Genomic DNA, 498446 nt, shown 5'->3' with positions numbered 1-498446 from the left:
CACAATCTGTTTTTACTTGCACGATCTCCTTTTTGGTTTTACCAAAACTTTACACAAATTATGAAAGAGCTTGTTTATCTTGTTGTTTTTCAGTCAAGGGGAATATAAATAGGATATATTCTGTCCATATAGGGACCCTGAAGTCCAAGTGTTATTCATATCTAAAATATGTGGTAAGTAGAAGCAAATTAATTCTGTTTCTGTATGATAGAATGCCTGCAATCTTGGCAAAGACAGTGATTTAATTTAAGTAGAGGTTGCTGGGTCTGGGTGCGTTACAATAATAGGTATTAACATTTTTAACACACATATATGCAGGCAGATGGTTTAATATTGCTAAAATGTATTGTGCAGATTGTTTAATTGTACCATAGAGAAATCTCTGGACTGGCTTTCCTGTACATGGATTATAAATTCCAAACTTTCCAGGTTTTCACTTTCTTAAAAGGTGAATCCGACGACAAAAAAGAATACTGCAGCTTTGTTTAAAACAGAAAATAAAATAAAGCAAAGCTAGCAGACATGTTTGTGTCTGTGTATGCTCCCATTTGTGCTTGGTATTTTCTCACATACTTTTATCCGTGGGCCAGTGGAAAAGGGGTATTAAACACACGCTTTCTGAGAGGTCTGTAGCACCTATAAGTTGCTTTCAGTTTTCTTGATTTGTGAATTGACTCGGACAGGTTTCCAAAATGTTGTTTTTGTTTGTTTCAGTATTGGATCAATGAATTCACCACATCTCTGGGCATTGGTGTCTTTCACTCAGGGATTAAAGTCTACGGCAGAGGTAAGATTTGCTGCTATAATTCAGTAACTGTTTTATTAAAAAGACCCATCTCTCATGAAGTCATGAAGTTTACAATGATACGTATGAGTATACATATTTTTACATCAAATTAAAAATTACAAATGATAAAATCCTGAAACTATTTAATTTCCCAGAAGTTACAGCAACACAGTTCTCCATTTAAACCAAAATCAAATAAGACTTGGGGAATAATGAGGCCATCTGTGATTAAATGTAGGCATAAGTTGGGCTCTGGCAGTGACAGAATCTTTGTGTCAATAAAGACAATATAGTAAAGGCAAATGAATAAAGGCAAATCAGTGATAATTTTATTACAAATGGAGACGTATTTTTCCCATGTGGGCCTTAGCGACTCTGGCTCTTTTTAACAGTGTTCTGGATAAATGGACTGTAAAAATAATGTGATGTAACAAAGTCGCCCTGAATAAGAGCATCTGCTAAAAAAATATAATAATAATAATAATAATAACAATAATAATAATAATAATAATAATAATAATAATAATAATAATAATAATAATGGACTTTAAAATTTAAAAAACAACAACAACAATAAAACATCCACATATATTTGTGACTTAAACACCAACAGAAGAAATAGCTCATGCACTCTGTTACTGTGCATTCAAGACCTAAAACACCTAAGAGTTATAAGCCTGTGATGTCTGATAATCACTTGGAAGAGACATGCAGTTATGAGCAAATGTCTGCTCAACTTCTTATCTTTTAATGCAAAATGCTTTGATTTGCACTCCTACTTAGGAAATATGGAGCATATATCTTCAATTACAGTTGCAGACAGACCTATAATGCAAAACATTTCAAATTATGAAATATAATATGAATACAAGAGCAAGAAAGATTTTTTTTAACAGACTGTTTTCTTTAATTTCCTGCTTCGATTGTACATTTTAGAACTCCAGAAGAAAAATATAGTTGTTGATAAGAACTCATAAAGTATAACTGTGAATTTAAACATCATTGTTGGACAGATTTTCTGGGACTGTAGGTAGAGAATATCAAAAACTGATGATCAATGACCAATGGCTTTGATTGCGATGCAACATTTATCATACAATGACAACACAAAATGCAAATCTCTCTAAAAGGGAAGTAGAATGAGTTCAATATGAAAACATTCAAGGATATGGCATTGCTTTTACTCTTCCCTATATATTTAAATGGCAATGATTTTGTTGTCTTATCTGTGGAAAGAGCAAAAACAAGAATTCAACATGAACACATTTTAAAGCATATATTAGTTCATTTTATGAAGCGTAGATTAAAAAGGGTTTGGGTGGAGTGCAGGGGGTGGGGCTACAATTACAAACATCATGTTTTACTATGTTTGAAATGGTTGGTTGTGCTCCCAAAAAAGAAAAGAAAAAAGAAAAAGACATAAATACCGCTTTGTGTCAAGACTAATTACATCATTCATGCTGTCGTATAGAAAGCTGGCGCAGTGGAATAAAACTCAAACTTTGGTAAAGGCATGCCATGAGATCAAACCCCCCAGGTTAACCCAGTACACACTCACGATTATTTAAACGCAACAGTGTGTTAAAGCAGAAGTGGTGCTAGACAGCAGGTGTGTCAAATCAGAAACAAACCGATTTGGCAGCGACTGCCTGGGGGAGCACGGTGAGTAGGTCCCCATAATTTACACCTCACAACTGCACTGTGTGGAGTGCTGGGCTGGCAGCATTATTGATAATGTGCACCTCTTAAATTAGTTCTCAAATATGTTGTGTTAGTTTACCACTCCCCAAAGTCTTTCAGGAAGGCAAACTGGTATGATATTGTTCACTTTTTGTTCTGGTATGACACTTCTTGCCTGTCCCTTATCACACTATATCCATCTTGACTTTATTGGGCTTGTATTTGCTTTAATAGGGTGTTATGATTTAAAATTATCTCAATTATTCTTGGGGGACTAAATTCAATATTATGTTACACATGCTTGTGTAAATTATAAGTCGCCCTGGATACTTCAGATACACTCTAGTTTACATTTGGAATAAGTGTATTCTAATAATCGCAAATAGTGGTTTCCTTTTTCCTCATTCATGATTTTTTTTACCCCATCTGCTCTGCCTTTGGTCAACAGGGCCGCTTTTAAATTTAGCTTTGATGTACACTCACTCTCTCTCCCAGCTTTCTTTAAAAAAAAGTTTTGATAAATTGACTTCATACGGTTTCTATAAATGTGAGCAACAACTTTCCCCCAAACAAGTGTCCACTGTATTTTAATCTCAAAATACCTCTGGCTGTTTAAAAACCCCGTCTCTTGCCATTTAAATGTCATCTGACAAAACACCACCAACTATTTTCTGTCTTCAAAATGTTTGTGGAAGTGGAAGAGTTTCAGTCACGGACGTGGAAAAAAATAATAGCGCCCTATTTACAGAACAGAATCGCTTCCATTGCTGTCTCTCTGTATCTTTTTTTCCCCTCTCTCTCTCTCTCTCTCTCTCTCTCTCTCTAACCTAAGCTAGTGCTTCAGTATTTGATTACAAGCTCAGGGCTGAAATAAAACACCCAGACGAAGGAGAATAAGGAATATAATAACAAAACCTGTCAGTCTTGATTGCCGTACAAAAAAATTAAAGATTAATGTATTTCGTTTCAAAAGAAGCTTGCTTTGTTTGGATTTAAATTTAAGTGGAACTGTGGGGTCACATTTTTCCACAGCTGCAAGTGTGATTATCTGCAGAAAGCCAAACAACACCACAAAGAAATAAGCAATCAAGTCATTGAAGGATTAGCGCATACCGCAGAGCTTGGTTCCTCATATCCCCTGTGCACCTGTTTGTGTGAGCGGTTTTCACCTAGGGCAGATTCAGAACTTCACTTTCTGGTTATTAATAGCTGACCTTTCAAACTCTTCCTTAAAAAGCCTATAATCTCTAACAGCTATTAGCTCAAGTATGTTATCTTTTATGTGAAGGGAGAATATTAATAATGTTTTAACTACATAACAAACCTTTGTGGTTGCCAGTTCTCCATTGGCTCTTAACCATAGAGTGACCCTGATGTAAGAATCTCATTTATTTCAGTTGGTTTCAACAAGAATTAAGCAACGAAAGTTCAAGGTCTTTTGAAAAAAATACATGGTTCACTGTCAGAGCTTGAAAGGTGTCGGGCAGATGGTCTTGGAAAGAAAAATCAAAAAAAAAAAAGGATGAATTGGACTTTCGATCCTGTGAGCTGTTACAGAACTGGCGGGAGCAACTTGAAATCTGTTCTAAACTGCCAAAGGTCTTCGGGCCTACCCCAGTGGGACCACCCACGTATGGCGTGATTTGAATATTTCAATCTCCATGCCCATCAATCTTTGGGCTCATCAACTCTCCCCCAAGCACGCTAAATCAAATTGAATCTGGTGATTGCGTTTGTGTTGCGGACTAATGCGCGTAGGCTGAACACGGCAAATTCATTTCAGGGGAGACTCGAGTCAGATTTCCAACGCAGACCTCCAGAGGTACAAAGCGGGAAAGCTAGTGAGGTAAAAGGAACAGCCCCCAGCTCCTCCCTGAGAAATACAAACTGCCACTCCCCTCGATAAAACATGTGGCCCAATTAGACAATTAGAGATAATTGCTAATACTGTGTAATTTTGAAAATGACAGAAAATGATTGGATCAAAAAGAGTTTGCTGTAATTGCGGTGCTTTTTAGTTCTTGAAATGCAAATACAGCATATGCAAATAAAATGCAACTATATATTACAGATTGTAAATGCAAATACCTGCACAGCAGAATAAAAATAGAAAATGGCAAAGGTAGCAGTGCACGGCCCTTTTTACTTTGATTTATGGTGACATTTGATTTACTTTATTGCTTTTTTCCAAATTGCTGTTGTGGTCAGTGAAAGTAAATTCCTTTTTCCTCATTAAACAAACAAACAAACACACACACGAAAACTGGCAATGTGAGTTTCTCGTTGGTAAAACAGATGGGTAAGAGTTCATTCCTATTCAGTTTACTAATAAGGAATGTTCCATATGTGTGAGTCCTGCTTTAACCTTGAGTTGCTGAAAAATGAGCAAAAATATGGCCCAGATGGTTTGCCTTTTTCGAGAAATTTTGATTGAACCGAAATGGAAGCATGCAGCCCACCCAGTAAGGGACAAATAGGCAGAACCATGTGTGGAAAAGTGAATAAAGTAAACTACAAAACATTTTTATTAGATACCGTTTCACTGGCCTTGTGGATGGACTGCAAGCTGACACTCCGAAAATAAACTGTGAAGCAACAAAATGTAAGTTTTAGGAAGGGAGACATGAATGTAAATTACCCATTGGAGTCTTCAACGGCAGCTGTTTCATTTATTAGACTTTTCATACTTCGAATACAATTCCTTGTTGGAATGTTATGGAGCTGTTCAAACAGACTCTTGAGCCAAGTTCGAAATGAAATGTCATGTTGTTGTTTTTGTGTGTGTTTTTTCCCAAGGATATGTGCTTAGTAACTTTATTTATTTATTTATTTATCTGATACTCGGTTCAGTTTGTGTTTTTTATGTTTGTTTGTTTTTTGTTACTGTTTTGTTTTTGCCTGGCTCGGGCCTTTATATAAACTGAAGATTAACGTTTTGTTGTTTGATTTGCACAGATTTGGAGACGAAACAACAAATTGAAATCCCAATCAGCGTAGCGAGGTTTCCGAGTGTATGACCTTGTTATCGTTACGTCATCCCTCTCTGCACTCGGTAGAGAATGCAGACCCCACTGGTTAGGGGACCGGTCTTTGGGCGTGGTGGATTTGTCAATCGGTGGATCAGGCGCTCGGAGATGTGGCCAAGACAGTTTAGATCCAAGCAGCGGTTCTGACTTCACACACCTGCATTTCTGTCAATCGACCGTTTTGTGATGAATGGAATGTGGAATTGTGGGACATTAGAATGTGTTGCAGAAAGATAATAGATATCTAAAAACTATTAAAGATAACTACTGAAAATATTTGTCTGCAGTTACTGGTACATTTTGTGAATTTCCTTCATATTTCTCAACGAGAGGCCAGACAGTTACAGTAGGAGACTATCCTGGAGTTAATTTCATGCTTATTAATCCTTGGCTTATAAAGCTGTCTAGTCATTCATCAAAGGCAATATCTAAGAGAGTGACTCGGGCAAGCCACAGACATGTGATTTAACATGAAAAGCACATGGATCCCCTGCTGATGGGGCAAAACCTACATGTGAAATTATGTGCTGCATACTGGTATTGATTTTATTATAATGGAAAGTGGGTATAATAAAATTAAAGCGCTGATAAATGACAGTCATGTCAAATAAAGTAGTTGAAAACATAGTTACTGTTAATGATTCTGTCACTGTTGTTCAGCATCTGTCCGTGACCCCAAGTACTCCAGCTGTGTGGCTTATATACAGTGCATCTCTATCTACAACCCTTATCTGTTATCTAACTCCAGGTCAGGTCTGTTTCTTTTCAGATAACGTACTTTATCTGCTACAAAAACAAAGATGGACATTGTCAATGAGTTTGGCAATTGTTTGAGGAGAAGAAACTGAAAGAGAACAACTGTTTTAAAGTCTGTAAAGTCAATGTAGAATGTATGTATGGCACAAATGACAGAATTGATCATTTTTCAGTGAATACGGTATATTTTTGTCGGATTCCAAAAAAAGCACAGTTGTCACTGAGGGTAAACTGTCAATACCAGTAAACATTACAGCCCCAATTTTTGTAATACGTTCCAGAAAGCTCATGCACCTATCAGTGTGTATCTGTACTGTAGTACTTCAGGAATTTTACAATGTCTCACGAACTTTAACAGCTTTCATAAAAGGGCAGGTTTTAATCAGTGAAGGCAGCGTTTAAACCCCGCTCCCCAGGGACAGGGGCAGTGTGTTAATCTACCCTCAGTCCTGCAACTGTTTTCCTTCTTTCTCATGTGGTCAAGGGTTTACGTTAAGAGGTCCATACACTTACATAGAATACCTTTAAATAGGAGTCTATTCATTTAGGCCGTGTTATAGAAAGGAAGATAGTTTGCATGATTGGAAAGAATCCACGATATTAAACAGTACATGGGATTGTAAAGTGCTAGGAGTAATCATGCAGAGTAACAGGCCACAGGAATGCACATCATCGCCTGAGCCAAGAGTAAAGTTAGCAGGTGGCCTCCTCTATTCATCTAATGTCAACACTCTTTTTAGATCAAGCCCACATAACATCTGGGTAGGCTGGTCACTGCTTTTAATTAAGTGAAATACAGTCACTCAATGTTCCTGCATGCAGGAGAAAACCACACGGGTAAAAGAAAAAGGAGAGAAAAAAGAAATCTAACTGAGTACATATCCTGTGTTCGGTGAAGGTCAACACAGTTATGTAAATAAATATTAATCTTTAACCTAATCCTTTTGGTTACCTACATTTCCAAATCGCTCCACTGTCCTATGGTTTGAGTAAGTTCCATGGAAAATTGCGAGTTCTTTCACACTTCTGTTCAAGAGCGCTGCTGAGAAACACGCCTGGCCGTGGCCGAACAGCGCACACGCCTCATTCGTTTCTGTGGGCCATTTTCCTTTTGAGTTTCAAAGCGGTTTTCCACATTTCAATGCAGCAATTGATCTGATATACATTGTGGTACTGCGTGATTATGCTCTACTGGTAAAAATGTTTATTTTCCTACTGCGCCAGACAGGTAAGAGGGGAAAAACAAAATGGGTCTTGCACAGTATCTGTCATTGTGTATGTACTTGCACCTGTTTTGTTGTAACTTTTTGTAAATTAGATATCTTTAGATAAAAAACAATCCTTAACTGTCAAGCAATACTTGAAAAAGTGCTGAACATGTTTTTCTATCTTCCTAAAACTCCCCCATGTGCAGACTCTATAGATGATTAAATGTTTAATTTTTTTTTCTGTGACACGTCACTTAACTCAAGAGTTAGGTATCAGCTTCGTGTCTGTTAAAGCAAAGCTCCAGCTGGAATGACAGCTATGTTAAACATCACAAACCTGATAGAAGACATGTTTCTTTTTATCTAAGGAAGATAGGAGTGTCAGTAAATGGAACAATTATGTATTAAGTCTACTTGAAATTTCAAAGTTCAACCACATTTTCATCTTAATCAAAAATAATATCCTTTTAAAATTCTTCAGTCAATGGCTTACTACTACTTATAAGCACTTTATCAGCTTGCTGTCTGGTGACACAAGTGCCCCTTATATGAGATAAATGTATGTATATATAGGGCCATCAGAGTTTAAATAAAGCCTTTTCAGAAAACCACAAGTACAAATAAGTGCAATCTGACAATTAGATAGGGTTTCCTTGAAGTGGCATCAAGAAGAATTACCAGTAGATAGAAATTAACAAGACAATCAGCATAAAGCACATAAACAGTCTCCAGGAGGTTACAATACTTACAAACAAGTCTATCCCAAACATCTTCCTCTATTTATTTTTGTACCTTCTTCTACACAGACCAGCCATATCAAGCTGGATATCTCTGTATATATTTACTATACACATGGTCGGCATATAAACATTCCTGTCATTACTTATTTCAAGGAGCTTTACAAGAGGGTGCTGTAAGATCGTTACATTTCTCCCGCAAAACTACTTCCTGTTGATAATGTCAGCCTCTGTTCCATCTACCGAGATGTTTAGGTTTTCCCTTTTCTTGGTCTAATGATTCAATCTGTTCATCAATTACCCCTCCTTCTCATACTGGTGCCCTTTTAGGCCTTGAGCTATGTTTTTGTTTCTATTTCTTGTTCCCTCTTCATGTTCCCTCTTCAGGACAGCAGCTCATTGGATGCTGGGTGAATTTGTTTGTGAATGGCAAACTAAAACAGTCCAACACACATGGAAAAAACATCCCTCGTTGTTTAACATTGCCCTCTTTAATAATGCATTATCCTTACATCAACATCTCAGTTGAACAAACAATGCAGACAAATCCTTGCAATTCAAAGAAAACCACTTTTTATATGGGTTTTTCACATCTGTGGTACAGGATACACATAAACCTCGCGTTTAACAAGGATAGCAAACATCCGGCCTGAGTAAACTGGTATTTTCCTAGGAATGGTTTCGTCTGATTATAGTGTATTGCCCATAAATTTGTTTTGCTTTGATGTCGAATTTGATGTGGCTTTTTGTAATAGCATGTCTTGTATGGATATATTATGAACGTAACCACAGGGGAGAACGATAGGCGACATATCGTATGTGTAAACTGTTAGATCACCGAATACATTTAAAACAGTGGCTTTATAGAACTCAATTACTATACAAGAAAAGGCCAGGACTTTATTATGAAATGGTTTGATATCGTAACGTTAAACAGTAGCTCTTGCCAAAAAGAAATGACACTTTTTAAATTGTACTTAAACCATAGTTTCCTAAACCACAGTATTTCCAAAACAGGAAATACAAACAAATCAAAGATCCATCCATCTTCAGTAGGTGCTTCTCCCAGTACACCCATTCACAGCGATTAGCAGAGACAGGACGCACACCAGCACTAGTCCAGCATCTACAGTGCATTTTACAGTATCCGATCACCCTTAACAGCGTGTCTTTGGGACGTGGGAAGAATCCAGAGCACACGGAGAAAACATACACCACCACAGGGAGAGCGTGTGAGCTCCACACAAGCAGACACCCAAGGCTGGAGTGGAAACCAGTTCACAAGAGCTCTGAGGCAACAGCGCTAACCACCACGCCACAGTGCCACCCCAAGTCTAAACTTTCATTTACATCTTCTCCATTTATGAGATTTTCCACAGGTCATAGTTTCGATTCCACCTGAACTCTTAACTACGTAATTCAAATCATAATTAACATAACTGGAGAAATTTAACAGCATTTGTCAAGTCTTAGGTGCTGGTGATTTAAAGAGCCTCATAAAACCTGCTGGATTGTGTCCCACCAAGGCCAGATTGGTGCCCCCCTCATTAAGTGAACACTAACAGAATCTTTATGGTTAAAATAAAGTCTTAACCCCTGAAAGATTATGTCCAACATTTTGAGGAAATATCCGACGTGTCAATTTCCAGAAATGCTTTTTAAAATATTGTCAGTAAGCCAGCTGTTAACATTAGTTGATCTGTTAAAAGCCTAATGCATTATTAAAGAGGGCAATGTTAAACAACGAGGGATGTTTTTTCCATGTGTGTTGGACTGTTTTAGTTTGCCATTCACAAACAAATTCACCCAGCATCCAATGAGCTGCTGTCCTGAAGAGGGAACATGAAGAGGGAACAAGAAATAGAAACAAAAACATAGCTCAAGGCCTAAAAGGGCACCAGTATGAGAAGGAGGGGTAATTGATGAACAGATTGAATCATTAGACCAAGAAAAGGGAAAACCTAAACATCTCGGTAGATGGAACAGAGGCTGACATTATCAACAGGAAGTAGTTTTGCAGGAGAAATGTAACGATCTTACAGCACCCTCTTGTAAAGCTCCTTGAAATAAGTAATGACAGGAATGTTTATATGCCGACCATGTGTATAGTAAATATATACAGAGATATCCAGCTTGATATGGCTGGTCTGTGTAGAAGAAGGTACAAAAATAAATAGAGGAAGATGTTTGGGATAGACTTGTTTGTAAGTATTGTAACCTCCTGGAGACTGTTTATGTGCTTTATGCTGATTGTCTTGTTAATCTCTATCTACTGGTAATTCTTCTTTTGTAGTTTTTTAAACACTGCCATATTGCAACATGTATGTCTTTCTTTCCCCTTAATATAGACATTGTACATCCCCTTTTAACCTTTCTGTAAATCACTTTTCAACTGCACTTCAGCATTTAAAATAATCCAATCTGGTATCCACACTGATCAGTCATCGCACTACTGAACTACACAGCTGGAGACAGATGTGCAGTCTCCCTGGGTGGACCCAGATGTTTATATCATACTTGTCAACCATTTATCAATCTCAGACTGTTGTTCTGTAACTGTGCATAAAACATCCATAGAATTTCAAACACTAACAAATCGAGAAAATATGAATTTGGAAAATCTGAAGGTTTGCAGCTGGATAGAAAGTATTTCTTGCTGTTCCTCAACAGTACAAGAACTTGTTTTTCAGTAGTCTTTAGGATTTTACTCCCCCCATGATTTCCAAATACAAAAATAAATACATTTTTACAAAACACATAAGTTATTCAAGTAAAGTGATAGAGCTATAGGGACACCCAGGAGTAGGTTACATATTTTTATATGATAAAATGTATGTTTTATATGACATAAGTTCAGTTTGATTAACTGCTTAGTCAAAGAAAACCTTCCATATTATCTAGCTTATTCCAGTATTAAACATTACATTAATATTTTAGTGTTGCACCATGCGACTTTCCCATTTTATAAAGGAGCTTGGCATTTACATATTGGTAATAAGATTTGGTAATTATTGTTAGAAGGTTTTTTGTTGGGATAGTTCATAAGCACAATGTAAGCAATTGATGTATTACATAATGATGTAGTTAGATGTAAATATTGAAGTTTATATTAAATATTAAAGTTTAAACTTTACTGGTTCATGACTAAAACAAATATGTTAACTCTGATTTGCAATACAAATTCTAGAATGGAGAATTTAGAATCCGGAAGGAATTTTGTGGTGGGGTTTATGTGAAGTAGAAACCTGATTAAGACAAGATTAGCATACCCCTTATCATATTTGTATAGCATATTCAAATATATTTAGAAACATTTCAACAAGTCATTTAATGACATATAAACAAGAACTTAATACTGTACATCTTTATTTAATTGTAAGATTTAATTGTATGATACAGTCTCAGGTGACATATTTACCTGTATGTTATTTTATAGAGATGTCTTCTTCTTTTTAAATACGTAGGTGGCTTGTCAAATATAAAAATCCACACAATGGAGTGCACTACTGGCTCTATTTTAGGAAGTAAAACGTTCATTTTATTTTTGTTTGTTTATTCTTTGTATCCCGGAAACTGACATGGATCTTTAAAGTGGTATTCTTGTTTAAGCAAATGTTACAACATGTAATTATTACTGCCTCTTTATACAGATGCAATAGAGAGAACATTGAAAGTCTTGACGTACAGGATTGCATATCCCTTCACAAGATATGTAGGAAAATAATTCTGAAACATAAATACATTTTTGACCCCAAGACTCTTTCAGTTATTCGAGAGAAAAAAGTATATTTATCCTTGAAAACCTTTTAGCTTTAGAATCTACTTAAATAACCATATGGCATTTCCTTAGCTTTTTTTTAGACACTGGATGTTTGAAGGGCATACTTAAATGCAAACAGTATTAGAATCAAATGTCTAATGGAACAGATCTATTAAAAAAATAACTTGAGATCACTTGAGATGCAGACTGTAGTAGTTTTAACTTCCAAGTACCGTTCTGTTTATGTGCACCTAATGCTTTGCCAAGTTTGCACAGGAAAAGTAAACCTTGAATAAACTTCTAAACTTCTCCAATGCAACTGAAAAACCAGAGCGGTGAATTCAATATGGTTCTCTCTGGTGAAATAATCAGCTGTAGATTTAGCAATAAACTGTGGTGCTATCAAAATTAACAGCTCGCTTTACTGAATACAATGGGTTTTGTGTTTTTACTTCCCCCCCCCGACCCAAGTATTTAGTTCCATTTAGTTGTTATATATTTATTTCTGGACCTCTGGAGATTCTGTTTTTGAACGTTTTTTAAGGGTGGCGTACAGATCTTCAGTTTTCCTTTCACGTCTTCATAGATACATTCTATAATGTAGCAGCAAACACAAGCCTTGCAAGAGTGGTTAATGTAAGGTTAATATGGCCTTTGGGTGTGAAAAGAACAGGTGACCGACACTGCACGTAACGAGGCCAAAATTCATACGTATAATTATACTAGTAATGTTTATTTCCAAAAAAAACAGCCATTAATCTTGAATTAAATTAAAGTGCTAAATCCTTTTTCATACAATTCAAACATACTAGCGAACATTCTCAATCTTATGTAAGTGACTTAAATTGGTCACTTCTATATTCCATGACTCGACTGTGGAGACGGTGAGTATTTGTATTAAGCGGAGCTCTGTGCATTTTGAAAGCACCACATGTTAACATCGGGTGTAGCTAGTGTAAACAACTGCAACGAGTTATACAAAGGGTTAAATACAATCCATATGTTTTATATTACCTCTTTAAAGACGCTATTGAGTTTTAAGATCAATTTTAAACGGTGAAAAAAAGGATTATCACAAAATAGGGATAATAAATAAGCACATGGAACTAATATATACATAATACTGTACATCACACCATAGATTAAGTATCTATACCACTGATATGTTTTCCAGTAATAGCACATATCTCAAGACAGTCATGCCACCAATACGCCTCTTTGCCACTTAATGGCAGCCACATGACCGGACCACCATATTCCTGTATTTTTTCAAGATTACATTGGAGCTGTCGTCAAAGTAAAGCACCGAGATGGCGTTCAGTTTGGTTGGCGCACAACATGGCTTTGGTACATTGTCAGGAAACATCAGATGAACCTGAAAAAAAATGGAGTAAAATAAAAAGATTGTGGTTAACCAGGGGACAACAGTTGCCTGATTTCTTTAATAGACTGTTTCTGTGGTATTTCTCAATCTTTATGTTCTAAAAGTAATAAATGTTATTTTTAGTTACAGCTTAATCATAGTGGGTTTGTTGGGAATGGAAATTGCTTCTCTGTCAGGATGTGCGTCTTGTTTTTTCCGTTTTTTCTGTGCTAATATGGGGGGGACGAGGGGGGACTTGCGGTTAAAGCCTAATTGCCAAAAATCTGCGGCCGAATGAGCACTAGCACACAGTTAGAAGATGGGGAGAGCAACAGAGCCAGGCTTTGTCAGCCAACAGACGGCTGGTGGAGATATGTATAACTCTTAATGTTGAATCAAGATCTTTAAGATAGCAACGATAGCAAGTAGACCTATAGGACGCAGGTTGTTTTCTTTCACCTCCTGCACTCTGCCTGCATTAAAAAAGCTAACAACAATGATGTGGCATTCGAACAATCTTGTAATGTCTTCCAGAATGCTGTTCCAGAATATTATGTAAGGAAGTCATATTGCAACAAGTCTTAAATGAAAGGAATACCTACCAACGTCTGTACTATAGCATGATTAGTTGCATTCATGTGGGCGTTGAGTGGAAAGGAACATTCTCCATCACAATAGAAGGCAGCATAGCCTTCTGGTGCAATAATCCAGTCCTTTAAATCAAACGTGCCAATTAGAACAAAAACAAAACATGAAAACACCTTTATAACCTACTAGATTTCCTTTTAATATTACAGGAACATTCAATAACGGTCCAAGACAGTTGCAATATTTAGCTTAAGGGTTTGTCATACTTCCTGCACCTCTTGGACCACATTAGCAACTCCTGAAACCTAAAGCTAAATAAAAAAAGACGTGGTTTCTATTACAGAAGCCTGTTCATGAAAAAAACACACAAAAAAGCCAACAACACTGGATACCCGGCAGACATTTATCAATACCTTTCTTGTGTAAAACGTTATAATTCTGTCTCTATGTCATGCCAGTTCTACAGGATGCAAGTATTATTTGGAGCACAACCACTCAAGTGTAGTCGTTGTATTTACAGTCAAACATAGTTACAGTTTGCTTCAGCTTTTGAATAGAAAACTGTGTCTAACCTGCCATCCCAGGTCTCGGAAGCTTACATAAAGTTCATGCTTCTTGCAGGCTTGCTTTTGTTCACTGGTGTTTTGATCTGTGTGAGCCAAAAAAAAAAAAAAGGCATTTCTAAAACAATATCTTCCACACAAAGCCTTACTGTACAGTTCTAACATAGCGTCCCGTTGGTTGGGGGATGCGGTAAAAAGCAGACTGTGCCTTGTCTGCTCAGGTATACTCAACAATGACTCACATTTTTGCTCCTGTCTTTTCGAATCAGAGTAGACCACACTGAAGACACATTAAAAGTGTACGTTTTTGTTTTTTTCTTGTATTTTATGTTACTCGTCTTTTAATTTAATCTATTGCACATTTTCAATTGTCTTTATGTAAACAAATACATTTTTCTTAGATTTAATGTAACAAACGATTGTCTGGTTTGTATTTATTTTCCCATGACCACTCCGAGACTCTACATCTACATCTATGACAACTACATCTTTGATATCCCGGTATTGAAAAAAGGAACCCGGACATCATTTAAAGGTGTCCCACAAATGAAGAACACACACTTGTGACATTATTTCAGATGGGTTTGTGCAATATAACCGTGATGCCAGACAAAAGGAAAGGTATACCTCCGCATTCCTGCATGAAATATTGAATAACTGTGAACAGCAGTCAACAACATTTCTTCTCATGTGTGCGTGCCCACGATGAGTGAAGCTTCTGCCAATTAAGGTGGGTTTGCATTAGGAAAAGCCCCAGTCAATTTGAAAACCAATACCAATTAAGCTAAATACATTAGGGTACTAGCTTCATGCATTATAATGACATTTAAAGGGACATGCTTCTGGACTAGAAGATCATAAATGCAAACAGCCAGAAGCAGACAAGACTCTGCTGTTAACTTAATGCGTGTGTGTTTGTGCTTGCTGGAGATATTAGATGTCCCTTCCTGTCTGTGCATTTTGGGGTAAAATATAACCTGAGGCCCTGTCTAGGTTTTGATGATGTACCCCTATTGAAACCAGCACTTATTTACCAAAAACAATTTCTTTAACTTACATGGCACTCACTACACACATAACAAACAATCCCCCCTTTGTCAAGCATCACCTTTCTGTACACTAAGGTCATTAAGAAAGTTTTGAAACCAGGTCACAAGCATAAGGAAATATTCGAGATAATATGAATATTCAAAAATGACTTTTCATGGTTTCAAAGACTGAGGAAAAGGTTATTTATTGAATTGTATGTTATTTAGCCCAGAGATCACCCAGATTTGTTAAATATGGTTTTCCATGTGCTTTTCTCCATACATTAACAAAGCTGGCCTTTAGCAAGCATCACTACAGAAAATGTACACCACAAACTATATTATGGTTTAATATTTGATCAATTGGAAGTGGGGTGCAGTTTTTTCAGTTCCAATTTCTCGACAGCAATTAACTGATAACGTCTTAGGAACAGCTGTGCTATTGAGACCTCACCAGGCTAAAGAAGTGGGGGGGAAAGCCCACACATTGACTCTCAGAGGCAGGAAGTTAAGAAGTCACTCTTGTTGTCCTGCAGCTCTTTAATTATGTTTTCAAAGCCCCATGGTCAAAGGCAACAGACTCCATCATTTTATAGACTGCAGATGACTGAGAGTTTCACTTACATCGAACTAGTTTAGATACAAGAAGCAGAGCGGCACACATTTAAAACAAGAGCCCCGATTTAGACCCTTGGCAATGAAACGCACTTCTAGTAGACATAACATCCTGTAGTGTGTAATGGGGGAACCAGTTTTAACGTAGTGACAGTGAATTAAAAATGAATCTGACAGACACGCAATCACTTAGCAATACTGTTCCCCCCCCACCAACTTTTTTTAGGACTTTTTCCCAGCCATGATTTTTCCTTGTCAGTCCCCCCCCCCCTCCCCACAACCTCACACCCTCAACCCCACACACCCTGTGAAATAAAAGGAGGTCTGTAATTTGTTGAAATGTGCTACAGTGAATTATGTTTTCCCCATATTTATATAGGGTGGTGAGCGGTAAATTATGTATTTTTAAATAAATGTTAAATGCATTAGTGCCATAGCTAGCCAGTGAGAGTGTTCAGAGAAAGGTGCTTTTTATTTGTTTCTTTTAAAAACAATCAAAGCTCTTCATCTTACCACCACCCTTGGGTCCTCTTGGGTAATCTGTTTGGCCACCGGATTTGTTTCTGTTTTGATTTTTCCTTTTGCTGTTGGCAGCTCTCACCGAACGGAGGAGCACTTCACTGGCTTTGAAGAAAGCCACCATAAATGGCTGCTTTGATTGCGGCCCGTTTCTGCCAATAATACCTGCGGATTTGATGTTGATGCTTCGGCCTGCGAGGAAGGATGCAGGAAAACAAGGTCACCTCAGAGCTTTGCTGTCAGTATAATGCATTAGTATTCCATTATTCTCCTTTGAGTAACATCTGCTTGAACAATTTACAGTAAATTAATTAAGAGGCATTATACAACAGAAAAATTGATAGGTACACTTATTCCAGGGTACTGAAAGATCAAAGACTGCTGTTTTTTAAGAAGTTGATGGCTTTACAATGCCATATAAATTAAACTCTGCGCCTGTTTGCCTGTATGTCAATCTTTCCTGTTTCGTTGTATGCTTGCCATGGCTTAAATATCTCATTTAAAGCACATTTTGTGCTGCAGAAGAATGCTACACCTCAAACTGAATTAAAATGACCCTCATTTCTCAGACACTTGACCGGAATAGGTACTAATCAGTGCTTCTTCAAAATGCAACACTGTTTGATGAAATATTAAAACGAGGAAGACGGAGGAGGCAAGGTGTCTTGATTTGTGATTTTAGAAATTTCCATTCTGATTTTAGCAAACTAAACACATTAATTCAGTCCGTGTTTCCCTTCCCTTGTTGAATGTTTGCTAGTTAAAACATCTAGCCAAATAACATACCTTGAAGTGACCCACTTCAATATATAAACAGTTTTATAACATGTTTATTCAGGTGCTTCTCTTTACGTTACTTTAACACATACACAAAGACATTAAAATGCCATCCCTTCACACAGGAGTATGTTAACATTTATATAGCAAAATCAGTGACCATATTGAACAAATTCAGTAATTATGATTGTTTAATTGTATGACAGAATCTATTATATGTTTTACAGCAGGCCTTGACATTCTTTTGTAAAAGAGAGTTATTTGTTAATTATATTTTTAGAGAGAGATTATTTCTCTTACATTTTCTTAGACAGAAAAGCTGTATTTTACATTTAGCTCTATTTTAAATAGTTCCTCTGGAGGCTCCTTTGCTTTAAAAAAATAGAATCTGATATTTCAAACTTTGTGTGAAAACATTTATTTAACATTTACGGGGCAGTTAGCTGTAGTACAGCATTCCTTTACACTTCCTCCCAAGAAAAGCAAACAAGCATTTGTAGGAATAAAGCAATACATAAAAGTTATAGACAGTACTGTTATTCAACAATGACAGCATAGAGACGGGAATCCTACCTAAAGACGTATTTCATTTTACAGTTTTGCAGTATAATTCAGCACTTAAATTAATGTAGGTAATCATTAAATTTAGGCATAATGTGAAATGAAATCTATCTATATGCTGCGTAGTGTCACACTAATTTATCATATCCCCAGTGTAATAAAGCACACTGAATGTTGCTGCTGTACGAACATTTTTTCAGTGACTTTTTTATTTAAATATCAGTATAAACTATGTTTTTAAAGGCATTATTTTGCCAATATGACAGTGATATGCAACGCATGAATATGGATGCACTTCAATAACAATGATGTAAGCAGATTGTTCTTTCTAGAACTAAAAACATGTGGTGCATTAACTTCCTCTGTTTAACTAGAGAATGCTGACATCAAACTGCCGAAAGGGTGTGATGTTTTCTCTTAAGACCCAAGAGTTCGGCTGTCCTTACATTTGCAAGGAAAATTCCAACGCCAGCAGCAAATCTACATCTAGATACCAAGAAACCTGTACTCATCTACGTATGCTAATAATAAAACAGGGCAGATTAACAATAAGATTAGACATTATTGATCCCATGATGCCGTATTGCTAAAAAATAAAAAAGTAGTCTTAGTAGTTGGTTTTTAATCCTTTCATCTTTCTTGGGAGACTTCCCCTACGCAAGTGATCCCCTTCATTATCACTACTTAGAAAATTGTACTGTAGCGGCCTAGTAAATGCCAACACCTGATGCTCAGCCATTCACTGGGCTCCTGTAAAGCATCTGCTGTAATTGCCAGGGTTTATTTCATCTCCTGATTCCTGAAAAGTCAAATACTGCTTGTGGATTTCTGAGCCCTGGAAACAAGAGACCTTTTAAGTTAGTTTTAAATCCCAGAATTATGCTAAAACTTGTGGCCCAGTTTCACTCCTTGAGCTGGTTGGCCTACGCTCTGAGGAGCGGAGAGAAGCACGCCAATCATTTAAAATAATTAAAACTCCGGGGGGGGGGGGGGTACCAATATAGTTTTGCTTTTTCAAAGTTCATTCCCAGGCAAACCAGTATCCGAGCCTGAGGGTATTATAGTGCCTTAACGAAGCTTCTTGCACAAATAAAGATTAACCACCATTGTTTTCACAAACATTCCCTGCAACAACAGAAAAAAGCCAAAAATAATAACTAACAACCAACTAAACATTCACTCTAGAATGTGTAAATAGATCATTATTTACATTTGTTTTCTTACCATCCATTGTTTCAACACAAAGTTGAAGGCCCATATTCTGTTCCGGGTTGAGCACCCAATGGTTGCTTGTAGCAGTTATATCAAACACCAGCCATCCCCCATCCAAAGCTTTGATCTTTCTGGAGTCTAACAAGAATGTGTCTGCATCCCTGCAAAATAAGATCAAAGATAAGTAGCGAAAATGCATAATGTCTGTACATGTTTGCTAGACAGATTACAAATGTAAAGAAATTATATAGAAACCTTCGCAAGGCATTCTTTTTGAGACAATGGCTGATTAAGCAGTTATTTTTGTCATAACACAATTCTCGGCTTTTGTTTTCATACTGGCTGGTGAAATTGTTCATTAGCCTAAAATCAAGAATATTTTGCTTTGGATTCCTCTTTAATGTGATCAATGTGGTATAACGTGACCTTCCTGAGTTTTCCTGCCATCGTTTTCTTTTGGTGTCAATCATATTATGTATTTTTACTTGATACTGTCAAACATATTCTGAATAGTTTGACCTGTTTGAGCTCTTGCGTATATTACATGCTTCTCTGGAGCCAGCAGAAGGGAAAGAAAACGTAATCAGGAGTGGACAAAACTGTCCCTGTCGCCGCCGGTGGAAAAACGGGGTGGAATGAATCCATCCTGGAAAATTGCAGAAAGAGCAAACACATGTTGGCGTAGCCTTTTATTTCTAGGACACGTTGAAAGCCGAATCTGTGCAAGTACAATTCACAATCAAGTAATTCCTGTTAATCCCCTTCAATTGTGGTATAACCCTATAAAGGGCCACACAAGGAGAAAAACGTGCTTCCCCAGGGTGATTCCAACATGGAAACAATCTCACAATCCGAGAGGTCCTGACCCACTACTTAGGGGCTGATTACATAAACAAGGTACCACGGGCGAACTAATACTACTCTCTGACATCTTAAATTTCAAATTTATGCTTAATGGATTCCAATAGGTCCCAGTGATCAGTGGCGGGCGGTTCGGGTTTGTTGTGATTCGTATCGGTGTCATATTCTAAACTAAACACGCCTTTCTGAGGAGCCTGATTAATGGATCGTGGGCCTGATTAGCAACAATTTGTTATAATCTGGACAGAGATTATTAATTAAACTTTCACAGTCAGCAAAGCCTGATTTTATTTTTGGGATAAACTACAGTTAGGCTAATTAGTTGTTTAGTGTCTTTTTAAATCAGGATTAAAATATTAAATCATTATAAGTAAAAAATCTCTTGATTGATTTTTTATGCACCGTTGAAATAGTATGGTTCGCAATATTATCCCACCTCAATGAAGTCTTTATTTCAGAACAAATTGTTATCAGTTGACAGAACCCACAGGAAGAAAGTTATACAATGAAGATGCATAGACCATTATTAAATATGTACTTAACAAATAGCAAATAAAACATGTTAATAAATAAATAAAAAATGAAAAAGCAAACAAAATTTTGATAAAGATCAGATTAACCTTTCATTTATATTTGTTGCCTTTCAACAGATCTTTTCACATTCTCTAGAAATTCTCGTTCGGTGTTTTGAAAATTAAACTTTACAATCTTCTACTCAGCTACATTTATTTCAAATCTTCGCAGGCCACACACACAACAAAACTCCAATAAGTGTGATAATAATAATTAATAATAATAATAACAACTAACTGACAATTCGGAATTGCTTTGTGATGTCTAATTAATCTCAAAAGGGTTGATTTATATGGGCAGTCGCTGTTGCTGGCAAGAAGCGAGAGAACGCAGAGTTCACGGAGAGAGAGACCTCTGAGAGCCCAGGAGAGTCATATCTTCTTGTCAATCATCCGCACACATACTTGCCACTCGAATTAGGGGCCCAGCTCAAGTACGCCCATGTGTGCTTAGCTATGTTATGGGTTTACTTTGGGAGCATCGTTAGGGGAAGCAGGTGGGTGGGTTAGCAGCCAGTGGTTCAGTGCTTTTCGGGGGCCCTGAAGACGGGGAGGGCCCTGTCAGAGCCGGAAATAGCTGAGCAAGTGACACAGACGTAGAGGAGTGATAAGTGAGGTACTGCCGCTGCATTATGAGTGGTTAACCTACGAGTGACCTGCTAATGTAATGAGTCCAGCTCGGGACTCTGAGGGCCTCGTGAGCATGAAGCCGTCCGGGAGGAAAACGGGGGTTAAAAACAGCGTCTGGTCTCTCCATGTGGCGTACACTGTTAACCCTCAGAACAGGTTGAGTTAAATTAAATTGTGAAACCTTTTTTTAATTTGTAGCCGGTGGTTTTATTATTTTGCAAGTCTTTTTTTCTTCAACCTAGCTCATTAGCATTTATTGTGTAGCCGGGACCAGCAGTTCATACAGCACGTAACAAACTATGCCCAGACCTCCCAGCTTGAGGAGAAATGCCTCAGCCAGGGTGAATTCACACAAAGCATAATATTTCACACGACAGGGCCACACTAGAAAGACAATATCTGTGTGCAGTTTTCCTTTAAATCACTTTTATTTATTCATTCATTCATTTCCTGATGAGCTCATGTTTTCTTCTTTTTTTTTAGAGCTCAATTACCCTATGAATGAATAAAGAAAAACATTCACATTTGACTTCTAATGAAGGCAGGTTTGGAATTTTAAGAGTGTCTTTTATTATTGATGTGTCTTTTGATGTTATATATATATGTGTGTGTGTGTGTGTGTGTATATAATGTTTTAAAGGTAAAGATGATCTTGGCTGGCATCAAATGTCTTGTTTTTCACTTCATTTTACAGTACTCCTTTGTTATTTTCTCTTTTTGTAGTTTGTTTTAAGCTATGGGCTTATATGGTGTATTTCCCTCATTCCGATTCATTACAATGCCTTGCTTGTGTAAATGCAAGAATGTAGAACAATCATTGTTTCTTTCTATAAGGGAATTTCCTTTGTTTGTAAGTTATGTGGGTTGATAACATTTTCATCACCTGCTTCGGTGTTGCCTGGAGTTTGTTTCAAGCACCACAATAGAACAACAGGGGTTTCAACAGAAAATGCAGTTGACTGACTTCGGGAAAAGTCTTCTCTACTGGATACTCTTCCCATGCTAGAATTCAATCTCTGATTCAGGTTTTCTTTCACACTGGTATGTTTCACAAGGTACACTGCTTGTGACTCAATACTTTGTCAAACAATTTAGGTTTTGCTTGATAATGCCATCATGTGAGAAATCGCTGAATTTTATAGCTGCCTAGTACCATTCATTTTTCATAATGCACTACTAATGATTAAATAGAGTTTATTTTTGGCAAATATGGAAATTTGTGGTTTCGGAAATTCCCAACCCTATAATTATACTGTCATTATGCATATTTGAGAAATCTGTAAAATAGAGCAAGAAAATGGAATCACACTTTAACAATGTAATCCAGAAATGGCCTTGTGTAAACAGGATGTTTATAGTTCTGTCAATAACTGAATGTTCATATATATGAATCATTTTAAAGGTTCTGAACATTAAAAAAACAGTTTATTCTATAAGAGTCTTGTGTAAATGTAATGGTCACCTTTCATACTTTTTCTTATGGGTAGGGGTGGGGGGTTCCTCCCCGAGGTTCACTTTCAGTCAACAATATCAAAAACCAACATCATCAAAGATTAATTGTTAATATGCAGCCAGATCTCAACACTCCTTTAAGCTGTATTCAACTTTCAGAAAGTGTAAGGTTGCCTCCTATGGTATGGGACACCGCTCATATTCTGTGACTCAAGTGTGCCTTATAAACAATAAACATAAAAGGAAACTTGAGACGCCTTGTTCTTCCCCCCAGAAAAGAATATGTGAGAATTATTTTTGCATGGAGAATCTGAGACTTATAAAACCATTGAGTGATAAATTGCAATCATCGGAACAATGGCAGATCCCATTGATAAACAGCATCACCCTGGGGGACTGCTTTTTTTCAGGATTGTTCAGGGTAATTAGATTTTTAGAGGTTTATACATTATATATTGTCCTAATAAAATGGCTATACATTGAAAATCATGAAAATGCATATTGAAGAAAAGGAGTTTCTTTAGAATAAAGATCTAAACCTGCAAAAACAGACAGGAAACTACAAATCTACAGACACAAGCAACAACAAATCTAGAGAAATCTACCAAAAACAGGTATAAAAAAAAAGAAATTGGCAATATTCAACTACATTGTACATTTAAATATTTAATAATTGGCTGGACTGCCAATATCATAGCTTTACCTTCATAACACATGTATAATTGTGATATATTTGTACTTACTTATTTGGGTATTCCTTGGTGACTTGGTATATGCTAACCTTCAGGGTCTTATTCTCATAGCGAGAGTGACTGCGGTCTTTATAAACCCTGAACTCTGCCGCTGTTACCGCCTCGCCATCAGGGATTTGAGTGAGATCAAATCGAAACTCCTTGTAATGTCTTCTCTGGTGAGAGAAATCTTTATCTCTTTCCACTAAAAGAAAAGGAAAGAAAAAGGAAAATTGTCTGCTGTTTACATGGATTCTGTAAATCACCTAACAGGCAAGAGAGAGACGATGTGGCAACGTCATACATTTGCAGGGAGTAACGAAAGGCATTGTGTTATCCCAGCGAGTTGTTTTCTAAAAATGAGGTAATTTATCAAAAGCCTTAAACATTCCAACCCAAATCCAAACATTTGGACTACCAACACAAACACTGCGCATGACATTAAATCAGTCAACCGACTACAGGTAGCAGTTTAGAGACAAGCCAAGCACTGTTTTTTGCACAACATTCTCTTCCAGTGATAAATGGGCTGTCAGTGAAGAAAAACAGACTACATTCAATTAAAGACACTTTCCCTTGCTTTATAAATTGACAAAATTGACTGACGATTTTGGCAAGGTTTCCTCAACTGTTCTTACCACTTGGTTACATTGTTGTTTTGAGACAAACAACAACCCATTGCCATATTCCAAACCATAGACTTGCATCCAAATAAATAAAGTAAAAGAAAAGTACGATATGCAATCCCATGCAGCTCCAAAGCAGCCTACAGCACAACTCCCAGCACTGGCAAGAAGATGCACAGAGGTGATCACAACTGGATTCAGATTGCATACGTCTGCGGCCTCTGGACTCTAAAGATATTCCATAGTGTAAAAGTATGCTGTTATTCATAATTATAACCGGAAAGTCATAATTTGTTTTAAAATCTTGAAGAAAGCAGTAAAAATCTCAATTTTAGTAAAGAGAAGACAAACGCTACTTCCCAAAATTAAGTGTAGAATTAATAGTACAGTGTTTAATGATCATTTTTATTTTATTTCCTTTATTTACGTACGTATTCATTTATTTTGAACAAGATCTACATAAGGGAGGGTTGTTTGTTAAAAAAATAAATATTAAAAATAAAAATATACTGTGTACTGATGATTTTTTAGAAATTCACTAACAGTGTTTAGAAATATTGAGGCTCTCTGGATCAAAATCTGAAGACCAGAAGATACCGGTTTATGTTAAAAAACATTACAAATTTGAAAATGCCGATTTCAGTAACACAATCGCCAACGCATGCCTTCTCCTTAAACACTTTAAAACGTGACATCCTCATAAATTGCACACTAAGCTTTTTTTTTAACTACAGTAAAATAAATGTTGAAATGTATTTTCGTTCTGGGGCTCCAACTAAAATAATACACTGGATCAAGGGACGTTTCAGTCCGGGCACAGTTAAATGATAGTTTATCTACAGTGGGAGCCTGTGGTTACTTAACACAAGAAGGTCAGAGGTCGCATGGGATTTTTACTGGCATTACTCACTTCAGCCTGTAATGACTAGTAATTGGAAGCAGAGACTGAAAATATCAAACGTTGGGTGACAGATAAGCAACAGATTAATGTAGAAGCCTCAGCTACAAGACACTGAAAGGTCAGAGGGAACTGGAATTTATTGTAACGCTACTTTAAAGAAAATGACACCACGCTAGGAAATTCCCCCCAGCATTTGATCCCTTTGTACTTATGGTTGATGGACAGGTAGCATTTACTATTATGATGATTATTATTAGAAATACTACTACTAATTCTAATAATAAATACAGATCGCTGTGGGATAGGGTAGAATTCTGTAATTAAGTTAGCCAGCTAGTGCCTGTACTTAAAACTTCGGAGGGACTTGTTCATGTTTGCTTGTCACTTGTAGTACCTGTGCTATCTATGGTGATTGTATAACTTTCTAGGAATCATCCAATGTTTACTTTAAAGGATCCTGTCAAATAAAATATATGTAGGACATCCTTTATTTAATATTAGAGTATCTGAAATAACACATTACAAAATAATATCACTCATATATTAAGTCTAAATTAGCAGATTAACTTCAGTTTACACATATTCTCTGAGATGGTTATACGTTTGGAATACATTTTAAGGTTTCAACAAAATGTGCAGAATCTGCATTAGGAGACATCAGGGGGAAAGATGTAAGCCTTACATTTCGATTTTGTGTTAGTTAGTCCCGTCCCCCCCCCCATTATTTTTAGCGATCACAGAATGAAATGGTGCAAGCAGCTTTAAAATTGTAATTGTCACACTGCCATGCAGCGCATTTCAAATACAGAAATAATTAATAACATCTGTGAAATTACATAATATCTCAGCGAGATCAGATTCATTGTAAACATATTCCTCTTTTGGATGAAGACATATACAGCAAAATGTTTGTGGTGAAGGTTTTAAGCAACCTTACGTTTCTCAATGAAACCTGATATCACACAGCTCTCACAGCTCCTGTGAGCATCTTTTCCTGAAGTATTAGTGGCAATTCATATTGTCTTGTAATTGCCAAATCTGCATTTTTTGTTCTTTTGTAAATGTAGCCCATATTTGAATTCATCACAACTGAGACTTTGCTGTTCTTCATATAGTCATGAATACAAAAACCATGGTGGCTTTATGCTTCTTTGAAATATGATCTGAAATCTTGAAATTCTGTTCAGCACATTTTCCCAGGTGTTTCTGAAAATCTCTAAATAAAAGTGTGCCTTGAGCTTATTAGCACTACTTATAAAACCCTCACACACACATGATGCATGAATATGGTGCTTAGATTCAAATGCGCTGTGTGAAATGGCAGCAGCACGAATGACTGGAATTTACTATCATAATGTGAAGGGTAACGTTTGTGACAACCTTCTGCTATGCTTAGGTAAAAATCACATGGACAACCACACAAAACACACCTGTTTCCAATTGGGAGCTGTGGCACAACCAATGGGCCTTGGGTAGCTGTTCTGTCTAATTTTGAGGCCACTTAGTGGTACTTAATGTGGCCATATTTATTACTAACTGTTAAGCAGAATGCAAAGACACAGCTACTGCTTCCCTGTGTTTATAGCGAAGCAGTACTATGTTACGCAATCTGGAAAAAGAGAGAAAAAAATGAAAATAAAATAAACCCTGCTCTGTTTTTTACCTCTCCTGTATTTGTTTACACATTTAAAGATACAAGAGACATTGCAGTCTAATCATAAAGATTTAAGTCATACAGTTATAGCTACAAATTACTATATTGTTTAGGGGGAAATAGTAAACTGATACTCTGTTGAATGCATTTGATTGTATTATATTTTTTTAGCAGTTTAGAGCAGTTTAATTTACTTTAATTTTTGTACTAATAACATTGTTTAAAAAAGCTCACAAGTTTGAAGTTTGAAAAAAAGTTTTTTTCCTTTCTTTAACAACAGGAAGTAATTAAACCCAATTATCTGTAGGTCAGACAGTCATCTGATGAGAGTTAGTTTGAATAGGCTGCTGAAATGTCAAAGGTCAGGGCTACTGAGGCAATATAATGCTAATCATCCATATTATCTGTCTCTAATATCAGTCTATAAAGTCTTCATTAAATCTGGCTACATAGACACACAGCCAACTTGCAATTTCGGGTGTCCTCTAGTCTAGCACGTATTCATTTCTGATTTGAAATACATTATCATCTTGATTATTATTATGGCACTAATCTTATTATTAATATTTAAATAAAAACCTAATGGTTGCTGCATTCCACCAACAGTTAATAAAAATGGTTTTGATCAATCAGTGGGATCGAAAAATTACCCGAAAAAAACACAAAATACAAAAGTCAACGTAAAAATAAAACTCCAGCCCTCGCCTTGCTGTTGGGGAGGAGGCAGGGAGAAAAGGGAGAGAAAAGAGTAATGTGTGGGAAGTAATTATAAGGGAATGAACCACTAAGGGCTTTCGAAATTCCCAGGGAGTCTCTTTTCACACAGCAGTTACATTGGCATCTTGCTGTTTTAATTTAAACTGATATTGTACACAGAGCTTAAAATGATCAATCCGAAACGAATCGATTACAGGGGAGGAAAATCATTTTAAAATAGGTGATGAGACTATCTCTACAGCAAACGAGTAACATTTCCACCTGATTGATTCCTCTAAGCAATCCATGTAGATTTGATTTGTATATAACACAAAAGGTTTTGTATTTAGATGGTAAATCCTATAACGAATAAGACTGGCCATATAATACGAAAATGCTACCGTGGTGAAAGTGTTTTTATTCATAAAAGACATGCTGCTGCTAATACGTGTCGTATACTCCCTATTTATGTATGTGTTTCATTATATATTTACGAATTACAGTCTAGAACAGTACTTATTTACCTTTGGTATTTTCAAAATATTCAATTTACATAATGCGCTCCTTAATTAGTTAATTGGGGGAATGATTCTAGAATGTTCGTGTGTGATGAAAAGTGTGTAAAATATCGCATTCGGGGAGGAAAAAAAACATTTGATTTATTTTAAGAAAGAGTATTCGAGCATATATTACTACACCGACTTCAATGTACTATGAATATAATATATCAATAACAAATACAAAAATATAGTGGTGACTGTTTATTCCCTTTTGGAAACCAGCAAGCGAGAAGAAAAACTTGAGGCTTGTTTGATAGCCACTCCAGTTCCTTATTTTATGAAGAAAATATGGACGCAGTGCAGGTTTCATGACCTGCTATGGTTGTATAACTCCTATGTTGCTACAGATGTGTGTTTACCTGATGTTTTGATGAATTGGACATATAATTCAATCTCTCAGTTGTCATGAGAAACTGTGGCTTTGTGTCGGTTATAAAAGTGCTAAAGCCTTGGGCGACACACCTGTTCCCAAATACTGAACACCTTTCAGGGAATGAGCAAAGAGCTTAATGACAAAGGAAATATATACATGTAATGTGTTTTTTTCTGTTTTTGTATTATTATTATTATTATTATTATTATTATAGTTCATGTGTTTGAAGGAAGGTCATAACTCTCCAATATGATGTGGGTTATGTAATTTACAATATTCAGGCCTACATTATGACCCCTTTCATTTATACACCTTTGAAACATTTGACCCAGAACAAATTAATAAGAATTAATCGAATTCACTTCAATGCCAATTCAGACCATATTCCGTCAGTGCGTATTTATTAGATTTTAAATCATGTTAATTTTATATCAACTTCCACAAACGAAAGCATACAGCATTTCACCCGTATTTTGATCACTTATGCTTGTCCATCTCAGGAGCATGGATATATTATCTTTACCAAAGGACACACCACATAATTGAGTTTATCATTATATTAGCAGTCATAATTAGTCATTTCTTTGGACTTAATTAGTCTACACATACCCCTGCGCAATGACTGTCCTGGAACCACTTCCCACCATTAAACAACCACTGGATTATAATTGCATTGAGTGTAATTGCCCAGCACATACGTACCCAGGTTGACAAAGCTCATGACCATGTCGGCATCGTTGAGGAAGTTGGCATCGTGCGAGGTGGCCAGCGGGGGGCTCTGACTGGCCAGGGGCGACGCTCGGTACGACTGTGCCACCCGGGAGTAGCCCTGCGGGGACGCGTAGTGCCCTTTGCGCAGACTGTCCCGGGTCTTCCCGAGGGTCCCCTGGCCGGTCCTCTCCAGCAGCCCGTCCTCCTCCTCCGTGGACATGGCGTTGTACAGGTCTAGCATGAACAGCGGCGCCGAGGAAGCCTGTTTCCCGGGGGAGAAGGGCCGGGGCCGGTGCGGCAAGCCCAGGATGGACAGGATCTCCCTCTGGATCTCTCGCCTCTCATGGTTGCGCAGCCTCCTGTAGATGAAGCTGGAGTGGACATGGTTGTCCCCCAGCCCACACTGCACACAGTCGAGGAACCCCCAGCAGGTCCACAAAAGTCCCAGGGTGGCTCGGCAGAGGAGGGGTAAGAGTTTCATTTTCAGCACGTTGAGATGGTCCAGTTATTCTGTATTATCTGGAGGTGTTCATGTCAGTGCAGCCGCTTGTGACCGACCTTTCCCAACTTTTACCTCAGTGTCTCACCATGGTCGAGTTTCATTTCCAGAGGTTTTTTTTTTTTTCCCCCAAGATCCTTGTATAGAAATCTCCCTGTTCAGCGATGCATCACACCAGCAAGGACTCGGAGCAACGCCGTGCTTTCTAGTATGGAAAACGGTATCCTTTTCGTTTCCAATCCCCCCAAAAGCCAAGACGCATTAACGCATATCAGTCAGTCCTCATGCATCAGTGCTGGGAAGAGTTCATCAAAGAATAACTGCCCCAATTCCCAATCCTTTCCCTCTGTCCTCTTCTTCCACCTTGCAATCTCCACAGCCCTCATCCAGAGCAGGTACGTCCCTCAAAAGCTGCCACAGAACACCTCCGAGGAAACATGTGCCCCTCAAAATGAGGAGTTATATATAAGAAAAGCAAGAAAATGGTTCAATAATATCTACATATGCGTTTCAATCTCAATGCTCAATTAAAGATATCCCCATGGCATGTGTAGAGACCAGTAGTTCTCAATAGTCCATCCCACCCTGAGCAGAGAGGGTTGCATCCACTTCAGTGGCACAGAGATGAATGCAGTGCAGCCCTGCTGTGAAAGAAGAGAGCTGCTTGTAATTTGAACCGACCTAAAACCCTCCAAGGAGAAACAACATGCACATTTAATTACACCTATTCGAAAGGAGAATGTGCACACCTCGACTCTTCTGATCATTTTCAGGTGAAGGTACACGAATAGACATATGAGTAATGATCTAAGTCCTGTATTTGTTGTTTGATTAGAAATGGGCACCAGAATATACAAATATGGTGTATAGTGTGGCTTAGAGTAGTGGAAGAGATTGTGCTTGTGTGGAATCACTTTCATATATTTGATATTTTTTTTATTAGATCATAAGATATGTTGGTGCGTGTGTCTGTGTGAATTAGACTATAAAAACAGAAGTTAAAGGTGCCCAAGGAAATGAATTGACACATACATGACTGCTCCGTTGATAAGATCAGCTCATAAAGAATGCAGTAATGTTTGTGTGTGTGTGTATTCTGCCCTATTATGTACTCCACCCAGGCTTTTACTTGTATACAAACACCTGTTTTTCCTAAGGGCTTCTATGTGTGACACAGTTAAAACGAGTTATTTAAGTATATCCAGAGAATTTGGAGATGTATTTATTTGTATATTAATGCTGATTGAACTCTATTTATACATATATTCTGCAGTACATCATTATCACTCTAACAGATTCATGTGTTATGACTTGGAGAATGATTTTGTAAGCTGTTTTATATTATTTTGCTTGCTTGTTGTCTGAGGTGTAGTACTGTATACATTATTTAGTGGCATTTACAAGTAGTCCCCTTTAATTCCAGTATACACATATTCCTAATTTGGTTTAAATGCAGTGCAATGCCTTGAGTGAAATGAAGTGCCTGTCTTGGAAAGGAATTAGCACACACCTATTTTGAGTTTCAGAGTCTCTTTCCAATACCACACCCTGCAGCTACCTACTAATTACAGTGCCAGTAAAAGGTACTTTCTTTGTGCCTTAAAGTATTTTACTTTAAGGCACAAAGTATTAATAAATAATGCATTATTAAATGCTTCAGGACTGACCACAAGTCACTCTGACAGTGAGTGTTTTATATACTAAATATAGAAAATAGGATACTTCTACTAATCAACAGATGAGCTATTACTCTTGAGAGCCAGAATCCATACCTTGTGCATTTGAGGCGGTTGATATCCTGTTTAAAGGATTTATAGGCAAGAAAATCATTATAACATTCTGGACTTTAACAGTGAAAATAATAACATGGCACTGTAATATCAGCATAGTGGTTTTCGTATTTATTTGTCTAGTTATTTCAGCTTGTTTAATATGTTTTAATACCTTTATTTATTATAAACATATACATTATGAATGGGGTTAAGTCTGATAATAGGATATGTGCAGGTTCATTCAGCAGGCAGTCTTCAACAGTAACAGAAGGGCTACAGCGCCATCTAGAGGTTGTGCAAGTATTATATCAAGAAGAGTCTCATTGGACTGATAATACTCCAGACACACCTTCCTAATTTCTGTAAAAGACCATCTAAACACCATACTTGATAAGAAGATATGACACTGCTTGAAATGACTGACAATTAAAATGGAAATCTCCTCCTAGTGAGGTCAAGCCAGACCAATAAAGTTCAGAAGGTTTACAATAGTTGATACAGATGTTGCTGTTGTCAGAGTTTAATAATGAATCTAGTGATTATGCTTTGTATTTTATACCATTTTGGATAGTTTCAATCTGTACAGAGTCTTGCAGCTGGTCTTCAGTTTTAAGTCAAATTAAGCTGTTCTGAGTCATTCCAATACAATCTAAAAAATTAAGGCCCAGATTAATAATTATCAGTTTTATTTCTGAACCTAAAGAACTGCATAATTTCATAAATTAATTGCAAGAATATGAAAGAAAACCAAATGGATTTGAAATACTATTGCCGTGTATTCAGTTTAATTTTACAGTTAATTTCTTGTAACAGATATGTATATAATTAATGGGTGTATTTAGTTTGTAAGTTAGTTAATTGTTTTAGAAAGAGGTATGAAAGATAATTCACTATGTAAAATACATTGATAGTTAAATAAAGTTTCACAGAGTGGTATTTTTAGGTGTAGTACTGTATTCGTGTTATTGTCAAAGCTGATTAGCTGATTAATAAAATAATATAATAATTATGACAAGAAAGAAGACAGAGTAAATGTAATTTAACATTAGGTGTGTGAAGATGTGCTCTTTATGTTTAGAAAAAAGGAGAGAACTTTATTCCACTAAACAAGTCCCACGAATTGTATTATAATTCATAACACCAGGGGGCATCCAAATATAGCATTTCTGTATGTTGAGTATTACAAAATTAAAGTCCTACAATTGGGAAGGGAACTTAATCGTGAGAATATTATGTACATTGTTCATCAGGTCAGTAAGTAACCTGAGTAATTTGCATGTATATATTAGATTAGACATTGTTCTAATTTTAAAGTGACTAATAAATCTTTAATTTGAAGGGAAAACATTATGTAACAAACTCTCCTTTCCATTTACTGGCACTCCTTCTTCACAAAAGGTCATAAAGTTAATGAATAGGGTTGTGCAGAGAGGGACCACCCACCATTGATCCTGTCACTGTCTAATGACCCTCACAAGTGGCCCAACAATGCAGCCCGAAGCCAGCACTCCCTGTAAGATAACAGTTAATTATAGATTCTGGGGTCAGTTATCGTACCATGACCGTTATATTTAAACTTGAAAAGTTATAATTACACACCTACGGATATCTTTAGGATTCTACCTCCCAATATTCACTACAGGAATCACAGTTATGGATATAGTCATGGACTGTATCTTTTATTTCATTAAACAAATGGGGCCATGGTTATTTTGCCAAGCAGTTAGCTTATCTTAAAGTTACTGTCACCAGGCCAAGTGTCTGTGTTTGACTACTTCAAGGGAAGTGGGGCCCTAACTCCCACACCAGAACTTTAATTAGCAAAAAAATATCAAATAAATACAAGTAATTACAAATCCCAGGCCAAAAGATTGCAAATATTGCTTAGTTGTCTGTATTTCATAGTCAAAGGGAAACAAAGTGTGTTTTCTTCTCCACAGTCAACAAATCATTTTAAACATTACTTTTTTCCAATTAAATCAATTACAAAAAAAACTCCATTAAGCAAACCCTTTTGTCGGCAGCCATCTTGTCTTGCTGATGGGGCAGTAAGCCACATTTTGTGTTCTAATTAATTAAAATGAGCCCTACACAGTTATTTTTGAAGGGCGGCAGCCATTAAGGCAAAAAACAAATGCTGTGATCCTTCCTGTTACCCTACTCCTTTGCTGACTCAATCAGGGATGCAGACAATATTGTATGTCTATGGTCAGCCATTATATGCCTGAGGTCTCCAAGGCAGCCATTTTGTCTACTTTTGGGTTACCTCACAACCCTAGTTTATTCCAGCAAACATTACTCCTAATAAGAAAACACTGCAGTGATTTCAGCAAACGGGGAACGGGTATATATCCATTCATACCTCAAATGAGTCACACACAGACACACACAATCTCACGGGAAGAGGCAAGGGCAAGCTTCTTGGAGGGAAGAAAAACAAGACTTTAATACCTTAAAGACAAGAAAAAAATAGACAGATCTCCCTGTCACAGCCTTGAAGTTGAAGTAACATTTTTCAGTAACTCCTGCCTTAACTCTAAACCCCACACACATGACCTTATCCCTTAACCCAGTGGTTCCCAACAACAATAAGATGTATTGCAAAGCCACTCCGTTCCATAACCCCGTAATAGGATACAAATGCATCAGCAAGTGCACATAACCAGCTAAAACCAAAACCTGCCAAAATAAAGATCAGTCTATGTAAACTAGCAATCTGCAAATAAAAAATGAATAAAATACTTCTGCTGAACTGTAGGTTTTACCCTATTTTAATCTGTGGTTGAATACAGCTTTTATTCCTCAAGCATCTGCATCTGTGAGCCATTCAGTTACAGCTGTAAACGAACCAATAATGCATGATATCGGAGGGATAGAAAACAAGCATCTTAAAGGATCCAAAAGCACTTGAAAAGGTTGAAAAGCCCATTCTGCACATAAAAGCTGTGAAGTTGTAAGAGTCATCCCCTGCCTGGTGTGTAGGACTTATCATTGTCAGTGTCTGCAGTTTACAGCATTCCCATAAGTCCTTTCAGATGTCTGGTCTGCCCCACCAAGAAGCACTCCGTTCAGAGAAAGTGGAAGGTCAGAGTTTAGGGATTAATTAGGCTTTGCTTTGACCTTGATATTCGCAGCGTGCCATATGTGATAACGAAAAAATGCATCAGCAGTGGCAGTTGAGGGGAACATTAGAGAGACAATTCTCATGTGCAAAATGCATCTGTACACAACATTTGTACAACAGTTTCTGGCAGTGCAATAGAAGAAGTTATTTTAGAAAATGTTGCAAACGATGTTTATAAACACACTTGTATTTTCCAGCTGATAATCATCCTTTTGGTCTCTGCATTTCATGGGATGTTTTAAAAAACAGTAACTGTAGCTGGGATCAGGCTACTACCCTTATTTTAGGAGAACCCGATTCAGGCTATTTTATTTGATTTGGGTATGGAATGTAATTGACTTGTTTATCTGACCAATGTTATAGTATATTTTGTGATGTATTAAGCAGGTGCTTGAAATTGGGGTTCATTTGAGGTTTTGAATGAAGGTGTACAGGGAGGAGTCTACCTGTGCAAGACCACGCCCTCGAATACACCTGTGCTGTGACTCCGCCCCCAGGACTGAGCGGGAAACGGAGGCGAGCCTGGGAGAGGTGGTTTTGTCGCTCCTCTCATTTATTTCTTTTAATAAGTTTGTTATTTAATATATATATATATATATATATATATATATATATATATATATATATATTGGTGGTATGTTAAAGCAGATTCACAAATAATAATAGTTACTATTAAGAACTCGTCGAGATTTGGATTCCAGTACCTGCGGTAAATGCATTTTTGTTACCTGTTGCATGCATACAAACAAACAAACAAACATTTGCTTTTATTTTCATTTTGTAGTATTTGCATTCGTGTATCTTGTCTTTTTTTTTAATGATAACTGATATTAGTTGCGAAATGCAGCGGTGTGCATGTTAGCTAATCTAGCCTGGTCTGTTTTTACATTCAAACAAAGATTGTGCGTGTTTATATGTGTAATATGTTTCAATTTAAATTAATAATACAATCCCGTTGTGAAGTAATCCTAGTTTTGCTTTCTTAAATTGCGGTTAATTAATACAATGTCATATCCTGTTCGTTAAGTCGTTTTTTCCTTTGTTTTTGTATCACAGGTACATGCACATGAGAGAGAGAGATTTACTGGCTTTAGTTACATATACATTGACCAAAGGAAAATGCAATAAATAAGGTTACATTATTTATTTCTTGGCAAATGAAAATAGCATTACACTAAACGAATCATTCAGACAGGTGGATGTTTATCTATTTTAATCTGTTTATCTGTCTGCTTATAAGGAATGAAAGTTTAAAAATGTATTTCCCATGCAATTAATTTGCTCATGTGTTTTTTGCATCTGTGTGTGTAGGCTTTTTCCTTAGTTCGTGGGGGGAAATGTATTTCTCGGGAGGATGGAAAATGTGAGTAAAGTTTCACATTCATCTCAGAGTGAAGTGCATTGGTTTATGGGGATGGGTAGTAGTATTGTACAAATAAAATGTAAATGCAAGGACAATCTACCACTGATAAATGCCTGAGTAACGGCCACAAACAGAAACCTACAGTAACGTATCTATTATATATTGATATTAATATGAATGTGATCTGGATGCAGTTTGCTTTATTTCATATTATATTGGTGTAATGATTAGTGCAGGTAGGCACCACACTGTTTTTGCCCACGGGTCTGTTAGTCTATAAACGTGCAACTGTGTTTATAGTTCACTAATATTGATTTAAACCAGAATACATGTAGCCTTGTGTTCTTCTTTCAATAGACACATTTCTAAATGGCTTAAATTGGGGGTTGATCTTGTTTTCAGTCGGTTCAGTGGGACTCACATAGGATACTGGGATGTGGGGGTTGTTTTTTAATCTAAATATCTCACCCTAAACGTCCTTATCTATAAGAGGGGGACGTTTTATTGTTTCTGAATTATATAGGTCTAGTATTTTCTGTATAGATTGAATAAACTAAGAAAATTAGGATCTGTTATGCCGTTTGATTTTATGCACAATGCAGTCACTTGATTCATCACTGTGTATTCCTTCATTGTGTTGTGCATTTGTTACCGTCTGCATATTCACACGCAGATTGTTAGACACTTTTTTTTTTCTTGCAATCCTGTGCAGCCGGATCCTGCCTTCACTCGGGATGAGCAGCCGCAGTCCTGGATCTCTCTGGCAAGTCGGTCTCCAGTTTGAACTTGTGATTTTATGCATTGTTTTCTTGTAGTTCTTGCTTGCATATATATTTTTTTTCTAAAAAATGTTAGATAATGGTTTCGTATGGTAAAGTTACCATACCCTTGTTGTATGTATAGTTTCCATATTGTGTATGCTGTTGTACAATAAAGCTTTGAAAAGCTCTTGAATGTTGTATTTCTTTAGAGTTGCCCATGTGATGGTGTTGGTGTGTTATCAGTTTCTAAGAAACTGTGATGGGTGTTTTTTTTTATTGTGTGTGCAGTTCTGTGCACAGAGACCCATCACTTTGTTTCTTGGAAACTGCGGGAGCTACCTCCTTTTTAAGTGCCTCCAGATTTTCCCGCCAAAAAACTTAGAATAGAGGGAGAATGTGGGTGGGGTTTAGAGCCATCAATCAAACCAAGACCCGCTATTACTCATAGAGGAAGGCTGTCTCCCCACTTCATCTTAAAGGTACCCCAAAGAGAGTGAACTAAGTAAAGAACATTAGAGCCTGTTAAAGACGTTTCTCTCAAACCCGTCCTGGAGTACCACCTACTCTGCTGGTTTTTGTTCCAACTGAGCTCTCAATTATTTAATTGAAGTAATTTGATTACATTTGAATCTTTAAATTGTGTAACTAAAAAAAAAAAAGGTTCCTTATACCATTATATACTTAAACACTACTGTTATAAATTATGAAAAGGCTCTGATTTAGGAAATGACTAGTTCAATTAAGTAATTGAGAGCTCAGCTGGAACAGTAGTGTAGGTGGTACTGCAGGACAGGTTTGAGAAGCACTGCTGTAACACACCTGGGTGTTAAATACTGTTTATTTGGTTTAGTATTTTACATTTCATAAAATAATAACAATTCAATTTTTTTTTAATGCTTGTGATTAAAATCATTAAAATGATTTTACACCTGGGTGTTAAAGTCAATACTTCTGTACACAACGTGATGCAACAAATCATGCTTCCACTCAAAGACAGGCTCGGTATACTGGGGTGGTTCTCTCCAATTCAAAGAGTCGCTAATTAAGCATATAATTGGTAGGTGGGATGACCACGGCTCAGGCCCCCTTTAGGTAAATGAACATGGTAATTAATTGACCCAAACCACGCCCCCATCTCTCTATACTGAGTTTTTTGGCGGGAAAATCTGGAGCGATTTAAAGAGGGGGTAGCATCTGCACTATCCAAGAAACAATGCAATAAGAGTTCCCCTTGCGGTCAATGGCGCAAGAAAATAAACCTCCACTGCATGGTTTCTTGGGTAGCAATCGCAACATCCAGCCAAAAAACATCAAGAGCCCAATGACACCTGAAACGCCAATAAACAATACATGCTTGAAACAGAGTCCATTTATTAAGACAGCAGCAGAAAATCAACATGGCATTCACAGGATCCACTTAAAGCACACAGGTTCATATGATGTATAGACAGAGCAATTAAGAGTAATGGAAGTATCAAATTAAAAAAACAAGGACATCAAAACATACCAACGGGGAGTTTTCAGGTGCAGTGGACGCCGCATTCACCCAAGGACCTGGAGAAGCAACAGGAAAAACTGGGATTGGAGCCCTGATTACTATGAATTATGAATAACTTAAAATACCTGTTTTACAGCATCAATTACATTGGCATGCACAATATAAAAACCCGACAATAGAAACCATGCACACAACAAAACACTAGCATTGCTAATCCAAGCACTCATTTGGGAGTAGTGGAGAGAACTATTATCTGACAGTTTAATTTAAGATAAATAAACAGGCAACATTTACAGATCAAGTATGCATTGGACTCTCCATACACAGCTGTTCTGGAGAACAAAAAACAGCGTCCACGGGATTTGACAAGCAATACCATTATTATCATTACACAGTATATAACGTATTGAGGAAATACTCCCAAGTTTTAAGGTTAAGTTTGAGCAATGTAGTGTTAAATAATAAAATCCTCAATATCAGTAGCAGACACATTCTTACAACTAATGTGTTAAATCAATTGATAAATAAAATAGAAATATATGTCAATTAATCAGTGCATCTTCTATAGCAAGACGGACTACTCCTCCTGGGTACTCCAGGTGCATTTTACAGGAGACAAAAGTCAATGAACACATTTCAAATTAAAATCATGTCCCTGCAAAAACGACCACAAAACGTGTCACACTTTTGTAGCTATATAATGACAAAACCTCGCATTTGCATTATTTTAAGGGATGCATTGAAGCTGAGGTGCTATCACACACATGGCTGCAAGTTTCTACTCAATTATAAAACTGAAACCGACCTCCAATTCAGATACACCCACAAACTCTGACTAAAAAGTGTTTTTTAACCTTAGTGTCGGATAAATCAAAGCATATCCATATTATTGCCATTCTTATGAGCGACCTCACACCAACAGACAGACTTGTTTATTTGTTGTAAATAATTAGGCTATACAAATGCATTCCGAAATAAAACTGCAATGCATACTTACAGACACTACACTTTAAATAAAGGTATCCACATGAACGTAGGCATTGTAAACTAAATTTACAAATAAATTGGAGAAAAAACGCTTACCATGGTGAATATTCCTTAAACATGATCAAGGGTAAACCTAATACTACCTAAATCATTATAACACTAAATAGCTAGCGGCTGAATATCGAATAAAGTATTTATTTGCTATATGTGTATGTATATATGTTTGCAGCAGGTCTCCAGCTCTCTCTGCTCCAGCAGCCCGTCCTCAGTGCACCTGCGAGGGGGCGGGGCCAGCCAAGGAACAAAACCGGGAGGGCGGAGTCTCGGTCGGGACCAGCCAATCATCTCTCTCCGTTTACACATCTTATTAGCTACACAGAAATGACACAGTATGACGTCACCAGGATATATTGTAAATGTGACCTAAAACTGAGAATTTAAATATTTGTCATATACACGTGTTTTACGGACAATTTATTTATTACAAGGGCAGTCATGTTCAGACTGCAGGGGTGTATAAAGTATTCGGAAGCCATACTTGAGTAAAAGTAAAAAGTCTCCCATTCAAACAGTACTTAAGTAAAAGTAAAAAAGGAGCTACTTTTAAGAGTACTTAATACCAAAAGTAAAAGTAAATTGTGATTTTAGTAATAAAGTGTTTGTGTGTGAGCCTTTATGAAGGGGGCACACAAGAGATTCATTTAATCCAATATTTTATTTTCCATAAATTATCAAGGTATTTTTACGGTTCCTCGATTTTATCTTCAAGAAAAAGTCTGCCAAAAAGAATTGTTATTTAGGCTCATATCTGGATATTACTTTCATGTGTATTCAGTATTAACAAAGGATAACATTGGGGGATTTATATAAAAACAGTTTTCTTAGCAAACTCACCGTTCACACACACACACATATACATATATCACAAACAGCTGTATAATAATTCACAAAACAAAATAAACAATATAAAATATGTACCCCTGTAGTGATCACATGTGTTATAATGTAATCTATTGCACTATGTTGCAGAAGACTGGCTCACTGCAGCGCAGCTCATTATGCTACAGTGTGGTTGGTCACAAGTATCTAGCACTCATGTTCACTCCACATATATGTATGTCATTCCTCTCTCCAATTATAATAACAGTCACGAGTCATCTGTGGGAAATGCAGTGGAGTAAAAAGTAAATTATTTTGTTCAAAAAAGTAGTGGAGTAAAAGTAGCCACGAAAAACATATACTTAAGTACAGGAACAAAGTATTTGTACTTTGTTACTTTACACCCCTGCCAGACTGTACAATGCACTAGTTAGAGCTCATCTGAATACTGTGGACAGTTCTGGGCTCCACACTTCAAGAAAGATATCGCTGCTCTAGAGGCAGTTCAGAGGAGAGCAACCAGACTTATTCCAGGTCTGAAGGGAAAGTCCTACTGAGAGACTGAGGGAACTGAACCTTTTCACCCTGGAACAGAGGAGACTACGTGGGGACTTGATCCAAGTCTTCAAAATCATGAAAGGCATCGACCACATCAAACCAGAGGAGCTTTTCCAGATCAGCAGGGACACACGCACCCGGGGACACAAATGGAAATTGAGCTTCAAGGCATTTAAGACGGAAAACAGGAGACACTTCTTCACACAGAGAGCCATCACAATCTGGAACAAACTCCCCAGCGATGTGGCTGAAGCAACATTCAAAAATAGACTGGATAGGATCCTTGGATGACTTAGTTATTAATGGACATCAAACAAACAAACAAAAAATGGGTCGAATGGCCTCCTCTCGATAGATTATGTTTCCATGTTTCTTATGAATAATTGACTGTAAATGAAATGTAGATACCAATAATAATAATTGGCATTATTATTAAAAAGTAAAGAAAAAGAGCATGGAAATTCAAGTGCTACAGAGTTTGTGTAAGTATTGGAGAGATGGAGCAGAGGAGAATGACTATGGAACATAGTTGCTGGTAAATGTCAAGCTTTACCTTATACCTGATGTTGGGGTTAATTTCCATGATAAGGGAAGACTATGTGGTGCAGTTCCCCCAAATAAATTAAGTGCATCTCAAAAGTATCATTTGATTAAGCAAAGGCATACATTCAGAAGAATTTAAGTAAACAAGCTTTATTTAAATATAATGCAAACATAAGGAACATAAGCACAATAAGTAATAATTTAAATGGTCAGACATTTGAACTATTTTACATTATTTAAATCAATCTGAGAAACTAGGAACATATGTACCTGTAGTAATGACTTGAAAATTGTCAGATTGTCTAAATTATTGGTTATTAGTGTTCAACCAATCCAGCAATGCTCCTTCTCCAGCGAACTTTTCTTGACTCCGTAGTCAAACAGAAGTTCAGTGTTTACTGGAATATCGTGTTTTGCTAGGAAGACAATCACATCAGTCAAGTCCCCCGATATTTCCATTCGGACTGTGCGAGGCTGCAAGTTGCTCCGTACCCTTGAATGGTTGATGCACCTTCCAAAAGTGTCCTTCTGTGGGTGGCAGGGACAGGGGAAAGTCTGTGCATCGATGCAGCTGGCCACAGATTGTGAATTTTTGAAGAAGAAGAGGTGTCCCATGGCTCCCTCTTCTGAGATTTTCAAAAGTTTCAGGCCTGCCTTTCTCGAGACCGGGATCCCATGGTAATCACAAACCACTTCTCCTTTTTTGAAGGGCCTGGAGGTAAAGACACATTCTCCTTTGTCCTCCTCAGTGGCCAGTGTAAGCCCCTTCCACTTCTGTGTTTCAACCAGATGCCTAATGTAGGGGCTGTCTGCGATGTCAACTGTAGTGTCCTGCAGTGTCCACATGGAGAGGACTGTGTCCGCCTTTGGGATGTTGGTCTCCCACCCTTGTCTCTCAATAAACTTCTCCACATGGTTCTGAGTCGGCTGACGTCTGGCAAAGTGTGCTACAGAAAAAGTACTTCAGTTAGTTTAATTGGACTTTACATTTAAAAGTTCATGTTGTTATTGTTACTATTGTATACTCGTCTGTATTCATTATATTACTCATTGGAAACTGTGTAACAAACTTACACAGAATATGGGTGACCCGTAGGGCTTGCTGCTGTGATCTCCACCTGTCATAGAAGACTCTGTCATACGTGCCCGTCAGTGACTTCCTTCCTTTAGCTCTGGGGGTGTTGGCATCAACAGTCACCGGGTACTTCAAGATTAACTGAGCGTAAACCTGCTGGTCATCCATTTTGGGGAATCTGTAGGCTGCTGCAACTGATCTCCGTTGGTCTGGAGCTGCTGCCAGTTGGGAGGAGTCTGAACTGTAAGAATAAAATAATTAAGGCAACAGTTTCTTTTGAATTTGGGAATATACACAATGCGTTTTTGAGAGGAAGTTTAGGATTTAAAAATATACTCACTCCAAGTCATCATCATATGAGAAAAGCCTTGACAGATGAGAACTTGCAGTGGCTGTGGTCTCCGTGTGAATCTTGCTGTAGTGCGTCTCTGCTGAGGGTGTGGTTTGGGACAGGATGCCAGCAATGTATGAATCCTTCTCCTCATTTAATGCGCGTTCTCTCGCAGTCTTGTATACCCTCCTTGCTAGCTGCCCAGTAATATTTGGTACATTGTATCTGGGGGAAAAAATAAAAAGAATGTTATAACATCTCAGACAGCAAATCTCTGTGTATCCTAATCAGAAGAGAGTTTATATTTTTTCTTTAAAAGGGATTACAACTTACTTCTCATGAAACCTCGTCAAATCAGCTGATGGATTGTAAATGGGCTTCCCACAGGAGGACAGGAAGAATCTGTCACTGTCTCGGTCATCTTTGGTCATCAGCATGTCCTCCTTTCGTGAAGTACGAATGTGTTGAAAATATAAATCAAACCACTAAAAGGAAGAAAAGTCGAGAAACATTTTTCTTGTCAATTAAACATTTAGGTGACCAGCAAAACAGTCTGAAAAGCGGTGAGAATGCAACCGACCTGTTCTTCGTCTTCATCGAGTGTAAATGTGGACACTTGTGGAGAGCCAGAGTTGTGCATCTTAACCTCCACAATAACGGATCTCTTGCTCTCCGATCCCTTTTTGATACTTGATACTGCTCTGTTGGTCCATTCAGTGACCTGGGATGATATGAAAGGTTTAATTTAGGACATTTATAAAGAGATTCATTTTCAAAACTGAGACAGAATAACAGTAGAATACTTACAGTCATGTTCTTCACCACTGCAGCCCATTGCAGGTGCTTGATCATGAGTATTGCCTCCAAGTAATACAGAACACAAGTTTTTTCATTTGCAGTGATGTCTACTTTGCCACTCAGTAGTTTGACAATCACTGACAAGAAGTCCTTATTTGCCACTCGGAGAATGAGTTGGCAATCTTCTGGTGACGGCGTCGTGGTGTTCAACAGCATAGACCTGTAAGTGAAAGAGAAAAGGAAACAAAATGCATTATACAAAATGTTAATATGAATCAACTTTCATATGAGTAATCAGAACAAAATCTCACCTTTTTTCAGTGATTTCCTTTAAGACATGTTTGTTATATTCCTTCTGCAGATCTATAAGGAAAGTTCTGTAGGACTTCCAGTCCCAAAGTTTTTTTTGGTCATCAAATTGGAGGATTATGTAGTCTGTAATGTACTCCACGAACCTCCTTACATTCTTTATGTAATTGAGGACAGTCTGCTTGCTAAGTCCGCCAACGTCAGCGAGTTGTGTGTAGTATGACCTGGTCTTTTCAATGTCTTTAACAAAGTTGAGGTTAGGCTCCCTCCGGTCCATGAAGTAGAGGAAACGAGAGACATTCTCTACCTGAAAATCAAATAGAAAAAGGTTTTATTAGTGGAAATGAACAGCAGAGTTATACAAATGTTTGCCTGTGTGTGTACCTGGTCTTACCTCCTGTTTGCAATTTGGAATCTTGAGATCTTCCCTGAGGAACTTCATGAAGCCAGACAGCAGTGGCTCATCCAGGCTGAATTTCTTGTACAGTCCTGCTTGTTGCATTTTTTTGCGAATTTTGTTCTCCCAGTTGGGCTGATCCGACCTGCAGAAAAAAAAAAGGTTTTGACAAATTATTATACTGAAAACTACCTGGTACACACGTTACACTGACATTACAGATGTTTAAATCTTTCATACAGGTCAAAGAGGGTATGCTGCGACTTATCAGATTCCTCCATTTCATCCGAGGAGGAGGAGTGCGGAGATGATGTCGTGGGTTGAGGATTCTCAGGAGCCGCATTGGAAGCAGCAGGTGATGGCGTGGCAGGTTCATTGATGAATTCAATTCCTTTGGTGATCATGTATGTTTTCACCTTGGCCAAAACTCTTTCATCGCCAATCATCGCTTTCCAAACATTATAGTCCATCACTTTGGCCTCACACTGGAACTTCTGCATTGATTCCTTGGCTGCTTCCATCTCAGCTGCGATCTCATCAGGAGTGCCTCTCTTCATACACACTCGTCTGAGGTGGACTGAAAGGGTTGTCTGAAGTTTTTTACAAAACCTACAGACCAAGGGACGTCTCATAGGCGTTCTGGAATTAAAAAAAGGGAACACATTGAAATTGAAGATAAACATGAGCGTGTATTAAAGCACAGGAAAGATCATCAAAAGCAATGACTAATTCATTTTAATTCACTCACCTGTCCCGATTACAAGCAGGAGATGAAGATGAAGCAGCAGTAGTCCTGGAAGTCATCTTCAATGTTGTCTGTTTCAGCTAACTATAAATGCTGTACTGGTGGCTCTGTATTTAAGCACACCTAGGCCAGCACAAGGTGAAAGGGGGTGTCTCCATGGACACTCCCATTTAATGAGCCTGAATGGATCTCATCAGGGCCTGACAGGGGTCTATTGTTATTTAGCAGTCTTAGCAGACGCCCTTGTCCAGGATACCTATTGTACCCACTTAATGGCCCATAGCTTACCAATTCCACACTCATGTAAATATTGTGTGGGTCGAATGGCCTCCTCTCATTTGTAAATTTTCTTATGTTTCTTAAACATGATGTAGAAAATTACCTTAATGCTATTGTTATGCCAAGGTAGACTAGTGTCCAGGCTCAGTCTGGGGTTAAAGATAAGTATAAATAGGGACCAAATTGTAAATCTCAGTACCCTCTGTTGGGACATGTTTTTTTTCCTGCTAGAATTAGCTGTTCTGTAGAACAAGCATAAAAACATGGCATTTTGACATGCATAGTACTGTAACAATCTCCTTGAATTTAGCAAGTATTGTCAGACTTAAAGGAAAATAACAAGACAGAATGAAGCAGATAAAGTGATATACCGAAGTGTACTATAAAGTACTGTACCACAGATATATATATACACACACACACACACACAGATGTATACATAAAGCAGTGTAGAAGTAAAAAAGTAAACAGTAGCTTAATCCCAGTCAGTCTTTCGATGCCTTTCCAAGAAACAAAAGCAAGAGAGAAAAATGATAAAATGAAATGATATATATATGCGCACACACACACACACACACACACACACACACACACACACACACACACACACACACACACACACACACACACACTTCTCATTTCTGTTCCAAAATGTGGAAGATGGAGAGAAATCCAATCAAGAAATTGTTCAATGATCACTCCAACAAACCATAGAACAAAGTACATTCATAAAAGAAAACGGCACGAAACAGTACAAATCCAAAGGAAATAAACTAAAATCAAAGTCAAGTATTACAGGCAGTTAAAAGACTTATGCATCAAAGAAGTGGTATCTAGTGAAGTCAAAACAGGCCAGAAAGACTCACTTCTATCTCACCCTGCATACATCGAAAAAGAAAAACTGACGAAGACTGGTTTTTGGTTGGAGATTGTGGAGTCACTCTCAAGCAGGCTGTAAAGCAGCCTTGAATCACACCTGTGTTGCTCCCTGACAAAGGAGGACAGACTGGAAAAACCAGTTTACCAATTAAGCTTTTAGGCAGAACAGGAAAGGCGGCTTGGCCAAGCCAGTCTAAGCTGACAACTTACTCTGACAGCCTGTATTTAAGTTTATGTTCTGATGTAATTGGAGTTACAGTACTGCTATGTGCAAGCCTGTGATGTAGCTTAAAAGCATACAAGAATTAACTGTTTAATTGTAGAGAAAATAGCTCAACCATTTTAAATGGACTTTAATATGAATATCTTAATATTCTATTTTAAGACTCTCACAATAGTCATGAAGGATATTACAATGCATGGCTTCTGCTAATGTTTCCAAATATACTACTTTTATCATTGTGGAATATGTATAATTTGACTTAAAAAGAGCGTATATATATATATATATATATATATATATATATATATATATGTATTATAGATCATACTCTGGACTGATATAATGTGACTAAAATTCCATTTAATTTGATATGCTGATGAGCCATTAGCAAAGCACTGAATGAGAGGTGTGTTACATCGCCTGGTTCACAGTTCCTGTGCCACCAAATGTGTACCAAAACATGCAGGTAACAAAAATGTCCACTATAGTCACACTATGGTAGGAATAGAACTAGATGAAGTAAGAAAGACCTAGGAGTCTACGTGGACTCCTCACTCTCCCCATCCAAGCAATGTGGGGAAGCAATAAAAAAGGCAAACGCAATGTTAGGGTATATTGTCAAAAGTGTAGAATTGAGAACAAGGGCAGTGATGTTCAGACTGTACAATGCACTAGTTAGAGCTCATCTGGATACTGTGGACAGTTCTGGGCTCCACACTTCAAGAAAGATATCGCTGCTCTAGAGGCAGTTCAGAGGAGAGCAACCAGACTTATTCCAGGTCTGAAGGGAAAGTCCTACTGAGAGACTGAGGAACTGAACCTTTTCACCCTGGAACAGAGGAGACTACGTGGGGACTTGATCCAAGTCTTCAAAATCATGAAAGGCATCGACCACATCAAACCAGAGGAGCTTTGAGAGACAACCAGAGAGTTGTTACAATCTGGAACAAACTCCCCAGCGATGTGGTTGAAACTGATTTGGAAATATTCAAAAATAGACTGGATACGATCATTGCATCACTTAGTGATTAATGGACACCAAACGAGCACGACGGCTCAAATGGCCTCCTCTCGTTTGTAAACTTTCTTATGTTTGTTAATCACAATCATGACCCACTTGTGCAACTCAACATTTCCATTCAGCTGGAGTCTTCGTGTGTTGGTAATTTAAAACACAGAATATTAAATACTTGTGGAAATACATATTTTAAGATTTTGCTAAATACATGCCAATAGTTTTAAAAGTTTTTTTCAAATACATTCAAATTGTATTTGTGAATGTAGAAATATCTATATATAACTAGCATATATAGCAGAGTTGGGGGCAGGGTGGCCCATAAGGCATTTGTGCCCAGGGGCCCAGAATTTGTTAACCCAGCCCTGAGCACAATGTAGGAAAATGGCAGAAACCTTGGCATATTAAAATGCATTGTGGTGGCAATGCCATCCTGGGATGTACTTGAAAACAATAACACATGCTTCGAAACACAAAATATGTATGTCAAAGTGTAGATATGACTCTGATGTTTAAGGACCCAGGTATTCAAGTTATATTTATTACAGCAATCAGAAATAAAAGCAGGGCATGACGTCTGCAGTCATAGAACAGAGTGCAATAAGGCAAGATAAAACCTGAACTAAAATCACCTTTAAATAAAAGGGGCGATAAAATAAGCAAAAACCCTGACCTAATGATAAAGAAAAGTACATGAAAATGAAAGCCAAATGCTAGTAAGAAAAGTTCAATTTAAAAAACACTGTACTCCTCGCTGTTTCTCAAAGTAATAAAAATCTCAATGTTTATGACAGGCAGAAGAGAGATATACAATCAGGGTAAGTATTGATCTATTTGCTATAATAATGATTTGTTTATCAGCAACACATTTGTCTTTCTTTGTTCCCCTCCTGTCTGCCTGTTATCCGCAAGTCGGCTCGCCTACAGGCCGGTTTCCCATGGGTCAGATCGGCTGGCGTTTGTCGACAGCTGTTTTTATCATTCTCCCAGGTCAGGGTGATCAAGTGAGGTGAAAGAATCAAAACACAAAAAAAGGCAATATAAATTCCCCCCAATAAACACACACAGCCATAATGAATCAAGTTAAAGTCAAAAATGTGTAATAATGAAAACTACCTGGTACATACATGTTACACTGACATTACAGATGTTTAAATCTTTCGTACAGGTCAAAGAGGGTGTGCTGCGACTTATCAGATTCCTCCATTTCATCCGAGGAGGAGGAGTGCGGAGATGATGTCGTGGGTTGAGGATTCTCAGGAGCCGCATTGGAAGCAGCAGGTGATGGCGTGGCAGGTTCATTGATGAATTCAATTCCTTTGGTGATCATGTATGTTTTCACCTTGGCCAAAACTCTTTCATCGCCAATCATCGCTTTCCAAACATTATAGTCCATCACTTTGGCCTCACACTGGAACTTCTGCATTGATTCCTTGGCTGCTTCCATCTCAGCTGCGATCTCGTCAGGAGTGCCTCTCTTCATACACACTCGTCTGAGGTGGACTGAAAGGGTTGTCTGAAGTTTTTTACAAAACCTACAGACCAAGGGACGTCTCATAGGCGTTCTGGAATTAAAAAAAGGGAACACATTGAAATTGAAGATAAACATGAGCGTGTATTAAAGCACAGGAAAGATCATCAAAAGCAATGACTAATTCATTTTAATTCACTCACCTGTCCCGATTACAAGCAGGAGATGAAGATGAAGCAGCAGTAGTCCTGGAAGTCATCTTCAATGTTGTCTGTTTCAGCTAACTATAAATGCTGTACTGGTGGCTCTGTATTTAAGCACACCTAGGCCAGCACAAGGTGAAAGGGGGTGTCTCCATGGACACTCCCATTTAATGAGCCTGAATGGATCTCATCAGGGCCTGACAGGGGTCTATTGTTATTTAGCAGTCTTAGCAGACGCCCTTGTCCAGGATACCTATTGTACCCACTTAATGGCCCATAGCTTACCAATTCCACACTCATGTAAATATTGTGTGGGTCGAATGGCCTCCTCTCATTTGTAAATTTTCTTATGTTTCTTAAACATGATGTAGAAAATTACCTTAATGCTATTGTTATGCCAAGGTAGACTAGTGTCCAGGCTCAGTCTGGGGTTAAAGATAAGTATAAATAGGGACCAAATTGTAAATCTCAGTACCCTCTGTTGGGACATGTTTTTTTTCCTGCTAGAATTAGCTGTTCTGTAGAACAAGCATAAAAACATGGCATTTTGACATGCATAGTACTGTAACAATCTCCTTGAATTTAGCAAGTATTGTCAGACTTAAAGGAAAATAACAAGACAGAATGAAGCAGATAAAGTGATATACCGAAGTGTACTATAAAGTACTGTACCACAGATATATATATACACACACACACACACACAGATGTATACATAAAGCAGTGTAGAAGTAAAAAAGTAAACAGTAGCTTAATCCCAGTCAGTCTTTCGATGCCTTTCCAAGAAACAAAAGCAAGAGAGAAAAATGATAAAATGAAATGATATATATATGCGCACACACACACACACACACACACACACACACACACACACACACACACACACACACACACACACACACACACACTTCTCATTTCTGTTCCAAAATGTGGAAGATGGAGAGAAATCCAATCAAGAAATTGTTCAATGATCACTCCAACAAACCATAGAACAAAGTACATTCATAAAAGAAAACGGCACGAAACAGTACAAATCCAAAGGAAATAAACTAAAATCAAAGTCAAGTATTACAGGCAGTTAAAAGACTTATGCATCAAAGAAGTGGTATCTAGTGAAGTCAAAACAGGCCAGAAAGACTCACTTCTATCTCACCCTGCATACATCGAAAAAGAAAAACTGACGAAGACTGGTTTTTGGTTGGAGATTGTGGAGTCACTCTCAAGCAGGCTGTAAAGCAGCCTTGAATCACACCTGTGTTGCTCCCTGACAAAGGAGGACAGACTGGAAAAACCAGTTTACCAATTAAGCTTTTAGGCAGAACAGGAAAGGCGGCTTGGCCAAGCCAGTCTAAGCTGACAACTTACTCTGACAGCCTGTATTTAAGTTTATGTTCTGATGTAATTGGAGTTACAGTACTGCTATGTGCAAGCCTGTGATGTAGCTTAAAAGCATACAAGAATTAACTGTTTAATTGTAGAGAAAATAGCTCAACCATTTTAAATGGACTTTAATATGAATATCTTAATATTCTATTTTAAGACTCTCACAATAGTTATGAAGGATATTACAATGCATGGCTTCTGCTAATGTTTCCAAATATACTACTTTTATCATTGTGGAATATGTATAATTTGACTTAAAAAGAGCGTATATATATATATATATATATATATATATATATATATATATGTATTATAGATCATACTCTGGACTGATATAATGTGACTAAAATTCCATTTAATTTGATATGCTGATGAGCCATTAGCAAAGCACTGAATGAGAGGTGTGTTACATCGCCTGGTTCACAGTTCCTGTGCCACCAAATGTGTACCAAAACATGCAGGTAACAAAAATGTCCACTATAGTCACACTATGGTAGGAATAGAACTAGATGAAGTAAGAAAGACCTAGGAGTCTACGTGGACTCCTCACTCTCCCCATCCAAGCAATGTGGGGAAGCAATAAAAAAGGCAAACGCAATGTTAGGGTATATTGTCAAAAGTGTAGAATTGAGAACAAGGGCAGTGATGTTCAGACTGTACAATGCACTAGTTAGAGCTCATCTGGATACTGTGGACAGTTCTGGGCTCCACACTTCCAGAAAGATATCGCTGCTCTAGAGGCAGTTCAGAGGAGAGCAACCAGACTTATTCCAGGTCTGAAGGGAAAGTCCTACTGAGAGACTGAGGAACTGAACCTTTTCACCCTGGAACAGAGGAGACTACATGGGGACTTGATCCAAGTCTTCAAAATCATGAAAGGCATCGACCACATCAAACCAGAGGAGCTTTGAGAGACAACCAGAGAGTTGTTACAATCTGGAACAAACTCCCCAGCGATGTGGTTGAAACTGATTTGGAAATATTCAAAAATAGACTGGATACGATCATTGCATCACTTAGTGATTAATGGACACCAAACGAGCACGACGGCTCAAATGGCCTCCTCTCGTTTGTAAACTTTCTTATGTTTGTTAATCACAATCATGACCGGATAGGCAACTGCCATGGGACCTCCGACCGCCAGGGGCCCCCTGACCTCTCTGTTATAATATATTTGTGCCGAGAAGAAATACATTATAATGAGAAAGTCTAATGTTTAAGCGCCATGTGGGATAACAACACTGCAGCTGTAAGACAATAAAACAACGGATCAATGAATCCAAAACAGCTACTTGAAGCCAAAGTCTCTCTATATAGTTTCTTTATTTTTAAGGAGATTGCTGTGTGTGCTAACGACAGCAACACAATCATTGTCGTAAATTGCAACAACACAACATGAGCTCAGAAGTGCCTTCGTGGATGGTCATTGAGTCTGAACTGGTCAGAGATCTGGACTTTGATGAGATATAAAGAGTGGATTCTCCAGGAAGAAACGAAGAAAGCACTATCTGAGGTAAGATGCACATGTATACCATGTGTGCTGTTATGATGTATGACCAATAACTTTAAGCACAGAATATAAAATACTTGTGGAAATGCATAGGCTATTTGAAGTATTTGCTATATACATGCCAATGGTTTGACTATTATTTGTGAATATAGATATGTCCATATATAATTGACAGAGGCTGTGAGGGCCCCAGAATTTGTTAACCCAGCCCTGAGCACAATGTAGGAAAATGGCAGAAACCATGGCATATTAAAATGCATTTTGTTGGCAATGCAATCCTAGGATGTACTTGAAAAGTATAACACATTCTTCAAAATACACACAGCAGATATGTCAAAGTGTAGATATGACTCTGATGTTTAAGGAAAAGTAATTGTATTCCTCCTTGGGCCAGCTGGTATCTGACCAGCCCTCTTTAAAAGGATGCGTGTAGCCCATGATGAGAGCTATTAGATATTTTAAGGACTAATTAGGTCTGAACAATGCCTGGTATATAGACCAAGCACTATAATGAAACGTCCTTATCAATTGCCATTGATCACCCATTATCAAATAATTGCCCCAGCATTTACTTGGGCAGCTTTTGAGAGTGTGGATGTAAGCGAATGGGTCATTATAATTCAAATGTTCCTTCAGTCTCTTTGTATATAATTGTGCTTTGATTGTGAACACTGTTTTTCAATTATAATGATAATCTTACCAGGTGTGAAAGAAGGAGAAAGCACATACGTCATTAAAAAAGTATTTATTAATGATACCAAATGCCAATACAAAAATGTAATTGGAAAAAAATGAAATTATTTTAATATATAGTGTTAAAATTAGACATTGCAACAGGAAAGAACACCCACAGAGATAGCTCCATAGTATGTGATTCAGGTTTTATAAATAACGTTGAGTTGTATTCCTCAGCAGTGGCAATGCCTAGGGCACATTTTCAGGCATATTACAAAAAAATAACTTTACTGGTTAAAAAAACACCTGTGACTTCACAAAATATATATTTTTAATACAAAACAGAAACAGGAGAAATGACTGTTGAGAGCAGGTGTCTTGTTTTAACAGGCACATATAACACATCTTTTTTAATTCCTAATTTTGATTCATAAATAGGTTTACATTTTAAAAGTACTCTAAAGGCAATTATAAATAAAAACCTGTTGTGAATGCTGCTTATAGTGAAATATTCTTTTTGGATTTGACAAATGTCAAGCATGACTAATGGCCTCTGCATTATTTTGCAGGTTTGGTTTTTAAAATTCACAGAATGAAGCTGATGAGAGGCAAAACTGACACAGTGGCACAATATATTGAGTTTGAATGGAGCAGATTGGTCATTTTAAATCATATTTTCGTGGAAATAGAATGTTACACACGAAATCAGAACATTAACATCAGTAGTAAGTGATTTAAGATAGGAAATGTTACATTATATTAAATATTATAAGAAAACATATTTTTACAAAAGTTAACTGAATCGTGTCTCCCCTCAGTTCTAAGAAATGGCTAAAGAGCTTAAAATATAGCCTAATAAAGGGGCATTTAATTTGGGGTTGCTGGATTTGACATGGCTTGAAACTCAGTTAATGTTGTGATGAAACGTTATCGTGGTTCACAATCAATCGCACATCTATAAATCTCAAATTAACACCATTCACATGAAGCAGAAATAGTGTCTGTAAAGATGTTCATGTTGATAAGCTACTATGTCAGTTATGATAGGACTTATGGAAAATGCCTGAAATGTTTTGTGCGCGCAGCATTTATAATACTGATATATTAGACTTTTGTGGCCCTCAGATACTGTAAGCCACCTGATTGTCAGTATTAGCTCTCCTGCAGCTAAATGTTATGGGTGAAATGAGCATGGTAGCAGATGTGGCAAGGATGAAGATGTTTTCAGAAAATGGCCTACTTTTACATGGTCCTGCTATTTGAAATCCACTTAAAGAGTATGTCGTGTATGCTTGTACACGTCCTTAAATAGTTTAAGTGTCTGAGAAGAGGTACTCCTGTCCCCAATACAGGGAAATCTGCTAAAAGATTATCTTCCTGAGATTTGAAAGATTTAATTTCATTAGTTAAGCACCATGTCCAGACTTGCTGGCTGAGTTTCACCGGGTGTATCAATAGTTTGGTCCTTTCCTGAAAGGATCTCTTCCCACCATTACGCTGTAGCACAACGAGGGGTCACATGTTCCCGGCTGTCCTGGGGCCCCAGGGCTCCCACGCGTCCCCTCTTCTCCTTTGTGTCCAGGAACCCCCGGCTTCCCAGAATGGCCTGTCGTACTTAACCCTGGGGGGCCCATTAAACCTGCGAGTAAAGTAAATGTCCATGTTACCAAAAAGGACATGTGGTTTTAACATTGTAAGAAAAAATAATAATAAATAAATATATATATATATATATATCTGTTCTACTCCATTTCTATGATTTGTCTTCTGTCAGAACACCACATTTTGTATATTGTGGATGTAGTTTAACCCCTTATGACCCACTCTACCAGTTAATTCAGTTTTAAAGGTCCATTGAATTCACTTTATAGTCATAGACAGTTTAAACTATCACTGACAGTTCAATGTAATGAGAAAATATAAATTGAATACAGATTTCTGTGCAGGAGTGAAAAAAACAGGAGTGAGCGGTCATTTCAGTGCTTTACCAGGTGGTCCCTGAGGACCCTCGGTTCCTGGTTCTCCCCTTCCTGGACTTCCCCTTTCGCCCTTTTCACCCAGGTCTCCTGTAAATGCAGATATCCATGTTTATTAAGAGAAGGTATGTGATAAGCTGTGCAACTCTTAAAACAAGCATATAAAACTGTTCCACACATCCCTTTAGTTACCTTTTTGGCCAGGAACACCAGGATGCCCAGGTGGGCCAAGTCTCCCTCGTAAACCATTTATTCCAGGTAGCCCAGGAAACCCTCTGGAGCCCTTTGGTCCTGTTTGACCTGGGGGTCCCGGAGAGCCCTCTCTTGTTTGACATTGCTCACAGCCCCGCGCTCTTCCGTTGTGCAGGAGTGAGGGGATTTCAGCTAAAATTAAAGCAGATAATGTTCTGTCATATTACTAATGCTTTGCTTTAGAGGTTTTCTATTCATGTCACACAAGCAGGTGTGTTTCTATGTTTCATTGTCCTCCGATCTGTTTCTATGCACTATGACAGAAAACACCATTGTTGTGAGGCATTATATACATTGTCACATAAATCCTTGTAGTTAAGGAGTTCTCATGTGACACCACAGAAAGTTCCGTTCTGTTTTAGTTAGTAAAGTTGAATGAAACTTACTTCTCAAGATATCCCTGCAGATTTGTCGAACAAACTCTTCGGAAAGTTCTCTTCCCTGTGAATGTGAAGTACAGTTTAGACCTGCACTGCTGCCCAGTAACCTGTAAGCAGCCATATTGGAAGCTGGGGAGTGAGGGTTCATCTCATTAAAACCTCTTCATTTATTAAAGATCTTAGACAGATAATTAGCAATTTCTAAAGGCAGTCTGTGTATGGAATTACTTCTTTGTGCGTACTTACAGGTCTCCCCTCTGGTCCAGGCGGCCCGGCTGGTCCTACACCTCCGTTCAGTCCTCTAGGACCTGAAGGACCCATCTGACCAGGCTGACCAGGGTCTCCCCTGTGGCCATTTTGACCTCTTAGGCCTGGTTCTCCAGGTGTCCCTCTCTGGCATGGCAACAAAACTCAATTGAAGACCGCAGTGTCCAACCTGTTGTCTACTGATGTTGCATTTATTCATAGAATATTCTATAGCTCTATAGTAGTTGTGTATGTGTTATGTGGGCAGAAAGAATGGCTCACACAGAAACCCAGAGCACAGTATTGCAACCTAAAGTAAAACATGAGGTGAAATGCCAGCATATAATGGCTTATTTATAAAATGACATACCTCCCCTTTTGATCCAGGTGGACCTGATATGCCCTGCACATTAAAAACAAAACAAAAAACAATGTGCTTAGTCTTGGGGAAAAAAAAACAATTGACATTAAAAGATATTCTTGTAGCAATTTAATAAAAAATGTTTGAGGTTGCATTATGTATTTTCCTAATTATGGATCAAATTTGATTGTCATTACATCAATTTACTGCAAGGGTTGTGCATTATTATTATTATTATTATTGTTATTTACACGCTTTTGTGTGACGAAGAAGAATTAGCTGTGATCTGTAAATCAAACATGCTTACCTGAGCTCCATTTCTTCCTTGATCCCCCTTTTCTCCTTTTGAGCCCTAATGAATAAACACTCTTTAAAAGTAGCACTGATATGTAGGTAGCATATATTAATAATAATGTTCTATTATATATTATGTTTCATGTTTTTTCTTTTCCAAATTAAATACTTATATGTGTATGTTGTGAGAGAGTACTTTGAAAGTCCTATTGGAATAAATATGCCAGTTCTCCAGCTTTCTTTTAATGCATAAGATCCACTATGTATTAAAATGCACCCATAGCTAATAAAGTCTGGTTTTAACATCAATTAAATGCAATTAAGTTAAGATGTTTAAAACCTTTTTTTTTTTTTATTGGTGCTCTCAAAGCAATATTATCTAAAATCGTAGTTTCATTTTCTCCACATGCTACTGTTTCCAAAGATCTTGTCCTCATTAATCGTTGGTTTCAAGCCAACATTTTTTCAACACAATTCCAATGTGCATAAATGAAATCAATCACTTTTGGTAGGATGTTGTAAACCTTTTTCTCTGATAACATGTAGATCTGTCGTTAGAGGATGGAAACTGACACTCCATAATCCAGTGTTCTTAAATAGATTCATATGTTAAATATGCAGGATGTGTATTTAAGCTACTCTTAGATGGGCTTTCAGTCAATTACATTTAAAAGGATGCTTGTTTATATTCACAGCTACCTAATCGCTATTAAATCACATCACTTATAAATCATGTGTATCGAGTATAAAATCTTGTGTGAAGTTTTAAGTTAAGGCCTAAATGCTTTTTGACATGACAGCTTAAAGGCCAGAGAATAAAGTTAATGAGACTGTGAGGAGTCTCTCGTGTACAGATGGTCTTTCCTGGCTGTGCTGCTTTGTCGAAAAAGTGTTTTTTGCTGGTGTAAATATGTTCTATTTGAAGAACAAATTCCTTGCTACAAAGTTATATTTTTGTTTATTTCTTAAGTGGTGGAAATAATACCTTATAATGGTTTTAATACATTTTTCAGTTGATGCTGTGCCAAAGAATAAAGTAAATCTTTTCCAGTGTTTCTGGCACAATGCATTTCCTTTGTTCTATCAGTGATTGTTGGGGAATTTAGTCATTAGAATAACTATAAACACTAATTATGCTGTGAAGAGTTTTCCCATGTTTGTTTTGTCAAGAATTACATTTGGTATAGTGGTGTTATATATCTTTTTTGCATGGAGGGGGCAGTGATTGAAAAGGCTGTAATTAGAGTGTTTTTGTGAATCTCTTTACATGCATGCATCATATTGCTTAGGGATTATATACTTGTGCATCTATTGCTGTTGTAATTGCAGTGTTTCTTTTCTTAATTTAAATTCTAATTGGAGTTCTGAACTAATGTCACTTTCAGTGGTCACTGTCTACATCCTTTTACAATACAATGTTGTTCAATACTTGCAATAATATTACCATTACACCTGCAAAACCCATTTGAATTAATAAGAAATATAATTACTTGAATGTTATTATTTCACACAAAAAATATATACATAATAAATACCTGACTTCCTATTTCTCCTTGATTTCCTTTGAATCCCTGGAAGAAAAATGAGTTAATGAAAATTGTTTATAAGCTTTTTCCTAATTGCTCTTTATAGGTGTAAGCAAATATAATCACAGTACAGTCTTAAAAGTTTAAAAGTCTGCAGAAACAGTAAATTACTTCTGAGCAAATTGAAATGGAAAATGCGAGAAACACAAAGATCCATTCATAAGCATTACCTCAGAATTTGTCAGAGCAACTTTCTAAAGCTTGTTCATAAATATAATTTAGACCTTTATTTACTTGTTTTAAAAAGTTTGAACATTAGAGCTATTCAGTAATTCAGCAAACGGACTCAAAAGTTTTAAGTTTCAAGTAAAAAATGATGAGGTTTGTGATAGTTATGAGCCCTTCAGCATTCACATTGGTTTAAGAATATTGTCACATCCAATTTTCCTATTATATCACAGCATAATTTAAAGTATTAATTTGTGAACTAAATGGTGTTCCATGGAGTATGTAATATAGGCAAGGCCCAAGACTGTGGGCTTATGACCACATGGATTTCCAAAGCAGACAGTCTGTCTTACTGTATTTACTTTAGACCCGGGCCAGAAAAGTTTTTGGGTCTGCTCTACATCATTTCACGGCTTGTGTGTAGTCAGATATAGTATGCAACCAGCAGGGAAAGGATAAGGATTTCGTTTAGTTAACACAGAAATAGAGAATCTTAAGTATAACACCTCCAGTGGAAAGGTCACGTTACACTGGGGAGTGTTCCCTGTCGTAGAACACAATGCATCTCTCCCAAGCCAAAGCCCACACTAATTCTAATCATCCAGTTTGCGTTCTTGTATTGGGAGAGCTCAATGTCCCATGCAGAAAGAATGAATACAGATAGTAACTTATTTAAACAATGTATAAGCCATTGTCTAACAGAAATACCTTGATCCCTCTTATCCCGGGCAAACCTGCATGCCCTGGCTGGCCTGCGACTCCCGGTTCCCCGGCTTTTCCCTGAATAAGAACAAAACTATTCAGTCATGCATCACAGCCACTTCTCTCCTACAGTGGGTTTAAATATGTTTATTGAAAGCAGACTCATTTGATCATTTTAAATCTATGCCAATGACCCTGGGTCTGTCAACTGATGGGATATGTATGCAGTAGATACAGACGCAGAACACACTCGATTTGGCTGAGTCAGCAACCCTGAGAGTGTAGCACTGGTGTGAAGCCAAAGTACAGAGGAGGGGCACAGAGTTAGTGGTGACATCACAGGCACACGTTGGTATGTAACGGGAGATGGATTATGTGTACGATTCAGCATGTTTACAATTGTAGGGGACAGTAAAACATTCCACGAAAAGGAATTTGGAAGTAATGATACACTTTCACCTAAGGTAGGTGTGGTAGCTAAGAAATGTGCTACACACAGAAAAGTAGAGCATTGTTTGAGAGGTAATACTGCATGTAGAAAAAGTTTAACATAGGTAGGGATTAAGCTATCACTCAATTCACATAACTAATATATACAGTAACATAAGAAGAGTCAAAGCTGTGTAAATGGATAGTAAACATTATGGATGGATGTAAACATTATGTCCAGGATAAACACATTTTTTCTTTTACCGTTTCCTTTTACTAAGCCAATTGAGATCTTTATAGGTTTTTCTTAGAGTTGTATGTTATGGTTTTAGTAATAAAATACTATTTGTTTCCAAAGTAGCCTACATTTTGGCGTCACTGTAGTGAACACATTTTAAGATTTCTCTTTTAACCACAACCAATCTTCTTGAAATTGCTTTTGGACCCTGGATATAAACCGCCACAACTTGGGAAAGTTTACATTTTTAAATCGTGGTTAGAAAAAAACGAATACTGTTATTCATCTTTTTATAGCATATTGATAAAATCCATTATGTCCATTACTATAAGTTTAATAGAAAATAATGTATATGTTTACCTCTGTTCCAATTGGTCCGGGCTGCCCTGGGTGTCCTTTTTCACCTTTGCTACCCTTCACATTGAAAGAATACACAATCTGTGAACTCCCCAATACAGAGTGATGTATCTTTCTAGCACAACACTCAGGATGTATATAGTTGCTAGCCAAACCATACCCCATTATCTTAATTGTCAATATTAATTTGGTTCAAAGTTATATTGGACCACTATGTTCCCTCTTACTGATTGATTTCAGCTTTTCAGTTTCCCTTATTAATGGTTGTTATAAACATATCCAGTAAAAACAGCTAACTATACTATATCAAAATCAGTGGTATATTTAAAGTAGAAAAAAAGCCTTTTCAGCTCCACAATTTCTCACAAACTATCAGTATTCTGGCTTGTTTGCTGAAAATCAGTTTTACATTCCTACCTATCAGCAAGTCATGTAATACATTATTTTTGGGAGAAATAGTATTACATCAGGAAAAAATAGGCCTTTAATAAATACTAACAACTGGATAATGATATTACATACATATAAAAATACTTAAATTCAATTGCCACATATTTAAAAGAAAGGATTGTTACCTTTGATCCTGGTAATCCAGACGAACCAGGCATTCCAGCCAATCCCATCTCACCCTTTGAAAATAAATGAAAACATGATAAAAGTAGCCTTGTTTAGGAGCCTATATACATATGAATAAGATAAATTGCATAATGTATGTGTTTACTTTCTGTGCCCAGCCATTATATGATATTATTAATATAATATTAACAGAAGGAAACATTTTAGAATATATGTATATGTATTTTTATTGAACTTACAGGCATTCCAGTTGAACCTTTTGTTCCCTTTTCTCCTGGTAAACCAGCGTCACCCTGCAATTAGAATCAAACATTCAAACATTGCTTTAGCTGTTCAGTCAGCGTCTTTATTATGTTTCTTGTTATAAATATCAAGAGACTGCTATTAAACAATTGTGGTAATCCTGCCAGCAAACATAACGACACATGAAAATTAAATAAGAAAAATTGCAGATAAATCCATAGTGTGACATGCTGTGTGGAAAACATAACTGAACTGAAAAAATGTGTTTAAATAACACCTCACAATATTAGGTTGTAGATTTGCAAACATGGGTAAAGCAAGTTAAAAACATACATACCTTTAGTCCGTTCAGACCATCATTGCCTGGCAAACCAGGCATACCCTGGAAATACAGAAAAAAATGTTACCATTGTCTGCATTAACAAACAACTTTTAATGTCTCTCATTACATATACACTGCCAAGAAGAAAGACCAATTAAGATAAAACTCCATGTACAATTCAAAGCCCAGTTATAAACAAATTGCATGTGAAGGATAATTTTTGTTTCACTGCATGTTTTATATTGTCCTAAACAATTACTGGCCATCTGGAAAGATTTTATATTGCGTTATTAGATTATGTTAGAATGAACAGGCTGAATTATGTGTTATGGACAATTAAACATTTATATATTCTCCAGAATAGTGGGAGACTTTCAACAGAAACTTAAAGAGCACAACTCTGCTTTAAATCAGCTTCACCACTTTGCAAACTAATGAGTAAGCAGTGAGATATTTCTGTGAATTGATATAGGCTAAGCTTGACGTAATTGACTAATATTGGCAATAGGTGGCGCAGTAGGTTAGTAGAATTTGTCCCTTTTCAACATGGTCAACAGAAATGTTACAAAATAGAAAGACAGAGTTATACTTTTGGTATTTTAACTTGAAAGACGAAGGATTGAAATGTGGTTGGGTGTCTCTACCAATCTGAATACGGTTAATAGAACAGATTTGTATTTATTTCAACACACAGTCCTTATTATATATAGTTAACACAGACGGGCAAATCTTTTTCTTTAAATGTTTCCACCTTAGACCTTCTTCATAACAATTGTGGTTACAGAAATCGGTAAATTCAGTCACATTATTATAATACAGTGCCTTTTCATGGTGCTCTTAGTGCTTTCTACTCTGTACTTAAATACTTCTATCTGACTAAAATATAATCTAAAACAGATCTAATTTGCAATTTTGAAATCACTAAGGGAAGTTCAAACCTCTGGATCTCATCACAGTTTGCAATGTGTGCCAATTTCCACCAAGTGGAACTGACAACGGGGATGATACGGAATAATTAATAGTCCATTGGCTTTGTCGAAGGTGATGTCATTTTTTGAGGAAATCCTCTGTAACGTTAACCTGATTTTGTGCAAAGCCACACAGCCAGAAACATGTTCTCAGTGCACAAGGGGGACCCTCTTAAAGTATGCATATGTTAACCAAAACTGCACATATATTTCCAGCAGAATAGAACAAATGGCATAGATTTAATAATAATAATAATTAAAAAGTTATGAGATGATCAGAAAACCACAGTACTGTACATAATAAACATATTTTAGACCAACGCATCCAAAATACAGGACCCCCACCCCCTTCAATAGTGTGCTTTTAGCAGATGCTCTATTTACATAATTATTTCCAAGGGGGCCTAAAGATAACAGTAAGTATAAAACCACATTACTATAGTCACATTCAACACAAAGAACTACTTGCTTGTTCAAGTCTTGTCAAGTCTGTTTTATTACCGTCTATTTCAACCAAGAGACAAAATTATTTATTTTCTTCAAGTCATTAGTGTTTGGAGGAACATTATGATTAATTACATTATTCAGCTTTTGTGACTTTATTTAACTGGAGAAATACAATTGTCATTAGCTTGATGTAATAATCGACTGCAAAAGTTAAGATTGAAACCTTACTAATTATTATAGGGATTTCATTATCCATCAGATTTCCCCTTAAAATGTCCAGTTCTGGCTTTGAAAGTCTTGCTCATTTCTGTCCTGCTGTATTGCCAAAACGACTCCTTTGTTGTGCATTTGTGAAATGTTTCTGAAGAAACTGCAGCTCTGAACGTTGGCCAGGCACGCTGGAAGCATGACAGGGCTGTTGTGAAATCTGCGTGAAAGAAGCTCCATCGTAACACCATAAATTCTGACAACGGCCTAGATCAAATTAAAACTTTGACCTACCCACAAATGGCAAATTACAAACTTGTATCCCATCATGTTTTGATTTATAAGTAGGACACATTTTCTTCTCACAGTTCATTAAACCATGACAGGATACGAGTTTGTACTTTGCGATTCTCGGGGAGGTCACTGTTTTTATTTGGTCAAGCCCCAAGTCAGGTAATATATTTGAATATCATTTGGTACACCTTGAGTTTATTTTACAGATGTCAACTTTATACATTCCAGCAGAGGTGGGGGAAAAACATGTGTATATTTTAAAGGTTTTTAAACTATTATATTACAAAAATCTTAGCAGCAAACTGGACTAAACATGGCATACATTAGTTTTATTTTAGTTGAGTTAATGCATGATTTGTGGACTGAGGAAAACTTAAGAGATCAGTGTTGCAAGTAATTCATATTTTCAGTGGAATCTGCTTATCTGGAAATGTAGGGTTGTGTCCAAGACTGTGGAACTACACTGTTTTTTTAATACTAAAAAAAGAGAGAAAATGATAGAGTAAGCAATATGGCAGTCCACAGAGTGCTATGAATAAAAATCAGACAAGTTAATGTTAATGAGAAACAGTGGAAGGTGTTTAAAATGCTTCAGGATGTGTTCCATGAACACATTTATGAAGCATTGCCAGTTTTTTGGGAACATTGCTTTAAGAAATGGGGAAAGCATAATAAGCACCAGGTGTGGGATTTATGCACGTCTTTAAAGGACGTGAGAATGGAAATACCAAACAACAACTACTACACCTAATGATAGCAGATATCTAAAAAGAGGATCTTCGATAATTTACAATAGTGTAACATCTGTTTTGCTGTAAATGCTATGGCTTGCTTGCTGCACAATCTCTTCTTCTTGCCAAACTTTTTTTGGTTCAAGTAGGTTTACAGCAAGCTGCATTCTTTCCACAGTAAAAACTACAGAAGTGTATATTAGGGTATCTGTAAAATTGTATTATCCCAACAATTTTTTAAATTCCTTCAAAATTAAATTGTTTTTATCCCTTGTACTTATTAAAAAAAATATATATATATATATATATATTTCTTTATGCAAATTAATTGATAGATCTTTTAATTTAATAAGCCAATCTCCTGACTTTTGCATAGCCTGTAGGCCTATATCAATGTATTTTAAAGTCAGTTAGTAAAGTACTGCATGAGCAATTATTATATTTTGAACTTTTAAATGAAAAGGATATGTTCTGTGTAGAGCTAGTAAAAAAACAATGAAAAATTAATGATTCCCTCGTTTTTTATAATTTGCCCTAGAGTGGCAAGGGCATCTGCCAAGTCACGAACGAAACCATAAGAAACTAATCCCTTATTAGACTATGAATTAAAAAAGCTGCCTAGCTATATTTCTATGCCAGTAACCATTCTCTCAAATGTAGTTAGTCCAGGTGACTTGGGTAGGCCTAACTGTTAGGTGTCACTGTGACAGAGATACTTCAGATAAAATGTGACTTTACAGTATAAGTGCAATTAACAATAATAGTCTGTTAATATGACCGTGTTGATAATACAGAACTACTCATAGACTTTATTGTTACTGTTACTGGAACAGGGGGGAGTAAAATAAATATGATTTGTTTCTTCTGTAGCATGACTCAAACCCACAATGTTTATTTAATGTCCCACCTTGCACCCAATCCAGAGGTATTTTCCCACTGAAGGCACTTGTGGGATATCCTCTTGTTCTTGTCCTTTCACCTCCTCCCCCTCCCCAAAAATGACAAACTGCTCATTATAAACATGCAACATTCAGAACATAAGAAACAGAACTGCCCCTGTTCTCAAGAAGTGTTGCACGTTCAACATAAATAAATAAATAAACTCATATTTAAAAGCAATGTCTTTGTTTTGGGTGCATTCTTGGCATGAGACGACTCTTTAAGATGCCAGCCTTTCAAATGCCTCCTGCTGCTTGGGCAAGCTTTGTGGCAGCCTTAATACATAGGAGATGTTAAAAGAGCATACATGAGGAATAGCAACCCCCTGCAGACCAAAAGGGTAATTGTATTGCATGCTTAGCAAAATAAGCGAGAGATAAAAGCCTTGCATGTGGAGCTCGGCAAAAGTAATTGTACCTCCATTGGAGCCTTTAGTACTCTGGACCACATGCATTCGAAAGTCTCTAGATCGCTTTCTCACATCAAATTGGAGGATGCCTTCAAATAGTTACAAATGTAATTAGATTTATTGAATTAACTCACCAAAGATTAGTATCAAAATGATGCCATGATTTGACTAAACACTGTTCTTTGAGACAATAACTGCTGCTTTTAGTTTATGAAAGTAAATCTTAAAATCTCAGAAATTGTAATTTTGTACACCATCTGTTTTCATGTTTGTGATGTTATATTTCCTGACTAATGGTAGATGAACCCTTTAGTTGTTTTTGTATAAATGTATATAACCTAAGTTATGTTAATAGGTACAGTTATTTACTTTTTCCCCCCATCTAATGTATATTTAAGAACATAAGTATTATAACTTAGTGAATACGGTGATAGTTGCCATCCAGCGCTCAAAACATGGCCTATAAGTCTACTGTGGCCCGATCAACCTCTGACACTGATATTCAGCCTCCTGGGATTGATACTGCTGAATTATTGGTCTCTAGCTTTTTTTCTGTATGTTGGTGTGGACTATTGGGAAATGTATCCTAAAAAGAACATATGGAAGACCCATCTGTTTTTAAATGAACAGTTGAGTAAATAGAGTTTTTTTTAAATTAGTAAAGCATATTTATTTAAAATGAACATCCTCAAGATAATTTAGCTTTTTGGTCACTTTTGATACTAAACTGGTACAGATGTTTGGCAATTCTAATTCCAAGTTTTCATTCTTGAGGGGATTGTAAAGGTCCATGGAAACATCTTGCAAAATAACTCCCAATTCAGTTTCTAAATCTTCAGGAACTTGGAACAGTTAAAAGGACCCTCTTGCTGCAATGCTTGGGATCAGAAACAAATAAACTAATGACAATTATTTTCTTTAAATATAGACTGTTGTGTCCACATCAGATTTTTGTCTTTCATTGCAACTACATTGAAAAAAGGAAACTGTGTCTCTGCAGCGTGGTTCGAATCTCGCTCTGACCTGCAGACGCTACACCAAATAATAATGTCCTTCTTTTACACAAGCATTAATGTACCAGATATTGGTTATGATGTTAGACAGAAGTAAAACAGGACATATGCATTTGTTGCCAGGGAAATGTGAGAAAACACATAATATATTAAACACCCTTCAAAGCTCTGAATAATATAAGCAAACCTCTAAAGGTTAATCTACAAGGTTACCACACACTGTGTACAGGGACCAAGCCAGACAAAATCCAAGATGATTGAACATCATACAAACAAAGTTGCCAGACAACTCAAAACCTGCATTTTCAAAGCATTTACAACAACCTAAGGACTGCACATTTCAAGGCATAGTCATTTAAAGGAATCATGATGTGTTGCTGAAAATATATTTGCATCATTCTCATTGTGTGATGTCATTATTTTTTTACTGCCTCATATGTCCCATGTTTTCCTCTCTGGTTCACGAGTGAATCTGTGGTAGCACCAGTAAGGCGGTAGGTGGTTGATTTCGTAACATTTAATCAATTTCCCATACATTTTCGTAATCTTTGTTTCTATATAGTTAATTTACGCTGTTGCTGTGGGGAGGAAACCTAATTAATTCAGTCTTGTTCCACTTTTGAGAGCATCTGAGATGAATTAGATTGTGGCAACTCAGAAAATAGAAATTTGTTTTTGATATAAAGTTTCCATACTTTTCTTGGCTTACAAACATAAGTAATAGATAGAAACTCTGTGTTGAAATTTCTCTTCTAAACTAAAACCTAGAACATATTTGTTTTTCTGATACTTTTAACCATTGTATATGCTATATCTAACTTTTTACACTGTTGAGCTTTAGTAAACTAATAACAGGCTCCAAAGTAAACCAAGAGCCTGTTACCAGGAGTATAATAAACACACAAGGGTGTAAACCATTTGTCTGATCTCATAATTTATCTATTTGTCTGTTTTTCCTCTGGCTTGTAATGAATAAGACGAGGCGATCCAATAACAGGGTTTGCTGCAGGAGAAAGCGGAAGGTCTGACTAAGCAATTTCCCCTTTTGGAAGATGGACATTCCAGAATTATCTACACCTTCTAATTCAAAAACCCTTTAAAAACAGATAGTCAAACACAATACACAAATAATCAATTTCTGAATGAGTAATTCCATAACATACAGTCATTCACTGTGTTTAGAATATACTCACAGGATGCCCCTGACGCCCATCTGTACCAGGTATACCAGGATTTCCAGCTTCACCCTAAAAGCACATGAATAATGGAAATTGGTTTTAGGAAATCATAGCATTGCCAACATTTACCATATATACAGTTAATTCAGTAGAAACTGGCCAATATAACTGACATTTTAAGATCAAAGTGACTTTCTTTGTTTTTAATAGGAAAATGTTTTAAATGAAATACTGGGGACATTTATTACTATAATTGATATTACTAACAACTTCAAAGATGAAATCTAATAACTGGCTAACCATTCTAAATGTTCAGATATCAATCATTCTTCTACAGTAAAGGGTATATAAATAATTATTAACTAATCATTACATCAGCTGCAGGCTTAATGGAGAATAAAATATGTTGTTGGAAATATGACAATACAAGTGATTGCAGTTAAATAAAAAACTAAACTACAGCAGACTTACTTATTATGTACTTATTATGACAATCCTACAAAAGGAAAATGTGGGATACATAAGCTTATCTCATGTAAGAGAAATACATTTTAATTATTTATACTTAATTAGTACTCAGTCTGCAAACTCACTAACATCTCAAGCATGAGGAAATTATAATATATTGTCTAAGACTCAAAATACTAAGCATATAATCTTACGTGCACAGTGTAGGCATTTCCCATCTGGTGATCAAGCACTTTCCCACTCTGTGTCTACAGGTTATACTTATCATTTTAATTTGCATTAAAACACACAACGCTACAGGTGCAAGAATAAATTGCAGAGCTCAATGTATTCAGTTTGGACAGCTCTTGGCTGTGTTCATTACATTTTTTTTTAAATCCCCATGACTTAAATCCTTTTACTTGAATCAGTTTCACAGGACTGATAATGCAACTGAAGTTTCTCTCAAATTCCCAACACGTCAATTGATGGCAGGTTTCTGTTAGCCAGAGGCGTGTACTCGATGGAAAGATGCCATTGAGTGTCGGATTTGGAATTTGCCATTGGCTGGCGTGTTTTGATTTGTTCCAGCCCTGTGTATATTCTTCTTTTAGTATGAGTGTACAGTTTGTTTATTTCCTTATTTCGTTGTAATTCATTTTAATCAACTACACTATGTTAATGGACATGGAAATAGGCAACTTAGCTCTAGTTGGATATTTACTTGTTTCCACATATTTTTCAGGGTCTTTCCTGTTAAATGCTGAATGATTGATCAACGCTGCACCAACCTTTTGACCATTCATCCCTGGTGCCCCATCTTGCCCATTTCGACCAGGCTGTCCCTGCATGGAAAACAATGCAATGTCAATAGATGCTTTAGATACTATATAAATCATGTTTCTCATTCAATTACTTGTCTATACTTACAGGGCGTCCTTGCAGACCAGTAGCTCCTGTAGAGCCCTTGTTTCCTTTTTCACCCTGACAAAAACAAACAAAATATTAAAATTACCCCAAACTGTACATTATTCCCTCAAACATAAAAAAAATATACTAAAGTCAAACACATTGCAGTTGTTATTGCAGTTTGAGTGGAAAATGCACTTACAGAAATAATTCACTATGTTGATTAAGCATTGCATAGATAACAATTGAGGCACAGTTGTGTCCCTGATAGCTGACATATTTTAATATTCATTGTGATTGTATACATACAAGTTGCCCATCTAAACCAGGAAATCCACGTTCCCCTTGGAGACCTTTAGATCCCTGGAAGAAAAATCCAAAACATGGTAAAAAGAGTTATAGGCTGCAAGAAATGGGGGGGAAAAAACTAAAACATTCATCCCATGAAGCAGGTACATAGACTAAAACTGCCTAAACCCTCAGCTATCATACTTTATTAAAAAATCATTACCATGGAACCACTTTTTGCTATGTAAAAAAATATATAAAATATTAATTAGTGCAAAAAAGTATGTTAATTCATATTTTAACAGTTTGTCAAGTAATGTTCCAAAGTTCTGTCTAGTGTCTGTCAAACGTATTTCTGTCAAAACAGACCCTGGATTGAATCAAACGTTGAGCCACCCACAACAGCAAAATTACAAGCCCAGTGTTTAATACTTTCATCCTGTGAGTTACAAGCAAGGAGACTCTAGCATTCAGATGGCTCGTATAAAATACCAGACTTCTCATTCGTGACTGATTAGTGGACAGAAGCTTTGATTTAATCTGTGCCTTGGTATTCTTCAGGGTTTACACATGAACTGCATTGTTCATTTACATTTTACTAAATCGACCATTTTTATATTGCGGAAGATGGGTCAGACCCTAATCCTGCCCATGTCCAATTGGGGTTCCAATGCCTTGTCCAGATGGCCAGCCCATCACTCCCTCAGCCAAGCGAGTTTGAGCCAAATCTGAATACATTATAACACTCCTTATCGGCCAAAGCTCCTGAAAATGTATTAATTGTTTCTTAATTTGATATGGATTTTTCATACTTCAGAGGATTACCATCACCCTAGTCATTCATTCCATGCTTCTATGGTGATCACAGCTTTCTGTGAGCATGATACAAATAATCTCCCCTGGATGTGATTTATCACCCCCTTTAAACGCTTTTTTAAATCTCTTAATTAAATCCACATGCCTTCTGTTTCGGATTTTGCTGATGCCTGTCACACTGCTGACATGAGCTGCCAACAGGGAATAACTCGATTGTTTTTTTAAATTTGGTTTAAGATGATGCTGCCAATGAGTAGGCAAGGGACATACAGTGTTTGTACATTTTTCTTATTGGCTTATCATTCATTACACCTGAAAATTCAAGTATATGTGCATATGTTCGTTTACTGCCTTCTGAAAAACATTTCTATGTTGCTTTGGGGTTTCTGAAAAGAAAGCTCACCAATTAAATAGAAAGAAATAGAAGCTCAACATAATGATTTATTGCAAACTTGAGGCTGGCAAACTTGAGGCTGTAGTACTATGTACATGATTACCATTTATAACATTATTCTTTTAAGGACATGTAATGTGCATTTCAGTGTAAACTGGTGGATGTAGTCGTATTTCTTCCCAGAAATCCAGAGGTTTTCTCAAGGCTCTACTTTATAAATTGCATCTGAACATTTCTCAGCCTGCTATCATTGGCAATTAAGTTATCATAACCAGTATTTCATTTTTGTAGATAATACTTTGTGGAACTGGCACTGAATTAACAGAATTTAGTTTGTTTATCTGAAAAAGGATTAATTACCCCAATTACACCTGTTGAAAATGTAGTGAATGTGTTCAATACATTTTAAACATGTATCAAATGTATTCATTTGTTTTGTTTAGAGTGGTTTTTATTATTGAAATGTGTTCATTATTAATACGTTTTTACCCTTTCTCCTGGTGTTCCTGGCAACCCAGGTACTCCTGGCATCCCTCGTTCACCCTGTGGTTCAAATGCACATTCAGGTTATTGAAAATCAAAGCATTTTAGGAGTCTATATGCAGTACATTACATGTAAGCGAAATATTGTATGACATATTTTTGTGATTTACCAAATCTTCTTCCCCATTATACAGCTTCAAGTATGCTATTATAATTAATGCATACATACATACTTGCATGCATACATTGAATAATGCAAGTATACATACATAAATACATGTATGAATATGTAAATCAATCAATCAATCAATCAATCAATCATTCAATCAATAGGTCTAAATTCTGAGTCTTGGGGCATACCAACACATTGCCCAAGTATACAGAACTGAACTCTAAGAAACAGCTGTAAACCATTCGGATAATTACAGAAATACATGGCTGACAATTATCATAGCATATAGATTTTTTCCAATATAAGGAATGGGGGAAAATCAAAGTGGGACACTAGTCTTGGCACATCCATTCATCCATTTTCAATAACCACTTCATCTGATACAGGCTCACAGTGTGTCAGAGCCTAACCCAGCGGACACAGGGTGCAAGGCAGGGCACAACCTGAACAGGATGCCAGTCTGCCTCATGGCAGCGTACACGTATCCCACAATCACATGACTACGGTAGCCAATCAATTCAAGTAGCATGTTTTTAGAATGTGGGAGCAGTCAAACCTGGGTCTCGGGAAATGTGAGGCAGCCTTGCCGTGCCACCCATTCTCAGTACATGCTAATAGTTATTCAGATTAATCAGTGGCAAGGTCATTTCCCAAAATTGAGTAAAAATAAACTTAATTTGAGTAGTATTTACGAACCCAAAAAGTCAAATGCATCCTCCATCTTAGTCCTGTAACTAATTGATGTCCTACAAAAATGTAATTTTTGTCATTAAAATATATGTCATTTGTTAGAGTAACTCATCTCTTGCACCTCCAATTAATTTACTTGTCAGCCTTCCTACCAAGTCACCGGGTCTTCCTGGTTCCCCTTTGTATCCATTCGCACCACGTAGCCCCTGCAATGAAGGGAAGGAGAGCCGTTACATTGATTTCAGGCATAATGATGTCTCATCAATTGGCACTCATCTGTGTCACTTTAATACCTGAATGCCCGGTGTGCCCTGAAGTCCTGGATTCCCCTGCAGACCTGGGACACCCTGACAATAGAAAATACACAATTTAAATAATATTATACAAACCCAAAATTCAATAGGTTTTACAATGTTGAATGTTAAAATAACATATACTGCTAAATAGGATATACCGGTTATTTTGTCTGTTAGTGTAAAGACTATGATGAAAGAAGAATGAACCTTCATTATGAAACTAAGCACACGTCAGTCGCCTCTTAAATGTAAATGTCACCACGTCTATTTTGGACCTGTGAAGCAGATGTATCAATCTGTGCTGCTGTTTTCCAGCTGTAAGATGAAAAGCAGTGTATGTCCCAAATTAGAAACTGAAACTGCACTGAGAGTGTTCTTTTGTGTGGATTTATTAACTGTTGTGTTTTTTGACTTTAATTAAAACGTGCATCTGTATCACTCAGGCTTTATTTGATTGAATATGCATTATTTTACTGCAGCTTTATTTTAAAGGGACACTTGTGAGTCGTGATTAACACTGCTTGCTGTGTCAGCAGTACACATCCTCACAGGAAGTGAAGTGGCCCAGTCTCTCTTTAATGTGACCTGAGGTCTCTATCTTAGTTGGGTGTGTAGGAGGCATTTTAATCGTTTAACTTAGGAGTTTTAAACTTTAAACCTCCATCTTCATACTCCTTGTTCTTTTTTTAAACAATAGTATACTTCACAGTAAAAAAGGGAATAGTGTATCTTCTGTTAAATACTATAAAAATACCCTTTGTAACTTTCTCCCAATGTGTAAAGGCCATACAGCTTGTGCGTATACAAAGACTCTCTTAGAAACACTTGACCTTAGGAATGATATCAGATACATAAAGCCTTCAAAACTGGACACCCACATGCATAGCTAGAAACTGGTTTTTCAAATCTAATTGTGGAAAAAACGATAAAAAAACAAAGTTCAAATGTGAATATTAGGTCAAACGAAGCTTGTTCGCTGCCAGGATATCTAAGAAATAAAGCAAAACAGCACAGAAAAAGGCTTTATAGATTCAATTGCAAACCATGGTGTTGATGTGGTCTGTTTGTGTTCTGGGAAAAAACAAGTAGTGTCAATTCTAAGATTGAAAAGCTGCTGGAAACCAGATGAGCAAGATGCGTCTGATCATCTCTTCTAATTTATGAAAACTTTTCTTGACCTCTCGCTGCTTGTACTCTGAATGTTTTCAAAGTGATCTGGGGAAAAATAAACATTCCTTGTAGATATCCGAGTGTGGACAAAAATAAATAAAAGTGTATAATGATAGTATAAGTATAGGATTACAGAAAATGGCCATTCTAGAATTGCTCCTGAGTGAAAATGAATTGCCCTTGATTGCAGAGTGTGACCTATAGACCTATCTTCCACACTTTAAATACAGCAGCTAAAGCAGGAAGTGTTTAGTGCATTGGAAACCAGGTGTTTTCCTCATAAATGTATTTACTATATTTCAGTACTCCTCTGTGAATATTTACAAAAAGTCATTTTCCACATTCATATTCCACAGTCTGTCACTGTGAAAGTGACTCATTCTCCAGAAAAATTGTAAAAAAGCCAACTTGCAAGCCTACGAATGTCCACAGAAATAAATTATTTTTCCTTCATGATTCATCCAGTTATGATCCCCTAGGGAAGATGTATAGGGCTTTAATGGAAACAATGACCATCCACCCCCTACCCAATCTAAGATATTTCCATATAATGTGTGTTTTATGGCATCTAGTCTCAGTTTAGAGAGTCAAGATTTCCCTTTCCCAAGTTCTTGTTTTATCATGGTAGAATAAGAACCAGCTGCCACTTCTTCACAACCCATTACTACTTATTTTTGTAAGTATTTATTAACAATTATAAATGTGATAGTCCAAGGAAAAATCTAATCACTAAACCATCAAAGATTACTTTAACCCTAACAGCTGGATTCACAGACCCTGATAAGTGCTATTATTGAACTGTCTTACCAAAAATAATAATTTGTAGTACAAGACTAGTGCTACTTTGTGTCTGTGAAACCAGCCCTAAATGTATCTGTTAAGACTAGTTTTAATAAATATGATATCAGAACTTACTTCAGCTGTGATAAAACTTTCAGCTTTTATAATTTTATTACAATGCATGCTTTAAAAATCAAATAGGAAGGGTGTAGCCCTATACGTATTGGCTTGTAGACAGAAAATAATTGATTTGCTCGTATCACAGGAATTATTCACTTTTTTATTGCTTGCTCTTACAGCAGAATAGCAAGGGGAGTTTAGTTTCAAATTTCTCAAATCTGGCACAAATCATGACAGTATATAATAGTCATCGCTGGAAGGTTTCAGTTTGCCGGCCTGGCATCCAAACTCAACAGATCCTACAGGGACCTCTTTATGAACTATCCTGTCTGATAAAGCGATGGATATTTAAGCTACATATTATGCATATTTTCATTATTGACCTGCAAAAAAAAATAAAAAATTGAGCCAGTAAGGTTTTGGCAACATATGTCCATTCATGAAACATTCTGTAAACTTTGCACGTTTGTAGAATTAGTACTACTCAGTACCATTAAATAAAGTACACATTTAAATTAGGCCCAATACAAAATATGTTCCAATATTTTTTTTTTAACCAAATATTTGTGGGATATGAACATTTGGTATATCAGGCTTATGAGATTTAATAACTATTTAGTATGACACAGATATTTTTGGGCACAATTCCAATTGAACATGGAGTCATTTTTCATTTCTCTGATCTGCTGACCTGCCTGGGTTAAATACATTTCCTTACTATAATCTGATATTTCCCAAACAAATCACCTGAAACACCATGCATTTCAGGAATCTCTACCAACCATGTAATGAGAGTGAAATTTCATTATCCACTTTTTTCTTAACAGCTGTTTTCCGATCATGTTGCTTCGCCTTATTTTCTTCAGAAACTATTCACTTGAAAACTCATTCAGTATTTCATATAGATATTTCTATAATATATCTGATATGAATCAACTCTATGCGGGGACTATGGCTGGTTGTAATTTGGATAGATTGTAACAGGGTTAATATTTTGGTGTCTTTTCAAAAGGTGGGGTGGATGGCATGTGCTGTGTATGTGCCCTGATAGTGTCTAACTAGAAGTCTGCATTTGTTTAGAAACTATTGGAGAAACCATGTTTTTAGCACATGAAAGTAATGTTTTCCATTGACACAAAAGTTATACAACTTTTCTACATGTGCAGTGCAAGCAGTTAATTATAGTTTTGTTGAAAATGTAATGCGGAAGAGTTACAAGTGGTAGGTTTCAGGAATCTCACTTTTCCCTAGAAGATACATCAGCTTGAAACACAGCAGAAAGTGCCCGCCGTAATCTTGCACAATAAGTGAAATATTTTTTGAATATTATCAGATATAACTTCCATAGCTGTGCTTGTCAAACAAGTACGGGAACAGAGCCAAAATCCTTAGTTTCTTTCTTTATGATTCAGCTGAGCCTGTATTCATATTGCTTGGTGTCATTTTACCATTGGAATTTCATAGCTATCAGTAGGCTCTTAAGTCCAGCCCCCATTAAAAAGAAAACAGATTACTTCAGTACAATTCATTTGAGATCTATTTTCGTATATCAATCTGGTCTCCTTATTTCTTCCTGGAATTGGATTCCAAAAAAAAGGAAAAAAACTTCCCACCATCACATTGTGCTGGTTAAAACAACACCAGCAGGAACAATATCCCTTTTCCACTATTAATGTTTTATAGCTCTGAAAATCAGTTCAGTAATAAGGACTTGCTTAGCAGCTGTGCATAGCTACTCATTCTCTTATATGTATCATGGTGGAAGTTTAGATTTACTCTAGCTACCATTTTGCCGCAGCCTATACATTTTCTATATGTCTTCCTGATTTGCCTTTTCTTTCTCTCTTGTTGCATGTGTTCCCATTAAGCTTACAAACAGATTTTAAGTTACAAGCATGTTAAAATAGCATGCCCATGTTTGTGTTGTTCATTAGTGGTACATTGATGTTTTATATTAAACTATGTAGTACTCACAGGCTTACCGTCTGCTCCTGGTTGGCCGGGATACCCTGCTTCTCCAGCCCTTCCCATTTCTCCCTAGAAGAAAAGAGCAGTTCTTCATCAAACAACAAGATTTAACCCGCCCTCTCTCAGACCCTCACAAGCTGAGCAAGATGAACTTTTCCATGGAGAAATGGCAGAAAGCCCAGCTGGAAGAGAGGAATATAAAACATTTTATATTATTCACATGAAAATATACCAATGTCCGTATTTCCTATAGGATTCTGTGTTTGCAGTGGGGGAACTGATTGTTCAAGGGGGGGTCCGGGGGCATGCACACCCCGGGACATTTTAGTTCTTTTGTAGAAAGGTCACGTCTGGACGCATAGGGATGTCAGTTTAGCTTTATTTTTTCTTTAGTGTGACAACAAATGTAGAGAAGACTTTAGTTTTTGTGCAGTGATGAATTTGTATTCTAGCTTATTCACTTGGTCAAAATGTTGATAGAGAAATCTAGGGAACAAATAGGTAGTAAGACACGTTTATTATAATAAATGTGCTATAAATACACATACAAAAACAATAACTAGAAAAATAACTCATTCCCACCATCCAAAGTAGGGATGAGACCGACTAGTCGAAAATTCCTCTATCAACAAGTGAATCTAACATTCGATAGTTAAAAAAAAAAAAATCAATATACTTTTTATTTTAAAGCCTGTACTGTTGATTGGCTCGCTATGTAGCTGTAATGAAGATTGACGGGAGGGTGGGATTTGTTATTTCTTGTCTGTGTAGTGTGGGTTTCCACAGGTCTGCGCAGATCCAATGGGCTCAGTGGAATTCTGCAGATCTGCGCATATCAGCAAAAATCTGTACTACAAGAACATGACCAATGGCTTCCTCACAGAGAAGTTCTGCATGGATATACTTTGACAAACTAAATGAAAACACTGTTAAGTGTATAATATGTGCAGTGCAATTAAACTACCACAAATCTACAGCTGGTATGTTAACCCACCTAAAAGACAAACACCCTTCTGCGACACTAGCAATGACAGGAAAGGAAAGAGGAGCAACAAACAGATTAATATTGAAATCTGTATGTTGAGTGAGGTTTGGAAATGTTCAAAAGTAAATTGTTTAGTTAAGCAAATCAAATTTGATAGTCTAATACATTTTTTATTTCTCTGTTATGACTGGAAAACATTGCCACAAGGATACTAATGTTCAGGCATTTTCGTTGCAGCTCACATTGCTAAATTGTTACTAATTTGAAATGAAATTAATACAGATTGAAAAAGAAAAACATTTTGGTCGGTCAGTTACAAAAAGTTACAATATGGGGAAACAGTAATACAAGAGTCTGACACGAGATGTATGAGAGTCGGCAGGTGCTTATTGCTGCTTCTTCTAATAGGAAGGTATTTTACATTGCCTAATATTTACATAACAGTTGTTGTGTTAGATAAGTATTTTATCTATCCATAGCAAAGTCACTCTTTGGGAATCTTCCACACCAAGAATGTTGAAACTCTCTATTTAATATAAAACACTCTTGAGCTTTCCAGAAATCCATATGACCAAAAATGACATCTGGGAAGCAGCCATGCTGTAAGAGTTTTAGGAGCGCTGATAAAATTCTGCACAGCAAAAGACTGCTGGAAAAGTGACAAGTCTTTATCAATGCATTGATTTAACCTCTTGAATATGCAGCTGTTTTTTCAAAGCCTACTGAAATGATGAGGTATTTCTTAGGTACTGTATTGCTTTTTTAAATTTTTTTATTGTGTTTAATAATTACATATGGAACGCTGTCTAGCTGTGACGCAGTTAACTGGTACTCAGTTAAAAGTGCACAATCTCTACTGATTTGAGGAATTTACAGAGATTTATTGATTTTCCATCCCCTCCTCCATATTCTCATTAACATTAACATCATCATCATCATCATCATCATTTTTCTTCACTAACCTTCATCCCTGGGGGTCCAGCAGGCCCAGGCGGACATGCACAAGGAACTTCAGTTGGCACAATATCACCAAGTCCATTTTGACACTACAAAATACAGGCATAATATGTTGAAAATGAAGACCTTTATTTGTTAATATAGAGTTCAAGTATTCACTTAACCTCACTGAGTTCTGTAGGACACCTAATCAAAACTGACTTAGCATGTTACTAAGATCTTTGGTATAAGCATCACAAAACTAGAACTAATTTGAAAAAAACTTACCTAAGGAAAGGTATCCAATTTGAAATTGAAATGAATGTCTACTTTGAAAATTTGTATGATCACCTGCCAAAATACATACCTCTCCATCCTGAAATAAAGAAGAGAAATCATGTGATCACTTCACATCACTTCACCAAAGGAAATTGAGCTGATGCTATTAAAGTGTGGTATTAAAACCATCTATATAAATGATTGTCATGTGAAACTCTTTAAGTATAACACACATAAAATACAGCCTGGTTTTATGACTCGTTAGTAGGCAGAGGATGTTTTGCCAAGGAGGTCCCTGGCCCCAAAATCCCACAGATGACACAACAAAATGAATATAGTGCATGATGTGCAGATTGTCAGAAAATATGTTTTTCTGAATTTCTTAGTCTTTGTGAATTGATGTCAAATATGGAAACACTTTAGAAAGAAAAAAATAAATCTTGATAGAGTAGGGGTGGGACCAAAGTGCACTTCAAGATGCCAAGTCCCAGAAGCCCGGAGCAACTAAAAGAGGAACAGACAGGCCTCTTCAGCAAGCATTTGACTTCACTTTAAAAGGAACATTTAAAGCCTTGAGAATGGCAAATGCCAAATGATAAAAAGAGGGGAAAGCAACAAGAACTATCTCTCTACCAGAAACCAATCTGAGAGATACTGGGAAACAGTCCTCCCACAGACAAGTAAGACAAGCTAACTTGTATTATGGGAAGTTAGTAAATTGGCAGCAGATAAGTTTCACTCTGCCCACTCAATCCCTTGGCTGGGTTTTTAAACCACTCCGCCCCTCCTCCACACACACACACACACACACACACACACACACACACACGTGTCTTATGCACAAGGAAAATGCCATTTGGGGCCTTTGGACATGAAAACGCATAAATTCCCCACACTTAAAGCAAATGACAAAAAGCTTAAAGGCCGATCTAAAAATAAAGGCCAGAAGAGGACACACAGGGCAGTGTTGAAGTATAGCCACTTTGGAAGCCATGGAAATAATCATACATATATCTAGCAGTAGCTAAAGTCCAATCAGATTAAACTCTTGTACCCTGAAAGCTTATATCACTTTTTTTTTTTTAAGAAAACTTGTGCTTGTGCTGAGTTCATTTATACTAAAAACAGCACTACCTCGATAAAGTTAATTCTCACTTGGCTGCTCCCTGGTCTGTTCATTGGCTTGCTAGTGTCAGCATCCTTTAACATTGTTGGAGATCCTTTCCATTGGCTGAAGACATACACAGCTTGTTGTCCTTAACATTGTTTTAATCAGACACAACATGCTGGTAACAATGGGCAAAAAATATTTAAATACTTACAGCGCCAGGTATTTCACAGGCGGTTTCACGTTTATTGTGCCCTGGGTCACAGTAGATTCTGAGCTTCTGTACCTCAAACTGTGAATGACATACGGCTGGTTAGTTATAATTCAATACATTTGATCATGTTAAATTCTACAAATGTTATTACCTGAATGCCTCCCCTTTTTTATACATCTTACCCATGAAAGTGCTTACTCGTCTGCTGTAATATTAGTTCATTTGGTTTGTTTCCTGTTATTCCAAGGTTTCATGCAACTTTGTCATGAACGGAGTTGTTTTGCTTTAGATGTTTCTGTGTTGCAGATGTTTAGCACAGAGTACCACAGAATGTGATTTAAATGTTTTATGAGATAATGATTACATACACATTTAAAATAACTGTTTTATCATCTGTAGTTTGCTACAATTTTCCATAATTTCCTACAATATTTTCCAGTCTTAAAATCTTTCCTATAAGTGTTATTTATTTACCAGTTATTAATTGGAAACTCATAATACAAAATCATTCTTGTGGCATTGCATTGAAACAGAGTTTGTCATTATGTATTTGAGTCACAGGTACTTCACTTTATCCTTGACGTTTGGAAATTAAACTATTAGATTAATAATCTACTAGAACACATTTTAAGCTTGTTGGACATCTCAGTCACTTACCCACTGGAGGTAAAAAACTATTTGCTTATTTTGGTTTAATCAGAGCAAAATAATGCTTGTCCTTATGACTACGATCGTGCTTTATAAACTTACTGGTACAGTTTCTTCCTTCCTGACATACTTCCCAACTTGTGTCTTTCCATTGATGAAGATACCGATAGTAGGACCCAGGTCGAAAGACTCAGACTCCTTGCCGTCAATATACAAAGTAACATCTTCTTCTGTTACCAGCAGCCGAATCTGGTGCCAGTTTTCATCAAAGAGTTTCTGTGACCAAAGAAGTAAAAATCAATAAGCAGTGAATTCAATTACCTGTTTTGTCGTTTGCAAACTTAAAGCGATGCTGAACAGTATAGAACTTCATGCAGCAAAGATTTCTTTCTGCATTATTGTATTATACATTTTTTTGTTTTTGTTTTGAGATTTACCTGCAGATTTATCAATTCGTTCGATAATGATTGCTATTTTGATTATACATATAGTTTGAATTGAGAGTATCCATACCAATATCTAGTTCTGAATCTCCAACAATGGCATGCCAATAATAAACTAGAACTCAGAAGTATTCTGCAGTGTAGAGATATACACCGATCAGCCATAACATTATGACCACCTGCCTAATATTGTGTAGGTCCCCCTTTGAACTTGTGATTCATCAGACCAGGCCACCTTCTTCCATTGCTCCGTGGTCCAGTTCTGACGTTCACGTGCCCATTGCAGGCGCTTTCGGCAGTGGACAGGGGTCAGCATGGGCACCCTGACTGGTCTGTGGCTATGCAGCCCCATACGCAACAAACTGCGATGCACTGTGTGTTCTGACACATTTCTATCAGAACCAGCATTAACTGTTTCAGCAATTTGAGCTACAGTAGCTCGTCTGTTGGATCGGACCACACGGGCCAGCCTTCGCTCCCCACGTGCATCAATGAGCCTTGGCCGCCCATGACCCTGTCGCCGGTTCATCGCTTTTCCTTCCTTGGACCACTTTTGATAGGTACTGACCACTGCAGACCAGGAACACCCCACAAGAGCTGCAGTTTTGGAGATGCTCTGACCCAGTCTTCTAGCCATCACAATTTGGCCCTTGTCAAAGTCGCTCAGATCCTTACGCTTATGTTATGGCTGATCGGTGTATATAAAAAAAAAACATTTGTCCCTGCTTAAGTCAAGCGAGACCTAGTTGTTATGATTCTAATATTTTAAATGGATGGCCATCTCCTTTTGTAAATATATAGAAAGTAATACATATCTTTAAAATATCTGGATTGTTATATATTGTAGGGAATCGCTTAATTGAAGCAGTATCCCCTTTTTTTTTTGTATGATTTCCATCCCATATGGTTGGAGAATCCCATATGGCAAAGAATCCAAGATTTGTTGACTGGGGGAGTGGCAGGAGGCCATTGTAAAGTTTTGCCTAGCAGATCCAGAAACAAAGCAATGTAGAAATAAAATACACAAATTCACATTGGCCATTAGCAATTTGTGTTGCTTATGCCTAGTACTAAACCATTTGTACTGGATGTATTACAGATTTTCAGAGAAGATTAAAAACATAGTTCATGTTTTGAGGTCCTAATTTGATTCACATGGAGATCCCCATGGGAAACGTTACCAACATAATCTTCTCCACTGTTATTTTTAAATGAAGAACACAATAATGTTTTATTTCTTAGGTGCCAGAGAACATTTTTTCCTTTCACTTTTAGTCTCTCCCATTCGAAAGACATATTGAGGAATCCCTTCTTCAGGACAAACAAAAAGTAAACTCAACAACTGAGCCGACTGAGTTCCAACTAATATCGTAGGTCATGATACATACTGTTTTACATTTGTATTTCTTCAATGAGCAGATATACTGCCGAAAACTATAACACAATTACATGTGAGTTCTGGATGTGACATGTTGCAACTGAGATATCAGTGCAGTATCGTAAAAGTTATACATGTCAAGGCTCCCATGGGTCTATATGGCTTTTAAAATATATTGCTTGCATCCCCTAGCCAGTTTCCATTGCCATAAAGCCGGCCAACAGGAGTCTTTTAAACCTGATGTGTTCACCAGGTGAAGGTTTTGTTTGTCCCTTACAAAATGTAGTTTCCATACCTCTGATTGCAATTGGAAGCAATATTAGGTCCTACAGCCAAGGCCCTGCATTTATGTACATATTTTATAGAACATATACAACAACGTCACCACAATTTGATAATTAATTATTATTACTGTTGACAGCAGTAAGTTATAATGAATGGCTGTAGTTAGAACCTGATTATTTGTAGTGACCTGTATGTCAGGGAATGTTCTTTCAAGCGGTAGATTTAGATATTGTTTAAAGGCTATATAAAATAAGAAATTGTGTCATGCATTAAAATGTGGAATGGTTTATTATTTCCATATGGTTTAAATAATAAACAAAGTATTGTTAATAATGTGTTATAATTAGGCATAACGTATTGGCACTTTAGTGCACGTTCAGAGAAATACAACTGTTAAGATTACAAGGAAACCCAAATGATGAAGCTGTAAATATAACAATATGAGAGGAATCTGAGCCTTAAAGCAAAGTGTGTGTCCAGCAAATCAAAATATAAAATAAAATGATTTATATACATATATCACTCTGCTAAAATAACAGAAGAGAAGATCTTTATATCCATGGTATTGTATAGATAAACCATTTAGTTTATTTGCCTAACACTTATTTCTAAAAATACACATATCTTAGAAATGTGGAAGCAAAAGAAAAGAAATCTTGCAAAGACTCCAAAAATTCATTAATGAAGACGGATTGTCTGGCCAAATATCATGTGCCATTTTTATGAAACAGTTGGAAACCGATGTTAAATTCAGCAGTAACAGTCGGCACAAAGTTGAAAGAAGACTATGATTATTGTTTTTCATCACGTGTTAAACTACCTGTGTCAGCGGCTTGGCAAAGGTCACGGTCTGTGTGCCATTAACCCAGCTTGTGGTGGTGAACGAGATTGTCTTGTCTTTCCCGTTCAATGTAACTGCCATCTGAGGCGCCCCGTGCAGGGTCTGTATTCTCCAAAGATCCCACTTCTCCATAGTGACCGATCCTTTATACCTCAGTGTGGCCACAAAGACATAAGATGGAGGTAGGCCGTCGGGAAATATAGACCTGCAATTAACAAGAAAAGCCTAAGGTGTTGGATCTTCAGAGAAAACAGGATTTTAAACAGTATTTATATTTTGAAAAAAGAAGCCGATGATAATGAATCGTAAAGAAGAAGAAGAAGAAAATCAGAAACAGATTCTGAACAGGCAGTACCTTGTGCTTTCAGTTAAGTCAACCCGTGATGTCACCAGATAGGCTTTGCTACCAAAATAAGATCCTTGAGTCCCTTTAGCTTTCTTGGCAAGGTCTAAACCCACCAGTATATCAAAGCCCTTTTCATCACGAGCTGCTACTGGGATTCTTGTTGCACAAACCGTTTCTAAAGTACGAGAAAGAGAGAGAGAGAGATGCAGTGACATGTGTAAGACTATTGTATTCAGACGGGCCTTCGCCACAACAAACCGCAATTACTTTTGATCAAATTAGAAGTATGAATAAGGGGAATCCTCTGTACTTTTACTCTATAGGATTAATCAAACCAGACTATTAAATGCAATATATATATATATATATATATATATTAAAACATGCATGATGTATTACTAAACATGAATGCAAACACTGAATAATAAATCCTATTTCAACAATGGGTTTGTAGGAGGGATGGAGGAAATGGTCTCCTCAGAAGAGCTGTGGCCTATTACTCCATGCACCTTGTTCTTGTATACAGATATAGAAAAACACAGGTCTGCCACCAGAGGACTGTTGTGAGCATTCATGGAGAGGTTATTTTTTTAACCAGATTCAATTCATATTATAACCTGGTTACTTCCCTGAGCAACACCGCCCCACTCCAATTTGTAAATCACCAATTTGTTGATTGCACATCTTTATATTTATATGATATATTCCTGATATTTACTAACACGGGTGTAATTACACAAGGCATTTCTACACACTTTGAGCATGTCTTGCTGCACAAGGTAAATAGAGTTAGCAGCATGAATATAAATACCTTCATTAAGTCCACTTAATTAAAGCATGTGTGCACAACAGACCCATCTTTAATTTTCAGACAACAAATCCCTCATTCTAATATTAAATGCTGTACAAAGAAATACAAAACAATTTCTGCATTGTAACAAAGCATTAAGTACATTTGAATATATATTTAATGCTACATTAGTATTTGATTTGATGTTACTTTTCCTATTTTTCCATAAGAAATATCTGTACATTATTAAGGTAGATTAAAGTGTAGGGTCAATAGTTAGGCTTAGTAGGGGTTAATTTGTTAAAACTGAAGTAAAGAATCTGTAGTAAAACATCCTGGCGTAGAAAACTGGACCTTTTGCAACTATGCAATCAGTATTTAAGTACATACCTTCCATTGTGAAAACCAGACAAAATGTGACATTTGGCCCATTTCTTCCTCAGATTACAGAGCCAAAAACAAATTAAAATAGTGTCGCTTTGTACTGGATCCCCTGCTTTATTAGCAGTCTAACAATATATCCAGTTTTTAGTATTATAAAGAATGTGACAATTTATTTACTAAAATGGGACAAAATTCACTGCAATGGGAAATAAATATTTCTAGAATAGTTTTACGAATGTATGAAGTGTAATAATCTTTGCAAGATCTGATGAAAGTTAATTATGTAGAAGAAAAAAAATTGGCTCATAACAATGAGTCATCATCTTTCACAAAGCAAAGCTATAAATATCTTTAACTCTGTTCAGAGAAAAAAACTTTGTAAGTAAACAGGGTCTTGTGCTTAATACTGTTTTGAAACTGTGGCATGCAGGATTCATAGGCCAGTCTCGTACTGCTGTAACTTTTTATGTGCTTACATCTCTAAATATCAGAAGTTGATTACTGTCAAATAATGTAGCATGGTACGTGTAAAACTTATGCTGATACCAAAACAAATAATCATTTCTAAAAAGGTTACTTTCTAAAACTACAGTTATCAAATCTAGTTGTCCTTTTAGGTAATTATAATATCCACCTAGAGGAAAAAGGCAATAGTTGTATACAGCACCTAGCATTCAATTAACAAAACAATTAATTTGAATTGTGCATAGACGGCTACTACGTCAATCCACACAATCCACTCCAAGGAGTGAGTCTTACTGCCTGGAGCAGGGGGTCATATAGAGTGGAATAGGACCTGTTCCTAGCCTGGAGCCTCAGAGGTCATAAAACATGTAATTTATTATTCCAGAGCACAGGGAAACACACGCACACACACACACACACACACACACACATATATATATTTTTTCCCTAAAGAACAAAAACAGATGATTCTACATAATGAACACAAACTTGTGATCTTTATACGCATATTAGAAATTGATATACCTTCACAAAGCTTCTGTCTCATCACTTCTCGAATTTTGGAAATGGCAATGTAGTCTTCGACATAAAACACATAAGTGGAAGATGGCTTGTTGGCAATAGCTTTCAGCTCTGCTTCCTCCGTTTCCGATCCCACTCCGATGGCAAACAAAGTGATTCCGTTTTTTCTTGCTTCCTCGGCCGCCTGTTTCACTTCATCCTGGGATTTCCCATCAGTTAGAACCACAGCTATTTTTGCTACACCATTAGGAGCCCTTTCAGAAGTGGCAAACAAATTGTCAATGGCAAATTTAATGGCTTCTCCTGTCCTCGTGTTGCCTCCCATGTACTCGATTGATTCCATGGCTTCTAAAAGTTCTGTGCTTGATAAATATCTTCCCAGTGGAATCTGCAACACTGGGTCATCACTGTACTGGATAACCCCCACTTGGGTGAATGTCTGACCTATATTGAAGTTGGTAGTGATGTTAACAAGCCATTTCTTGACTATTTCAAAGTTTGTATCCTCGACACTCCAAGAGCCATCTAAAATAAAAACTAAGTCACTCGGAGCCGTTCTGCAGCCTGAAAGAAGAAAATGCAAATAGTAGGCATATTGTGCGTAGTGGAAAAATCACAGTTTCTCATCTGTGGTTAGTGGCTTATACAGTACACATTTTTGCAATGTTGTGAAGAGAAACGTCAATGAAAAAGAATTCATAGCTAAGAACCTTTTCATTCTGACATCATTGAGATGCCAATGGATAACAGTCGACAAAATAATGAATAGCATGAGAAGGAAAGGAAATGTGCTAGTTTTCTTAAGGTGGGAGGAAAAGAAACACATTTGGTGGTCAAAAACTAATTCATGCAACTAATTTCAGAGCTTTATATTTATTTTCTTTGAGAGGAGATACGAGTTAGGAAAGGAATCAAGTGGTTCAACGCATTTAAGTCCAAATACAGCATTGCAAATAACAGCATATTATATTACTGTATAGTTAAGTCATGTAAAGTAAAAATCTTACTAGATCTCATTTCTTCGTCTTGTGCTGTGCATAAGTTATAAAGTAACATAACTGACAGAGACTGAAAGATAAGATTCAATTGCTTTGATTTGTGTGCCATGTTGGAAATGTTCCAAAGGACCAAGTTCAGGCTTAACCTAAAGAGAAACAGAACATAAATCATGGACAGTTAAAACAGTTCAGTAGTAATTGCATTTTGATTAAAAGCTACAGTTTATTCCATTTGAAGAGTCATACTGCACATGTAGCTGCTCTAAATACAATATGGATTGGTCTTTGATGCATACATGTTATACACAATTTAATTACATGTGTTATAAGCAGGAGATGTAATATGTTTAATAAATGAGAAAATATGCATCATATGAATAGCATTTTAGAGGTAATTGCATCAACATGACTTTAATTTATTACATTATGTGGCTGAAGACTATGTTGCTTTGAAGCAGATAAAATATGCATTTTAAACAGTTATTTTACATACTTGTTTCATCTTCCTGTAATACATCCACGGAATGTGCAGCAAATCATGTATTGTAATCTTGAATGCTAATGTTTCAAAAGATCCATATGGTGAACAGCTATGCATATATGTTTTGTTGCATATAAACTGGTTTAAATGGAGTAAGATCCTCACAGGCATAATCCTATTGCTTAATGCAGGATGTATATCTGCATTGAATTAACCCCTCTAATAATTTCCAGACAATTATTAATAATTTACATTTAAAAAACTGTATATTTTCTTAAAACCGTTTCCCAGAGACTGAACCGGACAAACTGAAGATATTTAAAAAATGCAGCAATGAAAACCAATCAAATTCACAATTCTCTACAATGGCTATTGGTAACTATTATGAAGACTTATTTCGGTCTGTTGTCTTTGCCATATCGTGATCATGTTTTTCCACAGTGTGACCTCAGGTTACATGTGAAGAGTTATGTGATGCTCGACTGCCATTACAAAGCTGGCGCTGCTTGAACAGTTTCTTGGATCAAGGCGAGGAGGTAGCTGGAAAACACCACATCTGCGCAGGAACCCACCGTGGCTTCCCTCTCGTCTTCCCTAGCTGGATATTTCTACATCATTGCTGATCCCACATGGAACCCATTTGTGCCGTCAGACAGTGAAATTCCAGCTTGGAAGACTACCAAACACATGTACGCATGACACCACCGCAGTTCCCCTCAAATCCTATAATGGTAGATTCAGATTGTAGGAGTGATTTTCTTTGCATTAAAATGGCACACAATCCCATTACTTCTTAAGTACACCACATTAAAGTTCTAAGCTGTATCCCAAGACCACATATACAACCCACTAACAAATCCCACTTCCATAAAGTAACTGCATGTTTCCTCAATATGGCATGTCATTAGGGCATTATAGGGCCCTGCAGCTTCGTTATAGGTCTTCCCTTATGTCAGGATAGAGAGAATGGGTTGAGTTACTGGTATGCACTGGTAAAACTTGAAAGCAAACTTCCTTGAAAAACAGCTCTTTACTTTGTTAAGAAGATCAGAAAATTGTTTGATAAGCTACATATTATCTTTGTAGGTTTCTGTTAGACCTTTTTTAGAAGAAGAATAAAGACTATGCATACACTACTACATTCGCCAACTACTTTAATATCTCGTTAAATATCTCATCAATACGTCTCGCCTTTTGTCCTGGTTGGAAGGCTTAACAGTCATTGGCTGTTTAGAAGGCACTTCATGAGTATTGTAGATTTACTCCAATGCTTGATTTGCCAAAAGGTTACATCATTTGTCTCGTAAAAAATCAAGGAAGAACACTGAACAATGTCGAGAATGATATCAAATGTAGCAAGGAGGAGGCTGTCACTTTTCTCTCTTCTGCGCATGACCTTTATGAGAAGGAAGTGAAGAATGAGTTCTACTAGGTTTCTTTTTCTGTTTATTTTGCAAGGTAGGCAGATTATATGAAACACTGACGTAACGGGCTGTTGGCCTCAATATCAGTGGCGATAATCTTCTGCATCATATGCTAATGACTTAAAATCCAGCATTTTACAAAAAGAAAACACATCTTTCCATCTTTGCCTAAACCAAGTTGTGTTGCCTTAAGCAAACAATAGCCTTGTTGTATGCGATGACTTATATTTCTGGTGTTTCCAATAATAAGGACTGGATTGAGGACTTCTGTGGGGGAGATTCCCAATACTTCGATCCAGAACTCCCACATTAGTCAGCCATCCCAAGGCAAAACCCACATAATTTGGTGTTGCTGCTTTAAATTCTCTTTTGCAATGAAAAAAGTTATTCCATCCTTAAATCAACAACTGCTGTTTAGCATGTTCAATTAGTTTGCCAAGATGATAGGAAAATTAATTACAGCCAAGTTCCTGAGGCACCAGAAGGAAGGCCAAAACATTATATCAGTCCCCCTATTGAATTTTAGTCAAATAATCAAAACCACAAATGGATGCTACAGCACTATATACACCATTTTTTTTTCCTCACAAAGGGTAATCCAATGAGTACTCTGAGATCTGGAACAACAGACATAAGCTACCACTTCCAAATCAGATCATAATACGTTTTAAAATTGGAAGTGTCAGCTTTCTATGTATCATTTTAATTTACAATGAAGATCACATTCCTTTTTAAAAACTGCTTGGACAAATGGAAGACGTTTTACTGTTTGTTTAATAGAATGCATTTTTGCAACCAAAAAAAAAGTAATCTTAAGCTAAAACGGAAAAAGAAAAGCCCCCATTATCATTAAACCCAGTGCACTGACGAAGAACAGTATTCTCATTCATTCCATGCATGTGACAGGCACACAAACAAGGAACTGATAACCATTTCTAATTTCTTCAATATGCCTTTGATTCTGCGGTAACTCTGCTATTACATGCTTTGATCTGTTAAAAAATGGGATAAAAATATATTCAACATGCAGTACTGTCCCTTACCTACCTAATAGTACTGGAGTCTTACAAAAACATGCTGAATATATATATATATATATATATATATATATATATATATATATATATATATATATATATATATATATCTACACTGCCATTACCACACTTTAATTTGACATTTTGCAATTCTTGTGTAAATCAAGTACAAATATAACATTTTGCATGCTTACTATACATTAAGAAATGCACACATTGCAAGAAATAGTTCAGTCTAGTCATAAAAGCAAACTTTGCATGTTTGTATATAGAAACAAACATTAAAACATTATCTTGAGATGCTGCATCTAGCAAACTCTGGAACAGGGTTTGACATTCTAGTTAAACTAAACTCTTCTCTTCAGACCATGCAGAGTATTAAACTGCAGCACACTTACCGCAGTCCGAGCTGAAGATTCAGGACTTTTGCAGTGAGAATTTTACCTCCTCATTGATTAGCTGTTAACATTGTTGTGCAAATGTGATCTGCAATGCTGCTGTGTGAGGGCTGTGCTGCTGCAGATGTTCTTCATAGAATAATGCCTGCCCTTTCTGTCTGATTTTTAGTTCTCTCTAAAACTTACTGGCATGCTGCCATTTTCAATTACCATGGGGGAGAGACTCCGATAAGGAGAGGTTTTACATCAATATACTCAGGCTGGAAGCATGGTAGCATTAAAAACTGCATTTCCTTTTCTTTTTTCTATTCCTGTTTTTTCTTCTTTCCGACCAAAAATAACATTCATCCCGGTTTAAGAATTCAAGTTCACAACAGCTGCTGCTGCTGTTCTTGGAACCAGTGAAGTTGAGACTCTTGCTAAAGAAACAAGACATGCATTTTTTGTACATATTGTTTTATTTTTTATGATTATTATATAAATGGATTTTAACAAGACATATACCTATTGCAATTAGTCCAACTGTTATAGATATCTAATCACAAATCTATGTCAAATGTAAAGTGGATCTAACATGATACCCACGCCTAACAGTTTCAGATCATTTCAAACCCCAAGAACTGTCAATCTCATACTGAAAACTACATTGCAAAGAAGAAATGTAAACATTGTCAGCCCGAAAAAATCAAGTTATTACCAATGCCTACTGAAAATATCTTATGTATATTCACATTCTGGTTGACAGTTGCTTGACCTTCTATTCAGTATGCATATGCTTCACTGAACCACAGCGCCAAGTACTTGTTCTGCAATCGAAAATAAGTTATGATATCAGTTCCCTTATTGACTGATCAATAGGGTGAATTTGTGACAATCCCAGAAGCCAGCCTGTGTGAAGCCAGGCTATGTTGGTCAGGATTTCTTTCCTGGCAATATTCCCTCAGCGCCACGCAGTTCCCCATCCACTGAGTTACATACTCTTGTTTTTGATTGCTGTTGACGGTGGTGGTGATGTTACGGGGCTTTGGCACACCTTTGCGGATGCTAATATAAACTGTGGGCACCTCAACAAAGCAAACGTGTAAATTGCCCATTTGATGAATTCACAATAGACTTGGCATTTTGCCCACAGAATAACTCGGACCAATTCACCTTCACATATTTTAGTCAAATCTTGCGACTCACAATATGTATATTTATCATATGTGCTCAGATGCTGATACGAACTCCTCCTCTGAATCTTAAACCGCTAGGAGGGAAAATCAACAAAATGTTAAGGTTCACATAGGAGCCATTTCAACCCAAACAGTTTTATTAGATGGGGCTTTAAAAATGTAATCATTTAACCAGCCACAACATCTCAGTTCCATGTTCCAAGATAATTAACCGCTTTATCCACAAGAGAATAGACATTTCTTACATTTAGTCCTTGAAAAGGAAATGCAATGTGTTAAACTGGTAAAATAAATCAAGCAACAACTTAACATTGTTGTAAAACTTTACTATGTTTCTGTGTTCTTAGAGGGCTTAAAAAAGTCTGAGGATTGTTTGATTTCTTTATAATTTTTCACTCCAGCGGTGAGGGACTGAGCCAGAAATCTGTCATTGTTGTGCAGGATTCAATATAGCACGTCTCTATGATTCCTTATGGTAAGACCACCTGCTGTCAGGTGTTTGGCACCGCACTCAAACTTGACAGACGCCTAAACTCACAGTTGTATTATAGTAACAAATATGTCTTAACAGAAAAACTTTCTTGGAAAATGTATGTTATAGGATTTGTTTAGCTGTGTTTCCAATATCCACACCTAACAGCTGGATTCATAACAGATAAATATTCCACTTTATTTGAGGCCATAAACCAAATCAGCAGGGGGAATGAAACCTCCCTTTCCTACATTAGGAATTCTGAACCCCTGTGATTTGAGGGTAACATATTCCTAACATTATAGATATTGAGTAAAGTGCTTGTGACCTTAAACAGGAACTTCCTCAAACCACAGTAACTAAAACCTGGCCTCAATTCGCATCACTTATTAAGAAAAATAAATCATAAAATCGTTGTTTGGCATAGCACCTTTCGCACAGTTGCCTGAGAGCGATTTACACATCGAGGTAAACCACACAAGCTTGAGTTATTCATACTAAAATAAAGTGCACCACTAAGCATGGAGGAGAGAAGAACAGAAACTCTTACAGGTTGACAAACTGTCACAGGAGAAGATGCATGTCTGGGGGTCCACAACTGAAGGCCTGGGACCCCCAGACAATGTTACAGCTAATGGAGATCAGAAAGTTTGTCGGCCCACTGCGGGGGTGCCTCGTAACCATTCCAATATTATTAGAATTGTGTAAAGACCCTGCTTAGATGAAAATCATCACTATTACAGAGCAATAGCTTTCAACGTCGACTGTTCTTCATAAACACATTTCTGACTTAACATATGGAATCTGAAGTGACATACTCCAAGGTAACCTCTCTGCTTTGGGTCATAACTCAGTTTGTTTCAATCCGTTGCAAAACATCATCCACATTTCCATAAACAATGATTGTTTTTCCTTCCCCCTACAATTCATTAGATGAACATGGCCCGCCTTATCGCTCCATTGAAGAAATGCATATTCATTTAATCTGTTTGGGTTTTGCAGAAGAGATTAGTGTGATCAATTGCCGAGGCTGCATACTGGTCTGACAGGCCCTGAATGAAGAACAAGACTTTCCATGGAATAAACCAGTGAGCATGTGCTCGGGGAGAAGGGAAACTGCTGAGCAGGGCTGTTGCTTTTTTGATTTAGCCACTCTGGTATCACTTGTGAGAATCTGTTTTATATAAAGCATGTCTTATATAAACACATTGCATTGATATTATAGCTTGTGTATGCCAAGTGCTAGGAACAAAACATAATTGTTATTTGTTGGCAGTACATTTGTATTTATAATTTTTGCACCTAGGTCTGTATTAGGTGGTATCCCCAATCAGTACTTTGTTTACTTAGGTTGTTACTATGTGGAGGTGATTGTCTCAGACCTTTGTATCATGTCGTACTAGTGTATGTTGTATGTATGTAGGCTATATGGTCCAGTAGTTAACATAAATGGCATGTTATTAGGAGGTTCGAAGTCCAAACCCTGTCTCCGTCACCGATTCATTGTGGTCCGATATCTGCAAACAGCATTTAATGCTGAACAGTTTATATATGCAGTCTCTGTGTGTTGCCCTAGATTAAACTAAATATAATGACAGTTTTCTGAAATGTAAATACTGCAACAAATCAATTAGGCCTAATCTGTTTAACAATATGAACAGACATGTTTTAATGTATAATACAATAATAAGGTCTCAAGTCTATTGGGAGTAATGGATGACTAATTTGACTAATGTGTATAAGGCTGTAACGTGTATTTTCTTGTGCGATTTATTGGTATTGCTTTCTATTATTTGTTATATTGGTTACTTTCTATATTAGTAAACATTTGACTTGGCATACTACATTACCATAGGCATAAAACATACATTATTCTATGGATTGGACTCATAGTCAAAAAAAAACTCTTGATCTGTGGTTTATTAGAAAAATCCCTCTCCTTGGGGTGTAATAGTTTGGTTCCCTGTTCAGAATGATTGGTAGTCTATATTCGAGTAAAAAGTGGATTTAATCAAAACAGTTGCATCTCTGTGGGTACAGTAAATGGTTGCAGATGACGTAACAGCGTGGGAGATTGCCCTTTTCACAACATGTTGACTGTGTGGTCCTCCAGATCTTTCCTGGAGTCTTAGATTAATTTTATGCTAAGCCATGCAAATACCCAATGGTTTATTACAACAAAACATAAGTCTTCAGGTTCAGGGGGTTCAAGCCTGGAAGAATCAGTATAGATTTGAACCAGGTGGAGTTCCATGTAACTCCACTTGCTACGTTCAGCATGTGGATATCAGTTTGATACAGCGATCAGCCATAACATTATGACCACTGACAGGTGAAGTGAATAAGGAGATGGCCATCCATTTAAAATATTAGAATCATAACAACTAGTTCTCGCTTGACTTAAGCAGGGACAAATGTTTTTTTTTTATATACACCGATCAGCCATAACATAAGCGTAAGGATCTGAGCGACTTTGATAATGGCCAAATTGTGATGGCTAGAAGACTGGGTCAGAGCATCTCCAAAACTGCAGCTCTTGAGGGGTGTTCACGAGTTCAAGATGTTGACTTGGCCTCCAAATTCCCCAGATCTCAATCCAATCGAGCATCTGTGGGATGTGCTGGACAAACAAGTCCGATCCATGGAGGCCCCACCTCGCAACTTACAGGACTTAAAGGATCTGCTGCTAACGTCTTGGTGCCAGATACCACAGCACACCTTCAGAGGTCTAGTGGAGTCCATGCCTCGATGGGTCAGGGCTGTTTTGGTGGCAAAAGGGGGACCTACACAATATTAAGCAGGTGGTCATAATGTTATGGCTGATAGGTGTATATGGCAAATTCATCCAGTTTTTCAGCCCTTCACTTATTAATGCAGCGATGAGCTTCAAAAATCAAAGTCTGATCATTTACAATCTAAATTAAAAACCACTACTGATTGGCCCAAGAGTTCAAATAGTAGTAATAATGTTAATATTGCCTTGGAATGAGTATCTATTGAAGAAAAGTAGATCTGTCCATTTAATCTGGAGTATATTATATTTACAAAGCTAAAGAACTCAAAGCCAAAACTACACACATTCATTCCAGTCAGGTACATATGTCTTGTGCTGTAGAACTACATTTGGAATTCGCATGAAGAAAATAGCTTCCTGCCACAGTCTTGAAACTCACAAACGGATTCAATATATTAGACATATTGGGACTCATGCACTCTAAATCCTGACTTCAAACAGAGACAACCAATAAGGTCTTGTTTGGTCTGGCAAGATCTCTCAGGCTAGGTATTTCCTTGTGCGCTTTAATCTCTATTAAACTCAGTGAAGTAATTTATATTTCCTCTTTAAAGTTAATGCCAATCCTGCAACAAATGTTAAATGTGTGCATTTATACATGACAAGCAACATAAATAAATACTTTTTCCAAAATAAACACAGGCAAACAAAATACAGTTATTTGGTTGCTTGAAAGAAAAATCAGTTATCATAATGTCTCATATAATGTATTTATATATAAACAACGTGAAGGCCCAGTAACAAAATCATCACAATCATCATCCGCCTATATCGACCCACTGTGGGATGAAGGCCTCCCCAAGATGTTTCCAATTGTTTTGATCTGTAGCTTCCCTTTTCAACACCTCCCAGAATCTTGGGATTATATGTATATGTGTATACTGATAATGTGTAATGTATATAATGTGTATATATATGTTATAATAAGGATGTTGTAGAGAATCATCCAAGCCTAGTGATTAATCAGTCTGGAAAGCCAAATTGTTAAGCATAAGGCGTAACCTGTCATTTGGGTAGAATGCGTAAAAAGGTTAGTTTTCAAATCGATCTGTCTGAACAAGGGATATCAGTCTGGTCTTGCTTTTTATTAATTAAGAAAGTGAGCAACTGCTTGTGCAGTAAAACAAGTATGTTATGGTTTTTGGAATTTTATTATAAAGAACAGAAATATTTTATGACATTTTCTGAATTTTGTGATCAATTTTAAACAAAACCATGAAGCTGCTTTGATGTAAGAAATTCATATTTTACAAGCCTATATTTTCACAATTTATTCAATCAGATGACAAAGGCAAGAGTGACAAAAAATTTACTTTTCTTCATTTGGATTCACGTGTCTATATGGCTAATTTGTTGCACCTTTCAAAACTGCCAGCCCCAAACTGTTACTTTTAGAAAAATACACCTAAATAAAACTACCATGTTTTCAGGTGTGTCTTCATAAAATTCTTGCTTATTTACATTGATAGAAATTATACTGCTTGGTCAAGATTGTGCTAAATATTTAAAAAACATTTTACTTTCAGTTTGGCTATGCCACCATTGAAACCTTATTTAATACACATTTTCAGTTTTATACACTTTATTTTCCCCCTCTAAGTTCGCCTTGAACCGACTCTCTGAGATCCCGTCTCTACTTCATTACTGGTGTCGTTATGCAGATCACACCCTGATGTCATGCAGATTCCTGGGGCTCCACGCAGCCCAGGGTAGCCTCTCAATCCAGGCCGGCCTGTGTGTCCCTGGGGTCCTTGTTGACCCGGCTGGCCATCGAAAACAGTCCCAGTCCTTCCACGCTTGCCTGTTGATTTTTATTTAGTTATTTTTTTTATTGGGGAAAGGATTACAAAAAATACACATGGATAGTAATTAGCCAGGTCCTTGTATAATCAAAAAGGCAGAAGAAGTGTAATAAACTTTCAATTAAGACAAGGTTCAGGAGACGGCAATTAATACAATCACTTCCATGAAACAAGCCATGCAGTCTGGTAATGATAGGCAGATACAGTGTTTCACTAATAATACATTATTAGAGAAATAAATAAAAATGTCACATAGAAAAAGTTAAGAATGAAGAAGATAGTGTCACACCAGTCATGTTTAAATCTGATGATAATAAGAAATATGTCACTACCTCTAGGTCCTTGATCTCCAACGAAGCCTGGCAGCCCATAGCCTTTAGCTCCCTTGTCCCCGGGTTCGCCTGGGTCGCCTACAACCAGAGGAGTCGCTTATTTTCCACAACAGTCAGTTTACAGACAGATCCCGACATGTATTCAGAGGAACAGCTGGTGTCTTCAAAAGATTATTGTATCCAACTATGATACAGAAGTTATTTTAAAGATAGTCATTTAAAGTCCTCCATGACAGGGCTTAATTTCAATATTTTATATTCATGAACTAAACAAGATATTACATTTGCGTTCGTATTGTTAGTGAAGTGTTTTTTGTGGGAAACGATAGTTTCCCTTTCTATGTTGAGACTCTGACCTGGTGCTCCTGTTTTGCCCAAATCACCAGCCTCTCCGTAGAAACCCGGCTGCCCAACTTCACCATCAACTCCATTAATTCCTGGTTCACCCTGGGACATCGAAAAAAAAACATAACTCAGTATCTACAAGCTATATGTGCATGAAGATAGAACATTTTTTAATACTAGGTCTTGTGACAAAGTGAGTTCGAGTTTACTCAAAAATGTTTACTCAAATACATCGTCTCCATACTCACAGGTGGCCCAGCCGGTCCATTCAAACCTGGTGGACCAGGCGCTCCCATTGGTACATCTCCATACAGCGGACACACACTGGCACATTTCCTTTTCACCGAGTTGGCATATGTTGACATCTGTTCGAGCACCACTCTCCTGCAGACCTCGATCACACGCTCTGCTGGGAAGGTTGGTCCCTAAATGAGAGGTCAGTGAAATACATGAAAAAGACAAAAAATGGTTGATTTAAAAAACAAAATGTATAGAAGCAGAGAGCCAAGAGTAATTTGGTACCAATGGAACAATGGTAGTAAAAAAAAATCCAATGATATGCTGGTTCACCACAGAACTTAGGAAATAAAACACCATTTTGTTAACCACAACATTATGTGTAAAAAGTAAAATCATTGCAAACTATTCAGAATGCAAAAATACATTTATTTGTATAAGTGATCAATGTTTATCGCAGTCTGCTAGACATAAAATCAGCTTCACTGCATGCAGTCTTACAGTAGGTGGAGTTTGCCTGATACTCAAACATTTTTACTGGGATACTGATGCTCCATGTTTAATGTTGCTAATTTTTTACTAGCCAGGGACCGCTGGCCTTAAAACACACATCAATAACAAATATTCTTACCCCCTTGTGTGAAATTCACCCACATCAACAATTTTCTGTAGTTTAAAAAAAGTACTCACTGGAGGTCCAGGTGGCCCTTGAAATCCAACCAGGCCCCCGTCTCCACGCACACCTTTGGTCCCCACAGGCCCTGAAGGCCCGGGTTCCCCACCTGGGCCTCTTTTCCCCCGGACCCCCTGAGGGCCTAGTGGGCCTTTGTCTCCAACCTAAGAATACAAAAATATTAGTGCTTAAAGATGTTAAGGTTCACTTCTGTATCTGCTTTATATTGATTGTGCATTTTACTTGTTACAGTAAGAACCAGTAGTGCAAGTAAGCCAGTACTGTCTGGTAATCCATACCAATGAATCATCCTTTGTTTCCTGTTCATGTCTGTCACTCATTTTATCGTTTGTAACCAGTTTTCATTGATGTGCTGTACAGTATGACTTAACTGCTTCGGAAAAGTTTACATGCCTGCTAATGCATTTCTGCTTTTGCAAATGTATGCACAAATGCTCACCTCGCCTTTAGGTCCTTTGACTCCTTTTTGCGCCTGTGGAAAGACAAATAATCAAATAAAATAATAAGACACAAGTCACCAGCATTCTTAAATTAAGGTGAATATTTGATTTTGATATTTCTTTTACCTGTTCACCTTTAACTCCTTGGATTCCCTGAATACCTGTGTCACCCTATAAGACAAAGCAAAGTTTTAGACATATTACACTCATCTGGGGTAACAAATGCTTATTATTATTTTATTTTTTATTTTTGTCTAGTTCCATTGCTGATATTGCTTCTGTTTCATTCATCTCAGAAAATCTGCAACAACAATTTCCTGAATGCCATAGACGTATATATTTTCTCCGTTCCCTTCATGGAGGAATAAAATGTGTGTGAGTGAGAGCGTTTGTGTGTCTAGTTGGCATGTCACTTAAGTATGTGTGGCTTTTTTTGTGATCTAAAGCTCTTCTTTCGCCAATGCTCATAAAAATAACACAAAACATCAGCAATCCCATAATGGCCATAAATCCGATCAGCTTTGCTAGAGTAAACTCTGTATTTTGGGCACACCCAGAGTACAGGCTGATGCTGTGAATACAGTGTTAATGTTTGACACGTATGAACAGTGTTAAAACTCGCTCCAATCATATATGAAGTGAAAATTGTTAGCTTTTTGGCGCAAATGTCAATCCAATAGGCCTCAGCCTTGGTAAGCTTATTTTTTTTGTCATTTGGAAGGTATAATAGAGGTGGCCAAACAAAATCACAATACCATAAATATATATTTCACTCTATACACTGGAGGTATTTTGAACATTGATGGCACATGGGTAGGAACACGTTGGTAAGAACCAGACCCCCAGGTGAAGATATAAACACTTAATGCCTTTTAACATTGGTGCCTTTTCCCCTGTTGTGCAACTGAACATTTATTTAGCTGGACAATATTTATATCTGTGACTTCATTTAGCTTTAGGGCAAGTAATTTCTGTCAGTGTAACTGTTGTTTACACCATGACTGCAGACATAGCTGTAAATAATAATACAAACAAAACCACCGCAAGCCAACTTAGAGAGTGATAAAAAAACAAAACTCTTTGGTTCAAGTTTAAAATATTACCAGCCCTGTAATGATTGTGTATCCCCTTTGACTGAAGAAAATGTAATTTATGTACATATTGGTTCTTAGGTGCCCTCAGAGAAAATGTCTGCCTTGACTAAGAATCAGAGCTGCTGCGTTCAATGATGAAGTGAATTATGTTTTTTTCTGTCCCATGAAAGTAACCAGAGGATGACCCAACTGGTAGCGGCTGGGGAAATACCCTGCAGTGACATGTAGAAGGGCACTGTTTCAAACGAAATAATTAAATCAGGTGGTGACTAAAAGGACAAAATGATGACAAAAGGAAAACATACATGTGTTCTGTGTTAAAAGTCAAATTCTTTCCCACTGTTTTTTTCATTGTTCTTTGTCTGTCTAAACTAGGAGATGTACAGAAAAGAAAGCTAAAGCTGTCAAAAAGGTAAAGCTGCTGTGTGTGTCATGCCTAGGCGTCTATGTGGAGTTACCTTGGATCCTTTTTTCCCTGGTAATCCCATGTGACCCTGTGGAGAAATTTAACATTTTAATACTACAGCCGGAATTTTTAAATTGTATTGTATTTTTTTATTTAATATTTTTTTAGCGGATAGATTATCCGAAAACTTACAGTTGCTCCAGGTGGCCCAATAAATCCAGGTCGTCCCGGTTTTGCTGCAGAGCCCTTATAGCCTTGCGGACCCTGCAGTGAGCATATTTTATATTTGGAAGATGACATTTTGAGACATCTCATATTATATTTTTTTCAGAATCAACCTCGTTGTTGTAGAATGAAGAAATGCACACAAAACACATTAATACTTGATATATAACATGTACGTTTCAATCAACTGATAATGGCATTTAAAAAAGCAACAGTTTATAAAATGTTGGGGGATGCTTACAGTCATTCCATGTGGCCCTTGATTTCCTGTGGGTCCCTGCGCTCCCTTCTCTCCCTATGGAATCAAAAACAGACACCTTTAATATCATATTTGGCGGCACAGGGTATACAAACTCAAGCGCTACTGAAGCTATGACCTACCTTGTGCCCTGTTTGGCCACCTCTCCCTTCGAAACCCTGAGGTCCTTGATAGGCCTGGTTAGGAAGACATTGTAATGTATGAATCAGGAGTCCAAGAGTTCAAGTGCTGTAGACTGAGTGAAGAAATCGAGAGGAGGTACTTTTTGAAATCGAGAAATCCTACCTCCACCCCAGAGTCTCCATCTCTGCCTGGCAAACCAGGATCTCCAACAATCCCCTAGGAATGCAAAAGGGAATACAAAAATATATACAAAAACAAGTTATTTACAGTTATTTTCATTCAAACTCATTAAATAAAACTAGTGTGTGTTTCCAACCAGTTTACCTTAATTCCAAGACCACCCTTTTTTCCCTGTTGTCCTTGAATACCCTGGGATGAAAATTGATAAAGAAAGAGAGAGGGAGAGTGGGGAGAGAGAGAGAGAGAGAGAGAGAGAGAGAGAGAGAGAGAGACACGGGACAGAGATAAATGAAATGGTCTGTTTTTAGATATCATGAACATGACAAGATAATACCATACAGTAAATCTATCACCTTATTGTGCTGCAGCAACAGATAGAGTTTCTGAGATTAATTCTCAAGTTTAAACACATTCTCGTCAGCACATGTTTTATAAATCTAATGGGCTACATTTGAAATAAATTGGGGTTTAATCCAGACTAGATATACTCTTCTCTAAAATCTATGCTGAGGAAATCAAAACAAATCCTGTGGATGTGATATGGATATCTTGCGTTGTGTTTGATCACTCACCAATCTAGAAAAAGCTGATAAACGGAACATTACACTTTACTTGTAATCATTAGATTAATTTGTATACTTTATTGCCTGGGTCTGTGATGGCCTACTCTACCTAAAATAACATTGGGTAGTTCATGACTACTGCTAATTTGGGTCTGTGAAACCTGCTCTTAGGGTATTAACCACAACACCTCCAAAGACATGTTTTCCAAGTTTACCAAAGTTAAAAACAAATACTTACAGGCTTCCCTTTCAATCCTGGAGCTCCCCGGTCACCGGGATCTCCAACGATACCCTATTAAAACAAACATGAACTTTAAAAACTTTCTTTATTGAAATGTATAGAAGACTGTACTGACACATCAGCAACAAGGAAATGTGACATTATAAGGCTATGAAAAATAAAAACTCCTTCCAATTATAATAAAGGTACCAAATGTTCTCAAGTAATACAACGTATTCCCATAAGTAATATTTAGAAAATCAATATGGTGTGAATGTAATGTGCAAGTTATATTGTAGGGTCAGTTATAAATGTCACAATTACTGTGACATCAAACCCTAATTGCTTTATTTTATTCCATATAAAGAATAATATGCAAGCCATTAATGCTTTTTCATTTTTCCATTATCAGCCAGAATGTTGAAGCTGGGTTTTAATGTTGCTCTTGTAGATACCAGGAAAACCACGCAATTGCTTTTGTCATCCAAAAGAACAGTAAACGATAATTATAACCATACTCAATTATTGGAAATCAGGTACCTCCCTAAATAATTCAAAATCAGAAATAAAAGACAGACAATAGAGTGAGTCTTTCATTCTTGTTCTATTAATCACTGTCATGAAGGCCAGATGCAAGTATAACTCAAGAAACAAATTAATTTATAGAGGAGTTGAATATTAAGGGATTCTAGATTTGAATTCAATTTAATTTTTACAATTAAGTCTGGTGAAATATTTTTTTATTGTAATGATTTGCATGTGTGTGTGCATGCGCTACTCATTTTGAATATTGCTCCCTGCAGATAAAAATGGTTTTCGCAATATATTACAATGGTTACAGTCTTCATTTGCTAGGAGTATTTCAGTGCTATGAATGCACTGTTTTTTTATTAATGTCATAATGGAAAAATATAATATTGAATGTATTCTTAAACCAAATCAAAGTTTACAATTCTCACACCGTGCACTTCAGTGCATGAATCTATAGAATAATACCAGTCAAAGATGTTGCTGTTTATTTGTTTTGAATAATTATTGCTACTGTTACATTAATTAATTAATTGATTACTATTGTGACTGTATGTAAAAAGCTAGCTACCTACATGCCTACCTTTCGACCTTCCCTCTTCTCTCTGCATTTTCAAGATGTAGTCGTCTTTCTTTGTAATTCAAAAACTGAGCTGATGAGGCTGATAGTGGTGTTCAGTATACTGGGGAGTGTGGTGCTGTTAGCTGCAGCTGTGCGGAGTGCGTTTACCTGGCGTCCTTCCGGCCCTGGGGGTCCGTCTGCTCCCGAATATCCCTCGTCTCCCTGCAGGTCAAGGGTGACACACAACATAATGAGCAGATGGAAAGCACTTCATAGTCAACACGTATTCATTTTTCAGTTTGAATACGCCTGTATATTTGTTTGTATGTGACACATGCAGAATTCATCAGTACTCAATATTAACTTGAGGGGGGACGTATGTATTACAGAATGCTTGAAGCACTCGTTCTCCTTATATTAGTCTGGTGTGGATAAAGCAAAAATCACCTTCACTCCTTGATATCCTGGGATTCCTTCATGTCCTGTTTCACCAGGATCCCCCTTTATTGAAAAAGCATAGATTAAGAAAAGCACTATTCCATCCATAAAATGCAGCAATGTTTTACAGTGATAGCCATTTTGGAAACAGAATAAAAAATGATTTGCAAAGTCCTAAATCTATAAATAAATAGCAAGATTGCATTTGGAAATTATGATCCTTCTGACAAAATATTAAAACAACTTTTAACACTTTACTTTTGGACAATTAAAACTGAGTAGACCATGGGAATGTTTGGATAAAACACGAAAGTTCATTTAATTCACAGTTGCGCTCTTTGAAGAGTTAATACAATTATTATAAATGTCAGAGCCCTTGCAAAGGCTAATGTTTTTGGAAAGAAACCTACCACTTCACCCTGCTCCCCGGTCTCTCCTCTCACTCCAGGTCCACCCATCACCCCCTGCAAAGGTACACAGAAGACTTAAAGAATTAAACCTGAACATATGAACTGGCCCACAACAGTCACTATTATCAATGCCACTGATAGCAATACATCTTCCCATATTCTGTTTTAGTTAGATTAAATCTAACTAAATTGACTGCAAAACGATGCCATTAAAGTTGCAGGTGGGCAAGTAATACATATGGAAACGCAAATCAATACAGAAAACCAAATTATAGTGACAATGCGTATTACTATTCTTATTAATGATAAATACATCTTTCGGCTACTTTAGGAAAATCTAGTATGCACTGGAGTGCATATACTCCATATATACATTAAAATTGAGGAATAAAATGTCTCCTGAAAGCTATAAGAGGATCACACATGTACTCACCTTAAATCCAAGAGCACCTTTTAATCCTTTAAAGCCTTTTGGACCACGGTCACCCTATGAGATAGAAGCTAATTAGTGCCAATACCTCATGCAAAAACAATGACATATCTTGACTTACTTAGGTCTGTATATCAAGTTACCGCTTGGCCATGAAGTCCTCTCATTCCCTTTTCTCCTTTTATTCCAGCAATTCCCTTAAATAGAAAAATTAAACACAGGTCAATACATTTAAGTGAGCTTTGCAGACAAATGACGCTTTCATTATTAGGTTCAAATACAGGCTTACTTCAGGACCAGTCTCCCCAATTAATCCATAGCCACCAGTGTCTCCTCGGACGCCCTAGAAAGAGAGAAACATTTATCTTCTGTTCTGTGTTAAAGCAAATAAATATATGTATAGAAAACACCTGCTAAGGTTAACACAATTTATATACATGCATTTCCTAATTAAATGGTGGAAGCTACTTCAATATATGTGCCCTTTTCTGTCATTTTTTCTTTTCTATTTTACACAATTTCCATTACTATATTAGCAGGACTGAAGAATATCAACTAAATTATTCAATCATTTCAAGGAATGAGCAATGAAATGGGATCAGTTGGACAGCATGTGAATGGAGCTTGAATCATTGCGTTTGAATGGTGTGTACTGAAATGCACCTTGAGAACTCAGTGTCAGTGTATTTTTAAATTGTTGCACGTGTGTTTGAAGTATGAATTCAAGATCACATATGTACCATAATATAAAGTTAGGTTGAAAAAATATTGATTTGGTTGCATAGGGATATATTTTAAACTAAACAGAATTCAAATTATGAAAACCAACTGCAGTCTATGATCTCCTCACAAAAAAGATGATTGATCACTAAACTAAAGGTGGTTGCACATAGTACAAACAAGTGGTTATAGTCTTATAGTAGACAGAAATGTGTCTGCAGACTAGAACCAGCACCAAGTGAAATTTGCAGTCAAATGTACACAACAGATACCCAGCCCCAGGCGGTTAACTTCTGGGACAATGTTTGTTTAATGTGTGTGGCTTTGAATATCAACTGTGCTGCTCACTTCATTACGGTGCTGCATGCGAACGATTCAGTCTGAATTCATTGTGGCTTGGTGGCAGCTCCGCACTGCACAAGGCAGCTTTTGCTCTACTTGCAATGAAATGTAAAGCTCATTTTTATGCATGGAGGGAACACTTTATTTTTGGACTGAGACTGTATTGTTTCGAGCGTTTAAAAAGGTTCTATCGTCTGCCCTGTGAACAGAATTGAAATTCTAGTGGAAACCCTCATTGCTGTTTTCTCAGATTACTAGTACCGTTCCATATTTAACACCATTTGAAGGCTACAAACAAAAACAAAAAAATCAATGGCCCTTGACTAGGAGTGGAAACAATTACTCCATGAGAGGCAGCAATAATTATCAAATTAGTTGGCCATTGTTTTACCACTATAACTCAGTTATTTCACGTTAAAAGGTGGCTACGGTTCATTGTGCGCTGTATATCTAGCACATAACTGTCTGATTAAATAGTTACAACTTTAACTGTTGAGGTTGAAGATCTTGCTGCTTGATTTTGATATTACCAAATTATCCCTCTTATCCCTGTAGAGTAGTGGTGTAGACTGAACCCACAAATAAGCAGTTATGAGGTGTAAATGTTATCCATTACACCATGGACAACCACACTGGCTTGTTCGGTTTTTGTTCTTACATTATGATTACAGCTATTAGGGTTGTGGGTGAACTACTGTTTTAAAAGTTAATTGTTGTTTTGGAGCGAAAGGAATCGTTGCACTGAGGGATTCATATTTATACCACTGTCAGTGTATGCATTTGTAAAAAACATAAAATACAATTTACTGTAGACGAGAAATGTTAGCCAACATGTTATTACTATTTCCAACCACATTGCCTTAATGCTAGTCTTCAACATTTTCCACATTTTAATTTCATTTTTATAAGGGGAAATTTCGCTTTTTACATTTATGAACATGAGTATCAAGTTTATCTCCACACACACACACACACACTTTACAGATAGACAGATAGGTATTAGACCAGTTCGGATCACCACAAATGAGATCATGTGTTCATTACCAGATTTCCCACTCTTCCGGGTTCTCCGGGGTGTCCTCGGAAGCCCGTGTGACCCTGAAAATTAAGACACATCCTGAGTTCGACAGCACTTCAATGTAAAAGTCTCTTATAGAAAACTGTACAATTTGAAAAGGGTGTGTCAACCTTGGGTCCTGGGGCTCCCTGCACACCTGGTTGTCCATGAGCACACCGACACTGGGATGGGTTCCCAGTAAGACCAATCTCTGCGTGGCCACCACACTGTACAAACGCACATCAAAATGGAAACAATTAACTTGTAACATTGTATTGTTAGTAAAAAAAATATCATGCATATCGAATCTTACTTACAACACTCGAAAGCTCACAGCATCCTTCAGAATAGGCCTGGTCTGGATCACAGGAGACTTCCATCTGTTGCAGATCCACCTGGTGTACAGATGACATGGATTTTATGGTACATATAAAAACTGAAACTATTTGACTTTGCACTCGTAGCAGAAATTAAACTTTAGACGTCATCCATAAATGAATGGTAACATGTTATTGATATTGTTTTAAGTGGCATACTTACAGAAGCAGAATAGTCACCAACCGCTCTTTTGACAATGGAAGTGAAGCCATTTCTAATCACTGGTCGCTGCTCGTCAATGGGAATGGTGTTGACCTCTTGGCAATCAATGAGAAGTTTCACTTGGTCACCTTTCACACTGAGCGCCAGCTTGTGCCAGGACCCATCAAAGAGTTTCTCCACATTCTGGAAAGTTCTCAGCATTTGTGTGTTGTGAGGCGTGGCATAGAAGAAGTCCAAGGATTTGGAGATGCCCAGGAAGCGAATGCCAACTTGTTCTTTCCCATCTGGGTCACTGACTTGCCATAAATTCCAGGCGCTTTTTGGAGTGTCCTTCAGTATCTTAAATGTGGCGATGACGGAGTAGTCTGAAGGCAAGCCATCTGGATACACCTCACTGAGAAGATTAAGTATCATCAGAAGTCAAGTTCAAAGTTATATAGCAAATATGAAATTGACTCCATTACTATATTGTAAGGTTACAGTGTTATACCTTAGCTTTGGAAGCTGGTTGTAAACATGAAGTAGAGTTGAGAAATACATTTAAAAAATTGAAACACTTGAAAATCCACTGTCTAACAAATAATAATTTTAAAAGATTAGGTTCGCTTTACAAAGGGCTTCAAAATCTTATCGTCTGAATTTGGGTTGTAGCATTAGATGTGATATAGTAAATTGGCTGGGTCTGGAAGTTGAATATTAAAGAAATTACCTCATAGTTTTTTTCAAATGAATTGAAGGGTTGACACGGTAAGCTAATGCATTGGGCTCAGATCCCTCCACGGTTTTCACTCCGGATGACTCTGACAACCGGAAACCTTCGAGAAGGTCGAAACCTGAACATAAATACAAACACACTGTTTATATACATTGTTTGTAATAATATCTGTTTCAGAGTTACAGTCAAGATCAAGAAAGACGTAAAAACACCATGACAATTCCCAGCTTTATTGCTGAGAATGTTTATGCTATAAACACTTTGCATCAGGTTTGGTAATCAGATCACAGCAACCCGATCACAAGTCATACAGTCCCAGGTCTGACCAGGGGCCCACAGAATTAGGCTCGGAGATCTGATTCATCCAAATTCTGGCTCAATCATTGACGTTTCAATTTCACAGTTAAAAAGGAAAGCTTGACGGCACACATCTCGACGATGGTAACTCCTGTGTGAGTCTCACTGGAAAACAAATGACCGGTCCAAACCCGTGTATAAAACATGTAATTCTGAAGATTCATTAAATCCATGAGCCTGACACAACCTATTTCAGTATGTTTTTAAAAGATTATAATCAGTAAGTACGCATTACATTAAGTTGGCTAACAACTTGTAAAATATCAACAGGATGTGTAAACGATTCTGGGACATATAGCTGGACAGAATCATGCAGTTTGTCCAGAGTGTTTTACTCTGACTGACAATTTCTAATTTGTACATCAATGCTACCACCTGCTGGTCATCCAAAAAAATAGTTACTGGAGGAAGACTGACAGTACGAGTGGGCTGGGCCTGTATATTTATGGACATTTATACAATTGCACACTAGGAGTTCTGTGGCACTAAACTGTAGGAGCAATAGCAAGAATCACTTCATAGAAACCATAGTAAATTGAAAGATCTGTGAAAGATCCATAGCTCCCAATCCCTATGCTGTGTCAGTGTTAGGTGCTTTTAGTCAGAAGAAAATGTCTCATGCAAATATACTTACTCGGTAATTCCTGACATTTGGTGAATCCAAGAAAAGTGAGAATTACTGGGTAAACCAGCAATGTTTTCAATGTGGAAGTTTTCATTTTGGGAGACTCTTGATTTATATACACCTGAAATGTAAAAAATACAAAGAATGAGAAATCTGTGTTTATTTGTAGCATACACTTTGTATTCCCTTGAGAGCAAATATAATCATAACACAACATTTGTTTTATATAATGTTATGCACTACCTATCCTTTACGTATCAAACAGATATCATTTTCTTTATTTTACAGTAAGTATATAAAATAACAATGTCATAATTGCATATACAAAAATAAGCTTCCTGGCTGTTTCAAAATATATCTTTGTATTTAGTTATTTTTTTAACAACAGCGTTCGCACTGTGAGTCAGGTTTACCTCAGTGTCATGAATTGTATGCCAAATAAGTGGTTGAGCCTACTTTGTAAATCTACTTTATCTAATATTTCAGGTGTTTGCATGCTATATTATTATGGTATTTTACCATATACATAGGTATTTATAAGATGCCATTTACATAAACTATATTTAAGTTTCAAAATCAGCATCTGTTCATGTGCTTGAGACCTTTAAAATCTCTAAAATATAATTAGCATTAAACATATTAAGAGGTTTTCTTTTATATGAAAGAAAGAACAGTAAATCAAGAGGATTTCAATAACCATTTCCCCCCAAAGTTGTAGCATAATATGTAGGCTATAAACTTCATGAAGTTTGAAAATGATTTCCTAATAATGTATTAGCAATATCTTGCAACGTGCTTATAAATGATTTTGTGGAAACTTCGCTGCTATGACAAAATAACAACTAGTGTGAAACATGTATTTAAGCAATTACTCTTCAATTAAAAATACACTTTGAACCAAAGATTATACTAATGACAAAATGTCATGCCAGAAACCTCCCCTCCATCGCCAGTTTAAGGTTTACTAGTTTCAATGAATTTCCTGTTCAATCCTTTTCACCATGAAAGCAGTCCACTGTAAATCCCAATGTTCTGCACATTTTATAAACAAACATTACCTTACAAAATATATATATTTTGTTTTGATTTTTAAATGTAGTAGGCTAATAAGTCACTGATCCCCAAGTGCACAGCATATTAAAAACATATTGTTAAGCCTAAGTAATACTACTACTACTAATAATACATTTTTAATTTGTTCAAAGCTTAAATTCTCATCGAAAACAACTACAACATATATATTAGTGATTCAGGCATGAGTTCATGACATAACCCCTTTCGAATCAGGCTTCAGTTCATATTCTACCACACAGGTACTATCTCTCCCCACAAAAAGTAATACAGCTTTTACATTTTTGACAATAATGTGATACAAAAAATATTTCCACTTACATAGTCTTTAAATAATAAATAAAACGGGTCCTGGAGGCGGACTGCTGGAGGCTCTGTCCCGGGTGCAGCGGTGTGAAAAGAGCCGATTTTCAAGGCGACATCCCCGGGCCGAATTATGACTCCAGCACGAAGCACGTCTCCCTTCCCTGGGGAATGTGGCCCCTGCGCTCCACTCCGCCGTCGGGCCCAATGGGATCTGCCGCCTCCTCATAGGTCCCTCACAAGGAGCCTCCACTTACTATTGGCCGTCAATCCCAAAATGTCAGGTATGCCACTTGGCACATCCCTGTTAAGCACCAGGGCTGGCTTTTAACATCCAACATATCGTTCCCAATCACAGCCTGCTGTACTTCCAATACTGTATACCACAGAAGAACTGCTCGGAACTGCTTATTTACATGATTTAACATTTTAAATACCATTTACCGTGGCATCACATGCATAAAAATAACTTTTGATATTGTTGTGCATAATTAGAAGGCATTGTCATAAATATATTCAGTCGGTGTAAAATTAGTATAGGTATACTGAGAACTGCAACATCACACCACTAGAGACTATTTCAATTGTATTCATTTTAGCAGCTACAGATGTAACCATAATTTGCTATAGACAAATGCAAATAGCACTCCCAAAACTGTCACTTTTTGCATTTCCAAATGCACTTTTGTAGTTTTTTCCTATTTTTATTAATCGGCATATCTACACTGGGTCTGTGCCAAATGTTTGGTTATTAATATTAAAACGTATTCTCAGTGATTAAGGCAGTGAGACCTTACACTTGTCTTTAAAGACCTTTTTTAATGAAGAGTAAACTCTGCAGCACAGTCCTCAACTGTTTCGCTCGGCCCAGATGGGAGGTGTAGTATGTCACACGCAGGTATGATGTTATTCAAACATTCCTCACCACTAGGGGATGAAAGTACAGTATAATCAAAGTAACATGGATCTTAGCATATATTATTTGGGATTGTGCTTATTTTGTAACGTTTGAAAAGTTACTGCCATTACTGTATTTGAATGAATGGCTTCCATGGGAAATGATAACCTATACAATTCTTGCCCATGGGTCACATGGTATCGAGCTACTTTCTGGTGAAAATTCGTCCTAGTGGTGTTAAGTGTACGTTTCTGTAACTTATCCAAAGATGTGTAGATAAAACATATCCAACAAAAGAACGGTTATTCATCACGTTCTAAATCTGCTTCTCATTCTGTGATAAAACCGCACGATTAAAGCTTGTGTTCATATATGGTAGGGGTTTCTCAACAATGTTAGAATTTTGTGTCTGCTGCCTTATACTGTAGTTCGGGACTTTCCCCCAAACCGGTATCAAATGCGAAATAATTGTCTCAGATAGTCTTTTCCATTCTGTAATATGTCTTTAGAGGAAGGCCCAAGCAATTGCTCAGAGTATTTTCCCTGATTGGAGTAATAGGCTTTGGCAGGAAACACTGGCCAAATTCCAGGTCCACATTTAGCTGGACTACGTCAAAACCTAGTGTTTCACAAAGTACAGGGTGAATTCCTAACACAATTATTGACTGTTTAGGAACAGATCGAAAATCTGAACCAAATGAGTATAACAGGACCGCCATTCTCGTCACCTTGTTTATTGCTAAAACGTTCAACAAATTAACATCTCAGAAGAGTTCACTTGACAACCTCACACTTACAATGTGGTGGGAATGTATATCTGAGTATTGATGCAAGACAAATGACTAGATATATATATATAAAAAAGTGAATTTCAAACCAAAGAATCATTGCAAAGAATTGATTTTATTTCCACTTTAAAAGGCTTCTCATATTTTGGATCTAAGGTACGCCACATTGTAATGAGGAAATTAATGTTATTTATTTCTAAACTGTGCACAATTGCAGGCTGTGAGCTATTTGTCAGTGGATGTTGTAGTAGAGAGACGTATTTCCAAAAACCTGCTAATTGGAACAACACTAGGATGGAGTACAATGGTATGTGGTTGTAAAATCACACATTTTCCCACAGTGTTTAGTTATTGGGAGGGAAGGCATTATTTTAAGGCATAAGACAGTGAAGATCTTCAAATTTATAAATAAATAAATAAATACATAAATAAATAAAAAGCATTTAGGGCCAAAGAGGAATTTTCTGAGGGAAATACAATCTATTAATCTAGTTTTTCTTCTGCTGTAACTGATGTCTGCTCATGTGCTTTCTGAACTACTTTACAGATATGTACTGCATAGACTCGCAGACTTTAGGAATTGCCTTTCATCACCATCCTTAAAAAGTCCTTTTTTTTTTTTGGATCACAGTTGGAATGCTGTCTTGAACAAACTGTGAGTAAATCCATCCTTTTCACTGATCGCTTGGAATAAAATGTTCAGCACGGCAAAAAAAGCCTTCCACCCGCCACAAACAAAGACCAGTTTCCATAGCAAAACTAAGGAGGTATCAAAATACACCCTGTGATTTACGAGCAGATGTAGGGACAGGCCTTATACATATCAAAACATTAAGAGGTGTCTTTTACTATTTTAATCTCGAGTAATTCCTCAGTAATTAGCTTGCAAAACTTGGAAAAATATGAAAGCAATATTCAGTTTCTGTTTACAATGGAATTAAATGAATAAAGTTAGAACTTTTTCACTATTTCAGCTGAAAGGCCCTGCTAGGAAATATTCTGCCCCCTTGTGGTCCCTTCACTTGATATTGTACAGCAACTGAAATACATCAGTCTTTCAAACATTCAAGGAAAACTTCTCTTTGTGGAACATTTGTGGCATTTATTTGCTTTGCAGAAAACATGCTTTCTTAACCATTGATTGTTTGATGGAGTATTTGTATACTCATCAACTGTAAGAAAAATGACGAACCATGAGGACAGTGTGACTTGATGTGGTTACACGTGTATAGCACTAAAGTGTGTGGAAGCACAATGTTTATTCCTTATACTTCAGTTTTACCTTCAGGCACCTACCTTAATGTGTCTAGGTTTCCCTGACTAGACTGATTAAAAGAAAAGCCTCCTCAATTTTCTGAACTTTCAACCCCAGCTCTGCTTAAAATTTCTCATGTAGAGTCCTAGATGTTTCCTTATGTTGTATCATATACATCAAATTATTTCTACTCAGAGTTAGAGATAAACACGGGGAATGTTTACAGTACAAACCAGCTGTGGGTGAATAAGGCATGTGTCGTCTTCACAGTAACAAAAGCACACCTCGCTGTCAAAGACAGTCTACCTCCTCCTGACATGCGAATGATTTTGTGGTCATTTTCTTTGCAATACAAAACATTGCTCAGCACAATATTTCAATTCCACCGCCTCACCGTATGCATACCGTATAATGATTAAGAGGCTGTTGGAGTTGTGTATATCATTTTAGCTTTCTGCAAGCAAATTTATTATAAAAGAAGTGATACAGTGCCCCTGTCCACTCAAAATGAGCCATGCATTGGCATGAATGCACTTTATAATAACTAGTTTGTTCAATGGGACCTGAATGGCCTTAGTCACAGGTAAAGAAATGGCACACTGCTGTAACTCAGTCAAGCATAATGGTAATTGCAAACGCTTAAGTTAAATAAGAGTTTTTTTTTTGTTGACAGTCATCTGCGGAGCGAGTGTTTTATTTCATAGTTTTCACATTAGGCTGAAGATCTTAGTGTTTAGCATTTTGAGTACTGAATTGTCCTTCTACACAGTTTGGCAGCATTTCATTGCACGTTCAATAGATATAAATATTATTTGTTTACCACCAAGGGTCCAGTGACCTGCCGTATCAACATGTCAGTTCCCAGAAAATTACAGTACATTCAACAACTGTTTCAGAGCAATATGTAGTGTCGCGGTTACACGTTAGTGCGTAAAATTGTTAGTTTATCTTGCAATGTAGTATTTTTTTGTTAACCTCATTAGAGTATGGCAAAATAAAATAATAATAATAATAATAATAATAATAATAATAATAATAATAATAATCTGACATAACATTATTCACATGAAATAAAACACAAGACAAATACACATAAGGCCATCTGCATTCAAAACTGCCTTGCTCAATATTAAACAATAATTTCTACAGAATATTTTACATCTCGCAACCTTTAAATATTTAATGCACATTGTAGTCGGGTCTCGGGGTCGGGCCACACTCCCAACTATCTCTTGGAAGTCTTGGCCAGTTTGCTAGCAGCAGGGGACCTCCTCTGAGGCGTGGGGATTTTGGAGGGCTTGGCGGAGGAAGCTCTGGGTCCGGTCCGCAGCCCGGGCCTGCTGGGGTCGTGCACTGTCTCTGACGCGTCGGAGCACACGGACTGAATGTCCGAGATGTCGAAGTCGGAGGCGTCGCTTCCTCTCCGGCTGCTGCCTCTGCTACCAGCTTTGCTTCCCGCTCTGCTGCCTGGTCTGCTGGGGGTCTTCTTAAGATCTACAAATCAAACGGACAACACATCCGTCACAAACCAGCATGGGGGCCATCTCTCACCAGCTACTCCTGGTGGCACAAGTTGTTTTAAAATATATATATTAAAACTTGAAAACTTGACACTCTAGTTTTTTGTTTTTTTTTCAGGTATAATGGGATTTCTGGTCAATTTGTCTTGATAATGTAAAGCAAATCCGTGTAGCAGGAGTGTTGGAATTTCTCGTGAAAGATATCTCTGAATCATGAATTATTACTTCAAACAAACCTGTCATGCAGATAAATCAAACAACAGGATTTGGTTTCCTGTTTGCTGAATAGTAGCTACAAACTGAACGATATTTCATGCAATGTCTTTAACTCTTTGTTGTCCTGGGATGCTGGTAGTGAAAAAATGTCAAACTTCAAATGACGGAAAGTACAATTTGTTAATATGAATCTACAAATAGTGTCAGTCATTAAATGAAGTGTTGCTTTCCAGTTATATGATTCATGTGAGCTAGACATTCATTCCATTATTTTCTGTACATACCTATTGCCTGTGATCTGGCTTTAGACGCTGCTGTTGTAATGAGAGAGCCCTCCTCTGTGGACTGGAAGCCTTTACCTGACAGATACCCAGGAAGACGGAGTTTGCTTCCTTGTATCGGTGTTGTCTGTGTACAAAGGACATTGCTGTGCATTAGGAGGGATTTCACTTTCTGACCTGGCTGGGGCAATCCGTGTTAGCATCACATACTTACACTGCACAATCATTTTAGACAGAAGCATCCCCACATGCACTTCAAATGTTATTCATGAAAAGCATGTTGAAGTCGTTTGTACTTCTCACCAAATTTATACCTTCGCCAAATCAGATGCATTATAATCTTCCAAATTCTGGGTTGGACAACTGTAAGACTGTAAAGCAACAGTACTACATAAATATCAGTTTTGGGGGGCCGTTTCTTGGTCCTGACTCATATTTAATTAACTGTAGAGACTTTAAATAACAAACTCCCAAAGACGGTGATGAAAAATGATATAGGCGTGTTTCTTTCCCATAAGGAAGTTCATTTTTGGTTTTCAATGAGGCTGCATATTGTGGTTTTGTTTTCAACTGTGAAACTGCACAAGAGCTTAAAATAGCTGCAATGAACTGGCATCTCTCTCATTAATGGCCAGGCCTTGAAAGGACAATGCACTTTTTGTAAGAATATAAACATTACAGCCTCAAAAAAAGGAAACGTTTATTGCTTGGGAAGTGATAAAATATAGTTTGAAGTACAACGGCGCACTGCAGTACTTAGTGGAGTTATAGTTAATTAAAAACAGCCATATGTTTTTTTTTCTACCCCATACTGATTATTTCTTTACCTGTTAGTATTTAAGAAGACTGTATCCGATTATCCAAACCAGGTGTACTTTTAAGAAATCGATTTTGTCTGCATAACAGAAACAAGTTATGCAGACTCTATGCACTCATCCTTACTTGATATCCAGTTATGTTCATATCTTTAGTAATTATAACTTTTGTTTAGATCTTTCGGTGTATTATTCAGTATATTAATTAAGTATTAAGTATTTTTTTCATAAATGACAATAGGAGGCAGTCTTCGTTTTCTTTTTTTTGTTGTTAATCCATAAGAGTCTGGCTTTACAGTGCATTTATGTTCACTATACCTCTGTAGATGAACCTTGGCTTTCAAAGGAGTCTGCTGATTTAATAGGAGTAGAGGTTTTGCTGTTTGTCAACCATGGTTTATCATAATTGCGGGTTAAATGTTGGGGCGTCTGTATGGAACAATGGCAAATCAAAACACATAGGGAATTAGATGGAGAAAAAAAAAGATGGCAAAGAAAAGCAATAATACATGATAACAAGGCAGGGGCAACCAAGGAAAAAGAAAGAATAAAATCATATGAAGACTGAATGAATGGAGTATAAACATGTGATTTAGGAAAATTAAACATGACAACCAAACCGTCCATGCTGTCTGTCTGTGAATGATGTTAACAACATGCCAGGCTCCTGTTGCTTTTTTGGTTCCATAAAAGAGCCGACTAAGTAAAAACTGACGGGACATTGTCAGGTATGAGCACCACTGCACCTTTATAGGGATGTGATGGAGCTGACAGAAATCTGCATCAAAACATCAAATCTGTGCGGATGCAAATGCGGATGTAGTGTATTTAGTTGTAGGTTGAGGGGCATTTCGTATTTGCCAGTATTACTGTAAAATCAGTTTGCTACAGTTTTTATTAAAAAAAATATATGTTTAACATTTTATTTAAATACTGTAAATGTGAAATAGAGCTGAAATAAACATCTGCTCTACTTCCAGTACTTTGATTACTATTATTTCACTTTTCAAACTATAACACTTGCCTGAGTCTTCAGACAGTTTGAATTTCAGATGCAAACATTACTATTGAACATGGTTTCTTAACATGCATCTAATACCACTATTACTAGTCACTTTACTACTCAGTACATATAGTTTAGTAGTTGTAAATTACATTTCAAAAATACAAGCCGCTCTGCTTTGTTAGACAGTAGCTGCTGCTGCAACGAGCATCAAGTGGGGAGTTGACATGCAGTGGTTTTAACTCGTGAAGTGATTATGTGCACATTTGGCGTCAGTTTTGCGGCCAAAAAAAACAATAAGGTCGATCCCAAATACCCGAGTAAATTATGTAAAAATTTTGAAAAAAATTTAAAGCACGCCCCTTCCACATGTAAACAGCATTAATCGTATGTATCCTTAAATGACCGCATTATTGAAGTGCAAGATTTCGAGGTAAAGTAAGCTGCTGATGGATGTTTCATGGTTAGCAACAGTGTATTTTGTTAATGGTAATGCGCAAAGCTGTTTTTTTTTTTTTCCTCTATTATTATGCTCTCTATGTTGTGGGTACTTTACATCGTGTTGTAATCCTACCTTTAAAACACTATTCATGCCTTCCTGACTTCATCAGTGACGTGAAAAACCACTCGGGTAAGATCAGTAATACAAAGTATTAAATCCGCAAGGCACGACTACACACTGTTTAATTTGAACATGTTGTCACATGACAGCCATGGATTCCGTGATGGAAGCATCTTGAGTGTTATTCTCACGCATGTAAACCAGACTTTCTGGCATTTTCCTGCAAAAACGGCACGAGAGCTGTATGTAGAGCTATTCTAGAGTGAGGTTAAAACACACGTGAACTCTGCCATAGATGCCACCAGCAACACCTTTAGATTTGAGACACTTCTATAGTTTTCCTTTTAGCTTTAGTATTTCACAATATCACCACACCTAAAACTAAATCAGATGTATTCCTTATTAAACTCTGGACAGGATCTTCAAAGAATCTCCCCATAGTCACAAAACACAGTCGAAATAAATTAGAAAGATCATTAAAGATATGTTTCTTGGACAAGAAAAGAAGTACAGCTCTCCGGTGCAGAGTCTTTTAAGGCAGAAAAAGAGTTGGTTAAAACCACCCTTTCACATGAGGACATTTGCTCTGGTGTGGAGAGATAAAAGTATGTTATTTCACATAGTAGCATGAAGGCCAGCCTCTATGGACTTCTCACCTTAGGTGTACTGGTACCGGCGGGATTGGGAGGGACGTTGTGACTGTGACTGGAGGTGGACCGGTTGGGAGAGGCCGCTCTGGACGAAGGCCGTGACCTTCGACCCCGATATCTGAAACCAGTCATCATTTGTGTCGCACCGTCGGGAAGCATGAATTTCTCTCGAAGCTCCATGTTCGTCCTGCCTTTAGCTAAAGTAACAAAAGTATGACAAAAATATAAAAAATATATACAACATGCTGGGGATTGATACAAAATACAGGCAAAATATCAAAAATAATGAACCACACATTTTCAGCAAATAACGAATAACAGGTCTTGCTTTTTATAAAGAAGACCCTTAAAAAAACATCAAAACACACCAAACACAATTCATGACTTGAAAACCAAGCAAACCATATACAGTGAATGGAAGACATGCATTTGTCACATCACTATGGCCAAAGGTGAGCCTGTTACCTTGTACAGATTTATAAGTTACTGTATGGAGATTCAAAAATAACTTTCCCATTAATTTGCTCAGTGAACTTAGCATGCAAACTCTATCAGGTCTTCTGTTTTAACACACAGGATGGAATCCAGTCATTTATATGTTGGATCCTGTTGTGCATTTTGCATCAACCACAGTATAATTACCGGCAATCTTTAAATTATAACGTTGTAGTGAACCCAAAATAAATTGTTCCATTTAGAATATGTTCCTAAAGTTTCTGAACAAGACATTTGGCTCCCTCTTGGCCCTAAAATAGCCAAGGAAAATAGCCAGAGATAAAAATACATTATGAAAATGTCTAAGCTGTTATCAAAACACCTCTGAATTGTTTTAAGACCTAATACTTTGAGACTGAGTCAACACAAAACTAGCAAGATGAATTAGCTTCCACAAACCTTTGGGAATGCATAAACAAACTGTTGCACAAAATCTGCACAATGATACTCTTACCCTAGATTACAGAATTTGTTGGCAAGAGTAAAGTACGTCTTCAATACTGATTTCATACATGGTTTGATATCCCATGTGCAATAGAGTTAAGTCATCTGAAATTTGAAAAACGGTAGAAAATCTCGTCTCACTTTAAGAGGATGATGTGAGAGGGCATTTAAAACCAAATCTTGAAAACTCCTTCCTGCCACGATTAAGGCAGCACATGACAGATGAACTTTATCTCTGGGATTACTTAAATTCGTACGCTATGCAATGACAATATACATTCGGACACCACGTGAACATGAAGGGAAGCAATTACAATTCTGCAAAGGTGAACAGCAAGCACAATTAATGAGTCATGACAGAGGTGGTGCAGATGGATGCAAACAATCCATGCTGTGATGAATTTTACCTCAGGAAAGCAGGATTTTACAGAAGATGAAGAGATTCAATGAAACAAAACCATGCATTTTATAAAAGGATTACACCTTGAAGCGTCTATGGAAATTGAAACCATGAGAAAAGCATATTTAAAGCGTATTAATAAGGGGATACAATCCACAATGAGGACACACACACACGCACACACATACACACGCTCAAAGGCTTAAGCAAGGAAAGAGAGAGTGAGAATTGCCAACCTATAGGAGACTGAGTAGTAATTGAAGAGTTTGATTCCGAACGTAACATTTTACTCCCATGATGATGAACTAGAAAAAATGATATAGGGTTCTTGTCACAAAGAAAGCAGTAGGAATGTTTAGCAGGAGAAACAGAAAAACACAAAAGAAAATACAATACAAGTAGAAAAACTTAATCGGCACAAGACTGCAAGCTTTCACATCCAGCAAACCAGAACGCATGAGTACCAAGTATCTGCCTTGCCCCATGACTATTCCAATTCTCAGTAGACATATGCTTCTAGAAATCGACTCCAAAGTTAATGATATATTGGTTCTATTTCATCTGTGAAAATCAAAAGTTATATTTTATTTTATTACTAATTATTTATTGGCCTCCGCAATCCGTTTAAGTAACACCCACTACATTATTAAACAAAGTCTTAGCACAATGATTCTGAAGAACCTTGCTCCCTGTTTAAAAACAAGAAAAAGTGAAACGGCAGCATTATGATCTTGCAACATTTAAGTGTAGTTAGCCAGCTTCATTTAAATACGATACCTCTGCATGGGTCATTTTTTACTAAAAACTCATCCAGCGCCATCCAACCACCGCCCACACGGACCATCACGGTGCTGCGGAGGATACGGACGAGACGCAACTGCTGCGAGTCTCCAAACTGAAAGATAACCAAGGAAAACATTTAAACATCTGATCAGAACAGCCTTCTTAACAGACAACAAAAAACAGTATAGTTCCAAACACTGAATCTGACAACAAAAGAAATAGACAAGACTGCAATGGTGGTTCGTTTGTTGGTATAGCCACCTGTTATAGGCCGTTTGAAGAAACGGTTACTTATAGTTGTTTTTCGTTTGTCATTTACGTTAATTCTTAGGAAATGTGAAACTTGAATCTTTGGCAGGCAGTTTAGACTTTCAAGGCCTGGTAAATTAAAGCCCTGCTCAAAAGAGTTTGAGTCATAATATGATGACACGCCTCCCAGTTCCAAATTAAGGTGCTAAGCTTATTATCCTGCTTTTTATTAAATTACAAGAAACCCGAGTTTAATGTATTGAAGGCGGCTCTTAAGACAGGAATTCCCACTTCTGTCCAAATGCTATAAAAAGTGTTTAGACACTTAGGTCACAGAGATTTCAACGTGACATTAGGCTAAATTAAGCCAAGATGCAACCTCCATTTATGGTCATGTTTATTTTTTGTTGCTTAACTCTGGCTTCTGAACAGAAAGGTATATCAATATTTCATTAAACATTCCCAAAAATACAAATGGAGGACCAATCCAGCTGGTTTATGATTGCTTTCTTTACATGACGCCTTACATATCTACTAAACCTACAAAAGATTGTATTCCGATCATCAGCAAATATGTTAGAAAGCAAGTTCAACTTTAAGAAAGTCTGTTGTTTTACAACAGTACATTCATGTCATATAAATGTTCCTGCTATTTTCGTTTTGAAAAGATAGCATTTTCTCGGTTTAAGTCCTGATTGTCTTAACTCTGCCCACAATCATATGCCTTGCGGACTGTACAGATATATATGTGACCACTAGGGAGTGCAGCAGGCATGACAGTATTTATCCACAGAAGAGAAGTCATTTGTATTTTGACTTAAAAGTCAGTAAATTAATTTGACACTGTGGACAATTAATTCTATAGAGTTCATAAATGAGGAACATTCATATTTTGTAATGTTTCTTTGGTTGAACAGTCCTTAGGGCTTAGTTCTCATATGTAGCATGATATGAGTATAATAATGTTCAGGTTCTGGTGTTAACCGTACACAGAACATCACTCAACCAGCTGGATATCGCCATGATAACACCAAATTCTGTACACAACACAACAGCTATGGCCTCATGCTTTCTGCAGAAAGAAAATGAATAGTCCTGCAAATTAACAAAGTGAATTGTGGCATTATCTAACACTATAAATCACCATATTAAAAACAAATGTGTAGACATGATACAGAAATAATGTGGGTTTTACTCTAATGAAACACGGAAGAAAAATGACAAATGATTTAGTCTTACTAATAAACCATGGTGCAAAGTTTGAGATGATCACATGGCCCTGCAGTAGACGCCTGCATTTAAACAGTCTGATGATCTCTCTTTGGTTTATTATCGTTTTCATATATGATTATGCAACTGGTGATTTCGGGGTGATCAGAAAAAAATGATTTTTGGTAATGATCTGAAAAAGTCACGAACAAACGCTGAAGAATAACTATTTACCAGTATACAGCTTTCCAATACAGCAACTTGTAGCTGGGGGGTTACATTTTGATTGTCTCTGTTTGCTATTGTCTCATCCGCGATTAATGGATCATGTAAGCAGTGTACAAGACCAAACTGTTAAAAGAATTGTTTAAGTCGATATATGTAGTACTGTTTTGAAAGAAATTGTGCTTACATGACATAAATGCATGATATTAAAAAAAACAGCAAACCAAATTAACAATAGGGAATTTGAATTTTGTACGATTTCAACTGTCAGCTTCCCTTAACATGATTTTCTGTGCATTACACTCCTTTAAAATACGATGTTCACTTTCGGTTCAGATGTTTTTCCTATAGGCTTCAGAAAGCACGTGGCCTATGACTTATGATTAATGAGGATTGAACTCAGACATGCATTTGCCTTAATGCAAAAATGCCTTGACAACATTTTCTTTTCTTTTTTTTTTTTTAAATCTCATTACATTGTTTTGCCAAAACACCAGCAGAACAAAAGCCAACAAAAAATATTTTCCCAGCTTTAAATTAATACAGTGATTTCTGTTGGACAACTATATGGAGAAGAAAACAAACAAAACAAGAGCACCAAATAGCGTTAAGTTATTAATTGTAACATACATGAGCAGTAAGAGAAAACACAGAGATAGCGTTAGTTGTAAATCCCACAGCTCTCCCCATTAATTACCCAGCTATAAGCTGAAGAGGGGTAAGGGTTTATGGAGTGATTGGTTACAGCCAAAAGTAACAGATTTTATTACAAGAAAGGCTTGTTATAACTCAAAAGCAGATATAGTATAAACTATTCAAAATGATGAATATATGTTGTACATTGTTTTTCTTTTTGCACAGCTCCCTTTCATTTGATCTCTACACATTTCTCACTTATAGCTTTTCGATTATGAGAATATTTACACAAACTTGTATTTCTAATAGTTTCCAAATTTTTTTCTTTTTTTAAAAACAAACCACAAACATTACAAATAACATTAAAGACATAATTCTGTACTGGGTAGTATCTGTACATTTGTAAAGCTGAAAAACAATGATAAGGGGGCAATGCAAAAGGCACTGAAGCTGATCACCGTGATTAATATAAAATTAATTTGTTTCATTAACAATTATTAACAAAACTTTTTTAGTGCACATAATTAAATACTTATTACTGTGACAATCATATCTTAAATAGTGCTTGTTATTTATTTCATCATGTCATTTTTAAGTCTAAGTGTCCCTGCATCCATCGATATTTGACGTATTTCCTCAGTTCATCAGTATATTTTGTTTGCTGTCAAAGCCTGGAAAAGTGGGAGGAGCCAGTAGGGGTGTGTGTCTCACATGGCCTCCATTGTATGTTTTACTATTTGTAATCAGTGAATAAACCTCGAGATGTCATGGTTAAACACAGAACGGGTATCTTTGCCTCTGCCAACCCCACCTGCTCTCCCAGGCTTTACCACTAACAACAAATATGTGTGTGTGTGTATATATGTATACACAATTATTTTTCAATATAGCAAATATCAATGCCTGCAGAGACAGCAATTCAGTGGTTATGATGAAATATCTAACAAGCAGTGCAATTAACAAGCAATGTACTCCTAAAATCTATCCACTTCTGAGTTTCATTCATTTAATTTTTAATTTCAGAAAAGAAAAGCAGTTCACAAAAAATATATTGTAACATGGTTAAGCACAGCAACACATTAGACAGGTTTATATGTACCTGATTTCCGAGGTAGAACTGATAGTGGGAGGAATGATAAAGAAATACAAAATTAGTTTCAAACTGTCAAACATCAAATCACTTACCATAGTCTCATACTGGGAGGAGTATGACTGAATATGTTTTGGCTACAGCAGCACTGAACTGCATATTTGTTAAGAGAAACAATACATTAACTTAACCCCCAGTTTGTAAAATAAATACCCCTATACAGACATGCTTTTTGATACAGAGTTGTTATTCACATAGTTACAAATATGGCCAGTTAAACACTGGTACATTGTAAGGAACTGATTAACAAGTATGTATTACTGACAAAGCTGTTCAAATATGAGACCTTCTCTCCCCTTAACTGATATCTGTCTTGGAAGAGCTAGACCCATATGCTACAGTCTGGGAATTTGATCTAACGCCCATATGCTAAAACATATCCCTCATTGAGAGGCAGAACATCTAACACTGCATTAAATTTGTATTAAGTCATTCTTTTTGGCAATTGCACTGGGGCACTTAAAGGTCTTGTTTCAAAGATATTAAACAGGGTAGGATGAAAAAGCCAATTTTCCACTCTGGTGATTGCCATCTCAATTGAGAAGACTTGTTTCGAAACTGATTCTACATATAAGTTCATCTAAGGTGCATCTGATGGTTACATTTTTAGGACATTGCATCAGTGACTATACAGATGTAATCCGCTGCATTGTGTTCATCTGTACACTGTAGGAATCACATAGTCATCACAAGAAATTAACACTTGGTACATTATCCGATTCTTACCCGATATTTGTTAGCTCCAATCTGCTCAACTTGGAATCGCTTGGGACATTTGCATTTTGCCACTTGACGAGTTACCTATAACATAAACACATGCCCACGGTGATTACAAAGGCCAATAAACATCTTCCTTATTTATATTCCTTATATTTACTCTGCCTAGACAGTTTTACTTTTGTCTCCCTCTTTTTGTTGACCTGGACAGCAACTGTACATGAGGTTGATCATGTCATGAGGTCCCTGCCTAATCTTTAGATCCTTTTAAAATGACTTATCACTGGATGATACATCACCTATGAGGTCTTATAAAATGAAGAACACAATACCTCGTCCTCTATTTTGTCTGCATCAGTAAGTGGCTTGTATGCGTCCTTGTTTGGATGAAGTGCTGCAACAAACTCATAGTAGTCAATGTAGCCATCGCCGTCACGGTCAAAGATGTCTGCTACAGCACTCATTTCCAGACGGCTAGTTGGGAACTCTGAATAGCCAAAGAAGAAAAAGTGAGTTCAGTTTCCTTTTGTTGCAAAGGAATGCAATTAGGACTCATGCCAATGTCAAAGCCTCCAGCAAGAACATTAATATCTCAGGCGACTTACTCGAGGAAAGAATGCCATCAATGAACTCCTGTCGAGTTATTTTCCCATCTTGGTCTTTGTCAATGCGTCGGAAGAAGTCCATCACCCGCGATTTCTTGTGATTCATCCACCTCATGTATCGTTTCCTCCACACGTCGAAGTCAAAGTTGGCGAATTCTCTTAACTGAAACAAGAATAGCGTGCAAGATCAAAATAAACCAACTTATGAGGATATACCAGAACAAGCATATTTCTCATAAACTATATGTTAAAAACTGTCTAAGTTCATCTGTAGCACTTAGCATTGATTTTTAACAGCACAATTAAACAGTCAATTAACTTCTCCAGGTGGCAAATATAGGATATAGCCTCCCTTTAAAACATAAGGCACCTAGCCAAGACATCTATTGAAGAAATGCAAATCTGCAAAATAACCATGGAAAATCTGCATAATGTGACAGTCACTGACCTCCTCCAGTCTGTCTAGAGCGTCATTGAGTTTTCTCCGTCGGTCCAAAGCCAGAAGCCAGACCTGCTGCCATTTGCTGACTAAGAGGTTGACACGAGGGTTTTTGGTCTCTATCTGTGTCTGTGCTCCTGAGGGATACATGCCTTGTGTGGGGAAGCGTTTTCCTGCAGCAATGATTTTATTAAAAAAAGTCAAATGAGAACCATTAACACAACTTCTGATTAGCATTTGTAGTATCTTAGTATCTCATATAAATTCTTTCTAAGCATAATAATAAGGCCATGAACACGAAAAGGAAATCCCAAGCATGAAAAGGCTTCAGGATATAATGAACAGTTCGTGCCCAAGGCATGAGGATATTATGTCACTTTACAAAGCCTTAAATAAGACCAGATGTTTCACATTAAGCAAATACACAAAGGCCTTGTGGTGCTGTGTACATACTTCCACCTCTTCCTTTGTCCAGGACAGGGATGTGGGACTGGATGGGGGGGACAGGTTCTGCAACAGCTTTCCTTTTGTGTGTCTTGGTTACTTTGTCAACATCAGGTTGCTTCCTTGTCATTTCCTCCATAAAAGTCTGTAACACAATTAAAGTGTAAAAAAAAAATCAATCAAAAGTATTTTTGGATTCTTATTTGTCTGGGTCACATCGCTCAAAGCATTCATCTTCAGTTTTTGCTACAACCACTTTGGAGTATTGGGCCGTGGCGGTTGATGGATTATATAATGTCATCTGCATCAAAAACCTTCACAAACTGTGGAGCTGTCTTTACCCTGCAAAGCCAGAGGACCCAATTTGTATTAAAATCTCTGATAATAGAGGAAAATACCTGGTGTTCTGCAATCAGTGTCTTCACCTCCTCCAGTTCCTCGGGCAGCGTCTCCTTGTCCTTCTCTTTGAGAGTGGTCTCTGCCCACTGCAGCCATCCCAGCAGGTTCTCCAGCAGCTCCTGGTTCGTGAGCAGCTCATTTAGAGCCGTGCCCAGACGCTGCTGGTGCTGTTTGGACCAGGCCAGGACCTGATATCCAAAAGGAGACGCACAACAGGTGGTTTTAGTTTGCACTATGATGTTTTATTATCAGTTGCATGTTGTGGTCTTAGATATATTCTCAGGATAGATACAGATAAAAGTAGACACCAAATAAAAAGAAAAAAGGCAGTTGAAAGATTCCAAAAGAAATAAGGTACTTGCTTGGTGTTTTATTTTATGTAGACCTGTGTGTTTTTTATTGTTTTAGACACATTTGGGATAATTCTAAATAAATCACCGTATTAACCTTGATTTATTAAGACTCTAAGAGGCGATGGGTGAGTCAGTCGTTCTAAAGCGCTGATATACTGACCTCCTCGAAGCGCGCTTTAATGATGGTGTTCCAGTGCTTAATTGTTGTGATCGAATCTGGATGGCAGATGGTCAGGATTGCCTCACCCATCCCCGTTGCCTTGGTCAGAGCCACTCGCTTTTCTTCTAGTTTCTTCATAAACTCCTGAAAAGAAAGTGTTTTCGATTTAATGACTGGTGATATTTAGGCATCTGCATTCATCAGGCAATGTGCTGCTCTGGCAAGACAGCGTCTAATTATTTGGAAATAAAATCAGTTTAATGAATAATACATGAAGGTCAGCCGAGCGTTTTTGCTTCAAACATGAGATCATAGTAACAGGAAATTTAATATTCTGGTAAGAGCCTGACTTTGGCAAACAACAGAGAACACCCCCGAAGACAGCCATGTATGGCAATCAGATTTTTTTTCTCATCGAGCAAACGAACACACTCAATGAGAATCTGAAAATATCTGAAGCATCGCTAATGCATTAAATAAGCAAAAGAAACAAAATCCTTTGAAATGAAACAAGACGTTTTTGTATACTACAGGGTTCAAAGAAACCAATAAGGAAAGAATGTATATAAAAAAATGTAAAGAATATATAAAATACATAAATCACAACCGTCAGTCCTCATTAACCCATTTGTGATTTATGTTGTTCCTGGGCCAGCTTGTGTTTCACTACCATATATTAAGCTTTTAAAGCCAGGCCTGTCTTTGTGTTATCTGACTCACCTTATGTTGATCTATAAGTGCACGAAGAGCCTCTTCATCATCGGGGAGGGCGCCATGAAAACGCAGGCTCTGCTCAGCCTCAGCGAGCCACTCCAGTAAGATGTGCACAGTGGAGTGGAATTCCTCGGCCTGCAACGACATCATAAATCACATACGAGAAACCAGCCTATCACAAAGCAGCATTAGCCAAAATGGCGGCACAACATCACGGGATGGTAAGTCAAACTACAAATAATTTGAACTGAAGAAAAAACTGGAGAAGATCTACCAAAAAGAGACTCGAGAAGGAAGGATGTCACGCCAAACATTGATTCGGTTGTGTTTTTGTAATGCAGGATATGTAATGAGGTTCTTCCTCTCAAACTTCATGTGAAGGATGAGGGCTGGGTGGTGGTCTTTTTGTAGTAGTGTAGTACATCTGTAGTGTATTTGCACATCGTGGGCTTGAGCCTGGATAATGAGAGTACCTGGATGAGGGACTGCTCCAGCCGTGTTTGTTTGGACACAGAGCGGGCGCACACAGTCTCCCAGCGCGTGCTCAGCTCCTGCATCTGAGCTTTGACCCAGGAGGAGTCATCGTGGCTACTTTCAATCAGCTCCTTGGCAGAGCGTTTCAAGGCCTGCACGCTGCCTGTCCGTTTCCCCAGCTCTTTCTGAAATCCCTACATACAGAAAAAAACAAGCTTATTATTTACATCTAGACACATTCTACATTTTAGTTATTAGAGAAAGCAGATACCATGTTTTAAATATGTTTTGGACACCTCATGAATTATTGAGAAAAGCACAAACCTTGTGGTTGTCGATCAGATTCAACACGAGGTCTATATCTCCATGCACCGGTTGGTCTTCGGCTAGCTGAGGCTCCACCTTGTACAGCCAGTCAATGAGGGCTTGGAGAGCATCAGTAAACTGCCCGGAGAACAACAGAGCCTCCTCCAGTTTGTTTTGCCTGAAATATAAAAGAAAAATCAATGGATACATTCAAGCAGACTATAGCCTCCCTCACAGATTACAGTGTGTGGAATTCAACACCTTGTAAACCGCTTTAGAGAGAACAAGAACCGGGCTTTCTGACATCAAAGAAACTCTGGACACGCAGTGCTGAGACTGAAACTGGAATCGGTGAATCCCTGCTGGTGTACCTTTCCACAGACTTGCCACAGACCGTGTCCCATTTGTCCCTCAATTCACTGAGCATGTCGTCCAGTTTGTGGGTGTCATCATCCAGACAGGTCTTCTCTTTCAGCGAGCGTCCAGTCCTGAGGGTGGTGTCGTACACTGAATGTTTTCCACCCAGGGATTTCTGAAACTCCTGTGTTAACAGAAATCATATTTTACAGGAATATCTCATTTGTTTTCTTGAGAGAAAATAATTAGATCACTCATGAGATTAAAATACCCCAGATCAAGGACTGCCGCACTATGTAACAAAGATTTGTAACTGGATAATAAAGGGCCTTCAGGAAATAGAGACTACCTGATCTGGATCATAAGATTGTGATAATACCCTTAGACAGTCCTACAGTAAATATAAAAATTCATTAAGACATGTTTTTATCATGAGGGTGATAGTCTCCTTTCAAAGATGTTCAGAGCTAACTGCACTTCAGAAAGGAATGCTTGCAACGATTTAGATAAAGGGCTTTTGATGGGCTTGACAAATGATCACCGGGTTACAGAAGTGCTGAGCATTTTAATAAAAGCAGAGGACTCCTACACGCTTGCCTCCTATCTCCTATCAGTGACATATCATCTTGGCAACCTTTTTTTTTTTTTTTTTGCAGGGAAGTGGATACATGACATTTTATTACCTTATGCTGTGCCAGCTGCATCTTAATCTTGTCTGGATCGTTTGCTATTTCCAGTTCAGAATCTAAAGCCTTTTCCGATTCCTCCAACCACTCGGTAAGCTTGTTCCAGGCGTCCTGGAACTGTGGGCATCAAGGAGGAATTAACGTTAATGCCTTTTTACAAGTGTGATCAGACAGAAACGCATGCCTCCCGGGTTTTCATAGCCTGTCATTTATTGTAAATGGAATTTACACTATGTTCGTTAGGGTATTACTGCCCATGTCTATGGTACCTTCTGTTATTAATATCCAAGCTAAAACAAAGTGAATTGGGAGAATTATATTATGTCCGTTCTTGGCGTGTAAACACCAAACAACACCAAGGAGTTGTGGCATGTGTCAGTGTGCGTAATCACCTGCTTGGCTCGTTTCCTGGCATCGTCCAGAATGCGCCCCCTTTCCACCGATCTCTGCACCACCTTCTCCCAGCGGCTCTGGACGCTGATCAGCAGGTTCTTGATGAGAACGACGTCCTGCTTCTGGCTGAAATACTTCAAGTGTGTTCCAGTTTTGTCCAGCTCTATGATTTGCTCCCGGTGGGAATTCACCTCTGTCACAAAGACCTGTTCACCAAATAGGGACACACAGAAACATTACAGATGGAAGAAACACGCAAACCCTTTCTAGAAAGAGAGAAGGGCCTCAATCTTTACAGGAAGGACCAGTGTATGTTAATATGAATATGGATGAAGTTGTCACGTGACTCTCGTTTTCCTTTCGCACCTTGTGTTCGTCTATCTGGAAAACGATGGTATCGAGAATGAGGCTGGCTGGTGAGGCCATTGTCAGCGTCTGCTCGGCCTGGGTCAACCAGTTAATGAAGTCTTGCAGGGAGTTGTGGAATTCGGTGGCCAGGGTCAGAGCTTCCTCCAGCTTACCCTACAACAGCAAGAGAAGAGGAAATTCTTTCACGTCTGAATGGATATAATCACAGCCTAAGCAATGTGGTGGTTAGAGAGAGACTGTTCATTCACTTATTCTCCTCCTCCTCCTACTCCAAAAGCAATGCCCAACAGTAAGTTCCATTCTATAATTGTATACAGGCACTCTGGTTAGCATTTTTTTGCAGTTGCAGATTTCTCGACCACCTTATCTGCAAAAGTAAACGCTGTGCATGACCTCGGGAGCAGAAAGCATACTTTTGTAACTGTTTTCTGTTGTGCTGTACCTTTCTTTCGGTCATTTTGGTTTGCACCGACTCCCATTTCTCCTTCAGGTTTTTGAGGTCTTGCTCCGTGTTGATATCGTGGCCCTCGTGCACAATCGAGAGTAACTGCTGCCCCCTTTGTATCAGCTTGTTATACAGTTCCTCCTTAGCCTCAAAAACACTGCAAAGCTCCTGAGAACAAAAGTAGGACATCACATACTTTATATATTTTATGCCAAAAATTATAATTAAATACTCTGTAATCATAATGAAGTATTGAATCGCTTTGGTTGAAAACAGAACACAGAATATTAACTTAAGTTATATTAGCTTATCTCAAGCATCAATTAAGCTTAAATGGTGTTTGCAACCATGTTGACAAAATGTGTCACACAGAAAATGTAGACATCATTATCATCCTAAATAATGCTGGTGTTCTGATTATAGTGTTCCCCTGGGAAAAAGTTAAATAGTAATTGTAACGCCCACAATATTGTCTTTTTCCCCGCTATCGTTCTGCGAAAAAACTAGATAAGTACTTTCAGACATTCACTGTGACTAGTGGTAATCAATTTGAGACCCTTTAATGTCCTTAATCTGTCCCTTCAACAAGCAAAATTGTACGCATTCTCACAATGTCATTTACTTTTCACACTTCAAAACCTTGAAAAGCATCCCCCGTCTTTACAAGTATACCATCTGTAAAAAGCTTTTGTTATTCTTAAATACATACCAGATGGGCATTAAGCTGCTCCCTGGCAGTTTCTGGTAAACCTCCAGCAGCCTTTGATGCTAACAGCTGACGCTCCGTGTCTTTCAACCATTTCTGCATGTCTTCAATCTCGCCATGGAAACCTTGGGCCTAAAGGGCAGAAATTGTGTGGACTCATCAAAACTGTTTATGATGACTAATCTTATTATTTTATGTGTAGTTGTTTTTTCTTTATAGGTGGGAACACCTGACAGGAAATGTGTGTGTAAAATGAGCTCTAAATGTTGCTCAATTTGTTTTAATTATTATATATTTTTTTTAATGGACAGAAATAAGTCCAAATATAAAATTACTTTTAATAGGTTCTGTTTTTTTCTTCTTATATTGGAAAGGATGAATTTGCATAGATTAGTCTTGTTTCAATGTGGCACATTACACACCAAAACAATTTTTTTTTTTATTTATTTACATTTACACGGAATGCACTGAGAATGAATGTTGCGCTATAAATTATTTAGTTCAATAATCAAAGATATTTAATTACTCTTTAGACTTGCCAGGACTTCCACAGAAACTCAATTAAACTATTTTCTTTGCAGAACTCCCTCTGCCTTTATCCCCATTGTAAGATGACAATGAGCAAGGAAGACAGTTATTTTTATCTGTACCTGGAGCAGAGCGCTGTCCAGATGTTGCCTCCTCTGCTCAGTTTTTTCCAGGATTGTCTTCCACCTCTGATTCAGACTCTCCAGCTTGCTCTGCAGGCTGCTAGCTTCCTCTCCCGCACTGGACTCGATCAGGTCATTTCCGGCTCTGTTCACAGCCTCCACTGTGGTTTTGTGGGCAAGCACGTCATTTTGGAGCACCTAGGATTCATGTGACACAAGTAAAATAATATATTACAGTTTTCAGCAATATTCATCAGGGTTGGATTACTCCCAGTGGTGCACAGAAAATAATATCCACTGACAATCATTTTTATTTGTTTGTTTTAAATTGAGATAAGATGTGTCTCTAAAACAACATTACACTGGTCCTTTGTTTCATGTGTCATGAGAGTTGATTACAGGGACCCTTTTATGTATCTGCAAGAACTGAGTAAACCAATCAAGCTACAAGACTGGATTCACCCTGATATTACTTTGATACTGAAGTCCCGAATAAGCGGTTTGGACACTGACCAAGCACATAAATCAGAAAGTGTTACAAGACACAACATCACAATGTATAAATAACTAAATGACATGTGGTTTTAGCGGGTCATAAACAGGACTCGACAAGTAATTTATTTGTGCTACATTATGATTCAATGTAAAATAATTTAAACGTTTGGACTTCCCAGTGTACAAATGCAAAAAATATTTTACCACAGTTTTGTTTATCACCCGATACTGATTTTGTCAGCTCACGGTAGTTTTTCTTGTGAGACACATATTCCTTAAGGCCTTAACTTTAACATCTATCCCTGACCCTGTAGTCCTAAGTAATGTATTTCATAATTTTTTTTAAAGAGTGGGTCAAATAGTTTAAGAGGATTTAGAATTACAAAAAAAGAATACATTTGTTATTGACTGCTGCACTGCACACATACCTCAAAATACATATTTACTTTAATGACCTAATATATAAAAAAGTAGTCTCTTATCCATAACACAGCCTCAACAGCTGTGAAAACATTATTATGACCAACATAGCTCTTATTTGACTACAACAAGGTATTCAGAACCCTTAGCCCTAAACCAAATCACAATTTTGACCCACAAACCCAATTTTGGTTTAATATATTGTCAAAAGCCACTTTCCACTACTTAACAAATAATAATGCACCAGGGTACAGGCTTGTAATTTCCAATTCACAGCAGGTCAAAGTTCTGGTTTGGTGTAGGCCTGGAGAACAGAAAAAGTCACATTTGCCCCATCTCATCTACAGCCCATCCATCCAGTTAGCAGATCTTGTTTATAGTCTACGCTGCCTGCAATTGTGATCTGTATTAGTCATTTTCATTGGAACTCATTTTCTCTCTAATGACTGATGTAATCGACACCGGGGTAATAATTTCCCCAGCATCATAACAGTCATCATTTAACCACTGTAACTTCCCTGACCCTGCGTTTTTTCTGTCTCATTTCAAGCCTCGAAAAAGGAGAATTATTTTTGAATACAGCTTCTCTACAGCGCAGATGTTCGGTGCCAGTTCCAGAGGGAAATTACACGCATGTTTAGGTAAGACCGGATATTCAAAAAAACAAAAACATAATAGCAGTCTGGATAGTTTTATTAAGGTCAATGAATTAATTTGATGGCAGCAGAGGGTTATGAATCTGAACTAGACAAGCTAGCTAGTTCTATGTGCCCTGCTGTAAAATGAAAAAAAAAAAAACTTCCATGGTAGTCTATTAAAATAGAAACACCCTATAAAATGGCTTGTATATTTTAACATGAAATATGTGTGGAAAGGACTCAATAAAAAATGAAAATGCATCTTCCTCATGGAACATTTAACTCTTGTTTATTTTACAAATATATATATATATATATATATATTACCAGACTAAATCAATCAGTCAATCAATCAATCAATCATCAACAACTTACATGATGCTTTGCAAGTTCGATTTCAATAGCTTTTGGGTCTCCCCCTGCTTTCCTCTGTTCGCTCAGCAGCTCTTCAGTGTGTGTAAACCACATCAGCAGCTCATCCAAAGCATGCTGGAACTGCCCCAAAGCCAACAGAGCGCCCTCCAGTTTGTGCTACAAAGACAACAAGAGGATATTTAAAGCTCAAACGAAACTCAGATAGCAAAGACTGTTAGTACAATCGAGAATATGTAATATAGAGCAACAGTATATTTTTAAAATCGCTTTGGTGATAACATTAATTGGCACCATGTGCAAAATGAAAAACCAAGGTATCACTATGATAGATGTAGCGAAAAGCGAGATCAAAGGTTTAGAAAATGAATTAAGAGTTACGAACAACAGAAAAACAGAACAATAAATATCTGTGTCACATTCTGTTAAGTAAGTACGAACATATAAAACACTTATTGGAAGCAGTTGTTCAACAGATATTACCTCATAGCAACAGAACGCAGATCGTTTTAAAATCCACCTCCAAATTTTGTTCAGTATTTTGTTCACCCACTCTTTTCGAATAATGGGTCTTAAATCCTAGACTTACCTGTCTGTGGATGATTTTTTCATCCAGGTTTTCCCACAGCATTTTGAGCTCGGTTACGGGTTCCTGGATGGCACATTTATCACACTCTTCAACCACTTTCTTGAGCAGCAGCTCAGCCTGGTGATTCAGTCTCTCCATCTCTATCTGTAGTTGGTAGGCCTCTCCCTTGAACTCCTGAAACAGTAATTAAAATTGTGATGAAGTACATCAGCTGTAAGGCATGTATTTTAATATAAACTTTAATCAACTGTCTGTTAATATTAAATTTCACTCTGTAAGATTTTTACACAGCATTCTGCAGAAATGGCAAATGTTCCTGTCTATATTGGAGTTTTTATTTTTATTTCACAGATATCCGTAGTTGTGGGTTTCTCATATTTGTGTACCTTGAGTTCTTCTATTTGTTGCTTCACTGTCTCCAGATCAGTCCCCACAGGTGACATTGAATCAAGTTTACTTTCAACAATATCAACCCAGTCAAACAATCCCTGCAAAGAAATGACAAGTTATCTTCCAGGTTATATACTGCTCTACAAAGACAAATTCACACACAAGACAATCAAAACTACAATGCAAAAACATCTAAAACATTGTCTAAACCATTTCCCTCCAAAGAATGGCTTGTTCAATATCAACTGGCATCACCCTGTTTACTCAGTGTGACCCTCATCAAATTATATTCTGAGAAAGGAACACAAATCAGATTGTAATACAAGTGACTCATGCTATAATCATCTTTAATAGAGAGAAAAAAGCTTGTGTTCAATGGTAAGGCCACAAAATCAGTGTAAACAGAGAAAGTATGAAATTATACAATTCTGAGAAGTCGAAAACCCTTTTTTTTAAATAACTTTTTGCAATGAAAGGTACCTGGAGACCATCTTGGAACTGAACTGCCATCTGCATGGCTTCCTCCAGCCGGTCCACTCTTTCCTTCCAAGTCTTGTTTAAGGTATCCCAAGCAGAGTTCACCTACAAGAATTAAGAAAATACATGAATCAATACATCTTTTTCAAAACCCTCAATGTATGAGGCACAGAAAAAAGATAAACAGAAGGGGTACATCTCAGGGGCAGCTGTAGGTCTTAAAAACAGCACAGAATATCGCCACAGAGAGTTATGGACATTTGATATTCCAATAGAGCTGATTTTTCATGTTTGCCCTTTTCACTGGACCTTTTAGATTAATGTTTTGTCCCATCATGTCCCTACCTCATCGATGCTCTTCTTGATGACAGGCTTGTCGGGTTCACCGCAGGCCGCCATCAGTTCAGCCCCCAGGTTATGAACCACGTCGGTTTCTTCCTGCAATCCGTCGATTTCTTCCTTGAAACTCTGGAAAGGAAGGAAACACACACACTAGTTAGTAAATAAAGCTCCCATTCGAATAAGTGGTTTCAAATTAACAATCTAATCAGGGAAAGTAAGAGAGGAAAACGCATTAATAAGCCACTTTAGGCTGTAAGCTGTTCATTCCTCGGAACCACGATAATCGCAAATGAAGTCCGTCTTTATACAAACAGCATTTTCCATGTCACGGTAAAAGGGCTGTAAAATAAATGACAGCGCTTCAGATGGAAACAACGTAACTTTAAAATAGCTTGCTCTTCATTGAAGCTTTGGCCTGTGTAAACATTTACTGTCATTTAGGGATTTCGCTTGAAGAAAGACTTCATTAAAAGCAACACAGAGATCGAGCCTGTGAGACTTTTTCTATCCTGTCTAGTGAAGGCCCAACAGACGCGTTTGTTTTCCCTCTTTCGAAAGGTGAAGGCTACCAACCTCCACCGTCTCCTGTTGCTGTTTCACCACGGAGGGATCGACGCCAGGTTCCTCCAGCTCTCTGAGGAGATCCTGTGTGTCTTTGATCGTGACAATGAGAGCGCAGTGGTCACACCAGAACTTCTCGGCCAGATCCATCACGTCAAGGAGTTTTGCCTCTCGCTCTTCCAGCAAGGCTTGGATATCTTCCCAGATGAAGACCATTTGGTCCAGTTTGTCTTGCACAGCTAATCCAAGAAGGAAAAAAAATAAACTTATGTATTGAGCCTGGTTAAAAGACACAAATAAACTCTCTCCAACAGGTAAGAGGTAAGAACCTACCTTTAGCAGATATATCATTGTCGGCCCCCTCTGACCGTGCGATCATCTCTTCCCCACGCTGCTTCAGAGTCTCATAGGTCGGCTGCAGTTTTTCCAGATCTACGGAAACAGCCTTGTTTTCGGCAATCTGCTCTTTGATCTTCTCTACCTCCACGGAGATGGACGGGGGTTGCCTCAAGCGATCCACAATCCTCTCCAGAGACTCCAGCATCGGGTCGATTTTGTCATGGAACTGCACAGGAACAGCAGGAAGAGATAAAGTGCGTTGAAGCAGTTTGCCTTCCATTAAGTAAATGTCTACTGTGTGTTCCCGCTTGTTAATAGTCATTATAACACTTACAGTTCAGGCTTCGAGTTCACAAGGAAAGGTTTGTGTTTTTTAAAGCCCATTCTTGTAATTTGATTATGTTGAGGATATCTCAGAGCTCAAAGGTCTTTTAGTAAACAATTTAAGCATGTTAAAATACATCAAAACAAAAGCCACACCAATACTGCTTCTGAAAACGTGTGCACTGAAGTATGGTATGCGACATAAGTTATACAGAATTACCATGGCAGAAATCAAGAGCTTCTAAAATGTCACAGGATTTGGTTTTATTAAAAAAACAGAACCAGAGAACCATGTTTCTTCTACAGTATTTACTACTAACATTTAGGCCTAACATTATAACACAAAGCCTGTTGCCAAATAGGTTGTGCTTCATTATTGTCTGTCTGCCACTCTACAGTAAAAACAAACAGATGCCATATTATTTTTGTCCTTTTATAGGAGGAAGGATATGAATAAGATTTCCTATTTTGTTCAAGAACAGTCGATGATTGCAGAATATAAGATAAGGGGATTCTATCATCATCTTTTCGCTTCACTGTTTGGTCTGGCTGTGAATTGATCTTGCCGGTATAAGTTGTGTTGTAATCGAGAACCCAACAAAAATCTGTAAATACTATGCTTTTAACTGAATGGTCATAATCCTGTTAATTGCATGTGCAAAACTCCGGTTATTGCAGTACCTACACCAGTCACTAACAATCAAATTCTGTTAACGATGGATGCAGTGGGAAAACAATTATAAAAACGTAACGTAACCACGGGAAAAGAAACACCTAAGCAAAACGTTTCAATTCATGGGGTTTGCAACGGCCATGTAGAAGGGCTTTTACGGAACCAGAAATTCGTATTTTTTATTCGTTTATTACAAGAATTGGCAAGGTGAACTCGTAATACAATTACAAACCGCACCTGCGTGGATTTAGAAATGGCTTCATCCAAAGCTGAGGCGCGCTCTTTGACGTCTGCTCTGAGCTGAGTGTAAAGCTGGTCGGTGGCTGTGTATTTCTCTCGGATGGAAACCCCTTCAACAGGACTCAACTCCAGCAGCTGCGGCCCTGTCTTATTCATCTTGTCGATGTGGGGCTTGTGTTCGGCGATCAGCTCCCGCATTTGCTGTAACAAATATGAAATCATCAATCAATTATCTGTTTAACCAGGTGGGGTCTATCCACCATTCCTGTGTCCTTTGTAGTGTTACACATGAGTCTTTCACCAGTGTATGTCTTTGTCACTCGTGTTTATGAAGGGCAGGGCAGTTGAAACTGCTTTCAAAATTTGACATGCTTAAGCCATTTCCACAGAATAGAGTGACTGTTTTGACTACATGCATGAGGTTGAAGCAAATTAAAAATGCAATCAAAGGATATTCGCCCTGGACAAGGGTGTCTGCTAAGACATAAATAATAATATTAAACAAAGAGCCACCCTTAGGCGTACTGACATATGATGTCCTGAGTGTGAAAAGCATTCCTTGCAAAACACAGACTTTACAGTCACATGAGAAGCCACAACTAAAACGAATGCCGATGAATCAGGGGCTGTCATTATTGACAACAAAAGACAAGCGACTTTATCAAATAACATCTTCCACATCTGATAGCCACAGGGCACATTACAGAAGCATCACTACAATTACATATATTTACAAATGTATAAAAAACCTATTAGCACATTTAAGTATGATAGAGAATTGCATGGAGCACAAATGAATCTCAGTCTAGTCATGTGTGTCTGTTTTAGTTTGAACCCAGCTGGTTTCAGAGTGTATCAATATGGTGGCAGTCTTACCCTGAGCTCCTCTTGTTGCTGTTTCAGGGTGTCGTAGTCGATGGCGGGGGGAGGGAGCTGGCTGATCACACTCCGGGTTTCCTGGAGCCAAGGCCACAGCTCCTCATATGTCTCCCAAAACTGGCTGGCGAGGGACTGGGCTCTCTCCAGCTGCAGACACCTCTCGGAGTTCATGACATGGACGACGTTGTATTTCTCCAGGAGTGTTTTGATTTTATCCTGAAGGAAGACACCATAACAAAAGTAAAAAAATGACACCAACCCTCAGGTCTGTGGCAAAGATGCACACTTTTCCACACAAGACTACTTGATTAGATATCTTAAGGCTTCAATGCTTGCTTTGTTGGTTTAGGTAATAAACATTTATAGAATTAATTCCAGTCTTCAATATTTATTACTCATTAAAATAACAAACTCAACTGTATTCAAAACACCAGCCACTAGAGTTTATAAAGATGAATTTTTGCCACTAACTGTCAATAAAAGTTTTATCTTGCCTGTAAGGACTGTTGCTCCTCCTCGTCTCTGCTGCTCATTAGTGCCTCCCCAGTTTTCACAATTTCATCAACGGCGTCCTTGTGTCTTAAAATGTCCATGGAGAAGGCCTAGAGATTGATAAATGTTTTGCTTAATGGTAACGAAAGCAAACAGATGACTGTCTACAGGATTTTTGTATGTATATGTATTACCTTCTGTGCCTGTAGCTGAGCCATAGTTTGGTCTTGTTCAAGCCTGATTTCTCCAAGGGACGCCAACTTCCCCTCTGCCTCCGTTAACCACGTCACCTCAGCGTTAGCTGCGTCTTCGAACTGTACAACAAAACACAGAGTCACGGCTGATCAGAATATACTAGTGACAAAACCTGCTGAAGGACACTGTCTACACTGCGATTCATACTGTAATCAAGTTTTGAGCAGACAGATCGATTTACATTTCAGGCCACTGATTAAAAAACTAATTATTGTTTTATTGAACTTAAATTTACACTTTTATGAAGTCAGTCAAAAAGATGAAAGTGTAATCTCTTCAATGCAGATTCTAAGTAAAAAAAACGAGTGCCAGTCGTACCAGTAATCACATTAAGATTGATACACAATTAGCCAGTTAGCAGCTTTTCACACCACAGCACTTAGTGTCGGCTCCACAGAGAGTAAAACCCAATTAGGCAGATGGTTTAAACAATGGCAGAATTCGCTGTGGCTCAGCGTGCAGATGTCCTGTGCAAGACAGCACCGATCTCGCATGTCGCTAATTTGCATTCTGTTCAGGGGCCTCCTTTGTTGTGAGCAGGGGAAGGCTGTTCGCGGTTTGTGCTCAGTGTTGTACAGCTCCCAGAAGGCCGCGGGATGCCTCACCTGCTGCGATTTCAGGATGGCTGCGTCTATCTGGTCCACGTGCTGCGCGATGGTGTCACTCACTGACTTGTACCTCTTGTTGTCATCAGACACCAGTTTGTCCAGCCCCTCCCGAGCTCTCCACGGCACCAGCTCCAGTAGGGCACTGCTCACCTCGTTCAGGCTGTCCACCAAGCCCTTGTGTCCGGTGGCCTCTTTCAGAAGCTCCTAAACAGAAAATAAATGCTTGAACAATTATCCCAGCAAAAACTAACACTATTGCCTCACCCCAGAGGCAGTTTTAAAACTAATGTAGTGCTTGGTTGCGTATACAGTATCATATTGAATGGGATTTGCTATCACACACATCAGGAACTGTTAATCAGAATAACCAACATATATTTTATTTAGTTTTACCCATAGGTTATCAAAATAATTGTATAAAGTCAAGTGTACGAATTCAGTTCTGTGTTGAGCAACAGCCCAGAATGTGAGGAATTTAATTCTCATTAAATTATGAAGGAAAAACAAAAGTAAACCTTACTTTCTGCCTGTCTTGAACGTGAGTTAACTGTTCTCCGACAGGGACCTGAGCCTCAAAGGCCACTACTTCTGCTTCGATGTTGTCAAGCCAGCTACACAGCTCTTCGTGGGTCGTCTGTAATTTAGTTGCGAGTGCCAGAGCTTGGTCCAGGGTCTTTGAAACACTGTTGCTCATTGAATTGATTTCTGCATATTTGGCTTTGATGCCTTCCAGTTTTCCTTGAACAACGACGACTTCGTCACCTACAGTGAAAACAGAAAACAAACGTCTTCATTGTTCAGCCGACACAATTTGTCATTACACAATTTAATGGGACAGACTTAGAAACCTATAAATAACTACATCAGCAGCAGCAACAGGAACATTGGGAATTCTGTATTGAAATTATGTTTAGCTGTAACCTCCTTTTGGAAACAGTCGAAATTCTAGAACGAAGCCTTTCAGCTGTTCTCATGTGTAAACACTGCCTATGTTCTTGTGTTTTTGAATTCCTGCATGAAGACATCTATTCACTTATACTAATTTCCCTACTTCTCTCACCTGTAGTTTGCTTCAGAAGTTCCAGGCCATTTTGAATAGCTAGGTCCACATTCTGCTTCTTGAGTACAATGTCCTCATGAAGGGCCTACAGAAAGGGCAAAAACTCAGTAAACTAAAATGGCTCATGTACACAATATAAAAACATATATCCTTTGAAAAATACCCATGAGAGGAGAACAGGAAATGTAATAATGACAAAACTGAAAAAGCTGAAATAACAAACAAACAAAAAATAATATAATACCAGTTGTTCAATGTGCTGCTTCTGAATCACTTCAGAGCTGTAGTCTTGGACCGATACATTGCTCAGTTTGTCGTGTACTTCGTTTAGCCAGTTCATTAAGGCCACTTCATCCTCGCCAAAGTGCTGGGCGTTGGAGAGGGCCTGTTGCAACATCGCTGCTTTCCTGGCGCAGCTCTCCTGCAGCTCAGTGAAGTGACTCTGGGAGGAATCCAGCTTGGCCTGCACCAAATCCTTGTCATCCAATGAACTCAGGGTCTTAAGGGTTTGCCCAAGACTTACAGCTTGGTGCAGGTCTTTACTATGCCCCATTACGTCTCCTTCTAAGGCCTGAGTGACGCAAATGAAACAAACAAACACAAAACAAAAAGGAGCATGCAGAAAATGAAAAATCATAATAAACTGAAAATGATAATGGTGAAGTTATCTTAAGAGATGAAAGTCAAACAAAAGAATGAACACTGATAAATCATAAAAACAAAGGATGATGTTTACCACTACAGTGACCCTCGGGTTTTACCTTGTGCTGCGAAATCTGCTGCTCCAGTTTTTTAGTCTGAGTTCCTATGGGCTCGGAGTTGGCCAGGCGCTTTTCGGTGGCAGTCAGCCACTCAGACAGGGGTTCCAGGGTTTCGTGGAACTGCTGTGCTACCACCAGGATACTTTCCAGCTGTTGTTGCCTTTAAAAAACGCCAACGGAAATGGGGTAATGAATGAGTAAAACCAAGGCTGTGGCCATGAGACAATTCTCCATCTGAAATTCTAGGCACTTTTTTAAGATATATATCGTTTTTCAGTTGACACAAACACTAAATCAAAGTTAATTCAACAATACATAATTCCTATTGGGCATTGACACACATGGACCTGAGATCAGTTCTAGATATAGACGGTTCTTTCTGAAAATATATGAACTTTAAATCTAGATAGGTATTTACATCCAAGGTTGAAATTCCAGATTTTTTTTTTACAGACCTGTCCTCCGCCTTCTTGAGCAAGTTGTCCCACCTCTGACCGAGACTGACGATTTCCTTCACTATCTTTTCCTTATCTGCCGGTTCTGCCAGCTCAGACATTTTCCCTCCTTCATTTTTAATTAATTCAACCGTGGGTTTATGTTCGTCCAGCAACCTTTGCAGAAGCTGTAAATCCAAAATGCAAAACGTACAATGAAAAGTGAAGCTTTATTTCTTTGAAAACTTATATGAAGTTCGCTGCTTTTTTAATTTCAAAATAAAGTTACTGACCTTTTGTTCCTGGATCTGAGCCTTTATGACCTTGAATTCGGCAGATGGTGGCCTCTGATTGGCTACCAGTTCTTCGGTGTCAGTCAACCAGCTAAGTAGAGACTCCAGTGCATCCTGAAATCTCCCACAATGCAATAGTGCCTCATGTAGCTCAGCAGTACGCGCAGCAACCTAGGGTTACATTTAAAAAACAAATTGTGAATTATACTTGATTAAGACATCGGAATGATCATTTCATTTTTATCTCTCAAGCCAGCCAAGTAAATCGCTGACAGCATTTGCACTTTATTAAATATTTATATTATTAAAATCAAATGTGCTGCACTAGTCTGCTAATTACTTCCTTGTTCACTGTGAAACACATCTGTCCAGTTAAGATACCATATTTCTTGAAGCTGCAACTGGTTTAACACACATTTTGTTTTGTTTTCTGAAGAAAAATATCATAATTAAATACATGAAAATCTAAAATACCTTTTTGTTAAGTGTATTCCATCTTGTGTTAACATCTTCCAGGTCGTGTTCAAGGCTCTGGGTGCTGGCATTTTTCGCAGCACTTTGGACGAGACCCTGTCCCAGCCAGTTGAGATCTTGCAGTTTTGCCTGCAGAGGTTCGATGTCTTCTTTCTGGAATACCTGTGGTTAATTAAAGAAATCAATAGAGGAACACAGGAAATATGACGCTAGTACAGGCTATACAAGAGTGTGTATGCAAGTAAGGTATTTTTCTAGATTAATTTAGTAGATGAACACTTAGAAAGCACTGATGAAAGAACAGGAAATATTACAATTGTGTATCTTCAAATAGTCAGGGACTACATTACATTAACATTGTATACATTGTATACTGGAAGACAGTTTCACCATAAACAGAAATACTTTGAAGTTTCTTTATAATATATTGTGGTTTTTTTTTAGTATCTCACAAGGAATATTGAATAACAATCCACTTTTACCTCCTTCAAAGGATAGCTTTTGTACTGTAAAAAATATTTTAAAAAAATTTAATTTAGCGCCTCTGCTGTTTTTGTTTCCCCCATTTAAATGCTATTCCATCCCAGAAATCAAATATCTTTTTCTCTTTTTTGTAAGGAAAGGACTTAAAAAGGATTGAAACACAACTCCCACTAATATATTATGCCTGGATATCAGCCAATTACTTTCAGCTACTTGTGCCAAACATCCTAAATGTATGATAAATACACGTATTCCTGGGGTAGTTACAAGTTCTTTCAAAGCTCCCAATATCTTTTAGTCAATTTGCTTCAGAAATCACATTCATCTATGACATTATATGCATGTTTCGGACTGTTTACTAAGACTGATTGCAAAGATAAAGACTCATTGAAATGCATTATTTTAAAATGAAGGGGGGGAACTTGGCATCACACAGTGTTCTGCTAAAGCATTCAAGCGCATGGGAAAAGACAGCTCAAAACAAGTACCTGTGTTTGTTTGTAAGACACAGCTGTATAGGATCATATAGTCTGTGTCAAAGGCTAGCTAGAAAAGCAAACTAAATCAATCTTTTAATCTGATGGGTAAGGAGTTTTTTGAGGCAGGTTACCAAGGAAACCTAATCAAAAGTGCTCTACTTATCATAGTAAGTGTTTACTCGGTTGACCTCACTGTCAGCTCTCTTGTCTTGGTGTTTGTAGACCGCTGGCTTTATACACTGTGCATTGGGTACCTTGGAAGAGGAAAAAGTTTTTTCCTATTTCAGGACATGTGGCTCTTGTCTTTACCATGCTGTTGATCCCCTCATCCATGCTGTTCATCTGAAAGTCTCCGTTTGTCTGGGAATCTTCATTTTCTATCGAGCAGGTTAAGTCTTTTAAATCTGCTTCTTCAGGAGGGGATTCGGAACTATCTTGCTTTAAATAACCAGATGCTACGTCTTCCACCATCATACTGGGTCTTGGTCCTCGTTGTTTTTCTCCTACCATGTTCGAGTCCAAGTCCCGAGGAGGGGGAAAGTCGTCTAACAGTTCTGCCGTGGGAAGTTCCTCGTAATCTGAATACGTTTCGGAGTGGAGCTCATAGCCGATATAGTGCACGCCATTGGGTAATTTTGTCGGTATCCTGCAAAACAAGTCCTGGTCACCTCCATTTTCTTCCATATGTTCAGTTCTGTGGTGATCTGTTACACACATGTCAACTCCCTGTGGCATTTCCTGCTCTGTGGCATCATTGTAATATAAAGTTACGGGAATTGGATCACGTGACGGGTTGCAAAGATGCGCCACTCTGTCGGAATGAACAGAACGCTCTTCTGTCAGTTCCTCCGTGGTATGAACGGCCTCGTAGGATGACAAGCTCCTGTGACCTGTATCCGCCTTCCCAGCAGTGTGATACCTCCGCTCGCGCTCGGCTGTCGGACTACACAGGCCTGAGTCCTCCTCTGAGGTAAGAGAGTTTGTGGTGCTTTTGCCTTTGCCTCCCTTAGACAGATCCGACACCTCGGCACCGTCTGTAAAGGAGCCCTCACTCCTGTTGGTGTAGTCGGCAAAGTTGGCTGGTGTAAACATTCTCCACGACCTCCTGTTTTCCTTCTTCTCCCCGTGCGACTTTGCTTTGGGTAACACCATCCCTGAAGGCCTAATAATGTCGCTATTGAGTTTCAGTGCGTCAAAAATCATCTTCTCGTCCAGCTTGTTCATCTCACGACTTCTCAGCTCAAAGACGCTGGACGAGGCCAAGACACCATTGCTACAAAGAGTACTCATATCCAGCGTCCGGTGGCTGTATGGAAGAGTGCGATCTGTAAAGTGCCGGGATGCAAGACTGCCTTTTGAGCCCGAGTCAATCTGTTCATTGAGTCTAACGGTGTCATATATTGATCTCTGAGGCACATAACAGTCCTCGATGTTCAGATCCTCCTCCTCCCCTGTACCGACACAGGTAGGGTTTTGACGTAAACAGTCAGGTCTGCTTAAAGGTTTCCCCATATTTTAGAGCTCTGATACTTCACAGATCAGTTAGCATATGAACAAACAGTTCAAAATCTCTAGGGGTAAATAATACTTTTCCTCAACAGTGTACCAAATTAATATGTATGAGGTTCACAGGTTATAGACAGTGCAAACAAAATGCTTCTACATGTGTGTTATACATGCAGATTTGTACTACAAATGCATAAAGGAGCTCATACTTATTAAATATTTTTTCTTCTAATAAATCTTGCCATTTATATTTGTTACTTGCAAACAATACTTTCATACAAAACTTGGTATATAACTTAAATGTATTAAAATATATATAATTTGTAGACACAAAATATGATCATTATAAATATATATATATTTATATATATATATATATTTCTCTCATACAAAACCTAAAACTGAATGCTTATCGTGGGTGTACTCACTACGAAAACTAGCAAGAAAGACAAACCCGGTGGTTTAAAAATGAGAGAGAGATAAGTAAAAAAGCTTTCCTTCTTGGTAGAGTACTGGCTGAAAACAGTAAGCTCTTCTCCTGATTTTTCCTTCAGACTGAGGCTTTGATTTCCAAAGAAAGAACAGTTTTCCTGGTGGTAGCTTCAATCCATTGAAATCACTTTGTTAATCACTTAGCTTCACACAATTCCCTGGGTGTTTATTCCTTTGCATGGTGAACACTTTTAGCATATTTCCCCCCTCCTCCAGTTGAAAGCTTGATTCCAAACTAACTCTTGCCAGAAGCTGCCTGCCTTCTCTTCCTTAAAAATAGGTCTCTCTCACCCTGTATGCAGTTGAAGGATATCTTTAGCACGTAGAACCAGACCTCAGAAAAAAAAATATCCACTGGTTCCTAAAACAAAGGACAATCCACATCCAGCCTACAGCTCCAGATAAAAAGCTCTCCTGCTCTCTCTGGGTTTTCCTGAAATGACAGACACCCTCCTGGCAGTGTGCTCGAAAGCACGCCCCTTTTTATTATTCCGGCAACATCTGCCACAACTCCATTCGTACTAGGGGTGCTCCATCACATGGTGATTGGTAGATGCTTGACCCCTTTAATTCTCTCCTTCTGTCTCCATGGCCCACATGACTTAACTTCTTAGTCATCTTTTCACTAAACACCATTTGTCTTGTTTCTGAGGAGGACAGAGCTGATGCCGGGGGAGGAATGCAAGCGGCTTAAAGAACGCACCGACCGACGGAAGCTTCAATCTGGTGACATCATGCCGGACAGAATCGCAGCTCTCGTGAAAAAAACAAACACAAACAAAAAACCCTGTTGCCTTTATAGACTGCCCAGGAGTGTGCTTGTATCCTGCTAATTACCCGGGAATGTTGGAAGTGGCTCTGGTCTCAGGTAATTTAACACCACGAGCACTGCCAAGCCAACCAAATGCCTTTCAAAGCAAGAGGCAGAGAGAATGAAATCAGAGGTATTTATTTTTGTTTCGCCAGCAGTACAGCACCAAGATAAGAGAGCAAATGTTCGAGCTGCTAGATGTCTTCTGCCAATAAAGGCCGCTCCGGCAAGCTTATAAAGTGAAAATCTGGCAAAGAAATACACGCCGTTAAAGTGATCCGGGGGATTTAGTGAGGGGATATTCAGCAGATAGTTTTTAGACATAATCCAAGCTGTAAATTAAAAAAAGCAGGATAAATTTGGATCCCTTTCCTTAGAGGGTGAAAGCAATATTTGCCCCATCATTACAATTCCCCTTGAATTATTTGCAATGCCATAGCAACAAACCCTAGATGAATGAATTCACTGCTAATAATTTAATAAGTATGTGAGTGACTTTATATACAAAGTAAAGCTGTAAAAACATGCAAAAATAAATTTGTTGTGCAAATTAAAAACACAAAGGAAATGTATTTTTGTATTTTTTTTAAATAATGAATACATTTTAAAACTGTTTGAAAACAATCTTTTCATTTCATTTCATTCAAGATTAAATATATCCCTCGTGATTGTACCATATAGACATATATTGAACCTCCTCTTTAGAAACAGCAGTTTATCTCTGCCCCACAACAATGAAGGTCACTGAAAACTGTAATTGTCCTCAAAGAGTTGACACAGGGTTCATTCAAAGAAACTAAAAAACCCTAAGACAATTACAGGCTTCAGGGCTCCAAATCGCTTGCAAAAAAATGTGCTACGTTGATGTCTTTTATCTAATGCAACTATAAAAACATGCAATATGATCCCTGTGGAAAGTTAACTCCATCATGACACAATGCACGTTGGATAGTGCCTGCATTCTGGGGCACCCATCTCAGGTTTCTACAAAGAGAGTAAAACGTAGCGGTGGTGATGATTAAGCTTTTCTTTGTGGTCGGCACAATAGCACATTTTCCCCCACCTACAGAGAGAACATCAGCAATGATTCAGGTAGCAGAAATTTCAGTTTCACCAGAGGCACTGATGTAACGTCTGAGCACGAAACGGCACCTAGAGCTCCTCACAGGGGTTTGTGCCACATCTTTCAGGCGTTCAAAAAATCGAATGACCAGCACAGATCGAATTAATGACCACATGTAAATCAGAAATATAAACAAATGACTTCAATAGTGTGAACAAAGACTGCTTAAAGAAACAAAGCACACAGTTGTTGGAATAACAGTCTCAGAATCAGTCTCAATGGAAAATTAATATTCTAATATGTATTAATAAATTGAGGATCGCTGAAGACATTGTTCATGCTCATTTTGAAAGGTTTACATACTTTTTGTTGCGTTTTTTTTCTAGAGTTTGAAAAGCTTGTTTTCACCACATGACAGCAACACAGAAAACAGTTCTTTCCTGCTCTTCAAAGACAGACGAAAACTATTATGCTGTACTCTTAGCTTAAACTTTATCCGTGGGAACCAGGGCCGGCATAATAGCGTAAATCAATACAATGCTGATTTCCCTTCAAAGCAAAGTTATTATTGAACACCCTCGGGCAAAAGCATCACAAAGGGGATGAATAAAACCAATACTGAGCAGGTTGTTCAGCTGCAACTGATGTTATTCAGCGCAGGAATGATGAGCCATCAATTCACCAGAGCTGACAGCAGAGATACACATATAAATTTCCGTATTCATACATAACCAAACTGACAACCCTAAGAGATTTGTGAAAAGAAAGGGGGGAGGAGAGAAAATCCAATGCTATTTTTTTTAAACGTCATAAACACATGCATGTGATAATACAATGGTAGGATCCCTCCACACAAGCAATGAATTAAATATAAGGTCCCTGGTATATATACAAATATAGTCACTCAACCAGTTTATTTTATGGCATTAATGGCCTTATTGTAACCTCATGTGTTATGTTAGAACACTGCACACAAAAGAGAAATATATGTTGTTAGTGTAGGGGTATTTTGTGAAATGTAAGTAACTATTTTCACATTTTAAATCCAAAGAGAAACGTTAAATCTCTATAATCCTCTTGGGTATTTATCGACATAACAAGTACAGCTATTTTCAGCAATAAATGTGGAGCATGTCAATATGATACTCTTTGTTAATATATAGTGGGTATTTATCCGCTACATTTGTATCCTAATGAAACAACAGTTGTGTGTCCCTCTTCAGCTTGAAGGGATTAATTTAATGAAAAGCAGTCTGTGTTGGGAATATAATGCAACGATTTCAGCAACATTTGTAAAGCTAATGATTGTGTGTGTTACAATATCAATAAACATGGAGGGATGATACTGGCGTCTTAGAAAGCAAAAGAGTGAGCACTCTCCCAAGATTATATAAATATTTGGTTAATATTTAAACTATTACATATATGATTTTATTAACAAATCTACCATAAGCGGCAATTGCAGCAATCAATTCCCAGAAGCCAAAGTATATGCAATGTGAGGTTGACCAAACATCCTTTGCTCCAGGAATATTGGCTTGTAAGTAGGTATGGAAGATATATCTTAATTATTTTCTAGATCAGAAAAACATCATCTAATAATGAAAACCAGCAGCTTGAACATACCACAGCTATTGTATCTGTGCCAAAAATCATTTCTGGACGAAGAAAGATAACAGCAAACACGAGCAGATGTCTGAAAACCAGTAACGACTTACTCGGTTCTTGGAAGCTAAAAATGTCAGAATCGGCTCTTTCATCTCTTAATAGTATCAATAAAATTGAAGTCTACATGCATGTTACATTTTTCTACTGGTGTTAAAGAACAAAACTGGGCTCTTGCGTCTGCACCGGGGCTGTTTAACATGCAAAACCCTGCTGACTTGCAGCTGTCTTCTGAATCGTCACCCTTAACAATAGCCCTTAGTGTGGTGCTCTTTTGTCACTGCCAGATGCTCACAAACAAAATGAAATGGTGAACCACAGCAGACAGAAATAAATACACTTGACAACAAAAGCAAATACCATAAACCTGTTTAGCTGGAACGTGAAGTAGAAAGACAATACTTTTCAATACAGACTTTTCTAAAAGTACAACTTCTGAAAAATGGTAGATAATGGAGAATTAAGAACCTACACACTTTGTAAGGAGCAAGTGCACAAAGGACATATTGTAGGTCAAGCCATCAATAAAACTGACCGGTCTCTTACCTTAAAGGCTTCCAGCTGTTGGTTGATGATCTCAGTCTCCATTCCAACTGGCCCTTGAGATTCGTGGCGTTTCTGAGCGACACCAAGTTTATCCGTGAACTGCTTGAGTTTCTGATACAGCTCGTCCATCCGGGAAAGCGTGCTTTCAACTTGCTCTTCTCTCCCTTTGGCTCTGTCCATTAACTTGGTACACTGCTTGTTTAAGGCCTCCAGGTCCCGTTTTAAGCCCAGCAGGTCCGGAGATGCCTCGGACTCCAGCATCTTCTTGCAGCTTGTGTTGTCTCTCACTGTGTTGGCCATCAGTTCCTCCAGTTTGGAAATAAAACCTTTGATGTCGTCCTTCTGCGACTGCAAGGTGTCCAGGTCTCTGGCCACAGGCGCCATGCTGTCGAGCTCGTCGTCGAAGTCCGCAAACTGCGAGAACATTTCTCGGATGCTGTTCTGGAACTGTCCGATTCCTTGTAGCTTGGTCTCCACCATTGAGCAATTCTCTTCCACTTCCTTGCTGACCAAGTTGTAGTCCTTCTCAAGAGAGTCGGTCTCCAGCAACAGATCCGTAACCCCTGCTGCATCTGGTACATCAACCACCAATCCCTGAGCAAGGTTTTTCAGGTAATCCACCTGGGGTTTTAACGCTGCAAGAGACTTCTGCTGGTCCTGCATGTTGGCGAGGTGCTTGTTGCTGTAGGCCTGTGCTCCCAGGGATACATGGACCTCAAGTTGTTTCCTGGCTACATCCAACTGCCCCTTAGCTTCTTTCTGAGACTCATTAAACTCTTTCAGACGCTGCGCAATCTCATCCAAGGAATCCTTCTTCTGCTGCAGTTTCTCGATCACATTGTCTAGCTTCTGGTTAATTGAAGCTTTCTCGTCTCTGACAAAGTCTTCATCTGCATGGGCCACTTCAAGCAAGCTGTCAGCCGCATTGTTCAACAGCTCCACTAGGCCGCGGTGCTTGTCCGCATCCTTCTGCAGGGCTTTGACCTCAGAGATTGAGCGCTCCACCTCAGCAGGATTAATGCAGATTTTAACTTCGCTGGCCTTGCTTTCACACTCCTCTATCCATGGGCTCAATTTTTCAACATGATCTCTGTATTTCTGAGCCCTCTGAAGGCAGCCTTGCAACTTATCCATCCTGTCTGCTGATTTTTTCTTCACCTCGTCCCAATTTGACTTAAGTGCAGAAAGTTGACCCTGCAGTGCGCTTTTCTCGGCACCATGGGTACTCTGCAAGAGCGAGTCGCCTTCCTTCATTAGTGTTTCATACGCTGCCCCCTGGTCCATCAGAGCCTGCTGGAATTCCACATGTTCGCTAATATTTTGCTGCAGGGTTTCAATTTTAGCAGATATTGCAGGAGACTTAGACTGTTCCTGCATTTTCCCATCCAACCAAGTTTGGAAATCTTTGGACATCTGATTGAAGTGTTGAGAGCTGGCAAACGTAGAATTGAGCTCCTGTATCCGGTTTCCTACACAAAACAAATTAGATTTGAAGACTAAGAATATAAAATATGATATCAGCATGTGACAACATCTTATTCTGCTTAACACAGGGACCACAGTTTCCGCCATGTGACTCAACTGATTCACATTTCACATTATCTAATCTTGTTGGGGTCATTACAGACATAAACATATCTAATTAGCAGACAACACACAATTAAGCAGAATAAATATACCTGAGTCTTAAAAACCAAGGTCTGTTTCCTGCATCCTCTTTGAGACATTCATTCTTATCAGATATGACAAGAGTATACATTCAAATCTAACACCACTAAAGATAATACTTGTTCTAATGTTTAAAGAGAACAAATATTTGATTAAGAAAATAATTAACATCCTGCAGTAAGATTTATTTTCCAATTATATGTATCATTCATCATTGCAGTAATAATTGTATTTACATTTAAATGTAAAGGCAAGACAAGCAAAGGAAATGATGTAAAGGTGAAGCAAATAGAAGTTGGTTTGGCTTCATTGCAACTCTGAATTATGAGACATTATGAGTCACTTAACAGTAAGTTTGATGTATGTACTTCTCCTTCTCAGTTAATGGGCGAGTCATATCTCCCTGTTTTAAAGGCATAAAAAATATATAAAATGTGGGTTTGTAAATAATATTGACTAAATTTAATTCAAAATGTTTCAGAAGAAGAGTAGTGAAACAAACCTGCTTTTTCTTCAAGCTCTTTAAACGGCTTTTTGACACTTTCCAACTGCCTGGTGAGATCGGCTTTCAGGTACTCTTCAGCGACCAGGGCAGAGAGATCCGAGCAGAGAGTTTCTGCTTCGCTGATCCGCTGCTTCTCTTCCCTCAGCTGGGAGCAGATGTCACTGGCGATCTCCAGTTGCTTTTTAACAGCGTCGGGCTGCGCGCTCAACGAAGGCTGGCCGCGAAGGGTGTCGTCCAAGGTGGCCACTTTGTCCGAGATGTCCTTCAGGAGGTTCTGGAACTCGGTGGTCTTAGTGATGGCCTGGTCAATGCGCTCAGACCTCTGGCTCAGCTGGCCGGTGAGGTTTTCCCATTTCTGTGCCACGGCCGCCAACTGCTCCTTCACAACGCCGCATGAGGGAGGGAGCTCTCCAGGCGCACTGAGGATGCCTTGCGCGGCTTCATTCAGCTGATCATACTGTGACTTGTGGCTGTCAAATTCATTCAGGAGAATCTATAGGATGAAGGCAGCAGATATTATTTTTAATCAGTCTAGGCCGTACTCATAAAACACTGAAGTCACTCTACCTTTACCACCTCTTTTTTAAAAGACAAAAAGAAACACAAAATGGTCCAAAATGAGTAATACATTTGCGTTTGTTAACTCTTGAAAAGCCACAGAGTGAATCTCACCTGGACCTGCTGCTTTTGTGTGTTAAGCATATTTGGATCGACTGAAAGCGGGCCCAGGACACTCATCATTAGCTCTTTCTCTGACAGCCATTGCTTCAGCTGGGCCTCTGCAGTCTGGAACTGGGTCAGGTGTTTGGAGGACTCCTCCAATTTCTGTTTCCTATCTTCCACAGAGGTGTTGATATCTTTCCAAGTAGAATCTATAGTTAAGCATACAGAAAAGCAATACCAATCAGAAGCACATTAAAAAGGCACTCTCCATAACAAGCAGTGTGAATCACAATGTCTTCATCTTCGCAGTATGGTTTTAGAAGTTTTGTGGAGGACAATCCCAGTTTGCACATTACTCCTGTACAGCATTTCTGTATCAGGTTTGTGTCATGTTAACAAAATAATCCCTCAGGTAAAGAGTGTACTAGCACACAAAACACTTTCTCCTGGATCTTGTAAAGATTTGGAAAGAAGCAACTGCAACAATACCGATCTGGTCCAACATCTGCTTCCATTTTGCGGCTTCAGGAGAATCGGGATATTTCTCTATCAGGTCGAGCAGTTTCTCCCGCAGCTGCTGCAGCTTGCCTTGCTTTTGTTTCAACTCCTCTTCAAACACCTGAAACAAACATTTAAATATGTTTACTGAAGTAGAGCTTCATCAGAGAAAATGCTCATCTCAAACTTTATTCAGATGCAGAGTAAGTCAATCTAAGACACTACTATCCAATCACAAGCGGTCAACATCACTTATCAAGACCATATAGTGAGAAAAGTAATCAAAGTATTTGTTTGTCATAGTTGACATATATAAAGGAGAAGTGCACAATTCTGGAGTGTAGATGTTTATGAATTATGTGAAATGTAACTTTCTCTCAGAACACCTTCACTCCTTTGACTTAATATGATCTGTCATGTGACCTCACATCTGTACAGTAGTGAAGGTACCTTTTGCTGTTCCATTTGTTCTTTCATAGTATTGGCCTCGGTGGATACAGCATCCCAAGATGCAGCAGTCTTACTCATGTCTTCTAACCACTGCATAACAGATGTGGCATCCTTCTGAGTCTCTTGCAGGTTTTGCAGCAATCCCCCCAGCTCTTCCGCTCTCCCCTTTAGAATAGCTCCCAGGTTTTCATAGCCATCGTTTATGTATGACATATTTTGTTGAATGACTGTCATCTCTGCAAACAGAAAAACAAGAAGCATTTTATTTGTACAGCAGTAACGCCTGCAGGGTGCAGCTGTAAACCTCCAGCTCAATACAGGAAAACTAACAAAAGTTGTGAAGGTGCTATATTTGTATACGGCACCTATCCCTTTAACTCAACTGCAGAGGATAAATATAACACATCTGACTTCGAATGGTGCCAAGTCCCCATAAATTGTTCTTGAAATAACATGATGTCATTCCACGCTAACAAACATTTTCATTCTACCCGACTCTCTGCTATTTTGTAATCAATGTTTTTAAATCCCTAGTTTAAACAAATTAGCTCTTAATATGGAGATGATCAACAATTTCAATTTGCAAAAAATTTTTTCAATTATATTTTTTTGAATGAACTTCCAAGGGGAAAAGACGGAAAACACTGTAACTGCTTTGAAGTTTGAAGTGCCAATTAAATGCATAGTACATTCATATCACAATATAAATAGAAACTATAAGGGTTCACACTTTAATTTGAACATGCTTTTAGGACATATTTATATGTATATAATTTGTTTACCTTTGTTGGTTAGATAGGCGTGGGTCTTTGAACCTGCACCATTTGTGACAGCAGATCCTGAAAATAAAGCAACAGTATAGAGATCGACCCGATCGATTATAAAATGCATTAAATGAAAATCCTATTATACTACAGTTACAATACAGTTATTATTATATTATTAGCTTTGTGTTGTTTGTAATTTCCCCGCTTAAATTGAAATGACAAAAATGTAGTAATCCCACATTGCAATATTTAACAGCAGTTTCATATATCCACCTTGCAACACCCTCTCGTAAATCTAAAAAAAAAAAAACATACCTGACTTCACAGTCTTTGTTTTTGCGGGAGACGTCAGGACACTGATTAAACTACAAAGCGCCGATCCTTTGTTATTAATGTCTTGCACTGCAGGTGCTCTGGAGGTCCATTCCTCCAGCAAAGTCTAAGAATACATCGAGACAAGCACACAATTAGACTGAGAGAAACAGCTTAGCAGGTTTTCAGACCTTGGAACATACCTGGGCCCGATGTCTATGTGGCTGGTTCTATGTGTCTTTGACATACTTATTAAAGATATTGAAATTATTAAATATGAGTCGTCCACATTTTGTCTCCATGCTTCTTCAACATTGAAATCTGTGTTGTTAATGAGTTAAAACAATGCTTTAGCTTGACTGTTTAATATATGCTCTGAAACAAACCAATGTATCTCATTTCATGCCCACGGCACTTGAAAGTGCTCTAAAATATGTTAGAATGTGTGGAGGAGTATTTATACACTGCGATGGGGCCGTATTTTCCATTACAACCAGTGTGAGAGGCTTTGGAAAGGATATGTTTATTATAAAAGCTGGAACTTTTCCCTGCCAGTGTTGCAGTTCCATTTGTTGGTGATGGGAATTTGACACTGTTTGTCCACCCCTATCAGATATTTAAAGGCACTGTGTAGCACTCTGTTTATAAATGCAAACTGCAAAGGCAAAAAGGATCATGTAATAATCAACTCACATTGACTTTCTGCTGATGTTTCTCCAGGTTGTCCACACTGCATGAAGGTTGGACAATGGGGACTTTTTCTGTTGATTCCTCTATCCACTTTCTGAGACATTCAGCAGCTGACTTAAATTCATTTAGTTGCCCTTGGCAGGAAGAAACCTCCTCTTCTCTGTAAGTTAAGAGAAATGTACACTTAATATTTTTAAATCTATATATTTATTATACATTTTTTTCAAACTTGTTGGGTTAGAGAATAATACAAAGACAAATAATACATGAGACAAAACAAGACTATTGAACATATAAATAGCCTTCAAAGGGGGAATGTCTGAAATGGCAGATGTGTGAGACTGTTACAAAGTTATAAAGTGAATTGATTAAAACAGGGCTGTGGACAACATATAACTCATCGCAAGAATTCAGCGGAACTGAAAAAGCTTGAGTTTGGCACAGACGCAAACGACACTTCATTCACTTACTTTTCCTTCACCGTCTCTTTGAATGCTTTGAAGTTCTTAGTAAGAGCCTCCATTTTGTCCTGGACCTGAGCTTTGCTTCCCTCTGGACTCATCTCTGACAGTTCCTTGGACAGATTTTTCAGCAGCTCCACATCCTTGGCATGTTCACCCAGCTCAGTGTTTGTTTCCTAAAGAAATGCAAAATACAAAACCAAACAGGTGAGTGAAAGGGTTTTAAACAGCAGGTAACATGTGTCTCTTGATATTGGAAACCTGACAAATAGTATCAGAGCAACAACTCAACATTGATAGAACAAATAGATTGTTACAATTGGTTCTATTATCTATCATAATGAGTATGTAAACTCTCTTTTGGAAACAACTAAAATGTAACAATTATCACCAGAACATTCCCATTGCGCCTTTTCTGTAAACTACATTTTTTCAGCGTTGATAAACAAACACACAAAATGCAAGGAGAAATGGATGACTTTAAAAAGGTAAATTACACTACCTGCATTAACTGAGAAAGTTCATTGACGTTTCTCCCAGGCCCATCTGTCTCAGACAGGACCTGAGACCTTTTGTCCACAAACTGCTGGACTTTCTCATAAGTCTTCTCAAAGAGCTCCACCTTCTCCTTCAGCTCTTCCAACTTGGCAACCTTCTCCTTGTGTTTCTCACAGGCATCTGTGAAACGGTTGGATAAGGTGTCCATTTTTGTTTGGAGGGAAGACGCCATGGAAGGGTCTGCTGTCTCGATGAATTTCTTCACCTTCTCTTTCATGGCGGAGATGCTGCTCTGGCGACTCGAGATGTCCTGATCTAGGACCTTCAAGAAGGAAAGACAAAACCATATAAGAAAAACATGTATTTTCAATTCTGAAATATAGAGAATGATCAAAAAATATTACAAACAGATTCAACAAGCTTAGTGAGATCCATGTTGAGGTTCAGAGGTTTAGAGCAAAGTCATCCTGAATAATCATGCATGATAGAACAAACGAAAGCCCAATCTAACTTTGTAGAAGTATGATGTGCGGGTAATGTCCATTAAGTGGAAGAACACACTGCAGTTGAAGACACATTTGTACATACTGCTTTTTTACTGAGGACATCTTGAATAGCTGTTGAGTTCAATGGCATCTGATCTTCCTTCTCAAGGCTTTTCTCCACCCCTTCCATCCAACCCATCATCTCGTCCAATCCGTCCTGGACACTCAGGGAGCGAGTGAGAGTAATCTGCAGCTTCTCGTTCCTGTCGCTGACCGACTTGGAGAGATTCTCATATCTCTCGACAATATCATCTGTGGAAAACAAAATGCGTGTGATCACAGACTTCGAGGCAAGAAGATAAACTACTACTTTCCGATGAAGACGGCTGAAAAAATATATATTAAACAGTTTAGTTCTCCTGCAGCTTGATCACTCACCCACTGTCTCTTGGATGTCGTCTTGATTGGTTAACAGGTCTCCCTCGGCAGTGATCAGAGCATCGGCTGTTTTTCGTAGCGTCTCCACAGCCACTTGGCGTCCAGACATTTGTCCCTGCAGAGCCTGTGGGCACGATCATATTTATCATTGAGTCTGGTTTGCTTCAGCACTAAGAACTGGCTTCGGTACACTTTTCAAACGGCAAACAATCAGACAGCAGCAATAGTAGGTTCCATCGGAGAGTCTTACACATATACCCATGTAGATGTCTGTGTAAGCCTGGTTCTGGGCCAGCTTAGGTAATTTGTTTTGTATTTTTTATAAGGATTGAACAATGTTACATATCTTCCAGTCTCTTTGCAGTGCATCCCTAATCATCCCCTCAGGGTAATCTCGGATGAAGTGAAGTGTTTAATCGTCCTGCTATTTTGTCAGGAGTTGTAATGCTCTGTAATTCAATATCTTAACTAACCTTTTCTTGACCTTTCTTGCACCTGTAATCAGTCAACATCTCTGAGGAGTCACCTCTCTTTTGCTAAAACATGTAATCTAATACAAATGTATTTTCCATGCCCAGACTCGTAAATTTAAGAGGCAAGCCAGGAAATGCGATATGTTGTGTCTTTGGGAAATTATTTATTTTCAAATCACACCTACTTCCAAAAGCTAATAAAGCAGTGAAACAGTCCTCTCACTGCCAACGATAAGTAGCCAAGATCATGAAATCAATGCATAACTCTTTGCTGCTTAGTTTGTTACATGTTTTGGATCAAAATATTAAAATAACGTCTTTAACCAAAGCAAGGCAATTAAAATATATAGTATTCCTTTAATTTACAGAAACATTATATGAAACACTAAGCTTTAATTAGGTATACAGGTAAACAATGAGGCCTATACTATAATTCCAGCATATCAGCTATCAACATTGACTAAGATACATGAAAATAAGTGCTGATAACTCACCTTGGTTTCCTCAAGCTGCTTTTGGAGGTTTTTGGGGTCGGCAGCAATAGGCTCCGTCAGCTGTTTCATCACGTCTCCTTCTGATTCATTCAGCCAGTTCAAGAGCCCAGAGGAAGCATCTTCATACTTCTTGTATTTCTCTACTACATCTCTGAGGTTGTTTCCAAGCTGGTTACACTGACACAACACAAGCAAATGGTTTTATTACCAAAAAAAAGCAAAGAAAACCAACAACACACATTGTCATACATTTGATCTTGTTGTTGTTCTTAATATACACTGAATACATGTTTTTAACATTTTGATAGGCTAAAGGGACTGATTCTATAGTACAGTGTAACAGCAGTTCTCTAGTCTGTATGAAGCGTCTCTCCATTTTTAAAGAACTGTCGCCACCTTGTGTTCAAACTCAGATAATACATTTATATTTCCTTATATGAAAAAAACTGGGTGCAAAAATCTCCTGCATTTCTTCAAACATTCACCTAAGTTTTGTAACAATGTCAAGGAGACAACCACCACGTCTAGTCTTTTAAAACAGGCATTTGTTGGCAACACTCTTGATGCAAAGAGACAGAAAAACTTCCTTCAAGAAACACTTCGTAGATAGGCATACTTTAAAAGTGTTACTGTTAATCAAATCACTTCTATTTATAAATGGTGATGGTTGTTCACCAGTGGAATTTAGAAATACAAGGTTTTAATAAAGTTAATTTCAGTGGGGTATCTTCAACTTTATCGGCACACTTACCTGTGAATGAAGAGCTTTGTATCGTTTTGCTGCCGAGTCTAACTTATGCTGAACTGCCGCACACGCTCCCGAAGTATCGACATCCAGTTCGCTGTCTGCGCTGGGGTCCGTCCTGCTGCACGATTTGGCCGCATCCAGCACCCGCTGCCCGGAGATGGTTATGAACCTCAGATCCCCCTTGTGTGAGATGACATCTTCGGAGAAGCTCCTCTGGCGCTGCAGCTTGCCGTTGAGCGTGCCCAGCTCGGATGTGGCCGTCTTCAGCTCTTCCATCTCCCCTTCGGACTGCTGCAGCCACGTTTCAAACTCGCCGCAGTCGCTCTCGAACTTGTGCAGCTCTTCCTGCACGTTCTGGATCTGCTTCATCTTTTGCTCCGCCTCGGTCAAGGTAGCGTCGTAGCGATCCTTCAGTTCTTGGATGTTCCTTTGAAGCTTCTCCTTCTCCTCAGGCGTGAGCATCTGGGCCTGTTTGTCCAGCAGGGCTTGGGCGGACTGAGTGGCGATGATAACGTCCTGCTGTTGAGACAAGATTTCCTGATGGTGCGCCTGTAGAGAGACACAGAAAATGGTTGGCCATCATCACAACTACACAAAAGACCTGCCTCTGAATTACAGAAACCATCACTCTTAGTTTGTGTAATATGAAATACGTAAGCAAGAATGCAGATAAGCACACCACAGCACACAGGATAAGATATGATTAGGGTCTTAATTGCAAACTGCAGTCACATGACCCAGTGTGTTAAAAGAACAGCAACAATCTATAAGGAAAGAAAGATCTCAAGCTTAAAACTATATCCATGTATGAGTAAAAGTTCAATTTGTTTCAACTACGCCACTTAGTGTTTCTACTGATGAAAGTAATTGGCACGCTAGGTGAAGAAATTAATCTACTCTTAACTAACATTTTAAAAACTAGATTTGCAGTTAGAAAATGTAAATTATTTGAATACACTTTGGCATGATTCAGTGTCTATACTGTAGTCTTTTTAGACCCCAAATATATACAATTCAGGCCTAATAACATTCAAATTGTACCTGACCATTCTCAATGTGTCAGAGAGTATTTAAGATTGCAATAGAATGGTTTTAATTATGAGTCTGGAGAACTACATATATATAAAATAGGTTTCTACCTTGACCCGATCATACTGTCTATTCAAATCCAGTTCTTGTGCATCTTTCTGTTTGCCATCAACGACAGTGAACGCATTCTCTTGTAGCAAGTTCCCGTTGGCTTCATCCTCCTCGCCAATCATCGACGTTGTCATTTCCAAGGGTAGGTTTCCATTCTGTTTTGCCATCTTGTCCTTCAGGTTCTCTTCTCTTTCTGTCTCTTTCCCTATATTAGACAACCAGCCCAAAAGACCTTCTATTTTGTTCTTGCTCTCTTCAAGCTTCTCCACAGCCACTACCTGTGAACCAAATATAAACATGAAGAGCATGAAAGACAAGTCCTAAAGTTCACAATAAACTCATGACATCCCTGGAGGAATTGTGGCCGCCATGGATATGTGTGTATTCACTCACCTTCTCTGTTTCTTGTTTGATGGCTGTTGTCATGGCCTTATCCAGATGTTTCCTCGACTCCTCTGCTCGCTGATTTAACAATTTTGACTTGCTCTTGGCCTCCTCCAGTTTGCTCTCGATCACCGCTATTTTCTCTGGCTGCAGTTTATCTCTGTTCTCGTCCAAGAAGGTCTTTGTGCTCCTAACGACCTCTGATAAGGCACTCTCTCCAGCCTGAACATCTCTCTGTAAGGCCTGTATTCAGTCAGAGAAACAAAGATCTGTTTATTCGGTGTCCTCATTAAAGCTACTAAATGGAGGCTCTGGCCTACTTCGGATGTTTGACTGAATGAACTGAATTATGTTCTTCTCCAAAAAGGGGTTCCAAAAAGAGCGACGTACGGCCTTGACCGTTGAAGTCACATTGTTTAAACAACAGCATACAAACACTAAATCAGATCAATCTTAACAGAAAATGTTTCACCTCAGCCCTCGTTTTTCTTAGATGTCCACCAATAGTTGTGTCAGAGCAGTGAGAGGCCGATTTCACAATTTCAAAATAGTGAAAAGGCTTGTTAACTGCCAGACAGAGACTAAACAAGACGCACTAATAGATGTCTTACAAATTAAAGACTTCCTTTACCTGATGTTCCTTCTGATACTGCTGGAGGTCCCCCAAACTGTCACCGCTAACAGCAGACTGCTGGTGACCAATAAGTCGGTTCTCCGTCTGCGTCAGTTGATCACACAGCTCCTGCAGTTTGTCCGCGTATTCCTTTTGCTTATCTTCTGCACTCTAGAATAATAAAAACACACTAACATGAAATAACAGGCTTTTTGTAACTGGTACACAGTTACTCAGTTTCACAAACGTATGCTGTAAACATGACAGGCACCCCACAGAGATTGAGATAAAATTAAAAGGACAAGAAAAAAACAGAGCACATCCTCCGAAGTGGTTTTGTTTTCAAAGGAAGTGCCGCATAACATCCATAAACACTGAGGAAGTATTTTGTGTTTTTCCCCCACTGGAGTTAAAACTCAAACGTGTCGAGTTCTTGAAGCCTGCAAAAAGTAAATATGAGCAGGATACAGGTTAGTATTTCAGCAGAAGGACATTTTGGGGGGTCTTGTTATAAAATAATGACTCATTATAGTATTTAAGCATTCAGGTATTGCATATCACAAATCACACACTCAAATCAAATGTTTAAAGAGAAACAAAAAGCTCTTAATCAAATAATTATTTATTGTTTCCAGTGCTTCTGAGAGAGATATATTTGTAGAGTCGCCTAGAATTGAAGATGAAAATACAATAAAGAAAGAAACGACTACAAAAATGCAATCATTAACCTTACGGACTGTATTTCTGATACATATTCATGTCTACAGATCTTTTTCAATTTTACAGATAAGGTCAGATTTGCCGTCTTATCTTTCCATAAGCGCTAAATTAAAAGGAGCAGCATGCCAACATTTGAAACAAATCCTAATGCATGAGGTTCACGCTGCGCTCATACTGTGAGGCAAATAAAGTGAGAGGCATTCTTTACGAAAACAGAAACAGCAAGGCCAGAAACGGTATCAAAAATCAAACCTTCAGATTACTCAAGTCTTGTCTTATTTCTAGGTGAAGATTTAGGGTGTGCCTTTGGGTGGAAACCTTTTCCATGAGGTCTTTGAACAACCTCTGGGTGGCGCTCAGAGACTTCAGCAGCTGTCGGCTTTGAGTAGGGGAGAGGTCTTGAGCATTTTCAGATATGAAGAACTGCACATCAAATGCTGTTGTTTCCAGCTGTTGTTGGGTTACTGACAAGTTTTTCTCCAAGTCCTGTAGTTATCAAAGGGAACACGGCATTACAACTGGTAATAACATCACCAGGTATCCGTTTGATAATTGTACAAAAGTAATTCTGATGAATGTAGTAAATTTGTAAATTTGTTTGACCTTATTTTGCTGAATTCTGTACTTCACTGTATCCAAGTCGTCAGTGTTCATGATATCCAGTTTGGACACTACTTCGTGGTGCTCTTGAATAGAAATGGAGAGCTTCTCAAGGGTGTCCAGGAGTTCCTGGTGTGAAGCTGCTAATTGTAACTAAAATGAAAGAGTATATGTGTTTCATTGCAGCTGATACATCTTCTGAATCTACTGAAGAAAACTCAGCTGATACTAACAAGGAGAAATACATGTTTCTGGGAAGTTCATGCTTCTGAAAACAAGACATAGTAACTGAATTTTGAGTAACACTTTTATAAGGATGGATTTTCAATGTTTAATGTCAATAATAAAACAAGTGTTATTGCAGGGGAGTTTACAGTTTACATCACTTTTATCACTTTACTTCATTTTTATCATAAACACTGTGTAAAGCAAACTGTACTGGGCTGATGCTCAGACAGAACAAGGAAAGTGCATCATGCTCTTGGAAATATAAATGATTGCAAGCGAAATAATTAAATACTGACCTTTTCTGAGTCAATGGCACTTATTATTAAACTTCTCCTTGCAGAGGACAGTTTGCAAACATCAGAGAAAGCGTGCTGCACATCTTTAGAAACAGTTTCCAGATCTCTGCGTATTTGTGTGGGAACTTGCTCATTAGAAGACCTTAATAACTGTCCCGCGGTCTTCAGATCTTTAGTTAGAATGCCAGCCAATGCAGAAAGCTGTGATTCTAGTGACTAGAAATAAAGAATGCAAGCTTCAATAGCATTGTAACAGCCAATCTGATACTAAATAAGGGAGGTACAGGGTGGGGTGAGGGGTTATGCACATACGTACAGAGCTTGTGTTACAGTCATGCAAGCGAGAGTGATTTGCAGTAGAATTATTTTTAAAAATAGCAACTTCAGAGGTCTTTAAATACTTTCAAATATACATGGCTCTCGTATGAAGCCGTTTCTGGTGTTTTTTTTTAAATGTAGTTACTAACTTTGACAATAACCAACCTGAGTTTCTTCAAGTTGCATTTTCAGTGCCTCTGTTGTGTTGCTAACAGGCACCATTTCCAAGTCATTTCTGATATCCTCTAGAACATCTGAATGATCCTGTAGTCTCCCAACACACTCCAGAACATTCTGTGTAGTGCCGAGTAACTGCAAAGATAGTTACAATAATATTATGTCACTGTGTTAAATGGTTTTGCACATGCCAAATCTGAATTTTGATACCATTAATTTGCACCAAAGCGGTCTTAATTATTGACTTACGGAGGGCTTGTCGGTTTCACTGTTGATCTCGGCACTCAGGTCATCCTCAGACAAGACACCCTGGGCACTTTCCTTTGATTGACTGATGCTGTCTTTTAAGTCACACAGATCTAGCCTGTGATCTTCAGGTATGTTTAATGCTTTTTCCTTTTCAGTACAGGGAAGAGTTTGGTTTCCATCCTTACATAAACTGTTTTCTAGAAGATCGCTGATTTTACTCGCCACTTCCTTGAACATCGTAGGGTCATCATTAGCGGAAGCAGCATGAAGGATCTGCAGCAGCTGGGACTGGATCTTCTCTGCCGCGTGAGCAGACTTCACATCAAGCTGGTTTGCTTCAAAAGACACATTTTCCTTTCTTCCAGACAGTTCACAGGTCTTTGACTGTGGGCCTTCTTGTTTTAACAAGTCAATAAGCAGGTCAGGACTTTTGCTGTCAATATGACTAAATGGATGTTCTTTCTCCTCATAGCATGAAGCTGCACCTGCTCTGACAGTTCCACTGGGCTCCTGCACATTTTTTATCATTTTGATTATGTCTTCGATGACTTTGATTTCTGCCTTTTGTACAACATCTGCACCTGGATCTTCCACTTGCATGTTAACTAATTCAAGCAGACTTGACCGTAATGCACTATGGAGATCTGGCCATTCTGGTGTAGCCAAGTCTTCTTGAACTGAGCCTGTATGTCCAACTAGTACCTTGTCTGTATTCAGATCTACGGCAGGGGAACAGTCTATTTCACTACCCTTTTGGTGTCTGCTATTAGCTAAGCTGCCTGTATCCACTGTGAGTGTTGTTTCACATGCTAGACCCCGACTGTCAGATGCACTGCTTCCGTCAAAACTGTCCCGTGAATGCTGATCTCTCACACTTAATGAAACTTCATTTTCAGAAGATGTTCCACAACACTGTTCAGGAATTCCCTGGAAAGGACCTGCACCTTCTAACAAATGTGTGTCCAGCTCTGACCTTAGTCCTGTGCCTGGATCATCCTTAGATATGCCAGGCAGATCATTCACATTATGACTTACAACATCCTTCAAAATGTGCTCTGTAAGGACTTCATTTTCAGAAGATGTTCCACAACACTGTTCAGGAATTCCCTGGAAAGGACCTGCACCTTCTAACAAATGTGTGACCTGCTCTGGCCTTAGTCCTGTGCCTGGATCATCCTTAGATATGCCGGGCAGATCATTCACGTTATGACTTACAACATCCTTCAAAATGTGCTCTGTAAGGACTTCATTTTCAGAAGATGTTCCACAACACTGTTCAGGAATTCCCTGGAAAGGACCTGCACCTTCTAACAAATGTGTGACCTGCTCTGGCCTTAGTCCTGTGCCTGGATCATCCTTAGATATGCCGGGCAGATCATTCACGTTATGACTTACAACATCCTTCAAAATGTGCTCTGTAAGGACTTCATTTTCAGAAGATGTTCCACAACACTGTTCAGGAATTCCCTGGAAAGGACCTGCACCTTCTAACAAATGTGTGACCTGCTCTGGCCTTAGTCCTGTGCCTGGATCATCCTTAGATATGCCGGGCAGATCATTCACGTTATGACTTACAACATCCTTCAAAATGTGCTCTGTAAGGACTTCATTTTCAGAAGATGTTCCACAACACTGTTCAGGAATTCCCTGGAAAGGACCTGCACCTTCTAACAAATGTGTGACCTGCTCTGGCCTTAGTCCTGTGCCTGGATCATCCTTAGATATGCCGGGCAGATCATTCACGTTATGACTTACAACATCCTTCAAAATGTGCTCTGTAAGGACTTCATTTTCAGAAGATGTTCCACAACACTGTTCAGGAATTCCCTGGAAAGGACCTGCACCTTCTAACAAATGTGTGACCTGCTCTGGCCTTAGTCCTGTGCCTGGATCATCCTTAGATATGCCGGGCAGATCATTCACGTTATGACTTACAACATCCTTCAAAATGTGCTCTGTAAGGACTTCATTTTCAGAAGATGTTCCACAACACTGTTCAGGAATTCCCTGGAAAGGACCTGCACCTTTTAACAAATGTGTGACCTGCTCTGGCCTTAGTCCTGTGCCTGGATCATCCTTAGCAATGCCGGGCGGATTGTTCACATTATGACTTTCAACGTCCTTCAAAATGTGCTCTTTAGGGACAGTTATTGATAAATCAGAGCCACAGTCTCCCATACCCTCCACTGTATCTCTAACGCTCTCTTGCTCAAACGTTACATCTTCTGCCAATGAAAAGGAACTGCTTGTTTGTAAGGGCAAAGCATCTGCTTGGTGTTCAGGACTTTTTCCACCTGGTACAAGCTCATCAGAGAGAGAGAGTGAATCACATACAGATGGTGTATCAGGTTTTTGTTCTGATTCAAGGGACCAGTTTGTAAATGTACTGTCATTGCTATCAGCCTCCTTGAAGCTGTCCGTTTTGTTTTCTTCAGTTAAGGTATCACCACGTGACGTACAGGACATATCTGACTCACCCTGATTCACGATTCCATTCGGATGTATAACTGATCCACTGTATCCTTTGTCAGACTCTAACTCAATGGAGTGTTGTAATGTTTCATTCCTAGATAAGGTGGTTTGCTTTTCACTTACACTTAGAGACACTGAATTGCTGTCAACTTCATGGAATTCAGGCTTTTCTGCTTGACACCGTTCATCCAAGAAGTCATCATCAATCTGGCTATGTCTAAGGATGTTTTCTATGGACAGATGCAGCTCTGTTGAATTCTGTATCATACCTCCTTCCTCTAACTGTGTGGATAAAACTGACAGGTTGCTCTGCTTATCTGTACATTCCTTACTAAGGATTTCTGGAAGATGGAACAGTTCTTTGAGCTGAGGGTCCACAACGCCAGAACCTTCCATCTGCAAGCTTGTGCCTTTCATTTTTTCAGATTCATGTACATTTTTCTCCACACTATCTCCTTCAGTGTGAGAAGGATGTTCAGTAACCTGCTCATCTATACGTTCAAGCTCAGTCTTCCCGTTTTCCTCTTTGTAACCCACAATTCCACCAGAAATAGCCTGTCCGTCCAGCAGCTTCCTATTAGTGTCATCATCCAGCAGGCCTAGTCTCAGACCTTCAGGAATACTGTGAACTGCTCCCCTCTCTGGGCCAATTATAGCATCAACAACCATTTCAGAGTTTATAATATTTTCAGCAACATCTTCATTAATTAGACCTCGTTGCACTGCCTCACTGATACTAATAGTTTTTCCAGTATTAACGTCATAGAAACCAGACAGTATGTGCAGTTTCTCCATAACTTGAAGAGCAATATGGCGTGTTATTAAGCTGCTTCCCACTGCTTCCCTCAGGGTTATTTTGGTTCCTGTTTGGGCATCAACGATTCCACCGTTCTGAAACTGCAAAGCCAAAACATCTACGGCGATCTCCTCATCAACAAGTCCTTTCTCTAGGGCTGCATTAATATCATACCGATTACCTGAAGTAACATCCAAAATCCCACCTTCTTCCACTTGTGCTCTCAAAAGTTGGACAGCATTCTCTCTCTCTAATGTGTCTGGCCTGGCTCTCTCTGAAAGGAACTGTTCTCCAGTGCTTTCCACGTCTGTGTTTAATTTACCAGTCAATTCTGCAGTCTCGGTCAGTTCTGTCATTTGTTTTGGAAATTCAAAGTCATCTGGTGTTCTGGTTCGATTGTTTATGTTTGCAGAAGCAATCTCACTTGGAAACGAGCTGGTGACGGCATGATACGAGACTTCTCTGCCCTCCTCTAGAGCAGCTATGCTCAATTCTTTTCTCAGTCCTGTTTCTGTGATATCACTTATATTCAATATCTCTTTGGATGGCACACCTGATCCTTCCACAACCGTCTCATCGGGAGACTGCACTTCAGAATGTATTGGGTCTATATTAATGGTGAGGTGATGTTCTTCGATGTGAAGTCTTTCTTCACCTTCCACCTGGGAATCAGGCCTTGTGAACTCTGACACAAACCTGGCACCACTGGTATGTGAATTAGTGACATTTGCAGTATCATCTGCATTATAATTCTCTTCATTCCCGTCATCTGCAATACATATGTCACCCTCTGAATCACTACCTATGTCTGCTGTTGACAATGTAGTAATATGGACATTTTGTTTGATGTCTGCATGGTTGTCGTAAGTATCTAAAGAATGTTTGTCATCACTGTGATCCTGAACAGTATTTTGGGTTTCAGATAAAACATTAGAATGTGAGAAGACAGCATCAGCGGGAATATTTTGATCTGGTTCTCTATTTGATTCTTCGATATTTTCTGTAAATATCCTAGTCATTTTCCCTAACTGTCCATCGTATATCAACAGCCGTTGCCCTGATTTAGGGTCCATGTAGCTATTCATCATGATGTAGGAAATAAATAATTGCTGTGCTTCTGCAGGTGATGGAGACATTTTATCCAGTTCAGATATTTCCAGATCTGATGAGGGTTCGTGGCATCCCTCGATCTGCAGCTCACGCAGAGAGAGCCACGTTGACATTTTGTCGTTTAGATCCTCTATATCGGGAAAAACATCAGGTATTTCTGTAGACTTCAACACATCAGCAGTGTTTTTGTCTATCAATCCAGCACTTGTTGCAGTTTCAATACCAACTACCTCTGAGCTCTCTGGAATATAAAATGCAGCTATCTTTTGCCTGTTGTTCAGCAATTTATAAGCTAGCTGATTTGTAATCACCTCATGTTGTAAAGAAGTCGACACTGTCAAGATTTCACCAGAGTGAGGCCAGAGAAGTCCCATAAAACCCTTCTGTCTTTCTAGCACTAAGAGCGCACTGCTGGAGGTGATTAAATTGCACTGCACCGCTTCATCGAGTGTTAATCTTTCGCATGTGTGAGGATTGACAATGCCACCATTTTGTGCCTGACAGCACAGTATACCACAGGCTGTGTCGTTATCTATCAGGCCTTCTTTGAGGGCTTCTTCCACACTAAGTTTGCGATTTGTGTTGGGGTCAACTATCCCACCGGCAAATAACTGAGCCCCTAGCAGTCTGAACATGGTTTCTCGGTCTATGAGGCCCTCATGAACTGCTCTTAAGACACTGATTTCCCTGCCTGATTTCAGTGCTATTTTACCATCTTTTCCTTTCTTCACTGGCAGCAGGCGCATGCCCATGTCTTCATAAGTCAAGCTCCTCTGGACTAGCTGTACAAGGGAGACTTTTTCTGCAGTGTTGGGGTCAATCAGATCTTTCCATGTGTTCTGTCTTTCTAAGATTTTCACAAACAGTGGTGGTGGAATCAGCCCGTTCTGGAAAGCTTTCTCTAGATTCAGGACATCTCCGGTATATGTAACCCTCAATCCTCCTGTTGCCAGCTGAATCTCAATCATCTTAATGGCAAGCTGCTCTGAGATAACTCCTCCTTTAAAAGCAGCTACAACTGGGATTGGCTCTGATGCATATCTTGTGTTCAGAATGCGCCTGTGAGCCTTGTTGAGTTCTTGTAATTGCAGGTAAGTCTGTTCATCCACCAAACCATGCTTGAAGGCGTCATCCAAATCCAGACACATACTTAATTCAGGTAAAATCAAGCCAGATGTGATCAGTTGAGCCTCCAGAAGTCTGATCCCAGTTGTGTGGTCAATTAAACCTTTCTGCACAGACCGGCAAACAGAAAAGACAGCTCCACTTTCCAATTCTAAGATGCCCTCAATGGTTTGAAAATCCTGTGGGAAAAGAATGCCAAGAATGAGTTAAAATCATTCACAATCATTAGAATGTATTGATGTGTGTGTATATATATATATATGTAAATATAAATATATATTTAATTTCCAATGAATGTGTAACATAAACATGTACTTACCAATAAGAAAAGCATATGAATGTTAGCAGTTCATACGCAAAAGTGAAAATCTGTGTCAGTGTTTCAACAGCAAGAAGAGGAGGCACAATAAAAGCTGGCATGCATCTGTGAACAGAATCTTCCATGTCTTGCAAAAACACAGTTAGTTAGAGACAGAACACATTAAAAGCATTGATTTAGTGTGGACCTATGAAGATAAAATCCTCAGGCTTTTTTGTTTGTTCATTTTGGCTGTGAAAAGTTAGAATGTGGGTGAAATTAGAACCCATGCTATGCATGTTTACAGCATACAGTTTTCAAAACACATTTAAAATAAAAAAATCACAAACATTTCCCACCCACCCCCCCAAAAACAATTCAACAAACCTGTAGAGAACCTCAAAAAGCAGGATACCAACCGTATTCCTTGATCGTGGTGATGGTATTGTTATAACCATTAGTGTGAATGTGACAAAAACAAAGACCTGATATCTCATGCAAAAAGACCACACAGACAAGAACAACTGTTAGTTATTTACCATGCAGTGGGAGACAGTACTTCTGTTTCTTGCTTTCAGTTGTCAGGATACCAGGTGTCAAAGTAATTCTGACTTTCTTTTTTCACATTTACCTGCTCGGCTGGAAGACTCTGTTGTGCCTGGAGCTGATCGAGACTCTGCTGAGATAAATCATTGTACGCCTGCTGTAAGGACTTCAGTTGTTCTTTGGTTTCTTGTCTCTCATCTTCTGACATTCTATATAAAAAAAAGACACCTTTACTGAATGTTTGCGATATTACATTAATTCTGAATTACAGGTGCGTTTCATACGTTTGTCTGCATTAGGATATTTTATTATGTTGCAATGCATTATGGCATTTTGACTGCATTCATCTGTATAGCCATTTTGCCAATTCAGGAAAATAAACATGTAAATTGGAAAGTAAACTAACTTGTCACTGTGTTTAGCCAGAATAATTTGTGTAGTTCTCAAAGCTTCAGCAATTTGCTCTTTCTTTGCAGCTACTTCTTCTGTTGAAACCTGTAAAGGAAGAAAGCAAACACGTAATATTAACACTGAGCTGTAGATAATACAACATTTAACATGCTTATCTATATCTTACAGTAGAAAGTCTGTTACATTATGCACACATTTAAAATGTGAAAAATAGGTATACCTCATGTTCATTGCACTGAATATATTGTTAAAAATATTTAAATACATTAAATTACATTGTATTTGTGAAAATAAAAAACTGATATTACAAAATGTATATGTATGTTTACAAGTATATGGAAGCAGGCAGTTTTGTGGAATTTGTGTAGGATTAAGATAGGAATAAAATGAAAGGCTTTTTTATCCTTGGCATTAGTTTGAATTGTTTTACTATTTGCGATGCTTGTGTTTTTATATATATGTATTGTATGGTAATACTATGTCCAGTGTGGTATTACTATGGTCCAAGTCCAAAGAAAAGCATGTATAAGGCTGCAAAAACAAAAAGGGGCCTTGTAGTCGTTTAACTAGTAGTAAACCTGGAGACTCGCTATCTGGAGATGATAATAAATATGATAGTGATTATTAATAATACTGCTTGTATATTACCCTAATTGAAAGTATTTTTATTTAGTTGCAATGCCAGATCAATTAAATTGACTGAAGTTAGTTGTTTATAGTCATTGATTTTATTATGATTTTCTTTTATATCCAATGTAACAATCTTTTCTAGACAACAAACCTTTCATATGTACTTCATCTCGTAAATTCAGTTTTGTTGTTGCCATAAAACTACTTTTGAAGTGATCTGAGTTAACTGAAGTGCTTTCGGTAAGGGAATTGTCACATAATTATTGCACAATTACATTATTTTTTAACAATGATATTGTAATTATCCACTGGTACTGTAATGTGCATACTTATTGGAGGCCTGTGCTTTTTACATAAACAGATTAGGAAAGATAACTTGTAGAAAACATCTGTCTGAGTGTAAGTAGTTTTAGAATTTATCAGTTAGTAGCAAAATATTTAAATAATAAAAACTGTGCTGTAACTGAAAGAAGCTTATGTTGAAATGTAAAATGAGTAGTCTATATAATGCATTATTATTTATACTATTAATATTATTAAAGTGATCATTTCCAAAACTGCTTGTTCTGTGATTTTATAAAATGTGCCAAAAGTTTTATTTTGTTTTATTTATAGGGGGGGGACAAAAAGGGATAACCTGATTTTTAAAAATATGTTCTATATTTTTGAGCAGATTCATTTTTTGCCCTTTGTACTTAAAATGGATGACACAGTGTGTTATAGGGACAGATGATTTCTACATACTAGTCACCAGGTCTCACACAGTGTACAACACAGGAATTCTGCTAATTCTGTTTATGGTTACAAATTATATGTTTATATGTTTCCGAAGTGTAGAACAACAGAGAAACTGAAAAAGGAAACACCTTTTTCGGAATGTTTTTATTATATAGATGGTACTTCAATTAATATTTAATTATTTCTGGTGTATGGATTCACACTAGGAAAACAAGGATACACCCTTCTGTAGGAGTAAATTATAGTCTGGATAATTTACGTCACGCTTCTCAAATATATATGATAGAAAATGCATTGGGTCAATATATATGTGATGTACATAACTGTTCTTCAGCTTTGAATGTAGTTTTTACTAGATTTGGGTGATATATACTATTCTATGACACTGTGGAGAAACACAAATATTGGTTACCTTGGGTCATTTTCATCAAACTTTTATCTTGTTAATACCCATTTTATCTAATGAGGAAAACCACATAGCAGTGAGAAATGGCATAGGGGTTATGGAAAGTTTTGTTTTTTATGTGCTGGTAAACATAACATGACCTTTAACTATAATCAATATGGCCTAGTGTTTCTTGTGAATAGCATATGACTGACTATTATCTTTATGAAGTGATCACTTGTTAGTTTGTCCCCCTTCATGATTATGCCATGTACTATCTCAGTTATTGACAAGATTTCCATATTTTTGCACTGAGTTCGTGGTCTTTTCTGTAAAAACAGACAGAAGATACATTAGGTTGAGTGTGTATCTTACTGTATCATTACCTGGGTCTTACTAGAAGTCTCTTTTGTGTCAGATTTGCCATCTTGCAAAACCTTGTCTTCTTTACTGACGCTTGTTTTCACATTGGATACCCAATTTAATAACTTGCTAACTTTTTCACCATGTTCCTTCTTCTCATCCTTTATAGATTTCTGGGATTCGGAAAAGAAAAATACCAATTAAGTGTATTCCATGGGGTTTATTCATTGCAATACGTTTTATAAAACCAAGTGGAAACATATGTTGGGACCCACCACCAACCTATAAAATGAAGAGTGGAATTAAAAAAGGTAAACCTCCCAGCCAGTACTCTGTAAGCATGATTTTTGGCAGCAAAATATTAAGCAATATTGCTTCAAACCTGTTTTGAGTAAATAAAGTTTAATAATAAACAAAGACATTCCAGGTACCATATTTTTTACACATTTCTGAAAATAGTATTTTCATCAAAAGGGTTTTTCTCCTTGTCTCTTTCAATGAATATGTACACTTCCCATATCAGTTGCTATACATTTTTAACTCCTTGAACAATTTGTGAAATACAATACATGATAGCAATAAGAAACAGATAGTGGTGTTATTAAACAAACAAGGCATCCAGTTTCACAGTGATATAAAAACAACAATGGTTCCCATAAGACATATTTATCCCTAGAATTATATCAAATTTTAAGTTTAATAATTGAAAAGATTATATTTTTCCCACAACCTAGTACCATTACATAACATAATAATTGTCACTGTTTTCTTGTTCGTTTGTTATTAATGTGTGTACTGCTTCAGTCAAATCTATAAAATTCTTTTGATCATGCATTCTTTATCATTTCCCATTTTTTTTCTGAAGGATTTACCATTTTTTGATGTAAAATTTATCTGACAGAATTTATTGGAGGAGTTTAACTGTGTAGGCAAAAGGTTTGGTGATCAGTATGACCAAATATAGTAAAGAGGGGTCATCACCCCCACACCTTGGGGTTTGGAAGCTTCCAGTAGTTTAAGTCCAGTGTGACTATCATAAACTCCTCTTTCCAAAGCATCCTTAAAAGATATTTTCCTCTTTGTTTTTGGACAGGTTAGACTTCTAGTTTGAGACTTTTCATCTCTCAGTTGCAAGGCGGTGGCGGCATCAATTAAACCATTTTGGACGGCTTCTTCTATCGGGACGCGTGTACGTTTTTCAGGATCTATCAAGCCTCCGGTCAAAGACTGAAACTCTAGGCATCTGAATCCCACATCTCTGGCGAACAGATTCATTTGCATTGCTGTTCCCAACGACAGAGGCTTCTTGGTTTGGGGATGGACAACTCCAGTGTAGGCTTGTTCAGTGGCTTGGATTTGACGAGCCAAGGCTTCATCCAGCAGGCCATTTTGGAGGGCCTTGGAAACAGCAAACTTCTCTCCTGTGGATGGATCCCAAATCCCCCCTGTACAGGCCTGCGCCTCCAGAAGCCTCACAGCAGTGAACCTGTCAACTAGGTTTTGTTGCATAGCTTTGAAAATGGAGTATCTCTTGTTGTTGTTGCAGTCCCATATTCCAGCAATTGGGCTGGCAGGAACTTGAGGCACAGTTTTCCTTGTTATGAGAAGGTCAGCAAGCTCATTGATGGTCATGGTCCCAGCTTTATAGCTGTTCACTTCTGTTGTGCTAATGATCCCCTGATTAAAGGCATCTTCAATACAAAATCGCCTACCACTCTTATCGTCAATCAAAAAATGCACAGTGCCTCCACCTGAACCAACACTTGTGGTTTCCTTCCACATACTCTCCTGTTTTGAGAGGTCCAGGTATGTCCTATTATCAATAAATTTATCTCTATATGCCTCATATGTGGTCATCTCTGCACTTACACGAGTGTTAACTACAGAAACTCTATGGCCCTTAGCTGATGAGACACTTGACAGATGTCTGTCACCACAAGGCAGGAGAAAAACACTGCCATCAACATCAAATACACACATGTTTACCAGCTCAAAGTAGTACATTTTCTGTCCTGTATCTGGATTGTGAAAGCCTTTAGGATTGCTAATTGGCTCATACAAGTGTTGCAAAGTAACTTTATTTAAGATACCCTGCTCTAGGGCCACATTTGGAGGCAGACGAATGCTTCTTTGAGGGTCAATCACTCCTCCAGTCGCTATTTGTGCTTCAATGATTCTCTTTCCTTTTTGTCTTTCAAGAAGCCTGTGTTCTATTGCTTGAAAAACAGACAATGTTTTACCTCCATGTAAATATCCAGTGACAGCCTTCTCAGCTTCCAGTAACTTGTCTTTTAACTCTTCCTCAACTACTCCCTTCTGAAGCGCTTCCTCAACTGAGTACTTATCACCTGACATGGGATCTATAATAAACCCTGTAGCTGCCTGCGCTTCCAGAAACTCTACAGCATATGTTTTCGCTATGAAGCCTTTACTGGCAGCCTCTAAAAAGGACATCTTTTTCCTGCTTGACTCCAGGTAAAGTCCAGCTATAGCAGACTTTTTGTTCAGTAAATTCTCAAGAGACATCTGTACCTCTTCAACCGTCTTCAGGCCTAATTCTAACTTTTGGATGGTGTCACTGTCTAACAGTTTGGCTTCAGTCAGCTGCCTACCACTAACATAGTACCTGAGGCCCTGGAATTTCAATTTGTTTTCACCTCTGGTCGGGTTCCAGTCGCCGACTTTTATCACATCTATTTTGGCCTGAGAAGACTCTGTTATCTTGTTTGAACTCGTATCTTGATTGTAAGATGAGAAAATGTCTTTGTTGTTATGACTTGTAACATACATTGAACCCAGGACTGAGTCTTCAAATGTTGACCTTTTCTTTGTCGTGATCACAGACTCCATTTTCACAACCGTGTTTGAATTGCTTTGCTGGCTGTTCTGTTGTATGGCTTGTGAGCTCTGAACACTCTGAAGGCTGTTGAAAGCAGACTCCAGATCTCTGAATGAGTTCTGTTCATTGCAAATAGTATCCTTTCCTTGCTTAAATATTCTCAGTTCTTCTGTCATTTTACTCTTCTCCATATTAGCAATCTGCAGATATGAAATATTGAGAACTGTTAAAAATCTAGTCTGAATAGTATGAACAAGCAAAAAGAGCTTTTTAGAAAAAAGAAAGTTAGAACATGATGTTTTGAAGACTGCCTCGGTCTTATAAGAAGTAGATGTATACTCTTATTTGAGGCACTGTTTAAATAGCAGTACTAGTAGTTTTATTTGGCTAATACTTAAGCGCACAGAAAATAAAACATCCAAATAGAATGGACAGAGCTACTTAACGATGACAAGATTATCTATGACACAGCCGTCATTTTTCAGAACTATAGAACAAAGATGATTTAAATATTGAAATTATAATATATATGTATATACCTCTAATGATAATTTAATCTTTCGTAACTCCTCTTCCAATTTTTGCTTCAGCTCCTCTTTGGACATAACCATTTGCTTTGTAATTTGTAGCTCATTCCTCAACACCAACACTTCATCTTCAGCCTTTTGCCTAAGCATTGTGTCTTTGGTGCCCTGCAGATTTCTTTGATTTAAACTCAGCATCTCGAATTCCTTCACCTTCTTATTTTCCATCTCAAGCTTTGCCACTTTTTCATGCAAGTTGCTGACCTCCTTTTTGTAGCTAGCAATTTGCTCCTGGAGTGATCTCGCTTCTTGTTCTCCCATCCCTTGTTTCCTTTCAGCCTCTGCCACCGTGTGTTTCAGCCTTGTATTCTCAACCGAGGTTTCCTTTCTGATACTGTCGGTTTGTAGAACATTAGCTTTCAATTTGATCTTCTCGTTCTCGAGTTCACTGACGCGAGTTTTTGCTCTCACTAGTTCATGGCTGGCGGCGGTTCTATCCTTCTCTGCCTGTTCCATCTTGATATGTAGCTTGTCTAATTCCTGTTGGCATTCTTGATTTTTCCTCAGGATATTCTGATTGAATGCCTTCAGCTGCTCCATCTCTTGCCGGAGATATTTCTTTTCTCTCTCAGTGCTTTCTGTAGTGTGGATCTGCTCTCTTGATTTTTTATCAAACTCCAGTTTCACTGTGGACTCCTGTATTTTCAGTTTTTGCTCCATCTCACTTTTAAGTAACTGCAGCTGCCGTTCGTGACCATTTTTCTGCAAGTCCACTTTGCCTTTCAAATCGTCCAACATGTGCTTGCTATTCTCCAGTTGCTCTTCCAGCTTTTTGGATTTCTGTTGGTTGACTATAGCTTCCATTTGTCTTTGCTTAATTTCTTCTAGGGCTTTCTCCAGCCTCCCCTTTAACACAGTGATTTCAGATGCCAATGCCTGGCTTTTCTCTTGCAATGTGTTCTTGTCCTTCTGAAGAACTGCAATTTCCAGTCTCAAACCTGACAGGGATTTTTCAGAGGTTGTGTTCAATTCTTTCATCGTCATTTTCATCTTCTGCAGTTCATTTTCCAGCTCTTTGATTTTAGAGTAGTTTTTCTGTTTCTCTTGGGTCTCCCTTTGCAGTTCTTCCTGCACTTTTCTGAGCTTGGCATTCAAGGCATCGATCTCCACCTTGTGTGCCTGGGCTTTCTGGTCTGCCAGTTTCTTGTCCATGTTAGCAGAATTAAGCTCAGACTTCAGACTCCTAATGTCTTGTTCGTAGCCGGAATTGTTCATGCTCAGAGCTTTGATTTTTTGTTGCAGTTCTGCCGTTTTCTTCACTTCTTCATTGTAGTTCCGCAATTTCAGCTGAAGTTCATGGCACGTCTGATTTTTCTTCATCAGCTCATCTTCTATTATTTTTAACTGGGATTTTAAGCTATCCACTTGCGATCTGAATATGTTACTCTGTTGCTCTCTACTACCTTTTTCCAAACTGGCTTTGTCCAACTCTGATTTCACATTCTTCATGGACCTTTCAGTTTCAAAATTAAGTTTCTTGGTTTCTTCCAGTTGTTCTTTCAGATGAATCCCCAATCTGTTGCTCTGGTCCAGTTCACTCTCAAGGGTCCTGATTTTTAACAGGCTCTCCTGTTCTGCCTTGATCTTCAGATTGATCTCCTCTTTGACTTTATCTAGCACTTCTCTCAAATTCTCCACTTCTGCTTTTTGGGACTTTGCTTTTTGCTCGATAAAAACATTTGCCTTTTGAAGGGATTCGAGGTTAATTTTCAGGTTACTGATATCATTATCCAGATTTGCATTGATTCTCATGAGTTCATTGATCTTATACTTCAGATTGTCGACTTCAGCCTGTTTGCTAGTGAGCTCATCTTCTAGATGTCTGCTTTTCTGAAGGTTCTCGTGCTCAAAGGTGTGTATTTGAAGCAGCTTTTCATGCTTTATTTTAAGTTGTTCCTTCAAGCCCTCGACCTCGGTCTTATGGAAATGAGCCTCTTGTTCCATTGAGCTCTTGTCCCTTTGAAGAGATTTGATTTCTTCTTGAAGGCGGTAAACGGTAATCTTAAGGTCACTGGCGTCATGTCTCAGCTCTTCTGATTTTAGTTTTGAGTTATTCCAACCTGACTCGATTTCAAGTTGGAGCTGCTTGACCTTAGCATTAGCACCATCCAAGAGGTCTTTAAAACGCTGGGCCTTTTCTTCTGCTGCACTTTTCTGCAGCAGGAGCGAGTTCAGCTCCGATTTCAAGATTTTAATTTCGCTTTCAGCTCTCTTCTTTACCAAAGTAAGCTCCTCGACTGCCTTCTTCAACTCCAGCTCCTTGTGGGGCATGATGGACTCCCTCTCTGAAATCAGAAATTGGCTGCTTTTTGAGGGAAAGGAAGACTGCTGAGTGGTTTCCCTCGTGACAGAAAAAAGCCTTTCATTGAGTATCCTGGCTTCCGATTGCTGGACAAAGTCTTGCTCGAGGTGTCTCAAGTGGTTTAAAAGCTCCACTTCCGCGGCCTCTTTTGTCTTGAGTTCTCCTTCCAATGTTCTTCGGTGCTGCTCCAAACCTTGGACGTCAGAGTCTTTCCTTTTGAGATGATCCTCCAGCCGCCTTCTGGCCAACGTGCTTTCTTCAATTTTACTCTTGAGCATCCTTAGACTCTCTTCTAAGGCGGACCGCTTTGTCTCAGACTGTATGAGAAGCTGGCGTAGATGTCCCAGCTCCTGCTCTGCTGCAGCCCTGCCCTTCACAGCATTTTCCAGTTCCACACGGTACTGCTTTGCTTCATATTCTGCTTTTGTCTTCTGCAGACCTAATTCGTCCGTTATCTGCTTCTGTTTTTTCATCTCACCCTCCATACCTTCCTTCTGTCTCTTCGTTTCTGCCAACAAGGTCTCGAGTTCCCTGACACACCGAGTCAGCTTTAAGATTTCTTCACCTTTGACAGACCTTTGCAACTCCATGTTTTCTGACCGGGTTGTGTAGTCAGCTCTGTCCAATGCCTTTCTTCTCTATAAAGACAAATAGAATTATCCAACTTCTAGGAATTGTGGACAAAAAAATAATTTTTCAAAATTGAAAAAACATAAATGAGAAGGTACTTACAGGAATACTTTTTGTGTGTGTGTATGTGAAAAGCGTTCCCGCCACCTTCTGCCAAGTCAAAGCTTCTATGTTTTTCTTGTCTTATAAAAAGGCAACACTTATTTTTTATCAGAGAATATCCATCACCACCAACGATACAAATGAATGAGTCATTTGTATCGGCATTTAAGCTGAAACAATGTTATTTCAGTAATAAATAAAGCAGCAATGCAACTGTACAGACAAGTGCAAGCTTCAGAAATAAGGCTTAAAATACTGAGAACAAGGAGAAAAAAAGACCTTCATTAATTCAGGAAGGACACAAAAGACAAATGAGTTGCAACATTTGCTGGAAAAACAAAAACTCAAAGTTTTTACCTCATCATGACCTGTTTCATTGCATTAGAGTCATATAAATAACAAAATAAAGAAAGTGAACCGAATGTAACACTGTGGTACCTGTACAGATTAACACAAGGTTATGGGTGTTTTTTTTCTTGGTTTGGTTTTTGGTTTGGTTTGTTTCTCTGCTTACATGATTCGTGGCTGGGAGGTTTATTTAGACAACAAACTGTGAAGAAACAACAACAATTATTTTTTTATTAAGTCTTTTGTTAAGTTTAAATATTCATATATATATATATATATATATATATATACACTCACCTAAAGGATTATTAGGAACACCTGTTCAATTTCTCATTAATGCAATTATCTAACCAACCAATCACATGGCAGTTGCTTCAATGCATTTAGGGGTGTGGTCCTGGTCAAGACAATCTCCTGAACTCCAAACTGAATGTCTCAATGGGAAAGAAAGGTGATTTAAGCAATTTTGAGCGTGGCATGGTTGTTGGTGCCAGACGGGCCGGTCTGAGTATTTCACAATCTGCTCAGTTACTGGGATTTTCACGCACAACCATTTCTAGGGTTTTCAAAGAATGGTGTGAAAAGGGAAAAACATCCAGTATGCGGCAGTCCTGTGGGCGAAAATGCCTTGTTGGTGCTAGAGGTCAGAGGAGAATGGGCCGACTGATTCAAGCTGATAGAAGAGCAACTTTGACTGAAATAACCACTCGTTACAACCGAGGTATGCAGCAAAGCATTTGTGAAGCCACAACACGTACAACCTTGAGGCGGATGGGCTACAACAGCAGAAGACCCCACCGGGTACCACTCATCTCCACTACAAATAGGAAAAAGAGGCTACAATTTGCACAAGCTCACCAAAATTGGACAGTTGAAGACTGGAAAAATGTTGCCTGGTCTGATGAGTCTCGATTTCTGTTGAGTCATTCAGATGGTAGAGTCAGAATTTGGCGTAAACAGAATGAGAACATGGATCCATCATGCCTTGTTACCACTGTGCAGGCTGGTGGTGGTGGTAGGGGATGTTTTCTTGGCACACTTTAGGCCCCTTAGTGCCAACTGGGCATCGTTTAAATGCCACGGCCTACCTGAGCATTGTTTCTGACCATGTCCATCCCTTTATGACCACCATGTACCCATCCTCTGATGGCTTCTTCCAGCAGGATAATGCACCATGTCACAAAGGTCGAATCATTTCAAATTGGTTTCTTGAACATGACAATGAGTTCACTGTACTAAACTGGCCCCCACAGTCACCAGATCTCAACCCAATAGAGCATCTTTGGGATGTGGTGGAACGGGAGCTTCGTGCCCTGGATGTGCATCCCACAAATCTCCATCAACTGCAAGATGCTATCCTATCAATATGGGCCAACATTTCTAAAGAATGCTTTCAGCACCTTGTTGAATCAATGCCATGTAGAATTAAGGCAGTTCTGAAGGCGAAAGGGGGTCAAACACAGTATTAGTATGGTGTTCCTAATAATCCTTTAGGTGAGTGTATATGTGGATATAAATGCACATCAATAAATTCTGGTAAATTATTTCCACCACCATTGATCCATATTTTAAAGAGGTGATTAGGTATCGTAAATTGAAATAAATAATCATTGGAAATTTTTGAATTGTAAATCAGTACCTCTTCATTTTTGTTAAGTTGGGGATCATTTTCCAGGCTTTGCTGTTGTGTAGGCATTTTTAATTGTTCTGGGAATTTAGCAATGTCTTGATTATTTTGGAGCACCTTTAATTTAGGAATTTTAGGATCTTGGCATATTTTTGTATCACTTAATCTTTCCAGTCCTTCATTTTCATCAGTTGCTTTCGACAGCTTGGCCACCGAGCTTCTAGGAAAACTGTGAAGCATTTCCTGTTTGGAAGAATTTTCTTTGATCAATGATTCTTCTTCTATCAGCCGTTTTTTAAGTTCGGAATGAGCCATTTCATTTGGCTGTTGTTTCCCGTCATCTTTCTCAGTTGGATAACTATTCTCTACCATTATATTCCTTACAGCCTCTTTCTGAATGCTCATGTCTGTATCTGGGGGATTTTCATTTTCGGTAGAAAAATGTATCTTGCAACATAGACTTTCCGTCTCCTGTGGGTCAGTTTCTGACTCACACTGTTCCTCATTTATTGTCTCAAGTTCTAACGAACCCCAGGAGAACTGAGTCATGCTTGTGAATTCACCAGATGTGTCATGTTGTCTTTGAAAGCCAAATTCTTTACGGCTTTGTTCCCTATCAAAGATATGCAGATATTCATCTCTCAAAGGATCCACTTTCTCAAAGTCCACGTCTTCATGTTCATCATCTATCATTCTATCTGGGGACTTCACTTCAAATACATGTCTGTCATTTAATTCAGTGAAAGAAGCGTGCTCTTCCATCTCACCGGCAGTTACTCTACCGTTTGAGTCATCATCTGATATTTTAAACTCACTCCTTTTTCTTCTTATTAGGTCTGCCTGATAATCATTTAATTCATCTCCATCCTCAATAATTTGTAAAATGCAATCATAGCTTTCCGTGGGGTGGCTTTCTTGCATTGACGGAGACAGATTTCTACTGTCCAACAGTTTTTGGGAATCAGTGAGTGGAATACTATGGCTATGCTGATGTTCATCAAAGAGTTTTCTAGACACACTGGGTTCGACCATCTGGTCTGTTTTCTCTAGACTGGTATACACTAAGGGCTCGCTGGAGGAATCTGATTCTTGAGCAAGTGCTTTCAGAAATGCCTGCTTTCCTTGTTTACCAGGACTATAACCGGATAAACCAGCCTCTTTTTGCTTTACCACTAAAGCCTGAGACATTTTCCCAGAACTGTTCAAATCCCCCCTATCTGCTTTCGGAGAAATGCTGGATAATAGCATTTTAATTGCACTGACATCTTTAATGCCTTCCGTTATGTGGGAATTCCTTGAAGTGTGTGGTGCATTCAAGCTGCATCTTATTTCAGGTGCCAGATCAGATTGGTGATGTAAATTGTCCGAGGATGGGAAAGGTGATTCTTCTGTATCTTTAGAAAGCAGGAGGCAGTCTCTTTTGCTTATATATGTTCTACGTGGTAAACTATATCGCAGGGCATTCATCACAGGAGATCCATTACTCTCTGCTTCATCAGCCGAATTTCCCATCTCCATTGAAGGACAGAATTCACCTTCATCAGAAGAAGACTGGGCACAACAGCACAAGTTATTGATTATGGCATTTTGGTTTCTTCATTTTAAAGTGACACATCTTACTGCAAGATGAAGGAAGGATAGCCAAAATGCCCAAGTTGGATTGTAAGGAAGAAGCAGTGGAAACTTTTACACTCTTGAAAGTTGAATTTTGGTTGTAGTTAGATTAACTGATAAGTTTTTTTTTTTTAGGAAACACAGAGGACAGTTGATAAAATATCTGAACAGACAAACACTTTTAAACCATTCTGATTCTCATTGAATTTCATTTTACCTAAAATTGTTGGTGGGGTCCCAACTTCCTGTTATATGGTTAAATTAAACTGGTTTAAAATGTTTATTTGACTTTTGTGTCTTAAATTGTGTGCTTGGATCATAAAACACTTCTTATTTCTATGAAATCATGAGACAATAGAGTTACTCGAGTCATTTGCCAAGTATCACACATTGAACGGTAAATAAAGATTTCATGCTGTTAGTTTTTTGCATCCATGCACCTGTTGTTAGTCTGTTCAGACATATATGCCGAAGAGCAAAGCAGAAGTCAAGCTCAGATGCTTTGTGAAGGCAGCATAGACATTTAAAAAAACTATATATATCACAACAGGTATAGCACATATGCATTGTGTAGCTGTCATATAGCATGTGATCTGACACGGCACTGGATGCACATCTGCAATTAATTATTTGTGGGTTTATTTTTATGTAACACAGAAATACAGATGTTAGCTCTGGAAACCTGAATAAAGATTAAATGCCTGATAAAAGCAATGCAAAATGCATCATACATTAAGAAGGATATGCTCCAACAGCCACTAATCTAAAGTATTAATTTAGAGGTTACAGTTAAGACACTAAACCTCAGTTGATTTAATCAGTTATTATATTTTCCATATTACATAATTTAAATGCAATGAAAGACTGATGTAACATTGGTTTGGAGGAACCAACAGGGAAAGCCCTTAATCCATTGGCTTTTGCCATGTGCATTTAGGATAAATGGTATTGCTTAATTGGGGCATGTATGCCAGATATATACATTTAAAATCCCTGCTGTATTGCAAAGCAGGTAAATGTCAGGTATATGTTTCTTTTCATTTTCACTGAAAGAGAATCAGTTAAAGAATCACGATCACATTTCAGAAACATTTACGCATTTCATAAGAATATGAATATGTGCAAAGCTGTGTTAAAAACTAGATTAGAAAATATATTATAAAATAAATGGTGTAATTGATTTTAGGATATAAATAATTGATTATATCCTTTTTCATTGCTGCAGTTTATATGTATACAAAAATAAAACACACTTCCTGCCCAATCCTGCAGTGTTATACAGTTATGATAATGCATCTCATAAGTGATCACATTACAGCACATCTTCAGTCAATCTCCTACCTCTTCCTCCTCCGTCCTCTTTAAAGTTTCACTGGCAAATTTCACATACTGAGTCATCAGGGTCACCAGGGCTGTGTACCGGGTTCGAAGGTCCATGAACTACAACAGGAGATAAGAGATTTTTCTTTTTCAGTGAGAGACTCTCAGGTTATTAATTGAATGTAGGACTTTGAAAGGTGACCTTAACTGTACCTCCTGTATGACTACATCCGATGAGCTCTGCATCCGCCGGCGCTTGACTGGAGATTTCTGCTGCGAGTCGACCATCGCCCGGTACGTCATCAACTGCAGCTCGTAGTCCTACGAGACAAGGCACACTGTCACCACGGAGAACAAATTCGGCATAGTGAAGTAGAACCCATACAGCTCCTTCATCAGTGAGATTTCCTTATACATTGAGAGAAATGTGGCATTTTTTGTAATTAAATAACAGACCCAAGAAAAGAGTCCTTCCATCCATTACTATTTTTGATAGCAATTCACTTTCTGCATTCCCAATGCATCGTATAATAGGAATCTTTCACATATATTAGACCGTATTCATACTTTTCTTAAAGAATAAAAAAACCTTAATTATTTAGACACTCTAAAAGCACTTACCTTAACTGCTGCAGAGTACTGCTCTGAGTATTTCTGACATTCGTCAATTTTGCCCTGTTTGAGTTCAATTTCTGACACAAGGACCTGATGAACAAAACAAAAATCAGAAACACACAGTTATCTCGAAGCCAACAATAAGCTGAAGGATACATTTGGATTAGAAGTTATTATGTTAACCTTCTGATATCCTCTGAAAACATTGTCATTGGGTAAAATACTGAAAACAAGAACAATCACTGACCGACAGGAATTGTCCTATTGCTCTGTCACCTTCTGTCTTACCTTTTGCTGGTTGAGCAGCTCAGCAAGAGCTTTGCTGTCTTCCGGCTGGTTTTCTTGCATTTTCAGCTGCGTCTCCTCCGTTTCTTTGATCCAGTCATCTAGAGCAGTATACGTGTCTCTGTAGTACTTCAGAGATTTGCATATGCCCTCGAGGTCACGTAGCCTGAGAAGCAATGAAGAATGGCATAGCAAAAACATTAGAAATTGGTGCATTACAAAAAAGCATGTAGGTACAACGCCTTGCTGTTCGTCTCAGATAAGGGACCGAGAACACAAACCTGCTCTCAATCTGGGAGTGGACGTTCTGCCACCTCTCCGCCAGCTGCTCTGCTTTCTCCTTGTGCCAGTCCAGATCAAAGTCCCGCTCGTTGTGCGTCTTAAACATGCGGTCAGTGATAGACCTGGCTTTCTGAAGCTCGTCCTCCAAGTCATGAAACACTTCTCTCTTTTCGTCAATCTCTGCACGCCATTGCTAAAACACATGACATTGAAAGAAGTCAGTATGAGGTTTTCTTTTATTAGAAAAGGCATCAGTTAAAAATATACAAGGGAAGCGGGGGATATAGCAACAAAATAAACCAGTTTACCTTCAGCGTACTCATGACCGTTTCGATGGCTTTTGTGTCGGCATTCACGGCATCCTCCTCACAGAGCTTTGCCTCGTACTGTTTGACCAGTGTCTCTGCTCCCTGGCTGTGCTGGACCACCAGACTGACAGTTTTCAGTCTAAAATGGAAAAAAAAAAAAAATATGTTACCATTTTATGTAAAAAAAAGATCTGACCCTGAATTAATTCACTTTTGTTTTTAATTAGTTGCTGAAAATATGTTTTGTCTGTGCCTAAGGCTGATCCTATCTTACCTCCATAAAAAAAGTTAAGTGCAAGGCAGACTATTCACTAATGAAACTGAATGAAAACTAGATGATGTTGCCTCTTGACTCGTGTTGTCCTCCTTAATAAAGTGACTACAGGCTAGTCCAAGCAATCTGCGTATTCCCAAAATAAAACAGCAAAGCACTACAGATGGAGAGCACATACTTCTCTAAGTAGATGGAAGACATGGAGTGGACTTGGTTCATGTTCTGGATGAGCACGTTAAGCTCTGAGGACAGCGTGGGGACGGACAGAGAAGACGAGGCTTGGCTGATAAACATCTCGCACTTTTCCTTCATGGTCCCCAGGTCCTCTTTGAGCCTGTCCAGTTCTTTGTTTGATTTCTGTTAGTGGAATAAGCCAAAATAGTTCATTATATGAAGACAATAAAATACTGTAATTGTAAAAACCAAATCTGAACCGATACATCTCCGGTCCCCGTGTGTACAGCAGTGCCCACCTCCTGCTCTGAAATGCGCAGGATGCTCTCCTGCAGGTCGTCCCTCTCTAAGGGTGTGCGGATCTGTCGGATGAGGCGCTCCTCGCAGCCCTCCAGACGCATGCGAAAGTTGCGCACCTCCGAGATGAACTGGTTGTACACCGACTCCTCTTGTTCCTCTGTTGCAGTTAATCACACGAGAGACAACGTCAAAAGTCACACAAGTCAGGGGGGAAATTAAACTCTGCCACCTAGAGCAAATTCAACCTTGGAAGTCATAAATTCTTGTGATACCTAAAGAGTCAATGTGGTGGAGGGGGGAGGGGGTAGAGAAATCCAATGTTTCTGAATAAGGAATGTCTCTTTCATTTGGTTATCCTTGTTCACGTCCTGACAGGATTTTAAACAAATTACACGGTCAGCGTTAGACCTTGAGATATCTGCTTCCCTTCGGTGCAGCACACTGTGGCTGCTGTCAGCGTGATGTCAGGCAAAGAAGCCTCATGAATAGATGCCCAACGCAGGACTGCAAGCGAGATCCGAGTGGAGTTATGAGCTTAAAAACTCTTCAAGGTCTGAGAAATATCAATAACAAAATAGTGTATCTTACTTATTTGTACCAAATTGAGGTAATACAAGACACTGCATTTTTTTTTTACTAATCCTCTACTTGCCCTTTAAGGAACATAAGCTGTATTTTTTTTTATGTGAAAACTAAAATAAAAGTAAGACTTCTGCAAGTATACATTAGCAAGTGATCTTTTTCCACTCCAACAGAGCTTTCAAGGGACCTCCAGGTATCTTTTTAGTAATGCATGATGCATCTCAATGCGAATTGTTTTGAAATGTGTATGTGTGCTTCTGTCAAAGCCACTGGATTATAAAAGTGCAATACTGCATTTACGGGCCAAAATATTCTAATTTGGTATATTTTGGAAGCTTTAAGACGGGCAAGCACCAGCACATAACTGCCACCAGCTAAATCCTGCACAGCCGAGATTTCAATGTTTGGAGAAAGGGTGTGACCATTCCCTGAAACAAACAGATATATACGGTGGCCTGCCAAAATAAAATTAAACATCCAGAACCTATAATAAGATATATAATCATGCGCATGCGTGAATAATTAATTCAAATGTTTACTTGGGGATTTCTCCTTTTATTTCTTCAGGTCAAAACTGTATAGATGGATGTATATATAGCTTTTAAGCTTGTCAAACATTTAAAATGGACAATACCTCTTTCTGCAGACTTAAGCAGCTCCTCATAGTATTCTTTGCACGTGTCCACCTCCCTCTCCAGCTGAGTTCGATCAGCCACAGTGAAAACCTCCGATTCCTGACTGTCTTCCAGGAAGTCTTCAAAGTGAGACTGCAGATTGCTAAGGACCTGCTGGTGCTCCCCTGGTAACATTGTCTTTATCTGCAATTCAAAAGAAGAAAAAAACTAGATGTACTTCATTCCAACAGCAGATACAAACCCAGTCCCACGACCTGATCGTATCCTCAATTAAACAAGATAATCACCACTAGGTGTCTTAAAGAGTCTTATTAAAAACACCCCACTACTATAGAATTACTGTCAATAAATATAATGCGTTCAAATCTGGTACTTTGAAAGTTGTCTCACTTCAGAAAAAGCTAAATATACAAACTGCAGCGAAAATTAGACACTAAATTACAGGATAAATACCAGCCAGGTGAGGTTTGGATGACTAATAAAGTAGTATTGTTTTTTTTTACCTCAGGCAATTAACTTCTTTCAAGAGGGTATCAAACAGTGAACTGTAGCATTCAAGCACAGCCTCCATTATTGCTGCACCTCCCTACCCTGCAGGGATGTTTTTATGTTCGCAGAAGAGAGTTAAATCATGTTTAATACTCACGGAGGCAACATTTCCATTCCGAATGGCTTCAATGTCATTCATCATGTAGCGCCAGGACACGATGCTCTTCATGTTGACGTGGGAGCGATGCCACAAGGTCAGCACGTTCTGATACAACTGCTCGATTCTGAAATGCATTGGATAGAGGTCAAATCGTCAATTACTCGTCTTTTTTTTTTATGTTATCATGCATATGAGTGTAAATGTGTCATACAGTATGTTTTTATTACATACAACTACAGTCATCATTATAACTTTAATCCTTATGGTTGAAAACTCAAATAATTACAACTGCAAGTAAAGTAACATGATTCCAAAGTCCGGGAGACAGGTGGATATGTGCAATTATAGTCCAGTGATGTCACACCTGCTCGACATCTCTATTGCTTCCTTGTTGGGTGGGGGGACGGTGAAGCACACAGACGGGACCATGGCCTCGTTTCCAGTAGGGCTGATAACCTTCCACTTGGCCCGATGGGAATTGTTGGCCAGGACACACTCGTCTTCTTTATAGATGGTTATCTGGCAGTCGGGGGAAAAAAAAGCTTAATTGTTTTAGCCATGTGAAATGCACATTAATTATTCAGTTTGGAACCATTAAAACTGAATCGCCACCTGTCACTGTTTTATAAAATTGTAAATGCATGCTTCTCACTTACAGCTTTTAAATGTTTGTACATTATGTGCTCTCTGATGCAGAGGAAATCATTGGCCAAATGAGGGCTGAGACCTAGAGCAGTGTTTACCTCAATCTGGCGATAGTCACAGATGGCCTTGACGGGAATGGAGGTCCGGAGGGGGATCTCTGGGTTTCGAGGCTTCAGCTGTGCTATGGATTTGGCTCTGCCCACCAGACCCGCCACAGTGCTGCGGTATTGAAGAAGCTGCTCTTTTTCATCCTAAAAACAGACCATGTCAACATGTCAACATTACACACACAGAACATACTCTTATAATTAATTAACCCCAGGGCTGAAGTTCATAAGATGACTTATAATCCTTTACCATTGATTCTTGCACCAGGTCTTCCAGTTTATGGAGACTGCTTGACCGGTCACAGCCGTACTTTCTCTGAATGGTATCTTGTAGGCTCTTTAAATAATCCATGCATTCTTTGGCATCGTTGAAAAACTGAAATGGAAAGAAGAAATGTTCAATTAAAAATGGAACTTCTGTCACCAGAATTAAAGGGCACTACAGCTAACAAAACTTCAAATTGAATAGTGCTTTTCATAGGTTAAATGCACTTTAAACTGTTTGAATGTGCATCAGAATTACTCACTTCAAAATAGACAGCGTTTTCTTTCAAGTGCTGCTCCACACAGCCACACAGCTGCAAAATCCAGCTCCACTGCGTCTGCATTGCTGCTCTGTAAGCCTTCACAACAAAAAGGACCAAATATTAAACCAACTGGCATAATAGGGTTATGTGCTTAACGTTGTGAAGCGACTACTCTTTGCAAGCTGACATCATGGTCAAATGTGGTCTTAAAAAGCAATCTTTAAACACTGAAGCTATTTTGACAGTTGTCTAAATTTTAGATGTATTATGGAAAAAGTATGTTACTCATCATGCAATTACGTACAAGTCATGACACCTTTTCCAATAGACCAGTATGCACAATATTTAAAATTAGGAGTCTTTGAATTGTAAGCTATACACATATGCATACACACACACACACACACACACATAGTTTGAATGTGTATTCTTTTTCTAAATGGGAGATGTCACAGCTAGCGTTTGGGGACTGCTGAAAGTAAACTACTGACGTACTTCAATAGTCAGCCTGGCCGGGTGGTTTTCAAGCAGAAGGTGCTCCGCCATCTCCTGCACAGACTTGATCGCTGCTTCCTTCTCGTCAAGTTCTCTCATGAGATCCTGTGTCCCAAGAAATATGATACATTTATTGCAGCTTCGTCCTTGACATTTAACCACCGACTGTCAAGAATGCCTCTCGGCTTCTCAACAATGTCTTTCCCTTTACAAGCTGCTCACTCTAGATATACCGAAATGCAATACTGTATTATACCAAACATGAGAAGAAATATCCAGAAGGTACAGATTTACAATTTCTACTAAGTTTCCGTCACTACCCCTATTGTGTTTTCTCCAGCAGGAGAAGAACTGTATTAATGATTAAAACCTGAAACCTGTCCTGATTTCATAAAGGAGGAATTAACAAATGATCCACTCAACGCACAGCATGGTAATCCCTCTTCTTGGCCATGTTTGAGTTCCTGTCGCTCCAGTCATACGCCACCTCCTCCTCTTCCTTCTCATTGAGCCAGATGAGCTCCTGGGTGGCTCTCGATACGAAGTCCTGCAGGCTCTCCAGATACTTCTGTCGGTTTCTTGACGTGTTCTAAAAAAAAATGGTGGTAAGAAACGCCAAGAATCGTGGATTTAGTTTCAACATGTTAGACACACATAATGCTAAATGTAATTAGAGAAAAGCTGCGTACTTACCAGTAGCTTTCCGTACTGACTCTCTAACTTGCTGAGCTTCTCAGAGTAGCTGATTTTCTGAGGAGGGTTCATCTGGATCTTTAATGAAAGTGAAATACAATTATTACAGATATATTCACTTTGAGTTACTACTGTTTTTTCTTCAGTTATCACCATTTCATTTTTTCCCATACAAAACAACCTGCAAAAAAAGAAGACTGTATGTTTTGGCACATATATATTTTATATGTAATTTTATAAAAACTTCAACACACAAATATATACAGAATAGATATTGCTCTGAAAGATAAAGCATACAAATACATTACCTCGCTAAGTTTGGCTTCTTTAAGGCTCATTTGAAACTCTTCGATTGCTCTTTGTACACTTTTGTGATTCTCTAAATGCGTCTCCACACTTGGCAAATCCGATCCCCACTCTGCTCGGTCCAATTGCACCTTAACATAAACACAGTACATCTGAGTCCATGCCTTCGGTATTAAGCATAACATTTAATGGGAAAACTGTTTTTTTAATTATAATTATGCATATTGTTATAAACAGTGGATGTAGATTTTTGTGACGACACCAATCGAAATCTAACAGTGCTTCATCGGCATGAGGTTTTCTTGGTAAACAGCATTAGAAAAACAAGGTTAGATTTCGCCTTGAAATTACAGCCCATTCCAGAAAAATCATAAACCAGCCCTGGTCCTCACCTGCATCTCATCCACCCAGTTCAGAAGGTCCTGCACAAAATTCATGTTGACCTCTTCCTCTGTAAGGTTGGAATCAGCCAGTGAGGATTTCATTAAAGGTTTGCGGATGTTCATCAGTTTCAGTTGCTGGAGAGCCCCGGAGTCCATTCCTCCCATGTAGCTCTGTACGATCACGGGCTGGTGTCCCGGGGTCATGGCTGGGGTGAGAGAGGGCGTCAGGCTCGGGGTGTAGCTGGACGTGAAGGTGGGGAGTCCCGGGGACATGCCAGGCATCAGCCCGGACGGTGTAAGACCCTGGGACAGACCTGCATTCAAACTTGGGTTCAGGTTCTGCGAGAACCCAGAGTTCAAGCTTTGCGTTATTCCTGAAATCATCATCTTGGTCTGTTCTGTTGTCAGAGTCCGTCCTTTGCTGTAAACTGAAGAGCACTCGGACTTCAGAGTAAAGAGGTCGTCCCGAATCTTTGATACTCTACAGGGAAGTTAAAAGCAGAACAGATGAAAGCTGTAATAAAACGTTATGTCATAATTTTTTGTTAAAGTGATAACTGCTTCAAATACTCTTTATTGAAAGATTTGATTAATGAATACCAAATTGTTTTATAATCTAAAATAGGCATCAGAAAAAAAAAAACATTGTTGCAATATGTAAATAACATTCTACAGGGGTATTCAACTCTTTCGTACATTATTGTTATAACAAGAGATTGTAGTATAAATACTAGCAGCAGTAGCAGTAGAAGTAGAATTTTACCTTTGAACCAACTGATCCGCAAGGTAATACTTCCCATCCAAAAGAATTTGGATATCGACAACTTGCTGTCTGAGCAGATTCTCACATTCCACGAAATATCCAGCGATCTCAGCCTCATTCTGAAACTGTATTCCAGACTCCAGTCTCTTTGCATCCTGAAACAGTCCAGAAAATATTGCTTATACAGTCTGCTGTGGTCCACATTCATAGTGCATGCATTCAGTACCATGCATCTGGGTTCAGATGTGCATTTACTTTGACAAAACCAATCTCGTTGGTTGTAAATCAAAGTAAATCTTTCTTAATCCTGTTACCCTGAATACGTTTCAATCATTCATCTTCATTTCCAATTTGATCATGATAATGTAATAAAACAGAAATGAATCACATATGTTTAACTCACAAAGTCATACCAATACAAAAGAAAACGAGATGCATTATGGAAAAACAAAGAATATGAGCCAAGAAAGCAATATTGTGACTCACGGACTGTAGCGCATTTCTTGCCAGCATTAATTTGTCTTCTCCGGCAACACAGTCACGCTGCACTCTGTTTGCAATCTGTTGCAGCATTTCAAGCCTGAAACAACAAGGTAAAAAATGTAAATTTTAGACATAAATAAAATTATATTGCAAAGTATATAGTGTAGTTTCCTTAGCAAACATTACCATACAGTTTATAAACACACCTGAAAACTATGTATTTGTTCACAATAAGCAAAATATCTTAAAGAGCTCATTTAAAGAGAGTGAACTCACTGCTTGTACCCTTACCTGGCTCCATGAACCGAGTGGTTATTGAAAATCAGTGACGTGTCAACAATGACAGGTCCACCCAGGACAGACAATAGGTTCTCCGTTGACCCGATACTAGCGAGAGTACTGTTACTGACAGAAGAAACGCTGCTGCAGTATGAGAGATTGCTGTGCATTTTAGACGACTAAAACATCATAACCTATTCAAAACGACACCATTTATCCGATACGGACAATGGACCCCAGGTACGAATAGCACTGAAGCGTATTGCACATGATCTACAGAGCCCCTGTGTGCCACAAACTTAAGAAAGATGCTCATATTTATAGGCTTTGACATGTGTAGTCAACATGCAGCATCAGGCAATTTTGATCTTGCCTCAAACCATAAAAGGAGATGTTACTTTCTAGCGTGAACACTGACAATCCAGCACAGGTCCCAACACTTTCATTTTTGCCGTGGGCGTGGCCTAAAGCGCTTCAGGCGATCGTTTCGCTGACAAGCTCAGATTCTCACTTTCATCAAACAACGCTTAGACAGGATTAAGTATCTCCACAATAAACACTTTTACTGCATTACACAGCCCCGCATTTATGTTCATAACAATGCAGGATGTAACTTCATATCAACAATGAAGCGATTTCCTCTATGAGCCCAACATAGATCCTCTCAGAGACCTGACATGACTCAGACCTTCGAAAACACAAAACATGCCATCGCTGCTCATTCTGCATTTTGGCGTATGAACAAAACCTTCCCGATTAATGTTTTAGGTTAAACGACACACCTACTGAAACACAATGAAAGCCATCATAGGAGACTATGCTCGGAAAGTGCAGTGGGATAGAAACCCTTTCAAAGCAAGAGAATAAAGGATGTTTTCTATAGTCTCATCAGATCTAGGTTCAGTGACAGCTTGGGAAAAAAGTGTGCTTTTATCTAATCTGAGATGAAAGACATTTATATTGCTAATATTAGACACAAAATGATGGTATCCTTAATGAAAATGTTCCAGCTCATTTGCATTCCCCATGAAAATAAGAGGGACCTCTCAGATGCCTGACTTGAATATTGAATACTCATTCAGTAAAGAGTGAGACTGACTACTTCAATTTAAAAAAAATGAAATAACTGAAAGGCAGAGAATTTCAAAGCATAAAAATTCGATTTAAAAAATACACCACAGATTGATCAAAGCTGCTTATGAACCCAAGCATACATTTTCTCCCTAGTTTGCTTTGAACAGTTAAATATTAAATTATTAACTCAAGAAACTGGTGGTGGTCACAGGACTGGAAAGTTTTATGTCTCACTGTTCTTTAGAGGTCATGTATTTGCAGTAGTGATACAAAAATGAATGAACGTTAACACAATGTTGTATTTATGGTCAATTCCTTGTAAACCACATGCTGTAAAAAGCCTGGTAGCTGTAACATTTGGCAGCAGCAAAGACAGCACTGTAAAAGAGGTTTAGTAAATAAATCAGTGTCCAAAATAAATTAGACACAATATGACCCAAACCTTGGTTTGCAGAACGTAACCTCTGAACATCACTCCGTATGCATATCCAGCTCTGTAACAAGTAAATGTATATCTGTACCTGTCCACTTCTGGCCTTAAACTCTTCTCTCTCTCCAGCATGGCAATGATAAGTTTTCCCCACTCCTTCTCGACATCGTTTGGATGGTAACCTTGAGGCAGTTTTATGCGGCCAAATTCAATCCATACCTTCAATCAAAAGAAAATATGCAAATATGGTCAGATCGGAAGAAAATGGTTTCTGTGGATACACAATTAATAACTGTAACCAGAACACATTCAGATTCCAATAAATGTATCAATATATCAATACATACCTCCAACATTTTGTACAGTTGCTTGATTTTGGTCTTCTCATTCTCTTTCGGTGGAATTTCACTTTCTTTAAACTGTAAGTATTGGTTATAAAGTGCCTGCAAAAAAATCAGTATAATACTTTCATGAAAATGAGTTCTTAAACCTATACAATTGCAGACACACTCTATTCAATGCTTGTCTGTTGTCGCTATCTCCTAACACATTACATTCCTGGTCCTACTTTACACACCTGTCCTTGCTGAACCCATGCAGACTGCTTGTGAGAGACTGATGGGTCTGTGCTCAGTAGACTCGATCTGACAAATATTGAGCAGCTGTGTGAGGTACATCCAGCTGTGCCGAAGTCAGAATGATTCAATAGCATGTGTATAAAGACGACGCTATGTTGTGCCACAGAACATATAAAAATGTACAAGTAATCTGCCCGAGGCCCTAAGTTATCCATCTTTTTTTATTATTATTACAGACATGACAGGGAATGATTTCTGCCCCGGCAAGAATAATTTGGCAAAACAATTTCTCGCATGAATACATTGATTTGAATCAAACTTACAACATAAAAAAACACAAGCAACAGTAAGGAAACCACACCATAACCATGAGTCATTTTCTTCATGTTACCTCCACAGTGCAACAGCATTAGAGAATAAAATCACACACCTTGAGTTCCACTGGGTTGTTGGGGAACATTCTGTCTGACATTATGGTCACGTGATGCTTGATCCACTGGATGAGGTATTTTACCATGTTCTGATATTCCACCCATTTGATGTCCACATCCTACAGTAAAGCAAGCGGAGAACAAGTACCATCAAAATAAACAAAGGAGAGTACCCAGAATATTAATGTTAATTTCAGCAACATCTCAAATCTCACATTAAGTATCGGTGGCACAGATCAGAAAAGCTCAGATCACCTGAAATACTAATATTTAAATATAACCTCAACAAGTGTTTAATTCTTTTAATTAGACATGTTTTCTAAATGATTGAATTAGCGCAAAAGTGAGTTTACATTCAATACATTTATATCTGAATGAATGTATTGTGAAAATATCCTCTTTGGGTGAAGGGAACTATTCTATCAGTCTGTGAGTTTAATCTAACATAAGATCACATACATGATTACAAAGTCTGTGTAACAAAATAGGCTTAGAGGAAAATAGTTTCATGTGCAAATGCTATTACTATTAAAATATCTACATTATACTTTTAATATTAATATTATTTTCACGTGAAACTATTTTCATGCGTCTAGATCATACTTAATATATATATATATATATATATATATATATATAAAACTATAATTATATTACTATAATCATAAATTACAGAAAAATGCAAAACATTTGACTGTATATTTACATTGTACTTGACTGATCTATGTATAATCAGGCTTAAATAATTCTGTATCAAAAACACGAATGGATTGATTCTGTTTACACACAACTTCATTATCTGATTCTCTAACGCTATCCTAAAGTGGTTCTTAACAGTTAAAATGATCTGACAATTAATGTTTTCAAAGTTTCGAACATTTGTTATTGGAAGTCATCATCAAATCCTGTTCAAAGCAGTTTTACCGTGAGTTTCTTCACGATTGCCATCGGCAAGAATTAAAGTATTCATTTAAGTAACACAGTGGAATGTTCTCCATAAGCTGCAGTCAACAAAGGAGGACAAATGTAACTAATGTATTTACAAGCCACTACAATGCTTTATTTATTTTAAGAAAGTTGAGGTAATGTTTGGTAATGATAGGCAGACTAGCCAAGCCGAGTGCTAAAGCTCAAAAGAAAAGAAGAGCTACGTGGCCCAAAATCCCTAGCTTCAGATGGGTTTACATGTTTACCCCCCTCATAGTGTTCTCATTTACAGCATATAGGTATATGCAGGACTCTGAACCACGTCTGTGCAGAGCAGTCTTTATTTCTGTGCTTATATTTGAGCTTTTTTTTAGTACATTTTGTTTGTGTCTGTGTCTGTTTGTGTCATTCCCAAGCAAACCAGTCAATTTTGAAGCGTGGTAATTGCTACAATAAAAGAGAAAGAACAACACATCTAGGGCACAAAACAGCATGCATCTGTTGCCACTCCCCTTCAAAGGGAGACTCCCGGCAGGGGTAAGAAAACATGCACAGACCTGAGAGAGTAATGTGGGTAGATAGTGGGTAGATGCTTAAATCTATAGATATATTAAGCCTAGCAAATAATGAAAAAGAAAAAGACGCACAACTGCACAAAGTGGAATGCACTAATGAAGTGGCTTAGAATTGAGAAAGATAGTACAACAATGACTTAACATTTACATTCAAATGTATAATTCCCTGCTGGCCTGCATTGATTACATTCTTTATTATATATCTTGAATGTATTTAAATGAGTATGAAAATGAAAAATATACTTTTTCTGAAGTGTCTATAGTAGATCATCAACAGCATGGCTTTCATTAAATTCCTTAGGGGTTCTGCATCCAACATTTTCCCTACTAAAACCTGTAGCGTTGCCTGCACCAGTACTGACCCAGTTCATCTGATGTATGCAGATACTCTAGCTATACTTACATTTGCATTGATGCCTTCCCCTCCTTCCGGTACTTTGGGGAACACATCATACAGCGTTGAAACATAGGTGATGACTGACTTTTCGTCAGGGGATTGCACATCAACATCTAAAAAAGAGCAAATAAATGTATAAATGACATTTTAGGATAGGTGTTACTTTCTTAAATTTGTTTCAAAGATGTTATGTATTTCTAAAAATGCTTTTGACATTCCAAGCCAGGTGTGACATTTCTTGTTTTAACACCCTGAGCTAAAATAATACCTAGTCAGACCTTTATAACCCTCCAATACTGAAAGTGTAATAGCACGTCTAGACAGAAATACGCTATATAAACATTAATAGGAAACAGCTTTCCTTTATAGTCCTACAAACAACTGCCAATAAAATCTTTCCATTAAATAAACCCCAAAAAACTCACCCTCTGGATCTAGGAGTCTGGCAACTCCTAACTTTTCTGCTACAGAAAATGCTTGTTCTAAGTTTGATCTGCTAGTCTGAGTAGAAACTCTGTTCATATCAACCAGGTCCGGCCTGCAATAATAAGAAAAGTCATATTAACAGAGGATGTGGAAAGTTTCCTACTGATAAGGAGCTGATGGGCTAAATGGCCCCGAATGAAATGCAACATTGTTCAGCATATTTTGATGGAGTATACAGACTACGTGTTTCTTCAATATTAAATACAAATACAAATTACAGTTAATAATTTCGCAAATGATATATACAAATAGTACAATAATAAGGCTTTATAGCACACTGGTATAAGGGTTACATAGAGGCTTAACTATTAAGACCTATAATTATGTTAACCACCTTAAGCAACAGGCGCCAGGCACCGTTATTTGTTTCATTGGCTTTAGTGGCTTTGATATTTATACCAAGGAAGCTGTTTATTTTGTATGATGTGCCTATACACACGTTTCCCAGGCTGTTTCCATCCGTGGCAGCAGGAAATAAAAATGTTAGTACTAAATTCACACAGCTGAGGGTATTTCCAAAACACAGAGGAAATTCCAAGAGATAAAGTGTTTACATTTCCGGGGGGGTTTATAGCAAAATGAGCATGATTTGTTTTCCGAAGAAAGAAAACAGATGTACGAGAAGCACAGGGTTAATAGGCAACTGGAAAATTCCTCATAGTCTGCAGGCACTACAATGTTTGTTTGGTGTAACAACAAAGGCATTAAGTGTAACACACCATCATGATATTCTGCAGAGCAATCCACTAGCCTTAAAAACAAGAAATCTTTCCATTATGCATCGCTTCAAGAGGCAAGCTTGAGAATAGGAAAGATGAATCAGCCTGTACAGTAAAGTGATCCAACTCACTTTTTAAATCCTTAAAATAAATGCTTAGAATGGTATAAGTACACAATTACCTCAATCAGATTAGTAATTGAGATTTTCCCATTACTGCAACATTACAATACCTGTATTTATGAATAATTGCATTAAAAAGCCTCCCATCCCTCCAGGAGGTAGTGAAGTTATCACAGCGGACTCCAACATAGCCCTCTGTCATCTGCTGAGACCAGAGCAGCAGCTTCTCCTTAGCGGACATGTCCTCCGACTCCCCCGTGACATGGATATCTGAGATCTGAAACAGAAGACACAGACACACATCTCAGGTAAAGCATGGATTAAAATAGAGAGCTTTACTAAGAAACCAAGAACATACAGTGTAACCCAAATTCCATCACAAAGCTATTTTGTAGATTAAGTTTTGTACAACTCCACTGCTATGACCAACTGATGTTCTCAAATATTGCACAACAAGCAATTGATTACTTACACTATTCTAACATCCTGAACTCCAAGTCCAGCCAATACTAACATTTCAAGCTAGGCCCAGTAAAATCTACATAATTCAGTGGAAACACAACCCTAACCTTAACAGAAGTCTACATTTATGGAGGACCTAGCCTGGACAAAAAACCCTATTTCGAAACTAAATTTAATTTCAGTGACAAAATATTTTAAATTACATTACGCTCTAAAAAAACACCTTAATCCAAATGCATATCATACCTGCTGTTATCTGTAGTGCTAATACAAATTTACCAAATTTACTTTAATTGTTTCATTTTTTCTTTGACATGCAAATATTCAAATCAATTCAGGGATACAGAATAATTAGATTCCAGAAACATCTGCTAAATTAAAAGAATCTAAAAACAATCTAAATGTATTCATAAAACCTATTTAAAACCTAACATTGCAAAATGTGCTGATATCGAATTTTCCATTTTTAATTGTGATTATTTAATTTTTTTTTGTTCAGCATGCAAATCGTCAGGTCATATGAGAATAGCAATGTATTAGCCTAGAATCTACATCTTATTCTGATTATTTTCTCTGAACTGTGATACCGTCGATTATGGTCTGCTATAACAAACATGCCAGAAGCCCCATTCACACTGAAATGCCGGCAAAATGCAGGCAATGTTTTCCTGCTTTTTTCCTGTTGCACCCCCATTTGCACTGGCTTTGAATGCCGGAAAATTGCAGGATGTACCCTTTCACACAAAAAACAGAGATTGCCGGCAAGAGCTCTGTAGCCTTGGGAATGAGGTGCTACAGAAGTATGTGGATTTGGGAGAGGAGACACGGACCAATAAAAGTTTGATCATTTCCCTGTTTTGGCAGGTTCCTTCCATTGTGTTTACTGGGCTATTTGTTCTAAGCAGGGTGCTGGTTCGGTTCGGACTTATTACCAAGAACAAATAGTCAAGAGGGAAACGCAAACGATACATCAATCTAGGGTGCGTATTCGTGCTATGACCAGGTCATCAGGCTGTATGGTTGTGTGCTTTTTTGCAGTGTGGTCACTGGACCCAGCGGCCACTCATCATTTGAACCAGATCTCGGTTCATGGTTGTGTAATGAGAGGCATTTTGTGGGGTCTTGCAGCAAAGTTAAATCAACTAAAATAAATGAGAAAAAAGCATGACATTACTTTGTGTGTATATCTATACAATAGTCTGGGTGTGCAGATCTGCAATTGATTTGATTGCTCAAAACAACTTTTTTTTTTTTTTTTTTTTTTTTTTAAGTTTGACATTACTGCCTAAAAATCGAATTAAATAACTCGAAACAAACTACTGTCAGTGTACATTGTAATGCAGTCTAGTAACACGTTTTCCTGACATATGTGTGAAAATAGTTAGCATTCACACTGAAACAATTTCTGGCTTTTTGTGGCATTTTGTTCCCGGCAAGGTCTATGTGAATGGGTTATCGCCAGCATTTAGATACTGGCAATTTTCCTGCAACAGGTTGGTGACATAGTAAAGCACAGTGAAGCAAAGAAAAAGCAAAAATCATATGGTAAATCCATGAATAAGGGTAATGTAATTCTAGTGTTAAAGAAGACTTTCTAGATTCACAACCAGCAAAATAAAACTCCTTGGCCGAGGTACAGCTGTCTCTTTTCAACAAAGCTTTTCACACCATTCTCACTCTGTGACACAGCATTGAAGGAATCCTTTGGAGCCATCAAGAGAACAGTAAGTCATTAGACAGTGATGCTGAGCTTGCATAATGCTTCTTATAATTAATATGATCTTGCGAGCGCTGTGAAACCTATTTTGACTAATGAGAAGCAGACAAATTACTTCATAGGTACTTAAATTATGATTGACCACATAAAAGACTCAGCACAAAATGAAAAGACTATATTTTATTGGTGGTTCCCATAAAATCACTGATTAGGCAATAGTAACCAGGTCCAGTCACAGAATTATGTAAAATACTGTGCTTATGCATGGAAAGCAGTGCAAAGCAGGTCAAGTGCTGTAAAAACAATGATCAAAGGATGTTCTGTTCAGTAAAGGACAAGACACACCTTTAACCATTCATGACAAACGAATTGTGTAGGTTTTGTTGAGACCCTTATTCACAAGGTATAATTATTGGCATACACAGGAATTATCCCACTGCACTATTGTGCTATAACATATCAAAGCCAAGGACAAAAGATATGTTTTTCTTTATTATATTTCTTTATATTTTTAACCACTTTCAGTACCAACATAATGATGAATCAGTTAAATGCAGATTAAAGTATTTAAACAATCAAGTTTAGATCTTCATCCCATCAGAAATTAGCAACTTGCAACTTAAAGGTAGTTTTAACAAAAACATTTTTGCATATGCTTAGTGTCAGTCATTAAAACAAACTTAGGTATCAAATTCCTTTCCTCTTTTGCCAGATTCATTCATTAACGTTTAAAGTCAAGTTCCAGGAAAGTTTATATAATTTGGTAACCCGGAGTCCACAGTGTACCACTTTAAAAATAAACCCTCTAACAGCCAAAATACATGTCATCTTCACTTCCTGACGAAATAATTCCTTCGGAAATAGCTGCTCTCAAAAATATTTTTCAGTCTGTGGTTCGCCTTAAAAGCCTCCTTGTTTTAAAAATGGTAACAATGACATCACAGTCGAGCAAGTTTGCATTTTTTAACTCACACACTGTTCCCCTTTTCTCTTTTTACAGTGCCTCTTTCAACAGTCCATAAACAGAGCATCCACACAAAGGTTGCTACCAAACTGCTTTAATTTTGTTTGTTTGTTTGATTTTTAAATCGCTAGGCCGTTCCATTCTGCATTCAGTAAACAGACAATATACATTTAACGTTGATTCATTGTGTAACTCAACATAAAGAACACAAAAATATATTACATCCCGGGCTCCCTCTACTGTAGCCAAAACAAACAAATATCTTTCTGGGAAAAAGATGACAACAGTCAACGATATATAAATAAACTTTTTTTTTTTTTTTTACCTCATTCTCTTCTGAAGTATATTCGGAGGATGCTTGGAAAGCATTCAAACATAAATCCTCTGAAAAGGAGCCTCCACAGTAAGAATAGGGCCGCTTGTTTTTCACATGTGCTTTTGTCTGCCAGATGCCTTTAGGAAGTCTAGGAGCTGTCACTTCAAACAGATCCCCAGTGCTTTCACTTTTCTGAAGCGTATGAAGTTCAAGGGCATTGACAAATGTTTTGGGCGATCCACTGCCCGACCTGTTTTCGACATTCGGTGTTTGAAGGAGGTGTTCAACAGCACCCAAGCTGACAGCTCTTTTGAACTTTCTACCATAATGTCGCTTCTCCAGCACGCCGTCTTTCGTTGAGAGATACTTAGGGTTTCTCTTGACACAGTGAAGCCTGGTGTCTGTGGTGGGCCGGTCTGTGTCCTTCTCTGGCAAAGGCACAGAGCAGGTTTCCTGAAACTCGGGGGAAGGTATCTGCCAACCTTTCTGCAAATACTCCCTGGTATCCTCAAACAGGTCTGGCTTTTTGTCCTCATAATCCGTAGTGGTACAATCCTCAGGACCACAAAGACGTCCACTGCAGTCAGTTGTATTTCCATCTTCCCATAAAATCCTTGTAGATGCATTTTCTCCCGGTAAACTCTCCCCACTCTGACTTGTGAGGGTATCTGTGCGTTGAAGATTCCCAGTTTTCGATTTTTTCCTCCTCTGGAAGTAACGTCTGCCTCTGGACTTCTCTGTGTGTCTTAACGGAGCCTTAGAGGGGTCTATGTAATACTCCTCAGGAGGACTGCGCACACATCCACAAACATTCCCCATCGCAGATGTCAGTAAGACATGCTGGCGTTTCCTTAGACGTGTTGAACTTGTTTATTTTTAGATAAAGACCCTTTGAGAAACTTTACCTAATCCAGACTCCTTCGGCATTCTCTCTGGGAGGCAGCCATTTTGCATATGGGATATGTATACTCAGGAAGCAGTGGCATTCAGCCCAGCAACAGTCTGTGTCTGATTAAACACTCCATTCCGTTTAGATCAGCCGTCCTCGGGAACAAATTCATTAAAACTTCTGCCACAGATTCAACAGGCACACTGCTGAAACGTCAGAGCCACAGAGCTCCTCTCCCTCTTGTCCCCGGCAAGCTTTCTGTAGCTCAGCCCATTTGACACAGCCAGGAGGAATTTTCAGTAACCTTTGAAACTATTTGACCACCAGCTGATCCAAAACAAACACCATAAACATCGCCCCGGCCACAGAAGAGGCACAGCCCAGATTTCTCCTGTTTTAACTCCAAACCATTGCGACTGAGATTCCACGTTTCTCCATCTTTAAGCATAAACACCCCTCATAACCCTCCTCTCTGCGGGGCTTGGCTAAACGTGTGGACTGCCTGCATTTTCAGACACATAATCAGTTGCTTGATCACTGCAAGCACGCATGAAAACTTTGCTCAGCAGATCGCCGTTCCAATAGCACGTGTCAGGCTCAGGGAATCCTGGCCAGGGACAGTTTAAAAATAACAGGACAGCAAGGGTCAACAAAAATGGTGTTGCCCAGCCCACCCTGAACAATGAGCTTTCATCAATGCTGTTAATCAAAGTTCACACAATACAGATTGCACAGGATAAGATGCCATATAATACTGTAAACCCCCGATTTAAGCAAACAAGCTGGCACTTGAGTAATCTCATTACCCTCCCAATGAGATGAACTTAACTTTAAGTGCACAAATTAAACGCATGATAAGCATCTGAAACATAAACAGTTAAAGGAAGTACACGGTTACTGCCAAAAATTTATACTTCACTGCAAACTGCAATTATTATTTTGGCATGTAAATGTCAGCCACTGAATTAAATATAATGCTGCCCCATGAATAATATTAATAATGATGTCATGACAAATTCCATAACGATATGGTTTCCTTTGCCAATTGTTTATTCCCATTTTAGTCTCCTTCCTTCAATTATCCAGGTTTTTCGTTTCAAATCACAAAAAGGGTCTGCAGTGAATTGTATTTTTATATTATTCTTTTTTTTCCCCGCAGTAGGACCAGTTTTGTATGGAGACTATTGGAAGTAGAGGCATACATTGTGCTGCAGAGACAGTAATGGGGGGGGTTTCAGTCTGTATGCGTTGTAATTTGTTTTGTGTAATGAAAATGGGAGAAGGTCTGGTTCGATGTAGCTAAAAAGAGTAGGAATGTGTTTTTCTTCAGAGTATTGAAGAGAAAACCTCAATGTCACCTCAAACGTATATTTCCAGTAGGGGTGGCTGGGTAATCAGATTAGATACTATAGTCCAATATCCATGACCGAACAACTTTGTATTGCATAGCAGCAAAGCTTAATTAGAACTAAAAATAAAGACTGAATGCTATAATATGCCTTTCTGAAGTCAATGACATTTGTCAATGACGGCCAGGAGAGCGCCCGTAACACTAATTATGCATATGCAATGTTATATCATTCATTTTAATCTTGCTACAGATTATAACAATATAATGTTTTATTGTTGCTACAGATAACAATAATACAATTTGTTAAACGGTTAAAATTGTTGCAATACTTTAAGTGGATGAATGTTACCATTCTTGGTACTCAATTGAAGACTGTCAGGATTTACTTTTTTTAAGCACTGCAATCACAAAACTTAAAAAAAATATATATAATTAAACGTAATCTGCCTTCTTTCAGTGCCTTCCCTAATTAAAAAGAGAGGTTCATTATGATCAATCAATCAGAGAGATTGTGAGAACATTCAAATCCTTGGCAGATGTCAGCATAAGCCGCTCTAAACCTCCAGTCTATAAGGGAGTGTACTCTCCCTCTTTCCTGTAACTCTTTTTGCTGTCCTTATGTCAAGCTTAACACTGATGAACATTTGGGATCCACCACGAAGCTACAGCCTCATTTGCCTTTAGTGAACATACAGTATTTCCTCTCACCAACAACATACAGCCCACGAAACATGAGCTAATGGGCGTCAACCCAAGAAAAAAAAAAATGTAGACTGTTCCAGGAACTGCAGGGCAACCATGGCAGAGGAATCAAAACATGGAACAATACAGCCCAGTTCACCACCTCTACGTGTCAATCAAGCTCTTCTTACATGTCCCTCAATATCACTGTCCTGTGACCAGCTCAGTGCTGCACCATGAGTTTGCCACTATAGAAGGCTGTCGAGTTGCCTTTGAAACGAAAAGGGTGACATTTGGCAGATGATGCCAATGTAGATGAAGTGAACAATGCCACGCAGCAAGTTCTTAGCATTTTGTCTTCACTACTCCTCAATAATAAGTTAAAACTGTCAAAATTAAATAAGACACAGTGTGAACTGTGGATTAAAACAGTCACATGATTTACTGACATGACCTGGAACCTGGACCTGGCACTATACAAGGAAACAAGTGGAAAAATCTTGGAGAGACTAGCAGTGGTTCAATAAAGGCTAACGATGATGATGATACATGCACTATTAGCATGTGCTATAGACAAAGTGCTACACCAAATACATTACAAGGTTCAAGTCTTGGTAGCTGGAGCAGTTTGCAAGATCAAGTTCAAGATCAAAATAAATGAAAATGTATTTTTCAGTGCCCTGCAACTCCAAAATCAAGAAGTAACAGGCTTATAGCCACCAGCACTAATGCCAAATGCCTTGCGTGAGAGTGACAGCGGCAGGTGCAAGCACACGCTCTTAATCTCCACAGCTATATGTCAGTATGGTTTATTACCTGAAGCATAATAAAACATGTTTTTATTCTTCTAGTTTACTTGAAGGTGTTCAATTTTCATTTTGAAACATTCAATCATTTCACAGGAGATAAATAGAACTAAACGTTGTTCAATCAGACTTTGAAAATCAGATGACAGGCGATCAGTTTCTTCCTCAGAGAAAATGTCAAGGCTTGCAGTTGTATTAAAAACACTGCATTCTTGCTGTCTACCTGCTGGTATTTTATTAAAGGAACAGTTCTTTATAGGTGTCAAAAGAGATTTATGCCTTCAACTTGGAATCAGGATAAACTAGAGTAAATAGTCGTTAAACAAATAATTGAATCAATCAATAGTCTCTAGCACAAATCATTTGACTACTCCTGCAATAGAACAGAATGCTACCATTATAGGACAGCTAGTAGAGCGAAAATCATCTGTTATCAGATATAAAAACCACACAACATTACTCTATGAGGTTATATAATAAACCATTTAATAAATGCTAGATTATCAAAGCAAAGAGTACCTTTGTAATAGCTCTACCTCCATATAATATTATTACACATAATAAGATGTCTGCAATAAGCATTTATTCCTAATTTTAATTTAATTAGAATATTTAAAACTAAAAAGCACCCCCCCCCTCCCTGCAGCAGACTTTGAGTCTCAGACAAGCATCATGTTTCAGACCATGAGGTCCATAAATCTGCTGATATACAGTAATATACACGGTAGTGCATTTATCTGTTCTCAAAATTCCTTGCATTCAAGGAAACACGGCAACAGTCAGTCAAGTCAGCCACTGCCTGTTATGATGGAAAGATTGTGCTTCTCCAATATAACAGAGTGCTTCCCATGTGACATAAATGCCAACCAACCTGAAAGTGCAGAATTATGGTCCAAATCAAACCCAAAGTCAACTTTGGGTTCCCATCTGTTATGTCATCATTCCTGATGTTAACCAGTTTCACCTGTCAATAAAATAAAATTCATGGTGAATAATTTGCAAAAGGAGAAAAAAAAAAAAAACTTCTAAGACTAGTAAAACTAATAATTTACAACTTGCAAATACACTTCAAAGCATGGATAAAATATAGTTCTAATAATGAGGGTTACAGGCCATAAAACCCACACTGCTACATGACTTCTGTTACAAGCTGATAAAAACGAAATACAACAGTAGAATAAATTTGAACTATAATACTGTAATAAATCTGAGTGAGTTCATTTCACTTTCTTCACAGATTGCAATTCTTACCAGCAGATGGCAGAAGAAGCCAATTCGCTTTTCAGTCCAGAAAAAATGCAGTCTTAAGGACACAGCTGTTTATTTTGTCCCTAATGTCCTGTTTCCGGCTGTATGCATCAATAACTCTGGGGTCATTGCCGCTTAAGATACAACACGTCATAAACATTCAGGATATCGTCCTTTAAAATGATCTCAAAAAACAACTGCAATTAATCATCTGTTATAATTAGGCAAAAACTTAAACGAAATTTAACAAACTATATATACTTTTTATTGTGCTAAGCTATATACTATTTTGTAGCGGTTAGTCTCTCAGGCCTTAACTGATGATTTCCCCATTGGTGTTAAACCAAATCGCGCCACCGGACATCAACGAGGGAACACAAAAAGCAGCTTCTGGCTTTTCTTGAATCTCCTTACCTGTCGCTTTTTTAAATAGTCCAGTGCGATCTGTACATTCTGCAGTCTGTGGAAGCGCATCCTGCCTTTCTCTCGAGGCTGTGGAGGGGGTGGGGGGGAATGGGAAGGCAGTTGTTATAGTAATACACACAGCAGCAGCACATCAATTCATTTCTCTAAACTTACAGGGAAAGTGTAGATCTTTCTCAAAGACAGAAAAATGTGTGACTGCCCAAATCAATGTTCATGGGAAAAAATGCTTCTTTGGTCACAGACACCCTATTAAATAATTATCATAATAATACAGTAAAACGTCCCCTGTATATTTCATAATTGTAACTAGTGGATTTTGCACATAGCACAATGTGTATATCATGTACAAGGGACCACTTGAGCAGTTTCAGAAAATATTGGGGTTTCCATACACTTGAATCAACAATTTTGCCCACAGCAAAGACAAAACCATTTCTCTCAGAGATCAGCTCGATGAAATCAGCTTTGAAACCAACAAAGACAGACAATTTAGGCCACAGCATGAAGTAATGAGACAAATGCATCACAATAGATTCCCTGTGTAAGAATCAATAGAAGCCACACTGAGATAAGTGTTTTTCTCTCGTTTTACTCCATTAAAACATTAAGCAAATGCTGCAAAAGGACTTTTTCAATTAATTTTAAATTGAAAAAAATCTGCTAATTAATTGAAAAAAAAAATTCTAAATATTTTGTAATCAAAGATTACTGGTACTTTTTCTGTATTAGTATTTTATCAAAAATAATTTGAGCTTAACTCAATAGTCCTTGAAATTATAATATTCTCTAATGGCTTTTACATATAGAAATATGTATTTTTATGTAATGGCGCAAGAGGCTTTTAAGACTTGACATACAGATCCAAGTTCAAATCCTCACATTCTTGTCTATGTAAATTCACCAGAAAGTTGTACTATTTTTAGTAATATTTTACAGGCATGCACAATTCTCATGTTCTTTCTGACTTTCTATGTACATTTTTATACATTGCACTGCATGTTGTAGTGCATTGACTGACGATGGTAGTTTTTTTACCTAATAAAAGTTGTTTTGTGGGCATCATTTGCCTCTTGGTAACTATGTAACAGTGTGTGCATCCATTCTAGAGTTTGTATTACATTGCTAGGATTCTTAGAACCTGGACTTCACTTTTTGAAGACTTTCAGAGCAATGAGTGCAGTGTTAATATCCTAAAGGGGGGTCATTAATTGTAATTTGAAACATAACAAGTCGATATAAAAACAATGTAAGCCCTCATCCAGTAAGGATTTGAACCTGAACCTTAAGCTCATAGTGTAAGCGCAGAACTTTTAAAACTAGGGTTGCCAACTCTAGTAGGATATTGTCCAGGAGGTTTTGAGAATATGACATGGCTTTTGCAGGTGACCAAAAAGCAATGGAAACTTGTTGTATAGTATAAAATGCAATCTAACAAGCATAAGAACAGCTTAAAGAGGGATAACCATTAAGCCACCTTACCAACAATGGGTTCGGTACCAAAATCCTCTTTCTAGCTCAACCCCTATAAACAAAGAAAGACTTGCAAAAGCTCTCCACTAAAGATTAGGGCCTTTAACCAGGAGATTAAGCTTGAATTCCTGGAGCCGCCTGAAAAATCCTGTAGGGTTGGCAACCCAGATTTAAACTCAAAGTCTGTCTGCATACTACAAAGCATATTATCATCTTCGATACTATTTTCAGCAGATCAACCAATATTTTGTGAAATCTATACAAAGGTATTTGCACTCTCCTCCTAAGTGAACCACCATCTTAAGGGAGAGAGGATTTCATTGCGCTGCAGGATGCAAATGTAGACATTATAGCTGTTCAACCCCATCGGAAAGGCTTCCTTTTTCACTCTCCGGTTAATCGCCACAGCACACTCTACATTAGTATGGTTATGGGAGGGGTGTGTCCACACCTACCCCCTTATCATCATCTGGATCATCCTCATGCTGCTCAAACGCACATGCTTCAGCTGCACTCACCAACCGCAGCGTCTTCAGAAAATCACGCTCCCTTGGCTTACCCACATATCAGAGATACGAGGAAACACAGGGAAGACACAAGACAGACAACAAATGAAAAGTGAAAGCATGAAAAGAAGGGGAAAAAATTGGATGGAGAGGAACGAAAGGCCAAACAGATGTAAACGAAGGAGGAGAAGGCCACACTGCGGAGAATTCTCCACGGAAGGAAACGTGTCAAATGTTTCGGTGTCGGGGGACAGTGGCGGCAGGCTTTCGGTAAGGCAGCTGGTTGCTGAGACACCCTTATTGAAACACAGCAGGTGTGTTACCCCATTAGAAAGCTCCAGAGGGTTTTAACAAGGGGTCTCCACACAGAGGCCATGGATCCTGTATCTGAGTGGCATTTCAGATATCCTGTTCATGTTTTAACATTACTATATAGTTGAACTGTTACCATTTTTTTAAAAATCATTAACAACTAGGCAAAGAGAGAGAGAATTTATGTTTCTAATGCAGAGTCCATTACAACCAGGTATTATACTCCCAACACAATTTATTAAAAACACAATCATTCATTGGCTTTGATTACACTGTCTTAATTCTCAGGACATTTAATTATAACAATGAACAGCATGCCCAATACCAGGCAACATCAAATCCACTGTCTTATTCCTCACTACAGGCAACTAATACTCCACAAAACTCAACAGCTTCCTATTAATTAAAGTATCTGAAAAACAATGAAGTAGATAGTTAACTATGTTCTTGGCATATCGCTCCACATTTACAAACCATAAATCCCTATGTATCACACAAGCCGTAGATTATAGAAATATTTTAGGTAGAGAAACATCACCCCTTAAGCTAAACCATTTCAAAGTCCTGTAAGAGTTCAAGTATATTTAGATACAAATGTTAAAACATGAATATACACTATTAGTATATTAGAACGAACATACAGAGATTTATGACCACAGCTGTATTTATGTTTAATGTGTAATAGTGGAAAAAATCCAAATTGAAATCTTACGATTTCTTTTCCCTTATCGCTATCTTAACAAAACAGCATGGTAAATGTCAAATTTAAACACATTTTCCCACAGGAGATCCATGTTGTATTTAAGAGAGCTTTAAATACAACTGTATTAAGAAAGGTAGGACAGCAAAACGGTACATAGTAGATAGTAAAGAAACAGTGAGGAAGAGAAGAGAACGAAAGTGGAGGGGATGGGGTTTCTTCTGACAAAAAATTTACCAGTGACTCTCCAGACAGGACCTCCAGCAGGGAGATCAGGTTATGTCCATCCCTAAGGTCTTCGTACAGATCATTCACATGTTTTCGTACCTAAAGGGGAACAACACAGTGTCAGAAAAACATTCCTGTGACTGGATGGGCGATTATGAAAGGAATGGTTGGCTAGAATCAATCTGTCAACTCTTTCAGTTGGTCTAATTCCCTTTCAGGGCCAAAACCAATTTCAGGTTATATCAACAGTGTTAACAGTCTTCATAGCTGGGTATTGGTGTGACTTTCTACTCCATTCTAACTTTTTTCAAAAAGGGATTCTAAATCGTTTTACTTATACCTGCAGTAAGAAAAGAAAGCTACCATTACATCTGCAATGCAGCCATTTGATGTGTAAGTATTTAACAACAGGAGCAATCTTATGGATTATGAATGCTGTGCAATCTATAATCTTCCCTTAAAAGCATCAGACTGTCAATATTTTTCCTTTTACAGGAAATAGGCACAGGGCTGAAACTAAAAATACTTCAGCTTCTCTCTGGCTTTGAATGAATGTATTTCCCTTCCTGTCCGATTTCCACTTAAACGGCAGCTTCAGAATCGCTCCTGCCACAGTGCAGCACCATCATGTTTAGGTGGCAGATCCTAGGGAGAGATTTTGTGTTCCAGGGTGACCTAATGTACATCACACTAGGAGGAAAATAGAGGAAAACCCCGATATAATGCGGTCCTCGGGAGCTACAAAATATTAACGCATTATAGGTGAAACAGTGTTATATTGAACTTGCTTTGGCCTCAAGCATTTCCGTTATTAATAGTGAGCAAATCATTTCTGTTAGAGCTAACATGGTGTATGTAGGAAATTAATCTGTTCTACAATGGTTGAATTGGATTTCCTTTCTTTAATTACAACAAATATTTTATAAGCTTACTTTAAACATACAGTGTATTAAAAACACTGCTAAATGCAGCTGTGGAAGGCCACACAGCAAGTGGTTTTGAAGGTGGCAAAATTGGTTGGTTGTAACAAAACAAATGAATGAACAAACTGAGCTATACATCAATAATGTTAGGACTTGTAATAAAGCGTGCAAAAAAACATGCAAAAAACAAACAAACAAACAAACAAACAAACAAAAAAACCTACAGCAATCATAATGTTGGGACACCAGCCCTCAGCTCCCTCAACTACACTTTCTCCTACTAAATGCATTCAGCCTGCTTTTATACCCTTGTTTCAAGAGCCCCACACCCAGATTGAACCATTTCCAAACATAAGGGAATAAAAGAAAACACACTCAAAATCATACATAAGTTATCAACAGCAAGACATCATAACAACACTTTAAATGCCAATAACAAAACAAAATACGAATACAAATGTACTTTTCAAACAAAGAAAACATCTTTGGAACATTATTCAGGGCCAGAGCATAAAACCCCTCAGAAAGATGGCCTCTGTAATGGCCTCATTGCCTTTACTTAACATGGTCGCCAACATCCTCACACAAACAAACCCAAGGTAAGTATTTTTTTTTATTATTATTATTTTTATTATAATCCCGTGTGCTGCCATACATTTTGGACAGGGACATACAATTTAGGTCTTTTGGGCTCAGAATTTGAGTTCACAATAGAACAAAACATGGCAAGAGTCACTGTTGTAAACACAGGGATGGGTCTTGCTCCATCACAGCAACCATGCTTGAAACTGTCAACATTATAATTTTAATTAAGAATTGCAGACAAGACTGTTTTTATGCAATGAAGATCGGAGTGAAAATTTTTAAATACTGTAAATGCGCTCAGCTTTGTGTTTCGAGTTTCAAAACAATTTTTGGTTGACCACATTATATCCAAATTCACATTCTATCGGGGTAGAGCTGTACATAACAAATAGTAACACAAGATCCTCCCAGTCCACTAGCAGATATCAATACTCCTTAAAACATTGTAATTATTTATTTTATCATTAAGCTCAACAAAATAAGTATGGAGTTGCTTATAGCTCTTTCCCCGAAATGGGAGTTCTGGAATAAACTCCTATAGGGTATGCTTTAAATGGGAGAACACCATGATTTGCGACTGCATTTGGGTTTCAGTTCACTAATATATTGCTGGAAAGTTGTGCCCTTGATGTTGATAGCAATATGTAATTAAATAATGAAAAATAACTGATGCCAAAAGGAATTTATAAAAGTCATGATACTACATATTTTCACACTATGAAGGTGTTGCTCTTTAAAATGTATTATGTATAACACATGACAGGTCCTGATAACGGGCACAGTATATTAGATTTTTTTCACCCTTCGTCTCCAAAACATTACATGTTGTTACTGCTCTCTAATTGTGTTGATGGCAGACTGTAGACTGGGCCTGTAGTGAATCATTTTTTTGGTTTCATTTACCAGACACACCTTAACCTAAAGTTCCCTCATACCTGCCCTGCCCTGCCTAATGGAACGACTCTTCCTTTGAAATGCTCTCTCCCTGCTGGCACAGCATGCCAGCCCTGCCCCTCCTGAAGCCTGTTCAAACGTATTCCATTTCCCTGAAAATCTCAATTGAAAACCCCAGCTATGATAGTGAACAAATTCCTGTAAAAAATAATCAACAATCTAATTACGGGCCATGCACACATTTCTTCAGTATTGCTTTTCCAAAAAGCTTCAAGCATAATGTCTGAATAAAGAGTGATTATATAAGAACTGAAAGACTTGGGGAACGCCAAGCCAAAAACAAAAAATAAGTGACAGGCAAACGACGGATTTGGCAATTCACAGCTGAATTACACATCTTGGGTGCTTTCATCAGCCAAGCTTAGTATCAAGCAAATTTCAGTATACTGTATATAGAAACACCCAAGCACAGACAGCTTCTCATCTCAGCAGCTTCCCCCGAACAAGCCCCACTGTGAACTCCGGAGAGCTTATATCAGAACGCATCATGTGACCTCCTCTCACCCCGGCCCATAAAATAATCCCTCCGGACAGGTTCAGGGACCATCACAGCTGTAACACTAAAATAGACGGTCTCTGCGATTTCTAGGTCATTTGAATTGTTTCAGTTCTCATGACTCAGCACCATAGTGGAGATTAATTAAAAATATTTGACAGGGAGCACTGATGTTTCCAACCTTCATTTATTTTTTTAACAACCTAGATGATGCTCATGTTTCGTGCAGTTATAGTATTTCAATAAACGATGCTTTTTTATTTTTGATGTATGCTCACAGTGGGGCAGTAATTATCTTTGGGAATTCACTCTCATCTTGCATGCAGACACATGATAAAGCGTCTCGGTGTTCATTGCATTCCTTCAGGATCCAAGCTGATGTAATTAAAGTAAAAACTTTCAAGCCATACAACTCCAAACATGCCAGTTTTCCCTCACATGGCTGTGAGTAAAACAAAACTGACACTTGGAGGAGAAACATTGCTAATAATAATAATAATAATAATAATAATAATATGAAAATAATACAAAAATCTCACACACATCACAGTTCAGTATTAAAATGTACTGTAATATTTGATGGAAACAGTTATTCAATCTAAATCTATTGAAATTATGTTAGATATAGATATACTCTTAGCAAAGAAAATCATTTAAGTCAAGACTGGGAATGATTTTTAAATCACGTCACCCTATTACCATTCTGACTTGCTAATACGTTAAGCTTATTATTAATTCCTTTATTACTACTTGTCTATCGAAGATGCACAGAAATAGTACTTAATCTGAATAAGGTTTGCAGTAGTACAGCAGTTTGTATTAAATATTCTTACGTGACGAGCATCATTTTAATCAGCAGAGATCCCAAAGGGAGAACATTAGCATCTGAATGTCACTGTAATCTGGTTTTACCCACCCGACCCATCTCTCTCTTTTGCTCGGTAGTTCTTCAATTAAAATCAGTGAAGTTCACCATTTAGAAAGCAGCAGAATACTCCTACTGGTCATGCAATGGCCGGCTATAGCATAAATACAGAGTCCAGAGCACTCTTATCAGGCCTGCAGTTCAACTGTAACCCTGCTTCTCTATGGCCCTGTGTTTGAGTACAGCAAAGCACACTAATTTATTACTGCTGGTTAATACCCTCCATTTGAATTTTTAATGATATGAATAGTGAGGCACAGAGCAAAATAATCCTACCTTGAGGAGATGCTGGTTTATCCATTTTGTGAATGTCTTCTTCTGTACTCGGTCTCTTTCATCTGAAACAAGGATATATATATATATACGTATTAGTTCATTTATTTATGATGACATATAGAGCCCTGCAATACTGCATACAAAACCAAAATAAGCAGACATAATGCAGGTTGTCCCCATTTAATTTCAATTGCAAAATGCACATTGGACAGAAAGGAAACTGATAAACACCCTTGAATAAATACAGGGCTCTATAAACAAAAAGATTCCTAATAAGCACTATAACAATTTGTCCACTTTTGTGTTGGCAAGGATGCTGTATGTGTGGTTATTTGCTTTTGTATCCCAAAAATTGATAAAATGGTGCACAATAGAGCAATTGTTGTTTAAACTAGGTAGTGAGCTTCTTGCAGTACCACACTCTGTAATTGTTCACTGGGCTGCAAGCATTGCTATCACGCAGATAAGATAACTGGCATTATGTAACTGTATCAACCTTGACTGCAGAAAGGATGGAGAAAGTTTCCTTCTTATTCTCTGCAGAACAGGTTTACATCAAGTGCACACATTTCATATTAAGAAATACCCCAAAATCTATAAGTTGATCAGTTTTTTACATTCTTTGTGTCAAAACCACAGCAAATGAATCAGGTCTAGGAAGTCACTCCGAGCTATAAGAGTTTTCTTCTAATCTCCAAGGTAACCGGACATTTGTTTTTCAGTATGTATAGAAAATTAAGTTAATGAGGTAAAAGAAAAACAAATCATTTTAATGAAATTGAAAAATCCACCAAAGCAGGATTTTTTCCCAGCTGACCCAATTTACTGTAAAAATCTCTAATAGTTTTGATTAAGGTACAGTAATATACAATTTCTTGTCTAAGTAAGTATGTTTTAAACATGTAACAAAGTGATGCATGTAACGCATACATCATGTCTTACACATTTAATGCCCTCTTCTCGTTGACTTCATGTTTCCATTACACAGGCCTGCTGTTTCAACCACAGTATTTTCTTTTCCTTGTTTCCATGGTCACTGCGGTACCACATTGGGTGTGGTGAACATTGAAACGCATGAATTGCAGTAGTTACCCAGTATGAAAATATGAAAAACTACTAACTGTGAAACACAAACACCCTACAAAAATCAGAGAAAGTACACTGTTGTGGAGATAAACATTTCAATTCCAGTCAATTCCAAATTGCATTATTGTTCCATTATTGTTCTTTTTTTAACTCTCAAAACACTTATATACTGACAAGTTCCTAGAAAGAGTGTGTATTTTTTGTTGGTTGACTAAAATCACCTATCACCTGTAATCTCAACTGCTGTTAACAAAGGTAAGAAGCATTTACATTAAGATTTATTCCGTCTGTTAGTGAACTTACAGTTAAGGTGCTCACACTAGGATGTGTCAATCCTGCTAATGATGTTTTCACACATAAGAAAACTTGCAAAACTGTAAAGAAAGGATCATTTTGAATGAAACTGACAATAATGTTACCTTAATAAGCAAATGGGACAAAATACTTCTTAAAGTTTAAATAAAAAGTTAGTGGCCTTAAACCAAAACATCTATGAAAAATTAATAACAATTTTAAAAACTCCATTCTAGTCCTTGCCCAGCCATAAATATCTAAGCAATACCCATAGTTTACACTAGATTACTGCTGAACCTTGTATTCCAACATACAGGCTGTGAGTCAAAAATGAAATAAGCTTATACAACAGGATTTGCCAGTTCTGGGGAGGAAAAAAAAAATTGCAAAATCCTTGGTTCAAACTGATTGCTGTACTGAAAGCTAACCACACAAGCGATCCTCAGCAAAGCTAGATGAAGAAAACAAGTGACAGGCCACGAGAGGAGGCATACTGACCCATGCAACACATCAGCTTCACCAGCTGAGCGTTTTGTTCCTGCTCGCTGTAAAGAAGATGCAACATCATTCCTCTAGGGTCCTCCAGGTGCTTTTCGGAAAAGTACATCATTTCAGATTTGGCCAAACATGTGCGGAGTAGCAAGACTCGCAGGCTGCAGACGCGAGACTCCTCCTGCTAGCCTGGGGCCTGATACACCCCTTCTTAAGAGTCCAGAACGAGTCCTGTCAGGTTTTCCAATCCACAGCCACAGTAAGAGGCTGTTTCAATTTTAAAAGGTTTCGTGTGCTGTTTTTGCTGGAGTGTCTTCATCTATAGATTTATATTTTTAAATGCAGGTTCTCATAAAAAATATCTGATATGATGTTTAATATATAGGTATTCATTTACATATTAAAAGTGAAACCACAAATACGCCTTAAAATAATGAATTAAAACAAATATTACCTGAAGTATGTTGTTCTATTTTCAATGAATACTTCTTAAAATATCTCTGTACCAAACCTAAACATTGCATGTGTTCTCTGTGACCTTTTAAAGAGGACAAAAATGTGTGATCTTTCCATTTATCTCAAGTAAAAGAGCGATTACTTGGTGGCCATTTATCAGAGATCAGTTTAAAGTGCAGTGCTGGTATTCTAGCCCTGCTATCTGCAAACTGTAAAATGTAATAATCTAATTACTTTGCATTATATTGTTTCTGGTCAGGAAATAAAAAGTAAAGGTAAAACATTTTAAGTGGGAATCTTACCTTCAGAATCATTCATATGAAGTATACTATTAATATTTCATGTTTCAAGAGCATATTAGTCAAATATAGTTACTCATATATTTCTAAATATCCAATGTTCAAATTCAAAATGTAGAGATTACAATGCAACTAAAAAACAGATCTATGAAGACTAATTTAGGATCCTAGTCAAAGTGTGTTGGAATGCAGGGGAAAACATCCCACATAACTCCGTGTAAATTACTGCTATACAGCTATAAGCAATTACTTTGAAAATATAAATCATTAGTATGATGAAAGCCCAATGTTAACGAAGTGCAAATGAAAGTTCAGTTTTGCATAAAAGCGTTTCACACGAGCTGCATTTGAACTCAGAAAGACTGAAATGGGAAAAACAAGTTCAGTCTATTAACCTTCCAGACACACTGAGTATTTTGTTACAGATGTAGACTGAAGTACAGAAACCATAAAAAATGTTTGTGTAACTATTAACTAACTAACACAGGTATATGTTCAAATACAACATCTCCTTCCTTTAAAATTTCACCGCACAAGCCGGAGTGTTACAGTATTTTCAATGTATTTTGACAAGTGAGAACTTTTCTGCTGAAACTTAACATTTTCCTTCCTCTGTATTAGAAAGGTCAAACTTCACTGGGATACCAGTTTCAGAATATGGAAACTGGAATAGGAAATTACCTTTAGAAACCCGGGAATTAAGTCTGTCAAGAAAATCCATGCATACATCCAGAATTACATGACACATAGGCTCAAACAATATTTTTTCCATTTTCAAAAAGCAAGTAAATGAACATGGAAAGGTGACATTGCTTGTATAAATAATATGAAAGTGTGTGTGTAGATAACGAGTAAATAACCAACCACAGACCAGCTGTTTTATGATTTACTTCATGGCCCCTGGTAGAAATTGTTTGCCTGAAGTGGAAAAGTTGAATTACTTATTAAGGAAAGACTGATAAATATAATTGACTATCGTATTTCACTTGCACTGAAATCCTACACATCGGATTGCCAGCTTTATACTGTTTTACCAAATTTATATTGCTGTAGTGCACTATGAATTACTACACTAAGTCACACAATTTTTATTTTAAGCCTTTGAATGCAATGGGGCTCTGTACACATCCTGTCAGGATAGCATCTCCCAGATCAATGTACAGCTCCAGCAGGTCTATATTCCTTTCCAGGTGTTTTTTCTTGTTTTATGGGTTTAATTTTTCTGGGATAATATAGCAAGCAAGCATTGCTGTAGTTTCATATTGGTGTACAATATATAATCCTACAATTAAAACTACAATTTGTTTTTATTTCAGTTTTGTTGGCATTTCACATCATAAACTATCATAAAGAATATGCACACAAAAATTATAATCAACTCCCCTCTAAAAACCTACTGTTGATCAAAAATATTTAAGTGCATCTTTATTGATGATTGGAACAGTTTAAATAGATGTTTAATTGCCTAAAATACTGTCTCTCCGCCCGTCTAGTCACTGCTTAAATCTGTGCCGATGTGCTATTTAGATAATCTAAAAATAACTCAGTGCTGAAAAATCAGCTGACAGACTGAACCTACAGACTGTGCCATGAGACTTCAGCAATAAACGTCTGGACCAGTAAGGGTTTGCTTAAATCAGATCCATCCAGGTAAATCACATATTTAAAAGTAAAAAATTGTATTTACTGTTCAGGGAAACTGGAATAACATCCATGCTTTTAAATTGAGAAAATGTAATACACCATTGTTATATGGAATGAAAAAAAAAATAGCTCAGATGAAATAGATTTGTTTTTCAAGTAAGACTATTTTAAGTGCTGGGCTCCACAGATTCAACCTTCTGTGTGATTATGCTGTTTTTTTGTTTTCTTTTAATAAAACCCAACACTTTGCACAAACAGTAGCAAAAGTATGTTCACATACTCTAAGGCTTATGCAAAACTATCTTTGCTGAGACGCATCTGTGATGTGCCAAGTCTTCCTTGCAGTACAACTGCAGTGCAGCAGTCTCACTTTAATCTGTAATGCAAAAACAGCCGTCTCAGAAAGCGTGGCCATATTGCTTTAGATATTCATGGGGGATGGGGGTGTGTGTGTGAATCTCAGCAGCAGCTTAAAAATAGGCCTATATTAAAGATTCACACATTACCAGTGGCCAAAATTACCAGGGAGTGCCACAGCTTTGAATAGTACTGTCAGGGTTTCATCTAAAGTAGTTGGAGCCATACTACAGTGATTGATTAATTTTAGAACAAAGTTCATTAGTGGAGAGTTGATACAATCAAGAGAGTTGTTTTTTTAAGGTAAACTCAGATTTTAAAGGGGGTTTGCCATTTCACAATGCTATTGCTATTGCTATGGATAAACATCCACCACTAGCAAATGGTGCCCTCTTGAGGGCGATTCTGAGAGCTTTAAGGAGCATTTGTGTCATCGCTACCTATAATAAACCTGTCCACAGGAGGATATTCCCCCTCCATTTCTGTCATTTTATATTACTGACATCCAAACACACTCACTTATTCTAACAGGCATAGTAATGAGAGGATGTAATAATGCTCTGCTAATATGTCATTGCAGGGCCGTTTCAATTTCTGTCTGTAGCACAGTGAACTTTCATGAATATACGATTTCTGTGCAAAGAAATGTATACTTTAAATATATAACAATGACAAAAAAACAACCCTTGGTCAGAACAAAACATAATCAGTACAGCAGAATGAGACTAATCTGTCCTGAGCAAATATATGAAAGTGTAAAAGCCAGAATAAAATGGTTCTGACAGAAGTTTGCGATTGCTTTATGTGATGCAAGAGTCAGGCAAACAACTTGGCACCTCCAGGAAGCACCAGAGCTCAGGTATGGAGAGCACACCTTGAGGAAACCAGCTCAGTGTCAGCTTGGAGACCTCCATGTGGCATTCAACAGCAATTACAACCACCCAAAAATACGAGAGGATTGATGCATTTTTCAGCTCGGGCAAATATTAAAAAAAACACCTGGGTTTCATTCAAAATACATAATACAACATTGTAATGTTCATTATCGCTGCCATGAATTTTAAATGAAATAATGGGGGTATTCATTAACAGTGCCATTACAATAACAGCAGGGAAGGTGCTCATCGTAGATATGAAAGTAACAGCTCCTGAACAAATGAGATTTCGTAAACTCCAGGATGTCTCTGCTTCCATAACATCTTTGAACATTTTATTTACATGTATGGCTATGACTCCACACTGTGTAACCGTTCCTCTGAGCAAAGTTTTCAGTTCCCTGCAGTGTATAACGCAATTGTGTAATAGACTGAAATGTGAATGGCCTTGAATACAAGCATCAGCCAAATAAATAAGCAAATACTTTGGTTATAATGTATCATCTGATCTGTGATTCTGTATCCCCACTGTCAGGTCACTGTGTTCCCTCACTGAGGATACACACACACAGTCACTCATTGTAGGCCTCCTTCATCCCCTTCTGCCCAAAAATAATAAAGACCCCCTGTCTGTCACTTCAGCCAAAGACTTTACTGTTAATCTACGCTGTCAACTGTGAGTTCAATTGGAGAGCTTAACTCCAGCAGCCAGAAATACTTTTCATAAACAGTGTGTGGTCGAAATGTTCCAAAACAAGGTCTTTGTGAAGAAAATAAGAATACATGGTATTCATGGAGATCCAGACTAAAAAACAATCGATACACTTACATAAAAAAATCATTTGCACCACATTAATTAGAAATTAACGGAACTATTTTTTTCTAAACAGTTTTACTTATACGGTACTATAATTGTGCAGTATGCCACTGTTAGTCAATTCAGAGCAAATGTTAGCTAGGGTAAATAAACTTGCCAACAGCTGTTAAGCCATCATCTCCTATGGGATGTATACAGTATCATAGTCTACTTCTAATTTATCCTCTCCGTGTCTGCTTGCCAAGAACAGACTTAACCAAGTTAGAAAACTTCCATCTCCAGTACAACTGCCTTTGAAACTTTTTTACTGCAAAACTGTCACAATTAGTTGTAAATTGTGACTTGTAATTAACTGAACAGACTCTCATTACAGAAATATTAAACTATAAACTGTTTCAGGGAATGCGGTGAAGTGTGTTAACAAGGTCAACAATATTTTGGAGGGAGTGAGGTTATAAACTGAAATTGTGAGCAAATATCACAACAACAACAACAACAACACAACACAAACTATAGAAAATGTGTTAAAATGATCCTACAAGACAGATCATTCAATATTATCCCATACAAAAGGAACAAGAAACAACAAAAGGAAACAAATAATGATGTTCCAAATGACTCTTCCTCCAATTCTTTATAATGGCAAAGCTCTACTCACATTTAATACAATTCCCTAAATGTTAAGATCTGATTCATGAAGATAGTTATTTTTGGCAAATGCACACATTCTATCACAAAGTAATAAGGCAGCGGTAAATCTAAATTACCTACTGAGTTTTTATTCCCTCAATTTAAAAAACTTAATATTTAGAATATATTTCAACTTAATTTTAGGAACATTATATATGACTAAAAATATAATGATCTTTAGGATATATTTTTCCTTTAATAAAACCCAAGCAACTCTTCCTTGAGTTGTTTCTTTCACTGGAGCCTATTTACTAATCATTACGACATGTGCAAAGCTCAGTCAAAGTGAACAACATACAAACTGTAACGATCAATTTCCTAAGCAGTACATGCATTGATAAGTCTGTGGAGATGAGGTAACCTTGTCCAGACTTAAAAACATGTTGGGACTTATTTAAACTGTATACCGAAGGGCTTTGCTTCTGCCTCTATTTATTAAATAAATAAAACTCATAACCTATTTGAAATATTTAAACTAGGGCATGACAGTGAAACAGGAATACCTCACTTTCATTGTTATAACACGCTTCTCCTATGTTGGCATAAGTGGAATTTGCTTATGATGAAATTGTTTGGCTTAACTGAAAATCCACAGTGATATGCAGGGTGATGAAAAGTCACCATTCCTTCAACTTCAAATCTTTTGACATGAAAGAAAATACTTCTTTGATCAACATCCTGTTTAGATACCCCATAATTGCAAGTGTGGCCAAAGGCTTTGCAGAAGGAAAACATATTATAAACAGAATCACACTTTATAATAAACAGGAAACCAGACTGCTCCACACCAGAGTCCAAAATAAACATATAAATGGTATTCATGGTATAGAGCTGCTTCCACAATCCATTAACTTAAAGGTTGGGGACCAATCAGCTCTCAGGAAGTGATGGGAAGTGAAATGGTCTCATGTTGTGCTATATCCATACATGCCGTTTTGTTATGGTTTTCAGATGTAGATGTGGGAAAGGATACTACATGGTATGTTGTGCCCAATGTAAAGTATGTTTATAGTCAGCCCACTGGATTCGCAGTTAAGTCGTTGCCATCTGTCAAATGACTCGTTCAGTCTGACAGCAGGGATTCAAGTACAACAGTCAAGCTAAAATTAGCAAGTACAATATGCATGTCCGAGGAATTTTTCTGATTGCTATGCGGCACCAATGGAAGTGTTGCTCTGAGAACTTCCACAACTCCCCATGTCCCCGGAAGATAAAATATTGCAGTGAATCAATAAGCCTTTATTTTTCTGTCCTTTCTTAACTGACTGTGATTTTTCATTTTTAATCAGTTGGCAACCAAATGCATTTACATGGCAGATTGAGACAGATATTCTTTCGAAACTTGAAGCAAAGTCACTTGTTTTTTCTTCAGTTGCTGGATGAGAAATGCAAGTAACTATTATATATGACTGACACAACACACTGGGATCCATCTATACTCACTTTCAACCCATTTAGGGGTGAGGTTAATCTGGCAAAATGGGTAAATGTCACAGATCCTCTTACTACCCACTGCGTTGCTGGCCATGCTTCAAAATCCGCTCCTGGAAGGCATTCGTGTGAGGAAACCCAAAATAAATTCAATTCTGTGGTGCTGCAAAAGTACATGCTTTCTTTCCCAGGGGCAATGCACTACATAGTATACAATAAAGCATTGAAGAAAGAAACAAAAACCTAGGCCAAAAATTGTACCAGAGAGTGAGTAATTCTTATGGAGATAAAGCACTTCAATTCAAACCGGTGCCGAAGCACAGCTCTGTTTGTACGTTTTGCTTTTCAGACAATGAAGCAGTCTAGCAATAAATTCAGTAAGTAGGATAACCTGTCAAAATAGGACTGTAATTATGAGGTACAGTGCTTCCCTAACAGACCTGCAACATATGCTGTCAACTAAAGTGAAAACATCAAGGACAATGACTACAAAAGCCAAGGCAAAATACCAGTTGGACAAGTGTACATTTTTCAGATTCTCCAGACTTTAGCACTGCATGTCTAACTAACTGCATAGTGTAGGGAAGCACACATGAAAGAGTTAGATGACCTAATTTCATCTGCAATATCTTCAGAAAAAGGCAAACTTCCAGGATGGGCCATCTCTCAGGCCCTGGGCATGAGGGATCTGACTGAGTTACGATACAAACATAGCAGATACAGCATGTTAGAGGTGTGCCAAACGACGAACAAAGACTAACATGATGGGAAATTTAAAAAAAAAGAAAATGTCATGAGGTAAATACCAGACATACAGGTCATTTTCCAGTTCCCTTTTCAGACAATCAGATTTCTCCCTCTGAATCAGTAATCTATTATGTCATCCATAATTTACCACACATCATTTTGTCACTACATTGTGGATTTACACACTTTTGTATAATTTAGTGTGATCTTAATCTGGATTTAGACTATTGCGTCATTCAATTTTTATAGATATATCACAATATTCCATATAGGATATGGGAAGATGAAATAATTAACTTGGAGGCGTGATATTGAAAATTGAATCTATAGATCAAAGTAAGTGGCCATATCTTGGTTAGCCATTCATCCAGCAGTGAATCGATATAGGCTGCTGCTGCTGCTGATGATGATGATGATGATGATGATAAGATATATAGGCCTATATATAATCCCCACACTAAAACCCATTTACAAAGTCAACCAAAGGAGAAATAACTTAAATTTGTTAATTAAATCCTAATCGTCTGTCCTGTAACCCACACCACGTCCGTCAATTTCCTGAAGCATAGGGCAGCTGGTATTTGCTTTGCAGTAAGTCTAGGTCAACATCTAGCAAATGCAACAATCCCATCAGCCACAAGCATGCGTCCAATTCAATCTGAGTCCTTTTCTTCTGAACATTAAGGGGTGCCACATGCAGAGAAAATGTAAATATAAAAACCATCTAGCGAATACCGTTTTCACTTTTATTGATCAAATCTCTTCTTACACGCAAATGTCAGTAGAATCGGCAAGTACAGCACGTTGGACAGGGTGTTCAATAATGGCGCTGCAGACATCTAAAGAATCAAATTATAACGATGCACAATTAATAAAATAACTAATTGACGGGGGATTCTTCTGTTATTGTACACATAGACATCACTCTGAAATATTTAAAAACAAAATAAATCAAACTCTGGTAGAGGGCAGCTACGAGGACAAAATATGTTTCATATTAAGCATAGAAAGGTACAGATATGGGAGAGTCACGCTGAGGGCGAAGGTCTAGAAACACATATAACACATACATATAGGCGCAGAGTGCGAAAAGGTCATGTTGACACAGTGACTGACTGAGAGCTGGAAAGACCTGGACAAAAGATCGCCATAGAAGTCAGATCCACACTAATCTCTTTGATAAGCTTGTTTTCAGACTAAACTCACAAGGAGGGCTGAGACTGAACTAAATATTACATTTTAACTATATATATATATATATATATATATATATATATATATATATATATATATATATATATATATATAGCCTATACTTCCTACATTCTCAGGAAGTCTATTGTTATTACTTCCTAAAATAAATTAATACTTATGAATGAAGAAAAGCACCACTGAAAATCTTGTTTAATGTTTAAGGTCGAAGTTCATGCAGTTTGGGGAACTAAAATGCTTTGCATGACTGGTTGTTTTATTTTGTTTTGCCAACAAAACACTGGGTACATGCCTGGATTTGTTTCAACTGTGATGCAGGCTCTGTCTTCGGGTTTTCATTTTCAATAGAACTCGGATGTAGACGTATTTACAACTAAATCGTCTGCAAGGTCAGCACCATAGTCAATTACAGCCATTAAGAGTGCTAGTTAGTGTGGGAAGAGAGTACATTGACTGTCAAATAGAACAGCACACAAGCTAAAACATATTAAGTGCTAACATTATTTTTGCTATTTATTTCTGAATGCTCAGAATGAATTCCATAATTGGTTTCCTCCAGTCAAAGAAGAAAACTAATGAAAGAAACAAAAAACAAGAAACAGATGGCCAATAGACTCATAATTAACTGTTCAAATCATCTCTCACCAGATTTGTAAACATTATGGTTTTGTTTTGTTTTTCCTAGACAAAGATGGCGATCATTTGTTGGCTGGATAAATATATTTCAGAAACATATTTCAATGTTTCACAAAAACAAAACAAAAAGCTGTCAGTGAAGCTAGAACTGAACCATTGTGTTCTGCTCCAGCCAAGTCGCTCAATCTTCCTGACAGTGGAAAAGCTTCGCATAATAAAAAGTGGTCTGCACTGAGATTTATATATATGAAGATATATGTACACAGACGTCGTTGCAATTCAGTGCAGAGTTACACAACAGCGGTGTGTTTCTCATCACTCTCTGTTGACCCGAGAGGAGGATGTTGTGGTGGAAAACAGCAGCGCCACACTGTTATATTGAACCGAGAGGGGAGTGACTGTGAATCACCACATGAGCTCATACAGGCAGGGCCCGGCAGCCAACTCGGGGTGGGAGGGACCGCATCACTGCAGCACAGCCCCTGAGTCACCACAGCAGCCACCCCAGCAGCCACCCCATCATCTGAAATCCCAGCAGGCCTTGGTGGAGAGGCCGGCAAGTGGATCCTGGGCCCGCAGTGCACTTGCATTACAGAAGTATGTCGGAGGTGACTCAATAATGGCTTAATTAATGCTTTGTTTCAGTCGCTCTCCTTTCTGAGATACCCAGCGAAGCAGAATGCATACAGATGAGGCCAGACTGCCTTAAGCATAAATTCCCTGCCTGTCCAGACACAATGAACACCAAAATGATCAGGGTTAGTAATTTACAGTGTACTAATGGTTGTGTGTGTGTGTGTGTGTGTGTGTGAGAGAGAGAGAGAGAGAGAGCGCGAGCATTAGTAGTCGACTGATTTTTGTTAAAACATTTCTCTCTCAAATAACCAAATATCCACCTCCATGTTTAGGCCAAATTCAGAATGTAACCTCAGTTGCATTAAGGGACCCATATACTACATAAATCAGTACATTTGTTTTACACACTGATCACTGAAATCACTGAGATGGCATTAAATTATGGCTGTATATACATTATTATGAATGATTGTACTTCAGAGAATATATCGTGTAATAAAGACAATCTCATTTTCTTTTCTTCCGCATCATTCAGCAATCACAATTCTACAGTTGCCATAGAAAGAGAGATCTGTAAAGCCTACAAACATATATACATTTAAGAAAATGCTTTCCAGTTATGTTCCAAGAAAGTATTTCTCATATATACGGAAGCTCTGAATCCTATATAAACAGTTTTTTTTTTTTTTGTGACCTAACTGGTAAAACAGTTTGATTAGTGCTAAAAGATAAGGAAGTCACCCTCCCCAATATCAATCCACATTAAACATGGATTACATATCTGCTTTTGTACAGCAATCAAAGCAAACACACAATTAAATAGTAAATAGATTCTTAATATGAAATCAAAATGGAAAAGTCAAGATTGCATAAGTATTCACTATGGCGTGGCAAACCAAAATTAATTCAGGTGCACAAAACGATCTTAACGAGCCACGCAATTAATGCTTTGCCTTTGTGCAATAATATGGACAGAGCAAAGTACAGACAAATACTAGAGTAAAACCTGTTTCAATCTGCTGAAGACTTAAAACTGGGGTGCAGATTCACCTATCAACAGTTTAAATCATTGAACCACACCCTGCTAGATCAAAGTGTTTCATTATTTTTTCAGATTTAAGACGTCTCTTTTACAGAACAGCTGTCCAACATCCCATTTACTCATGATGACACACACAAATGTCCTTGTATAATCAAAAATTACGTCACTCTTAGTCATTTCCATTAAGACAAGATAACATTAGTGTATTGATTGTCAAAGATCATTCCTTTTTCCTTCTCATCCTAAAGCACAGCATCACAGAGTTGTAATACAGTCCTTTATTGAATCAGGGCTGTAACATCACATGCAAGCAGACAATTCAGTTGGTTAAACTACAGTAGCACAAATTGCACATCTCTGATTTATTGCATCCAGGCACAGTTCCAAGATTTGATGAAAAAACAAGTAATTAAAATAAAAATCAAAAGGGGCTCATTCTTTGGTACAGGTTTTTGGCTACTGTTGAATTTAACTACATCTGAAAATCACTTGACTGGACCCGTATATTTACACAGTGCATTAGACATCAGAGGTCTGCTCAATTCCAGCTAATAAGATAAAAACCACACCAGGTGATGTATATTAAAGTTAGTGGGATAGGCTGTGTGGGGTGAAATACCCATAAGAACCTGTGCTGGAATCTTTGGTGTGCGAAAACCAAAGTCCTGGCACAGAAAGAAAAGACACCAAAACCAACATTGTAATCAAAATGTCTCCCTTTTTCACTGGTGCCACAGCTCTTTCAAATAGGGGTTAGGACACTATTTTGAAACACACACATGACAGGGTTTGTCTTCTCTTGTAATGAAACATCATTCAAGCTTTTAAAATAAACAAATTAAAAGATCTTAATGCAAAAAGGACAGAGAGAATATATGCTACCAGATTCAGTCAGAGTCTGTGACCAATTTAATCACAATATGCTGAGAGTGCATAGGCTTAAATTTCATCTGACATGCTTGGGTTAAAGTTCACAGCTCGCTGTTTTACCAGATGCACTTCAGTGATCAGACTTCCAGCTCCACCCTTAGTTAAACACATCGGAAAAACAGACAAAGCTTTACCTATTAACATTTTGCAAGTATGGTTCACGGACCTAGACACATATCTTAACAGGGAAAAGTGTTACATCTGAAACAATGTTTCTTTTGGTAAATATAAGACAGAGAGTTGAAGCCCAGTTTTTGGGTGGGCCTTTATTTGAATTTTGCTGTCGGTACTGAAGAAAGCGAGTTACTAGACACACAGGAAGAGGAAAACAAAGACAGCAGTGTGTTTAATATGCATGCAGCTGTTTTCTTATTATTATTAGAAACACAACTTGTTAAAAAAAGTCATCCCTGAAAAATTATGAAATAATATATCAAACCAGTTTAACACTGAATAGCACGCACATGTTATAAGCGTTAAGGGAACTCGGAGGAGGTATTACAGGGATACACTGTATTTTTATGCTTATTAAACAAGATATCTTGTCAGATTTACTGGAGCCGGATTCAAAACAGGATTACAGAGCCAGTTGCTGATGGGTAACACCATGCAGAACACAGGAACACCTGCCAAGTGCACAAGACCGATGGCTTAGAGAAAGCTCTGCTGAAATGAATCTCCTGCCGTTTCGCACAAAACCAAACAGCACTTATCACGTGTAACTAAGATAAGTAATAACAGGCTAATTCCTTCACTGTTAATTTCCTTACTGTCACTTTTATATGTCAGGTGCTGGTATAATTCTTGCTTGTTTACAGGAAATCAGACATGATACCACACACGCTCAACAAGGAGCAAAAAATTCCCCGAGATAAAATACATAATAAATCTAGAAAATTACCTGTTATTGTTGATTAACATCCGCAGTAGCCTAGCAACATCAGACCTTTAAACATTACTGAATAAGGAACTGCCGTGTCCCAAGTGAAGGAGAACGAGTCAGCAAAACATGACCATGAAACCGCACTCAAGAGTCACAAGAATTTGAAACACTTTCAAAGTGTTAATTATTTACTTATAAAACTGGCACAGTTATCTATTTTAGACACTGCGTGCATTAATTAAAAAATATATATATATAATGTGTATAGACAACAAAGCAGGTGTGTACACTACTATACATTCATATTTTTAATGGAAATTCATGTTCTTAAGCATAACATTAAAAAAATAGATAATTCTGTACTTAAACCATCTCAAATTAGCTTTACTTTCTATACAGACAAATTGGTATAAAAATCTACTAAAAATACTAAATACTAAAAATGATTGTAGTAGTTTCATTAAAATAAAGTTAAGATTGTACTGACTACTCAAGACACAAGACACTTTTGGTGTGTTAATGTACAACACTGATGCCTCGCTAACATATGTCTTCATGGGGTGGAGACAGGAACTTCACACAGCATTCATACAGACGTTCCCAGACCACCGTAAGGTTTACGTACTACAGACCTGTCCGTAAGTCGATATTTAAAAATTATCTATAGTGTATTCGAAAAAGGGTTATTTTTATTTGCTGGGACATTTTAGGAAATGCGGATTTCCTTAAGTGGAGTCACCCATAAACTGGGGAGCAACTGGAGTGCAAAAGGAAACAGCTACTGGTTATACAAAGCATTCTGGGATAGCACACACAAAAACATGTAATGGCAAAAAATTTGAAACGTTTTTTCCTGCTGTAATTACTGGTAATGCTCTATAAATACAAAAACAACTCAATCTGATATTGATAGCAACCTGCATTTCTGTCATTATATAGAGGACCCTGTTAATTGCACAGGGTGGTCTGCATTAGAGTACTGTTCCTGCCTCATTAGTCTCCTTTGTGTTCATTGTATTGTCATCCCTCGCACGCATCTAAATAATTCAACAATGCCTCAGGCCATAACTGTGTGAGTAAGGCTCGATTTTCTCTCTAAATGAATCAGGCCCAGACACCACCCTCAACCATCTTGGAAAAAAAAATATCTAATTCAATTTTCATTCAAGAATCAGAAATAAATATATAATTTTGTATGGCCTGATATCACATACAATGTTACTGCACTTCAAATGGGTAGTGTGGCACAAAACAAATGTTGCTGAATGTCACACTCGGCAGTGCATTTATAAAATGACAGACACTCCTTTTGGCTGAGTCACTGAAACAAGAGGGGTATTTAAGGGCTTTTAACACTCCAGGCTGTATGCCTTGTCAGGGCTGGGCAATTGAAATAAAGTCAATTAAAAACAGATTTAAATCATGATTTAAACCAGCTGATTAAAATAAACACAGTTCTTTATTTTACATGGTTTTACATGTTTTAAAAGTCTGTTGTTTTTGTACAAACAACATAATAAACCACATCCACGTGCATACGTAGTCTGTTTCTATATTGGTTTATAGACCACCTGTAGAGCATGGGTTAAAACAGCAAAAAAACATTGTGTTTCACCCAACAAAAATAACCAATATCCATTTAGTCTAAAATGGTGGGAAAACCATGAGAGAACAGAAAAAGCTGTTATTACACAGTGTTACGCCAACAGTAATAAACATCAATGAACGTGCGTCTTAACTTAACAGCCAATCACCAGATCTACCCGCCAAGTCACCTCAAAGCTGATGGCAGAGTTTAAGTAAGGTGACCTTCCAGTAAGTCCGCTGGAAGCATTTGATTCAATTTGACATAATCTCAGACGATACCATAAGTAAGAACACCCAAAGAAAAAGTATACTGCTCTAATGCCATCGCTGATTAGCTCGACCACAGGCAGGACATTGAGCTGTTGACATTCACTCAATCAGTATTGGAAGTAAAATTAAAGATCTTTCTATAATCGTATCAAGCCTCTAGGTCTCATCCCTTCTAAGCACATCCTCGTATTGTGATGATATCTATCACCATAGTACTAGAAATGAAGAAAAAATAAAATAAATGCCATGGTGAATAACAAAATGAACAGTATCCTACAGTGAAGATCAAAACCACATGTTCCACATAAGTAAATCACATACCACAAAAATACAACTGAAATCTTATTGGTTTATTTGTTCTAAAAGTCCCTAGATAATATACGGGAGGGAAATGTATATTTACACATCTATAATACTTATTTTATGTATCTAAAAGCCTTTAAAATGTAATCAGGCAGAGCAACTAAACTAAATCCGAATAAAAAAAATAGAGATAGAGTTGAAAAGGTCTATGAATAACAGTCAAAAGACTTCAAGGAAAGCAGCGATTCTGCTAAGAAATGGCATTCTTTGGGCCCGCATGGACATTACATGGTTACAAGCTCGGCACAAAGTGTTAAGCTGCAACTCAATAAATATTTCAATCTGACAGACTTGTCTCACATTGGACCACTTGGACAATGCACTCCTTTTTTGCCATGCTAATGCAATCTTTCCAAGGGCATGAAAGAAACTCTTGATGTGTGAGGCAAGACAATCAATCCATCACCACAGAAAAATGCAGTGCACACCCACTCCAAATAAATCTAAAGCTTTATCAGAATTGCTTCATATAAGCAAAGGGGAGAATCTAACGTTAAGAAGGTTAAATAGATGCACTAATTTACTCCTTTCACACAACTACCATCTATAACACTGTAATTTAATGCAAATACCAAGTCATGCCTGGCATTGTAACAGAACAGATACCAAGGGGTGTAACCAAGTGGCAAGCCCAATTTAAAGAAAGATATAAAGCACATTCAGATTTGTAAATGTATAGAGCATGTCAGATTGGGATATTAAAATTATGTATGATATTGATACAATATTGCCATTATCACAAATGTATTGATTCCTTTCTTTTAAAAATAAATTGTTAATAAAGCAAGCTGTGTATAATTTGATTTTGTACATGGAAAAACAAACCTTTTGTTTATGGCTTCCAACTACTATATAATTACCAGTAACACCACACAGGTTCGTTTTTTTTTTTTTTTTTTTTTTTTTTTTTAAGAACTACAGTAGATAAACACAAAAATACTACCTAGCAACACAGAGGTATTGTATTATTGGCATGTGAACAAAAATCTCAAAAGGATAATTATTATTATTATTATTTATTTCTTAGCAGATGCCCTTTTCCAGGGCGACTTACAAAATATAAGAGCAATTGCGGAAAGAAAAGTCTTGAAAACAGTAATTTCCTACATGTTCTTCACCTGTGACCTCAGCAGCTCATATCTACAAACTGGTTTCTATAAATTGAAAAATAAAATAGGAGATCACCTTTTCACTCCGTGACAGACACACACAGTGGATGTATACAGATTTGATGCTATGCTGTAAAAGAGACTGGCCACTAAAATAATACAAACTGAAGGCAAAGTAGCTGTCAGCGCTGTGTAGTTTACCCTTCAACAACAAAAGCTTCAGGAAATGTTGTGTACTTTATGTCATCTGCTATGTAAACATTTGCAAGTAAAGTTTTCAGCAACACTTTCAGGCGTGATTAACCTTAAGAACACACTAGCAGTCACGCAAAATCTATATTTAACCATGAATGCAGTACTTATAATATGCAAGCATTGAAGAAGTATCTTGGTGTGATCTTACACAAGGTTTAAGGATGAATCTATACTTTGCACGGTAGGTCTGTTCATTTCAGTTGAAAGGCCAAACTGCATTCTCTCAGCCGAGGAATGGTCAGCAGCTGTGAGAAGAATTACACCGCATTTTGTGATTTCAAATTCAAAGGAGATTAATGTTTGTAGACATCACTCTTTGTCTGTGCCAGAACAATTATAATTCTGATGATGGGTTCATGTCCAAATTAGTACATTTCTTTAGATTATTATTCATGCTAGGTGTTTTGTGTCTGAAGTTTTTCCATGTTCATTTATTAGAAAGCCAAATCATCTTGGGAAAAGACCGCTCCCAGCTGACACCCTGCACGTGGACGGTTTAAGGAAACAGCACAGCGCTATGTGAGGCATTTGAAATGCAGGTGCATACAAACTGAAAATGAAAGAAATCAAAATGCAGATGACTTAAGATGATTAAGAAGTCATTCTGTTTATTCTAAGGCTTGTAATCAGAAAGTCAGGTTGTCACGATGCTCTCAGAGTGGCTTAGACCGAACAGCACAGCAAAGTGAAGTTCATCTATGAACATGAATCCAAAACAGCTGGAGACGTTTTTTTGGTCAAAGAAAATTCAATAATCTTTTCCACAGTATATGAAACCTGTCATGTGGTCAGCACCATGAGAGCAAGCCTGTCTATTTTTATAAATACATTTTCAAAACAACTCTGAACAAGGGAGCTAACAAGAGCAATTTCTGAGAATGTTATGAACATCATGGGATGCTGTGATAATTATTAGTATCCCCTGCAGCCTGAATTGGTACAGACTTAGACCTATTTGGATCGATGTTTTCAGATGGTTGCTGGAACAACCAAAAACACTAAGTTTAATTCCATTTAATATGGGATCCAATATGCTGCTCAAAAAGGCAGACGTGCCTTGGGCCATCCAGTTCTAACTACCTTTTATAAAAACAGCTCTCATTACCATACATCAATTAACCTTTGAAGTCCAAATCTATTTTTTTTTTCAACTATTCCTACACAAAAGCACAGGCCCAGCCAGAGGTACGTTTCTAATACATAAAAACAACCATCAAACCCTTTATCAGGAAATGCAAACTTTACTATTTCAACACGGGATTGTAAATAAATTAAATAATCAAATAATTAAATTCATTTCACTTTTATTTAGTTTCCCTAACAACATTTAGCATGTAAGATTGAATATTTAGAGACAGTAGCCTATCCAATGCTCATATCTTAATTAGCACACCTTAAATTCCATACATTCAAAAATATAGGCTATTATTTATTGCTAAAAATTGTGTTAAGTTAAAATGTTTCTGCCTCTTTCTTTGCCAGCATCTCTGGTTAAACCACCACCTTTTCTTGTCCGTTTTACTTCCTGTTCACTAATATAACCAGTGAAACAAAACACATTTTCCATAAATTGTAACATTGGCTTTCCAGACAAGTGTATACCTTGTAAAACAGAGAACTATAAGATCGAAATTAGTGTATCACTGATCACAAGATATGTTTTGTGTGTGACTAAGACACAATATAACTCATAACCCTTATTATTCATGTAAATGGAAAAATATTACGATTGCCATGGGACTCTCAATAAACTCACAGAAACTGTTAAAGCAAAATGGTTATGCCTGTATTTGTATGTATGTTGTTCACTTCCTGCTCATTTGTGCACTTTATAAACTATAGGCCTAAATCAAATGCAATTAGTTTCAACATGTCGCCTTGCATTTGTGCGAGATACACGCCTTAGAAGCTCTCTGAGGTCTGACACAGATGGAGGAGAAAAGCCGAACACAGATGGTTCTATTTAAATAAAATGACCTTTTTCTTCATATTAAGAACCAGGAATAATACACAGCTCTGTTTTCATTGCCAACAGTAAGTCACAGATAAGTTGTACATGAACAAAACAAAGATAAATTGTATGACTTGCTTCTTGTATCTGCACATAAAGGGCTAAACAAAGGAACTGACTGGTATTGAGGAATAGAGTAGCAGGAAGAAGTCATTACCCAGTTGCTTTTTGTGTATTTTTACAACCTTATGTCACTCGAAGGTATTATTTATTCGCCCTGCATATTATTCTTTGACTGTGTTTCAAGCAATGGAGAAATGCTTAACTCAAGTTGGCGCTACTCTACGACTTATTGGCAGAAAAGTGAATGGATTACACATAAAATATGGATGCTACATATCTGGAAGTACACCGCAATCTCAACAGACACACTGAGGGGAGTCATCCTGTTTTTCAAGTAGACTATCAATCATTTGTCTTGCGTTTAGTAAGGACTTCAGACAAATATCTGTTGCACAGCTATCATTGTCCAACTTTACTGCCTCCAGAACAAAAAAGTCACAAATTCCAAATGAAGCTACATCATACGATTCCATTCTGCTGAGTCCAACAGCTAAGCTTTTGCACAGCTGACCCTGTTAGTTACAATAGTCAACAGCTGAGACCAATCTAATTTGGTTCTCCAATACTACTTGCACAGGAAATATAAACTTCAACTAAATAGGCACTGTGCTCTATGTCAGCTGCATACATAGTGTATTTTTCCTTTTCATTTTGCAAAATAAATCTATCGGCCATACACAGCCGACATCAATTCCTATTGAATTTCCTGCTTTCCACAGAGACCTGCCCAGCCCGTGCACTCCGAGGTGATGTCATGGAGTAAGAAGCATTGATGGGAAGGCTTTGCCGTCGAATGGACTTGAAGAAAATATAATGTCTTCTGCAGGTTTCCCGTAATTACGGCCCTGGCTTTGAGCCACATCAGTGTGAAGAGGCTTTATAAGCGCCACAAGGGATGCACTAAAGAGCAGAGTAACTTCATCCTGGAAATCAATCTGATGATGTGCAGTTGTCAATTAACATTATTGATGACACTGGACTATATAGTCTGAAATACCTCTGATCTCTTAATTGAGCATTTATCAGAAAACAGTACACAAATGTTAATGTGCTAATTTCAAGTGTAATGTTATATAAACATCTGCAGACTACTTGAGGCTTGTGTAAAGCTTTTTTTAGTTACATAAAAATGAAACAGCAAACTGAAAGACAGCAAACTATATCAATGCATGTAAATATAGCACTGATCGATTCAGAACAACTCTTTTACTGCAAGAAACACTTGTACATCAGAAGGGCCGATGCGAGCAAGGATATTATCATTCAAAGACTGCATCTGAGGGTTAAAAACAGCACATCTCCCGGTGCATTATTGGGAATCATACAAAAAGCAAGCACTATATTCAGGCGAGCCTCCCAAGTCATCGTATGCAAACAGCACCCATGCACATGTCCTGGTCACTCCCCGACAGCACATCTCGAAATGATCTCGAAAGTTCACCTCAGCCAAACCTGCAGCACAGCCCTGCCTCGCCGCAGCAGTAAATAGCTAAAGCTGTGCAAGCAAACACTTGTTTACTGCTCTGGCCGGGCTATTTAGGGCAAGGCTCTCCCTGCCCTTTCCCACACCGTTATCCCGCCCCGGAGCATGTTGCATGTAGCATGTTGCATGTAGCATGTTCCTATACCTTTATATCTCTCCAGGACATCTTCGTATGCTTGAAGGTAGTCCCTCTCGTCCGCGTACAGATAAGCCACAGGGGTGGAGGTAGTATAACCAGCCATGGCCGGGGTCGGATCTGGACATGTACGACAGGCTCTGCTAGTGTATTAAGGAGCCTGGAGTTGGAGCCGCAGCAGAGGGATGCGAGTGATCAGGCATTGAAAGGAAACGCCTCTCTCTCTCTCTCTCTCTTTCTGTCTCCCCCCCTCCCAGACGGATCCACCTCCCACAGACCAGCCGTCCTCTCTGGTTTCACTGGAGGAAATCAGTGCAAGAGCCGGAGCCATGAATGCCATCCCATATTGAGCGGCGGCGGCGGCGCTAATGCGGGACAGGCTCTTCCCACACTCTCCCTGGCTCAACATGTCGCCCTTTCTTGTTTTACAACACAGGGCAGGAGACACTAAATAACGACGGCTTGAGTCGTGTTGATGTCTGCCTTCGCGGTGTGAGAAAGAAAGGCCGGGCTGCTCTAATCAAGCGTCCAATGCACATTTAGTGGCTGGGGGGACGAGTTTATGGATATGATCGCCCGTTAGCATCCAACCCAGGGTTTCTTTATGTTTGGCTAACATGTAAACAACACGCTGGCGTTAACGTCGTCTTTACTAACGTTTTTTTAAGAAACATTACTGCTACGTTGTTTACACATGGTGGATATGTATACTATACAACATCAATTAACTTCTTCCATAACCTTAATAGTACAAACATTTTGCGTTTTCCGGGTAGTGAGAAAAATAAAAAGGCAAAGTGTCATATATCTTCCTATGCATATGGCTACTATTTAAAATTGTATACATTGTTGCATTGTGCGTCAACGACGTGTAAATTATGATATAGTATTGGGTCGCGATTTATATTTTTTGAAACAGTATTAATTGAATGCATGAGTGAATGGATGTATTAATGATGTATATATTTGTATATTTTTTCCTCCAGTCGCCGCGCCGCGCCGCTCACACACAGGCTCCCGCAGGTCCTAATGCCCCTAGTGTATCGTCATGCTCAAAATCAAACAACCTCCTATAGCCTATTGGAAGCATCTGAAATGCAAATCCTGCTGTTTAATTAATGCATTATTTTGCTTAAACATAAATGTCTGAAACGACAATTGCATGTCTATAAAATACAAATACAAGTGGCCGATTCTTCTGTATCTCTGCATGCCAATGATACAGTTTCTACAATCTTAGTCTGCCCTAATAGTGTGACATTGATGTGGACCTGTGCAAAACGGAATAATATTACAATTGAATCCAGGTGGGGGTGTGAAACATGTCACCTGGTTGGGAAAGGATGTCAAATATTGAAACACCAGACCGAGATCAAATATTTATGTACTGGCAGCCAATCATGCTGTATTTCAGTATTATCTGCATGCATTAATCATTTACTGTATTATTGGTTTCATGTTTTCATGAAAACATACATTGGACACCTATCACTTAACCATAACAATAACTACCATTTCGCAAGAAGGAAGTTACAAAAATGGTTTTGATTACAAGTACAAAGTCATTGCATGGATCTGTTGGTTTGCAGATGGGCATTTTGTTCCAGCCTGAATCTTACACCCATTATTTTCACCACCGCCATGATTTGACCATTTGATTGGCATATCTACTGCTTGCAATCTCTCGTCCCTACCGTTTTATTCTTCTGCATTGGTGTATACACGTTTTGAAATAAGCAAACATGTGTGCACAGCAAACTTATCTCATGCAAATAAAACCTGATCACAGCTGATCTGCCACACAAGTTGCACCTGGTGATTATTTAGTTTCGCCAAACAGGTTCACTGATGTCAATTCTTGGAAAATGACCTTTTAAATCCAACTTCACAGACAACCCTCTGCTTTAAAGCAAGTAGCCCATATCAACGTTATAATTTCCATGCCACCCAATTGTACCACACTATATAGGCTATTATATTACCTAAAAGGGGTGAGATCACTGTAACAGGATACGCAACAGCAGGATTTGAATGCATTGTGTAGCTCCGGCATGTTTTTCCTCTCAGCTCAGACACACACCTATCGCACTAACATTTCCTGCTGCTGTTCAAGCAGATCCCATCCGTTTGCAAACCACGAAAATGGACCCTGAACCACAAACGCGGACATCCTCTCCTGCACTTCATGGTATATCCTACAATAAGCCCTAGCTCAGACATGACTGACACATTGCATTACAGCCAATGCTAATGCCTCCTCATACACCCAAATGCACATTGATCGTTGTGAAAATGTTGCAGACTAGGGGATCACCTTCACTTTCGCCTAAACCATCCATCTTTCTCACCGTGAGTCTGCATATTCCCCGATTATTGCGCTTATTCTTATGATATAATACGGATCACTGACATGTCACACAATGCACACAGTGTAAAGACCGGCTCACCCGCGATGCGGAGCACGGCTCTCTCCGCCGGGTCCAGCACGGCTCCTCCGTGCCTCTTGGAGCGCTCATGCCTGGGCAGGTTCCACGGCAGCGTGTCGCCGGGCGCCGGGGACACGGAGCCCGATTTCAGGCTGTAATCATCCTCATCCGAGAAGTCCGCAGAGGAAGACATGGAGCAGCGATGGGAAGCGGTCCCAGACCCGGAGCTCTGTGGAGACAAAAGCAAGAGATCACGGTGTTGCTTCCCCCCGGTCCAAACACGACCCAGAGCAGCAGGGCGCATCCTCACCATGTTTGCTGGCTACAGCAGCAGGGCATGGGCACGCATGGAGGTACGCGGAAGCAGCAGCTCCCAACAATCTCCTGTCTGATTCCCAATTTAAAAAAAAAAAGCCAAACCTAGGCACCAGCCGGAGAGGAAATCAATTGTATTTGGCTCCCCCGCCAGGACAAGAAATAGACTTACCGCTGTACACATGATCTCAGCTGATCCCTTTACAAACAATGACAGCTAAAATGAAAATGAAGCCGGTTGTGATCCAGTTTTACGACGCCACACCCTTACGGCCGTGCGATGCCCGATCCCCGCTGCTCCCGGTGTGCTTTGCCAGCCCTGGATGATGACAAATCCCCGGGGAAAGTGCACAGATTGGGCAGGGAGCGATCAAGGCAAACGCGACATCCCACTGAAACAGCAGAAATCAAAAAAAGCCTCGGCCCAATGCTCCCGGCTGTAAAGGGTTCATCCAGGCTGGTGTCGTGATTTCAGGGCAATTCCTGCGAAGCTGTTGTCCTTGCAGGCCCACTGATGGAGACTGGCTGCCAAGTCGCGATCGCATTGAGATTCAGGCAGTGTTACACTAGCCCCTATTGTCATTCATTCATTATGGCCGCAGACAGTCGTTATATTCCTGTCTGTTGTTACATTATGATGTGCATAAGGGTTTGCACGCAATTCCACGAATCTAATGCAAAATGAATCCTAATCCTTTCCCATTTGTATCTAAAATATGCATTTGTTGTAATTGTTTACATTTTGTGATGTTTTTATTGTTTGCATTTATCAGTATAATAAATGCAATGCCAGAGCTATGCATGCTATTCATGTTTTTATTTTATTAATAATAATAATAATAATAAGATTTATTTATGATAATTGTTTATTGTAGATGTTTGGTATCTATAATGAATGCATTCATTAATGGCATTAATATTGATTGAATATCATTTTGATCAAATTGTGTGCCTTCCCTAAATCTACCAGCAAATCAGTCCAAAACCTTAATAATGTAGGCACTGTCTCACTCGCTTTTATTGCACAAACTGTTTAATCTCTCAGCTCAAATTCTAATATGATCTCATTGTAGCCAATGTTATTTTGACCAATGGTACAGGTTAGTTTCAGTTCTAAGTGTCTTTTCTACATTTTCCTGTCTGTCAATCAAACCATCTGCAAGATGTCTTTCAAGTGTTACATTCAATATGGAGACATTTCATGTGGAATTAAACTAGGCATCAAATGGAGTGAACTTCAGCAACGGATTAGAATTGGACCCTGGGAAAAAAAAAAAAAAAAGCAGTTCTTAATTCTAACCGAATGGTATCATTAAATGTTGGTCTCCAGAACATGATAAATGCACATAATCTTGATATTAATAAAGAAATATAATTGATATTGATTTTTCTGTATGAAATACTGATCAGTAGTAACTGTGTAGTAATCTAGTGTTCTTGTGATCAGGTTTTTTTGTTAATAGTGTCTATAAGCAAATATCAATAAACCAGGCTGTAGCAGGTAATGCCAGAGGTTCTCTCGTAGTAAGAAGCCAAGAAAAACTGCAGCATATAAACTGACAAAACGATGGACTGGAACGAGATGAACATGTAAACAGCTGTGACACATTTTCCTGGTGCTAATTAGGTTCATTCTTGCACTTATTTAGGCCCTTGTTGTTGCTAGTCCTGCTAAGAGGTTTGCAGACCTTAATACTTCCATTGCTGAAGTGAAGAGGTGAAGTAGAATTCACTGGAAAATATAAACATCTGCATCCAACTACTCTAATAATGACCCCAATTCAACGTTCAACCATGCTGTGGTTACAGAGATCACCTAAATGGAGCTGACTAAAAGCTGTCTGTATTGACATGTTTGTGCTGCTCTCCTGAGGAATCTGTTGACAAAGGACAATAATGGAGATACTGCTTCTCAAAGACTTTCAGGATAGGAATTTATAATCAGGGATACCAGGTGCACTTTGATATCCACATTCATTTCTTAGATATCTTCCTGTTGTACAGCTTTGACAATGGTTTGTTCTGAACTGACTTATTGTAAATCTATACTATTACTCTGACATACTTAATATTCTCCAATGGTTATGTTGCATGTGACAAATGATTGTGCATCATAGCAATGACGTCTTTCAAAATGATTGAAATATTGTAATTTAAAATCACTAACCCTAATCTATATTCATATTTTGCTTAGCAAATTAGATGGATTACTCTGGATCTATGCAAAACACAGGCAAAACACCAGTGTGGTTAATACTCTGTACTGCTGTCCTTTGCCTTATGCAATGCAGCATCACATTGGTACATTATGTGAATAAGATCATCCCATTTCTGGCAGTCAGGGTTCAGTTTTCACTGGGATTGGATATTATACCATACATGCAATACAATCATAAAACAGGATTTGCCTGTCATGCAGTCACTATGTGGACACAGCTTGTGGTCTGAAAAGAAACTGTAATTTTGTCTTACGTGTCATGATTCTGCAAGTCCTGCATATGTTAACTTTCCTCTTTCCAAAATGGTTTTAGAGGAGATAGTATTCTGATTCACATTAAAATAGGGCTTCAAAACTCTGCCACCCTCTGATCAACCATCAGTAAGGAACCTCATTTAGCATGTGTGGGCTATCCTCAGCTTACTATTGTGAGAATGTACCATTTAAATACTACATCCGAGGGCCTCCCTGACCCAGGTTTCGTGCCAAGAATGGGCTGTACACTTCTGATTTTATTCACACAATGTGTAGGCAGGCTGGTATAAGGAACACGGCAGCATCGCAAATAATTCCCCCACTCCATCTTATATTTTGTCAATGCTTTGCGTGATTCCTGAATAACAATTTCAAAACCCCAGGGAAGAATTCTCCAAACAAAACAAAACCCAGCAATGCATTGTGACAACTTTTAGAGTTCATACTGTTGCATAACTATGTATCAGCTTTGCCTTGTTACTCTATCATAGGAGGACAATCGCAGTACAGCAAGAATTTCTGCAGTCATAATAACTTACATAATATGTGATTGTATCAATGATAAAGGTCTTAGCAAGCACAACTGAAACTAATGGAAACCTGAAAGATGTTTCAGGCTCAGATTTAGAACTGGTGAGAAAAAAATGAATCCATTGACAATCTGAAGGTGTTAATTTATATGTTGTTTTATATATATATATATATATATATATATATATATATATATATATATATATATATATATATATTTAGTGCAATTTGAGTCTAAAACATCATAATGCATGTTCTTGTTTGTTTTATATGTCATGGACGTTGATCACAGGAGGGAATTTCAGTGAAGTTACAAACTTACTTCACAATTATAAGGTAAACTGGAATGAATACTGCAAAATGTTACCCTCCTTGAAAAAAATAAGCATGGACATATTTGACTGGTATTTAGCAGCTAGCCCCATAAAACAATCATCGCTGAGAGGACTGTATGGTGAGTTATCATAGCTCCTAAGCAAAAAGATAAAAGAGCATGATGATGTATCCACAGCGAACTTTTCACAAGGCCATTCTGTGAGGCAAAGTGCAAGGGAAGTCAAAGGTTTATTTAAAGGAGTACATACAATAGTATTATAACTAGCGTTGCATTAATGTAGAATAATATATATATATATATATATATATATATATATATATATATATATATATAGTTTGCAAATGCAGTTTGCTCTACAGTTTGGCAATATCTTTTTTAAAGTCCTGTTATAAGATTTGTTGTTCTTCTATGAACAAAAATGTTGTTATGTTATGATCATTTAGAAAGTGTCATGTTATTAGACATAACCAAACAAAAGTGAAATATACTGCTACATCACATGGTTTCCTGTATGAATCAGGCTTAAAGCCAAGCAAAACACCTGATGCATGATTTTTAGCACATTATGTTAGATAATTGCACTATAAAACACATAGATGACAATAAAACAATAAAATAGGACGTAACCAATTAATTTTTAACACACTGACGTGACTTACTCTGTGTGTTCTAGGGCAATATTATATCAAAGTTAACAAGCCACACTTGCCATGATAAAGTTTATGAAAATGGCAGAACAGTAATGCTTGATTTAAGATGGATCCTAAACTTGATATTCTCCACATTACAGAATTAAATAACAAAAAGGTACAAACCTTAATCTGACAGTATTTTCTAATTCAAGGAAGTGTATGTTTGTTTAAAAAAAAACATTATGCATTATGTATTATGGTTTTATGAGAAATGTTTTAAACATTAAGAGCTATACTGTTCATTCAAAAGCAGAGGGAAATGCCCATTTATTATTAATGTTTGTTCATATAAAATCATTCTGAAAAGGGAATATCAAATATTATCAATTGAGATTTCCTCTCAATTGTTCTTCTTGTGATTCTTCATCATTTGCATCCTCTTCCTCTTCTTGTTATTGATATTATTCTCATCATTGTTTTGTCTTTTCCTTTCTGTTGTTAATGTTATTGTTTTGCAACAGCATTAGTAACAGTGAAGATAATATTTTCTATTAAATAAATATTGAATTTAAGATAATAAACCCTGCTATGGTTTTTGGAACTGAACAAAATTGATTAACTTTGTCTCTATTCATCGCAAATTATCCATTTTGAATGTAAAGACTCTCCCCTTTTTATCGGCTACAGATTTATTTTTATTTCATTTTATTTTTTAAATTTTGGTGATGTCAGTGAAGCATATGACTTGGAGATCATTGCTTTGTATGATGTATAACCCAACCACACATCACAGGACAGAATGAATAAATTAAAAATGATAAATATCAATGATCTGTTTCTTTGTAACATGAGCTTGGAAATGCATTTTTTAGATGATGTTTGTCTCTGAGGAACCAAACGTGATTTTAATATACTTTCACACATCTCAGTGCATTTAAATGTAATTTAAATGAGAATAATCGGTTTGTCTAGTGCAGATTTTAAGTGCCATACTACATGAGCCTGTGTACCACAGACACAGTCACATGACAAGGCATATAATTGTACTGATAAACACAAGCGGCATCAAATTGCTCTGTGAAAACAGGTATTGCTGCATTGCCAAAATGTCATGATTAATTTACAAGACTGTTGTAGGTCTGTTTGGGAGCATAGTATGTACTGTATTAGCAAACGGCATGTGAAAACAAGCACATTCAAATCATTTTGGCAGAGATTTCCATGCTGAAATGTGTGGGCACATCTTCTATATATGCGAGGTGATCTGGGTACGACCGTGGGTGGATCATCAGCAAGCGTTTTCCGTTACGGATTAATTATCCTCTAAAAGGGAGGGAGAATCCAACCATCCATTTTTAGAGCAACTGCAGTATAAAGGAGCACATACATGGGTAATATGAGATTCCAAAAGTCTCAGATACACTGAAGAGTATATGAGTATAATAATCAAAGGGGTTCAACAAGATACAGTTTTGGGGTATGAGTGTGTTCTTCCTGCTTCAACCTGTAATACACGACTTCTGGTTAAGCCGGTTGATGCGAAAGCAATCAAACTGAAAATGAAGCAGCATTCTATAAGCTAGAGCATCCTTCTCTTCATCCATACGTCCATCCATAACTTCCAACCCTATCCCGAACAGTGAATGCTCATACGCCACACGCACTACAATTATTTGCCAGTTCATCACAAGTCCTTTGAGGATTGTACTGATTGGATTGGAGACCTGCTCTATATCGAGATGGAACTTTCTCAATTACTATTTATTGTACGTGAATAAGCACCTTCCTCAGCCAAAAGGAAACATTTGGCAGTTGTTCACCTCCTTTTGAATCCAAAATATGCGTGTGTTAAACAAGGCAATGAACTCTAAAAGTTTTCTTTATTTCTTTCCCTTTTATTACAATTTGTAATGTGTAATGCTTAATTCCATGTTCAGTATCAGGGTCTAGAACTACAGATTTGGTTAGCCTGATGCTTGAAACAAAAACAATGAGAGCAAAAGCAAACCTGTCATTGCGAAGGAATTTAGCATAGCTTGGCTATAAATCATTCTTGCATGGAAACAAAAACGAAATAAAATAAATGCAATGTCATGCTTTAGTGCTTAAAATAAACAACAACAAAGGAGAATACCTACGGGTTTGCGTGTCGGAGTAACTTGTACAGAGTGATAAAATTCGGGCTGAACCCTCTTCTTGACTTTTCGTTTCCTCACTGATGCTTCTGGCTCACTCTCAGGGATTTCCACTAGTGACTTGCTCTCCTCCACGACACGAGCCCTGGCACTCCTTCTAGCATGACGTGGGCTCTGTCTGTAACCCTGTCGAAACAATAAGCACAGGTACAGGACATATCAGCATCCATTAGAGGAAGAAATACTAGCAAATATGATGTCATGTACTAACATTTTAATTTAAATTAAAACAAGGACATTTATATTTTACATATACATATTTTATTATCTCTACAACATTTAGTTACATAAAATATTTAGATAGATAGAATGATAGATAGACAGATGGATAGATACACAGACAGATAGATAGATGCTCTAAAGGAAAGCTTATATATCATGCTTAGAAATTTCCAGATCAAGCGTTCAGCATGCATGTTTACTTATTAAGCTACTGCCTTTTCACATTTAAAACCATAGAGGTTTTTCAAAGATGCAGCTACAAATGAAAAAGGGAAAACCTATTCCATTTCCTCCCATTACAGGGTACATTAGCCAACTTACCATGACCTTGACCACTTAGTAAGAAAATATTTACCTCTGATCTGAAGTGATGTGACCGGAGACCAGCTTCTAGGACAAAGGACAAATGTTCTAACATTTCTTGAAGATGTGGCACAAACGCCCCAAAGAAATGCAGTATAAATCATTCAGCACCATCTATTCCACCCAGATCTTTTAAAGTGTCTCAGATAACATACACATCAAGTGAAATACCTAGACTATTATAAAACAGAGAACCTCAATAGGTTGACATGTAAACTTTATATATGTTAAAGAAAGTAATGCACGCATAGAGATGGTACAGAGAGTCTGGGATAGGTGGAGATGTGGCTGCCGCAGTCCAGGTCTGAGCAGCATGTCCAAGTCCCACTTCAAGGATGACGAGGGGGTTATTATAGTATATAGGTGAAGTCATTTTCTGAATGTCGAAATGTTACAAATAATTAAACAAAACAAAAAAATGCAATGATCTGTGCAATGGTAGCTTACAGCGCCACTGCCAATGGAGATGTGGCATACTCACCACGACTCCGGGCACGTCCTGAAAACACGGCTTTTATCGGATGCTTGCCATGGCGCAGCTTGCGATGCCAGCAGCAGAAAAACAAAATCGTGGCGATAGTCCCCAGCAAGAGCAGCAGCAAGAGCAGGACACACTGGATACTGTAAGGTCTCAGCAACACCAGAAACGCCGCGGCGATCATCCTAAGCCGAGATGCGGGGACGGCACCGCTGCCCCCTCAGAGCTGAGCCTGCTTTTCGGATCTGGAGCCCGGGAACCCGCAGAGCAGTCTTGGAGGGGATTGATTTCAGTGATGTCCACAACCCATGAGTCAGCAGCACAGAGCAAGCCGGCAGTTTCTCCCGCATGCAGGGACCCGGCGGAGAGCAGCTGCATCTGGGCTCGGCAGGGCTGCAGCAGACGGAGGAGACACAGATGTAAAGGTGTCAAGCGCAGAGCTCACGCATTGCCACACTTGGTCCCGTCTAAAGCACCAATCAAAACATGTGCTGGGCAGTACATACACAGGGTAATAAGGACCATAGTTGGCCAGATCAGTCAGGCTGGTTTAGTTTGCTTGTTTGATTTTGACACTGCAATGTTCACCAGCAACTTGAGTATATGTAGGTCATATTAGTATAGAGTTAAGCTGCTAGAATGCAGAAGCCAACCATTTGATTGTAAGTTAGTTCATAATATCGAATGCTGATGGGGTTAGGTAAGGGAAATGGATACTGGATTTACTGTACCCCCCTTTAACTGTCACATTAGTATGCATGGATATATTAAAGGCTAAATGTCCACTTAAGTTGGTAGTGAGTGCCATGTTTTATGGGGCCACTTTTCTGATTTCATTCACACATTGAGATGACAAGATCCAGTGCATGAGCAAAGCACAGAAGAGCACAGTATAGCATCGAGTTTTATTTAATATTTGTATGGTAGTATCATAGCAGGTAGGTAATAATCTGTGGTCTGCCTATGTTAGTATAAATAGGCTCTATGTATGTCAGAAATAGTGACACTGCAGTGTGTCAGTTAGTACTTGTAATAGTAGGGACATTAAGAATCTTGTAAATCTATTATTGTTATTATTATTATTATTATTATTATTATTATTAATCATACAGTGGAAATAGGTCTCTAGACTGATTATGCATTACATAGTATGCAAATGGCAGGGAAGCTTGTAAGGGTAGAGGGCAAGATGGATGGAGCTCAATGCAGGCAAATCCTTTAGTTAAACTGCTTCGGTCTGGACCTAATGGGGCAGAGATTCACCTTTCAGTAGGACAATGACCCCAAACACACAGCCAAAATGACATTACAGTGGATTAAAAGAAAGCAAGTGAATGTCCTAGAGTGGCCCAGTCTATCCCCATCCAACTTGATAGAGCTTGAACAATTTGGTCAAAATGAAAGGATGAATATTGGACAATCCAGATGTGCAAACCATGTAGAGACCCCCCAAAAGACTCACTGCTGCCAAAGGTGGTTCTGCCAAGTATTGACTCTGGGGGTGAATAATTCTCTAACCAAGACATTTCACAATAATAACAACACCTTACCCCTTCACAGGTTGTGTAAATCAAAGGGAAACAAAATCCAATTGAAATGCATTAAAATGTCAGAAATTGTAACACAACAAAATGTGAAAAAGTCCAAGAACATTGAATACTTCCTATAGACAATGTGACCAGAAAATTACAAATGGGAGGAATAAATACCATACAGACTAAAACAAAATGCAAACACGACCATGTTTGATCATACACGATCAAAACATGTCATATAAGAGTATAAAAAACTATACATCACAAGAAGGTGTCAAAAGGTCTTTCAAAAAGTGTGAGAATGTGGGTGCCATTCTATATGTATATATTTAGCTTGAAAACTCAAACTGTTTTACCTCTGATCTGATTATTCAAATTACTAATTAAAGTAAGTACCTGAGATCTCGGTCGGAGTAAAAAATCAACAGGGCATTGCTGAACTATTGGTCTAAAACACATCCTCCATTTATTTATCCACCATTTTCCAAACTCACCCTGGGATTTGATAGGACTACAAGGCGTGCGGCGGAAGAACAACATTTCCCAGAAGTCTGTGTTTCAGACGTTATCACGTTGAAAAGGCGCAGCGCACGGATTCCCGCGTCGGGTCATGTGGATGTAAGTGTGGTCAGGGAAAGGTGGCGGTTTATTATTATTTTCAGTTTTGGTTTATTTGTGTGTGTCCAAAACGCAAGATCTTTTCAAGGTAAGAGTTTGTTTCGTAATCGCAATGCCATGCACGGTCAGGTGTTGTGTGTCTTCAGAAAGCAGGCCTTTGCGCGATCAAGTTTGTTATGGGTGTTTTGGCCAGCGTTACATAAACTGTGAATGTGTATTTACTGTTATATTAATAATAACCAGTTTCAGCATGTACTTACGATGGTAACTAGCATGTTTCTCAATCTTATAATCTTATAATTAAAATGCATCCATACCGCACCAGATTGGCACGATCAGCGTTATTCCGTACAAACGCGGTTGCAGACATACTTGAACAATAATACGTAAACTAGGGTGACTTTTAAGCTCTGGGTATAAATCTATTATGGTCCCTTTATTTAGATTGTTATGAAAATATGCGCTATGGAAGGATCATATATAAATGTGTTTTCTCAGATATTTGTGTTCGTTGCATCATTTTACATTGTTGCAATGATTGCCTAATAAATGAGGTTTTCTGTTTAGGACGCATGGTGTATAAACTGGTAGATGTAGATTGGTTCATGGTTACAAGGAGGCTTTATCTGTGGTTAAAGGGAGCCCTTGAGGACAGGAGCTGTGGTTGTATGCTTCAGTTCTGTTGTCCAAGGATGATTACGTCATTATCCTAAATGAACAAGGAGCCTGGTCCATTTGCAGCAGGCAAAGTGTTTCCTGGTTTAGCTTTTTTGGGGGGGGGGGGGTGGGGTGGCAATGTATTTTGAACGATTATTTACATGCACATTTCCAATGAGAGATGCCTGTAGTAGCACAATTTCCCCTGCATTGTATCCCAGTATTGGTGCGATAAATAAACCCCAGTTATTAAAACTGTACTGTAATAATGCATAGCTACACATTCTCCTGCTTAAGTAATTTCCATCATGTATATGCAACTGTCCTTCATTTTCTCAGGTTCATGGTGTTTGGTGATGTCGGCACCAGCTTTGCAAGGGGACTCTGATGATGAAGTGGAGTTTATTTCAGTAAGTCATAGCTAAAGTAAATCTGTTGTGAGAGTTATGTACAGCAGATCTGTCTACAGCTACCCCAGTAAAAGCATCTTGCACTGTGTTTTACACTTTGGTAGAATTATTGCATGAAATGTGTGTATTTTGTAACTGTACATCACCCTGGTTAAGGGCATCTGCTAAGAAATAATATATCAACTATGTGTGGCATATCATTCTGGGAATCCTCATTTGATTTAATTGCCAGATCTAGTAACCGCTCACCCAGCCTTTTACGTTGGTGTGCCTGAGTTTTATCTGTCTATGAGTTTTATGTTTTACTTGGCCTTTTGGACTTCAAATGTGATATTCTTGGTGTTATAACTTGACATTAAATCACAATATTTCTTATTCTACTATAGATGTAACATACCTTAAAAAGTATTGCTGTCTGTGTACAATTTAGTATTGATCCAGGTAAGATGTGCCTGTGCTTCTCTGCAGGAGGGTCCTCTCAGGCCAGTACTGGAATGTATTGATTTGCTCAGTGACGGAGAGGATGAGGGAAACCCATCTGCTCAGAAAACGGTGAGTAATAATGTCCCATGCACTAGGTCAGCATTTCTGCATGGGGGACTTGATCTAGTTTTGAGTCCAAAGCTCAAACCACTGCTCCATACTGTGCCTTGATAGTTTTAAGCCAAACATTGTGTTCAAGTAATCAATGCAGGATGATTGGCTTTTCTGCCAATTTTTAGGTAGGGTAAATCTGAAATAATATAATGACACGGCACAGCAGAGTTTGAGGGATGTAGTGATGGATGTTGGTCTCACGTTATGTCCATGTGTGCATATTGTAAGAAAATAAAGAATGAAGACCGTGTTGACAGACAGAAGGCGAAAGTTGAATCGACACTGGATCGACTGGCTCGCCATGTAGCTGTAGAGAGAAGTGAGCGCGAGCAGAAGTGCAAAGCCTTCAAGGTTTGTTGTAAATGTTATCATTTGTGCTGGCTGGCTGAGAATTATTTATCAGTTGTCATTCTGCACTTCTAACAATGCCGCAGTAAGCTGCATGGTTTAAAAAAATAAAATAAAATAATGCTTTTCTGCAGGTTGATTGATCATTAAAGTGACATTTGTAAAAGAGTATTTTTTTTTTTAAAGGGACACCTCTACTAGTATAGCTATTGCATTATTCCTCATACCAACAAAGAACATCAGATACTTTGCCTTGAGGATCTTTTCGATATACATATTTGAATCTTGAGTGATTAGATTACATTGTAACCATATGGACTGCCAAGCAGCATTTCACAAAACCACATTGTTCCCAATAAATAAATAAAACAAAGTGTGCGCCAGATTTGATGTGTGGAGAAGCTTCCTGATTTAAGCTCCTTTCCTCAGAATCTTTTTAAATGAAACATAATTGGAACAAAATGGCAGAATATTTTTTTTGAAGTTGAAATTGAGTTAAACGAATGTCCAAATGCAATAAATATAGAACCAGGGTAATTTCAAAAGTATGAAATGTAATGTTGGGACATGTTAATCGTAAACCAAACTATGTCCTGAATGAACTTGCAGACCATCTCTCTGTGGTTGTATATTGTCAACTCCTGGTCTCTGTGATTTCAGGAGAAGGTGGACTCTCAGCAGGCACATGGCCTCCAGGAACTGGAATTCAATCAAGGAAATTGTAACAATGCTGCCAAGCGCTGTGTGGACGAGTGGCTGAAAATGCCTGGTACTGTTCTTCACACTTCTGACAAAATGGGACTTTAGAGGTTTATCGGCTGCATACGTGTGCTAAACAAACCGCATGGTCACTGGTAGAGTTTAGAAAGCTTCCAAAAAGATCTGCATATCTTTGTATATTGATTGGAAAAGGTCCATATTAATTCTTCTTTTAGATCACTTATTTAAAAATTATATTGTTTCTGAAGTTCTAGATATTGAATAGCCTTTTATCTCTCGATGGCAGGACTAAAACCTGGTGCTTTAAACTGGAAATCCAAATTCGCTCAGAGGGCCCTACCACTGTCCTCTCCTTGTGTCAAGCAAATCAATTGTCCCATCATGAACTGCAACAGAATGTTTGACAATGGACCTCTACTCATGGGTCACCTTAAGAGGTAAAGTATTCAATACATTTTGAAGGGGATGCATTTTGTTTCTTTTGGGCATTGGAAACATTTTTGAATTTGTTTTGGATGCCATTTCTTTGCGTGCAGAAGAGTCATTGAGCAAAGTTTTTATTTTGCATTTACCCTGATCTTTTCCCTGTACTGTGTTTAAATTCACACTTCTTACCACCAGCTGAGAGATGTAGAGGAGTGTGTTATATAGGACAGGTCTTCTAAATGCCTGTTTGTATATTTCACGCATGGAGAATTGTTTCATATGAACCTTTGTTCTGGCTGCTTGGTTTAGGTTTGACCATTCTCCGTGTGATCCCACCGTGACACTCAAGGGAAGTCCTCACATCTCCTTTGCCTGCATTGCTTGCTGTCGGCGATACCCATCGGAGAAGCAGTACAAGGAGCATCTGTTAGCTAAGGTAACAAATGGATACTCGAACTGATGCATATAAGTTGAAGCACTAACTTTATAATTGGTATTAAGCAGAGATTTAATCGAATCAAGAATGTCTGTTCCATTAATTGGAATAATTTTGGGGGGGATGGGTGGTCCGCGGGACAAAAGAGTTTGAGAAACACTGCTGTGGTGAAATAAACAAAATAATCTTGTAATGACTGGTGTTTATGTTATCTGAGGAATGCTCTACAGTAGAGGGCAGTGTTTAACACTTAATTCCTGCTAAATCTTGCCTTTGATGAGGTAGGATTCTGCGTAGGGCCTAAAACCAAAAATAAATCCTGGTGCATCCGCCCAAATATCCTGAAACGGCGCCAGAAAGCGTTATATTGATTCAGATAATAATAAAAGTTGTCGAGAAATGTCACCAATGGATGATGTCATTTTGAGTGTTTTCTCTAACTCCCATTTCCCGCCCCGCCCTCCTAGACCTCGTCTCCTGATGCCGAGGGCCACGTCAGCACACTGTCTGCGCAGAGCGTCCAGTGCTTTGCCTGTCCTTCCTGTTACCTCCTTTTCAACATAAGGGACGAATGTTTGCAGCACATGTCCGCCAAAAATCATTTCGCCCATTCTATCAGACTCAGCGGTGTGTACGCCGTGACTTCGCCCATCACACTGGAAACGTGTACACGCCTTCATTCACGTTTTAAATCCAAATCCACATTGAGACTCGTATACTGTTCCCCAGTACTAGTGATCAGTAATTAATTAAACATGGCATTTGGTAATTAGTACCGTATACTGTTTTCAAATGTACTGCATAAATGTCCTTATGTTCTAGGAGGGTGAAAAAAGAAAAGTACTTTGTATTAGTGATAGTTATCCATCAATAATACTAAATTCTCTATCTCGTTCTGTAAAAGGTGGAACATTTTCTTGCTAGACTTGCTTTAAAAATATATAGTAATTTGCTTGGATTAACTGTTGTACCTAACGTTATTATTTTTCTTTTTTTAAGATAAGAACGATGTACCAGCTCCACTTCCTATTCCATTGTACGCAAAGAATCTGCTCATAGCTCTGTGCAAAAATGTGGCTTTCTCAATTAAATGCACAGCTTGCAAGAAGGTTTTGAGCTCACATATGGAGGTGACTGCACATTTTAAGTAAGTATGTTTATAATTGGTTTTGTATTAATAGGAAACTTTATATATTCATGCTGTCGGTAATCTGTGGCCAAGCCTTTCCTGAAGCATCTTAAACCTCTTCTGCCAAAGAAGCTTAGAAGATGTGTTGTCCAGGACAGTTGAACTGATTTTAAATTTATAATCTGTGTATCCATCTGAACCCAAACCTTGGCTTACGTGTTGTCTCACATTAACAGGGCCCATTGCCGGAATGCTGGTCCATTGGCTGAAGCGGAGAAAACTGTGGCCCAGGTTGTGGAGGTGCTCAAGCTCAAAGGATATTGTTCTGTGTGCTGTAAGATATTCCGGAACGACTGTAAAATCGTACAGCACGAGCAGTTGACTTTACACAGGGTTGAGATCATCTCCACCATGGAAAAGGCCATCTTGCACTTCTGCAACTTCTTTGAAAATAACAAAAATCCGCACAAGACCGAGGCTTGGTTTAGAGAGCCCAGAAGCACGTTGCTCAAGAGGCCTCCGGCCGAGGAGAGCGAGAACAACCGTCCCGACGCCTCCAGAGCCAAACGGCAGAGAGTGGCGACGTCTTCGAGTGCGGGGTCCGTATCGGAGGACCCCGGCCGAGAGGAAGCAACTGGATCGCAGCTGAAATCCACCACGACGGCCTGGTTCTGTGAGTGTGGCCAGCGTTTCAGTGTGGAGAGTGCGGCCGAGAGGCACATCACGGCGGTTAACCAGATATTTTGCAGGTGCTGTGTGTGTGGGAAGCAGACCTCGGAGGGGTCGGTCATGGGGTTACACATGAGCCGCTTCCACGGCGGGGCCCACCTCAACAACTACGCGTTCTGGTGTCAAAAGTGCAAGATCCAGATGCCTCGGAAACAGGACATCATGTCTCACGTGAGTGACTGCCACAGTGGCCACACGTACTACAATGAGAGGAAGTGGTGGGAGGAGAAATCCACTCCCCAGTCCAGCTCCATCGTGGAAACCGCAGGCGTGGAGGAGAAGGAGGAGCCTCGTGGGCGATGGATGTGCAGGATGTGCGAGGATCTCTTTTCTTCTGAAACCCTGGCATACGCTCACTGCAAAGAGATTAAGATCCATAGTTTCCAGAAGTACATTTGTGGTGACTGTAAGCAGAAGTTCTTGAAGGTGGACACCTTGCGCCATCACATCAAAGATGTGCACAAGGGACAGCTGGACGTCAAATACTTCTGTGGTCTTTGTGACAGCATGGAATATGACACGGAGGAGGAATTCCAGGTTCACTACCAGTCCTACCACAGCAAAGACTATGTCGTCATGAAGGCCTCACCCGAAGAGAGACCGGCACGGGACGTCCGGACCTGTCCCTGCCGGAGTTCCAGCAAATCCAAGCGGAAGGCGGTGTTTGACCAATGCGTCGCTGCTCTGTTTGAAAAAGGCAAGGTGAAGTACAGCTGCCGCAGATGTCACGTGACGCAGGACACTGCCGAAGAGATGCAAGCCCATATTGATGAGACTCACAAACCATGCGGTTCCAAAAAAAAGACAAATTATTCTAAGGTGAGATGTCTATGCTGCATGAAGTTGTTTACAGGACCCTTTGACTTCCATCTGCACTATCACTCAAAGCATTGCCATCTTGAGCCTTGTGTTTCTGGACCACATAGAGCAGAGGCCCCACTGTCCACTCCAGAGAAGGCGAATGGATCGGGAGTTCCTGCTGAAGCAAACGGTACCTTAAACCTCCTACCTAATTATTGTAGACTAGTTGGATCTCAAAAATATATTGTGTAAATTCTGGACTTCTGCACGCCTGGGGGGTGTGGGGGTCTTTTAAGGTGTTTTCTCATTTTCAAGCCTGGCTTTTCAGTTGGTTTGTTTGCTCTTCCTGTAGAGCTTGAAGACCTGAAGCGTGCGGTGGCTCTGAGCTTACAAGAGGCAAATGAGGTGATGGAGAGTAACAGAGGTGCGTGACGACTTCTTAATCTTCAATTTCAAATGAATGTTTACTAGTTCTTATTTGATGGATGGCTAGCATGCTACTCTCTACCTGGATCTACACCACTTTTATCTAAAAAAAAAATAACGTTGGCTAATTATTCAATTGCCACTTCTTCCAATCCTAGTCATTTTGTTTTTTAATCGTCATCTCATTTTTTTTCCTTCCTGTTTTTGCAGAAATTGAGGAAATTCTCCAAAGAAGCCTTGAGGAATTCTGATTGGAGAGAACAGCCTTTCCTATTGTTCAGTGCTTTGCATTCCTGAAACATGTATGCGAATGTTAAAATATGTATACATCTATATATGAGATCTTGGACGTAATAAATAAGTGAAAACGGTTGTTTTTTTTGGTTTAAATGTCTATGTTCAGATATTATGTTTTTCAATGTCTTTTAAGTTTTTCCCATTTTAAGGAACATTTCAAAGTATGTATTTGAATAAGGCATTCCAGTAATACACAGATGCTTTGCAGAAAGACTGGGGGTAGGGGTTTAATGCATGCCTGTACCTCCATCTGTAATACCGTCACCGAATAACTTCAGTACAACTGCCTGAGCAAAGATTTGTATGTCCAATTGTACTGTAAATAAACGAATGCGGTTGATCATGCTAAAATTGTAACTGGTTTTACTGCAGAAGACTGCTCGAATGATACTGATAAAATAAAACGATGGCAGGCTCTGGAAATGTGAGATGAAATGCATCCATTGTCGTTTTTTAACCGATGTGTAACAGACGGGCCCATGCCAATCAGTTCTGTTGTTTGTTTGGTTTCTTTTAACACGCTTGTTGCTGAGAGAAGTATACTAATAAAGAATTTGCAAAAATGCGAGTGGATTTTTCATTGCTCACAAACACCCTACCATTGTCTCATGTATCGCTTACGCTTTAATACCAGTCTAAGATAAAACCTTTTATTTGTGTGTAAAGTCTTAGTTTTAGATTGGAATTCACTTTAGTTTCACTTGGATTAAAGTCACTATTAGACCTAAAGGTTTGAGTTTACATTAAAAGTCCCAGTTTCTAGCTGAAGATGGGTTTTTTAATAAGTAATCTAATGTGATTAAACTATTTTCCCCACATAGTTCGTGCATATTGTGCACCACACCCCCCACACACACTCAATATACCTGTCTGTATGTGTTAGTATGTGATAAGGCATAGTCGATTTTGCAGATAAACTGTCCCCTAACAGTGATATCTAATGTAGGGGGTGGGGGATTAAATCATGAAAACCCAATGAGCAAAATCGAAATTGTGCATTAGTAGTAGAAAGGCTAGTTCTTGTAGTAATACTAGTCAGCAGAAAATCCCAGGCTTTGGCAGGAAAGCTGTCCTCCGCATTGCTGCAGGGGTGCGCCGGCCAATGGTGCCCGGAGTGTCAGCGGACACCCCGGGGAGCCGCAGCCCATGTTTGGAGATGTTGAGACGGGGGCGCTGCCTTCAGGGAAACCGCTAGAACCGCTGAGAGAGGGAGGGAGAGAGAGAGAGGGGCTGCTTGCACCGGGACTGTGTCTTAAGAAACATGGCTCAGGCGAAAATCCAGGCGAAAATGAATGAAAGCGACAGGAGCAGCAAATTCAGCAGATCGGTGTCGATGGCTGATCGCTCGGGCCGCTTGCTGGAGAATTTGGACCAGCTGGAGATCAGGTGAGACTACAGCCTGGGGAAGAGAAAAGTTACTGGACTGAATCAGTCATTTGTAAAGGGATATTGGGGAAGGTGCAACTGCTTTTACTGTTACAAGATTGCACTTGAAAAGAACCGTTTGCAATGGGACGCTGTTTTTGCGGAACGGTTTGCATTTTGGATCGGGCTGTTCTAAATATAGCGCCTTTGGGTTGGTGTGTGACGGGCCTTTTTTGTGACACACGTCAGGTTAGGGTCTTTGCAGAGGTGGAGAAAAACAACTACACAACAGCTTCAATCACGTTTTGTTTTTCTCCAGCGCACTGCAATGTAACACATGCCATAGTCATTTTGAACATGGGTGTTATTTCACAGTACCGTTAGAGCTAACATCAGCAAGTTAGAGTGGCTTTTAAATGTGCCTCTGTGTCATTTTGAAGTTATTTGCTACACAGAACATTTAACAGCCAATAGTGTGTACAATTTTTTGGGGGGAATACATGTTTTTAACTTGTAGATGATCATATATTAATCACCCACTGCATGTTTTCTGTACTATGCCATTTGCTTTAATATACCACCAAGTATAAAATGATATGGATATAAGCTACTGCCATATTCCATTATGTGAAGACTAATTTGATGGACTTATTGTATTGAATTATTGATCCGTTTCTGTAAGGGTGGAAGCTTTACGAGAGACAGCCACTGCAATGGAGCAGGAGAAGGAGAATTTGCTGGAAATGATTCAGTCGATTCAGAGCAGCCAGGAGATGAGGTCTATCAGCGATGGTAAGGACGCAGGACATGTCCACTTCTGCCCCCTAGAGTGTGCTTTTCCGAAAAGACTTTAACTCTTCTCCCATTTCCAGGAGAACGGGAGGAACTGCTGCTGACCGCAAACCGGCTGCTCGGTCGCACCCTGACCGTCGAGGTCTGCGTGGAAACGATCCGCAACCCCCAGCAGCAGGAGGCTCTGACCAAGGCCACCTCCCAGATCGACGAGATCGCCTCGAGTGTCCTGGACAACCTGGAGGAGGCCAGGAAGCGGCTGCTGGCGCTCCACGCCGCCTGCATCTCCGAGGCGCCGCCCGGCCCAGTCGATCAGAAATTCCAGGCCATAGTGATCAGCTGCGCCTTGGAGGACCAGAAGAAGATCAAGAGGAGGCTGGAGACGTTGATTAGGAACGTAGACAACACGGGGAAAACCATCAGGATTATGGATCAGCGAAAAATAGAAGAGCACCACAGCTCCAATGGCAACTAGGGCTTTCCACGGTACAGAAATCAGTGCTATTGAATCATCTGGTAAGGTGCAAGACCTTAACAGAAGACTTAGCTGCAAATGTAAAACTCTTCTTATGACGGTGTCTTTACATTCCATTGAAATCACAGAAAGGAGCAACACAAAGAACCTCAAACCCCAGATGAGCTTATATTTGGAAACTTAGAAACCACGGGATATCACGGGGAAATGAGACAATTTCCAAAGTCAGTGCCAAACATAATAGCTTTCCAAGTCCGAGCCCTCATCCATCACGTGAGGACTGCAATGACAGATGTTCAAGTAATCATTTAAAGCGCTATGCAAATGATCAGAACGAGAACAAGGATTTGTATTTTCAAAAGCTGAATGGGATTCTCTTCTCCGATAAAAATAAATAAATCAGTTAGTTGTGCTAATGCCTTTTTTCTTTTTCATAATAGATTTGGTTTTCCACAGTGGATTCTCTCAAGTTGATCTTTTTGGTAAGCTTACGGGATTACAGGCTCTTGGGAAGGGGGTCCTGAAAATGGCCAAGTTTAACTAAAAACTAAATTATATATATTTTTTAATAATTTGTTGCAAAATCTAAAGATCCTCATTGAACAAGTGAATTATTTGTTCCACAAATAGAATAGATCAAAATCAAATAAATGACGGGAAAGAACCGTATATCCATTAATCTTTTATTAATGTCTTACATGACCATCATACAGACTGATGATACAAAATAAAATAAGGCGGCTGATGTGTGGTCATCTGGGTGGCACAGCTGGCTGCTGGATACATGTTTGCAGGTTTATGAACTTAAATAAAAATAAAAAAAACATAAAAACAAAGCAGCAAAAGAAATCAAGTGAGATACTCAGTCACTCTCAACACATAGACCAATAAATCATTCCCAAAACAGAGGTGACTAACAGAGCACTTAGAGTTATCTGAAGGAGAAAGTTTTACATTCAGTCAAGAACTACACGGTTAGAATTAAAACATCGGTGTTTATCGGAGAATAAAAATGTCCTTGTTCAAATCCATGAACTGTGGGTTAAAGTGCCTGGAAGGAATAGGTACAAGATGTCGCTCACAGTCACAGCAAAAGCAGGACTATATACAATATGTTTTGCAAATGCAAGCGTTGTAAGAAAGTTAGTGTATTTGAACCATTAAATACAAAAAAAGTCAGATCCATGGAACCAAAAAAAAAATTAATTACGAGATCAAATATTCTTGTGGTGATGTCAGACTCGGGAGTTTTAATGGGCAGATTACCAATATGTGATCTTTATATGATGTAGTTCAAAAACGAACAAAAAAAAAAAAAACTCCATAAGAATGAGATTACTCCGTTATTACAAACACTGAAGATTAAAAACCGTACGGGAGAACGAGGTCATCATCACATTTAGAAACTGTACAGCATCAATGCATTAAAGACGTTTTTATGCACTTCCTTTAGATTCAATCAAGAGTATTACATTTGTCTAGGTAGTGTCTGGACAATCACAATAAAAAGCAGAGCTAGTAAGTCTACTAACTGAACTTCACTACATTCCCAAGGCTCTTTCAGATCCCTAATAAAGACTTGTCTGTTCTCATTATGACAGATACACCACTGATGACTGCCAAGAAACCCTTTTTCTGCCCCCACATTTTTGTCTCAGTGAAGTGGTACTAATTAGATTAATTCTTTAGGAACCTGAATGTTCCCTTTACAAAATAAAAAGAGGCATTATGGGTATCAGGTACAAAGACTGCAACAGACTGTAACAGGTTTCAAAAATTGAGCTTCTAGTCCCCTGTGGCCCAGCATTAGAAAACACCAGGTTCTCTGGCAATAACTATTCTTTGACCTTTCGGCACACTTGGTTCTGCCATTCAACCGAACACTACAGTTTTGCAGAAGCTCGACTGTAAATGTATCCACAGGAGCCAAGACTCATTCAAGTGAACATTTTCTTGCTAGTGTACAGACTTTGACATAATCCAGAAAAAGCAGATTTGTCTTTCATGCTGTACCTCTTAAACAATGCACGACTATATAGAGCCATGACCTGAACATGTAGGAATAGAAATAAAAGCAACATGAAGAACTAACTGAATAATATAGAAAGATTTAGAGCTGCGGCACTTAACATGCATTTCTAGCTCTGTTCCGTGTGTGTTGTCAAGGATTACACCTATAGGAGTTCAGGTTTAAATACTTATTTTTGGTAACCGTACCTCAAAAACATTACTAAATCAAAAACAAAAATGATAGCACTGAACAAAATAATAAAATACTGCAAAATGTAAACATATTCAATTGCAATTATAATACAATTAAATTAAAAGGAAATAAAAGGCATGTGCATTTGGAACATACAAACTTGGGATTTAAACTGCTAATTTACTATTGAATGGATGTGAAACCTGCATAAAAGCTTTACAGGTTTAAAATCCAGCGAAATTAAAATGATGCAATTAGTGTTCACAGACTTTCTTCACACAATGCTTATTTTCTGATAATGTCTTGTATTGAATTTAGATTTAAAGGAGATGTATATATTTAAGCTGTAACAATTTCTCTTTAAAATAGGTTATTTTTGTTGCCCTCTACATAGTCGTTATTTGAAAAACATATTACAAGAGAAAAATCTGATTATACACTATGAATTTCCAGCATGACTACAGCTAAAATATTACAAGAATATAGGAGAACTGCCTGAATAATTGCTGCAGACTGTAGTTTGTCCAGAGCGATAGAAAGCAATACAATTATTATTTTTTTGGCACTATGTTCTTTCTAAAGTTTCATTTTAGGCTGCAAGGTATCTGCCTACATTCAAGAAGCAACGTCAATTTGTATAAAAATATCCTCAAGAAAACTCCACAATATTAGATTCGACATGCTGGGGCATGTTAAAGAAAGGTAGAGGGAAAAAATAAAATAAAATTAGTACCAAAGTCTGTATCTCTCACAATACAAACATATTGCACAGATGGACAGTAAAATGCACAAACGGTAATTTGTTAATATCGCATACAGGTATATAAATAAGCATATGGATTTATTCATCTACAAAGTCTCGTTAGTCAGTCTGTTATACATGGTGCTGCGCAGGTATCTTATACCCCTTTAAAATACTCCTATTTCATATCAATTATGGAATGTTGAACATCATAAAAATATAGAAATGTGCATTCCATTATCACCGACTATGGACAATGGTACATCTATGGTAGCTGGCATACATGTCACAGCCGCCAGGGGGGAGTAGGGGGTTAATTTTAAACGGACGTGTCTTGCAACAATAAAATCCATTCCCCCCCAAAGGCAGTCTGATTTCCTATTATCAAAGGCTGCGTCTAAACGGCCTCCCGCTGTCGAGTGTAGTGGCGGCATCCAGAGACATCTCCTACAGAACGCTGCAGCCGCTGAACGGACTTTTGCCCTTCTTGGTCCTCTGTTTATTCGGCCGGAGACTGATGACATCTCTGCCGTTAAGATTGCTAGAGTTCTGTCCAGAGTGGCTTCCGCCGGCAGTGTTAAAAACTCCTGTGAGGACAGAAGAGATTCATTTACACTTTCACATTCAGGAGCCGAGTTCCTAGGCTATATAGTGACTGAGATGTAATTTATATCTTGTCCTCCAGAAGTAGTATAAAACCTATGAAATCAAAGATCGGCTACATAAAGAATCAAACATGCAAAAAGGGTGACGAAGACACCTATTCTGAATACTCTAGATACTCACCGATTTTATTGCTAGTCGTATGTACTACTTCTGGCTCCTCCGCCGTTTGTTGCTTGAGTCTCTGGAGGTATTTGTCTGCCAGGTACTTAAACACTGAAAGAAAATGAAATGGTGAGACACAAATGAGGAGCACGTTGATTGCTCGATCATCTTGTTCTATTGATTTTTAGATTTGTTTTCTTGATTTTTATATGTAATTGTTCTGTTCTTTTGATTATACTTGGGTTGGGGATTTTTAGCCCCATCTGTCTGTCTCTATCTGTCCGTATTTTTCCCCTTCTTTCTTGCTGAATGTACTTTTGACCAGTTCATCAAAGGTTTCTGAAAAGTTTACCCGTGCTGAACCGACTCACAGGTATAGGGAACGTATCCTGCGGTGCACGAAACCACACAAACGTTACAGATCACAGGTTGGCATTTGACGGCACGATCCTGCTTACCTTCGTTGACATTGAGGTCTTCTTTGACAGAAGCGCGATAGAATCTCAACTTCAGTTTCTTTGCTAGGCCCTCTGCCTCCTCACTGAGCGTCAAACAGGAAAAAAGGTGGAAGAGAAATGTATGAATTTCTAAATTAAAGGAAAACCTGTTGTATGATTACGTTCTCAATTCCCTATCAGGAAAACATCTGGCATGAATAATAAAATACAAAATAGTTTTACTATAGGCTCAAAGTAGTTTTATTTTCTAGTCACAATTCAAAGGGAATGCATTTCTCTTTCACCCCATACACGCCCACATGGGTCATTTCTTACTTTTTTATCATGGTGTCATCCAAGAGATCGATTTTATTCTGCACCAGGACAGTGGGGATGTCTCCCACTTCAGCTTCCACCTTCTCTCTCCAGCTGCCAATGGCTTCAAAGGATTCTCTGTCCGTGGTGGAGAAGACCAGCACACAAGCCTGCGCGCCTGCAATTCACACAAAGCGAACACTCATTTCTGCTAAACACATTCAAATAAAATCGCAAACAAATGTAAGAAACGGCCAGTGCAGGAGATACAATTCATTAATTGGAAAATGTTTGTTGGTAATGTGAGTTTACTGCTGTCACTGTACTGCTTTTAAAAGCCCATGGTTATCTACACCTTTCACAAAACAGCCCTGCTTTTCACGAGACAGCATGTGAAAGTCATTGTAGACCAACAGGTGTTGTCTGCCAAATATTATCCCATGTTCTTACAGATCTTTAAACGCCCATTCATGCATGCGATGTCCAGATCACAAAACACAGAAGACGGTGAGTGTGTCAGTGTGGTCTAACAGAAGTTCTGTGTGATACGATCGTGCAGTTATATTTTACCCACCCCTGTAGTAAGCCTTGGTGATGGCATCAAACTCCTCCTGGCCGGCCGTGTCCCACAGCATCAGTCTGACGTCTTCCTCGTTCACCCTGCATGCACCAAGACACCCTGGTGACTCACATGCTGAACCGCGTGTTCAAAACCTTGAGCGATGTTCATTAATTCACTTCGTTTGCACATGCAATCCGTTACAACTGATCAAGTTCATCTTAATTAAAGAGCTCCATGCTTTGTGCCGGCCTAATGAAGGCCTTCCCGAGCTCTGCGCATCAACACTTTACTAAATGGTCTCAGAGGACTAGAAAATAGGGCGAGAGAAAAAACTGAAACTGCAAAATAAAAACGCCTTTTAAATTCTGCAGTTAACTTTACAAAAAGGGTTTCCCATTGCTCTGTGGTTAGAGACACAGGTGGTTTGATCCAATAGACAAGGATTGAAAAGTCACCACAATGTGCATTCCTAATGTTTTAGTGATGGGTTTTGATGTAGTACACATCCTTTTCTTTAGTCATTTAAGGTGCAGTTGATCGTTAACCCATCTCTACTAGCAGAGGGGTTTCACTACACAGGAAAAAAGAAAAACTCCATATTTAGGACAAACATTATAAAAAGAAAAGTTAGCAAAACAAAATATATATATACGTGAACACATCTGGGTTTGCAATGCTTAAGTGCAGGTAATTTAAAGCTCATTACGAGTCCTACTCAGTTGGTTTTAAAAGTTTGGTTTTAAGAACGTTTTTTAAATCCGATTTCCTTTGGGCTTTTCAATTTTCTTCATTTAATAAAGTAGTTTCTTGTGTTAAAGCAAGTAATTTTTCTTCTGCATTTCCTGGTGGTAACCGTGTTTCCTCTTCTAATTCAGTTTTCTGCACCATTTGGACACACTACAGTCATTTTTGTCCAGTGCTGGTTTTGGAGTTTCTTTGCACAGAGTTTCACAAATGTTTAGTGATATTTCCAGATGATCTCTTAGTTCCCTTCTGTTTTTTTCCTAGATGTACGGACATCTGTTTGGCATGAGGTTTCTTTCAGTCAAGTCAATGACACGGCAGTATATCAGTTTCAGTGCAGTTCTCATTTATAGCAAATCAGTTTTTAAAACTAGACTTTTGGACGAGCGAGCACTAGGCCCACACAAAAGCAGGAGGCCTACTTATGTTTTAAAGAATCTTCAAATTAAGGTGCAATATCTTGTCACTGTTGAAATTAAACAAACAAATTAAGTGCAGTTGTAGGGCTAAAGATGACATTTAAGATCGTCCAGGCTGAATGGAAAAGGTCAGACATGAAAGGCTTCTTCCCGTTTAGGTTGGCGATACATCTAGACAGACATCTGCAGCTGCGAGCAAACATTTAAAGATCGAAGGTGGAGACACATTATGTTTTTTCTTTTGTCTTTTAAAATGAAAGAAAGAACAGACAAAAAACACATCCTCTTTCCCAAAACAAACATTAAATATATAATTTTAAAAGACAAAAGCTGTGGTAAAAAAAAAAAAAATCCTGATTTGACCCTTACTTTACTGATTTTAGCTCGAGGGAGACATACTTACTGAATCTGCCGTTCAAGAAAGTCCACTCCGATAGTCTTTTTATAATCTCGGGTGAAGATGCCCTTGCAGTAGCGCTGGATCATGCTGGACTTCCCCACGGCTCCATTTCCTACCACCACCACCTTGATGGCCACTTCCATGTCCTCCTCCAACATGACTGCGTCGGGCAGAGCGCTCCTCACAGCGGGCAGCACGGCTCGGTCTGGGCAGGGTGGACTTCCACAACTACTTGAGTACTACCTGAAACATGGTTCAAATGAAATACGCAATACTGCACTGATCAGAAACGTAAAATACAATCAAAAGTGACTTAAAAAGAAATGTGCCGACCAGTAATAAATACATTTCCAATAGTCCGGTTCTATCAAATATCAGCTGCTGTAGGATGATCCAGGACTTATTTTGAGAGTTTCCTGGCAACTGGTGTTCACTTAGCTTTCAATTATAATATCGTTTGAGCTCTATAATATCAGGTCTCCTCTACTTTATCAGGATGAGGCACCAGGTTTCTGCCTACATTACCAGTTACTGCCAGAACAAGTCATCTCCGCAGAACAACATTAACTCATCACTCTTGGAGGGCCGGGAGAAACACCAGATTGAGTTTCTTTTACACAACTGGCATATGATTAGTGCAAGTACACAGTATCAGAGGGCACTTTCAGTCAGTATCTCCTAGACCAACGATCGAGTTTAAAAGCCTTCCACCTGCATACGTGTTGCTTTTTTAACCTGCAGTTTTAAGAAGTATGGAGAGTGTGGATCAAATTTAACATCAAAGTCTGATTCAGAGATTTAGAATAACTACTTTTATTATTACAGAGGCAGGAGAAGTTCTACCGTTAGATTATTAATTGTTAAAATCAGCTGGTGCTCATTCATTTGACAGCCCCATAGGGATCTCTGCTTAGGTGGCCAGTAAACCCATGCAGAGACTGCCGGAGCTGGAGCTTTTATAACAGATAGAAAGGCTGTGCTTCTGTAAACTTTATTAATACTAACTAACAAAACAATTAAAGTTATAGACAGTAGGGAATCTATGATGAAATAGGACTGGGTTACAGTAGGCAATGCAGTTTCCGTGCTGTAATAATGGTAACCAAATACAGTACCTGCTACAGTGTACAAAACAGTCACTCTTGTCTAACTGCAGTATGAAGACAGATCAACGGCATCCTTTCTGAGTGAGAACATCCGGCACGCATGTCTGTACAACTAAGGCAATAACAACATAATACTCAATGCAATTTCCTGAATATGCAGAACACTATGGTGCTTTACTCTGATCTCATTTCAAAAACAATTCAATTTCCATTCAATGTTTCAAAGCTGGATATATAGCAATGTTGGTGATTGGGGGGGGGGGGGGGATTCATGAAAGCACACCGCTGAGGTGTTCCGACACGTTTAATTTCCACATTTTTTGGGGCAGCTATATTAAACTTCCAGGCTCCAAACTCCAAACAAATACGTGGCACACACCACACTGGCAAAGGTCCAAACCACTTGCCTAAACACATCACTAATCCTTATACAGCACAGACCTGTTTTACACACACTGAACCAAGACTGCTTTAATCATAATGAAATGTCTCATTATCTGTCACTCAAGGTTCAAAACCTGAATAATAAAATCAAAAGGAGCACATTCTGCAACACGTTTATGCATTATCTTCATAGTTGGTGGTGGTGAGTGCCCGATCCCATGCTTGCCAGATTAGGGATCTCAAGTTTTCAATAAATAACATAATTAGAAAAATAATGGTTATTCATTACATTATAAAATGTATCCATTTAATTTGGAGGATATTTGCTCATATCAGGTGATTACTGGTAAAGCCGAGTTTCCAATAATTACAATAGTTCCAATAAGAGAAAACTAGCATAAGGCCACGACGACTGTAGAATGTTTTAATTCTACTGTACATGTTCCAAATGTTTAATTAATCCATTCATTAATTCCTGCCACTCTTAGTAAAAAGAAGCAGGTGTGGGGGAAGATTTGTCTAACTTTGTAAAGCACTGCTTTCTCTTGCAGACACAAAGATTCATTATCATTCCAGGCAGAGCTCACATGAAGACAACTCAAGTCCTGGGAACACAAAGCTACTTCAAGAACAGGGGATTCAAACTTATTTCTCCAAGACTAGGAGTCTTGTTTTCAGACAGGTTGGCTGGACAGAAAAAAAAACGTTGATCTGCAATTGCACAAAGATAAACCTCTCTATTTGTATTATTATTATTATTATTATTATTATTATTATTATGCATAAATATCACTTTATAGCTAAGTATGTGCAGACACAGAAAAACGACTCATCCAATGTGATGCTGTGGATGTAACTCTGGCTTGGAAATCATTAAATCCACACTTGGCCCAGGATAGGGTTTCAGGTGGAGACAACATGTGTTGAAATGACGTCAGAGAGCATCATTATTATTCAGTGCTGAATCGTGGCAGAACTAATTGACCGCAGCAACACCCTGTGGAGCCCCTATTGACACTTGTGCCAGTATTTAAAAGCACAGAAAATAATCAAATGCAACTGATCGATATGCTCTAATGATACACTCAAGTTGGGAGGGGTACATAACAAGCAGCACAGTAGTGTCACTCACCTGCATCCAGTTGCTAACATGTCTGTGGCAGCTGAAAACCTGTTTTTCTCCAGTAAATGGCGATGTAAGAAATTCTAAAAAACGACTCGCATTAAATGTATCCCCATTAATGATTAGGATTATTTCCCCACAGCGGCCTTAACAAGTCTATTCCTCCCTCTTCCTAAGGCGGTAGAAAGCTGCTACCACAATAGCGTAAATCATGAAAACTAGCCGCTCACAAAACACTGCGAGAGAAGGCAGATATGCTGGACCAGAATCGGTGTCTCTCGCCGTTGCAATGAAATCTCGTCCTCCGTCGGACAGGCTGTGAAAGCGCTGTTAATGTCTGTGCGCTGTCTGCTCTCTCCCGGGCAGCCCTCTCTCTCCCCACACGGTTGCTATAAACGCTCTGAGTTTCCGGCGGTAAACAGGGCAAACGGGAAGTGACGTACACCCGAGTCCCCACTCCTCAGCGCTTCCTTGAATCTAGCCAATCAAATTGCCAAAAAGAGGAGTCCGCTTTCAGCCAATCACGCTTGAGAGCCTCCGAGGATCCGCCTCCCAACGCCTTGCCGCTTTCAAAGAGCAGAGTTTCAATGCTGACAATGTGCTTCAATATATCACACATTTGATATTAGTGCAAGCAATTTCAGATCTGCTCGATACAATCTAGTTTTGCTTTCACAGACAGGTATGACAGAAATGCTTAATTGATTGACCTGGGGTATTCACAAAGATCTGAGGTATTGCAGTAGGTCTACTCTATATGTAATGTGCACAGCTTCACTGAATTACATGGGGCACACTCAGACCTTTCAGTGTAAGTGGCAGGTGATTCTGTACAGGAAAATAAAACAACCATTAGTCACATTTCAATGATATGAAATGAAGTAGTTCAAATGTGCTTCACCAGAACTAGGGCAATAAAACCAGAGCCCTTCAGGACAGGCTGGTGGTTCTGCTATTGGATAACAAGCACTTGCAGAAATGACTCCACACTGGCTTTATTTTGCAACTGTTTAATTTTCACTGAACTGCTAGTTGAAACTAAGTAAGAACAGTACATGGCAATATTTTGGATGCATTATATTTGGAGTGAGAGAAGCCATGACATGGACCTCATTGGCTATTGCTTGGCATGGCCTGATTGATTGTCAGTTTCTAAATTTAATTCACTTTATTACAGAATTCCAAAATAATGCATGTTGCTGTAACACCAGACTATGGACTAGGAGAGTGAACCCATGTGCAGATGCATGGAGGGACAAAGACAAGGGCAGGAACAGGTGAGGGGCCCAGTGCCAGCAAACAGCATCAAGAAGGGGATCCAGGAGACCTGGTCAAAGTCACAAACAAAAGGTCAGTACACACGCACAAGTTGTAGAGCAGGAAATCCAAAAGACAGGTCAAACAGGGAGGCACAGATCAAAACACAGAACAGCAAGCACAGAGTGGAACTGCAGCTCAAAGAGATTACAAGACTTCACACAGTGTATGAGGAACAAAGGGGTATATATATGCTGGGCAGGGGAAGCAGGTACCAGAGGCTGGGAGTGCTGGTCGAATGGGAGGAGAGGGTCAATTAAACTACTTGAACATGGATCTTGGGAATGCAATGCCAGCGACAGAGCTCGAGTGTGGGGGATGAAGACCTCTGGTGGCGAACTGGTGAATACATGACAGTTGCCTTTAAATTGAGGTTTGAATGCACTTATTAAAAATGGGAAATGACTGCTGTTTTTTTCTGGATTTCATGTATACATTTATGGAACAAAAATCATCACATGCTTTCACTTCTTTCGGCAGTTCTGTGCAAACGTCTCCATCAGCACGACGGCCTCTTCTGTTTTTCTAGCTTTAACTAAGCATGGAAACCTAGAGAGCTATAGTTAAGGAAAATGTATATTTCTGAATTCGTGTATTTATAGTGTAGCGATCTGGGACTGGGGGGGCATATGTGGGCTGTGTGTCTGGGGGTGTTTTTTTGCTAGGCACACCAGCACTTCTCTGGACGTTTTACGACCGTTTTTTGTTTTTGTGTGTGTGGGGATGTGTGGAGTCACATTGTGCTTTTTTGGATATTTCACAAAGATTAAGAAATAATACTTACAAAAAAGGGAAATTTTCAGACCAAAATCAAATCTTTAACAAGCTCCTGTGAATCTCACGCAGAAAGATCTAACAAATGCCAGGAAACGTTTTTAAAATGTTTAATGATCGTTAAAGCACAATACTTTAAGCAAATGACCTTGTAGACCCTGTTTTGAAAGTAAGTGTAATTGTGTCCAGCACACAACTAGTTAACTGCCCCGGTGGTACTTGCAACAATAATATGCCAGTTCTGTAAAAGAAATCCAGTCCAGTGATTCTCCCGGCCCTCCAAGAGTGATGAGTTAATGTTGTTCTGCGGAGATGACTTGTTCTGGCAGTAACTGGTAATGTAGGCAGAAACCTGGTGCCTCATCCTGATAAAGTAGAGGAGACCTGATATTATAGAGCTCAAACGATATTATAATTGAAAGCTAAGTGAACACCAGTTGCCAGGAAACTCTCAAAATAAGTCCTGGATCATCCTACAGCAGCTGATATTTGATTGAACCGGACTGTTGGAAATGTATTTATTACTGGTCGGCACATTTCTTTTTCAAAACAGTATGTTTTTGTTGTCTTTAAATGTCTTTAATTAGTTTAATTTCAAAACAGCGACACGATATTGCACCTTAATTTGAAGATCCTTTAAAACATAAGTAGGCCTCCTGCTTTTGTGTGGGCCTAGTGCTCACTCGTCCAAAAGTCTAGTTTTAAAAACTGCTTTGCTATAAATGAGAACTGCACTGAAACTGATATACTGCCGTGTCATTGACTTGACTGAAAGAAACCTCATGCCAAACAGGTGTTCGTACATCTAGGACAAATGACAGTTCATCCGCCAAAACAAAATCGTAAGAGACCATGGAATGACGAAGAAATCTGCAAATATCGCTAAACATTTTGAAACTCTGTGCAAAGAAACTCCAAAACCAGCACTGGACAAAAATGACTGTAGTGTGTCCAATTGGCTCAGAGAACTGAATTACGAGAGGAAACGCAGTTACCACCAGGAAATACCAAAAAAATGACTTGCTTTAACACAAACTACTTTATTAAATGAAGAAAATTGAAAAGCCCAAAGGAAATTAGATTTAAAAAACATTTTTAAAACCAAACTTTAGAATCATTTCAGAAAAGTGTAGAGGAGTAGGACTCGTAATAAGCTTTAAATTACCTGCACTTAAGCATTGCAAACCCAGATGTGTTCACGTATATATATATTTTGTTTTGCTAACTTTTCTTTTTATAATGTTTGTCCTAAATATGGAGTTTTTCTTTTTTTTTTTCCTGTGTAGTGAAACCCCTCTGCTAGTAGAGATGGGTTAACGATCAACTGCACCTTAAATGACTAAAGAAAAGGATATTTTAGTGATGGGCTTTGACGTAGTACACATTAGGAATGCACATTGTGGTGACTTTTCAATCCTTGTCTATTGGATCAAACCACCTGTGTCTCTAACCACAGAGCAATGGGAAACCCTTTTGTTTAGTTAACTGCAGAATTTAAAAGGCGTTTTTATTTTGCATTTTCAGTTTTTTCGCTCGCCCTATTTTCTAGTCCTCTGAGACCATTTAGTAAAGTGTTGATGCGCAGAGCTCGGGAAGGCCTTCATTAGGCCGGCACAAAGCATGGAGCTCTTTAATTAAGATGAACTTGATCAGTTGTAACGGATTGCATGTGCAAACGAAGTGAATTAATGAACATCGCTCAAGGTTTTGAACACGCGGTTCAGCATGTGAGTCACCAGGGTGTCTTGGTGCATGCAGGGTGAACGAGGAAGACGTCAGACTGATGCTGTGGGACACGGCCGGCCAGGAGGAGTTTGATGCCATCACCAAGGCTTACTACAGGGGTGGGTAAAATATAACTGCACGATCAGCTTTGTGTGAATTGCAGGCGCGCAGGCTTGTGTGCTGGTCTTCTCCACCACGGACAGAGAATCCTTTGAAGCCATTGGCAGCTGGAGAGAGAAGGTGGAAGCTGAAGTGGGAGACATCCCCACTGTCCTGGTGCAGAATAAAATCGATCTCTTGGATGACACCATGATAAAAAAGTAAGAAATGACCCATGTGGGCGTGTATGGGGTGAAAGAGAAATGCATTCCCTTTGAATTGTGACTAGAAAATAAAACTACTTTGAGCCTATAGTAAAGAAATAAAGTAGTAATTTATATTGGCAAAACTATTTTGTATTTTATTATTCATGCCAGATGTTTTCCTGATAGGGAATTGAGAACGTAATCATACAACAGGTTTTCCTTTAATTTAGAAATTCATACATTTCTTTTCCACCTTTTTTCCTGTTTGACGCTCAGTGAGGAGGCAGAGGGCCTAGCAAAGAAACTGAAGTTGAGATTCTATCGCGCTTCTGTCAAAGAAGACCTCAATGTCAACGAAGGTAAGCAGGATCGTGCCGTCAAATGCCAACCTGTGATCTGTAACGTTTGTGTGGTTTCGTGCACCGCAGGATACGTTCCCTATACCTGTGAGTCGGTTCAGCACGGGTAAACCTTTCAGAAACCTCCAGCAATAATAACCTCATCATGCTTACGCACAATAGATTAGAATAACTCTGAGAAATCAGACATAAAACCAGTAATTGATTATGGGGGCCGATAAAAGGTCACAAATAAATGACAGGGACTTTAGAATAGATTTTGAGCATAAGAACCTCAAAAGAAAAGATTATGGAGATGGGAGATGACCCTCACACACTCATTGGCAGAGCAACTCCCAGGGTGTTGGCAGAGGCCTCTCATCAGCAGAGACAGGTCAGCCCCTCGGCTCAGAAAAGCAGATCAAGACGGACGGTTATATGGTGGTGGTTATTTATCCGTAACGTGGTGTTTAGTTGGTAGATGATAGTTTGCATCTCCAACTGGTCACCAATCAGGTTGTGTGGAGGACACTCACCACAGCCAGGTCAAAGACTTCACGCAGTTTCTGCTCTGACTCCCCTGACACGCCCAACACCTTCAGCAGGGGCAGCTCCTGCATTCAAAGCACAGAAAACACCCCTCAATGCTCAGCACCACAGCGTGGGTCCGGTCCAACTGAACAACACAGAATCCGTTTCTCTCTCAGATTTAATGGCCCCCGACAGGTCCAGGTAGAGAAGGTGTCTTGCCGCAGCCGGACAGCCCGTGCAAGAGGCCTCGGAGGGGAGCCAAGCCCATGTGCTGGCACACCTCAGGGTGATGCATGCAGTTCAGCATCATCCGCATACCCCTGACCGAAAAATAAAGTGCACGTTTAATTATAAATCAAGTGAAAGAAAAATGTTATGCCTAGATAGAAAGGCCTGTGTATTGCTTGGTCTGTCCTACATACATTTGTTTTTCAAAACTAATTGTTTTGCAAGCTTGATTGTATAATAAAATAGGTGTTTTAAATCTTTCTGTTTTCCATTAGGCTGACTTTTATCATTTAAAATTGTAGACGTAGGTCCATACAGGATGTCCCTCAGAAAGTCGTCTGATTGTTCTCAGTGTATACTTTATTCAAGGGTTTTAAACGCATTTGCGAACATTAACCGATGAACATTAGAACAGCAACTTATTAAATTCTTCCCTTCTGCTGCATCTGGTTGTTGCAGCCATTACATCACTGTCTCCATGTATGACTGACTATTCAGTAATGGCCAATAATTTGGAAGTTGTCGATGATCAATAAAGCTGCTAAATCACATTTAAAGCGTGAGTGGTGATAATGGTATGATTAAAATTGTATTGAATGGCATTGTGATCAATGGAAATAATCTTTGCAGTCCCAGCATTTAAATGTTTCATTCTTCTACTTTAAAACCTTTAGCTAAACGTAATATTAAAAAATCATAGTCCGTCCTGTCACTTTAAGAAGCTCACATGTAATTGTTTCCGTGTCAAATTTTCGAAAGGTGGGGCTGCAGGCTGGGAGGGAAAGGTAAGAAAGGACGATATACATTGTTTTTGTATCACAGATTTGGCATTATTATTCTTTATATTCATTTTGTTACAATGGCACAAGAAATGTATTGCATTCCTACAAAAACAGATCTTTTCTGGGGCAGCATCTTTGCAGCGGGCTGTGATTGGTCGCGTTCGTGTAGCGCAGATGTCCGCAGTCCTGCGCAGATCTGCGCGGCTCCACCAATGGGATCGGATGGATTCTGCACATGTGTGCGCAACTGCAGAGAGCTGCGCTACACGAACGCTACCATTGGCTTGTTCTGGTGATGACGTCACTTACCCGCGCTTTGCTTGGAACTGCAGTGTGGCGGTAGCTGTAACGAGAAGCAGAGAAACAAGTCTGTAAGTAGATTAAAAATATATATGGTTATACATTGTTTTCAAAGTAGCATAGCTAAAACGAACTTAATTGTATCAATGCATTGAAAAAAACGTCTTGATTCAAGTTATTGTTTTGCTAAGCTATTCATACTTCGAGAAAGCGCACTTGCTACGTTTTGTGTAAAGATGTGTATCCCATTTTCACAAAGACTATTAGTAGTAAAGATGGTGAACCTAACTGTCATTCGCCTATTTGTTTATGCTTTTTGAATTTTAGTACCTTAAGATATTAAAAGCAGTTCTGTATGTAAGAGCATATTGGTTATACAAATAACAGATGTATCATTTACATTATCTAATATTAATATATGCAATTGTCTATCTGTGCATATATATAATATATATATATATATATATATATATATATATATATAGGCTATATTTGACATTTGTGTGTTTCAGCAATCATCATGCAGTTCAGTGGTAGAAGAAACAAGAAGCTCATACCAGACCATCATGCTGAGCTTTATGGACACTGCCTTCAGTTCTATGGACAGCCACCGGTGGAAAACATCTCCCTTGCTGAGTTTGAAACCTTTGCGGTTGAAAGGCTGAAACGTAATATTTAAATCGCAGTCATTACCTCTGGAGACCTACTGTATCCCATGTGCCCTGTGGGTCTCTGTCACTGTCTGAACCCACGCGTGTCACTGCTGGAAAAGCTGCCATCACTCAATGTGCCCTCTAAATAAGACCTGCAAATCTTTCATTTAAGTCTATATGGAGTGGAATAGATTGAAATGTGTCACTCAAATGTCCTACAGTCTTGCCACTTGTTAATGTATTAACTGAAGTGTGTTGTTCATTCCTAGTCCTGAAGACGGTGGAGAATATTGGAGTGAGCTATGTGAAAATGTCTGACCCGTACAAGAAGAAGCTGGAGGATGAGCTGAAAAAACTGCACTTCCCTTACAGACCTGCAGCCGTAAGTGCAAAATAAATCTGCTAGTCTTATTCACTATGCTGCTGTAGGGCTTTCATTTTTGTGGACCATTCATTGTTTTAAAAATTGTGTTTTCAAACACAGAGATAAAAAGTTCACACAATATGAAGTAACAGTGCTAATTATCAAATATATTGTTGTTGAATGACTCCTTGTAACACACATCCTATTTCTGCATTATTTAAAATGTCTGTCCATTCCATTGTGTGTTCTACAATGGAAATGTTTGTGTCAGTATCCGTCCATCTGGTGTGTTTGCAATAATTGCTCATAGATTATTAGAAATATGTTGTAAGTATTTTGGGAGCTTTTTTGAGTTTTAAAACTCATCTGAAAGTTTACTTTTGAAACTTGAATTGCAATTATTTTTTCTTAAGGCATCCCTTTACAATGAGGGGATGTTCTTAAGGGACAAGAAATGATACTGTTCTTCTGTGATTTCAATCCTTTTTGCACAGGATGATTTGAAGTCACAAATTGTACCAACAGAGCACGAGAAGCGAAGAAAGGACCACATCTCCCACTTCATCCTTCGGCTTGCGTACTGCCAGACGTGAGTGTCTCTCCTCACATTTCATACAAACTGTAGACTCTGTTGAATGGAATGCATCACTGAGGCAGTATACACTGATCAGTCATAACATTATGACCACCTGCCTAATATTATGTAGGTCTTCCTTTTGCCGGCAAAACAGCCCTGACCCGTCGAGGCATGGACTCCACTAGACCTCTGAAGGTGTGCTGTGGTATCTGGCACCAAGACATTAGCAGCGGATCCTTTAAGTCCTGTACGTTGCAAGGTGGGGCCTCCATGGATCGGACTTGTTTGTCCAGCACATCCCACAGATGCTCGATTGGATTGAGATCTGGGGAATTTGGAGGCCAAGTCAACACCTTGAACTCGTGATTCATCAGACCTTCTTCCATTGCTCCGTGGTCCAGTTCTGATACTCACGTGCCCATTGTAGGCACTTCCGGCAGTGGACAGGGGTCAGCATGGGCACCCTGACTGGTCTGCGGCTACGCAGCCCCATACGCAGCAAACTGTGATGCACTGTGTGTTCTGACACCTTTCTGTCAGAACCAGCATCAACTTTTTCAGCAATTTGAACTACAGTAGCTCGTCTGTTGGATCGGATCACATGGGCCAGCCTTCGCTCCCCACGTGCATCAATGAGCCTTGGCCGCCCATGACCCTGTTGCAGGTTCACCGCTTTTCCTTCCTTGGACCACTTTTGATAGGTACTGACCACTGAAGACCGGGAACACCCCACAAGAGCTGCAGTTTTGGAGATGCTCTGACCCAGTCGTCTAGCCATCACAATTTGGCCCTTGTCAAAGTTGCTCAGATCCTTACGCTGCCCATTTTTCCTGCTTCTAACACATCAGCTTTGAGGACAAAATGTTCACTTGCTGCCTAATATATCCCACCCACTGACAGGTGCCATGATAACGAGATTATCAGTGTTATTCACTTCACCTGTCAGTGGTCATAATGTTATGGCTGATCGGTGTATATATTTTTAATCGATTTCCACATGACATATGATGTGATATTGTCTATCTGTACGTGCATGCACTGAATTAGTGTTTAAAGGAAGGGTAACATGCAATAGAAAATTTACACTGGTACTATTTTTCTTCACAGAGAAGACCTAAGGCGTTGGTTCATACAGCAGGAGATGGATTTGTTTCGATATCGTTTTTCTGAACTGCAGTATTACAGCAAAGACAAAGAAAAAGAGTTTCTCAAAGAAAATCATTTGCACTATGACACAGTAAGTTTGTTTTATTTTTTGCATTCATCTCTTTCATGCAGATTGGTACAGAACCGCTTTAAAGTGATAAACTTGAGGCATTCTAACCCCGTCAAAGACTTTTACTGCTGTGCTGCGTATCTTATGGCTTCCTCCTACTCTGCCGCTTCCCAGCTGCAGCCAAGGACATCTGCGCAGCGAGTCACGTGGTGCGGCATCCGCCACACCAAGATGTGCCTGCAAGGATTACGATGCGCTTGTTAGTTAGAAATCTCTGACAGTGGGACTTGGGAGACCGAGACTGCATATGGAATTGTTAATGCGTCTGTGTAGGTAGAGACCTTTAAGGATGCAGGCTGTAGCCCAGACAGAGGGGAATAACAGACCTTTTCAGAAGTGATGCGGCTTAAAAAGCTCAGACAACTGTTTCTGAGCGGTTCAGCTCTGTAGGGAGACGGTAATATTCTCCAAGTGAACCCATGTATTAATGGGACCCAGACACATATTAACTAAATATATATTGACATAAATATAAGTTATATCAAATACACTCACTAATGAACAAACTAGTATGGGATGGGATGGGATGGGAGAAGTACTGTACTAGTACTGGCATTCTGTTTATTGTTTGGACTAATAGTCATTATGCCTTTCCTAAACAACTGCAGTTTTTCTGGGAATTGTAAAATGTATATACCTCTCCGTTATATACAGAATCAGAAATCTAAGACAATGCAATATGCTCGCTCAATTCAATACATTTGTAGGTAGAGAGCTCTGTTACTATTTAATTTGACATGCCAGACTCCCATACCTCACAGAAACCTTTTCACACCTTTTACTTTAGATGATTTTGAAGTTAAACAAGCGAAAGATAAGCAAAGTTAGTAAACAGGGATGCTTTCAGCAGCTGAGGTGACTTGGCCATTGACCGTGATCCTGCAGTCGAGAGGTGTTCGCTGATAACACGTTCAATTCTTCTGTCTAAGAATGGGTGAATCCCACAGGCCAAAGCTTTGAAATAGGTCAAACTGTTGTGAAATGTCGGGGAGCTCTTGGCTGTCTGACTGATATTGATCCACTACCAATACATTCCTAGAAAATCAATTACCTTTCTCACTTCTTGATTCATGTGGATGTTATGAAACAGATGATCCTTGAAAGTTTTCATTGTCACCGGTAGGGGGAGCTATAAGCCTGCGTTACTGTGCCTGGGAACACGCTATCTGAGCCTCCTATAGCAGTCTATTTAACTGATGTGACTTTAGTGTTTGCTCAAACTAATCCATTTCACTGTGATTTCATAGCTGATAAACTTGTTTGGATAATTTTCCTGCTCTGCACACGAATGTAAATTTTTTCCACGTGATTGCCAGTGTGTCAGTGGTTATATTTAAATTTAGTTTGAAGTCTTTGTGATACATTTCAGAAAAGGGAATGTGAACATAATAGGTTTGTAGGCATGAGAAGATGGTAGGTCCTATATCTGTAGGTGTTCATGAAGATGGTCTCTGAAGGCGGTTCTGTATGCCCAACAGACCTGTCAAGTTACAGAACAGCCTGTAGGCACTATAAAATAAAAGCTCCATTTATGTACACAGACGGTGCAAAAGAGACATCCTCCTTCAAGGTTATCTGCTTGCTGACCTTGAATTTCAACTGCACTGACTGCTTGACGCGTTTCGTTATTCTAGAGGGAGGCCTTAATGCTTACTGTTGTGTGAATGAGATTTTGACACCTATTGTTGAGTTTTGTTGGCGTAATGGATCCAGTACTCGGTAAAAGTCTTCCACTACCACCTTGACCTTTTGCCTTTGCTGAAAACATCCTATTGATTTGGATACTGTGGCAATCTAATTTCCGAGATGCATTTCCTCTGAACGTCTAGTAAGAGCTTTATTGTCTGGAATCAAAGTGTGAGCTGGCACAGATAAGCATCGTATTAAAAGACATTCCTGGACATAGAATTTAAACGTCGTCTTGCGTCTCCCTTAAAAATATACTTTATGTTTCCCCAAATCTAGGTCTATACAAATCTACAACCATTTCAGTCAAGTCAGTAGAAAAGCAACCCTAAATTTAGTAAGCTTCCCTGGAGACACTAACCCCAACCCTAGGCTGGACCAACATTTTCACACTTAATTTAAATGTAAAATGTCTTAAAATAATAGTGTGTTTCAACCTAAATGTAACCGTTCCTACTTTAATTAAATGTTAAATTAGTTAATGCTGCAGAGATAAGTTAATTAGCTTAACACTTGAATAATGTTCATGATTTTTATTCTGAACTGTGATGCTGCATTGTATTGACAAACTGAGAAACTTGATACCATTACAAATACACTGTTTCACCTGAGGCTGAAGGTGTTTTGTTTTTCAATTTGTGTGAGGAATTGACTAAGTGGGGTTTGTGTATTAAGCAAGACAATGAAGTAAAGTTTTCTAGTTGAGTTGATACTTGATGCGATATTGCTTGGCTCTTTGGAGTTGAGGAATGCTCTGTTGAATACAGTAGGATGAGATGTCACAAACTACATGAAACGGTCTAATCTTGGGTCTACTTGCAATAAATTATACATTGATTCATATTGGTACAGACTCAATGAATAAATAGACCATATTATTATAACCTATTCCTGTTGTTCATATGGATGGTTATGCATTGTTGGTTATTGGATGGTTCCTGATTTTATTCCTTCCTGTTATTTGATCATTTTCCTTTCTTTCCACAGGTAAGCGATGAAGAAAAGAGTAGCCTGATGGATAAACTGATCAGATCAAGTTTCTATGTTAGCGGCCCCAAAGTTCAAGATCTGGAGTTCTACAAGGTAAGGCCAGCCAGTCAAAATTCACACACACACACACACACACACACACACACACACACACACACACACACACACACACACACACACTCACTCGTCATTTTTGTATGAGGTAGTAAATGCTATACTATTGGACATCTTTGTGGAACAGAAAGATGCAAGTTCTTGTAAAATCTATTTAATTAATATCTCTGTGGCGTGAAAAGAAGCCTCTTTGGGATATTTATATAGAGTGATTTTTAACTGCTGAAGAACAACCTATAAACCACAGATTGCATTAATGCAGAATCCTAATAAAATTATAATACCGGCAATGCGTTTCTGCAAGGCCACAGGCCCCAATAAATGAGTTCAGATTCTCTTTAGTTGTGAAATTGTTCCGCTTGCTCTTTCATCCAGTGGTGGCCAACCTTGTTCTTTGAGGGCCACAATCCTGCAGGTTTTATAGTTTTCGACAGATTGTCAGTCACAGAATACATGGATCAATTAAGTTTAGATAGTGGCTCTTCAGGTCAAGGATTGGCCAACTAAAGACCTTGGTCTGCATCTTCAACCTTCATATCTGCTCTCTCAACTTTTGCATCCCAATACACTGTACATCTCTTCTATTTTTTCAATGATTTAAATTACAATTTAATCAGATTTCATAGTCTTTAATAACGGAAATAAAGACATGCTTACAATTTAATATTTTTGATTGAACTCACCCCCCATTGTAAAAAGCTGTGGTTAGCTCAGTTTTGTAAAGGTTGCGGTGACCTCTTTTAATCTCTTAACACACCAAGCTCCAGTGTGAAGGAATATCTCTATAAATAAAACATTTGTTGCTTTTGTTTGGAACAGGTTCCGTTCCAGGATGCGCTTGATTTAGTGCGATCACGAAAGGTCTTCCTTCGGGGGGGTTTTGCATTCATCCCTCATCAAGAGATTGTGACCATAGTCTTGAATGACTTCAGGACCCGGCTGTCCAAGGCCCTTGCTGTAAGTCACGGAAATATCGAACTAAAAACATTGTGTACATTCATACTAGAACACTTATTTTATTTGAAGTCACATGCTTTTGTTTTGTTTGTGTGAATAATTCATAGTATATTCAGAAGAACACCATGAAGAATACAAATCTCCTGCTGGTTTAATGTTAACCCTCCCAGAATACTATTTCTAGTCCACAAGTTTAATATTTGTCAATAGGGCTGCACAGCGTGATTTATGATTATTTTATTGTATATGTGCATTCAAAAAAGCCATGTGTATGGTTTTCTGCATTTATAGCATGGTCAGTGTCACAAATACTAAAAAGAAATCAAATTTAAAGCTGTTCTGATGTTATAAGCTTTTAAATAAAGCAGCTGGGTTTACTTATTTAACTACAAAAGCCAAATAGCAACACTACAGCTTGAGGACAGAAAACTCATTTTAGTGCCACCCTTGGGCTTTCATTTGGAGGCATATGAAAGGTAGGAAGGATTAAAAAAAAATTACTTAACTAGTCTGAAAGATTACATTTTCCCCTACACGTCTTTATTGCAAAACAGGTTACCAGGATAGCTTTTCCTAAGGTTTTATAGGCTTAAGAATTGGTCTGTTATTGTACATCTGATTATTTAAGATGTGTAAGTGCAGAGGTAATCTCATTAAGGTAAAGCAGCTCTTTATCAGACATGCTGCTGATAAAATTAGAATCACATTGCCATGCAAATCCAGTATTTAAATTCCTCTACGTAGAAATCGAAGTGCTTGTTCAGGGATCTCGGGACAGATTGCTAGGCAATGTAATGTCCTTTGTTTTTCTATACAATTTGTATTGTTCAGAAATGAAAGTTATTGGCGGCATTAGTATGGTCTCTGAGGGTCTTGAACTGCACTTTAAATAGTTTATAGAAGCGTGTGGATTGGTTACCTTTAATTTAGGAGGAAAGGCCCAACTCACCTTATTGTATGATCTACCAGTATATCAGAAACTTATTTTTGGGACAGATACATTGAAACACTTTTAATGAATACTAACATATCGGTGAAACTTGATTTTGTACAATGTCTGTCGTGGAATAGGAGCCAGATCCTCATACTATACTATCAATAGTCATAATGGAACAGCCTGCTTTTTCTTTGTTTAATACTGCAAGGCTTAATTTTTTGTAATAACTTGAAGAAAATGAAAGAGAGATACTGTTATGAAATTAAATTGTTTTCATATAGTCTAATTTATTCAGACTGAAAGATCAAAGCCACTCTATAAGTGATTTAATATTTCTAAAAATGCCACTTTGTGGCATTTGTATTGGAATTGTCCTTTCTGGTTTTGTGAATCACACTGTAAATAAGTTATGTAACCCCTTGCAGTGTGCGGCACTTGCTTTTTTTTCTGGTAGGACATGGTGCAAAGTCATGGTGTCTGGTCCTGTTATAGCTCTTTACAAGTGTTTAAAAAGCTTTCAGATATTTGACATTTTGCTTTAAATTGTGCATTCTATAAATGTACATGTTCGATGCTCTTTTGATGATTGTTGCTAAACTATGTGCACCAAAGATGTCAGAATTACTAGATGTAAAATGAAATATGGTTTTGTTAAATATTCATTTCCCCGCTTGTTGCCCTGCCTGTAACTCCTCTAGTTAGTCTCATTAGTTTTTCAGTACATCTCTTTTTGTCTGTGGACGGGGGGGTACTTGGAATTTATGTATTATACATTTAGGTGCATTAATCTTTTACTTAACTTGCATCTTAAAACTTTGAATATCCCAGAATACTGGCATGCTTTCTTAATTAATACAGGCTGCACTGTTAAGTGGTTTATGCCATGTCAGATTGAGCCTTAATTTGTTCTTTCAAATATCGTCCCTTTAAAAAGGCACACTGACACTTCAGATCTGGAATATTGTTCTTTAGATCGGTTAATCAAAGACAGAACACCATGTACCAATGCCATTTGTGTCCAAGTGGACACACTTAACCTAACTCAAGCATTTATTTCCTTCTGGTGCTGTGAAGAAGAATAGACATCAAATGAAAGCCATTATATCTAAATTATCTTTAAATGTTGCTTTAGATGGCAGCAACTGGAAAGTCTTAAGGCCTTCGTTTTCTCTTCAGCATGACGTTTAGTTTGGAAGTTGAATATTTAAGATGAGGGAACTATTCTTATTTGTAGATCTGTTTATATACCATAACCTTAGTGTTACCGTTCCAGCAACTCAGAACAATTTCCTGGCTAGTGTAATTCATGCCAATATGTTTAACGAATTAACCACATAAAAATACAGCAACTGTTTGTTCATGTTTCATTTAGCAAGTGAGATATGGCACAGCTCAAGACTTGGGGACTTGGATATGAGCCACCTTGTCTTACTTGCATCATTCCTGGACAGTGATATCTTGATGAGACATCTCTTGCTTTCTATATACCTTTCTAAGGAGCTAGTTATCAGTTCCTTCAGGGTGATGTCTGACTTCAGTGAAGTTTAGTTACGACTGTTTTAGTGGAGCCTGTCTGCTTTTCACCAGGCTTGATTTCATAATTATGTTAGAAGTGTTATGAACACACATTGTCTCGCCTTTATGCTACTTGATACACACTTCAGAGCCCAAGTGACGCTGTTGCACTCCATCTCGAAGAACGATGGTACATATTCTCTGGATGTAGAATTACTCCCTTTTCCAAGCAATGCCTAAATGCTTGAAGGAAAACCTGGAAACTTTTGATGTTTGTTAAAAGCTTGTTTTTGTCCCTTCAGTATTGCTTTCCATTGACATGTGGGTAACACAACACATTTTTATCCATTCCAGCACGTAATGCTGAGAAAACATCAGCACATTGTAGTTGCTAGGAAACGGCAGAATACTGAAATAGCTTCTTTTTGTACTTGTAAATTCAGTTCTTTGACAGTTCCACTTTCATAGAGCAAAAATTTATTCAGCGACTACAAAGAAAGATGCATCACCTGTACAGTTTCCAATTTAAAAATTTTGCACAGTGGGACCAGGGGAATACAAGAGCTGTTATAGAATGATTAAGTATGGAGCAAGTAATTTTTAACTGAGACTGGTTAGATATTGAACAGCGTTTTATTTTAGGTTACACCAGCTTCTTGAAATCTCCTGTGGTGCATTGAAATAAGACTAGCGGCATTAAAGGATTGCGCTGGAATATTAAGCAGCAGAAAAAAGTTGCAACTGAGAGCCATCATTTGAGAAACCTGAATATTTTTCGATATTTTTAATCTCATTTTCAAAACATGATATTGGAAAATAGGGTTACGTTTTTTTGAATATTTCTTCAGGTGATTTGACATGATGAAAAACATACTATACTTTTTTATTCATTTTCATTTGAAAAATATGTATTAACTTGTTAGCAATTTTAAATTAGGTATATACTGGTAGGCATATAAATTTAAATTCAGTTTTGTCAGTGAAAGTGTTAATATGAAATGAGAACTTGTTGCTTTTCTTCGGAGAAATCATAAACCTCTAGGTTATCGCAAAGCACAAATGTTGTTTGTTTTTTCTGCCTGTTAATCATGTGTGGTATAAAAAATATTTGTGAAGCACCAATGTAAACTGAGCTGCGGATTTTATTTAGTATGTTATTAAATACAGGATATTAGCCCCCCCCAAAAAAACGATGGGTCTTTCTCCTCAAAGATTAGGTATAGTGTTTGCTTAAATCTTTTTTGTTGTTGTTTTGTTACAGTAGTACATCTTTTAAGTCATTGTAGACCTTCCGAGTGTAACAAATATCTATATTATCTCAGCCCATCTCATTCTTATGTTTTACATTTATGTATGTGTGTATATAAATATAATTTGCATCTTCACACAAGACATAGGCTTACACATCCTGTATTGTTTTTTTTTATAAGCCTGCTGACTCACTTTGTATGATGTTCAGTCCCTTGTTACCACTATTCAGTGAAATATTGATGACCTATAATTAATGTTTTTATGACTCAAAACATCTACTGGCTTTCAGTGCTGCTAAAGAAGCATCATATTTATAAATATTCCAACTTTTTGACGTGTACTGCATAGCATATGCTTTTTCTGTAGAACAATTAGAGTGACAAGAGTATTTTATTTTTCTATAATAAATGATGCCTTAAGTTACTGTGAGTTTAAGATTACGTAGAGAGTAGTTGTAAACTGTTTTACGCAAAGTTGTGAAGAAGGGCCTGTCATTCTCTCCATTAAAATGTAGGCGATTCATTTGTTTCAAGAAACTGTCTCTTTTGAAGAACTAGTAAGGAAGGGATCAAAGCACAATATACAAGAATTCTCCAGAAGCATGTCATTTCCAATATCAGGGGCTAACTGATCTAGTAGTTATTAAAACCCAACGGCCCATTTACCACACAAGTGACCATAAAGAGCATATTGTGAGGAGTGCCTCTGGTCTGTTTGATATTGGACATTATGCATGCAGAGGAACACTTTAGTTTCATTACTGGCCCCTATCTGCTGTCGGGAAGAATGAGGCTCACAGTGAAATTGTTCATAAAAAAACAAAAGGAAGCTGCCATATCGGTTATAGGAGAGGAAAAGCTTTCATGTTCTCAAAGATCCTTTAGCTTGCTTTTGACGTTTGTAGAAATATGTGTTTCTAAGGGTTTCATTTGAAAACATTGGTTAAATAAATGTAAGTGCTTTCAAAAGTAAAAAAAAAAAAAAAAAAAATGCAAATTCAGTCAATCTTGTGCATACATTTAGAGAGCCCTGAGGATTTCCCCATCTCTGTTGCCACTTTATTGACAATGGAAACTGCATCCCTTCTAAGCTACATTTTATTTTTATTTTTTTAATGAATGTTTTCACTTTTCAATTTGTGTATTTTTTATTCTTCTCAAGTCTACAACACTTAGTAAGATGTTTTTGTATTTTAACTGAAGTTCAGTTTTGAGATTAGTCATGTACAAATGTTTGCTGGACGTGCAGTTCATAGGAGTAAATGGTAGGAAATTGAATCATACATATGCACAGTTTATAGAAGGCTTTCATTAAGATCATTTCACAATTTTGTTTTTGCTCTTTATTTTCCTAAGATTGATTTTAATATGCCTGTACTTTCCAAGGACAGTTGATTAGGTTGACCTTGATTTTATGGTATTTTATGCGCTGTGGCTTTAACATTTTCCCACCACAGGAAAAGGTGAACCTCAGTTGATGTTTAGAAAGAGAGAGAATAGGTATAAGATGAGCATTAAGTAGATTAAAAAGTTATTTGAGCTTTGTGTTGACAGTTTTGAGTAGTTTAAAAAGCCTTTTTGTTACTATAACTGCCACTTAATGATCATTGTTGGCAGCTCCTGCCTCCTTTGCATTTATGCCAGACTGATTCAGTGACAGCTGGTGGAGAAATGTCATTTCCGTTTTATATTCAAGCCATCCAGTTTTTAGAAATAGTGATTTAAATTATTAGTTTACAAATGCTTGGCTCCTGAAGACGGATGCAAACATTGCCAGTCAAGACTCTCATTTACGGTACATTAAGGAACTCTGTCTGCCTGTGTATGATGCATCGGTACAATCCATCTTGGCAAATGAAAACATATGCTGCCTGCACATTTGGCCTCTGAGAGCATTCTGTGTATCAGGCAGTGCAAGAAAATGAAATGTGTCAATCTTCATCTATTCAGTCCTGCTATAAATCAAACCGTGAACAAGAACGTTATGAGACCCAGAATAGTTTTCTAGAGAGTAATGCTGAAATCAATTGCCAGTTTAAAAATCACACCAGACACAAAGTATGAGTGGTTTTCCATGGATGAAGCTGGTTTGGCAACATATTGTTTGATGAAAACCCTGTTCAATACGTATTGCTTAAAAATAGGTTAGATCAAGTTGAGTTAATTAAAAACTCGGGAAAGATAATTAAAAATACAAGCGTTATTAGATTGGATTTTAGCTGTGGGACAGTCCTTTAGAATTCTTTATTTTGGAAGCAGTAATAATATAATACTGTATTGTCTGTAGGTATCAGGGTTTGTCTCTTAAGAATGAGATGAGATGAGAAGAATGCATAATGAACCAGGGTATTCTCTGAAAAGCATTTTTCAGAAAGTGTCATAAAACAGGAATTGCTATAGCTCAGTTTATCGACCGCAAAAATACTCAAGTAAAAGATTAATGCTATTTTCATTTTTTCCAATAAATTTAGATGCGTGTTGATAGGATAAACAACGGTACATTGTACAATGGGATGTTGGACATTCAGAGGTCTGCTAATTTCAGTCTGGCTATTTCAGTGTTTATAATGCACAGAATATTTATCCGTGTGGACTGATTTGATTTTCTCAGATTGGTGTCACATAGCAGTCCGTAGCAGTCAGGGGGCTCACAGGGGCATTTTTATCACTGTTTCTTCTGCAGACAGTGCAGAGCTCGATGATGCATCTTCTGTTCCTTTCCATAAAGAAAAACATGAATTTAGATCAAGAATAAATACAAATGTGTTACTGGAAAGATTTAAAAAAAAAATGCGCAAGATATAGGGTCACCAGGACCGTCATTTAATGACGCTTAGAACGATCACATAATGTATTATTTTACAGATATAAATCAAACTCAATGCAGCATCATTCTGATTAGTTTTTTTTATTCTAATTCCTGTTAGACTGTTTTGAAAATTCATTCTGGACAAAAATTGATTTTGAAGTAATCAAAAAATATCTGGCAGAAAAAACAAACATGACCGATACAATACCCACACAACATGGTAGCACCATGCATCTGATATGTTGCTTGAAGCTTGAATATAATTAAGGATAGATCATGAGACCACAATTTTATTTTGTTGCTGTTGTGTATGGCTTACAATTTTTGTAGCTGGTATACATTTCAGTGTCTTTTAAAAAAAAAAATGCTTGTAAAGGAAACAAACTAAATAAATGAGTAATTAAAGCTAATGCGACTTAAACGATCAGACATGGTTCTTAAATTCTGATTTCACTTGACAAGTGTTATATCTCCTTCAGAACACAGAGCCCGTAGTTTCTGCAATGCCAAAAGCCCTCAAATGAGAGCTATTTGATCCTTAGATTTAACTTGCCTATGTCTCTCCTTATGACTTCCCCCATAATAAACTATTTATCTCCAAGGCAACTTGGAGTTTGTGCACAGCCATAGCAATAGTCTCATTGTTCTTCTCTTCAGAATGCATTGGTGTTTGCTCATGTTTCATTCAGCCTCCCGGTCAGGCCATGAGGTAACAAGCCTAGTTTAAATTGTTGACCAATCCACTTTACTATGATGACAACACCCTTCTGCTCTTCGGAGCGCTGGGGGAATTTCAATGAGGGTGGTGTTCTGATATAATAGAAACTGGGAAACTATATTCCCTGAAAGAACTTAAATTGAAAGAATGGAATTGAAAATAACGCCCATGTGACCCTGGAGTGCCGTACCCAAACGCACAGCGCTCCAGCTGAATTTTATTTCTTCCTGAATCCTGCTACTTTTGAGATAGGAATTGTTTTAGAGGTTGATACGTTTAGTTTGTGTGACTTGTTTTCCTTGGCTTTATCAAGCTTTTCTACATACCAATGTTGATAGTCAAATGGAGCAGCACCAGAGGATGGCGGCTAGAATTATACATTGTTCAGAAAGTTTTTTCTACTACACTACAAAAAATAGTGTTTCTTCTTTAACCGTTTCTGTTTTTCCACTTTATTTAGTGTGTAAATAAGAAATTATGTAGGCAACTTTCTTGTTAACCATACAGACACGAATGGGTATCTGGTTCATTCTATACTGAATCATGTTTAAAACTGAATTACGTCAGTGTTTATAACTTCACTTTTGTGTGATGACAGAGCCGAGCAATGATGTAGAAATTGCACTCCTCCCTGCCATCCTAACCCAAGTTCAGAGATGTGTATGGCTGCTTAGTTTTCTGTTTGTTTGAAGCTCCCCTCTCGTCCATTGTAAAATACACAGATATAGCCGGCTGTAGCCGTTTCATGAACAGAGCAAGAAAATCCCTGTTCCTTATATGTGCTTGAAGTTCTCGGAGAGAGTGCAGTCATGCTGTGAATAATCAGTCGTCTTTTCTACCAGTCTACCCTGGGACTGTTGATGGTTCTCACCCAAACTGTCAAGCATTTGATGTTGAGATGGCAGCCTAGTCCTCTGACAGGTTTCAGGGTAATGGGAAAAAATCAATAATTTGAGTTTTCCAAAGTTAAAAAAAGAAAAGGTTATTTTTCTGTTTGTGCAGATAAGGGAGTAAATAAGCAACTCTTCTACCTCGCTCTCCTCCCACCGGCCTTATCCTGGAAAACAGTCATGGAGAGTTTAAAGTTAAATGTTCAAAATATGTTTGATTCTGCCTAGTAGATTTAAACGTTTCTATAAGTTCTTTCTCCGGATTGAAATAAAGGACATTTCACTTATCCTAGTTCAGACTAAGAACCTTTTTATACAATATTTGGCTGTACTGCAAGCTTATTCCAAAGCCTTAGATGTACTGGCTTAGCTGGCAGTGTCAGTATTCATTGATTATTGTCAATATTGTTTACCAAATGGCTTTGGCAAGTAAAGTGCCAACTAAATAAGTTGCAACAATCCAATGGTTTTGATTTGGAAGTGTCTTATGTGCTACATTGATCAGTATGCAGTTTTGTTTCTGTGTCTTTTTGCCACCTGTGCTGTCTGTGTGGTGGTGTTTTTATAACAAATTACAATGAAATATAAATTAATTAACAGGGGCCTATGTCTGGAATTAGTTGCGTCTCCTTCCCGGTATAAATTAAGAACAGCGTGTCTGATTTAAAAGATTGCATAAGACCAGTAATTGAAGTGTATGCAATATTGAGAAAAGCATTCACCCAAATGTTAACTTTCTGAACAAATATAACTATTTAATGTGGTAATTCTGGTCATAAACATCACAGACTTAATATAATTAAACCATTTTCTAAAGCTTTATTTGCACTGTATTATAGTGTTACAATCTCTCTTTTGATTTTAAAATGCTTATTAAAACGTTCCTGATACCCTATTAATGAAAAGGTTTATACTTTAATGAAAATGGAAATCATGACACATTTTTCCTTAGTTGACTTTCTTCTGAACATTTGTGCACGTTCATGCATTTCTGTAGTAAAGCTATATTTAAAATGTTTTAAATAACACTTGTATCAAGACAGAAAATGTATATTCAGCTATTCAATTTTGCATACTAATAAATTATATCTCCAGATCTGTTATTATAATCTCTTGAGGGGACATTTGTCCTAGATTTGATGGGTGTTTCCTTAGAGATTTCTTTCTTCTTACTGCTGTGTTGTTGGATAGTGAGAGATGAGATAAATGACCTAGAGTGAAGAGTGGAAGCAGTGTCTTGAACTATGACATGTAGAACACACATAAGTTTGACATACAGATTTGAACCTTAAAATGGGCTTAGAATTGGTTGGGAGGCAAAGACAAATTGATCGATAGAGAAGGACTCTGAGGCTTATACATTGCGCTCCACTTGTCGTGATTCCAAACTTATTTCTAACTGGAAGCAATGTTGTTCTTTCAAAACCATGAAAGGTTACATCTCACCTTCATTCAATACAGAAACATCCTTAAGGAAAGTGAAATTGGATCTTTCCAACAAACTATAGAAGATTGCACTCCATAAGTGGAGAAGTCCCCAGGTATCAAAGTATGCTTGTTTTCTTTTTCATTGATAAAGGTGTTTTTTGGGTGCCTGCAACCCAGGTTAAAGTATTCTTGTTTTTGCTGTCTTTGTTTTATATTAATTATATATAAATATACATTCTACACCAGGCTGAATTGGTTACAGTTGCCCCTGTCATGCAAAACAGTTGTCTCGTTCAGCAGCCTCAGGTTTGATCTGTAACCTTTAGTGGAAGTACTGTGGTCTTTTTTTTTAGCAAATTGGGATTAGCTCCAGTACAGAATTTGTAAGAAGCTAACAAGGAAAGTATTAAGAATTGAATTTCAGGGATATGACCTGGATTCAGTTCATTTTATACTGTCCCCAAAGTCATCAAAAGTATAAATATTTTTTTAATGAAGGGGGTATAGGTTTCTATCCAGAAAAAAAACTAATTAAAATAAAACCATGCACTGATAGAAAAATGCTATCACAATATTTTACAAGTCTTCTCATAACTGTGCTGGGACTGTCTTAGAGTTTTAATCTAGGCCTTCATATCTGAACATTATTGTTTGGCCAACCAACTTGGTTTGGTGAACTTCCCTCTCATCTCTCTGTCCCCCACTTCGTGCACTGGTTAGTTCCTCCTTTTATTACTCTTTAATTGTTATTTAGCTCCTCAGTATGGTGTTTGGTGCTTTTCACCTCTCATTTAACAACTTAATGTTCTTATAATTGGTTAATTTTCTGGTGATAGTTGACTGAACAATTATGGGCTTAAACCCTCAACTTTATATAATAGAATAATGGACACTTGTCTTTAGAAATATTTTGCACGTGGGAGTGGCTTAGTTGTTTTTTTACATCAAAGGGATTATTTTAGTTTAGGAAATATGACTTCCCTAGTACTCACCATCTACTTTGTATTCTCTAACAACAGTGTTACCTTGCATTAGACCAGAGTTAAAAGGTTTCCAAATCAATACTGATGTGTAACTTTCATTTAAAAATTGCAGAGGTTTGAGACTTATTTTCCAAATGCAGGAGAAAGCAGAAGAAAAAAAAAGAAAAGCTTTCAGGTGTCTACCTGCCGAGCAGATGTATTCTCTCTCGGCAGTGTAATGATGCATAAGTGCTTTTATCAAACCAAAGTGCGTTCTGAAGTGAAATGGTGACCACGCACACACACACACGCATGCACGCACGCACGCACATGCACACACATGCGCACACACACACACACACTCATTTCTTAAGGATTTTTCGTTCCAAATAATAAAAAAACCTGATTAAACCCATTCACATTAAAATGAGGTAGAGAGGGAGGGATGCGTCTGGTTTATCCTCCTGCTTTTCAGCACAAGGTCAACAGTTGAGTTCTCTTTAATTCACTTCATGAATTCACTGGAAACGTTTCAAAAGCTTTATGGCTGTCTGGATAGTTTGGATATGGCTGAACTTGTCTTTTGAATATAGTGCACTGGCTGCTCCCTACAAAGCAAAAAGAACGGAGGGTCATCAACAGAACCAGTAAAGAGAGGAACTTTTTCTAGGTTTAGTCGTTTTGCTTTGCCCGATCCTGACCCAAAGATGGCACCAATCAAAGGTCATAGCCTTGGACCTGACCTGAGACGAGATTCAGATCGGTGATTCAGGAAGGACTCCACATTAGAAACGGTGGCCTTCATAGTACAATAGATCAGTCTGTGTGAATCGAGTGCAATGTTCCCAGGGTGGTCCAAGTAGCCAGTGTAGGGTGGACTTAATGTGCATTTCCTCAGAATAAGTCTAGAATCATGAAAGGTGTGAAACGAGAAATTCCTCGTAATTGCTTGAGAGCATGCTGCGCTCCTCTTGTGTACTTCACTCTCAAGTGTCGTAGACCTCACTTGTTTGTAATAATAGTGGAAAGACAGCTTTTTTTTTTCTCTCCAAGCATCTTCATTGAATTGGCCTATTTAAAAATATTTAATTTGCCCATTTATCTTGCGCAACTCCTGGGCTGTATGACCTTCAGTTAAACCTTAATGTAATACATTGCTAGCTTATCAGGGGCACCCTGTAGAGACATGAAAGACAGATGTACGGTATCAGTGTGTTGCTGCCAAGGACCATTATCACACCAGTTGTCCAAGCTAAACATTATAATAAAAAACGCCAGTTGGAGGGTTACATTAAATGGCACTATTTCATGTGTTGGGGGAGGGGGATGGACAGACTTTGGAAATAAAAATAATTCCAAATAAGCATTGCATTCTTAGTATTACATTTTCCCATATCAGAAATTATTTAACCCAGAGCATTGATGTCCAGGGTAATAAAACATGAGATTTTGTATGACAATGTTGTGCATAGCACTGACTCTTAGCATTGAATCTTCCGCATAAATATTAAATATTTGCCCTCTGGAAATGAATTTTTATCTGAGGTTGATCTACTGTTTGGGGTTAACGTTTTGAATTCAATTCAGTAACAGAGCCCTGTGCGTTCCTTACAGTAGTTAAATGGCCATTAATTATGTAGGCAGTTTAAGGTAAGTCAACTTCACCAAAATATAAGATTGATTATCTTGCACTCGCAAACCACCTACTCAGTCTCATTTCTCTTGGGAATCCTACGTACTTCAGCGTTTGCAGGGTTTACATTTAGATATATAAATTGTCAGATTCCTTTTTCTTAATGATTTATTTGTGAGGTAGGGGGTATTTGGCAGGTTGGAATACAAAAGTACATGAAATGGCTTAATAAAGGGATGCAACACAGATGCAGCAATGAAGCATAAAGTCTGGATTTTATCATCAGTTTTTGAAAGTAACGTTCAGATTCAAGCTTGCTATATTTTTCACCTTAAACCAAATATTAAATAGAGCATTTCACGTGAGGGTTGGGAATACCTGGACATGTGTAAATTAATTGTATTTATGGACTATGGGTGCATATACATGTAACAATTACCATGTCATCATTCTGTTACAGGAGAAATGCTGTTTAGAACAACACTGTCTGTTTTTATTTGAGCCAACAAACACACATGCTGTGTAGCCCGCATGTAGCCTTTTTACCCTTTCATTCTGATTCTGCTTCAGTTATGATGTCACAGTTGGCTTTCTTGGACGTGTAAGGTTTTATTTCCATCGCACAGTTTCTGGGGCTGTATTTAATAAATGTATTTGGGTTTGAGCATCAAATTTGCTATCCCAACAAAGTGTCTGTGTTGCCACGGATACTCAAGATGTATTCCACGCGTAGATAGAGCTGGCACCTTGCAAAACGACATGTATATAATAACCATCACATTTACATATTTCAATACAATCATGTTTCATGTGGAAGTGTGTATGAAGTCGTATCTTACCTAGGGCAAGGAAAAATCAGGATCATTATGGATTTTTCTTTTTTATGTCACGGGATGGCTTTGCATGGCAATTGCCATCTTATCCTGGTTTAGGACAGACGACATTGAATGGATATAAGATCATGCAATGAATATTTGGAATAAATATAATATAGATAGAATGTAAATATGTTCAATTCAATACAAACCTATAGAAGAAAGACATTTTCTTAAAGTGACACAGACCAACAAACCGACCAATAGTAATATATAGGAATATTAAAAAACTTTGATTGCTCTCCGCAACATACACTGATCAGCCATAACATTATGACCACTGACAAGTGAAGTGAGTAACACAGTGGGTGGGATATATTAGGCAGCAAGTGAACATTTTGTCCTCAAAGTTGATATATTAGAAGCAGGAAAAATGGGCAAGCGTAAGGATCTGAGCGACTTTGACAAGGGCCAAATTGTGATGGCTAGACGACTGGGTCAGAGCATCTCCAAAACTGCAGCTCTTGTGGGGTGTTCCCGGTGTGCAGTGGTCAGTACCTATCAAAAGTGGTCCAGGGAAGGAAAAGTGGTGAACCAGTGACAGGGTCATGGGCAGCCGAGGCTCACTGATGCACGTGGGGAGCGAAGGCTGGCCCGTGTGGTCTGATCCAACAGACGAGCTACTGTAGCTCAAATTGCTGAAAAAGTGAATGCTGGTTCTGATAGAAAGCTGTCAGAAGACCAGTCAGGGTGCCCATGCTGACCCCTGTCCACTGCCGAAAGCACCTACAATGGGCAGGTGAGCATCAGAACTGGACCACGGTGCAATGGAAGAAGGTGGCCTGGTCTGATGAATCACGAGTTCAGGGTGTTGACTTGGCCTCCAAATTCCCCAGATCTCAATCCAATCGAGCATCTGTGGGATGTGCTGGACAAACAAGTCAGATCCATGGAGGCCCCACCTTGCAACGTACAGGACTTAAAGGATCTGCTGCTAACATTTTGGTGCCAGATACCACAGCACACCTTCAGAGGTCTAGTGGAGTCCATGCCTCGACGGGTCAGGGCTGTTTTGGTGGAAAAAAGGGGGACCTACACAATATTAGGCAGGTGGTCATAATGTTATTGGCTGATCAGTGTGCGCTGCATTTGAAGTGGCCACTACAGACGACTGAATTTGATTTTATCTCAACATATATCTGTCATTTGCACATTTTACTGTAGTGACACAACATTGGTGAACCATTTTTGTATCTGGACCAATGTCACTCAAACATACATGGTGCCATACATATCAGTAGAGTGTTTCCCTATATTTTATAATATGAACATACCTGTTTTGCTGAGGATGTCACATAAACTTTAAGCATTAAATGGACCCCGTATGTTCAAACATATTGGAAATAAATGCACTTTAAATAATAAATGCAAGGTAATAAGAGCAACGGGAATCTTATGTTTATTATTATAAAAGCACTTTTATTTCCGAAAAAGCAATAAATTAGACCTTTATCAAAACTGACTGTCATTAATTTGTCGATCCCAATTGGTTGACAGATAGTCTGACGGGTTATGAATGATAGACTTTGAGTGCTACATTTCCGTCATAGATACATGAGAAGGTGACAACGTACAGAGTTTTCCATCACTACTGCCACACTCTGTAACCGAATTGTCATCTGGAAAAGTTGAAGGTTTATTTTGTGCCTTGTCTGTTTGTGATTAATGAGCCTCTGTCACATGGAAGTGTGACCAGGTGCAAGAGTCTCTGTATTAACCCAGACTAAAGCACCACAAATTGGATGGATGGTTTCTAAATTAGCATTCTCCAAAGATGAACAGGATAATGGATAAGACTGAAGCGCTCAATGCTACTAAAGTCACTTGAAGTGTCAATAAAATCCATCAGCATTGTCATAGATGGAATCATTTCATATATTTGGGATTTGTTTTTATTCTAGAGTACAAATCTTATGTTTATGACTCTACTTCTCCGGTCTGACAGTTCTTCACTGTAACGTTGCGGGTATGTTATTGCCATTTTAGAACCACACAGTCCATTGACAGTTTGGAATCAAATGGTTATATATGATTTGCCTTTAAAGTGCCAAATACCCACAATTCTTTAACTCAAGTTACATTTCTAGCCATAACACACACCGTCATACATTCAAGACTGTTTTGAGAAACACATGCACAATAGTTTGTAGGCAGGGAAGTTCTCTTAAAATATGTGACACATTAAGAAATATAACTTCCCATTAGCCTATTTGAACAAATGTATTAGGCAGTCCCCATTCAAATACTTTATAAACATTATATAGTAGAATCGTTTATTATTCTTATTGCAAGCTATATCGACTTTTTTACAAGTTTGGGCTTTTACTGCCTCTTGCTAAATTAGTAAAGCCAATATAATCGCAATGAATGGAGGTTTTACTAATCGTGCCAGGGCAGTAGTTCAGTTCAGATCATTAAGACGACTCCAATATCTTTATGCCATGCCAACTCAACATGAAATAACAAGCAACCTATTGTGATGTAGTGCCTAAGGAGTCACTTTTGGATGACTGATGTTTTATGATGTATGCTGTATTAAGCAGTCGACCTCCTCGTGGATTGCCAGTAACAACATGACCTGATTTATTTGACTTCCTCGCTTGTCAGGGACAAAGTCTCTCTTGGGATCTCACACTTCGGCTCATTCAAACATTTATCAAGTCAAGGCGTTCTGCGCATCCCCAGCACTCGTGCCTCTTTACACATCATTTGAATGCAGAAGAACACCTATTCAGTTTAAAATAATTAGATTGTAGTGAAGGAAGTTTGTTTTTATAATGCCTTCAGGGGGCGATTGTGGAAATTGGCAGTCGTTGTGACGCAGGGATTCAGTTTTCTCATGTTCAAACTTTGAAGGGCAGTTATTGTTTTGTTAAATTTCATCCACAAATGACATTGATAACGATCACATGTTGTTGTAGTAGTAGCAGTAGTAATTATTTCCAGTGTGTTTATCGTGTCACAGGCAACAGTGGCTTAGAGTCACACAGTTATGATTTTATATGAAATGCCAATTGTCAGTTCAGAGAGGCAGTAGAGCCACATAATGCGTTTTGGTTTTACAGACGGATATATCTGTAAACAGTTAATCATAAATTCAATTAAACTTGATAGCAATCTCGTAAAGAGGTTTTTGCATTAATCGTCTTTATTGAATAATGCGGAACATTCAAATAAAATATTTTTAGAAGAACTGAAAGGCAATATTTCATGAAGGAAAAGACTCCCCCACCCCCCCCACGTCTATCCAAGCTATAATAGATTAAACATCTTGTAATGAACTGGTATAATCTGTGCAGTATACATTTGCTTTGCTGCCACTGCTGTGACAGGAGTTACCTAAAAAAATAAATAATTGGAGTGGTCCTTGACTTGGCATTCAACATTGTATTAGCACCAATCTCACTAGACTCCTACAAAACAAAAGCTACGGGGAAGTAATTAATTTCTAGCTGAGGTTCATTGTGCCACTTGGTTCAAAAGATTTCATTCTTGCTTCCTCAGCCCTCGAGGTAAATTTGAAGACAATGTAAATTAAACAAACATAAGAGCACAGTTTCCTAGAATGGATTTGAAATTGTAATTTTGCTTTTGGGAGAAAACAACAACTTTCCATGTATGCAAGCATGTTGTATGTATGTATTTCTTTTATAATACGCTTATCTTTTAACATTCAGTATTGTATGTGGTCTGAAGGTACATTTATGTTGATCCGTGATGAACCCTTTACAAAACTTGTAATATTTGTAACCAGACATTTGTCGTCTAATTACCTAAAGAATATCATAATTTGCTTGTTTCCTTGACATTGACTGTATGGCGGATTCAAAGTGTTGCATTAAAATCAGGGACAAAACTCTGTTTGAAGTGGTATTTAGATTTTTATGTATTCTTGAGGCCATTATTTATTTCCTTATTTGAGTAGGCTGTATTCATCTATACTAAACTTCAGAGATTGTATCGGGATCTTACTTTGTTAATTCATCTTCATCTTTTCCCCCAAGCCTTGGCTGTACATATTGTATACATTATGAACACCTTGCTGGGCTCTAAGATCACTGGTGCAGCAAATCAGTGTAATGAGACGACTGGCCTGCTCCTCTGGAATTGAAGAGGCATTATTCATTGCGCTGTCTTGCTACATACCTTCTGAAGAGACGCACCGTGCCTGGCCTGGGCTCCCGCATGCATTGTAGGTTCATTTGAACCATGTATTACAAGTGGCCATCATTTTGCCACAGATAAGAGTTCAGTAAGAAAAAAAAGGTTGCACTTAGATGTAAACCATCATAGAAAGTCATGTAATCTCCACAAGGAATGTGGTAATTTTACTATTGCAAAATCACTAGCTGATTACATGAGATACTGTATTTGCTTGGTCTCATGTGCTGTCTTTAATTAAAAAATAACACATAAAAGGGTACCTTTGACATTAGAGTTCATTTAGCAGATGCCTTCATTCAAGGTAGTAGAGGAGATTCTTTAAATTTCAAACAAACTGGGGGACATAGGAGTAGTTGGTGTCATCTTTATATTTCTCGTAGGATTATTGTTTTACTTGAAGCTCTTAATATATCTATTAGAGATTTGCAGAACATTTGTTTTTTTGCATTTATAGCATGCATGTCTGAGCTTTATTTTATACATATATATATATATATATTTTTTTTTTTACAATGTCTGGTTAAAATTGTGATTTGTGAAGGTTCTGTCTGCACGGTTATCATATTAATATTGTGGAAGTCTGGCTTTTTGGTATTTTTCATCGAGAACAATACCCCAGTGATTTTCTTGTGTATGGTGCACATCAGTGCACTGATTGAAAACAGGAAATATTACAATGGAATCTGAAGGCAGAATGCTGTAATGATCTGCCAACTAACTATAAGTTAATCTCCTTTATCAAAGAGAAGCCGACAGTAATACCAGATGAACAGTGTGTGCAAAAAACTGTGAAATATATTCAGCGTCCTTCTCCACATGAAAAATGAGCTGGTTGGAGCTTGCATTTTTTCTTGGTTTAACATGAAATTGTTTTTGAAGTCCCCTAACGCTGCAAGTGTACTTAATGCAAAACGTATTTCATTTTGCGATTTCATTTTAATGCATTCTGAGATTTTCGGTTTCTTTATTCAGAAGCACTACTGAGAGTTTGTCCATAAGTAGTGTCTTCTGTTGTTCCTCTCCAGCTTTCTTTGGTTTTACATCGTTTTTTTGGAGGGCTAGTTTTACATTACAAAATGTTTTTCATTTATTTTCATTGATTATATTTTTTAACATTTATTCTAAAAATATACATATTAATCATGCAGTAATACTGAACTATGAAACACAAACTGAAATGTTTAGAACCATCATGAGGATCAATATAGTTTTAGGTTATGCGAAAGACAGGATTGCTTACTTAACGATGAATGACTTTATTTATTGGTGTATTGATGTATTTATTTATATAAGGTGTTAAATTGCCACTGCAGCCCACACACTTTCTGTGGAGTGTGAGGAAGTACATCTCATAGGGGAATGAAGTTCACAGAATAACACTTGCTGCCTGTCACCTAATGTTTAATGCTGCATCTGTAGTGGATGATGTGGCTTTTTGACTGACACGTTTGTCAAGGTTACGAAGAAGTGAAAGCTAAAATTAATATTTAAAAATTCTAATTATTGCAACAGTGCTTTATTCCGTAGTTTTCTGGGAGACGTTGTGTTTAAATATTTAAAGCTCCATCTCCTCGGGAGCTGAAGTGAAACTGAAATTCTTCAGAGGTAGAACTCCGTCAATGAGAAGCCTTTGGTGCAGAATAACTGATATGGCATGTCATTATTCTTCCGCCGTTAAAGACAAATTGCTTATTGAACTTTCCAGTGCTACCCATTTTTTATTCTGCATTAGTGGAGTAATATCTGTTTTAATCTGCACCTTGCGATTGCATACTGTGTGTGTTTATAGGTACATGTATTGTTTTGCATCCAATTTTCCAACAGCATGGTTTGCCATTTAATTTCAGTGTAGAAATTGACAAACTAGGGGGTGGAAAGAGTGCAATGAATATTTAAAGAGCAGTCGTGTGAGCAGCTGAATCGTTGATGTGGGTTGCATTTTTTCAGATGCTCATCCAGGAAAACAAACAATATATTTAGATTTTAGGACCTAAATGCAATTGAGCCTGGTGACAATCTTAAAAATATATATTTATGCAATATTGCAGTGTTTGCTTCCATTCTCCTCCTCGTTCTATTAAAATATTTAGAAAAGTTATAATTAAGGTTCATATAATTGAGTGTATATATACAGTTTCTCACATCAATTTGATAAAATATACTTTTAAAATATGAGCTTTAGGTATTGGTGTTATACTGGTTTTACAGTTTCCGGTGCTTTATATACACTAGTGTATAGGCTAGATACCGTGATTATTGTAATTACAATGTACATGTATGACCTACTGGTTCTATGAACAACCAAAAACTGAAATATGGACTAAAGAAATCCTAAAGATCCTTAAGGATTTCCATTTCATATTCCTATATTTTCTTACGTTTATCATAATATCCCATAGGAGCAGTATTTTTAAAGGTGTTAACAAAACAATTCAGTGCCATTCAAATGGTTTGGGATTGTAGCACAAATTTACAGGTGGATCTCTTTCTGTTTTAATTGGCTTATTTTGTGTAGTTGGAGACTTGGCCTTAGTTGCATGTGTTGTTTTCTTTTGCTCAGTGTGTAGATTATTCTGGAAGTGACTTCTTCATTTTCTACATTTCCAAGTACCTATAAACAACCACTGTATACATTGATAGACAATCTCTCCAGCCCTCTAAGACAGATGATTAATCCGTATAATTGCATAAGGCAAAGTATTGAAATGTTAATTCAGTAATTTATCACTTCAGATATTGAACCTCAATAACCATTTTTGGATGACCTCAAAAGCCACAGAACTAAATGTTTTTGAATGACTTACAACACACACACGTTTCTTTACATCAGCTTAGTACATAAAATAGTAGGTTTTGTTCCAGCATGCCAGCATTTGTATGAAAATTAGACTTGCTAAGATTTTATATTTTAACCTTAAACTTCAGGGGAATTATTATATAACCCTCAGTGCCTTATTGGACCTTTTGAGAAGATTGCATTGGTTGTCCTGTAACACGTGTGACAACTGATTACAAAGATTAAAAGAAATTCACTACTAACTGAACAGTTCTGTGGTGTGTCTTCTATCATCTTAAACATTAATGGAAAGAAAATGTTAATTTGGGCAATGAAATAGCCCTACTCATATGATCCTTGAATAGTCCATTAGGTTAATTAAAATGGGTATATGTATCATTGCTGTACTGGAACTATTACTATGGGAAGACATTCATTTAGTGCTTGAAAGGTTAAAATTTGGAAAATGTCACTCCCAAAATGGAGTGTATAACAGAAAGGACAAGACAAATGGCAGGATCTGTTCAGCACTGAAAGGTTTTAAAGATCTGTATAAAGACGATGACTGTAGTTACATTTGTAGTTAAAGTTGAAAAGCATAACATTTGTCAGTCATGAACTTTCTTAACAATTCATTTGATTATTGTAGGGGATAGGAGACGTTTTAATATCTGATTTAAGAGTATTTGATTTATCCCTGCAGGCATTATATATCAGTATAACAGACTGTCATCATAATTCACTGTCTGATTTTACTCTACTTTGTTTTGAATCATGAGAAAATTCCTTTCTGAATGCTAAGCAAAGCAAAAAGCTGATTTTTCATTTCCCTCGGTCTATTTTTGGCTCGTGATTAACTTGGGGCTTCTCAAAATAAATGCTTCTTTGCAGGCCCTGCTTACAAATGTATAATGACCTATTTATTTACCAATGGTAATAGCATCTAAGTGAAGCACCATGCCTTATACAGTTTGTGATTTTCAAAGCCATTCTTGAAACAAATTGAACTGATTATCAACAGGTGTTTTCTTTTCTGTGGCACATTTTTCCTTATTTACACAGGCTTTGTAAAGTAATTCAAACTTGATTCTGAAATCCTCGCTGGATACTTGCATGTATCAAGTGGTTTTTAGTCCATAGTGCCTTTTCACGGTGAGCAAAATAGACCGTGATCTATCCAGACAAGTGAGATTGTAGCACGGTAATAAATGTGCGGTCAGGTTTCTTAAAATATATTCTATTGCATTATAGGTCCCGCATATTTGACTGCACTACACACAGTTCAAATGGCAGCCTTATTAGAGGTAAAACACTCTAACCAAGCATACACTGGAGTAAAAACTAAAATAAAAGACTAGTGGCTATACATGTAAAGAAACCCATTTTGAGCTGTAGTGAGACTGGAGTTTCCCTCTTATCTACGCTGATCTTTGTCTTTATGACCGTGAAATGGTTGTTAAATTGAACTGGGCTGTGAGTATATTTTACTTTCTGCTGTGTAAGTGGTACACCCCTACCACCACACTTAAAAAAAACAATGAGGCCTTCTGAACACTTAAAAATATAAAATATATAATAATAATAATACTGGAGTCCTGTCGATTCTTTTGTTCAGGATGTTGTTCCGAAAGGATAACATTTCCTTTAATTTAGTATCCTGACCTGTTCACTGGAAGGCAACAGCACTTACACCCTTCGTATTAGTAGGCAGCATTATTTATTTTCTATTCATGTATTCTGCATAACGGGTTACATCATTTGCATTGAGAAATGTTAATATTACATTTGGTGTACACCTTATCTACACAGAAATAACAACAGATGTAACATGTTCCCGTTCCCCGTGTTATGCATGATACACATGTCAGTTTGACAAGCTGCATTATTTAATAGGAAAGGTTGTGTTTTGATGCTCATATGTACAAGAGCAGTAGGCCATTGTCCCTGTTGTAAAGAGTATATATAGCCTTACCTGAAGATAGAAAAATCTTATAGTTGTCTCTTCTTTTTTTATATATATAGCCTAGTGTGTGTGTCTATCGATCTGTCAGGTTTATGGTGTTCTAGTTAGAAGTATAATTTCTAGGTTTAATTTGATCTAAAAGGTTTATAAGGCATTCTTTCAGATTATGATGTATTTTTTACCTATCAGTAAACAAAATCATATATAATCCCTCGAAGACATCATGTGAAAACAAAAGTTCCATATTCTTTACTCAATTCATTGTGCGGGAAATATACCTTTACAGAGACAGCGAAGTGCTGTAGGGATGTCTTCACAACACGGTAACAGAGGAGACGCCCATTAAGGTTTAACACCAGGAAGAATCCCCATGGGAGGTGACTTTGAATTTGTGTCAAGCCATTGTACTCCTTGCTTTCCCTGATAATGCAGTTTTTCCTCTTCTTAATGCATCGGGGAAGAAGTGAATACTATCTTGGGACAGAGAAAAAGCGTGCAGTAAAAGTTGGGATTTCCTTTTTTTCAACAATTTACTGGAGACTAGTGGAGTATTTCTGGGTCATAGACTGAGATACAGACTCGTGGCTGTGTTAACACATTGTGTTGTCCCTTATGGATAAGCTGTGTGTGTGGGCAAGCAGTCCTTTTCTTCTCAGACAGGTGACCTTTACTTGTAGGTTTCAGAGAAGAAGAAATTGCTTCTATGATCTTTGTAAATAGTTAGAGGTGTCCCTTCAGTAATTTTAGTATTTCCTAAGCTGATAAAGTAATATCTACCATAGAGAACTATATTTTCCGTTTTAGGTTTGTGTTTTTCTGACCTTTTTCGACTGGCTAGATCAGCAGGGATAGTTGCCCATCACTGCTTTACAGGATCGGACTGCTTAACTTACCGTATTATTACCAAAAAGCGTGTGGAGGAAAAAGCTAAGTGAATAAAATATAACCTTTGTGTTAAAAAAGGTTTGTGTTTCCCCCCCCCCCAGTATAGTTAGTAAGCTTACTTGCTTTATAAATCAGGACTCTCTCCAGGGGTCAATAGGAAAATGTCTCATCATGTGATCAGTACTTGGTGTCGTGTGTGTCCTCCTCACCCTTCATTGTCCGGATCCTGAAATGACTTGCTCCCACATGCTGTTTACATGTAAAGATATTGATGTCTAGGGAGAGAGTGATTTGCATTTTTTTAAATAATTTGCATTTTCGCCCCATAATGTGAGCTGTAAGTAATAATGTGTGTGTGTGGTTGTTTTTTTTGTCAGCCAGCAGACCTTTTAAAGCTCGTTTCTCAGCAGCACTCCTTCCCCCATGCTGTTGAGTGTTGCTTTCAAATCTCCACTTTATATATCCCTGACTTCCACAAATAAATTAAGATAAGCAGTGACCTTTCATTAATTCACTCCTCTCATGAACCACTTTGATTACAAAATGAAGCAGCTCGTGCTAAAATAAGACTTTCCGATGTCATGTATTTCATACTGTTCAATTTGAAATGGCAGGAAATGAATTACATTTTTGCTAGAAGCATGAGGCTATTTATTTGGAGTACACCTAATTTTACACCCGTGGTTTGTGAACGCTCTCTGTTAAAGGCACAAGACTGTGTAAAATGGACAACAAACATGTTTTTACCTTGTTGTTCTGATTGTATTTAAAAATTACATAATATTATTATGCTCCACAACATCTGCATAATGCCACACTGCTCAATCAGATTTCTCCAGGGCACTCTGCCCGTGTCGGGTAGCCTAAATACTCGAGGTGCCATCTATAAACACTCACTTGGTTTGGCAGTGCTGTGTATGTTTGTGGGCGGGAAAAAATAAATAATAATAATTAAAAAAAAAAGTCTTCTCCTTTCCAACTGATGAAGACCTCAAGATCCAACCTTTAACACAGCTTTTCTAATAAACTTAAGTTCTCAATCTGCTTGTGACTGCTCTCAATTCGTCACTTAAAAAGTAGTTTTTTTAATGGCAGAATATCAAACTATTTCTGAAATTAGTTTTGTTTTATGTATTTGAAATGAAGTTCTGGACTTTTGACTGGGTCTGCACTTTCTCCCATTCTCATTGGACTGAACTTAAATAAACTATTCAGATGTTAAAGAAAATGAATTTGCATTAATCAAAATGTGTCCCAATTAGCTTTTAAGTACTGCAAAATTGGGAACTGTCAGCTGTCTTGCTAAGTAGAGTGCCAAACCTTTATGCAAACGCTGCACTTGTCCGTGTCCCAGTGCTGCAATGAATTTGCATTACATGACATTTTGTTATAATGTTAACAAGACAGTTGGTGTTTTCAATCAATGAGAGCCTGAAAGGGTTTCAATTCTCTATTGCCGACTGAAGGTCTTGTGTTAAAGAAAGAAAAGGAAAGAAATATATTGTGCATTGATTTTGCTCCTAAATACAGCCTAGTTAGTAAATGTATACTTTGTATCAGAACCTGAAAAACGTTTTTAGAGTAATGCATCGGTTTAGCAAGGAAATTCTGCTCATATTTGAGGCTCAACTTGTCCTTATCAGACTAAAACACACATCATATCATAAACACAAACTCAATATCCACACTCCAGAAAAGCAGAGCTCTGAGTGTTGAAAAGGTCTTTACCTAAAAAGAATAAAGCATGAACCTTTGCTGTTCATGTTAAAAATAGAGATCTGTAGAACATCCATTCTCATTTCTCTTTTTTTGTTTTTAAATCCTTTTGCAATTATTTTGGTGATTAAGAATCTGTTCTCACAACGACAGGGAAAAAAAAAATTAAATTCATGCAACTTACGTATAATGTTACAGAGAATTAGAGAACATGGATTATTTTTCTTTTTGGAAGTTCATGGGCGCTTCCCTCCTTCAAAACGTCTGTCCTTCCCAGTTTGATTTTTGCAGCTGTTCATGTAACAGAATTCCAGGGCCCTGCTGACTTTGCACCAATGAAGCAGGTGTACTTCTTACTAACTAGGTACATCTGGAGTTTTTGCGACTTGTTTTCTTAAATGACTGCTTTAAATACGCCATTGTGAAGCCAATTAAAAACTGCTTTTTAGTGCTTTCTTTTGCATTATAAAGAAAAAGTCTTTAAATAAAACACGGATGTTTTGCTTAGTGTATCTTCGTTCCATGCAACACCTTAAGCAACTTCAAATTACTTAGGGGCCAAAACTCCTTTTAGTTTCCGAACAGGAGAGTGACAATTTTATTTCCTCAGTTCCTAACTTGCAACCACACTGTGGATTATTTCTTCACTAAGTATAATCAGATACGATGTTTGGCTCATTGGTAAAATATTTAAGTAATAATGATTGGATGGAAGTTTAAGGTCAACTTATTCAACTGTGGTCGAAAACATAACTCTTGAGTCCTGTTTCTCTGCACAGATGTCAGGTCATTCTGTGAAAAAGTGCTTTTAAAGTGGCCACAGATCCTAACATAGAAAACTGGGTCATAACCGAGTTTTGCTGGAGAGGTCTGGTTCTTGTCCTGCTAATATGCTTCAATCTATGTATTCATACAAGGCCTCTTTTAAATTAATTCTCAATGCACAATCGATAGTAGAACATTTTGTGCTTGTGGTTCGAGGGATTTATTCCCTTGTTATGGTTGGGTAATTATCCACCCCATCCTTTAACAGTTCATGATAATAAAATGAGTTTTCTTGATTACTAATTGCAACTACGTTCTGCAACAGAATTCAGATTTTGCTGTTTTTGTTTATTTAACCTATTTGGCATTATTCAGGTTTACTCGCATTTAAAAACAACTTTGCATTATAAGTGTACAAGGAGCTATCAATAATTAGGTTATGCTAATAACTGTTAGTGTTTTGACTTAAGGAATATTTTTTCACCAATTCCATAGAGGCAAGAATGGGAAGAAGCTGGGTTTTGTATTTGCATAATTTTTTGGTTATTCACATTTTTCTTGATCTGACCTGTTGGTGGAGCTGTCTTTTCATGCTGTTTAATGTTTGAAACTGAAGATATGTATTTCAACATGCATTTCATCCTGTTTGTGAGAGAGAAATGCTTTTAAAAATTCTAAAATGACATTATATAAAACTAAATAAAGCTGTAAATACATGATTTCCAAAGCCTATAAAGTTAGCCCAAGAAAAGCACGGGAAGTTACTATTTAACCAATTAGTTTTCCTTAAAACAAAGAAACAATATGCATGTTACGTTCAGAACTTTACTGTGGTATCCGAACTTTGAGATCTGAGAAAACAACTAAATATTAAATTGATCCAGTTTAAATAAAAAATACATAAAATATTGATACTGAGAAAAGATGTAGATAAATGTTTTAATTCCCAGTTTTTTGCATCAGTGGGGGAGGGTCAGGTATGTATGGGTCACTGCTTACCACTTACCACTGCTTGAAATAAAATCACATTCAGCATTTTTTTAGATACTTTCAGTTATGTATTTTATTCAGCCAAAGTATTACATATTCATGTTAGTAACTTGACTTGACTTTCTAGTACAGAAGCAGCTTTCATGTTGGCTACTTTTTGAATGGGCTTTCATGCTGCTTAACCTGAGACTCATTTAAACTTTTAAACCTGTCAGGAGACGCTTCCCGAGTTTCTCTGACATACGGTTCCCATCATAAGAGGGAACGTGACTGTGGGCTTCAATATTTATGAAGTGCCAATACTGTAACACACGGTACCGACAAAAAGCCTAGGGTCCCAGAATAGTTAACACTGTAATTGTACAAGGTTTTATAAAGTATATACACAGTGTATGTTGGAAGCATTTGTCTGTCAGATATTTTTAGCTTGTCCTGATGAAACTGACAAGTATTAGATTTCATCCTTTTTTAAGCTCATGGCTTTTGCAATTGACATCAATTAATCCCACTGTTTGTTTTTAAAGTTGGGTGGCAGCTGTTCACAAGTGTGTATGTCTGCCTTCTTGTGAAAAGGGTGAAGGAAAGCAAGTAAATACCACCTCCTCTGTTTGTGTGTGTTAGTACTTGCTTGTAATATTTACCCAGCTATGAAATTGTGGAATTCAGGCAGACTTTCTGGAAATGCATAGTTTTCATCCTTTTGTTAGTACTCAGTCTTCAAACATCACAGCAGTGCATTGATATTATAAACAAAATGTAAACCGTACATATATTTTAATCTTGATATTATACTGGACTCTTATGAAACTAATTTAAAATACATCTTAATTAATTTGGTTACGTTCTTGCTTTGCAGAATTTAAAGGGGGGTCAAATTACCATCAGAACTCTGAATGACAGCACTATTTTGATATTTCATTCTTACAAAACTTGTGTTTTCTACATCTAAGCTATTTATTTTAATGTCACTGTTTTTAATGTATAATATTTTTATTGTTATGCTTGTATTGGAAAGTGACTGGATTATAGAGACCTGCAGATGCTATAGATATGATGGAACCTTCTAGAAATCGCACTTCATGCTGATTGTAAAAATGAGTTTGGTGACATAGTCCAATCAGATACTTTTGATTCCTTTTTGTCAGTCTTTAGAAATCAAGAATGACTTAAAATCTATCTTTGCCAGCTTGCGGTACACAACTGTACAACAGGGATACCTGGGGCAGAATCAAGGAAGGTCAAGCTAATCAGTCTTCACACAAGCTTAAATTATTGCTGTTGTATTAATAAGTATTACTGCCTGTGTTCAAGGCATATCATGCCATATTCTTATTCAATAAAGGCTTAGTTATGGTCTTTATTAATACTGTGATACTTATTTATCAGTTAGAATTATTTATGATGTCTCCGAGATTCAGTAATGATGTAACTTAGAAGCATTCGTATACCAGTTTTCTTTCTCTCAAGACTGCTGATGTTTGTAGCTTATTAAAATAAAATGGATATTAAAATGCTTACATAATCTAAATACTTTGTTTACATTTGACATGTTGGGACAAATGTTTGGGGCAATTAGTGATTTGGGGCAGTACATCGCAGTGCAATGCGTCTATACCTATACCTATTAGCACAACACCAGAAACTAATTTTAATTGATTTGTGAGTGAAGGCAAAGTGGTTGCCAGCATCGTTTTTGTTTGCACATCATACATTATAATATGCGTTGTGTGGTTCTTTAAATATAAAATAGGGAACATTGTTTTTGTATGGGGGGTCAACCTCAACATTAACATCTGTGTTTATTAAAATCTATTTATAGCTAGAAGGAAGAAACCATTTTTTTCCCCCTTCCAGAGTACATTTCTGTACTGAAAACTCTTGTCGTCTTTTCCTATAGGCAAAATAAACCCCTCCAGCTACTAATTCTTAATTAATTATTTCTGTTTCAGAGTAGTTCAATATGAAAGGGTAGCTTTACATTTAAAATGATCCTGTTTTGCCCCTGCTGTTTTAAGCAATTTCTGAATTAATTTTAATATTGACAGTTTGAAATTCATAATCCCTTCTTATTTTAGCTTATAATTTGATTACCCACAGTGAAATTCACAGAACACTGGTGTATCTAGATTGATGAGCTTGGTGTAATGACTTCCCAAATGGTTTTTATTTTATTTTAAATAAGTCCTTCTGAGAACTTAAAGGCACAATATACCATATTCCAGTGTTATAAGCAGATCAGGTATGCGTGTTGCACACCTCATACATGAAATTAGAATATTGTGTTTAAAAATATCATACAAAAACAGGTGTTTTCATCCACGGTGTGAAATCTGCAGAAAAGGTCAATTTGTCTCAGTTTGGAGAGACACACATTGTGTGTGCAATGGTGTATGAGACGCATATTGATCTTTACAGGTTGAGGGACACAATTTGGAACCAACAGACAAAAGTCATTATTGTCAAAATAATGTTTAGGGGTCTGTGAGTGTGTGTGTGTGTATGTATGTGTGTGTGTGTGTGTCTACTGCTGTGTTTCCCATTGAGTGTGACATGGCACAGTGTGCCAACATGCATGAACACACATGACAAGGAATTTGTTCACACATGAGAAAGTTCTAAAATAAATATGATTTAAACTTCTCATTTACTTAAAGTAAATACATTCCTGGACGTATTAAACTGAAATTGCTCTGTATTTTTAAACTGATTCCAATGGACAGAACACAGAGTTTGATAGAAATAGGAGATTTTCTTATGCTTTCATTTTGTTTTTCTCCCAACCTTTAACAGACTATACTCAAGGACAGGTAGGCCTATATATGCAATGTGAAAAGAGGAAAAGGAAAGAGGGGATAGATTTTGGTACAGGCTCAGTCCTAGGTAGCGCTTGCTGTGTGTGCTTTCTAAAATTGTCTGTACCAAGGGCTTTTGGAAGATAGGATATGAATTTAGTTTCAACTCTTCTCCCTGTTGTAAATTCTTACTCATAAGGAGGTGGTGTGAGCGATTGCATTAGTAATGAAGTTCCTAATGCACCTGTTTTAGGTCAACTAGACATCGTCAATTTTAGTCGATTCGCCGGACCCATGTGGCTCGTCCTCCACTCGCAGTGAAGGTGTGTGGAAGTCTTGTTTCTCAGTAATTAGCTAGGTCAAGCACATCACCCGAATCAAGAAATGACTTTCTCCTACCCGCGTGCCACTGCAGCTCACCTATATTATAATGACTTTTCTATGCCATTTGAGGATGTAGAGACTAGAAGTAAGTGTTTCATTAAGGAGTGTGAAATTGGAAGTGGCTGCCCACCCCACCTCTACATGATGGTAGCAAAGGAGGATGACCTAATAATTCAGTACCTTTTTTTCTAAAATGTTACCATGCGGTAGTAGAAATCAGCTGCAGGCACTCTTATTATAATTAGTTATTTATCTGACACTTTTATCCAAGTGTTGCAATTAGAAAACTCAACGCACTATAAATATAGGACATTTTCGGGTTGTTTTAATTTTCAGGCTATGAAGTTCAGTTGATTACATAGTTATCTGTTTTAGGAGTTGATATAATGGAACAAGCTGTGCTGGAATTCGGTAAAATCGAGACATTTCAGTGATTTAAGCTATTACATTGCCTGAATATATGGCTCTCCTAGAGATAAAGGTTTTGAGACAGCTCACATTAGTGTTTGCTGACTCAGTGTTTTTCTTACAGCTTATTTCATTTCAGAGGGACACTTTCCTTGCTTTGCCTACGGTCTGAGCTGCACCCATTCGTCATTAATCGACTAAAGGGACCGGGCTCCTGTACAGTACTTGCTACATTGCTGCTTCAATAATTTGATCCCGTTTAAAACTTTGGATCTCTTCATCAATGTCTTTATTTTCTTTGGAGTTATTGATATCCCGCCATCTTAGGTGGGTAGTGATGGATGTTCTCACGTTCTAATTACTTAAATGAGCCTCATTTTTCTTCAGAAAGGCCAGAACACAGTTTAATTGTTCTTACAGTTCTCCTTCACTGTTAACTTACAGATGGAAATTGAGAGAGAGAAACAAGCAAACAAGAAATCTAAATCTAAATTTTGTTTGCGGCCTTCTGGAGCATTCGGGATATTTTCAACACAAAGAGGGACACAATTAGATTTATACTATAGCCACTTCCTCCTTTCTGTTAATAGTTTGTACCTGTGATAGTAGCGTAGAGAATTACCATCATACAAGGATGTGGTTGAGGTGTAAAATGCACAAACTGTCCTATCCTTCCTTTGCGTTGTAAACAGAACGAGTGTGACTGGTAAGCTATGGGTATCTTCTGTTGTTTCTCAAAAGGAGCTTAGACCGTTATGGAAACGCTTCAGATGTCTCCCCCCACTACATCGCTGAATACTGTGCATTTACAGCATTTGTGGGATGTAATCCTATTCTCTGAAGAAGGAGAGAGAAGTTGCTGAGGAGTTTCCAGATGTAGGGATGTATATTGACTTCAGTATTTCTTGACTTCTCGCTCCTCTGCTAGGATTTTACGGGCTTTTGTGCCTGCTTATGTTGTGTATTGTGTGAAATAATTTCGACAGGTCACGCTGAAACCACCTGCAGAAAGAGAAATACATGTCTCGCGGTGACCGTAATTGAATGCGTGTTTATACTTATTGTGTTTCAATTGATTTCTTAAATAATGAAACAATTGCATGGCCGTGGCTTTAAAAAGCTTTTGTAACACTTTTAAAGATGCTTTTGCAGGTAGTTTTGGAGTTATTTATTAAATAATTCGCTTTTCCGTTTGCATTTTTTGACAATTGTAGGCAAAAGTATTTAGTATTGTCTTAAAAGATCTGAAAGAGAACACTAAACAGATTTAGAAAAAACAAACAAACCCTCCGTAATTATTATTAGTGTTAAAGCAGAACGAGAAAGTTACAGAGAGCTTCAATTATAATGATGTAAATAACTTGGCTTGCTCCCTTGCCTTGCAGTTAACTGCGCGATCTCTGCCGGTGGTGCAGTCTGATGAACGACTTCAGCCTCTTCTTAGCCATCTCAGGTAATTATTATTATTATCATAATGTTTGATAATTGTAATAGACTTTTCCCCCCATTATGATTAGGCTGATTCCTTATTGAGGATGATAAAATGACGGGTTCCTAGCAGCTGTCATTTCTAGACAGTGTTTTCAAAAACAAGGCAGTATATTAATACACAAGTCATTCAGACACAGTATACAGATGGCTTATGCTTTTATTGTAAGTAACCTAGTGGAAAAGATTAATTAAATGCATTTTTGAATAACTGATTTGAATTTGAAATCCTCTTTTTTTTTTTTTTTCTGGAGACAGTTACTTTTAGTTTGGCAGTTAAGTTGTGTGCAGCAGGAGCTCAAGGTTGATCTTACAAATGATTTCTAAACTGTTGTTGGCAGGCCGCACTGGATCACTGAATAGGGCTAGTTGCCCTTTGTTTTCACAGTTCAGATCACTTGATTGGCTGAAATAGGTCTCGCTCATAAAGTGTTCAATTAGCTTAAGTTTATTGTTAAAGCACCTACAATGTTGAGACTGTTTCAATATTTAATAAAACACTGTACAACCGATGTTGAGAATTAAAGTATGTGAAATGCAAATCAGCACATAAGACTGAGATTAAATACCTTACAATGAGTTTTTTTTATGACATCCAAGTTCCTCTTGGTGTCCACAGTGGTATTTAAATTTCAGGGCTCTTGTAGTTTATTGTCATCACTTTCTTTTGATCCTCATTCTAATTCTGTGTTTACGAACATTTCCTCCATCAAAATCCCACGAGCTGCTCCTGGGATGTGGAAACGACACGGGCGTCTTCTGAGACATTAGGCTCTGCCAAGCTGCAGCTATTTACTGGATTACTGACGTACATGGAGCACAACTATTGTGTTAGCTGGGGGCTAAACATCGCTCTTCCTGATAATGTTCAGTTCTACAGCAGTGCTGCTTGCAGTGGCACAGCAGGCCCCAGATGCCCTAGTCATCACCCACCCCACCTGGGCCTGCCAGGGTGTTGCCATATTTGCAGGGCTCTGATCTTCTGAGCACATTTGCTAGATGGCACAGGCCGAATTCCCCAAGCCAAACAAGACCCGTTGTTCATCGTGAGGGGGCGGCTTTTACCTGACAAGGCACGAGGGGGCCCCTGGAATATGAAAGCTACATTTGGCTTTTCATTACCTTCCAGGTCTTGCTCCTCTGTAGATATTTTGCTCTGCATTACTGAAAAAAAGCAGAACTAACAAATGACGTTCCCCAAAGACCGCAATTCAAGCGACGGGGGTTTTACTTTGAATGCCAGCACTTAATTGGATGCATTTGTAAAGAAACGGAGGGAACAATAATGTAAAATGCACTGTTATGTTCTGTAAGTCATGTTTGCTGGGGCAGTTAGATAAAGTTATGTTAAGTACCGTCTTGTGCTTGTGAAATTGGCAAGTATCCCCTCATGCCTGAGTATTGTATCAGGAAGAAATGAGAGAGATTAGACTCCGAGCCATTTCTGGCAGCAGTGAGCTGCACACGAAAGGAGAACGCGGCTAATCCTGTGGTATATATTGAAACTTTATTTGCCTAAGTATTCGAGTCTGTAAACCTTGTATTTTAGTTTAAGCAAGAGAGTGATGGGTAATGTGACTTTTCAGTGCCTGGGCATGGCATTACAGTCTTGTACTGTTGTTACTTAAAAATATCCACCACACATAGTATGATATTTGTATGAATTTATTTTGTATTTGCATTTAAACACTTTTCTTAGAATAATTGAAGCTTAAATAATTGATACATTCTACCTGGGTAATTAAGATTATGCAACTCTTTACTAAACTGACTAATTACGATTATGTTTTATGTCACCTGACCTAGAAAAATCCTTAATTGGAAGTCATGTATCTTAATGGATAATTAGTCAAACATCTGTCTGGAAGGCAAGAAGCAAACCTATTTCTAGTACAGTTCAATAAAGAAACATGCCTCCTTACAGAACATCAAATTACAAGGTGATTTTAAGATTGTGGCTTTGGGTGGAAGGTGATGTAACGTTGACTTTGGAGAGGAAATACCCACCCATCCGTAGAGTGTGCTTCTCTAGGGGAACAGTGTGAAATGCATCTATGCAGAGTCTTAATCGTTTAATTGAACAGACCACTTGCATCTTTAAACGGACCTAATTACCCAAAGTCTATGAACTTGTTAAAACCGTGTCTTTAATAATTTAATCAAAACAACAAGGTTCAGTTGAATAATTAAGAGTCAGCTGAGGACTGCGACTGAAGTGTCTCTGTTCATATATGATATCTTACTGAATTTTACATTATACTCCAGTGTATGAGGAGTGAAAGTGAGAATCTGCCTTTATAAAGCACTGTCCCGAATTAACCTCTTAAACTACAACTGTTTTAAATAGCTGTTAGTCCTATATATATGTGTGTGTGTGCCTGTTTAGTTATATCATTCTAACTTAATGGTCCAGCAAAAAATTGCTTCTGAAATAACTGGTCAGAACTACAGAAGAGGAAAACAAGAGCTTGACTGCATGGTGGTAATTTGCCTGTATAGTTCCTGCTTTAACTGTGTTTACATAAACATTACAAATAACGATCTCCGAACAGAAAGCAATACCATCCCAAAGACTACAGGAGAGATAAATAACACAAATCATTAAGTATTACTGCATAGAACGCTCAGTCCGTCCAAGAACATTTAATTTTTCCCGTCTTCCGAGGAAAATTGATATCAGCACCCAACCATACATATCAGAAGCAATCAGCAGTTATGCCCAGTACTAGTTGTACATTTAATGCTGTTTTAGTCCTTTAGAGAATGTTGTTTTTCTCTCCCTGTCCCCTATTGAGCGCATGTGCTTTTCTACCCATGCTTTTAAATCCATTAGCACAAGTGTATTTAACAAAGATTCTGACAAATATGTTGATTACACTTTGGGGCGATTTGAAATGCGCTGTCAGAAGAAATCCTCCATCATTATCTCAGCTTCTGCACTCACTCGTGTCCTTGCTCTTTGGGCTGTAGATGGCAGTTTGGTGAAAACTAATTGTGCGACTGTGCTAAACAACTTGCATTGTTCTGTTTCTTTCTAAACCCTGAGCGGTAGTGACAACTAGACTTTCAGTAAAATAAATTATGTATTTACTAATTCATATGCCTTTTTTTTTTTTTTCTTTTTCAGCCATGCTTATGTTGGACAAGATTACAGCATTCAGAAGAACATTGGAAAAATCTCCTTGGAACAGATAGATTCGGTATGTATGGCTTTTAATTGCTCACTTTCATTCATGAATAATCTTATCAGTCGCTGGCATCACACAAGAACCAAGTTCAGCTCATGTACTACTAGTCCTCCAAGAAAATCCCCATAACAAAAGTCTTACCAAGGAAACGAGCAGCGGTTTCATATTTTTTTAAACAAGGACTTGAAAAAGATGTATTCTATTTTTAAAGAGGAGGGTATAACTTTTCAGTTGATCAAATATTCCTTCCTTTCCCGTACAATGTATAAAATATATTGTTGCTGCTAATTATATAAGGGGTGGTTGATTTATTCCCTTAACCAGTGCATCAATGAGGAAGACTAGAGTAAGCGGATAATAATTCAGACACATCTGGCACATGCTTTGCTGGCATCTTGTTTTTTCTGTAGCAGCCATCGGGTTTAGGGTTGAGCTCTGAGTGAAGCAGTGGTGGAATAAGCCTGAACTGAATCATACGAGCAGAAGCCTTAGTATCTTTTCGCCTTATGTAGTGGTTGTTCAGTTTGGACTCTCTACCCTCACCATGTCAAGAGCTATAAGGCCATAGCAGGATAACAAGCCCTTCCACTTGATGCAAAGCAAGCAGACATTCAAGTGAAGCACCCCGGGCAAATATCTTCTGTCTCTCCGCAGCGGCGCCTGAACATTTCTGAGCAGCCCGGCTCTCGTGTTTGCCTCCAGTGCCAGGAGAGGTTTGCCATTATTAACTCGGAGTTCGTGTGGGTCAGGGTTAAAGGATTCGAGGGAAAAGTTTGATATTGATCATTCAGTGGGGGCTTTCGCTTTTGCGGCAGCAACTCCTGTATATTCAAAGCCATTTAAAGTATTCCACATTTTTAATGATTTCAGAGCTGACTGCTGTTTTCATTAATTGGTCCATTACCTAATGCAAATTTTGTCCTTCAGATTTGCATTTTCCCCCCAGTAGGATTGTATACAATTCCCTGTAAAGCATAATCATAACAAAAACACTTTGTCCAGTTTTTAATTTATTTACTTACTTACTTTTAATGTACACATAATTTATCCACTTAAAATTAGCAGTCATTAACTAGTGCCACAGCTTTGTTAGCTTAATGCCTAATTCTGTAACTGAAAAGAATTTAAAAAATAAAGAAAAGGTAGAAAATAACTTGTTCAATATATTCTTGTCCTTCGGTTTTATATTTCAGTCTTGTGCATCCTGGTAGCAACATGTATTAACTATATGAATGATATCAAATGTTAAAATGTGTCCTCTGTGGCTACACTGAAATATAGTGTTATACTTCTCAACATGATGCTTCCGAGGTTTAAATTATGTACCTGTACTTTTTCAATCCACCGTAAAACAGGTGTTACTTACTGGTAAGATATTTAGTCATATCTGGCTGATTATTTCATGATCCTTGGCCTGGAAACCTCTTTGCCTCATTATTATCATTTAATGTCAGCAGGCAGCCAGGCTACATGACCGATTTGAGCAGGGTCCAAGTCCTTTACTGAGGTTTCTGACAGCTGTCCTCAAATGAACAAGACTTCTGCAGGCTGTTGAATGTCTTCCATCTGTGTCGCTTTATGCCACCTTTCTGTCGTTTGGGGAAGGTGTGTGCGTGTGTGGGGGTGGGGGTGGGGTGGGGGGTGTCGGGTCAAGGTTTCATGTTCTCCAAGAGATGAGATGATCATGAGCAGTGCTATTAGAGCAAAGCTTACTGAGCTTTTGAAAAGCAACGTTCACATGCTGCCCTTGCCTAAAGTTGGGTTTTTCTGTCTCCCTGCCACTGCGTTCCAGCTCTCCACCAAGTCCTTCCCCCTGTGCATGCGCCACTTGCACAAGGCCCTGCGAGACAGTCACCACCTCCGGCACGGTGGGCGGATGCAGTACGGCCTCTTCCTCAAGGGCATCGGGCTGACCTTGGAGCAGGCCCTGCAGTTCTGGAGATCCGAGTTCATCAAAGGAAAAGTGGACACGGACAAGGTAACCTTGAGTGACGCAAGTCTGCACCACAGAGTCATTAGCACTAATTTTTCTCAACCGAGAGAAATGACAAGTGAATTAAAACCTATTGAATCAAACTACAGAGGGATTTGAGCTGAAAGTTTTTTTCTTTTTTCCCCCGTATCTAGGAAAATGTGTGCCAATTAGTTAGTTCAAAGGTGCTTCTAGACATAAAACATATATACTTCTAAACATATGGTTCTGATATGAATTGAATACGACAGTTTTGATAAATTAAATGATAGGGAAAGGAGGATGTGCTTTACAGCATTACAGCTTCTGCTCTTGCGAATACAATGAGATTTAATACCAGAAAGCACCAGGTTGTTTTGTCTTGCTGCTTGCCAAAGTTTGTTTCGAAATAAAAAATGCTATGTTCTATATGTCCTACCTCTTAATTGGTTTAGAACAGCTGACAGCTGACGCATTTGAGATTTCAACCAGTGGCAGGAACACATGAATTTGTTGGCCTTTTATGCAAATAAATATGTAATGAGAAACAAATCACAAACAAATATAGATGTAGATTGCATTTCCTTGAGCAAGGGATAAATATATTATACATTTTTAAATATATATATATATATTAGGGCTGGGGGAATTAACGCGTTAATCTTTGCGATTAATTTGAAATGTTTAACGCATTAAGAAAAAATAACGCAATTGACACAGCACTTTTTTTGCCTCTGTTTTAATTACTTTAATGACACAATGTCCAAAAAAAGAGAGCCACTTTGTCCCCTGATAATGTAAACCAACTGGTTTGTCTTACAAAATCGGGGGGTGAAAAAAAAAAATCAATATTCTCCTTTTGTTATTCATATTGCAAAAACTTAGGTACCTTTTTGAAATTCAACTGGCACTTTAACATTTTGTTGTGTTTGATATTGTTGGTGCATATAAAGAAAGTATTTATTTTGGTCTATTGGCTTACATTCTAAGCTAATCCAATCTTTTTGATAACCTTGATGGTTTTAATATTCAACTTGCACTTAAACACTTTGTTTATAATGTTGCTGCATTCAATATATTTGATGGGAATGACTACTCTGTAGTTCTGAGGAGAGTCTGTTTACAGTTCACAAAATGTCATTAAAAATATTATTTAAAATAGACTTCCTTTGTGTTGATTAATTTAATTAGGTGATTCTACGTTTAAATATTGATGATTACAAGCTTGGGGAAAAAATGTGATTAATTGCGATTAATTACAGCAAATTGTGCGATTAATTAGTAAAAACATTTAATCGATTCCCAGCCCTAATATATATATGTATTTAAATCTATATATATTTAAATCTATATCATGTAAGAAGATAACCCTTTAAATATGGTAAAGTTACAGATTTAAAATGTGGTTTGTGTTCCGCATTATCGGATTTCTAAAACTAAGTTAGGTGTGCTAGTAGCCCTGGCTGGTGTCATCATATACAGTGGCTTTCAAAAGTATTTACAGTATTTTCTGTTTTGTATTTGTAATTAATTCAAAACAATTTGCAGATTATATTTTTCTCTTTGACATTATGGACATTTTCTGTGTTGATCAGTGGCAAAAACTCCTGATTAAATGCATTCTAACACAATGAAATATGGAAAAGTCAGGGGTGAATACTTTTGAGTGCCACTCTATTTTGCTTAAGGTTCTCTTAAAATCTTTCAAGTGTGTTAAGCTAAGCAATATGTGAACCATTTTTTCTCAAATGACTTTCAAAGTCTTAAATCAGAAATACAAATTAACACTGTCTTGGGTACAGATGACCTCTATTGATGTGAGGTTTGGAGAATTCTCCTTATCTCATTTCTGTTAATTTCAGTTTTTTAGAGAATGTAGTACTTTCCTGATTTAAATCTTATTTTCTGGTCTATGGTACATCTAACAATAAAATTACTTCACCAGCTGTGCTTTTATTATTATTATTATTATTATTTATTTTTTATTTTTGCTAAATGCTTATTCTCCAGTGATCCTCAGTCACAAAGATCTCAATGATGTTCACAGAAAGAGACGTGTTTGAGCGTAAAGGTTAAATATACAAAATAATGTATTGTTTTCCCTTTGTAAAGTTGTCTATTGAAAGATGTGCTTTCCTGTGACCAACCTCCCCATTTACTTAAAAAAATAAGGTGTTTACTGTGATTAACTAGTATAAAACCATGATCTTTAACCCAGGCCCACTGCATAAGAAAGACACTAAACCATATTGTAAAAATGTTATTTCAGTCAGGTGAATAGGTAGGACATCTAATAGCAACACCAGCAATCATCACAATGTAATAACATTGATCTAAAAGCATAGATTATAAGATAATGTCACCAAAACTATCGAGCAGAAATGTACATTTTATTACAGACACATGTGCTTGATCTGTTATTTAGAAAATGGCCTAAACAGAACAATTTCCTTTCTTCATCTGCCTTGAAAATCAATCCAAAGATCAGTGTTGTGTACAGGATCAATATAAAAAGTTGTATGCATGTAGATGATACCTGCTAATGATGATTGCAGACAGGTACATTGGTAGGGACTTATGCGTGGCTCTAAGCAGTACCATCTTTTTACCACAATATCTCCTTCAGCCTCGAGCCAGGACTGCATCTGACAGTGTTGCTCAATTGTTCGCTAATGTCTCTGCAGTTTCCCATAAGTCATTTGGTGTGGAGCCTTTTCACATGTACGCCTAATTAGTATTCATTTGTATAGCTAGATTTATATAGAAGGATTCATCACTCCTTTAGGAGGATTCACAGGCCTGGAATAAACAATTTTTAACAATTTAAGGGTAATTATTGCTGCGTAGGACTGACATAATTCATTTATAGCCTTACTTTGTTCATTTGTATTTGTAGTTCAATGTACTTTGCAGTTGAATAATGTATGGTAATGTTGCCACATGATTCGGCCATTAAACCTCAATGAAACCAGTAGAGACAATTCTGAGGAAGTAAGGTTTTTCACAACTTGTTTTATATTGCAAATAAGATTTATTTACAAGACCATATTATTCATATCTCATTAGGCTTATTTACTGATGTATTCGGATAATACTTTACAGATATTTACATCAGTCTGTAAAAAGCACCAAACAACAAGAAAATCATTCAACTTAAAATTCGTAACTACAGTTGACAACTTTTATAACAAACAACAACAAAAACGTGTGTATAGTTCACCCATATAGGATCAACCAAACCAAACAAGAAATCAGACATTTGTAAGCTTTGTTTCTTAAAAACAAAATACCTGTGTGTCAGACTCGCACTCCTCCTGTGGTAATGATGTACTTTCAAAGGAGAGATTGGTGCTGGTTAATAAATCCCCAACACATGGATAGCTCTGTAATAAATCATTAAATTACTGATTAAGGCTCAATAACCTAAACACTATTTTTGAATTTTCAGGTGTCTATTAATTTACAGCTACAGCTGCTGTACACACCGATCCAGTGAGAGTAATCAACTCCTCAATGCCTCTCATGAACCTGTGAAAATTAATATCTGATCTTCACCAGCAAATAGAGCAGAACATTTGACTACATTTTCCAAACCCAAGTTGAGTGAAATCATACAAAATATGTGTAATGTAATCTCTCTATCCGATACGTGTTGTTTTTGTTGTAGTTTTGCTGATCATTTCCCCTCAAGCTTATATACCCTAACGGTGAGTTTTTTTAACATTTAAATAGCACATTTTAATGCACTAATAATGGCTCTGGAATAGACGCTAAATAGACGCTGTACTACATTGCTTAACCGATGATGAAAATGAGAGGCTGAAAAATATAATATCCGTCTTCTCATTTGTTCCTTTCCCCCAGCAATATCGCCTGTCAGTATTTCTTTTTGAAACACTGCCCGAGAGCTGTTTCAGTATTCGCCTGCCCCACCTCCTCCCCCATCACCAGCCCCCTGAAATGTACTCATTGTACGGCTGCTTTCATAACATCAAGCATTCTGAATACTAGATAATAGCCCGCTTTCTTGATTTTACAGTCAGACCGATGCCATGGTGAGACTGGTGACACAGAGTCATGCAATCTGTCTGAATTGGAAATAAACCTTGGTAGAAGTCCCCCTTTTCTGCTGTGGCTGTTTAACCCTTTCACCTTGAGGAACAAAAGCGAGAGTCTGGTCTTCAAATGTAGAAAATAAATAAATAAACCAACCTTTCTCTCTGCATGACAGCAAATAGTTCCACGATATTATCTGTGGACCACTGTTTGGAAGTGTTAAATGTGATTGCGGTTTGATAAATGGCTTGTCACAAGCTGTCATTTTGCTTTCTAACAGACTACATCAATAAAGTTAAAAGGGTATGTTTGCATGGACTTTGTTTATTTTTATCTGACGCCAAAGAGAGCTACATTGAGAATTGACGTTTACCCTTGTGTTTTTAGCAGCTTCTGAATGGGGACTTCATGAGCATTTTTGCAGCTTTTAAAAACTATTATAAAGGATTTTTGTAATCATTTTCGAGAGATGGCTGTTAACCGCCCTGGTTTGCACTCTATAATTTTATTTGAATGTGCACTGATTAGGCAAGGTTGGGGTTGGGGGAAATTAAAAAAAAAAAAAAATCTCGGAAGGCAGACACAACTTAACTGTTTGAACAGCTTCATGCTTTTCACTTTTATATATAATCCACTGGGCAACTCTTGAGCCTTATTTAGCTCTTTCGTTTCTGTTAAATTATTGAACCGAAGCCTTCTGTATTCTGAATTGATTCTAAATTGCAAACGAGAAGAGAAAGAATGGGCGCTGTCTGGATGAAATAGTTTCATTAGTGTTGAATATTACAAAAATACAGAAGAACAGTAGAGCTGTCAGAATTAAAAGAAATTACATTAGGCTTGGTGATTTATTGGATTGAAATGTTGGCTAGCATATTCTCAACCTTATCAAACCCATTTAATTTACAAGTAATTGCATAAATCACAAGATAGTATGAACATCAGGGGTGATTTTGTTGCTACTGTATTATTTGAAGAATATATAAGTAGAGGTCTTCAAATCTAGTGCAGGAAATTAATAGGAATGCTAAGAATGCAAGCAGTGTGCAAGCTTGAAATCATGAATATGAGCAATTTATACACGTAAGAGAATTAAGCTCGTTCTCAGGGACCCATGAGATAAAGAGGTTGCAGGGTGGCACATTCGGAAGTGTCTGATTTGGAGAGTGACTATACTTTAGCTCAATAATCAAGCTTTTCAAGTGTAACCTTGCTGCCTGTGACTACAAAGAGGGACCCTGTTCAATCTGGTCTGCAAGGATGAGGCCAAGGATCTTGGTATGATGTATTCACCATGTCAGGGAACCTGGGCTGTGTGGAGTTCTCATTAGTATTGTAGGAGCATGGGGTTATATGTGACGTAAGAGGGCTGCAACTTCGAATTGTACCAAAATGTATAAATAAGCAATGTGTGTAGGCTGTATGACTTCCTAGTCTTGGTACGTAATCTATATGTCTTAATGCAAGTCCTGAAAAAGCTTCTTTAAGTGCGTGCATGTTGTATCAGATTTATGCCACATTTTCAGTGCTTATGTCCGTTATGGCCATTCATTCCAATGTGAATGTGTTTTAGAGCAATCAATTACTGTAGTTCTTGGCTGGAAAATGTGGTCCTTCCATAACTTCACAATCTTCAGGTGTTTTCTTTCTGTCTTTAACATAACATTTGTGACATTTAAATGTTGATATGAACAAATTACTACATTATTTGCTTTGGTTTATATCTGAAATTCGGCACAGATATAGCAAAAGAGATTGTAATGTATTGCCAAGACAACGTGACCTCTCCCAAAGGTCACCCCGGTATGAATTGTACGATTGTGTTCACTTCAGAAATCTCTAATTTGTAATTCGCTTTCCATATAAAACCTATTGAGCCCATGTTCTCATGATGTCAAGAGGAACTTGAAGAGTAATTCATTGCTGAAGTGTGAAAAATTATTTAAATTTTACTTCAACAGATTGCCTTTCCTCCTTTCAATTGACAGGGGGTCATTGAGGTCAATGATCATTACAGGTGGCTTTGGTCCACAATTCAAGCAGTGTTAACCGTTGTTTTGATTGAGCAAGTATATTAGAAGAGTGCAAAATTGAAGCACCTTATACTTACATGTGGTTGACTCATGTGGCTGATTTATAAACTGTACTTTCAGGTTTAATTAAAATTAATTCAGTGTGTAGAATACAGGCCTGGAATTTGAGAAGTGTTTAGGTCTGCTTCTGGTTGCATAGGGTGCTTTTGTTTTTTAATAACATGCTGTGGTATCATAAGTCTTGACACTGTGCTTTCCACAACCTGTTATTCTGTGATGAACAGCACTGTGTAACTTTGCATGATAAATCATGTATTCTTAAATATTAATGGATAATGAACATGGTATTTATTTTTCAACATGGTTCAAAGCTTACTCTTCCATTAAACAACTTAGTCTGTAGTAGATTCCCAACTCGAGGTCATGGAAATGAATCCTATTTTTATGAAAACCAAGGACTATTTCCCCAAAGCAAACATACACTTGATGAATACATAAATTGGCCAAAGGAAAAGCAGTAATATATCCTCGCAACGAGACAGGACAGAATCTGGAGATTTCTCTCAAGCTCTGGGGAATGAACAGGGCTGACACACTTTCTGTTCAAAACTCTGCTGCCGATCCAATGTCAAACAAGGCGAGTTGTGTACAATGATTGGAGGTCTTGTGGAAATGTTGGCGGCAGTGTTTTTTTAAAATGCCTAGTTATTCCTCACCAGCTGCCTTTTTAATTAGAACAGGGCCTCTAGAGAGCGGGCTGCCGAGGCAAAGATTTCCCAGCATGCTGTGAAAAAAAATAAAAAAAGGTTTTGTCTAGTTTCGCAGCGTTCAGTTGCTATTTATAAAAAGAAAAATGTTTTAACTGCGATTGACTTATTGTTAATAGAGGAAACTGCTAGGAGATCCAGCTAAGTGGTTGACAGGAGAGCAGTGTTTAATTTGCCCCTTGTTTCAAAGTGGGTAATTTTATCATTTTTTCATGCAGCCTGTAATATCCCCTGCACTTTAAATACTGGAACATCATCAAAACAAAGCTCACCTGCTCTGAGAGGAATCTGAAATAATGTGGAGTTTATTTCTTATGAAATGCCACATAAACTCCTGTACTGAGGATAGAGGATAGAAAAAGTAATCGCACTTGAATGCAATGCAGACCGTAAACCTCGAAATAAACATATTGAAAGGGCACTTTTCCCCTTTCCCTTTCTGAATATTCCAAGGAAGTTCTGAGGTGACTTGATCTTTGTGAGATGGTTGAGTAGATTTATTCTGAGCAAGAGCTGGGATGGGTGTTGACTGACTCCAGCACTTGGAGCCAGCCCTGACACAAATGCAATTCCTGACCGAGATTTGGACCAAAATAGTGTGTTACAGAATTAGCCATACTGTCTCAATCTATAATTAAGTGATATTTGAATTAAATTACTACTTGGAACTTTCAGTATTACATTAATTCGGTACATGTCATTTCATTGCTCATGATGGAATCAGGCAAAGAGATTTATATTTAGTTTTTCAATTTCCATTTTCTTTTTACAGTTTTATTTTTCTGTTACCTGAAGATGTTACATTTTTTCTCTAATTTTGCAATTACCGATGAATCTGAAAAATGTAGTAAACACGCATAGTGCTTGCATTTTATTTGCAAAGCTGATTGTTATAGTGGACTTCTACGGAATGAGGAGAAAGAATGCATTATATTTTATAAATTACCACTATCATAAAATACTTTTACTTGGAGGTTTTGTCTTATTGCCATACTCTTTACTCTGCGGATGTTGTAGCCGATACTGAATCATCACATATAGCTGTCTCAGTTGTAAGTTCACACCTCTGTGTTTCTTTTACGAAGGTATGACAATAAAATGTTCTTTTGAGAATTTTAATTATACGCATTTAAATAGTGTTCAGCAATGTTTAATTATGCCCTAAGGCTACTATTAGAAATCAGTCATGCATGCATGCCTCCCCCATGTAGTTTTAGTTGACTTCATGCTGCTAAAGTTCTAGAATAGTTTGGCTTTCATAAATGTATGACCGAAGAAAAAACAATCACATGGTAAACTCTGACCTTGTACTTTCAGAAACCATAATACTTGTTATCCCTGATATGGCAGGAACCCAGCAGTCCTAATCTGTTAAAATATGTAATCTTTATTTTACCTTATGTTTTCTAACTGGACTACATACGCTTTTTGGTAACCCTAATGGTCACTGAATAAGGATCATGCTATGGACGACAGAGTTATACCCCCTCTCTCGATTCCCCTTCATAACTTTTTAAGCCCTCCTTGTCATGAATAACAAGGAGGGTTGGGGGGATACTTGATGTTGTCTTCTTGCATGTTGATATATTGTGATATGCTCTAAAGTTTATGGTTGGTTCCGAAACAGTCGGTGAACACTGTAGAACAAGGGACCCGGCTGGAATGATTTATGTGATTTATTGGTGAGAAGAAAGGAGGGAAAGATGAGAGACTGGGTATAAATCCATGCTCAGCCAATCAATTTATGACCTTGAGTGAGAGACATATTTGAACAAAAGGGTATACTCACCACTTCTCTTCTATATAAATAAGTGTATCACTACACTCATTAATTATTAATAAGAGCTAAATGTGTCAAATCACATGCACTCATTTTATAATAAATCGAAAGGACAGCACTTCCACTGACAAAAAGACTGTAAAACATACAACATTTTACAATGACAGACAACGACTGTGTAATTGCTTAACTAAATGTATTATCCTTTCTTTGTTCTATTACTTTTGTCCACGTTGTACCAAGAAGATGCATGTCCTATCAGCTATCAGCTATCAGTATATCCTCATAATTGTGGTCTTTACAAAGTGAGTTTTTCAAAAAGCTCGTTACACTTCCTTTTGACGGAAACAATGGCTACACAATCATTATATTACATGTGTTTCTGTGCAGTGATCTTAACTAGCCCAACACTCCTGTGAGGGATATAGTCTCAAGTGAGTAACTGAGGTGAATTAATAGAATAAAATCTATTGGATATTAAATTTAAATGAACACACATACAACTTTAACATATAGATAATAGATGTTACATTTGTTTTGTATTTGTATAGGCCTAGCTTTAAAGAGTCATTAATGCAACAGTGGGCAGTGTTTGCATAACCATTTCAACGAGAACCCGACTGAATATTGAGTGCCTTCTAGTGTTGTCAAACCAAATATGTTCCATCGAAAGGTGTACTTTATTGTTGAAAGCTAGGTGATGGGGAGAAAAATGAAAGGAATTTGACGGCAGTGCATGCAAATTCACTAAGTGAGAAATGTACTAGAAAAATCTAAAACTGACAGTTGTTATTCTGGGGTCCTGCTCCCTTTTGTTTCTTTGAATTCATAGTGGAATCTCTCGTCTTTTGAATTTTAACCATATTCCTCTGCCTCACTCTTCAAATGCACTGAGCATGCTCTGGGGCCAAAGCAAGACTTGCATCTTCCTCGGTGAAGCCATGGCTTGAACCATTAATTGTAGAAAGAGTCAGGAGCCATTCCAGTGGGATACGCATTAACAGCACTGTGCTCAATGTACTGTCCAGACCCGATCGTTAATACAGAATAACTTCCAATGCCTTTCCCTTCGGTGGGGAGGTTTGCTGTTTCTGACCTGTTCAGTTTGTCTTTAATCCCATTCAAAAAGGGTTCTTCAGGGTTGAAGCGAGTTCCACCTCCTCTTTTAACAAAAATACCTGAATCAAATTCAGTTTATTTTTTCTTATCAATAATTTATATACAGCAAAACAGCATTTGTGTGTGTTTGGGGGTAATGCAAATCTGTATGATTGATAAGGACTTGTATAAGGAATGATGACATGGTATTAGTGGATATTAATGATACTTAAAAGGTGAGAATTATGTTTCTGTAATTATGTAATCTGATGTCTGACAGCTCCTGAAAGCTTCTTGAAGAAAATTAATTTGGTTTGGTGTGATACCTAGGTCCAGTTATCAAACTGCTGTCTCTTAAAAATTAAAAAGGCTTTATCTCCTGCAATGATGTAGACAAGAAGTCAAAACAGCTGCAGTATTGTTCAATATTGTTTGTATATGGATCTATTAATTCATATAAATTATGTGCTGGGCTGGAAACAGGACACAAAAGGATTTTAGTGTGTATTATGAACCCTCGTGAATGAATAACCACAGGCTGAATGTCTTCGTACAATCGCAAACATGACAACCCTTTCTACGGCGGATACAAAGGATTCTTGTCTTTCTTTCATTCACCGGCGTTGCTATTGTTGAAAGCTGGTGGGCAGTTGAATACGTTTCCAGTATGACAACTGATGCTACTCCGTTAAGGATGGCATAGAATTGAACTGATTAATGCAGATGGGATTCGAGGGGAAATGCGTCTTCAATGAATCTCGCCATTAGAGTACCTCATGTAATGTGCAGATGCCCTCTGGGAAGCGAAACCTAAAAAGGGACGGCACACGCGTTCTCAAAGTAAAAGACTGTGGAAGAATGTGCAATTGAAACACAGCATGCTGGCAGAGACAAGCACCTGAGAACACGTCCCTTTATCATCATGTATGATTTTGATTAATGCCTGAGCAGTGACAGAAAGCACTTTCTGCTTTTGGGAATCCATAGCAACTATCTTTTAGCATAATAAAAGTAGCAAGAGCGGGATTTGTAACAGATCGTTGTGGATATTAGCTGCACAGTCTTAGCGCTGAAGAAGACACAAGTGCATCTTCATACAGATGAGAGTTAGACTTCTGGGAAAATGTTTTGTGTATCTGTTTTCCAATTTTTTTATGTTGAGTTTTCGAGACAAAATGTAATGTGTATTATCCTATAGTGACAGAAATATGGTTAATTCTCCAAAGTGACATTAATATAGTAATTAATACTATGCTAATCATAGGAGCATGTAGCAAAGAACAAGATTATTTTGTTTGACAGCCATTTGCAAATTCCTGAATTCTAGTAGGATTTTTTTTTTTCTTTGTGTGCAATTACCTTAACTCCACTCCGTCAGTCTGTCGTCCTTGTCAGTATGTTTTTGAACCTTGTAGTGGATTATAATTTGTAATACCAGGCTAAGACTTGCTTCCCCACACTCATTTTGTTTGAGGCACTATTTGTCATCCGATAGGAAGCTAGAGAATTAATAAGGTTCATCACTTAACGGTGGCATTTTAATCTTCACTTCCTTCACAGGATGTTACGATAACCCCCACCTGCACACACACACACCTTTTTATTGAAACAAATGAGATGAGTTCTTGCTTAAAATTAGCTGCCCCCCAATAATCAATAATCATCTGCATGTTTAGTGTATAAATGTCTTTTCTATGTACTGTTAGACCAGTGCTTTGCCAGTTTATTCATAGTATGTAAAAGTGAACTACCTGTTGTATCAATTTACATGCAGTTAACAAAACAAATTGCACAAAATAAAATCGCTGATGGTATCAAGAAGGTTATCGTTAAATAATTTTAATATAGTAGGTTGTGATCTTTAAACTAGAAATTGCTCCCTTAATCCTTAGAACCTTAATATAATTAATTTCTGAGTGGTAGTTTTATGACTCTCTTTATTGCAACTTTGCAGCCAGTCACCTTGTCAAGTTCACAGATTTTATAGCAACTTTAATGGATTATGATGAGTACAATTGTGATGAATTATGTCTCCCTCTTCCATAATATGCAGTTCTGATTTTACCGTCTCTGGGAGTCTGTCTTTACCTTTCCAACTGTAACCAGGGGAGTATTTGATTGGTAAATTGAGTTCACTGCCGAGATTGAATGCATTGACCCTGAGCTAATGTAAACCTTTTAATGGTTTCTTAAATAGGCGCTATATTTTGGTGGGGGGGGGTGACAGTACCTTTTGAAGAGCAATCCGTTTGGAAAGCAACGATAAGGTTCAGAGGTCTGTCTGCTTTCTTGGCCTTCAGAGCATGTTCGGTGTAAAGATTTCTGCACTGCTTTTAAGTGGTGCGACTAAAGTGTTTTACTATTAAGATTAATGTTTTCACTGTATAGGCCTTCATTTTCACAGTTGAGTAATTTATCGGAGATGAAGAATCTTAAGTGAAAGCATATCTACAGATACAGAAGAGATGCATAACAGGAAACTGATAAGAAAGATGCATGCACTACTGGATAGTTGCACGCGTAAACCCGATCTGTGGGTAGCTTTTCATTGAATGGTTTCCTCCTCCCACTACAAGTATTATGTTGTATCTCTTGTCAGGATATAAAGAATACATTGTGTATGAGTGAATATAAAGGCTTTATAACGCACCGAAAATGGTTTTCAATAAGAGTGTACAGATTGTTGTCAGAAATTTCTACACTGCAGCAGGGGACTGAAAGCTGTTCGTAATAAGATTATAGTGTGTTCAATCACGCAGCAAAAAATGCTACAATATCCATAATCCAGTCAGAGCTGTCTCGAGTTAGCGACACTCCTACAGCAGGTACTCTCTAATAGCGCTATATTTCATTGAAGAAAACACCCTGACATGGAAGACATGATGTACGACGCGAACTCCATTTTTTTTCTCTCTCTCCCCCTCTCTTTCCTGCCTTTCAGTTTGACAAAGCATATGCCTACAGCATCCGACACATGTTCGGGAAGGAAGGGAAACGCACTGACTACACCCCCTACAGTTGCATGAAGGTTATTTTGTCAAACCTCCCGAGCCAGGGAGACTATCATGGTAAGTACCATGCCAGGGAAATTTTACATTTGGATGAAAGGATGAACCCATTCTTTGATGAAGAAAGGTATGAAGTATCAAAGCATGACTGTGAAGGGGAATAAAAGTAACAGAAGGAATTATTTGGGGAAAATCAACTGCCGGGTTTCACATAACCAACTGCTCGGGAAAACAAAAACAAAAAATACAAGACACGACCAAAAGCATCAGAGCAACTTGTCAAGTAACAGAGGAAGTCTAAGATTAGTACACTTTTATAGTGTGGGAGTGAAATGTTGTTATGTCCCAAATGCAAGTAACATATTCAGTGTTTCACACTTCAAAATGTTTTATAGTTACTGTACGTTATATTTTTAACCGGTCAGAGGGTACAAGTGGGTGTTGGCGTGACCAATGGTGAAAAATTGTTTGTTTTAACAGCTGTAATGGGGAAAAAAGGGAGTATTCCTACACTTGAATTTGTTTCCCCATGTCTCTCACTTTTCCTCTCTGTGGATTGTCTTTCCAGGGTGCCCATTCCGCCATAGTGACCCCGAGCTACTGAAGCAGAAGCTGCAATCATATAAAATCTCCCCCAGTGGAATAAATCAGGTGTGTTTGAGGGATTTCAACAGCGCCGAGCTATCACCGATATTACGCACATTTTATACATTGAGTGAGAACTAGATTAGCAGATAGACTGTAATCTCTTCCGAATCATTGGGTAATAAAACAGTAACCACTAAACAACACTACAGAAAACAAAAAACAAACTAGACTTGACAGCCCTGGCTCTGACACCTTTATAACAGTTTCGATGAGTCTATATTAAATAAATTAAACCCATTGGACTCCTAAAACATTAATTGTGCATGTTTTACTTTGTCAGCAGTTTTTACTTCTTTAAATTTCCTTAAATTATGGAGATAAGATGTTCATAAAATTATATGAAAAGTAACTAGAAATGTTGAAAATAAGGCCTTTTAAAAGGAATTTGGATCAATACAAAGCTATCTGGTTTTGGCAGTTAACAGCTTAGTTTTGTGCTAGGTGTAAAAAGTTAATGTATTCCTGTAGGGCATTAAGAATTCCTGTCATATCTTGTATTTCTTTCAGAGCAGCCCTATTTGGACAGTGTATTAAGACGGTCACATTTGCAGACGCTCCTGTAACGTGCAAATCTGGATATAATTATGCAGCTAATGAAATTAGAACGTAGTGAGAGCAGGCGGTAATGTTCTTATGAAATTATGTACCTCTAGATGCTAATTTAATTCACTTCTCTTTTAATTGGGCTGTAAAGTTCACACTTCTAAATCTCTCATGCAGTACATTTACATGTGGCTTAATATTCCAGATACAATAAATATATATATATATATTTCTAAACACTTGGAGTGTAAATGGGGCTTAGGCATTGAGAAAATGTTTTATATTCAGATTAATGACAGGATGATGTAAATTACACCTCAAATTCCAATATCTAATTATATATGAATCTGGTTTCTGTAGTCTATTACATTTCATTTCATTAAATGTCTATAAATGGCATCAAAATATACTGTTTCTGTTCGGTCTGACATTGTGACAAGATTTTAAGATTCAATTTCTCATTCTTCAGATATGTGCACTGGACATTTTTAAACAATAATCTTGGACTCCTTAACAGTCCTGATAAATAGTGTTTTAAGGTTTGAAAATTAGTTATGAAAGTGTAACTAACTTTGCAGAGAAGAAGATAAGTTCATGGCAACTATAAGAAAAGAGTATCACATGTTAATTAGGTAGTTCAAAGAAAATTGATAACATTAATAACTAAATCTAAATCCAAAACTTCAGCCTTTGATCTATAAACACGTTCAATCATTGATCTAACTTTCCAGAAATCAGTTAAAGGAAACTGCCTTCAAGAACTGATTGATTTGTTTTCTTCTCCAAGTTTGTAGACCAGTTGAACTGTGATTCCTGAAGTAAAATGTCTTGGTAATAAAACATTCCAGGTATGATTAGGGTTTAATCACACAGTCAACCCGACATGAGAGCTGATCAATAATGAGAACTTATTGCCGCCTCAAGGCTCCGGGAGTCGTCCCGTGTGAATCGTTATGAGTTAAGAAGAAATATTATTTTATGACCTGTAATAAAAACATATATACAAGACCATAACAGTGGTGTGTAGATAGTGAATGATTACTTAAAGCTCATCTGCCTTTTTATGGTGAAGTCCTTTCAGTACCATTTGGAATTGATTGGAATTGAGATGGAGGGTCTGGCTATGGATTTCATCTCTGTACTCTGAACATGCCGTGGGACACTTTCAGATCCACATTTTCTAGTCCCTGTGGAAGTTCAGAGTCATGTCTGTGAGGATGCAGTAGTTTCCCTCAGTTCAGTCCTAGACATGACTGGGAAAGTTTGAACACATCTCTTCTGAACATGACTTGCTCACAGAGGCGACGGCTTGCAGCATCGCAGTGCCGCCGCCGCTGGTATCCTGTGGGGCAAGGCAGCTGAAAATGCTGGTTCGGCATTTATTACCCTCACAGACTCATCTGCCCCCCTGGGCACTGTCATAAAACAAAATCCTCCACTTTTTTCCTGGGTCGTGTCTTTTTACTTTCACCTTGCGGAAGATGAACAATATTAAGATGAACCGAGTATTGTTTATGAACTGTGGAAGCTGCAGAAAAAAATCTGATTCACCTGGCAGTTTCTGATTTGAAGCTCTTCCCAACGATGTACTGGCACATTGGGCAGACTTGTAGACAGCTGACAGTGTTTTACATTTATCGACCAGCCGATCTGGACCTTGATCTTTAATGCAGGATTTAATAATAACTGCCAGGAAGGCAAGAGATTCAATTGACAAGCTGGAAGTGAAACAGTACAGTTTAGCAGGACATAGACTGAGGTATAATGCATTTGTGCAGCTGTCAATACCCCTCTTGCTATATTGTAATGAGTATGAAAGGAATCTGGGCTGGCATTCAGGGCTGCAGTGATTCTTTGGTTCTAATGCTATTTTTCCAATAATTAATACAATATTATTTCAGATTAAATCTTTATTTCATCATTCTTACATCTATTGTCCAGAAATATACAAGCGTAAACATGCACTCCTTTATATCACAGATTACTGTACTTCCAAATTATCTTTCAATTATTTAAATTGTTGGTATACATTTTTTTTTAGTTCTCCGCATAAGACGATGCTTTCAAGTAGATCGCCTTCCTTTAATCTTTTAATGATGAAAGTCATGCATTAATTAGTAGAGAGAAGGGAGTGAAAAACCCAAATGCTAATACTGCAGCTTTAAAGGGTTTTGAGCAGTACATCCATCACGGAAATATGACACGAAAAAGCGCTTAAATGCTTGCCAACATGAGTAGTCAATGTCATTTTACTTCTCCGGCAAAGACGGTGAAGTGCAGTAACTTCCAGGTGAAGTGTTTTTTTTTTTTTTTCCCTCTCTCTCACTGAGTGCCTTTTTTTCTTTTCTTTTTCTTGCAGGTCCTGGATTTAGTCAAGGGGATGCACTATCAGCTGGCCTGTCAGAAGTACTTTGAGCTGACGCACAGTGTAAGGACATGTTTAATTTGTACCAGGCAATAATTGGGGTGCCTTTGTCAGCTTTAGGACGGGCCCAGAACTCGTGCGTGAAAACCCCAGAGGCTCGGCACTGTAATCACATCCATCATTAGCTGTCATACCTCGTTAATTTTTATGGGTTTATTATAGCACTTTAGATGAATTTACCCTATGAATATTTAATTTATTTGATCTAATGCCATTTAGCACAGACCTTAGAATCAGCATTTTTAGTCACTCAAGGTTATTAATATTTTCCCGGTTTCAAATAAATAAATATAATGCACATATGAATAAAAAAAAACATCTTCCCCCTGTTTCAGGCCAATGTTTCTCCATATATCTGCATGATTGCAAACATAATTATGTATTTTATTAATCAATGACATTTCTGCATTGGGGATAAGATAGGTGGTGGTAAGAGAGTTAAAGAAAAGGACCTGATATAAATGTTGAGACATGAGGACAGTGCCGTATTTGTGCACAGCAGTAATGGAACAAGTGACAGCTTTCTGTAAGGACGACTGTTGTGTTTTGCGCACTCAAACCCACAACTTAAAAGAAGCTGAAGTGACAGAATGAGGATGAAAACTTTTTGAGCTCCTCCGCGACAGTCGTAAAGCTGTGAAGTACAGTGTCTGTTGGGTGACATTTTCTTTAATGTGTGAAATATAGATGTAGGGTGGCCGTTTCATGCATTAAATTGAAAAGATAAACCACTCGAATAGGTGGTGTCTGAAGACATTCTTTCAATAAATGGATAAATGTAGAAACTGGTTTTGATGCATCGACCGTAAACTTGATAGAATATAGTATTTGAAACTGATTATTTGAGAACATGAAGGTCACTCTGTTTATATACAGGACTTTCCCTTGAATTGGTGCCATTAAAATTCAATTGGAACTCATCCTAGGTACTTGCCCCGGGTCACAGAATCACATAGCACAATTTAAAACCATAACAGGATCGCAAGCAAGGAGAAGGCATGCAGCACATCTTTCTTTGTCCAGTTCCTAGTCGTTTATTGATCCCAGAATCTCATCAAGATGGATCTTGAAGAGTCTTTGAGAATTAGAATCTACAGCATGGTTTGCCAGTTTCATCCATGCACCCTCATCTTTCTGTTTAAGTAAGCAATTCTTGTTTGTAGACCTGAATCCACTTGTGATTTATTTATTTTCATCCCCTCTAGTTCTGGTCAGTTGAGTGTGGTGTAATCACCAGATTGATTTAAAATTAAAAAAGAAAAAAGCTGTTGCTGTTCCATACATCTTCGATTTTTTTTTATTTTTTTTTATGCAAGCCTTTTCATCAACTCTTCACCCAAAGCGGAGCAATTCCATAGGTGCCGTATCAAAGAGATGTTTGTTGTATTATTCACCGGGAACTCGAAACACTACTTCTGCCGTCTGAAGGTCAGCGCTAGCGTCTTTTCAAATCTTTCCGAGCGGTTCAAATGTTGCAGATAGGGCAACTGGTAGCAATACGCCGAGTCTCGAGCACAGTCCATTTAGCATCTGTGTTTCAGGAGGGAAGGGAAGTTAGAACATGACAAAGATCTCAATCAGTCTTCAGGTTTACATTATTCCCAGTGTAACTGAAATCTGCGGGCTGTCCAATAAGAGGCTGGCATTTGTGTGCCTCTCTGGCGGATGAGATAAGACAGCCCGGCTTTATCAGCTTTACATCGCCTGTAGACGACTTCAGCCTTGTTTTATTCTTCCACAGCAGCTGCGTTCGTGTATTGTTTTAAAGGGGCACTAAGCTTTAAATGTTTATATTTCTAATTTTGCAATTGCATTTTCTAGTAAATACCCTTTCTAGTATTCAGAGATTATAATGTAATTGTATGCTGTATAATTTATCAGCTAATCGCTAGGATTTAAGGAACTCCTTTCAAAGAAACCTTTTGGTGCTCGGGCGCTGCTAAGACATGCATCTCATGAACGGTGTTTCCAGGGATGTAGGGATTAATGCTGTACAGGGGTCATGAGTGCTGATGAATGCCAACAGCTTTATAGTGTGAGGACCGTGTAATTGTAAGGTAATAAATAAAGAGACTGACACATAGTGGGATCTAATGCATCTTGACTGCCGTTTTATGGTTTAATAATGTTCTGTAATTTAATATAATGTGCATGTAGGTAGGTATTTATGTTTGTATATCTATATTTGCATACGTGCCTGTATATATACTGTAGATTTCATTAAGATGACCATTTGTCTCATTAACAGTATCTATTTGTACAGTGCTCCATATGAAGACTGACTTTTGGCCATCGCTACCTTAAAGCCACTTGTTCATTTCCAATCCCACAGAGACCTTAATCACAGCAACACGACCCCTTGGTTCCAGATCTCCAAATATGAGGCGCTAGATAGTCACTGTCCCTCCCGCCTCTCGCATTTATTAAAGGTCACGGTGTAATAATTCAGTGTTGGAATCTGTACACAAGGGTAATAAATCAAACTATCAGAATAATTGTATAACGGCACTGAGGTATTTGCAGTGTAAACATTTGTAACTTTGGGTGAATAAAAAGGCTTAAAGCCATTGCCCCATTTCAGATGTGATGTATTAAACTGGTTTTGATGTGTTGTAAAAAGGGTTGCTTACGTATGGTTTTGTATCAATTGTGTTTGTGTGCCGTGAAATGGCTCCTGCGTTTGCTTTGGAGATGTTTGTTTCTCTGGAGAATAAAGTCAAGAGAACCTTTTCATTCCTACTCATCCAGTTAATTTATCTTTTCATTTTTGTTTTCTCTCTCATCAGATCGAGGACTCTGGGTTTTCCCTAAATCACCCAAATCAGTACTTTGTAGAGAGCCAGAGGCTGCTGAATGGCGGGAAGGAGGTGAAAAAGGAGACGTCCCAAGCTGATGCTCCACAGCGAGGGCCGAACAACCCAGCGCCCAAACCCACCACCGCCTCCCCGGAGAAGCCTGCCACCCCCACCACAGCACCGGCCGCCGAGGAAACAGAGGAAGACTTGGATACCTTCTTTGCAGAATATGAATGATTGGTCGAAGCTTTCCAGGATGAGACTCATTTCTTTTTCCACACTTTTTTATTGCTGGTTATAATTCATATAATTGTATCAGTAGTAAGGTTTTCTGTGTGACTTTATTTCTTCATAATGTTTCTTCAAGATATCTTACCACAATGTGTATTTTAAAGCTGTTTTTGCTCTGTTTCTTAAATAAAATAAATGGAACACATCTAATGGAACACTGTGTGAAAGAAATGACATTTATCTAGTGTAATAATTGCCATCAGGTTCAATTTTAACAATGTGTGTCCTGAACCAAAAATAATAGTTTGATGTATATTCTCATGTTTTCGAATAATAAAATAAGATGTTTGTACGGTTTTGTTTTGGTGGATGTGTCGGGGAGCGGGAGTTAAGATGTCTTCATTTGAAATTTGAATTAAACAATGTTTTAGAGAGTAATTTATGAGGAATTAGACAAGCTTGCATAATTATAGAATCGAGACGGTGAGAAACGGTGCTGGAAACCACACAGTCCTCCTTGTATCCTAATACATGTACATACATATACATATTTTTATAGATTTGAAAGTAATATGCAGTCGGCCTAGGTTTAAATGGTCTTGAATGGGAAACTGGTATAATGTTATTTGTATTCATTTTCAATTCATGTCGCTTGAATTAGGTTTGGTTTCTGTCATTTAATTCCCCTCTTGGAGGTTTTATCGAAGATCGCTCCACACCAGTCTCAATCCTCGGAGCGGGATGTGTCTGTCCATCGGGCCGTGACCAGAAATGTTTTTCGAAAACATTAAAACTTCTAGGGGCTTTCCGCATAAGATTGAACTCACCCTGATGATATATCCCTAATTTCCCCTAATATATGCCTAGTTTTATATGGTCTCGTCTGCCATTTTCTCACAGGATGTTTTGTTTTAAAGTTTAAAATTGTATCGGGCGGGTGGGAGTGGTTTGTGTGCCACACCGATTGCTCTTCTCAAGCTTGCAAAAGTCGGGGAAAAAGCTATTTAAGAGGTTCACATTTCCGAAATGTGAAACCCATTGCGTACCGTTTGGCGAGCTTTAATATCTCTGCAGGTAATCATTAAGTTTATGTGTTGAAGGCAAAAAACATGCTTGAGGTTTCCTGTGCTAGAAAGCAAAGCGAGATCTACTTTATTCTTTGCCGAGGCCTGGAAAAGGGTGGAATTTCATTAATCTTTCATTGGCAAATAACCTTGACATGAGTGACCTTGACGAGGTTCGGTGTTAAAGGAATCTTATGTAAGCAAAAACGAAGTGCTAGATAAATTCACGTGGGCTCTAATAGATGTTTGCAGAAGCAGAGCACTAGATAAAAGTGCTCCTGCTTCGAGACGGGGGGGAGAAAAATCTGATGACATCAAACAAGGGGAATCGTCTTTTTTTGTACTAAAGCCTATCATTTTGAGGGCCTACTAAATTATGCATAGTTTAGAGTGGGTTAAACAAAGTTAGGGACTGTACTTCAATATTTTAAGCAGGCCTGTTATTTGTTGGTATTGTACATGATTATTCTTTGTTTGTGTCCCCTTTTACTATAATTTGAAAAGCCGAGGAGGGAACTTACCCAAGGACAGTTTATGTTCATATGTTCATTATGCAGGGGTGGTTATATTTTTTGCTGTCCTGGCAGTGTGCCTCTACATCCATCTCCGTCGAGTCCTCCGCTAGCATTATATTCCCATTCGCCTCACTCACGGTCTATTCCAGCCTCTCCAAGCTTTGGCTGCTAAATTTAGTGACAATTATAGTAATTGTGGACCTGGTTTTGTGTTGAGAATTAACATAGGTCCCAATGGTGAAAACTACTGGCATTGATAAGTAACAAAGTTAGCCAGGCGTGCATATACCGTTTTTTGTTTTTTGCAAGCTTTCAAACTCTTAGATTGGTAGAGAAAGATCTCTATGTAGCTGTGTGTATATGTATTAATTCAGTGTATTGAACACATGAGCTGGTGATTTGCCTTAACTTATAATATTTGTAAAGTTTTTTTCCCTAAAATTAAGAACAATCATGTATTACTATGATGCAGAATTTACAGCAAACTGTAAAAATGTAACTGAGCTGTACACACTTATCTTGCTGAGTAAATATCTGTTGTCAGTTGTTAGTTTTAATGACAAAACATTTTAATGGATACTAGAAATATTGCTATATTATTGTAGGTCAAAATAATTCCCACCCTGATGCACTTGAAATTATTACAAAAGTGACACTACTTGCAGGGCCATGTGCCTGAAATTTGTGCTTAATATGAGATTCAATAACTTCAATTTTCTCTCTCTCGCTCGCTCTCATATCAATAATTGAGGTAATCTAAAAGGAAGATGGGGACATCGACATGTCCATTATAAAACAGATTTTATGACATTGTAATTTTAACCCTTTCTTTTAATTTCCGATCAGCACAACTTCTCCTTCATCTCATATGCTGTTTTTTTTTTCTTTGTGTACTAATGTCTAATTATTGTGCTGTCTTTTAACAAGCAGTGCCATCTTCCCTACAGCTGAAGGTTTCTTCTCGGATTCTGCATTTTTTCTGTTATTAATTTGGGAAAACAACGCCGGTATCTGTTTTGATCAGTTTCTTAATAAAGTGACTTTCCTCAAAACCCTGAAGATTGCACCCTTACCCTCTAGCTATCATACATCACCGTGTTCAGCTTTTAATGTTAAAGGATGTCTGCTTTTTTGCGTGGTATTCTTTGTTGTCACATCACCGGAATTAAATTAGTTTTAGGAAGTGAAGCATGGAAATCTACAGTAGGGATTTGCGCTAAATTATAAGGCAGGAAATCTTAACAGTGTACAGCCACAGTACTTCAGGGAAGACCTTGACGTTTAATATTTTGCACCGTTGACAGCATTTGACAAAGCTGTCCCTTTCTTCTCCAGTGGTCTACATCATTTCACCAGGGTGGTGTTCTCCCGACAAATGTATTTACAATCATTAGCTATATTACAGGCTCCAGTGCTTTGAAATGTGATTTGTTCTCTCCCATTACCTATCAGGTGGACCACAATCTGAGCCAGAGAGGTGCATTTGTAAAGAAATAAATACTGTACTGTGCTGAATAGTACATGAGCAATAGCTCTGACTGAAGAAAGGCATCCAGTCCTAAAAGCTGGGTTTTCTGCCTAAACATAAATCTTTTAAAGCCAGCCACATCTGTCTGTCTTGCTTTTATATTTGTATTGCATGGATAATTCCACCCTACTTATCTCAATGAAAGGATATGAATGTAACCCATTGGCCTCCAATCCCTAACCACGCTGTGTTCAATCCTCGTTGTAGGAAATTAAAATACTAATGTCACCTTTGTTTCTTCCTTTAATATGCCCATAGGCTGTGTCCCTTATTCTGAAGCAAATTTCCAAAGTGGGTTACTCTTCCCTACCCCTACTTACAACTCTAAACCATTAAAAACACAACTGGCAAAATTAGCTAGTTCAAATCTACCTTGGCAAGACCTTCAACAATGAAAGTACAGTTAAAGGACGCGTTGTCTTTGCTGTTCCAGTGAATGCTGAGAGGCCTCAAACCTCTGCTTGATAATGACTTCCATTTGTCAGTCTTTATAATGTTAAAATCTCAGTGAGAGCTGGAGAATGCAAGGGCATTGTACACCTGTGTTTGCTATTTGCAGGTGGACCGGTTCTTGGTAGGTCATCAGTGTATGGGCTCCATTTATCAAGATCTTTGCACCAAAGCCCAATATGAACTGTGTTTTGGTTAAAATTCAAACATCTTAGACAAAGGTTTTAAATTCATCTAAAAAAAACATTGCTTCATGGTGTAAATCAGTATGCATTGAAAATTACATTTAGGTACACTGTTGCTTTTCCCATATAAACTTGTACAACTTAAAATATATTAGTCCTGTGAAGTCCTGAAGATTAGTTCTCGGTCTCTAGGAGGCTTCTCTGTGAAGCTGTCGAATAACCTGTCTGAAAGTGTGTGGATTTTATTTGTAGTACTTTTTTTTTTCTTCTATTTTTGTAGTAAGCAATTTTTGCAAGAGCTCATATACCAAGCGTATTGAGGCTTTACTGAGAAGTATTCACTTTACTGTTTACACAAGCAAGGTAATAAATTAAACTCACCATCTGCCTGACTTTCCTTTAATAGTAATCTTTATGATTTGAATTTAAGGATACGTATGAGAAAGTGGTATGGTAACACTGTCTCAATAAATATAGCTCAAATGTTGGGGGTGATGGAGAGTGGAGAGTGTTCATGATCTTTGTATAGTTTCAAAGTCAAATATATACAGTACTGTGCAAAAGTTTTAGGCAGGAATGAAAAAATGCTGTAAAGTAAGAATGCTTTCAAAAATAGACATGTTAATAGATCATATTTATCAATTAACAAAATGCAAAGTGAGTGAACAGAAGAAAAATCTAAATCAAATCCATATTTGGTGTGACCACCCTTTGCATCAGTTCTTCTAGGTACACTTGTACAAAGTCAGGGTTTTTGTAGGCATATAGTCAGGTGTCTGATTAAACAATTATACCAAACAGGTGCTAATGATCATCAATTCAATATGTAGGTTGAAACACAATCATTAATTGAAACAGAGACAGCTGTGTAGGAGGAATAAATCTGGGTGAGGTTGCTGAAGACAGTTTATTGTCAAAAGTCATACAACCTGGCAAGACTGAGCTGAGCAACAAGACACAAGGTAGTTCTACTGCATCAGCAAGGTCTCTCCCAGGCAGACATTTCAAGGCAGACAGGGGTTTCCAGATGTGCTGTCCAAGCTCTTTTGAAGAAGCACAAAGATACGGGCAACGTTGAGCACCGTAGACACAGTGGTCGGCCAAGGAAACTTACTGCAGCAGATGACTGACACATCATGCTTACTTCCCTTCACAATCGGAAGATGTCCAGCAGTGCCATGAGCTCAGAATTGGCAGAAAACAGTGGGACCCTGGTACACCCATCTACTGTCTGGAGAAGTCTGGTCTGAAGTGGCCTTCATGGAAGACTTGTGGGCAAAAAGCCATACCTCCAACGTGGCAACAAGGCCAAGCGACTCAACTATGCACGAAAACACAGGAACTGAGGTACAGAAAAATGGCAGCAGGTGCTCTGGACTGATGAGTCAAATGTGAAATATTTGGACGTAGCAGAAGGCAGAAGTTTGTTCGGCGAAGGGCTGGAGAGCGGTACACGAATGAGTGTCTGCAGGCAACAGTGAAGCATGGTGGAGGTTCCTTGCAAGTTTGGGGCTGCATTTCTGCAAATGGAGTTGGGGATTTGGTCAGAATGAATGGTCTACTCAATGCTGAGAAGTACAGGGAGGCATCTGATTGGCCCCAAATTTATTCTGCAGCACGACAACGACCCCAAACATACAGTGAAAGTCATTTAAGAACTATCTAGCGTAAAGAAGAACAAGGAGTCCTGGAAGTGATGGTATGGCCCCACAGAGCCCTGATCTCAACATCATTGAGTCTGTCTGGGATTACATGAAGAGAGAGAAGCAACTGAGAACTGAAGAACAGAAGAACTGTGGTTAGTTCTCCAAGATGTCTGGGCCAACCTACCTGCCGAGTTCCTTCAAAAACTGTGTGCAAGTGAACCTAGAAGAACTGATGCTGTTTTGAAGGCAAAGGGTGGTCACACCAAATATGGATTTGATGTAGATTTTTCTTCTGTTCACTCACTTTGCATTTAGTTAATTGATAAATATATTAATTTTTGTCTATTTTTGTAAGAATTTTTACTTTACAGCATTTTTTCACACCTGCCTAAAACTTTTGCACAGTACTGTAAACAAAGATTAACTTTATTTGGACTATCACTTGAGTCTTAATAAGTCTGCCACCAATACATATGTATTTCTGGACCTTTCATGATGTCTGGCAACCAAGATATATTCTTGCCAGTAATTTGTCATTGTTCCTTCCTTTTTCCAAAACGTGGTGTGGTTCATGCTGATGCAAAGTACTATATTTAAATGACACCAAAAAGTTAATACTGCACAACCTCCTGATGTCTTTCAGATTCTTCGTTGCTCTTAATATGCACTGATATTCACTAATTACGAGGATATCGCTCATCGCCTGAGAGGTAAAGAGGCTGATTTTATTTTGTGCTGTTTTCCACATGATATTAATTCTTTAGATTTAATGCATAGAAATGAGGGTTAATACCTAGAGGAACAGCAATGAGTAACACGTGTCTTAGTGGGCAAGACCTGGCCCTTGTGAAGTGTAAAACTGCACGGCACAAAGGAAGCCAGCGTCCCAGAAGGAGGAATGAGTCAGACTACATTTGATCACATCGTGACAAAAGATGCGGGGCATCGAAGCTGGGGCCCGACCGCTTGTGAGAAAGCCCTTTCTTCATCGGGGAGTCTGGTGTTACTGAATTATTTGCCAGTGGCCATACTAATTTTGGCAATAGCAGAATGATTTCTTCAACAGACCTGTAATCCATTTAGTGCAATCTATTTCAGTAACTACTTAAAAGAAATGTACCAAAAAAAAATACTCCATGTGACTCCATTACTCGCCCTGGTGCATTTGTAATGTAGTCAGAATTTGTTCCATTTTAACAGTCTCTCCCAATTCAGATTTGAATAATTTTATTTTATAAATTTTATTTGTCTAAACCTAAACTTATAATACTTATTTTCAGTCGCACATTGTAACTTTGAGAAATAAACTATTTTATAATACATATAATTCCTTTTTTTTTTCTGAAGAGTTTACTAAAAAAATTCTGATTTCATCTCTAATCTATGATCTGTTTATTTTCCTGAAAATAATCATAATGTCTTGGCCTCTGTCTCTCCGGCGCTGTGAAGAAAAGCAGACTTGCCCGCCTCCATGTGCAGCCGGCACCAGCCAGCTGCATTTGATGGAGAATAAAGACTTCTATTCAGAACAAAGCACTTCTTAAAGAAACCATATCCATTTATTGTACAAGACAGTATAGCTGACAGAGGATTTCAGGTTGCACGGGTCTGCTTTAACGCGAGAAGTATTTTTTAGAGACAGAATTGCAGTGTCATTTGAAGTCATTACCTTGAACTACACGCTTCTCCATGCCTTTCTTATCGATGTCACTAATACAGATTACTGCTTTTTCGTGCGCTTAAGGTGCAAGTTTCCTCAATTCAATGTGCTTTCTGAAGACCATATCACAATCACAGGCATGGAGCAAGTTCCCTGGGAAACACTAGTGTGAGGCTTTTGATTTTGTGGCTGTGGTTTGCTTTATTTTTCCAGACAGCAGTACAATGCTCGGGGGACACCCACCTTGGAGGGCTAATGCACCAGGCGAGGTTTGTCTGTAAGGTGTTTGTACTGCAAATACCAATTCACCTATGTTGAAAAAAAGGATAAACTGCATCTTGAGTGACATTCATTATTGAATATCCCAACAGACTTCAGAGATATGCAGATAAATATTATAGCCCTATGCTTAAACCATACCAACCAAGATAACAACAGTTGGTTTCCAGGTTTTCACAAAAGGACATTTTAAACTGACTAATTCAAACCACAAAAACAAACAACAACAACAAAAAACTACTGATAAATTAATTGATTCATCAAGAAGTTGAATCAAATATCAAATGTTTTTTTAAGAACCATAGTAATTAATGACATTGTTAATAGCAGTACACTGGGAGCACCATCCTCTACCTTCACTGGTGATATTTCTCCTCTGAAGGCTTAGTACTATAAGCTACAGTTGTTTTAATTTCATTATTGAGGGCCAGCGAAGACACTAGCTGCCTGGTTAAAGGTGGTGTGCCCATAAACCACCGAGGGAAAACGAACTGTCAATTTGAACTTTGTCTTCATGAGATAATGGCTTTTGCAGGCGTTAATAAATTGAGTGGAGGGAGGTTTTGTTAAAGACAGCAGTTAAAGAAACATTTAGTTAATCATTCAGACATGGAAGGTGGAGCCAATTTCTTTGTCTTTTTTCCTCTCCTTGGTTGATTGCTGCAGGTCAGGTACTCCTAAAGCTAATTTGTGTTTCCCAGAGTAATTAGCTAGAAATCTTCCTGTCACAGCGGAACCAATAAATTGCAATATCCGTCACCCCATCCCCATCAATGCTACGAATGCTGATTGTAATTTTTATACTTTTTAATTCATTCAGACCTTGGAAACATTTGTTCCTAGAACCACTCTGTTTCGGAGTTGCTCTAGGCTGCTGCGTCTGAAGACTTGTTCTCAAGGATCAGCTGTCACAGTTTCTCAGAGGATTAAAGATTAATATTAAAATATGCCTGGTGTAATGTACTTGTTGTGGACTTACAGGATGTAGATATAAGCTGTTTATGCAGCCTACCAGGCACATGTGAACAAACACCCACCAAACCTCGAACATAAAACGTTTATCCATCTCTACTTAAAGGGGGGTTCGGCTGGAAAATTATTTTTTGACCTTGTTGCCTGAAAGTCCTTTTCTAATTTTAGGCAAGACTGATAGTTTGTGCTTTGGGCGGCTAAGAGGGCGCATTTCTTTGGAAGGAGAACTGAATGTTGCCAGTGAACCAGTTTAGGACAATTCTTCATCTGGTGGTATGTGTCTGCAGACAGTTTTCAATTCTGGAGTACGTAAGTTTCAGGAAATGAAACTAGTCCTTGGGCTGAGTTAAATAGCTGCCTACATATTGTTGCATATTTCTTCACTACAAAACTTTTAACATAGCCAAATATCTTCAGAGTAGAAACACAACTCATCCAGTTGCAAACAACTCCCAATCTCAGCTCCTTTTAAAGCTCCTTGCAAATACAATGTTTGGATTGAGCGTATGTGCCAACTGGTAAGGTAAATTTAGAGTAAGTTCCTCTTCTGTAGCATATTAAGATGTACTTTCGGCTACTTTAAAAAATGAGAAATCAGAAATCAAAGAAGGCATGAATCCCTTGGCTTACGAAAGTGCACCTGTTACTTAGAACCCACAAGATGGCACAGCAGACTGAGGGAGGAAGAGTTAGGCCTCTATGACAGGCAACAGATTTCGGAGACAACTGGAAACTGGTGGGAGTAGAAAGCATTCGAGCTTCAAGGGTAACACCTCAGATTTTCTCTTTCTCTGAGTAAAATGCAAATGAGCTTCTGAATTGGTCCTGTAGAACTTATTACAGCTCAATGATTCTGTGGGTAAATCCGGTGGCGGTCAATGCAAGAGAGAGGGAGTTTTGGCGAGACGTACCTCTGAAAGAATGAACTTGTCACCAGGACATCTATTAAAGAGGCCGCCTCTAACCTGCGTTGATGTGAATGACTCACTTAATGTCTGACAAGGGAGCACTGTGCCAAGGGTTTGCTCTTCACCGTCTTTGGAGAAGCTGCCTGGAAAGTGCAAGACGAGGTGCTCAATTTTCAGGGACACCTGGGAAAATTAATCTATTACTATGAAAACAGACATTTATACACGGTGACCTATTTAGCCATCCATTTTTTTTCCCCTATTACTTTGGATGCCGAGGCTTATGTGGCTACGCTGATGAAAGAAGAATGAATTTCTGGTCAAGGAGTTTTGCCTCTAATTTGATATGATGGATTCCATTATATTATAAATCATGTTCCTGTCCAAGGTGCTCTGTTTTAGCAGATGGTGGAAAATGCTGAAGTGATAGCTCTCTTTTCTGTCCTCACAAAGTGAAGCATTAAGGTCACCAGCCTTCAAAAGCAATATTTAATTAACCAAGGTAATTGGAGGCTGCTCAAACTGACTGATGATAATATTATAATTTTGTTGTCTATTCATAAGCTGTTTGTTGTTGTGGATTTAACCCTGGGACCATAACAAATGATCTTGTTATCATTACATCTTCTCTCTAAAGTTCAACGGGTGGCTGACTATCCTGAGATGATCCTAGTTTGATGTGACCCAGAAGATATGCCCGTGAGTGAGTTGTCCCCATTATTAGTACACAAACGTGTCTCATACATGTATTTCCACTTAAATTACTATGTGTGTGCGGGAGAGACAAGTCCATTAACTTCACTAAGTAGAGGGGTGGGTTATATGACTTATTCCAGGTCTGTTGTGAAATGGTGTGGTTTGGAAAATCTTAATTTGGTAATCTGCTGTAGATAGAATAATTCAGAAATGTAGATGCTGTTAGATTGTGAGTCAATTCAATATTTTGTTTTGTGTGTGTGTACAGTTGCCTCGAAATGTATTGTAGCTAAAATATATAATTCTACTAGAAATACAGTTTATATGGCATTTTTTAAATTATAAGATGAAACTCTTACCTTTTGATACTCCGTTGTTTTGCCATTAAATATGTCTGTAGTTTCAATGTACACAACATTTGGAATTCCCCTTGAAATTGTGAGGCCCCTGCTTTTTTCCATTTTGTTTTTGGTTTCTACAAAAACCCTTCAGAGAAATGCATTAAGCAGCATGCCTACAGATGTTAGTGATAAACATTTGACATTTTAATTGCCTTGCCTATAAATAGATTGATCAAATCAATGGTAGTCTTTACTCATTCCAGAAACAGATGGCAAGAGTTTTATTAAAACACATTTTTAACTAGTGGATACTGGTGCTGGAGGAATTAAGAAGAAAGTAATTCTTCCCCACATAGGTATTAGAGCTGTAGAATCAATATCCGGTTTTCCACTGACAAGCGGTATCCAACACAAAGGTCCTTTCGTAACTAGTGCAGGTTGAAAAACAATTAAAAATCCATCTTTGTCTGAGGGATATAGTAACAAGACAGTGAAGTATGTATCCAATCTGTCTGCTTCTACCTTCTACCACAGTTTTTCTGGCTTTAAGATAGTTTGTTTCCACTGCTTTCGACACTGAAGTTCAAACCAGAAATGCCACCCCCTTGCATTCACAATCACTGCATTAGTTTCACTGTAATAGCAGACCAGAGCACAGCTGTTTTGATGTTTCTCACCCCTTTGTTCACCAATAAAGATTGCTAAATGAAATCACAAATAGTTAAATTGAGTTCATCACAAGATTTAACACACATATATGTAAATTATATTATAATTATATATTTAAATTACATTTAATCTCGGGTATGAATATATTTGAAGGCTATGGTCTGAACTGTAAGTTGCAACAAAATCCTTATTTTCTCAGATAAAATAATACACATTTGATTTATTTTTCCTGATTTCAAACTTTTAGGGTTTCTTTGGAGCAACAATGAGGTTATTGTGTGGCTGCCAGAAACCCATTGAAACATTGTGTTTAGGATATAGTCAGATGGACTTTATTTCCCAAAAGTACCTCCAGGATTTAAAATGCTACGTTTATATATCAGCTTTAGTCTTTAGCATTACAGTATACTATTAGCCCGTTACCCACTGACCTCACTGCACTGATTCTGCTAATCCCAGGTAAACAGCCAGCAAATCTTAACTGCTGTTGAGAGTATGGCTTAATCAGAAGGTATACATGTATAACTCTTACTGGTTCTTGTTTTCACTCACTCGACATTGTTTACATTTTGTTTACAGGTCGCGTACGGTGGCTGAAAGGTGCTAATCATGTTCCCATGATGTGCGTCACTCGAAGCCTCTTGTTATACAAACATTGCTATTTTCAATGTATTTAACACTTATTTTGTTGTAATGTGTTCCGTTTCCCCGCCTGAATCCCATAGTTCGTCTGTCACTGCGTCTGCTCCTTTATCTGTTTACAAACGCCAATTTAATTCAGCGCGTCGTGACACATTTGAGCCACCGTACCTTGCCCAGCCTCAGGCAGTGAAGAGCAGCAAAACGAACTACTAGAAGGTAAGAAAATGTCTTTCAGTCTCCTATTTGAACTCACAAGAGGACATTAAGTTTCAGTGCACTGACCATACTGTAGCCCACCCTTATAATGACTTACAATCGAGGCAGACTGGCGTGTGGGCGCTAAACAGCCCATGACAGGTGGATGTGGAGGGCCCCTAAAGTGAGCTATGCTTGGGGCCACGAGAGAGAGAGAGAGAGAGAGAGAGAGAGAGAGAGAGAGAGAGAGAGAGAGACATCTACCACACTTTACAACTCAAGGGCCAGTATTTATTATTTAAGTAAAGTATTATACAGAGATTTATTCATGGGTGTATTTTAATCCATTTTCTCTTGCTGAATAGGGGCTCAATCCCATGTTTAAGAGTCTAGTATTGAACTAGCCAGGCCACATGGATTGTGCTTTTATGTACATACTGTGACACCTCTGAAGATTACAACACTACATTTAACAATGTTATTATTATTATTATGTGTTCTTATCATCTTCATCATCATCATCAAACTAAAATAATTCAAATAAAAAGTAGTGTCTATTAAGCTTAACATCATTTCTTTCATGTCTTTAGAAAATAAGATTACAAACGTCAGCTTCATTCCCTGATCACAGTTTATAGCTGATTGCATCTAATGGAGGCACTGCAGACAGAAGAGGCTACAGCACAATAAATATGGACAAAACAGCCCAGGTATTGCTCCTATTATTTGTAAATATTTTGCTGAAGAGGCTTTTTGCTGTGCTTTTTAAGGCTGAAAGTGCAGAATAGAAGCAATTCAAAATATGAATACAGAGGTATTGATACACCACTTCAGCAGTGGTCTATCGCATTGTAAAAATAATGATTAGGATAATACTGAGATTAATGTAATACTTTTCATATCCTAGAGCACATGCTTATACTTGGGTTTTCTGAGAGGGCTCATATGTTTTTGTTATGGAGGAATGTTTTTGTTTAATTGTATTCGTTTCTAAAAGAAAAAAAAATGTTCTGCAATCTCATGCATTTAATTTGTGTAAATGCAGAAAGTAACCAGCTTTAGTTTCTGTCTGAGGTGAAGAGTTCAGTATTTACACGGTGTTAGTGAATAATTAGAGATAAGTCCAGCGGTTATTTTGTACCGTGGAATTGCTGATAATTTTCATGTGGGAAGTTTAATGAGCAATAAAAATTCAATTAAAGTTCCTAAATATGGTAATGATAGAGTAATGTGTTTGGCAATGGGAAGAGTGGATAGAAAAAGCTTAATTTAGGTCTGTGGGGATTCAAATCAAATCAACACCCTCTTCTGTCACACCGATCATTCAAAATAAATGTTGAATCTCCTCCTCCTGCAGAATTACAATGACAGATAAAAGAATAAAGAACTAAACAAAAAAAAAACACTTCAATGATGTCACAGATTATATGCTTTGCCAGTTTTCAAAACTGGATAATTTACTTTTTTTTTCTTGTCTTGTATTATATTGACTCACAGTTTTAATTTTGTAGGATGACTTTGTCATGGTGAGCAACTTATCAAAGAACTATACAATGTGTGACAAAAGGACATAGAAAAGGTATTGTAGACATTTTACATATAAATTATATATTAGAACATAAAGCAAACAAAACCTTGTGTTAAGGAATGAATACAAATGCATTTCAGTTTCAAGCATTTACAGAAAATTGAATATTTGGAAGCATGATGCAATTTTAAAAACAGCATTCCCTGTGTTTAGGATAAAAGGTTGCTTTAGTTTGGAAGCCTAAAACAACATCATATGACCACGTTTTTTGGTTGTGATGGTGACTGGTTGGAATAAAGTATAATCTAAAACACATATGATTTTGAGCGAATAAACCCAATAAGCAGCATGGATGTGTATGTGGTCTCATTGGGCCCTGCTCAGTAGGGTCACAGTATCACTTTGATGTGGATAGATCCCTGATGATTCTCCTTCTGTGAGCTTTGGGAAAGAAAACAAAGGATGCTTTTTTTAGCTCCATAACTACCATGTTTATCGACATAAGGCAGCACTTTTCCTAAGGGGTAACCATTACCACACCCTCCTTGGCTACCAAGGATCCATTGAGATGATTTTGTAACTATTTTAATACAAAAATGTTTGTATCTCGGAGGCAAATTAAAGTAAGTAAAGCAAAGGACTACATATATATATATATATATATATATATAATCCCAATTTCATATATATACACTCACCTAAAGGATTATTAGGAACACCTGTTCAATTTCTCATTAATGCAATTATCTAACCAACCAATCACATGGCAGTTGCTTCAATGCATTTAGGGGTGTGGTCCTGGTCAAGACAATCTCCTGAACTCCAAACTGAATGACTGAATGGGAAAGAAAGGTGATTTAAGCGATTTTGAGCGTGGCATGGTTGTTGGTGCCAGACGGGCCGGTCTGAGTATTTCACAATCTGCTCAGTTACTGGGATTTTCACGCACAACCATTTCTAGGGTTTACAAAGAATGGTGTGAAAAGGGAAAAACATCCAGTATGCGGCAGTCCTGTGGGCCAAAATGCCTTGTTGATGCTAGAGGTCAGAGGAGAATTGGCCGACTGATTCAAGCTGATAGAAGAGCAACTTTGACTGAAATAACCACTCATTACAACCGAGGTTTGCAGCAAAGCATTTGTGAAGCCACAACACGTACAAGCTTGAGGCAGATGGGCTACAACAGCAGAAGACCCCACCGGGTACCACTCACCTCCACTACAAATAGGAAAAAGAGGCTACAATTTGCTCAAGCTCACCAAAATTGGACAGTTGAAGACTGGAAAAATGTTGCCTGGTCTGATGAGTCTCGATTTCTGTTGAGACATTCAGATGGTAGAGTCAGAATTTGGCGTAAACAGAATGAGAACATGGATCCATCATGCCTTGTTACCACTGTGCAGGCTGGTGGTGGTGGTGTAATGGTGTGGGGGATGTTTTCTTGGCACACTTTAGGCCCCTTAGTGCCAATTGGGCATCGTTTAAATGCCATGGCCTACCTGAGCATTGTTTCTGACCATGTCCATCCCTTTATGACCACCATGTACCCATCCTCTGATGGCTACTTCCAGCAGGATAATGCACCATGTCACAAAGGTCGAATCATTTCAAATTGGTTTCTTGAACATGACAATGAGTTCACTGTACTAAACTGGCCCCCACAGTCACCAGATCTCAACCCAATAGAGCATCTTTGGGATGTGGTGGAACGGGAGCTTCGTGCCCTGGATGTGCATCCCACAAATCTCCATCAACTGCAAGATGCTATCCTATCAATATGGGCCAACATTTCTAAAGAATGCTTTCAGCACCTTGTTGAATCAATGCCACGTAGAATTAAGGCAGTTCTGAAGGCGAAAGGGGGTCAAACACAGTATTAGTATGGTGTTCCTAATAATCCTTTAGGTGAGTGTAGACCAATCTAATGTGTGTCAGTATAATAATTCAATATTACTAACCATTTCATTAAAAAAGAAACAACAAAGGTAAGGAATTAATTATTCAAGATAGGGTTTTAATCAGCCCATCTTTTAAAAACATCACTTGTTGCAAAGTTCAACATAGTGCCTTAGAAAAAGGTTAATAATCAATGCCCTCAATTTGATTACAAATGCACTCTTTTGTGAAAATTGATTTGGGTTTGATTATGCTTTTTGATCTTCGTCTCTGTGCTTTGTGTCATTCATTAACTATCGGTGCTTCTATGTTTGAAACCGTTTTGCACCGGTGATCACCAAAGGTAATTTTGGTACTGTAATGCACTTTTCAAGGATATCAAAGATGTGTTTTTAAACAGATTTTTTTATTTAATTTTTTTAAGCAGAAAAGTATTGTACCAGTTGACCTGAGATGCTTTTTGGTGAAATCAAGTCAATTTTGTTAAGGACACAAGGGCTACAACGGGGTTAATTCATGAAAATCTGAATATCACAAATCTACTGTTACCTCTACTTATTGCTGATTGGTGGGGTCATGATCAAACGCCTGAAAAAGGTTTCTGAAATCTATGACATTCTCCAGCATTAGACAAGGAAACTGGTATGTCGGGGGGGTACAGCACATGATAGGGGTTAAAAGACCTCATTATAAGCGTGAAAATTAATTGGGAAGTCTTGCAACAGGCTTAAAACAGAAAATGAAGTATAACAGTTAAGGCAGATTTGTCTACAACATACTCTAATGAACTGAATAAAATCAAGCCTCTATCACCTGCTCATATTCTTATCATGACACAATTAAAAATGGTAACAGTTGGTTGGGGGAGACCGATAATAATACAGTCAATTTCCAGAACGGGAATCCTCCTAGGAGTGATGCACATTAGGAGTAGAGAGCATGTATGTATGTGTATATGTAGGAAGAACTCAATTCCTAGGTATTTTTTTAGTCATGAATTATCTCCTCAAACAAATAAGAAAACTATAAAGAAAAAGACTTAGGGCTTATAAAAATATCAGACCACTGTCTAGAAAATATGTGATCACAATGGATTTGGGGAAATGTGTGGCCTTTGGCAAGCACCTGGTAGGTGACATTTAACTGCCCAATCTGATTTTGCTAACATTTAAAGGGGTTTTATTCTACCGGTTAATTTGAGTGCCACAGGGAAAACTTACCTAAAAGGACATAATATAATATTGATTGTGATAGCTAAAGAAAATGTAGAAACTCTGCTCGACAATATTCCACTGATACTTCTCAGTAATAAAGTTTTCTTGGATACGGAGAGTGGGTGGATTGATGATTGGAGCTCTAACAGCTACCATCTGTTTAACACCCTTCCAAGATATGCAATTTGCAGCTGTTTGTTACCTATACCTGTGGTTATAAAAAAAATATGTATTCCCTCTGCAATTTTAATCCATGGATGAAGGAAAGAGGAAAAGGGTAGATACATAGACAGGCATATTCTGCAGGGGTTTGTGTCTTTCGCTCATATAGGAGGGCCTGGGGGGGGCGATATGCACTGGAGTCTGTAACAAAAAACTACTTCTGTGTTATTTATATGAACATGGACTATTATTTTTATTATTTTTAATATAGATTTTTTTATTGATGCTGCTTGTTCAATGTTATATCTTTTGCATATATATTGTGACGTGAAATACAGATAATCCTGTTAAGTACATTGTAAACTGAAGCCACAGACAGTGTTACTCCAGGCCCAGTACGGATTAAACCCATTGACTGAGGGGAACCTCTGCTTCCTACAGCCAAGCCGCCCCTGTCTCTGGCTCGGCAGTATTGTGCTTCAATGTCAACAGTGTTGGAGCTGTTTGAGGTGCAGGTTTGCAGTACAATGCATGTATCATGTGATGCAAAGCCAGGTTAGAAGGGATTTGCTATACTAAGGCCTGGAAAACAACACATTCTATATTAAATTGGCGTGTAGAAAAGGAAAAATATTCACTTTGGATGTGTGTATATATTTAAAAGATTTGTCAGATTTAATACCTTAGAGCAGTATCATATGAAGAGAGAATGATTTTTCTATTTTAAGCTTATTTAAGAACTACAGGTCATTGCATTCATTTGGTGAATAGACTAATTACATGACATGATTTGTAATGAATGCCAATGACCACGCAAAGCAATCTCATTATCACTCAACTACTATCATTGGGAAACAAAGGCATCTTGCTGACTGGTAAACTGAATGCCGCGTCTCCGTTGGCTGTCAAAATGTAAGGTGCTGTTATAGTTTAATTAGGCTTGTAAACAATTGCTGTAATCAGGATATTTGCATATATGTAATTAATGTGAAAGTTCAACTTTTTCCAAGATGAGAGGTTTTATGAATTTCTGTGGAGCGAATGTGGTTTGTGAAACTTGACTTCAGAATGAATATACTGGAAACAAAAACTGGCATAATACTTATGACCCGGTTATTAGGTTTAAATGCATTATGAATACTAAATACATTCATAAAATACTTCAAATACTACTACAGGTATGTATATACTGGTAAAAAATCGTAGTTTTGATCTACAAAAAGAGTTTAAATAAAATAATTTGTTACAGGTCTTTTTGAGCGATAACCCTTCATCTGTAATTAGGTCTTTAACCTCCAACATCTGGTAACTTTTTCTTTTTTTATCTCTTGCCTCTCTCGATACATGCGTTTATTTATTTATAACGGTAAAAGCTGATAGCATTTTAATTACAAATTAAACCATGGTAACAATGATTATCCAAACATTTGTATGTTTCAACACAGCTTTTGAAATAGGTAAGTGAGTGACATCATTGACCTTGGTTCGGGTCGTGCAGTGGAAACACACCCGACCCGCACCAGGCCAGCTTGGCTCAGTTCCGACTTGGTTCAGGGTCGGGTAGGATGTGCACGTGGAAAAGGGGCAGCAGTGGCTCAGTATTTGATGGTGTGCTTATTGAAAATGCATGGGTGCAAGTTGACACATTGCACAGCCACAGAGATGACAGCTGAAAAGAATAATTACATTGTATGAATAAGTGGCTACATGTTTTAAATACAATAAATCACATTTATCAGAGGCCTTTATATGGAAACACAACAACATCAATAATTAAGCATTAATTATATGCTTCAGTTACACTAATCACATTTTAAATTAAGCCTCAAAGGCAATGACTTTATTTCTATGGAAAAAAAGCAATTTCAGTGAAACTTCAGGCATGTTTAGAGAGGTATCAGCCCTTGACAAGTACCAACAAGTTATATTAGGATTACTTTTTATCTGGACTAATGCAGATTTCAATGAGGTATCTAACCAGTACATAACCTTTACCGTAATCTAAACGTACATAACCGTAAGTGTAACTATACACATCACAAGAGACAGCCCCAGGGTTTTAATAATAATAATAATAATAATAATAATAATAATAGTTCTTATTTTCCTACTACCACTAGATGTATAGGAAGAAACCATAAAGTGCCACTTTTACATTTTTACATTTTTTATATTTTTCTATTGACAACGGATTAGATAATAAAAGTTCATATAACAATTATATATCCTGGTGAGCAAAGGGTCAAAGCGGGTGACCAGCTCAAGATCCCAGACAGAGAAACCCTTTTATAATGGAAATGGCTACATAATATTGTATGTCCTGCTATGGTAATATTTAATGAAAACATCCACGAGTTTGATTGTGAATGGAAACAAAATGTACATGTCTGTATAATCCAAATTTATTGTGATAAGACTGTGGTGAGGAGTAAAATCTTCAATATATTTGTTACAATCTCAGGATAGTGCTTAAACACTGAAGGCACCGAGGAAATCAGATCGCCTTTATTGGAGGTGATAATTACATGCTTTTCATAGAAAGTGATTCATATTCCAAGATAACCGGCAAGTGCTGGCTCTTAGTCATACTGTGTGATCACCCGTGGGTCACAGTGGACTGACAGCCAAGTTTTACATCTGTCTGGGAAATTAACACATCATTTAAGTATCATGATGTAATGATACGGGATTAAGGCTGGTTTAATGTCACTAGTTAAGGTGCTAATCTGACCGTGGTTGTCCAACAAGGTTAGGCCCATGACTATGCCTTCGTGTAAGACTGTGACATGGGCTGTTGTAGGCATTATTGGACGTAGCACTGTGCAGTTTCTTAGAGCATTTGTTTGTTGAAAAGCACAATGACAAAGAAAAGTCTTCAGGAATTATTATGCTAATTTGTCTTCTGCTACATAGATGGATGGAATACTAGAACATCTCAAGAATTTTCAACAGCTGATTTAATGCTGAAGGATAAAGCCTTGTCTAAAGAACAAAGTGCCATTTAGGATCAAAGTCTTCTCTGGGACAAAATTAGCAAAGGCTGCAAGAGACGTTAAAACCCTGCTGGTTATAAAATTGGAAAATGGCTTCCTGGGGCTCCATGTAAACTCTTCATTATTTTCAAGCACGGTTCATTAGCAGCCTGACAGACATGTGACCCACACACATTTGATTAACTTTTCACAAACTCTCCAGTCTCCATAGGCTGCACCTTTAGGCCGTGCTGTCACAACAAATTAAACATGACATCAATTAAAATTTAGCTTTGAAAACAAATGAATATAGGTGACTATAATAATAATAATAATAATAATTATTATTATTATTATTGAGTAAAAACATCAAACAGAATTAGCAAAATTAGAAACTTTGAATGCTCCCATAAAGGAGTAGAGCCATTGAAATGTAAGCTTTCATGCAAGATTGGAAAAATAATGTAAAGACAGTTGTCCTTGCTTCATTGTACTCCGCACAATTAAAGTTTCCAGAGATGATTGTTATAACGCCAGTCAGACAGGAAAGCAATAGTGTGCCTCCTACACTGCTCTTTGTATCGCTCTCCTATGCCACCCACAGTTTGCTAGAAGTCGGGTTAAAACCTTTTCCTGGCGGTAGATTCATAGACTTTTTAGCCTGAACATAAATATATATTTTGGCAATCAGAGGGTGCATGCATCATTAGACAAGAACCATAAGAAACTCTCTAGGGCATATAATTAATTTTAATTGGAATATTAACTGACAAACCATGCAGAAATAGCAATAGAACGATGAAATCTGAACTTCTTTTGTTGTTCTTCGTGAATATCTACCTGTTCTGATGGGTGTTAGACTTAATTATCGTATTAGAGATGATAATCCTTTTTAATCCTACCACTGTTTCCTGATTTATTCTTTTGTATGTTTGGGGACCTTGGCCAGGAAAAAACCTGGCTCTCCACAATTATTACTACAGAATCAAATTGCACCAGGATGCATCTGAGTAAATGTATGTCGATTGATTAAAAATGGTTTTGATTTGTATAAGAAATATATATGGTCTTATATGTAATTTTTTTAAATTGCAAAAGCAATACGGCTGATGTTCGGCTTGGTAGACGCGTCAAGAAAATATGGATAGGGCACTGAGGAAGCCATACGGCAGAAGGACACTGACAATCGACAAACTAAATGAATCTGTTTTTTAAGGTTTGGAGGATTCAGGAGTAGCTGCTTTAAGCAGGAAGAGATAAGCACCAGGAGATAGAGAGAGGCACAGTTAGGAGTGATCCCTGGATTCCACAATGACATTGATAGATTAAAAAAATATATATACTTATGTGTTGAGTGTTGACACTGCTGCCTCTTTAAATGAATACATCAAGATAAGAATTAAAAAGCTTGAAGCCTCTAGGAAAAAACGAATCATCCTCAGTGGGAAGAGTACACATCACAACAGCACTGACACAAGAAAATAGAAAGGTTAGGCCTTAATGGCTTGTTTCCTTTTGAAATTGTTCCATTAACAAAGTAAACACAGTAAATAAATGGGTCCTATTCCCTACTGTGCTGTAAATTATAAAGCATGTCTTATTTAATTAGTTAAGCTAAAAAACCAAAGACAAAAATTACGGTCTAATTGCCCCCCCTGCCTTTGAAAATGTCATACTCACCCTTTAGTCTTTAAGTGACATAAATGTTTATTGCTTTTTTATTTAACAAGGCCATGTAGGAGCTTCTATTATTGTGACTTAATCACGAGAAGGCAGTGTAAAGTGTATGTAATTTATTTTTTAATATCGAAACTAAGATGCATGGTTAAAAATGTAAGACAATTAAAGGGGAAATTATCTTCAACTAGAATATTTGGCATGGAATCTGCTTCAGCAATTTGTGTTAGTATTTTTTCATTACACATTGTCTTAATAACCTACATGGATGTTGTAATAAATGGAAAAACAAAGGTCATCTTGAGATGAAAATGGATGGTTACGCTTGAAACGTGCTCTGGATTTTGCACTCGACCAAGTGCGTCAACAAAAACCCACCTGAGTGTGACACGTTAAATGTCCTGTCAAGTAACTTCTTTCAGCTGACAAAGAATCTTAATGATGTCGGAGCCGCTGCAGACTCCCAGAATATATGTGCTCTCCTCAACTGAGCCGTCTAAAAATATAACCGTAGGCTCAGAAGCCACTCAGGAGGAACCATGTAGCGCAGCCGCTTCAGGACAGAAACATACCAGAGAGCACTTCAGATTACGCATTAGACCAACTAATTCAGTTTGTTTTTCACCATAATTGTGCAAGTCAAGCCACATGGCATGTCAAGCGCAAATTGTGTGTAGTCACTTAAAAGCAGACTGACGACCAAAGCAATTTATATTTTAATAGAGCAAAAAGCCTTAGATGTAGGTGTGAAAAGTAAGAGCTTCAAACAATATCACTGAAAGTTGGATTACATTGTTTTAATTATGATTTTTTGTTAGATTTAAGGACGTTTTACAATGTGTTTCCATTGGAGACCATGTTGTGTAAACCATATTGTAAATGCCTTGTGTATATTAATCAATCCTTCCCTTTGTACATTTAGATTTAATCTTGACTGCCAAAAGAGTAGTAATTTCTTGAGTATGTGTTTATTTAATCACTTTTGAACACCTGCATCAGATTCCATTGATGGTTTGAGGCTTTAAACCGAAGGTCAGACTGCATGCCATGATTTGTTCAAGCTCAAATCTCACTTATATTAATTTTATAATTTCAATTAGCTGGACTTATTCACAGGCTTTGTGTATTTGTTTTATCTTGGAAATACTTTACATTTGGATTTGGATACAAAAATATACAATAGCACTGATAAATGTTGCAGCAGGACAAAAATGGCAAACCAATACAAAGTGTTTTGAAAATTAAGAGCTCTATTGAGATTAAAACCAGACTCCCTGTGGTCCTAGCGGAAACTGTCAGTACGTGGGCCTCAATATTTTTGTTGTTCTTAAATTCTCAATTATGTGATTGAACCTTTATCGAAACCAAATTAATTGCTCAATGACTTTTCAATTATTTTTTAGTTCTTCTGTAATTCTGAGGTACCAGAATATTATATTCCAACTTAAACTCACCATTTTTCTTTAAGCTGAAAGTGAACGGTACTTCAGGTACTCCTGGGTTGAAAGCAACTGTTGCACAGGACTGCACTCTTCCTACAATGTATGCTTAATGTAATCAATGCAATTAATGTTTTCAAGTCAAGGTGTTTGAAACGGTTGTATAATTTAGAAAACATACAACCACATGTTTAATGCATTTAAATTATTGACAGCACCTTGTTGCACCATGATGTGAATCTCTAGAAGGTGTTCCCTGGAGATTTAATTTGAGAATGTGTTAATCTGTTAATTAACTGCTTTCAAGTGGAGACTCCACACTTTAGGCCTCTCAGCTGTGATAAAATATCAACCTGGAAGTTTAGTGATACAGGTATATCAGCCCCACCCAAGTCAAACCTTTGACTTATTATTGAGCAAAATCGAACTTGACTTTCAAAATAGTGCTCATAAACAATCTAAATTCAATTCTGAGCCCCATAAAGATCGAGGACGCCAAACACCTGAACTTTAACAAACACTATTGGCTTTACTAACAGGTGAATAACAAGCCAACTTTAACATATTTTATATACATTATAGGTCTGACGGAAAAATGTACAAAATATATGTAATTATTTTTCCTTAATAAGATATAACTATAACCTTTAGTCACAAACGACAGCAACACAATGTTATTAATGCTTTCCATTAACAGCTTGAACTGCGGTAAAAGGTCTGCCAGAGGTTGGCATCCATATTTATTTGGGTTTTTGGGAATGCATCCTCATGCCTTTTTTTCAATGCCTGCTTGCCAAACACTTTGTGAAAGTGATATGGCAGCCAAAAGCTCCCATATTGTCTTCTGAACCTTAGCTGGATGCTGGTCTGAGGATGAATGTGTTTTGTCTGCTCCTGTTAGATTGGCAGTGGCCATGTCCCTGGAGTGGCGCCTCCTGGGTGATATCTCCATCACACAGCTGCCCTCTTTTCTGTGGATTTGCAACTGGCTGGACGGACTGCTTCTATGAGCCCGGCCTTATCAGGGCTGCTGTGCTTCTGCCCTGAATTTGATATTGGTGGAAGTTCTTTTGTCCTTGCAGAAGCATTCATAGCAACAGTCAACAAAACTGTGTTATGATGGCCTCTAGGGCAGAACGACAATATCCAGATTAGTAATTTTGTGATCAACATTTGAAAGAGCGGCCCTTTGCGTATATCCTTTGTGTTAATTATATTTGTTTCATTGCTTTCTTCTAATTTTTTTTTTCTTTCTTTCTTTTTTAAACCTGTGTATTTAATGCATGAAAAATATTAATTACATACACACTTGATATGGATTTTCTTCCCCACACCTAAAATAAGAGGGAATAAATCCTATTGCAGACTGCATGCAGTGATGAGTTACAGGTATATAGATGTTGATTTTCTTGGCCTAAGGCTATATGATGTACCCAATCTGAAGCAAGATCTCAAGAACTCAATTAGCTTTTTATGTTTAGATTCGGTGTCCAATTTTGATTAACCAGAAAGACCTCGTAACTAATGTCTGAGAGAGAGCTCATTCAAAGCAAGCAAGAAAGAAAGCAAGCCTGAGAAGTCTATAGAAAAATTGATTTGGAAATTAAAATGACACAAAATACAATAAAAAATGAATTAAAATCGATAGCCCATTTTGAGGCGTGGGCTTCACAAAGCATTTGATCCTCACCACACATCCATAGAGAACCTCAGGATGTAAATTGTAGCATAAATAATAAATCTTTTCTTTCAAAAGAGAGACTGAGCTTTTCTATTGCAATTGGCAGACGCTAGTCTTGGATGTGTACCTGAAAAAGTTGCATGTAGTTTCTTTGGGCTTTTTCACATTGGAAGGGATAATTGCTCTACTGATGATGCTATTTGATTATGTAACTAGTTAGCCTAAGCACCATTTTAAACACATCTTGGAGTTTGATTGTGTTTCATTAGGGCACAATGCCAGACTACAGCAGTACTCCGCTTGACTAGTTTGAATGTAATGTAGCAGCACATATCCTTATTAATGTTTATTTAAAATGACTAATCTACATATGAACTTAAAAAAAATCTAATCAAAACAACATACTTTCTGGCACTGCATAGCAATATGCCAATGACTCACATAATCCTGCTGACAACTCACGATTTTGCCAGTTAAAAAAATAAACGGAGAGAACAAGATATATTGAAATTAAGTAGTCTCTGCCAAAACTCTGTAGGCTGACAGTATTACATATACATCCATATTTAATACACCACAGTATTTGTGAAGTGAACAACACCGTCAAACTACTGCTTCGGTGATAGCATTAACTTAATACAAGTGTAAATCTAATGCTGTTTTTCACGTATACTGTACAAAGTCCCATTTGTATCCCTGTAAACGTTTTGCAGAACACTACGTTCCCGGACAAAGTATGTACTAACGGTTTCTGAACATTTGTCATGAATTGTACATGTCTCTGCATCTGTTCTTCGAAGATGTTGTATATCTGCACTTTCTTTTATTTTTTGTTTCATGTCCCGTGATAACGAGTGTGCGGAAATTGCTAAATTTGCTGAAAGGAGACGAATATCAAAAAAGTGTTTGTGAAGTGTAAAAGTGAATTGGGGGAACACGCCCCATTTCTGACTTCATTCCCTTTTGATTGCGTGATACATCCATCTACTCTCGTGGGAGAAATCTCTTCTTACACGCGCGCTGTTGTATCCTTTAAATGATTCAAAAAGCGACGTCTTTAAAAAGGCGGCACAGAATGAAGAGGCCAATTTTTATCGCCATCATCCATCACCTGACCTCTGCTTCATCTGCCTGCTTTGGATGGGTCAATAAATTCCACCCACTAAAGTCCTAACTGGATTAGAGCAATGGTATTCCTCTGGGAATTTTTATCACCTCTGATGAGCATCTTCTACTGCCAGGAAGGCTGTATAGAGCACAAAAAAACAGGAATGGTAATGAGAGGCTTTTGTGGCCTAATAAAAAGCCTGTGCCTTGCAATTTTTTTCCATCCCTGTACTTCCCTGGGTTTTTGATGTCTGAGCCACAACACACCCTCCATTAATCCCTACACGTGTAACTCTAGCGGCAAATCTTAGCTGAACACGAATTGAATGGTGGGACCCTGGAATACAAAAGTACAATGCTTCGTTTTCCGGCTCCCAGTGGCCAAGCAGTTTTTCTGTGTTACAAACAAATAGCTTTATATAGAGCAAGACCAGTGTTCACTAAAGAGAGATTTGAGATAACAGTGACAACGCAAGCACTGCCAGGCTCTAACCTCTTGTGGTAAACTGATAACGGCAATGTAGAAGAGGACAAAGCCATCCCATCCAATTATCTCTAAAACTGTTTTGCTAACTGAACTAATTAAAAAGAATCTCCCCTGGGTAAATTAAATTTCACATATAGAGAACAAGAAACATAAGCTAATGTTAAGGATCTATTCGAGAAGACCACTTTCTGAGCAGGTTTATTTGTGAGCACCTTTTCATTCTTTCTTTCGTTGTTTAGTTAACTCTTTTAATGCATTGGAAACAAGGCCACGATGTTCTGCTGTCCTTCAGTATTCTGAAAAAGGGATTATAGATTATTTTTGTATCTTCATCATTCATGTATAGTTTCCAGTGATTGTTGTAATGGTCCCTGTCTGTCAGAACCTTGAGTCTAAAGGAATATATAAATAAATAAATATATATATTGAAATAATGAAAAGTCACTTAGAACATCTTGGCTAACTGGGAAGTAATTATCTTGTTTTATTGTTTATCAGCTGTAGCAAAATGGAGGTTTTCTGCGTAAGTTTTGTAGGAAAGGCTAGATCAAATCAAAACATTCACCAACCCACAAATTGCAAATTACAAAGTTCTACCCTATGGCATTTTGATGTATTAATAGTATAAAGTGTCTACTAACAATAAATGAAACTGTAATAGGGTACAGATTTGTACTTTGTGATTCATGGTTAGGTCAAAGTTTTATTTTGGTCCAGCTCAAGTCTAAACTTGAGGAAAATACAGGACATAATAACAGCAAAATTAAAGAGATTGTATTGATTCATATTATATTTAGTCCCTTTCAAAATATTTGAGGTGTCCCAGCTGCTGCACAATTCATGGACACAATGGACAGAGATCTAGAATGCATTTAAATATATGCACTATTGCTATGAGTGCCTTAACCCTTGAGTATAAGTGTGGAGAAATAACACATCATTTTGATTTTACATTTTTTCACAGTTCAGAATGAAAAAGTTATTCATCAAAAATGCTTAACAGTTTCAGCTGCTGATTGGAGGAGAAGCAATCTCTGCATTTGGGACACATCTTCAAGTCTTCCCTTTGCTTTTTGAAAACTCTCATTAGACAATTATTTTCATTTCAAATGTTGTCATTCCACAATGTCATCGAGATAATGCGTGATGGAACTAAACTGAGCAAGAATACATTACAAACCGATTGAGCTGCTCAATCTGTTGTTGAATTTAGTTCAAACTCCCCACAAGTTTAAAAATTATTCCTTTTTTTAGAATCGGGCTCTGTGGAATAAATTGCCCATCTCTGCTGGTGTCCCTCTACCCTCAGAAAGATTTCACTTTATCACAAACTCAATTTAGCAGACAATGGGATATGAGAAGGTACAGTGCTGAGAGAGCTAATCAGATATCTGGGGGAAAGTAAAGATGCAAATGCCAGTCCTTTTCAGTGTAGGCAGATAGGGAGGCTGGGTAAAAACAAATGTCCCCGGAGTTTACTGCAACAACATCCCCAGATTGGCAGACATTCAGCAGGTTTTATATTTTATAGGGCATGTAATCCCATATTGCTGATCTGAGTGCGATAGATTTCTCTAAATGTATAATTCAAATACTCTCTGAAATAGTCCAACTTTTAATTATCCATGTAAGAATCATGACATTCTGTTCAATTAAAAAGTGGGAAAAGTGTAAATGCTGCGGACTAAGAAATAAATACTCTTTTTTGTTTGTGCTTTAAATGACCTTTGCTACTGTACTTCTCCGTGCATGAGAGTTTGCCAGAATTTCTATTCCTCTCCCCCTAACAAATTGTGCAGTCTTTTCAATGCAACCAAGTCTTCGCAAATCTGGCCCCAAGGGTTGCCACATAAATAAAACCGGGTCAGTGTGCTTTACTAATGGACTGTAACAATTTATAACCTTTGCCTTCGAGGGATTTTGAGAAATGAATGAAGGAAATAAGCCCAGTGGTATCTACAGTCCAAGTGAGGTCTGCAACTCACCTCTTTAACTTTGTGTTATTATAAAAATATTATTATAATCTAAAAAAGACCACTTTAGAATCAGATTGTGGATAGTGTACAGCATTTTAGTCAGTCTTCTGTTTATAGTTATTACAGTAACAAACACATCTTAGTATAAATGTGTTCATAAAGCTGCTCTTAATAGCACAAACCAGTACTTAGCTATTGTTCAAAGGATCAGCTTGATTTTGTCAGTATAAATATATGAAATGACAAACTGAATGGTTTTGGCGCAAACAAACAACATATGCTACGATATGATTACTGCTGAATCCTTCTAAATTTAGCTGTTCATCAAAAGGCAGTGGAGTAAGTTGGTCTTTACAGATGGAGATGGGAATGGGCACTTTTAATCATTAATTAATTCCTTTGAGGCATATGTTTGTTTCTTTGTTCTGAAACTGGAGACTGCTTTATTGGGGAATGTTTTGCTGCAAGCTAGCATGAGCTACCAGTGTCTGGTAATCTGCATAGAAACCTACCCAGAATGCTTTGAGGCAAATATGAAATAGCTGATCATTTGCTGTTTCTGTGGTAATATAAGACATATGTTAAATACCTTGTTTTACTAGAAACCTATATTTTATAACCACCTATTGTCTTGAAGAGAACAATTAAATATCCCATGTCATGAGGTTTAAAATGCAACATAATTTTATTAAAAATAACTTAATGTTATTAGTGCACAGTATTAATACTAGTATCTGGTTAGATGGTAACATTTCATCATCATCATCAGCAGCAACCCATATCGATCTGATGGATGAAGGCCTCCCCAAGATGCTTCGTTCAACAGCTTCTCTTTTCCTTTGCATGCGTGCAAAGTTTATTATTTCATCTTCTCGTCTTTTATGTGATATATGTTTACTTTTAAAACTGCTCAGTCTAGCCAACCACCATTGACATATAATTCTGTACCCACAGAGTCAAACCCATGATGGAACTGCAGATTCCTTTAAATGATTTGTGTGCGTGATATTCATTCAATAGACATGACCTCCAATTGATCATTGCAAAATGATGCTCTGATACCACAGATCCTTGCATTTACCTTATCCTCAGCTCTGAGCAGTGGGGAGCTAATGTAAAAAAATCACAGCATGTAAAATTTATATATACAGTTGCTTGGAATGTATAGCTTGTTTTCATCTCCTAAGCCATGTAGCAACGCAGCAGATTTACTAATAAACAATGAAAAATTGTATCCACGGACAACCCATGGCACATCTTTCATTTCTTAATCAAGTCAAGGTTATTAGGAAAAATGGCAAGATTTGTATCTGTTATATCTATCAATTTATATTTATATTTTTTTGACATTCAAAGTAAAATGACAATTCTAAATGAAGAATCTTCCACAGAAAACTCGTGCCCAGAGGCATGCATGGTACCTGCCGAACATTAAGATCTGATATTTTTTCCTGAGCAGTAATAGAGCTGGGTTATGAATGATAGATAAACTATTGATAATTGCACAGCTCTAATGGTTTGTCTGAGAGCATGTAATACACATAAATGGTTCAATATGCTTGCTTAATTGTTGTAAATTGATTCATTGTTGCTCCCAAGTATTGCATTTATTATAAAAGGAGAGCAAAGTGTGTATACATGTCTGTAAATGCCATATTCAATTAGTTTTTCAGCATAGATTGTAGAAACACACTAACTATAATATAATAAGTTATCTGTTGCAAAAAATAATAAATACATAGGTGTATATTTTGCACAGAGATAATTGCTAATTTGCTTTAACAAGGAATATTAGTGCAATCAAGTGAATAGTTATTTGTGTATAAGGTTGTCTCACAAACTCTTACAGCATTACACTAGGATTTCATCCACAGTGACCTCCACATGCAAGGAGCTGTAGCACTTTACTGTGAATGCCAAGTGGAGATAAGTAACATAAATTATAAGAATTATCATAATCACAGATATCATGATTCTATTAACCAGAAAATGGTCTCAATAAGTGATCAGCAATGTAGTTTATTTATTAGAACAAGCTTGATATGGGTCACTAAGCTAGACAGTTAAAATCAATAGCTGGCTCATAAATGTGTTTGCAGAATGACAACTGCTTACCCTAGTCTTTTTATATCTCTATATTAGCTTGAACCAAATCCAGGAATGCTTTGTCTTTTTCTATTTGCTAAAGAATATTAACAAAATCATGTTCTCACTTTTCCTCTACACAATTGTCTCTCTAATATCAAGGTCTTGCTTGTGAAGAGAAACATATCTCAGCATGTGGTATAGTGACTCATATTGACATATTTAGTGCTTCTATTGAGACTTTTGTGCAACTCAGTTTATTTTATAAATCCATGGAGTTCAAACACTAGCTGTTGTGGTTGTGTCCACTCACGAATTCAGTAGTTCATTTCAATCATCCTTCTTGGGAATTCTTATTTACTTCGAATTATGAATGTTTCATTAAATAAAAATGGCAAAACCGGTAAGATAAAACTGAATGGTTTTTGATATAGAAAATTGAGGCTTGATCTGAATGAATTGGCGATTATCAGACAACAGTAGAGTAAGGATTCTACTATTTTTTATTTGACTTTAATATGTTCTCCCATTTTTTGTAAATGCAATACCACACCTCGCCATGCTTTATTGTGATTTTTTGTGTGTTTGAATATTAAACATGAACAATGCGTATCATCATGGTTTTGTGTTGCTATAGTACCACTCTTCCAGACTGATTATATAATGTAGGCAACTTCTAAAACTTACAAATGTCAAACTTGCCAAATAATGGTGGTTGTCAGAACTCAGCACGTGTAGTGCTTCAGTTTTAAAGGATGTGTTGCGTCATAAATTCCGGGATAAGGGAAAAACATTGCATTTGCAGTTTACGAATTGTTACTGGTTTATATTTTACGTGGGTGTTTTCACATGCACCCTATTGTTGGAAATGGGAAAATAATAACACCTTTTCCCCTCAGTCATGGACACAGCAACTCCCCATGTTGTCTATGTAAACTAAATAATGGAATAAGAAACAGTAACACGTGGTTGACTTGATTATAATGGCTCGAGTTGCCACGAGGAAGACAAATCCAGCAATGTTGTATTTTTCCGCTATACTATATACTATACTATAGTTATGACGCAACACATGCTGTGTTTTGAAATCTGCAACTATGGTAAGTTTTACATTTTTAAGTTTTCAAAGTTGCCTATATGCAGACAGTTGCTTACATACAGTGCAGACATAATACATTAAAGACGCATAAAACATTTTTTTTTAAGTATGCAAGTTTCCCTTTAACCATACTTTAACTTTGCTTTTACCAAGGTATACCTCTCTTAATGGTGCAGAGATTTAAAAAGTTATCTGCTTCTTCCCTACTTACTAATTGATCATTAATATTTAAGTTCTGCAAGTGTTACTTTCCCAGACATGTGCAGTTGCTGTATCTTTTCCTGGCACATTGCACTATGCTGCATTATTAAATATTACAGCTCTTTGCATCTTGACCTAAATACCTATCCTCTTAGTGTTTTCAGATTTGTTCAGATCAGTTTTTGCCAACCTTAGCTGATGGGAAAACAACCCATGAATGAAGACAATGTAATGTGCCTCGTCACCAAAGCTAGATTAAAATACAGATATTAACAGACTTCTGTTGTGATAATTCAACTTGATTGTGTCACATATGCATGCACACATTATAACAAAAAGGAATTTAAACATTACCCCTTTAAAAGTTCCAGATTCACTCTAAATTTGGTTAAGATGTTTAGGGTGATCCCTGCAGTTTGAAATAAATTGGGTTAATGGACTTGGGACATAAATGTGCTTAGCTTAGAATCATGTCTACAGAAATCATAACGAATATTCCAGTTTGCAATACCTCAGTGTAGCCATCCCACAGCCAGACACAAGCCATGATTTAATTCACAAGGTCAGATTTATATGAATGTGCATATGTTATTAGTTTATTGGTTCCTAGGTGGCCAGAAGATAAACTCTGAATAATCTGTGAGTTGGTTGTGTTAAGTGGAGGCAGTATTCGGTGGGGAAAATAGCTTGCATATCTTTATGAAAGAAAGTGCATCTGAGCTATCTACACGAAACAGGCGTAGAAATCAAACGCAGTATAAAATCACTGTTTCCAGTTTATTTAGGATTGTGCAAGACTTAAAATAACTGGTAAAAGTAGTGTGCATGATCTGTGCTCCAGGAAGTGTTAAGGAAACTACAGTTTTGTGTTTATTGTAGAGCAGGTTGGGATGATGCCTTTGATTTGTCCTTTGATATGACGGTATTAAAGAAAACAAATCCTCAAATTTCATATATTCCACATGATAAGTAACGTGGGACTGTATGGTTGTTAGTTTGACGTAAACTAAAAAACTTATTAATTACTTTACATATTTTATCAACAGAATAAACATTGGACAGCTGTGGTTTAAATAAATAAAACAAACAAACAAAAGTCTGATTCTGACTAAAAATGCACTACCATATATGCATAGTTCAACAATAGGCAGCTTGAGATTACACGTAATAAGTATTTTCTTTAAGTGATATTAATGTTTCCTGCCGTGGCTAAAAAAAACTCCAAGGCCTTTGAGTTAGCTAGCATAAGACATTCGAAACTCTAATTTATAGTTCTCAACCCTGTTTTACATCATTTGAATAAAAGCATTATTTTGACTTTCCGCTGTTTAAGGTAATTTATTTTGAATGGTGTGACACCGAATGAACAGCCTCCTGCTATAAACCCACCCTGACATCTGTGCAAGTGCTCTCACGCAGTGGGTTTAATGCCTAATGAATTTTGGAGTTTTATACCATCATTATAGGAGAGACCATTTATCAGCTTCAAATAACTATACGATGTAGCCTAAATACTGGGGTCTATTCAATTCATCTCATCTGATGGACTTAAACCAACTCTGCTTTTCACTTTAAACACCATGGACCACTTTCATAAAGGATTACAATGTTAATAATTCACTGCATGTATACAGTTTAGCACCACATTCATGCTATATAGTGATATGTGCCAGGCCTTTGTCGCTCAAATGTTTCTTTCATTCAAGTTTCATTAACAATACTGTATAAAATATGTTCCTAGAACCTTTTTTGAGAAATAAAAGGAGAGGCTGCTTTGAAAGTAATGATTTTAACATGACAGAGATCACATTAAACTAAAGTACCTAATATCCTAAAGATGCCATGTAAACTAAAAGAAATACACTGAGGATTTAATTTATATATTTAAATAAGGGATTGGACGGTATAACATTTCCACGGTATGATAACTGTAATAAAAAATACCACAGTAACCAATATATCATAGTATAAATCATGAAAATGTATTCTCTATAGGTCTGCTGTACTTTTGAGAATAAAACATTTTTACAGCTTTAAAGGCAGGGAGTGACGGCAGAAATAAAAGTCGAATGTAGGCAGCTCTCATTATAATTAACTTTTAGCCTTTGCTCAAATTAATAATGCTGTGCTGCAGGCAGGCCTTGTCTTGTTATTTAGGAGCTGTCATTTTTTGTTTTACTTCAGATTAATTTGTTACCCTGCAGATAACTCCAATAAACAAACAAAAATGTATAAATAATTAAAGTGCAGTTTATTTGCTGGTAAACAGAATTAGGAAGTAATCGGTCATACTTTGTGAAACACTAACTTTCCACCAGTCTTCTGTATACGTTGTGTTCTGTGGCATCTATAAAACCCCACCATATTCAAGCACTATGTCATATTTTCATAAAATTACATTAATGCAGTAGAATTATATTTGAGACATTTGGCGATTTGGAAAATATCTTCATATTTTGCCAAGACTTGAATTATCATTGCTTCATTTGGAAGTAGTTGCTTGTTATGACCAACTGTATAGCACTCTTTCCAGCACAAAATTGCGATGATGACAATTAACAGGAAGTAGGTGATGATTGAGTTGGTTCAATAAGTGAGAGAGCTACTACGAATGCATGTCCAGTGTCAACAAAATAAGAGCGACTGATCATTGAGTATCATATACACTATATGCGATTATGTAGGTATGTTATCAATCCAGTTATATTTCTAAAGCAATGCAGGACCAGTAGGGCTCATGTCACAAAAAGGCCATACACATGTATACTATAATTATGATAATTGCAGTGCAGTGCAGTGCAACAGGAAGATATATACCGTAGTGATAGTGTCTAAACCGTAAAACTGGTATACCACCCTTCCCTGATATATATAGTGAGGGAAAAAAGTATTTGATCCCCTGCTGATTTTGTTTGTTTGCCCACTGACAAAGAAATGATCAGTCTATAATTTTAATGGTAGGTGTAATTTAACAGTGAGAGACAAGGATGTCAGGGACAAGATTGTAGACCTACACAAGGCTGGAATTAGCTACAAGACCATCGCCAAGCAGCTTGGTGAGAAGGTGACAACAGTTGGTGCGATTATTTGCAAATGGAAGAAACACAAAATCACTGTCAGTCTCCCTCGGTCTGGGGCTCCATGCAAGATCTCACCTCGTGGAGTTTCAATGATCATGAGAACGGTGAGGAATCAGCCCAGAACTACACGGGAGGATCTTGTTAATGATCTCAAGGCAGCTGGGACCATAGTCACCAAGAAAACAATTGGTAACACACTACGCCGTGAAGGACTGAAATCCTGCAGCGCCCGCAAGACCCCCCTGCTCAAGAAAGCACATGTACAGGCCCGTCTGAAGTTTGCCAACATCTGAATGATTCAGAGGAGAACTAAGTGAAAGTGTTGTGGTCAGATGAGACCAAAATCAAGCTCTTTGGCATCAACTCAACTCACCGTGTTTGGAGGAGGAGAAATGACCCCAAGAACACCATCCCCACCGTCAAACATGGAGGTGGAAACATTATGCTTTGGGGGTGTTTTTCTGCTAAGGGGACAGGACAACTGCACCGCATCAAAGGGACGATGGATGGGGTATGTACCATTAAATCTTGGACGAGAACCTCCTTCCCTCAGCCAGGGCATTGAAAATGGGTCGTGGATGGTATTCCAGCATGACAATAACCCAAAACACACAGCCAAGGCAACAAAGGAGTGGCTCAAGAAGAAGCACATTAAGGTCCTGGAGTGGCCTAGCCAGTCTCCAGACCTTAATCCCATAGAAAATCTGTGGAGGGAGCTGAAGGTTTGAGGTGCCAAACGTCAGCCTCGAAACCTTAATGACTTGGAGAGGATCTGCAAAGAGGAGTGGGACAAAATCCCTCCTGAGATGTGTGCAAACCTGGTGGCCAACTACAAGAAACGTCTGACCTCTGTGATTGCCAACAAGGGTTTTGCCACCAAGTACTAAGTCGAAGGGGTCAAATACTTATTTCCCTCATTAACATGCAAATCAATTTATAACTTTTTTGAAATGCATTTTTCTGGATTGATTTGTTGTTATTCGGTCTCTCACTGTTAAAATACACCTACCATTAAAATTATAGACTGATCATTTCTTTGTCAGTGGGCAAACGTACAAAATCAGCAGGGGATCAAATACTTTTTTCCCTCACTATATATATACACTGACCTATTTATTATTTATTATTTATTATTTATTATTGTGTAAATATAAACCAGTAGAAAAGAGTTAAGAAATACTTTTTAATAGAAATTGCAATTAATAGAAATATTCATAAAAATGAATTTCGCAACAGTGTTCAAGAGTATAAATTCAAAGGAGAGCTTAACATTTCTTCCTTGCAAAAGACTGTAAAAATCAATAATAAACATAATTGGTATGCAGATAGAAGTATAGCAGTCGCTGAGGCATGCTGCTATGTGTCTCTTCCGATTTGTTTTCCTTTTTACTTTTTTCTTTGGGTTTTGACAAACTCAGAAGTGATCAGACTGAGGCCGGCCAGGGAATTGAGCAGATGGGCGGGGCATTCCAACAGGTTAGGTCCTGCTACTTCGCTGGTCTCCGAAAGAAGATTGCATTGCTGAAAGACTGTCAACATTTGAAGTTCCTCTCTGAATTATTGCTGGGTTCCTGAACAGCATGAAGAAAAGCGAAAGAGACAGGAGGAAATAAATTATACAGACCTAGCAAGCACACATCTTTCTCACAAAAAAGAGCTTACAATTTACAGGCTTTTAAAACAATAGAAGTCAAACATCGTATCAGTAATTAAAACGATTACCTTATTGTTAACCGATATCTTATTTCCAATCAATTCTTCATTTTTGGAATTCACCTGACTTAGCAATTGTGCAGTGAAAAGGTATACTTTGTACGAAGCAATGCATATAAATCATGTCACAAGCTAAAAACAGTATAGGGGAATGAAAATGCAAGGTTTATGAAACAAAATTGAAAACTGTCAATTTGTAACCATTCGAAGGGCATTGTGGTTATATGTTGTGCACATTTTACTCACAGCTGTTTTAAGTTCCAGCAGACTGTAATAAGATATTTCCAGGCCCAGGACAGTATAAAATATTGAACATTTCTCCACCAGTGCACTGCAAGAACACTTTCTAATGTTGTGTTTGTGCCCTCAGCGATACCCGTGTTTCATCTTGGCTTTACTGTCAATTAGAGTCAGGAATTGACAGTGACTGGGGTTTTACGCTGGCTGAGATGCTACCAGAGTGACTGAATTGCTTGCAGACAGGCAGCAGAAACAAATATGTTTGGGTCAGTTAGATGTGAAAGGTGAGGGGCTTTCAGTTTACTGAAACATATCCAAGGACTTAAGAACTTGGCACTTCAGGCTTAGCCCTTTTGGCCTTCCAGATCTGTAATGGCAGAATGGATTGCCATCTCCCAATTTGTCTATAAACCCCATGCAGAACAAATTTAAACTGTTTGGCACTGGTGTGAGGATCAATACCCAAAATGGCTATCTTTAATTATATTGCATTTATTTTATGCAATTATAAGCTCCACTATTAGATCAATAAAGATAAATTCTCCTCATCCAGGTCTCATCTTAGCTGAGACCAAAGGGTGTACTTCAAAATTATGTCAAATGTATGGCCTGCTAAATAGGCAAATAAAATGGTATGAACAAAGCTCTGAGAGGGAACAAAATAGCCATTTAATTTTTGCTGGCAATACCTACATTGGATGAAATATCTGGAATAAGAAAACTATTTGGGAAGGAGTCTCTCTAGAAAATGTGCTGTTTAGAGCTTTTGAGTGATGAAATATTTACCCAGAATGCAGCACAGTGACAGATTTTAGCATCATTTCACAATCCGCTTGTGCAGTCAGTATGATATTTCAGGTTATTATACAGAGGCATTAAATTTGCATGATGGTTCACACAGTACAAGGAAAATGTTTTGATGCCGTAAAGTGCAGCTGTAGTTTTAATGATGTGTATTAGATTTGAAAAATGCCACTTTAGACATTTAACAATTTTATAGGTCAATTTTCAGAACACAGACGGATGCATAATTAAATTACCATTGAAAGCATTTTTCTTCTCTCATTCTTTTTTTTTTAAACACAGTTATATAGTACAGTAATGAAATTTCATCATAAGGATTAATTTATTATGGAGGAATGTTATTTCCTTGTTAAGACGGTACGGTTAATGTTGCCAAATAAATCTTTGTGTAATCTTTACTGTTTATACAATTCTGCTACTCACTGCTAACATGTTTTTCAAAAACATTTTCTTCATAATAACTGATGATTGCAAGAACTATTTAATCATCATTGACTGATCTATTACTTATTTAGAATGAGGTTGAGTTTATAGTAATTCAGTAAAATACATTTGTATATATGGGAAGGATCTTTATTCATTGATGCAGTGATTTGGTTTATGAAATAGGATTCTCACTGATTGGGCGTTCATGAATCAAGGTGTCAGAAATGGGTCTGTGTGTTGGCACATTGTAAGTGTATGTTAAGTGTTTTAATTACATCAGTTCTGTCAGTAAGAAAAAATAAAGTCCCTTTGGGATCTACAATTTTGCTGTGAAACAAAATGTAAAAAAAATGCTTTTAAAAACATATTTAAATCATAAGTGCCAAAAATTCAAAGTCACTTAAACAGGATAATTGGCATTTTTTAAATAACCATTCTTCTCTGCATTATGCATTCTTGCTTGTAGTGCGTTTCAGGGTCAAAATGGGGGTCTATGAGAGAACTTCACCTTAAACCTCCAAACGGTGTATATGTTTCAATCAATATCTGATGCAGACACTGTGTACTCATGCACCTCTGACATACCTCACTGCTTCATTCTGGAGAAATGGTATGCTGAAGACACAAACATTTTACAGAACTGAATGTCAGTGACAAAAAGCCATTGCTGTTTAATGTACTGTACTAATTAGTGTCATGCTGCTGGTATGACAAGAAGCCATTTTCTGCTGTGTTCTCTGTAGAATGACTCATCTCCAGATGAACCTTAGGAAATGGAAAGCCCACATAGAAATAGTACCTCCTCTGTACTGCTTTTGTAGCATTTTTTGTATTTTGCTCATAACAACAATGGGAAGAGACGTGTTAATAGCAGCTGTAGATATCTTCTGGTCTGGGATGCATTTTTTCTCTGCTCATTACTCATGCTCTGGGTTAGGTAATACAAAATACTGTTTTAGTTATTGGAAGAGCTGCCTAGGCTGGTGCAAAGTAACATGAGTAAGTACGCTTGCTATTGTCAACATTTTTTGAAAACTGACAGGTTTTTTTTTGGCCACCTTTTGGAAAATCAGATCCTGCCACTTGTTTTTCCTTAGGTCTTTCTCACCAGAGAGCAATGCTGTTATTGCATCTAAAACACTCAGTGTGTTTTGTTTTGTTCTAGGAACTGCAAAACCATTTAGCACCTGCTATGTTATTAAAAATTTAAATATTGTAATATTTCCTTTTTTTCCCCTTCTCCAAAGTCTGGTATAAACAAACAATTTCCTCTGTGAACGATAAGGGCAGAGGATAAACAGACATATTTTAAGTGTCTGCCATCTAATGTGTCTAATCAGAGTCTACTGCTGATATATTAGACAGTGAAGGATAAGAGAATCTTGCCTAACTGGTCCGATCATTTAGACTTTTCTTGTCTTCATAGGAAGCCTAGTTTGACAGTGATTTGAACACACCAATTACTTACATGATCGGTGATGCAACTCTGAAAACAGGGACGTTATTTCCAGACCTCTTGACCAAAATCCTGCAGTTTTCATCTGTCATTACATCACTAACATCTGCAGACAAAAAATATATACAAATAAGTCATTCCTTTAAGTGATTATGAACTGCATTTAAACCTTTGGAAAATGCAGCTTTTTAGAACTAGGCCTACAGTTTGATACCCATGTTTTTTCACCTTTATTGTATAAAACTCTGAGAACCAGTAAAAGTTCTCTCTAATCTCTTTAACTATAAATATAGTTCTCTGTACAAGATACATGCTATAGCATGCTCAAACTTTCAAAGTAATTGCAGCTTTATCAGATCTCCACGCCACAAAAAAAAAAAAGTTATCTGGAGGTTTATTGATTTGCCGTGGTACTAATGTTTTCCCTCGGCATCTTCTAGATAAACGACTTCACCTGAATGTCAGTGCAGTCGGTTATCCAGCATTTCATTCCCATTGCCTAGTATCTAGAATGGGAAAATGTCAAGAAAAAGCCGTTTTGCTCGATTCAGGAGCTTCATACTACCACATACTGTTTGAGTGGACTGACAATTGGAGATATTTTGACCTTTACCCACTTTTTTACAGGTATTTAAGGTGAGCAAGTAGTTGAGGTCGAGATGGTTTGACTTCTCTGTACCTCAGTTTTAAACCTCATTTGGGCCAGTTGATCCAACATACTACGAGGACAGGACCATAAACATTGGTTCTGAAGAGCCACATTTTACTTGGTTTTATTGTTAACCTAAATTCTTCAACTTAATGTGTATGAAATGTACGTTTGGATCAATTTAGTCTGCACCTTGTACAATGAAGTGAAAATAAGGTTTTTTCACTCCATTTTGCTCACCACTCTACAAATGGCTGAACAATCTGTGAATCAATTGTTTCTGGAGGGATTTCAGGCTTTCCCACTGTGGCTTTTCATTGTGTTTCATACATCCCAAACTCTTTTTTTAAGGGTGTTTCTGACAAGCTCACGTTTCCAGTATCTCAGCGGGCACAGAAACGTAAAATGTGCAATAGAGCGATAGCAAGGCTCGATGAACGGTTATTATTTTCTTTTGTTTTCCTTTTAACTTTGAAGCATTTGTAAATGAGCTCTGAGTAATATTTATTAGCTGGAATTAAATAGTACTATATATAAAGAAATACACACAAACATATGCTCTGAGCTCAGGGATGTTAGCTCACAGTGTCTGTAAAGCTGGTGACATGCTTGTTATGAAAATGGATCTGAAAGTGCTTCTGGCAATGTCTGTTTGAATTGGAACAGCAGCCTTCTTTCTTCTATAATAGAAATCATACAAAACTTCACCGCAGGGTGAAATTGGCTTGAAAAACAACCACCGTGCAGCTTTTGTCTGGAGGAAGGTTCACAGGTCCACTTAAATGTTTGAAATATTTTTTGCAGGCATTGTCTTTCATGTACAGCTAATTAAGTTTTGTTAATTTATTATGAATTTACTTTGACAACCCAGTCCCTTCAGTCAATACGTACTTCATATGGACTTAAATGTATATTGTTCTGTACTGTGTGAAATGGATACGTGCAGACACATTTGTACAGTTATACAAAGGAGAGATCAAAATGAATACTTATACTAGATTCCCACTGCTCCCAAGCTTTTCTCTGGTTGAAATGCACTTAATACTATAATATTATTAGGATGAAAAACATATTGTTGCAGACTCCTTATGAGTTGAACTCTAACATGAATGATTAATGAATGAACAATGGCATACAATATTTGTGATAATATGTGTTTCATTATTATGCTATTGCTATTATTTCATTTTAATTGACTTTCCTTAATGATGATCATTATTCTTAAAAAAAAAAAAAAAAAAAAAAAGAAAACACGAGTTTTAATCCCATGCTGACAGTCATCACACATCAACTAATTCAATTAAATTGGACATGTTTCCTCTGTTTTTACAATATAGGCTACTTTCTCATTGCCACCAGGCAGTTCATTATTCCTACTGAAGGTGACAGTCTCTAGCTATCATATGCAAGACATTAAATGGTATCACAATTCATTTATAGACCAAGAGCTTTACTGCATGTGAATAGCCAACCGATTCAGAATAAACCAAAACACTAAGAAGCTGTGCATGTTTTAGACCAGTGGATGTGGCTTCTTGACTATACTTTCAGTATAATAGTGATTCCACTTTTGTTTTTCTGTTTTTGATTGCCTTACTTCTTTCCGGAAGCTTCTGTTTTCTGCTTTGTAATCATCTTTGTGCTACTTGATCATCATTTCTAGGTTTTCTGGAGGTCAAGGCAATGGACTAAAGCAAAAATTCTAATACATACCCAGGCGTATAAGGCACTAATTTACTGTCCTGCACCTATCAGAGGTGAATGGCAGCTTCATTCGTCCAAACAGCCGTTTCTGCTCGCTCTGCTAATGAAATGTTCTGTACCTATCAAGTAAATAGAAAGCACAATTGAAATCAGAAATGTATTTGAAAAAAAAAGTAATAATCTGAAAACAATCTCCCATGTGAGGCAACATTCAATGTGCTGCATTACTGTCTGTAATATCTTCAGCATGTGCTTTTTCATATGCTAACTGACATTTCACAATGATCTGTGCTTCTAGGTAGCCTTAAACGGCAGTCAGATCCATAGCAAGCACAATTACAAATGTACTTTGTATCTGCACAACACATCATGCAGGAAATGTATAATTGAATGTACTGTTAAAGAAATAGACATTTTATATTCATGGCCTATGCAGATTTAAGAGAAGTAATGTTGTTGCATTTCTTTTACTGGCATGAAAATTATGCATAAACTGACATTCAACATTGTCAACACATTCCAGTACAATATTTCCATAAACGCATGAAGAAAAGTTAGAAATGCAGACTGCTGAATGTGGTCTTTCATATGACATGTTTAACCAAGGTCCTGAGTCCTTGCGGTCACTAATAACCCCAATGCAGTTTTTGAAAGGGAAGGATGGTAAGCCCTGTATATGTTTTTATTTGACCATTTGTGGAAAGATCAAAGTTTTGATTTGGTCCAGGCCTTAGTTTAGATACACTCGTAGTATGTCCTTGTTATAGCCACTAATTGCAATACATTTGGTAAAAGCAGAACGAATTACCTTGGAATATTTACATGCAGCATATATCATAAAATGTATTTATTTTTTGCATTGTTTCTTATACCTATGATGTTCCTTAGTGACATTAGAATCCAGATAATATTTATACTTTTCAAGGATATTGTAATTAATCATTAAGAAACATTAAGCATATTTGTTCATGAAAATGAAGATGCAAATGCAAATGACAGCTATCTATCACTATCACGACCTCCTTAATACATTTAAGTGCAGTTTCATATAAATTAACTGCTGTCTGCCTAATAGAGCATTTAGTAGTCCAAATAACATCAACTTTAATTGCTTCTGCTTGAAACTAGCAGCTTTAATGTCATATAAAACTACAGTCGGCTATTTGGTTTAATAGCCACCTTTTTAATGCACAGCTACTGTGAAGAGTTAAGTGCTCTTTCATATACTTGTAACTTAACGTCTTCAATGCTTTATTGGGACCAATAAACTGATCACAAGAAAGCCTTGCAAACGATTTTTTTTTTTTTTAAGTGATTTTGCAGAATAGATGCATTCATGCTTAATTACTAATGTAAATTATTTTGGGCAAATACAGTACGTATACTTAATGAATTCAGGCAAAGCTCCCCTCATTAATTCATGCTTTTGATCTACTTGCTACTAATGATGTATTACAAGCCTGTACTTCACTGACACAAAGACCATTAATCATTAATATTCCTTGGTCCCAAAGTAACTGGACACAGTTAGACTAGATGTGACTTGACTTTAAAAAAAGGAAACTATTGGGGGGTTTGAAAAGGACTCACGATCATGGGTTACCTTTTAATGCCTGTGAAACTCGTTCCACTAAACCTCCAGATCTTTTTAACCCAAAAGGCTGTTTATTTTCCTTTGTACCCTCACAAATTAGCATGGGAGTCCTTAGCAGATACAAATGAGATGCTAAGTATATGGACTTCAAAGTTAGTTCTTGACAACTCCCTACCAAGAACACAACTGAGAAATGACAAAGTTACCACCTGTGTGGAGCTGATTAAAAGAGACTGGCTGCTTTAATTAGCAAGCCCAGAGCCTTTCATCGCTCTGCCAAGTCTGTCCAGCAATATAATTCACTTGAATTGCTTTCTGAGTAGTATGTTAATAAGTTCACATCTAAAATAAAGCACAGAGAAAATACTTCAGGACCTGTATACAAAGGTAAAGTATGTTGTCTCCATTCAAGTGGAACTAATTTGCATTTATTGCTGTCCTGCATTTCAGTGGTTTTCTGTGTTTGTTCTCCAGTGTGGCAGACGGCATCCCTATGCATATGGTCACCTTGGCACATCATTGTGTCAGCAAATGAAACTCATCTTAATACCACTTTGGAAGCCGTTTGACTCAACATGGAACATCACCATTTTTGTTCATTTAAAACAGAAAACATGGAACACAATAAACATCTTGCATATGTTGAATAAATTATGCATGAATCGTTTCATCCAGGGAAGTCAGATAATCAAATTTACTGAATATATTACCTCTCCGTCATTGTGCATACAATTTGTGTAGTCGTAGACTTGTATAAATAGGAGAAAACTAATATTCTTGTGAAATTCAACAAATCCTCCAATAATGTGGTCTTTGCAGGCAATCATACAAATTCTGAAGCTAGTCACGGTCATTAGGGTTGGGTATTGGAGTTGTATTTCATATTTTGCTGTCTTATATGTCATTTTGTTAAAATACGCTCCCAGGTAACATCATTTTTAGGAGATTCGGGGTGGTATAGAAGCATTAAAAAAAAATGTAGAACCGATACCATTTCTTGTGGTGAAACCCTGCCAATGTAAACATAATTTTTTGATAGTTCCTGTATAATTTTGCACTGATGAAACTGGTGAGTCTTAAACATTTATTGTGACCTTTACTTCTGGTTCAAATTCTAGTAATTTTATTAATTAAAAATATAAAAGTACTTATACGTTATGTACAACATTTTTTCACCCTCCTTGTAATGAAAATAAGTATCCTATTGTGAAAAACCTTTCAATAATTATAGATCACACTTTACAATAATGGACACCAATTTTAATGAATTGATGTATGAATATCACAGGAAACATTGTCTGAGTTCTGCTGTGAATCGCATGAGTTACAAGGTCAGGATCAAGATTACGGAGAGGGTCAAAGACTAGGTTTGGGGATCAGGACTTAAACATGTGATCAACATCAGAACTCAGTGGAAGTCCATGAGGCATCATATGCTATTCCTGTAGGATTCATGCATTCATTCATTAAGAATCGGTGCCCATTATTGTAAAGTGTTAACTAATTATATAAATTGGGTGAATGTGTTGCCTTGGAAACGTAGTGCTGGGTTTGAAATGGTGTGGTTTGAAAATGATTGAAAAAGGGTATCTAGTGAATATTGATAATATGTGCACATATAATAATATTCAAACAGACTTAAATTTACCATGGAATAGGCTTAACTATTTCCAGTATAACAATTTGTATTTGTTCAGGTTTTCCCCTTTTATTCATGTTTTTTGTGTGTGGATGCTGGTAGTATTAGTATACCGATTGCATGAAGCCATTTGAAAGATATTTGCAATACATTAGGCTACTATATACCAAAATATAGGATACGTATTTGAAGGAAGCTAGTGGTCGCCTAGATATTTCTGGGTTAGAGAAATATTCATGAAACAATACCCAGATAATATTGATTTTCTTAGAGCTTCAGAGTTTATCTTCTTCATGTTTCCTTTTACGTAAAATAAATCGCCCCCAATGAGCCCATTCATCTGCCCACCCTTCACCTCCTTTAAGAGGAATCCTGGTATTGCAAATTGGCCTATTTAATATAGCAGGGATGACTAGACCAGAAAAAAAGAACTGACAAATAAACTAATTTATAGCATTTTATCTAGCATTTACAGTCAACTTTCAGTAACATTTCAGACCATTGCATTCCCTGAAGAATGCATCTAACTGGTCTCAGGATCCGTGCTGGATATCTTCCCCTTAATGAGTAGCACTGCCTGACCAACAACCGTATTTGCAGAATTGAAAAAAAAACAAAATCTCTTTGGCTTTACTGTGGGTGGACTGCTGTGTTGTTTTTGTAGAGAAGTCTCTAGCTGATTGTTATCAATATATGAGGCTTAATTTACATGATCCTTATAAAGGCTTTACATTAATGTGGGAATAATTCCCCAGCTCATTTTTATTCAGATGATTAATACCTTAATACCATCCAGCGTATTAAAAGATCATGTTTCAGCAGACATTCTATCGTATGATAATCACACCATCTCTGCTCTGCATATCTATTAGAAGAACGCTACCTTCGCCTAAAGAAGTGATAGATGAATACACTTGTGTATCTGATGCCCCTATCTAACCTACCATAGACATACTAGGACACCTCTTTAAAATGGTAGTAGTGGTGGTGGCGGTGGTGGCAGGGGGGCATAACATTTGGGCTGGCTGCCAATAATTCCCTGGCATGCTGTAAAATGGAAATCACTACAGTGCCCAGCCAGCTGTCCTTCAATGCCACAATACCCCGATACAGAAGCAGGCGCTGTCAGCATGGAATTAATTATGGCTGAATGTCAGCCTTGATAATTACCTTACTTTACTAAAGATAAACATTCACTTTGGCATATCTCTTTATTTTGTATGTTTTGTGACAGCAATACCGTCAGTGGGACAGGAATTGGGAGCTGAACTCAATTACCCTGCTGCTATTGACTCAGCTTTTTCAAATGTGTTTTTGTGACTGAATTGTGCACAGTAGTCTGGTAGCTGTATTCTAACCGGCACAAAACGTGATGCAGTATTATAGCGATGTGTACTAGTTATACAAGTTTGCCTCTGATTTATTTTCATAGTTAATATGTATATTTAATTTTAGAGTGTTGCATTACTTCTGTAGATCTTACCTCCAAGCAAAGCACATACAACTATTTTGTCTGTGTACATAATTAATCTTGTGTTGTAAACAAACCTTAACACATACCATTAATGTTAAACATAAGCACTTAGTTTAAATATTTTTTATATGTAAAGAGTTGTATTGAATAATACATTGTGGCAGTAGTGTGGAGTAGTGGTTAGGGCTCAGGACTCTGGAGTGGAGGGATGTGGGATCAGTCCCAAATGGGGGTACTGCTGTTGTTCCCTTGAGCATGGTACTTTACCTAGATTACTCCAGTAAATGCCCACCTGTATAAATGGGTAAAATGTAAAAAAATAAAATGTGATGTATTGTAACAATTGTAAGTCACCCTGGATAAGGATGTCTGCTAAGAAATTGAGTAAAACATAATAATAAATACATGTTGTATTGTTATATTTATGTTAGATGTATCACAGTAATGTTTAAAGAGTTGATTCTAAAGAAACAAAAGATTTCTAGCTGCCATATTAAATACACTTCTAGAAAATGTATCATTTCAATGTAAGGAGGAGTGTGTGATCAATGAGGAGCAAATATTTGTGCATGACTTGAATTAAAAGGAATTTCTTTAGCAGTTACCAACAAAATGTAATTGGAAATATATTTTTTCAAGCACAACCGAGCAGTTTATTTTAATTTTTGTCATTATAAAACATGTTTATAATTACTGCCAATAAAAGAAGAAAGAAACAAATGCACAACTAATGGGAAGATGATGATGCAAAAAAGGCCTTAGTGAATTCCAGTCGGTGTTTTATAGCCAAGAAATTAGGATTGAAAACAAAATTGTTTGGATTTTGAATCCATGGGTTTAAGAAATTAGCCAGAAGGCTGTTAAAGACATCCTTATGCTTATAGATGGATTAAAACCCTTAGCCAGAGATCAGTAAAATATATCCTTCTGTTTAATAATTTATCCATGAGCTTTCCCTTTTTACTGTAGCATTCGCTGCAGGTATACATTCCCGTCATGGGCAATATTCTGGAGAGCTAAACAAGGGTCAATTCACTTTTCTTGGCATGAAACAAATCGACAAGCCAGCCCAATGCTTGTGTACACCTAGCACAGAAGTACACAAGAAATCCACAGCACAGATGTTAGCAGATAGCAGGATGTAGGGGTAAAGATGATCTTAAATATATACTTAAATTTTAATTCAAAACTACATTTTCTCCTATATAGGCCTACACTATTGCGTGGGGAGCGAAAGGATAGTTATCTTCTGGCCTAGAACCTTGAATATGGAAATATGTGTTTTTTCTGTGTTGTATTTTTTCACCTTACAAAACATACCACTTCCTTTTTATGAACCCAGCCAGCTGTGTTTCATATAATGCCAAAGTATACATAATGTAGAATTTGAATCTGATGAAAGGAAAATGATCCGTGCCATGCTTTGTGCTTTTGTATTTTGTATAACTGGTAAATAGCCTCTAATGAAGTGTGTGGTAGGAGATTCGTCTTATCAAAAAATGTTTCCCCTTTTAGTCATTACTCACACTTTACACCTCTTCTAGCCACAAACATCTGTTCAGTTTTAATCGTTATCTGGTCAGTCTTCAGTATCTTAATACTTGTCAACAGGCCAGCCTGTGTTACTTGATAGTGCTGTGTTGTTAAGTTGCATCTAAAGCACTGTACGGACTATAGATTTTTGTTTTATTTATTTAAAAATGCATACTGCATTATTTAATACCACACAACTGAGTCCAACTACAGTGGCAGAATACATAGCTAGAGCCAGATGGACAAACTATGTGAAGCCTTTAAAGATTGCAGAAGCAAGTTGAAATGTGAACATGGATAAACATGGAAAATAAAGTTTTGTCTTGTTTATTTTCCACAATGCATATTCCATAAATAAGGGGAAAGCTGCACTGTCTTATGAGTTGTGAATGTTAACACAATAACATGGAATTTACATTTACACTGGCACAAAAAATAGTGGTGTAAAAAGACTGTTTCTCTATTTAGGTTACACATTATGATGTTTTGCTGTAGAAAATATGCCTATAAATAAAGGCATACATCGAAGCAGTTTTATGAACACATTGAGGTGGATACTGGTTTAATGTTCATTCAGTCTTACAACAATGAAACTGTATTTTTAAACATCTTAACAAAGACCAACAGGTGAAATTATGGTATGATTGTCTTTGAATGCTGTGTGAATGGGTTATCTGTGTACAATTGGGATAAATGTTTAGATACTGCCATACTGTCTTTTGGTTATGCATAGCTACAGTGGGAAGAAAGTAAATGTTTACATATATATCAATTACATACTACTAGTGGTAAAAAACAGTGGTTAATAAAACAACCAAAGCTACTAAAAGAGAAATACTAACATGTTTGCGCCTCTCAAAAGCTACGAAACCACTGTTCTTTTCTATCATTCCTAATAGGGCCTAAGCCTTAAGATGCAGCAAAGCCCAGCACAGCAAACACAATCTGAAATGCACATATTCATTCCTCGTTCTCTTTATTCAAGACTCTCTTTTGTTCTCCTTGTTGCTTCCTGGAATTCAATATCATGCTAGGATTAATCCCTTTAAAAATCTCTCCAACAACATGCGCAACGCAACACAAACTGGAGCCTCGTCGGGGGGCTTTAGGTCTAGCCGACATGTTTAATCTAAAGAAAGAAATAAGAAACTCCTTCGCATTGAGGTCGAGGAAGGAAAATGAGATGAATATCTGCTTATTAAAACCTTTAAAGAAGCTTTGCGCAGTAACAGGACTGGAGTGCTGTCTTTCTGTTTGACTAGCTATTTGCTGCTTATTCTTATAAAGTTCCTAAGTTATCTAATACTTTTAGTTACATTAATATATGAACTGGGTCTTTTTCTACCAGCCAAGTATTTCTATTGCTCTTCTGTATAAATTATTAAAAGATACAATAACCACAAAATAACAAACACAATTGTATTATTACCTTGCATTTTCCTGTCCCTTTAAGTTTTTTTCACTTTCACACCATGTAATAGTATTAAACTTTTGTGAGAAAAAGTAATCTAATTTTGTTTCATTTCAGTTATCATTACCTTTACAATTAAACATTAAAAAAAGCAATAAAACATACTTTTTCTTCTAATTTAATTCGCATATTTACAGAAAAAAAAAGATTACAAAGGCAGCCAATCAATTTGGACAAATCCAATTTCTCACTGGAGTAGAACATTAACAAGGAAATCTCATGCACTCAGTTCTGTATTAGAAAAAGAATAAAACGTCTACCATTTTTCCACTTGAAAATGAAAAAAAGCTTTCTATTTAGTATTCTGGGCCATTGCAGTTGGCTGTTCAGTGACTTGTTGTTATGGAAGTCCAGTATAAACTCACAAAGTTCAACTTTAATCCAGCTGTGACCCAGTCAGCCAATATATAACTGGACAACTATAATTAGTTAACACCCCTGGTTGTTCACAGAAGCTCAGTGTATATGTGCTGGAGTGAAAAGCAAGGTCATAGCCATGATAAATTAAATATTCTTGGTGGGGGGGGGCTTTAAATGTTAAGAAATACAAATATGTCCAGTAGATGGTGCTAGCTATATTAATCAGAGAGACTACATCTGCCTTACATACAAACAGGTAAATGTATTCATGTATCTTAAGAGATGGATAGTCAGATGTTTCTCATAGGACGTTTAGGCAATTACAAAATGTATATGTCAAGACACATTTTGACTGTGAACAACAATGAGATACTGTTCATTCAAATAAACAACCCAGCCATATTCAGCCTAATACTACTACTAATATATGCACATGCTATAAAGAGACAACTTGAAAAGATTAAGAAAAATAAACTGCTTACCTTTATTTTATATTCTTGCCCCCACTGAGGAGTTCACAGAATATTTGATACCTGCAGAAAGACAACGTGTTACTTTGATGGAAATAATTTAAATGCAGCCAAATACAACCAAAATTAACAAAAATACAATTTTAACAAAACATATAAAGAGCAAAGTCTAAAACAGTGTGCAAGCATGCAACATAACCTGAAAACACTTTTATTCACAAGGTAATATAAGGTTATAGCCTGTGTTACTATCAAAAAAGTAAACCAATCAGGGTACAAAAGAAGCCATCATCATTATTAATGTAAAATTACATTTCAAAATAAACCATTTTGATTGCCCTAAGCCATTCTTGCAATCCTTTTTTTTCTTGAAAAACTTAGGTTATATATCTGAAGTTTAGCAAGAGAGTAATTAATATTAATTTTAGTTTGTTTTATTGATTGCAGGTTTATGTTTGTGCATAATATCGAAGTCACTAGTTAATGTTAATTAGCGGGTTTTAAAAAGCCTAGGCACCTATTTGTGGTTAAGTTTGGAAGGTTTACTTTTTTAACTATTAGTAACTTTATAATTTATAATTGGTGTTGCACATAATTAGTTATTATTAATGTTACCTGATTAATGTTTAGTCATCCTTTGAGTCCTGCGATATATTTCCTTAATAAGCATCAGCCATCAGGTCTGATAGTCAGAAAAGAAAATTCAGCTCTCTAACACTGCCTTCACTGGCGGTGATATTTAGCACTGGAAATTACAAATACAGTTTTCTGAGGTAGAATAACAGCAAGAAAAAGAAACAGCTGGGCAGTGACACTGATGATTTGCTGGTAAAGACACTGTAATCTAAATAATGCATTCCACTCACTCCTCTGAGTGAAGACAGAAATGTTACTCTATGCAATGTTCACATGTTTGATGGGATATTGAATGTGCTGGGCAACTCAAAGGTTGAAGGCATTTAGACAGTCTAATAGTGGTAAGTGGTCTTACCTCATTAATCTCCATTACATTCTCACGAGAGACATGCTAATGCAAACAAGTCAATCAGAGTTTGTGTTTAGTAAGATCAAACTTAAAGGATAGTTTAAAATCCATTTATTGTTCTAAACAGTTTCTTTCATTAACATGTTATACATTTATGAAACTAACCAAGATTCAAAGAACAGTTTAGCTTGTTAACGTTTAAATTATTTAACAATCAGTGCGTATTAATACAGGTTTATCCTTACACAAAAGGTCTTAAGACAGAGTTTCTAAAAAAATCATATATATTTTTTGTAGTTTTTTTCTTTTTATGTATCAAAACATTTTAGCCATATCCTGAAGGAGAAATAAAGCAGGCATTTAGTGCTAAAAACAAGTAATTCAAAAGTTTAAATTTTTACAAAAAGATTTCAGCTTTATTGACAAATTATGGCAAAACATATTTGACAATTTATGGTCACCTATTTAGAGAAGCTTACACATGGTGCTTTATGTCCTTTTTTATTTTTTTTATTTTTAAACAAATACAGGTTAAACACCGAACAGAGCACTTAAAGTTAGCTACATACATAGCTGATTGCTTTCAACCCCAATAAAAAAGCATTTAAAATTAAATTTACAAACTCAATATTTAACATCATAAAACTAACAAGTATTAAAGTAAACAAGTTATCTACAGCTTGGTTATTGTCAGTCTCAAAAGTTGCTGGTTCTTGCCTCCAATCGTGAAACCAGGATTTCTAGTGTGTGGCTGGAGGCATCAGATCTGTAGCAACTTCATGCTTTTTATTCTGATTGAATACACACAATGATTGACAACCAAGAGAACAGCATTCCAATGCATGGTTTATTGACAAAGCTTTTTTTTTGTTGTTGTCTGTTTGTCTGTCTGTTTTAAGTCCATGTTAAAGAGGAGCAATGCTGACACTATTCAGAGTTTTAGGTAATGCAAGATGTACGCAAGATACCCGAGAGCACAAATCCCAAGGGTAAAAAAGAAAGGGACTATTACTTGTCTTGCTTATGTGGGGACCACAGGATATTAATGTAGTCTTTGAGTTGAGGTCATGGACGTCGATCACCTTCAATATCTACCATAGGGGTGTTCTCTGTAGCCCCCTCGCGATAACCTTGCTGGTGGGGCTTTGAGTGTAGGGCGGGCTGTGGTCCAGTCTTCTTCAGCTAGAATTAGAACAAAATAATTGGACAAAAAAAAAGTAAAAAAAGGGGGGGACACTCATTTAAACCTCATAACCCTTCAATTCCAACCCTGATGTAGGCCTATAAGGTGCAGTTGCTTTGGTTCATCTAGGGCATTGCTGTAAAGCTTCTTGAGATCCTGACATGAAAGCGCAATAATATACAAAGCTGAATTGTGGTGGAAATTCTCATATGAATCGATCTGACCACAAGGATTGATACAGGAAGTAGATGAGGAGGGATTCCTGTTTCCACTGATGGACGATAATGAAGGTGGATTTTGTTTCAGCAGTCACAACTAGGAACTCTTCGTCAACATTGGTCACCGATTTTCGCGTGGAATAAGGTGCCTTTCCTTCCTTGGAGCTTTTACAAGATCAATGAGGGATGTTGGTCCTCAGGCAATGTTTTGAAGCATTTTAGGCACACAATAGTATTCAAGGTCAGTCTTTTCTGTAATTGAGTGTCTTTATCTGTTGCAGAAAAAACAGTCTAATATTGTATTGATTAATTTTTTTCTGTTTATCATACATTGCTGCGGTTTAACATTTGGCAATGCAAGTACAATCTCCGTGTCTTACTGAAATGTTACATTACATCTGTGTGTTTCTCAGGAAATATTTCTAAAATCAATATCAAGGCCAAACTGCTCCAGCACAGTGAAAGTCCACATTATATAATCAAAGTTCTAACTTTATCTGTAGTTTTCTTTATAGCCTTTTACAAGAAAATATATTAATTTCAGTTCTTCAGCGCGGGGTAGACCCTGAGATTCGAGCACCTGTCAACAGTTATAATATGGCTTTCACTATAATTCCTTTAATTAAGGATACTGATTCACCAAGTGTAATGACCGTATGCATATCCAATAGATAAGTTTAAGATCATATAATACCTTCTCATTAAAATAATTATTCCAACACCATCTCAAACACATTCCCTACTTAAGATGATATATGGTCACTGTATAAGTCATTAAATGATTATAAAGCAGGGAATAAAATAACACTCTAGTTTTTCACTATGTTGCAAATACAAAATTGGCAGCCTCAGAAGAAAACCAGAGTACAAACAGCACAGTGCCAAGAATAGCAGGATCCATCATATCAAGTAAACTCCTACAGGGGTACGTTGATGAAATGTGGGATTCTGGCTGGAGTTAGTGTCAGATACGCTACACAGATAGCTGCAAGTCCTCCCTTTCAGTCAACAGATTGACTGTGCAAAGGCAAGTCAATAACAAGGCTGTGGCAACAGCTGTCCAGGTAGGCCAGGCCTTAAAGAGAGGATACTCTGTTGACACTGGTGATCAGACACCAGCCAGCCTTGCAAAGATGGCTGTTTATCCATCTTGACTGTGAAACATTATCGTCACAACAGGAGATGTTATGGGAGCACTGCCAGGCCACTTCTTTCGGTTGCCAGATTTATCCAACAAAAGCAATGGACCTTGCATATGCATGCTGGCTGCACCAGTCTTTCAGCTTCTGGAAAACTGTCAAAGTCCTACTTCTTCTGTTGCCACCCTGTGGAGGAGTAGGAGTGAAAGCAAAACCCTCACAAAAGTTGACTAGTAACACTTGGATGCCAGGTAGAAGCCTTGGGGAGGATGATGGGAACTATTTATTACTTGGTTGTTGAAGTGTTGTATTATATACTTGAACAGTAGTGCAGTACATCCAACTTCACAAATCCTTTTCAACACCTATCACTTGAGAACTGGTGTTCCTTGGCGATGGTAAAGATATATAGGCCACCCATCGGAAAGACAGCTAGGAAATCTTTCTTCTACTGTTACCAATTTCATCACTGGGTCATAATTGTATATTGCGTAATGTCATTTACACACAAAAAAAGATGGACAATATGACATGCCTATACACTTTAAAGTTATCAAAGAACCATTGTAGAATGATTTTAAAAGGTCTCTTTTTAATATAAACAATTAGCCAAAATAGTAAATGTGAATCTGAACTCAATATTTTTGTCTCTGGATTAAATAAATGCATAGTCATCCTGTAGTGCAGCTTTCCCTTCACCTTATTCGACACTGTCCTGGTACTGCTTTGTTGTCACTTCAATAGATCTGACACCTGGCACAGTAAAACACACTCCACTGCTAATCAGTGCGCTTGCTGTCCCCGTGGAGATCAATTCGAGAGTGTCTGATTAATTGCTGGAGGAATTTTGTTCAGAATTGATCTGTCCTGGGTTCTGGCCCCAAACTCTGTAAGCCAAATCTCAAGGTGGAATCAAACAAATCAATTTTGTCTGGAGTTTGTAGAGAGAAGCAGGAAAAAAGGGAAGAAAGCAAGAGCATTTTTGGTGATGTCAGTGATTGATTACTTTCTTTGTTTTTCTTTGAAAATAGAAAAGCCGGAGAGAGATACTTACCATACGTCTCATAGGCTTCTTCACTCGTTCCATGGCTGTATTCGTAATACTCGGGGATACTAAGACAGAATGAAAGAGTAATTATGGGTAAATACTCAACAGATACTCCAAATACATGGTTTATGGAGAAAAAATACGATATGAGAACGCAAATGATCTGCAGGCTTCTGAACGCCAAGAAAACAACAAACCACTCCGATTTCTACATTTAATTTAGGTCTCTATTGAACAGCTACATAATTATCCTTTACATGAAAAACTGTTATTGCACTAGAAGGCCAATCGGAAGTTTCATGCTTGTTTGTTTTTGGCGACAGTGGTTTAAGTGGTGACACTTAAACAAGAAATTGATTTAATTACAAATTATAGCAAGCCCATTTTAATGTCTTCAAAACTAATGTGGCAACAGCCATGTAATGAAAAGGGGTGAATTATGATGTGAAAAACTAATTAGAGCTCAATTATAATACCCCCGATATATAAGACTTGGTTTACCATTTTGTGCTATGGAGTGTTTTTCATACAATGATCTGATCATGTGCAGACATAGCTGCGCTCCAGCATTATATTGATGGCAGGAAATACTACAAAATACAATATTTTCTACAGTAGTGAGAAAACTATACAATGTGACAATAAAATAAAAAAACAAAACCAACAAAAACGAGGTTAACTGTCCAATTAAGGGAAAAACTACTTAGGTCTCAGGGGGCGGAAGGGTCTTATGTCTTTCAGTGCAGCTCAGCTCTTTTAACTACATTTTGCCTTTGTTTGTGAGATTTACAATTGTTCCAGGTCTGAGGCTTAAGTGACTTTGGAGATGTCAATAAATCCTGTAATACCAGAGGACTAGAGTTGACCATCCCTGGAATAACTAATTTCACAAACGGTCCGAGTGACTTTGAGTTCATTATTAGAAGCAATAATGTTATTAAGGTGGTTTATCACAACGTGAACGTGACTAAAGGGCGCCCTCTGTTCTACTAGGTAGTCACCCTGAGAGAGGTGGGGTACTGAATGTTAAATGGTGCCAGAAGGAAAACATTTGCCGCACAATTACTATTATGGGCAGATGGGAAATCAAAGAGGTACCAAAGTAACACTCAAAATAGGTAGCCTTTTCTTTCTCTCTATTTCCAGATTTCACATCCACTGTGTTTAAAGGGACTTGTTTAATCAAACGCTCCCATCTTTCTAATTCTGCCACCTGTCTCAAATGCTTAACTTGAAGATTTACACCTATATGACTTGAGTGGGACGAGACAAACACCCCAAACTAATAGAAACTCTTGCCATTTAATTGAAGTCGGGACACATATGGGACACACATGGGGAAATACACATGGACAGTTTTATGGGATTTCGTATCTCTGCCGTTCTATAATTGAAAGTAGCCTTTGCAGTAGTACAAAATGGTGCAAAAACACAGTATAATATAACTATTATATAAATGAATATGATTTTAGTATAATACTATATAAAGTAATATGTGTGTATATATAATAGCTTTGTTAGACAGCAACACATGGCTACATTTGCACATTTATTATTTAAAAATCTATAAAGCCTCCGGATTCGCATGTCTCTTTTAAGTCTCCCCCATTAGGTTTTCAAATCTCAGAAGATGCAGAGATCTTCAGTAATATAAGTAGTATTTTTCAAAGATTTTTAAATTCATGCATAGGAATTTTTAATGTGCTGAAAAGCAGAACCTCTGTGGAATTGTGATGAGTTCTGTGGGCCATTTATTCAGAGATGTGACCAGTTTTGTAACTTACTGGCAGCTGTATGTATTGAATTAATTAAAAACTGCAAAATTCAAATACACTTTTTGAAAATTGCTGTAAATTGATGGGTTCTACCTGAACTACAAGCAATTGCTTTCAGTGACCTACTATAAAAAAAGGTAAAGAGTTTACGGATTTAAAAAAGAAACATACAATTGAAAAAAACGAGCAAACAACAAACAAACAAGTAAACTATTCTATAAAGTATTTGTGAGCAGTTTAAAATGTATTATACCAGGTAAGAAGCATAATAAGAATAACAAGAATTATACTTTTAAACGGAAAGCTGGGAAAGAGTAAACTCTCTCTTTACCCATAGTCACAATTAGACTATCTAGTATTGTGGATTTATGAGAACCTTTACCTCCGTTATACATTCATTTATCCCTAGTATAAGTCCTACAGTGAGTTAAGCCATCAAACTGTAAGGTCTCACATAAATCGCAGTCCTAATAGTTTGTTTAAAGATTCATTTTTAATTTGGTAACATTCAAATTGTAATTTGTTTGTTAATTTGACAAAGAAAGTTAGTGTCTTAAATGTTTTATGAATGTATCCCATTGTCACTTGCCTAACTGGTTGTTCTGTACAGATATTCTGACAGCGCCAAGCAAATAATTCATGTAGTTTGGGGATTATGCATTTTAAGTTATAAATGAAATCCATGATATGGATAGACAATAGGAAATGATGAATGTTAGAAAGTTGATTGATGCAGTAATTACATCTGTCAGATGGTAAACTGGCTGTGCTGGGCTGTTTGTGAGCTGCTGTGCATCTTTGTCACAGTCTTGTAATATTTATATCTACTTTGTTTTCAATTGGGTTAGTAAAGGATGGCATTCTGTTATTACTGTTCTAGGGGAACTTTACCTTTGTGTCTGGCTGCTGTAACTGTCATCATACGCATCGTAGCTCTGATCGTCATATTCCCCATCGTATCCATCGTCATATCCCTAGAAAACAATACAAATCAATCATAAATACACATAATTGTAACAAATATCATCAAAATCACATGGAAATAAAACTTTTTGATAGTGCCTCATAATTACAATCCACAACTTTTAAAGACATGGCTCTGTAGTATTAGGGAAATCAATGAATATTACAGGCCCCTGTTCCTCAATTTAATCAAATATCTCAAGACCATACCAATAAACACGTAATTCCAAATATTGACAGATGTTTGCGAAGACAATCATTTTTTACTGCAGTCAATAAAGGAACTTGGCTAACAAACAACCCAGTGATATAGTCTGGAATCAGCCTATGACAGCTCAGATGGCTTTTACTGAAACGATCCCGATGATAAAATGTTTTTTTGTCTCTTTGCTGTTTAACCTGTTACTGGGAGTTTTCCCCAGAGGCCACCATTTAAATTTTAAAGGTGCATCATATATGCAACTTTCATACCGCTCTATATCAAAGCGATTCAAATGGTAAAACAGTCAACATGAAGTTAGAACTTTATTTTACACGCTGTTAGATGAAGCAACATTTCAGTACATTCAGGTTTTTGCCAGTTTATGACAGCTTTCTTTGCCTGAAGGAAGCCTGGCAGCTCAATTATAGAATACAAAATATAAAAACACAAGGGTCTGCTAGTGGAACCTACGATTTCAACACAATGTAAACCCTTTCCAAACGACCTGTCATGGAAATACTGTGCATGTCATATTCATTAACAATCACACTAAAACATTCTACATTATTTTTGCAGACAGAACAAATATAGGAAATGGTTCACAATATATTCTGTAGCTTCTGCCCATTTAAAATGAACTTTATATAATCCATCGGCTGCACATGCTGAATTTCTGACACATAATCCAGAACAAACAGCTGCTACTATACACAACAAAAATGCTTACCATTTATTTAGTTCAGTCAAGGTGACATATTTAGCTTTTAAAACCTTACACTGTTTCTAACAATGGTGCAATACACAGTGTTGCAGAACAAGAAAAACAAATCTGGGTTATGATTTGACTAATCTGTTTCTTGTTGTAATGAATTACACATGTATTTCGTAGTGCCAGGGATTTGACCCTTATCTTGTATTGCAACTGCTTTCAGTTTTCTTTCCAAAATAATCAAAGCTTGATCCATAGTGAATGCTAGGGAACAGTCCTCAGTTCACAAAAATAAATAATAATCATATACAATGGGGAACAGTTTATTCAGACGTTTTAATATTCTGATAAGACAGGTTAAGTAAAAACTATCTTGAAATGTTTATTGTGTTACATGTCAATATGTGGACTTTTGTCATCTTTAAAACTGCACTGTATGGTATCAAACTGCACAGAATTCGGCATCTTTTTATTTATTTTTTATATATATATACTCGCCAATTCTCAGCACCAACAGCATGAACAAAAGGACTCTGAAATCAAACTATTGTTGTCTGAATATTCCTGTCGCCTGTGGTGGGACGAGACCGAAGCCATTATGGCTTAATCGAATGGCCGTGCCGTTAGCTCCTGATGAGACTTTTGTTGACTTAAAAAGAGGGAAATGGGCTAGTGCTGTTTAAAATTATTATTTCTAAATCCGTTTAATAGTATAAAGGGAAAATTCATACTCCAGACAGTCCGCGAACAGTTTGGGATTGAACCAGAGTTATTGGATACTTCTCTGAAAAGAGCTAAGCCATGGTTTCATTACAGTGGATGCTCTTTTTCCGGAATTAGAGATTCTAAGTAGGCAGACGACTAACATGTGGTCCGAAAGATAATATAGTTCAGCTCTACAAATAGATTCCTTGAAATCTGAAAAATTAAGAGGGCTTTAATATGGAATGAGGGAGAAATGTGCTCTCGTACATCGCATGCCTCAGGTCAATTAGGTTGGAAACAAACCTCCAGCCCTCATGATACAAAACCAATGTATTTGGCTCTCAGAGACCGAAATTAAGTCCTGGAATCTCAGGGACATGATTATATGATGTAGCTTAAGCAATTGGATTTTCAAAAATGTGTGTTTTCCTTTATTTATTTATTTACAAAGATACTTTTGAAACGTATCGTATTTTTTTTTTAAACCAAACATGTCGCGAAAAGACTGCTGTGACATTCCAGAAATATATATACACATCTCTGTCTCCTAGATAATTAATGACCTGGAGATCATCAGAAACTGTTTTACTGGCATATAAAATTGCCAAGCAGATATGGAAGCAGCTTCTGATTTTTTCAGACACAATGTGTATTGCTTCTGATGAACACGGGGCAGGATATTGAAACATTGTTTACTTGTATAACATCACTTTTTTTTTTTTAAACAAATATGCATGAAAAGCAGTTCATAATACAGGCAAATCATTTTTCTAGTCTTCACAACTTCAATTCTTCAGGGAAACATTTTAATTAGCACACTGAACTTGTTTCTAATTAAATCTTTATTATTATTATTTTTTTTACTTTGCTGTGGTCTAATTATACAACCCAGTTATGTTTATACAACCTCCCCAATGTTTTGCTTGACTCCTAACATGTCCTGTTGGAGCTGATTAAAATAACTTGGAAACATCTGTAACTTGCAGCCAAATGAGAGCAGGAATTTTCTTTATTTATTTTCATGACAACTGAAGGAGTTACCTTTAAAACTCCTTTTGATTCCTTTGTTGTCAATGAAAAATGGGGCTGATTTCCCTGAAGGAAAGCTTCAAGATTGATTTCTGAAGTAAAGCCTCCGCATGATTCAGGAGGTGGAACAATTTCCCCTCGCTTATCAGTATCAATTAACTTTCCCATACATTGTGTATAAAGTGAAAATTAGCTCTGTGTTTGGTCTCCTTTCCCACTAAATTGTCAATACTACAGTCTGTCTTTGGTCAGTTTTACATCTGTATTAATTGAGGTTTCCTCCGACACAAGGTTGCTGGTATAGGGTTGTAACTGCCAGTATAGTATAATTATATAGTACTTGTATTGTTAAAATTAATATATATCTGTTCTGAAAATACTTCACCTACTAGAGCTGCAACAAGTGTAACAGAACAAGGCCTGTTCCTATGGGAATAATAGCATTTGCAGGTTATTAAAACATTAGTGTTGAACATTCACATTAAAGACTTTTTGTTGAGATTACAGGGTGAGGCATTTGTTAAATGTTATTTCCTGCACATATATACAATATTACAATGTCTGACTTTTAAAATTGATTGACCCTCTAAATTGTTGTTATTTAAGGGCATATTCCTTGAAATGCAAATCGAATAACCCTACAAACAGGGGCTGTTGTTATGAGATTTTAATTTATGTGCCAAAGTACATCGATTGTATGCCAATAGCATTTTATATTCAGGATGTGTTCTATCCAGAAGAAATGTACAAATGTTGTGTATGCTGCTCTGCATTCTCACATGTGTAAAGTTAATATGGGTACAGCTGATTGAAATATTTCACATCACTGCTCTTTAATATGAGTTTTTCAAATTGTGGGCAGCATCTTCCATTGGTGTGTGAAGACACTGTATGATCACATTTTCCATGGTAAGCAGACAATTCAGTCATCCCTCTGGCCTGGCAGCTGAACTAACAGACATAGTGATCACTAATGATACATTGTTTTAGAGAGAGAGAGAGAGAGAGATAGAGAGAGATGAACAAAAGAAAGAAAGAGAGAGGAACTATGAATGTTCAGCCAGTTTTACTTCAAACTCAGGTGATGAGTAAAATATCCCGGAGCTACTGTCATTTTAGCAGAAATGAACTGCATAAAGTGGTTGAGTTTGAGTGCTTTACACACCGCCTTGTAAAATAATGCCACAGACAGCAGCTGCAATCTGTGTAGGACTCTTGCTTTGAATGAAAACTAGAATGTTATTTATGAATATATATTTTGTCAATGAAGCTCCCTCACTTGTAAATTGATTTTAAAAAGTTCACAGAGTGAAGTATTCAATATGTTTCCATAAATTGGACCATTTTATAAAGGGACAATTAGCAATATAGGCTGGTGAACCTTTGAATGTGAGGGGTCTAAAATAATAAATGACATTTCAGGGCAATTATTTTATGATATAAACTATTGTCTGCATACAGAAAGCCAATGGCTCACTTTTGAGCCCTACGCTATATGTCCAAATCCTTAAAACTAGTCAAACAAAAATGCATTTCAATAACCATGATAAAAAAACACTGTGTAAATCATCCTAGTGCTCTTCGGTGGAACCCAAAAATAGGATCTTCAGACGTACACTTTGCATTTAAGTTCTTCTTTATGCTTTCCTGTCAAATCCATATTTATTCTGAACTGGTATCTCAAAGTTGTAATTACTGAAAGCGATGTCTCTTTACAAGCGCCATATCTTTCCCCCTTAAGAATTTCAAAGGTTTTACAAATACAAAGTGTTCTTTTGTGTCAATCATCCTCACAGTCTCTTTCCATTAATGCTGCCGCTGACATTAAAAAACACTTTTAAATCAAAGCATATGTTTAAATTTACATACACAATATGTAAGAAATGGTGATTTACTGATTTTCTCCTTCAGCCACCAACTTTCAAAACTTTTTGCAAAAGCATTAGTGTAATGTTTTGGATTCTGTCAAAATATAGGATGATAACCAACATTAATACTTTTCAAACCTAGAAAAGGATAATTCAATACATGATATGATAATTGTATTTCAGAATAGCTATGTGGATATGTGGATCTGTCACTCGCACAAAAACATTTCATTGAATCGGATATTCCTTATTTAATGGTATTCAGAAAAGATTCACTCCATCATCCTTTTTTTCCTTTTTCTTTTTCTTTGACTGACACTGCACTGGTGGACCATTTTTGCATCCGCACTACAATGTCAACAATCGCTTGTTTGTGTAGGGATATTATAGCTTGAGGAACACAGAGTTTTGACTTATGCTTACCCCAAGATATGAGTTTGGGTAGTTCAAAGTCAACAGGCTTTGACATAAACAAAATGCATGATTTGGACTCTTAATGTTTAAAGGTCATGGTAATGCAAAACCTATTAACATCCACTATTTATCTTAATCTTGTTTTATTACACTACTGTGTGCATTTTGCTTCCAGTATATTATGAAATATAGAATTTGCAACTAAAGTTTTGTATAGTATATATTTCTGAGATGGAGTGAGCACACCATAATCAATCTCATAAATGTTGTAGCTTTGTAGGTGTTTGCTCTGTGGAGATTTAATGAATTGACAGATTGGCATGAGAGATCTCTGAAAGTGAATTCCTGATTTGCTGGTAAATCAATCTGTCACCTGGGAAAGACTCCTGAACATAAAAGGGAAATTAGACATGTTCTCTTAGTTCTTTAATGAGCTCGGGGAGGCGTAATTTATTTTTTGGACTGAGATTCAGTGGAATTTGTATTCAAATAGATTTAACTAAAATAACATTTTGAATGATTAAATATTTCTTAGGCTTCTTATGCCATGTATTATTCTCTTCTCCTCTTGATTAACAGCAAAACCGCTCTCATCTCTTTATACCAGAAGCCGTGTTGTTTATTTCTTTCTGTAACAGTGGCCCTAAATCATTACACATTCAAAAAGCCTTTTAAAAATGACTTCCAAACACATCCCTTTTTAAAAAGACAGCTGTGCTCATACAACATATTTTTTTTTAAATTAAGTGCAGTTCTGTATCCTGTTGAAGGCAAAGCAGCTCAATACTGCTATATACTTTCATGTATTTTTTTATTTTTTTTAACACTTCGCTGCACTAATTAAGTAGTTCTTCCAGACGCACAGTAATTCTCCTCCTATGTAATGTCGTTTTAACTCATTTGAATGTACGGTTTTGTTTACAAAGCCTTAGCTTTTCACCTCACTAACCTTTACATGGACTTACAAGCCACTGTGCATAATAAGCGCGGCCTGTACTTAATGAAGCTCGATCCCTATATTTTAACACTCATTTGGAAAACCAATTAACTTTAGCTCTATTGAACAACTGAATGGGAAATAAATCAAGTGTTAACACATCAGTTGGAAGCCCTAGCTCTGTGTAATTAGGGTACCAAGGAGGCAAAGGCCTTCGGCATGGAGCTTTATTAACAATTGACAACCTGTACTATCTACAACAATTAGCATTTGTATGTGGTAGTACTTCTAAATATGGATATTCAAAACAGAATATCACAGCACTGAGCACAAAGTGGTCTGTTTTGTTATTATACATAACGGGCATGTTGGTCTTTGTACTTGACTCTGTTTAAATTCCCAAACTGAAGTCCAGTTTCTTTGAAGTCAACATGTGTTTGAATAGTCTACAATATTCAAGATTTCAATAAGAATAATAGCATCTGTGCCTGTCTTTCTTATGTATTATTCTATCTGAAATACAAAGGGTTCTGGCTGATACACTGAGAATAATATATACTATAGAGTAGAACTATACAAAAATAATGATTTAATTGAAGTCACACTTGGAAAGGATGACATATATGCTGTAGAATTTTTTTAACATTGCCTTGGATGAAGACGTCTACCAAATCAATAATAATAATAATAATAATAATAAAGCAAAAGCATTTTACCATGCATGTTTTCTGAAGATATTATATAGCTTAGTATATAGCTTAAAATATAGTGAGATATAATACTACTTACTTTTTGTATTGTAGTAGTATGTATAAGTGAGAAGGGAGAATATTCTGTATGTGTAGACATTGTTTCAGCAAATCATTTAAACCAGGACAAAAGCAATATCTGACTGCTTTTTTCACTGCAAGTCCAAAGTGCATTCGGCTGAGCTAGAGTATTGGGAAGATTAATACAGCTCTCGATGGCAATATTGTAGGCTCACAGGCATCAGACAACAAGCAACATAGTTTGCATTTCCATGGGTAGCCGAGAACACCCTGGCTGGCTTTGAGCCCACCCAGCTCCGGACCACCTGGGCACCAGCCCTTGGAGAAACCTGAGTGATAGGTGGGCCATACTACCCAGCCTGTGCTCCAGACTTTGTTCAGTGTGAGTCAGTTGGGAAGTCCCAACACGGGTTAATTTATATAATAATTAAAACGATCTGATTAGGTGCATTATTATATTAATTATTAGTCATTTAATGCTCAGTTGAAAGGAAAACAAGAATACACAGGGCTGCAGAACAATGCTGTCAGCTTTATTTTCCTCTAACAAATGACTACCACCTGTCTCTTGAGTTGCATTGTACTGCATTGTTAGAACAATTCATACCATGCTGGGCTTTTTCAGAATCTCAATTTCCAATATATATATATATATATATATATATTGGATATATATATTAATTATTATGGCCACATCATTATTATAGCAATGTTTTACAACAGTTTTAAAACTGCACACTGGTATTTTTATATACCATAGTATTACTCAACTTGAGAGAATTGTATGTCTTACATCTATTTTATTAAACTGAGAGTTCTGCATGGAGAGATCTTGAATCACATTTCCATAATTAGTTAACCCCAGAATGGTAACCTTAGGAATGTAACCAAGCTTATAGTTAAAAAGCAATTACAGTAGTTGGAAATGTGATTCTTAAAACTAGTCATAGAAAAATACTGTTTCTGATTATGCAGTAGATCTTGGAGTATAAATACTCTTACTACAGGAGTCAAGAAAGATACAAGTGCACGGTTCATGTGTAACAGAAATGTAATCTTTCATTCCCTGACAATGAAGGAAAATCTTGCAATTGTCATAATCAGCTGCTGAAGGGCATTTTTTTTGTGACATCCTTTTACTATCTTTAACTGCTAAAAGCATAACTGTTCTTAGAAAAGCTCCTAATTATTTCCTGTCCTTGACAAGTTCTTAAATGTCTTGATACCGATTTGTGTATTTACCAAACTGTTACATATAAAATAGCTTAAGTGGAACCATTAGGCAACAAACACTCACATTTAAACATCCACATTTAAATAGAATACATTGTACTTACAATCTGATAACTTAATTACATAATATAGAAAAATGAACAAGGTATCCTAGTCCTAGGCTAAATCAAAACTTTGATTTACCTGTGAAATGAAAATGTATTCATTTGTACCCAGTCACTGTTTATTTAATAGTCACATTTCTACAACTATTGTGTTTTAATAAACACATTAAGGGTAGGCCTACATGTTTGTAAATTGTTATTCATTGGTGTAGCAATGTTTCAGTTGGTCTATGTCCTATTACGAGAAATGAAAGCCATACAATTCAAAATAGTATTTTTTACATGAACAGGCATGTTTAACTTGAAGATAATTATGTTTAGAAATATTCTCTTTGACGTAAGATTCAGAGTATCTTTTTGTCATGATAAACCATCAGAAAAACTAGCACCTTCTGCTGTAGCTTAATTAAATAACATTTCAAGAAGGTTGTTCAGATCCCTCAAATCAATCACGAAAATGTTGTTTGAAATGATTTGTTTTTGTATGCCTCACTACAGATTATGTAAAATACCATTATTGCCTTACATTTATCATTCAAGTCATCTGGGAGGATCAGACATCAAAAACAAGGAGCTGGTACAAGGGCAATAACAGCAAAATGGATGAAGGCCTCCCCAAGATGTTTCCACTTGCTTTGATCTACAGCTTCTCTTTTCCATGTCTCACCTGCAAAGTTTGTGATTTTACCTTCCCATCTTTTATGTGGTCTTTTTTCAGCTCATGGTATCCATTCAATAGCTTCCTTTGTCTGTCTTTGATCTATTCTTTTTGCAGTGTGTCCAGCCCATTGCCATTTTAACATTTTCACTCTTTCAATGATGTCAAAAGTCTTGGAGAGACTGTATCCAGGTGCTGTATGGTATAGCCTACTTCTTCTGGAATCACATCTGGTATTTCGCTTATGTTCATTGAGACCTCTTCTTCTTTACTGGTGTCATTACTATTGTATAGGTTTTTGTATAATTCTTATACTCTTCTGATAATTGCATCTCTGTTTTTGATTGTTGTGCCGGCTTCATTTTTCAGGACAACGATTTTATTATTTCCTATTCGGAGGTGTTGTTTTGCAGTTTTGATGCGCCCATTATTTTAAATGGTTTCTTTAATTAGGTTGTTGTTAAAATGTACTTCAGTAATCTGTTTCCTTGCACAGCTCAATGTAATTAATGTTTGATTAGGGGTCTCAACTGTTTTTTAAATCTATTTTCCTCATAAGCTCTCTTGTTTCTTGACAGATCTATTTCACTTCTTCCTCCAAATTCTCTTGCAATTTCCATGGTGACATTTGACATAACTGTGATGGATCTAGGTCTTCTTGTTGGTCATAAAGTACACAAAATGGGTTCTACAACTCTTATATATGTATGTATATATATATATATATATATATATATATATATATATATATATATATATGTATGTATGTGTATATATATATATATATATGTGTGTGGGTGTGTGTGTGTATATATATATATATATACATTCTGGAGTGATTGAGACTATATTTGCCAAAATTCACACTATTTGCTTTGATAGAATTAAGCAATTTTAAATCTGTGCACAGAGCTTGTTTGAACTACGTCCTTTTCTCTCCTATTTCGTAATCTATCCTTATTTAATTGTAGTATTTATTTATTTACAAAGTTAAGCGTTGTATATAGGAGTGTAATACCCATGACAGCAATGTGAGTTTCAGGATTGACCTGAAGTACAACACAACCTGGAATCAGATCATTCAGTACAGATTTTAGCCCAAAAAAGGTGCCCTAATGGTTTAAATTGAGCATTGTTTTTTTATTAACACTGGACGAGACACAGTGGCCTCTAGACAAGAGACTTCCAGACCTTCCCATGCAATAAGAATAGACCTCTCTCTTGTTTTTTTATTTCACCCAGCCTCAGAGTACTCTGTGGATCAATGGCTTTTGCACATGTACTTCACATCTCAACTATGTAAACATTATTTCGTTTGCAGTGATTCTGCTGTATTAAGTATTGCTTGTGGGAATATCCATTGAAGCGATAAGAGAGATGTCCCATGGTACCATAAGAGAATTACAGCAGATACAGCAGCCGTGTGCTCAGTATGTCTTCATAGGAAATATCTTTCATTGCATCCCAGACATGTATATCTTTATGAGTAAAAAAGTTGTTCCTGTTTTTAAGAATTGAAGTTGATGCAATGATTCCAGTTTATTTTATCGTAGAATATTTAATGTTGTCCCTTGTATATGAAAATGACTACAAAAATTGTAGACATATTACACTGAGAGCTTTGCAAGCACATTTGTAACGCATAAGAGGAGAAAGTGAAATCCTAAAAGGGAGTTGTGGTTAAAAAAAAAAAAAAAAAAAAAAGTCAAAACCCAAGTTTGCTGAAGTTCCATAATCCCCTGGCACCCAGAGGCCCCCTCAGAGGAAAGACAAATTAACAGCTTTTTGCTCTCCCTTCTCTCCGGAAAGGTACCCGCTCTTCATCAGAACTCAATTTTGTTCAGTAATGAGACTTCACTCCTCTATTTCCCCATGCAGACAGCCCAATCTGCAATTGAAAGTGCGGAGAAGGGCTTTGCATAGAGCAAACCCCTACGGAAATTCATTGCGGAGGATGTTGCGCTTTATACTTGGCTGAAATGCATCAGACTTTAACCTCGGTGAGCACTTAATAGTCCTGAAGTGCCCTGAATGGACCAACAACCACAGCTTTTCCTGATTAAATATTCAGCTGAATCTGTTTTTTTTTTTTTTTTCAAAACTGGACTTTCAAATAAAACACATTTAAAAAATCTTGAAATACAGGTATTAAAACATATTTTAAAATTGTGAAACCAAAATGTGAAATTAGTTTCAAAACTAAACCTGCCTATAAATGGATTATAAAAAACATCTGGTTTCATGTATAGTAGCTTTTGAGATCTTACTGAATAAATAGTCTTTGAATCCTGCTTTTAATGCAGACACACGAACAAATGAGTGTTTTTGTTTTCAAACTAAAATTAACCTTCGCAATTAGTTAAGGCTTAAATGTTGGACATATATTTACTGAACCCATATTTAAATAACTTTCTTCAAACCGACATATAAAAATGGTTATTTACATGATTGAAAATCACAACCTTTTTCTAAATATGTTTATTGTAAATCAACCACTTAGGGAAACTGCTAGCAAGTAAACACATCCTAAACAACAGGAAAGAAGGAAATTAAGCGTTTTCAATCCTGTATCGGAAATCTATCAATCCAGGCTATACTGACATTTTGCCATTTTGTTGACATTTTGATGTAAAGGGTGAATCTGCACTACATAAAAATGATAACGTAAATTATCCTATCTCGCTGTTCCAAATGTATTATAATTGTCTGCTCCAAAATATGTGCATTTACAGCACACTGTCAACATCCCAAATTGGCCGTCTGATGCATTCTCCTCAGCCAAAAAAGATGACTAAGAAGTATGATTTGGGACATTTGGGCTGTGTGCCATTATGCAAATGTTATGGAAGCATACAATTATTATACAATAACTGAATACATTCAGAATGTGGAGTTGTTTATGTTTTCTTGTTATGTAGTGTGGATTTACCATTGAAGGTGAAGTGGAAGGTGTTTCAAGAATTTCAAAGAAATGTACAAAATGAATCCAGGAAAGAACAAGCCTTCTGTCACGACTCTGTCACTTTTGAAATATTATGAATAATGTTGTTTTGATCAATTATAATAATGAACAGAAGTAGATACGCTTAAACCGAATCTAATGTTCCAGAAAAAATCCTGGGAATCAGGCTTCTCTTTAAAGTCCCACTTTTATAACCATGAAGGGTATACAAAAATATACAAACAGGTTTTCTTGAGGTGTGACTAGATCCTGTAACATTTGATTCAAATTTCCCTGAAGGTGGGTAACTTACATAGTCGTCATATGAGTCATGTGTCGCTGGTGGCAGGGGTGCTCTGTATCCTGGGGCCCCTGGGGCGCCCCGTGCCCTCGGTGCCGGCACACCTCGGGCAGATGGTGGGACAGGTAATGATGCTCGGGTGACAGGGCCTCCTCTGGGTGCTGCCGTCCCCCTGCCAGGAGGAGGTGCAGGGGCAGCTCCGCCACGTCCCCTGAAAAAATATAGCGGTTAAACTTTGGGAAAACACTGAGTGATGCGAGTGTTACATTTCTACACAAACAGGCAGTGCCTATCGACTCAAGAACTCATATGACATCATGACACTATGACCTGAGTTGACTAGGAATGACTTTGAAAGCAGACAAGACTAATTGAGCCCAAACCATCTCCAAAGATGTTTTTGTTTGTTTTTCACAACTGTAAAAGTGAATCTCTCGACAGTCTCTTTGAAACCCCATCATAGTCATGAAATGTTGTGATAAATGCATCACTTAGGTAGGAACCACAATTGGTACATTCACATATTCTATAAAATCTTGCAATCCTATTAACATAATAAAAGACACTTACACCCTGTATAGAGCTGAAAGCTAAAACCATTCTTGAGAAAACACTGGATGGTTTTCATAGAGACACTAATCCATAGATGAATAATATACATATTTAAACAGCTGTCTGTACTTGTTTACAAAACCCTGCTGTGAATTTAAGTGGTTATTACAAAATCCACTTTTACTGGTGCATATTTTACACATATTTAGGAGAGGAATCAAAGGTTGTAAATTAATCTCAGCCAGTTGTCAATCTGTACATCTAAAGTAATCCAAATTGCTTTTGAGGGACTTTTTTTGACAAGAGATTTTATAGTCTGGCTCTTCCTTCCAAAAATCAAAATGTTCTTACTGCTATCAAAGGGGAGTGCTGTTACTGTAACGTCTACTCCAGTGCACACTTTGTGTTGTAATCTTTTATTTTCAAAACCTGATGGAGGAATGATCGGTGCATTTCCCACGTTATTATATCCATATGCTTCACAGAGCTCAGAATGCTGTGCCAATAGAAGCTAAAAATACTCTCGTCTCTCGGGTTCAAAAGTGATGAAGATTGCATTATGTACACAAAACAAGATTTGGATGTACGATGCCACGTTAAAGAATCAATCCATCTGGAAAGGAAGATTTGTTTGTACACTTTTAGATCAGAAGTGAATGGAGTGACTTTTTGGGGTTTGAGTTGAAAATTAGTACTGTAGCCAAGAGTGCATGGGCTCTGTACCCAGAATGACACAAATCACCACCACATAGAGCTAGGGTTAGGTCATAGGTCATATGTATATTTCCTGCAAATGATTTAAGAGCTTTTTCTGTTTTTTATGGTGTTGTGGGACCTAAAGGGACATTGCTGCTTGCCATATGTTAACCTGGTCAAATCGAAGATCTGAAAGCCATGCCAATAAGGCAATTACTTGAAATACCTAAGGCCCTGTGAGTTTTTTTTTGCACAGAGAAAATAAATAATCCTAGATTCATATACCAAGCAGTGACATACCTTGCTGTTGCCGTAGGTGCCAATCGAATGCCCCGCCCACGAGTACTCCTCCCTCTGCTGGAGTCTTCGGACCCATTGAGAAATGAAAGCTCCCTCAACTGTTCTTGACGGATTTCATCGTTATAGTCCTTTTGGAACAAACAAATAAATAAGTATGAGAAACAGATAATTAGTTTTGCGACCAGTTACCAGTTTGTCATTCTTTGCGTCTATCTTGGTATTTGGAGTCAGCTGTTGTGTAAATCAAGACGGTATCATAGTATTTTGAGTCAGTCATCATCAAGTATCGGGTATCAGTCATTTGTATTTGGAGTCATTTGTCTGTTGATTTGAGTATTGATGTGTTATTCGTAATAAGTTACGGTTGACCAAAAATGATTTGATCATCTCTTACTATATAAGATTTATTGTCTAATGTCTTAAACTAAGTGTTAGATAATCTTCAGTAAGTAAGGGATGCTAGTGTGATTCCTTGGTGCAAAGAGGTGTTCCGTACGACACGCGGAATCACCTATGCAGATAATTTGGCAATCCAAACAAACCGTTAAACCAAGGGAAAATGGACAACTTACACTTGAAAAATAATGCTCCTAATATGGACACCGTACACTATAAATCGCTGCATATTATATTTCATTATATTAGTAACATCTACATTTTTCTGAAGACATAATCATAATATCGTATATAGCCTGCTGATTATCACATACAATTTCAAATGCCGCAAAACGTTTAAACGGCAGAAACATTTTATATGTATTTCTGTAAAAGGGCAAGTTGTGTCTTTATTAGTCTTCCTTGGTATACAACTGAATTTGTACATAGAGAACGTAATACAACTCAAGTCCCACCGGCGTTTTAATGAAGCCAAGAAAATTACAGCAAGGCGACCCAAGCCGTCTAATTCAGAGATACCTTAGTGCAGTGGCATTTATTAAACACCTCGATCTATTATGTTACATTTCAATGTGGTTTATAAGTGAAGTTGAGGTAGACTTGTAGATCAGCAACTAATTAAAATGTTTTGAATGCCCCAGTATTACAGAGTAAAGAGTACTCAATCCAATTTATTTGCAGATTAAATATTATGATTAGCTCTATGTTTTAAATATCCCCCCCTCCTCGTTTATGCAGCAGTTTCAGGAATAGAAATTTGAATATGCCTCCACTGCAGTCAATGAATACATAAATATACAATCTAAAAGACTAGGCAGATAATCACTCCCACTGGGTATTTTAATTATCAGGACAAGGTACAACTACTTAGAATTTAAACACTGGATAATCTGAAGTAATATCTGGCAAATATAAGAAAAGGTCTTCAATAGCTTTTTGTATCTGTTAGCTGTTTCTGATCTCTCTTTAAACATGTTTTAGCTTATTGAACATCACATGCTTTAATGTGTAACTGATTTTTGGTATCACTATATTACATTGATATTAATAAACGATTGGTAAATACAGTGAAGGAAAAAAGTATTTGATCCCCTGCTGATTTTGTACGTTTGCCCACTGACAAAGAAATGATCAGTCTATAATTTTAATGGTAGGTGTATTTTAACAGTGAGAGACAGAATAACAACATATCAATCCAGAAAAACGCATTTCAAAAAAGTTATAAATTGATTTGCATGTTAATGAGGGAAATAAGTATTTGATCCCTTCGACTTAGTACTTGGTGGCAAAACCCTTGTTGGCAATCACAGAGGTCAGACGTTTCTTGTAGTTGGCCACCAGGTTTGCACACCTCAGGAGGGATTTTGTCCCACTCCTCTTTGCAGATCCTCTCCAAGTCATTAAGGTTTCGAGGCTGACGTTTGGCAACTCGAACCTTCAGCTCCCTCCACAGATTTTCTATGGGATTAAGGTCTGGAGACTGGCTAGGCCACTCCAGGACCTTAATGTGCTTCTTCTTGAGCCACTCCTTTGTTGCCTTGGCTGTGTGTTTTGGGTCATTGTCATGCTGGAATACCCATCCACGACCCATTTTCAATGCCCTGGCTGAGGGAAGGAGGTTCTCACCCAAGATTTGACGGTACATGGCCCCGTCCATCGTCCCTTTGATGCGGTGCAGTTGTCCTGTCCCCTTAGCAGAAAAACACCCCCAAAGCATAATGTTTCCACCTCCATGTTTGACGATGGGGATGGTGTTCTTGGGGTCATTCCTCCTCCTCCAAACACGGCGAGTTGAATTGATGCCAAAGAGCTCGATTTTGGTCTCATCTGACCACAACACTTTCACCCAGTTCTCCTCTGAATCATTCAGATGTTGGCAAACTTCAGACGGGCCTGTACATGTGCTTTCTTGAGCAGGGGGACCTTGCGGGCGCTGCAGGATTTCAGTCCTTCACGGCGTAGTGTGTTACCAATTGTTTTCTTGGTGACTATGGTCCCAGCTGCCTTGAGATCATTAACAAGATCCTCCCGTGTAGTTCTGGGCTGATTCCTCACCGTTCTCATGATCATTGAAACTCCACGAGGTGAGATCTTGCATGGAGCCCCAGACCGAGGGAGACTGACAGTTATTTTGCACACCACAGAAATCTTGCTGATTGATAGGGAATCAAATACTTATTTCCCTAATTAACATGCAAATCAATGTATAACTTTTTTTAAATGCGTTTTTCTGGATTTTTGTTGTTGTTATTCTGTCTCTCACTGTTAAAATACACCTACCATTAAAATTATAGACTGATCATTTCTTTGTCAGTGGGCAAACGTACAAAATCAGCAGGGGATCAAATACTTTTTTCCCTCACTGTAGTTCATAAAACAGTTAGGAACCATTAATAATTACATTTACAAATGATCAATAAACCTTTATAAGATTTGATTTGATAATACAGTTTTGAAACAAAATAGTGTTTTGGCAGCTCCCAACACTATTTTGTTTCAATATTTCTTTATAAATTATACATCATGTATTATAAAGGTTTATTGATCATTTATGAATTATATTATACTCAGCCTTGAATACTGGTGGCTGTAATAAAAAATAATAAGTGACTCAAAAAACAAAAACAATCCCTGGAGTGTAGTCCCAACATTTCCACTGTAGCCAACTTTGGCAGCATTTGGCGAGGTGTGACTCAAACTGCTGATGTCAGTTGGCTCTTGTGGTTGGAACCCAGGCTAAAGCCATTATCTCAGGCATAATTCCTCTTCTACAGGTATCAACAACAGATAAACACACTCCTATAACAGGCTGGCACTGGATCTCTACATTTTTCCATACCCAAGTGGATGACGCCAGTATAACAAGCTCATTATATAAAATAGCCCCCATATCAGCAGCATAACTAGTGTTTGCCTTAGTTACTTCACCCTCCCCAAAATGAGGTCTGTAAACCCTTATTAGTACACCAGCAATAAAATTAAATGCATAAATGTTTTTCTTGTTTTTTTTGTATGTTTTTTTCAAAGAAGTAGTCCAGTTAAAAAGTTATGGAGAATTCTTGGATGCTTGACAGAACCAATTTTAGTTTAATTCAAAACGCACCCATGTGCAACAAACACAATTTAGTAATTCAGGCACTCTAAAGCCCAAGTATAATGTGCTGAGAGGCTATAATATCCATACTTTATATTAAATACCTACTGGGGCTCAGTAAACTTACAACATTTGGCCAGTGAAAAACTATTTTAATAATATTTATTGATGAATTTGGTTTGGAGTAGATTTTATAATTTCATTTTTTTGCTTCTTTTCCATAGATGTAGGACTTCCATTAAATGCAAATGAGAAGCCAGAGGCAGTTCAGAATCTCACAATTTAGTGTTTTTAAAAGGATCTATTCTAAAAGCAGCTTAATGAAAGTTTCAGTACTGCATGAAGAAAATAAAACAGAATAAATACCATCCCCCCGTGGCTTTACATGGCTTGGAGCAGGTACTTGTGGAGAGACTGACACTTTGGCAGGGCCCTTAATTGGAAATAATGAAGTTTTGCTGTACTAGCCTACTACACTACTTTTTTATACAAATCCTGACAGAGTGTTTGAAAAAGAGGCATACTACTATCCACCGGTAGCTTAAATGATCAAAAGGCAGTATTCTAGGAGTGTTCAAAGACATGCGGTTTCACTGAAATGTTGACGGGAACAATAAATGTACAAAAAAAGCTGAAGACCAAGGGTTTAAACAAGTTCTGTTGACTACAGGCAAAATGTTGTGTAAATAATATGCTGATCTAAAATGCTAACATCAGCTTATATACCACTGAATGCAAATAAGGTTGTAATATATTTGAAGCTCGACCTACTAGTTTGGTTTCTAAACACATTGGATCAATTTCAAGTTTAAATATCACCAGCTTTGTTATTCACTCACTAGCAGCTTTGTGACACTTTTTTGAAATGTGTAAAAACTGTATGCTAATACTGTGATCAGTGTATGGCCATAGAGTATAATATCATGTGTCAGTATACAACATGTATTATTGACTTAGAAACTAGATTCAAAGCCTCCAGTCAAAAAGAAATGTACAAAATAAAAATAAATTAACACACATCTGTCATGGTTTTTTACCTCGAGATACGATTAATTGGTGTGCCAGCCCACTGCTATAATTCAGGGTAAGATTGTCAGCAGATAGCTGTAGGGAATCACTTCTCATTTCGAATCTCCTGACTGCTTCATACTGTACACAGGTTCATTTAACACCACCTCTACTGTGAATTGCATTCATTCTTTCTGGTCAACCTGAAATTGTTTTTTTTTTTTTTTCCTTCCCAAAGATGCACTAAACAAAAACAGAAGAGTACAGCAAACATAAAAAGCTGATGGTGGTGTTTTGAATATGGGGCTGCCTTATGGGATCAGATCAAAAACTAGAAGTTATTTTTCAAAAGTTGCAACATTTACATTATTCAAAATATTTTAAAATGATACTGAGCTCTAGCATTTTGCTGTTCTATTTATGACTCGATAAATGAAAACAGTGCCTTCTGGTTTTCACTTCAGCCAAGCTCCCAGTTACATAATCAGCTGTGACAAGCTCTTTATCAATGATCGAAGCAACATATAAACATGGCAATTTGAATTCTCAAGGCCTGGGGTTGGAGACCATATGAAGGACAAGTCAGCCCCTCAGAATGATTTATAAGTCACACCACTAATGCAATACTTGTTCTGGAAATGTTTTCAACCTTTTTTAAAATATAAGGTGTTTTTAAATCTTATTTTCTTACCATATTTACATCGGACACTTTTTTCACATGATGCATAGAATATAAATACAGAAATTAAACAAATGTATTGTACTGCTGTAAAAATAGCTCAGCTTATAAGTACAGTATGACATCAATCAACACTTATAAAGTGTGGTCACACTGTTAGATTCTGTCTGCTGAGATGTGTTTAAATTCCCATTAAACAAATAATAATCTTTAAAGCTGCTGCTAATGATATTCTCTCACTTGCTTGGTCAGCACATTTACTTTTAAAATGTATGACATTTGGTTTCAGAACTAATTTCTCATAAGACTTGACGTGAATCTTAGTTGAATATAAACTGCCAGCAAATTTCTGAAGGGGCATATGGCAATTAAATAATCAAAACGGAAAGAACACAATACAATAGTCACAGCAAGCCAACGGCTGCAGAGAGTACAGAGGTGCAAAATGTTTTCATACCTTATGAAATCTAATTCTTGTGGGATCAATGAATTGAACCCATGCGGTTGCAATTGAAGCTCAAGTAGTTTAGAAGGCATCAATTGCTGTTACCTTAACAGATCCAGTGGAGTTATTGATGGAATTATTGAATTGAATCATGATACCATTGCTCTGCCTGGTGAAACCAATTAAGATCTAAAATAAATATGCATCTAATCTGGATAACTATAGACAACAGGTTGTTTTGGTTACTAAGGGCTTGGACTATCATTGTCAATCTTCTTCACTTGTCGGATTAACATTGTCTATATACTTTATTATGCACACACTGATCTATGAAACGTGGAGATTGTTGTTTTTGGAGGGATTAATCTGTTACCTTTTCATTGGACACTGAGTATTCAGTTATACCTGCAGGGAAACTATTACGCATCTACCATTTTAATTGAAAGGAAGAATTATACTGGTATAGATATGACCTGATTTCTTCGACTGCATTCACAAGTTATAAAATCAAGGCTCCTTGTTTACACTTTACGTCTGCTCTTCAAATGTTCAGCAAGACCTGAATTAAATCAGAAAGTCAGCTAGGTTGTCAATAGGAAAAAGCACATCTTTAGGGTGGTTTGGATTTCGGTAGATGGAAGAAGCCTCCATCCAGCAAACTGAATACAAGTGACATGATTACAATTTACATTATATGCAATTTGTGTGTTGAATATGAAATAATTAGCCTATATTTAATCTTCTGGAAGCACTCTGGAGACATTTGGTTTCAGCAGAAGATGATGACCAATCCCAATAAATATACCTGAGAAGAATGCTATCATTTATAAAAACATGAGTTAGCCTACATCTTATATTTTTAAAACCTTTGAATTCCACATTCACTATGTGCTTATTCTATTAGCCTAGAGGTGAGTCTGAGGAATAAGTTTATTACAAAATTTTAATGATTTATGATTCTTTCTCATGAAGGCCCTCTGCATATTTAAAATATTTATTTCCCCATTCAGCTTAATTTATTTTACTGTTTTTCTATTATATATATAATATCACCATCACCATCTTCTCAATGCACAGCTGGATTAAGGCCTCCCCAAGATGCTTCCACTTTCTCTTTTCATCTATCTATCTATCTATCTATCTATCTATCTATCTATCTATCTATCTATCTATCTATCTATCTATCTATCTATCATCATATAAAATATACTCCACATCTAGGGAATGTTAGCTGGTAATCCAATGTGGAGTGCCTGGAAGTGGAATATATAGTCTGGTTTCTAAAAGAGTTTGTGTGTCACTAACAGGGCAGTTACACAATAGTAACCCTGTGCTATTTTAAAGGGACAGATCAGTAATGTGTTTTATACTGCTGGGTTTGAGTTTGTCTGGTATCATTAGATAGCATGGGTCCTATAGTTTATGAGACAGGCACAGGAAGGCCTGTTCCCAGCTTGACAAACATAAATCATCTTCCAGTACTAGGAATTTACATTATGGGATAATTTCTGTGTAAATGAATGATTCATGTGATTTAATAGTATATAGCTCATATGCATATAATACAGAACCACATTCTTCATCTTTTGCTTTCTTCTGACATTTGTAATTTCTGGCCATTACCTTTTTCTTTTCATTGAAATATGCTCTACTAGTTTTTATAACATTTTTTATAACCTAAATAACCTGTTTTGTACATTTGTGTGTGTGTGTGTGTGTGAGTGTATACTGCAGCTAACCAAGGTAATGTCTAAGTTTTGTTAATGACTGTATGTTATGCAAGTAGGTCACTGTAAGGATGCATGTCATATTCAGTTACATTTCTTGAATTTGATATCCCATTGTAAATGCTCTATCTGATTCGGACCTTATCTGACAAGAGCAGACGACAAATTGTCCTCTTATCCCACTATACGGTTAGGTGCTCTTGCCAAACACTAAAACGAATCAGTGTGCTTTAAAACACGAGATGGGTGATAGACGTCAAACATTATTTCTTGGTGGAAATATGTCTTTCAGAGCAGGTAACACTCTATTTGAATAAATTAAGATTCTTAGGTAACACATACTGTTACTTATTAATCTCACGTAAAGATGAAGTGTAAACTTGCAGTATTTCCATATCTGTCTGTATCAGCACTTTTATCATTATTAACCGACGGTTCCTTCACTAATCGCTTCTCTGAAAGTTGGCACTAATGACGAAAATTCAGCAGCATCTGCTAGTAATCTTGCATATGGTCTGGATGACTATTCTCCTGATGCCTAGTGGCGTTGTGGCACAGCAGCATCTTGTATGCTTAGCTTTAATAGACTTTTGCAGCTGGTGGCAATGTTCATCTGCTCTTTAGAAAAATCTGTTGGAAGGAATAAGAGAACGGGTCACTCACTGCCACGTTTCAGCTGTTGGAGAAACTGATCCGAAGGACAGACATCCACAGACACTGCCCAATCTCTGTGATTGCGATCTTGTTCTTTTTACAAGAAGAAGGTGTCACAGGTGCTCTAGGGGGTCCTGCGCACAAGTCTCAACATATAGATATAGTGCATTATGACCAGAGAGAGGACATTGGTGCAGTGACACCTGCCGTAGTTTCTGTGGAAAGAGTCACTCTGTAATACTTTAAGGTATGTATTATAATGTTATAATATGTGCAAATACTATTCACAATATCAGGAATGCATGCATGCTAACTCCTAATTACTAATCTTAGGACTTCATAGGTACAACAAAATATTGTCCCACTAAATGAATCTCCTAGGCTCACACTGAGCTTTTGCTGGCGTTGTGATATCCAGAATCTGTTGTGAAGTAAAACAATCCCAGATCTCTCTCTTGAGATATTCCTACAGGGTCTCATGAGTGGATTCTCTCATTCAGTTGATGCTGATAGTGCCTTTTTCTCCCTACTTATTGGTGAGCCAAAGCTGTGAATCTCTGGATAAGACCCTTCTGTCTTTGAGACGAAGAATAGATGAACAGCAGTCTGTGTTGCACGTGGGGAAAGTGATTTAATTGTGACACACTCATTTTCTGGCGGAAGATACAGTACACTAACTCCTGCGTGGCACATATTCCAGAAATTGAATATAGGAGTCTATATAGTCAGATCCACGCATCTTTAATTCAGAGTTTCTCCATTTCAATTTGGTGCTATTCACTAGAGTGAGCCAAGTGGAAAATGTAACATTATGTCTCTGGCAGTAAATATGGCCGGCTCAGTACTGCTGACGTTGCAGGCTGCTTTCCAGAAACAGATAGTTCAGCAGAGACTCTAGGATAAACCTTGTGGAAGTGAGCGGAGAAAATTCAAGAATTAAGTCAAGGAAACATGCATAACACAGCCACCCGAGGGAGCAGGGAACTTGTTGCGAGGCTCCATTAATATTTACATGCTTTGCAATCCGGACTCAGCATGCTTGCACTAACATTAATTAACTGTTTTAGGCCTCAAGACTTGCTGGCTTGCTGGAAATCATCCTATACTGTATTTCTTAATTAAAAAATAAATTTGCAGCTCTATTAATATCAAGAAGCAACACTGCAGAATGTAGAGCACCAAAAAATGTGTCTTGGAATATAAATTGTTGAAATTGTTTCAAACGAGCAGCAAACTTGTATATTTATAAGCAGAAGGTGCAGGAAGAGAATCTACTTCACTATGCAGTGCTTGGCTGGACTAAGAGTTTGATTGTTTTTTTCTGTGTTGAGTAGTGTTTTCCAGAAGTCAACCATAAAATTACACAAACCAGAAATTTTAGATTTAAGGCACAGTTTAATACATGCTAGCCTGTTGGTCTCCAAAGTCCCCACACAGTACAGAATTACTTTACTCAGAATTAAAGTGGGAGAAATACTCCAATTTCACTTACTGGAACTAGGAATTTCTTGATCTCCTCCAAGGCATGACTCATCCGGGAATATGCTTCTCCAGGTGGAGCGAAAACTTCAATTAAAACGTGAAGATCATTACTCAAGTGGGCATACTTTGCCTCTCTGCTTTTCCTTAGTTCTTCCTCCTGTGGACAAGAATATGTCACACCAAAAATATTAGGCTTCAGTTGCAAATGTATTAGTAATTTAAAAGGAACAGAACATAGAGTTTATGAGTAGGGGGTACAAAAAAGTACTTTGCATTCATGTTTACAGACTTTCCTTAGCTGTAAATGTGTAAAGATTTCCAAAATCTACATTTGTCCAGCATCATGGGATGTTCGATGAATATAACTGAGAACCTCTTCCTCAGAAAGCTTTGGTTGCCTGTAATCTGTTGTACCTTCTGAGTGACATCTTGTCCCACTTAAGGCTAATAGTCACCTTCATAAAGTCTACTGATTGCTGAAGGTCACTGCTAACTGCTCTACAGAAAGCCTGTAATTACAGCTGCCTGTATTACCTTCTTATGTTGATTTCCCCACTTTGATTACCGCTGGCAATGCCCTCGAATCCGACCCTGAAGAGCTTTTAGTGTAGAGAACTTGAACAGCAGCTCTGTCCATAGTCCACACATACATGGATGCTTGAGTATTAATAAATGCTACTTAATTCACTATAACATGTGATGACAGTGACCTAAGATCACCTTTGAAAGTACCTGGTTCCCTTCAATAGTACGAGGCACTTTGGTAATAATAATCTGGAAACCCAAGCAGAGGAACTGATGAACGCAGGGTCTCTTGCCCAAGTACCTGGCGGTGGTGTTTCCAATGAGAAGGGCTATTGCTTTGCCGTGCTTCTCTCTCATACACTAGGTTCAAACAGAAATCTTCACTTTGTTTTCTAATTATACTATTTAATTTGAATAACTGCTCTCCCAGAATTAGCTCGTGGCATTATGTTATTCTCAATTACATTTGAAATGGATGTTCATCAAATGTTGATTGAAGATTACCAAAATGAGCCAAAGACGGAACTGAGAGAAGGGTTTGTGATACATAATGCGGACACATGGAAACTCTGCTGCAATAACTTTCAGCATATGTTGATCATGTATTTGGGAAAGAAATATAATACCCAATTGGACAGGTTTGTGTGGCCATAACAACAAATACCTAGAGGCAGACAGAAGGTGTAGATAAGGTAGTGATACACTGATAAGTACGAGAGCACTGAAGTGTAGAATGCCGTGGGGCTAACAGATCGAGTATTTGGAGTCGGGAAACTTCAGGAGCAAAAGGAGCACTGAGAACTCGGCTGTATTTCATCTGTGTTTAAAGGGTAAATGACAGACAATCCCCAGCCATAGCAGAAATATGTTCGCAAATGCATTCTTAGTCCTGGGAGAATATTCTCTCTGAGACAGCCATTGTGAGGAGACGGGCTTCTTAAAAATATGGTAAATGTTTCTCCTTTAATTCTGTCTGCATCCGTTTCCCTCAAGACAAATGACACAAACTGCTTGTGTAGTTCTTCAAATGTAGTATGAAACTTTTGATACAGACACTTTTATCCTGTCTTTTAGAGAAAAACAGAGCCACTTAAACGTGGAAAAAGTTCCGATAACTTTATGCTTGAGAACAAGTTTAGTCAGTGTTGTTCCTTGCATTTGATCTCTCAGGAATATGCTTTCTATTGTTGCCATCTCATTTGCACGGTCATTAGTGTGTCACTTGTATCTCATCATGTAAAAGGGTCAAGGCCATTGATGTGAACTGCCTGTACACGCGTAATATTCAGCTTTGATTGATTGCCTTTTATTCAGCCGAGCTATTACAAGAGAAAGGATTCACAGCAGATGTGAACGGAGTTTCACCACAATGAAAGAGTGTAAGAAGCATTAGATTAACTATTGACCTTTTTCCACACAAACAGTTTGTGAAGCTTATATGTTAAGTGACTTTATGTTTTGCAAAGAGTCATATAATTGTAAAGCTCTCAATGCATGCACCAGGATATATTTTTAAAGATCACTAACATAAGAGAGAACTCCCCTCCAAGGCAAAATACTGCAAACCTCCTTGAAGGAATGGCAAATTTGGCTGGTGACATAAAAAGGACAGATGTGAAGAGATAATTTGAAAGCTTGCCAGCACATCATTTCCTGCAAGGAAGATGGCTTAACTGAGAGATATTTGTTCTGCATCATGCTAGAAAGCTTTAAATTTCCTTTCATGTCAATCTGTAAGCAAAGTGCACTATTGTTTTATAATCAGGGCTGTCTTACTGGGTGTATTTCAAAGGGGTTTGAAGTTGTTCAATCTCAGTACTGCTACATGCTGGAGATTGTATTTTTTTACTTTTTTATTTAAATGACAATTCGACTTTGTTGTTTTTTCACTGACTGTTTTCAGGGAAATCATACCCAAATGACAGTGCATGTTGAGACAAAAGCAGACAGTAAAAACAGCTGTGGTTAGGCTAAATCTGAATATGGCTTTACCTTGAAACCCATGGTTACGATAGTTTTCATATTAACAGGTTAGATAGATCGTTAGACTTTGCAATAAATCAGGTTGGGGATGAAAGCTCCAGGAAGGAAATGTTAAAATACTGGTACAAAATTCTTTCTTATAATCTATAGACATATCTCTGATCCTTCTTCAGTTTGTGCTATCAGTGACTATTGCATATCATTTATGTCTATCTGTATGTGTAGTCAATGACTGTACATACATTTTCATTCGTAGATGCAAACAGACATCAAATTAACCAAATATCCCACTAATGTTAAGAACAGTACAATATATTTAGACTTAATCAGATACATAATTAAACTTCAAATGGCATAATATACTGATTGTAAAGCTTCAGGAATAGCATCCATCGGGTAAAATCATGTGAAAACACTAACTTTGAAAAGTGCTTCAGAAAGACCTTCGCTATAAATAATTGATCTTCTTTACAATGAAAAAGCTTCCTATGCAGAATGTTCTCGGAAACCAATGAACAGAATGTTGTTTTTCAAAATGTCCAGTTTATAGATTTTAATACAACATATACACTCACCTAAAGGATTATTAGGAACACCTGTTCGATTTCTCATTAATGCAATTATCTAACCAACCAATCACATGGCAGTTGCTTCAATGCATTTAGGGGTGTGGTCCTGGTCAAGACAATCTCCTGAACTCCAAACTGAATGTCTGAATGGGAAAGAAAGGTGATTTAAGCAATTTTGAGCGTGGCATGGTTGTTGGTGCCAGACGGGCCGGTCTGAGTATTTCACAATCTGCTCAGTTACTGGGATTTTCACGCACAACCATTTCTAGGGTTTACAAAGAATGGTGTGAAAAGGGAAAAACATCCAGTATGCGGCAGTCCTGTGGGCGAAAATGCCTTGTTGATGCTAGAGGTCAGAGGAGAATGGGCCGACTGATTCAAGCTGATAGAAGAGAAACTTTGACTGAAATAACCACTCGTTACAACCAAGGTATGCAGCAAAGCATTTGTGAAGCCACAACATGTACAACCTTGAGGCGGATGGGCAACAACAGCAGAAGACCCCACCGGGTACCACTCATCTCCACTACAAATAGGAAAAAGAGGCTACAATTTGCACAAGCTCACCAAAATTGGACAGTTGAAGACTGGAAAAATGTTGCCTGGTCTGATGAGTCTCGATTTCTGTTGAGACATTCAGATGGTAGAGTCAGAATTTGGCGTAAACAGAATGAGAACATGGATCCATCACTGTGCAGGCTGGTGGTGGTGGTGTAATGGTGTGGGGGATGTTTTCTTGGCACACTTTAGGCCCCTTAGTGCCAATTGGGCATCGTTTAAATGCCACGGCCTACCTGAGCATTGTTTCTGACCATGTCCATCCCTTTATGACCACCATGTACCCATCCTCTGATGGCTACTTCCAGCAGGATAATGCACCATGTCACAAAGGTCGAATCATTTCTAATTGGTTTCTTGAACATGACAATGAGTTCACTGTACTAAACTGGCCCCCACAGTCACCAGATCTCAACCCAATAGAGCATCTTTGGGATGTGGTGGAACGGGAGCTTCGTGCCCTGGATGTGCATCCCACAAATCTCCATCAACTGCAAGATGCTATCCTATCAATATGGGCCAACATTTCTAAAGAATGCTTTCAGCACCTTGTTGAATCAATGCCACGTAGAATTAAGGCAGTTCTGAAGGCGAAAGGGGGTCAAACACAGTATTAGTATGGTGTTCCTAATAATCCTTAGGTGAGTGTATGTATGTTTCTACCTGTTTATTTTATTTATTTACGTTTTGTCTGCTATAATTCAATTAATAATAATTTGAACCTTTATTATATAAAAGCATTGAGCAGTCCAGAATAATCCAAAATAATAAATATTTAAGCTTGGAATGGTGCCAAAATGTCAGGCATGAAGTTCATAATAAAACACCACAAAAGACTGAAACACAGTGATATTGAGAAACCACAAGTGATAGAAGACATGCAAAACCCTGCCAAGATTAAGTTTTACCTCTACAGATATATTGATTTTGTAAATGCAAAGATGCCAGACACATGGATGGTACACTTTTCAACCAGACTAAAACCAAAGACATGATCAATATTTCAAAGAACAGTAAAAATACATTATACCTTAGTACTTCTTAGAATGTTCTTAAACCAATAACTGTGATTTAATTAGATTTAGATTTAAATTAGATTACAATTTACAATGCACACAAAATTAACTTATAAGTTATATATATATATATACTTATATATACTGATAAATGAAGTAATGTGAAAGTAAGATACGGCATCTGAGGTTAATCGTGAAAAAAACATTTCAGAACTTTTCAGGGCTTTAACTTCTATCCTGTAAAACTCTTTGTGAAAGGCTGGTAAAACAGGAATAGACTCTGGCATGGCAACATTTTACCAGTAAGGATGTTGATGAACAGTACTTATACTGCTAACAGATCCTATTCCTCAAAATCATGACTGCAAAAATGTTCACAACGATTCAGAGTTGTGAGCTCGCATAAACACAGTTTGAGAACTACCTAGAGGCTAGACGGGTGAGACGGAGAGCTGTGAAAACATCAAGGTGGATCTGTTGCAGAAATCTGCAGATGTAATAGAGTGAAAAAGCCGTTAGCATCCATGGGGCTACATTAATCCGGCTTCTACCGCCTTAAAAGTGCAAAGGAACTTTAATCTTTCAGTTCTACAAGTTCTTGGCTTCTAGTAAGACTGTTCATTAATGCACTCCTAGCTCACAATAGCTCTGTAATTCAACACTGGGAGTATTCGGAGATGTGCAGTAATACTATTTTATTGGTGTGAGTATTTTACATGTCAATAAAAAAAAAACATTCTAACAAATTTTAATACTTGTGATACATTTTTTTTTAAATCAATTCTTAAAATCACCTAAAATTTTTAAAATCTTAGTGATTTAACGAAAACAAAATACTAAACTTCAAATAAACAAGTGCACAAAACAAACATGATTAAAGCAAACTGCTACCAACATAAAAGTCAAATACATTGAAAATAACTGAAAATGCACTGGACAAAATAAAAAAACTATTAAAAAGGTAAAAATAAAAAACAAAACAAAACGGTCCAATGCAGTAATACCTCACACTACCAGGGGCCACCTGTTTCTTTGACTCTGCTCTTTCTGTGGATGCTGATCCTGCCCAAAGCCTCAGATAAGGAGGCCCCCCATGGGAGCCCAAGTCAGCAGGATGAATCGCTTCTGCTGCGAATGAGATGCATGTATTGTGTGAAGCCATTTTCAAGTGAACACGGCAAACTGAGGGAAACATAATGCCAAAAATAGGACTCAATAGTGCTGGAGCTCCACCTAATTCTGAATTCCTAAATGTCAGGCTCAATTCTTGACGAACGTGGGCTATACCGAAGAAGCTCCCATTTTTCTCCCTAATTGCCCCTTAATTGCATACTGGAGAACAAAATTCTGGCATACACATCTTTCCATGTTTGGAAAAGTTAATCTATTTTCTTACATTCCAGTAAAACGTTGTCAGTGATTCTTATCCCTGATGAAGTTCAATGGACCAGTTACATTCATATGGCTTTATGACGTAACGAGATAATTTGTAGTGCTGGGATATTAAGGAAACAACCTCAATGGTGCCGGTTATTGCAGAGATTCATGCAAATTATATATTTCCATGTGTCTTCAGCACTACCTTTCAGCTATTCATCGAACATCCCATGATGCTGGTGTTAAATTAACCTTTCTAAAGAACCCTAAATTGTAACTCATCATTTATTACTCTTTAAAAATAAAGTATACAGTTTTGGACATTATCAGCAACTGAACCTGTAAAACTATAATAAAAAAAATAACAAGTAAAAAGATAGACAAACGTAAAATTATTTGATGAGCAAACAAGTATATCATAGTAGTAGTGTCATCATACCTTGTCTTTATCTCTCATTGATCCTTTTCCAAGAATGGACATTTTTGCTCCCGTCTCTTCTTGTAACCTCTTCAGCGAGTTGCCTCGGGGCCCCAGTAATTTTCCAACAAAATTAAACTGCAAATAAATGAACAAAATACATTTAATAAATAAATAATCTTAATGTTTTTTCATGTTTTCTCTGTGGGTTGATTCTAAATTAATTAAAATCATTTTTACATTTGATTGAGGAAGTGTACAGGAAGCCTTCAGAAAAATGCTATTTGCTATAATTCAAGGCTGTCATTTAAAAACAGTCATTCACTCCTTGAAACCTTTCCGCAAACTGATATTTCCTAAAGAATTAGATGCTCAGACAGGCTCACCCCCACCCCCGACTCATTGTGCATTGTTCTGCATTATTCAGCGAATTCAATTTGTTGATTCTCCCTTGGGTTACATAACTACACTCCTGCCATTAACCCTGTTGCTGTGTGACAGTGTGTCTTGGGCAGTCATGTATCACTGCTGGAGACCAAAGGATGACACAGGAGTTTGTGAGGAGATGCTAGATGTGCAAAGGCTAATAAAGTTCTAGAGAATGATCTGGAGGTCAGATACCAGAGAGAAGCAAAAAATAATGAGTTCTCCTCCATTGGGAAATCAAGCAATATTTTCCAGATGAAGTGCTATCAATTACCTGCCCCGGGGCTCCAAGTAACATTTGAGAAGTACTGCAGACTAGCATGAGTTCAGGAAATATTGTATTATTAATATTGAAATAGACATTGGTGGGTTATTTTTTTATTTTTTATTACAGGTTGCCCCTAAACCCTAATGCTTTACAGGACCAAAACAAGCATGCCATTAACACGCAACAGTACGACTTCAAATTTGCTTTGTGTATGGTAATTTGAGCGTGGCATGAAATCAAATATTATCAAAACCCTCAAGGAAAGTCTGATCATATTTCCAGATCATGTGGCCATGTTTAGGTATATATTTGCAGCTCTACTTTGATACATATGGATGACTGTTTCTGTACCAAAGCAAACACATGGGAATATAAATGCAGCTGTCTGTTTCTATATACATTGTAGTTTTGTTTTTCTCTCCTCGCAATAACCTGAGGTCAATGCCAGAACTTAATTAAGTTTCTCAGTGTCTAAAAATAAATATATAACACCTACAGTTGACACATTTTCTAATGATTTCATTTTTTTTCTTTTACTTGCTTCATTAAGAATTTTAATTGATTGCAGATTTACAGTAGTAGCCCCCGCTTGCATGTGTCAGTGCATATAAAAATAGCTTGTTTTCAGGCTTCTGAAACAAGATCGCCTCGCCTAACCTTCCTGGGATGATTTTAACTGAGCTTAAAATCACAATTTATCTTCTTTTCTAGTGAAGGCGTCTTTCCAGTTAGAATGCCTTATTACACTGTCTTCGTTTGTGCTTCGTTAAAACTGTGTAACTGATGAATGGCAGACAGGGAGTGGCGTGAAACATAAATACCTGCAACCCAACAGAGAAAAGTCTGGAAACATGATACAAAGCTTCGTTATTTTCGAAGATATGAGGGGAATGTCTACCTCCTAATAAGTTCCAGTTCCAGATTCTAGTTCTAACCCCTTCATTTCCATTAATAATAACCTTGGACTCCTTTCACACCAGTCACACTCCTGTTGTCATTTTCCTTTTCTATGAAGGGGAATTACTGCTCGAGTTACATAAATTAATTGTCACACAGGTATTCTCTGTCTCTAGCCACTGTATTCCAACACTTTTAGGTGAGATTTAACAGATGCATGTATCCATTATATCAAGTGTTCTGTTTAAAACGTTGTCCACTAGAAGCAACAGGTGAAGCTGTTTGTCTGTCCAAGTTAATACACTGACCCTGTTGGACACAAGTTGTGGAATGACTCTGGATATTTGGTGCAACATTGCTGACCTGCGTATTTCCCCTGAGCTATGTTTCTGATGCCCCCATCAAAGCATGCCATGCCACAGTCTGCTGAAATGAACAGGTAATGTAAGTTAATTAAAAGTACCACCTTGAAGTGTTTGGAAATGTTCAGACTGCGTATCTGGGTGTACTTTAACTACCACTAATGTGATTTTACAGCCTTTGTTTGACAGGGATATTGGCATGTAGCTGCAGCTGGCAGTGAGCCTCACAACAGATGGCCACTGACTACAGTCGAACACTGTTCACAATGCAACTCCACTGGGCTTCTACTAAAGTGGGCCCTGTTTTCATTAAGCTAATGAATGTCTGGAGCAACTATCCAGCTCTATGGTGAGCAATTTTGGTTTATTAGGGAACACAGTTCAGTGTTTAATGAAGTGTAAAGTTCCACAAAGTACACCCTGCAGCCCTAACATTGCTGTGTTCTTGGACAGGAATACATTTTAGAGTCCAGTTTCAAGTATTGGTTATTCCAAAATCAGAATTACCTGCACAACATATGTAATAACCATGATTTCTAAACGTACCATGATTGCTATAGCATCTTGTGTGTTAAAATAATGCAGTGTAACAATTTCCCCATGTCTTATGATTTCAAATTATAATGGCAAATAGACTTTAATGTGATCGAGAAACATGTTAAGGGGCTAGTGTGCTTGATACTAATCGAGATTAACAGGATATTTTCTGATAATGATGAAGCTGGCACAAATCCCTGGCTTTTTTAAGGCATAATTTTAAAACACTAAAAATGTTTAGAGGCAAGTTTTAATATGTTACAAGGGTCTTTACACATAACCTTTACAATTAATATGTTTCAACTCAAAGAAAACAGAAGCATTTTCAAATTTGGTGCTGGCACGATTCAAGGCTTTCACATATAGCCTTAATTCCTAAATGTACCGAGATATTAAAATCTTCTGTGGATAAGAAATTAACTTGACAAACTGCTGTCTTTGATGTGATCACCTAATGAGTGTAATGATGTATAGAAACTACATCTGGACCTGGACTTGTTGACTAGACTGAGGTATGCCTCTGAATGCCGTCAGTGTTGGTGGAAGGCACAAAAAAATATTCCTACATTCATTTGAATTACAAATGAATATCTTAACTATAAGGTATTCTATCTGTTATTCAGGTTTCCTATATACTACACTCCCTTTTTTTTTTAATCAAATTTGAAACTTAGGGTAGACAGAAATATGCCATAGTTTAAACAATCCTGTTTTTGCCCCTCTGTAAAACTAGCTTAACTTCACTGATTGCTCATTCATCATGTTTAACACATTTTCATTCGTCTCTCTCAGTGTTACTCAGCAGTGACTAGATACCTTTTTAGTTTAAGTCTCTGTACAGTTTTTCACAATCAGGAAACACTTTATAGGCATTATATTTAATTTGCAATTTCTCAGCTGAATTTGTGTGACTTGCTTCCTATTAGGTATGAAAAACTATTGGCACTCCATAGTGTTTTATTTCATTTTCTGCCAAACAATATTATAAATGTGACAACTAAACAGTTATCAAGAACAAAGCCTGGCTGTGTAATTACTATGCTGCAAGCAAATATCATTTGTACTGTATGTTTATAATTAAATCAGACTTCAGTACAGTTAGATCATTGTTTGATAGCAACAACAATGCATGTTGAAGTTAAATGTGCTTATAAAGAGTTTAATATTTTTATGCTGTGAGTTTTACATATGGTCTAATACAGTTCAGACTTTTTTGTAGTGACTAATACTTTAGAATGAAGGGACAAAAACTTAAAGTTAAAAGCTTTTTATAATTTTCCTTAGAGAATGTGCCCAGATTTTCAATGTAACTGAAGATGAAACCAGCATTGGATAGCTACCATATTTGCAAGAAAATATTCAATGCTGACAACAAAGAGAAAAAATAAAAACTTGCTGTAGCAATTTATTTCATGTTTTATGCAATATATTTGCCTTTTAACACAAAGCAATGCAGCAAACTACACTTGAACAATTTAAAATGCATTATGTGCCATTTGCACTCAAGTGCAATACTTTATTTTGGGGAGTTTATTGCTTTCTTAATGGTTTTGTTATTTTGCTTCTCTTCAAGTCATTCACTTCTAGGATCATTAATGCAAATTACACTTTTGGCTTTATTTATTTCACATAAGAAAATGATTTCATAAAACATTGGAAGAAAAAGGAATTCAAATATGTCATGTGATTTTTTATTTTTATTTTTTATCTTAGAGGACTGCTTATCAACAAACATCTATCAGACATTAGTAGTTTTACATTGCGTATCCCAACAACAACCACAAACAGAGGCACTCAAATCATTTTACAATTATTGAGCTATCCTTGGCACAGTAGCAATGTAGCAATGTGATATTGTATACATTTACATTTCAGGTTGACTTCTTTTCACCACTGTAGAGTTCATGAATTTAAAAGTTTGGTTCCTTTTTAGGTTTCCCTCGTTATATTAGTATATTTGTTGTCTACATTTTATTTTTACCTTTGTCGTAGGCTGCTCCTAAATGTGGAATATAAACCTTCCCTTTCCCATAGACGTAGTCTCTTTAACCTGACAAAGCTAACCATTCAATGTCACTGGACAGCTGAGCCATAGAGTATTGGTCCACAACACAGGAATTTCCTTGCTTTAGCCTCTCAAAATCCGATGCTGATATGACAAGTGCAATCAAGCTTTACAATCTTGTTTTAGTTCTACCTATGTGTGGTTCTCCTGACGAAACTTGAATTCTGGTCGCAAAGCAACCAATTCCTGGATGTGTGGCATATCTGACAGACAGTTACATGCCAGATTAATTTGGTGAATCCATGACTTGTTTGATTAAAGGATTACCTCAGAGGGCAAAAGCTGGGATTTAACAGGGAGGTTGCCGAATGAAATAAATTGGATTAAATGTGTCGGTGGACAGCGGTCTTAGTCCTAGAAGGATTAAATAGTGGTAGACTGGTAGCTTGCTAAATAGAGGAAACACAGAGGATTGCTACAGACAATATGAATGCAGCTGACCAAGAAATGATATGAAGGAAAATCCATTTAAGAGCACTCAAACAAACTAGATATTGTTTAATTTTGTTTGCTACTCAATCTGTATATGCAGTTTAAATAATAATAATAATAATAATAATAATAATAATAATAATAATTGTGATTCACCAAGTTGAAATACCAAAATGGTAAAACATTTATCTCTACTGCAACTAATCAAGTCTGCGTGTCAATAGCTATCTACCATTGAAGACAATGGAAGAACTGGATTGGATAGTGGAAAAAAGTAGAAAGGAAAAAATATCATTTAAAATTAAAATTTAAGCAAGATTAAAATTAATAAATAATCATATAATTGGAATAACATTTAAGTCTTTGAACAGCTTTACAACAGTATGAAACATACAGGAAGATCTATTACTGGAAAAACTGTGTGCGTTTAATTTTCTTACACATGATAGTAACAATTGCTTCCCCAAATATCATTTCATTTTATTCTTTAGAACTCTATTAAGGGATGGAAAAAAACGACTTTGTGTAGCAGTCGGGAGCAGATGGTCAGTGGAGATATGCAGTATTAATGCAATACTGCCGAAATGTGGTGGAAGGCTCAATATAAGTAGTGGTCTTATTCAAATCAATGAATCTCTCTGAAATTCATAATGACTGCTTGTGCATTTTGATAGGAGAGGCCAGAATTCACGAAGTCTCAGCGCAAATGTTTTTTTTTTGTAAATGTACTTAATTTCTAAGTAAGTTCACTCTCTGTTTTATGTTCTGTTTGCATTTCGAGCCTTATCTCGTAGAAACACCTTTCTATGCTGCTTGTCCCCTTTTGGCTAAACATATTTCCCTGGTAGTACAACAGTGGGATTGTTCTGCTCATAAACGCTTGCCTGGACCTCGATGTAAAGGTCACAATAAAGTGAAGAAGATAAACCCTCGTCCTCACTCTCCACAAGAGCCAGTGGTAACTAGGTATGTGTGAAGACTTACACACTAGAAGGAACATGTAAATAGATTTACAACACTGCAATAGAAAACAGATTTACTGTGTTCTCAATATTCAAGGTCACAGCATTGTTGCTGATGTATTACCGTGGGATTTGATTTAATTTCTGATAGTTATATTCAATTTCTAATAATAATTAACATTCTTTATGGCTTTTGTTTTGTTTATAATAAAATGTCTATGCAATTGGTGTATTATAGCTCTTCTGTAATTATTCATTACAGGAAACATAACAGTTTTGGGAGCTTGTGGTTTAAGGCCAGACTGGGTTTGCTATAGCATTTCAGACTGTACTTCTAGGCTTTTCCAGAGGTTCATGATAAAACATTCAGAAAAGCTGTTTGGCAGATCTGTGCAAGAGTGAACCTCCATGGAAATCATATAACCCTGAAGGTGTTTTTCTTTCTTTTTTTAAATCAATTATACACCTCTGTAAAAATAAAAATAGAAAAGTACGGAAATGCATTTTAGGAATATCAATTATTTAGTTCCAGGCTGGCCCAATCTGATGGGTTAATTGCTTGCTGGGACTGCATGGGGTGAGAGGCAGGTACCTCCTTGCCATATGTATGAGATAACCTCCACTCTGCAAGTGCATTCGATTCTTTCTTTTTATCCCAATTGGGATTGCTGTAAAGCTATGTGACAGTTACCCGAAGGCAGATACAGTTAGGTCCATAAATATTTGGACAGTGACACAATTGTAAACTTTTTGGCTCTGTACGCCAGCACAATGGATTTTGAAAAGAAACAATCTAGATGTGCTTTAAGTGTAGACTTTCATCTTTAATTTGAGGGTAGTTACATCCAAATTGGGTGAACGTTGTAGGAATTAGAATTATAAAAATGGATGTAATTCCTACACTGTTCACCCAGTTTGGATGTACAGAGCCAAAATGATGACAATTGTGTCTTTGTCCAAATATTTATGGACCTAACTATATCAACAGAGAGAAAAATACAAATAACAATTACCTCTGAATTGCACCAATGACCTCCTGGGAACCACAACACTATTGAATAGTCATTAAGGTAAATGAAACATAAATGTGAGCCAATATTACAATATTAGGGCTACTAACTTAAACGTTGTGTGTATTTATTTATATATATGTATTTACTTCAACAGAATTATAACCTCTGGGCAAAGAGAAACGATAAGCCCTGATTACCTTAGCTTTGTTTTGCATTCATTACAGACCCACGTTTTTACAATGAAGAAAAAAGTAATTATACCTTTTTCTGTTAATGTGATGCACAGGACTACCTATTCAGTTCACAATAGGATGTGGGAAACTGACAAGATGAAAAATGCAGTCTTGAGTAGGAGCATTTACATATTCCTGGGTCATACATCACCACAGCTTTCAAAAGTATTAATGACTCTCCTATGACAGGGTTGTGATTCTTCAGCTCACTTGGACACCTCAAGACCAGCAAAAAGACCTCTGGAGTGGTAAAATTAAAATAACAAGAAAAGTAGTCCTTATCTCAGCAGATTGCCTACATGGCCAAGTTTTATTACTTTCCCTGGTTGCTTTTTTCAATCGCATGCACCCATATGAGACTCCACCATGGAGAATTGGTGCAAACCAATATGATCGATTATGAGCTCCGCTTTCCTTTCTATATGCTAATGTACAGAAAACGAGTAATTATAGGAGAAAATGTCAAGTCCTCATAGTTGATTGGATTCTAGTAGTAGAAGCAGAAATGTCCCAATATAAGCATCTTCTTGGTCTTAACTCTTATTATATTCTTATGCATGTTTCCTTCAACTGTACAACAAAAAGAAAGACCTGGAGCTGAAGTAAAACAGGAATAGCATGCCAGCCCTTATCTTTAGTCCACTGTGGATTCCTTTAAGTCATATTGCTACTAATGCCAAATAATTTAATTTACCAGCAAAAACATTAGCATGCTTCATAAAACAATTTGGACTAAGATCCCCGCAAAGTGCTGCAACTTCCCCAGTGATTGATGTTTTTTTCCCCCTTGAATCCCAAAACGGAATAAGGATGTTTCTATGGAAACGGTATCTTTGACATTTCCAGAAGGTAACTCCAGCGCTGCAATTCATTCTCAGCCAGACTTCAACCAGCAGACAAGCTCCTTCTGACTTATATCTGCATTGTGTGGTGTTTGAAACTTCTGTCAGCAGACTATTTCTTTTCGGCAGTCTGCAGAGGATTGCAACCACGTTCTGTAGCATACCACCTGACTTGTAATAACTAACAAGGCCAGAGAGGACTTTTGATACCAATCCCATAGTGCCAAAGCATACAGGTATTAAATCAATTCCACAATTGATTGCTTATGTAAAGTTGCAACTTCTAAATTTAAAAACAGATGTTAAAAACCATGCTGCACACATTCATATCCGCTAGATAACATGGAGGATAAAGACAGCACAGAACGGCAAATGAAAATGCACTTTTAATCCTTATTAGATTGGAAGGTGAGTAATTTGCTAGATTTCATGACTTCACTGCACTGGCAATTGTAGCTGAAAACAAAGGCCCAGAAGAGTCAGTACAGAAGAGGAATAAGATAATAAAATTAACCCCCACAATATGGAGTAATTTGTCTCTCTAGTGTGAAGAGCATGACTGAATGGCGGGGTATGCTCAGATGAACAGTTTGCTGACGGAATGCTAAGAAAGTTAATTATTTCAGGTTCATAAAAATTAAATTAAAAAAAACAATACGACTTTGAAGCGTTTCTTTTGTACCCCCAGCTCTGTGTATGATATTAGTTAGCATAAACTCTGCTGGACCTCGTAGCAACACTTCACTGCCAATGTAATCTGTCTTTAAAGTAGCTTGATTTACAGGATACAGCTTACTTTACAGTGAAAAGCTGCTGTTTGTAGCAGATTTACAGTTAGTCCAATTTTCTGGAGAACATATCATGACTTTGAAATGAGTATGAAGTTGTGGAATTTTACTGGCTAAGTATAAAAAATAGAATCAGAATCAAAATCTCAGCAAGCACAAAATACACACAAACACACACACACACAAGTAAGATCACATTATTTTAGAGGCAAACCATTTTCTACTGTATTAACAGTGGCACATTGACAGCTCTGGAAAGGATAGCAAACTGTGCTAGTTATCAAATGTTACCAGGACTTTATCTGTCTACCCAAGCATTCCTATAGCAAACAATTACAATGTGAACATACTGAAACGTTGCGCTCCACCAGTGGTTGGATAATCCTGCACATACACATGTCAGTGTGTATTTGTATGCAGAAATAAACTAATTAAAATCAACCTGCTTTAATGAGGACATCAAATGAATGTTCCACAATTTACTTGATTTCAAACTGTGACACAGAAAAGATGTTTCCTGGGAGGCTTGCTTACTAGGTTTATTAGATAAATTAAATATGTTCAATATAGAAAAGAGTGTCACTAAAATATTTCATATTTAATTACTTTTCATAATTCAGTGGGAAAAAATCTAACTAAAGTCTGGGATAATTGTTAAATTAAGAGGAGACGGGCATAATTGCTTCTCAACGAAGCTGCAGCAAAAAGAACAACTTGTTGGCTAAAGGACAGAGTGGAAACATTACAAAGGTAACCAGTTCATATAAAATGAAAGATGCTCTTATACATTTAGGCTACTTCTTGGCAAAATGATTTAATCAAGATGACTTTCAAATGGTTACAACTTTTGATATGGGAGGGGTTGGTATTTAAACATTTAAATTAAGCCAATATGAATTCATCGACACAGAGCCGGTAAATATACATGGGTAAATTTATGTTGGAACATGATTAACTTTTAAATGTGTGAATGTAATATAAAGATAACATAGCAGATGACTATCTTAGTGTTAACTGCCATACAGATAGCACTCTTTGTTAAATAAATGGCAACTGGGGTGAGTTTGTTTATTTGTAGTATCTTCATATGGAATTAATAAGTCGTTACGCTAAGCCCTATTACTTTTATCAGTCTAATACCGGAGACTGGTTACTTCAGTTTATGACAGCAGCCAGACAGATCATTAATTAAACTAGCTTCATTCCAGGTTCATTTGTATTAAAACTGAGGTTCGAAAACTTTCTTTTAAAGTAATAAAAAAACAAAATTGATACACAGTTACATCAGAGTTTAAATGTAAAATGTCTGTGGAGGCCAATCAATTATAGACAAGCAAATACAGTACTGTCTCCGATTTTCATTGCTTTTTTTAAAAAAATGACATTGAAATAATGTACAAATAATATCTGGAAAGTAAAATATGTCACTCAGCTTCCAGTTGAATTGACAGTGACTGTTGCAGACATTTATTGATGGAAAAAAGAAAAGACAGGACACAAAAAAGTAATTTGTGAAGCATGGCTATCGGGAGATATTCAGGAGACTTGAATAGTATGCTGAATGCCTTGCCTAGAGGTCTATGAAAGAATCATTCACAAAAGATTATAAGAACATTCTCACTTTACTAAGAGAGTTACCTGAACAGTGAACACTGAACATATCAGGAAATGAGTCTCCACTCTATGATAATTTGTTTGAAATAGAAACGACACCACCCACACCCCCAAATTCACCGAATTAAAAGAGATGCATCTATCCATCTTTCGTGTATGCAAATGCATAAATAAGTTGGTTTCCATTTCCACGTCCTGAAAAGAAACCATATAGAGAAACCCGCTGTTCTATCAATGCAATTTTGGAAAGGTGTCCAGTGATGTAATTAAAGCTATACTGTGTCCATATTGAATCCGGTGAAGTAAATGTCAGGATGCGGGCCACTGCTGGCTTCAAACGTGTGAAGTCCACCCAGCCATTGAGAGAACATGGTAATAGGAACATGTAGTTGTCTTCCACTATTGTATACCGAGTATCTCCAGCTCGGGAGGATTTCCAAGGGACTGTCAGGGTGTGAAGGGATTGAGGACGGCAGCAGAACAAGCAATTAGTGAATAGCCGAGCTGGTGACAGAGCTGGGAGTCCATAGAGGCAGTAGTTAGAGGGCATGCATAGTAAAGCAGGCTGGATACTTGGGGTAGAGCAGCACATTTAAAAGAGTTTCTGACATGCAATTGTATTAAATCAATCTGGCGTGCTTGTCTTTGATTGTCATCACTTCGGCATTCTATTAACTCCCTTTGCAGTTCACCTTTACACCTGGAAATGTCTCTGGGCTCCAATTATCTTGAAACAGCCAAATCTTACATCACAGTAACATCCACTCTGCTGAATAACTGTATAATTATCATCAGAGTCACTCTCTGTGACATACTTATTCTGTAGTGCTGATGACACTCTGCATATGAATTGTCAGAAAGTACTGAACGAATAATAGAAGGCTTGTGTTAAGTGACTGTTCAAAAATCAAATATTATTGACCGACTTAACTCATCTTCTACCCCTTGGATTTTCTTTTTTTGTGGTTAGCGGCGTGCATTTTGCAAGTTAACAACTCTTTTCTGGAGTTTGAGTAAGTGCTCTTTTCAGCAGGATATCCATTATGCTAACTCATAATACATGTTTCCCCTTATTACCGAGGTCAGCGTTGAAGTAATTGAGCGTCTCAAGCTGTCCCCAGACTCTGTGCGTTCCAGTCCTTCAGCTTTGCAAAGGAAGTGTTAAATACAAATGAGACGCTTATGCAGTTAACATTACAAACGGGTGGCAGGAAATGTAGGTAAAGGAACGCTGTCTCCAGACTAATTACTATGGATTGAACTGCAGCCACAAACGCAGGAAAGTAAATCCCAATCTCTCGTGAGTATGTATCGTTGTTGTGACTGCAAGTTACCATGTCCTTCTCTGATGATAGACACGTATGTAATCATAACCTTTCAAAACAAACCCTTCAGTATGATGGTCTCTATGCATAATAATATATCCAATTCTAAAATGTTACATGTCTTTTAAAAGGAGAATCTGCACAGAATGAGTGCCCCAAAAAAGAGAGTGAACAACTTTTACTTATTTTCTTCATAATCTGTGTCAATGTCTGTGGTTCATAAATACTATTTTGATTATTTCAAACTAATATTGCTTTAAGAATCTCACTAAATAAAGGATTTATAGAAGTTTTAAACTAGGAATACAAAGTACTAAACCATTTATAATCCCTTTGTGGCTGCTGTTTGTATTATACCTACAAAGGCAATGTGAAGCAAGGTTGACATCCCATTTTAAGTAGAAATATGCTACTAGACTATAATTGTGTATTTATTTATTTATATCTGCTTAGGTTGATAAGAAGTAGGCCAGAAAGCCTTTGTTTAAACAAAGATACCTACATCTACATTGATTTTCAGGATTGCTATGCACATAAGAGATTTCAAGACTAAACAAATAACTTAATTTCAGTCGATGGCAAATTGCTCACAACCAAATCTAGCAATTTGATTTTTGTGATAGTCTCACATTGAAATGGGTTTTTCATTGATCTCTTGCCACCATGTAAGAAAGGTTGCATTGAACTCATATCTATTATCATCAATGTCTTTGAGAGACCATTTGAATGGACTTTTTTTAATATGGCAAGTTGAAAAGATTTCTAGCTTATTCGATGATGGAAAATGTAAATAAATTGTACAAAAATGAAAAAACATTCTTGCTTAAAGGTAATTTTACACTGACAAATCTGACAATTTGTAGAAAGATACATGTATCTACAAAATATGAACCAATTTTACCAAATTAATTTGTTGTGTATTCTGCATGCTCAATTAATTTGTGATTAAAGTAGTCAACCTTGAGTAGAACAAATGAAGGATGTACTAAAAAATGAAAGACATTTTTACTCTTGATGAAACAATCCAAGAGATTCTAAGACTATTCTTGAAATGGATGTATATATGTGTGCACCAGTATTTTAACGTCTTTGGTGTTAATTTGAATATTATTGCACTGAAAGAGGGTATAAGTGGAACACCAACATGTGCTGTGGACTAAAGGGTTTTCTTTTTTCGTTTTATTTGGATGAATGAACCATTAATGTCCAAATCCCAGGTGTACTCCTATGTATAACACTGCACATTTTAACGATTACAAATTGAAGCAGGCTAGAACCACCATATGGAGAGCACAAACTGTGGCACCGTGGTGTAACAAACTATAACTGGATGTGAAATTGATAGCATTGGCTTTAGAAATGATTTTCTGCCTCTTTAGCTCCAGGCACAAATAATTTAATGTACAGTATTTCTTTGCCGTAGTATTTGAAAGTTGATATTTTGTAAGATTCTACAAGGGGAAGTACCAGAGAGATTGCAGTGCAATTTCCTTCCATTTAAACTGTCTTCAAAGGAGTAGCAAGCCATTCTCTGGGGTGGGGAAAAGCACTCGGCAAAAGTAATGGAGAACTGTAGAGCAAATTGTTTATTCTACCTAAACTGCTTGGGTGTGAATATGCAGTACCAAAATGTCTCTGCAGTCTGGCATGCAGTTTCATTCTACATTTTTTGATGGTCTGTTTTATTCAGTGGAATGTGTGGTTTTGAATAGCGCAAATATGACAATTCAAATATCATTTTGAGTATCATGGAAAATGTTAAAATTGTCCTTTGAATGAAATATATATCATTTTACCTTGGGATACTGCTGAACGGGGATCACCACTCTTTCTGACAATTTGATATTTTTGTTGCTGATGACATCAAGGTATTTCTTCCCTTGCTCTTCCTTTTTCAGGTCATCTCCTTCATATTTTTCAATTTCTGTAGGGACAGGCAAAATCCACTCATTAAACTAATAAACAAAGTATAATGAAATCATATTCAATTTTGGTAAATGAGTGATCTTCATTAAATAACAATATATTAATAATTTCTGTATAAATACAATCCCTTGAACAATTTTAAAGAAGAATTATGTAAGGATTAGTAAACAAATAAACCATGTTCATATCGATGCATTTATTCACTCGGGGAATAACCCAAACCAATTGAAAAGCAGATCTTATTTGATCATTATAGGAAACATCTTAAGTTTTTTTTTTTCTGTTTCAGATTGACAGTACTGCCTTGTATATTTAACAAGGAGCACTTAAGCATGGCTAAATAGACAATTTTCTGTCCATTTAATTGTTTTTTTTAGACAGATGCGCATGTTATCTAGTATATCAAATGCAGCAGTGACATGGGTTTATGGTAATTAGATAGCTGAAGGTATGAACGTTTGAAAAAGTTATCTCTAACCATTAACAAAAGACTATAATTACGTGGCTTTGGATGAACAGCTGTACACCTTTTTGATTAATTACAGGCAAGAATAACTGATATTTACCGATTTACAAATTATAGTTCAAAACATATAGACAGTTCAATCAAAAACATAAGCATACTGAACTTCTTTTCATTAAACTGAAACTCACGGAAAACAATCAAACACAGCTTCATGACGAGACATCCATAGCATATGTATTCTAGGCATTTTGTAGCCCTTCTAAGCGAGAGAATTTTGAATCAGATTTGGTGTTCATATAAGAGAATAAAAGTCGCACAGCTGACAGATCCTCTTTGGGTGAGTATATGGTCCTACTTTAAATTCATAGAGGGGAAAACTGTGACCAAATTCTTTCTCCAGACCCATCTAAACCTGGTCTGGGTATTAGGGATGGCACAGCAGTACAGAGCAGATTTATAAACGGATGACATCACATGCGCTGGCGTATTTTCTTCTGAGTAGCTGATATTGTTTTCTATTTAGTTTTTATTCACTGTTTTCATTGCTGTTCTACCCTTTAGCTATGATAACCACTTAATAACAGTCTTGATTTGTGGTGAAAAGGCCAATGTTTGAAATGATTTGGGACAACACAAGTTTCCCAAAAGGGAACCATTTCCATCGAGATCCTATTATATATCTGAATATTCATCATTAGAGCTTGCATTTTCAGCTTGAATAGTTTTTTCAAATGTAAATGTAGTCAGATATTATTTATGTAGTAGTATTATTGATAGCACTTTCATTAGTCACCTTGTGTTTGAGGTTTGACTGCTCTATAGCACGTTGCCAAGCCAAATATGAATGTGTGCCTAAGCTGGGAAGCTCTAATGTAGAGCCCTGAGTGGATTCCAAGATATTGATATTTCTTGCATGAGGAATTTTATAACACTAGTGAGGTTTCTCTCAAAACGGCACAGCCACAAGACATTAAGAGGGGGAAAAATGAAGCTGTCTCTCGGTCTCTTAGGAAACCTTTCTGTCATTGATAGATGAATAATCAGACAAGAATTAAGACCCTACACCTCTCATTTAAAACGGGAAAGGAGAAACACGGACGACAAATAGAATAGGGAAAGTTTTGTTAAATATGCTATCATTCAGCCATAATGAATCCTTTTCAAGTGGCACAATTTGGAAAAAAATCATGCCACCATTCTCTTTTTTCATACAGAGCAACTAAATCCATGAATAATCTCGATGCTTCCCGCTGTGACAGTTTCCCAGGGAGAGAAATTCAAATGGCAATCAGACAATTTACATCCCTGTGCCGAGCTTTCTTTAATCACTGAAAAGGTTTTAATCTGTCTCTTAAAAGCATGCAGATTTTAAGATTTAACATTATTGCCATTTTCCAAAAGATATGTTTAAAACCCTTCCCCCAATGAGCCTAGACTCATTATAATTAATGCACTACATAGTTGATAACGGCTGTTAATTCTTCCTCTCCTTTGTTTATGTTTTTCACTTTTTTCAGGGCTCTTCCAAAATACTGCATTTATGTACAAAACCAATATATGTGTTTTAGGCTTTTGGAAATTGGGAATGTTCCATTGTCTGTTTAGTATCTTATTATTTATATTAACATCTGGGACTGCATTCAAAGACAAACTACTGCAGTGGGATCAGTTATGCAAAATACTACAAATATAGCAACTGCGATATGAATTACAAATTACAATGATATTCAGTTCAATTGAAATGATAACGATTCTGTGTTGGTTTAAAATCATAGTAAAGCGTAGTTGCCCTGGTTATGGGGAATAAAGTAGTTTACTGCAGGCCTCTGAAAACCGGCAGTGAAGTCTTGTTAAAGATGCCAAGGCCAAGTCACCTGGCCCTGAGGACACAAATATTGGTTGAAAACACAACAGTGTGACAGTGTAATAATAGCTTAGTGTAAAGCACAGCTTGCAACAGAGAAGTATTAATGTTTGTGAGGTGTGTCGTTATATACAGCTCATAATTAGCACTTCACATTTGCTTGAAATTGAGTGTAATTAATTTGGACCACTGTTCTCTGCTCAAGGTATAGTTCTCCAATTGTTGGCTTCATGCATTAAAGTTTTATTTGCTTATGCTAATATCAGGGTTAACAGTATGATACTCCTGTGCTTAATGTGGGTATACATTTCAAAGGTGTCAATTAATTCTATGAATTTCGTATTGATGTAAATACATATACAGCTATAATTAAATTTTGTCATTTTAAGGAATTGCAAATTTCACAGTGAAAACTGGAAATAACTCAAGGTCTGGTTAATTCTATAGTATTGAATAGTGCAACACCAATGAATCTGAATACTAGCAAACTAGTTCTATAAATGTTTGTTTTCTTCCTTAAGACAAACAGGGAAACTAATCCTTGTCTTGTTGTAATAACATGTTTTTATGTCACATACATATCCTTTGCTTTCAATTATACAGGTAACCCTCAAATTAGGAGTTATACGCTGGAACAGAATAGTGTATGAGTCACTGGTTCCTTTTCTGTATATGCAAAATGAGTGTCTTAACTAAATAGATATGCAGATTTTTGTTGTATATGTCATTAGGATGTTTAGGCTGTGTTTTGTGATAGTTCTTCTCCAGAAAACTACACACTATGAGCTATGTTCTTCTTTTCAGCTGATGGGCACAAAAGCAGTAGCCCTGCACTGGGAGAAAATTAAGGATGAAGCAGTGAAAGTATTTTGCACAATGCTCTGAAAAGCCACACAACATTGTGAGATGTACAATATGATTTAGTGATTTCAATGTCAGGTTGTAGGACTGTTGTGACTCGGGATGTCTGAACCATAAATACATCTTTATCTATCCAGTTTAATGATACAAACAGTCACTGTCTGTGCACTGTTTCTGTCTTCTGTCTGATTGTTTAAGTGCGGCTGTTTTATGTTTTCAAATTGGTCTCAGCATGCAGTAGTTTTTATAAATTCACTGCACCGTAGAAGAAAAGAGAGAAAGAGAGACAAGTAGGCCTATATACTCAACTCTCATCATTTTACATCTGTGCATAAATCTGGCTTCCCCTGCAGTTTATAATCTATTGGAAGGTTCTCTTAATAACCTGTGAAGTCTACTGCCCAAGACCTGAAGATTGCATTTGTCCGTTTGTTCCTTTTGATCAGCAGATGCTAATCTGATATTTCAGAGTCTTTTAAACTCCATCGGAGGTACCGCATGTAGTGTTTTTGCTCCATGTACGCACGACTGGAATACAATTCAGATTAGGAGTTCCAATACACTCAAATATTCTGAAGATTGAAAAAAAAACATCTGATTTCATGATATTTTGGAAACGGGCTCTATTTATTTTTCCTCCTATCATAAAGCAGTTTGAGAGGCTTGCACAGAGAGTACTGCACAGGAAAAAATGCATTGTGCTGAAAAAATTGCAGTTGAAATTTTGAATACATTGTATTCTAAATTAAATTGGTTATCATGTTCCCTAATTTGTTACACAGATCTTCCCATAGTTGAGAAAGGGGGGAAAAATGTTTTCTCTTCGCACAAGTTACAATATAAGCAGAGTTAAGAGGAGCTGAGCCTTGAAAGCTAATACATGAAAAGGCACTTAAAAAAACAGGAATAGCTTCAAGCAATTATGTTAACAAGTCTGGAACATGAGCTATAGAACTCTGTCTGCATAAATTATCTACACGTTTGCAGATATTTTATATAAATCATTAATGTTTTGTTTTTTTCCTGTGTATTTCTCCAAACTTCAGGGAGAATACAGTTATGACATGATAATAGAATTAGGCTAATGTATTCTGTGACATACAGTCATTTCAAGCAACCAATCTGGCTTTGTCTGTGTGACCAGCTGACAAATAGAATCTGTTTAATATTGTATCATACTTTTATATTAGTGCCAGACAAAATACCAAGTAAATAGAAAAGCAGGAAAAGCACAATTACATGCTAAAAGCTTCAAATGGTTCTCTTGTGCACCCTAAAGTCTGTTTGTTTTTAAATGGTGGATAACATGCAATGAAGATAAGTGAAACATAAAAAGTATATAATGCTTTTGCTAGGGTGACTCTCTCTCTCCCCTCCTCCACCATTACTGGAAAGCAAATGGTATAGGGAATTCCTGTTCTTCGGGATGTGTTGTGAATTTAGTAGAGGATATGTCTTTGCTAAATCATTACTTGCAGAAGTATCTGTCTGTTTTTAGTTGATGTTCAGAGTATGTGCCTAATTCTGAGCACTTCTTGACCATTGAGAATGTTGTTAGAAGACAAAATATAAATTATTGATTTTAGTGTTTTGCATTTATTGTAGTTAACTTTATCATGGATATTATAGGATAGGATTAAAGTCCTATCAGTATTAACTTTTTTTCAGTTTTCTTTGCTTGATAAGAATGGACCACTGCCTAGCTGTATTATAAATGACCTATTCCCTACTTTATCTTCTACAGATTTTTGCCATAAAACGTACCTTCCACCTTGATGCATTTGTTTAATTATCACATTTATTTCTCAAGCTTCCAGCTTCAACCCTGCATGATACAGATGATAATTAGATTATCTCCCAGTCCTGCTAAACAATAAAGGCGTGTTTTCAAAATCAAATGTTTGAGAGCAGATGGACTTCATCGAGAAATCATTCTGATGTGCTACACATTATAAGAGTATAATGGCTCTTTATTTAATTTACAATATAATGGTGTTCAGGCTTGGTTTAATGTTTTTGGAAAAGGCTGCAGGCACCCAAATGTAATTGTGAGACGGAGTAGGTATTTTTTTCTTTTCAAAGTAATTGAATGAAGCATCTCATACAAACTAATTTGAAAACCCAAAACATACCTTTATCCCAAAGCCACATGAAAAAAACATTTGCTCTAATAGCACATGCCACCTTCAATTGTTGTAGATCTGAAAGGTGAAATACAGATGATTTACAAAGTGAACTGATCTGAAGATAAAAATAAAAACTTATATGTATGGGTAAATACTCGCACTAATTCCTCAATGGACTATTGGTGTAATTAGACTAATTGTGTGCTGCATTCCTGTGTGGCAATTTATACTTTGTTCATACATTTTTGAGTGGCATAATTCCACAAGTAAAATAATAATAACCAGTGGTCTGAGAATGTGTACTTTGAGAGTAGAGCATCCAATTTCCTGCTCCAAAATATAGCCGTCTCAATCATCCATTCTGGTATAAAGGGGGCAATATTCTACTGTGAGATCAGATTATTTAGAGATATACCTTTGCATTTAAAATTGGATTCATCAGAAACCGTTCCAAAGGAAATAATTGTATGAAACGAATATCACAGAAAAAAATATATTCTTGGTTGAATGGTTAAGCTATTTTCAAAAATGATCTTCTCACTGATGCTGTGACTTGTTCGTAGTTCCTTACCTTTTTGGATTCTGTGTAGCTGTCAGTTGTATTTTACTGGATGGGCTTGAGATTTTAGTGAACCACAGAGGGTTTAAAAAAAATCACATGGCACACATGTCTACCATGAGACGTGGGAGTGCTAAAGTCTAAGCTGTCCAAGAAAGCATTTTGTTGTTCTTGTGTTCAATCAACCAGTGATTAATAATGTATTTTATAAATATTTATTGATATTGCATTAAAAAGGAGAATGTAGGTTTGGTCTTTGTGTAGGATGGGTAGCATAATATTCTACTGAAGCATGACCAGCGAGTTATGTCAAATCCACCATGTAATTCACCTTAGCTCTGCTGTTTGTGCTGTGGGCTTGGAAGCTGATGACCTGTCAGTGCAGTTTCTGGGCAGTTTGTGTATGTTGCCTTCATCTCACCCAACGTCTATGCGAGTTGTTTGTGGTTAGATGAGATTATAAATGATTACTGATTCCAAATTGATGCTGACAGGAAAATTATAATGGTTGATTATAATTTTTTAACAACACACACCATTCAAAACATTCCTCCATAGTCCTTTCCACTTTTTCCATCTTGGTTCGGGTATTTACAATATTCCGAACAGTAGGAGTGGAGAAGGACAATTGTAACTGTCATCCATGATTCATGACAAGTGACATGTATGCATAACCATAAACGTAGGGGACATTGAATCTGAACTTGCAGCCTGCTGGCTTTCACAGCAGTGACGATATAGTCTAATCTGACAGAAGGGACCTCCAGCTTTCCAGGCAGTGAACCTACATCACACCTTTCTGTAGCACTAAAAGGACTGTCAAACAAGGAATTGCATGAATGGAAAAGCAGCATTACCCACATTGCCAATAAACTTACAACTATATGGCTTTGAACTATGATGTGCTATAATTATTATTATTATTATTATTATTTTTTTTAATTGCAAGACAATATATAGATCTACTACTAGTTAATGAGTTAACAATGGTATTTGAATAAAGGTCTTCATCAGTATGCATATTCTGTATACAGTATCTATAGTATTGGTGTAATATTCTGAATTGATATCATATTCTATTAGTACAAGACTTGCCAGTTGAGGTGGAAGATTAAATGATCCAGTAATTTAAATTTCTGTAAGCGATCTATCCAGGGAACTGTCTTTCATCACTGGTGAACATACCATTCTGGTGTCCCATGTGACTTCCGTGTGCTTCATCTAACCTTGTAACAGCATTATTTATTTAACAGTAGCAAAAATCCAAGGAGCTGTCTCCTCGCCCTGATTCCTATCTGATACAACCACAGCGCATTACATGCACTTCCAACACCTTCTGATTATTAAGGTGGAACAACAAACAGGAGGGAGAATGAAAGTGCTGTTAGAAATACAGATAATTACGTATATACAAATATAAAACATCTGCAGTGTTTTGGGCACTTGAGAAGGGTGCATATTAAAAGGAATTTCTGTAGAACAATAGAGGATGTCCATCCAATTATATAATAGAGACCTAGCTATATATTTAGGTGGCTGGCAGCCACAGTTCTCTGGCTCTGAATATGGCATTATCACATCAGTGAGAAGGTTAATTGGATATGAACAGATTGGGTTAACTCTGATACCCTGACACCTTAGTGTTCATCAGCCAATTAGGGTACTATTGATCCGTGCTTGTCTGATCCTATTGCATTTGGTTGTCCTTTTCAATTATTTTGAGGATTTTAACATTATCACACTTTTACATTCTTCCGTGAGAGATAAAAGAAAAAGTTGTTAAACCATGTGCAATATAATATTATATTAGAATGGTTACAAAAAGTCATCAGTAAGGGTCCTAGACTAGTCATCAATGAACAGTCTATTTAGTTTACTTTTAAAAAGTTTTTTTCTCCTGTGCAAGTATAGCCTTTAATGTTTCTATCCAGTTAATACTACAAGGCCATATTTTCTTTCTATTGACAACTTTAATCTGCCCCCCTTCTTTGAACTCCTTGTTCAAGATTCAGGGATTTTGTGTAAATGCATTACAATGTCCTGGAAAGGAAAATGTGTACTTATGAAGGGGAAAGAAGCCGTGCCAGGAACATAACATTTTTAAAAATGTACCCAAGGGCAAATAGTATGAAATTATCTGATTTTTGTGGATAAAAGTCATTTGAAAAAATCACTGACTGTTTCTACTTTAAGATTAAGACATTGTAGACCTGTATTACTGTATTTAAAAAGTTATGCTTATTTGACATTCCTAAACATATGCATACATCCACAGTCCATCAATGTAATTTCACATCTCCTATTCACAGTTAGGGCAGGCAACCCACATAGCTACCCACAAGCCTTTTAGGATAATGTACCTGCCTCACTGCAGCAAACCTGTCTCCAATATATTCCTTAACACCTATATCCCTTAAAGCCCCTTATTGCTGGGTATATACGCAACATGGTGGATATGTGAATTAAACAAACCTTCTAGTTAACAGAGCAGAGAAACCATGCTTACAAAATAATTTCAAAGCTGTAGTGCATGCTCTGAAGAAAATAATTTAAAAAGGGACTATAGCATAAATATTCACCAGAAAGATGACCTGTTACCTGAGGTGTTCCTATCATAATAATAATCTGCAATCCACTGGATGTGAACCCTAAAACTGTAGTCTTTGTATAACTGACTGTCTGCTCAGATTGTGCTATTAGCTTCTTTTAAAATGCCAATTTCACTATCCAGGACCACTGGATCTTACTGCGGTAGCAGTGGTTTTCAGACAATCTGGTCTGTGAAATGTAAGCACATGATTAGGCACTTGAATACAATGAAGAAGGTCAGTAAAGATTAATAAGTAAGTCTTATGAGTAAATAAAAAGTGACAGACAACCAATGACCCATATATCCCCTTGGGGTGCCTCAATGTCTTTTTCCAGCGCAACACAAGTGTTTACCAATTTCTGATGAATGGAAAAAAAACACAAGTATGTTTCACAAACAAACCAAGTGGAAAATAACAATCTGACTGCATTCCTTTGTATCTCATACACTGATTAATATAATGCCTTGTTTTTTGGTTTTGTTAGCACTGGATTTGACATGTTCCAGCTTTTATAGTATGTATCAGTAAGACTTTGTAAAATTGCAAAGATGAAATCATGAGATTTACCCATGTTAACCTAAATAAATGTGTATAAGGCCTTGACATTCATTATTAATACTTCCCATCCTGTATAACTGACATATGTAAGGTTATGTTACTTTTACCTTTAGGAAATTACAACGGCACACATAAGGGTAAGATTAGAGAGAGAAAGGGTTTGTTCTGTGTTTGGTTTCCTGGATTTCTCAAGACTGGCAAACAGATCATGTATTGAATGCTGTGAGTTATAGGTCAAAACAAGTGTTATTTAGTCAACATATTGAAGTGTTTGGATTAGTATTTTATTTACACTTATGGATATAGTAGTAATTTAGACCACTCAATGCATCCCCTCGACATAAACAACATCATTCAAATATAAACTGCTGTCTTCTGTAGCTGCAAATAGAAAAAAATAAATTGCGGTGATATTTTTGTTGTTTGTTTTGGCCCAAAGCATTCTCATGCCAGTGATGTAGAACTCACCTGTGTAAGGATTTTCTCAGACGTGAATAGTCAGAGTGAATGAGAAATGCTTTACCCTCAGATAAACCTCTAACTGCAATAAATGAATGATCAAGCTGGTGATAAAATGTGAAGCACCACCAAGCATTTCTGTAAAATGTTTCCCAAAGGTCTAGTTTTCTGGTCTACTTGAGAAGTATGAAGATATGTTATTTTCAAATATATCATTTATAGGTAACTCTTTACAATAATGAGCACCAGTTCTTAATTAATTAATGTATGCATCCCACAGGAATGACATATGAATGCCTCATGCACTTCCACTGAGTTCTGATGCTGAGAACATGTATAAGCCCTAACCCCAAACCTAGTCTGTAGCCCTCTCTCTGAATCTGACCTAAATCGAGTTACAGCAGAACTCAGATGCAGTGCCTAAGGTATTCATGTGTTATTCCTGTAGTAATTATACATCAATTCATTAAGAATGGATGCCCATTATTGTGTGACCCATTTACACAAAAGTGTTGTTTTGGGTTAAAGATGTAGCAACCAATGACATTTGCTTTTGGTGTCTCTTTCTCTACAATTGCAAACACACATTACCTGATATGTATGTACAGTGAGGGAACAAAGTATTTGATCCCCTGCTGATTTTGTACGTTTGCCCACTGACAAAGAAATGATCAGTCTATAATTTTAATGGTAGGTGTATCTTAACAGTGAGAGACAGAATAACAACAAAAAAATCCAGAAAAACGCATTTCAAAAAAGTTATAAATTGATTTGCATGTTAATGAGGGAAATAAGTATTTGATCCCCTATCAATCAGCAAGATTTCTGGCTCCCAGGTGTCTTTTATACAGGTAACGAGCTGAGATTAGGAGCACTCTCAAATACTTATTTCCCTCATTAACATGCAAATCAATTTATAACTTTTTTGAAATGCGTTTTTCTGGATTTTTTTTGTTGTTATTCTGTCTCTCACTGTTAAAATACACCTACCATTAAAATGCCATTAAAAATGCTACAAGACCATCGCCAAGCAGCTTGGTGAGAAGGTAACAACAGCTGGTGCGATTATTCGCAAATGGAAGAAACACAAAATAACTGTCAGTCTCCCTCGGTCTGGGGCTCCATGCAAGATCTCACCTCGTGGAGTTTCAATGAACATGAGAACGGTGAGGAATCAGCCCAGAACTTCACGGGAGGATCTTGTTAATGATCTCAAGGCAGCTGGGACCATAGTCACCAAGAAAACAATTGGTAACACACTACGCCGTGAAGGACTGAAATCCTGCAGCGCCCGCAAGACCCCCCTGCTCAAGAAAGCACATGTACAGGCCCGTCTGAAGTTTGCCAATGAACATCTGAATGATTCAGAGGAGACTGGGTGAAAGTGTTGTGGTCAGATGAGACCAAAATCGAGCTCTTTGGCATCAACTCAACTCGCCGTGTTTGGAGGAGGAGGAATGACCCCAAGAACACCATCCCCACCGTCAAACATGGAGGTGGAAACATTATGCTTTGGGGGTGTTTTTCTGCTAAGGGGACAGGACAACTGCACCGCATCAAGGGGACGATGGACGGGGCCATGTACCATCAAATCTTGGGTGAGAATCTCTTTCCCTCAGCCAGGGCATTGAAAATGGGTCGTGGATGGGTATTCCAGCATGACAATGACCCAAAACACACAGCCAAGGCAACAAAGGAGTGGCTCAAGAAGAAGCACATTAAGGTCCTGGAGTGGCCTAGCCAGTCTCCAGACCTTAATCCCATAGAAAATCTGTGGAGGGAGCTGAAGGCTTGAGTTGCCAAACGTCAGCCTCGAAACCTTAATGACTTGGAGAGGATCTGCAATGAGGAGTGGGACAAAATCCCTCCTGAGATGTGTGCAAACCTGGTGGCCAACTACAAGAAACGTCTGACCTCTGTGATTGCCAACAAGGGTTTTGCCACAAAGTACTAAGTCGAAGGGGTCAAATACTTATTTCCCTCATTAACATGCAAATCAATTTATAACTTTTTTGAAATGCGTTTTTCTGGTTGGTTTTGTTGTTATTCTGTCTCTCACTGTTAAAATACACCTACCATTAAAATTATAGACTGATCATTTCTTTGTCAGTGGGCAAACGTACAAAATCAGCAGGGGATCAAATACTAAGTAATTAGTTTTTACTTTTTTTGTTTTAATAAGACAAAACCACTAATAAATTAATTATTATTTCTGGACAGAGTTATTGAATGAAATAAATAAATAGGATAATTAGGATTACTTATTACTGTTACTAACATATATTGAACTATTATATAAAAACATTACTGGAATACAACACATTTTCAACAATTAAATGGTTAAGTAGCATTTAAATGGTTACTTAAAATGTAGATATAAGTCCTTAAGTTACTTAAAACATACTTGTTAAAATACTGGAGTGCATGAGAATTGGAAAAGCCTTTGAGATATTACTGGATGTTATCACAACAGAAGAGGGATTTCAAGGCGAGGTAAACAGTTAATAATTTATGTTTATGTAATCTAAAATTGCAGAAATGCCAGGAATCTACAGAGAATGCCTTGAGGTTCCTACAGCGAACACGGTAAATGTGTGAATAATTAGTTACAGGTTTGGCACCTGTTTCATTTCATTTCCCTGTTCAGTTTATGATATATAATAGTAAGCAAAACCGACACAAACATTGTCTTCCTGTCCCCAACCCATATATAGTTTACCAACTCAGCAGTTTTAATGTTCAAATTGTTTATTATTATTTGAATCGTCTTGATACAACTGTTTACTCTATTTCATTTTGTAACAAGTCTCCCTATTGGTGGTGAAGCTTTTTTAACCACACATGGCATGTTGGAACTCACAGGTTTATCTGGGTCAGCTAGGCCTCAAGAAGCACATTGATTCTCCGACACATACAGGTAATTATGTAGTCGGGGGATGCATAGTGCTTCATAATTTCTGGCTCGGAGCTTCAAATATACTGATAAACAGCCACCTTGGAGGAGCGCTGGTACTGAACATCATGAGCCAGACACACCAGAGAGGCCAGAAGACACCTATGAGCATCCAGTGATCATTGGTGGATCACTCAGATTATCTAGATTAACATACACAGACTACAAATGCAGCATTTCGAAAACAAAACGGAGACTTTATTACTGTAAACAAGTATTTACCTCAAATTGAATAATAGAACAATTAAATCTCCAATGTGCAACATGCATCAAAATTAAAATCAAATGTTAAAATATTCTTCCATCTTTTATAACATGTATCCTATATTGATATAAACTGTAAAATAATAATAACAATACTGAGGTTAAACTGCACCCAGGGGTCACTTAATGGGAAAATGATCTTGGTGGCACACAGAGGGAGTTAAAAGAGCTTATGCCAACTGAGAAAGAACTTAAATCTTCATGTGTCAGTTTTCTATATGCAAATGTGCCTGTCTTAAGAACTATAATGCACAGTATTGCTTCTCAGACGTGTCAGTATAACACCAAGTGTCACTTCTGCTTTCGCCTGCAGTGTGAGTGCCATCAGAAAAAAGTTCTGCAATGGCACTCAATCACTCATAAAAAATTGCAGCCGGAGTCGAAGTGATGCTTGACAATCCACTGACATGTCTCAGTGGCAAAGCTGCACATTGTAGTTCCTGAGACAGATGCATTTGCATATTTAATAATCATTCCAAACTTCACTTGTGCATGAAATTCTGTAATGTGGTTATAAGCCTTTGAAATGTACACATTTTAGTCATGTGTAGGATGAGGACTGGGGCATTGTAACACAGAGGGACTGGGCTGTGATTTGAAATCTGTCTGGCGCTGAATCTCAAGCCATGAACCATGTCATTATTGTTCTGTTTTCTCTGGCGATGCTGCTCTCCCATTTCCATGTGGTTTAGCTCCATGTCCATCATCCTGTGGGTTTCCTTCCATTTCCGCTCTCGGAAATGATCTCCTGCAAAGATAAATGTCACTTGTTAAATTGGATTATGTAGGCTTGTCTACTAACACCTCCAAAAATGTATGTAGTTATTGCTTATTTGATCCCAGACAGACATTGTTTTAAACATAATTGGTTTAAATCCCTTTCTGTGGAAAATTAAGCACTATAGAGTAGGGCGCAGACCAAGGTAGAGGTGACATTGCTCTGTCTACACATACGTTTAGATAATGAATGGTAAAATAATGGTGATTAATGAAGTATACCTATTTAGGTTTGTTGTGGTAGAATACGTCTGTCAGCAAAATACATATTGTTACTTTTAGTCACAACTGGCTGCCTTCTGGGAGCTGGAAGTTATTCTAGCTATAGTACACACCATCAAAGAGTTTTGAAACCCAGAAGTGTCTTTACCTGAAATCAGACAATGGCAAGATCCAGGGTCTGTCATCATCCTAAAGAGTAAAATGGTAAAATGAGATTAAGAAAATACAATTCTGCCACAATCAGTGCCTTTAAGAAGAAAAAATCATGCTGTGTATATAACTAACAATACTACAGCAGGGAATACGTCAACATTTTAATATCCTCTAAACATACAGAATTATGTTTTGACTATATGTCCTTAGATAGGTGACTAGTTTGGATTTTATATACAAAAAAAAAGGTATCCTGGTGGAAATGTTATGTAGTGACTCAGGGGTCATTTGATTTATAGACAACAGATTTTCATGAAAAATAAACTTACCCAAGACCGCCTTCTTTTCATGGCAGTGTGCTGAATACCGGGGAGACTCGCCGCCTGTTGTGTTTCACACACTCCCTGTATTTTCTTGTCAAGTAATCAACCCATTCAGTGCATTTTGTCCAGCTCTCCAACGCTGTTGAAACATGGGGATGCTGGCAATACAACTGGACTCCAACAGCATGTAACGGTTTGCCAGGCTCTTCAGTCGCCAGTGATGTCTGGGTTCCCTACAAATAGATTTATGACCTTGTCGATCTTCCAGTGTAGCAGATTTGATTATATTTTTTCGTGTGTGGTGACGGAATTGCCTTTGTGGACCAATCTTATTCGCCCTCCATTCTGTGCAATTTTACATCCGATTCATTGTTCATCAAGTGCAAAAGCGCCTTCTCTGGCTACAATTTTGCATTTAACACACATCTCTTGCTGAAAATCTGGCCACATCTGCGAGAACATGGCACATCCACTGCCTTGGACCATCTGATAGTCAATAGTATTTTACTTCATACATCTTTTCAAAACACTTACTCCTGGATACAGAATTCATTTTTTCCTTGAAATAATATATAGGTAGCAAACCTTGAGAAACTTTTACATACATACAGAGTAAAATGGTTAAGTTAGTAGAAAGATGGTCTTTTTTGATGACAAAGTAGAATTTTGTCACCCAAAATACCAATAAATATGCATTACCTAATGAAGCCATAGGTGGAGAAAAACAAACATTTGGAATGTGGCTAAATCATATAATCCATATAATCCCAATTTAGTGCCTCCAATATGCATAAACACAGTAAATCAATGATTACTGAGTCTTCAGTTTACCTGCCAAGACCAGCAGGTGTGCTTAAATATATCTATATCTATATATCTAAACATTTGTAAGATTGAATAAGCATCACTTAGTTCAAGAACAATGCAACATTATTTGGTAAATCATTTCTTTTATATCACCATCAAAAATAATGTTCTGTTCTTTAGCTAAGAAAAGACAATCCCACAAATAATTTGATTAGAGATATAAAGTCTACAATCTGATACTAGGCAATATCTACACCACACGATTTTTTAAAAACAGACAACGGAACCCTTAAAACTCACAACTCTCCTGGAGAATTGATGCTCACATGTCCTTGCTAAGCAGAGGGGACTTTTTGTCAAACTCTGTGGACACATTATTCAGCACAACCTTCTCCTTTACACTGTGGGTCACTGAGCATTGTGTATCATTAGGTTTTATTGATTGTTTGATTTTGTAGACAATGAACATGTACCCTTTCATATATTTTTCCCACTAATGAACTGCAATTGCATAATCTGTCTCTAGAAGAACTCCCTAAAGATAACGGGTGACAGCACAGCACAGCACAGATACTTCCACGACTGAAATGTTCTTGTCTATTTGCCTTTGAAGCAGAAGCTATTATATTTTGGTTGTACAGATATGAATCATTATTATTGTGATTATGTATACAATTATACATGTAATTAAAATGGTTAATTGATGTGCATTCCCCCCACCACCAGCAATTTTCCACTTTTATATATAACCATGTACTTTAAAATCTTTAAGGATGATCGGAATCCTTCGCAGTTATTTAAAATATGATGCCGACAACAACAAGTCTCAACACAGTACATTATTTCCCACGGCACCTTTTTCTGTGAATTGTTATTAACAGCTTACACAAATGCACAAAAACATGACTGTAAAAACCCAGTAGTGCAGGATTGCGAATTGGCAAGTAAGTGAAACCATACGGAAGAAATATAAATCACAGAAGGAAAGCTGTATCTAATCGCCCAAAGATAAATTAGTTATATTCTTGTGACATGTAAAGAAAGAGACCGTCTACGGCGATTTTGCATTGCTATAGACCACATGATCAATATTCAATTCATCACATAGACTAACAATAAAATCACATTCAAACAACTGGACGACTCTGTAATTTCAAATTTTGTTCGTGGTATTATATAGCAAAATGAAATAACTCTGGTATCAAGCGTGCAATAAAACTAGACTACTATTCTAGTCTTCTAGTCCCCAACACGGAAAGAACGGGTGAAAGCAATCAAGCACACGCAAAATAACTTACCTTCAGCCAAAAGGCGCATTGCATGCACAAAAGAAGGATCCAGGCTATCTTTCTCGGCCATCAGCTCTGGCAAATATTTATCTTGCTCCATCCTGCCTCTCTCCTTCATTAATGTGCACTGTGGTGCAGGTGAAACCCAAAAGTAGTCAGTCCTACACTATGCACTGGGTCCTCGCTTTGCAGTTCTCTCCACAACCACTGAGAGAAATGCCGTGACGGATCTCGCCAAAGGAGCACTGGTATGTATGAGACTTCAGAGCTGCCAGCCCATCTCTCCAGCTCAACTCGGCTCTTCTCCTGGTGGATCTGGCCACCTTAGCTGCTGAGGAGCTGCTAGTCCCCGCCCCTTTAGCAGGCGATTGGCTAGATCAGGCGACAGGACGCGTGATTGACAGCCAGTGTCGCGCACCTCGCAGCTGCTGTCCGTGGTGCTGAACATCCCCCACGCGTAGAAGATGAACTACTTCAGTAAGTTTCCCCGCACAGAATAATCCCGACTTTTAGTAGTAGTAATAGTACTTTAAGTTTTAAAAATTGTAATAGCAATAATATAAATAATAATAATAATTATGATTAGTTATCGGCAGACGACCTTATCCAGGTTGCAAGAGCAATATAAACGTGCAATAATACAGTACAGACATACAAGTCAAGCATAATACAATTACAATTTAAAATTACAGAAGTGCATAGGTAAAATATAGTTAATATATAATACAAGTCATACAATCTAGTTCTAATAGGTCACCAGACACATTGTCCAAAACGTCGAGTTTCAACTTAAATCAAAATGCATACATCTGAGGCAATGATTAAATACTGAATCACGAGTTGCCTTCATATGTTATCTGGTGTTGGTTCGTTGAACATGTTTTCCCACTAGTGGTGATGTTGAGTCTTGCTTCAGTGAAACGGGGTTTGATACAGTCCTTCACCTGAATACCTTTGTAGCAAAGTAGAGCAAGAGCAATGTAGCTTTAAAACACGCGTGAAACTGCTAATCCAAGGCAAGCACTGTTTTGTGTCAGTATAAACGAGTAATGATTGTGTTTATTACAATTTAGTACATTTGTAAATCAGTAATATGTCTCTCTCTCTCTATCTATGTATCTCTCTCTCTCTCTATCTATCTATCTATCTATCTATCTATCTATCTATCTATCTATCTATCTATCTATCTATAATTATTAAATAAAAAGTCTCCCCTAGACTTTTTGGAAACAAAGACATAAGTAGCTCAGCAAACTGTCTGTTGATTGTTTGTATTGTTAGGATCTTTGTAGAGACCTTGTAGATGTTGCTCAATTTAGTATGACGATGAATACTAATCAATGGATTTGTTGTATGCTTCAGCTTGCCAAGATGGATTAGAGCGTGGTGACAGTCAGTCTAGGAGACTCACAAAGCAAATGGACAGCTTGTCTCTAATTAATGACAGAATACATTTCAGACCAGACTCCGTTCTGTTTGCAAACATCTGTACTTTGTTTTTCACATTCATCGAAGGCAAATCTAGATTTGTCTTCCTTCCAAGAGAACAAAGAATAAAACAGATCACAATCATAATCAATATATCAAATTACTGATATAGAAAACGTGTGTGTGTATACCCTCCAGATTGTATGTTTTAATCATAGAATCTCATTAAGTTACATATATGTAAATATTTGGTTCTGGAAGTTGAATGGGGGTAATTCTTGTCAATATAAAAGGTCTGATTTATATTTATTTCCCCTTGTTACAAAAGAGCTAATTCTTTATGGTTATGTTGAGATGCAACATTGTACACATTTACAATTCATCAACAGTTTTACTTCTGAAAATACTTGTGACTCATTTTGATGTGGAGAGTCATGGTTTCAATCAGAAAACATTACACTACAGTGATGGCTGTTCCAACAGTTACTTATGTTTCATGCACTCTTAAATACATCTCTGTGAGTTACTGGAAGCTCCATCACAAAGGAAAAAAAAAACACACACTCCCGTCCAATAAACTCCCTAGGCGTTGTGATCACATAGCTTAAGGAGGGCTTTCTGCACACTGTATATTGACAGATCTTCACATGTGGTAAAGATTTTCTGTTTGGTCTACAGGCCATAGAAGTTATTTTATTGAATCTTGTAGAAGTACTGTTGTGCAATGAAATGTGTTCCTTTAATGAAGGTAACATTACATTAAAATTCTGCTGTAGCTTCCGTAACTGACTTTGTTTTCTATCCCTTAATAACAACTGATATGATTGCATTTCGATATCTCTAAATACATGCTCTGAATTCCCCAAAATGTAATTAATGTCTCATATATGTGTTTCAGATTCTAATTGAATTGCAGCCAATCATGCTTTTAAGAGGGTTTCATTTTCATTGTCATCAGACACCTATTAGTCTTTACTGGCATTTGTATTTTTAAAGACATCATGTGATTAACTGGACCTAGCATACCTCAATTTGAATTTCTCGTTCATACTTCTCTATCCTTTAAAGTTGTGATGAAAGCAGTTTTTCTCCTCTGTTTGCTTAACAGTATAACCACTTCCCCCACCCCGCCTCCTCCCTATTTCAAAGATTTCATCACAAACCTCAATGCAAATACCACAGACCTCTTCATAAGACTGATTTTCATTTTCTTTTGCCTTTCATTCACACATCTCCTTCATAAATAAAAATGCAGTAGACTTAACCAAAGGAGCCATGGGGCCTAAGAGGATTATAATACTGTAGTCAATAGCTCAAAGCCATAGAGTTTGGCAGATAGGATAATCAAGTTGCCATACAAGCAAGACAATGAGCAGTAGCTATCAGAATATTTCATATATTGATTTAAAAATGGGAGAGTAAAAATCTAGTTTCCAATGGATTGTAAAAAGTAATCCAGGTCTTATTGCAATCTGATCAGCTAACAACTTTAGATATGCACAAATACTGAATTTGAGCATTCCCACCTTTTAGCATGACTGTGTTATAGCTGACCAGCTTAGACATGAGTGAATGAAATAAGAAGTTGCAGGCAGTTTTTGGTGGGGCAGCAGGCATTTCTCTGTGGACTAAAAAATGTGAAGATCAATGCCTCAGAAGTTTGCACTGAACTCCTTTCTACTAGATTAACATTAATATTAACACAAGACTGAATACATACACACACACACACACACACACACACACATGTTATATATATATATATAACACCTTTTCTTTTCTTTTTAAAACCTTAGATTTTTTATCACAAAGATGTGAACTTAAAGAAGAACGAATCCATTCTAACTAATTTCCCAGCCTCCCATGTGGGCTGCTTAGCTTACTTTAGTTAATGGCAGTATTTTCCATGGTGAACGTTTCACTTGCAAGGTGTCTGTGTTGCAGATTTGGTGGTTTAAAATGACAGTTTGTTTACGTGTAATATGAGGTTTAGGCATGTAACATAACAAAGGGCATATAAAAGTCATACAGTACCAGCAAGAGTAATTGGCTTTAGCAATGGCAGCTTTGTGAATCGTGGGATAGGAGACTACAGATTGTCATGTTCATAAATGTACACTGTGTTCTAATAAAGCCACTGGCCAGGGAGAGAAGCCAATTTAGTGCCCACTCACTACTAGTCTAAATTGTCCTGTGTGGTGTTGTTTCTGCCAACAACACAAACAAGGTCTATGGATTTGGGATTTGACACAACAGATACAACAAATTCCTGTCTATTACCAGTCTAAAACTGTCTTATATATACTTTTATATCCTTCTCCAGCACAACAATCTAGTTTTTAACAGCTAGATATTTACATTGTGGTTGAATATATCATGTCTTAAGATACAAAGAGTAACAGTCATTAATGTAACATGCGAGTCATTGATGTATTGCTACATCCCCAGTGACCCTGGTTTAATGTTTCAAATGCAAGTTCTTTAATGCACAACTTTTGCTCATAACTAATCATGTTTGTCAAAAGTATACAACAAGGTCATTAATTTCAGTGTAGATGACTGAGGAGACATTAAACTTCTGGCATATTTATATAAATTTGTGCTGTGCAGAAACAGTTGAATAAGGGATACAGCAACATGCAGTAATAATTCTTATTTCAGCAATGTTTGGGAATGGAAAAATAAAACTGTTTTTCTACATTTATATATCGTTGAATCATCAGTTATTGCAGTGTTCTTCATAACACAGAATGGAATTTGAGTGACCTGTTATTTGTTACCATATGTCCGTGTGTATATATACTATATATAATGTATTTGTAGTATGCATATCTTTTTTACATTGATTCTGAAACAGCGTATCATTCCTCAGAGAAGGGTTATCATTCATGTTGCAACTGGAACTTTTTCACCTCAGCTGTAACAATATTAGACAAGGTCAAAGAGAAGAAAACAAAACACCTTATGAATAGAAGAAAATTACACTTGAAAATAGTTAGCTATTCAGATAATATAAACATAGTATATACAAAAAAGCTGTTGATTTTTTAGAAGCAATATAACATATATGAATAAGAAGAATTTGTTTTTGTTAAATTGTTGTGATAATTTTCAAAGTGGTAAAGATAAATGATCCAGAGAAGGATTGTGTCTGACAGGTTCAAGGTTTTAGCAGTATAATGAACTTTGATAATCTAACACTCACCTTTTATGATTTTAAGACCTTTTCTCCCAAAAAAATGAAGTGTCCTTAGCTGGAAATACATGTCCCTAATTTTCAGGAGGTGTATGTTATCTCAAAGAATCTGCCATGTTATTCTAAGTGTGAAAGATTCCTGAGATGAATGTAGATTTTCCACACACACAAAGTGGTCACTGAATAAATGAGTTTTTCATAGAAATATTTAATTTACATGTTATTGGAAAGTGCAAGGAGTCCTGCCTCTTCTACAATGTAATCCCCCAAAGGTAGAAATGCTCCTTGACTCTGAACCCACCTTCCTCTATATCGTATTTTCTCCTTAAAGGGATCCTTCCAGTTCTGTGGATTCTTGCAGCTCTCTAGTGGCCAGTTGTAATACTGCAAATGTCAGGATGAGGCATAATGTCTGATTGCCTTCGCTACTCATATTGGAGCAAGGAACATCACACTTCGTTAAATTAATACAGATAAGAGAAAAATGGCTCAGAAACTAAATTTTAATATGGCAGGGCTTAGTTTACTGTTTTTGTTGTTAAATATATATAGTTTAAACTGAGAAATCTACACGTATAGTAATGTTTACTTTGTGAAAGCAAACTGTTTCAGATGTTTATAATAATTATTTAAGAAGTCATCATGTAATCTTGGCCTAGACTAAATGAACACTTTAATTTGCCTACAAACAGGCAAGGGCACTTTCTATTACATCAAAATAAAAATGAGATTTGGTACAATTGTGATTTGTTGGTAGGTTAAACTTTTTATTTGGTCTGGGGCAAGTTATTTTTTGTTTGTTTGAATGTTTATTGTGTTAATTTTTCAAAGACTGTTCTCACTAAAGTTGATATACTATTCTGAGATTGTTCCCACTTTTGAAAATGTACCGTGATGTATGTTTGCATTTTCATGGAATTATGGTTAAATAATTTCTGTATTTGCAAATTGCAAGTATAAGAGACTCATTATTACTATTTTTAGTTTTTACATATCTTAAACTTGAAACAAGATCCCTTATTAGTTTAAGCCCAACATTAATCACTGTAACTATAAGTGCTGTGCTAAGCTTCACAGTGGTAGTAGTAGATCATAATCAAGTTAATAAAAAATAATACAGATACTATAATAAACAATCTTCTTAAAGGAGTTGATCAATTGTAAAGCACATCTATTACTGGATTAAGAATAAATTAAAAGCCCTACCATTCAATATTTTCCCACTTTCTTTCCTAAATCTTATTGAAAAGGCATGCCACACAGCATGCATGATTTCACTCAACTGAAAAAGAGAGAAAAAACCCCCCACTAATTTCCATCGAGTCATTTATCAAAGACAGAGACAGAGAAGATTGATAACATACTGAGAACCTGGTTCAAAGTTACACTGCTGAAATCTGCCACAAGACCATGTCCTGTGTGAGGAGCTCCACTGAGATATTATGTTGATAACTGTTTATTGTCCATTAAGGCGTGTAGGTGTGTGTGTGTTTATGGGATATAACCTTTTTGTTTATTAGCACAATGCTCACAAGCTAAGGTATTCTGAGCTACTTTTAGTAAAATTACTTTGTGTGTCAGTATGAGCTCATACATGATTCATTATTACAAACGGAGCCAAATTATGTTTAGCGGGAATAAGAAAAAAATGTTTGAAAAGCAAGCCCTGTGGTGTAACTTTGTATAAAAGATATATATATATTTTTTTCTTGACCAAAATTAATATACTATATACTATACAGCGAACACAATTTATATGTAGCAAAGGAAAACTATATAATATAAAGGAAAAACACTTCAATCATTACTGTTCATGAATCTATACCAATTTCTCAAAGAACCATTATTATATTATTATATATTGGAGACCACGGTATTTGTTATTTTAGTTGAGCTAAAAAATGTGGAAATGTAATAGCCCCCTGCTTAAATTATTAACCTCCCTGTTTATTGGAGGAAAGGGGATATTAAGACTTTGTCAATTTGGGAGCAAATCTTTTACTTTGGCAGCTGTGTTGGTTTTGAAAGTCTGCTGATTTCCTTAGGGTTACACTTTATTTTAAGAATATTATTGCTAAGCTGCATTCATATTCCACATGATATAAACCGCGTCGACTGCAAAGAGCTGTTTGAATCTAGACAATAACATATTTCACACACCCCCAGGGTTAGGATAGATAATACTTCATACTATACTATGAAATATTTTTAAAATGAAAGAATGCAATTACTTAGGTACAGCACATTTTTTATGATACCTTAGGAACTACCAGGTCATTTCGACTGCCCGAGCTGAACAACAAAAAGAAAAAACTAAAGAAAAATCACACTAAAGTGCAGCCAACTCAGGCAAGGACAGTATACAAGAGAAAGATACGCAGGGAGTAGATGTAAGTTTAGTAGGGGATTGTTATCTGAAAACATTCGAGAGAAGGTGCATTTTGAAATGTCAGGATATAAACACTGCCAGCATTTGTGAAGTTCATATCTTTACTATTATCAGATATGGCACATTTCCCAGCCTGTACACTTACAGACATCCTATTCATTTGATTAAAACACAAGATTGATTTATAGTGGCAAACACATTACTATCGCTAAATTGATTTTAATGTAACGCAAGGTTCACATCAAGGTAATCAAGCCCGCCCATATGGTATTGATCGATGTGTATTGCGATGTCTTTACAACTGTAAAACCAAATGCTGGCATAAAATAGTGTGCACACGAAAGGGGAACTTGGGTTAGAACCAAAGAACTCCCAGAACCACATTATTAATTTCTACATTTTTTTTAAGTTAGTGTTTTTGGGAGCAAGGCATTTACCAAAAATATCTGGTACATGACTTTATTCTTTAACCTTTTGCACAGTGACAAATTGTGCCAGTGATCTGAGACGGGAGAACTTTTTCGAGCTCATCTGATCTCCTGTACATGGTGTTTTCACTGAATCCTCCTGAGCACTGTAGGTTAATTCTGTGATGATGCAGCTACACAAGTGTCTCTAAACAGGGCCACACAGACGATCATCCTTCCAGCCCAATCTGTCAACGTAACTGGTTATTTTAAACCACAGGCTTGCAATGTGCAGACTAGGAGTTGCCTTCCTACTGTATGTGAGCGTCATATTAAGAGGTGCCTAAGAAAAGCCTGGGGGCAATGAAAGAAAAATAAAAACATGAATGCTAAAGATGTTACTGAAATTTAACTGAAATCTGTTATTTGTACAAATTGTTTCCTTTATTCATATCAGGCATGGGGCCTGTCCCGCTCACATATTATATTATATTATATTATATTATATTATATATATTTGTTACTGAAATTATTGTATCTTATCTTAAAAATACTTTAAGAAAAAGTAAAATTAGTTTTCTTAGAATATAGTAAACAACAATGACCTAAACTTCCCTGAAACAGCTGGGTTTGTCTTAAAATGATTTAACATACACTTGAATTTTGGGAAAGAAATACACAGTCAGAAAAAGATGAAAAAACAACAGCTTTAATTAGAAACCTAGTTCCCATCTGGAGATTTAAAAAAGAAATGTGTCCATTTGAGACCAGCAGCTTGGAGTTAGGAAGGCAGAGATGAAAGATTTCAAAGAATACTAGAAAAAGCTTTACGATAACAAGTCAGTAGCTGAAAATTAAAACCCAATTCGTCTGTAAAACTAAATTAAGTTATGCAGTCCTCAGGGAGGAAAACATGAATGTAAAATGGCTTTTAAAATGTGATTTGTGAGGCACTAACACAAATCATAACATAACTCAATTATGTGTGGCTGGTGTGTTTGTGAACGGAAAGGGAAGTATTGGGGCGCTGCAGCTGCAGTCATAAAAAGAGATCATATATATTGATTAGTACAACAAAAGCAACAGACGCATTTAACTTTGAAATCCACTGTGAGAAACGTACACTGTAAAGACTGTTCGAATGTTTAACGGCCATCACTCATTTGAGGCAATGCTTCATTCTATGCACAGATATTTTGAGGCTAAGAGGAGTGCTTGTAATGTATTTTGAGTTATTATAACCTGTTTCAAGACATACATAAAGAAACAACTAACCTGTGCTCCAAAAATTTTGTAACCGAACAGGGGTTTGAACTGGAAAATTGCTGGAACCATTTTTCTGAATGTATTGCAGTTGTTATACCTGGGGAAAATAAGTGCAGTGTACAGTTATTTTCCTCTTGTTCAGTAAAGTTTGGGCAGTGATGCCATTCGGCCTCAGACAAGTGGCTTGTGCTATTCTCAGGAGATTTACTGTCTCTCTCTCTTTCAGTATTGCAGCTTGTGTTTTCCGAATAATGTTCTTCGCTTTTACTGCAAGTGTGCCGTCATCTTTACCAGCACCGATCAGTATTACTAACAAGCATACACTGATACTCGCGTAATTCATTCGACTTGGGAAGGACAGGGTGCTTACCGAGAAATTAAAAAGTATGCATAAAACTCCCGACATAAAACAGACTGTCATTTTGAGTGACAGATGAAAATGAACCCTTGCCTACGGAACAGTCTTCACGTTGTTCATTTTTAACATTTTAATATCCGCAGGTGACAGACAGAGTTTTAGCTTGATGATTCATTAGTGTGTTCCCGTGTGTACCTTTCTCTGTGATAGGGTCAGTGTTTCCATCTTTACACATTAACTACTAAATAATAATTATGAACCCACTCCTTATGTTTTATTCATGTAGAATGCTCAAGGTAAAAAAAAGATAAATTGCAGTAATCAATACCATTATAGCATCAGCAAGCACCATCCACTGTTCTAGTTTTCCGTTTTTCTTTTTCTAAAATTCAATATAATTAATTGCAGCGAGGGCTCAAAGAAACAAATGAGATATTTCTTTGAGAATCCATGCAATTGATCCTGGGTACAAATTGTTCTGAAGTGCAAATGAGTTTGAAAGAACAAATGATGCATCACCTATATCTACTAATGCATCAGTCTCTGTTAGAAAAGCAGACATTTGGCTGTGCATAACCAGCACTTGGTTTAAAATAAAGGAAGCAAAGAAATGCACACACTGTCACCAGTGAGAAGAAATGCCAGCTAGTGTTACAATTCTCATTAGCGGGAACCACATCTAAATAAAGAATCCATAGCTTAAGTGTTTGACCTCCCAGATGTCTTTTTAAATGCATAAGAGTTGTTTAGATCAATAAATAAAGCCTACCAGAAGAAATACGAAGCCTTAATTCATCATTATTCCTTTGAGATGCTTGTGCTCTGTGCCTCTGGTTATACTAAGGCTCTTTAAAACGCTTTTCCTGCAATTTTGCATCCTCCCAATGACAGACTCAACTTCTTAACAAAGGACTGCACGCATAGTCTCGGCAATTAATGCCGCCTCACATAAATTTCATTTTAAACCATGTAGCCACTGGTTTATCTGTGTGGTATGCTTACTCTTAATAAGGAATATAATGTTGCAATATGTATCATCTACAGGAGCACAGGGGCACTATTATTTTCCCCAAGCATAACAGCAGTAACCGTAATGGTGATAGTCTGGTTGTTTTCCATTCTTGGGCACAATGTGCCGTGTGAGTAGAGTTCAGCACAAAGTGGCTCCTGTCGGTACTCCTGGTGCAAAGGGAACGAGTGCCTTTCATGTTTTCCGGGGTTTGCATTTGCCGGTGCCATCAATCACACGTGCTTTCTTGCACTCTCTCTCTTTTGTGAATATATTAACACGAGCTGCACTACATAACTGTCATAATTATTATGCAAATGGAAAACAACAGAAAGCAGTGATCATATTTGTATTAGTAGGAAGTTATTTAGCAGATGCCTTTATCCTTGTAATAATTTATAACATACCGGGCTGTTTTCACAGACCCAGCTTAGCTCTAGTCAGTGTTATTTTAGATTAAGTGGTCCAAGACTAGTCTGTGAAACCAGCAGACAATGTTATATAATATTACAGGTGTAACAAAACCACTATAATATAAACGTACTAGATATTTAATACAACTACAATACAATGCAATACAACTGATGCCATTAAGTTACAAGTAGTAGTATAATACTGTGTGTCCATCAGTTTCCATTTGTACCAGGGAACATATAACATGACAAAACAGAATTGCATTCTGTTTTTTTTTTTCTGCAGAGGGATTTACAAAGATCCTCTGCAAAAATCCTAGTAACATGTGCAACGAGGTCTGAACTTGGCTGCCATTTCAACCAGCTGACAATCCGGATTAACCGTGTTAATAAAAAGCTGCCCACATTTCTGTTTCTATAGCAATGCGTAAAGTACAGTGTTTCAAATGTGTCGTGTCCTAGGCCTCTCCGCATGCACTCAGAAGACAAACACAAACTGAAACACTGCCGTCTGGAGTTCAGGGAGTATTGTAAGTAATTTACCTTTTAAACAGTTAGAAAAAATATTCTTGTGGCTTCAAATGCTATTTTTGCTCTGCATTACATTCCTTTATACATGTTATGTAGACGTAAGCTATTTCTATGGGACCTTTTCTAAAATGGAGTTCTGCAGTTAATTGTGGTCTGCAAGGGTGTTTTCCACAAGTGCTCTGAAGCAAGACCATAGTTCAGGGTTCAGTTTTGTGATTCAAGGGTCGTTACATGAAACTGTTTATTGACCATGATTGTGCATGGTATTTAAAATGCACTACTGTTTTCCTATTATTCTGTTTGCCAGCTTTAAAAATAAATGTTTCAATGTTTATTCGCTTACCTTAAGAAATGCTTGACTTTCAAGCATGTGTTACACCACCCAAATACTGAACAAAGAAAGGAAGTCTGTATTTAGGTAGGTTTTTGTTTCTTTGTTTATTTGTCTCATTGTAATTTTTCCGCTTCATCCCTGCATGACTTTTTAATAAATTATCTTATTCTCGTAAGATTTTCATTTATACTTGTGTCACTTGCGAAAAACAATCTTCTTTAATCCATATTTTTCAAATACATCATCACCATTTTTTCTAGTTTATTCATTAATTTTGAATTGCACTAACTGACTAATTTCAATTATTGCATTTTTCTTCTTTATACTGACAACAGTATCATTCATTCACTTTTATCCGCTTATTACTCCATAACATTATTTATTATATTATGCGCATTGCAGGGATAGAAAAAAGGGATTCAGTTTGCACAGCAGTTTGATCCATTTCATGCTTTTATGAGCTGTAGGCCCATGTTCAAATTGTACTGATGAAGAAGAAAATTAATTGTTTTTTAAATTATTCGTTTAATCCTCATTCCCATCTGTGCACATTTACACAAGGTCAAAGTTATGAAGTATCGAACACCTGACGCTGCCTTATATACAAGAGCCGGCAGCTGGTATTCCTGGAATGAATCAAAGCAATGCAATGGGTATTTTATTTCAGCTTCTGAATTAAAGTATGCTGCCTATTTAGCTACACAGTGTGTTTGCCCAAGGACCTGGCATTCCTACTTCACTTCCCTCCACTGCCTCTAATACAAAACTAAGCCTGTCATCATGAATTACATACTGGCAGGTCCTTCTTGTATAGGTTTAAAGTAATAATGTATCTCTGAATATCTGTTTATTATAGATATTAACTTGGACCATATCAAAATATCAGACCCCCTGAGAGCAGATATTAATTGACTTAAAAATGCTTCTCAGTACATCCTGTGAAAATGTATGTGTGTTCATATATCTGTCTGCTTTATTGTGATTTGAAATTAATTATGTGATCTCTCAGAACGGGCAGCTGAAAATGGATCCGGTGATAGTTGTCCACGGGGGTGCCTGGGCCATTCCAGATCAGATCTCAGAGGCCAGTGTGAAAGGGGTGAAGACCGCAGCCTCAGAGGGGTTCGCCGTACTCAAGAAGAGGGGAAGTGCGCTCAACGCCGTTGAATTGGCCGTGAGAGCCATGGAAGATAACCCAGTGTTTGACGCGGGTGGGTCCCAGTGTATTGGTGTGTTATACCAAATCTGACAGGTTCCTATTACTATAAACTACAATTTTATGTTACATTACAAAGCTGTAAAACCAGTACGAATTGGCTTTCGACACAACAACTTTCAGCTAGAAAGTTTGCAAAGAAACATCAAAATACATGAAGGAACATAATAATGATAGATGCAGGCAGCTTTATAGTCCTGAACTAGTTGTTCTATTAATAATGTGATGACAACAGTTTGATAAATGCTGAGTATTGTATGAAAATAATTATTTGTAGGTATGAAAACCTCCTCTTTTAATTAGATACATTGTAGGTTTCTGTTCCATAAAACAAATGAGTTCATTTCCAAATGATTATAGAGTAGCCCTTCTGGCACGAGGCATTGTTTAAGCCCATGCAAGACTATATTTTATTTCACACTTCTTATGTGTTGCTTTAATGATTACCCTGAAACCAATGAGACATTTCAGATAATAGTCAAATTACACAAGAAAACAAGTCACTTCATTAACACACTGAGCTTGTCAGAATCTATCTCATTTGTGAGGACTAACTGCCATATTAGGTGAAATGCCAGAACCTTTCTAAACCATAAAAGCGCAATCAGCACTTCATTGAGATAATTTTATACACTGTGTGAGCAGGAACACTGCTGATCAATAGTCAACTAATGCAATCTTACAATGTGTGGAAGAGGCTAAAGCAGGTTTGAATGACCTCAGCGCTCCGGTGGGAAATGTGCATATTTATAACTGTCCACATAAGCTGACAAGTAATGTTATTATAATAACTAATGGGCATACAACATAACACTTACCTATTTTAATAGCATAGGTGTGTGTGTGTGTATATATATATACACTCACCTAAAGGATTATTAGGAACACCTGTTCAATTTCTCATTAATGCAATTATCTAACCAACCAATCACATGGCAGTTGCTTCAATGCATTTAGGGGTGTGGTCCTGATCAAGACAATCTCCTGAACTCCAAACTGAATGTCTGAATGGGAAAGAAAGGTGATTTAAGCGATTTTGAGCGTGGCATGGTTGTTGGTGCCAGACGGGCCGGTCTGAGTATTTCACAATCTGCTCAGTTACTGGGATTTTCACGCACAACCATTTCTACGGTTTACAAAGAATGGTGTGAAAAGGGAAAAACATCCAGTATGCGGCAGTCCTGTGGGCGAAAATGCCTTGTTGATGCTAGAGGTCAGAGGAGAATGGGCCGACTGATTCAAGCTGATAGAAGAGCAACTTTGACTGAAATAACCACTCGTTACAACCGAGGTATGCAGCAAAGCATTTGTGAAGCCACAACACGTACAAGCTTGAGGCGGATGGGCTACATCAGCAGAAGACCCCACCGGGTACCACTCATCTCCACTACAAATAGGAAAAAGAGGCTACAATTTGCACAAGCTCACCAAAATTGGACAGTTGAAGACTGGAAAAATGTTGCCTGGTCTGATGAGTCTCGACATTCAGATGGTAGAGTCAGAATTTGGCGTAAACAGAATGAGAACATGGATCCATCATGCCTTGTTACCACTGTGCAGGCTGGTGGTGGTGGTGTAATGGTGTGGGGGATGTTTTCTTGGCACACTGTAGGCCCCTTAGTGCCAATTGGGCATCGTTGAAATGCCACGGCCTACCTGAGCATTGTTTCTGACCATGTCCATCCCTTTATGACCACCATGTACCATCCTCTGATGGCTACTTCCAGCAGGATAATGCACCATGTCACAAAGGTCGAATCATTTCAAATTGGTTTCTTGAACATGACAATGAGTTCACTGTACTAAACTGGCCCCCACAGTCACCAGATCTCAACCCAATAGAGCATCTTTGGGATGTGGTGGAACGGGAGCTTCGTGCCCTGGATGTGCATCCCACAAATCTCCATCAACTGCAAGATGCTATCCTATCAATATGGGCCAACATTTCTAAAGAATGCTTTCAGCACCTTGTTGAATCAATGCCACGTAGAATTAAGGCAGTTCTGAAGGCGAAAGGGCGTCAAACACAGTATTAGTATGGTGTTCCTAATAATCCTTTAGGTGAGTGTATGTATATGTATATATATATATATATATATATGAAACTAAAGTCATGTTTAACATATTTGCTAAATAGATGCAAATTGAAGTAGATCAATGGATACTTGAAGATGTCAAATGTTATGTCTACCTTGGACAACAAATCAGTGCAGATGCCATGGAATACATCAAAAGAAGAAGAAACAACACACGGAAGAAAGGAAGTCTACCCATTTGCCTGAAGAGAAGAGTATTTGATCAAATTGCAAATAAAGCTTGATAACTAAAAGCACAAACGTGACAGAAACTGGACGATACAAAGAAGCTAGGAAAGATGTATGGTTGGAATAACAAGAAGAGGAAAAAAAGAAATGAATGGATCCGAGAACAAACCAAAATATGTGACATCATTAAATGAGTGAAAATGTTAAAATGGCGACGGGCCGGACACATTGCAAGAAAAACTGATTGAAGATGCACAAAGGAAGCTATTGAGTAGATACTAAAAGATGAAGAAAGAAGATGAACACATAAAAAATGAGAAGATTAAATCATAAACTTTGAAGACGTGATGTGGAAAAGAAAAGCTGTAGATCGAAGCAAGTGGAAACATCTTGGGGAGGCCTTCATCCAGCAGTGGATTGATATATCATCATCATCATCAGCCTATATTGAGCCACTGCTTGACGATGGCCTCCCCAAGATGTTATATATAGCCAATTGCATGCTAACCAATAATTTTGTGTCAAATATTAAAAGATACTGAGATTCTTCAGAGCTCTGCCTCAATGTTTTGCATACAATTTATAAAATGTGAAATCTAAAACTTGCAAGGAAGCTAAAATTAACACAGTGCTGCGGGAATAAATTAACAATTAAACACAGGAAAGAGATCCAAAAGTCTCCAGGTATAAAACTTTCACAATTTATTGTGTGATTTGAAAATCTTCACAAAATCTGTATCAAAGTCCAATAAGGCTAATTTTAAAGACATAAAAAAGTAAACTATATAAACAATAATTTGTTAAATATTTATTATTTGTTTATTTAATAGGTATATGAATAACACACCGTCTCCTTTCTCTTTTTTGAGGATTGGTCAGCAGCTGTCAACAGTGGGTAGTAAATAGTGTTGGAACAGTTTTCTGTGCTTCAAAGGCTGAAGACTAAGGGTTTGACTTTTTTCCAATGGACTGGCTTCTTGCAGGTCATGGCGCTGTGCTGGACGCTGATGGTGAAGTGGAGCTGGACGCGATCATCATGGATGGCAAAACGCTCGCTGCTGGAGCCGTCTCTTCCATCAGGAACATTTCCAATCCGGTGACATTCGCCCGCTCAGTCATGGAGAAGGTACGAGATCATTTTTTTCCTTTTTTACCCCCCCCTACAAACAATACTTTCAGTTAAAGTCCTTGCCAAGAGGGGAATGAGAGATTGTTATTGATTGGAAGACAATATGGGCAACGTGAAATGTAAAAAGTTTGAATCTTTGAATCACTAAATATTTTATTATTCTTTATTTTCTGTAATAAATATTGAACCAGAACATATATTTGTTTGTATCATACTTTTTTTTTTAATGTATGTATGTATGTATGTATGTATGTATGCATAAATTCATCATTCATTCATGAATTTAAGAACTTACTTGACACTAACCAGGAAAATGATGCATTTTATGTCCTCTGAAATAAGTGCACACATATTAATATAATGACTGCACTAACTGACTAAAACCTTGAGATTATGCCAGAGCCACGTTTACTATATTCTATTTTCACTTATATATATGAGTGTATGTATGTGTGTATATGTATAAACAGCTAAGTCATTTGACACATAATTTGCAAAGAAGTGTTTAAAACAAATAACCAAGCACACTTACAAAAATAAGTAGTCATGAGATTTGAGAAAAAAAAAAGTCATTATGAGTTCACAAAACAGCTTTGGTAGCAGGCTACTAATAATAGTATAATAATAATGTGAGCAGTAAAGATGTAGTTTGGGTGTATAGCTGGCTTTTGCATTATTATTTAGAGCAATCAAATAGCCATTTGTCAGATTTTAGACCCAGACAGATGTCTGTTGAGGAAAAAAGGGGCTTTATGTGATTTGTGGTTGTATTTGTCTCTCTCTACAAATGCAGCCAATTGGTCATTCACTTCAGTTTCTATTAAACAAAACAAAATAAAATATAAAACAGATAAAAAAGAACTGCGACAGACAAGTCACATTGATCGGTCTTGTCTTTACAAAGTTTATGTCATACCGGTGTGAAAATCTTTTGAAGATCTAAATGATGAAATATGGCTTTTCCTCTGACAGAATCAAGTTGTTTTTTTTCAAGGTTAAAAATGTCATTGTAGATTTGATTTAAAAATGGGCGTTGATGTGAAATCTATTGTAAGACATTTTAAAATTACAATTAAATGTTTTGGTCTTATAAGAAGACACAAGGAGCACTGTGGAATTATTTTAGTTTGTACAAAATAATAATGTATAAAAACTTTAAAAAAGGAACTCTTCTTGGCCTCAAAGTAATATTATAATGGATGTACTTGGCATTCTTGTATTTCTGCTATTTAATACCTTATCCAAGATGTTATTTGAATGGTGTGGAAACAAAATACAGTAAAGACACAGCTATATGTGCTGTATTTTATGCGTGCTTATAGGAAATTATAGGAAATTAACATGTAAAACGATATAAACACAGACCCCAGAGAAAGAGACACCAAGCAAAACAGTACAGTATTTCAGCTGTAACAAAATTAAACCAAAATAATTTGTAGATGCTTCTACTGAGATTGCATCATTATTATGGGCAATGTGTGGAAGCAAATCTCTTTCAAAGTTAGCCCACTCAGTCAAATGTGGTTGTTGTGTCACTGAAAGCCAAGTTATAATAATGAAGACAAGAGCATTCAGAATTAAAACCTTTGACATTGTAAATAAGCATATAATTAACCAAGCTAAACCAGCAGAATTGATGATTCAAGAAATCTGCTTAAACCTCCCTAAAAGACCTTGGTCCAACTCAGGACTGGCAGATATGTTTAACAGTCTTATATTAAAAATTCATCAGTCCTTGATCAATGTAGCTATCAAGCTTCACTGACCCCTTGTTCTTTCCTGTGATCTAAAGCGAGGTTCGCCTGACAAAGAAAAATGACATTAATAAGCATTTTAATATTTAAAAGTTTAGACGCTTTGAATAATATGTTAATGTTTGATGGCTTTTACCCTGAGAAAAAAATGAAGAACTGTGTTAAAAGTGTTATTTTTCCACAACGTAGTGGATAGATCTCGCTGTGTGGGCTCTGCTATCAGCATGAGAATTTGTAATTGTCTACACGTCCTATTCATATTTCCTTATCGCTCGACACATCCCACAGCTATGGGACGATGTGTGCATTAGTGATGTCTGTGACTTTTCAAATCATTTTATTCAACATTACATATTCCTTCTATTGAATATATGGTAGTGTTGTTAAATGTATAGAAATTGCACTTTCAGACCTGTTATATTTTAGTTAAATAAGAACGATCACCCCAAAATGTCTATTATACTAATTAAAATATAATAAACCTCATGCACACCTGGACAGTACATTGGGACAGTTGAGATAAAGACATTAGTAAAATGTTGAAATTATGAAAAATATAAGATACTTTATTCCTTTGAGTCTGAGAATGAGGTATTTGTAGAATAAGTGCTAGAATAACTTAATGTAATAATTAATTCACTTTGCAATTTATGGGTAGGTCAAAGTTTTGATTTGGTCTAGTTAAATTATATAGATAGGTAGAGATATATATATATATATATATATATATATATATATATATATATATATATATGAGAGAGAGATGTATATATGTGTGTGTATATATATATATATATATATATATATATATATATATATATATTTAGAACTGTAGAAAACCTTATGTAGTAGATATAAACCTTTTGTAATTAGTTTTTTATCATTGAGAAGCAGTGGGTATACTTTTAATCTGAAATAACAAATGAACAGTCATCAACAAAGTAAATTAATTATGAAAGCACATTTTGTTGTGCACTTTTGTTTGTTATTCACAAATCTGACTGATAAAAGTGTTGTTTGATTAAGATTTTCAATTAAACATATTGCAAGATAAATGAGTTCTGTTGCCCATAGATTTGGATATTAATTCATAACCTAATGAAATGATGTTTCCATACACTGTCAACTTTCTTTATTTGTCTTTGTAAATACAGTATAATACAAATACCTTTTTTCAATTAGTCCACATTGTTAGACGCTTCCTTCTCATATTGGATTTATTCATCAAATGACTGGAAAACGGAGACAACAATACACTCTCTAATTTCCTATTCCCTTCCCTGTTGAAAAACAAAACTGATTGTGATCCGTAAGCTTCAATTTAAATTCCAGCGGCTCCTGAAGTGTAAACACGTCTGTGCGAAACGCCGGAGACTTTGCAGTGCGGTGCATCGAGCAAATAGACTACCTCACACACTGACACTCTGGTCCTCACCACAGTGCTTCTCCAAGTTAGGTGTCATATGTTCACAGCAGGCTGGGATTTCCCTCGACACCTCTATACTTGTACTTGAGGCGAGAACCACGTGTCATAAATGTGTTTGTGCCTCCCTTCCAAAAAAATGTTAAACCCGTCCATGGGTTCCTGTGAAGAACCTGGAAATGTTGCACACAGGTAGCATTCAAAATCAACGTTCTCTCTCGTTAATCTGTTTTGCTATCGATATGTATTTTTTCTGTACAGTATTTCACATTTTATCATTCAAAAATATACATCGTTATTTCGGTTATTTGGAATGTCAGGATTAAGGTGTTGAAAGTGTTGACAAAAAAGGTCATAATTATTACAGCCATAATGATCGAATGAACACGCCCCCAATTTGAAACCTTGGCATTATTCTAAATTTGAACTTTTTCTGTTTTCCACCAGTACTACTTTTCACAGTATAAAGTATCAATTTCACACATGTGCTTTGTGAGAATTTCAATATGTACAAACATGTAAGTATGTGTGGGGTTGTGTGGGTAGAGTACAACACTATATTGCTAGATTTCTAGATGTACAAAATGTAAATTCTCAGTCTTGATCTTCATCACAAATATTCATCACATACTCTTAACGTTTACTTCTGCTTCTTCTTTCATTCCATTTTATTTTAATGATTGAATTTCTTACTTATAATTAGATGTTGATAATCACAGCATTTTTTCATTTATGGCATGATCTATTGTTCACTCGGTAACATTCAATACTTCTTCGTTTAATGTGCAGCATTTAATATAATGAATACCCGACACAGATGCAATTTTCCATCTGTGCCATGCATATTCCAAACCAGGCCCTGAGTAAAACAATTCAGTCCGGTGTTGGCGAGAAAGGAAAGAAGGGTTGATAAATATTACATTGAAAAAGCTAGTGGGGAATTGCACTTTGGTAAATTGAAGACCTCTCTTTTTATTAGTTCTGCTGTGATCTATCTGGGGAAGGTGTCTGAGTGAGGAAATTCACACTGCAGTTATAGATTTAACCGCAGATGTGACTCAGAGGTTATGGATTGTGTTACCATACATAATAGGCAGGTTGAGGTGATCTGTCACTCCTCTGCCAGGCTCATTGGTTAGCTTAAAGGGGCCGTGATACTACATATCAAAGGCCTAATTCTTCTGTTTTAAGCATGACACTCGAACTTTTAATATAATGGATTTTACCACGCTTTCATTAGAGATTCCCAACGCCTTTCTCCGGTGAGAGTGCCGTCTGAAATCCCCTAACAAGGCATAGTTAGAAAGGCGGGGAAATTAGCCCTGCCACAATTCAATTTACACCCCTTCCACACTCGTGTGTTAACCCCTTGTGCTGCAAGCTTAGTTTATGTTGCACTGTGCTTGGTAACCTTTCACTTTCTCTGTTGCATATACCTCCTGAATGTGACACTTGAAATACACCTCTACCCTGATATAATGCGAATTTGGATATAACCAAAGTGAGTTTGATGTATTGCGGTTTCACCTATAATGCGGTAAGAGTTTTTGGCTCCCGAAGACCGTGTTATATTGGGGTAGAGGTGTATGCATTGTCATGTAGAAAGCTTATTTGGTGACTGAATCATGTGTGCTTGTATTGTTTTCCAAGCAGGTCTGCATGCTTTAACAGCATATTTAAATCTAATATACACAGACGGACCATGTCATGCTTACTGACAGAGGAGCTAACCTGTTTGCTGACGGCCTTGGCATACCCAAACTGGCCACTGAGACACTGGTCACAGAAAATGAAAGGAAGGAGTGGGAGCACTATCAGAAGTATGCCCAAGGAGTGAAGGAGCTATTTAATGCACAGTGGTAAGCATGAACTTAAATCCAATCAATGATATCTCTTCTTGATTATTTCACATCTATATGTAAGAAGAGTAGAATAATAACATTTTTTTTTAAATCAATCTTCCCCAAATCCCATTAAATCTGGCAAGCTTTATCTATGAGAAGAATGTGATTTATCTATTTTTATATTATTTATTTCTGTATGGTATTCTGGTCAGAATTGGAACATACATAAATAATCTATAGAAAATATTATTCCTGTTTCACCCTTGTTTTCAAACTGTGAATAAGAATCAATTTAGTTCCAGGAAGGAAAAGTATTTTTTAAGTATTATAAAGTTGGACACATCCAAATTTCAATTATTAGTGTTCAGAGATCAAACTGTGTCTATATAACTCAAGAGAAAAGGCCACAGGGTCTAATAAGAAATTTTATACTCGTGATTATTTATTTATTTTATTTTGAGAGGATGGGAAAATAGATGTGGCCGTTGTCTCCCACCATGAAATGGAGATACCAGCAAACAAGCTGTGGTTATTGAAGTGGTCAGATTACATTGTCTAATTCGAAGACCAAATCACAGTTGTTGGAAACGTGTTGAAATTGAAAAGATATCATCTAGTTCACAGACAATCACTAGTTTATCCCATCTGTTCTCTAAATTTCTGTTATTCCACAAACTGCATTGCACTGAGATTCATGGAGGTCATGGAAGCTGTTAAGTCTGTCAGCTGTGAAAATGTTCTCCTCCTTGTCTTGGTAAAGCTTGCCTTGTAGACAGACAGAAATGTGCATCCAGTATGCAGTATAAACTGTGCCATATCAAACCCTTATAAATACAGCTAAGTTATTGAATACACCCAATTAAATTAAATCAAATACAAATAAAGAAAAGCACAGCCTCACAGAAGTAAACTGCATGTTACTGTCAATCAAGGTTTTACCATGACAGTTGAATGATGTACTACATTACTATTTTACATGTATTTTACGCTGACATTTTTTCTTGTATAATATGCCATAGCACAGGTATCAATGCAGGCAATTAGATATTCCTGGAAACCCAGACCACTTAACAGAATCATGTAGTGTAAATACACAGACAGCCCCTGAAATACAGATGGAATCAAGAACACTTAACATGAACATTTGTATTATTCCCCATATATTTTATAATATGTTTTATTGAAGGTGAAGGGGTAATGTATCAGAAACACCACTCACTCAGTTTGCGGCCCGCTCCGGTTCAAAGCACTCCGATTAAGAGGCACATTTGCCGATGAACGTACAAAGTAGAAAGGGAATCGCAGTCTTAAATCTTCTGTGATAGCTTACACTTTAGTGATGACATTTATAGTCTCATGCAAGTATTTCCATAAGGCCTGTACAGTGCCCTAAGCCTGCATTTTGAACAGTGTCAATAGCTAAATATAATTCACTGCAACAGACAGATCCTCCTTACCTTCTCGTTTAATTACTGTCACAAAGAGTACACAATCCTAGTAAAGGGCATGGGAAATTATATATCAGGGTGAGCAAAGATTTAAAAGGAATTATGGCAATAGCATTCGTCCTTGTTAGTCACTCTTAGTATGAATACAATGCAGTGAATACTAGCTAATATCAAATATTTTTACCACCAAAAAACAAGGTAATACAGGACATATATTTTAAACATACATTTAAATATTTTGTAACAATAACCCACTGTACTAAGTATTGGGTATATAACATTCACTCAATTCTAGTTGGTAGTTCAGGGTCTCTCTACTTGTTCCAATGGAAATATCCTTTAGAGTCATTAACCATACCATAATTAAAAGGTCTTTATGAGTTGTCACAGATAGAAATGAAATCATTAAGCTACTTGCAGTGAGATAAAAGCCCTAAGCAATGCAATAGTAACTCATTTAATATTTTTTGTGCCACAGTAACAGACAGAAACCCTGCAACATGTGTTATGTGCTTTGCTGTAATTAGCAAGGGTGTATATTATTTAAAATAGTACTTAATGTATTTGTCAGAGCTGCATATCCCTGTCAGTCTTCGTGCACATATCAAAGTTAGTTTTTACGGGAGCATAACTAGGACATCCCAGATCTGCTTTCAGAGAATCATAGTCACTCTTATTGTCCACGTCCTACATGTGACAATCTCACACATACCAACACCACCCTGCCCAAAAATATCACACCCTGCTGCTCCACTGCCATGTTGTCTCTTAATAGTCATAATTGTAGTTACCATTAACCCTCCCTGGGAAAAACACACACTATGCCACTCGAAACGTCTGTATCACCACTCTCAGAATAAATCGGGTATTTTGTGGCTTCACAGATGTTTTCGTCATTGGTTTCCACAGAACCTTAACAATAAATGTATGTTCTTGTTTCCTTTCACAATTGTGCAGAATGGCAAAATAGCCATCATCTGCAATACACATGGCAAGGTCATTGCTCATTCATATACTTTAACATGTCTGCTTCATAGAAATGAACAGAACGGGAAAAGGAGTAATTTGATTCTAGGAGAATATCGGATCTCCAATAAGGAAATGTTAATAAAGCAAATGTTTAAGGGGAAGAGTTCAAGGTTATAGTCATCAGAATGACAAGTTTTGCTGTTAAATTATTTAATATCCAAAAGGAACCTTCCCATATTTTTTTTTAATCAAATATTTGCTCTCTTTCAGTATCTTAAAATTGCTATTAGAGAATGATTTCTGTTAAGTGCTTCTTATATTATATTCTCTACACGGAACATGGCAACTACTCCAGAATAAAATAAAATAAACTAAATTCTTGTAGCTTCTAGGGTAATTATTTAAAAATTATTGAGCTTGGGATGTATTGGGATGACTGATTCTGGAAAGGCTCCAAGTGTAGAGTACTGGAGCATCCTCCAAGCTGATGGCAAAATATGAAATCGCACTTTGTCTCAAGCGGTGTTATTATTCAACACAGCGGTCCTTATCTCAAAATGTAAATGTATGTTTACAGTATTCCTGTTGCATTTATTTTATTTTTGTCTCGGGAAATCTTATTTGTGCTACTTGAACCGCACAGTTACAAATAAGTCACTGTGTAACAACTGCAAATTTGAGATAAGGGCACTTATGTCTTTTGTGAAAAACAAGATGTTCCTCTGAATTGCTTGAATGCGACCACTTGCCTTCTCAATGGAAATGCTGTGGGAAATTTGGATAACGGCGGAGTGGTGTCTGGGGTGTATAATTTTGTAATAAGTAATGGAACATAGACCAAATCTGGCCAAAAAAAATATGACACAGTTGTTGACAATTTTTAAAGAATATTTCTGATAATACAGTCTCAGATGTCAGTCAACAAACTAGGGAGAGTAAAATCAACATTTTATATTTTTGATACATAATGTGGATATTGATAAAATGGAGCAATAAATAGAGAGATATATTGATTTTACGAGACATACCTTAGGTGGAGTGGTGTCAGAGTTTTGATTCATTATCTGACAAACACAGTACAATGACTTACATCTGAAGAGTGTGTTCTGTAGCATTCACACTGAGTGACGGCTGCATGCTTGACTAACAGAGTATTGTACAATATGCCATAAAGATTCAAGGCTACAGAATCCAACGTGAAAATATTATAAAGCAAGAATACTCTAGCACATTTTGATCTTAAATCAAACAGTTTTGTTTTCAACAGGCCAAAAATTATAAGATGATCTTGCTGTGCTGGAAGAAGAAATTCATCTTGAATGTTATATTTAGACAGAAGCAGTGGGCTTGGGCTACCAGAATTTGTCAGTATTGTGCTATATTTCTTTTTTCCAAGGCAGTGGGAATAAATATGAAAGTTAAATAAAATAGCATCATCCCACACAGCATGCCCCAGATCCTTTGTAAGATTCAGTTGTTCCCTACACAGTCTCAGATTTTCATAAAGTACTCCTTTTCCTTTTCTCTTACAGCGTTACAGCGGGTAGCCTAGCATTCTTGACACATCATGGCATCTGCACACGCCTGGACATTTTGGGATGGATTCCCAAAGCTTGTAGTTTAGGAGAAATATGTTTTGGAAAGAAAATACATATATATAAAGAAAGATGTATTATATACGGCTTTATAAGTCAGACCTGATTCCTTGAGTACAAGGGGCCAAGTAATTTGTGCTATATTAGTGAATGGAAGTTAATAAGGGTTTAACCTACTAGAATGTGATTTCTGTAATCCTAGGAGAGAAGTACAAAAACAAAGCTGTAATATAAATATTTCAGAGCTTCCCAGTCCTTTGTGAGCTGTCCGTTGCTGAGATAAGTCTATCAGGGACAACATGTGATTCGGATAGCCTGTGCGTGGAAAAAACAGACCCGCACTAAGGTTAAGCAGTTGGAGAAAATATGAAATACTTCCCTCACAAGCTGTTTGACCTTCTTGTGATTCAAAACCATGCTTGCCTGTGGTGCTGGGCAGCTGAATTCAGCTTCCTGTGCCACCAGTTCCTTGCACACAAGAAAACACACAATATCACTATATTACAATATATGTATATATCACAATAGCTTTATGGAGACCATCACCATATCTGAACAGGAGAGATGACATTGTTTAGACTGAATTAAGTTCTGATTTCACAATACATGCATGAAAAATTATATTTATTTTGAATTTTATCTCTTTCTGGATTGTGTGTTTGTCACATGGTTACATTTCAAGTCTCATTTGTTTTGTCTAATTCATCATTTTAATGGATTCAGTTTTAGTCCCTGATATTTAGGGCTGTTTGTCCAGGTTGTGTTTTTGAAGTTTGTTAGTAAGACTTTTCAATTTGTTCCATAACACTGACATCATAGGCGAGAATACAATTGTCATTTTGACTGCTGATTAGCTAATTATGAAAACTAGCCATGTTTTCACAAATCCTGCAATATAATATCATCTTTTTTCCTTCTCTGAGAATTGAATTGAATAGAATTGGCGTTCCTTTGTTGACCAAGTTGATTGCCAAAATAGCTGCCATGACATTTGCTGACAATGAGCAACATTTTTGTTATAAAGTGGGATAATAAAAGGCCAATTTATACCAAAGCAGCGGTGGTGGTTTCTACCCGCGGAAAGAATGATGTTTATATGGGGGAAGTAGCAGGAGGGTATTTGGTATCAGCTGTTGAAACTGTTGCCATGCACTCATTTGTCTGATTTGCACTAAATTTTATGGGGCTTTACCAGAGTGTCATGACTTTCAAGCTGCGTACATTTCCTCCATTGTGTATTCACATAATGCACACAATTTGCATCATTAGTGCATGACACAGATGCATGATAACAGAGTGGCAAACAGGAGGATTAAACTGTAAATGCTGCCATTGCAGGGACACCTTTTTCAAAACCAGTTTTTCATGTATAAAATAAAGCAATATCCCTTTCTCGTTCCTTTACAAAATGTATGCAGTCTCCAGACATTTGGATTTGATTATCATAAAAAAATGTTATTATAGCTGTCAATAAATTGCAGCGGGATTGAAAATGTGAAATCCTCATATTTGTTTTTTTTATACTGCACGTAATGCAATTATAGTTATTGTTATTCTTTTCTTTTCAGTTCAGTCTTCTGAATTAAATGTTTAGCTCTTCAGCAATATTCAGGTCAGGTTAAGGTCAGCTCTTCTCTATACCAGATACTTGAGAAATGAAGAGAAATCATGTTAGCCAGCAAAGTAGTGTAAAAACATTGTGTTCCCTGTTATCAGCTTTTTCTCCTTGGTCTTCCTCTGAGAAACCCATTATTATCTTGTCTACAGCTTTGAGCTTGTTTTTTTTTTTTACTGTTAAATTTGAAAGTGTCTAAAAAGACAGCTTTCAAAGTCAGGCGCCGTAGGACTGTAGCTCAGTGTGAAACTATTTGGACAGTGTTGCATTACGAACTCAGATATAGCCATATGGAAAGTGATGAAAACGGTCCAGTAGGCATTGTGGGAGGACTGCCAACACTTTCTCAAAACAGAGATCTTCATTGTCACCTTCACTTCACAGAGATAAAAGCTGAAGAGTGAACAAGCGAGTGGTTGCATTGCTGATTGTGGAGAGTAACCTCAGACCCTATGGGAGCCTGTGAAAATAGTGTGCTGGAGGTGCTAAATGACAGTTGGCTAATCGGGAACCTCTCATCCCTGTCTCGATTTCATTATTAATGGCACTGCTGTGCTCTCTGTGTTAGTCTAAGGAACTGTCTCTTAATTTTAATACAGAGATCTGGGAACTCAATTACCTTCCCCATTCACTTGGGCCGATTATCTAGTGGCCTTCCGGAGGGATACATTGACCCTGACCATATATAACATCGGTGCAAATGACAGCACACAGCGGGGTTTTCCCGACAAAAAGGCAAAGTTGTCATTAAAACGTATTCCCGCTAATTTTATTTAACTCGCAAGTTAATTAGCTCGTCTTTTTAGATCAATTGAAATGCCCTTCAGTGCAGATTGTGTCAACAGGGTGTATTGCTCCCTGCTCTCGCCTCGAAATACATGATCGAAACCTGACCATTAGTGCACATTCGAACGCAGCTATATTTACATAAACAAAGAATATGAAACCTAAATTTCATACTGCTTACACTGAATTAATATTTTATAGTCAAAGAACTCCAAGGTAATGCCACACACTCGGATAGATTTACATTAAACAGTATGCTTTGTGTCTTGTTACAAAATGAAAACACTCACATTATTTGTATGGTGGTGATTTTTAATTTTCTTCCTTTTATACAGTTTTATGCACCCTAAAACATAGCCTTCAGTCAGTTGGAATTAAAATTGTGATAGACTGGGAAAAAAAAAAAAAAGCTTGTTTAGTTGTATGACTAGTACTAGTTTAAATACTGGTTTATTAGTTGTTAAGCAAAGTGAGTGCATTGAATATATCAGGTTGAGGGCCATTATTTATCGTAACAATAACCAACATCAAGATATTAAGCTACACCTGATTGCAATTCAATCCATCTTCGTTAACCCAGTAGAAATACAACCCTAATGGAAATCTACATTTACTGGAAAAGCTTACCCTAACCCTAGCCCAAAGCAATACCTTAGCCGTGACTAACATAAAGCTACATTATTCAAAACCTGACTCTTAATCAGGTGTCAAACTCCAGTCCTAGAGGGCCATAGTATCTTGTGATTTTTCATTCCAGCCCAGCGCTTAAATCCTTAATTGGTTTAATGAAATGATTAATTATATGAATTTAACACTCCCCTCCAGACTCTGAAATGTTCTGCAGGTACAATATGTGGAGTAGTCAACATATTTGAAGTTATCTGCTGTAACTAAAATGTGAAAGTCTCAGATAAGCCTAGCTGAGATAATAATTACTTTAATTGAATAATTGAGAGCTCGTGTTGGAAGAGAAGAACAGCCGACACTGCGGCTGCCCAGGACTGGAGTCTGACATGCCTGCTCTAAATAAATGAACATTACTTTTTTCCTCATCATCTCTAAATGTTGTTTAAATCTTGCTGTTAAGCATATGTATTCCTGCTCTGTTGTACAGTGCTCAATTATACTTTTATTTTTTAAATTCCTGCAAGCTATACATCTGTTTTATATGTGCTGGTAGCTTCAAGGCCCATTAGGTCACTTAAGACATTAAGAGATCAACTGGAAGCAGAAGTTTTAATGCATTTGAAATACAACTTACCACCGAATTTCTCTTTCACTGTGTTTTTTTTTTTCGCTTGACCTGATGAGCCAAATCAAACCCTTGGTAGTGATTTAATGGAGCAATCAACTGCATGTCAAAACTGATTGATTTCTTTCTTCCGTAACCTGACAAGTGATTCTATCCCAACTGGTTCAGACAAATACTCCCCATGAAGAGGCTGTCGCTAACCGAAGCCGCTGAGAGATTAGTTCAACCATAACTTGTTTCCTTTGTCCTTGAATTGCTGTACACCTTCCAATTCATCGCAAGAGGTATTGTTCTTGTTTACTGCCTAACACGGTGCATTGAAAATGACACGTGTTTGGTCAAGTGAGTAACATATTTGCTGAGTTTCAATCATTTCATTTGCATTGCAGCTTAAGGGTACCAAGGGTGATTCAAGAGTGATTTAAAGTTAGCCCTTTAGATTGTTAACTACATGTAACTTCCCAGTCCCATTTTTAAATGGTAGTTTTTAAATGGTGTCATAAAGAAGTGTCATTCCTACCTCAGTCCAGATTGCCTTGGGAAACGTTATATATTTAAACCTGGGCATTTAATAAATATGGAACCTATACTTCAAAGTTTCACCTGCTGCTGTGTGTCAGTAAATAAATCAATACATAAAATATAGTATTGAAACATAATGAATGCGAATCACATATTTATGCAGGTTCTTTAAAAAAAAAAAAAAAAAAAAATCTAGCCCATATTCCCAAATGTGCTAACTTTAACTTACTTTCCTTGTAAGCTTGGCATTAGCTTTTCACTCTTGTTTTCTTTCTGAACCATGTGTAGTGAGAATTTAATTTCCCCATGTTTGAGTTCTTGCCAAAGCCATGCTTAACCTTAGTATAACCTAGCCTGAGATGAAGCCTGTGTGTCCATATATGCATGGAACCCTTTTTAAGCCTTTTCCTCGCTTCGCCCCATTATGTACTAGCTGGTGGTGATGGGTCATTTGTGATACAACAGCAGGAATGCAGTTTTTTTTTCTAATACCCTTTAGAAGACAGCCATTATCAAAATGCCCTTATCAAAATTGTTACGTATTTGAGTGCTCTTCCCGACATTAAATAATAGCTTTTGTTTTGTGAAATACCAACAGTCGAAATAAAAATAATCTTATTTACCACCTCATTATACTGAAGGACCTTTTATTTATTCCCTCGAAGATCTGCTCATTGTAACTGTTGATTTCACATTCAGATCTTACTGCTGCTGAACTTTCTAACCTTTCACATCATTCCAACTCAATTTATAGCTTTCAAATTCAAGTTATTTTGTCAAGTAAGTGGAAAATGCCCAAAAGAGTTAGCTTTTTAAAAACTGTTTAAAGTAATTCAGTGATTTCAATTGTTTGTGTTTTTAAAAGTATGTGCTTTTTCAAACTATAATATTTACTGGTGTGTTTAAAAAACATTAATTTGCTTTGTATTTATGTAAGTTGAATGAAACTCATAGTCAGATGCCTCCAGGAAGTAGAAACTTATTATTATTCACTTTTACCAATATTAATCTTTGTATTATCTAATACACAGTTGTTGTTGTTGTTGTTGTTTTTACAAATCTCTCATCATTCCAGCCTTTACTACCTTCCCCGAAGCCATGGGGATGCAGGGAAGATATAATTAATCTACCACAAACAAGCCTTCAATAATAAACTTAAAAATAATATTGCTTCATGAATTTGCCCATGCAATGTAAATAGATAAATAATAAGTGAGTAGTATATTGTGAGAGAGAGACTTCATACAATACAATTTTAGAAATAATTTCCTGAAAAGCTTTTGTATCTTGTGTTTTTTACAACAAGTGAAAATACTGTCATCATACAAATTATTTTACATTTGTTTTACAATTTTTCCTGGACCTTTTATTGAAACCTTATTTCATGTATGTTTAATGATGACTGCACATGTATTGTATCTGAGGGGTGCATTTAATTTAAGATTTGACCTGTTGAAAGCAAGTCTGGAGCCCTATATGCTGAGGTTTTGCCTTCTTACAGGGATCATGACACCGTAGGCGCTGTGGCTGTGGACTGCGATGGGAACGTAGCCTGTGCCACTTCCACAGGAGGGATCAGAAATAAAATGGTTGGAAGGGTGGGAGATTCACCCATTATCGGTAGGGAACATGAAAATCAAAGATAATGAATTGATGTATTTATAAAAACATGTAATTTGACTGTGTTAATCCTAATAATGGAGTTTAGAATCCTCATGGATTTTAGCACCAAGAACAAGCAGGAACTAAAGACAGCTGCAGTGCAGGCCTGGCAGAGCATCACCAGGGAAGAAACCCAGCATCTGGTGATGTCTATGGGTTCCAGACTTCAGGCAGTCATTGACTGCAAAGGATTTGCAACCAAGTATTGAAACTCACTATTTAATTCATGATTATGTTAGTTTGTCCAAATACTTTTGAGCCCCTAAAATTGGGGGGACCACATGGGTTTAATGGGTTTAATTCCTACACCAATCACCCAATATGGATGTAACTACCCTCAAATTAAAGATGAAAGTCTACACTTAAAGCACATCTTGACTTGTTCCTTTCAAATCCATTGTGGCGGCATACAGAGCCAAAATGATGACAATTGTGTCACTGTCCAAATATTTATGGACCTAACTGTATACTTATTTTCTAAAAAATTATGAAATAATACAAATGTGTGTATATATATATATATATATATATATATATATATATATATATATATATATATATATATATATATATATATAACACAAACTTATTTATGTTTGGCTGCTGTAATTCCTGCTGGTAATTAAAGTCTTGAAACAAATTCATACAGTTCTGCCGGTCTGCTACCCACAGAGATAAAACTGCGCAATCCGTCACTGAAATGTTGTGTGAAAAATCTGCTCAAGCCAATTTCATTTCATGTTTGACCTACCCTGGTTGACTCAAGCTAACCAACTGTGATTGTACATGCTGAATGTCACAAGTGTGCAGTGCCTTAAGCTGGGAAAGATGAAAACATTAAAGCGGAGGGGGCTTTTGAAGACTTTAAGATTGATAATCCAAACCTATAGACCATATGTGAATACTGATGGCTTGCATTTCACTTGAATTTTCAAACCACATTGAGCACTATTTTGTTTACTTTAAAATAGCACTATATACATTGACCTATACACATTATTTTATCTCATGAGTATTACCACTGAATTGTACATTTACTTCCGTTTTGTTTAACTTTATTTAAGCCACAGCTCCTACTGAGATAAAGTCTCCCGGGGACCTGTTAGGTTGAGCAGGGTCAGGGAGCAGACACTAACCTAATTAAAGTAAGCAGACTAGCAGTTTAGTAATGTACACTTGTAGTATTTCCACACTTCATTTGAATCAATGTTCTTTGGTATTTCATTAGATTTTTAAAATACATAAATATGTGTGTGCTTTGCTGCTGTGACTGTATTTAATCATTATATAATAAGAGAACAGTCCATCAGATCTTGACATGGTGCCAACATACCAAATCATATTGGTGCTGTCTCCTAGCAGCCAAGGATGTACACAGAAAATGTGCTCACATCAGGACCTGACATTTACTGACACACATGAAAAAGCATTGTTTAATGTGAGGAAAAGAAATCGAAGGCAAAATATTCTCTTTACCGTATATGACAACACCAAGTTTTTGCAAGTTACAAATTAAGATTTTGATAAATAGGCAGTCCCTCACCTTGATATGAATGTGTGGATAGTTCAGAAAAGATTGCAAGACGATGAACGATTTCTGATTTTTGATAAGCTGATCAACGTTTCTGATGTGATTGGATCTTAATCACATTCCGTGTTAAGTATCTCATTTAACATTTATGTTTCTATTGTTTGAGTATAGCACGACAAAAGGGAGTTTGATTAAAACAATGCAATTAGAGACATATTAACAGATAATGACATTTTAAATATACAGTCATCAGATTTGATATTCACAGTGTTTGTTCTCCTGAAACCAGGCTCCGGCGGGTATGCAGACAATCACAGTGGAGCAGTGTCTTGTACCGGCCATGGAGAGTCCATTATGAAAGTGACGCTGGCGAGACTGATTCTCTTCCACATGGAACAAGGTAGTGATCATACCATGGTGTCTGGCATTTGTGTGGAAGTGAATATCTATCAGAATGCATGTGTTTTATGTCGCAAACAATCGTATCTGGTTTGTTATGCAAGTAAGAGGCTGACACACCACTCAAGAACTGTTGGAAAATGTATATAAATATATTATTAATAATGATCAATTTATTATTATATATGTATCGTAGGATTTTTTCTATATTCCTCTTGTTTCTTTTTTTTTATTAAATACAAGTGTTGGCTGGAGTTATCTGGCTAGCATTGCCATGACAGTCATGCTACAATTAACTGTAGTCACCGTGGTTTCCTGTGAAAGCAGAGTGAGCACTTGTCGAAAAGGTGAATTTTAGAAATCACCCCATTGTTAACGAATACCCGTTTCTGTTACAGCTGAAAGCCTGGGTTTAAAAATAGCTTCGCTGAGAGTCGATGACTAATGGACTTATCTGCTTTGGGCTTTTGAGAAGAATTCAAATGCAAAAAACACTATCGTTGCGGAGTGATAGACAGTGAATATTATAATGATGGACAGATAGTGAATATTAGCCTGTGTGCTTGTTTGGATCGAAACCAGTTGGGAAAAGCGAAAGCAGATTAACAAGATATTTAGATGGATTTAATCCATTTATTTCAAGCTCAAGTAGTAGATTGATATGTGGTTGTCTGATGGTTTCCACAGTCAGAGCACCTTGACTGAAATCTAACACTGCAATACAAATCGCCTAACAAATTGAACACCATGAAGTATACTATGTTCAACCCTCAGAGGGACGTTTGTTTTTATTATCAATTTGCAAGATACAGACTGATGATTCGGAATCATCTTCCCATGCGGAGGGACTAAAAATATATTATGGCAACATAATTGGCACACTTTATAGATATATTCCATTGGCGTTCGGCCAGTAATTCTGTGTTCTCCATGCAACTGTGACATGATGGATTGCTGTGTTTTTGCATTATTATTAAATTTAATTATTTTCCCTCACAGAACCAGATGCGAACACTGTCAGGTTTGAGATTTAATATTGAAAGCGATTTGGAACAAATGTGCTGTCAATTACGGAAATTTCACAATAGGAATGCTAAAATGAATAGTTAATGAGTCCTTTTTGCCTTCTCTTTTTCCTCAATAGCTTTCGTTAATTAAAGACATTTTATAATTTAAATTGTTAATTAACAGCTTCTGTTTTGGAGTAAAAATATCCCGAAGCTAAGTAAGGCCTTGGAAAAATTAGATCATGTGTTGATGTAAAGAGCTAATGGACAAACTGCTGAGAAGCATGCAACATATTTGGGAAAGGCATGAGCTGCTCATATACTTTAGTGACTTATTCTTAATTATATTCTAAAGTACCTCCGTGTTAGGAAGGTTTATGTGCCACAGGATATAAAAAATGTACAGGCATCACACCAAACTACCAAACAGCTGCAACACAAAGTTGCCTTATGCATCGGAGTAGAAAAATGCTAAATATCTACAACACACACAAGTTTTGATCAGAATAACAACATATATTTTTTAGTCTTGATTTCCCTACATATAATATGTGTCAGAAAGAAAATGGCACCTAACAACTTTGCCTTCCTATCCCCTTGTCAGCATTTACCAACCAGTTGCCATTATCACAGTCCAGGAAAGTATAGCACAAAAGTACTCAGACATTACGAATTTGGAAGGCTCAAATATCAGGTCCATTTTCTCTGCAGGGAGGGTCTCTCGGGGAGATGATGTTAGCTGAGCCAGGCTTACAGAGAGGGGTGGAGAGTTCACTCACTTTGAACGAGGGATCTCAAACAGAAGGTTGACTTCATTCCAAAGTTATATTGGCATTGCATTTGATATTAGCAATCAGGAATCGATTGCTTGACTTGGCAAGCCTAGAAAGGCTTGCATTGGCAGAAAAATAAATAGTATACACATGTATACTATTATGATTTGAAAGTAACTCTGTTTGGCCTCAATGATCTGTATTTTTTGAATGACATTTGAAGTGCATATTTAATTCTGAAGGAGGGATTGGTTCCTCTCTGACAGCAGATAGGCAAGTACACTCATGACAGATGTACATATGGGAGAACAGATAGTGATATCACAGAAGTGATGTAAACTGGGAACGACAATTCATCTCTATCGTTATACTTTTAAAAGTCTGACAGAAAACATAATCCTCTGTAAAAAAAAAACTAAAACAAGGACATAGCAAGACAAAGCAAATATTCCCTGGATTCCTGACAACCTCAGGAATTCTACTTATTTATATTTTCCCACCATATTTATTGAGATTTTCATATTTAAATGATCAATACTGTAGTCTGTCCCACCATTAAGCTGTAAACCAAAATTTTACCTGAATATCTTTCGTAAACAGCTATTTGTAATTTGTGCATTTTCATGTGCTTGGAGGTTTGTAGTTAGTAGTTCAGTGCGCATTGTTCAAGAAGAGAGAGAGAGCTTGTGTTTGTTTAACAGTGACATTTATACAATGCCAATTAGGCAGTACAATGCTTTTCTTTTGAAAATATGGTGTTTATGCGTTCAAAGCAAAAAAAATAAAAGTCATGTCATTAGCATTCATTTCACGTTTCATTTTGTCATAATAGAAATATGTAAGAGAAGGGAAAAAGTGGATCAAAGCACCTGAGGTCTTTATTACCCCCAGTGATAAAGGAAATCAAACCATATCTATTGTTGGGCTGTGTCCCTATGCAGTGCTTCATTTTCTTTTACCCTCTGCTTCTCACAGCTTGACAAGTTCCCAGTAGATTGAAGGAACATAAATGCCTCTCAGCATTGGTTAAAATAATGCTTAGGCACACCGGTTCTTTGTGCCAATCTAAAAACCTTACATTGTTTACAAAATCGGTGACCTACAATCCCACAGTGTTAAAAAGACACAGATTACCTTTAAATATGTATATGTGATTTTAGAGGTCTACTTCTACTTGGCTTCAGGCACAGATGGTGTAAGATCACAAAAAAACACCAAAAAAACATCCAACTTGTTTAAAGAAGCTTTAATGAATTTAAGAACTTCAGAAGTTTTTTTTTTTTTTTCCCAAACTGTACTGTGATGAAAATAATTTCAGCACAACACGCTAAATGTCCTCAATTCGGCGGTGTTGTTTCACTTATTGGACAACTGGCCGGTGTCAGGTCTTTAGCACGACACAAACGCTTCAGAGTTTGCTTTCATCACCAGTGTGATAAACTGGTTCTGTGACTTAGTGCTCTTGCAGTAAACCCCACAGAGGGACCCACTGGACACAGATCAATGGGAAAATCCTCACAGAGCCTGGCTTTCTCTGTGTAGGACTGACCATTATTAAACCCTGCTGCATCGAGGCATTGATTGACCGCTGAGGCTATAGATCCACTATTCCCCTTTCTTCTGCCAGTACTTACAGTTAGACTCTTTCTAAGCACATATACATACATTATTAATATTATTATTAATCATAGCATTCACTCCAACCCAGGTTAATGTATACACCCTACATTTTCATAATGGCCTCACTGTTATCCATTTTTCAGTGAACCATTGTGTGTTTTAGCCTGATTACAGCTGCACCAAGTTTATGCCATAAGTTTGTGCCATTAAAAACACAGGAGTTTCGAAGTCCATTTCATCTGGTGAAAAATTCCTTTCGAACTTCTCAAAAGACTAAATACTTTCCTGTGGAGCTGGGCACGAGCAAATTCAAAATTAGCTTCCCACCAGGAAACACAATGCTGACAAAGGGAAATAAAATCACATAAGCAGATTGTTGTTATATGCATGGCTATCCATCAAATTCAGCACTAGTTTAAAACCCGGTTGCCAAAATGTACAGGGAGACTTTTTTGCAAACCTGTTGACCCTGGTGCCTGTGGTGGTGTAGTTTTGGGACCAGGGTTGGATTAAGTCCCATTCAATGTGAAATTCCCCAGCCATGCTTTATACAGTGAGAGTTAATTGTAATGAAATTCTCTTTTTGCATGCCTAAGCAGACATAACGGCTCCGGTGACAGTCAGTTATCATGTAGCAATGGTTCTATACATTTTATTGTAATATAATTGTGTAAGTTGCACATTTGGTTTGATTAGACGGTTTTCACATTTACTGAATTAAATTCACACTATATCCACAGCACAATGCATTATGAATATAGGCTAGACTATAAACAATCATGTGTGTAATTTGTTTCTGTGTTGTGGAAAACAAGGTGTAGATGCGTGTTGTAACTAATAATGAGGTTTAAAAAAGCAGCACTACTGAAATACAGATCACGAAGGCATGAATGCACAAATGATTGAAAATAAGATCTATCAGAAGCCATGCAGTCCTGAATACGTATGCTTTAGGAAATTAGCTTTTTAATATTATTGTTTGTAATCCCGATATCCATTGTGCTACATTGTTGTTTTTGAGGTGGATCTGTGCCTGTACTTCAGTTATTTGCTTTGCTTTAAGCCACAAACACATTCAATTTTGAATTTAACTAATAGGTTAAATAAATGCAAATGTTAGGGTAGTTTATTTCTAGAATTGCCAATCACTTTAATTGTTGCCAGAGAGAAACAGGTATTTGGGCGAAACGCTGTGTGTTAGATGGTAAATAATGAGTCGGTGTCAGTGCAGGTCAACTAAGCCTGTTTGAATGTCTCCCTGTAATGACTGAGTGGAAATTTTGTCTCTTTTGATAGCGGAGGTAACATTTATGTTTATTCTGCTTTATATTCTTGCAGCAACCAAAATGTGATGAAAGACGTGGCTTGAAATAATATCCTGTTCCCGCTTTGTTTTATAACTGCTATTACAGAGTTGAGGAGTTTAATCACAAGGCATAGAGACCCTTCCTCGGGTTGCGAGTTTAGAAAAAGATTGAAAAACAGGATATGTCAAGGCTTGTGCTCGTCTGATCAAATAAATGGTTAAGTATAAATACCTAAACCATATAAATTACATGTTTAAAATATCTACACAATATATTCAAATGTCTGTACTGTCCTATCTAGTTAGCCTTTTTGTATCTTTGTATTTTTTATGATTGTTTTCAAATCTCTAACACATTTCCACCATTTTCCTGCTTTTATTCAGGCAAAGCTGCAGGTCAGGCTGCTGAAGTATCCCTCCAATACATGGGGGAGAGGGTCCATGGCGGAGGAGGAGCCATTGTTGTGAGCAACAAAGGGGATTGGGCTGCAAAATTTACCACTGAACGAATGGCCTGGGCATCTGTAAAGGAGGATATAATGTCTTATGGTTTAAACCCTAAGGAGATATTTTCTGAACACATTCAGGATTAAATTCATATATCACATAATCGGATGACTACAAAAATGTATAGCATACTCTGTATACATATGACTCAACACAACACAACAGTATCACAACACATATGGGAGATTAGTGTGTGCTTGATTTGATCATCATAAGGTTGTGTACCATGCAGCCAAACACACAACAAAGTGAGAATACTCTGAATTCTGAAAACACACGTATAATGTTTTTAAATGTTTTTAACTGTTATACCAATATAAATGACAATATATTTAAAAAGCAATATTATATATTTATATAATTGGCTCCATTATATGCGGTCAATTAATTTATAATGTACGGAGGTTAACGACAAAGTAATTCAATTCTATTGTTGGTAGAAACATATGTTTGCTGCTAGTTTGTGCCAGTGAAAAATTCAGTATATAAGCAGCAAATGATTATCAGAAATCTGTGCGGAAACATATTGACTTCAAGGGGGCGTTAATCCCATTCCAATTAAAACATGCCTCAAATGTGAAAGTCCCTCTTTGTAATCATTTTTATAAATGGGTTTTTCTGTGTTTCTTTAGCTTTTAAGGCAGGTACATAATAACAGTTTTAGAGAATTATTAACAAAGTCACTGGTAATTACCGCCTGTGGCTGACAACAAAACCAAGCGAAAGTTGGAGCATTTCAAATCCTCAGGTGCCTCAAAAAAGCTATTAGGCTTTGTTTCCTGTTTGACAGTTTCATCAATTTCTGGAACAAAGTGCTATAGAGATGGGTAGTAATTATTTTATTTCAAATATATAGACCTATTTTGCCGGAGCAATAGCCTTAAATAAGTCTGTATTGTTTTACAATGCCCCATCGGGGGTATCTGTAAGCCTACAGTATCGTAAAACAGAGGAGCTATGATATGGTCTTGGACTATGGAAGGAAAAACGGGGGGAAAGAAGCAGGGCAGGAAAATCAATACCATATCAGGTTCATCTGTTGGTTTGCTCCTAGTTTATTTATTTGTCTGTTTGTTTCTTTATTTATTTATTTATGAAGTATTTTCTATTGACTGTATGTTTGTCGTTTGTCTGCATCTGTTTGTATGCGTGGGTGGGTGGTCAAGTGTGGCAATGTGAAGGGAAGTAGCTAGAGGAATTATTACTAAAAAGTTTTTTTTTATTCTTTTTTTTTTTAAGGGAATAAGGTTTGTCAAAGAAACACCCTTGAAAAGTTCTGAGTGTCAGTGTTGTACAGCTATCACATTAGCCTTAACTAATTTGGAAATACCTTAGAAATAACAATACATGAAGTGCTAAACCTATTAATGTTGTTAAAAGTAAAGAATTTAATGAAGAGACTGTGGAAATAGGAAATACCTTAATTATTACACTGTGAAAGGATTATCAAAAGAGGGAAGTGACAAACTAAATCAGCTCACCAAATGCAAAACTAAAAATGGCATGTAAACAAATGATCTATAAATACAGAGGATAAAACAACAACCACCGATTCTCAGAATATTAACAGAGAATAGTCTTCCCATGTCCAAAATAAATCTTATTTATTGGAGCCATTGCATAAACTCTTCCTAAATGAAAGGGTTTCCATCTCCAAATACATCTGATGGCACTGTAGAGTATGTGGTCACAACCAAAACTCGCTTCGGCCTACCTGTCATTTCTCAAATAACCTAGTCTTCATTTGGCTCCTTGGTTTGAGGCAATACGTAGCTCTTACCAATTCATCAATTTCTTAGCTCGCCTTTGGCAACAGTGTGCAAAGTAAAAAGCTGTTGCATCCCAGCAGGCCCGATCAGGAGAAATAATAGTAAAGAATGAAGTGCTAACCAAACAGGCCCATGACTCAGAAGACTCGCACGTAATCTCGCAGAAAGAACATGGCCTGGGGTGAAAGAGCCAGTTGCCTGGAGGAAACATTACAGTGAGCATGTTTGTACAAGTGTCCCTCTCCTGTTAATAGCAGCTACCTTTTTTCATTCAAAGCTATATCTTAAATCAGAAATTGGGCAGAATAAGGAAGAGGAGAGCAGAAATTGCAGTTCCTCTAAAATATTCCGATGGGTTTGTACGGGGAATACGAACAACAAACACATTAGTGCTGCTGATTTGTTCTCGCTATCACAATATTTATTGGAGGTTCATTTTAATAAATTATACTAAGAGGAACACTTGATGTGTCAGTTCTGCTGTTGGTAGGGTAATATACTACTAGTGTATCAAAGTTATAGCTGAACGAGGCAGTAAAAGACTGAGCGCCTGCTGTGCTCTCTGTGGGGAAAGAAGATTCTGTGCGGCCTGGCTGCGTCAATTTTCACAGAGCAGAAATTAAGTGAACACCCTGCAGATTATTTTTTCACCGGTTTGTGAGTTGTATGTACTTCTTAATTTAAAGATAAGTGTAATTTCAAAAAGAATAATTAATATCCAGGGTCACTGACATCTAAATCCTGCATAATGTGGCACGCCATACATTTCTTTCTTTTTAATGGTGGAAAAACAAGGTAAGACCCTACAGTGTAGAAAGAAAGAGATAGGAAAAAACATTTAATGAAATTGGTCTATTTGAATTACTGTCTGAAGGTTGTTTTTCATTGAATGTAAAATTAATAACTGAATACTAGACATCTTCAATCTTTATTCTCAGACTTGAAGTGTATTTAGTGGGTTTAGAATCGGTAGCAAATATTCAGTAAAAAGCGTATTGTCTGAAATGCATTGCTATTTCCAATCCTGGCAATGAAAACAAAACTGCTCTTGCAGGCAAAAATGCAATCTGCACATACAATGTGAAAATATGCAGGGAAATATGTCAAATTCTATGTCCTAGACAAAGAACCTCTAGTGAAAGGAAACAAATGTAATAAAATCACAATATCCTTCATTTGCAGTATAAGCTAATGTAATATTATAGCCCCTTAAGGGTAGAGACAAAAGATTGTGATCAGCATTTATTGGAAAAATTGAAATGTGAATGAGGGCTGCACATTTTCCAGTGAAATGTGCCACATCCTTTACACAGTGGTTATATGAAATTATTTTTAAATTGAATTAAAAACCTGCTTCCTCATGAAAGCCTTTGATAATGATTGTCAATAGACTTTATATGAAATGAAAATGACCTTCTTAAAACAGATATCAATTACTTAATTAACTCATAGATAAGTGTTTTAAGTAGGTATTTGTCATGTAATATAATTAATTATTATATATATTCATCATTTTGTTTCTCTGAATACAATACACTGAGCACCGTCAGCTTAAAATGCTCAATGTGAAAACCTGTATGTATTGTGTTATGCACAGTGTGATTGCATATTGTATACATACACAATTCACGTTATATAATTTAGACACTTTAAATTCCAACTTTAACTAATTGGGCTCATCTGTGGCACATGTCTCCTTGTCCCTTTTCTCAATAGATCTTATTGGGGGGACACTGAGGTGAGTTTCGATCGTAAACAAATCTGTCTTACTGTAACAGATTTGAAAGCAGTGACGGCTGTCTGTATGCATAACTTTTGCCTCTGTGAGTTAATATGGTTAAAGAGAAACCATTATATTTAGATACATGAAGAGATTTAGATAACCGTTGAGGAAGTATGACACGACCATAATCTTACTGTTTTATGGCACTGGTAGCTGAAATCTTTAATATCGTATTCATTAATTTTATTGTTTTCTTTTCTCGATTGCATGCTGCTCAATGATAAAACAATTTGAGGAAGCAAATCACTCTTGGAAATGTCTATATCATGATTCAAACCTCCCATAATCCATAATTTAGTTTTACTCATTGTCGGACTACTTATTATATATTTGTGGTTAATTGTTAAATTGAAAGTGTTTTGAATTTGAGTTTTTCTGGTATGTGTATGGCCCAATTAAAAAAGAAGAAAAATGGCTTTTTTAATGATAAATTCTACTATTTTTATTAATAATTTCATTTTAAGGTTACCTTTCAAAGTGTAGCATTATTTTTTCTGGGCTTGTCTTATCACACTGTGCTTCAAGGCAATACTTCTGTGTCATCCGTTCATGTATGCACTCTGGCTTTTTATAAAATATACATGAACTCCAGATCCATAATTTCAGCTTTGATGCAGGATAGCAAAAGTAGCAAGATTAAAATGCCTTCGAGCCTTTTTCAAAACGTATTATTTGCAGCAGATAGTGATGTCCTTATTATTAGATGAAAGAATTGAAATTACTAACATCTTCTGGAAACAAGCTTTCGTATAGAATAAGCTTCAATGAATCAATTGCAGGAGCCATTGGTGAGGGTTTGCAATAAAACTAGACTTATTGCAAATACATATTTTCTGTTGTTTAGAAACTCCCATCTGCATGTGTTCAACCAAGCTCACTTAAAAACATAATTAGCATTAATTTGATAATGTAAAATAAATCTTCAGATCTCTGGGAGCAGGAAGATCAGAATCAATCCGTTGCTCTCTTCACTTTGTCTGGGGATCAAAACTAAATTTGACAAAGCCATGAAAGGAGTTCACATAGTTTGTGAATCACCTCTGAAATACACGGTGTGGCTAGTTTAGGTTTTGAGGTGTAAACTGTTCACCCTAACCTGGAAATAAAACATTTTTTATATGCATTTATCTTAAATATAAAATATGTTTATGTGTGTGTTAGTATATTTTTTGTATGTATCAAATGTTCTCTTATCTAGGATTACTATTGTCAATGTATTACAAATAAACAACAAAAACAAAGACAGGATGAATATAATTAATTTAAATGACAGAATTCAAAACATAAAAACCCCAAAAAGACAAACAAGCAAAACATAAATAATTCTCTCAGTCCTTGAATTGCATTCTGGAGACCTTGAGCATCTGTGAAGCTTTTCAATTCCCTAGAACTCATAATATCTCCCTGCCTCCCTCATTTGTTCATTTGACCCACCTGTAACTGAACAAAACATGTTTGTCCTTTTGTTCTTTGCTCAAACATGTTGTAGGAGGAATTGAATTAATTGCTTTGCATTAAAGATTTTGTTTTCAATAAATAAAATAGTTTGGCTTGAAGTGACGTTCGGCTTCTCCTGGTTACAGTTTTAAAACACATCCCATTGAATATGTTTGAAAAGTATATGTGACCTAGAAACTTCCATATATATATATATATATAAAAGATCTGTAACGTAAACCATTTACTAATATAAATATTGGACTTGCCTTATGTAAATATGCACCAGTGCCAATCTACTGACATTAATGGTTGTTAGTAGAGATCATACAAGTACTGAGAATGACTTTCATCATAATGGTTGAAATCGTGTGGCTTACCTGTAGCATTGACCTCAAGCGTAAGATAACTAAAGTTTCTATTAATCTCCTTCAGTTTTATTTTTGTTCATTTTTGAAAAGATATTCCACACAGCGAGATAAATCATTGTTTACCTAAAGGTCTTTTCCATTTCATTTTGTTGTGCAAAGAACAGCATATTGCACAAATATTATTCACAAGGTAAAGCATCTGTTTCTCTGAGTAACTGGGTATTATCGGTGCAAATCAATAAGAGAAAGCTTTACATTATCAAAATAGCATTTATATATCAAATTAAACAACCCGGAAAGCAAGAAACAGATACTGTTCAACTGAATAGCCTTCTTACTTAAAAGCTGAAACATTAGCAACCCGAGCATATGGTAAAACAGAGGAGATGCTGTAATGATTTGTTTCAAAAAGCATATTAAATTGTGTTTATTGAAGCAAAATGTATTTTAAAAAATAATGTATCAACATGAGGAACTCCATATTCTCATTCTGTAATTGAAAGTTGTTTTCCGAAGCCCATCTCTGTAGCTTGTATTATAATGTGCATATTGCTTTGCTCTTCCACCTTGCTATTTTAAGCCCTGCAAAATCTTAGGCAGTTTTCTATATTTCCACAAACAAGTGCTATTTAGATGGCAGAATTCATTCATAAGCTTCATTGAGATAATATATTTTTTATGGACGCAGAAGCCATTGACTGGACACAGCTGTTTAGCCTCAAAAAATGACTTTTCATTATATGTTATGCAAGAGGGCGCACTAATTAATTCCATATTGTATATAGAGTCTATTTACCATTATATACAAATCAATAATGAATAAAACTTAGACTGCTACACAAAAACAAGACATTCAATATTTGTATTGCTAAAATACACACACTACTCTATTATTTACAGGGTAATACCGTGCGATGTTTTTACCATACGTAAATTACCCAGAATTCTGTTTTCACTGAAATCTAGTTGTTCTCCACATATTTAGATGGGGGGTGGATAGTGCGTATTGTAAGCACCAAAGTAAGGAACTATATATCTACATATAATATGAAATATAAGACCATATTGTGTAACATGGTTCATTTGGCAACACTGCTGCCAGTAAGTTATTGACTATTCGACACACATTTTCACTAATTAGCCAGCTACTGGAACAGCTATTGGAATTACCCATAAACCCTTCTTTTGGAACTGCCATTGTATTGGAATATGTGTCTTTATTATTCATAAAACTGTTCCAGTGGTATTTTCAATTGAGATGTCAATTATGGCACTATTTTCAATGGCAATTATAACAGAAAGGTGCTATTTAAACTGATTGAAACTTCTTAAATCAAATAATAAATACCCCAAAAGAAAGACACAGAAAGACACCTGGGACAAGGGATCACATCGGGGTGTGCATTACATCTGGGAGAAGGATCTTGGTCTCTCTCTCTCTCTCTCTCTCTCTCTCTGCATATCTCTCTCCAGCTCCAGCTCCTACTCTTGGAAACATCACAAACAAATAGAAAAGCTGTTCGGGATTATGTGATTAAACATCTTGCTAATTTCTACTGACAGCCAAACACATGTGAAAGAGAACAAAATGGCCCATGTGGGGTATATAGATTGATAGGTATAAGAAATTAAGTGATGGTTCAGGCAGGAAACACACACATACAGACTACACCCATTGGCTACCACGGAAAAAGATCACTCCTTGAATGGCAAGCCCAATGTATTTAAACTCACCCAAAACAGCGTCTCCTGCTGTTTGAATTCACCTCTACCTGCGTCTTGGCTCTCCCGTCCTGGGGGGAGTGGCACTGGCATTCAAATGTTACTAAATTACCGGCGGATAGGGGCTGCTTGAATGGTGAGGCAAAAACCAAATGTCCATGTAAAATAATTGTAACCCATTGTCAATAAACTTCACATTATTGCAGGAATTGTCTAGACTGAAATACTAAAAAGCTCTGATCCATTTTCCCACTCTTCAATACAGTGAACTTTTTCTCACTCACAGCCTTCAGTTACCGTTGCCCCCCCACAATTACATTCCACAACTGTGCAATCTACATGTCTCTGTAGAGACCCTTTCAGACCTCTGTGCCCTGTTCTGCTCCCTTTGACAGGCTGGTTTGATGGCACAGATGCAGCTGCAGGGATTGAAAAAATCATCCTGTCAATGTCATGGGTGTGCACCTGCTAACTGAGGTAGGAACCATGTCTGGAAAAATGTGCATAATCATAATAAACATAACATTTATATGTATTTTTGTTTTTAATATTTTTTCCCCATTTCCAAAACTTATCCCGTTCCACCTTGGCAATAAGATAAGAAGTATTTGTAATCCTTAGTTATGCACTTCGATATTAAATTAGTCATATCCTATAAATGAGCATGCACAGTGACTTGGAGAGCTGACAGTGATTTCAAATGGAAAGGAAACAAAATTATAGAACAATAGCGAGCAAATGAATACTTGTTAACAGTCCAATATGAACTATCCCCGATGCATCTTACTGAAAACAGAATCAGAGTTCTGTATTAATCTAATTCAGTAACTATCCCTGTGAGCGATGGGTTTTCCAGCAGTGGTTATAAGACTTCCTGGACTGACTCTGCTGCCCTCTGGCTGTAGTCAAGCCAAAGAAAATTCCTGGAGATTTGTATTTGTGTTGTTTCTCTAGCACATAGATTTATTTCGGTAGGGACTTTGGACACTTGTGTAGTTTAATGCAAAATAAAAGTGCCTTTACATACAGTGAAACCTCTAGTCATACATTTTACATATATCTGTGTATATGAAAAACTCCACACATACCAGGAAATGAATTCCCATGAGAAAATGGTTCATATCAATTTAAATTTATTTTTAAAAAGAAAAGCAGTCCAGGTTATGTTTGGCATTATATATATATATATATATATATATATATATATATATATATATATATATATATATATATATATATGCAAATGGAACCATCTTGGGGAGGCCTTCATCCAGCAGTGGATCGATAAAGGTGATGGTGATATATGTAAGCATAATGTCATCAAATAAACCATTGGAAGAATCTGTGCTTCTCAATATCGAATACATGCTTCTCTTGAAATCTGTATTCAGTTCGTGAATCTTCGGCAACACTATTTTATCTCCCTTTGTGTGTTAAACGTGTAGGCCTGGTTCATATATTCTTGAATGGGTATTTTGCCTAAAGTTTAACAACAAAGGGAACAGACATCATGCATTAATCGCTGAACACTTGCCCACTGCTTTTAATTTGAGAACCTTAAGTATTATCATGGTTTCTAAGTACATCTAAACAACAAGGTTTACTTTTTTCAATCTAAAATCCATGTAAGAAAATGGCAAACTATAAATTGTTGATTCATTTATATCACTAGTTCTCCATGCATTAAACTGAAAGTAAGATTTATAGCTCAGTTGAATAATGTATTTAATTATTTATTTGCATATTGTTATTGTAGGAAATCATTTCTATCTTTAAACAAAATTTGGATTAGGTTAAGCTTGCCTTTCCTTTTCTTTGGGATCAATAGTTTAACAGATTGACAGAATTTAATTTTTGATCCCGTACTCTTACAATGTTATACTCTACAAACATTAACTATATAGTGACAAACCATTTAGCTTTTAATTCAATCTGTATGTCATGCTTTAATCTAAAGAGCTATATGGCAATCCTACATTAAATCAACAAATATCCATTTAATTTAGCAATGCATTAAATAGGTATGAAATGTAGTCCTTTAAAAGCATAACTGAAAAACAATTTGTAAGTGTATATCAAATAATCAGAGCCTGATAATAAAAATATTA

General features: G+C 37.4%; 13 protein-coding genes and 2 long non-coding RNA genes across 30 annotated transcripts in view; 6 read left to right on the top strand and 9 right to left on the bottom strand.

Moving 5' to 3' along the window:
- Window positions 1–11558: 11558 nt before the first annotated feature.
- Window positions 11559–30104, bottom strand: bmp5 (bone morphogenetic protein 5). The gene is made up of 7 exons (XM_066696654.1): window positions 28939–30104; window positions 23439–23631; window positions 19193–19341; window positions 16625–16822; window positions 14478–14554; window positions 13920–14030; window positions 11559–13329 (listed from the first exon to the last, which is right to left on the bottom strand). The coding sequence occupies exons 1-7, from the start codon at window positions 29426–29428 to the stop codon at window positions 13180–13182; spliced, it is 1368 nt and encodes a 455-aa protein (XP_066552751.1). The 5' UTR covers window positions 29429–30104; the 3' UTR covers window positions 11559–13179.
- An 11060-nt stretch (window positions 30105–41164) lies between these two features.
- On the bottom strand, window positions 41165–42774 carry LOC136718966 (uncharacterized). Its single transcript, XM_066696778.1, has 4 exons — window positions 42671–42774; window positions 42347–42562; window positions 42006–42247; window positions 41165–41878 (listed from the first exon to the last, which is right to left on the bottom strand). Exons 1-4 carry the CDS (start codon window positions 42772–42774, stop codon window positions 41256–41258), a joined length of 1185 nt encoding a protein of 394 aa, XP_066552875.1. The 3' UTR covers window positions 41165–41255.
- An 8473-nt stretch (window positions 42775–51247) lies between these two features.
- Window positions 51248–137142, top strand: LOC136718999 (uncharacterized). Of its 2 annotated transcripts, none has more exons than XR_010805338.1 (4): window positions 51248–51552; window positions 96206–96391; window positions 131756–131846; window positions 137054–137142. It is a non-coding gene; the product is annotated as an uncharacterized LOC136718999 (long non-coding RNA). The 2 variants fall into 2 exon arrangements; XR_010805339.1 differs by lacking the exon at window positions 137054–137142 and adding an exon at window positions 134572–134660.
- col21a1 (collagen, type XXI, alpha 1) lies at window positions 52280–89334 on the bottom strand. Its single transcript, XM_066696920.1, has 29 exons — window positions 89036–89334; window positions 85705–85841; window positions 84701–85261; window positions 82546–82711; window positions 82170–82395; window positions 79346–79519; window positions 78596–78673; window positions 77021–77104; window positions 75080–75142; window positions 71033–71086; window positions 70892–70945; window positions 69884–69937; window positions 68206–68259; window positions 67918–67971; window positions 67779–67832; window positions 66556–66609; window positions 60370–60414; window positions 60029–60082; window positions 59789–59842; window positions 59217–59270; window positions 58196–58267; window positions 57269–57304; window positions 55747–55791; window positions 55449–55481; window positions 55079–55225; window positions 54839–54893; window positions 54393–54584; window positions 54213–54290; window positions 52280–53863 (listed from the first exon to the last, which is right to left on the bottom strand). The coding sequence occupies exons 2-29, from the start codon at window positions 85802–85804 to the stop codon at window positions 53676–53678; spliced, it is 2883 nt and encodes a 960-aa protein (XP_066553017.1). The 5' UTR covers window positions 85805–85841; window positions 89036–89334; the 3' UTR covers window positions 52280–53675.
- LOC136718997 (collagen alpha-1(IX) chain) lies at window positions 94609–108707 on the bottom strand. The gene is made up of 27 exons (XM_066696828.1): window positions 108513–108707; window positions 107130–107241; window positions 106133–106256; window positions 105424–105817; window positions 105201–105278; window positions 105015–105110; window positions 104871–104924; window positions 103054–103107; window positions 102908–102961; window positions 102768–102821; window positions 102335–102388; window positions 101934–101987; window positions 101655–101708; window positions 100415–100468; window positions 99758–99802; window positions 99596–99649; window positions 99433–99486; window positions 99293–99346; window positions 99019–99090; window positions 98879–98914; window positions 97453–97497; window positions 97326–97358; window positions 96883–97029; window positions 96204–96380; window positions 95967–96057; window positions 95611–95688; window positions 94609–95277 (listed from the first exon to the last, which is right to left on the bottom strand). Exons 2-27 carry the CDS (start codon window positions 107212–107214, stop codon window positions 95072–95074), a joined length of 2301 nt encoding a protein of 766 aa, XP_066552925.1. The 5' UTR covers window positions 107215–107241; window positions 108513–108707; the 3' UTR covers window positions 94609–95071.
- On the bottom strand, window positions 110277–245424 carry dst (dystonin). Of its 9 annotated transcripts, XM_066696819.1 has the most exons (106): window positions 245045–245424; window positions 244556–244587; window positions 243922–244104; window positions 237517–237724; window positions 213326–213387; window positions 209176–209265; window positions 207939–207974; window positions 205939–206016; window positions 205148–205240; window positions 197201–197367; window positions 196189–196301; window positions 195770–195876; window positions 193864–193983; window positions 193203–193298; window positions 192947–193074; window positions 191076–191169; window positions 190590–190744; window positions 189836–190307; window positions 189446–189574; window positions 189138–189215; window positions 188872–189033; window positions 188445–188549; window positions 187950–188045; window positions 187673–187798; window positions 187414–187566; window positions 187035–187189; window positions 186668–186794; window positions 186021–186204; window positions 184804–184961; window positions 184509–184687; window positions 184057–184195; window positions 183748–183941; window positions 183470–183632; window positions 183188–183271; window positions 182780–182887; window positions 182588–182686; window positions 179645–181183; window positions 171224–171373; window positions 169080–169168; window positions 168759–168882; window positions 162327–168008; window positions 162066–162212; window positions 161583–161798; window positions 161062–161211; window positions 160711–160944; window positions 159757–159909; window positions 159135–159368; window positions 158741–159019; window positions 157605–158150; window positions 156854–157030; window positions 155887–156010; window positions 155552–155760; window positions 154968–155285; window positions 154475–154641; window positions 154008–154164; window positions 153318–153441; window positions 153018–153074; window positions 152236–152471; window positions 151777–151906; window positions 151297–151496; window positions 150622–151117; window positions 148452–149920; window positions 141407–141568; window positions 140933–141103; window positions 140661–140827; window positions 140206–140365; window positions 139689–140015; window positions 139445–139529; window positions 138905–139146; window positions 138382–138588; window positions 137716–137835; window positions 137524–137631; window positions 137027–137245; window positions 136148–136351; window positions 134908–135139; window positions 134587–134813; window positions 134017–134139; window positions 133675–133776; window positions 133191–133292; window positions 132805–132978; window positions 132219–132374; window positions 130291–130488; window positions 129644–129772; window positions 128932–129102; window positions 128487–128642; window positions 128120–128326; window positions 127725–127844; window positions 127056–127225; window positions 126703–126862; window positions 126378–126572; window positions 125911–126039; window positions 125191–125334; window positions 124677–124865; window positions 124288–124423; window positions 123844–124007; window positions 123396–123558; window positions 123123–123277; window positions 122800–122874; window positions 122023–122040; window positions 120297–120413; window positions 118599–118716; window positions 118058–118126; window positions 116489–116679; window positions 114586–114696; window positions 113456–113579; window positions 110277–112929 (listed from the first exon to the last, which is right to left on the bottom strand). In XM_066696819.1, the coding sequence occupies exons 1-106, from the start codon at window positions 245223–245225 to the stop codon at window positions 112661–112663; spliced, it is 25227 nt and encodes an 8408-aa protein (XP_066552916.1). In that variant the 5' UTR covers window positions 245226–245424; the 3' UTR covers window positions 110277–112660. The 9 variants fall into 9 exon arrangements, with proteins under 9 accessions (XP_066552916.1, XP_066552920.1, XP_066552923.1 ...); XM_066696823.1 differs by lacking the exons at window positions 120297–120413; window positions 207939–207974; XM_066696826.1 differs by lacking the exons at window positions 118058–118126; window positions 120297–120413; window positions 179645–181183; window positions 207939–207974 and having other exon boundaries at window positions 245045–245420.
- Window positions 245425–247154: 1730 nt separating this feature from the next.
- znf451 (zinc finger protein 451) lies at window positions 247155–254735 on the top strand. Of its 4 annotated transcripts, none has more exons than XM_066696832.1 (12): window positions 247155–247282; window positions 248191–248261; window positions 248730–248813; window positions 249096–249209; window positions 249867–249975; window positions 250213–250363; window positions 250662–250788; window positions 251256–251415; window positions 251788–251935; window positions 252154–253637; window positions 253800–253871; window positions 254084–254735. In XM_066696832.1, exons 2-12 carry the CDS (start codon window positions 248208–248210, stop codon window positions 254122–254124), a joined length of 2544 nt encoding a protein of 847 aa, XP_066552929.1. In that variant the 5' UTR covers window positions 247155–247282; window positions 248191–248207; the 3' UTR covers window positions 254125–254735. The 4 variants fall into 4 exon arrangements, with proteins under 4 accessions (XP_066552929.1, XP_066552927.1, XP_066552928.1 ...); XM_066696830.1 differs by having other exon boundaries at window positions 249087–249209; XM_066696831.1 differs by having other exon boundaries at window positions 248708–248813; window positions 249087–249209.
- Window positions 254736–255228: 493 nt separating this feature from the next.
- bag2 (BCL2 associated athanogene 2) lies at window positions 255229–257218 on the top strand. Its single transcript, XM_066696651.1, has 3 exons — window positions 255229–255556; window positions 256218–256327; window positions 256408–257218. Exons 1-3 carry the CDS (start codon window positions 255432–255434, stop codon window positions 256800–256802), a joined length of 630 nt encoding a protein of 209 aa, XP_066552748.1. The 5' UTR covers window positions 255229–255431; the 3' UTR covers window positions 256803–257218.
- A 253-nt stretch (window positions 257219–257471) lies between these two features.
- Window positions 257472–266404, bottom strand: rab23 (RAB23, member RAS oncogene family). Of its 2 annotated transcripts, XM_066696749.1 has the most exons (8): window positions 266015–266404; window positions 264508–264610; window positions 263396–263635; window positions 261842–261927; window positions 261289–261445; window positions 260974–261056; window positions 260534–260626; window positions 257472–260334 (listed from the first exon to the last, which is right to left on the bottom strand). In XM_066696749.1, the coding sequence occupies exons 3-8, from the start codon at window positions 263548–263550 to the stop codon at window positions 260195–260197; spliced, it is 714 nt and encodes a 237-aa protein (XP_066552846.1). In that variant the 5' UTR covers window positions 263551–263635; window positions 264508–264610; window positions 266015–266404; the 3' UTR covers window positions 257472–260194. The 2 variants fall into 2 exon arrangements, with proteins under 2 accessions (XP_066552846.1, XP_066552845.1); XM_066696748.1 differs by lacking the exon at window positions 264508–264610.
- Window positions 266405–269630: 3226 nt separating this feature from the next.
- Window positions 269631–270607, top strand: LOC136718949 (ras-related protein Rab-23-like). Its single transcript, XM_066696755.1, has 3 exons — window positions 269631–269940; window positions 269985–270141; window positions 270403–270607. The coding sequence occupies exons 1-3, from the start codon at window positions 269880–269882 to the stop codon at window positions 270593–270595; spliced, it is 411 nt and encodes a 136-aa protein (XP_066552852.1). The 5' UTR covers window positions 269631–269879; the 3' UTR covers window positions 270596–270607.
- Window positions 270608–272284: 1677 nt separating this feature from the next.
- On the top strand, window positions 272285–335145 carry prim2 (DNA primase subunit 2). The gene is made up of 14 exons (XM_066696847.1): window positions 272285–272376; window positions 272818–272973; window positions 273228–273340; window positions 273817–273911; window positions 275007–275136; window positions 277849–277944; window positions 278785–278922; window positions 310168–310235; window positions 313398–313470; window positions 315251–315436; window positions 328085–328211; window positions 328720–328802; window positions 331702–331770; window positions 334554–335145. The coding sequence occupies exons 2-14, from the start codon at window positions 272826–272828 to the stop codon at window positions 334797–334799; spliced, it is 1572 nt and encodes a 523-aa protein (XP_066552944.1). The 5' UTR covers window positions 272285–272376; window positions 272818–272825; the 3' UTR covers window positions 334800–335145.
- An 11352-nt stretch (window positions 335146–346497) lies between these two features.
- Window positions 346498–492481, top strand: LOC136719153 (isoaspartyl peptidase/L-asparaginase). Of its 3 annotated transcripts, XM_066697004.1 has the most exons (9): window positions 346498–346564; window positions 347134–347253; window positions 348055–348122; window positions 463644–463845; window positions 467098–467240; window positions 472116–472279; window positions 481953–482071; window positions 483934–484044; window positions 489134–492481. In XM_066697004.1, exons 4-9 carry the CDS (start codon window positions 463659–463661, stop codon window positions 489340–489342), a joined length of 933 nt encoding a protein of 310 aa, XP_066553101.1. In that variant the 5' UTR covers window positions 346498–346564; window positions 347134–347253; window positions 348055–348122; window positions 463644–463658; the 3' UTR covers window positions 489343–492481. The 3 variants fall into 3 exon arrangements, with proteins under 3 accessions (XP_066553101.1, XP_066553100.1, XP_066553102.1); XM_066697003.1 differs by lacking the exon at window positions 348055–348122; XM_066697005.1 differs by lacking the exons at window positions 346498–346564; window positions 347134–347253; window positions 348055–348122 and adding an exon at window positions 462194–462299.
- Window positions 370372–385091, bottom strand: LOC136719189 (uncharacterized). The gene is made up of 4 exons (XR_010805375.1): window positions 384693–385091; window positions 376149–376258; window positions 373799–373892; window positions 370372–370718 (listed from the first exon to the last, which is right to left on the bottom strand). It is a non-coding gene; the product is annotated as an uncharacterized LOC136719189 (long non-coding RNA).
- khdrbs2 (KH domain containing, RNA binding, signal transduction associated 2) lies at window positions 385184–451596 on the bottom strand. Its single transcript, XM_066697045.1, has 9 exons — window positions 451313–451596; window positions 434902–435029; window positions 421363–421479; window positions 414906–415052; window positions 405411–405538; window positions 403875–404073; window positions 391920–392002; window positions 389260–389318; window positions 385184–386847 (listed from the first exon to the last, which is right to left on the bottom strand). The coding sequence occupies exons 1-9, from the start codon at window positions 451419–451421 to the stop codon at window positions 386750–386752; spliced, it is 1068 nt and encodes a 355-aa protein (XP_066553142.1). The 5' UTR covers window positions 451422–451596; the 3' UTR covers window positions 385184–386749.
- A 5122-nt stretch (window positions 492482–497603) lies between the features above and the next one.
- lgsn (lengsin, lens protein with glutamine synthetase domain) overlaps window positions 497604–498446 on the bottom strand; it is a 4686-nt gene continuing 3843 nt past the window's right edge. The window contains exon 4 of the mRNA XM_066696707.1: window positions 497604–498446. This exon is cut by the window's right edge and continues 1482 nt beyond it. The gene's annotated coding sequence lies outside the window, so the exon portion shown is untranslated.

This window comes from Amia ocellicauda, chromosome 23 (genome assembly GCF_036373705.1).
Source record: "Amia ocellicauda isolate fAmiCal2 chromosome 23, fAmiCal2.hap1, whole genome shotgun sequence".
Classification (NCBI taxonomy): Eukaryota; Metazoa; Chordata; class Actinopteri; order Amiiformes; family Amiidae; genus Amia; species Amia ocellicauda.
Note: the sequence above shows the minus strand (reverse complement) of the source record. Positions and strands in the feature narration are given on the sequence as shown.

What these genes read in the sequence shown, in the direction of transcription:
- LOC136718949 (XM_066696755.1), top strand. Translation starts at nt 269,880, where the DNA reads ATGCTGTGGGACACGGCCGGCCAGGAGGAGTTTGATGCCATCACCAAG. An exon ending in CACCAAGGCTTACTACAGGG is followed by an intron (nt 269,941 to 269,984) that starts GTGGGTAAAATA and finishes TGTGAATTGCAG; the next exon opens with GCGCGCAGGCTTGTGTGCTG. An exon ending in GATGACACCATGATAAAAAA is followed by an intron (nt 270,142 to 270,402) that starts GTAAGAAATGAC and finishes TTTGACGCTCAG; the next exon opens with TGAGGAGGCAGAGGGCCTAG.
- znf451 (XM_066696830.1), top strand. Translation starts at nt 248,208, where the DNA reads ATGTCGGCACCAGCTTTGCAAGGGGACTCTGATGATGAAGTGGAGTTT. An exon ending in ACCCATCTGCTCAGAAAACG is followed by an intron (nt 248,814 to 249,086) that starts GTGAGTAATAAT and finishes GCATATTGTAAG; the next exon opens with AAAATAAAGAATGAAGACCG. An exon ending in AGGAGCATCTGTTAGCTAAG is followed by an intron (nt 250,789 to 251,255) that starts GTAACAAATGGA and finishes CCGCCCTCCTAG; the next exon opens with ACCTCGTCTCCTGATGCCGA.
- col21a1 (XM_066696920.1), bottom strand. Translation starts at nt 85,804, where the DNA reads ATGGCACACAAATCAAAGCAATTGAATCTTATCTTTCAGTCTCTGTCA. An exon ending in CCGGGATAAGAGGGATCAAG is followed by an intron (nt 57,305 to 58,195) that starts GTATTTCTGTTA and finishes TTTTTCTTCCAG; the next exon opens with GGATTCAAAGGAAATCAAGG. An exon ending in CTGCAGGGATATCTTGAGAA is followed by an intron (nt 54,585 to 54,838) that starts GTAAGTTTCATT and finishes CTTTAATTTTAG; the next exon opens with CTGAAATCCCCTCACTCCTG.
- LOC136718997 (XM_066696828.1), bottom strand. Translation starts at nt 107,214, where the DNA reads ATGAAAACTTCCACATTGAAAACATTGCTGGTTTACCCAGTAATTCTC. An exon ending in CAGGATATCAAGGAGTGAAG is followed by an intron (nt 101,709 to 101,933) that starts GTGATTTTTGCT and finishes CTTGACCTGCAG; the next exon opens with GGAGACGAGGGATATTCGGG. An exon ending in ATGGAGACTCTGGGGTGGAG is followed by an intron (nt 99,487 to 99,595) that starts GTAGGATTTCTC and finishes CTTCCTAACCAG; the next exon opens with GCCTATCAAGGACCTCAGGG.
- khdrbs2 (XM_066697045.1), bottom strand. Translation starts at nt 451,421, where the DNA reads ATGAAGGAGAGAGGCAGGATGGAGCAAGATAAATATTTGCCAGAGCTG. An exon ending in AATGCGCCTTTTGGCTGAAG is followed by an intron (nt 435,030 to 451,312) that starts GTAAGTTATTTT and finishes CTGTCCCTACAG; the next exon opens with AAATTGAAAAATATGAAGGA. An exon ending in GCACCTACGGCAACAGCAAG is followed by an intron (nt 404,074 to 405,410) that starts GTATGTCACTGC and finishes ATATTTTTTCAG; the next exon opens with GGGACGTGGCGGAGCTGCCC.
- LOC136719153 (XM_066697003.1), top strand. An exon ending in TAACCCAGTGTTTGACGCGG is followed by an intron (nt 463,846 to 467,097) that starts GTGGGTCCCAGT and finishes GGCTTCTTGCAG; the next exon opens with GTCATGGCGCTGTGCTGGAC. An exon ending in TCTCTTCCACATGGAACAAG is followed by an intron (nt 484,045 to 489,133) that starts GTAGTGATCATA and finishes GCTTTTATTCAG; the next exon opens with GCAAAGCTGCAGGTCAGGCT.
- dst (XM_066696819.1), bottom strand. Translation starts at nt 245,225, where the DNA reads ATGATCGCCGCGGCGTTTCTGGTGTTGCTGAGACCTTACAGTATCCAG. An exon ending in GTCAGTACGGAAAGCTACTG is followed by an intron (nt 189,034 to 189,137) that starts GTAAGTACGCAG and finishes ATTTTTTTTTAG; the next exon opens with AACACGTCAAGAAACCGACA. An exon ending in CCATCCTGAAATCGCAGCAG is followed by an intron (nt 137,836 to 138,381) that starts GTGAGGCATCCC and finishes TTTGTTGTACAG; the next exon opens with TTCGAAGACGCAGCTAACGC.
- LOC136718966 (XM_066696778.1), bottom strand. Translation starts at nt 42,774, where the DNA reads ATGCTGATGACCAAAGATGACCGAGACAGTGACAGATTCTTCCTGTCC. An exon ending in TTGACGAGGTTTCATGAGAA is followed by an intron (nt 42,563 to 42,670) that starts GTAAGTTGTAAT and finishes TTTTTCCCCCAG; the next exon opens with ATACAATGTACCAAATATTA. An exon ending in TCATATGATGATGACTTGGA is followed by an intron (nt 42,248 to 42,346) that starts GTGAGTATATTT and finishes TTATTCTTACAG; the next exon opens with TTCAGACTCCTCCCAACTGG.
- rab23 (XM_066696749.1), bottom strand. Translation starts at nt 263,550, where the DNA reads ATGTTGGAGGAGGACATGGAAGTGGCCATCAAGGTGGTGGTGGTAGGA. An exon ending in TTTCTTGAACGGCAGATTCA is followed by an intron (nt 261,928 to 263,395) that starts GTAAGTATGTCT and finishes TGGTGCATGCAG; the next exon opens with GGTGAACGAGGAAGACGTCA. An exon ending in CACCAAGGCTTACTACAGGG is followed by an intron (nt 261,446 to 261,841) that starts GTGGGTAAAATA and finishes TGTGAATTGCAG; the next exon opens with GCGCGCAGGCTTGTGTGCTG.
- bmp5 (XM_066696654.1), bottom strand. Translation starts at nt 29,428, where the DNA reads ATGAAACTCTTACCCCTCCTCTGCCGAGCCACCCTGGGACTTTTGTGG. An exon ending in CATGAGCTTTGTCAACCTGG is followed by an intron (nt 23,632 to 28,938) that starts GTACGTATGTGC and finishes CTTTTCTTTTAG; the next exon opens with TGGAAAGAGATAAAGATTTC. An exon ending in ATGCTATAGTACAGACGTTG is followed by an intron (nt 13,330 to 13,919) that starts GTAGGTATTCCT and finishes ATTTTTTTTCAG; the next exon opens with GTTCATCTGATGTTTCCTGA.
- bag2 (XM_066696651.1), top strand. Translation starts at nt 255,432, where the DNA reads ATGGCTCAGGCGAAAATCCAGGCGAAAATGAATGAAAGCGACAGGAGC. An exon ending in TTGGACCAGCTGGAGATCAG is followed by an intron (nt 255,557 to 256,217) that starts GTGAGACTACAG and finishes CGTTTCTGTAAG; the next exon opens with GGTGGAAGCTTTACGAGAGA. An exon ending in GATGAGGTCTATCAGCGATG is followed by an intron (nt 256,328 to 256,407) that starts GTAAGGACGCAG and finishes TCCCATTTCCAG; the next exon opens with GAGAACGGGAGGAACTGCTG.
- prim2 (XM_066696847.1), top strand. Translation starts at nt 272,826, where the DNA reads ATGCAGTTCAGTGGTAGAAGAAACAAGAAGCTCATACCAGACCATCAT. An exon ending in AAGATCTGGAGTTCTACAAG is followed by an intron (nt 277,945 to 278,784) that starts GTAAGGCCAGCC and finishes TGTTTGGAACAG; the next exon opens with GTTCCGTTCCAGGATGCGCT. An exon ending in GAGCCAGGGAGACTATCATG is followed by an intron (nt 328,212 to 328,719) that starts GTAAGTACCATG and finishes TTGTCTTTCCAG; the next exon opens with GGTGCCCATTCCGCCATAGT.